The sequence below is a fragment of the Neocloeon triangulifer genome, unplaced genomic scaffold (assembly GCF_031216515.1).
Source record: "Neocloeon triangulifer isolate White Clay Creek 2 clone unplaced genomic scaffold, ASM3121651v1 ptg000026l, whole genome shotgun sequence".
Taxonomy (NCBI): Eukaryota; Metazoa; Arthropoda; class Insecta; order Ephemeroptera; family Baetidae; genus Neocloeon; species Neocloeon triangulifer.
The window spans coordinates 3,212-579,927 of NW_026775564.1; the positions used below are offsets into that span (position 1 = coordinate 3,212).

A 576,716-nucleotide genomic window follows, 5' to 3' on the forward strand; every position below is an offset into this window, starting at 1 on the left:
CAAAAGCTATGTGGGGTAAAAATTTGTCCCACTCTCTATGATCATCTTGAATAAAACATCTCATGACAGTTTCGAAAACTCGATTTACTCGTTCGGTTGGATTTGCTTGTGCGTGAAAACGAGGTGTGAATTGAAGTTTAAAATCATACTTTCTGGCTAAATCTTTAAATTGATTGCTACAATAATTTTTAGCATTATCCTGAATCATTAATTGTGGTGCTCCGTACGAAAAAATTACTTTCTCAATTGAATTACAAATTGCATTTGCTTTTGCGTCTTTCAGGGGAATCAAAATTGAAAATTTTGTAAACAAATCTACTAAACAAAGAACATATTTGTGACCATTTTTGCTACGCGGAAATTCGCCCACAATATCTGAGCACACAACTTGCCAAGGTGAATTTACGGGATGTGAATTCATTAATCCAGCAGGAGCTGCTTGAACTGGTTTTTGTGCTAGACACGTTTTACAATGGGAAAAAAATTTACTGATATCTGCGCGCATTCTGGGCCAATAAAATTGTTCTGAAATTCGATTGAAAGTTTTGTAAAATCCAAAATGTCCTGATTGAGGGGCATTGTGCATTGCTTCAAAAACTTTAAATCTCGAGCACTTAGGGACAACTAATTTAAATTCGGCTTCATCTAAGGGATTCCAACTTTTACTCAATTTATACAATTTATTATCAACTACTTTGAAAAGTGGAAATTGTGCTGGATTTTCCTTCACGCGCGTTATCATGCTCAAATACCATGTGTCACGAATTGGGGTATTCAAAGTTATTGCTGAAACTTTAATACTACAATTGAAAGAACGAGATAAAATATCGGGAACAACATTTAATCTGCCAGGGCGGTGAATTATTTCAAAATCAAATTCCTGTAATTTATACTTCCAATTCGCAAGTCTGCCTTTGGGATTTTTATGGTCTTGCAAATATTTTAGAGGCTTATTATCAGTAACAACAAAAAATTTGTTATAACTTAAATATCCTGCTAATCGCTCAATGGACCAAACTATCGCAAGGGCTTCCTTTTGGATTGTTATATAATTTCTCTCGGAATCATTTAATAAACGACTGACGTAAAAAATTGGGTGTTCACCGTCATCGAAAACTTGAGTCAAAACTCCTGAAATTCAAACATCAGATGCATCAGTGTGCAAATAAAATGGACGGTTGAAATCTGGCAGTTTCACGACTGTGTCTGAAACAGCGGCCTGTTTCAGCTTGACGAACGCATCGTCTTGCTCTTCATTCCACGCAAAGGGAATTTTCTTTTTGAGAAGTCGCAAGAGGGGTTCAGCTAAAACACTGAAATTTGGGATCAATCTGCGGTAATACGAAAGTGCGCCGTAAAATCTTTTGATTTCCGTACAATTTTTGGGACGAGGAAGATTCAAAATTGAAGCGGTTTTGTCTGGATCGGTGTGCAAACCAAATTCATCAAGCACGTAGCCTAAAATTTTAATTGATTTTCTAAGAAATCTACATTTCTCCCAATTTGGAGTTAAATTGGCTTCTTTGAGTAAACGAAATAATTCAATTAATACCTTAATGTGTAATTTGAAAGTAGGGGTTGCAACAAAACAATCATCAATATAAATCCTTATGTACTTTCTAATCCAAGATTTCGCAACAACAAAATCTATTACTCGCATGAAACCTGGACCTGAATTTTTAGCTCCAAAAGGGATTACTTTGAAACAAAACTGACCTCTTTCAGGTATGAAAAATGCTGTTTTTAATTTACTCTCAGAATCTAATGGAATTTGCCAATACGATTTTTTCAAATCAATTGAACTCAAAAATTTTACATCACCTAATCCATCCAAAATGCTTGTCAAAATTGGGACTGCATACGCGTCACTCACTGTTACTTTATTTACTTCACGCATGTCCACAACAAATCGCGGCTCTTTACCTTTACTTTCGCCATTAACGAGAAATACTGGACTCGACCAAGGACTTATGCACGGTTCAATTACATCTAACTCTAACATTTTGTCGAGCTCTGCGTGCATTATTTTTAATTGAGCAGGTTGAATATAAAACTGTTTGGTTTTCACTGGTTTTGCATCGCCAGTATCAATTTTATGCTCCATTACATTTGTGCGACCTAAGCCTTTGGGAAAATTGCTCTTAACCTCGGCGATCGTTTTCGCGAGAATTTCTTTCTCCTCCGCGCTAAGTTTGTCACCATCCACCGTTAGAGAATAAATTTTCGGAATCTCATGCGCCACATCAGAGGAAAAGAACCATTCACCCCGTGAAACATCGGGAACAAATCCGGTTTTTAACCAAAAATTTAATCCAAGAATCAAACTCTGCTCTACCGCGGGCACTACTAAACAATTTACTACAAAAGTTTGTCCTTCAATACAAATTGGCAAATCAATTTCTCCAATTACTGGTTTTTTGGAATTATCTGCTAATTCAACATTGGCAATATTCGATTTTTGCAATTTTAATCTCAATTTGTCAATTAAACGCTTGCCTGGACCACCTAAAATACAAGCAGATGCACCTGAATCCAAAAGTGCAACAGAAGAAATATCAAATATTTTGACTTCTAGAAAAATCCGATCGTCATCTGAGATTGCTTTTTGATTTTCTGAAGACTCTGATTTTTCTCTTGCGCTTTTTGATTTTGTATTTTCGTGCTTATATTTGAGCAAAATGCCACCAAGTTTGCGTCTAATTACATCGGTCCTAATCTTATTCACGTGTCGTTTCCAATCGCTACCTGAACGTGAACATTTTTGTCTCGCCGTGTTAATCAAATGAACGCGAGCAAAGCAATGAGACTTTCGTCCTCTGCGACGGCAACTCTCATTTTTACAATCTACATTTGATACGCCTTGCGTGCCGCAGCCGATGCAAAACGTATTGCACACTCGCACAGTGCATTGCCGATAATGATGTCCGACACGACGGCAATTCCAACAAGTACGCGCTAAAATAGCTGGGTCAATTTTCGCACTTCCGCAATTCTCGCATTGATCAGGGGAATGATGAGAATTTTTGGCGTCTGGAAAATCGCTAGCGACAGTGTGTGCATCCAAGTGCGGATCACAAATAAGCGTCGGCGAAGGGCCGTGCGGCTCATTTGGCTCACGCGCTGGTGCGCTCCTCTCGCTACCATTTTCAATCAAATCCAAAATTTCTGACTGATTATCATTTTTATAAACTAGACCTGGCTCAACGGGATCGTCTGGAGGGACGGGATCGCGATAGCTATGAATCAAATCAAATATGCTCTCTAATTTTAGCGACTCGTTAATCAGCGACTCGATTGAATCGATACTTGACCACGGTAAATTTGACAGCCAAATTGGGTGCAAACGAGCTCTGAGAAACAGAAATTTGTCTCGCTCACTGGGCTGCACATCGAGCAAACTGAACATAAATTGCATGTTGGCAATATAAATATTCACTCGCTCTTTGGGACCCTGAGAACGTGATCGCAACTGCTCCCACAATTTGCTCTCATAATTTGCCGGGCGGAAATTTAGTTTCAGATCTGGGACTAACTCGGACCATTTTGACCATTTATGTCGGTTTGCCAAGAACCATGTTCTAATTGGGCCATCAAAAAGGTTAACTGCTGAGTTCCAAAAATCAATTTCACTCAGGTTACTTGAATCAAAATTTAACCCTACTTCTCGCAAGAAAAGAGAAAGTGAAAGTTTTTGTTCATCGCCGTCATACTTCAAATTCCACTCCGAAACGGGAATTGTCTTAGCCATGACGCGTGAATTGACACAAATCGGGGGTAATCTACTTGGTATCGCGGTACCAGACGCAACATCAAATTGCATGGGCACCAAAACCATGTCATGAGAATTAATGTTCAAATCCATCTTTAAATCTCTGACTCTAAAATCGTGTTTACTCGGAAACAAACAACATAAGTGTGTCTTACTCTACAAAAGAATTTTTACACACGATCAAAATGTAAACTATTTACGAGAGGCCAACCTTGTTTTTCTGACAGATGTCAAGAATTTCTGACAAAAATTACTCTACAAAATTGCTCACGCGGAATGCTAAAAATTACGCTCGCGAATTCCGACTCAAAAATGCACTACTAGAATTTGGTAAATTACCCTGGAATTCTAAACTTTCGGAGACAAAGCACAGAATAGAATATTCTAGATCTCGCTGGATCACAAATTTTACTTTAATTTGTCAAATTAAATTGGGATTAAGTGAGTTGGGCGCCATATAACAACGACTTGTTAGACTCTATGTCAGGGTTAGATCAAATCCTATTAATCGCAGGTTCGGCTTAATTTCCTCAACTTAATTAACTCAGACAACTTCAAAAACTAATTTCAGATTTTTCCAAGATGGAAAACAAATCAAAATCGGCAGTTTGAAAAGAATTAAAGAAAGATTTTATTTGATGAAAATTCAATTCAAAATTATTTAATTAGAGAATAATGGAAAATCGGTAAATTAATTCAAATCATGAATATTATAAATTTGTATTGTTTGTGTAGGTAGGAATTAGGATGGGTAGGAAAATAATTGATTTTACATATTATTTGAAAATAATGGTTGAATGCACTCGGAGAAAATCACTCGAATATTACAAGTTCGATTTCTTGCACTCGGTTCGGGGTTTTGTACTTGCTTTAATGATGTGAAGAGACGAGCAGAAATCTTGCAGAGAGCTGAACTGCGCTGGCTTGCAGTCAGGCTGGGGTTGCACAGGGTGCAGCAGAATGACCTCGGGAGTCAGGGTGACGGACTCCGATGAGCAGCGAGAAGTCACGCAATGGACGACGTGCACTTCGCTCCCAATTACGCCGGGACGCGATATTCCGAACCCCACATCAATTGGGCGCATTGTGTGGAATTGGCGCTCAAATTCAAAATTCCCAGAGTTTGATCATTAAAAAATCAGTCAAGAAAGCGATAGAATTGAAAAAAAATATTTAATTGACACTGAATGAAAATAATATGTCTTTGAAAATTAATTTGAACATTTTAGAACAACAAATCTTTATATAAAGCGTTCTAGTTGGAAAGTTTACAGATATTTTATTGTTGACTCCACAATACACGTGCACTTGATCATACTGCAATTGCACCAAATATTATCAATCCTTTTGTTTACTTTTGGCCTTTTGTTCTGACGAATGAAAAGAAAAAAATTCTTATTAAATAATGGCAGTAGCAAGTCCCACTAAAAATATTTTTCCCACGTCCTTCAATACAATCTGTGTGGAGAGCTCAACAGAAAAGATTGTTTTGAGGGCTATGTTGCAAAATGAATCTGATGCCAATCAATGGAAAGAAGATTTTTGTGCTATTAGTAGATCTCAGTGGACAGTCCTTTACGAAAGGGATAATCTCGAGAGGTGAGATAACATAATTTTGCCTGGATAAATATGTAAATTATAAGTATATTTATAAATTTTATAGGTTTGTTGTTCACAAAAAATGGTATTGTCACTTCAGCAAGTTAAACAAGACTGAAAATTCTACAAGGAGCACTGACTGCAAGGCTAAGCTTGATATCAAAATTAAGCTGGTATTTATATATTTATTAATACTTTTGAATTGTTGAATTAATTGTTATATAGTTTTTTTCGTTATTATATCATTGTTGATTGTTTTTTATAAATTAATTAATTAATTTGTAACAATAAATATTTTCCAATTTATTTAAAATAAAATAAATAAATAAATTTTATATTTTGCAGAATACTAGAAATACAAGAAACAAAGACAAATACATTAGGCCTGATAAAAATGGAATTAGTAGACCTGCAGTGATCACCATCACAGGGGTGCACAATCACCACCTTAGAAGTGCTGATACGCTTCGACTGAACCGAGTTCCCAAAAGTCTCGAAGATACTTTTATGTCATATTTTGATGATGGTAATACCCCAGCGCAAGCAAGGCGCTTGCACGAAGATCTCCTCGTGTCCGCTGACGCAATGGTTGATTTGGCTGATAATGCACACAATCCAACACGGCGGTGTGTGCATCATATGCATGAGAAGTGGAGTAAAAAAAACTTTGGAGGTCAAAGTGATTCACCTTTAATGAAAATCATTGAAAAGAACGAAAATAACTACTATTTAGAAAGAGGTACATATGATAAATTAAAATAGCAACAAAAAATTTAATCACATATTTTGTATTTTAATTAAAAAAAAAAAAATTACTTAGACACCCAAGTTTATGTGACGGTGAAGGATGAAAATTGGGCTGTTTTGGTCGTGACTCCAATCATGAAAAGGGTGCAACACTTAGAATCTGCAAAAGAGAGTCTATTCGTAGATTCAACATCAAGTGTTGATGTGACCCACTGCACTTTAACCTCAATGACTGTTCCCTCAAAAGCAGGGGCTCTTCCATTGTGCCTGCTGCTTCACAATGGCCAATCAGAGGATTGCTATAAATTAGCCTTTTCCCTGGTAAAAGATCATTGCCCAAAGGCATTTGGAGGAAATACGGTAAAAAATTTAAAATTTTTTAAACTTTAAATAAGAATACAGTTTGAGAATATTGTGTAATATCAAAGAAATAATATTTAAATTAACCCAATAAAAATTTTATAAGGAGCCCCTCACTACAATGACTGATGACAGTTCTGCTGAGAGAGGACCTCTTGCTGCTGTGTGGCCATCATCTCGCCAGCTATTGTGCACTTTCCATGTATTATCAAAGGAATGGAAATGGCTCCTATCTAATTCTACCAAGGATGTGAGGAAAAAACTGATGGGCCTATTTTACAAAGTATAATTTAATTTACTTTTCTATAATTTTAAAATTTAATTTAATAGCAACTTAAATTCAGGTCGTTTATGCTGCAAATCAAGAGGAATTTGACAAAGGAGTGGATGAGATCCAAAGTTTGAAGTCAGAAAAAAAATTCGTTGCTCGGTTTGAACTACCTACCTAAAAAGAAAAAATGAATGGGCTATTTACAAAAGGAGTGATCTTCTATTAAGAAACAACCACACCAACAACTATGCAGAGTCCAGCATCAAAATTGTTAAAGAGGCTGTACTTGATAGAATGAAGGTTGTTGATTTAGCAGTTTTAATAACAAGAATGAGATAGAAATATAATTTTATTGCAGGCATTCAATCCTGTGGCCTTGGTAGAATTTGTAATTGGGCCCATGGAGTCTTACTACAAGCGGCGGCTCCTTGACCATGCACATAATCGACACTCAGCCCACTCCATTGTCTTCCACAAGTTACTAAGCAGGATGGAAAAGATCAAACCTGAATCAATCAAACAAATTGAGGAGTTTGTTTTTTCTGTCCCAAGTGCTAACAGAAATGGTAAATATTAATATTATTAATAAATTATGAATTTAATTTAAAACAAGTGTTGGGGACCTAAAAAATTCCAATTGAAAAAAAATCAATGTCAAAATTTGTCTACATAAGAAACCATTTATGAATTTGGTAACTATTACATAATTAAATTTTTAATAATTTAAACATATTCAGGCACCTTTTATGAAGTCCATTCAAAGATTGGTGTGTGCTCCTGTCCAGTTGGTGAGGGTGGTGCATTCTGCAAACACCAATCTCTGCTTGTTAAATACTTCAACATCTCCATGCCCTCGGCTCCTCCACTTCTTAGTGGCGATCGACTCGAACTTGCTCGCTTGGCCCTCGGCAGCAAATGCCCTGACTTGAAATTCTTTTTAGGCCGAACAGAAGTTGATCCAACTGAAAAGGAGCCAAATTTAGATGGTTGGTTAATGTAAAAACAATAAAATATTTTAAAATATATAATTTCTTTAACAATAGTTGCTCATTTTGTGTCGGATGCACAAGTGGAATTTGACGAAGAGCTTCACGCATGCGAAATTCATAGTGAAGAACAAGACCTTGATCCTTTTGATGAGGCTGAGAAAGAAGATTTGGTGAATGAGTGCAAAGATGCATTTGCCAGCTTGATCGAGTTGGCCAAAACTGATGCATCAAACGAATTGCTAAGAAAGTTAAGTAAGGCTTTGAACAAACCGAAGAGTGCACCTGCTGCCACAGCTTCCATTGTTGCCATCTATCGGCAGATTGGTTCTGTCTGCTCACGAAGTGGACGAATTCCCATTCAGTCAAGTGGGCGAGCAAGAAGACGAAAGGGTGTTTCGAAAGGTGCTGCTCAAGTTCCACAAGGCCGTCCACCAAAAATCAAGCAACACAATACACCAGAGGTGCAGAAATCCACAACAAACCAAGGCAAAAGAAAGGTGACTCCATCTTTAGTCAGTCAGCCTAAGAGACAAAGAAATTTAAGTCAAGCTGTTCGAGAAAATGTAGCAAACGCCAAATCACACTAGTTTAATAAATAGCTTTTGAATAAATTAAAACTGTTTTTCAAAAAACCTTTTCATTTTTGTTTATTTATGTAGTAAAATAGTGAAAAGTATCAGCAGTAATTTTAGTTATTTAAAAAAATTATCATTTAACAACAAATTAATTAAAAAAATTAAAGATATTTAAAAAAAAAAATAATTAATAATATGAATAATTATACATACCTCAAAAAATATCATTATAGGTTTTGTGAGAAAATTCAATTATAGTGTTAAGTTGATCTAAATCGAAACAATATTTTGCACAGCGTTTCGTCCGTGTATTTGTTTACCCAGCACCCAGCTGTTGTGCGTGCTCCAGCTGTATTGTGTGGTCAACGATAAAATATCTGTAAACTTTCCAACTAGAACGCTTTATATGAAGATTTGTTGTTCTAAAATGTTCAAATTAATTTTCAAAGACATATTATTTTCATTCAGTGTCAATTAAATATTTTTTTTCAATTCTATCGCTTTCTTGACTGATTTTTTAATGATCAAACTCTGGGAATTTTGAATTTGAGCGCGAATTCCACACAATGCGCCCAATTGATGTGGGGTTCGGAATATCGCATCCCGTCCCTCCAGACGATCCCGTTGAGCCAGGTCTAGTTTATAAAAATGATAATCAGTCAGAAATTTTGGATTTGATTGAAAATGGTAGCGAGAGGAGCGCACCAGCGCGTGAGCCAAATGAGCCGCACGGCCCTTCGCCGACGCTTATTTGTGATCCGCACTTGGATGCACACACTGTCGCTAGCGATTTTCCAGACGCCAAAAATTCTCATCATTCCCCTGATCAATGTGAGAATTGCGGAAGTGCGAAAATTGACCCAGCTATTTTAGCGCGTACTTGTTGGAATTGCCGTCGTGTCGGACATCATTATCGTCAATGCACTGTGCGAGTGTGCAATACGTTTTGCATCGGCTGCGGCACGCAAGGCGTTTCAAATGTAGATTGCAAAAATGAGAGTTGCCGTCGCAGAGGACGAAAGTCTCATTGCTTTGCTCGAGTTCATTTGATTAACACGGCGAGACAAAAATGTTCACGTTCAGGTAGCGATTGGAAACGACACGTGAATAAGATTAGGACCGATGTAATTAGACGCAAACTTGGTGGCATTTTGCTCAAATATAAGCACGAAAATACAAAATCAAAAAGCGCAAGAGAAAAATCAGAGTCTTCAGAAAATCAAAAAGCAATCTCAGATGACGATCGGATTTTTCTTGAAGTAAAAATATTTGATATTTTGTGAATTATATGGGGTTATATTTAATTTGATTTTCTTTAATTTTTTATTTTTGTAGTTTTAAATTACTTAATGTATTTTTATCAATGTATTTCACGCATATGAAGAGAGAGAGAGTTTAGCAGTAGCATAGCATTTTATGCGCCGAGAGAAAAAAAGCTGCGCGCGGGCTCTCCGTTCGAGCCGCGCCGTGTCCTTTGTTATATGTTGTTTTTTGTTGTCGCGCGGGCGACGCGGGCGACGCGGGACAAATTTCTTTATGTTAAAAAATATAAGGATATTTTTAAGGCGCTCATTGGTCTATTTAGTTAGATAAGGAGGAGTTTATTTTCTCGTCAAACCGATCTGAGCCAAAAAGTAAAACGACAGGTGAGACTTCACCTTCCGCAGGTCGAGAGTGCAGGACCATTTGACTCAAATTAGCTGAATCAAAAGTTGTGGCTGATCTTTTGACGAGAAAATACTCCAACCCGAAAGGCACTCATCCACGCCGCGCTCTGAGCCAGGAGCTAAGGTTAGAGTTATTTTACGCTAATTTGTGCCCATTTACTGTTGTACCGACGGCTTGTTTTTATTTGATTTTAATTTGGAAAGGAAAAAGTTCATTCTCTTAGAGTTTAAGTTTCAGTTAAAGTTAATTGAAAAGAAAGACTGTCGCTCCAAAGCAGTCCGCAAGCCTTTACGATTTTAAGTTACGTTTTAAGGACAAAAATCTCTCTCTCGGTTGTATTACGATTTTAAGGAACCTTGGTTTAGTTCTGTTTCATTAAATACAGAATTGATTATTTTTAATTTACGAAAATTATAAAACTCAGTGGAACAAAATTATAATATTTAAATTTTGGTGTATCGTTTAATTTTTGATTACATAAAATAAAAATAATTACACTTTTCTTCGTTCTCAAAAACTTAAAATATTTTGTTTAAATGAAAACAAATCTAACCTAGACATAATTTTAAATAATAATAGTAGACTATTCAAATAGAAGAAAATAGATTTTAATTAATAAATCAATCCAATAAGAGAATTAAGATTAATATAAAATAAAAGGTAAATATAAATAAATTCGCTCATTATGGCCAGGCCTGAAAGTGTGTTTCTATGAAGTACTTATTGGAGTAGGTGCGCATTCTGTACTAGGGTACCTTTATTGATACAAAGCGCCGAAATATTTATTTATAAATATTCTATCATATAATAGAGGCACCTGCCAGGGTGCGTACTCTCGGGAGTCGTAAAGATATACAGGCGCATTTTACTCCCCTCACTCTTTCGGACGGACCACCGAATGAATGAAAAAGGTTGTCCATTCACTTTCCCTTTTACCTGCTCAGCTGAGTTATATAGAAAATAGAAGTCCGTGAAAATAAATAATCGCTCCTATAAGTCTTTATAGATTCGCGCGCAAAGCGGTTTGGTTTTCGGGGTTTGCTTAAATTGAGAATTCCTATCCTGACATATTTTTAAATTCAAATTTACGCTCTAACAAACCCAGAATAAAATAACAACCCCAATTCAAAATAATTAAAATAATTTTAATTAATATAAAGAATAAACCCCCCCGCTTTCACATGGTGTCATTCGTTTTTCTCACGCGCCAAGATAATTAATATTAATAATTGCATCTCATAATATTAAAAAATTTCAGAAAATTTTATCTTTTTTCTTTTTATTGGATTATTTTTCCACTCTTTTTGTTTTTAGTAAATTTTTCTTTTTCTTTAATTTTTTTCCATAATAGGAAATTATTCATATAATAAAGTATTTTCATCATTAAAAATTAAAGGTTTTTCCATTTTTATCAATTTATTTACATAATTAAAAAGAAAATTATAAGCAAACAAAAAGTTCCACACAAATTAAGAAAAGAATAAACCAAGTTTTAGGGATCTAAGATTTTCGGCATAATTTTAGTTTAAATTAAAGCCTCACAGAACTGTATTTTTCCAAAATGGCGAAAGCTAAATCAGTTGGAGCGGAATTAATCCATTTAATTCCTAGTTTTTCTGGAGAGAAAAATGCCACGCCGCTAATAACAGAATACGTTTCTATAATTGAGAGAACTGGAGATACGCTAGGTTGGGACGATGATTTAAAAATTCATGTGGCTATGACAAAACTAACAGGACGCGCACGAACTGTTGCGACTAGAGCTGGTTTAATAGAAAAGAAAAAATGGAGTGAATTCGCAAAGAATATAATTGCACTTTTTTTACCTTATGAAAGCCCCGCCGAAAAAATGGCATAATTCTCCTTAGCACAGCAAAAAGAAGATGAACCAATTATTGATTTCGCTACTCGTATCCGATCAATTTATATGAATGCTAATCCGCCAGTGGCAGATGCTGATGGATCTCTCACTCTATATATGAAAATTTTAGATTCAGCTTTGTTGTCTCAATTTATTCAAGGTTTAAGGGATGATGATATACGTCGCAGAGTAATTGAAAGACACTGTGACTCATTTGAAGATGTTTATAACGCAGCAATCGAAATTTCTAGCGACGACAGACACAATAAAATGTGTTCTAAAAATAGCGTTGTAATTAACGCTTTGCATTATATTAAGGAAGCACACAAATCAATTGATAATAAATTTCCTACTAAAGGGCCGAAATTGGATTTTTCTAAATTATCGCTGGAAAATAATTTGCCGGATTTTGATAAAAAATTAGAAACTCAGCAGATACCTAACGGAAATTTTTCTCAGGGCCAACCAAAGATGGAATCTTTTTATAATGCGCAACAAAATAGATTTTCTGGGGCAAACGCACAAAACAATTCTTTTTTGCCTTCGCAGCAACAAACTTTTTATCCGAACATGCACGCACAAAATTCCTTCGTGCCTATTCATGAGCAGCAAAATTCTGCCGTTTTTTATCGGCAAGCTCAGAACCCTCCCGCCTTTCAACAACAAAATTTCCAACAACCCGCTTTCCCTTCGGGACCATATAATGCGCAGGGTCAAATGCTTGCACATAATGCACCCAATTTTTTCCCTCAACAGCCAAATATGTACGGCCAAACAAATTTTTCACACAATTATCGCGGGCAAGGTTTCCCTCGGAGAGGAAAAAATAACAGAGGTCGCGGACGCGTTAACAATACACGGCAACAATTCACGCCTCATTCCTTATACCCACCAAACAATACTGGGCCTTTTCCAGGTCAAATACCTTCTACACAATCAAATTCAGGCAACGCGCAACAACAAAAGGCTCCACAAAACGCGTGCTTTTATTGTGGAGGTCAGGATCATATTATGCGTCATTGTAAAATCTTTCAGCAAGACGCTTTGAATAAAGCACAGATGTCAAAAAATTAATGGCTTCTGTCAATTGGCCCGATTCGACAGAAGCAGAACAAATTCAATTTTTTGAAGAGCAGCAGGGCGAAATTTTTGATGACAATTTTTTTATTCCCGATGATACTCCTTGTTTAAATAAAGAGCAACAAGATTTAATTATTGATAAATTCATTAAAGCTTCGGCTAGAGATTTAATTGACATGTTTGCAAAATTAAACAGACCTTTTAAAATAAATATTTCTCATTTAAATTCACTTTTTGATAATGGCAAAATTATTTCAGATTTGTATATTTTAAAGGTGCATATGCCATTAGCAAAAAATAAATTTATAAAAATGTTATTAGATTGTGGAGCAAGTGCTTCATTAATTGTTAAGAAATCATTATGTATGTCTAAAATTGTACCAAAACAGTTTGATTTAAAATTAATTGGTGTTACGGGTAATCAATTAAAATCAGAAGGAGTAGCAAATTTAGAGTTCAGTTGTGAAGGAGTTGAATTTCAAAAAGATTTTATTTTAGTAACAGATGAATTAGCCACAGGTGTAGACGCAATTTTAGGAGTTGATTTTTTCAAATTAACGGGGGCCATTCCAGTTTTTACTGAAAATTATTTATTAGTTAACAATAAAAAAGTCCCAATTTATCCGTTGAAATCCAGCTCAATTATAAACGGGGTGCATGTAAATATTGTAAATTCAAGGGCCCAAGATTTTGTACATTCTTCTGCCCCACCGTATTTCTGTGCGCGGTCTTCTTTACATGAAGATAAAGATAATACAGTTCTATTGCAAGGGGAAAATGTCCAAGCTGTCCCACAGAAATTTAGTAATAAGGAAATAATAAGGGAATCGTTGGACTTTTCTAACAAGGTAGTCTCGGACGCTCAGTCAAGGTCGACCACCGAAGAGGTCCAGCAGGAGGCTGTTCTGCGTGACCAACAGTCTAGCTGCTTAAATACTGATAAAAAGGACGGGATTTGTCAGAGTACGGGCCTAATTGCTGCACTATTTATACCGGATGAAATTAAGACCTCTTCGCTAGCGAATGAAAATGATACTGATATCACGCTAGAAAACAGTGAATTTGAGAAAAAAATCTGACGTCACGTATAGTTATGTAGATGATGATTTAAAGATTAAAAATACTGATTCTAAAGACGTTTTCTTTAGTAAATTTAAATTTGATCATCTGGATGCTGATACACGAAAAGAATTAATGACTTTATTATGGATAAAACGCGACGCCTTTATTGATGAAACAAAAAGAATATCTTACGTGCCTCATTTTCGGGCAGATATCGATGTCGGAGACGTTCATCCCGTTTGTTCTAATTTTTATCCAGTTAGTATTAAATTGCGCGAGGTGTTAAAACAAAAGATTGATTTATTATTAAAACAAAATGTTATTTCTCAAGGCTCAAGTGAATGGAGCTCTCCAATTATTTTAGTTCCAAAAAAGAAAATTAGTAATCAACCTCAAGATTATCGTTGCGTTTTTGATTATAGAAAATTAAACCAATTTGTTAAAAATGATTTTTGGCCAATTTATCCAACTCAAAAAATGTTAAATGCACTTTCAAACAATAATTTTTATTCCAAACTTGATTTAAGTGACGCGTATCATTCAATTAAACTTTCAGAAAGAAGCCGCCGAATCTGTGCAATCGCAACTGAAATAGGACATTTTTTAATTAACAGATTGCCAATGGGAGTAAAAATTTCAGCTTTCATTTTTCAACGAGTAATTGACAGTATTTTTAATGACAAAAAATTTCTTGAACTTTTAATATATCTTGATGATTTACTTTGTTTCAACCCCACAAAAAAGCAACACTTTAAAAATTTAGCAGAGTGTTTAGACAGAATAATAGCAAATAATTTAAAAATTTCCCCAGAAAAATGTGAATTTTTTTGCACTAATATTGAATATTTAGGTTTTTTAATTACCCCATCAGGAATTAAACCTAATCCGGAAAAAATTAAGTTAGTTAAAAATCTCCCTTATCCAAAAAACATAAGCCAAATCAGACAGTGCTTAGCCTTATTTAATTATTACCGCTCTTCAATTCAAAATTTTTCGCTATTCGCTAAAATCCTAACAGATTTGACAAAGAAAAATACTAAATTTGTTTTCACTCCTGAACATGAAAAGCATTTTGATATTTTAAGAGAAAGTTTAATTTCAGCCCCGACATTAGCTTTTCCGAACCATAAAAAACCATATTTATTATTTTGCGATGCAAGTAATTATCAAGTAGCAGGAATATTAAGTCAAGTAGGTGAAGATAATATGGAACACCCTATAGCCTTTTTCTCAAAAATGTTAAACAAGCACCAAATTAATTACAGTAGCACGGAAAAAGAAACTCTCGCTGTTATTCTCGCGACCCGACATTTTCGTCAATACCTGCATTTAACTAAATTTTATTGTATTACGGACGCAATTGCATTAAAATATGTCCTTATTGTTAGTATTAAAAATCCAGTGTCACGTTTGGCTCGATGGTCGTGTGAATTAAGAAATTTATTTATGGAAGTAATTTATAGAAATACATCAGCCCATTCAAACGTTGACAGCATTTCCCGACTTGTCTCTATTAATCAACTTTCGGTTAATGAACCAACTATTATCTGGAGTAAAGACTTAATTTTTCACGAACAACGCAGAGATCCAACAATTAAAAAAATTATTCATGATTTAGAAAAAGAAACAGAAGATTTATATTTTTCAGAATTCTTTTTAGACAATGCAAAAATATTATACCGTTCGCCTCAAAATTTACGCGGCCATGCAACAATAGTAGCACCTTCATCAATGATAAATGAAATTTTACATAAATTACATGATTCCCCTTTTGCAGGTCATTTATCCGCTGAAAAAACCCTTTTCAAAGTAAAATCTCAATTTTATTGGAATTCTATGGCAAAAGAAGTAGAAAATTATTGCAAAAGTTGTGTAATTTGTAATAAAGTTAAATTAAATAAAAGATTGCAACACACGCCTTTAGTTGGTTATAAGAGAAATTATGGCGTTTTTGATACTCTCCATTTTGACGTCTTCGGAAAAATTAACCCCCCTAGTGAAGATTTTTCTTACATTCTTATTGTAATTGATTATTTTACAAAATATTTAGAATTAATTCCAATGAAAGATCAACAAGCATTTACAATAGCAGATGCTTTAGTGAAAAATGTATTTATGCGGCACGGAGTTTGTTCAAACTTAATTAGCGACCAAGGCGCAAATCTTATCGGAGAAGTTATTACGGAACTATGTAAAATGTTAGGAGTAAATAGAGGGATTTGCGCCGCATATCATCAAAGCGCGAATGGTTTGGTTGAAAGAGCAGGTCAATCCATTAAACAAATTCTAGCCACTCTTTGTTTGGATAAACCAAAAGAGTGGGTCTCTTTCCTCCCCTTTGTTGCGTTCAGTTATTGTACGGCACAACACAGCAGTACCGGCGAAACTCCTTTTTTCGCTCTTTTTCACCGAGACCCAATTTTTCCATTTGATATCTTAACAGATCCAGCCAACTCAAGAGTTTTTTATAATTATGACACAAATTACAGAAATTTAATGGTTAAACAAGCACAATATTCCTTTAATTTAATAAAAAATCATTTAATTAAAAGCCAAAAATCACAGGAAAACCAATATAATAAACGAACAGCGCCTCGTCAACTACAAATAGGAGATATAGTTTATTTACGTAATTTAGTTCAAAAGCAAGGAACTTCAAAATCCCTTACCGAAAAATATAAAGGACCTTATAGAATTATAGAAAATAATTATCCAAATTTTACAATTAAAGAAATTTATGGAAAGGATAAACAAACAGTACATATTGATAGATTGAAAAAAGCTCCAGAAAGAATCAGTATTTTTGAATCTGAAGAGAATGAACTAAAAAATAGGTACTTACTAAATGGGCAAGAGCTAGTATCAAAACAAAAAGAACAGAGAGAGAGTAATCAGTCGAAAGAGGACTCGACTGATTGTGAAACAGAATATCCACTCAATTTACATCAAATTTTAAGAGATAATAATTTATATCAAAGAGTTTACCCTCATAATATGCAAAATCATAATGATGTAATAAATTATGATCAAGACAATTCTTTGATTGAAGATTTTATTCAAAATAATGATCAAGAAAATGGATTAAATCAAGTTTATGGCGATGATTTAATTGATTTCAATGATCAAATTATGAATAAAGTGGATAATCAAATTATTGATCAAAAAATGAATCAAAATCAAAATGATGGGAAAAATGAAAATATTCAAAAACAAAACAAAAAATTACAAACTGTTTCACCTGATTTTAAACCGCTTAAAATTCAACAAATTATTTCAAGCGACAGCGATGAAGACGATGTATTACCAAACGATCAACAACCTCAATTAGTTAATGATAATCAAATAGATGAAATTGTCAGAAATTTAGATCAAGTATTTAAACCAGAAAGGGGAGAAAATCAAAATTCAAATGCCCCGAGCAGTATTAATAAAAATCCAGAACATATAGTTGTGGATTGGCATAAAAGTCCGATTTTACATCAAAACGCACCCGCCGAAGTAGCACAAAAGGATATTCCCCCTCTTGCAAATGCAGCCCCGCGAGGCAGCGTACCAAATCAGCCGCCGACCCATACAGCACAAAGCAAAGCAGGTATAAGTAAATCTACAAAAAAATCATCAAAGGCAGGTACATCAGCCTCTACCTCAGGTGGTAATCAACAAGGTCAACAACCAAATGATGAAAGATATCCCATTAGAAGTCGTGGGCATCATATTAAAAAATTTAATTTATTCAAGGGCAGAATATAATTAATTTCAAAAAAAAATTTTTAATAATAATAATTCATCTCAGTTTTATAATATCTTTTCACTTTATAAATAAATTTAAATTAATTTGTAATAATTTTTCTTAAACATTTCTCCCTTTCATGGAACAAATTAGCGTTTTTGGATATTATTAAATTTAATTGCAAACTAATTAAAAAAGTTTAAATTTCAGCAGAAAAATGATTTTCATTTTTCTTCTTTTCATCTTTGGAGGCACATTAGCTGTTCAGCAGAATGAGCTACAGAAAGGTATTTATTTCTCTGAAAAAGGAGAAATTATGCTCTCCTCGGACATCTGGTACGTACATATAGATGTTAACATGAACCACTATGCGGACACAATTTCAACATTTAATAGTTCAATCTCAAAATTTTTCTCCAGCATTAAAAAACCGGCACCACAATACTTACAAAATTGGCTTTTAAATGAAGAACAACATCTTTTACGTGGAATAACTTCTCTCTCAAATTTGCTTGATGAAATTGCAATTTCTATTAATAACTTTTCCACCGGTCGAACAAAACGTTATCTTTTTGACGGAGTCGGTGAAGCTTTACGATTTCTTTTTGGCACTGCAACTACTAAAAATTTAAATAATTTGCATTTAAAAGTACAAGATTTGAAAAATAACGAAAAGGAACTAGTGCATTTGTTTAAAGATCAATTATCTGTTTATAATTTCACCATGTCTCAAATGAAAAAAGAAGATATTCAAATCAAGGAAATGCTGAGAGAAATTAATCATTTAGGAACAATGATTTCTTACTTAGAGGGCAAAATTGAAAGAACAGAAATAATGGTTTACGATCTTACAAAAGAATTTCTAAATTTCGCATACCTAAAGCAATTTCATAATTTTTATGATAACTTAAAAGAAAACATTTTAAAACTCAAGCAAGCTTTTCTTTTTGCGTCAATTAATATTCTAGACCCTTACTTTTTACCACAGGAACAGCTCATTCAAATAATTCACGAAGTTCAAAATAAAATGACAAGTAGCAACAAAATTTTGTCATTTGCCCATCATGACAACTTGAATAAATTATATAATTTGGCAAAAATTAATGCATTCGAAATTAATGGCAAATTAATTTTATTTGTTCAGTTTCCCATTTTTGACAAGAATAAGATTTTTACTGTTTATCAGCCAAATTCTTTGCCGACAAGATTAAATAATTCTGACATTTTTTATCAAATCAAACCCTTTTCAGAATTAATTGCAATTTCTAAAGACTTTAATCATTATTTTACCATGTCACACATTGAGTATAATGAGTGCGATCAACACACAATAAAAATTTGTTTGCCTATCCAAACAGTTCGGAAAGGAACTGAGCCGAATTGCCTCTTTCAGCTTCTCACTGGCAAAATAGAAAATATTCAATCTGTCTGCCCCATTATTGCAATGAAACATTTCAAGCCAGTTTTTTATCGCCCAACAGCAGATTCAATTTATATTTTTTCAGTCGAAAAAACAATATTTTTGAATAAACTGTGTGACGACATGTCAGAAAAAACTTTAATTCCAGATTCAATTAGCGGTGTTGGTATTTTGCACGTTCCTCAGTCTTGCACGGTGCACAGCAACAACTTTGTTCTTTACGGTAGCGCTTCCATAGATGTAGGTAATTTTACTTTCCAATCTAAAATTGAATTCCCAAAAATAATAGATTTTCCAGTTGTCAATCAAATTAATTCTAAATTGACAAATTTTTCCACAAGCAACATGAAAAAATTGAATGATTTATTTCCTAATGATTCAGGATTAAATTCTTACTACTCTTTCCGTATAGAAAATTTATTGCATGAAATAAATAAAATTCAAAATTCAGAAAATGACTCTTGGTATGCTGATTATATATCTCCCACTCAAAGAATAATTTGGATTGTTTTTCTTTTAATAACAACTGTCATTTCAATCATTCTGATCAAATCAAAGAAATTCAGACAACTCCTTTTTAATTCACGAGGACAAACTTTACAAAGATGTGTACTTTCTACGGAAGCACCCGTTCTATTTAATAATTCTCACTCGACAGTCGAGATGGTGGCGGAGTTAAACCCTTCTAACGAAGCTTACGTTCCTCTTTGTCAAAACGTACACACTTTGTCCTCTTTTGATCCATCACGAAAATCTTCGGCTAAGCGCAAGCGAAGTAATGAGCTTCGGCTTCTTTAAAAAAAATAATAATAATACCTTGTCAATTTTTTCAGTTTTTTTTTTTAGACGAGATAATTAATATCCATAAAATAATTCAATATTTAATTAATTTTTAAGCGCGTCGATGAAATTATTATTTTTACTAACATATTAACACAAACCATTTGTTTTTCCTCTATAATTTTTATGGGAGTAAATTTTATTTTATTTTTTTTAATCAGTTTTTTTCTCTCGCAAATTAAATATTTCCTTTTTTTTTTTTAATAAAGACAAGGTTCATTTATAGTAAATTTAAATATAAAGAGAGTCCAATTATTTTTCCAATTTTTTTTTTCTCTCTTATGGCACTATTTAATTGCGTATAAATTAAAATTTTCACTTTAATGAGTACAAAATTTTCCAATTTTATTTTTTATTTTTTGAGAAATAAAAGTTAAAAAACAAAAAAATTAATCCATCTGCTTTTTACTAATATTTCTATATTTCAGGTATGAACTTCAATTTTTTTTTCCTTGGGCACAATATTTTAATTTTTCGTTATTAGCAAATCAAGAATATTTTTATTCATAGACCAATGAGCACTAAACTTAATTTATTTTAAATTTGTTTGTAACTTTTTGCTTTTGTTAAAACCACAAAAATGTAAAAGAACAAAAAACACTTATTATCATTTCAACATTAAGTTTTTATTCTTTAAGGAGCCATGAGTACAGTGTGTTTTCCCACCCTCAGCTTCACTTAGTGCAACCCTTTTGTGTACCCACCCCAGCAGCCTTGCCGCAAGAACAAGAACAACCTTGTGTATTGACACCCAAACCCCCCATATACATTGGTATCATCGGAGCGGTATATATATACGGAGCCCACATTGGCCCATACGCGCCCCATGGAGGTGTCGGGAATCCGAAACCAGCAGGATGACCCTGGGCGCCCTGAAGTCCGCCAACGTCCTGTGGTGAGCAGTCAGCCTCTTCGCTGTCTTCGGACGTTTGCGAAGCGCAGTCCACTTTTTCCACCGAGCCGGACTGAGCGGCGTCTCGTTGTTCCACCTCAGGGACATCGGGAAATTTGAGTGTCAGCGTTTCTGCAACAAAACCAATAGGAAATGTTAACTTCAAGTTTCCGTGAAAGTGGAAAATGGAAGCTCACCTTCGCCAATCGTGAACTGGCACCGGAAGGACTCCCGCTTCTTCGTCAGCAAACTGCTCAGTTTGGAGACGAGGGCCAAGCAAGCAGACTGTAAGTCATCTCCGTTTTTCTGCGCCAAGTTGTTCAAGATCTGCTCCTGCAGCATCGGGGCAGGAATGGTGGGCACAACTAAAATAAGAAAAAAAAAATTTACATGTATTTTCAATTTTATTATATTTACAAAAAAAAAAATATTTAAGTTTTTTATAAAAATGGTTTATATGTTAATTTTTGGAAGGAAAAAAAAAATTTTTGTTATTTTTATTATAATTAGGAAAAAAAATTAATTATTAATTGATATTCCAATTTGCATTATGTATGTAACTTACTCTCATGAAGATAACGCCAGCATCCAACCATCAGCTTAGCTGTCTCCATCGGTGACCGAGGGAAGAAGCCGGTGTCGTAACCTCCGAAGGACAAGTCAGCGGTGCTCCTGGGAAGATATGACTTAAACACGTCCATCATGGGCATGATTAAGTTGACGACGCCGCCTCGCTGGTGCGTTTTCCATTGGAGCGCCGCCGGCCGAACGAACGCACCACCGTCCCGCATCCACTTGGACAGCGCGGCGCGCCGACGACAAAATTCCATCTCGTGAAAAATACATTTTCCGCTTGTGACGTCGCTCGGCAACACCCGCCGATAGGCGACAGGTCGGCTCGCGGTGTACAACTGGACGAGTGCTGCAGTCACTCCGGTATCGCAATAAATTTGAGGGCGGCCGCGAGTGATCCAGAGGTCAGCAAAGATGTCGCTAAGCTCCCCGAAGAACGACTCCAGGGTGGCTTCGAAGTGATTCGACCCACCGTTCAGCTGCAACATGACCTTTCCTTCGTGCCGGCGAAACACCAACTTGGTCTTCAGGTCCGTTACGTGCTTTTGGTTTTCACCATGCAAATACCCGGCGCATTTCAAGTGGAACACGACAACGTCGGTGGTGTACCGAGAGGCTTCGATCCCCATAAAAACAATGACCCGGTCATCGGCGAGAGGTGCGATCTTGCTAGGAGACATTTCGAGTTGTGAAGTGCAAGAAATTCAACGAACGAATGACCTGAGCAGCCAAAATGGTCCTCCACGAAAACTACCCTTCGCTCTGCATCCCCCCTTTTGCGAGTGCTCAGGCTCATAAAACACTAAAATATCGAGTTTCTCCTATTTCCCCTATTTTCCTCCAAATAGTTATATTTTGTTCAAGGTTCTTATTATTAAATTTAGTTTTTCATCTATTTTAAGTGCAGTGAAGTGCTAAAATTATTAACTTTTTCATGAGTCGGAAAAAGAAAAAAATTTACATCACACGCTTTTTGTCGCCATTGTTTTAATACATAAAAATGTTGTATTTTTATGACTTTTTTCTGTTGGCAGAAAAAGAGTGAATTTTTATTGGTTATATTTAATTATATTTTCAATAATTTTTATTTTTCGAAAATTTCGTTGTTCACAAATGACCAACTCTATTTTAAGAAGAGGGATGTGAATTATATGGGGTTATATTTAATTTGATTTTCTTTAATTTTTTATTTTTGTAGTTTTAAATTACTTAATGTATTTTTATCAATGTATTTCACGCATATGAAGAGAGAGAGAGTTTAGCAGTAGCATAGCATTTTATGCGCCGAGAGAAAAAAAGCTGCGCGCGGGCTCTCCGTTCGAGCCGCGCCGTGTCCTTTGTTATATGTTGTTTTTTGTTGTCGCGCGGGCGACGCGGGACAAATTTCTTTATGTTAAAAAATATAAGGATATTTTTAAGGCGCTCATTGGTCTATTTAGTTAGATAAGGAGGAGTTTATTTTCTCGTCAAACCGATCTGAGCCAAAAAGTAAAACGACAGGTGAGACTTCACCTTCCGCAGGTCGAGAGTGCAGGACCATTTGACTCAAATTAGCTGAATCAAAAGTTGTGGCTGATCTTTTGACGAGAAAATACTCCAACCCGAAAGGCACTCATCCACGCCGCGCTCTGAGCCAGGAGCTAAGGTTAGAGTTATTTTACGCTAATTTGTGCCCATTTACTGTTGTACCGACGGCTTGTTTTTATTTGATTTTAATTTGGAAAGGAAAAAGTTCATTCTCTTAGAGTTTAAGTTTCAGTTAAAGTTAATTGAAAAGAAAGACTGTCGCTCCAAAGCAGTCCGCAAGCCTTTACGATTTTAAGTTACGTTGTAAGGACAAAAATCTCTCTCTCGGTTGTATTACGATTTTAAGGAACCTTGGTTTAGTTCTGTTTCATTAAATACAGAATTGATTATTTTTAATTTACGAAAATTATAAAACTCAGTGGAACAAAATTATAATATTTAAATTTTGGTGTATCGTTTAATTTTTGATTACATAAAATAAAAATAATTACACTTTTCTTCGTTCTCAAAAACTTAAAATATTTTGTTTAAATGAAAACAAATCTAACCTAGACATAATTTTAAATAATAATAGTAGACTATTCAAATAGAAGAAAATAGATTTTAATTAATAAATCAATCCAATAAGAGAATTAAGATTAATATAAAATAAAAGGTAAATATAAATAAATTCGCTCATTATGGCCAGGCCTGAAAGTGTGTTTCTATGAAGTACTTATTGGAGTAGGTGCGCATTCTGTACTAGGGTACCTTTATTGATACAAAGCGCCGAAATATTTATTTATAAATATTCTATCATATAATAGAGGCACCTGCCAGGGTGCGTACTCTCGGGAGTCGTAAAGATATACAGGCGCATTTTACTCCCCTCACTCTTTCGGACGGACCACCGAATGAATGAAAAAGGTTGTCCATTCACTTTCCCTTTTACCTGCTCAGCTGAGTTATATAGAAAATAGAAGTCCGTGAAAATAAATAATCGCTCCTATAAGTCTTTATAGATTCGCGCGCAAAGCGGTTTGGTTTTCGGGGTTTGCTTAAATTGAGAATTCCTATCCTGACATATTTTTAAATTCAAATTTACGCTCTAACAAACCCAGAATAAAATAACAACCCCAATTCAAAATAATTAAAATAATTTTAATTAATATAAAGAATAAACCCCCCCGCTTTCACAATTTCTTCTGTTGCACTTTTGGATTCAGGTGCATCTGCTTGTATTTTAGGTGGTCCAGGCAAGCGTTTAATTGACAAATTGAGATTAAAATTGCAAAAATCGAATATTGCCAATGTTGAATTAGCAGATAATTCCAAAAAACCAGTAATTGGAGAAATTGATTTGCCAATTTGTATTGAAGGACAAACTTTTGTAGTAAATTGTTTAGTAGTGCCCGCGGTAGAGCAGAGTTTAATTCTTGGATTAAATTTTTGGTTAAAAACCGGATTTGTTCCCGATGTTTCACGGGGTGAATGGTTCTTTTCCTCTGATGTGGCGCATGAGATTCCGAAAATTTATTCTCTAACGGCGGATGGTGACAAACTTAGCGCGGAGGAGAAAGAAATTCTCGCGAAAACGATCGCCGAAGTTAAGAGCAATTTTCCCAAAGGCTTAGGTCGCACAAATGTAATGGAGCATAAAATTGATACTGGCGATGCAAAACCAGTGAAAACTAAACAGTTTTATATTCAACCTGCTCAATTAAAAATAATGCACGTAGAGCTTGACAAAATGTTAGAGTTAGATGTAATTGAACCGTGCATAAGTCCTTGGTCGAGTCCAGTATTTCTCGTTAATGGCAAAAGTAAAGGTAAAGAGCCGCGATTTGTTGTGGACATGCGTGAAGTAAATAAAGTAACAGTGAGCGACGCGTATGCAGTCCCAATTTTGACAAGCATTTTGGATGGATTAGGTGATGTAAAATTTTTGAGTTCAATTGATTTGAAAAAATCATATTGGCAAATTCCATTAGATTCTGAGAGTAGATTAAAAACAGCATTTTTCATACCTGAAAGAGGTCAGTTTTGTTTCAAAGTAATCCCTTTTGGAGCTAAAAATTCAGGTCCAGGTTTCATGCGAGCAATTGATTTTGTTGTTGCGAAATCTTGGATTAGAAAGTACATAAGGATTTATATTGATGATTGTTTTGTTGCCACCCCTACTTTCAAATTACACATTAAGGTGTTAATTGAATTATTTCGTTTACTCAAAGAAGCCAATTTAACTCCAAATTGGGAGAAGTGTAGATTTCTCAGAAAATCAATTAAAATTTTAGGCTACGTGCTTGATGAATTTGGTTTGCACACCGATCCAGACAAAACCGCTTCAATTTTGAACCTTCCTCGTCCCAAAAATTGTACGGAAATCAAAAGATTTTACGGCGCACTTTCGTATTACCGCAGATTGATCCCAAATTTCAGTGTTTTAGCTGAACCCCTCTTGCGACTTCTCAAAAAGAAAATTCCCTTTGCGTGGAATGAAGAGCAAGACGACGCGTTCGTCAAGCTGAAACAGGCCTCTGTTTCAGACACAGTCGTGAAACTGCCAGATTTCAACCGTCCATTTTATTTGCACACTGATGCATCTGATGTTGGAATTTCAGGAGTTTTGACTCAAGTTTTCGATGACGGTGAACACCCAATTTTTTACGTCAGTCGTTTATTAAATGATTCCGAGAGAAATTATATAACAATCCAAAAGGAAGCCCTTGCGATAGTTTGGTCCATTGAGCGATTAGCAGGATATTTAAGTTATAACAAATTTTTTGTTGTTACTGATAATAAGCCTCTAAAATATTTGCAAGACCATAAAAATCCCAAAGGCAGACTTGCGAATTGGAAGTATAAATTACAGGAATTTGATTTTGAAATAATTCACCGCCCTGGCAGATTAAATGTTGTTCCCGATATTTTATCTCGTTCTTTCAATTGTAGTATTAAAGTTTCAGCAATAACTTTGAATACCCCAATTCGTGACACATGGTATTTGAGCATGATAACGCGCGTGAAGGAAAATCCAGCACAATTTCCACTTTTCAAAGTAGTTGATAATAAATTGTATAAATTGAGTAAAAGTTGGAATCCCTTAGATGAAGCCGAATTTAAATTAGTTGTCCCTAAGTGCTCGAGATTAAAAGTTTTTGAAGCAATGCACAATGCCCCTCAATCAGGACATTTTGGATTTTACAAAACTTTCAATAGAATTTCAGAACAATTTTATTGGCCCAGAATGCGCGCAGATATTAGCAAATTTGTTTCCCATTGTAAAACGTGTCTAGCACAAAAACCAGTTCAAGCAGCTCCTGCTGGATTAATGAATTCACATCCCGTAAATTCACCTTGGCAAGTTGTGTGCTCAGATATTGTGGGCGAATTTCCGCGTAGCAAAAATGGTCACAAATATGTTCTTTGTTTAGTAGATTTGTTTACAAAATTTTCCATTTTGATTCCCCTGAAAGACGCAAAAGCAAATGCAATTTGCAATTCAATTGAGAAAGTAATTTTTTCGTACGGAGCACCACAAGTAATGATTCAGGATAATGCTAAAAATTATTGTAGCAATCAATTTAAAGATTTAGCCAGAAAGTATGATTTTAAACTTCAATTCACACCTCGTTATCACGCACAAGCAAATCCAACCGAACGAGTAAATCGAGTTTTCGAAACTGTCATGAGATGTTTCATTCAAGATGATCATAGAGAGTGGGACAAATTTTTACCCCACATAGCTTTTGCCATGAATAGTAGCCGACATGAAACTACCACTTTTTCACCTTATTTTTTGTTTATGGGCAGACAGCCAAGTTTTTCAGGTTCAAACGCAATTTCGTCAGAGTCAAATTTTGAGGACCCAAATCAAGTTAAAAATTATGCAAATCGTTTTCCGAAATTGAAAAAGATCTATGATTTAGTGAAGCAAAAAATTGCAGACGCTAATCAGAGAAATAAGCATTATTATGACTTGCGTAGACGACCTGGTGATTTTAAATTAGGCGATAAAGTTGTAACAATAATTGGGAATTTTGATTTGGAATTATTGTTTAAAACTGAATATTCCTTTCTCAATTAATCCTTTCCCTTGAACACACAAAAACACAAACACTTTTATTTTAAATTAATTTATTCGTCGTCAACATTTTATTCTGCGTGTGAGAAGTGTCGAGTGCGCGGTGCCGAGAAGAAGAGAGAAAGAAGTGCATGTGCACTCGCCGCCAATCAGTGCCCCCACCACCTGCACTGATAAAGAGCACACAGGTTACTCCCGGGTAAGGGTCTTTGACCTCGTGCAGTTTTGGTTTAGTCGCCCACGATCAGTGGTTGTGAAAACACCACCCGGCCTCTGCTGTGCCAGCAGCAGGTTGGCCGCTTCCTCTTGTCAATTGGAGGATACGAACGTTCTGCGAGAAGAGTCAACGTAAGTTGCTTTTCAGAATTTTTTCCCTTAATTGGGCGGCATCCCGAATGGGCCTTCTGGACCATTCCATCCCTTATTTCATTTTGAAAATTGGGCGCGTCGACTAAACCAAATTCTTGTACAACCCAGGTGCCCTGTGGGGCCGTTGATTATCGCAACTGTCCGGCCCGGCAGAGCTGCCGTCCGCCAGCGTCGTTTGCGGATGGAGCGCTGTCGACAATTGCAGCGCTTCGTGCTCACAAGTGACCACCACCACCCCGGTCACCAACCACCCTCAGCCGGCGGTCGTCCGACCGAACACCTGGTCGACCTTCGAAGCACCGACACCATCAGGGGTCGCTCCCCTCGCCGAGACCATCTCGACACCCATCTCACGATGAGTACCTCTCGTTTGTGTATTTAAGTGAACTCGATCCGAACGCTCGTCGAGTGAGATTTTGATTATTTTTTTATATTTTTCCAAATTGATATTTTTTGTTACACATTACACTCTCTACACAAATTAGCCCCACCTACTAACCACACACAGTTAAATTTCAATTAATTTGCAAATACAAATTTCTTATTATTTTTTGCATTGACTCGCTTTGCAATTAAAATCCGTTTAAAATTAAAAATTAATTATTTTCTTTTGCAATTTTTAGTTCTTTAATTTGAAATATACCTTTTTTGTGCATCTTTTCTGAACTTGAGAATTAGTTTCTGAGCAGTTAATTTAAACTTCTGGATAAGCAGAACCCACTTATTGGATCTGAATCAAAAAGTAACCCTGAGTGTTACATGGCGCCCAACTTAATTTAAACCCCAGCAGTTTAAAGCAATTAAAGTAAATTTAGTTTGAGTAAAGTTTCTAGATCTTTCTTTTCACAAGCGTTACGTAAGCGAAAAATCTCTGGAATTATCCTCGAATGATAGTTGTGCGATTCGTTAAATTTTAGGAATTTGGAAGCATAATTTTTGAGCCGAGATATTTGCGGAATTTTTGTTGTGTATTGTACGGATGAAAGTAAGCGAAGGTTGTCGGCCGTCGTGCGCGTTTTGATAGTTTTGCGTGAAAAACTTTTGCGGCGTAATCTTTGATGGAGTGCGAGCAAATTAATTTTTTTAAGATACCGATTTTGAGATTTTTGAGAAAATAAATTTGATTCGATAATTGGATTTGAGCAATGTCGTCTCCGAATTTTTGTCTTGTCCCGATGAAGCTCGACTCAGCTTCGGGTAAATTTGAACCACTGGCAGAATTTTGCCCAGGCCACGGCGCCGAGCAAACCCGAATTCTGGCCAAAATCATTCCGACCGCGGAATGGAATTTAAAGTTTTCTGGTGAAGATGATTCTCATTTGACCGTAGATTTGTTTTTGCGGGAGGTGAATCTGAAATTTGGCGAAAGCAAATTGAGTGATGAACAGTTTTGGAAAACCGCATTTAATTTGTTTTCTGGCCCCGTTCGGAATTGGTTTTTGGCCAATTTTGAGAGGTGGTCATGTTGGACCGATTTTGTGCCTGATTTTGTGCGTAATTTTCGCCCTCCAAATTACATTGAAAGATTGTGGGAGCAAATTCGTCTCCGCACGCAGGGTGAACATGAGCGAGTTAATATGTATGTTGCAGAAATGCGGATACTTTTTTCCTTGCTTGACGTTGAACCGCCCGAGCGAGATAAATTTGTTTTCATTCAAAACCGACTGCATCCTTTTTGGCTAGAAAAATTGCCTTGGTCTTTCATTAATTCTTTGGACGAATTAATTTCAGAAAGTTTGCGAATTGAGAGTGTCCAGGACCAGATAGAGCGCTACAAAGAGCCCTCTGCCCCAACTAATCCTGTTTTGCCCGAATTTATTTACAGGGGACGAGAAGATGAATTAATTTTGTCCGAGAATGCGAGTGAATTAGGAAGTGTTTCGCGTGAGCCTAGTTTGCTGTACGGCGAATCGCCGAGGCAAGTTTGTGTTCCGCAAAATGCAGCCGTGACTCATGAGCAGAGTAAGACAAATATTGATGGTCTTCAAAAATGTTCGCCATGCAGTGCAGAATGTGGAAGTGCGGAGCATGAAAGAGAGAGCATTGGCGCGGAGACTTTGCCTATTACATGTTGGAATTGTCGGCGTGCAGGTCACCGCTGGCGCACCTGTAAGTCGCGCAATTGTAATTTGTTTTGCAAAGGCTGCGGCGCACAAGGCGTTTCACATGCGTTCTGCGACCGAGAGGCATGCAGAAGGAAACGGCGAGACGAATCTTGTCGTCTTGAAAGAGTCAAGTGCTTTGCGAGGAGAAAATGTGCGAGAATGAATGATGAGTGGCAAAGACACATTAATAAAATCAAGGTGCAGAAAGTTCGCGAGAAAATTAGTGCTTTGTTTTTGAAATATAAAACAGAGTTTACTGAGTTTGATTCTCAAAGCGAAATTGAAGGCGAATTAAAGGAAAGAGTTAACGATGATGATCGAGTATTTTTGAAAGTGACCATTTTTGACGTTAAACTTGTGGCTTTATTAGATTCAGGCGCGTCAACATGTATTTTGGGCGGCCCTGGTAAAAAATTAATTGACAAGTTGAGACTCAAAATTCATAGTACCCAAATTAAAAACGTTCAATTAGCTGATAGATCGTGTCAGCCAGTTTTAGGTCAGATTGATTTGCCCATTTGTTTGGAAGGACAGTCATTTGTAATCAATGCATTGGTTGTTCCTGCAGTTGAATCTGATTTAATTCTTGGGCTTGATTTTTGGTTAAAGACCGGTTTTGTTCCCGATTTGTCGCGCGGAGTGTGGTATTTTTCTGGTGGCGCGGAAAAAGAATTTTCTTTGCCCAGTTTGAGTTCTGTAGCAGTTGATGGCGATAAGTTGGACGATGCCCAACGCGAAATTTTGAATAATTTTATTTCTGAAATGAAGTCAAAATTTCCGGCTAGTCTTGGACGCACAAATGTTATGGAGCATAAAATTGACACGGGAAATTCACCACCAGTAAAAACAAAGCAATTTTACATTCCACCCGCCGAGTTAGAATTAATGAAAAAAGAAGTTGATAAAATGTTAGAGTTGGACGTGATTGAGCCCGCCATAAGCCCTTGGAATAATCCAGTTTTTCTTGTGCGAAATGAGCAGCGCGGTAAAGAGCCTAGATTTGTAGTAGATATGCGAGAAATTAATAAAGTCACAGAGTCTGACGCGTATGCAGTGCCCATATTAATGAATATTTTGGATGGTTTAGGAGATGTAAAATTTTTGAGCACAATTGATCTCAAAAAATCGTATTGGCAAATTCCATTGGATTCCGAAAGTAAACCAAAAACAGCATTTTTCATTCCTGAAAAAGGACAGTTTCAATTTAAAGTCATCCCATTCGGAGCGAAAAATTCTGGTCCGGGTTTCATGCGTGTAATTGATATTGTTGTCGCGAACTCGTGGATTAGAAAATATATTCGAATTTACATTGATGACGTTTTTGTTGCAACTCCCACGTTAAAATTGCATTTTGCGGTGCTGAAAGAATTATTTCGTTTACTATTGGAAGCCAATTTAACGCCAAACTGGGATAAATGCCGTTTTTTGAGAAAGTCAATTAAAATTTTGGGCTATGTTTTGGATGAGTTTGGCCTGCATACAGACCCTGATAAAGTAGCTTCAATTTTGAATTTGGCTAGGCCCACCAACAAGAAGGAGGTGAAGCGATTTTATGGCGCTTTGTCTTATTATAGGCGATTGATAAAGGATTTCAGCACAACCGCGGAGCCGTTGCTGCGTATGCTGAAAAAGAATGTGTCTTTTGCGTGGAATGAGGAACAAGAGTGTGCGTTTGTCGCGTTGAAGCAAGCAGCAGTCTCTGAGAATGTGGTGCGTTTGCCCGACTTCTCAAAGCCTTTTTACTTGCACACTGATGCTTCTGATGTTGGAATTTCAGGTGTTTTGACGCAGATATTTGATGATGGAGAGCATCCTATTTTTTACGTGAGCAGATTACTTTCTGAGACGGAGCAAAAATATATTACAATTCAGAAGGAAGCATTGGCGATAATTTGGTCTATTGAGCGATTGTCAGGATACCTTTCATACTCTAAATTCTTTGTTGTGACAGACAATAAGCCTCTTAAATATTTGCAAGATCAAAAGAATCCGAAAGGTCGACTTGCAAATTGGCGTATTAAATTGCAGCAATATGATTTTGAAGTTTTTCATCGACCTGGTAAATTAAATGTTGTTCCTGATATTTTGTCAAGAAGTTTTGATTCCAATTCAGTTAAAGTTTTTTCAATTAAATTTAGCAATCCAATTACAGATAAGTGGTATCTTGATTTGTTGAGTAAAGTAAAATCAAATCCTGAAAAATATCCATTGTTTAAAGTAATTGAAAATAAATTGTACAAAATGTGCAAAAATTGGAACCCTTTTGATGACGAAAAATTTAAATTAGTAATTCCCAAATGCTCAAGACAACAAGTTTTTGAACAGTGCCATTGCCTTCCTGAAGCAGGACATTTTGGTTTTTTGAAAACGTTTAATCGAATTTCTGAACAATTTTATTGGCCAAAAATGCGCGCAGATATTTCCAAGTTTTTGAGTAAATGTCGCACATGTCTCGCACAAAAACCGATTCAAGCAGCCCCCGCTGGATTGATGCATTCACACCCCGTTGAACGCCCTTGGCAGGTTTTGTGTAGTGATATTGTTGGAGAATTCCCGCGTAGTGTTAAAGGCAATAAATATGTGCTTAGCGTAGTTGATTTGTTCACCAAATTTGTTCTTTTGTTTCCGCTGAAAGATTCAAGTGCTAAGTCAGTTTGTAATGCGTTAGAGTCCACAATTTTGAGTTACGGAGCTCCACAATTAATGATTCAAGATAACGCGAAAATTTATACGAGCGGTCAGTTTAAAGATTTAGCTAGAAAATATGACGTGAAATTGCAATATTCGCCGCGTTACCATGCGCAAGCAAACCCGACGGAGAGAGTGAATCGTGTTTTTGAGACCGTAATGCGTTGTTTTGTCAATGAGAATCAAAAGGAGTGGGATAAATTTTTGCCCCAAATTGCTTTTGCGATGAATAGTAGTTTGCATGAGACGACAAGATTTACACCATTTTTCCTTTTCTTTGGTAGGCAGCCCACGCTTACTGGTTCAAATGCGGTTCGCGACAGTGTTGATTTTGACACTCCTAATCAAATTGATAATTATGCGGCTCGATTTCCGAAGTTAAAGCGAATACACGAATTAGTTAAACAAAAAATTGTTGATGCTAATGAGCGGAATAGGCATTATTATAATTTGAGGAGACGTCCGGGTGATTTTTTGTTAGGTGATAAAGTGATGAAAAGGAATTTCGCAATTTCAAACAAAGGTTCAGGAATTTCAGCTAAGTTATTACCCTATTTTGTTGGACCCTATATTTTGAGAGAAAAGATTGCAGAAAATGTTTTCCGATTAGTAGACGAAAAGGACGAAAGAAAAGATATCGGTGTTTTTCATGTTCAGGACCTTAAAAAAGTCCCAGCACAGAAATAATTTTCTGCGAAAATTATTTTTGGTGGCAGGGGAGATGTAACAATAATTGGGAATTTTGATTTGGAATTATTGTTTAAAACTGAATATTCCTTTCTCAATTAATCCTTTCCCTTGAACACACAAAAACACAAACACTTTTATTTTAAATTAATTTATTCGTCGTCAACATTTTATTCTGCGTGTGAGAAGTGTCGAGTGCGCGGTGCCGAGAAGAAGAGAGAAAGAAGTGCATGTGCACTCGCCGCCAATCAGTGCCCCCACCACCTGCACTGATAAAGAGCACACAGGTTACTCCCGGGTAAGGGTCTTTGACCTCGTGCAGTTTTGGTTTAGTCGCCCACGATCAGTGGTTGTGAAAACACCACCCGGCCTCTGCTGTGCCAGCAGCAGGTTGGCCGCTTCCTCTTGTCAATTGGAGGATACGAACGTTCTGCGAGAAGAGTCAACGTAAGTTGCTTTTCAGAATTTTTTCCCTTAATTGGGCGGCATCCCGAATGGGCCTTCTGGACCATTCCATCCCTTATTTCATTTTGAAAATTGGGCGCGTCGACTAAACCAAATTCTTGTACAACCCAGGTGCCCTGTGGGGCCGTTGATTATCGCAACTGTCCGGCCCGGCAGAGCTGCCGTCCGCCAGCGTCGTTTGCGGATGGAGCGCTGTCGACAATTGCAGCGCTTCGTGCTCACAAGTGACCACCACCACCCCGGTCACCAACCACCCTCAGCCGGCGGTCGTCCGACCGAACACCTGGTCGACCTTCGAAGCACCGACACCATCAGGGGTCGCTCCCCTCGCCGAGACCATCTCGACACCCATCTCACGATGAGTACCTCTCGTTTGTGTATTTAAGTGAACTCGATCCGAACGCTCGTCGAGTGAGATTTTGATTATTTTTTTATATTTTTCCAAATTGATATTTTTTGTTACACATTACACTCTCTACACAAATTAGCCCCACCTACTAACCACACACAGTTAAATTTCAATTAATTTGCAAATACAAATTTCTTATTATTTTTTGCATTGACTCGCTTTGCAATTAAAATCCGTTTAAAATTAAAATTAAAAATTAATTATTTTCTTTTGCAATTTTTAGTTCTTTAATTTGAAATATACCTTTTTTGTGCATCTTTTCTGAACTTGAGAATTAGTTTCTGAGCAGTTAATTTAAACTTCTGGATAAGCAGAACCCACTTATTGGATCTGAATCAAAAAGTAACCCTGAGTGTTACAAAGTGATGAAAAAGAATTTTGCAATTTCAAATAAAGGCTCAGGCATATCAGCTAAGTTATTACCCTATTTTGTAGGTCCATTCATTTTGAAAGAGCAAATCGCAGAAAATATTTTTCGATTGGCAGATGAAATTGATGAAAAGAAGGATATAGGAATTTTTCACGTCAAAGACCTTAAAAGGTGTCCAGCACAAAAATAATTTTCCTTCGTAAAATTATTTTAGTGGCGCGGGGAGATATAAGGAATATTGGGATATTTAATTAAAATTATGAAATACACAAATATATCCATCCCTAAAACACCCTGCCTTCCTTTTATTTTGCGTGTGACTTTATCATCATTTCACTCGAGTGCCGTGTGTAAGAGAAAGAGAAGAAAGAAAAGCGGAGTGTGTGTGCCGGTGAGCGCCTGCAATTATGCAACCAGCTTCACTTCCAGAGCAGCACGACACACACACCTCCCACCTCTCAATCAGCAATACACCCAGCTGATAACAGCAGCATAGGTGCCAAGGGCAAAGGCCATTGGCCTCGTGCGGTTTTCGTGTCAGTCGCCTTGCAGACGTCAAGTCTCAAAAGTCGGCGCCGCTCGAGGAGCGAGCGACCGATATCCTCTCGTCAATTGGAGGTTCCAAATGAATTGTTGGAGTTTCTAACGTAAGTTGAAATTATCCGCAAAATCCCTTTTACAAATTTAGAGCGACATAACCCGTTCGGCCTTCTGACCGTTCCATCCCCGATTTTTGTAAGGCAAATTAAACTGACCGAATTTCGCGCACACCCTAGGCGCCCTGCGGGGCCGTTCGATCACCATCAACTGGTCCGGCAACGCAGAGCCGTCCCGGCGTAATTGGGAGCGAAGTGCACGTCGTCCATTGCGTGACTTCTCGCTGCTCATCGGAGTCCGTCACCCTGACTCCCGAGGTCATTCTGCTGCACCCTGTGCAACCACCAGCCTGACTGCAAGCCAGCGCAGTTCAGCTCTCTGCAAGATTCCTGCTCGTCTCTTCACATCATTAAAGCAAGTACAAAACCCCGAACCGAGTGCAAGAAATCGAACTTGTAATATTCGAGTGATTTTCTCCGAGTGCATTCAACCATTATTTTCAAATAATTTGTAAAATCAATTATTTTCCTACCCATCCTAATTCCTACCTACACAAACAATACAAGATTATACTATTCATGATTTGAATTAATTTACCAATTTTCCATTATTCTCTAATTAAATAATTTTGAATTGAATTTTCATCAAATAAAATCTTTCTTTAATTCTTTTCAAACTGCCGATTTTGATTTGTTTTTCATCTTGGAAAGGTCTGAAATTAGTTTTTGAAATTGTCTGAGTTAATTAAGTTGAGGAAATTAAGCCGAACCTGCGATTAATAGGATTTGATCTAACCCTGACATAGAGTCTAACAAGTCGTTGTTATAAGGAAAATGATATTTCCATTAGTACATGGGAAGAAGAGCTCAGCAATATTTTCAATGTTAAAAAATGCTAACCTAGAGAATCACTAAATTTGAAAAGATCATTAGAAAATTATCCACGATCAATCCATATGAAAAAGATTTTGGAAGCTGAGGTATCCCTTGCAATCCAAAAACTTAAAACTAAGAAAGCAACGGGATTTGATCTTTTGAGCAATGAGAATCTTAAAGTTCTGTGGCTTCACATTGCACCTGAGATTACGGCATTTTTTAATCTCTGCCTAGAAACTGGCTCCTTTCCTGAGCCGTGGAAATTTGCGAATTTAAAACTATTATATAAGGGAAGGGGAGATTTGTCCGATGTAAATTCATATAGAGGAATTAGTTTAAGTTCCACCCTGTATAACAGAATATACTCATATCTAATAGAGCTCATTCCCTCTAATCAATATGGTTTTGTTAAACACAAGGGTACGATAAACTGTTAAATGAAATAAATGATAGTGTTTATGTTAAAAAGAAACCATTGTATGCCATATTTTTAGATGTAAAGAAGGCCTTTGACTCGATAGATCGAACCTTCATATTTGAGAAATTGATTGCATCCAACAAATTTACTTTCGAAGAACTGAATCTGTTAGCAACAATGTTGGACCTCAATTATTTGCAAATAAATGACGGAGTGTCGTTGTCAGAAACCATAACACAATCAAATGGAGTCCGTCAAGGTGGATGTTTATCACCGTTCCTATTTATATTTGCAATCAGTGATTTTAATGATGCAATACTAGAATTCTTAAATGTCAAAGCAATCCTATATGCTGATGATGTTGTGTTACTAAGTGAAAACTTAGAAGAATTGAAAAAAGCAATGGTAAAAATTAAAAAAAAAAATAAAAATTGAAAAATTTCTTGCAGAAAGAAAACTTCAACTTAATTTAGGAAAATGTAAAATTATAAAATTTAGAAATAAGGGTCGAGGCAGATATAAAAAAGATGATTCTCTGATGATAAATGGTCAGTCAATTGAATTTGTCGCAGAATTCTCCTACCTGGGAGTCATTTTTCAATCATCAGGCAATACCTTTACGAAACATATTGAAAAGAGAGTCAAATCTGCAATCTTTGCAATCTCGAAACTAAACTCACTAGCAAAATCGTCTATTTCAGCAGGAATTAAGCTATTCAACTTGGCTATAGCACCAATAGCTAGTTATTGAATTGAGGCTATTTGGCCATTTTTAAGCCAAAATGACCTTATTAAACTTGAGACTGTTAAATCAAGATTTTTAAAAAAGCTTATGTGTTTTTCCAAATATACAAAATCAAGATATGCATATGAATTAGCATGTACAAATTTACTCATTATTGATCTCTGTAATACATTCTCGTTAACTAACACGACTGAATACGAGAATTTCCTAAATGTAAAAAATGTTACAAATGCAGAAATCGACCCACAATTTTACAACACTCCTGCAATGACTGAAAATAAATGGAAAGAGACTAACTTTAAAGATCGGCACCTTTTTACGAGGTATGCTTGCCATGGTTTTCATCATTTGTTATGTGAAAATAAAGATTACCACCGTGCAGCAAACAAAAACTGTAAATGTATAAAATGTGGTGAACAAATTGGAATGTATCACCTATTCGAATGTAAAAAGAGTGACTTAACACTAACTAAAGCAGCTTCTATGAAAGTTTAGTGCAATTACTACCTCTTCAGTTTTTACTATTATTATATGCATAAACAATTAATATTCATGTATGTGTCTGTATACCGTTGGTATTTAATAAAAAGAATAAATTAAATAATGATTAATAAAATAAAAAGTTTAAATTTTTTAGTACACTCCGTAAATCTCGACTTACAACACACACCCTCGAGTTCGCACCACAATCTCAAAGTTCATATATTACATAATGCGTGTCCTTAATAAAATAAAAAAATGGTATCGCTACATAAAAATAAAACACAAATATCATTATTCTCATTACACGCGGCTAAAATTATAAGCGGCTGTTGCGTGAAAAAAATTTGGCTCTCGAGAGAACCATATTTATTTTCATTGAAGAGAGTCCAACGCACGAAATTTTGTAAGTCCACACATTAGTTTCAACTCGCGACCGCACGACTGCTGCGCCAGCGAGAGAAGGAAAAATAAATTGGTCTCCCGCGGCGCAGTCAATCGACTCAATTGATTCTGCCCGCTGCTGCTCGCCACTCTCTCGCCAGCACGCACCAAGCGCGCCTCGCTCGCTGTAATAATAAAATACACACTCTCTTCTGCTGCGCCCGACTGTGTGGCACAGTGGTTAGTGCGCTTGGCTGATAATCTGGAGGCCTTGGGTTCTATCCTGGCCAGGGTCAGGGCTTGAAAAAGTTCTGATTCTGACCGGCTAGTTCACAAGACTACAGAAAATCATAGGAGGTGCATTAATCAATGCGACAGGCAGATTCGGGAGGAATTGCAGGCACTTCGTCTGCAATTTCGGCTATGCAGTCTGGTGTTTTCTGCGGTTTCCATCAGACATTCTAGGCGAATGCCGGCATAGTTCCCATTCATAGGCCGCAGCCGCTCACCTTCCTCATCCTTCAAATTCCCAACATACAAACCCATCCTACACTCCCTTCTCCCCGGCCCAGTGGGTCGCAAGGTCACCGTGTTATCGGCCCTGAAAGGGGAGAATCCGAGTTATCGGCCCTTGCGATTTAGCAGCCTGTCTGCTACCGCTGGTGCCTTTCCCAAGAGGGATAATTAAAAAAAAAAGTCCACACCAGCGATAAAATAAAATTTCAACGAACAGAAATATTCTAAGTTCACGAGATCGACTCTTTCTCGCGCTCGCACCGCTGCCGCCCTGTGTACAATACAGTGGCGCGCGGCCCTGCCTAATAAATAAAATAATAGCCCACCATATGAAAATATTCTAAGTCCAAAAGATGTATCCAAATGGGTATCTTCTCGCCTCAATCTGACCAGCACTTTGAGCATTACTCACCTTCCGCTCCCGGGCTCGATAGTAAATAGATCAATGGAAAAACCTGCCGTGTGCCTATTCGTGACGACAACCTTTTCCCCACTGAACGTTTTCATACAAAACACCTCACTGAGTTCGAAATTCTCCCTATTGCAGCCGAAAAGGCTTAATCACCTCGAGGGACGCGCGGAAATTGTCTGGGCACAAATTAAAGTCGGAAAATTGCAACTCTTGATCGGCTCGGCATATCGGCGCCCAAATGCCGACGTTGCTTACAACTCGGCCCTGCTCGAATCGCTCGAACTCGCGGTGGCGGAGCAGCATAAATTTGACGGATCCGCGCGCAAAAATTGGCTGTGGAAATTGGGAAAAGGCCCAAATGGGAGCTCTGAATTCTGGCGGTATATAAATGGAAAAACAAAGGTGCCAAATAACACCGCCAGTTTTGAAGTGCAAGGTATAAATGTGACGGAACCACGCGAGGTGGCAGCTGGCTTCAGCGACGTGTTCAAGAATAATTTCTCGCGAGTCACAAATATTTTCCCATTCATTAGGCGCACTCCGGCCAGCGTAAATTCTCCGGCTACTACGCTATGTGAGGTGGTATGCATACCTTCGCTCGTGCACAATCAGCTGCAAGCAATAAAGGCGAACGCTGCGGCCGGCCCCGACGGCCTGCCTGCAGAGCTGCTGAAAAACTGCGCCGCATCACTCGCGCCTAGTCTCGCTTTTCTTTTCAATAAATCTCTCGAACAGGGCGAATTACCCGCGGATTGGAAAACGGCCGCCGTAACACCCATCTTCAAGGACGGAGACAGGCAGGACATGCAAAACTACCGCCCTATTAGTGTTACATCGCTAGTCGGAAAAGCACTCGAGAGAATTGTTCGGGACCAAATTTGCGAATTTTTTGAAAAAGAAAACCTAATTCCGGCCACTCAGCATGGCTTTCGCTCCAAACGCAGCTGCGTAACACTTCTCACGGGAACCATTGACAACTGGACGGCGGCGCTCGATGAGAAAAGCGGCTCGCACTTGCACGCTGTTTTCCTGGACTGGAGCAAAGCGTTCGACCGAGTCCCGCACGCGCGCCTGCTCTCGAAACTGGACCACTACGGGATTAAAGGGCGCCTCCTGTCGTGGCTCAAAAGTTTCCTAGTCGGTCGCTCCCAATTTGTTACGTTCAACGGAGGCAAATCCGAACCCTGTGAAGTTTCCTCTGGTGTTATCCAGGGTAGCGTTTTGGGGCCCCTTTTGTTCAACATTTTTGTGGCCGACCTCCCCGAGTGCGTGGCAAACAGCCAAATCGTCCAGTACGCCGACGACGCAACAATTTACAAAAGAATCACCTGCCAAGAAGACGCCGACCAATTGCAAGATGATTTGTGTAATGTGGACATTTGGTGTGCAAACAACGGGATGAGTTTAAATGCGAAAAAGTGTAAAGTGATCGACATTTCTCACGCGCGCGTCCCCCTGTATTTTATGTACACCCTTGGCGAAACCGTCCTCGAGTACATCAACCAGCAAAAATTGCTCGGCGTCAATATTTCCAGCGACCTTCGGTGGCAGGTCCACACAGATATCGTTCGGGCAAAGGCGGCGCAAACCCTCGGCTTCGTGGCCCGCAACCTGCGCGGCTGCACCCCCCGAGTTAAAAGAATCGCGTACCTCTCTCTCGTAAAGCCAGGAATGACCTACGGACTCCCTGCATGGCACCCGACGACGCAGGTTAACTTTAAAAAGCTCGATAGAGTGCAGAAACGGGCGCTGCACTTTATTCACGGCCGCACCCTTCCGCCGGCAAACGAGCAGAGAGTTATGCCCCTCGACATGCACCTCAGGTACACCGACCTTCTCTTTTTTAAAAAGTGCCTGAGCGGCGAGACTGATTTTGACGCGCGCGCCCGAATCATCGAGGGCCGAGTGCTGCGAGGCGACAATAGTCGGCATCCCCGCCTCCAGCCACCCCCGGTCCGAAGTGTGTTCGGCCAGCGTGCTTTTTCCTTCAGGGTCGTCAAGCCCTGGAATGACCTGCCACCGACCCTCAAAAACTGCCCAACCAGCAATTTTCCCTCCCTTTGCAAGCAGCATTTGTGGCAGCAATTTTAAAGTGTCGTGATTGTTCTTTTTTTTTCGATAGTGTGGGTTCACGCGGTGGCCGATCTCTTTTTGATGTCGGGCGTTTTAGCAGACCTCTGCTAGTTGTGATACCCTTTCTGCTCATTTTTCCAATTTAATTTTTTTTCATGTATGACTTGAGTAGAATAAACAACAATATATATATAAACAACAATATATTGCACAAGAAGTGAAAATCTATGGAACGGACGTTCTAAGCCACCAAAAGATCCCTCTAATTGACACGCTCATCAATGGACCAGTAACATCGGTGTTCGTTTACTTCAATGGCGAACAACGACTGCCCAACTACCTTCTTCAGGGCAACGGACAAAGGGTCAATCTCCCCGTTGCACTTCACATCGACTACACAACCAAGTTGTTCATCTCCTGCGGCATAAAAGGCTGGGAAATTAACAGCCCTGACACCTTAAAGGCCATCAGGCAGACACTCCAGTACTTAACCCCGCACCACGTAGCTCTGATCACCACACTGCTATCCGAGATGAAAGCTCCAAGCAAGCGTGAAATTTTAGTGGATCACGAGTTTCTGTTTCACATCATTCGGAAAGTGCTACCATGCTTCTACAAAGAACAGTGCGACCGCAACCCTGAATCGCACATCTATGATGCAATTCCGCAAGTGAACCCAACGGCAACCATGAATTGCGACTTTTGGCACAATGCTACGAAACGGAAGACAATCCGAGACTTTTGCGAAAGCGTAAATGACGACCGCCGTTACATTACTGCCACGATCTTTGATTTTGTCAGTAAGTTCCCAATTGAACTACCGATGATTTATGTTTTCCACCCTCTTTTGCTTTTCGTCATGCGCCACTACGTGAATTCTCCAGCATACCAAATGCTGATGCTTTTCACTGACGAAGAATAATTCTTAAAGCATTAAACTCCCCTAAATAAAACCTCTCTACTCAAGAATTTGTAATTCTTTTCTAAAAATTTTCATTAAACTTTAAATAAAATTTCATAATTAAAATTCTGAAATTATATTACTAAATTTTAAGAAAATTTTGGTGAAGAAAGTATATATATGTAGACGGCACATTTTAGTAACAAAATATACATTTCTTCTTTTGCTTCACAGTTTTGAACATTTTGAGAAAATATAAATATTCTAAATTTATTTCATTAATTAAACTATTCACACTTAAACATCTGCCTTATCCTTTTCACAAAACATCTGCCCTTTTGTATTTTGCCCATGACGCCAGTTTTGAGATTTGCACTTTTGCAAACACACCTGACGCTTTTCTTTGTCAGACCAAAACACCCTTCCAAAATAATAAATTATAAATTAAAACTCTTTGTTGAATTCTGTCAATTGCAGACACCGCCCCTTTAGTTTTGACATTTAAAAATAATAAATTGCAAAATATTCTAGACCAAACAATACTAGAATTAAATTCCAAAGACACGAGCTAAATGTTGCATGCCTCGCGCACACGTGCGAAACAGCTGGGAGAGACCCAAAGGCCCCTTGGTAATCACCCCCCCAAATATTTGGCACCTGGTCTGCGCCACCTTCGATAGGGGTGCTGCGTTTTGACGCAGCTAGACAAAGTGTGGCGTCTCTTTGCACACCTGCATGCTGCGCGGCCCAAGCAAATATCAGCCCCTGCAATGGCTGAGGCTGGCGCTTCGTCTTAAGAATAAGACCTGCTCGAGTGTCTTTTTAAATTCCTTCCCCCTTTAAATGTGTAGCGCCGCCACCGAGGGCGCGCGCCACCCAAGTCAAGTTCCCTCCAAACGCTCCCTCGAGCCACTCCTCCTTCTTTCATGCCGGACAAGCAAGAACGATACGCAAATTTCTTGTCCGTCGCATATCGACCAGCATCCGAGCCCCGATCATGGGGTAAGTGAAATTTCCCATATTTCCCCAAAGCAAACATTTCCAAGTACACATCGAGACATTTCGTCAACCCCAAAGTGCTCCCCTTTTTCCCAAAATCAAGCCGTCAAATTTGCCCCATAAAAAGTGCTTCGAATCGCCATGTGCAAATATTTTATTTTCTAATATGCAAATTTTCTGAATTGATTCACAATGATTATGTTAATTTTAATTTTCTCCGAATTCTCAATGATCTGAAATTATGATGTTTTGTAAAATTCTGATTATTTCTATTTGCAAATCAAATAATACCAAGCCAATGTTGGCCACATTAATTAACATTCGAACAACAAATTAATTTTTCTATCCAACCAAATTTCATTCCAACCAAACTCAAATAGTCAAACCAAATAAATAAAATGTATTTTTATTTCAATGTGTGATATTAATTTTTGTAAATATTTTTCAGTTCGGATTAAACCACAAAAAACACCTGACTTGTTTTTCTCCTCTTGAACAATACCCTTTTCTGTGGCCTGGAAGCCACAAATGTTTTGTGACCTACATACACACACACACTCTCACAACACACACATACACGACTTTCTCCAACAACACTCACTGACATAAGTTCAATTATAAAATAAATTATATTAATCAATTAAATTATTACTAATAAGCAACAGAAGAAATAATTACATCTTAGAATTTAAGAATGGAACTGACTAAATTACATCAAGAATAAAATAAAGGAGAATTGAAAAATCTAGAATGTAACTTAGCAAGTTTAATAAGTCCACTGCCAGAAAATTATGGAATTAAATGTGAAACATTTCTACTCGATGTTGAATAATAAATAAAATGTTAAACACGAATGTTCCTGAAAGAAAAGTTCCTAATTATAATGTAACGCATGTTAAATTTAAGTCAAATGTGCCGATTAGAAATTAAGTTTAGTTCGCGAAAGACTGCTTACAAAAATCTAACGGGAAAACAAAGAAACCCATTTATTATCACAATGTCAAGGGGTGCAAATTCACCCCGCAAACATTCGCACCTGGCGCACACCTGCCTTGCACCTGGTTCCCCCCCCGAATCCTTGCAAATTCATATAAATAGAGCTGCGCGAAACAGCAAAAGTACACTCAGTTTTGCGACGCCGCCTTGCTGCCTCTCCTGCTCAACCCGCTCTCCTGGCCCATCCTCACTCTGTCCATCCGCACCCTGCCATAGGCTCTGCACCCTTGCTACTCGTACCAGATGCTTGGTCTTCTAATTTTGTAAGTGAGCAGTCTGAAATTTATCCGTGCTAGGAAACTGTTTGTCAATCTTTTATTCTTCTCGAATTATATCGGTGTATTTTTCCATTTGGTTTGCTACAAATAAAATTCCCTTTTAAAAGGAGTTCTCTCTCTTTAATTTAAAGTAAATACCAGTTGAGATTATTTTCTTAAGAATTAAATTTGGTTTATTTTACTTAAAATAAACTGGCATCTTAAGAATCACTGTTGTATTGGATTAAGTCTCTTATTAAATCTTGACCTCTGGAAAATTAAATAACTAAAACGATTCCAGACTTCCAATTGAGTTGCTCGCTTCGAATTAGTTATTTGCAACTCACGTCTCCATTTAGCACAGAGAACTTGGTTGAGAAAGAGTGATTTGATTCGAAGTGGAGGGTTGAGTTGGTGGAGGTGGGCTTGCGGTAAACTGAAACTGCAATTTTTTCTCCATCTTTTTTTAAAAGTAGGTCAAGAAATGGGATTTGGTCATCTTTTTCAAACTCACAAGTTAATTGAATTGAGGGGTGGATTGAGTTGCAAGAATCTAAAAATTTTTCGATTGGGAAAACTCTTTTTCTGTAAATTATGAAATAATCATCTACGTATCGGACGAATAGACGGGGGGATTGTTTGAAAATTTCTAGGCATTTTTTATCAAAGTTTTGCATGAAAATTTCAGACAGCACTGGGGACAGTGATGATCCCATAGCTAATCCTGATTTTTGTTTCTAGAATTTATCTTTAAATTGGAAGAAAGTTGAATTGATGCTAAATTCAATTAGTTCCAAAAGTGAGCTAATTGAGAGGGAGGTTCTGTCAATTAAAGTTGGGTCATTTTCAAGCTTTGGTCTTAAAATAATTAAAAGATCATTTGTTGGGATTGAGGTGAAAAGGCTTTTAACATCGAAGCTACAAAATTGATCAAATTTGGAAAGTTTGAAATTTTTAATTGTTTTGGGAGGATTTGCTCTGCATTCTTAAGGAGGCACGCCCCCCTTTGAGAGTGACGGAGAGGAGGCACGCCCCCCTTTGAGAGTGACGGAGAGGAGGCACGCCCCCCTTTGAGAGTGACGGAGAGGAGGCACGCCCCCCTTTGTAAATTTTGTTTTTTCAAATAGTTTTGATTAATAAATTCAGTTTTCTGAGAGAGTTATCTATCACTTCTGAGTGGAGTCGGTTTAGAAAGGGTCCCTGTTGCACTGCGAGTGAAGGCAAGGGAAATTTTTGCTGAATGGCTAGTATATCGTTGGTTGAAAATCGGACGGCAAATGGAATGCAGCTGCCCTGGGGTTCAGTAACCCTGGGGCTTTTTATCTGAACCACCTGCATGCCCTGGTCGCCCTCAAGGACCGAGTTGTTGCTAGAGGGCTGAAGGAAATTGCCATCACCGCACTGGGCAGTAACTGCAACAAAATCAGCTGGGAGTTCACAGAGACGAAGCTGCTGGAAATATTTGCCGACGTCGAGGTCAAGTTCATTGTTTATTGTTTACCTTCTTCTAGTTTTTCAGGTGTTGGCAGAGTTGCAGCTGAGGGCACAATGTCAAAAGCAGCCCCCCAGAGGAGAAGGTTTGAGAGCAGGACTGAGTGCCTTCCAGTTGCAACGGGTTTGGCCAGAGGGGGTTGCCCACAGCAGCCCCCAACTACGTACCACCCCCCTGGCAAGCCAACACCGAAAAGGTACGAACACAATGCAAAAGTCAGAACTCAAAACTCATTCTCAACCTTGGTACAAAATGATGTTCATCACGAGCACGAGACGGAACGAGTTTACGCTGAGGAGTACCTGAAGAGTCTGAAGGATGACCAGGCTAATGAAAAGGGTAAACAAAAGCTTTCCCCCAGCGACCGCTTGATGAGAGATCTGGAGAGGCGTGGAGAGAAACTTGGCCAGTTAGACGAGGAACGTCAAGGTGACATCAATGGGCTTGGCAGTGCCCTAAAAGCTGCCTATGTTACTGTCGCCCCAGCGGGTGGCTCTGCAAGGGCGACTGAGAGGGTCTGTGCGGCGGCAGGGACACCAGCCTCGATTCTAACCCTTGCACCCATCCCAGCGGTAGCAAAAAAAGGTGATATTTTTGCAATTAATTCACCTGACATGTTGGATGCTGCTGATGAGGCCCTAATTTCTCAGAGCAAAAAAGGAGGAAGTGTGAAGGCTTTTATTAAGAAACTAACTGACCAGACCCAGGAGGCTATTGACGACAATTCCGAGAGAGCTGAGGATATGACTAGGACGAGCCAGGACGAGATTCGTCGGGAAAGTTTTGCCGGTGGGGGTAGCCAACACCAGCTGCCCCCACCTGATTTTGATCACCAACCCCCCCGGCAAACTCCCAAGGAAGGGGTAAAAATTGGTGTTCAAATAATACCCGATGGCTCACCATTGGTCCTGTCCGAGATTCCAGACGTTCTGTCGTTCCGCGATGTAATGATCGACGAGGTTCGAGAAATGCGCCGCAGCCTGGACAACCTGACGGCCAAGATGCAAGAACAGCCAAGAAGTCAAGGTCTGCCAAGGTCATCGCCAGCCACTGTGACGAAGAGAAAATCGGCAAAAAACAAGTTAACCAGCGAAAAGGACAGGTGGCGCTAGAAAACAAGAAGAAAAAGCAAGTAAAACTTTCACCTCAGAGGCAGTTTAGTGTTTTGTTACTGAATGTTAGGGGTATGAGAACAGCCCAGAAATTTACTCTTATTGAAAGCTATGTTCAAACTTTGAAAGTCAAGCCGCAATTTATAGCGATAACTGAGCATTGGTTGAATGCAAGCGAGATTGGAATATTGAAAATAGAAGGATATAATCAGATAGCTAATTTTGCGCGCGCAACTCAAGGACGAGGAGGAGTTGTGTTGTTTGTAACGCATAAGCTGCAGTATCAATGAAGGAAATAATTGTAAATAATATAAAAATGAAATTCGAGGCAGCTGGAGTAGAATTGAAATTGTCGGGAGAAGTATTGAAAATTATTCTTGTATACAGACCTAGTAATCCCCAGTCTAATTCTGAAATTTGCAAGTTTTTTGAGCGATTGGAAGACGTTTTGGAAAATAATGTCACACTCCAAGGTAATTTTATAGTAATGGGTGACTTTAATATCGACTTAATGAAAGCTAGCGTAAACGCGACAAAGCTGAGAGAACTTACTAGAGGTTACTGTCTGAAGCAGGAAAATAGTCAAGTTACGAGAGTGGATGGAGAATCGGCAACATTGTTAGATGTAATATTCTCATCACTAGCTTGCGAGGGTCAAAGTAAAGTCTTGAGTTGCCCGTTTTCAGACCATAATGCAGTTTTTTGTGAGTGGGATTTAAATTTAACAATGAGAAGAGACACATTTAAATTTAGCAGAAAATACTCGGAGGAAAATTGGAACAATTTCTATGAAGCGCTTGCGAATGAAACATGGGAAGATGTGATATTTGTTGAAGGTGACGTTAATATTAAATGTGATATCTTTATGCAGAGGCTAACCTCGTACTTTGAAAATTGTTTCCCGATGAGAAAAGTGGTCAACCGTATTAATCAAGCCGGTAAAGTAAAATTATCTCCGGAGACTATGGAGCTTAAAACGAGGTTAAGAGAGATGGGCGAAAGGTTGAAAAAAGAAACAGATTTGCAGTTGAAAGAAAAACTGAGAGTAGAATTAAAGAAATTTAAGAGACGTGTTGTAACTTGTATCTTGTATTAATAAGGAAGTCAGAAATAACAATAATGAGCGAATTTCTAAAGCAAGCAATAAGTCTGGAATGATGTGGAGAATTGTAAAGGAAATAAAAGATGGTAAAAATTTTTCACGTGATGAAATTAAGTGCTTGAAAGACGGCGAGGAAATTGTACACGATCCTCGTAGAATCACTGAAATTTTGAACCAGAATTTTATAGAAATACTACCAGAGATTAATAGTGAGCTTGGCCGATCGGTTGAACAACAAACTGAGGAGAGTTTCCAATTATGTATACAACGTGAAGATCAGATCTTTGAAATTCTTTTGGGGTTGCCGAGTAAAAAATCTTTTGGCTGGGATGGAATCTCAACAGAGGTCTTGAAAAAGATTTCTGCTTTTATCGTTGTCCCACTGACGTACCTGGTAAATTGTTCATTTTGTGAAGGTGTGTTTCCAGATTTGATGAAAATATCAGAGATAAGGCCACTACATAAGAAAGGTAGTGAATTAGATGCGACCAATTATAGACCAATTGCTCTTACATCGTGTATCTCGAAAATATTTGAGAAAGCTTTCTTGATGCAACTAGAAAAATATTATGAGGAAAATAACTTTTTGCCTGTCCAGCAGCACGGATTCAGAAAAAAGCGTTCAACAGTTACTGCCCTATTTGATATGGTTATAAATGTGTATGACTCTTTGGACAAGAGAGAAAAGATTAATGTAATTTTGTACGATTTTACAAATGCATTTGGATCACTAGTACCTGAGAGATTGTTAAGCAAACTACAAATGTTTGGTGTTAATGGCAAAGCCTTGGACTGGATCAAGTCATTTTTGCTGGAAAGAAAACAGCTCGTTAAGCTTAAAATCCTTAATGAAAATTTTGAAGAAGAGATAATTAAATCAAAGCTGCAGGAAAGCAATAGAGGCGTTCCGCAAGGTACCTCACTGGGCCCCTTTTCATATAGTGCGTACTCGATTGACCTTCCATTGATTATTATAATTGCTATATTAGTAATTTTTGCTGATGACTCAACTATGATTGTGAAAGGTAAAACTGCCTCTGAGGTGAATGAAAGGACAATAGAAGCAAACTCTGATATGGTGAAATATGCGAGTGATAATTACTTAAAACTTAACCCAAACAAGTCTATGGTAATGACAATGCACACGGCACAAACGAAGAAAATAGTTCAGCCCGAAGTCTTCATAGACAATAAGGAATTATCTGTGGTGAAAAGTAGTCGCCTTCTTGGAGTAACGATAACAGATACAATGAGTTGGAGCAAGCAGTGCAGTGAAGTGGTTGCCAAGTTACGCAGTGTTACGTATCTATTTATCATGTTGCGAGACAAAGTATTGGAATCAACTCTAGTCCAAGCCTATCATGCGTACGCGGCTAGCCGAATACTTTACTCCATTGTAATCTGGGGTGGCTCTACACACATGAAAGATGTTTTTCTAGCGCAGAAGCGAGTAATAAGAGCAATGGCTGGTGTTCAATACTGGAGAAGTAACTCGGCGCTAGACTCATGTAGACCACTATTTGTGAAATTTGGAGTTCTTACAGTCTATTCATTATATATTTTGGAGTGCGTTAAGTTTGTGCGTAAATTTCCTGAAAAGTTTAAACTGAATCGGGATGTTCCAGGTGTAGTAGTGCGAACTACGCTTGCTACCAGCTACGTCGACACTGATTTGTTTGTAAGGCCAAGCTCACTAAATTGCGTAAATGAGAGTCCGGAGATAATGATTGCCAGAGTATATAATAAACTACCTAATGTACTGAAAGAAATATCTGACTATGGCAACTTTGTTAAAAGTGTCAAATTTGTAATGCTGAAGTATCAATACTATGATATGAATAAATATTGGACATGTAAATTTGAATGCCTAAATTTGGAAGAGTGAGACTCAGCTGCAGGGTTTTCGTGGGTGGTTTTCCCCTGCAGTATTTGAGGAGGGATAGTCAAATGCTTGCCCACCCCCGCCAAATTATTAATGGCGTGCGAGCTCCCTCAATCGCTCCCTCAATTACTTACTTATTGAATGTTATCGTTAAAATTTTTTGGAGGTTTTATTTTGCTATTTTATTGACTTGTTTTAAAGACAAATTGGTGATGTATTACATATGTCTAATGCAATAAATTTTGATCTAATCTAATCTAATCTAATGCTAATTGTTGACTTATCAGTTAAGGGTTGCAGGACGTTGGCAAGATAGCGAGCGAGCGGCTGGAAAGCGGACCCCACGGTGCTCACGATGGGCCTCAGCGGTGCACCCTCCTTGTGTACCTTCGGAAGGCCGTAGATGTGCGGCGTCTTGTAGGCGTTCTGCGATGCGCCGGGATGGCTCGGGTCAGGTGTGATGGCCGCTTTCTCTTTTTGGTGGAGAGAGGTGCCTTGGAGGATGGCCTGCAGCTTCTTTTCGTGGAAAAAATAAGCTACAATAATGTATTGATTTTTATCAATCTGGGGACATCCTCTAGTGAGTCACACTGACCTGTATTATTTTTAATTTAGGAATCAATGTTTTTGTGGAATTTTATGGAGTTTTTTTTTTTTTTTGTTACTTTGATTTTTATTCCTGGAAATACCTTGGTTTGCCAAGATAAATAATTTGTGTCCAGCAGTTAAGTTATTTATTTGTAAAACAAATTCTGCCGTTTAGAGCCCCTGCTAGTTATGCACCAGCTTGCGCACAGATACTGAGAAAAAAGCCTGATATGTCCGAGCGGTCTCTCTTAGACCCGGACACAGTTCTCTAAACTCTGGACACTGTCCCAGAGTGCTCAGGTCAACTCAAAACCCTCTCAGGGTGCTCTCAGGGTTCACCACACAAAATCACACTCTCTCAAGTGGGAGGCAAGATCAGAACTAAACTTTTATTAGCGTAAGGGTTGCCAACATCATAGACTTTACTGCCAACCTAACAAAGCCTAACCACCTATACGCGCTCAGATTTTTCGTTGCATTCCTCTGAAAAAATTATGGGCATTATTGATTTAAATTATTTGATTTCCAGTAAAAGAAATAAGCAATAAAATTTTTCAACTATTCAATGCAAATATTCGTAATTATTATCAGAGAACAGTGCTCATTTCCTAAAAAATTCTAATCTATCATAACTTCTGTTGTTATACATATTTCGATCTTTTCCATCTGGTTTGATATTAATTATCGAGATAAATATCAAATCTTTCAACATTTGTTTTAAATTATTTAAATTATGTAAGAAAAATAAAGTTTTTACTTTCATTGACTGTTTTTTTTTTATTGTTCCTTTTTTGTTGTTATAGAAACACAAACTTTAGCTCGTAACATAAAAATACGAAAAATACACAGAATTTTGGTTGGTAGCGCCGACCAAAACAACAGCAAGGTACTTTTTGACAGATTTTAGGTGGAAAAACCAGACCCAGTGACTTCTTAATGGGCATACTTCACAACGAAGAGTCACCGGCTTCAAAATTCACGTAAGCAACAAGTTTCCGTGCCCTGGGACCGGCTCAGGGTGCACGCCAAATTCAACAATGATGCGGGGCTATAGGGACCAGGTAAATTATTATTATTAATTATTATTGCAGCTTTATTGCATTATGGAATGTAATCACATGTAACTCCGAGGACCATGGAGGGGCCTTCCCATAGCCATTTTACCAGACAACCGGACCCGTACGGTTTCCATGCCAACTGCAACTACCAAATCGAGTACCTCAAACAGCGTGTTTTTGTAATGGAAATGGAAAATTTTGCCCAAAATGAGAAAAGTTTTCAATCTAAAGGTTTTCCAATGTTGCCAACAAAATCAAGACCACCTGAACCTGAAATCCCATCCCTCGTGTCTCTCGGAGGTGACACGCCCCCGAAACAGCACCACCATCGGTCATGCTCTGAAACTCCAGTGGCGCGAGTATCAGGCACACAAATGTAGCTCCCTTCTGAAACCCCCAATCAGACTCGAGATGAAAATCAAAATGAAAAAGGCGCTACGAAATCGCAACACGCGGCAGTTGACGCAGACAATGACTGGAAAATCGTAACGCCAAAACGGCGCTCCAACCATTTGCCCCACCATGACCAATCAAAGAAACCTAACCAAAAGAACACCCACACTCATCAACAACAGCGCCAACAACACTCAAAAAGGTCGAACCCGGCTCCGAAATCCACGCCTAAATACACGAAATATCAAATGGAAGTAAAGAAAATCGCAAACAAAGGCCTCCAGCGCCACCCAGAGAGCCGCTGCACTATTCTCGAGGAAACAGGTGACCTACTGAGAGTCAAAGGCGTGAAAGGGCAAGCTACTGGTGCAGATTTCAACCTGGGCGCCGGCCTCGCTCTCCACACCAAGAATGTAGGGCGTTTCGACCCTGCCCAGCTGCTCCTTCGACATCCGAATGCTGCCCCTGGCTACATTGCACCCGAGAAGATGCCAGACGGTTCCCTCATGCTCTTCTGTGTGTCTAAGCCACGATCCAATCAGAAACTCTATCACGACCCGGACGGACACATCCAAGGTGCCCGGGATATGGTACGAGGACTGGCCAAATACACAGAGGAACACAAGGTCACTGAACTCTCCCTGCCAAGAATCTGCTCCGGGCTGGACGGCATCGACGCTAGCTTCATCCACCAACTTCTACTAGATGAATTCCGCAACCAGCCAATCACAATTCACCTACTCTCCTTTAAACCACACGGCCGCACCACGAGGACCACCACAACTCCCACAACCAATACCCCTATTCAGGCCACCAACAATAAGGACGAAGATACGCCTGAGGACATTCAACCGGTTTTTCCCGGCGGCTCAGATCTCAATCTGGCGAGGTAAAGAACACCGAAATTAACCTTATGCTTTGGAATATAGAAGGATTAGAGTCAAAATTAAAATTAATTCCTGAAACTGAATTTTTCAAAACTTATGACCTGTTACTTTTTGTAGAAACATTTGCTGAAAGAGAGTTTAACATTGAAGGACTTAGATCAATAAATTTGCTGGCAAATAAAATAAACAGCAACGGGAGGGCAAGGAAAGGAATTTCAATCTATTTCAAAAATGAATTTAAATATGGAAAAAGAACAGAAACTATTGAAGTTAAGGATTTTGCATTGATCCAAATTTTTGAAAAATTAGTGATTGTTTTGTGTTACTTCCATCCAAGTTATGACCTGGATGAATTCTCAGATAACTTAGAAATGACTCTACTGAAAATTAGAAATTGTAATAATAAACCAGTTCTGCTTCTCGGGGATTTCAACTGTCGTGTTGAAAAATTAACCACAAATTATGATTGCAAAATTAAGTACTTAACCGAAAAAATGGAGAAAAATGGATTCTCATTGTTCAATGATCTAAATTTGCCAACACACGGTCACCCGGGTTGGAGAGGCAGTGTAATTGATCTGATCTTTGCTAACCACTTTGTCTCTAAAAAAGAATTTCAAGTGAAAGGAGAAATAGAAAAGAAACACCACCCGGTGACATGTGCCGCCTCAATTTCCAACTCTACTTCACAGCAACCAAAAATCTCTGAAAATAAAGCAAAACCAGTCTATAAAATTGATTTAGAGAGACTTGAATTCCTAGTTATTAATAATGACTATGTCAATTTAAATACTTTGATCGATAATGACAATGTTGAAGCCTTTTATCTACACATTCTGGACATAGTTCAAAAATCAAAACAGGTCCCTCGCAAAAATAATAGAATAAGTAAACCATGGTTTGATTGCGAATGCTTTTTGAAAAGAAGGGACCTTGTTCATATCTATCACTCACTCCTAATGTCAAATTTCAGAAATGAATTCCTACTGAAAAGATTGCTGGATGTAAAGAAAGATTACAAAATTCTGCTAAATAGTAAAAAACTCTCATTTAATAAGAAACAAGTAGAAAAAAAAATATTTGAGGCAGAACAAGAAGCTTACCGCTTCCTAAAACAGCCAGTCGAAATAATTGATAAAATACAAAACCCCATTGACCTCGAAGACTGGATTAAACACATGACAAAAATACTCAACTGTGAAAACTTTCAAGGAGATGATAGTTTAAACCTAAAATCGCTCTTAAACCATTATGATGAAGAAATTTCCTGCGAACCAATTTTCGACGCGGAAATTCTCTGGGCAGTGAAAAATCTGAAAAACAAAAAGGCTCCTGGCCCAGACCTTATTACAAATGAAAATATTAAATCCCTTGTTCAATTCATGCTTCCACTTTTCAACAAATTTTTCAATAAATGTCTGACCTTAGGAAAAATTCCGAAGCAATGGAAATATTCCACAATGAAACTTTTGTACAAAAATAAAGGAAGTGTTAATGACTGTAACTCATATAGAGGAATCTGCCTCAGCAACACATTATGTAAACTACTTGACAAAATTCTGAGCAGGAGAATAATGGAAAAATTTAAAAACATAATACCCGAGGAGCAATACGGTTTCATGCCTGGCAAGTCAACTCTCGAGGCGGCACAGAAATTGCAATCAAAAATTATCAAAACCGTTAATGAAAAAGGCACAAAGATGTATGCTATTTTTATTGATTTCAGCATTTGACTTGTCAAATAGAAAAATACTGCTGCAAAAAATTATAAATCAAAAAAGAAATTGTCCAAAACGGAATTGAATTTACTGGCCGAATTTTTAGACTTAGACTTTATTAGTATTAATGATGGAATATCTCAATCTGAGCCTTTTGTTGAGTCAAATGGATTCAAACAAGGAATGAATTCGAGTCCCCTCCTCTTTAACATTTATATCTATGATATTGTGAAAATATTTGAAACAATCGAAGGAGTAGACTTTTATTTCTATGCAGATGACATGGTGTTTATTAGTAACGATGTTAAGAAAATTGAAGCAGTCATGAACAAATTTGTAGAATATGCTAAAGAAAACTATTTGAAACCTAACTATTCAAAAACAAAAATGATGAAATTCACAACAGGAGGAAAGGGGAAATATGCAAAGGACGATAAAATAGTGATTGACGGCCATGAAATAGAATATGTAAAAAACTTCCCATACTTAGGAATTTACTTCCAAAGATCAGGTAGAGATTTCACTGAACATATTGCACGGAGAAAGGAAAATGCGCTAACTGCGATGAATATGTATGGAGATTTGAGAAAATTGTCTATTGATTGTGCGAAAAAATTGTTTAATTTGAAATTTGCCCCGATGGCCTCTTACGGTATTGAAATTATTTGGCAACATCTCAGTGAAAAAGATTTTGAAGAACTAGAAAAAGTGAAATCTCGATATTTAAAGATAGTAATGGGAGTTTCAAAATACAACAAAAACACCTATGTGTACAAATTAGTCGATGAGAAATTGTTTGTTACCGATTTGAAAGAAAAATACGATCTCCCGGAGACGGGTAATTATGTCAAGTTCTTTGAGAGCTATAATTCTGAACATGAAAATAGGTTTAATATGAAATTCAATGACACGCCGGCAATGAGAAATGATGTATGGAAACAACCCTTGTTTGATAAAAGACATGTGTTTTGTCGCTTTGCCATGCACGGCTTTCATAATCAAATCTGTAGCAATAGTTCCGAGCGCCAACAGTGTTTCGAGGAAAGTGATTCATGCGTGTGTTTGCTATGCGGTGAGAAATGCACCCAATATCATCTGGCTGAGTGCAACCACCGAGTGCTTGGCATTAATGACTATTCTAAAAATAAGTGAAAAACTTTGGAATTCCTGTCGCGCAAACTGATAAAATAAATTGTGAATCTTAATTTAAACCTTCTAAGATGTAAGTTGAAAGTTGTACTCAATTGAGTTTTCAATGAAGACCATATATATACACAGAATTGTCGTGAAATCCCCCTTTTCCAAAGAACTGGCTCTATTTTTTCGCATGTGAGTCATACAAGTACAGCTGGCCCGTCTGACTGAGCATTAGACGTGTGTTCTAGGAGGTAACCTGATTTTCTCTCGCAGAGGGTTACAATAATGATTACAAATCTGTAAGCACTGGCTGCTTTGTTAGTCGCATTAGCATACGTAATGTGGGTGGGGGAATTTGGCGCGCGTGCTTTTCCAATGTGTGTCTCCTCTCCGTACGACCGAATCTTGCGATTCTGCATCACGTCTGCAGTGCGAGGAAAAGAGAGAGAAAAAAGTCAATCAGCTCTCTGCGCGCGCGAGTTGCAGAGAGTGACCGACTGTTGAAAAGGAGTATAATAATGCAAGCGGCCATAGATAAGGATTTATATTTATTTGCCCCAAGTCGGCCGTAACTACTTTGATTGAATTGCTCTCGCTGTTTTCGCCGGACCCTCGCAAGAGGAGAAATTCTTTTGTTCCGTCCAGACTCGCGCCTCAAACTGCAGACTGACCAGCGAAGTTATGGTCCCTTATCAGAAATTGGAGCTTTAATCGGAAGGAATTCAGAATTCATGTTGCTCAATTCCCATGAACTTTGAAAGTACCAAAAAGACCCTGGAAGTTTATGTAGCTGTGATTGAATTTATATTTTAACGGCTTTTTAAAGTTCATTAAATATCTTATCACATTCAAACTGAATAAAAGTTTTGTCAGTTTTTATTAAAAGGGTTTTTGGGTTTGTTTTGTCATAGGAAAATAATTCTCTTTTTATAAAATTCATTTTCAACAAATTAACCCTCAATTGTGTCATAAATCAGTTTATTTTTTATTACATAAAATGATTTTAAAACCCATTTCTGAAAAATTTGTTTCTTTTTATTCATAATTATGCAAGTTTTTATATTCTCCGAACCTGGTAAATTTTGGCACAACTTCAACTCCTTTATTCATCGGCATATATTATTTATGTGGGTGGATCGATTTGCATTCCAGGAAACGTGTCGTTATAAAAATCAAAGCGTCTCTTTTGGTGGACGGCGTCCGACGGCGAGAAAGAATGAATTTATATTTCTTTCGGTGTGTGTGTTGTTGTGTGCGTGACTGCGGCTATTTGGTGTTATGGTGGCAACTGTACACTTGGCTCATTGGCACGAAGACGCATTCCTGTCAGTGTCCCAAGACCAGAGCTGCATAATTGTGGCGATTTATGGCCACGTGATGGGTATCTCTCATTGTTTCACCGGATGTGGCGATGACACCAGCGCCACGAATTCTACCATTTTTATGTGTCCTTCTTTGAGACGGAAAAATATAATAATTCACCAAGATTCAGTCTGAGAACTGATAAGAGGATCAGTTGAAGTTACTTGTTTCCACAACGTTGATGGTACTCACAAAAATGAGAATTTATATAATATGATCAAGATTTCAATTAAAAATATTAAAATTACAATGAAAGGCATCATAATTTTGAAACTGTTTTAGAAATTCGTGAAATTGGAGGAAAACGGAAAATCCCAGCACATGTGCGTAACAAATGATTATATTAATAAGTAAAATAATGCATGCAGCATTGTTTTGAAACTTTAATGGACCATTTTCATAAAGCGAAATTTGATTAGGTCATGGATTCAATTTTAAAAAACTAGTTTGCGTATTTGCGTACGGTTGGAAAAGTGTGCATTAACCTTTATCAATCACATTAAGAATTAATTCATGGATGCTGTCGATGCTGATTTAAAATAAAAATTGATTAAAATGATTAATTTGAAGTTTGGTTGATGATAATAACTAATAATGCTCTATCAAAAAAAGTTCGTTAAAAGCAAAGTGGGGAGACCCTTCTTGATTATGTTGAGGTTTTTTAGCACCGCAGCTCATGCTTTAGCTTTATACCTTATTAAGAATAAATTTTAATTTTTGATCCTGAATCAATAATGAATGGAAAAAAGAAAACTTATTATATAAATAAATAAAAAGTAGTAATTAAAAAATTTATAATTTTAAATAGTTATAAATAAAGATATATATGTTTAATTTAGTTAAACTAGAATTATATTTTGTCTAGTGTAAAATTTTCTCAGTAAATCTTTAAAATTATGCCCACGTTTAAAAACTTTCCCTGTAAACATGATTTATGTTTTGATTTTAAGAGCAGGAGTTATCTTTCTCCTTGATTCCAATGTTTCTCCCATATCTATACAATAGTAAATCTCTTAACTTAATAAAGTTGATGTAGTACCAAGTGATTTAATGAAACTTTCTGACTTTTTGATGAAAAATAAAAGTTTATGTCACTGGGCGTACCAAATTGAAAATGTGTGAAATCGAGGCGTGATGTGCCGATGCATCGCGTGCCTGGGAAATTCGTGTTTTGAAAAATGCCAGGTTTTTGTGCTCCAATTGGGAGGCGGCGGGGGCGGTGGTTCGCAGTCGGCAACCGCCCATTTGGATGCGCGGCGAACGCTGACACCGGTCGATGCCCAGCTCAGACTCCGCCTCGACTCGCGCTCTCGCCGGCTGCCGCCGGAGAGCAACACGCACACCAGCTCGACGCGACACTTTCAAGTGCGACTTTTCATTGTGTGGTCGGTCGTGGTTTTGGCGGCGGTGAGTGTGCAGTGATTTTGCCCCAACAGCAATAGTAGTGCGTCACTTTTAACATTTTGGCCTTTTGGTTATATCAGAAAATCCGTAATAGTTGAAAAATTTCTTACGCCAAAACAAAAATCTGCATTTTTCGCTGGAAACCCAGATCTGGGCGCAAACGTCGTGGTGCTCAAGAGTTCAAATCACTCGAATTCATAACGATTTTTACGAGCCTGTTGCTCACTTTGAGGTTAAATTGTTTTCTAAATTATAATTAAAATTTTGTTAATTTGTTAGTGTGAGTGTGTGTTTTTTTGTAAATGCTGACATTTTAATTCGTTTTCCGAGCATTGGTTTTTTCTCGCTCAGTTTCTGAATCCACGTTAAAATTCTTTTGAAATATAATTAAAATTGTTTATTCGTTTAAATTGAAAACCAAAATTTCAATAATTTCTGTAGGAGGATTTTATTAATTGTAATGATTAAATTAATACGGTTTCAAATGCTCATTCTTATATTTAGAATTAAAAAAATATCTCAATTTAATAAATATTAAAGTTCTTATTAACTTACAAATTATTCAATAAATGCCAAAATTTTTCCAGGAATTTTCACTGCCTGGATTTCCATACTTTTACGCTGTTTCAAACTCGTATGTGAATAAATTTTTTCAGCGAAATAATGCAGATTTAAATTTTGCACAAAAATTTAATTGAGTGTGGCCGTGGCCGACGGTAGACAAAATGCTGCCGTACCAAGCAATGGCGATGGACTACGCGGCCTCGTTTCAGCGCCAACCGCACTTGCACCCCCAGCACCCTGGCGGGGTGGTGCCGCCGGGGGTGGCCGTCGGGGGCAGTTTGTCGCCGAGCGCGATCGCTGCCGCCTCCGCGGTGGCGGGCTACTCACACTCCTGGTTCGTACCGCCTCAGCAGGGGCCCTCCGCCTCCAACAGAGAGCTACACAATGGGCACGTGCACCTCCTTTTTTATTTTTTCATTATAATTACTCCACTCTTCTCTCATTCTTTGAATTCTCACCTGCGGCTCACATTCTTTTCTAATGTAGATATATATTGTATTCAAATTCTGATTTTTTTTTCTGAATGACATTTTGAGTGATATTTTTATTCAATAATTACATTTGTTTGTTTTTGTGGACATATTATTTAAATTTTTTGCATGGAATTTTCAGTAGGAAAAAATGGTCCGGGCCGGGATCAGTCGCATTTGATTTTATTTGTTGTAATTTACGAAATACACCGGCGGCACACACTGACATTTCACTTAGCAGGGGCGGCGCGGGGTCAGTTGGTCTTCGGCGAACGAATGAGAAGTAATTTGTAGCTGAGTTAAAATTTTTCACAAACACTTCACTGAAAGCTGCGGCGATTTTCTCAGGCTTGGACACTTTTTTCCCATTCAGTTCAAAACAACTAGCGCTGGGCGAAATCTTGCTTTTGGATTTAACGTAGGCCCAGAAGAATTTATTTCCGCCGGCGCCGCGACCCAAATTCCACATGTAATCGTCCCGCGCGAGTCTAATTGCTTTTTGTACCTGCTTCCGAGCCGCCAAATACTCGTTTCTAGCTGGTTGAGTTTTATTCCTTTGCTATTTTTCAAAACCCCTCTAGCCATTTGAGCGGGCACTTGATTTTCTAATTACTCGGGCTTTTTTCTTCGGCACAATCTCAGCAAGCATTATCCAATAAATTTGGAGCCAGTTATTCCACGCAATATTAGTTGAAGTGCCATTAGGAGCAAAAGTTTCCAATTTTTCACTGAAGCGCGAATTCAGCAAGTTCCAGTCCACATTTTTGAAGTCGGAAAAACTCTCGTAGCCGAGTTGGTTCTTTCTGTCGAACGGAAAAATCAATTAGGACAGCATCGTGGTCGGAGGTGCCTGGTACCACCGTGGCACTTTCAATCAAGGTGGGTGCATCAACAAGGGCCAGGTCCAGGATATTAGAGGTGGTGGCCGTGGTACGCGTTGCTTTTTTAATCAATTGGCGATAAGCGAGCTCAGAAAAAGTGCTGAGAAATTCTGTGGCCGGTGCCTCTCCAGCGCAAGGTGGATTTTGCAGCCAATTAATATCCAGATTGAAATCCCCAGTAAACACACAAGCATCAAAGAGGTGTTTTGATTCATCAACTTTATCTAAAGACGCAATTAATTTGTCATTATAGGCAGCTGGGGCGTTTGGTTTCCGATATGCAGAGCCAATTAAAATTTTTATTTCTGCAGCTTTAATTTCCACCCAGACAATTTCTGCCCCAGCTTCCAAGTTTTTTATTCGGCGGGGCTGCAAATAGGGTCGGACTGCAATAAGAGTGCCGCCGGAAGCTCGTCGACAGTCGGTTCGGTCATTGCGAAAAACAACAAAGTCGGCAGGAATAATTTCGTTATCACCAATGTCCGCTGTTAGCCAAGTCTCCGTGACGCAAATGATATCAGCCTCCGAGTGCTCAATAGCCGCGAGTGTATCAGCGCGCCGTTTTCTATTTGAGAGTGACCGAGCGTTGAAAGCAAAAATACGGGGCTGAGTGCGGTTTCCTTTTCGCGGAGGGGTGGCAGGGGCGGCGGGTTCATCAATAAGATCAATCAGCGAGTCCGAAAAATTTGGCAAGGAACACGACCAGCACGTATAGCCTCCCGCGCGAAATTTCTTTATTTCTTTTGGTGGAAGTCGTAGGCATGTTGAGTGATAGATGGCAGAGCAATTGTCACACTCGATTTTTATTTGATTTCGCCGACCGGGCCTGTCACATAGCCGACACGTCTGGGCTGCACGTTGAGCAGGTCCGGGGTTCAAGGCCACCTGACCGCTGAGCGCGATGCACATCAAAGTATGCCAGAATGCGTGGCGAACCGATTTTTTCTGTATGACAAGCCGGACAATGGCTCGACTGAAATAAACATTGCCACCTACTTTACAGTTGCTTAGGGCGCACCAGCAGGTCAGAGAGCAGTCCTCGACGACCTGTGAGGTGGTGAAATGGATGTCCTGGGGTCCGATGCTCGTCCTGTGGGCCTCGAAGCGAGACAGCGGCAAGTGCAGAAGGGCGGCGCAAACGAGGGCTAGTAAGACTCCGCTTCCTCCAGTCATTTTCAATAATTTCAAATTTACTTCACACCAGAGAGCTATAGGGACGAACTACCCTGGTGGTTGCGTGTTAGGGCAGTTCATAGGCCCCTTGGCCCGTCTGGTTAGTCTGAAACCTCAGAGTTGAACGAAAGGAAGGTCTAAATCTGCAGAGCAAAACACCAGCGTGTGTTGTTTACTTACCAGTTCCAAGGCCACCCTTACCAGTTCTGAAATTCATTACAAAATAAAATTCGGAATGAACGGAAATTTATGTAGTTTTTTAGATTTTTTTTTTTTTGTTAATTTTCAGTAATATGAAATTTAACTTAAAAATACAGTAGAGAGATTAGATTGTCAAATTTTTATGAAATATGAATAATCATAGTTGACCTCGGAAAAAGGACAACGGACAACTGACCTCAAAATGGGGTTGTAAAATTTTTTTTTTAATTTTTTTTTCTTTACAATATTCTCCCTTTTTACAAGCGCTTCGCACTTGCGTTAAACGCAAGCATTTTCGGAATGTTGTTGTGGGACTGTATAAAGTTAATTTCTTTGTAATCTTAATTTAAATTAAATTGGAGATGACGTTTAAAACGAGAAAAAAGATAAAAATCAGCGTAAAGAATCAATTTGGAACACCCTGTAGGCTATAAGTTGAAGGGTGGAAGGTCAGGGGACGCGCGGGAAACCCCCGCGAGTCGAATCGGCCTGAAAGTTGCGAAATCGGCCAGAGTTTAAGCCGACGAACCCTCTGTAGTAGTTAACGAAGCAAAAAGCGCGGGAAACTATGGGGGTAGTCGTCTCCAAAGTAACCAAGCCCCTCAAAGTTGGCTTTGGAATACCCTACACAGGCTCCTCAACCCGCGGGAACCTGCAAACCGCGCGGAAAACCCCCGGGAGAAAGTTATATTGAATGAAATCAAAATCCCACATATTCAGCATTGAAACACCCTGTAGTGGCCAGTCAACCCGCGGGACCTTGGGGAACCCGTGTGGACCCCTTGGTTGTAAAACGCTTGAAAGCTTGCCCGCGGCGGCCGTTCCGACCCTTGCCGAGCGCAAACACATGTAAAATCCCTTAAGCCGAGATTTGGTATGAAAATTGTCAAAAAAAACTCGCATTTTTGCATTTTACCACCGCCGTCGGCCGAATTCGGCCGCGGGTGACGAATTTCTGCCTGGGGGCCTCCGGAAGGCCACCTTGGTCCCGCGGCGATCATTACGTCTCGTCCGAAGCAAAAGCGCATGTTAAATTCCATAAGAAAATAATTTAGCCGAAAAATCGGCAATTCGGCCGCGGTGGTCATGGGCGACCCCTGGAAAAATCGGCCCAAAAATTAGCTTCAATTTGGTGTTTAAGAATCGAAAATCCGTCCACTAGAACGGCCGCGGCGGCCTCCGGCGTTTGCTTTTTCCCCCCTTAAGAATAACACAGGCCGCGAGTTAGCAAAACGATGGACGAAACTCGGAGGCGCCGCATTTTAATTTAAAACCTCTGAACCACGCGACTCATGCATTTTGCATTCGCCGCTGGCGGGGCCGAATTTCCCCTTGGGGGGATCAGCGGGGGTCGTCGGGGGCCCGCGGCGGCCGTTCCGACCGCGTTTTTACGAAATCCAATCTGTTTGGGCACCGCGATTTTTACCAACCATTCATTGGCAAAATAGTTCAGTACTTAACTTCTTTTTCTTTACAAAATGAACATCAAATTAATATTTGAAAATCATGACGTGTGATTTTAAATAATTTCCACGGTCAATTGTGTAATATTTATTGATTTACAAAAACGTTTTTACAGAAGTCAAAATTGCGTGCGTTGGCTACAGTGGTCTCAACATAATATGCCAAAATCTTGCTCCATGCATAGTTTCTTGGAATATATTTTTGAAAAATTACATACAAAGTGTGGCACCCACTGTAGTGTGAAGGTGCACACAGCGTTTTTGATGCAAGACATTGCGTGTTCAAATCCCACAACAGTAAATTTTTGCAGATTTTTTTACAGATATTCTATTTGTAATCTACACTTTTTGATATTTTTTCCCACTGAAAATGATCATTTAAAGCCGACATAAACAATATATTAACTAAAATTTTTTTTTTAGTTTTTTTACTTTCAAAATTAAAATCTTTCGTGGTGTCCGCATTCAACACACAGTTATGAATGCAGCAATCTTCCTCTTGAAAATGACTTAAATGTAAGATGTTAGATGTTGTGTATTTCATTGTATCTGAATGGAGAATAAATTAATAAATAAAATAAAGACCATATTAATGCTTTATTATCATGGCATGTAATGTACGATAATATTTTTATTTGCAATTTTATTTTTTATTGGTTTTGATTTTAATTATTTTTTCTATACAAACAAAACGTAGGTTTTTATTCGGGATTTTCTTGTACATTTTTGTACGATGCAGTAAAAAGGATTAATAAATAAAAAATAATTTTCTAAAAATTTCCACGCTTTAAAATCGTAAATTAAAACCTTCGTTTTGTTTATATGGAAAAAATAATATAACTCCAAAACAAAGCATGCATGATAAAATAAAATTGCAAATAAAAAATTATCGTACATTACACCCCAAGATAATAAAGCATTAATATGGTTTTGTGGTAGAATTTCACAATCGAGGGTTGATTCATGGTGATTTGAATTTAAAATCGGCTTTTCCTCGCGCCGAGAAAGCTCATGAATTATGGCTGCAGCCCGCAGCCGAAACATGTAGAGCAGGATATTGTTTTTTCTTAAACAATAAACAACTCACAAAAACCCATCGAGGAAAAGCCGATTTTAAATTCAAATCACCATTAATATGGTCTTTATTTTCAAGAGGAAGTTTGCTGCATTCATAACTGTGTGTTGAATGCGGACACCACGAAAGATTTTAATTTTGAAAGTAAAAAAACTAAAAAAAAAAATTAGTTAATATATTGTTTATGTCGGCTTTAAATGATCATTTTCAGTGGGAAAAATATCAAAAAGTGTAAATTACAAATAGAATATCTGTAAAAAAATCTGCAAAAATTTACTGTTGTGGGATTTGAACACGCAATGTCTTGCATCAAAAACGCTGTGTGCACCTTCACACTACAGTAGGGGCCACAATTTGAAAGAAATTTTTCAGAAATATATTCCAAGAAACTATGCATGGAGCAAGATTTTGGCATATTATGTTGAGACCACTGTAGCCAACGCACGCAATTTTGACTTGTGTAAAAACGTTTTTGTAAATCAATAAATATTACACAATTGACCGTGGAAATTATTTAAAATCACACGTCATGATTTTCAAATATTAATTTGATGTTCATTTTGTAAAGAAAAAGAAGTTAAGTACTGAACTATTTTGCCAATGAATGGTTGGTAAAAATCGCGGTGCCCAAACAGATTGGATTTCGTAAATACGCGTTCCGACCCTTTCCGAGCGCAAACACATGTAAAATGCCATAAGCCGAGAATTCGCACAAAAATTCTCAAAAAACTCGCATTTATCCATTTTACCACCGCCGTCGGCCAAATTCGGCCGCGGGTGACGAATTTCAGCCTAGGGGCCCCCGGGGGGCCACCTTGGGCCCGCGGTGATCACTACGTCTCGTCTGCAGCAAAAGCGCGTGTTAAAACCCATAAGAAAAGATTTTTGCCGAATAGTCGGCAATTCGGCCGCGGCGAAGCCGGGCGACCCCTGGAAAATTCGGCCCAAAAATTAGCTTCATTTTGCTTTTTAAAAATCGAAAATCTGTCCAGTAGAACGGCCGCGGCGGCCTCGCGCGTTTGCTTTTTTCCCCCATAAGAATAACACAGGCCTCGAGTTAGCGAAGCGACGGACGAAACTCGGAGGCGCCGCGTGTTAATAAAATTCGCCGGAACCCCGCGATTCGTGCTTATTTCATCAGCGGCCGGCCGAATTAAGCCGCGGGTGACGAATTTCGGCCGTGGGACCGCAGGTGGGCCGCCCTGGGCCCGCCTCGAGCGACCCGATTCGCGTCGAGCGAAAACCCATGTTAAATCGCATAAGAAAATTTTTTTGCCGAAAAATCGGCAATTCGGCCGCGGTGGGGTCGGGCGACCCCTGGAAAAATCGGCCCAAAAATTAGCTTCATTTTGGTGTTCGAAAAACGAAAATCCGACCACTAGAACGGCCGCGGCGGCCGCCGGCGTCTGCTTGCCCATTCTCCCATAAGAAAAGCATTGCAAGGTCGTTTTGCATAAATTTCAAAAGCCTAAGGCTTTTTTTCTATGGGAATGCGACCAATGGTCCTATGGTGATTCGGACGCGTCTCGCGAAGGCGCACAGCTGGCTGATTTACTTGGTCAGGATTTTTGACTTTCACCCTTGTGTTTTCTCGAAAAAACCGGTTTTAGTTTGGTATAATAATAACAAGCGCTTCGCACTTGCGTTAAACGCAAGCATTTTCGGAATGTAGTTGTGGGACTCTAATTTGTTTTTCATTTTTTAATTTAAATAAATTGAAGAGAAGGAAAAGAAATAACGTATAAAAGCGCTCTAAATACTTTGATTAAATGACTAGAACCCCCCCAAATTACAATCCCATACATTATATGACTCTGAACGTGTGAAAAATAGATCAATTTTAGAATGTTATCTGACACCTTGTATTTCAGTCTAGTGAACACATGAGAGACTCCTCTCATTTTATTGACAACCTTATCACAGTGATCATTCCAGTTAAGTGTATCATTAATTTGTACTCCCAAGAGTTTACCAGTTTTACATATTTCTATACTCTTATATTCAATTTTAACATCAGGTTGAACAAGATTTTTTGTTTGGCTGGTATGTATTTGTAGTATTTTAGATTTTTCTGAATTTATCCTCAAAAAATTATCATTAGCAAAACCGACAAAACTGTCATTTACAGCCACCGTTTTAGTATTTACCTCAGGGAAAGACTCTCCCTTGACTATAGCCGTGGAGTCGTCGGCAAACAAAATCAGGAGGGCCAAGAACACAGCGAGAGGAATATCATTTAAATACATAGAAAACCCAATTGGGCCGAGAACTGTGCCTTGCGGCACACCCCTGTTACTCTCTAATATATCCGAGTTAATAAACTCCTCGTACCTATCACAACCAAGGTTCTTGAGCTGTACAAATTGTTTCCTATTTGATAAGAAGCAGGCCAACCACGAGAGCAAGTTCTCGTTTAGACCGTATTGTTTTAACTTATGTATAAGGAGAGGTGGATGAAGGGTGCCAAATGCGTTAGAGAAATCGTACAAGATAACATTCACTTTATCTTTTGCTTCAACTGATTCGTACAGAGATGTTACATAACTATATAAGGCCGTTACAGTATTTTTTCCCTTTCTAAATCCATGTTGCTCAGGTATTTGGATATTATTAGTGTTCAAGTGGTTTTCCAATCTATATAAAAAGGCTTTCTCATATACTTTTGATATTGATGATGTTATCGCAATTGGTCTATAATTTGAAGGGTTTTCTTTTTCGCCCTTTTTAAACAGTGGTATAATTTTAGCAAGTTTCATATTATCGGGGAAACTACCTTTTAGGAATGACTCGTTTATTAAATAAGTAAGAGGCGCAGTAATATACATTGAAATTTTTTTCAGTACAGTGGTTGAAATTCCATCCCACCCAGATGAATTTTTAGATGGGAGATGATTTATTATACTATATATTTCAAACTCCTCAAAAAACTGTAATTCTTGTACCATATTACAAAGGTTATCAGTCACTTTGGAACAATCAGCTAAATTTATATTATTTAGGTCAGGCTCTGGTTCAACAAATGCATTGTTCAGGCAATTGGCGATATTAAGTTTAATTGATTCTTTAGCACCGTTTATATTTAATTCGTCAATATACTCTGAATTTTTACTTTTCCCTAATTTATTGTTTATAAGTTTCCACGCTGCACTGGATTTATTTTTAGATGTTGCAATTTTCCTATCATTTACTTGCTTCGTTTCTATTTGAATTTTATTAACAACTTCCTTCTTCATGTGTTTCAGTTTTAGCTTCAGTTCAGCTTTGACCATGTGATCTAAATTTGATTTTATTTCTTGACTTAAATTAATAATTTTATTTTGTAATTTCCGCGTATCATCTGTCCATTTAATTTTACCGATTTGATTTGCCCTGATAATAACTCGTTTTAAGGGGAAAGAGTTTTCAAAATATTTTACGAGAATGCCCATAAAAATTTCACTTTTTTCATTTATTGAACTGGCCTGGAAAACTTGCTCCCAACTTTCTTGTTCAAGGAGGGAGAAAAGATTCAGATAATTATCTTCAGTGTAACTTCTTATATATTTGAAAGTGTCTTTAATTTTCTCTACTGGCAGTTTAACTGATACTGACACAGCACTGTGGTCTGAGAACAAAACTGGAATTATGTTAAATGTGCTCTCCAAGTTAAAATTTGCATAAACATGATCTAGTAAGGTTCCCCCATTTTTATTTACTCTAGTTATTTTATTTTCATTTAGCAAGGTTAGGTTATGTAATTTTACGATTTCCTTAAGTTTTATACAATTGTCGTCATTAACCATCAGATCGATATTAAAGTCTCCTGCTAATATTGTATGACCACAAAACCTGTTTTGCATAAGAACTGAATCAATATGTTCAAGAAATTCTGGAATTTTACTATTTGACTTTGGATTACTCGGCCGATAGACACCAATAATATTAAGATTTTCGGACTGCATTATCAATTTGCTTGCACAGAATTCAAAAAACATCTCTTTAGAAAAAATTTTTATATTTTTTGCTGTAGCTTTCAGAAGTTTATTTTTTAAGATAAGTACTCCACCTCTTTCAAACTTTTTTATGTTTCGGCCAAAGTAAGCTACTAGATCGTAACCCTCCAAATGAAAGGTTTTAATTTCACATGAGTCAAGCCAATGTTCAGTTATTACTATTAAATCTGGGCGTACTTGCAAGCTTCGAATAAAATTTTCAAAATCGGTAAATTTATCTGGTGTTTTCAAACCGCGGACATTTAAATTTAATATATTTAAGTTTTTTAAGCGACTTTGTGTATGGACTTGCGGTTTGTGTTTTTTGAATTTCGCCTATAATTTATCGACGAAGTCCCCCGGTCGCTCCTTGGAACGCGCATGAAGTTTAGTAATCAGATTTTAACCGTGGCTCCCTCCGTTGATCGTGCCAAATCAATCCGAGCCCACCGAGGAACGTGCAATAACTTGCAGAATTACCTTGGAAGTATAATTTATAAGAGACCTGCAGATGCAAAATGAGTAAAATGATTAATATTTAATTATAAAGTAATCTAAGTCCCGCGGTTCCCTCGTCGGAACGTGCAAAAGGTTATTAATCATAATTGCGTCCTATGGTAAGTTCTCAGGTTGAAACGGAGGAACGTGCAAAATCGACCCTACCCCATCGCGGAACGTGCAAAAAAGAAAAACAATATATAATTATCAATCTCGTGGTACCCTGCGTGGAACGAGCAAAATCCATCCGAGCGTCACGGAACGTGCAATAACCTGCAGAATTACCATGCAAGATAATATATTAAAGCCCTGAAGTTGCAAAATGAGTAAAATGATAAACATAATTAAAAAGTATTATATGTCCCGCGGTTCCCTCGTCGGAACGTGCAAAAGGTTATTAATCATAATTACGTCATATAGTAAGTTCTCACGTTGAAACGGAGGAACGTGCAAAATCGATCCTAGCCCATTGGGAACGTGCAAAAAAGAAAAACAATATATTATTATGAATCGCGGAATTTGCGTGGTTCCCTTCGGGGAACGAGCTAAATCCGTCCGAGCCCGCCTTGGAACGTGCAATAACTTGCAGAATTACCATGCAAGTTCAATTTTTAAAATTTTGAAAGTCAGCCGCCATTTTGATTTTCAGAGGTGGTCCTGGCAGCGATATTCCGAACCCCACATCAATTGGGCGCATTGTGTGGAATTGGCGCTCAAATTCAAAATTCCCAGAGTTTGATCATTAAAAAATCAGTCAAGAAAGCGATAGAATTAAAAAAAAATATTTAATTGACACTGAATGAAAATAATATGTCTTTGAATATTAATTTGAACATTTTAGAACAACAAATCTTCATATAAAGCGTTCTAGTTGGAAAGTTTACAGATATTTTATTGTTGACTCCACAATACACGTGCACTTGATCATACTGCAATTGCACCAAATATTATCAATCCTTTTGTTTACTTTTGGCCTTTTGTTCTGACGAATGAAAAGAAAAAAATTCTTATTAACAGAAATGGTAAATATTAATAAATTATGAATTTAATTTAAAACAAGTGTTGGGGACCTAAAAAATTCCAATTGAAAAAAAAATCAATGTCAAAATTTGTCTACATAAGAAACCATTTATGAATTTGGTAACAATTACATAATTAAATTTTTAATAATTTAAACATATTCAGGCACCTTTTATGAAGTCCATTCAAAGATTGGTGTGTGCTCCTGTCCAGTTGGTGAGGGTGGTGCATTCTGCAAACACCAATCTCTGCTTGTTAAATACTTCAACATCTCCCTCGGCTCCTCCACTTCTTAGTGGCGATCGACTCGAACTTGCTCGCTTGGCCCTCGGCAGCAAATGCCCTGACTTGAAATTCTTTTTAGGCCGAACAGAAGTTGATCCAACTGAAAAGGAGCCAAATTTAGATGGTTGGTTAATGTAAAAACAATAAAATATTTTAAAATATATAATTTCTTTAACAATAGTTGCTCATTTTGTGTCGGATGCACAAGTGGAATTTGACGAAGAGCTTCACGCATGCGAAATTCATAGTGAAGAACAAGACCTTGATCCTTTTGATGAGGCTGAGAAAGAAGATTTGGTGAATGAGTGCAAAGATGCATTTGCCAGCTTGATCGAGTTGGCCAAAACTGATGCATCAAACGAATTGCTAAGAAAGTTAAGTAAGGCTTTGAACAAACCGAAGAGTGCACCTGCTGCCACAGCTTCCATTGTTGCCATCTATCGGCAGATTGGTTCTGTCTGCTCACGAAGTGGACGAATTCCCATTCAGTCAAGTGGGCGAGCAAGAAGACGAGAGGGTGTTTCGAAAGGTGCTGCTCAAGTTCCACAAGGCCGTCCACCAAAAATCAAGCAACACAATACACCAGAGGTGCAGAAATCCACAACAAACCAAGGCAAAAGAAAGGTGACTCCATCTTTAGTCAGTCAGCCTAAGAGACAAAGAAATTTAAGTCAAGCTGTTCGAGAAAATGTAGCAAACGCCAAATCACACTAGTTTAATAAATAGCTTTTGAATAAATTAAAACTGTTTTTCAAAAAACCTTTTCATTTTTGTTTATGTAGTAAAATAGTGAAAAGTATCAGGAGTAATTTTAGTTATTTAAAAAAATTATCATTTAACAACAAATTAATTAAAAAAATTAAAGATATTTAAAAAAAAAAATAATTAATAATATGAATAATTATACATACCTCAAAAAATATCATTATAGGTTTTGTGAGAAAATTCAATTATAGTGTTAAGTTGATCTAAATCGAAACAATATTTTGCACAGCGTTTCGTCCGTGTATTTGTTTACCCAGCACCCAGCTGTTGTGCGTGCTCCAGCTGTATTGTGTGGTCAACGATAAAATATCTGTAAACTTTCCAACTAGAACGCTTTATATGAAGATTTGTTGTTCTAAAATGTTCAAATTAATTTTCAAAGACACATTATTTTCATTCAGTGTCAATTAAATATTTTTTTTCAATTCTATCGCTTTCTTGACTGATTTTTTAATGATCAAACTCTGGGAATTTTGAATTTGAGCGCGAATTCCACACAATGCGCCCAATTGATGTGGGGTTCGGAATATCGCGTCCTGGCACCCCTGGACGGGTCCTACTCAACGGAGGAGGGTCGGCCACGGCCGATGGGCAGATAAAAATTTTCGGCCGCCATGTTTTTCAGGGGTGGTCCGGCCACCCCTTCGAGGACCTCTGACCCCGAGGGCGCGGTGCCGTGGCCGACGGAACGATAAATTTCAAAAAATTATGAAAGTCAGCCGCCATTTTGTTTTTCAGGGGTGGTCCGACCACCCCTAGATGGGACCTCATCAACGGAGGAGGGTCGGCCATGGAGGATGGGCAAATAAAAATTTTCGGCCGCCATTTTGTTTTTCAGGGGTGGTCCGGCCACCCCTGCGAGGACCTCTGACCCCGAGGGCGCGGTGCCGTGGCCGACGGAACGATAAAAATTGAAAAAATTATGAAAGTCAGCCGCCATTTTGTTTTTCAGGGGTGGTCCGACCACCCCTGGACGGGACCTCATCAACGGAGGAGGGTCGGCCACGGAGGATGGGCAAATAAAAAATTTCGGCCGCCATTTTGTTTTTCCGACCTTCGGCGGGGCGTATCTCCAAAATAAAACCTCTTCCTCTCTCTTGGAGAACGTAAAATTAGTGAAAAATTGGGCTAAAATGATAAATCTGCTTTTATTTTGTTTTTAATTTTTAATGTATTATAAGGAATATTGGGATATTTAATTAAAATTATGAAATACACAAATATATCCATCCCTAATACACCCTGCCTTCCTTTTATTTTGCGTGTGACTTTATCATCATTTCACTCTGGTGCCGTGTGTAACTGCGAGAGCAGCAAGCAGAGAAAGAGAAGAAAGAAAAGCGGAGTGTGTGTGCCGGTGAGCGCCTGCATTTATGCAACCAGCTTCACTTCCAGAGCAGCACGACACACACACCTCCCACCTCTCAATCAGCAATACACCCAGCTGATAACAGCAGCATAGGTGCCAAGGGCAAAGGCCATTGGCCTCGTGCGGTTTTCGTGTCAGTCGCCTTGCAGACGTCAAGTCTCAAAAGTCGGCGCCGCTCGAGGAGCGAGCGACCGAAATCCTCTCGTCAATTGGAGGTTCCAAATGAATTGTTGGAGTTTCTAACGTAAGTTGAAATTATCCACAAAATCCCTTTTACAAATTTAGAGCGACATAACCCGTTCGGCCTTCTGACCGTTCCATCCCCGATTTTTGTAAGGCAAATTAAACTGACCGAATTTCGCGCACACCCTAGGCGCCCTGCGGGGCCGTTCGATCACCATCAACTGGTCCGGCAACGCAGAGCCGTCCCGGCGTAATTGGGAGCGAAGTGCACGTCGTCCATTGCGTGACTTCTCGCTGCTCATCGGAGTCCGTCACCCTGACTCCCGAGGTCATTCTGCTGCACCCTGTGCAACCCCAGCCTGACTGCAAGCCAGCGCAGTTCAGCTCTCTGCAAGATTCCTGCTCGTCTCTTCACATCATTAAAGCAAGTACAAAACCCCGTACCGAGTGCAAGAAATCGAACTTGTAATATTCGAGTGATTTTCTCCGAGTGCATTCATCCATTATTTTCAAATAATTTGTAAAATCAATTATTTTCCTACCCATCCTAATTCCTACCTACACAAACAATACAAATTTATAATATTCGTGATTTGAATTAATTTACCGATTTTCCATTATTCTCTCTAATTAAATAATTTTGAACTGAATTTTCATCAAATAAAATCTTTCTCTAATTCATTTCAAACTGCCGATTTTGATTTGTTTTCATCTTGGAAAGATCTGAAATTAGTTTTCGAAGTTGTCTGAGTTAATTAAGTTGAGGAAATTAAGCCGAACCTGCGATCAATAGGATCTGATCTATCCCTGAAATAGAGTCTAACAAGTCGTTGTTATATGGCGCCCAACTCACTTAATCCCAATTTAATTTGACAAATTAAAGTAAAATTTGTGATCCAGCGAGATCTAGAATATTCTATTCTGTGCTTTGTCTCCGAAAGTTTAGAATTCCAGGGAAATTTACCAAATTCTAGTAGTGCATTTTTGAGTCGGAATTCGCGAGCGTAATTTTTAGCATTCCGCGTGAGCAATTTTGCAGAGTAATTTTTGTCAGAAATTCTTGACATCTGTCAGAAAAACAAGGTTGGCCTCTCGTAAATAGTTTACATTTTGATCGTGTGTAAAAATTCTTTTGTAGAGTAAGACACATTTGTTGTTTGTTTCCGAGTAAACACGATTTTAGAGTCAGAGATTTAAAGATGGATTTGAACATTAATTCTCATGACATGTTTTTGGTGCCCATGCAATTTGATGTTGCGTCTGGTACCGCGATACCAAGTAGATTACCCCCGATTTGTGTCAATTCACGCGTCATGGCTAAGACAATTCCCGTTTCGGAGTGGAATTTGAAGTATGACGGCGATGAACAAAAACTTTCACTTTCTCTTTTCTTGCGAGAAGTAGAGTTAAATTTTGATTCAAGTAACCTGAGTGAAATTGATTTTTGGAACTCAGCAGTTAACCTTTTTGATGGCTCAATTAGAACATGGTTCTTGGCAAACAGACATAAATGGTCGAAATGGTCCGAGTTAGTCCCAGATCTGAAACTAAATTTCCGCCCGGCAAATTATGAGAGCAAATTGTGGGAGCAGTTGCGATCACGTTCTCAGGGTCCCAAAGAGCGAGTGAATATTTATATTGCCAACATGCAATTTATGTTCAGTTTGCTCGATGTGCAGCCCAGTGAGCGAGACAAATTTCTGTTTATCAGAGCTCGTTTGCACCCAATTTGGCTGTCAAATTTACCGTGGTCAAGTATCGATTCAATCGAGTCGCTGATTAACGAGTCGCTAAAATTAGAGAGCATATTTGATTTGATTCATAGCTATCGCGATCCCGTCCCTCCAGACGATCCCGTTGAGCCAGGACTAGTTTATAAAGATGATAATCAGTCAGAAATTTTGGATTTGATTGAAAATGGTAGCGAGAGGAGCGCACCAGCGCGTGAGCCAAATGAGCCGCACGGCACCCCGCCGACGCTTATTTGTGATCCGCACTTGGATGCACACACTGTCGCTAGCGATTTTCCAGACGCCAAAAATTCTCATCATTCCCCTGATCAATGCGAGAATTGCGGAAGTGCGAAAATTGACCCAGCTATTTTAGCGCGTACTTGTTGGAATTGCCGTCGTGTCGGACATCATTATCGTCAATGCACTGTGCGAGTGTGCAATACGTTTTGCATCGGCTGCGGCACGCAAGGCGTTTCAAATGTAGATTGCAAAAATGAGAGTTTCCGTCGCAGAGGACGAAAGTCTCATTGCTTTGCTCGAGTTCATTTGATTAACACGGCGAGACAAAAATGTTCACGTTCAGGTAGCGATTGGAAACGACACGTGAATAAGATTAGGACCGATGTAATTAGACGCAAACTTGGTGGCATTTTGCTCAAATATAAGCACGAAAATACAAAATCAAAAAGCGCAAGAGAAAAATCAGAGTCTTCAGAAAATCAAAAAGCAATCTCAGATGACGATCGGATTTTTCTTGAAGTAAAAATATTTGATATTTCTTCTGTTGCACTTTTGGATTCAGGTGCATCTGCTTGTATTTTAGGTAGTCCAGGCAAGCGTTTAATTGACAAATTGAGATTAAAATTGCAAAAATCGAATATTGCCAATGTTGAATTAGCAGATAATTCCAAAAAACCAGTAATTGGAGAAATTGATTTGCCAATTTGTATTGAAGGACAAACTTTTGTAGTAAATTGTTTAGTAGTGCCCGCGGTAGAGCAGAGTTTAATTCTTGGATTAAATTTTTGGTTAAAAACCGGATTTGTTCCCGATGTTTCACGGGGTGAATGGTTCTTTTCCTCTGATGTGGCGCATGAGATTCCGAAAATTTATTCTCTAACGGCGGATGGTGACAAACTTAGCGCGGAGGAGAAAGAAATTCTCGCGAAAACGATCGCCGAAGTTAAGAGCAATTTTCCCAAAGGCTTAGGTCGCACAAATGTAATGGAGCATAAAATTGATACTGGCGATGCAAAACCAGTGAAAACCAAACAGTTTTATATTCAACCTGCTCAATTAAAAATAATGCACGCAGAGCTTGACAAAATGTTAGAGTTAGATGTAATTGAACCGTGCATAAGTCCTTGGTCGAGTCCAGTATTTCTCGTTAATGGCGAAAGTAAAGGTAAAGAGCCGCGATTTGTTGTGGACATGCGTGAAGTAAATAAAGTAACAGTGAGCGACGCGTATGCAGTCCCAATTTTGACAAGCATTTTGGATGGATTAGGTGATGTAAAATTTTTGAGTTCAATTGATTTGAAAAAATCATATTGGCAAATTCCATTAGATTCTGAGAGTAGATTAAAAACAGCATTTTTCATACCTGAAAGAGGTCAGTTTTGTTTCAAAGTAATCCCTTTTGGAGCTAAAAATTCAGGTCCAGGTTTCATGCGAGCAATTGATTTTGTTGTTGCGAAATCTTGGATTAGAAAGTACATAAGGATTTATATTGATGATTGTTTTGTTGCAACCCCTACTTTCAAATTACACATTAAGGTGTTAATTGAATTATTTCGTTTACTCAAAGAAGCCAATTTAACTCCAAATTGGGAGAAGTGTAGATTTCTCAGAAAATCAATTAAAATTTTAGGCTACGTGCTTGATGAATTTGGTTTGCACACCGATCCAGACAAAACCGCTTCAATTTTGAACCTTCCTCGTCCCAAAAATTGTACGGAAATCAAAAGATTTTACGGCGCACTTTCGTATTACCGCAGATTGATCCCAAATTTCAGTGTTTTAGCTGAACCCCTCTTGCGACTTCTCAAAAAGAAAATTCCCTTTGCGTGGAATGAAGAGCAAGACGACGCGTTCGTCAAGCTGAAACAGGCCTCTGTTTCAGACACAGTCGTGAAACTGCCAGATTTCAACCGTCCATTTTATTTGCACACTGATGCATCTGATGTTGGAATTTCAGGAGTTTTGACTCAAGTTTTCGATGACGGTGAACACCCAATTTTTTACGTCAGTCGTTTATTAAATGATTCCGAGAGAAATTATATAACAATCCAAAAGGAAGCCCTTGCGATAGTTTGGTCCATTGAGCGATTAGCAGGATATTTAAGTTATAACAAATTTTTTGTTGTTACTGATAATAAGCCTCTAAAATATTTGCAAGACCATAAAAATCCCAAAGGCAGACTTGCGAATTGGAAGTATAAATTACAGGAATTTGATTTTGAAATAATTCACCGCCCTGGCAGATTAAATGTTGTTCCCGATATTTTATCTCGTTCTTTCAATTGTAGTATTAAAGTTTCAGCAATAACTTTGAATACCCCAATTCGTGACACATGGTATTTGAGCATGATAACGCGCGTGAAGGAAAATCCAGCACAATTTCCACTTTTCAAAGTAGTTGATAATAAATTGTATAAATTGAGTAAAAGTTGGAATCCCTTAGATGAAGCCGAATTTAAATTAGTTGTCCCTAAGTGCTCGAGATTAAAAGTTTTTGAAGCAATGCACAATGCCCCTCAATCAGGACATTTTGGATTTTACAAAACTTTCAATAGAATTTCAGAACAATTTTATTGGCCCAGAATGCGCGCAGATATTAGCAAATTTGTTTCCCATTGTAAAACGTGTCTAGCACAAAAACCAGTTCAAGCAGCTCCTGCTGGATTAATGAATTCACATCCCGTAAATTCACCTTGGCAAGTTGTGTGCTCAGATATTGTGGGCGAATTTCCGCGTAGCAAAAATGGTCACAAATATGTTCTTTGTTTAGTAGATTTGTTTACAAAATTTTCCATTTTGATTCCCCTGAAAGACGCAAAAGCAAATGCAATTTGCAATTCAATTGAGAAAGTAATTTTTTCGTACGGAGCACCACAAGTAATGATTCAGGATAATGCTAAAAATTATTGTAGCAATCAATTTAAAGATTTAGCCAGAAAGTATGATTTTAAACTTCAATTCACACCTCGTTATCACGCACAAGCAAATCCAACCGAACGAGTAAATCGAGTTTTCGAAACTGTCATGAGATGTTTCATTCAAGATGATCATAGAGAGTGGGACAAATTTTTACCCCACATAGCTTTTGCCATGAATAGTAGCCGACATGAAACTACCACTTTTTCACCTTATTTTTTGTTTATGGGCAGACAGCCAAGTTTTTCAGGTTCAAACGCAATTTCGTCAGAGTCAAATTTTGAGGACCCAAATCAAGTTAAAAATTATGCAAATCGTTTTCCGAAATTGAAAAAGATCTATGATTTAGTGAAGCAAAAAATTGCAGACGCTAATCAGAGAAATAAGCATTATTATGACTTGCGTAGACGACCTGGTGATTTTAAATTAGGCGATAAAGTGATGAAAAAGAATTTTGCAATTTCAAATAAAGGCTCAGGCATATCAGCTAAGTTATTACCCTTTTTTGTAGGTCCATTCATTTTGAAAGAGCAAATCGCAGAAAATATTTTTCGATTGGCAGATGAAATTGATGAAAAGAAGGATATAGGAATTTTTCACGTCAAAGACCTTAAAAGGTGTCCAGCACAAAAATAATTTTCCTTCGTAAAATTATTTTAGTGGCGCGGGGAGATATAAGGAATATTGGGATATTTAATTAAAATTATGAAATACACAAATATATCCATCCCTAATACACCCTGCCTTCCTTTTATTTTGCGTGTGACTTTATCATCATTTCACTCTGGTGCCGTGTGTAACTGCGAGAGCAGCAAGCAGAGAAAGAGAAGAAAGAAAAGCGGAGTGTGTGTGCCGGTGAGCGCCTGCATTTATGCAACCAGCTTCACTTCCAGAGCAGCACGACACACACACCTCCCACCTCTCAATCAGCAATACACCCAGCTGATAACAGCAGCATAGGTGCCAAGGGCAAAGGCCATTGGCCTCGTGCGGTTTTCGTGTCAGTCGCCTTGCAGACGTCAAGTCTCAAAAGTCGGCGCCGCTCGAGGAGCGAGCGACCGAAATCCTCTCGTCAATTGGAGGTTCCAAATGAATTGTTGGAGTTTCTAACGTAAGTTGAAATTATCCACAAAATCCCTTTTACAAATTTAGAGCGACATAACCCGTTCGGCCTTCTGACCGTTCCATCCCCGATTTTTGTAAGGCAAATTAAACTGACCGAATTTCGCGCACACCCTAGGCGCCCTGCGGGGCCGTTCGATCACCATCAACTGGTCCGGCAACGCAGAGCAAAGATAAAGGCCAGTTCGAGAGAATTAATTATAAAATAAAATATGTTTAAATTTACATAAAAATTTAGGGCCATGTAAACGAAATAATTTAAGGATTATGCGTCAGATCATCAAGAGAAAAGAGAAAAGGTTTTCTAAAAAAATGTAGTTGATTTATTCAGGTGATTTCTTGTAATTTTGTTTCCTATTTTGAACTATTTTCTAATATTCCTCAAATTATTTATTGTTTCAATTGTTTATGTTATTTTTATTACTGCACCAATGCGCTCCTTTTCCTTTGTCTTCAGTTGCGATCTCAACAGCTCATCCATTTCTAACCAAAATTCTGATTTTCTGTTTGCAGTATTTTGGAGCTGCGGAAAGAAAAGTCACGCGATGCAGCCCGATCTCGGCGCGGCAAGGAAAACTACGAGTTTTACGAGCTGGCCAAAATGCTGCCACTTCCGGCAGCGATCACTTCACAACTCGACAAGGCGTCCATAATCAGACTCACAATCTCATACTTAAAGCTAAGAGACTTTTCCGAGCACGGGTATCCACCGTGGCCGGCGCCAGGAGGGAAACCTCAAAAAGGTCAGTTCAGATTCAAATTTCAAATTTACATTTTCATCGAATTCCAATTTAAACTTGAATTGCAAGCGGTTTAATTAAGTACATAATTTTGAAGAATGCAATCATCTTTTGAAAGAAATTTTAATCGGAATTAATTTGTAATCTAAATTAAATAAGGATTTCCAAATCTGGAAAACCATAATTCCTTTTGTAAAATCATTTGTTTCTATATTCTAAAAGCTACAAACGCAATCCAAATTTAAAATCATGCTATTTTATCTTATGACGGGATTCTGCATTAAATCATAATATAATATGAGAATATCCTTTTTTTAGTAAATTTTACGTCTTTGGTATAACTTCATGTCTTACATTTTTTCTAACCCACCAGGAAATATGATATCCTCTTGGTAAACCACGCTTCAATTTGAAAAAGCCTCTGGGCGAGAAACGGTCTCTTCTTCTTTTTTTTCTGCGGTGCCAAAAGCTATTTATAACATTTGAGATGGGCGGGTGGAAGCGAACTTATTTGCAAAAGGAAATATTAGTGTGGACGTGCGGCCCCAAAGTGATCTGCCACGTCCACCCCTTAAATATTTACCCCCGGTCGCCTGGAGCTATGTACGTAAAAAGAGAGAGGCGATGATGAACTGACAGGCGGACTTTCTTTCTGTTTATTATTGACACTGCAGCGCCGAGTCCGCCGGCCAATGGTCAAATTCAGCGCTTATTGGATTACCATTGACCATCGAGCAGTCTGGCAGCCCTAATCAGACACGGCAGTCTCGCAAAAATAATATTCCAAAAGTTTTGGTAGTATTCTATTGACCCATAAGAGATTTTTTCTTGACAGATGAATCTTATTTTATTTAGTTTAAAAATAAAAAAAATTATATTATATATATAATGTTTTTTTTAACTCTTCATTTATTATTGTTTTTTACATTAATTTAAATTAAATTTCATATAACAACTGTTTTTACTTTAATTTAATTTTTTTTTGCTAATTTGGCAAAGAAATATCTCCCAGAAAAAGATTTACACTACTTTTGCACTACTTTTCCACTACATTTTTTTTTTGTAGTAGAAGTTCACGATCGAGGGTTGATTCATGGTGGATTGAATTTAAATTCGGCTTTTCCTCGATGGGTTTTTGTGAGTTTTAATTGTTTAAGAAAAACAATATCCTGCTCTACATGTTTCGGCTGCGGGCTGCAGCCATAATTCATGAGCTGTGAAAAACATTTTGACAAAAATTAGTACAAAATTAAATATTTTTTCAAAAATTATTTTTCTTTCAAATTGACAACTTTTTCTTGAAAAATTATTTAAATTTACATTTCTTCACAAACAATAATTTTTAACAAAAATTTGACATATACTTCAAAATATTTTTCAAAAACCAAATAAGTTTTTATAATAATTTTGGTCAGAATATTTAAGCGTACGCTCAAAACACACGCTTAAATATTCTGACCAAAATTATTATAAAAACTTATTTGGTTTTTGAAAAATATTTTGAAGTATATGTCAAATTTTTGTTAAAAATTATTGTTTGTGAAGAAATGTAAATTTAAATAATTTTACAAGAAAAATTTGTCAATTTGAAAGAAAAATAATTTTTGAAAAAATATTTAATTTTGTACTAATTTTTGTCAAAATGTTTTTCACAGCTCATGAATTATGGCTGCAGCCCGCAGCCAAAACATGTAGAGCAGGATATTGTTTTTCTTAAACAATAAAAACTCACAAAAACCCATCGAGGAAAAGCCGAATTTAAATTCAATCCACCATTTTCCACTACACTCTCCCATGTTAAAAGCATTGGGAGCTCTCGGGGTAGAGCTGTTGAAAGCAGCTTCCTGAGTGGCTGGCTACTTCCCCTAAGTCAGATTCAGATTCAGAATTATTTTTATTTCATTAAGTCATCAACGAATTGACAACTTTTAAAATACGTCATTCACATATTTATACAATTTACAAATCAAATTTACAAATGAAAAATTCGTTCATGTCATAATACTGATACTTATATACAATTTCTCTTATTTTGCTAATAAACACGTTACTTTCCACAGTCATTTTTACACTAACAGGTAGAGAGTTGAATATTCTTGCTATCATAACTACAGGATTTTGGTTTAATATATCCAAGTGATTTTCAATCTCGACATATAGGTCATTTACACAGTGCTTGCTTTTTGCACTTTTTGTTTTCGGACTCATACAATTTGGAGTTTCTGATTTTTTTCTAAATTTTTCAGGATGATTTATAAGGAATTTCATACATTCTAATATATAGAGAGAATAAACAGTCAATATACCATATTTAGCAATCAGTGGCCTACATGTATCAAGCGCCAATACTCTCCAATACTTCAGCCCAGTCATTGCTCTGACAACACGCTTCTGAGCGACGAACACTTTTTGCATGTGTGGTGATGCTCCCCAAATCACAATAGAATACAGTATTTGACTTTGGGCATATGCATAATATACAGTTTTAAGTGAACTTTCTGACACTGTATCGCGCAATATAGTAAAAAGATATGTCACACTTCTCAATTTATTTGCCACTTTTTCACATTGTAGGTGCCAGTTCATTGTATCATTTATTGTCACTCCTAGTAGTTTACAATTATTTACTGCTTCAATACCCATACCATAAATTTCAATCTCTGGAGCTAGGGACAACGTTTCTAGTTTGGTGTGTATGCATCTGCATAACCTTAGTCTTACTAGCATTGATTTTTAACAGGTTTTCGTCAGCAAACTCGACAATTTCTTTATTAGTTTTGATAGTGTTTGTATTTGTTTGTTGTACGGTTTTCCCTTTCATTAAAACTGTGGAATCGTCAGCAAAAAGGATCAAAATAGCAATTAAAATTCGAAGTGACAGGTCATTCGTGTACGAAACAAAACTAGTTGGACCCAGAATTGTACCTTGCGGCACTCCCATATCTGATACTAGTCTCTCCGAATTGATTATTATTTCAGTTCCGTCGCAGTCTGTATCTCGTATTTGTACATATTGTTCTCTTTGTATTAGGAAACAGTGTAACCATGAAATTGCATCGTCTGTAACACCATAGATTTTTAGTTTGCGCAATAGTAATTGGGGGTACAAAGTGCCGAAGGCGTTACAATAGTCATACAGGATTACGTTAATTTTTTCGCGTGCGTCAATTGAAGCATATACCTGTTTTGCAAAGTCAAATAAAGCTGTTACTGTACTTTTCCCCTTTTGAAAACCGTGTTGTTCTGGGTTAATTATATTATTTTTGTCGAAATAATATTGTAATCTATTTAGAAATACCTTCTCGTAGACTTTTGAGAAGGCGGATGTAATTGCAATAGGTCTGTAATTTGTTGCCTCTTCCTTTTCTCCCTTTTTAAAAATTGGGATAATTTTCGTTATTTTCATATTTTTTGGGAATTTACCAGACACAAAAGAACAATTTATCAAATGACATAGTGGTTGGAGTATGAACAGGGAAATACGTTTACGGGTTTGTACTGAAATTTCATCCCATCCTGACGACTTTTTAGGAGCTAATTTACAAATAATGGAATATATTTCGGCTTCACTTGTCTGACTAAGTTCGAAAGGTACATCACAATTTATTGGATCAAAATTGGGTGGTGCGCAAGCGCCAGAGTCGATTAGTCAGCTAGCACATCGCTCCCGACAAAAACAAAAATTTTGGCCTTCCGAAGTCCAAAGTGGACCTCAAAAATAAGTCCATCGGCTGTAACAAGGAGGCAACCCGTCGTCTCGCGAAAAAGGTACCCGTTTTTGTGTTCGTATGAGCCACGGCGGCGATTTTGGTGCGGCCAACTCAAACGCCAGTGGCTGCTCACGCGAAAAGTGAGCACCAAAAAAATAAAAAAAGTTAGTGTCCAAAAAGACGCAGGGGTCGCCAAGCCCTAAGCCTAAAAATAAAAGGCAGTGTCCAAAAGGGCACGGGAACCACCAAGCCCTTAAGCCTAAAAAATTAGGCTAATTAAAGTAATTCCATCTCTCATTGGAATTTTTGCTGCCTTAGCCATAATTTGGCAGCAAAATTGTCGCCGACCAGAGGTTGAGCCGCCACATAAATATGATGTGAATTTCTTATCAGTGGAAGTGACCTTGGGCTGCCGAGTTCCATGCTGGCTGGCTATTAATGCAAATAAAGACAAGAGGCTGCACATTCTCATTCAGATTATAACAGCAGCGCGCTCACCAAGCCGCACAGACAGGTCAAAGATTATAATGGCATTCCTGCTAATGACGGGTATAGTGTGCAATCCCGGGCCAAGGCGAAATAGGCCAGCCTGCTCCCTCTGTCTGCGCTATGGGCGTAAAAATGCAATCCGTATTAATTGCAACTTGTGTGACAGATGGAGCCATGCCACGTGCCTGAATATTGAAAGCAAGCACCGAAATAAAATCCGGGAAAAAGGACTGGCAGTGCGCAATGCCCGCCAATTTGTCAGACTCGTTTTTTGAGTGGCCACCACAAATTGATATGGACAAATCACTTGACGGCGGCCAAGCAAATATTGCACGAAATAAAAATGCACCAATAATCCTTTGCTTCAATGCCAGGTCATTAAAAAATAGAAAAAGAGGTGCTGAAATTGCAAATTTGTTCCATGACACCCAGGCCGATATAGTGGCTGTGAATGAAACATGGCTGAGTCCTGAAATAATGGACTATGAATTTGTGCCTTCATCTTATGTGGTTTTCCGCAAAGACAGAGAAATCGGCAAAAATGATAAACGTGCTGCCGGCGGAGCTCTGCTCGCCATTCGTCCTCACTTACAGCCAAAACGTGCTGATCAATTTGATTGTGCCGACGCCGAAATTGTCTGGGCAACAATAAATGCCACCGGCCACCGTTTGCTCATTGGCTCGGCCTACAGGCGGCCACAGGCCACTAATTCTCAAAATGCAAATCTGCTGCGCTCTATAGAGTTGGCCAGTTTGCAGCAGCACCTCTTTGATGGTGTTTTCTTAATGGGAGATTTCAATTTAGAAATTAATTGGAATGAGCGTGAGCCAAAGCCGCTGAAAGTGCCAGCAGCAGATTTCATATCTGGTTTCAATGCGGGAGGATTTGACCAATTAATAAAAGACCCGACACGCACAACAGAAAGCACCGCTAAGTTGCTCAATTTGATGCTAACAGACACCCCCGCCCTTGTCTCCTCTACAGAGGTAATTGCTTGTGTGTCTGATCATGATGCTTTACTTGCAACTTTGGCGCTGAATGTCACGAGGCCAACTCCTCCTCAGAGAATAATATTTGATTTCAATCAAGCCGATTGGGAAGGATTAAAAGCTGCACTTTTGCAACGCCTCCCAGTTGAAAATAATAGCAATGATATCAATGCTTTCTGGCAAAAATGGAGCAGCGAATTTTTCGCTTGCCTGGAGCAATATGTGCCTACAAGAAAAACGCGTGCAAACAAACAAAAATTGTTGCCATGGCAGACAAAAGAGCTAACAAAATTAGTCTCAAAGAGGAACAGATTGTTCACAAAGTGGGTAAAAAACAGAACCCAGGAAAACAGAGACGCGTACTTAGCTGCACGCTGAAATGCCCAACGTGAATTGCGCCTTGCAAAGGACACTTGGTTCTGGAAGTTGGGAAGAGGTGCAAATGGCTCAAAGCACTTCTGGCGCTATATCAATAGCCGCAGCAAAGTACCAGTGACAAACTCAACATTTTGTGTGGAAGGAAAAATAATAACTGACCCAAAGGAAATTGTTGCAAATTTTAATTCCACATTTCAGAAAAATTTCTCAGACCAGGGGAATATTTTTCCATTCATGCGGCGACAAAATGCAAATGCTGGGAAAATCTCTGAAATTCAAATTTCAACCGCTGAAGTGCACAATTTTCTACAAGGCATAAAATCAAATGCCGCTGCTGGTCCAGACAAAGTTCCAGCACTTGTCTTGAAGAAATGCGCTGCTGCCCTGAGCCCAAGCCTAGAGAGCTTATTCACTTGCTCCTTACGAAACAGTGAGTTGCCCACTGAGTGGAAGCGTGCTGCTGTAACGCCAATTTTCAAAGATGGGGACAAGAAAGATTTTGGAAATTACCGCCCCATAGGCGTTACGTCCTTGGTTGGAAAAATCCTTGAGCGGCAGGTTAGCAATAAAACGAGCGAGTTTATGGTGCGCGAGAAAATAATTCCCGACTCGCAGCACGGCTTCATGGCCGGCCGCTCGTGTGTTACTCTGCTTACAAAAACCATCGAAGAGTGGACTACGGTGCTAGATCTCAAAAGTGGCACCCACATTCATGTAATTTTTTTGGACTGGGCAAAAGCATTTGACAAAGTGCCACATGAGCGACTTTTGTCGAAATTAAAATTTTACGGAATTGATGGCCCTTTGTTGCGCTGGTATGAGAGCTTCCTCACTGGCCGCACGCAACACGTTGTGTTTGGAGGCGCCAAATCGGCCCCCTGCGTGGTGACCTCAGGAGTCATCCAGGGCTCTGTCCTCGGCCCAATGCTATTTAACATCTTTGTGGCAGATTTGCCCTCTGCCATAAAAACAAACTTGTGCTAGTACGCAGATGACTGCACGCTGCACAATGTTATTAAGAGCGAGGCAGACGCCGACGCCCTCCAGGACGACCTGGACAGTGTGGACGCTTGGTGCGCAAATAATGGTATGGCACTGAACTCCAGAAAATGCAAAGCCATGAACATCACCCACGCAAAAAGGCCAAATCACTACCAGTACACAATAAGTGGCGCAAATCTTGAATTCGTCGAAACCGAGCGCTTGCTTGGCGTGCACTTAACAAAAAACCTAAAGTGGAACTTTCACACTGATAAAGTGCGCGCCATAGCTGCAAGAAATTTGGGCTTCATCTCGCGCAACTTGCACGGGTGCACACCTAGAGTGAAAAGGATTGCCTATTTGACTCTTGTCAAGCCGACTCTCTTTTATGGCACACCGGCATGGCACCCGAGCACCCAGTGCACTAGGGCAAAATTAGAGCGAGTCCAAAAGAACGCCCTGCACTTTATCCACGGCAAGCACCTTCCACCTGTCAAAGAACAAAATATTATGCCGGTGGATATGCAATTGACTTATAATGACCTCAGCTTCTTTAAGAAGTGCGAGTCCGGTGTGACAGATTTTAACGCGAGAGCGCGCATTACCACTGGCCGAACGCTGAGGGGTGATAACAGCAGCCACCCCAGGTTGCAGCAGCCTCCAGCCAGAACACAATTCGGCCGCGACGCTTTTTCTTACCGTGTTGTCAAACACTGGAATGACACGCCACCCGCCGTGAAGGAATGTACGCCGGCACAGTTTCCCCTACTGTGCAAGGCGTACTTGTGGCAAAAACTTGATTTTAATTTAGATGACAATGACAGTCTAAGCGAGGAGTAGTTTCTCTCCCGCCGACGGCTCAAGCTACTTTAACGTATGGTGCCGTCTCCCTATATTACTCCCTGATGGCTTCAGCGGCCGGTGACTCTCACTCGCAAGAGCAGCAGAGTTCACTGTGCTTTAGCAGCCTGTCTGCTTGCAAAAAGCCATTTCTCCATCCATTTCCCCCAACTAATAACAACAAATATTCTGACTTGTTTTTTAAGAACAAACTTTTTTTGTAAATTTTGTTTCATGTATGTTTTGTAATTGATGGAGAATAAATAAATAAATAAATAAATAAATATTTTTTTTTTTATTTTTTTTTTTTTTGGGTCAGGCCAAGACAAAGTCTTGTCGGCCTGTGCCCTTTATTGGTGGTACAGAAGGCACCACCCAATTAATTTTTTTTATTTTTATTTTTGGGTTCAACTTTATTTAAAAAATCATCATTTTTTGCTGGCATATCCTTAATTTTGGTCCACGCGATGATGACAAACAAAGCTGAAAACTAAAAGAGAGAAAAAAGATTAAGAAAGGATGTGGATTTGGTTGGGGTAGGGGAAGGTCAGATTTTGATATCTTTTGGTGTTAAGGATTTACTGCATAATTTTTTGTTTCAATAATTAATATTATAGTCTTCCGGATTCAGTTTGTTCAGTTTGTTAGGAGGTGGTACCAAAAAAGTTTTATTTAGAGCATTTGCAATATTTAATTTTATACTTTTATCTTTGCCATTAATTTTTAATGACTTTATATTATCTTGAGATTTGACCATACCTATTGAATCTTTTAATATTTTCCATGCAGTACTGGATTTATTAGTAGAATTTGTAATTTTATGGTCATTCTTTTTCTTTATTTCCTCTTTAATACTAGATGAAATTTCGGTTCTCAGCGATGCCCTCTCCCGTTTTTCAATATGTTTTTCAATATCACAGAGGGAAGATTATCATTATCTATATTTAACAGTCTGATTTTCTTTTGTTTAGTGCTCACTGATAAGTTTATTTTGTTGATTTGATTTGCTCTGATCACAATCTTTTTTTGGGGGAAAGCTACATTAAAATACTTGACAATTTTATCCATGAAAATATTACTTTTTTCGTCCAGCTCAGTCACATCATATACCGTTTGCCAGCTCTCTTTTGTCAACAGGTCGAGAAAAATTTTCCAATTGTCTTCAGAGAGTTTTCTTTGATACTTGAAAGTGTCCTTAGGTCTAATGACAGGAACGTCCAAAGTAGAAATTACTGCCTTATGATCAGAACTATTGTAATCTAGGATATCAAACAGGGAATCATTTGGAATACTAGTAAAAATATGATCAATAAGTGTTCCCCCATTTAAATTACCATTTGGTCGTGTACCCGATTTACGTTTACTAGTGACATATTATAAGTTACAAAAATATCCGACAACTTTCTTGCATTTGTATCATCTTTAAGTAAGTCTAAGTTTAAATCTCCGTCTAGGATTTTACCCCCCTGTGTTTCTCTAAAAAATTCTCAAGGTTTTCAAAAAATCCAGGAATGTCCTTATTAGCTATAGGGTTATTTGGTCGATAGAGGGAAATTAGTGTTAGTGAAGTATTATTGATTTCAAGTTTTGCACCACAAATTTCAAATTTCATTACCTCAGATTTAACTTTCATTTCTTTTACATATGGTTTAAGAAAATCTTTAATTAGAATGAGCGAGCCTCCCTGTGATTTTTTCCTTCTACCATAAGAGGCGGCTAAGCTGTATCCATTAACAAAAAAATTTTTTGCTTCACATGTATCTAGCCAATGTTCATTTAGGAAAACTATATCAGGTTTAATTTTAATATGAGTCCCCACCACCAACCACCAGGTTATGCTCAGGTATGCTGAAGGTAGACAACTGGGGTAGCTTTAATGCTTTTCATGTTGCCTACCCTCCTACCCTCTAGCATCTTGAATTTTTGCGATTTATGCAATGAAATTAAGAAAGGCATGGCTCATGAATATAAATAAATCATAAAAGGAATTAAACATGACTTCCAGACATATTCATATAACTTTCAAGCAATTTAAAAAAAAATAGATTTTTTGGCAAATTTAACTTCACCAAAGTTAATTTAAAAATAATTTCAAAATAATTAATGTGTGAAAGGTTTACTGCGCATGTTGATAATTTCTTCATTTCTTCATTTATTTTTTTTATTTATATTTTTTGCTGATAAAATATCCTCGTCCGAGTTAATTTCTGGAAAAAAACTTACATTCCCATAACTTCTCAAATAGGGTGGTCATTAACGCATATTATTTTTTTATATTTCATCATGTTTTTGTCTTAATCAAGACCACTATTATATTCTTTTTGTTTCAATATTAGTTGTAAGAAAATCAATTTCAATTGGGACCCAAAACTCATGCACTTTTCTTCCTCGAACAATAATAATAATATGAGAGCGCATTTCGGTGGCTCTTGAAGGTTGATTGAGCTGGGAGCTGGGACCTTTCAACTGCTCTCCTGTCCTGCCTCTCCCGCTGAGAGTGTGGGAAAAGTGTGTGGCCACACACGGGCTTGATCCATCACAGCTCGGTCTTCTATCGTCATGTCGACGGCAGGACCCTGAACTGCAAGCTAGCGGAGCGGGCTGTGGCGGATGGCCATGTGGTAGACTGAATTGTTGTGTATATGAATTTGGTGTTGTTGCTGGTGCTGTGGAACTGCCACAGGGGTTCCCCCACGGTTCCCCCTTTGAGACTGTAGGTCGTAATGCTTCTTTCTTCTGCGTTGAGGTGGCGCCACCTGTCAGGCGAGTTATGCAGAACTCATTATGCTGGCAAGGGGCGTGTCGCTCGAAGCAGGTTGGTTGGATTAGTCGTGATGATTGATGATTATGTTCGGTTCTTTTTGTCTGGGCATCATTGTGGGAAAAGTGTGTGGCCACACACGGGCTTGATCCATCACAGCTCGGTCTTCTATCGTCATGTCGACGGCAGGACCCTGAACTGCAAGCTAGCGGAGCGGGCTGTGGCGGATGGCCATGTGGTAGACTGAATTGTTGTGTATATGAATTTGGTGTTGTTGCTGGTGCTGTGGAACTGCCACAAGAGCACTGCGCGCGGCAGCAACAAAGCAAGTTTTCCACATCCCTTTTCTTGTTTTCACACAAAAAATATTCCTTGTGCACTCAAGTGTAATAATAGGATTTACAAAAGGGAAGAGAAACGGCCACGAGACAAAAATGCTTGACCGCGAAACGCAGATATTTAGTGACGGCCGCCGCGCCAAGCCCCTGTCGTTTCATGTTCAAATATAACAACGCGACAGAACTTTTTACCATTTTTATTTTATTTATATTTTTACAAATAAATTTGTTTTTATTTATATTTATTTATTCTCCATTTAGATATATTGAAATTAAACATCCTAAGACAATTCAATACATCAAAATCGAATTGCTTAATTTACGCAATTGGAGAAAAAATTTATTCATGGCTAAATTATTAATTATTATCTGAATAAAATTCGAAAATGGGCCCCAAAAAAATATTTTTTAAATATAATTTAAATTAATTGGAATTATCAAATAAATGTAAATGAATTGTAAATTTTTATGGAAATTCAAATCATATTTGCCGCGATCAGATTGTAGACTGAATGCATTGACTTGTTTACAAAAACCAGAGGATGGCTGGCAGCTGACTACTTTAATGACAAGCATGGTTTGTGCTTGGAAGATGAGAAAGAAGCATCGAGAAAGAAGCATGCCAGGTATAGGCGACCCACGATAACAATAGAGACAAACAAAAACAGGCGACATACGGGGACTAGAAAAAGTTGAAAATCTCAGAACAGGTATAGTCTGTACGCGGAAAGATTCCAGTTTTTGGCTGTTTCGGGGGAGGAGCCTAATTTTAGGAGGCTTCGCACGGTAGTGCATTATGCACGCATAGGTATGCACAGCGCTGTGCATTGCCACCGCCAAGGTATGCTTTTGCTTCTCCTTTTACTACCTTTGAAATCCCCCTTGTCCAGGCGGGCCGACCCATAATGCACACACTTGCATGCACCAGCGTGTGTGCATTTTAATTTTAAATGGGCCAAAATCAAATAATTTGGATCAGGTTGCGAAAAATCCAACCAAAATAAATTTATCAATAAAATATAACCATATTTGAAACCAAGACTAATTGTGAGCATTTAGGGAGTTTGCATAATTGCTCCTTGAATAAGTTACTTCGGTAATTTTTTTATTATTATTTTTTTTAATTAACAAGTCAAGCCAAGTCTTGTCGGCCTGTGCCCTTTTTCAATTTTTTCTTTTTATTATTTTATTTTGTTTTTGGGTTGTCTTTATTGAAATTTAGTATTATAATTTCAGCGCACTACATTTTTATATATTTTCTTTTAATATTATGCAATAAATCTTCTATATATAAATAAACAGAAAGTAAAAATGGATGAATAAAGCGATTGAATTTTTTGTTGCTATTATTATTAGTAATTAATATTAATTATTGAATCGGAACTTTTTTCAAAAACGTTGTGCAGCAGATGAAACCGTGTTAGAGAAAAAAAAATTTTAACCATGAAAATTGTGCAAAGTGATTAATTAATGGTTTAGGAATTCCCCCTGACCTCCTCTTTTAACTAAGAATTCTTCTCTGATAAATCAAATCTTAATTAGAGAACAAGATTCATTCCACCAGGAATTTCAATCTACAATTTCTGAAAACTAATAAAGTCTTAATTTTTGAAAATGACTGCAAACAGCAGGGAGTTTTTCAGGGAGCGCGCGGAAAAAGGAAATGACATTCTGCAAGATTCTGATTTTATTAATTAATGCCGCGGGCCAATTTTCTAGGACTTAATGAGGGGTGAATCAATATGTTTGGTTATGGAAGGGGTCAGTATTGTGCACAAAGTGCAAGTGAGTGGACGCGTCTGTGTTGCGAGTGTAAATTCAAAATATTTGAAATGCTATTTTAGATTCTGGAGTAAGGAATCAGCCTGCTTTCACGTTAAATTCAGCGCAAGGAGTAAGATTTTCATAATTTATTTCGATTTATTTAATCATGATTAAAATAGTGAAACCTTCCACCGGTAATTTTAGCAATATTTGGCGGCGCAGAATTTTTCTATGTAAATGGGCAATTAGTTTTCATTCAACAATTTACCGAAGTAAAATTATAAAACGAGCGATGAAGCAAACTTTTTAAATCTTGTTTCAAATAAGGTTATATTTTATCGATAAATTTATTTTGATCGGATTTTTCCAACCTGATCCAAATTATTTGATTTTATGGCTCATTCAAAATTAAAATGCACACACGCTGGTGCATGCAAGTGTGTGCATTATGGGTCGGCCCGCCTGGACAAGGGGGATTTCAAAGGTAGTAAAAGGAGAAGCAAAAGCATACCTTGGCGGTGGCAATGCACAGCGCTGTGCATACCTATGCGTGCATAATGCACTACCGTGCGAAGCCTCCTAAAATTGGGCTCCTCCCCCGCGACAGCCAAAAACTGGAATCTTTCCGCGTACAGACTATATATACGAATAGCAAGAGAATGCACTCCTAACTTATTCTCCTAAATTATTTATTAATTTTATAAAATATAGTTATATAAGTGCAAAATTTTTTACACGGCCATCAGTAGGTTTCTTGCAATCAGCATAAAAAGTTCTAAATTATGATATAAGTTAATACTTAATCTAAGATAAAGGTCAAGAGGTCAGCAGGTGACCTGAGGCATCTGAAGCTTTAAAAACACTTTCTTGCACTGGAGCTAATCATTTCGAATCCAATGTTTTTTGAATTGTGTGATTTGGATTAACAGGAGCAAAGTTCTTGCGCTTGACAGTTTAGCGTGAACATCACGTTTCTGCAACGTTAAAATTAAATTAAAATTATTCTATTAAAGCTATCTACTAGAGCGCTTCAGAACTTTTGAGTCAAGACTTAGAGCTACTTACTCTAATTTTTGTGTATTTTTTAATCCAAATTTAAGTGCCACAGATCAAGTTGAATTGGAAAAAATGCTGTATATAAATTTTGATGAAAGTTTCATAATCCATTTTTTCTCATAAACAAAACAGTACATTGGCGGAATTTCCTGTAAAGTTTGGAATTTTTCGCTTAATTAGCAAGCGAAATAATTAGAAAAAACACCGCGACCCGCCTCAAAAATTTTGAACCAAAAAGCCGCGGTTGTCTCGCACAGAGAGCACTGCCGCTTTTTAAGTTTCTGTAAAAACGAAAATTCACAAATTGTAACTTCGGTCCTATTGGTCCGATTAATTTGATTTTAGAAAAATCATGAGTATTTTCTGAATACGAAAAAATGTTGTATTAACACTTATTTAGATATGACAAATAGCAAAAAAGTTATAAGCAAATTTCTATTTTTTTTAATAATTGAAATAAATTTAAAAAAAACGTAACTTGGTTTTGAATGACGGGAAAAATTTCTGAATTTTACAAATGAAACAAAACCTGAAAAGAAACTTAAAAAAAATTAATTGGACTAAGTGATCAAAAGTTAAATAATTTTAAAAATTAAATTAACACTTACAAAAAATTACTGGTTTTAATAAATTATATTGGTGCCTTCTGTGTTGATTACAGTTGATTAGAAGTTAATTCTTTTGGTAAAAGGTAGTTTGTAATACCATATGTATATTTTACTTGCTCTGGTCATTTATTCGGTATTTTTAAAATATTAAAACCAAAAATTATTTTGAAGAAAATTATTCTATGCTAGTTGCTTTTCACTAAAGCATTTTTAATCAAATAAATCGTAACATTTATTAATAAGAGGAAGAAAATAAATCACCATGCAACAGTCCCGCTTGCTCGCTCGCGCCTCGCTGCAGGTGAAAGGAAAGAGAGCCATTGCAGCTCTACTCGGCAAAATGAACAAAAGAGAAATAAAAATTGTCATAGAAAAAGATTCCTATTCTCAAACCAAGTATCTTCGGCCGCGCAAGAAAAAATCAAGACGTACAATAGTGCGGTGACAAATAAGAACAATGCATTTTCACAAATATATGCGCCTTTCATCATAATATAATAATTCGTCTTCTCTCGACCACTGCTCACAATCAGGAACACACTTTTTCTGTTCCAACCAAATTTGATAGAATTCATTTTTAACTTAATAACTATAAATTTTTTTTGCTTAAAATTGTTGCTTTGACCTAGATAGGCCACAAACCTACAAATATTAAGTAAAATATTTGATTTTTTTACTTTTTAAAAAACAATAACGACTCAAATCCCATCGAGTATATAAAAGCCTAATTTACATTCCAACACCATGGAGTCTACAATAAGTTTTAACAACCCCAAATAATAATTACTTAAAAGTAATTATTATTTGGTGATGTTGCGGGTTGTTGAAAACCTTTTTTTCAGAAATTCCAGTTGTTTGAGGCGCGCAAGAGCTTTGGTATTACTAAATTTCTGTGAAACAAGTTTTCCTTTGGATGCTCAGCGACTTGTAAATTTCTCTGTAACTCCAAGGGGCAATATATTCTTTCTTTTGTTAAAATCGAATATGGATACATATCATCCAGAAAAAAGCAAGACAACACCTCAAAAACTATTTTCTCAATGGACCTCACAGTAAATTTATTTTAACAAAGAACCTGTCCATCCTTTTTCTTGTTAGTTTTATAATCCTCTTTCGCACAGCCCTGTCCTCCCCAATGTTCCGAATTTTCACCAGGTACGCACACATAAAAGTGTCACTCACTGTAGGCATGTAGAAAGAGAAGCATTTAGTAACGCTCAACAACAAAATAATACCTCTGGCGCCTCTTTCGTCTCACCGCAATGTACACTTCTTTTGCTTATAATTTTTTCTTAGAATTTAATCGATGAAAAAAAACACATTATAAATAGTTCTTTTTTTCATGTATGACTTGAGTAGAATAAACAACAACAAACTTTGTTTAAAAGTAAAAATTAGGATGTATACATCTCGCACCTCGCACGTAAGCAAATTTGAAAATGTATAGTATATTCAATTCATTTTATTTCTCCACAACAAGTCAAAAAGCATCTGAGTCAAAAATTTACATTACGGAGAAATAGGCTTACAGTACTAGTGAACAACTCACTGAAACTCATACATCATTGAACTGAGACAAACAAGAAATTTGCCTCCGCCCTCAATACTCGCCGTACTGCAGCCGTAAGCAAAATAAAAAAAAATTAATCTGACATCACAAAACATTTACACAATTTGGGGAAATCGGGGGCCGGACAAGATTTCAATTCGGAAGGGAGGGAATTCCACTGTTGGGCGAGTCGGAAGGAGAACGATTGCAGGCCGAGGTCGGTGCGCGCTTTTGGGGGTATGAGTCGGTGCTCGCCGTCTGTGTTTCGCATCACTCGCCCCACTGTGATTCGCGCCATCGCGTTCATGTTTGTCTCACCATCACGACACTTCCGAAAAAAAGTCAAGTCGTTGTATTTGAGCTGCTGTTGCACTGAGAGCAGCTCTTTTTTGGCAACCTCAGAGATGTGCCGCCCATGCACAAATCTGAGGGCACGATTTTGCACCCGTTCGAACTTTTTCATATTCACCTGGGTCGAGGGATGCCAAGCTGGGGTGCCATGGAACATCAAGGGTTTTACCATCGTCAGGTGCGCGAGTCGCTTAACGCGCGGAGTGCAGCCTTGCAGGTTGCGGGCCGCGAAAGAGAGAACTTTAGCCGCCTTGCCACGCGCGATTTCGGTGTGCCTATTCCACTTGAGGTCGCTGCTCACGTGCACGCCGAGGATGCGCTCGATGTTGCTGTACTCGAGGATGGCGCCGCCAATGGTGTACGCGGTGTGCAAGGGTGTTCTCGTACGCGTCAGGTCAAGGACGTGGCATTTTGCGGCGTTCAGCTCCATTCCATTTGCCGCGCACCACGCGAAAATCGCGTCCAGGTCGTCCTGCAGCTGCTCGACGTCGCTGATGTTTTTCACATGTCGCCAAAGGGTCACATCGTCCGCGTACTGAGCCAGCTCTGATTTTATTGCTGGAGGCAGATCCGCGACGAATATGTTGAAAAGCAGCGGCCCCAACACACTGCCCTGAATCACGCCAGAGAGCACATCTCTTGGCTCAGATTTCGCGCCACCGTAGACAACAAATTGCGTTCGCCGTTCGCCCTTTCAGAAAGCTCGCCAGCCATTTAATCAGTTTGCCATTTACGCCATAATAAGACAGTTTTGACAGGAGGCGGTCGTGCGGGACGCGGTCAAACGCTTTTTTCCAATCCAGGGAAATCACGTGAACGTGCGCCCCGCAGTTTTGGTCCAGAGTTGTCGCCCAACTGTCGATTGTTCTGCACAGAAGTGTGGTGCATGACCTTTTCTGTCTGAACCCGTGCTGGCAATCGGGAATTAATTTATTCTCCGCAAAGTACTGCTCGACTCTGTCCCGAACGAGTTTTTCCAGGGCTTTTCCAACTAGGGAAGTCATACTAATTGGCCTATAATTCTCTAGCAGCGCTTTATTTCCACTCTTTGGTATGGGTGCGACGGCGGCTTTTTTCCAGCCTGCTGGTAGCTCTCCTTGCTGCAACGAGCTGTTGAAAAGGCGCGCGAGGCTCGGCGCGAGAGCGGCCGCACACTTGGAGAGCACGACACCCTGCACACCGTCAGGGCCAGGGGTGGCGTTGCCCTTCACCTGCTTGAGTTTTATGCACACACTAACACTGTTCACCGACATGTCACAAAGAGAGGGGGGCTGGGGGGCAAGGGGTCGCCGGCGCATGAAGAGAAAGTGATTTGTGGCAGAGTTAAAATTTCGCGCAAACACTTCACTGAAGGCGGCGGCCACTTGCTCAGGCTCGGAGATATTTTTCCCGTTGCTTCAAAAACGCCGGCTGATGGTGAAATCTTGGTTTTTGATTTGACAAAGTCCCAGAAAAATTTACTGCCACCGGGGCCGCGGCCCAAGTCCCACATCCACTTGTCACGCGAGTTGCCGAGGGCCTTTTGCACCTGCTTTCTAGCCACCAGAAATTCTTCTCGTGCAACTCGCGTTTTGTTCTTTTGCCAGCGAGCGAAAATTTTATCCCTTTTACCGATTTGCGAGTGAAGTTCTTTAGTCATCCAGGGCGCGCAGGTTTGCTTGCGAGGACGAAGACGCTTTTTTGGCACAATTTCTGCAAGTATTTGCCAGTATTTTTGCAGCCAAATTTCCCAGCATCGCTCAATTGGGGCACCCACAAATGAAATATTTTCAAATGTGTCGCAAAAACGCTGACTTAAGGCAGGCCAATCAACATTCTTGAAATCAAAAATTTCACGCACTCTGGAGGGGACTTTTTGCTGCACCAAAAATTCAAGCTGAAGAGCATCGTGATCTGAAGTGCCGGGCACAACAATGGCACTTGAAATTAGCGCTGGAGTGTCGCAAAGCGCCAAATCAAGGATTTTGGAAGTCGTGGCTGTCGTGCGGGTTGCCGTTTTTATCAGCTGAGTGAGAGCGAGCTCGGAAAAGGCGCCGAGAAAATCAGTTGCCGGTGCATTGCCGGCGCGAGGTGGATCTTCTTGCCAGTCAACTTCTAGGTTAAAGTCCCCTGTCAGGATGCACGCGTCAAAAAGATGCTTTACCTCGGCAACCTTGTCAAGGGAGGCAATTAGGCGGTCATTATACGCGGCAGAACCATCTGGTTTTCTGTAGGCAGAGCCGAGCAGAATTTTCAATTCGCCCATCTTGACTTAAATCCAGACTATTTCAGCACCGACCTCGAGGTGTTTATGGCGGCACGGATTCAGGTGGTGGCGGGCGGCAATCAGGGTACCTCCAGAGGCTCGTTTGCAGTTGGTGCGGTCTTTACGGAAGACAATAAAATCAGATGGTATTATCTCATTGTCCCCATGGTCAGCCGAGAGCCACGTCTCTGTCACGCAAATAATATCCGCTTCAGAATTCTCAATAGCTGCCAAAGTGTCTGCGCGCCGCTTTCTATTATTCAGCGATCTCGCATTAAACGCAAAGAGCCGCGACTGGGAGCGAAATCTGTTTCTCGTCGCGCTATTTTGCGGGCAAACTTCCTCAGGTTCATCAGGGCGGAGGTCAAGCAGCGAGTCAGAAAAATTGGGCAATGAGCAGCTCCAGCAAATATAGCCTCCCGCCTTGAATTTCGTTCTTTCTTTTGGCGTAAATCGTAAGCAGGCCGAGTGATAGATGGAGTGGCAATTGTCGCATGTGATTTTTATTTGATTGCTTCGGCCGTGCCTATCGCAAAGAATGCAAACTGCAGCTGCACTAGGTGGGCCGGGGTTCAAGGCCACATTACCGCTCAAAGCTATGCACATCAAAACATGCCAGAACGCATTTCTGACAGGTTTTCTGCGTGACGTCAGCGGCGTGCAAAGTTTTACAAACAAAATTGTCCGATTTATGTCTCGGCCACCTACTTGACAGTTGCCGATGGCCGTCCAGCAGGACACGCTGCTCTGCTCGATGACGTTGAGTGTAGTGAAGCGGGCGGTGAAAGGGCTAGTTGGTGGCCGCAAGTCATCTGGATGTGCACTCGGCAGGCGCAGCAAGGCAGCAGCGACGATGGCAAGTAGAACTCCGCTTCCACTGGTCATTTTTAGCTCATTATGGACCAATCAGGAAGTCCAGGGATGAACCACCCCGGAGGCGATATTCCGAACCCCACATCAATTGGGCGCATTGTGTGGAATTGGCGCTCAAATTCAAAATTCCCAGAGTTTGATCATTAAAAAATCAGTCAAGAAAGCGATAGAATTGAAAAAAAATATTTAATTGACACTGAATGAAAATAATATGTCTTTGAAAATTAATTTGAACATTTTAGAACAACAAATCTTCATATAAAGCGTTCTAGTTGGAAAGTTTACAGATATTTTATTGTTGACTCCACAATACACGTGCACTTGATCATACTGCAATTGCACCAAATATTATCAATCCTTTTGTTTACTTTTGGCCTTTTGTTCTGACGAATGAAAAGAAAAAAATTCTTATTAAATAATGGCAGTAGCAAGTCCCACTAAAAATATTTTTCCCACGTCCTTCAATACAATCTGTGTGGAGAGCTCAACAGAAAAGATTGTTTTGAGGGCTATGTTGCAAAATGAATCTGATGCCAATCAATGGAAAGAAGATTTTTGTGCTATTAGTAGATCTCAGTGGACAGTCCTTTACGAAAGGGATAATCTCGAGAGGTGAGATAACATAATTTTGCCTGGATAAATATGTAAATTATAAGTATATTTATAAATTTTATAGGTTTGTTGTTCACAAAAAATGGTATTGTCACTTCAGCAAGTTAAACAAGACTGAAAATTCTACAAGGAGCACTGACTGCAAGGCTAAGCTTGATATCAAAATTAAGCTGGTATTTATATATTTATTAATACTTTTGAATTGTTGAATCAATTGTTATATAGTTTTTTTCGTTATTATATCATTGTTGATTGTTTTTTATAAATTAATTAATTAATTTGTAACAATAAATATTTTCCAATTTATTTAAAATAAAATAAATAAATAAATTTTATATTTTGCAGAATACTAGAAATACAAGAAACAAAGACAAATACATTAGGCCTGATAAAAATGGAATTAGTAGACCTGCAGTGATCACCATCACAGGGGTGCACAATCACCACCTTAGAAGTGCTGATACGCTTCGACTGAACCGAGTTCCCAAAAGTCTCGAAGATACTTTTATGTCATATTTTGATGATGGTAATACCCCAGCGCAAGCAAGGCGCTTGCACGAAGATCTCCTCGTGTCCGCTGACGCAATGGTTGATTTGGCTGATAATGCACACAATCCAACACGGCGGTGTGTGCATCATATGCATGAGAAGTGGAGTAAAAAAAACTTTGGAGGTCAAAGTGATTCACCTTTAATGAAAATCATTGAAAAGAACGAAAATAACTACTATTTAGAAAGAGGTACATATGATAAATTAAAATAGCAACAAAAAATTTAATCACATATTTTGTATTTTAATTAAAAAAAAAAAATTACTTAGACACCCAAGTTTATGTGACGGTGAAGGATGAAAATTGGGCTGTTTTGGTCGTGACTCCAATCATGAAAAGGGTGCAACACTTAGAATCTGCAAAAGAGAGTCTATTCGTAGATTCAACATCAAGTGTTGATGTGACCCACTGCACTTTAACCTCAATGACTGTTCCCTCAAAAGCAGGGGCTCTTCCATTGTGCCTGCTGCTTCACAATGGCCAATCAGAGGATTGCTATAAATTAGCCTTTTCCCTGGTAAAAGATCATTGCCCAAAGGCATTTGGAGGAAATACGGTAAAAAATTTAAAATTTTTTAAACTTTAAATAAGAATACAGTTTGAGAATATTGTGTAATATCAAAGAAATAATATTTAAATTAACCCAATAAAAATTTTATAAGGAGCCCCTCACTACAATGACTGATGACAGTTCTGCTGAGAGAGGAGCTCTTGCTGCTGTGTGGCCATCATCTCGCCAGCTATTGTGCACTTTCCATGTATTATCAAAGGAATGGAAATGGCTCCTATCTAATTCTACCAAGGATGTGAGGAAAAAACTGATGGGCCTATTTTACAAAGTATAATTTAATTTACTTTTCTATAATTTTAAAATTTAATTTAATAGCAACTTAAATTCAGGTCGTTTATGCTGCAAATCAAGAGGAATTTGACAAAGGAGTGGATGAGATCCAAAGTTTGAAGTCAGAAAAAAAATTCGTTGCTCGGTTTGAAAAGTACCTAAAAAGAAAAAATGAATGGGCTATTTACAAAAGGAGTGATCTTCTATTAAGAAACAACCACACCAACAACTATGCAGAGTCCAGCATCAAAATTGTTAAAGAGGCTGTACTTGATAGAATGAAGGTTGTTGATTTAGCAGTTTTAATAACAAGAATGAGATAGAAATATAATTTTATTGCAGGCATTCAATCCTGTGGCCTTGGTAGAATTTGTAATTGGGCCCATGGAGTCTTACTACAAGCGGCGGCTCCTTGACCATGCACATAATCGACACTCAGCCCACTCCATTGTCTTCCACAAGTTACTAAGCAGGATGGAAAAGATCAAACCTGAATCAATCAAACAAATTGAGGAGTTTGTTTTTTCTGTCCCAAGTGCTAACAGAAATGGTAAATATTAATAAATTATGAATTTAATTTAAAACAAGTGTTGGGGACCTAAAAAATTCCAATTGAAAAAAAATCAATGTCAAAATTTGTCTACATAAGAAACTATTTATGAATTTGGTAACAATTACATAATTAAATTTGTAATAATTTAAACATATTCAGGCACCTTTTATGAAGTCCATTCAAAGATTGGTGTGTGCTCCTGTCCAGTTGGTGAGGGTGGTGCATTCGGCAAACACCAATCTCTGCTTGTTAAATACTTCAACATCTCCATGCCCTCGGCTCCTCCACTTCTTAGTGGCGATCGACTCGAACTTGCTCGCTTGGCCCTCGGCAGCAAATGCCCTGACTTGAAATTCTTTTTAGGCCGAACAGAAGTTGATCCAACTGAAAAGGAGCCAAATTTAGATGGTTGGTTAATGTAAAAACAATAAAATATTTTAAAATATATTTTTTCTTTAACAATAGTTGCTCATTTTGTGTCGGATGCACAAGTGGAATTTGACGAAGAGCTTCACGCATGCGAAATTCATAGTGAAGAACAAGACCTTGATCCTTTTGATGAGGCTGAGAAAGAAGATTTGGTGAATGAGTGCAAAGATGCATTTGCCAGCTTGATCGAGTTGGCCAAAACTGATGCATCAAACGAATTGCTAAGAAAGTTAAGTAAGGCTTTGAACAAACCGAAGAGTGCACCTGCTGCCACAGCTTCCATTGTTGCCATCTATCGGCAGATTGGTTCTGTCTGCTCACGAAGTGGACGAATTCCCATTCAGTCAAGTGGGCGAGCAAGAAGACGAGAGGGTGTTTCGAAAGGTGCTGCTCAAGTTCCACAAGGCCGTCCACCAAAAATCAAGCAACACAATACACCAGAGGTGCAGAAATCCACAACAAACCAAGGCAAAAGAAAGGTGACTCCATCTTTAGTCAGTCAGCCTAAGAGACAAAGAAATTTAAGTCAAGCTGTTCGAGAAAATGTAGCAAACGCCAAATCACACTAGTTTAATAAATAGCTTTTGAATAAATTAAAACTGTTTTTCAAAAAACCTTTTCATTTTTGTTTATGTAGTAAAATAGTGAAAAGTATCAGCAGTAATTTTAGTTATTTAAAAAAATTATCATTTAACAACAAATTAATTAAAAAAATTAAAGATATTTAAAAAAAAAAATAATTAATAATATGAATAATTATACATACCTCAAAAAATATCATTATAGGTTTTGTGAGAAAATTCAATTATAGTGTTAAGTTGATCTAAATCGAAACAATATTTTGCACAGCGTTTCGTCCGTGTATTTGTTTACCCAGCACCCAGCTGTTGTGCGTGCTCCAGCTGTATTGTGTGGTCAACGATAAAATATCTGTAAACTTTCCAACTAGAACGCTTTATATGAAGATTTGTTGTTCTAAAATGTTCAAATTAATTTTCAAAGACACATTATTTTCATTCAGTGTCAATTAAATATTTTTTTTCAATTCTATCGCTTTCTTGACTGATTTTTTAATGATCAAACTCTGGGAATTTTGAATTTGAGCGCGAATTCCACACAATGCGCCCAATTGATGTGGGGTTCGGAATATCGCCCCCGGGATCGAGAAATTTTTAAGCAAAAAAGTTTCGGTAAAAACAAGAATATCATAATTTTTAAAATAATCATTACTTAAGATATCATAGGCGTTTTTTAGTCCCTCTGCGTTCCAGAGTAGTAAAGAAAGTTCTGAAATTTTCTCATTTGTAATATCGATTTGACCGGGGTTAACTACTCAGGCGCGGTTTTTCTTCTTACCCGCAGTCTTTTTCTTCGATTGTCCTTTAGTCGCTTTAGGGGTGTCTTTTGTCACTTTCGGTGGCGGGGAGGATTTCCCATCGACCTCCTGCTCGATGTCGAGCAGACGGGGTTCACTTTCGTCCTCCTCATCCTCCTCCGTGGAGGGGTTTGAAGAGCCGGAGACTGGGCTCAATGTTGGTGACCGGGAAGCGATATTCCGAACCCCACATCAATTGGGCGCATTGTGTGGAATTCGCGCTCAAATTCAAAATTCCCAGAGTTTGATCATTAAAAAATCAGTCAAGAAAGCGATAGAATTGAAAAAAAATATTTAATTGACACTGAATGAAAATAATGTGTCTTTGAAAATTAATTTGAACATTTTAGAACAACAAATCTTCATATAAAGCGTTCTAGTTGGAAAGTTTACAGATATTTTATCGTTGACCACACAATACAGCTGGAGCACGCACAACAGCTGGGTGCTGGGTAAACAAATACACGGACGAAACGCTGTGCAAAATATTGTTTCGATTTAGATCAACTTAACACTATAATTGAATTTTCTCACAAAACCTATAATGATATTTTTTGAGGTATGTATAATTATTCATATTATTAATTATTTTTTTTTTTAAATATCTTTAATTTTTTTAATTAATTTGTTGTTAAATGATAATTTTTTTAAATAACTAAAATTACTGCTGATACTTTTCACTATTTTACTACATAAACAAAAATGAAAAGGTTTTTTGAAAAACAGTTTTAATTTATTCAAAAGCTATTTATTAAACTAGTGTGATTTGGCGTTTGCTACATTTTCTCGAACAGCTTGACTTAAATTTCTTTGTCTCTTAGGCTGACTGACTAAAGATGGAGTCACCTTTCTTTTGCCTTGGTTTGTTGTGGATTTCTGCACCTCTGGTGTATTGTGTTGCTTGATTTTTGGTGGACGGCCTTGTGGAACTTGAGCAGCACCTTTCGAAACACCCTCTCGTCTTCTTGCTCGCCCACTTGACTGAATGGGAATTCGTCCACTTCGTGAGCAGACAGAACCAATCTGCCGATAGATGGCAACAATGGAAGCTGTGGCAGCAGGTGCACTCTTCGGTTTGTTCAAAGCCTTACTTAACTTTCTTAGCAATTCGTTTGATGCATCAGTTTTGGCCAACTCGATCAAGCTGGCAAATGCATCTTTGCACTCATTCACCAAATCTTCTTTCTCAGCCTCATCAAAAGGATCAAGGTCTTGTTCTTCACTATGAATTTCGCATGCGTGAAGCTCTTCGTCAAATTCCACTTGTGCATCCGACACAAAATGAGCAACTATTGTTAAAGAAAAAATATATTTTAAAATATTTTATTGTTTTTACATTAACCAACCATCTAAATTTGGCTCCTTTTCAGTTGGATCAACTTCTGTTCGGCCTAAAAAGAATTTCAAGTCAGGGCATTTGCTGCCGAGGGCCAAGCGAGCAAGTTCGAGTCGATCGCCACTAAGAAGTGGAGGAGCCGAGGGCATGGAGATGTTGAAGTATTTAACAAGCAGAGATTGGTGTTTGCCGAATGCACCACCCTCACCAACTGGACAGGAGCACACACCAATCTTTGAATGGACTTCATAAAAGGTGCCTGAATATGTTTAAATTATTACAAATTTAATTATGTAATTGTTACCAAATTCATAAATAGTTTCTTATGTAGACAAATTTTGACATTGATTTTTTTTCAATTGGAATTTTTTAGGTCCCCAACACTTGTTTTAAATTAAATTCATAATTTATTAATATTTACCATTTCTGTTAGCACTTGGGACAGAAAAAACAAACTCCTCAATTTGTTTGATTGATTCAGGTTTGATCTTTTCCATCCTGCTTAGTAACTTGTGGAAGACAATGGAGTGGGCTGAGTGTCGATTATGTGCATGGTCAAGGAGCCGCCGCTTGTAGTAAGACTCCATGGGCCCAATTACAAATTCTACCAAGGCCACAGGATTGAATGCCTGCAATAAAATTATATTTCTATCTCATTCTTGTTATTAAAACTGCTAAATCAACAACCTTCATTCTATCAAGTACAGCCTCTTTAACAATTTTGATGCTGGACTCTGCATAGTTGTTGGTGTGGTTGTTTCTTAATAGAAGATCACTCCTTTTGTAAATAGCCCATTCATTTTTTCTTTTTAGGTACTTTTCAAACCGAGCAACGAATTTTTTTTCTGACTTCAAACTTTGGATCTCATCCACTCCTTTGTCAAATTCCTCTTGATTTGCAGCATAAACGACCTGAATTTAAGTTGCTATTAAATTAAATTTTAAAATTATAGAAAAGTAAATTAAATTATACTTTGTAAAATAGGCCCATCAGTTTTTTCCTCACATCCTTGGTAGAATTAGATAGGAGCCATTTCCATTCCTTTGATAATACATGGAAAGTGCACAATAGCTGGCGAGATGATGGCCACACAGCAGCAAGAGCTCCTCTCTCAGCAGAACTGTCATCAGTCATTGTAGTGAGGGGCTCCTTATAAAATTTTTATTGGGTTAATTTAAATATTATTTCTTTGATATTACACAATATTCTCAAACTGTATTCTTATTTAAAGTTTAAAAAATTTTAAATTTTTTACCGTATTTCCTCCAAATGCCTTTGGGCAATGATCTTTTACCAGGGAAAAGGCTAATTTATAGCAATCCTCTGATTGGCCATTGTGAAGCAGCAGGCACAATGGAAGAGCCCCTGCTTTTGAGGGAACAGTCATTGAGGTTAAAGTGCAGTGGGTCACATCAACACTTGATGTTGAATCTACGAATAGACTCTCTTTTGCAGATTCTAAGTGTTGCACCCTTTTCATGATTGGAGTCACGACCAAAACAGCCCAATTTTCATCCTTCACCGTCACATAAACTTGGGTGTCTAAGTAATTTTTTTTTTTTAATTAAAATACAAAATATGTGATTAAATTTTTTGTTGCTATTTTAATTTATCATATGTACCTCTTTCTAAATAGTAGTTATTTTCGTTCTTTTCAATGATTTTCATTAAAGGTGAATCACTTTGACCTCCAAAGTTTTTTTTACTCCACTTCTCATGCATATGATGCACACACCGCCGTGTTGGATTGTGTGCATTATCAGCCAAATCAACCATTGCGTCAGCGGACACGAGGAGATCTTCGTGCAAGCGCCTTGCTTGCGCTGGGGTATTACCATCATCAAAATATGACATAAAAGTATCTTCGAGACTTTTGGGAACTCGGTTCAGTCGAAGCGTATCAGCACTTCTAAGGTGGTGATTGTGCACCCCTGTGATGGTGATCACTGCAGGTCTACTAATTCCATTTTTATCAGGCCTAATGTATTTGTCTTTGTTTCTTGTATTTCTAGTATTCTGCAAAATATAAAATTTATTTATTTATTTTATTTTAAATAAATTGGAAAATATTGTTACAAATTAATTAATTAATTTATAAAAAACAATCAACAATGATATAATAACGAAAAAAACTATATAACAATTGATTCAACAATTCAAAAGTATTAATAAATATATAAATACCAGCTTAATTTTGATATCAAGCTTAGCCTTGCAGTCAGTGCTCCTTGTAGAATTTTCAGTCTTGTTTAACTTGCTGAAGTGACAATACCATTTTTTGTGAACAACAAACCTATAAAATTTATAAATATACTTATAATTTACATATTTATCCAGGCAAAATTATGTTATCTCACCTCTCGAGATTATCCCTTTCGTAAAGGACTGTCCACTGAGATCTACTAATAGCACAAAAATCTTCTTTCCATTGATTGGCATCAGATTCATTTTGCAACATAGCCCTCAAAACAATCTTTTCTGTTGAGCTCTCCACACAGATTGTATTGAAGGACGTGGGAAAAATATTTTTAGTGGGACTTGCTACTGCCATTATTTAATAAGAATTTTTTTCTTTTCATTCGTCAGAACAAAAGGCCAAAAGTAAACAAAAGGATTGATAATATTTGGTGCAATTGCAGTATGATCAAGTGCACGTGTATTGTGGAGTCAACAATAAAATATCTGTAAACTTTCCAACTAGAACGCTTTATATGAAGATTTGTTGTTCTAAAATGTTCAAATTAATTTTCAAAGACATATTATTTTCATTCAGTGTCAATTAAATATTTTTTTTCAATTCTATCGCTTTCTTGACTGATTTTTTAATGATCAAACTCTGGGAATTTTGAATTTGAGCGCCAATTCCACACAATGCGCCCAATTGATGTGGGGTTCGGAATATCGCGACCGGGAAGAACGAACCTTGTTCGGTGGGACTGAGGACACAGGAAGGACGTTGGGCGAGGCCGCAGGGGTGGTAGCTGGGAGTTTTTCAGTTGTGGTTCTGGTACTCGGGGCGGTAGGAGGGGCTGGGGTGGTGTCCGGTTGGGGCTCGAACAGTTTGCCGGCGCCCTTCCACCTTTGGGACTCGTGTTTGTTGTAAAAGTGGATGGTCACCGGCACGTCCTTGAAGGCGAGGTAGAGCTGCTCCATGATCCAGAGGCGGTTTAGGCGGTCCAAACCTGAGCACATGTAGCTCATTGCGATTTCCTTTAAACCTGACTTTTTTACCTCCTCGGCCAGCATACGGAAGGCCTTTTCCACGTCCTTGATGAACTGCTCCGGGTTTTTGTAGTGCTTGTCAGGTGAATTTACTTTGGTGATCAGGTGCCAAACGTCACCCATGGTGGTGGTGGGCTGCTTGATGACGTCGCCCACCTTGCCGGAGTAGGGTTTGTAGCCTCGGAAGCGGCCTGCCTTGGCGACCACCTCGGCAGCGACGCCCTTGCTCAGCCACCAGTCGCTCGCAACGGCGTGGATTTTGACCTCTTGGGCTGCCCCACACAGGTCCTCGACGTGCTCGACGAAGGTGACGAGCGCGCCAGGTATTGCGAGTGATCCGTTGTTTCGGAGGAGTTCTTCGAGCTGGGCACCGCGCAGCATGTATTTATTATTGAACGGTGTGTCCGGTGAGGGCTGGGGAGTTGACCAGAGCTGGTTTTGGTGTCCCGACTGTTGACCTTGCCACCAAGTGTACCAGTCAGTGTAGAGGCGATTGATCTTTTGTTGGAAATCTGTCCGCAGCTCTGCAATCGTTCGGTGCCATTCGGCTCGGTCGCGGTCGCGTTGGTCCGCCATGCTGTCGACCCTAGCGCGCAGCATTTGGACTTCGTAGGTCAGGTCCAGTTGTTGCTGCCCATGCAGGGGTGGTCTGGGGGGCTGCCACGCAGTTTGCATGAGCGGTTTGGGGGTCGGAGGTTGTGTTAGGAGGGGTGGTGGGCCTCGTGCAGGGCTGTTTGCGTTGCCCCACTGTTTGCTATGGAGGTAAGGTGGTGTGTTGGATAGGGGTGGATTTCCGGCTTGCGACCCACAGATTTGTTGTTTTGGGGGTGCGTACCCTTGTTGTCCGTGTGGCGACATCATCTGCTTGACGGAAAGGGTTCGGAAAGGGGTGATTTCAGGGTGTTTTTGAGGACCCTGACTCAGGGTGTTGTTGTTGTTTGCAGTGTTGCCAACCAAAAATTATCTGAGGTTTTTTTTTTTTAAATCTTCCTCATATTCGCAACATACAATGATTTGGTTGATTTCAGCATCATTAAAAAGAAAAATTATAATTTTTGGAAACAAAGGAAATTTGCCAAATAGAAAAGGTTCTTATTTTAATTCAATTCCAACTGCTGATTTTGAATTCAGGCTTGTCAATATTTGGGAAGAAATTTATATTAAAGAATCATTTGGAGGGGGCTAAAATGTCTTAAAGAACTTTTCTTCGCCACTATATAAATCACAGAGTTGTATAATACAGAGAGAGCATCCATACTAAATCCCCTATACCCTATACCCGAGTGTCTCTGCCTCTGGCAAGCCTCTGGTAACTGACGGTAACTGAGGGGGGTGCGCGCGCAGAGCAACCGAGCTGGCCTGCTGGCTTATTAGTGACGGTTAGTGAACACATTATTACACTGTTGATTTTGAGCTGGTGCCCTTTCCGAGACCCTGACGGTTGGTGGACGTTGAGTTGACCCTTGAGTGGTTACTTTTCTGTTTCTTGAGTGTGTGAAGACACCCCAGAAGTGAAGGTGGCCCTCTTCATCGCCTATTTTGTGAGAAAATCTGCTCGAAAAAATGATGCCGGACGACTACTATGCGATTCCGCCGCCTGTCATGATGCGCCCGCTTGGTGATCAGGGTGCTCTCACTCGCATCTGCTGGACGCTGGCTGAAGTCCTGAGAGAGCTTCAGGCCCTTTCACATCGAGAGGAGTCCCCTGAACAAAAAATCATCGAGAAAATGGAACGTGAATATCGGAATTTTTTGGTCCGAGAAAAGAAGGCGTGGCAGAAATACAAAACACCGCTCCGACCACTAACTTCAAAGGTCATCATGCTGCCTGGTGCTAATCTCTTCACCGACTCGCCATCGTCAATGTCAATCGGCCACTGCGTCGCGGAGGATTTTGAAATGTCCGCCGGGCTTGCTGTCGACTTTCGAGAGCTCTTTGGAAACGTCGAGTACTTGCTGTCCTTGGGCCTAAAGGTCGGCCAGGTTGCAGTTTTGCCCATCCAGCAGAATGACGGCGGCTTCAGGTTCGCACTTTATATCATCACGAAGCAGAGGTCAAGAGGAACGCGTCCAACACCTGAAAATTTCGAGGCTGCCATCATCTCCCTGCGTGAGGTATGCAAGATCCTCGGAATAAAGCAGCTAGGTCTCCCGAAGATCGGCGCTGGGCTTGACAAGCTTCCTTGGGAGTTTTGCCTTGACGTCCTTGAGCGAGTTTTCGAAAACTCCGAGACCGAGGTCTGCATCTTCGAGGGTACCAGTGACTTTGTGAGAAAAATCTTCCACAGGACGCCAGGCTCACCGGCACTGGACAGCCAGGATGACTTTCCACCGCTCCCGGAGTCCCAGCAGACCTCCTCATCAAACAGCAGGCTAAGCCAAAGCGCTATAAATTCTCCATCCCAGGGTGAAAAACAAAATAACTCATCTCTTGTCTCTCCTGTTTCAGCTGCGCCACCGAGTCACCTAAAAAAACAAAAAACTTCGCCTACTCGCCGATGGGAGATAGACATGACCAAACAGCAGGCGTTCCAGGAGCAGGTGGCGAGGCCCGCAGCTGACCCCGGGCGTGGCCGTGCCCCGTCAAAAGCAGCCAAAACTACAGCAGGATCAGGTGGACAAGCTGGGCGCACACCGGAGACCTGTAAAAAAGCTGGGGTGCCCTCCCGTGCGTCCAGCCCCACCTCATCACCTGCAAACAAAGGTGAATTAAATTTGAATCAGTCAACCTACCCTGAGGAGGAAAATAATTTTAGTCTGGAGGCCACCAACTACTCTGGAGGAGGCGACGGCAAGAAGGAGTCCATGAGTCTGGCAAAGTTCTTTGCTGACCTGGAAGGAGCAAGGGAGGCTGAGAATCTTCGGGAAAATTTTGCCGGTGGGGGTAGCCTGCACCAGCTGCCCCCACTTGATTCCGATCACCGACCCCCCCGGCAAACTCCCAATGAGAAGGTAATAGTCGGTATCTTGGAAGTACCCAAAGTCTCACCCCTCTCTCCGCTCGAGCCCTCAGAACAGTCAAACCCCGCCCCACCCTTGGCTCCTGATGCGCCCAGTTCAGTTGACCTGGCCAGTGAGCTGTCCGGCATGAGGCGCAGCATCGACGCGCTGGCCGAGAAAGTCTCGGTCGGGCTACGTGGGACAGTCCCGGTCAACATCAGGCGACCGCAGCCGAGAAAGGAGGCCAGCCCCGTGCGCAACTTGAGTAAGCAGCCCGCCCCATCGGCTCCATCTCCGAAGATTGCCGCACCATCACCCTCAAACTCCACATCAATAAATAACAGAAGAAACTCAAAAAACACAAACAACAAGTCCCTTCCAAAAAACACTTATGTAATTTAAAAATACTACATTTGAATGTTCGAGGCCTCAAGACACCCAATAAGTATACTGAATTCACTAGCTTCATTCACAGTCTAAAAGAGCGTCCAGATCTAATTGTTATTACGGAACACTGGTTGGATGCACTTGAAGTTAAAAACTTTTATCTGGAGGGATTCGAACTATTATCCTACTTTGGAAGAAGCATAAAAAAACATGAAAGGGGTGGGGTTCTAATTCTGAAAAATAAATTAATCAAAGGCCCAACAAAAGCTGTTAAAATATTTTCAAGGGAAATGTTCTATGAGTTCTGTGCAAGTAAATTAACTCTCCGGTCTGAAAATATTAATGTAATCGGTATTTATCGACCGAGCAATCCGAGTTCAAACACAGTAGTTCCTGAATTTTTAGAACACTTAGACACAGTACTTATGCAATCTAGATTTAGTGGCCACTTAATTTTAGCCGGAGATCTCAATATCGATCTTCTTGGTAATGACAATAATAGCACTAAATTAAAAGAGATTACTAAATTTCACAATTTAAACCTGTTGAATGTAAATAAAATAACTAGGGAAAATGTAAATGGGGGTACACTTTTAGACCATGTTAACGCTAATTTCAATCTCGAAAGCTCGTTCGAAATTATTCCCATGTTATTTTCTGATCATTGCGCCGTATACGTGTCTGTTTCTCTGCCAGTCGAAAAATTGACAGATAGTTTTAAATATGTCAGAAATTATTCGGAAGAAAATTTTCTCAGATTTAATTCTTTGCTTGAACAAGAATATTGGGGTCAAGTATATCAGGCTAGCTCAATTGATACTAAAAGTGAAAAATTCATGGCCATACTAATTAAACACTTTGAAAAATCCTTCCCAATGAAACGTGTAACAATAAGAGCAAACCAAACTGGAAAAATTAAACTATCCGAGGAAACAAAAAAACTACAGAAAAATATGATCGAACTCAGTTTAGAAATAAAATCGAACTTGGATCAAAATAAAGTTTTGGATATGAAGACCAAATTAAAATCTATTAAGAAAAAAGTCTTGGACAATATTCAAAAAGAAACTAAAGTAGTAAATGACAATAAAATATCAAAAGCAAAAAATAAATCTAGTGCAGCCTGGAAACTTATTAACTCACAATCTTGTAAAAATAAAAATTTAGATTCTATTGAGGCGTTGAATATTGATGGTGTTAATGAGTCAATTAAACTTAATATAGCTAATTGCCTGAATAATAAGTTTGTCGAATCAGAGCCAGATGTAAGTAATATAAATGTAGATGACTGCTCGAAACTGATAGAGGATAATAATATTACGGCTCAAAGCCTACAGTTGATGAAAGATTTTGAGATTTATAGTATAATTAATCAGCTTCCGACTAAACACTCATATGGGTGGGACGGAATCTCAACTAATGTCTTGAAAAAAATCTCAATCTATATTACCGCCCCACTTACTCATCTTATAAACGAGTCATTTTTGCAAGGGAGATTTCCTGATAATATGAAACTAGCTAAAATAATTCCACTGTTTAAAAAAGGTGAAAAGGATGATCCTTCTAATTATAGACCAATAGCTATTACTTCAGCAATATCTAAAGTGTATGAAAAAGCTTTTCTACATAGACTTGATACTCACCTTACTGTAAATAATATCCTAATCCCTGATCAACATGGTTTTAGAAAAGGAAAAAGTACAGTGACAGCCCTTTATAGTTATGTAACATCTCTGTATGAATCTGTTGAAGCCAGGGAGAAGGTTAATGTTATACTGTATGATTTTTCAAATGCATTTGGAACACTTTACCCGCCTCTTCTTGTCCACAAACTAAAACTATACGGCTTACATATAAATCTGCTCTTGTGGCTTGAATGTTTTTTGACGAAAAGGAAACAGTATGTACAACTGAAAAATCTTGGTTGTGATCGATATGAAGAATTTATTAATTCAGATGTAATCGAGAGTAATATGGGTGTGCCTCAGGGCACAGTCCTTGGCCCAATTGGCTTCACTACGTACTTAAATGATATTGCCCTTGTTGTTCTCCTGGCTCTCCTTATTCTATTTGCTGACGATTCCACAGCAATCGTTAAAGGTGATTCTTCTTCTGAAGTGAATTCAAAAACTGTCGCCGTGAACGAAAGCTTTGTCGGTTTTGCAAAAGATAATTTCCTTAGAATTAACTCCAAAAAATCTAAAATTTTGCAAATACATACAAGCCAAACTAGAAATTTAGTCCAACCTGAAGTCACTATTGATGATCAGAAAATAGAAATCTCAAAGACTGGTAGATTATTAGGAGTACAAATAAACGACACTTTAAATTGGACTGATCAATGTGATAAAGTTGTTAAAAAACTACGAAGTGTTACACATGTATTTACTAGATTAAAATATACAGTTTCCGATGATATTCTTAAATTGATATATTATGCCCATGTACAAAGTCATATAATGTACGGAATTGTGATCTGGGGTGGCTCATGTCATTTAATAAATGTTTTTCGAGCACAAAAAAGAGCCTTGAGAGCTATGGCAGGCGTTCCGTATTGGAGATCAAATAAAGCTCTGGATTCCTGTAAACCTTTATTCATAAAATATAATATTATGACAGTGCCTTCTCTATATATACTTGAATGTATTAAATTTCTAGTGCGGAATCGTCACCTCTTTCGGAAATATTGTGATAGTGTGGATACAAGGAGGTTGACTCGATATAATCAAAGAAACTTTTGTGTAAATGACCTAGTTGTGAGGGAAGTTACTCTTAAAAAATCTGTAGAAAGTCCTGACTATATGATCCCAAGAATCTTTAATGCTCTGCCTAGAAACTTGAAAACCCTCGAAAATGACGAGGTACTTGTTAAAGAAGTGAAAGCTTTTGTACTGCAACATCAATTTTATGACTTAAACGAATTCTACCGTTTAAATAATGCTATGTATGTTGACTTATTTTAAAAAGTGTTAATTGCTATCGCAACTTAATGCTTAACAAAATAAATAAAATTTTGAATTTGAATTTGAATTTGAATTTGAAAATTCGATTTGGAAACTCCAATGATTCTTTCTTTGCTTTTTCTTCCTTTCCAAATATTCGGGCTTGGCCCCCCGACACTGCTTTGGCTCTTCCTTTTCTGCTGCGTCGCGCTTACAAAATTTTTTCATTTGTTTTAGCTATTATATATTTTAATTAATATTTTTTTATTTATAATAATATGTTTTTATAATTATTAAGTTTTTTGTTTATTAAAATAAATTTTATTTATAATTTAAAAAGAGGATCGTTATACACGCATGTTATAAAATTCACAAAAACATTAATGGTAGGGGTTTTATCAACATTTTCGATTATTGATTCAAGTCAATATCAATCAAACAAGAATGGAAAATAACCTTAAATAACAAACAATTACATTTTAGCAGTAACATCTCTAAAAAGAAATAAACAGAAATAAAATAAAATAACCCCAAACTCGGCTGTTATCAAAATCTAGCTGTTTTTTCACGCTCATATCGTCAAAACTGAAAGCAACATATAGTAGCTCACCCCTGGCTTTATATTCGTCTGCACGAATTTTTAATATGCTCAGAGCAACGTCATTTATTCCAACATCAGGAGTTGAGCAGCCGCAGCGAGTGGACGTGCCGGCACACCGCTCACGCGGCAGAAAAAAGTAGCGAACGTTTCGCTGCTTTCCTGCAATTTTGGTGCACAATTTGGACATTATCTCGTGACTGCCTGAATAGTGTGACTTCTGCGGCCCGATATTTTTGGAAGCAATCAAGATTTTCTAAAGGTCAATGAAGATGGACGCCAAGAATTGTATCAGGTCTGCCTCGCAGGGACTGGCTGTTTCTCAAGAGAGCGAGCTCGCCCAGCTTCTTGCAATACAGGGTGAAGTCAGAGATTTATTGAACGAAATTCTCAAATTTTTGAAACTGAGTGACACGTCCGACGCTTCGGTGCAAAAATTATCTGCTGCAATCGAACACAGCGTCAGCAAATTTGCGCGACCCAGTTCAGCGGCAGGTGCAAGCGGATGCGTGCCAGTCAAAACAAACAGCGTCAACAAAAATGCAGCGACTCAAAAGACGAAGCGAAACATCGTGAAAATGAATGACAACAAGGAGAACGGCAAACAACTGCGCGCGGTAGCGAAAAACGGTGAGCAGCCGAAATCTGCTGACCATGCATATCTCGGACACACAGCTCCTGCGGCTGAGAGAAAAGATTGGACCGATGAAGACAGGGCAATGCTTAGGGACTTCAGAAGAATAATTCGGCAGAGGAGATCTCCTGAGTACCAAGGCAAGGTTAAGTTTGAGTATAAATGTATGGACATCGCTGAAGCGGAAGAGGATGTTGTCGCCCACCTAGTCGGAGCTAACCTGAAAAATACCAAGGGTGCGGCGAAGGCCTTGATTGACAAGTTTGGCGCCATCAACGCGCCGGGCTCAAATATTCGCATCGGCAGTATCGTCATGCAAAGCATAGAGGGGGATCGAGCGATTTGGCACGTTGCATCCAAAGAGAGAACAGGTGACAAGAAGCACAAAAACCCGGGAAGGTTTTACAGAAATGAGGTGGCTGCTCTTACTGCTTTGCGTGACAAAATGAGGGAACAAAAACTTCAGAAAATTGCCATAACTAAATTGGGAGCTGGATTGGATGGCATTCCATGGAAATTCACAAAACAAAAGCTGAGAGACATCTTCGCAGATGATGACGTTACTCTGGTAGTGCACTACCTTCCTCGGAGCGAAGAGTTGCAGCGCGCCCCTTCATCTCCGACAAACAGGACCTGGAGAACTGCTGGGTCGTGGACGCACAAGTCGAAGAGCTTTGTCGTAGGTAAAGCAACAAAGAAGCAAAGGACACTGCCCGTTTCGGATATGCTTGAGAGCGGCTCTTCGTCTAATGCAACACTGGGCGGTGACGAGGGAACGCTGCTCGATCGCCTAAACGTCACTTTGAGTAGTATGAGATCGGAAATACAGCAGACTCGACAGAGCATCGAGGAGCCGGCTACTGAGCGTTGTTCGTCACCAGGAATCTCGACATTCGTCCCTGAGGATAATAAGCAAATAAACTCACAAAAATGTTCTTTTGTTTCAGCTGCGCTGCCGTGCCACTTAATCAGCAGCGATCAACATGTGGCAAGGCCCGCAGCTTTCCCCTGGCAAGGCAGTGCCCCATCAGAATCTGCCAAAGTCACAGCAGGAACAGGTGGACAAGCTAGGTGCACACCGGAGACCTGTAAAAAAGCTGGGGTGCCCTCCCGTGCGCCTAGCCCCACCTCATCGCCAGCTAATAAAGGTGATAAAAATTTAAATCAGATTACCAATCCTGATGAGGTACACACTTGCAGTCTGGAGCCCAATAAGCTACCTGGTGGGGCTGTGTCACAGACGAGAGGGACTGGATGGAGGGACGCTCATGACCGTAAACTGACTGCATTCTTTGCTAACCTCGAGCGTGAAAGCGCATTGCTTCGGGAAGGCTCTGTCGGTGGGGGTAGCCAACCCCCGCTGCCCCTACCTGTTTTATCTCAAAATCCCCCCCGACAACCTTCCACTGTTATGGTGAGTGGAACTGAGAGAAGTCTTGCAAAGGAGGTCCTAATTTCTTCTTCGCCCGAGCACCCAGTCTTAATTGCGGCCCCAGAGGCACCAGAAACAGTCGACCTGACAAGTTTCATGAATGACCAGATGGCCGGAGTGAGACGCAGCATCGATGCGTTGACTGAACAATTACGTGAGTCACATCCTGAGGGCAGGAAACGTTCACTGCAGAAAGTAGCTGCTACTCGCACCAGTACGCTGCGCGCTTCAACCAAACCGTCTCCGAAGATTGCAGCACCATCGCCTTCCAAGTCCGTAACGATTAATTACAGAAAGAGCTCAAAAAACGCAATCAGCAAGTCTCTCCACAAGGTCGCGTAAAAAAGAATGGTCAAAGTAAAGTTGAAAATTTGAAAATCGCTCTTTTAAATATCCAAGGCGTTAAATCTGCAGAAAAATTAGCGAATTTCGAAAATTACATAACTAATTTGCGCGAAAAGCCCTCAATCATTGTAATAAATGAGCATTGGCTCTGTTCTAAGGAAGTCAAACATTTTAGCATAACTAATTATAAAACTGTTACTTTCTTTGGCCGTAAGATAAGAGAAAGAGGTGGAGTGCTAATTTTAGTCAAAAAAGGCCTCAAATTTAATTGCAAGAAAATATTTCCAACTTCTATTGAATTTAGATTCGAAACTTGTGGAGTTGAATTGAAGGTTGCAAATCGAATTATTACGCTTTTGACGGTGTACCGACCGAGTAATCCTGAAAACAGAGATATTGAGTTCTTCATTGAAAATTTGGAAAATCTTATTGAGAAGTTTATAAGTCCAGAGAAAGAAATGTTACTAGTTGGTGATTTGAATGTTGATCTTAACTCAGACAATGCTGATAAAATGAAATTACTGAAACTAATGGATGGCTATGAAATGTCACTGGTAAATGGAATCGAAGCTACCCGGGTTACAAGCACATCAGCAACTTTGATTGATCATGTATTTAGTTCCTTAAAGTGCTCGCATACTTCTTTTGTCAGTGATGTATTTTTTAGCGACCATAGAATGGTGTCTGTTAATTTTCAAATTCCAATTGAACTCGATAGAGATTATTACAAAATTATCAGGAGATTCTCTGACAGTAACTGGACTGAATTTTTCCACCTCTTAAGTACAGAAAGTTGGACCGAAGTTTATGAAAGTGATGATATTGATGATATGTGCTGTAAATTCATGGATAAGCTTACTATGTACTTTGAAATGAGTTTCCCAAAGGAGAAAATATTAATTAGAGTAAACAGGAAAAATAATGCTGATTCTGAGTTTCTTCGTAAGCAAAAGGAAGAATTAAGGCTCTTGGGTGCCCAAATATCTACACTGAAAAGGAATGATCCTAACTGTGACAGATTAAGAAGTCTTAAATTCAAATATAAAAGTAAACAAAAGTACGTTGGCTTTCTCATAAATGATGCAGTCCGAACTCACAATGACCAGAAAATGTTAAAATCCTCTAATAAGACTGGTATGGCCTGGAAAATTATAAACGAAACTTGCAACTTGAACCAAGATAAACACGAAAATGATATTAAGCAAATTGAAATTGATGGTGAAATGGAAAAGGATTTACAGAAAATTTGCAACTTTTTAAATAAAAAATTTGTTGAACCTCAGGTAAATCTAAGTAGTGATGAAATTGAACTCTGTACTGAGAGTATTGTTTCAAATGGAATAAAATTTACTGCTCAGCCTGACGTTACCCCATTTGAAATAGAAAAAATTTTGAAGTTATTCCCGTCAAAGAAATCATCTAGCTGGGATGGATTATCTATGGATACGTTGAAAAAGATTTCTGGTTATATAGTGTTCCCTGTGGCATTTATGGTGAATGAGTCGTTTCGCACTGGTAAATTCCCGGAAGTGCTAAAATTAACTGTAATCAAGCCATTGTACAAAAAGAAGGGTGAGAAATCCGATGCTAGCAGTTATCGCCCAATAGCCTTAACATCTTCTGTAGCAAAAGTATTTGAGAAATGTTTCCTAAATAGAATTGAAAGCTATTTCGCTGAAAACAATCTCCTTGCGGACGAGCAGCACGGTTTTCGAAAAGGCAGGAGCACAGTGACTGCACTTTTTAAGTTAGTGTCCGAAATCTACGATTCGTTGGAAAATAGAGAAAAAATCAATGTGATTCTGTATGACTTTTCTAATGCCTTTGGGTGTGTCGTTCCCGAAATACTGCTTGCAAAACTGAAAAAATTTGGAATTGATGATGTATCCCTCCTTTGGTTAAAGTCCTTTCTTACTGATAGAAAACAACTTGTTCAACTTTTTGGTGTGGGTGAAAATGGCGAGCAAAAATTATTTGAGTCAACAATGGAAAATGTTTCGATTGGCGTACCACAAGGAACAGTATTGGGCCCTTTTGGCTATTCCTCCTACGGTAATGATATGCCCTTAAAAATCATTGTCGCCGCTCTTATCTTGTTCGCAGATGATTCATCTTTTATTGTAAAGGCTAGAAACTACAAAGCCTTGAACGAAAAAACTGCTGTGGCTAATGACAAAATGATTGATTTTGCCAGTAATAACCGCTTAAGATTGAACGAAAAGAAAACTCAGGTGCTGCAAATGCATACTGCTCAAACTAGTAAATTGAAACCGCCTGTAATAAGAATTAACGACGCTGAAATTGAAGTGGTAAATCAAGCAAAAATACTTGGTGTAATGCTCTCTGATACAATGAACTGGAGCACCCAATGCGATCAGGTTGTAGCGAAACTGAGAAGTACCACGTACCTTTTTGTTAAATTAAGGCAGCGCATTCAAACTAAATTGCTAAGAGATGTATATTTCGCCCATGTTCAAAGTCACTTACTATACTCAATTGTAATTTGGGGTGGGTCGCCTATGTTGGAAAAGGTTTTCATTGCTCAAAAGAGAGTTATCCGTGCGATGGCAGGTAAAAGATACTGGAAGGCATTGACACCTGTCGAGTCTTGCCGACCACTTTTTGAAGAATTTCAGATCCTGCCAGCTTTCTCTGTGTACGCCTTTGAATGTGTTAAATTTTACAAAAAGTATCCTGAATTGTTCCTCAAAAATTCTGAAAGCAAGGTGCACCAGAATCGCAGTACTCGAAATAAACCTATAGCGGAGCAAGACTTATTTGTCAAACCAAACAGACTGTTGCTGACTGCGCAGTCCTCTCACATCATGATCCCTAGAATTTTCAATCATCTTCCCGATAGAATCAAAAGCATTGATAGTTATCAAGTGTTTAAGAAGGAATTGGAATTAATATTCTACGACAAAATGTTCTATGACGTGCATGAATATTTTTTGTGTAAAATTGTGTGAACTGTATTTTAAATGTATTTTAAATTTAGTAAGCTGTATTATAGTTATATTGAGATATAGCTGTATTACAGTGACCTATTCCAAAGATTATTTCTGTACATATGTTGATCTATACGGAATAAATATTATCTGAATCTGAATCTGCACGCAACCAAGTTTTAATTGTTTGCACGCATGGTAGAGCAAAAGGAAAATTACTGCGTACAAATTCGTATGCACAAGTTGAGTAGAAGTGCAGGGTGAGAGCAAATTCTCTTTCTTTTTCAGTGAAATGCTCTTTTCTGTTCGCTCCTTCATTGACCTGCTTGCCAATTCGCTGCAAAAATGCAAAGCCAGTTTCAGGAAGGAGATTTTTTAGCCTCTCTTCAATTTCTGGGCTAAAAATGGTTTCCTCTTATAATTTTGCTAACAATGTCTGCATAGAAACCACTTTGTGATTACTTCGGTTAAGTTTTTTTTGCAAAGTTTTGAGTATTCTGTTTACTCTGGCATTTTCCTTAAGCAACTGATCATTAACAATTTTGTATTTGTTGAATTCCTCGTCATGCTTAATTATTTTCTCTTTATTCTGAATGACAGCCAAGTTTTTCATGTAGTTTCTCCAGCGCAGAGTGTATGTTTTTTTGAGCTTTTCAAATTCCAATTTTATTTCACATGGAGCGCGTGTTTCTGGTTTTTCAGCAAAAGAAATCCATTCATTTAACTTACATTCTAAAGAGGCACAATCGTCATTAAAGTGTTGACGGATAGGTGTTTCTTCCGCAAATACTAAGGAAGGAAATGTTTTTGCGACTGCTTCTTGCTCGCTTTTTATCAAATCATAAATGTCTTGCCTTGTGACGATCTCGTAGATAGCTGAATAATTAACGGCGCCCAGAGAAGCATATCAAGCGAAGGTTCACAGCCGCTGACGTCCAGTTGCATATTATTCGGAACAGAGGGCATCTGGGGTGACTTCTCTCCTGTCGGAGAGCTCTCGATTAACTTCCGACGACTCTTTTTAGAACCAGGTGCCTGCATTTTTGGGCAAAATATAATTTATTTAGCAACAAAGATTTTTTTTAAATTTTTACTATTTTCTTACAATGTCACAGTAGGTTTAAAGAATTGATTTTTAATTAATTAGAAAGATTGTGAATTCATATTTAAAAGCGCATTAATTATATATTGCAATATTTCCTAAAAACATTTTATTTTAACATTATTTCTTTTTTATAAATAATTTTAATTTGTCATGCAAATAAAAATAATAATTTTACGTATTATATTTTTTAATTTTTACTCTTTCATTTTTTATTTTAAAAGTTAATGTCTTTTATTGCATCAAACATACATTGGATAACCTTAATAATTATTAATTAATATTTGAATTTAAATATTAATTTAGAAATTTATATATTCTTATTTTAATTTTTTTGGTACTGTAATATAATATTTTTTTTTCAATTTTTGTTAATTTATTTTTTAAATGTGCCAAATTGACACCTGCCGACACTGATCGAGAATCGAAAGTCGAGTCCCATCTCGACCGGTGTCATGTTCAACCAGTACCAGAGTCAGAGATTTATTTTATAACACATGGATAATTATATATGGTCTTTATTGAAAACTCAATTGAGTACAACTTTCAACTTACATCTTAGAAGGTTAAAATTAAGATTCACAATTTATTTTATCAGTTTGCGCGACAGGGTTTCCAAAGTTTTTCACTTATTTTTAGAATAGTCATTAATGCTAAGCACTCGGTGGTTGCACTCAGCCAGATGATATTGGGTGCATTTCTCACCGCATAGCAAACACACGCATGAATCACTTTCCTCGAAACACTGTTGGCGCTCGGAACTATTGCTACAGATTTGATTATGAAAGCCGTGCATGGCAAAGCGACAAAACACATGTCTTTTATCAAACAAGGGTTGTTTCCATACATCATTTCTCATTGCCGGCGTGTCATTGAATTTCACATTAAACCTATTTTCATGTTCAGAATTATAGCTCTCAAGGAACTTGACATAATTACCCGTCTCCGGGAGATCGTATTTTTCTTTCAAATCGGTAACAAACAATTTCTCATCGACTAATTTGTACACATAGGTGTTTTTGTTGTATTTTGAAACTCCCATTACTATCTTAAAATATCGAGATTTCACTTTTTCTAGTTCTTCAAAATCTTTTTCACTGAGATGTTGCCAAATAATTTCAATACCGTAAGAGGCCATCGGGTATGGATAATTTAAATATTTTAACTTGATGTTGAACAATTTTAAATATTTAACATTTAACTTGCAACTTCTGGAAGTGCGCTTGAGATTCTCTTTCTCGCATCAGCGTATGATGAATTAAATTTGTTTGCCACAAAAATGCTGGGGAAGGCACCCTCTACTAGCATTTTTCGAGAGCCAGAATCTTGTATCATGTGCATCTCAAAGTGTAAATCACAAACTTGAAGAGAGTTCACAATTTTTACTGCAGGGTAAAAATTTTTAACATATGATGTCCAGAGTTCCCTCTCTTCAGATTTCTTTACATTTTGCAGCCTGGAAAAGTATGAAGATAGTAAATGATAGTGATAGTGAAAGGTAAAACTGCCTCTGAGGTGAATGAAAAGACAATACAAGCAAACTCTGACATGGTGAAATATGCGAGTGATAATCACCTGAAATTGAATCCGAATAAGACTATGGTAATGACAATGCACACCGCTCAAACGAGGAATATAATCCAGCCTGAAATATCGATTGAGGATGAGGAATTGTCTGTGGTGAACAGTAGTCGCCTTCTAGGAGTAACGTTAACAGATACAATGAATTGGAATAAACAGTGCAGCGAAGTGGTTACTAAGTTGCGTAGTATTACGTATTTATTTATCATGTTACGAGAAAAAGTTCTAGAATCGACTTTGGTCCAAGCCTATCATGCATATGCGGCTAGCCGAATTCTACTCGATTGTAATCTGGGGTGGCTCTACACATATGAAAGATGTTTTTCTTGCGCAGAAAAGAGTAATAAGAGCGATGGCTGGCGTTCAATATTGGAGAAGTAATTCGGCACTTGACTCATGTAGACCACTATTTGTGAAATTTGGAGTTCTTACAGTCTATTCATTATATATTTTGGAGTGTGTTAAGTTTGTGCGCAAATTTCCTGAAAAGTTTAAAATGAATCGTGATGTTCCAGGTGTTGTAGTGCGAACTACGCGTGCTACTGCATATGTTGAAACAGATTTATTTGTAAGGCCAAGCTCACTAAATTGTGTGAATGAAAGTCCTGAGATAATGGTAGCACGAGTATATAACAAATTACCCAATGTATTGAAAGAAATAGCTGACTATGGCAACTTTGTTAAAAGTGTCAAATATGTAATGCTGAAGTGTCAATTCTATGATATGAATGAATATTGGAGATGTAAATTTGAATGCTTAAACTTGGAAGATTGAGACTCAGCTGCAGGGTTTTCGGGGGTGGTTTTCCCCTGCAGTATTTGAGGAGGGTTAGTCAAAGGCTTGCCCACCCCCGCCGAATAACTAATGGCGTGCGAGCTCCCTCAATCATTCAATTACTTGATGTTGTATTTAGTTGATTGATAAAACCTAATTATTATTATTATATTGAGTCATCAGCAAAAATTACTAATATAGCAATTATAATAATCAATGGAAGGTCAATCGAGTACGCTCACTCTGTTTATTCAACTCTGTGATATAAATGCTTAGGGAGCACAATATCAGCATCAGCACCCTCTGTTTGGTAAAGGCCAAACTTTTTTGGGACCCTAAAGTGAGCGAGCCGGGGGAGCGGCCTCCGACAGATCCGTCAGGGTGGAAGAGAGAGGGAAGAGGAGAAGCAAGAAAGATCCCCCATAAGCAGCAATGTTAAATTTGTAGTGGAAAAGTAGTGCAAAAGTAGTGTAAATCTTTTTCTGGGAGATATTTGAAAACATGATTGTTGAGTCAATAATTTTTAACAACTAATGGAATTCAAAATAATTAAAAAAATATATATATATTACATGATATGCATTTTACAAACGTTAATTTCTATCAAGCAAAAATGGAAACAGCATTTCGTCCAGGGATTACTGGTTTATTATGAGAAATAGAACACGTTGAAGTGGAATAAGAAGATTCTATAATATATAAATCTGCTGATGAAAGGCGGCTAACGAGCGTCAATAGAAGAGGTGGTGGTGGAAAAAGCAAGGGATAAATATATTTTTTGAGAATCTAAGTTCGAGTTGTACGTGCCGGTCCAGACGTGTGCTATTTCGAGACAAAATCCGCTCATTTGCTTGTCGCGCTTGTTATAATAATTTGCCTGTATCTATTCGATTGGAGTTGAGATTCCCTCAGTTTGTGGGCTTGTTAAAAAAGTTTGTTAGTTTTCACAAGTTCTATACTGAGGAGGAATATGTAAATTACAAAAATAACTTGTAAATATGTTAAATTTCTTTTTTCCCTGCTGTGTGTTTCATTTGACAAAATTGTAAATGGGTGGGTCGCACGGGAGACATTACATGTGATTACATTCCATAATGCAATAAAGAACAATAATAATAATAATAAAGAAACCACTCGAAACGGGAAATAATTAATTAGTACTGCGACTAATCGCTTTGACGTGGAATTACGTTCCGAGACAACGAGATATTTGAGACAAAGCCGGTGTAAAAAAGTTAGAAAAATTCCTGTTGTGATGATAAGCAATTTTAATTGAGGGCGAAGATGAGACATTTTCGATGTGTTTAAAAGGAAGAAAGCGTCGGACGAGGGGGTGGTTCGCTGGTGAAGGCCGCGAGCTCTCTCTTTTTCGTTCCTCTGCAAGTTGCCGAGAAGCAGCCAGCAGTTATTTGTGCGCCGAGCAAAGCAACATCTTCTCGCAGCTCGCTGCGGGTGGAATTTGATTTGCTAGGCAAAGAGCTGCTGATGAGGCTTAAATAGCCGAAACAGCTGTCCAGCACAAAACAATACGGACAGATTGGGGTGGTTTTAAAGAATTTTAATTTTGGGAAATTTTCGCCCTCAATTTAAATTGTTTATTATCACAACAGGAATTTTTCTAACTTTTTTACACCGGCTTTGTCTCAAATATCTCGTTGTCTCGGAACGTAATTCCACGTCAAGGCGATTAGTCGCAGTACTAATTAATGGATAAATATATCTTCCGCTTTCTTTCAAGAACGGGAAAGAAAGGGAACGTGGGTGCAAAAACATAGAAAAACGCGGGGGGTTCGGGTTAATGAAAAAGAATTAGCTCTCCTGCCGAGTAATCCCCTTTTCATCAAACCCCTCGATAGCTGGAATTGGAAGTCGGAAATAGCTGCAGGAATAGCCGATGAAGGGAGAAGCAGTCTGTGAAAGTGGACAGAAGATGATACTCACCTGGATACAACTTTTGGACTTAGAATATTTCGTTATGGTAGGGCTATTATTTAATATTAGGCAGGGCCACGCGCGACTGTATTGTACACAGGGGCGGCAGCGGTGCGAGCGCGAGAGAGTCGCGCATACAACTTTTATACTTGTAATATTTTGGCTGGCTGTGTGTATTTTATTTTAACGCGGGCCGGCAGCGGTGCGAGCGCGAGAGAGAGTGGATCTCGTGAACTATTTCTGTTCGTTGAAATTTTATTTTATCGCTGGTTGATTGTGTGGACTTAGCGCGCGCAGCAGAAGAGAGTGTGTATTTTATTATTACAGCGAGCGAGGCGCGCTTGGTGCCTGCTTGCGACAGAGTGGCGAGCAGCAGCGGGCAGAATCGATTGACTGCGCTAAGGAGAGTAAAATAGGATAGGAGAGGCTTATGGCCCAGCTCAATGTTAAAAGATAGGACTGGGCCCAAGGTCACCCAGAGAGTCCCGCCCCTTCGCCCCTCCTAACTATTTTACTCTCCTTAGACTGCGCCGCGGGTGACTAATTTATTTTTCCTTCTCTCGCTGGCGCGGGAGTCGTGCGGTCGCGAGTTGAACATATAATAGGTGGACTTTGTGCGTCGGCCGCAGCAGAAGAGAGTATGTATTTTATTATTACAGCGAGCGAGACGCGCTTGGTGCGTGCTGGCGAGAGAGTGGCGAGCGATTGAGCAGCAGCAGGCAGAATCGATTGACTGCGCCGCGGGAGAATAATTTATTTTTCCTTCTCTCGCTGGCGCGGCAGTCGTGCGGTCGCGAGTCAAACATAAGGTGGACTTTTGTGCGTCGGACTCTCTTCAATGATAACTCCCAGACAAATTTAAGGCATTATTCTAATATTATCGACACATTATAAACATATTATTTCTTATGGACGAAACTAACATTATTCTCATATTATTACTGTCACGATAATAGGAGAAAATGTGAGTGTAATGTTAGTCCCAATAGTACTATAAGCTCAAAATAATATGTCTTTAAGGTTAGCAGGTATATGACGATAGCGTTACGGACTAATATTAAATTCGTCTTATTCTGCCATTATTCCAGCATTTTTGGCCATTAAACCAGTCACATTATTCTAGTATTATTTTTTTGCTGTGACGTCACTTTACTCTGTGACGTCACTTTACTCTGTGACGTCACTTTGCTTTCTGACGTCACTCATTGGGGTAAAAAGTTTTCATTCATAATAAGCATGTGTTCAAATTATAAATATAAATTTTATTTATCATCCAATAAACGATCGTAGTAAAACATCATCATCACAAGAAAATATAAATTAACGTCAAATATGCATAAAAAAAAAATGATAAAAATAATAACAAGCAATAACTCTGTAATATTAAAAATCTATAAAAACTCGACTTGCAAGCAATTTTGAGGGGAAAACCCAAGATTACAGTATAAATAATATATCAAAATTTGATTTTCCGATATCATTATTATATTTAGAATGATTAATTATTGTAATTAAAAAATTACAGAATAACATTTCTTGTTTAACAAAGTTTGATCTGTTCTTATATCACTTGCGTCGCGCGCTTTTGATGGACGTGCCATAAGACTAACATGAGAGTGTCAGTCAAAAGCACGCTCGGCCAGATATATGTCACAATTTAAGAATTTTCATACTTAGTTTTATAATTTCGTTTAAAATGATTTAAGTTTTTTAAGAAGTATTCAAGCTCAATTATTTTTAAGCGTACAAGGCTCTAAATTTATTTCCAAAATATAATTAAGATTTATTTAGATAAAGTATGGCGCAGTTTGCGTTACATACATAAAAACACGCCCCCTTCTGAACTGTTTAAATGTCTCAAATCGTTACTCCCGCTTTTAACCCCTACATACCGCCCCCGGTGGGGTGGTCCGACCGCTGGAACATGGAAACCCCTCAAGACACCACCCAGGCCCTGTGCAAGTCGAGAAGGCCTCCAAGTCCGTCCACAAGTCCTCCAACAGACCGTTCATGGGGCGCCAGCAATCAAAATGCCGGCGTTCTCGGAAAGATCGCCGCCATCGTCTCAAGGGCCATGAGTGACCTCAACTGGGTCCACCACACTCTTGAGCAGATGGGCATCGAGCTGCCGTCGACCCCGCCGATCAGTGAGCCACAACCAGCATACTGTGAAATGGAGAAAATCGCCCATATGGAGAGAGTGTACCAGAAAAAATTTTGAAGTTATTCCCGTCAAAGAAATCATCTAGCTGGGATGGATTATCTATGGATACGTTGAAAAAGATTTCTGGTTATATAGTGTTCCCTGTGGCATTTATGGTGAATGAGTCGTTTCGCACTGGTAAATTCCCGGAAGTGCTAAAATTAACTGTAATCAAGCCATTGTACAAAAAGAAGGGTGAGAAATCCGATGCTAGTAGTTATCGCCCAATAGCCTTAACATCTTCTGTAGCAAAAGTATTTGAGAAATGTTTCCTAAATAGAATTGAAAGCTATTTCGCTGAAAACAATCTCCTTGCGGACGAGCAGCACGGTTTTCGAAAAGGCAGGAGCACAGTGACTGCACTTTTTAAGTTAGTGTCCGAAATCTACGATTCGTTGGAAAATAGAGAAAAAATCAATGTGATTCTGTATGACTTTTCTAATGCCTTTGGGTGTGTCGTTCCCGAAATACTGCTTGCAAAACTGAAAAAATTTGGAATTGATGATGTATCCCTCCTTTGGTTAAAGTCCTTTCTTACTGATAGAAAACAACTTGTTCAACTTTTTGGTGTGGGTGAAAATGGCGAGCAAAAATTATTTGAGTCAACAATGGAAAATGTTTCGATTGGCGTACCACAAGGAACAGTATTGGGCCCTTTTGGCTATTCCTCCTACGGTAATGATATGCCCTTAAAAATCATTGTCGCCGCTCTTATCTTGTTCGCAGATGATTCATCTTTTATTGTAAAGGCTAGAAACTACAAAGCCTTGAACGAAAAAACTGCTGTGGCTAATGACAAAATGATTGATTTTGCCAGTAATAACCGCTTAAGATTGAACGAAAAGAAAACTCAGGTGCTGCAAATGCATACTGCTCAAACTAGTAAATTGGAACCGCCTGTAATCAGAATTAACGACGCTGAAATTGAAGTGGTAAATCAAGCAAAAATACTTGGTGTAATGCTCTCTGATACAATGAACTGGAGCACCCAATGCGATCAGGTTATAGCGAAACTGAGAAGTACCACGTACCTTTTTGTTAAATTAAGGCAGCGCATTCAAACTAAATTGCTAAGAGATGTATATTTCGCCCATGTTCAAAGTCACTTACTATACTCAATTGTAATTTGGGGTGGGTCGCCTATGTTGGAATAGGTTTTCATTGCTCAAAAGAGAGTTATCCGTGCGATGGCAGGTAAAAGATACTGGAAGGCATTGACACCTGTCGAGTCTTGCCGACCACTTTTTGAAGAATTTCAGATCCTGCCAGCTTTCTCTGTGTACGCCTTTGAATGTGTTAAATTTTACAAAAAGTATCCTGAATTGTTCCTCAAAAATTCTGAAAGCAAGGTGCACCAGAATCGCAGTACTCGAAATAAACCTATAGCGGAGCAAGACTTATTTGTCAAACCAAACAGACTGTTGCTGACTGCGCAGTCCCCTCACATCATGATCCCTAGAATTTTCAATCATCTTCCCGATAGAATCAAAAGCATTGATAGTTATCAAGTGTTTAAGAAGGAATTGGAATTAATATTCTACGACAAAATGTTCTATGACGTGCATGAATATTTTTTGTGTAAAATTGTGTGAACTGTATTTTAAATGTATTTTAAATTTAGTAAGCTGTATTATAGTTATATTGAGATATAGCTGTATTACAGTGACCTATTCCAAAGATTATTTCTGTACATATGTTGATCTATACGGAATAAATATTATCTGAATCTGAATCTGAATCTGAGAACTTTCTCGAGTTCGAACGTGAACAACTCAAGGTTCACCCTATTCTCCGTCATCAGATAAATGTCTTCGAGGTTGACGGCGACCTCTTTGCCGACGCCCCACCGGAGGCCGCGATGGCCCACTGCGTCGGCGCCGACCTCCTCATGACCAAGGGCGTCGCCGTCGAATTCCGTGAACGCTTCGGCTGCCTGCAATACTTAAGAGAGCAAAACAAACAAGTCGGAGAGGTTGCCACGCTGGCGCTTCAGGATAAATACATCTTTTATTTAGTAACCAAACAATTTACCAAAGGAAAAAGACCCACTCTTCAAGACTTCCGCGCCGCTGTTCTGCAGCTTGCCGAACTGTGTGCCACGCTGGGGGTGGCTACCCTGGCCATGCCACGCATTGGCGCCGGCCTCGACAGACTGCCGTGGCACCAAGTCAAGGATATTATCATCGAGGCCTTTAGTGGTTCCAAAACAAGGGTCTTCATTTACATGCAGCCGGATGAGCGTCTCTTGTACTCGACGGTGGCCGCCTCTCCTGCAAGGCCACTGCCGGGTCCACCCGTGGCAACCCCCGAAGTCTGCAGCCCCTCCGTTCAGCCCAGTCCCTCAAAATCTACCACGGCCTCCCTTCCGGACGTGTCTTTCGAAAACTCCATCGTCGACAGCAAGCACTCGAACGCCTCAAGCAACAAACCCAAAAAGTCTGCGACCGAGCGGTTGCTGTCCGACCTCGCCAAACAAACCGACACCACCACGACGTCAACGCAGACAAAGGACAACAGCAACCCCTTCCCCCCCCCCCCCCCCCGGGCGAGGCGGTGCCCTTAAAGCCGCCGCCGCTACAGTCATCCCAGCGAAGGGTTGGCCAGCAGCTGGGCGCAGTACGGAAGCCTGTGTGGAGACTGGGGCACCCTTTCCTTCTGCGCCCGGACCCACCCCACCACTTACCTCAGGTGAGAATAGCCAACAAAATTCTCCTCCAGCGGCCATCAGTGAGGCCAATGGAGAGCAATTTCCTGCTCCTGATGTTAGTGGAAGTTTCAGCTGCCCAACCGACGTTCTCCTTGACGTCACCAATGCCCATGGTCCTGCTGAGGTCGTCCTTGCCACAACCACTGTGCATGCTGCTGATGTTCAAGTTCCTCCTCCTAAACCGCTGACCCGGTTGAATGCTAAGAAGATATCCGCTCCGGGCGCTTCGAAGAAACAGCCGGTAACAAAAAACTCACCCCGTGTGCTTCCTCTCAGAGGTTCACCGGGTCCGCAAATAAAACACCTTCGCACAAAGTGAATCAACGTCGAGTGAGCAATCAATGTAACAAACACAATAGTTTACAACTTTTCCTATTTAACGCACAGGGAATTAATACAACAACAAAATTATCTCTCTTTGAAAATTATATTCTGACATTAGAAAAACAGCCTGCTATTATTGGAATTTGTGAAACTTGGCTGGATGCAGTTGATATAAAAGAGAGAGGGGGAAGCATGGCCGCTGATAGACGTTCGCTGCAGCGGCTGCTGCTATTTCTGTGTTTTTCAGCGGTTCTCCGGCTGCCACCATCCGGACACCATGACCAGAGTCATCGTGAATGGTTCCAGACGGGACACCGGCAATCGGACGGCGCGGACGGCGCCTCTTCTGTCCGGGGGCCGGCTTTTCCTGTCTGGCAATTGCTCGCCCATTACGGTTGCTTTCAAGGACGAACCAGCCGAGCGGCGAGGAGGAAAATCGCGCGCCGGGGCTGCGGCCTTGACGTGCACGAACCTGCAAGATTCCTGCTGCTGCCTCACGGCTTGTTGACAACTCGCTCGCCAACCAGCTGTATCGTCGCCAAACTGTCTGTGGAGGTAGGAAACGGACTAACAATCCTGACTATTTTTCTCGGCACCGGCCTCTATTTGTCTCTTCTACTGCTTACTATGGGCGATATTGAAAGCAATCCTGGCCCTTTGAATGAGGACGATAAAGCTTTCTTTCTGTCAGCTCTCGACGGCCAGCTCAATGAGAAATTGAAATTCACTAATGAAAATATTGGGGCGCTGAAAACAACGATGGATGATTTGGTGGCCAAGGTGGAGGCGGGGGCCGAAAAAGTGAAACATTTGGAATCGGAAAACGCTAAATTGTCTGTCCGAGTCACCCAACTGGAAAATCGCCTGGCCTCGCACGAAGCCGACCTGCGGCGGAAAAACCTGGTGGTTTTCGGCGTGCCTACTGCTACCAACTTGCAGAGCGCCGTCGGCGATCTCCTTTTCAACAAGCTGAAGCTGCCTCACCGTCCGCAGGACGAGCTGCTTGAGGCCACTTTCAGGATCGGCAAAGAGGACGCTGCGAAGCGCCCGGTTATTCTAAAATTTAAAACCGACCAAGCCAAATTTTCAGTAATGAAAAATGTTTCAAATCTGAAAGGAACTGGAATTGTCGTGTCCGATGACCTAACACCAGAGGAACGAAAGGTCAGGCGGAAGCTGGTCGAGGCCCATAAGACTGCTAGAAAGCTCGGAGTCCAGTCAAAATTGCGCCGCGCCGGGGTCTTGAGCTCAATGGGCATGAGATCTCGGCTGCCGAGGTGGCCAAGGACGGCTGGCTCCGCAAGTACGTGCCACAGTTCGACCAGCAGCAGCAGATGGATGGTGAGAGTGAGGGGTCCAGCTCAGATACCAGAGACGGTCGACCCAAGCAGAAGAGGAATAAGAAGAGGAACCGAGCTGCAGCCTTACTCTCACCCAACGAGCAGCCCTCCGAGTCCCAAGCCGGCGGGTCCCAACAGGGTTTTGCCTCAGCCCCTCCCAACAGCAAGTCCAACAGCAAGGACAACAAGGCAAAGCAACCCCCGAGGGGCCAGTCGACGAGGAGCTTGGACAGGCTGCGATCGGCCAACAGCAAGCGAGGGTCGGACTCAGATGTGAACAGCCAAAACTGAAACTAGTAAGTGAAGTTATACACTTTTTTTGTGATAAGAAGAAAAAAGCAGAAAATTATTTAAAAGTTGTTAGTATAAATGCTCAGTCACTCGCGGACTTGGATCATGTGCGTTTGCTCCGAACAAATTTATCTTTGCAAATTGTTGATGTTGTTTGTATATCCGAAACGTGGCTCAAAGAGAAACATAATATTGATAAAAGGTATGAAATCGAAGGATATAAATTAATCAGGCACGATAGGAAAGAAACTCGCGGCGGCGGTGTTGCTTTTTACTTAAAACGTAATTTAAAGTTCAAAGTGGTCTGCGCCTCTTCGGAGAGTAAAAATAATTCGGCAGAGTATTTAATGGTGGAAGTTCAAATTTTGAATGAAAAGATTTTGCTTGTGGCTGTCTATAGAAGGCCATCACCACAAGTTAATTTTGAAGATCTTTTTAATGAAATGCAAAATATTTATTTTCAATACGATAATTGTGTTCTGCTCGGAGATTTCAACTGTAACTTCAAAGTAAATTCAAATCTCCTTAATAACTTAGAGGCACATATTAAACAGCTCGGCATCAAAAGGCTTCCCATTGAAAACACGCACATTTCTTATAACGCAGTCACAACAATTGATGCAATAATGGTTTCTCCAGAAGTTAGTTATGCAGGCTTTGGCAAATTGTTTAATATGCTCTCACACCATCAAATGCTTTATGTTATTATTGAAGGTGAGCTTCCAGAGAGTATGAGTGACTTTAAATACATCCGTGAGTTTGGTAAAATTGATCGCAACTTGTTAAGTACTGAAGCGTTTAAAATAAGTTGGCACGAGGAAGTTGAAAATATTTCACTTGAAGCGAGAGTTGGATCTTTTAATAAAAAAATTTTATCGCTGTTTGATCAAGTAGCACCAAAGAAAAAAATTAAAATAATGAAAAAATTTAAGCCCTCATTCCCATCTGGTGTCAAAGCGTTGATTAAAGACCGGGATAAGGCGAGAAGAAAGGCAGATTCAGATGGCAATATAATTGCATTTAATTTGTTTAAATCACTGAGAAACAAAGTTAAACAAAAAATTTTAAATTTCCAAAAATCAGTGATTTTTGACAGTTTAAATCAAATCTCAGGAACAAAGCATATGTGGAGTAAGGTGCGAGGCTTAGGTTTGGTGAAAGATAAATCCAGAGTTGCCGAGCTTTCTCTAAGTTCTGACGACCTTGTAAATGATTTGACCGTGAAAAGACCCTCTAATATTTTGAACAAAATTGATAAAAATTTCTCAATCCCTCGTAAAATTTCAGGCGATAAATTTTATTTTAACCATGTAACCCCATTGGAAGTGAAATTAGCGCTGAAAAGTATAAAGTCACCCTCTGAAGGTACCGACAATATTTGTAACAAAATGCTGCTCATGATTATTGATGTAATTCTGCCATCTCTCACGTTTATTATCAACTCTGCGCTGCAAACGTCATATTTCCCAGCTATCTGGAAAAAAGCTATTTTGATGCCTCTGCCAAAAGTTCGCAGCCCCGCAAGTAGTTCTGATTTCCGGCCAATTAGCTTGTTATGTGTTGTTTCAAAAGTGTTGGAAAAAATTGTCTTTGATCAAATGATGGAATTTTTATTAAAAAATGAGGTCCTTGATAGGCTTCAATCCGGATTTCGGAAATTGCGCAGCACGACAACGGCTCTGTTAAAAATTGCTGAGGATTTGAGAGTTTCTATGTTTAAAAATGAAGTAACGTTAATGGTTTTTCTTGATTTCTCAAAAGCATTTGATCTGGTTGACCATGGTCTTTTGCTGAGTAAACTAAATCAATTGAATTTTTCTGCACCTGCTTTGCGCTTCTTTGAAAGTTATTTATCAGGCCGTCAGCATGCAATTAAGAACAGTGATGGAAATTTTTCTAAGTGGATGAATATTGAATGTGGCGTGCCCCAGGGTTCAGTTCTTGGGCCGCTCCTTTTTTCTCTGTACACGCACGATTTATCGGCAGTCTTAAAGGATAGGTGCAAGTATCACGTTTATGCGGACGACACTCAGCTTTATCTTAGCTGCCTGTCGAATAATGTAAACGAGTGTGTTAAAATCATGAACGAAGTATTAAGAGATGTCGTGTATTGGTCGGAAGCGAATGGACTGAAACTCAACCCGAGTAAATCGCAAGCTATGTTTGTTTGTTCTGAACGAAATAATTCTAAAATCTCTGCGATGTTAAGTGAAAAATTATATTTAAATGATGTTGAGTTAAATTTTGTGCAAGATGCGAAAAATCTTGGTGTTATGTTTGATAAGAATTTGTCTTGGAACGCGCAAGTGTCTAGAATATCGCAAAAAGTTTACGGTACTTTAAAAAGTATTGAAAAATTCAGAAATGTTACTCCCGAGAAAGTCCGTATAAGACTTGTCAAAAGCTTGATTCTGCCACACTTTGATTATTGTGACATTGTTTACTGTAATTTGACAGCCACGCAAATTAACAAATTGCAAGTACTGCAAAATCATTTGATCAGGTATATTTTTGATGTAAAGATCGGACAAAATTTATCACCCTTGTATAAAAAATGTGAAATTCTGAAAATCGCGGATAGGCATAAATTGAAAATTCTAGTTCAGACACACAAAATCTTGTATAAAAATAGTCCAGAGTACTTGAACGATTACGTTACGACAATGTATGATGTAAATTTGCTCGGGCGCACGAGAGCGCACCGAATGAAATTGCTCGCACCGTTTGTTAGTGTGGAGGTACCGGAAAACTGTTTTCAAGTTCAATGCTATAGGCTTTGGAATGAGTTACCATCAAATCTATGTTTGAATGAAAATGTTAATTTTTTTAAATCGGTACTGAAAAAGCAATATTTTGAGCAATACTAATGTTTTCTCTCTCTCTTAAAATTTTCGTTTTTTGTCATTTATTTGGATGAGTTCATGTATGGGGCATAGTTGCCCTAAATTCGAACCCAATAAACATTTCTTGAACCTAAAATGTCTAAAAATTCCCAATTTCTCTCTTCTCTCATATTTTGGAAGAAAAAAACAGAACCGAGGCGGTGTCGCACTTTTGATTAATGATAGTTGTAAATTCAAAACCAGAGTTTTTAATCTGAAATCAGTTGAATCAGTTGAGCTATTGAGATTTGCTCAGCATCAATTCAAATAGAAAATAATAATATCCAATTAATTTTGATCTATAGACCATCGAATAATATAAATAACAGTTTGACACAATTAAATGAATTTTTTGATAAATTGGAGTCAATATTAGAGCAGAATGTGCAACCAGGAAAAGAAATAATATTATTTGGTGATTTTAATATAGACCTTTTAAAAAATAACTCACAATCACATAAACTTATTGAAATTTTGTCTTCGTACAATTTTAATTTTCTCAATAGTGCCAAACCAACTAGGATTTTCAATGGCTCCATTAGTTTGATTGACCATATTTTCTCTAACTTTGATTGCCAATATACTTCAGACGTTCACAGAGTAGATTTTTCTGACCATGATGGGGTCTCCTGTAATTTTCAAATTTGTTATCAAGCCATTAAAGACCATTGGATTTTTAACCGTAACTTATCAGATGAAAATTGGCAATTATTTTACAGTAGTCTGGAAAATGCTAACTGGAATGATGTATACGAACAAAAAACAATTCATGAAAAAAGTGACACATTCATGACTAAGCTGATAAATATGTATAATTCTGCTTTTCCATTAACTAAAAAAATTATACGAGGCAACAAATCAAGGAAAGTCAACCTGTCTGACCACACTAAACTCCAAAAAATTAAAGTCCGAGAACTAGGTGAACAAATTCGAGTTTTTAATAAATTTATTAACGCTCGTAGCCCAAACCTAAGTTCTTTACAAGCAGAAAAATTAGCCAAGCTTAAATCAGAATATAAATCATCTAAAAATTATTTAGCATTCTGCATCAGGAGTGATGCTCAGAAAGAAAATGCGCGCAAAATACATTCCGCACCTGATAAAGGAAAGGCTGCATGGAACTTGGTAAAAAAACTTACCGGAAAATCTAATCAAAATGACCAAATTTCTGCTCTAGTTGTAAATAACGAAAAAATTACTGATTTACAGTGCATAGCAAGTCTCTTGAATAATAACTTTGTAGAAAACCCCCCCTTTCTTGATGAGAACTCATGTGATGTCGCTTCAAATAGAATTGTCAACAATCCGACAAATAGTTTTTCAATTTCGCTCACCACAGAATGTGAAATCTTGCATGTCATAAACAAACTTAAATCAAAAAGTAGTACAAGCTGGGATGGGATTTCTGTAAAAACACTAAAAAATATTGAAATTGCTCCCCTAATTACAGCTCCACTTTGTCATATAATTAATGAATCGTTCATCAAAGGAATTTTTCCTGATAATTTAAAAATTTCCAAAATAACTCCACTTTTTAAAAAGGGGGAAAAAACAGATCCAAATAATTACAGGCCCATAGCTATAACTTCTTCCATATCTAAGGTTTTTGAAAAAAAATTTCTAAATCGCCTAGAATATTATTTTGAACAAAATAACTTTCTCTCAGAAGCACAACATGGTTTCCGCAAAAAGAAATCCACTCTAACAGCACTCTTTGATATGGTAACTGAGTTATATGATTGTATTGAGAAGCGAGATAAGGTCAATTTAATACTGTACGACTTTTCAAATGCGTTTGGCTGTCTTGTGCCAGACATTTTGTTAAAAAAACTAGAATTGTATGGTTTAGACCCTGCTGCTATATCATGGGTAAGCAGCTTCCTTTTAGATAGAAAACAATATGTGCAATTTAAAACTTTTGATGATAATAATGTTGAAAAACTGATACAATCTGAATTGGCATCCAGCTCAATGGGAGTTCCTCAAGGCACCACTTTCGGCCCTTTTGGCTGGACCACGTATAGTAATGATTTCCCATTATATATTGTTATTGCTTGCCTAATACTTTTTGCTGATGACTCCTCAGTTATTATTAGAGCCAAATCATATTCTGAAGTCAACTTGAAAACAATTAAAGTAAACAACCAAGTAGTTGATTTTGCTTCAATAAATTTCTTAAAACTGAATGCAAAAAAAACTAATATTCTTCAAATTCACACACCCCAAACAAAATCTATTGTACAGCCTGATGTGATTTTATCTAACGAATTAGTAACAGTTTGCAAACAAGGTAAAATACTTGGTGTTACCTTGTCTGATACATTAAGCTGGCTTCCGCAATGTGAAGCAGTGGTGAATAAACTTCGAAGCACTGCATTTATGTTAACTATGTTAAGAGGTCATCTCCCCAGAGAAAGACTTCGAGAGGTCTATTTTGCTTATGTTCAAAGCCATATTTTGTATTCAATTGTCATATGGGGTGGTTCAACTCACATGGACCAGGTGTCATTGGCGCAAAAAAGAGTTGTCCGTTCTATGGCCGGTGTCCAATACTGGAGAGGCCCCGTTAAACTAGATTCTTGTAAACCGCTATTTGAAAAATTTGAAATTTTACCAGCCTACTGCCTTTATTTACTAGAATGCATGAAATTTGTTAAAAAGTATCCAGATAAATTTAAATTAAAAAAGGACATGCCAGATGCCAAAATGTATAATACAAGAAGTGCCACGACACATGAGTGTGATTTATACGTTGGAAGCAGCACCCTAAATATGAGTTGTCAAAACCCTCTTACAATGGTTGCTAAAGTTTTCAATCACTTTCCTGTTTCCATAAAAAATAGCATTCAAAGCGTACAATTTGAAAAACTTGTAAGAAAAGAGTTATCTAATAATTTGTTTTATGACAAGTTCGAATTTTTCGGACATAAATTTAATTAGTAAAATAAGGACTGACGTGTTCTAAGAGCGACATTACCTTGTTCGGTGGTATTATTGTGCTAGTTGATGACTGTATATTTTGTGCTCAAAAGAATGAATAAAAATATCTAATCTAATCTAATCTAATCACCTGATGTTCAAGTGTCAGTCAGATGAGTCAGCCAGTCATCCGGGTCGCTTTATGCGGTTCTCCAACTTTTCCAGCAGTGCTCAGTTTCCAACATTTCTAAAAAATAAGATAGCAAATGTTAGACGCTTAATTTAAATTCAGTTTATTAAAAAAGTTTCAACGAAAATAAAAAATAAAAATTTAATTTCAAGGTTTCTTGCTGGTTATTTTAGTTTGGGGAATGTAGCCAAAATACATATTTCATCAATTTACTTACTTTAAGCAAATGCAGACAAACTTCATTTTTCTTCTTTCGTCAATTAATCCATCGTGAGTGGTGCCAGTGGTGCGTCTGGAATTGAAAATATTTTTAAGTTTTTTATCATAAAAATATAACAAATTTGCAATGATAAACATAAATTCATTTTAATAAAACGATTGTTGCTGAAGAAATTTACTATCAAAAATCTAGTTTAATGGAAAGCAATGAATCGAGTTCTGCGCTTAACAACAAAACTCTTTGAAAAACACTACTTTTGTGCAGGTAGTTCGAATGGACTCTAGTTCGAATTTTAGGGGAAGGGGGTGCAGGTGGCGCTCTTGGTAGCCCACGGTAAGGCAGATAGAGGGCTCTGATGATTCAGGGGATGATTGACAGATTGGCGGTTGGTGGCTGGCGCGGGCCATATACCAGCGCATTGGAAAAGCCCAAAAAAATAGGACACAAATAATATTTATTTATTATTATGCAGTGAATATAATTACTGCTCAATAAATTAAATTTGGGTTTCAGCAAAATGAGCAGACCCACATTTAATTTAAGCAAGCTTTAAATAAATAAAAATGAAAATAAATATGTCAGGTGGCAAAATGCACCCAGTCGCGCGAAGCCATTGAAAGCACAAAATTTAGCATGGAAAATCAGCTTAATGGCCACAATACTTTCTATGGAAAGTGGAAACGTTTTAAGAAATTTGAGAAATTTCATCTCACCTTTTTGTTGCTTGTAAGCAAATTTGGTTATTGCTTTCATCCTCCACATTGTCCTGCCGGCTCCTTCGCTGCTCCTGCTTCTCTCGTTCTCTTCTCTCACAATGCGAAGCAAACCGCGAACACACTCTCGCCTCGCCACTGCAGTTGCAGGCGGATGCAACAGAAGGAATTAGGCTTGGCAACCCTGGGCGAAGGGGTTCATTGTTCGGGATGGTCATAGAAGAAAACACAATTTTTGCTTTTCTCTGGTCAGCTGATATATAAAATTCCTCTCTCTTTACAAAATAACAATGCATCTTGCAGAGGCAGAGTTTCCTGCAGTAAGACTGTCTAATTAAAAATATCGCGCTGTTTTTTTCTAAGCATTTGTTCAGTTACAATTTTGCTTTTTTGATCATATTATAAATAATTCAATAATTATATTTTGTGTTAATTGGTTTTAAAATTTTATTGAAAAATTAAATTATACCTATTTCTCGTGTGCTGACATTCAATTTTGTCTGGTTTAATTTGCCTGTATTAAAATTTTTTATTCTAGAAATTTTCCAACATTTAATTTAACGAGTTCTTGAAGAACAATTTAAAATAAAAATTCAATAAACTTGAATTTTTGCTGGTAATGAGTTTTTTTTATATTTTTGATTAAATTTTTTATTGCAATGATTTTTATTAAATTTTAAATAATTATTTAACAGTGTACTAATAAATGACACGTTTTATGAACAATATTTTACTTTTACAAAAATTGAACAAAATCTTGGCTCCAGATGAAGTTACAGAAAAATGTTTCATACAAAAGTTGATGCTAAAAAGAAAATTGAAAGCATTTTTCAAAATTGAAACTGTTATTTTAATTAGGAGCAAAAGTATTAAAATTTGAAATTTTGTCTGCGTATAATGAAAAATCTCTGCTTTACTCTGTCAAGAGCACGGCCGGATTTTCGCGCCGCCAGAATAGGCGTGCCAAAACGTGTTAATTACTCATAACTCATATTCTAATTAACCATTGAGTTTCAAATTTTACGATTTTGTTTATTTCTGCCTTATTTATGTTCACAATTTAATTGACGCTATTTTGAATCACTGTCTGGTAAATATTAAGGAAAATAGCATAATATGCCTTAATTTACATATTTCTACTCTCCCTAAATTAAATATAAAAAATCCCCAAATTCTTCATTTATTTGCGCACAATATTACGTTACAAATAATCATGTAGCTCGTTTTAATTTTTTGATATCAAAATCTAAATGAGAAAAAATGAGGTAAAAATGGTTAACTATAGAGCGTGTTATTAAGAAAACCACTTGTTGGAATTTTTTCAACCAAACATTTTTCTCTCTAGAAAAGAGGCCTTTAGGGAGTTAACTAATCTTTTATTAAAAATCTATAAAAATATCAAATTTTCGCAATTTTATCCCTGTTCGGATTTTTTTATTTCCTTGAAAAAATCACATTAGGTGAGGATTTTTATTTAGAATTTTTTGCCATATTTTCGTATTTTTAGATCAAAAGAAAATAATTTTAAACTGAAATGAATTTTAACTGCACATCTGATATCACACACAGGAGAGAAAAATCTTTCCTTCCTTTGAAATCAGTTGGCGATGCAGGCGAGCGAGCCTCAGGAGATGTTTTTTGTTTCCTTTGAGTTATTTTCGCTGGCTTCACCTTCCCCTTGTACAAAAAGGTCTAATGCATTGCAGAGCGAAACTGACCTGGCTGACAATGGGTGCGCTGCGTTGCCACATGAAGGCACAACCTGACTCGCAACAACAGACAGCACCCTCTATCTAAATGGGGTTGATCAGGAACTCACTCATATTATTTCTTTTAACAAAATTATCAACAACACCCGATTCCTTACATGCAGGCAATACGAGAATCACCCTTGTATTGCAGGTTGCATATATATAGCCGACAAATTTGTCGCGAATAAATTAACAAATCATTAAAGCAATAAAATTCATGATTAAATTTAATCACGCATATATATATTATTATGCATTTCAAATAAAAATGCTTGGAATCCTCAAATATACTTAATCTGGTTTTAAAGTTAGTGATATTAGTAAAAAATACAGTTCATGAATTATTTTATTATAATTATTTGAGACGGCTAGAATTCTAGGTTCTAGGGGCAATTCTTTTATCGCGATCTCTTTTTTTTAATTTCCTTTCCCGATTTTATTTAATTTTGAATATTTATTGTAGAAATCGGACTTAATCTGATTCATTGAAAGTATTTTTTGTAATAAATGACTAATGAATTTAAAATAACTTTTGCCATTTCATATGTGGATCGAGATGTAAGGATAAATCCTTTTTTATGCAAAAATAAATTTAAAAAAAAAAAAAAATTTCCTTCAAATATAAGAAGCGCACGCTAGTCAACTTACAAAATCACAAAATACGTCATCAAATTGGCTGGCATATATATTGGTTTTAAGTTTCAAGATAAGTACAGATAAATATGAGTTTAATACTTTCTCGTGAATTTTCCTTGCAATATGTCTTTAAGTTTAAAATAATATTAGTTTAATATCCCAAAAAATAATACGTTTTTAATGCATTTTATAAATGGGAGAATAATACTAGAATAATGTATCAACTTCAGGGGCAATAGGTATGCAACCTGCATCACATAAAATAATGTCAGAACAAGGTTGCTTTAATAGCTCTTGACTAGGTACTGAGGGAAAAATAATGGGTCACAATAGTAGAATAAGTTTACTTTAAGGGGAGTTTTACACAATAATACTATTTTTTTGAGAATTAAAAACCCAAAGAAACCACTCAGAACGGGAAATAATTTAAATTAGTACTTTTGACTAAACACCTTTTACGTGGAATTACGTTCCGAGACGCGAGATACTGAGACAAAAATCGCTGCGGGTGGAATTTGATTTGCTAGGCAAAGTGCTGCTGATGAGGCTTCAATAGCCGAAACAGCTGTCCAGCACAAAACAATACGGACAGATTGGGGTGGTTTTAAAGAGTTTTAATTTTGGGAAATTTTCGCCCTCAATTAAAATTGTTTATTATCACAACAGGAATTTTCTAACTTTTTTACACTGGTTTTTGTCTCAGTATCTCGCGTCTCGGAACGTAATTCCACGTAAAAGGTGTTTAGTCAAAAGTACTAATTTAAACAATAATACTAGTTTAATAGGTCGATAGGCCCGGCCTTGAACTGGTAAGTCAACAACACACGCTGGTGTTTTGCTCCCCAGATTTTGACCTTTCTTTCGCACACATCTGAGGTTACAGACTAACCAGGAGGGCCGAGGGGCCTATGAATTGCCCCACCACACAACCACCGGGGTAGTTCGTCCCTTGCTCTCCGGTGAGAACTGAAAAATCCAAAAATACCGAAATGACTGGTGGAAGTGGAGTTCTGCTTGCCTTTGTCTGCGTTGCCCTACTGCACCTGCCGTGGTCCCGCTCAGGTGCCCCGAGGACGACCGGCCCTGGCGATGTCGGGTTCACCACCCTGCAGGTCTCCGAGGACTGCGCGCTGTCCTGCTGGTGCACCCTGAGCAACGCCCAAGTAGGTCGTGATGTTTATTTCAATAAAGCAATAGTCCGGCTGATGATGCGGAAAAAAACAGCATTGCACGCATTCTGGCATACTTTGATGTGCATTGCGCTCAGCGGCCAGGTGGCCTTGAACCCCGGACCCGTTCAAATGTGCCGCCTCTGTGACAGGCCTGGCAGCGAATTCCCAAAATCCAGTCTCGTTGGGCACCAGGGCACCGCCCATCAGCTTTGCCGCCGCGCTTTCAAAATTTTCGCCTCGATCTCGCTCACCTCAATCACCATGTGAGTCAAGCTCACTACTTTTGCAGCAGTAATACTTGATTTTCCTTCATAATAATCACAATTTCTGGCTTTCATAAGAAATGATATGTTATATAAATATGTATTAGTGAAACAATTTTATCCTAGTTCTTTAAAAGGATTTTGATGTGATTCAAGTAGTCACGCGTCACGCTGAACTTGAGTGTGGTGGGTGTGTACTTTGTTTGGAGTTGGTAAATGGAGTAAATATATAATTGTTATGTTGTGACTTTTTAGAATTTATTTTCAAGTGATTTAACTATAGGTAGTGCAAATTTCACGTGTTTTAATTACGTTGTTAGTTGTGATAATGTGTAATTTCAGTTATTTCGAGAACGGAGACCTCACAAGTGAAGTTTGTAGATTTATTTTGTGAAAAGAAGACGTTTTGATTGAGAATTTAAAATCACCAACACAGTAAAAAAGTAAGCACTGTTCTTAATTATACATTATTTATTGTGCATCCTTTAAAACTAAATTCAAGGAATAATTATATTTAAACATATTTAATACAAAAGGAGCACATTAAAATAAAAGAAAAATACTCGTCAAATTTTATTTTTTTTATTTATACTTCATATTTATCTTATTGATAATCAGGAAATGAGCACATAGGAATAACATCAAGTGATGCATATGACTATTTAATGCGATTTTGCATTAGCACAGTTGTCCTTGACAGCCTGACTGAGATCTCTTTTTCTTTTTTTAGGACCATTGTTATCCGACTGAGACTTCGGAGGTCGACCACTTGCGATTTGAGCTGCTCCCTTGGATACTCCTACTCGACGCCTTGCTCGACCAGATGGATTAACACCAGTGCGACCCTTCTTGGACAGCACAGAGTTGACAGCTCTGTAAAAAGCCACCAAAGCAGCTTGAGCAGCTGGAGTAGTTTTTGGCTTTCGGAGTGCCTTTCCCATCTTTTCAACAAGTTCAGGTGAAATATTAACCAAAGCTAAGTCGAGGAAGTCGCTGAAATCGTTCTCCAGCTGCTTCCTCTTTTCGGCCCTGTCGGCTTCATCAAAGACATTTTCATCTGTCTCTGTAGCAACTTCCATCTCATTATTGTAAAAAAACTCATCTTCATTGTCACCAGATGCTTCGTCATGGCTATTGCATTGATTTCCTAAAATAATTTCATAATTTTAACAAAAAAAATTATACATTCATGCTGCACAAGTTTTAAATCACATTTTAATTATAGTTAATTATGAGATGTAAAATTTTAATTTTATTTTATTAACCTTTTTGTGGAGAGCTAGTAGGTGACGCAACCTCAGTTCGCCCTAAGTAGAAGCTAGTCGGCAGGGTTTTGTCGCCAAGGGCCACTTTGGCTAGAAGTTTTCGGTCAGAACTGAGGAGTGGTGGAGCTGAGGGAATTGCTGCCTTTTTATACTTCACAAGCAAAGCCATATGCTTACAAAAAGCTCCCCTCTCCCCAGATTTGCAGGAGCAAAATCCACTGTCTGTTCTGACTTCATAAAACGTCTCTGGAAATTTCACATTCATTCAATTAAATCAAATCAAATATGTATGCTATGAAATCAAATAAATTTTAGTGTCATGAATTATGTATATGGAAATTAGGGCCTTATAGAATTAAACTGAAGATTATTTTCTAATTAATTATAATTTAAAATCAATATTTTTATTACCAGCTGAGATTGAACTTGGCACGCTGTAAAGGTTTTCGTCAATTTTGATGATCTTGTTGGGGTCAATGGACGAAGCTCGCTTAAGCATCTTGTCGAAAACCAGTGAATGTGCCGAATGTCGGTTGTGTGCATGGTCAAGCAATCGTCTCTTGTAATAGTCATCCATCGGTCCGATAACAAACTCGATCAGAGCCACAGGGTTATAAGCCTATTTTTTATTTACAATTTTATGTAACAATTTATCTGAAAATATTTCTTTCTTTCTTACTTTCATTCTTTGCATGACAGCCTCTTTAGCAATTTTAATACTAGTCTCAGCAAAGTTGTTGGTATCATTGCCTCTATTCATAGCACCAACTCGTGCATAGATAGCCCACTCTTCCACTCGTTTTGCAAACTTTTGAAAGCGTTTCACATACTTAGGATGCGCCTCATTTTGAGCTAAAATGCTCTCCGAAGCACTTTCAAATTCCTCCAATGTGTTAGCATAGACAGCCTATAATATGAATTTCACAAAATTAGATTAATCATTTATATTTTTACTTTCTGCACGTAAATATTAACCTTGTAATATAGATTCATTAATTTCTGCCTATCATTTTTATTGCAGTTGGAAAGGAGCCACTTCCACTCCGCCGAGAGTACGTGAAACACACATAGCAACCTACGTGCTGTTGGCCACACCGACTCAACCGCCTTTCGTTCCGCAGAACTGTCATCTGTCATTACGACACTAGGCGCCTAAAAATGAAGTACATTTTCATTTAGAAATGTATGTTTTTTTTTAATTTTATTATTGGATTATGAAGTAGTCTCTGAGTAAGATTTTTTTAAAACTCTGTTTTAATTTAATAAATATTGGAATTTATTGTTGGTAGGGAATATAAAATGTTTGTGATTAATTGGAGGTTAATGCTAAGGATAATGCTATTCAGTTTTACCTCAGAGCCACCAAATCCTTTTGGACATTCTCTCTTGTACAAGTTAAAGGCCATCTCATAGCAAGTCTGAGTCTGGTGGCTTTGCAGCAAAATGCAGAGTGGCATTGCACCAGCTTTTGTGGCAGAGCACATTGATGTAAAGGTGCAGTGAGTCACATCAACATGTGAGGTTGAATCAAGGAAGAGTGTTTCACCAGAGTGCGGCAGTTCTTGCACCCTTTTCATCAAGGGTGTCACAATGAGGATGCACCACTCGCCATCCTCCATTGAAGTCTTAACAAGAACATCTAAAGTTTTTAAGATTTTAATGTATTGCATTTTAGGAAAAATTCAATTTTCAAACTACCTCTTGAAATGTAATCTCCAGAAGCAATTTTTTCTTGAGTCTTTTCAATTGGTGTTAAAGATTTTACACCAAATTGCTTATTTGACCATTTGTCAAACAAATAGGAGACAGTTCTTTTGGTAGGGTTAATATTAGCATCAGCAAGATTCACAAAATCGTCATTGCTGATAAGTAAGTCTTCGTGACGTTTCCTTGCTTGAGCAGCTGTACTCCCATCGTCAAAATATTTGTCGAACAGAGCGGCAGTCGATGGATCTACTCGATTTAATCGAAGTGTGTCCGCACTTAAGATGTGATGATTGTGCACGCCTTCAAATTTGATCACAGCTTGACGGACAATACCATGCTTGTCAGGTCTGAGATATTTATCCTTTTTTTTGGTGTCTCTTGTAATCTATGTTGTAAAAAGATTGGTCCATTATTGTTTGTTTGTTTGTACTGATACTTTAAATTCTTGAAATTCTTTAATTAATAATAGTTTTCATTAAAAATTATACTTATGGGGTTTAAAACCATAATAATCAATGAAAAATCATTAATTACACCCACCAGCTTGATTTTAATATCCAGTGTCACTTTGCAATTTGTTGTTCGCTTCGAATCAACTTTTTTGTTCAATTTGCTAAGGTGGCAGTGAAACCTTTTATGAGTATGGTACCTATAGAGGGATTGTATTTTTATTTAATTAATTGAGTACTTATTTTAATGAGATATAAAAAAACCTTTCCATTTCTTCGTAACAGTATTCGACGATCCAACAGCTTCTAGAAATTTTTGAAAATTCTTTGACCCACTCGTCAATCTCATCCACTGATGATAAATTGGCCCTCAAAACGGTGGAATTTTCAGAATATTCCACACAGACAGTGTGGAATTCTGTCGGAAAAACATTTTTAACAGGACTTTTCACGGCTGCCATTGTCATTGTTTTTATTTATTATGCACCTAGGCCAAAGTTAATGTGCAACAAATAGTGCATATTCACAACCAATAGAAGTCGATTTATTTTCTGTTTGCCTTTTAACATTTATAATAATTATATATTTACATTAATTGATTGTTAAAAATTATGACAGTGAGAAATTGTGATTATTATGAAGGAAAATCAAGTATTACTGCTGCAAAAGTAGTGAGCTTGACTCACATGGTGATTGAGGTGAGCGAGATCGAGGCGAAAATTTTGAAAGCGCGGCGGCAAAGCTGATGGGCGGTGCCCTGGTGCCCAACGAGACTGGATTTTGGGAATTCGCGGCCTGGCAGGCGGAATCAAATAAAAATTACCTGTGACCATTGCTCCGCCATCTATCACTCAACCTGCCTACGATTTGCACCAAAAGAAACAAAGAGATTTCGCGCGGGAGGCTATACGTGCTGGTCGTGCGCGTTGCCTAACTTCTCAGATTCATTCATTAGCGCCGAAGACACTCCACCGAGCCCTACTGCCGGCCAGAAACCCACGACTCGCAATAGAAATCGCACTCTCTACCGGCTTTACTCTTTTAATGCTCGCTCTCTCTCGAACCGAAAAAGACGTGCGGACATCCTCGCGGCAATTGATAACATTGACGCAGATCTCGTTTGCATAAATGAGACCTGGTTGTCTCCCGACGTAGGAGATAACGAAATCATGCCGCCCGATTATGCCGTATTTAGAAATGATAGGAGAGGTGGTCGCCGCGCCGCGGGTGGAACTCTGATTGCAGCGCGCCCCGATTTGCACCCCCGCCGCCTCCAACACCTCGAAGCAGGAGCGGAAGTTGTGTGGCTGGAAATTCGCATGGATAAATTAAAAATCTTGGTCGGTTCTGCGTACAGAAAGCCAAATGCAACCGCAGCATATAATGATGAACTAATAAAATCACTTGAGCGGGTCGCGGAAATCAAACACGGATTTGATGGCGTCATTCTCACGGGCGATCTCAACCTTGACGTGAACTGGAAGCTGGACCCGCCAGTTGCTGGAACCGCACCTGCAGCCGAATTCTTAGATCTTTTTGACGACCTATCTATGACACAATTTGTTAAAGATGCAACCCGCACAACGGACTCAACTTCTAAAATTCTTGATCTGGCCCTCTGTGACGCAGCTGGGTTAATTTCAAAGGTCGAAGTCACACCTGGGGTCAGTGACCATGACGCAGTTGTTTTGGAGCTTGCTGTTCGTCGAGAAGTGCTGCGACGAGTCCGGAGAGAATATTTTGACTTCAAAAAAGTAGTTTGGAATGATTTGGGAGCTGAACTTACTCGGAAAATGGAAAATCTTGAACTGACTTTTAGCTCAGTATGTCAAGCTTGGGAGCAGTGGCAGCAAACTTTCTTTGTCACACTCGCTGAAAATGTGCCTAAAAAAATTGTCCGCCCGAGAAAACGGAAATGTGCACCGTGGCTTACGAAAGAGGTCAGCTCACTCATGGGCAAACGTGATAAACCATTTTCCGCCTGGCAGAAAACAAAATCGGCCTTCTCGCGCCTGGAGTTTGAAAAAGCGAGAAAATCTGTGCAGAAGGCAGTTCGCCTGGCCCGGGACAAGTGGATGTGGGAGCTGGGCCGCGGACCAGGAGGGAACAAATTTTTCTGGAGCTTCGTGAAAGAGAAGAGCAAAGTTTCGCCCGCTGCTGCAGTGTTTGAAATTGATGGTGAAAAAGTGACAAAGCCCGAGTTAGTCGCCTCTGCTTTCAGCCGCGTATTTGTCAAGAACTTCAACACTGTGCAAAACTATTTCCCTTTCATGCGCCGATCACCAGCAAACGCAACAACCCCTGTGCTATGTGATATTTCTGTTAGCGCTGCGAGTGTGTGCTCCCTTCTGCGGCAAATAAAATCAAATGCAGCGACCGGCCCCGACAACGTGCCCGCGATTGTGCTAAATAAATGTGCCGCCTCACTCGCCCCCAGCCTCGCTCGAATCTTCAATCTTTCCCTTCGGCAGGGTGAACTTCCTCAAGGGTGGAAAACTGCCGCAGTCACCCCAATTTTCAAGAGTGGGAAAAAAAGCTGCCTAGATAATTATCGCCCCATAAGTGTCACTTCATTGGTCGGAAAAACATTAGAAAGGTGCGTGCGAGACAGGGTTGAAAATTTTATAAATGAGAGCAAAATTATTCCCGACTGCCAACATGGGTTCAGACAAAAAAGGTCGTGCACCACACTTTTGTGCAAGACCTTTGACAGTTGGGCCAGCAGGCTGGACGAAAGAAGCGGGACGCACGTCCACGCCATCTTCTTGGACTGGGCCAAAGCCTTCGACCGCGTCCCACATGACCGCCTGCTGTCCAAACTCGCCCACTATGGCGTCGGCGGCAACCTCCTAAATTGGCTGAAAAGTTTTTTGACCGACCGCAGCCAGTTCGTCGTCTACGGAGGAGCAAAATCAGAGCCTGAAAGTGTCCTGTCCGGAGTCATCCAGGGCAGCGTCCTGGGGCCGCTGCTGTTTAACATCTACGTCGCCGACCTGCCCGCCAACATTGACTCTGAATTAGTACAGTACTCGGACGACGCCACCCTCTGGCGCGAAATTCAGAACCTCTCGGACGTCGCCATGCTGCAGGCCGACCTGGACAGTGTCCGGGCGTGGTGCGACAACAACGGCATGTCCCTGAACCCGACCAAGTGCCACGTGATGGACGTGACGCGCGCCCGCACACGTCGGCATGACGGCTACACAATCGGCGCCTCCACCCTCGAGTACGTCACCGACGAGCGCCTCCTCGGCGTCCAAGTGTCAAAAGACCTGCGGTGGAGCGAACACACGGACATCGCGCGCGGCAAAGCAGCAAAAGTGCTCTCGTTCGCGGCGCGAAATCTGCACGGCTGCACGCCGCGCGTGAAAAATTGGCCTACCAGACGATGGTGAAACCGCTCCTGTTCTACGGCACCCCCGCGTGGCGCCCTTCCTACGATACAAACATCAACAAATTCGAGCGAGTGCAAAAAAGAGCCCTCAGGTTTGTGTACGGGCGGCATATCCCTGATACGGCCGAACATGGGCTGCTGTCGGTGCAGCAGCAGCAGCTGAAGTTCAATGACTTGATGTTTTTCAAGAAATGTACCAGTGGCGAGACTGATATGGACGCAAAGGCGAGAATCACCACCGGCCGAGTGATGAGAAATAGTGACGGAGAGCACCGGTGCGCACAGAGCTCGGGCGACAAAGTTTTTCTTTTCGAATTGCAAATCAGTGGAATTCCATGCCAACTGCGTTAAAAAATTGTACGGTTTCTCAGTTTAAAATTGCATGTAAAGAATATCTGACTGTTGTTTAAAATTTCCCCTTTTCGGCTCCAGCTCGGCAAGTAGATTTAATTTGGAAACACTTTTGCTTTCAAATTGAGTTTATGAGTTTTAGTAAGTTGTTTACTAGGGCTGGCTGCCAATTCTCTCTTCAATGTAATTTTTCCCCCAAATAATATTCGACTTGTTGTGAGAGAATAAACGAATTGAATTGAATAATATCAGAATAATATAAGTTTCGTTTCTGGGAGAATAATATGGTTCTCTCGAGAGCCAAATTTTTTTCAACTCAGCCGTTTATAATTTTAGCCGCATGTAATGAGAATAATGATATTTGTGTTTTATTTTTATGAAGCGATACCATTTTTTTATTTTATTAAGGACACGCATTTTTTAATATATGAAATTTGAGATTTTGGTGCGTTCTCGATGGTGTGTGTTGTAAGTCGAGGTTTACGGAGTGTACTAAAAAATTTAAACTTTTTATTTTATTAAATATTATTTAATAATATAATTTAAAAAATATTATATTCATTGCGCCGGCGCATTGGTACTATTCTGCGATTCGTTAACCCTGGATGGGGGAGGTAATGGGGGTGTACGTAGTGGGGTGTAGGGTATAAGAGAGGGTCAAGCAAAGGGTCGGCATCATTCTGGGCTGCTCGAGAAGATCGTCCGTCCTTATAAAAAAATCAAAATGGAACCCTTGACCCCTCCGATCTCCCCTGCTCGTCCTGCTCAGAATAATGTAAGTTGTTGACGATGAAACTTAGAAATTCAAAAAATATTAAATGTACGTCTTATTCTTTTCATATAGGTGGATGAGGTGAAGGTGGAGCCTGTTGAAGAAATGGATGAAGAGCCATCCAAGCCGAGCAAGTTGAATGAAGCAATGGAAGAAGATTTTCAGCAGAGTTCGAGAGCTTTGGACTTTTCAATGATTAGCTCCATCAGCGGCTATTATAGTCAGGAACATAGTCTTGCTGTGAGTTATTGAGAAATTATTATTAAAAAGTTCAATATTTTCATAAACTGTTTTCTTTTTTCAGTCGGCTGACACAGTCTACAATGGTAGCAGCAGCAGCAGTGGCAGTAGCAGTGATGAGAGCAGCTCGATGGATATGAAGGTGTGTTTGAAATGAACCAAAATTTCTGAATGAATTTTAAAATTTGTTACATCTTGTCTGCCTAGAATGATGATTTACCTGACGATCCTCACAATCTGCGCATTCTGCACACCTTTGTTGAACTTGATCTGCTGCCAAGGGAAGTTACTGGGATTCATTTGATTTCCATTTGGGATTTCTGATTTTGTACTGTACAATAAGAAAAATCACAATGTTGAGCTCAAGTTTTATCTACGTGTCGGAGAGCGCCAAATCATTGTTACCGAGTTTCAAGACTTTTACAGAATGTTATTCAGCAGTGATCTTGCCACTCTAGAGAAAGATTACGGAGAATTTATTTTGTTTGAGAACATTGTTGGTAAAGTTAAGCGAGATGCTCACAATTGTGAATGGCTAATTCTGTACCAAGTTTGGGATAATTATCATCACCGACTTGGAGTTGACAACGAACCTTTTAGAATTGTAATGAGCGAAAGGCAGCATACCAGACTCCAGAAAACTATGATTTCAGAAATGCACGTGTCGCATTTATTCATGAAAAAACCCACTGCTTCTGCAAACATTTGTCTGTCCACTGCCATACAATGGCAGTGGACAGACAAATGTTTGCAGAAGCAGTGGGTTTTTTCATGAATAAATGCGACACGTGCATTTCTGAAATCATAGTTTTCTGGAGTCTGGTATGCTGCCTTTCGCTCATTACAATTCTAAAAGGTTCGTTGTCAACTCCAAGTCGGTGATGATAATTATCCCAAACTTGGTACAGAATTAGCCATTCACAATTGTGAGCATCTCGCTTAACTTTACCAACAATGTTCTCAAACAAAATAAATTCTCCGTAATCTTTCTCTAGAGTGGCAAGATCACTGCTGAATAACATTCTGTAAAAGTCTTGAAACTCGGTAACAATGATTTGGCGCTCTCCGACACGTAGATAAAACTTGAGCTCAACATTGTGATTTTTCTTATTGTACAGTACAAAATCAGAAATCCCAAATGGAAATCAAATGAATCCCAGTAACTTCCCTTGGCAGCAGATCAAGTTCAACAAAGGTGTGCAGAATGCGCAGATTGTGAGGATCGTCAGGTAAATCATCATTCTAGGCAGACAAGATGTAACAAATTTTAAAATTCATTCAGAAATTTTGGTTCATTTCAAACACACCTTCATATCCATCGAGCTGCTCTCATCACTGCTACTGCCACTGCTGCTGCTGCTACCATTGTAGACTGTGTCAGCCGACTGAAAAAAGAAAACAGTTTATGAAAATATTGAACTTTTTAATAATAATTTCTCAATAACTCACAGCAAGACTATGTTCCTGACTATAATAGCCGCTGATGGAGCTAATCATTGAAAAGTCCAAAGCTCTCGAACTCTGCTGAAAATCTTCTTCCATTGCTTCATTCAACTTGCTCGGCTTGGATGGCTCTTCATCCATTTCTTCAACAGGCTCCACCTTCACCTCATCCACCTATATGAAAAGAATAAGACGTACATTTAATATTTTTTGAATTTCTAAGTTTCATCGTCAACAACTTACATTATTCTGAGCAGGACGAGCAGGGGAGATCGGAGGGGTCAAGGGTTCCATTTTGATTTTTTTATAAGGACGGACGATCTTCTCGAGCAGCCCAGAATGATGCCGACCCTTTGCTTGACCCTCTCTTATACCCTACACCCCACTACGTACACCCCCATTACCTCCCCCATCCAGGGTTAACGAATCGCAGAATAGTACCAATGCGCCGGCGCAATGAATATAATATTTTTTAAATTATATTATTAAATAATATTTAATAAAATAAAAAGTTTAAATTTTTTAGTACACTCCGTAAACCTCGACTTACAACACACACCATCGAGAACGCACCAAAATCTCAAATTTCATATATTAAAAAATGCGTGTCCTTAATAAAATAAAAAAATGGTATCGCTTCATAAAAATAAAACACAAATATCATTATTCTCATTACATGCGGCTAAAATTATAAACGGCTGAGTTGAAAAAAATTTGGCTCTCGAGAGAACCATATTATTCTCCCAGAAACGAAACTTATATTATTCTGATATTATTCAATTCAATTCGTTTATTCTCTCACAACAAGTCGAATATTATTTGGGGGAAAAATTACATTGAAGAGAGAATTGGCAGCCAGCCCTAGTAAACAACTTACTAAAACTCATAAACTCAATTTGAAAGCAAAAGTGTTTCCAAATTAAATCTACTTGCCGAGCTGGAGCCGAAAAGGGGAAATTTTAAACAACAGTCAGATATTCTTTACATGCAATTTTAAACTGAGAAACCGTACAATTTTTTAACGCAGTTGGCATGGAATTCCACTGATTTGCAATTCGAAAAGAAAAACTTTGTCGCCCGAGCTCTGTGCGCACCGGTGCTCTCCGTCACTATTTCTCATCACTCGGCCGGTGGTGATTCTCGCCTTTGCGTCCATATCAGTCTCGCCACTGGTACATTTCTTGAAAAACATCAAGTCATTGAACTTCAGCTGCTGCTGCTGCACCGACAGCAGCCCATGTTCGGCCGTATCAGGGATATGCCGCCCGTACACAAACCTGAGGGCTCTTTTTTGCACTCGCTCGAATTTGTTGATGTTTGTATCGTAGGAAGGGCGCCACGCGGGGGTGCCGTAGAACAGGAGCGGTTTCACCATCGTCTGGTAGGCCAATTTTTCACGCGCGGCGTGCAGCCGTGCAGATTTCGCGCCGCGAACGAGAGCACTTTTGCTGCTTTGCCGCGCGCGATGTCCGTGTGTTCGCTCCACCGCAGGTCTTTTGACACTTGGACGCCGAGGAGGCGCTCGTCGGTGACGTACTCGAGGGTGGAGGCGCCGATTGTGTAGCCGTCATGCCGACGTGTGCGGGCGCGCGTCACGTCCATCACGTGGCACTTGGTCGGGTTCAGGGACATGCCGTTGTTGTCGCACCACGCCCGGACACTGTCCAGGTCGGCCTGCAGCATGGCGACGTCCGAGAGGTTCTGAATTTCGCGCCAGAGGGTGGCGTCGTCCGAGTACTGTACTAATTCAGAGTCAATGTTGGCGGGCAGGTCGGCGACGTAGATGTTAAACAGCAGCGGCCCCAGGACGCTGCCCTGGATGACTCCGGACAGGACACTTTCAGGCTCTGATTTTGCTCCTCCGTAGACGACGAACTGGCTGCGGTCGGTCAAAAAACTTTTCAGCCAATTTAGGAGGTTGCCGCCGACGCCATAGTGGGCGAGTTTGGACAGCAGGCGGTCATGTGGGACGCGGTCGAAGGCTTTGGCCCAGTCCAAGAAGATGGCGTGGACGTGCGTCCCGCTTCTTTCGTCCAGCCTGCTGGCCCAACTGTCAAAGGTCTTGCACAAAAGTGTGGTGCACGACCTTTTTTGTCTGAACCCATGTTGGCAGTCGGGAATAATTTTGCTCTCATTTATAAAATTTTCAACCCTGTCTCGCACGCACCTTTCTAATGTTTTTCCGACCAATGAAGTGACACTTATGGGGCGATAATTATCTAGGCAGCTTTTTTTCCCACTCTTGAAAATTGGGGTGACTGCGGCAGTTTTCCACCCTTGAGGAAGTTCACCCTGCCGAAGGGAAAGATTGAAGATTCGAGCGAGGCTGGGGGCGAGTGAGGCGGCACATTTATTTAGCACAATCGCGGGCACGTTGTCGGGGCCGGTCGCTGCATTTGATTTTATTTGCCGCAGAAGGGAGCACACACTCGCAGCGCTAACAGAAATATCACATAGCACAGGGGTTGTTGCGTTTGCTGGTGATCGGCGCATGAAAGGGAAATAGTTTTGCACAGTGTTGAAGTTCTTGACAAATACGCGGCTGAAAGCAGAGGCGACTAACTCGGGCTTTGTCACTTTTTCACCATCAATTTCAAACACTGCAGCAGCGGGCGAAACTTTGCTCTTCTCTTTCACGAAGCTCCAGAAAAATTTGTTCCCTCCTGGTCCGCGGCCCAGCTCCCACATCCACTTGTCCCGGGCCAGGCGAACTGCCTTCTGCACAGATTTTCTCGCTTTTTCAAACTCCAGGCGCGAGAAGGCCGATTTTGTTTTCTGCCAGGCGGAAAATGGTTTATCACGTTTGCCCATGAGTGAGCTGACCTCTTTCGTAAGCCACGGTGCACATTTCCGTTTTCTCGGGCGGACAATTTTTTTAGGCACATTTTCAGCGAGTGTGACAAAGAAAGTTTGCTGCCACTGCTCCCAAGCTTGACATACTGAGCTAAAAGTCAGTTCAAGATTTTCCATTTTCCGAGTAAGTTCAGCTCCCAAATCATTCCAAACTACTTTTTTGAAGTCAAAATATTCTCTCCGGACTCGTCGCAGCACTTCTCGACGAACAGCAAGCTCCAAAACAACTGCGTCATGGTCACTGACCCCAGGTGTGACTTCGACCTTTGAAATTGCTTGCCTACAACGGCTTAAAGATGAAATGTAAGAGTTGTCGTCAAAACAACCCGTACGATCACATTTGTCGTACCTTTGAATTTTCCAGAACTGTTCACAATGCTCTTGGTAATGAGCTCGAGAGACTTGTTGTAGAGGACAAGGACCACTTTCAATGTGAAATCTACGGAAAACTCTTGAAACTGGTCAAATCTGAGTACTCTATGAGAGACATTATCTTTCCGAAATGGTGGTTAATGATTATGGACTAGCATTTGGTGGAAATATGATTGGAGTTAGAATTCCTGGGTGGGTTTCTGAGTTCAAAGCTCCCTCGACTGAGTACATCAGAGCCAAGTACAGAATTGTTGATTACGATATGATTGATGCTGCAGATGATGATGATGATATGGATTTGTAAAACTTTGGCCGCTGCCCAGGTGAAAAATCTTATATTTTACAAGGACTTTTAAGTCCTTTTCCCTTAGTCCTTAAAAGTCGTCAAAAATGACTAACAGGATAATGACTTTGTAGCAGCCGCCGCCTGGTGGCGCGCAGTGCTCCAAATTACCACCTGAACAAGCCCACATGGGCAGTGCTCACCTCCCAGCCATTGCGACAACAACAACCGACGGTCCCCGCTGCGGATCCCTCTTCATCCCCGAACCCACCATGGGGTAATTGTCTTTTGATTCCAAAATAACATTCTCCAAACAGTGCCCCTGTGTTTGAACCATTTAGCCAACAATAACTCCCAAGTTCTCAGTGCAAATTCTCTCGCCCAATTCGCGCACATTTTCTCACCACGATTACCCACGTGTAATTTCCCCAATCAATTCACAAACAATCACTTGTGCATTTCTGACAACAAATTCTCGACCAATGTTAATCCTAACAAAACAACAAATTATTATTATTTTAAAATAACAATGTGATATTTACTATGTGTATTTTAATTTCAGTTCCGGGCATAATACAAAAACCTTAAATCAACTCAACTGGTTTTATTCCACCGTCGTTCTGAAGGGCGACACGCCTAAACCCCTTCAACTTCTTAGTCATTATTCTTGGTAAAAGTACTATTAAATAAGGACTAATATTAGGCATTTCCTGTACATTATTTAAGGACTTTTATGTCATTATCTTTTATGATAATTTATAGTTAAAAATTTTGATTATAAAAGAAAAACAATTTTCTTTCTGGAAATAATGAAGTTTGTTTATTTCCAAATGGTAACATTTACGTTACAATGGGTTGCTGCTTGTCTTCCTTTTTGGAGTGTTTCTGATGTTGCTCAGGATCTTCACAACCATTTTGCGAAGATTTTTCTCTTCGATGAACTCATCCTTCCAGTCATCAGCATACTTCAGAACAACAACCAAGTCCATCATCTTGCTCCAGGACTTTTTCTTCCGTCCTCTTGGTGACTTGGCAGTGGCAGATTGATCCTCTTTTTTCCAGTAAATCTTTTTCTTGGATTCCTGAACATCAGTTGCAACTGATCGAACAATTTCTGTGAAACATTTCAGTTATTTATTTACATTTTGCATTGAAGAATAGCTTACTAAATATTGCATTTAAAGCTGGCTTGTGAAGGCATGGCCTTCTTCCTTTTCCGCCCCTTGCTGAACCATCAAGTGTAGAGATAATGACAGAGAAGAGAAACCCACTGGTTGAGAGAGAACCGCCGGATGGCGCCACCGTCAATGCGTTGAAAGAAATTTTCGCCCACAGAGTTACAACTCTGTGTTTTCGCCCTATCTCGCCCAATGTAAAATCGTGATTTTTAAAACGCTATAACTTTTCGGTAGTTTGCTCGATTTAAAAAAAAAACCGGTTCTAGCCGATTCTCCAATTCTCATTGACTATAAGATGCAATATGGTCCAATACCGTCGGTGGAACAGCGTGATCGGTAAACCGAATCTACGGCACGTCTCTAATCGACACTTCTCCCCTCTCAGAACCAAATGGAATCACAATGGCTGCCAATGCTGCCAGCTGGGAATAAAATGTAAACACAAATAATACAAACAAAACCTCGAAAATTAAGTTGAATGTGACGTTATATTTTTAATTAAATAACTATTTCGGACATGCCGGATCATCTAAGATGAGGTTTGGGACCAATTTATGTAATTTATTTTCAATGTCTCATTCGAAACTCGCTGTGTCTCCGATCCCGGCGAGTCCTTGTTGCTGCTTTAATTTTGCATTAATTGCCCTTTTGATGCTCTCCCCGGTATTATACGTCGCTTATTTTGAACTTAATTATTTTTCTCATTTAAATAATAACCAGAAATTGAATCAAACGCGGAACCGGCGAATGCCGGCTGAAAATTTTGTGAGGTTCGTGCTCTCGACTTTCTCGAGGGCCGAGTGGCTGTTTTTCTTTATTAATTTTTTTTCTACATTATTCTTATTTTTCAGATTTTCCGGTTAGAAGTGGAAGTAAAAGGCCTTAATAAATGTCTGGCACTCATTGGTGGCCACTGATCTGGTCTTAGGCGTAAAATTAATGATCGGCATGACTTTCGGAAAACAGCCAATTGAAGGCCAAAATCACAGAAAATTGAAGATTTTTCCTCTCTAAGTCAACAAATCAACACAGGTTTTCAAAGATTGTAATATATTTTTAATGAAAAAGTTTCAAATGCAGCATATTCTTTTGCAGATAAAAAAAAATCAAAGAACTTCAGAGACTGTAAAAATATTGATTGTTTAATTCTTACTGAGACATGGTTAAGATTTGATGAGCTGGGAAATTTAAACTTTTTAAACTACCATTTGGCTGCAGGATGTGGGCGGAAAGAGCGGTTACGTGGCGAGGTGGCTATAATGTTGGCTAATAATTTACGGTTTGAAAAAGTCGAAATTCCTTCTTTTGAGTTCAGGCTGGAGACTGCTGCAATAATTTTGGAGTTAGGGGAGCAAAAGATGTTAATCCTAGCTCTTTATCGTCCATCTAATCCAGAAAATAATGTGCAAATAAATTTTTTCATCGAAAAAATGGGATATTTTGGACAAAATTTTTGCAGCAGTGAAGAAGCGCCGCGTGCAAAGGATTATTTTGGCTGGAGATTTTAATGTTGATATGCTGCGGGCAAGTGCATCGGCCGCTCGCCTGAATAAGTTAATGGCTCAATTTGAGTTGTACCTGGTTAATGATGACTGTGCAACAAGAGTTGCAGCAGCGAGTTCAACTTTGATTGATTTAGTATATTATGGCCCTGGAGAGATGAATGATGCATTTGCCGTGGTTGTTCAAAATTTCTTCTCCGACCATGAAAGTATAATTTGTAAAGTTGAAGTAGCAGTGCCAGTAATTCTGGATAAATTCAAAATAATTGAAGTTCGAGATTTCAGTGATGAAAAGATTAACTTATTTATTGCTTGCCTTGCTTTGCAAGAGTGGCTGGCTGTGGCTTACGCAGTGACAGTTGATGAAAAATATAATTGTTTTTTGTCTACCTTTCATTCATTGTTTGAAAAAATTTTCCCCAAGCTGAGGAAATTAATTAGAGCAAATCAATTGACAAAGGCTAAGTTGTCTGAGGAGGTGAAAAGGCAGCGCGGTTTGGTTTTCCGCTTGGGGAAAGAAGTAAAGAAAATTCCGCCTTCGGATTTGAGAGATGAAAAAAATGCGGAGTTCAGAGCTCAAAAGAAGGAATATTTGCGGCGGCTAAATTCAGAGATCCGTGCGTCTAATAATCGTGTTATTGAAAATGCGGAAAATAGAACTAAAGCGGCGTGGTCCTTGCTGAAAAAAAATGCAGGGAAAGTTGTCGAGACGGAGCGAATTGAGCGGGTAGTTGTCGGTGATCAGGACGTGCGCGACCCTTTGTGTATTGCGAACGCGCTGAATAATGTTTTTGTTGTCCCGCCGCCAGTTGAGCTGGGAAATGCGCTGCAGAACCCAATTTCGCTGCCCACCTGTAATTCCAGTTTGTTTCTCTCTCCGGCTGGGGTGCAGGAAATAATAAGTGTGCTTCGTAGTTTGCCGTCAAAGCGCTCAGCTGGCTGCGATGAAATTCCGATTTTCCTTGTAAAGAGAGTTGCACCCTATATTGCTGCACCCTTGGCGGATATCGTAAATGTTTCATTCCGCGACGGTGTTTTCCCAAAGTTGATGAAAAAAGCAATTGTGACCCCCTTGATCAAAAAAGGTGACCGACTTGATGTGAAAAATTATCGGCCCATTTCCGTTTTGACAACTTTTTCCAAAGTTCTTGAGAAGTGCTTTTTGCTTCGTCTCTTTTCATTTTACGAGGCGAATAATTTGCTGCCAGGCTCGCAGCACGGGTTTATTAAGGGCAGGTGCACTGCGACTGCTCTTTTTGAGTTTATTGTGAAATTGCACGAACAGCTCGAGAAAAAGCAAAAAGCACTTGGAATTTTTTACGACCTTTTAAACGCGTTCGGAACAATATGCGTGCCGCTGCTGCTTCGGAAATTTGAATTTCAAGGCGTCCGAGGGGGTTGCGTTGGAGTGGCTGCGTTCGGCGTTGACCGGCCGGACGCAGGCGGTCAAATTGCGTGTCATGGACGGCAAGCTGGAGAAGTTTGTGTACTCTGAGGAGAGTTTGCTTGAGAGAGGGACTCCTCAGGGTGGAATTATTTCTCCTTTTGGCTTCAAAGTTTCCATTGGTGACATGCCGCTCCACGTAGCCGTCGGATTGCTTTTGAATTATGCGGACGATTCGTCGTCTCTCGTTTTTGCCCGGACGTCGTATGCATTAATGCAGGAGGCGCAGTTGGCGGCTAATTTAATGTCGGGTTTTTGCCGTGACAATTTTTTGACGCTAAATCAGACCAAGACGGTGGTGCTTAATTTTCAACTCAGGCGCCCCGTCCTAGACCGCGATAATTTTACTTTGACTTTGAATGGTGACAATTTGACCGAGTCGGACGTGACAAAATTTATGGGCTTGTGTCTCGCGCATAATTTGAAGTGGACTGAGCATTCAGATAATGTAGTTGGAAAATTAAATAGTGCAGTTTTTTTAATTAACAACTTGATGCGCTCTGTTGATGTGAAATATTTGAAAATGATTTACTTCGCTTACTACTGTCAGTCTATTATGAGTTACGGCATTGTAATTTGGGGAGGGTCGAATCAGGCGATGGACGAGGTTTTTCTGGCGCAGAAAAAAGTGGTGCGAGCTCTTGCGGGTGAGTGCTATTGGCGCAGTACGGAGCCGCTTTGTTCTGCGCGGCCGCTTTTCGCTAGATTCAACTTTCTGCCTGTGTTTTCAATTTACCTCTTCGAATCGTGTAAATTTGTTCGTAAATATCAGCACTATTTTCAAAAAACAAGTGAAGTTCATAATTATCAGACAAGGGCAAAGAGTGATTTATATGTTCCTGCTCAGACACTGTTAATTTCGAAGCAGAACCCTTTGACTTGTCTGGCATCCTTGTATAACAAATTGCCTGTTTCGATTCGCTTAGAGCCTCGATACAAGATTTTTGAAAGTAGTTTGAGGCGATTTGTTCATTCACATAAATTTTATGGCAAAGAAGAGTTTTTTCAACTAATTGGTACATTGTAATATTTCTGTTGTTTTTTATTATTATTATTATGTTGTTTTTTACTCTTTATTTTCTACTTGTTTTATACTATGTTGCAAATGGGGCGCGTCGCAATGAGTAATTACATCGTGGTGACGCCTCATACGTCAATAAAGATCAATAATAATAATAATACTGTGCCAACAAGAATTTTTTCAGACCTGAAATCTGAAGCAGCGGTGGGAAGCGGGAAATGCAAGTGTTTGATAGATCCTAGCTGGCTCTAGAGCTAACTTTTGACAATAATGATGGGGCAAGCTTCAGAAAAATTCTTGTTGGCACAATCTGGTCGAAGACACGGAAGTGTGACAGTCTCTGAAGTTCTTTGATTTTTTTTATCTGCAAAAGTATATGCTGCATTTGAAACTTTTTCATTAAAAATATATTACAATCTTTGAAAACCTGTGTTGATTTGTTGACTTAGAGAGGAAAAATCTTCAATTTTCTGTGATTTTGGCCTTCAATTGGCTGTTTTCCGAAAGTCATGCCGATCATTAATTTTGCGCCAAAGACCAGATCAGTGGCCGGCCACCAATGAGTGCCAGACATTTATTAAGGCCTTTTCCTTCAAACTTCTAACCGGAAAATCTGAAAAATAAGAATAATGTAGAAAAAAAATTAATAAAGAAAAACAGCCACTCGGCCCTCGAGAAAGTCGAGAGCACGAACCTCACAAAATTTTCAGCCGGCATTCGCCGGTTCCGCGTTTGATTCAATTTCTGGTTATTATTTAAATGAGAAAAATAATTAAGTTCAAAATAAGCGACGTATAATACCGGGGAGAGCATCAAAAGGGCAATTAATGCAAAATTAAAGCAGCAACAAGGACTCGCCGGGATCGGAGACACGGCGAGTTTCGAATGAGACATTGAAAATAAATTACATAAATTGGTCCCAAACCTCATCTTAGATGATCCGGCATGTCCGAAATAGTTATTTAATTAAAAATATAACGTCACATTCAACTTAATTTTCGAGGTTTTGTTTGTATTATTTGTGTTTACATTTTATTCCCAGCTGGCAGCATTGGCGGCCATTGTGATTCCATTTGGTTCTGAGAGGGGAGAAGTGGGAGAAGTGTCGATAAGAGACGTGCTGGTGAAGCTGGTGAAAATTGTATAGAATCTTGTGTAGAAGAATCCTCGATTGGTGTTCCACAGGGAACAGTGTTGTGGAACGAGTAGTTCGGCTCGACGGTAGTCTAGGGGTTTAAGGGGTTTAATCTGAGGTTGCTTTTTATTATTTGAATCGGCCGATGACTCGGACGACGCGACGGCGGCCGCGGGTGCGGCCGTCTAGCTGGGCTTGATGAAATTAAATAATTGAATATAAGCAAAAGAGCAAGACGAACTTGTGCGTCTTAGCTCGGCCCGAGAAGCGGGTTCGCACGCGCTCGACGAATGTCGTCAAGTCGCCTGCGAGAACCTGAGTGGAATGAATATAAAAGAAATACACTATTCACTTTGCCTCCTACATGGAGAAAGAGAGAGAGAGAGAGTCCCTGCAGTTTATTGTGGGCTTTGTAAACTACAGAAAACTTGTCGCACGTCTAGGCGGCGAATGAATATTAAACAATATCTAATTTGGTTTAATTGTTTAAATAAATTTGATCGGACAAAGAGATGGCACGCGGGCTAATACATATTATTGATTAATCTGCTTATTTGATTTAATTATCGTTACAGATCTCCGCGCGAAAAAAAATTTTTGTTTAATTTTTGAACTTGACAAAGTGAAAAAATGATTGAACAAAATTAAATCTATGCATAATGAAATCAAAAATCACACGAAAAAATTGAAAAAGTTTTGAGAATTCATTGTCACTGCACTTTTTAGTCACTTCTTGTTTTTGCTGCTTTATTGTTGTAATTCTGCTTGTTGCTGTCGGCGGTGGCGGAAGAAAATTTTTTAATTGCCAAACCTGTGGCAGAATATTTTGCTAGCGAACTCGCGGTAACAAAATTGTTTGGAGTGATGACTCTCAGTTGATTTAGCCACTCTACGGGGGCTCATTTCGGCGCCGTGGCCGAAGGCCTTCCCGGAGAACGGGCTGTGTTTGGGTGTTTCGGGCGCCTGCTGCTGGTGTGTCGGGCGGGTTTGCATACACCCAGGGTGGTTGTGCGTGAAAGAGTTTCAGTTGAGAAGCGTGGCGGCGGCCTGCTGCCTTTCCATTTAAGGTCTCCAAAAGGAAAGTATTTTTTCCGATTGCCTCTTTTATTCTGAACGGGCCTTCGTACTTTGGGCTTAGGCCTGCTGCAATGCCTTTCTGCTTGTTGCTCAAAACGTTGCTCTCTCGGAGTACTGACAAACCTTCTTTGAAAGGGTGATCCTGGCGATTTTTATTATATTTCTCTGCATATTTTTCTCGGCGATTTGCAACATTTTCCAGGGCGATTTCTTGCGCGGCGCGCATCCTCTCAATCATTTGCTCGACGTATTGTGCGTAAGGAATGTCATCGTGCTGTTCTGTTCTGAGGGTAGTGCGGGGTGCCTTATTTCGCGCATTAGGAAAAGAAAATTCGGCGTGAAATTTGTTGCTGATGAGATGCTTGAATTTATGCTGAATGAAATTGCGTCAAGATGCAGATCCCAATTTTTGTGTTTGTCGCAGTAGCACTTGATTTTCTTTTTCAGCTCTTTATTACTCCGTTCGCAGCGATTTTCACTTGGGTTATAAGGTGAAATTAGGGTGTGTTCAATTCCAAGTCGTTTGCATGTGTCTCGCCAAATTTTAGATGCGAATTGACTACCGTTATCGCTGACGATACGTTTCATAAATCCAAATGTTGTTACCCAAAATACTAATTTATCAACTAGTACTTTGCTTTTGAGTGAGCGGAGCGGAAAAATTTTTGTGTAGCCGGAAAAGTTGTCAACAAATACTACAGCGCAGGTATGACCTGATGAGCTGCGTGGTAATGGGCCAATTGCGTCAACGCTAATTACTTCGTTGATGTGCGTGTCTAATTTGCGGTTGTGCAGTCCGTACTTGACGAAATTTTTGTCTTTTACTTTTTGACAAGTAGCGCATCCTTTCACGTAGTCATCCACGTCTTTTCGCATATTTTTCCATACGAAATGAGATGAAATTTTTATCAGTGTGATGTGTTTTCCTGGATGTGCACTCAAAACATCGTCATGGCAAATTCTTAGAACACTTTGGCGAAGGTGTTTAGGCAGAACAATTAAATTTTTTCCTTTTGCTGTGTATTTAATAACTCCTTTATTGCTGATGGTGTACTTGTGTTTGTGGCCGGAGAGAATTGCCTGTTTCATTTCTTTCAGCTCGTCGTCTTTTTGCTGCTCAATTTCCCATTCTTCATCGGTAACTGGAAATTTAGTGTGTGTTTCCAAAGTGATGAGGAGTACTTTGAGGCGTTGTCCCATTTTAATTTCTTGCGGGGAAGGTACGACTAACTTGCTAGAATAGCGGCGTTTTGGCTCTTTTTTCTTTCTCCGTCTTTTCTCTTGGTTTTCTTTGCGCGGGCGGCCCCTCTTTTTTGTTGGCGGCGGCGCGTCAATTTCTTTCTCTTTTTGCTTTTTTGCCCTCGGCGGCTGCTTTTGGTCGGTGCATTTGATGCAACTGTGCTCGGGTGGCTCATTATTTTCCTGCTCAAAAGTGACAATTCCTTCGTTTTGCACATCTTCTAAAGGAATTATTTTATTTCTGTCAGTTTGAGGCATTTTGTAGTCACTCGCAGATAAAACTGCGTTGCGAGAAAGTGCATCAGGTGCCGTCATTTGAGTTCCGGGCTTATATTGCAAGTGGCAATTAAATCCAGAGAGAAATAAACTCCATCGTTTGAGTCGGCCTGCAGGATTTGGATGTTTCATCAAATACTGAATTGCTTGGTGGTCGCAGAAAACGGTGAATTTTGAATATTGGATGTAATTTTGGAATTTTGAAATTGCCCACACTACTCCAAGAAATTCAAGCTCTGAGATGCAGTAGTTTTTCTCGGCGGCGTTTGTTTGTCTTGAAATGTAGTGTACAGGTCGATGGCCTTTTCCATCCAAATTTTGGGTCAAAATTGCACCAATTCCATCTTTGCACGAGTCAACAAAAATTTGAAATTCTTGGTCCATTTTTGGCAAATTCAACATGCAATTTTCTGAAGTCAGGGCTGAAATAATTTTCTTCAGTGCGTTTTGCTGTTTTTCTCCCCATTCGAATTTTGCATTTTTGCGAAGGAGTGCAGTAAGCGGTGCGACAACTAACTGGTAGTCTTTGATGAATTTGCGGAAAAATCCACTAAGTCCAAGTAGCTGTTGAACGTTGAGCTTGTTCTTTGGTTGCGGAAAATTCAGAATGCATTGCACTTTTTCTGGGAGAGGTTTCATTTCTCCGTTGCCAATTTTGTGTCCAAGAAGTTCAATTTCTTTTGCTGCGACTTCTAATTTTGTTGGATTTATTGTTAATCCGGCGTCATGCAATCTTTTTAATACGATTTCAAGGTGTTTAACGTGCTCCTCTAACGTGTTGGAATAAACGCAAATGTCATCGTAAAATGCTGTGACGAAATCAAAATTAAGTCCGCGTAGAACTTTATCAATTAGCTTCTGAAAAGCGAATCCTGAACCAGCGTAACCAAATGGTGCGCGTGTGAAAGCAAAGAGTCCACGATGCGTGTTGAAAGCAAAGTATTTTCTGTGCTCGGGTCGAATTAGCATTTGCCAATATGCGCCACTCAAATCAATTCTGGTGTAAAATTTTGCATTGACTTGGCTGAAAATTGTTTCCAAGTTGAGAGCATTTGGGTAGGGCCTAATTACTGTGCGATTATTGAGAAAACGCATATCGCAGACTAAGCGATATTTTTGTTTTTCGCCTTTTGGCGTTTTCTTTGGCACTAAATGAATTGGGCTGACAAAGTGTGCGTCATCAACTGGCTCAATAACTCCGTGCAGTAAAATTTTATTCAGCTCCTCGTCAATCATTTCTCGTGTTTGAGCATTGGTTGGCCGTAGTGCTGCTTTATATGGCAAACCGTCTTTTATTTCAAAGTCCAGATGAAAATCTTTTGCAAGTCCTGGCGCTTCGCTGAATAATCCCAAGTTATTGTATTTCAAGAGCAATTTTTTCAGAACACCATTTTTGTCATTTTTTATTGTTTTTGGCAGTTCGTCCCGTAATTGGTGTTTTTCTTGCACTGATGCGTGAAGAGAATGCAAGTATCTTGATTTTTTATAGACGAAGCGAAAAACATTTTGTGGGTCCTTGGTGTGAAAATAGCCTGTAGGGAGAATTCCAATTTTTGCGCTCGCAATGAAATTTCGGCCAAGTAAAATTTCGTTTGTTTGCTCGGCGAGCACAAAGCAAGGCATGTTAACAGTTCCTGCTCTCCACTTTATTGGTAATTCAATTGCTGCGACGACTTCTGCGCTTCCACCCACTGTTGCTAATTTTTTATTCGAGTACCAAACTTTTGCGCCTTTCTGTTTCATTTTCTCAAATAATTTATAGCCAATGAGTGTAACGTCGCTTCCTGAGTCCAAAATACCAATATAGTGTCGATTGAGAATTTTCAGTGGAATTGTTGGTCGTCTAAAATCAAATTGTTTTGGTCCTTTCTCACGGAAAAATTTTGTCATTTTTATTTTGTTTTTCTGAACGAGTAATTCGCAGGCTTTGATTTTATTCTCTAAATTTAGTTTTTTATTCCTGCTTCTGCCCGAGGCATCAGTAGCAGGTTTCTCATTCAGTTTTCCGACTTTTTCCTATTGTGAGGTGTGGAGTCGCGCTGGCGTGACTTTTTCTCATTGCGCCTATTTTTAGAGCTTTTCTCGCTGCTGCTGTCTCTTTTCTCGCGTGAAATTTCAGTCGTTTTCTTAGCAAAAGCGGTCTTTTTGTCGCCGGACGAGCGGCGATTTTTATCTCGGTCGAACGAGCGATCTCGAGATCTGCTGCTGCTGTGATCAAACGAGTGATCACGTGATTTGCTGCCGAACGAGCGGCGCGAATCATCACTGCCAAACGAGTGGCTGCGATATTTTTCTCGCGACTTGGAGCGATTACCAGATGAATGGTAATTTTTTCCGCGGCCGGACGAGCGGCGGCGTGATTGCGAGCGAGAGAAAGATTTGTTTCGGCGGCGCGCGCGAGAGCGGCGGAGTTGCGGGTTGAGGGCTTCCAGGGGCACTTCTTTTACATGCGATACACGCGGGTCGCTGCTTTTATTCGGGCTGGTGTATGCCAATGAAAACTCAATTGATTTTTCGGCCGGCGGCGGCGGCTTGTAAGTCTGCATTTTGTAGATGAGAGTCTGGACCATTGAAGCTTCATCTAATAATTCTTGCAAAGACTTAAAAGTTTTTCCGCGCATGTACGTGCAGTAGATTGGGTGCATTTGGGAAACGATTTTTTCCACAATTTTTTGTTCATCCGCGTCAGGGTCAATGATTTCAAAGTAGCCTTTTATTTTATGCGCGTATGTGGTGAGCGGCTCATTCTCGTGCTGGGTGCGTTCTTCGAGCTCGCTCGTGAGGCTTTTCTTGTAATCAACGGCGGCGAATTCTCGCATGAATTTTTCACGAAATTCTCGTTCGCTGCTGCACTTTGAGCCTGTGCAGTTATACCAGAGCAATGCTTCTTTCTTAAGAACGACTGGCATTTTGTTCTTAATTAGATCGAGCTCATGCACAGCGTGTGCTTTTGCTTGGCAGCTGATGAATGTGAGATATTCGTATGGAGAATTTTTGTCGCTCTTGCCGTAAAAATTTGGAATGTAGATTCTTGGCAAGGTCAAAAGGTGAATTTGAATTTCTATTTGATGTGGCATTAATTAACGCATTTGTTAATTGCTGGAATGGGTCTGATGGTGCTGAACCGAAATTCAAATTTGAGGCTGCTGCATCAGCTTGGGGTAGCAGTTGCGGCTGTGGCGGATGCCTCAATCCGTCCGGGATGAAATTTAATTCGGCGGTCACCCGGTCTAACTGAACCGAATCTTGTGCCTGTTGCAATTGCGCCGTGAAAGGTGACACGTGAACTGCACTGGCGTTGGAAAAGGTGCGAATAATCTGCTGCGGCTGCGGAGCCGTAGGAGAAATTTTCGTCGCGTCCATTTCACCTAATTCGCGCATGAGAGAATTCAAAGCGAACCGATCGCTCAGACTTTGTTTCTCGCCGCGGAATTGGTGTTGGTGCGGAGTGCTTGTTTTTGTTTCCTCGACCTTTTTCCGGGCATTTTCGCCTATTTTCTCGGGGTCGGCGGACTCTGGTGGTACGACTAGGGAGTTTTCGTCACCCGCAGGTGGTGTAACTTTCCCGTCACCTTCACCGGCGTCCGTCCCGTCCGAGAAAAATGTCGTCTCAGACAGTGGTTTGCCGTCCGCGCCGTCATTGCCCGGGGGCAGTTTGGCTTGCGGGGCGTCATCACCGTGGTCAGACATTGCTCTCCTCTTCTTTTTGGGTTGCTTTTTCAAAAATTGAATTTCGCCTGGCGGCAGAAAAGATACGCGGTTTGAAACGGTCCCTTTGGTTACTCAGCATATGGATATGATATGCCGCTTAAAAATGTAATCGCTGCACTAATACTGTTCGCTGATGATTCCTCTGTCGTAGTTAAAGCTAAGAATTTTCAAGACCTAAAAAGTCGATCTGCTGAAGCAAATAATGAAATGGTAGATTTTGCTGAAAAAAATTGTTTAAGACTCAATGGTAATAAAACGCAGGTCCTACATGTCCATACGGCTCAAACCAAAAAGTTAGATCCGCCGAAATACATGTAAATAACGTGGAAGTTGAAGTTGTGAAAAATGCGAAAATACTAGGAGTAGTGCTATCTGATACAATGAACTGGCGTCCACAGTGTGAACAAATCGTCTCTAACAATAAGTTGAGAAGCACTATTTATTTGTTTGTTAAACTGAGACAAAGAGGATGTGGATGACACTATCCACATCCACATCCACACGAAAAAAAATTTAAAATTAAAAAGTTTAGAATTTTTTGTTTAATTTTAATTATATAAGTTAATTATCTTTAATTTTAAAAAACAATAAAAAAATATGCTATGTAACGTTTTTCCACACGTGCATCCTCATCCACACGGTGTGGATGAGGATGTGAATAGCGTCATCCACATCCACACGGTGTGGATGAGGATGCACGTGTGGAAAAACGTTCTATGACATAATTTTTTTAATTTTTTTTTTTAAATTTAAGATAATTAACTTAATAATTAAAATTTAATAACATTCTAAACTTTTTAATTTTAAAATTTTTTTCGTGTGGATGTGGATGAGGATAGCGTCATCCACATCCACACGGTGTGGATGATCTGAGGATGTGGATAGGAGTTGTGGATAGGATGTGGATAGGAGTTGTGCGCATGCGCCAGATAGATAAATAACCTCTATTGTTGTTCCGACTTTTGAGCTTCCTGGTGAGGCCTGGACAGTGAGTGGACGTCCCTAGTGTGTTCGGTCGGGTTGTTGAGTGTCCCAAGTGCGTTTTGTGGCTAAAAAGTCTGATCTTCATCCCGCACTCGCCGAGATTTTCGACTTGCCGAAATGCCGGCTTACCGCTCTCATGTAATGCCGCCACTCGCGACGAGACGTCCTTCCGGCCTCCAGGGTGACTTCGAGCGCATTAGCTGGACTCTGGCCGAAGTCCTGCGTGAGCTGCGGGCCCTTTTGTATCGAGAGGTGTCCCCGGAGAACATAGTCATCGAAAGAATGGAGCGTGAATATCAAAATTTTTTGGTCCGAGAAAAGGAGGCGTGGCATCAATACAAAACGCCACTTCGACCACCGACCTCAAAGGTCATCATGCTGCCGGGTGCTAACCTCTTCATGGACTCGCCCGCAACCATGTCGATTGGCCACTGCGTCGCGGAGGACTTTGAAATGTCTGCCGGGCTTGCCGTCGACTTTCGAGAACTTTTTGGAAACGTGAACTACTTGCTGTCCTTGGGCCTAAAGGTCGGCCAGGTTGCAGTTTTGCCTATTCAGCAGAACGACATCGCCTTCAGGTTTGCACTTTACATCATCACGAAGCAGAAATCCAGAGGTACTCGTCCAACTCCTGAAAACTTTGAGGCTGCCATCGTCTCCCTACGTGAGGTCTGCAAAGTCCTCGGAATAAAGCAGCTTGGCCTTCCGAAAGTTGGCGCTGGGCTTGACAAGCTCACTTGGGACTTTTGTCTGGATGTACTCGAGCGGGTCTTTGAAAACTCCGAGACCGAGGTCTGCATCTTCGAGGGCACCAGTGACTTCGCGAGGAAAAAATTCCAAAGGACGCCCGGCTCCCCGGCCCTGGATAGCCAAGAGGAATTTCCGCCGCTGCCCGAGTCACAGCAGACCTCCTCGCCAAATAGCCCTCCTCGGCAAATCCTAAGCCCTATTAATTCTTACTCCCAGGGTGGAAAACGAAATAACTCATTAAGCCTCTCTCTTGTTTCAGCTGCGCCGCCGAGCCAATCTCAAAGCAAAAAGAAGTCACCTGCTCGCCGGTGGGAGACGGATGTGGAGAAATTTGACGCTCGACAGGTGATGGTGGCGAGGCCCGCAGCTGACCCCGGGCCTGGTGGTGCCCCGTTAAAAGCTGCCAAAACTACAGCAGGATCAGGTGGACCAGCCAGGCGCACACCGGAGACCTGTATTAAAGCTGGGGTGCCCTCCCGTGCGTCTGGCCCCACCTCATCATCAGCTAATAAAGGTGACAAACACAATTTAAAATATCAGACAACCTACCCTGAGAAGGCCCAACTTTCTGATCCGAAGGCCAAAAAGTCCACCGGCACAGTACCGAAGGTGAGAGGGTTACAGACGAAGCCAGCAAGGAGCCGACCGAGCCAGGGAAAAACGCAGGAGCGCACCAAGAGGCCTGACAGCGCCCTTAAGTCTGTCAATGCTACAGCCGCCTCACCAAAGGGTGGAGCAGCAGGACGAGGCGCGGACGCCTGCGAGTTGGCTGGGGCAATTAATCCGTCCTCGTCCAGCTCCACCCCGGCGCTACCAACAACAGGTGAGGCTGTTATTCTGAAACCTCCTAAGGCCTTGGCCAAAGGAGAACTTGCTGCTGGCCCTGAGGAGAAATTCGTTTCCAGTCTCCTGGAACCTGTACCTGTGGCTGTGGCGAAGGACGTTCCCAGGGCTCAAAATCTGACTGAATTCTTTGCTGACCTGACTCGAGGGGCTAATCTTGAGAATCTTCAGGAAGGCTCTGCCGGTGGGGGTAGCCTGCCCCCGCTGCCCCCACCTGGTTTACTCCAAAAACCCCCCCGGCAACCTTCCACTCTTGTGGTAAGTGGTGCCGACGTTTCACTGGTACCTGAAGTCTCAAAAAACCCTTTGCCCGAGTCTGTTAAGCTGCCACCCTCCGAGGCTCCTGACGAGGCTTTGCCGCACATCACGGCCGACCTGGCAGGAGAAAGGCGGAGTTTCGTCGTGCTGGCCGAGCAGTTCCCGGTCGGGCGAGCCGAGGAGCTCTTGGTTGGGCTACGTGGGACCGTTTCCGAGACCAACAGGTGGCCACTGCCGAGAAAGGAGGCTTCTAGCCACCTGAGTACGCAGCCCACCCCATCTCCCAAGATTGCAGCACCATCGCCATCCAAATCCTCGTCGATAAATTTTAGGCGAAATTCAAAAACACAAACCGCAAGTCCATACACAAAGTCGCTTAAAAAACTTAAATATATTAAATTTAAATGTCCGCGGGTTGAAAACACCAGATAAATTTACCGAGTTTGAAAATTTTATTCGAAGCCTGCAAGTACGCCCAGATTTAATAGTAATAACTGAACATTGGCTTGACTCATGTGAAATTAAAACCTTCCATTTGGAGGGTTACGATCTAATAGCTTACTTTGGCCGAAACATAAAAAAGTTTGAAAGAGGTGGAGTACTTATCTTAAAAAATAAACTTCTGAAAGCTACAGCAAAAAATATAAAAATTTTTTCTAAAGAGATGTTTTTTTAATTCTGTGCAAGCAAATTAATAATGCAGTCCGAAAATATTAATATTATTGGTGTCTATCGGCCGAGTAATTCAAAGTCAAATAGTAAATTCCAGAATTTCTTGAACACATTGATTCAGTTCTTATGGAAAACAGGTTTTGTGGTCATACAATATTAGCAGGAGACTTTAATATCGATCTGATGGTTAATGACGAAAATTGTATAAAACTTAAAGAAATCGTAAAATTACATAACCTAACCTTGTTAAATGAAAATAAAATAACTAGAGTAAATAAAAATGGGGGAACCTTACTAGATCGTGTTTATGCAAATTTTAACTTGGAGTGCACATTCAACATAATTCCAGTTTTGTTCTCAGACCACAGTGCTGTGTCAGTATCAGTTAAACTGCCAGTAGAGAAAATTAAAGACACTTTCAAATATATAAGAAGTTACACTGAAGAGAATTATCTGAATCTTTTCTCCCTCCTCGAGCAGGAAAGTTGGGAGCAAGTTTTCCAGGCTAGCTCTGTGAATGAAAAAAGTGAAATCTTTATGGGCATTCTTGTTAAATATTTTGAAAAATCTTTCCCATTAAGACGTGTTGTTATCAGGGCTAACCAAATCGGTAAAATTAAATTGACAGATGAGACAAGGCAGTTACAAACCAAAATGATTAAAATGATTAAAAGGATCCCTCTTCATCCCCGAACCCACCATGGGGTAATTGTCTTTTGATTCCAAAATAACATTCTCCAAACAGTGCCCCTGTGTTTGAACCATTTAGCCAACAATAACTCCCAAGTTCTCAGTGCAAATTCTCTCGCCCAATTCGCGCACATTTTCTCACCACGATTACCCACGTGTAATTTCCCCAATCAATTCACAAACAATCACTTGTGCATTTCTGACAACAAATTCTCGACCAATGTTAATCCTAACAAAACAACAAATTATTATTATTTTAAAATAACAATGTGATATTTACTATGTGTATTTTAATTTCAGTTCCGGGCATAATACAAAAACCTTAAATCAACTCAACTGGTTTTATTCCACCGTCGTTCTGAAGGGCGACACGCCTAAACCCCTTCAACTTCTTAGTCATTATTCTTGGTAAAAGTACTATTAAATAAGGACTAATATTAGGCATTTCCTGTACATTATTTAAGGACTTTTATGTCATTATCTTTTATGATAATTTATAGTTAAAAATTTTGATTATAAAAGAAAAACAATTTTCTTTCTGGAAATAATGAAGTTTGTTTATTTCCAAATGGTAACATTTACGTTACAATGGGTTGCTGCTTGTCTTCCTTTTTGGAGTGTTTCTGATGTTGCTCAGGATCTTCACAACCATTTTGCGAAGATTTTTCTCTTCGATGAACTCATCCTTCCAGTCATCAGCATACTTCAGAACAACAACCAAGTCCATCATCTTGCTCCAGGACTTTTTCTTCCGTCCTCTTGGTGACTTGGCAGTGGCAGATTGATCCTCTTTTTTCCAGTAAATCTTTTTCTTGGATTCCTGAACATCAGTTGCAACTGATCGAACAATTTCTGTGAAACATTTCAGTTATTTATTTACATTTTGCATTGAAGAATAGCTTACTAAATATTGCATTTAAAGCTGGCTTGTGAAGGCATGGCCTTCTTCCTTTTCCGCCCCTTGCTGAACCATCAAGTGTAGAGATAATGACAGAGAAGAGAAACCCGCTGGTTGAGAGAGAACCGCCGGATGGCGCCACCGTCAATGCGTTGAAAGAAATTTTCGCCCACAGAGTTACAACTCTGTGTTTTCGCCCTATCTCGCCCAATGTAAAATCGTGATTTTTAAAACGCTATAACTTTTCGGTAGTTTGCTCGATTTAAAAAAAAAACCGGTTCTAGCCGATTCTCCAATTCTCATTGACTATAAGATGCAATATGGTCCAATACCGTCGGTGGAACAGCGTGATCGGTAAACCGAATCTACGGCACGTCTCTAATCGACACTTCTCCCCTCTCAGAACCAAATGGAATCACAATGGCTGCCAATGCTGCCAGCTGGGAATAAAATGTAAACACAAATAATACAAACAAAACCTCGAAAATTAAGTTGAATGTGACGTTATATTTTTAATTAAATAACTATTTCGGACATGCCGGATCATCTAAGATGAGGTTTGGGACCAATTTATGTAATTTATTTTCAATGTCTCATTCGAAACTCGCTGTGTCTCCGATCCCGGCGAGTCCTTGTTGCTGCTTTAATTTTGCATTAATTGCCCTTTTGATGCTCTCCCCGGTATTATACGTCGCTTATTTTGAACTTAATTATTTTTCTCATTTAAATAATAACCAGAAATTGAATCAAACGCGGAACCGGCGAATGCCGGCTGAAAATTTTGTGAGGTTCGTGCTCTCGACTTTCTCGAGGGCCGAGTGGCTGTTTTTCTTTATTAATTTTTTTTCTACATTATTCTTATTTTTCAGATTTTCCGGTTAGAAGTGGAAGTAAAAGGCCTTAATAAATGTCTGGCACTCATTGGTGGCCACTGATCTGGTCTTAGGCGTAAAATTAATGATCGGCATGACTTTCGGAAAACAGCCAATTGAAGGCCAAAATCACAGAAAATTGAAGATTTTTCCTCTCTAAGTCAACAAATCAACACAGGTTTTCAAAGATTGTAATATATTTTTAATGAAAAAGTTTCAAATGCAGCATATTCTTTTGCAGATAAAAAAAAATCAAAGAACTTCAGAGACTGTAAAAATATTGATTGTTTAATTCTTACTGAGACATGGTTAAGATTTGATGAGCTGGGAAATTTAAACTTTTTAAACTACCATTTGGCTGCAGGATGTGGGCGGAAAGAGCGGTTACGTGGCGAGGTGGCTATAATGTTGGCTAATAATTTACGGTTTGAAAAAGTCGAAATTCCTTCTTTTGAGTTCAGGCTGGAGACTGCTGCAATAATTTTGGAGTTAGGGGAGCAAAAGATGTTAATCCTAGCTCTTTATCGTCCATCTAATCCAGAAAATAATGTGCAAATAAATTTTTTCATCGAAAAAATGGGATATTTTGGACAAAATTTTTGCAGCAGTGAAGAAGCGCCGCGTGCAAAGGATTATTTTGGCTGGAGATTTTAATGTTGATATGCTGCGGGCAAGTGCATCGGCCGCTCGCCTGAATAAGTTACTCACAGAAAAAATTTAGATACGCATCGTGTTTACTTTTGCGATACTTCAGCTATACTTTTGCTATTCACTTGCTTTACTTTTTAAAAACTGTATACCTGTTTAACACGGGCCTTATGAGGGAGGGTTTTTATACCTGCTCGTCAAACTATTGTGTTTTGTAAAGAAAGGAGGGGGAGGGATGCGAACGCATGTATTTTAGAGCGCGGCCGGCAAGGGTCGCGCAGCAGGCGAGCTGTCAAAAGTAAACCTAGAGTATTGCAAATGTATGCGTGCGGGACCGAAAAATAAGCGTTTTAGGCCGCGAGACGTGATGAATACTAAAAGAATACTAGAAGTATCGCAATTGTAAACACGATGCGTACCTAACCGATTTCTGTGAGTAATGGCTCAATTTGAGTTGTACCTGGTTAATGATGACTGTGCAACAAGAGTTGCAGCAGCGAGTTCAACTTTGATTGATTTAGTATATTATGGCCCTGGAGAGATGAATGATGCATTTGCCGTGGTTGTTCAAAATTTCTTCTCCGACCATGAAAGTATAATTTGTAAAGTTGAAGTAGCAGTGCCAGTAATTCTGGATAAATTCAAAATAATTGAAGTTCGAGATTTCAGTGATGAAAAGATTAACTTATTTATTGCTTGCCTTGCTTTGCAAGAGTGGCTGGCTGTGGCTTACGCAGTGACAGTTGATGAAAAATATAATTGTTTTTTGTCTACCTTTCATTCATTGTTTGAAAAAATTTTCCCCAAGCTGAGGAAATTAATTAGAGCAAATCAATTGACAAAGGCTAAGTTGTCTGAGGAGGTGAAAAGGCAGCGCGGTTTGGTTTTCCGCTTGGGGAAAGAAGTAAAGAAAATTCCGCCTTCGGATTTGAGAGATGAAAAAAATGCGGAGTTCAGAGCTCAAAAGAAGGAATATTTGCGGCGGCTAAATTCAGAGATCCGTGCGTCTAATAATCGTGTTATTGAAAATGCGGAAAATAGAACTAAAGCGGCGTGGTCCTTGCTGAAAAAAAATGCAGGGAAAGTTGTCGAGACGGAGCGAATTGAGCGGGTAGTTGTCGGTGATCAGGACGTGCGCGACCCTTTGTGTATTGCGAACGCGCTGAATAATGTTTTTGTTGTCCCGCCGCCAGTTGAGCTGGGAAATGCGCTGCAGAACCCAATTTCGCTGCCCACCTGTAATTCCAGTTTGTTTCTCTCTCCGGCTGGGGTGCAGGAAATAATAAGTGTGCTTCGTAGTTTGCCGTCAAAGCGCTCAGCTGGCTGCGATGAAATTCCGATTTTCCTTGTAAAGAGAGTTGCACCCTATATTGCTGCACCCTTGGCGGATATCGTAAATGTTTCATTCCGCGACGGTGTTTTCCCAAAGTTGATGAAAAAAGCAATTGTGACCCCCTTGATCAAAAAAGGTGACCGACTTGATGTGAAAAATTATCGGCCCATTTCCGTTTTGACAACTTTTTCCAAAGTTCTTGAGAAGTGCTTTTTGCTTCGTCTCTTTTCATTTTACGAGGCGAATAATTTGCTGCCAGGCTCGCAGCACGGGTTTATTAAGGGCAGGTGCACTGCGACTGCTCTTTTTGAGTTTATTGTGAAATTGCACGAACAGCTCGAGAAAAAGCAAAAAGCACTTGGAATTTTTTACGACCTTTTAAACGCGTTCGGAACAATATGCGTGCCGCTGCTGCTTCGGAAATTTGAATTTCAAGGCGTCCGAGGGGGTTGCGTTGGAGTGGCTGCGTTCGGCGTTGACCGGCCGGACGCAGGCGGTCAAATTGCGTGTCATGGACGGCAAGCTGGAGAAGTTTGTGTACTCTGAGGAGAGTTTGCTTGAGAGAGGGACTCCTCAGGGTGGAATTATTTCTCCTTTTGGCTTCAAAGTTTCCATTGGTGACATGCCGCTCCACGTAGCCGTCGGATTGCTTTTGAATTATGCGGACGATTCGTCGTCTCTCGTTTTTGCCCGGACGTCGTATGCATTAATGCAGGAGGCGCAGTTGGCGGCTAATTTAATGTCGGGTTTTTGCCGTGACAATTTTTTGACGCTAAATCAGACCAAGACGGTGGTGCTTAATTTTCAACTCAGGCGCCCCGTCCTAGACCGCGATAATTTTACTTTGACTTTGAATGGTGACAATTTGACCGAGTCGGACGTGACAAAATTTATGGGCTTGTGTCTCGCGCATAATTTGAAGTGGACTGAGCATTCAGATAATGTAGTTGGAAAATTAAATAGTGCAGTTTTTTTAATTAACAACTTGATGCGCTCTGTTGATGTGAAATATTTGAAAATGATTTACTTCGCTTACTACTGTCAGTCTATTATGAGTTACGGCATTGTAATTTGGGGAGGGTCGAATCAGGCGATGGACGAGGTTTTTCTGGCGCAGAAAAAAGTGGTGCGAGCTCTTGCGGGTGAGTGCTATTGGCGCAGTACGGAGCCGCTTTGTTCTGCGCGGCCGCTTTTCGCTAGATTCAACTTTCTGCCTGTGTTTTCAATTTACCTCTTCGAATCGTGTAAATTTGTTCGTAAATATCAGCACTATTTTCAAAAAACAAGTGAAGTTCATAATTATCAGACAAGGGCAAAGAGTGATTTATATGTTCCTGCTCAGACACTGTTAATTTCGAAGCAGAACCCTTTGACTTGTCTGGCATCCTTGTATAACAAATTGCCTGTTTCGATTCGCTTAGAGCCTCGATACAAGATTTTTGAAAGTAGTTTGAGGCGATTTGTTCATTCACATAAATTTTATGGCAAAGAAGAGTTTTTTCAACTAATTGGTACATTGTAATATTTCTGTTGTTTTTTATTATTATTATTATGTTGTTTTTTACTCTTTATTTTCTACTTGTTTTATACTATGTTGCAAATGGGGCGCGTCGCAATGAGTAATTACATCGTGGTGACGCCTCATACGTCAATAAAGATCAATAATAATAATAATACTGTGCCAACAAGAATTTTTTCAGACCTGAAATCTGAAGCAGCGGTGGGAAGCGGGAAATGCAAGTGTTTGATAGATCCTAGCTGGCTCTAGAGCTAACTTTTGACAATAATGATGGGGCAAGCTTCAGAAAAATTCTTGTTGGCACAATCTGGTCGAAGACACGGAAGTGTGACAGTCTCTGAAGTTCTTTGATTTTTTTTATCTGCAAAAGTATATGCTGCATTTGAAACTTTTTCATTAAAAATATATTACAATCTTTGAAAACCTGTGTTGATTTGTTGACTTAGAGAGGAAAAATCTTCAATTTTCTGTGATTTTGGCCTTCAATTGGCTGTTTTCCGAAAGTCATGCCGATCATTAATTTTGCGCCAAAGACCAGATCAGTGGCCGGCCACCAATGAGTGCCAGACATTTATTAAGGCCTTTTCCTTCAAACTTCTAACCGGAAAATCTGAAAAATAAGAATAATGTAGAAAAAAAATTAATAAAGAAAAACAGCCACTCGGCCCTCGAGAAAGTCGAGAGCACGAACCTCACAAAATTTTCAGCCGGCATTCGCCGGTTCCGCGTTTGATTCAATTTCTGGTTATTATTTAAATGAGAAAAATAATTAAGTTCAAAATAAGCGACGTATAATACCGGGGAGAGCATCAAAAGGGCAATTAATGCAAAATTAAAGCAGCAACAAGGACTCGCCGGGATCGGAGACACGGCGAGTTTCGAATGAGACATTGAAAATAAATTACATAAATTGGTCCCAAACCTCATCTTAGATGATCCGGCATGTCCGAAATAGTTATTTAATTAAAAATATAACGTCACATTCAACTTAATTTTCGAGGTTTTGTTTGTATTATTTGTGTTTACATTTTATTCCCAGCTGGCAGCATTGGCGGCCATTGTGATTCCATTTGGTTCTGAGAGGGGAGAAGTGGGAGAAGTGTCGATAAGAGACGTGCTGGTGAAGCTGGTGAAAATTGTATAGAATCTTGTGTAGAAGAATCCTCGATTGGTGTTCCACAGGGAACAGTGTTGTGGAACGAGTAGTTCGGCTCGACGGTAGTCTAGGGGTTTAAGGGGTTTAATCTGAGGTTGCTTTTTATTATTTGAATCGGCCGATGACTCGGACGACGCGACGGCGGCCGCGGGTGCGGCCGTCTAGCTGGGCTTGATGAAATTAAATAATTGAATATAAGCAAAAGAGCAAGACGAACTTGTGCGTCTTAGCTCGGCCCGAGAAGCGGGTTCGCACGCGCTCGACGAATGTCGTCAAGTCGCCTGCGAGAACCTGAGTGGAATGAATATAAAAGAAATACACTATTCACTTTGCCTCCTACATGGAGAAAGAGAGAGAGAGAGAGTCCCTGCAGTTTATTGTGGGCTTTGTAAACTACAGAAAACTTGTCGCACGTCTAGGCGGCGAATGAATATTAAACAATATCTAATTTGGTTTAATTGTTTAAATAAATTTGATCGGACAAAGAGATGGCACGCGGGCTAATACATATTATTGATTAATCTGCTTATTTGATTTAATTATCGTTACAGATCTCCGCGCGAAAAAAAATTTTTGTTTAATTTTTGAACTTGACAAAGTGAAAAAATGATTGAACAAAATTAAATCTATGCATAATGAAATCAAAAATCACACGAAAAAATTGAAAAAGTTTTGAGAATTCATTGTCACTGCACTTTTTAGTCACTTCTTGTTTTTGCTGCTTTATTGTTGTAATTCTGCTTGTTGCTGTCGGCGGTGGCGGAAGAAAATTTTTTAATTGCCAAACCTGTGGCAGAATATTTTGCTAGCGAACTCGCGGTAACAAAATTGTTTGGAGTGATGACTCTCAGTTGATTTAGCCACTCTACGGGGGCTCATTTCGGCGCCGTGGCCGAAGGCCTTCCCGGAGAACGGGCTGTGTTTGGGTGTTTCGGGCGCCTGCTGCTGGTGTGTCGGGCGGGTTTGCATACACCCAGGGTGGTTGTGCGTGAAAGAGTTTCAGTTGAGAAGCGTGGCGGCGGCCTGCTGCCTTTCCATTTAAGGTCTCCAAAAGGAAAGTATTTTTTCCGATTGCCTCTTTTATTCTGAACGGGCCTTCGTACTTTGGGCTTAGGCCTGCTGCAATGCCTTTCTGCTTGTTGCTCAAAACGTTGCTCTCTCGGAGTACTGACAAACCTTCTTTGAAAGGGTGATCCTGGCGATTTTTATTATATTTCTCTGCATATTTTTCTCGGCGATTTGCAACATTTTCCAGGGCGATTTCTTGCGCGGCGCGCATCCTCTCAATCATTTGCTCGACGTATTGTGCGTAAGGAATGTCATCGTGCTGTTCTGTTCTGAGGGTAGTGCGGGGTGCCTTATTTCGCGCATTAGGAAAAGAAAATTCGGCGTGAAATTTGTTGCTGATGAGATGCTTGAATTTATGCTGAATGAAATTGCGTCAAGATGCAGATCCCAATTTTTGTGTTTGTCGCAGTAGCACTTGATTTTCTTTTTCAGCTCTTTATTACTCCGTTCGCAGCGATTTTCACTTGGGTTATAAGGTGAAATTAGGGTGTGTTCAATTCCAAGTCGTTTGCATGTGTCTCGCCAAATTTTAGATGCGAATTGACTACCGTTATCGCTGACGATACGTTTCATAAATCCAAATGTTGTTACCCAAAATACTAATTTATCAACTAGTACTTTGCTTTTGAGTGAGCGGAGCGGAAAAATTTTTGTGTAGCCGGAAAAGTTGTCAACAAATACTACAGCGCAGGTATGACCTGATGAGCTGCGTGGTAATGGGCCAATTGCGTCAACGCTAATTACTTCGTTGATGTGCGTGTCTAATTTGCGGTTGTGCAGTCCGTACTTGACGAAATTTTTGTCTTTTACTTTTTGACAAGTAGCGCATCCTTTCACGTAGTCATCCACGTCTTTTCGCATATTTTTCCATACGAAATGAGATGAAATTTTTATCAGTGTGATGTGTTTTCCTGGATGTGCACTCAAAACATCGTCATGGCAAATTCTTAGAACACTTTGGCGAAGGTGTTTAGGCAGAACAATTAAATTTTTTCCTTTTGCTGTGTATTTAATAACTCCTTTATTGCTGATGGTGTACTTGTGTTTGTGGCCGGAGAGAATTGCCTGTTTCATTTCTTTCAGCTCGTCGTCTTTTTGCTGCTCAATTTCCCATTCTTCATCGGTAACTGGAAATTTAGTGTGTGTTTCCAAAGTGATGAGGAGTACTTTGAGGCGTTGTCCCATTTTAATTTCTTGCGGGGAAGGTACGACTAACTTGCTAGAATAGCGGCGTTTTGGCTCTTTTTTCTTTCTCCGTCTTTTCTCTTGGTTTTCTTTGCGCGGGCGGCCCCTCTTTTTTGTTGGCGGCGGCGCGTCAATTTCTTTCTCTTTTTGCTTTTTTGCCCTCGGCGGCTGCTTTTGGTCGGTGCATTTGATGCAACTGTGCTCGGGTGGCTCATTATTTTCCTGCTCAAAAGTGACAATTCCTTCGTTTTGCACATCTTCTAAAGGAATTATTTTATTTCTGTCAGTTTGAGGCATTTTGTAGTCACTCGCAGATAAAACTGCGTTGCGAGAAAGTGCATCAGGTGCCGTCATTTGAGTTCCGGGCTTATATTGCAAGTGGCAATTAAATCCAGAGAGAAATAAACTCCATCGTTTGAGTCGGCCTGCAGGATTTGGATGTTTCATCAAATACTGAATTGCTTGGTGGTCGCAGAAAACGGTGAATTTTGAATATTGGATGTAATTTTGGAATTTTGAAATTGCCCACACTACTCCAAGAAATTCAAGCTCTGAGATGCAGTAGTTTTTCTCGGCGGCGTTTGTTTGTCTTGAAATGTAGTGTACAGGTCGATGGCCTTTTCCATCCAAATTTTGGGTCAAAATTGCACCAATTCCATCTTTGCACGAGTCAACAAAAATTTGAAATTCTTGGTCCATTTTTGGCAAATTCAACATGCAATTTTCTGAAGTCAGGGCTGAAATAATTTTCTTCAGTGCGTTTTGCTGTTTTTCTCCCCATTCGAATTTTGCATTTTTGCGAAGGAGTGCAGTAAGCGGTGCGACAACTAACTGGTAGTCTTTGATGAATTTGCGGAAAAATCCACTAAGTCCAAGTAGCTGTTGAACGTTGAGCTTGTTCTTTGGTTGCGGAAAATTCAGAATGCATTGCACTTTTTCTGGGAGAGGTTTCATTTCTCCGTTGCCAATTTTGTGTCCAAGAAGTTCAATTTCTTTTGCTGCGACTTCTAATTTTGTTGGATTTATTGTTAATCCGGCGTCATGCAATCTTTTTAATACGATTTCAAGGTGTTTAACGTGCTCCTCTAACGTGTTGGAATAAACGCAAATGTCATCGTAAAATGCTGTGACGAAATCAAAATTAAGTCCGCGTAGAACTTTATCAATTAGCTTCTGAAAAGCGAATCCTGAACCAGCGTAACCAAATGGTGCGCGTGTGAAAGCAAAGAGTCCACGATGCGTGTTGAAAGCAAAGTATTTTCTGTGCTCGGGTCGAATTAGCATTTGCCAATATGCGCCACTCAAATCAATTCTGGTGTAAAATTTTGCATTGACTTGGCTGAAAATTGTTTCCAAGTTGAGAGCATTTGGGTAGGGCCTAATTACTGTGCGATTATTGAGAAAACGCATATCGCAGACTAAGCGATATTTTTGTTTTTCGCCTTTTGGCGTTTTCTTTGGCACTAAATGAATTGGGCTGACAAAGTGTGCGTCATCAACTGGCTCAATAACTCCGTGCAGTAAAATTTTATTCAGCTCCTCGTCAATCATTTCTCGTGTTTGAGCATTGGTTGGCCGTAGTGCTGCTTTATATGGCAAACCGTCTTTTATTTCAAAGTCCAGATGAAAATCTTTTGCAAGTCCTGGCGCTTCGCTGAATAATCCCAAGTTATTGTATTTCAAGAGCAATTTTTTCAGAACACCATTTTTGTCATTTTTTATTGTTTTTGGCAGTTCGTCCCGTAATTGGTGTTTTTCTTGCACTGATGCGTGAAGAGAATGCACGTATCTTGATTTTTTATAGACGAAGCGAAAAACATTTTGTGGGTCCTTGGTGTGAAAATAGCCTGTAGGGAGAATTCCAATTTTTGCGCTCGCAATGAAATTTCGGCCAAGTAAAATTTCGTTTGTTTGCTCGGCGAGCACAAAGCAAGGCATGTTAACAGTTCCTGCTCTCCACTTTATTGGTAATTCAATTGCTGCGACGACTTCTGCGCTTCCACCCACTGTTGCTAATTTTTTATTCGAGTACCAAACTTTTGCGCCTTTCTGTTTCATTTTCTCAAATAATTTATAGCCAATGAGTGTAACGTCGCTTCCTGAGTCCAAAATACCAATATAGTGTCGATTGAGAATTTTCAGTGGAATTGTTGGTCGTCTAAAATCAAATTGTTTTGGTCCTTTCTCACGGAAAAATTTTGTCATTTTTATTTTGTTTTTCTGAACGAGTAATTCGCAGGCTTTGATTTTATTCTCTAAATTTAGTTTTTTATTCCTGCTTCTGCCCGAGGCATCAGTAGCAGGTTTCTCATTCAGTTTTCCGACTTTTTCCTATTGTGAGGTGTGGAGTCGCGCTGGCGTGACTTTTTCTCATTGCGCCTATTTTTAGAGCTTTTCTCGCTGCTGCTGTCTCTTTTCTCGCGTGAAATTTCAGTCGTTTTCTTAGCAAAAGCGGTCTTTTTGTCGCCGGACGAGCGGCGATTTTTATCTCGGTCGAACGAGCGATCTCGAGATCTGCTGCTGCTGTGATCAAACGAGTGATCACGTGATTTGCTGCCGAACGAGCGGCGCGAATCATCACTGCCAAACGAGTGGCTGCGATATTTTTCTCGCGACTTGGAGCGATTACCAGATGAATGGTAATTTTTTCCGCGGCCGGACGAGCGGCGGCGTGATTGCGAGCGAGAGAAAGATTTGTTTCGGCGGCGCGCGCGAGAGCGGCGGAGTTGCGGGTTGAGGGCTTCCAGGGGCACTTCTTTTACATGCGATACACGCGGGTCGCTGCTTTTATTCGGGCTGGTGTATGCCAATGAAAACTCAATTGATTTTTCGGCCGGCGGCGGCGGCTTGTAAGTCTGCATTTTGTAGATGAGAGTCTGGACCATTGAAGCTTCATCTAATAATTCTTGCAAAGACTTAAAAGTTTTTCCGCGCATGTACGTGCAGTAGATTGGGTGCATTTGGGAAACGATTTTTTCCACAATTTTTTGTTCATCCGCGTCAGGGTCAATGATTTCAAAGTAGCCTTTTATTTTATGCGCGTATGTGGTGAGCGGCTCATTCTCGTGCTGGGTGCGTTCTTCGAGCTCGCTCGTGAGGCTTTTCTTGTAATCAACGGCGGCGAATTCTCGCATGAATTTTTCACGAAATTCTCGTTCGCTGCTGCACTTTGAGCCTGTGCAGTTATACCAGAGCAATGCTTCTTTCTTAAGAACGACTGGCATTTTGTTCTTAATTAGATCGAGCTCATGCACAGCGTGTGCTTTTGCTTGGCAGCTGATGAATGTGAGATATTCGTATGGAGAATTTTTGTCGCTCTTGCCGTAAAAATTTGGAATGTAGATTCTTGGCAAGGTCAAAAGGTGAATTTGAATTTCTATTTGATGTGGCATTAATTAACGCATTTGTTAATTGCTGGAATGGGTCTGATGGTGCTGAACCGAAATTCAAATTTGAGGCTGCTGCATCAGCTTGGGGTAGCAGTTGCGGCTGTGGCGGATGCCTCAATCCGTCCGGGATGAAATTTAATTCGGCGGTCACCCGGTCTAACTGAACCGAATCTTGTGCCTGTTGCAATTGCGCCGTGAAAGGTGACACGTGAACTGCACTGGCGTTGGAAAAGGTGCGAATAATCTGCTGCGGCTGCGGAGCCGTAGGAGAAATTTTCGTCGCGTCCATTTCACCTAATTCGCGCATGAGAGAATTCAAAGCGAACCGATCGCTCAGACTTTGTTTCTCGCCGCGGAATTGGTGTTGGTGCGGAGTGCTTGTTTTTGTTTCCTCGACCTTTTTCCGGGCATTTTCGCCTATTTTCTCGGGGTCGGCGGACTCTGGTGGTACGACTAGGGAGTTTTCGTCACCCGCAGGTGGTGTAACTTTCCCGTCACCTTCACCGGCGTCCGTCCCGTCCGAGAAAAATGTCGTCTCAGACAGTGGTTTGCCGTCCGCGCCGTCATTGCCCGGGGGCAGTTTGGCTTGCGGGGCGTCATCACCGTGGTCAGACATTGCTCTCCTCTTCTTTTTGGGTTGCTTTTTCAAAAATTGAATTTCGCCTGGCGGCAGAAAAGATACGCGGTTTGAAACGGTCCCTTTGGTTACTCAGCATATGGATATGATATGCCGCTTAAAAATGTAATCGCTGCACTAATACTGTTCGCTGATGATTCCTCTGTCGTAGTTAAAGCTAAGAATTTTCAAGACCTAAAAAGTCGATCTGCTGAAGCAAATAATGAAATGGTAGATTTTGCTGAAAAAAATTGTTTAAGACTCAATGGTAATAAAACGCAGGTCCTACATGTCCATACGGCTCAAACCAAAAAGTTAGATCCGCCGAAATACATGTAAATAACGTGGAAGTTGAAGTTGTGAAAAATGCGAAAATACTAGGAGTAGTGCTATCTGATACAATGAACTGGCGTCCACAGTGTGAACAAATCGTCTCTAACAATAAGTTGAGAAGCACTATTTATTTGTTTGTTAAACTGAGACAAAGAGGATGTGGATGACACTATCCACATCCACATCCACACGAAAAAAAATTTAAAATTAAAAAGTTTAGAATTTTTTGTTTAATTTTAATTATATAAGTTAATTATCTTTAATTTTAAAAAACAATAAAAAAATATGCTATGTAACGTTTTTCCACACGTGCATCCTCATCCACACGGTGTGGATGAGGATGTGAATAGCGTCATCCACATCCACACGGTGTGGATGAGGATGCACGTGTGGAAAAACGTTCTATGACATAATTTTTTTAATTTTTTTTTTTAAATTTAAGATAATTAACTTAATAATTAAAATTTAATAACATTCTAAACTTTTTAATTTTAAAATTTTTTTCGTGTGGATGTGGATGAGGATAGCGTCATCCACATCCACACGGTGTGGATGATCTGAGGATGTGGATAGGAGTTGTGGATAGGATGTGGATAGGAGTTGTGCGCATGCGCCAGATAGATAAATAACCTCTATTGTTGTTCCGACTTTTGAGCTTCCTGGTGAGGCCTGGACAGTGAGTGGACGTCCCTAGTGTGTTCGGTCGGGTTGTTGAGTGTCCCAAGTGCGTTTTGTGGCTAAAAAGTCTGATCTTCATCCCGCACTCGCCGAGATTTTCGACTTGCCGAAATGCCGGCTTACCGCTCTCATGTAATGCCGCCACTCGCGACGAGACGTCCTTCCGGCCTCCAGGGTGACTTCGAGCGCATTAGCTGGACTCTGGCCGAAGTCCTGCGTGAGCTGCGGGCCCTTTTGTATCGAGAGGTGTCCCCGGAGAACATAGTCATCGAAAGAATGGAGCGTGAATATCAAAATTTTTTGGTCCGAGAAAAGGAGGCGTGGCATCAATACAAAACGCCACTTCGACCACCGACCTCAAAGGTCATCATGCTGCCGGGTGCTAACCTCTTCATGGACTCGCCCGCAACCATGTCGATTGGCCACTGCGTCGCGGAGGACTTTGAAATGTCTGCCGGGCTTGCCGTCGACTTTCGAGAACTTTTTGGAAACGTGAACTACTTGCTGTCCTTGGGCCTAAAGGTCGGCCAGGTTGCAGTTTTGCCTATTCAGCAGAACGACATCGCCTTCAGGTTTGCACTTTACATCATCACGAAGCAGAAATCCAGAGGTACTCGTCCAACTCCTGAAAACTTTGAGGCTGCCATCGTCTCCCTACGTGAGGTCTGCAAAGTCCTCGGAATAAAGCAGCTTGGCCTTCCGAAAGTTGGCGCTGGGCTTGACAAGCTCACTTGGGACTTTTGTCTGGATGTACTCGAGCGGGTCTTTGAAAACTCCGAGACCGAGGTCTGCATCTTCGAGGGCACCAGTGACTTCGCGAGGAAAAAATTCCAAAGGACGCCCGGCTCCCCGGCCCTGGATAGCCAAGAGGAATTTCCGCCGCTGCCCGAGTCACAGCAGACCTCCTCGCCAAATAGCCCTCCTCGGCAAATCCTAAGCCCTATTAATTCTTACTCCCAGGGTGGAAAACGAAATAACTCATTAAGCCTCTCTCTTGTTTCAGCTGCGCCGCCGAGCCAATCTCAAAGCAAAAAGAAGTCACCTGCTCGCCGGTGGGAGACGGATGTGGAGAAATTTGACGCTCGACAGGTGATGGTGGCGAGGCCCGCAGCTGACCCCGGGCCTGGTGGTGCCCCGTTAAAAGCTGCCAAAACTACAGCAGGATCAGGTGGACCAGCCAGGCGCACACCGGAGACCTGTATTAAAGCTGGGGTGCCCTCCCGTGCGTCTGGCCCCACCTCATCATCAGCTAATAAAGGTGACAAACACAATTTAAAATATCAGACAACCTACCCTGAGAAGGCCCAACTTTCTGATCCGAAGGCCAAAAAGTCCACCGGCACAGTACCGAAGGTGAGAGGGTTACAGACGAAGCCAGCAAGGAGCCGACCGAGCCAGGGAAAAACGCAGGAGCGCACCAAGAGGCCTGACAGCGCCCTTAAGTCTGTCAATGCTACAGCCGCCTCACCAAAGGGTGGAGCAGCAGGACGAGGCGCGGACGCCTGCGAGTTGGCTGGGGCAATTAATCCGTCCTCGTCCAGCTCCACCCCGGCGCTACCAACAACAGGTGAGGCTGTTATTCTGAAACCTCCTAAGGCCTTGGCCAAAGGAGAACTTGCTGCTGGCCCTGAGGAGAAATTCGTTTCCAGTCTCCTGGAACCTGTACCTGTGGCTGTGGCGAAGGACGTTCCCAGGGCTCAAAATCTGACTGAATTCTTTGCTGACCTGACTCGAGGGGCTAATCTTGAGAATCTTCAGGAAGGCTCTGCCGGTGGGGGTAGCCTGCCCCCGCTGCCCCCACCTGGTTTACTCCAAAAACCCCCCCGGCAACCTTCCACTCTTGTGGTAAGTGGTGCCGACGTTTCACTGGTACCTGAAGTCTCAAAAAACCCTTTGCCCGAGTCTGTTAAGCTGCCACCCTCCGAGGCTCCTGACGAGGCTTTGCCGCACATCACGGCCGACCTGGCAGGAGAAAGGCGGAGTTTCGTCGTGCTGGCCGAGCAGTTCCCGGTCGGGCGAGCCGAGGAGCTCTTGGTTGGGCTACGTGGGACCGTTTCCGAGACCAACAGGTGGCCACTGCCGAGAAAGGAGGCTTCTAGCCACCTGAGTACGCAGCCCACCCCATCTCCCAAGATTGCAGCACCATCGCCATCCAAATCCTCGTCGATAAATTTTAGGCGAAATTCAAAAACACAAACCGCAAGTCCATACACAAAGTCGCTTAAAAAACTTAAATATATTAAATTTAAATGTCCGCGGGTTGAAAACACCAGATAAATTTACCGAGTTTGAAAATTTTATTCGAAGCCTGCAAGTACGCCCAGATTTAATAGTAATAACTGAACATTGGCTTGACTCATGTGAAATTAAAACCTTCCATTTGGAGGGTTACGATCTAATAGCTTACTTTGGCCGAAACATAAAAAAGTTTGAAAGAGGTGGAGTACTTATCTTAAAAAATAAACTTCTGAAAGCTACAGCAAAAAATATAAAAATTTTTTCTAAAGAGATGTTTTTTTAATTCTGTGCAAGCAAATTAATAATGCAGTCCGAAAATATTAATATTATTGGTGTCTATCGGCCGAGTAATTCAAAGTCAAATAGTAAATTCCAGAATTTCTTGAACACATTGATTCAGTTCTTATGGAAAACAGGTTTTGTGGTCATACAATATTAGCAGGAGACTTTAATATCGATCTGATGGTTAATGACGAAAATTGTATAAAACTTAAAGAAATCGTAAAATTACATAACCTAACCTTGTTAAATGAAAATAAAATAACTAGAGTAAATAAAAATGGGGGAACCTTACTAGATCGTGTTTATGCAAATTTTAACTTGGAGTGCACATTCAACATAATTCCAGTTTTGTTCTCAGACCACAGTGCTGTGTCAGTATCAGTTAAACTGCCAGTAGAGAAAATTAAAGACACTTTCAAATATATAAGAAGTTACACTGAAGAGAATTATCTGAATCTTTTCTCCCTCCTCGAGCAGGAAAGTTGGGAGCAAGTTTTCCAGGCTAGCTCTGTGAATGAAAAAAGTGAAATCTTTATGGGCATTCTTGTTAAATATTTTGAAAAATCTTTCCCATTAAGACGTGTTGTTATCAGGGCTAACCAAATCGGTAAAATTAAATTGACAGATGAGACAAGGCAGTTACAAACCAAAATGATTAATTTAAGTCAAGAAATATAATCAATGGTGATTTGAATTTAAAATCGGCTTTTCCTCGATGGGTTTTTGTACCACAAAATAAAATCAAATTTAGATCACAAGGTCAAGGCTGAACTGAAGCTAAAACTGAAACACATGAAGAAGGAAGTTGTTAATAAAATACAAATAGAAACAAAGCAAGTAAATGATAGGAAAATTGCAACATCTAAAAACAAATCCAGTGCAGCGTGGAAACTTATAAACACAAAATTAGGGAAAAGTAAAAATCCAGAGTATATTGACGAATATTGACGAACGTATATTGACACCCCTGCCTTGGTCACTTCCACAGAAGTCATTGCAGGAGTGTCCGATCATGACGCTGTTCTGGCCACCCTTGCTCTGAATGTTATTAGGCCAATTGCTCCACCGAGGACAGTCTTTGACTACAATCGGGCGGGATTGGGAAGGGCTGAAGGCAGAATTATTAAATCGCCTTCCAGTAACAATTAACAAAGATGTGAATGACTTTTGGGAAAAGTGGAGCAGTGAGTTTTTCTCCTGCGTGGAAAAATTTATCCCGACAAGGAAAGTGCGAGGAAATAGCCAAAAGCTATTTCCATGGCAAACAAAAGAACTGACAAAGTTTGTATCTAAAAGGAATAAATTGTTCAAAAAGTGGTTAGAAAATAGGACAAATGAGAATAGGGAGGCATATCTGGCTACGCGGAGAAGCGCCCAGCAAGAACTGCGGCGAGCTAAAGATAATTGGTTTTGGAACCTCGGAAGAGGCATAAACGGCTCAAAACATTTAGATTCAGATTCAGATAATATTTATTCCGTATAGATCAACATATGTACAGAAATAATCTTTGGAATAGGTCACTGTTTCTGGCGCTTTATAAAAAGCCGCAGCAAAGTCCCTATCTCCAATTCTACTTTTTTCTCGGATGGAAAAATTATCACAGATCCAAAAGAAATTGTGTCGAACTTCAATTCCACATTTCAAAAGAATTTCTCAGATGAGAGCGGAATTTTCCCATTTCTTAGGAGACAAGGTTTGACCTCTCCAAAATTGACCGAGATTACAATTTCGACCGCTGATGTGCATAATCTGCTGCAGGGAATTAAATCAAACGCAGCTTCGGGTCCAGACAAAATTCCAGCGGTCATTTTGAAAAATTGTGCTGCAGCTTTGACACCGAGTTTGGCAAGTTTGTTCTCTTGCTCACTCGAAAATAGTGAGCTGCCTACCGAGTGGAAGCGAGTAGCTGTCACACCAATATTTAAAAATGGGGATGAAAAAGTATTTGGAAATTATCGCCCCATTAGTGTGACATCTCTCGTTGGCAAAATACTCGAGCGGCACGTTAGGAATAAGACAAGTGAATTTCTTGCAAGGGAGAAAATTATACCTGACTCGCAGCACGGCTTTACGGCAGGCCGGTCGTGTGTCACTCTGCTCACTAAGACGGTAGATGAGTGGGTGGCACACTTGGACAAAAAGAGTGGCGCGCACATTCACGCAATTTTCCTTGACTGGGCAAAAGCGTTTGATAAAGTGCCCCACGAGCGACTCCTGTCAAAATTACTGTATTATGGAATAGACGGAAAACTCCTGAGTTGGTTTAAAAGTTTTCTCACTGGACGCACACAGTACGTGGTGTTTGGCGGCGCCAAATCGGCCCCCAGCGTTGTGACCTCAGGGGTTATTCAGGGCAGTGTTCTGGGCCCAATGCTTTTCAATATCTTTGTGGCGGATCTTCCAGCCGCAATAAAAACAAATTTGTGTCAGTAAGCAGACGACTGCACGCTGCACAAATTAATTGAGAAAACCGCAGACTCGGCCGCTCTTCAGGACGACCTGGACAGTGTGGACGCCTGGTGCGCAAACAATGGCATGTCCTTAAACGCCAAAAAATGCAAAGTAATGGATATCACCCACGCTAGGACAGTAAAACATTTAACTTACACTGTTAGTGGCGCTAAATTAGACTACGTTGATACTGAGCGACTGCTCGGCGTGCACATCTCAAAAGATCTTAGATGGAACCACCACACTGGTGTTGTGCGCGCAAAGGCAGCGAGAAATTTAAGTTTCGTCTCGAGCAATCTGCACGGATGCACTCCGCGCGTGAAAAGGGTGGCCTACCTGACGTTGGTGAAGCCTATTCTATTTTATGGCACGCCAGCCTGGCACCCCGGAACAGACTGCACAGTAGAAAAACTCGAGCGAGTGCAAAAGCGAGCCCTGCATTTTATTCACGGAAAGCATCTCCCCCCAGTTAGAGAACAAAAAATCATGCCCGTGGATATGCAGCTCAGATATACTGATTTGAATTTTTTTAAAAGATGTGACTCGGGAGTTACCGACATGGACGCGAAAGTGCGCATTAATACGGGCATGCAGCTTCGCGGCGATAGTCAAAGCCATCCGCGGCTGCAGCAGCCGGACGCAAATACAAAGTTTGGACGCGAAGCTTACTCGTACCGCGTCGTCAAACCCTGGAATGACTTGCCACCCGCAGTGAAGGGTAGTACCGCGGCACAGTTTCCATCTCTGTGCAAGGCGTACTTGTGGCAAAATTTTAGTGTGTAGTAATATTTCCCAACCCCTTTTTTTTATGGCTCTAGCGGCCGGTACGCTCTCTTTCGAAGGAGAGGGTCCTGTGCTTTAGCAAGTTGTTTGCTAGCGAAAAGCCATTTCTCCATTCACCCTTATTAACAGCATGTCTCTTTTAAAATGTATTTTCAGCTTTTTCTGTACTTTTTCTGTATAGTTTTTTTTGCTGTATTCATTACATGACTGTATCGAGTGGAGAATAAATAAATAAATAAATAAATATAAACGGTGCTAAAGAATCAATTAAACTTAATATCGCCAATTGCCTGAACAATGTATTTGTTGAACCAGAGCCTGACCTAAATAATATAAATTTAGCTGATTGTTCCAAAGTGACTGATAACCTTGGTAATATGGTACAAGAATTACAGCTTTTTGAGGAGTTTGAAATATATAGTATAATAAATCATCTCCCATCTAAAAATTCATCTGGGTGGGATGGAATTTCAACCACTGTACTGAAAAAAATTTCAATGTATATTACTGCGCCTCTTACTTATTTAATAAACGAGTCATTCCTAAAAGGTAGTTTCCCCGAAAATATGAAACTTGCTAAAATTATCCCACTGTTTAAAAAGGGCGAAAAAGAAAACCCTTCAAATTATAGACCAATTGCGATAACGTCATCAATATCGAAAGTATATGAGAAAGCCTTTTTACATAGATTGGAAAACCACTTGAACACTAATAATATCCAAATACCTGAGCAACATGGATTTAGAAAGGGAAAAAATACTGTAACGGCCTTATATAGTTATGTAACATCTTTGTACGAATCAGTTGAAGCAAAAGAAAAAGTGAATGTTATCTTGTATGATTTCTCTAACGCATTTGGCACCCTTCATCCACCTCTCCTTATACATAAGTTAAAACAATACGGTCTAAACGAGAACTTGCTCTCGTGGTTGGCCTGCTTCTTATCAAATAGGAAACAATTTGTACAGCTCAAGAACCTTGGTTGTGATAGGTACGAGGAGTTTATTAACTCGGATATATTAGAGAGTAACAGGGGTGTGCCGCAAGGCACAGTTCTCGGCCCAATTGGGTTTTCTATGTATTTAAATGATATTCCTCTCGCTGTGTTCTTGGCCCTCCTGATTTTGTTTGCCGACGATTCCACGGCTATAGTCAAGGGAGAGTCTTTCCCTGAGGTAAATACTAAAACGGTGGCTGTAAATGACAGTTTTGTCGGTTTTGCTAATGATAATTTTTTGAGGATAAATTCAGAAAAATCTAAAATACTACAAATACATACCAGCCAAACAAAAACTCTTGTTCAACCTGATGTTAAAATTGAATATAAGAGTATAGAAATATGTAAAACTGGTAAACTCTTGGGAGTACAAATTAATGATACACTTAACTGGAATGATCACTGTGATAAGGTTGTCAATAAAATGAGAGGAGTCTCTCATGTGTTCACTAGACTAAAATACAAGGTGTCAGATAACATTCTTAAATTGATCTATTTTTCACACGTTCAGAGTCATATAATGTATGGGATTGTAATTTGGGGGGGTTCTAGTCATTTAATCAAAGTATTTAGAGCACAGAAAAGAGCGTTGAGAGCCATGGCGGGCATTCCCTACTGGCGATCTAATGAAGCGTTGGATACTTGTAAACCATAATTTGTCAAATATAATATAATGACCGTGCCATCGTTGTATATACTTGAATGTATAAAATTCTTAGTGCAAAACCGAAACCTATTTCAGAAATATAGTGATACTGTAGATACGAGGAGAGTGACTAGACATATTCAGACTAATCTTTGCTGTAATGATTTGGTTGTGAAAGAAGTAAAGCTTAAGAAATCTGTAGAAAACCCAGAAATCATGATCCCCAGAATATTTAATGCATTTTACCGATATCTTTAAAAGTCCTCGAAAATGACGAGGTTCTTGTAAAAATGGTGAAAGCTTTTGTGTTAGAGCACAAATTCTATGACTTGAACGAATTTTATCGTTTAAATAATGCCATGTACACTGACTTATTTTAAAAAGCTGTTTAAAAAGCACGCCGCCGAGGAGTTCAAGTCCGCCTTCGCCGACATGGCTTTCTCGCAGCTCGTCGAAGGGCCAACACGGACGACCGACTCGAGCGAGAAAACCATCGACTTGCTCCTGTGCGACGTGCCCGGCCTCGTCTCCTCGGTCGAGGTGGTGGCCGGCGTGAGTGACCATGACGCCATCTCGGCCGCCCTGTCGCTGACCGCTGTCCGCCCTTCGCCTGCCCCCCGAGAGGTCTTCCATTTCCAGCGCGCCAACTGGCCAGCGTTGAACGCCGCTCTCACCGAGCGCCTCGATGAGGTGCTGCAACACGACGACGTCAACGAGGCGCTCGACTGCTGGAAGAGGATCGTTTTCGAGTGCACTGAAACTCATGTCCCAAAAAAGCGCGTCGGCGGCGGCAGTAAAAAGCACCTCCAGCCGTGGCTCGACAAGGACCTGAAAAAGATGATCGATGTCAGGGACACCCTTTTTGCTACCTGGCGAGACTCAAAGTCCAAGGACTCCAGAGACGCCTACCTGGCCGCAAGAAGGGCGACGCAGGCGGCCCTCCGGACGGCCAAGGACAACTGGATGTGGCGCCTGGGCCGCGGCGCCGACGGCTCCAAGTTCCTCTGGCAGTACATCAAGTCGAAGGCCACCGTCCCGAACGACGCTGCCAGTTTTGACGTCGGCCGAGTTACCATTTCCGACCCCAAAGAAGTGGCGGCGCGCTTCAACGAGGTTTTCAAAAGCAACTTTTCAAGCGCTGACAACATTTTCCCTTTTCTCCGGAGAACGGCGCCCAACGCCACTGCCGAGCAGCCGACGCTCACCGAGCTGACCTGCACGCCGGCCGAGGTGCACACGCTGCTGCGCGCCACCAAAGCCAACACCACTGCAGGACCGGACGGTGTCCCGGCCGTCCTGCTCAAGAACGCCGCCACCGCCATCTGCGTCTCGCTCGCCCACGTCTTCAACAAGTCGCTCTCCCAAGGCCTTGCGACCGAGTGGAAAGTGGCGGCGGTCACCCCAATCCACAAGGACGGCAGCAAGAGAGACTTCAACAACTACCGTCCGATCAGCATCACCTCCCTGGTCGGCAAGACGCTGGAGCGTCTTGTTCGAGACCGGTTGGGAGAGTTCCTTGAGTTCACCAACGTCATCCCCCCCACCCAGCATGGCTCCCGCTTCGCCGCTCGTGCACCACCCTGCTCACCGGCGCCGTTGACTCCTGGACGGCGGCGCTGGACAAGAAGAGCGGCGCGCACATCCACTGCGTGTTCCTCGACTGGTCCAAGGCCTTTGACAAAGTGCCGCATCAGCGCCTCCTCTCCAAGTTGGAGCACTACGGAGTCCGAGGGCAGCAGCTCGAGTGGTGCGAGTCGTTCTTGGTCGGCCGCACCCAGTTTGTCCGGTTCAATGGCGAGAGATCCGAGCCGTCCGAGGTGCCCTCCGGGGTCATCCAGGGCAGTGTGCTCGGCCCCTTGCTCTTCAACGTCTTTGTCGCCGACCTGCCCAAGTCTGCAAAAACAAAATTGCACCAATACGCGGACGACGCCACCCTGTCCCGACTCATCGAATCAGACGACGACGTGGACGGTCTGCAGGCAGACCTGGACGCCATGCAGATCTGGTGCGACAACAAGTCGTCGGGCCCTGGAATGACCTTCCGGACGCTCTGAAAACCTGCCCAGTGGAACAGTTTTCCACTCTCTGCAAGGCCTACCTGTGGCAGAATTTGTGATAAGTGATAAGAACAATAACTCAGTCAACCGAGGCTCACTGCGGCGGATGGGGTCTTTTTGATCTCGGAAGTTTTAGCAAAATTTTTGCTAGTGGTGATGCCTTTTTGTCCAACAATCTCTTTTTTTCTAAATAATTGTTTTTCAAAAATTGAATGTAAACAATGTATTTGTAACAATGTGGACAAATAAACAACAATAATAATATTTAACTTGTATGTTATGTGGTATATAATGCTTAACAAAATAAAGAAATCTTAAATCTTGAGCGTCATCCACATCCACACCGTGTGGATGAGGATGCACGAGTGTAAAAACGTTTAATAGCATAATTTTTTTATTGTTTTTTAAAATTAAAGATCATTAAGTTAAAAATTATAATTTAAAAAAATTCTAAACTTTTCGAGTTTAAAATTTCTTTCGTGTGGATGTGGATGTGGATGGCGTCATCCACATCCACACGGTGTGGATGAGGATGTGGATAGCGTCATCCACATCCACACGGTGATATTTCCGGATTTCTTGCCTCACGCTGACCCTCTTGCGTCAGCCTCACCGTCCACACGTGGTTCTCGCCGACTCAGTTTTCGGCCCTCGTCGCCACTTTTGTTATGTCCGAGCGGTCTCTCTTAGACCCGGACACACTTCTCTAGACTCTGGACACTGTCCCAGAGTGCTCAGTTCAACTCAAAACCCTCTCAGGGTGCTCTCAGGGTTCACCACACAAAATCACACTCTCTCAAGTGGGAGGCAAGATCAGAACTCAACTTTTATTGTAAGGGTTGCCAACATCATAAACTTTACTGCCAACCTAACGCGCTTGAAATATACGTCAATTACACACGGCAAGAATCTAATCTAATTGATGATTCAGAGTATTTTTTGTGTGTGTAGATTTATTGAGTTATTGGAGCTAGACAGAGTTATAAAAATTTAATTTTTATTCGTCTTTTATTTTTTAAGAATTATAAGGATGCAAACGCTCTTTTCTACTACTTTAAAAAATTTTTGTGAAAATTATCTTACTTTTCATACTTAAAAAATAATGAAATAATAACTAAAAGCCCCTTTCATCACTCTTCCATTCTATAAGTTGTATGCAAAAAAATTAATCCAGCTCCGATTCCCTCCACAATACGAAATTACAGCTGAAATTGACATTGCATTTTTTGACCAGTTTTCCTTTTCTTTTATTTCGTCTATTTCCATCTGATATCGCATTTTGCGTCGTGATTCAGCTATTATGGATCAGATTGGGTTTGCCAGGCAGGATTAGGGTGACCCCTGCGCGTGATAAAAAGGTGGCGGATTGAAAAAGAGCGGCTTTCTGGGTGTCATCTTTAAGCTGTTGTTGCGATTTGCCGCTGCCACAATTTATGGTCCCCAACAGATGGGACGTGCTGCACACAAACAAGGGCCATTTAATAACTCAAAAAGACGTGGACATTTTTTTTTATATTGTACGTTTTTTTTCTGTTGCAGTCTCCAGGCCGCGGGCAGCATCTGGGTTGGCCCTGGACATTTTCGAGCAGCACCAGGGAACACATATTTTGCAGGTACCAAATTTTAGGAAATAATTTGAAATGGAAATAAATCTTATATCGGTGTTTTGTTGATGTTTCAGTCATTGGACGGCTTTGCGTTCACGCTAGGAGCTGACGGGAGATTTCTCTACGTTTCAGAGACTGTTTCAATTTACTTAGGATTATCACAGGTTAGTTGCGGTGACCCCTTAAAAACATCATTTTTTCCACTTAATTATTATTTTAAGTTTTTTTAAATCCAAAATTCATTCTGATGGGTCATTTTGATGCAATACTGTAAAAATTTATATCCCCTTTTTTGGAACTTTTCAAGAATCAAGCAGTCGTGAGATTTTTTTAATCTCTGGTCTTGGAACTATTTTGAAATTTTATTACATTACAGACTTTATGTCTTTACCTCCATCAGTGAAATCTTAAATTTTACATTTATTTTCCATCTTTAGAATTTACTGCAGAATTATTAGAAACAAGACCAAAAAAAATTTAATTTTTAGACTCTTTTTGCCTGAAAATCGACTCACCCCAGAACTTTTTCAGCTAGAATTTGTACCAAAAAAGCCACCTTTTGTGTGCTTGATAATTAAAGAAAACGCGGATTTTTGTCAAATAAATTTTGAAACTTGATTCTATAATAGGGAAGCACATAAAATTTTTAAAATTTCTTATTCTAAATTGTGTCTTTCTTTAAAAAAATTTATTTTATACAGATTTTTTCATCTTTCGTGGAAATTGAATAAAGTTGTATAATTAATACAGTTGGGGGGAATATATTCAACACAAAATTTTTGTCAGTGTCTCGCAATTAGATTGGGGCTGCTGTGTGTTTGAAGGGAAAGTGGGGAAGGCTGGTGCCGAGTCAGTGCTATTAGTTGGTCCTTTGTAGGCTGTCAAAACAGTGGCTGTGTGCGCAGTGGCTGCTGCTGCTGGCTCCGGTCGTCGGGCGTGAGCGTGGACGGAAAAGCGGCGGAGGTGCGGGACGAGCACACAAACGTGACCCGAATGGTGATTTGCACAGCGCGGCACACGGTCAGAATGCGCGATTATTTTGCAGGGGGCTCTAGCTGCGGCTGGGTAGTCATAGAAACGACACACCAACAGCCTCGTCGGCTTCCATCGCGCCACCGGGACAAAAAGCACGACTGAAAAAAAAGCTCACGCAGCCCACGTCTCAATTGAACTGGATTTGACAACTGGGACGCGTGCTTAATTTTTTAACCCTTTGAGACGATGAAATCATGAAAAATAAACAATTTGATTTGAATAACGTTTGATTCCAGAATTCCAGATAGTAAAAAAATTATAAACAAAAATGCAAGATTTTTATATATTTTAATTTTACTTTTATCTTGCATTTTCAGTTCTCCTGAGAGTATAATTTACTGAAAATTGCTGTTTATTAATTTTGAATAATTATTTTTATAATAAAAAAAAGCTTAAAATCAGCCTGTTTTTCAATTAGTAGCACAGTACAAATTTTATAAATCTGTATTATAAATTATTTTATTCAATATTGACACGCGCTGTCTGCTTGCAATTTTTGATATTTTTGCCACTTTTAAAGTCGCACAATTTTATGAAGAAATCCCCCTTTTGTAAATAAACTTAATATTTTTTGTATCATGTATTGATTTATATAATAGAATTCTTTGGTCTTCCGGAAGTTTTAATTATTAAAAATTTCATCGAAGAAATTGAGTCATCAATACGATTTTTCATCCTTTTAATTGCTGCCTAATTAGTGTATTAGTCTCGTTTCATTATTCAAATCAAACGTGTCGGCTTCCTTTGTGATCAAAGTGAGACGTCCTGCACTTTCTAAATAAATCCTGCTGACTTTTCTTTTCTTTATTTATTTTTTTCCTCGTCCAATCTAAATCCAATACTGTAATGAAGACAAATAAATACGCAATTGTGGCGGCTTTGCGCTGCGCTCAATCCATTCCAATTTGGAAATCTCGGCAGTGCACGAAAACCAGTTTTCAAAGCCATACGCGCGGATTTGCATAATTCAATCACGCGTGCCAATTAGCAGCAGCGCGAGAGGGTCTGATTTAAAATGATTCCCATTCTCTTCCGTCGACTCTCGCGTTTCCCCACTTACCCCCAAAAGCTGCTTGCTCGTTTTGTTAAGGAGTATGAGTTTCAAGTTACTCACAATTATATGCAGAATTGTTTCCTCATTCCATTAACTGATTGACGGGCGCTGGCGCACTTATTGTTTTGTTATTCACTTTTGTATGCAAATAAGACTGTATTGAAATGGGGGATTTTAGAGTCTCTCTCTACTTATGAACATTTTTCACCAGATTAATGGAAAAAGAAATTTTTTATAATACTAATAATAGTAGTACATTAATTTTAAAAATTAATAACTATGTACATTTAAATACTTTTTTATAATATGATTTTATTTTATATGTAGCATTAAATGTTTGCTTATATTTTTTTAGTTTAAAATTTTTGTTAAACACATTTAATACTTTCAATAAACAAAACAAATTTTCTGCTGTTCACAGTCACTAATCGAAATAAATAAAATTTGAAATATAATTATATTGTTGTTTATTCTACTCAAGTCATACATGAAAAAAAATTAAATTGGAAAAATGAGCAGAAAGGGTATCACAACTAGCAGAGGTCTGCTAAAACGCCCGACATCATTAATTATTTTGAGTTCATTAAGTCGAAATAATTTGGAGCAGCAAATGCAATTCAATTCATTCTATGTTCAATGTTTGAATATCGCATGTGTTTAAAAGTTTGACCAGTTGATGGTGATCGAACGGTCCCGCAGGGCGCCTAGGGTGTGCGCGAAATTCGGTCAGTTTAATTTGCCTTACAAAAATCGGGGATGGAACCGTCAGAAGGCCGAACGGGTTATGTCGCTCTAAATTTGTAAAAGGGATTTTGTGGATAATTTCAACTTACGTTAGAAACTCCAACAATTCATTTGGAACCTCCAATTGACGAGAGGATTTCGGTCGCTCGCTCCTCGAGCGGCGCCGACTTTTGAGACTTGACGTCTGCAAGGCGACTGACACGAAAACCGCACGAGGCCAATGGCCTTTGCCCTTGGCACCTATGCTGCTGTTATCAGCTGGGTGTATTGCTGATTGAGAGGTGGGAGGTGTGTGTGTCGTGCTGCTCTGGAAGTGAAGCTGGTTGCATAAATGCAGGCGCTCACACACTCCGCTTTTCTTTCTTCTCTTTCTCTGCTTGCTGCTCTCGCAGTTACACACGGCACTCGAGTGAAATGATGATAAAGTCACACGCAAAATAAAAGGAAGGCAGGGTGTATTAGGGTTGGATATATTTGTGTATTTCATAATATTAATTAAATATCCCAATATTCCTTATAAATTTATAGGAAGAAATATCACACCATAACCATCCTCTCTTTTCAAATAATTGTTTTCAACAATTGAATGTAAACAAGGTGATGTAACAATTTGGACAAATAATAAAAATCTTATAAAAATTTCGAAAAATTTAGTATTCTATCATGGAAAATATCAGATTTCCCCTGGAACTTAATTAAAGTTCCAATTTTTACAGGCAAATTTTTTAAATCTTAGATGATTTTTTTAAAATGAAATAAAAGGGAAACGCACAGTTTTCCTTTCCATTTTATTGAGAGAGCCAAATTTCTTTCCTTTCCACTTTTGTTGTTCATATTAAATTCAAATATTATGATTTTCAATTAACTTCAATTCTGTTTTCCTTTGTACTTCAGGTGGAGATGACCGGAAGTTCTGTTTTCGACTACGTTCACCACCAAGATCATTCAGAACTGGCGGAACAGCTGGGCCTGGCTTCGCAACAGGGCAGCGCTTCGTCAGGAATGGCCTCCCCCGGCGGCAGTGCCGGAAGCGGGGGCGATGACGGCAGCACAGGTACCCTGAACCCTGATGGTGAGATTTAAAGTAGCCGCACCGTCAGATCCGCCCGCAGTCCCATTCATTGACCGGATTGATTTTTTTTACAAAAACGCCGCGATTTTCTGTCCCAAAGAAGGAGATTTTTTTATTTTGCCGGTCGATTTCATTCAAGCCGAAGTCAATTCATTAAAGTAGTGGGCATGACTGTGCAGATTGGCCCTCTCTGTGGAAAAAAAGTTATCCCTCTCTCCGTTGACGAAAGTGTCTTGAATGACTCGAATTTTTTATTCCGAATGCATCAGACAGTGAAATTGATTCAAGTATTCAATATGTTTTATTTTGTTAAGCATTGCTACAAGTAACAAACACTTTTTAAAATAAGTCAGAGTACAGTACATTATTCAAACGATAAAACTCGTTCAGGTCATAAAATTGATGTTCTTGTACAAAAGATTTAACCTTCTTTACAAGGACCTCGTCACTTTCGAGGATTTTCAATGTTACAGTTAAGGCATTAAATATTCTTGGTATCATAAACTCGGGATTTTCAACAGATTTTTTAAGCTTAATTTCCTTCACTATCAGATCATTGTCACAAATATTTGCTTGATTATATCGAGTTACCCTCCTCATATCTTCGTTATCACTATATTTCTGAAATAGCCTGCGGCTTTGCACTAGAAATTTAATACACTCGAGAATGTACAGAGAAGGCACAGTCATAATATTATATTTAGAGAATAATGGTTTACATGTGTCCAGCGCTTCATTTGATCGCCAATATCGGACGCCAGCCATAGCTCTCAGGGCTCTTTTTGTGCTCGAAATACTTTTATAAGATGACAAGAACCTCCCCAGATCACAATACTATACATTAAATGACTCTGTACATGAGCAAAGTATATCAGTTTAAGAATATCGTCTGACACTTTATATTTTAACCTAGTAAATATATGGGAGACACCTCTAAGTTTGTTAACAACCCTATCGCAGTGATCACTCCAATTTAAGGTATCATTTATTTCTACTCCTAAGAGTCTGCCGGTCTTTGAGATTTCTATAACTTGGTCTTGAATATTGATAACAGGTTGGACTATATTTTTCGTTTGACTTGTGTGAATCTGCAATATTTTGGTTTTTTTTTGGAATTGATTCTAAGAAAATTGTCGTTAGCAAAGCTGGTAAAACTATCGTTTACTGCCACTGTTTTTGTGTTTACTTCAGAAAATGAGCCTCCCTTAACAATCGCCGTAGAATCATCTGCAAAGAGGATTAGAAGGGCCCAAAAAAATAGCGAGAGGAATATCATTGAAGTACATAGAAAAACCAATTGGCCCGAGAACTGTACCTTGGGGCACACCCATGTTACTTTCTAACACATCTGAGTTTATATACTCTTCATATCTATCACAACCAAGATTTTTGAGCTGTACAAATTGTTTCCTATTGGTCAAAAAGCAATTGAGCCACGAGAGCAAGTTATTATGTAGGCCGTATTGTTTTAGCTTATGCACAAGCAGAGGTGGATACAGAGTTCCAAACGCGTTTGAGAAGTCGTACAGAATTACATTTACTTTCTCTCTTGCTTCAACCGATTCATATAATGAGGTCACATAGCTATAGAGCGCAGTTACAGTATTTTTTCCTCTCCTGAAACCATGTTGCTCGGGAATTAAGATATTGTTGACATTCAGGTGACTTTCAAGTCTGTGCAAGAAGGATTTTTCGTAAACTTTAGATATTGCCGATGTAATTGCAATTGGTCTATAATTAGCTGGGTCTTCCTTATCGCCTTTTTTAAATAACGGAGTAATTTTAGCTAGTTTCATATTGTCAGGAAATCTCCCTTCCAGGAAGGACTGGTTTATCAGATAGGTGAGTGGAACTGTAATAAGCATAGATATCTTTTTCAAGACAGTAGTTGAGATTCCGTCCCAACCAAACGATTTTTTAGATGGAAGATTGTTGATAATACTATACACTTCAAATTCATCCATTAACTCAAGACCTTGCGCCATACAGTAAGATTCATCCGGTAATTTTGAGCAATTATTTAAATTAATACTGTTAGTGTCGGGTTCAGGCTCAACAAATTTACTGTTCAAACAATTAGCAATATTTAATTTGATTGATTCACTAGCACCATCAACAGTTAACTTTTCAATGAATTCTGCATTTTTGTTTTTTCCACATTGAGTATTAATTAATTTCCATGCTGCGCTAGATTTGTTTGTTGCCTTTAATATTTTATTGCCATTTACTAATTTTGTTTCCTTTTGGATGTTATCTATAACTTCCTTCTTAATACGTTTTAATTTTTGCTTCATATCAGTTTTAAGATTTTGATCCATGTTAGCTTTTATTTCTTTGCTAAGTTCAATCATCTGCTTTTGTAAATTTTTTGTTTCTTGTGATAAAATTAATTTTCCCAGTTTGATTAGCCCTTAGTGTAATACGTTTTTTTGGAAAAGAGATCTCAAAGTATCTTACGAGTATGTTCATAAAGGCCTCGCTTTTACTATCAATTGAGCAAGCCTTAAAGACTTGATCCCAGCTTTCAAGTTCAAGCAAGGAATTAAATTTTTGATAATTTTCATCAGTATAACATCTTACATATTTAAACGTATCTTTAAGTTTTTCGACTGGCAGTGCAATCGACGCATACACTGCGCAGTGATCATAAAACGTCATTGGAATTATTTTAAAAGTGCTTTCCAAATTAAAATTAGTATATACGTGGTCAAGAAGTGTACCCCCATTTACATTTGCCCTAGTTACTTTTTTTTCATTCAACAGGTGCAGGTTGTGAAAATTAGTAATCTCTTTTAATTTAGTGCTGTTTTGATCATCACAGAGAAGATCAATATTGAAGTCCCCAGCTAGAATTACGTGACCACTGAATCTGGATTGCATGAGTACATTGTCTAAATGTTCTAAAAATTCAGGAACTATTGCATTTGCTCTTGGATTACTTGGGCGATAAACACCAATAACATAAATATTTTCAGACCCTACAGATATTTTACTTGCGCAGAATTCAAAAAACATTTCCCTAGAAAACATTTTAACTATTTTAGTTGAGCCTTTCATAAGTTTATTTTTTAGGATTAGAACCCCACCTCTTTCATATTTCTTTTTACTTCTTCCAAAATAGGCTAACAACTCAAATCCCTCCAGATAAAAAGTTTTTACCTCATGTGAATCTAACCAATGTTCTGTAATAATAATTATATCTGGACGTTCTTTTAAGCCATGTATAAAACTAGTAAATTCAGTGTATTTGTCGGGTGTCTTAAGGCCTCGAACATTTAAGTTTAGTAATTTTAAGTTATTAAAGCGACTTTGTAACGGGACTTTACAATTGAGTTTTTTGAGTGTCTTCTGTAATTAATCGACGCGGATTTAGAGGGTGATGGTGCGGCGATCTTCGGGGTTGTATCCGATGGGGCGGGCTGCCTACTCAGGTGGCGCACGGCCGAAGGACCGGCCTCCTTTCTTGGCAGCGATCGCCTGATGTATACCGGAACTGTCCCACGTAGCCCGACCGAGACTTGCTCGGCCAGCGCGTCGATGCTGCGCCTCATGCCGGACAACTCTTTGGCCAGGTCCGCTGTGCTGCAGGGCGCATCAGGAGCCACGGTGGGGGCGGAGTAGGTCTGTGGTGAGGCTGAGGGCTCGAACGAAGCGAGGGGTGAGACTTTGGGTAAGTCCGAAACACCGACTGTTACCTTAGCATTGGGAGTTTGCCGGGGGGGGGGGGGGGTCGGTGATCGGAATCAAGTGGGGGCAGCTGGTGCAGGCTGCCCCCACCAGCAAAATTTTCCCGAAGATTCTCGGCCTCGCTTCCTCCTTTCAGGTCAGCAAAGAATTTCGTCAGGCTGGTATACTCCTTTTTGCCCTCGCCTCCAGAAGAGTTGGCCTACAGACTAAAAATAATTTCCTCCTCAGGGTAGGTTGACTGAATCAAAGTTATTTCACCTTTATTAGCAGGTGATGAGGTGGGGCTGGACGCACGGGAGGGCACCCCAGCTTTTTTACAGGTCTCCGGTGTGCGCCCAGCTTGTCCACCTGTACCTGCTGTAACCTTGGCAGCTTCTGATGGGGCACCGCCAGGCCCGGGGGGAGCCGCGCCAGTCTCTATAGTTTGCTCCTTCATCTGTCCCGTAGTCACCGCTTTCGGCTCCGTCGTCCTCGGGGGTTTTGGCAGAGAGGAAAATTCGGGTTTAGTGAGGTCAGTAAGAATTTTATTTTTTACTAACCTCGTGCCACTCCTGGCCCTTGCATCTTTTCCTCTCCCTCTTCCTCCTCGTTGATGGGCATCGGTCATCCGGGACGAGTGTCCAGTGCGCATTTGCTGCTGTCTCTCAATGTCGGCGGTCAGCCTCTGCATTCCATTGACCTTTGGGCTTCGCTGGTGTGCTGGCTGCTTGTTCTTCGGGGAATTTCTTCCAAATAAATCAGCGGATACGTCCGGACAGGTTTTTTCAGCTGCTGCTTGTACGGGAGTCGAGGCCGCGACGTCCCTGTACGAGCGGCGCTTCATCTCATTGACTGGACGCTCAGACGGGTGGACAAAGATGAGAACGTCAGTATCGACTCCGGCGAAGGCCTCTTCGATGACCGAACGGACCCACGGCCATGGTTGTCGGTCCAGTCCGGCCCCGATGCGCGGCATGGCAAGCGTAGGCACTCCAAGCGAGGAACAGAGCTGAGCCAGCTCTAGGACGGCGGAGACAAAGTCATCAGGGCGAGGTAAGCAGTACGCTGAGCGCGGCTTGGTCACTAGGTAGAAAACGAATTTCAACTGCTCTTCCGAGATGGGCAGAGAGGCGACCTGACCAGGCCGGCGGCCGAGAGATTTCAGGTAACTCACGTTTCCGTACTTCTCCTTTATTGGCACTGCGATGCCGGCTCCCATCAGAAAATCGGCACCAACGCAGTGAGCCAGTGAGGCGTCGGCTGGAGCGTCCTCGAAAAGGTCGCCGTCGATTTCGTACACTCTCGCAGGACGCGTGGGCGGCGGTAGAGATTTAGGGCTTTCAGGTACGTTTTGAAGGCTTGCCTTTATTACCGCAAGTTCGACGAGGACAGATTGTAGTGTTTGGTGACAGCATGGCGTTTCTAATGGCGTTCTGTGCCCGGCCCTCCCAAACGCTGGTCGTCGTGGAATTTGAGCTTGCATCTTGGAAAGTCGGCAATCACATCGGCTGCCCACAGACACACACCCGCACTGAACCTTCACGAGCTCTCAGACACCAAAAACGGGCGGACTCACTTTCAAAATCGCAGCGAAAACTCAAAATTCCGGGACCAAAAGCAGTGTTTACAAGTTCATAGGGGGGCGTGGTCTTCAAGTCTTATTTTTGTCAAAGTCATTGGCGTGCAACTGGCGCGGCGCACTGCTTTTTTTTAACAGCCTGTCTTTCTTCACATGGAATAAATTTAATGCGATTGAAATTCTCCTGTCAAACCGCCACCGTATTGTGCGTTGTTTGTGACCGAGAAATGATTGAACAAAAGAATGCGCTTTCAAGAGAATGAAAAAAAAACTCTCCGCACTTAAGTAGCTAACGATGCCGTTAATAGTTAAATCTTATCATAAAAGGCATCATAAAATAAATAAAAAACTAGATTCATATTTTAAATTTTTTTCTCAATAACTTTAATTTTTATCTTGGTATTAATTTAATTTTTTTTAATTTCAAGTAACAACCTTAATGAGCATCAACAGCAATAATGGGTACAAGGGTCTGGAAAGGGCGTTCTGCATCAGAATGAAATCCACTCTTACAAAAAGAGGCTGTCACTTCAAGTCATCAGGATATAGGGTAAGTTTGTTAATTTGATTTCCTTATATCAATTAAATCAAATGCTTAAATTTGTCCAAATGTTGAATTTATGATAATTTAAGTAAAAAGTAAACAAAAAAATAAAAATAAATTAAATACCGAAATAGTTGTACGGGCCAGGTTGGCCAACACAAAGGGAGAATAATAATTAAATTAAACTCCAGAAGATTCTTTTAATTCGTATATTGTGGTAAGCAGATTTTGTACATTCAGGATGTGTTGATATTTGAACTGTAAAAACATAATAAAATCAGTACAATGAATTACAAAAGGTTATTTAGTAATGTTTATTTCAATGGCGGCGCCGGCATTGCGCGGCCAACGAATAGTTTTCATGTTCGTTGTTTGGGGTTTCAGATTCAGATTCAGATTCAGATAATATTTATTCCGTATAGATCAACATATGTACAGAAATAATCTTTGGAATAGGTCACTGTAATACAGCTATATCTCAATATAACTATAATACAGCTTACTAAATTTAAAATACATTTAAAATACAGTTCACACAATTTTACACAAAAAATATTCATGCACGTCATAGAACATTTTGTCGTAGAATATTAATTCCAATTCCTTCTTAAACACTTGATAACTATCAATGCTTTTGATTCTATCGGGAAGATGATTGAAAATTCTAGGGATCATGATGTGAGGGGACTGCGCAGTCAGCAACAGTCTGTTTGGTTTGACAAATAAGTCTTGCTCCACTATAGGTTTATTTCGAGTACTGCGATTCTGGTGCACCTTGCTTTCAGAATTTTTGAGGAACAATTCAGGATACTTTTTGTAAAATTTAACACATTCAAAGGCGTACACAGAGAAAGCTGGCAGGATCTGAAATTCTTCAAAAAGTGGTCGGCAAGACTCGACAGGTGTCAATGCCTTCCAGTATCTTTTACCTGCCATCGCACGGATAACTCTCTTTTGAGCAATGAAAACCTTTTCCAACATAGGCAACCCACCCCAAATTACAATTGAGTATAGTAAGTGACTTTGAACATGGGCGAAATATACATCTCTTAGCAATTTAGTTTGAATGCGCTGCCTTAATTTAACAAAAAGGTACGTGGTACTTCTCAGTTTCGCTACAACCTGATCGCATTGGGTGCTCCAGTTCATTGTATCAGAGAGCATTACACCAAGTATTTTTGCTTGATTTACCACTTCAATTTCAGCGTCGTTAATTCTGATTACAGGCGGTTCCAATTTACTAGTTTGAGCAGTATGCATTTGCAGCACCTGAGTTTTCTTTTCGTTCAATCTTAAGCGGTTATTACTGGCAAAATCAATCAATTTGTCATTAGCCACAGCAGTTTTTTCGTTCAAGGCTTTGTAGTTTCTAGCCTTTACAATAAAAGATGAATCATCTGCGAACAAGATAAGAGCGGCGACAATGATTTTTAAGGGCATATCATTACCGTAGGAGGAATAGCCAAAAGGGCCCAATACTGTTCCTTGTGGAACGCCAATCGAAACATTTTCCATTGTTGACTCAAATAATTTCTGCTCGCCATTTTCACCCACACCAAAAAGTTGAACAAGTTGTTTTCTATCAGTAAGAAAGGACTTTAACCAAAGGAGGGATACATCATCAATTCCAAATTTTTTCAGTTTTGCAAGCAGTATTTCGGGAACGACACACCCAAAGGCATTAGAAAAGTCATACAGAATCACATTGATTTTTTCTCTATTTTCCAACGAATCGTAGATTTCGGACACTAACTTAAAAAGTGCAGTCACTGTGCTCCTGCCTTTTCGAAAACCGTGCTGCTCGTCCGCAAGGAGATTGTTTTCAGCGAAATAGCTTTCAATTCTATTTAGGAAACATTTCTCAAATACTTTTGCTACAGAAGATGTTAAGGCTATTGGGCGATAACTACTAGCATCGGATTTCTCACCCTTCTTTTTGTACAATGGCTTGATTACAGTTAATTTTAGCACTTCCGGGAATTTACCAGTGCGAAACGACTCATTCACCATAAATGCCACAGGGAACACTATATAACCAGAAATCTTTTTCAACGTATCCATAGATAATCCATCCCAGCTAGATGATTTCTTTGACGGGAATAACTTCAAAATTTTTTCTATTTCAAATGGGTTAACGTCAGGCTGAGCAGTAAATTTTATTCCATTTGAAACAATACTCTCAGTACAGAGTTCTATTTCATCACTACTAAGATTTACCTGAGGTTCAACAAATTTTTTATTCAAAAAGTTGCAAATTTTCTGTAAATCCTTTTCCATTTCACCATCAATTTCAATTTGCTTAATATCATTTTCGTGTTTATCTTGGTTCAAGTTGCCAGTTTCGTTAATAATTTTCCCCTCCCCCTCTTTCTCTTATCTTACGGCCAAAGAAAGTAACAGTTTTATAATTAGTTATGCTAAAATGTTTGACTTCCTTAGAACAGAGCCAATGCTCATTTATTACAATGATTGAGGGCTTTTCGCGCAAATTAGTTATGTAATTTTCGAAATTCGCTAATTTTTCTGCAGATTTAACGCCTTGGATATTTAAAAGAGCGATTTTCAAATTTTCAACTTTACTTTGACCATTCTTTTTTACGCGACCTTGTGGAGAGACTTGCTGATTGCGTTTTTTGAGCTCTTTCTGTAATTAATCGTTACGGACTTGGAAGGCGATGGTGCTGCAATCTTCGGAGACGGTTTGGTTGAAGCGCGCAGCGTACTGGTGCGAGTAGCAGCTACTTTCTGCAGTGAACGTTTCCTGCCCTCAGGATGTGACTCACGTAATTGTTCAGTCAACGCATCGATGCTGCGTCTCACTCCGGCCATCTGGTCATGCATGAAACTTGTCAGGTCGACTGTTTCTGGTGCCTCTGGGGCCGCAATTAAGACTGGGTGCTCGGGCGAAGAAGAAATTAGGACCTCCTTTGCAAGACTTCTCTCAGTTCCACTCACCATAACAGTGGAAGGTTGTCGGGGGGGATTTTGAGATAAAACAGGTAGGGGCAGCGGGGGTAGGCTACCCACACCGACAGAGCCTTCCCGAAGCAATGCGCTTTCACGCTCGAGGTTAGCAAAGAATGCAGTCAGTTTACGGTCATGAGCGTCCCTCCATCCAGTCCCTCTCGTCTGTGACACAGCCCCACCAGGTAGCTTATTGGGCTCCAGACTGCAAGTGCGTACCTCATCAGGATTGGTAGTCTGATTTAAATTTTTATCACCTTTATTAGCTGGCGATGAGGTGGGGCTAGGCGCACGGGAGGGCACCCCAGCTTTTTTACAGGTCTCCGGTGTGCACCTAGCTTGTCCACCTGTTCCTGCTGTGACTTTGGCAGATTCTGATGGGGCACTGCCTTGCCCGGGGAAAGCTGCGGGCCTTGCCACATGTTGATCGCTGCTGATTAAGTGGCACGGCAGCGCAGCTGAAACAAAAGAAAATTTTTGTGAGTTTATTTGTTTATTATCCTTAGGGACGAATGTCGAGATTCCTGGTGACGAACAACGCTCAGTAGCCGGCTCCTCGATGCTCTGTCGAGTCTGCTGTATTTCCGATCTCATACTACTCAAAGTGACGTTTAGGCGATCGAGCAGCGTTTCCTCGTCACCGCCCAGTGTTGCATTAGACGAAGAGCCGCTCTCAAGCATATCCGAAACGGGCAGTGTCCTTTGCTTCTTTGTTGCTTTACCTACGACAAAGCTCTTCGACTTGTGCGTCCACGACCCAGCAGTTCTCCAGGTCCTGTTTGTCGGAGATGAAGGGGCGCGCTGCAACTCTTCCCTCCGAGGAAGGTAGTGCACTACCAGAGTAACGTCATCATCTGCGAAGATCTCTCTCAGCTTTTGTTTTGTGAATTTCCATGGAATGCCATCCAATCCAGCTCCCAATTTAGTTATGGCAATTTTCTGAAGTTTTTGTTCCCTCATTTTGTCACGCAAAGCAGTAAGAGCAGCCACCTCATTTCTGTAAAACCTTCCCGGGTTTTTGTGCTTCTTGTCACCTGTTCTCTCTTTGGATGCAACGTGCCAAATCGCTCGATCCCCCTCTATGCTTTGCATGACGATACTGCCGATGCGAATATTTGAGCCCGGCGCGTTGATGGCGCCAAACTTGTCAATCAAGGCCTTCGCCGCACCTTGGTATTTTTCAGGTTAGCTCCGACTAGGTGGGCGACAACATCCTCTTCCGCTTCAGCGATGTCCATACATTTATACTCAAACTTAACCTTGCCTTGGTACTCAGGAGATCTCCTCTGCCGAATTATTCTTCTGAAGTCCCTAAGCATGGCCCTGTCTTCATCGGTCCAATCTTTTCTCTCAGCCGCAGGAGCTGTGTGTCCGAGATATGCATGGTCAGCAGATTTCGGCTGCTCACCGTTTTTCGCTACCGCGCGCAGTTGTTTGCCGTTCTCCTTGTTGTCATTCATTTTCACGATGTTTCGCTTCGTCTTTTGAGTCGCTGCATTTTTGTTGACGCTGTTTGTTTTGACTGGCACGCATCCGCTTGCACCTGCCGCTGAACTGGGTCGCGCAAATTTGCTGACGCTGTGGTCGATTGCAGCAGATAATTTTTGCACCGAAGCGTCGGACGTGGTGTCACTCAGTTTCAAAAATTTGAGAATTTCGTTCAATAAATCTCTGACTTCACCCTGTGTTGCAAGAAGCTGGGCGAGCTCGCTCTCTTGAGAAACAGCCAGTCCCTGCGAGGCAGACCTGATACAATTCTTGGCGTCCATCTTCACTGACCTTTAGAAAATCTTGATTGCTTCCAAAAATATCGGGCCACAGAAAAGTCACACTATTCAGGCAGTCACGAGATAATGTCCAAATTGAGCACCAAAATTGGAGGAAAGCAGCGAAACGTTCGCTACTTTTTTCTGCCGCGCGAGCGGTGTGCCGGCACGTCCACTCGCTGCGGCTGCTCAACTCCAACTCCTTAAGTTAAAATTCACTGGCGGGGCCGGTGATTATGCACTTATTCATTGGACGGGTAATTTTGCCGTCGAGGGAAATTGCACAGAAATGTTCTTACCCCATACCCAACAAAAAATTACAGCTAGAAATAGAAATGAAAATGAGTTAGCTGCATTTTAGTGCTGATATGGAACACTTTACAGCTAACCTGCTAACTTGACACTCCGTCCGGCTCTAGTGGCGCGAGGAGCAGGAGGTTGCAGAGGTGCTCTCTTTCGAGCAACCCGAGGAACTGGTTGTGCTGGAGCTTGAACGATTCCAGCAGAAGGAACTGGTGGTGCTGGGACTTGATTGACTCCAGCAGGTGGCACTGGAACTTGGCTGGGTCCAGCAGTAGGAACTTGTTGTGCTGGAGGTTGGTTGGGTCCAGCAGGAGGAAGTTGTAGCTGCGGTTGAACAGCTGAGTTGATCATACCCAGGAAGCGGGAGAGTTCTTCGTACGTCTGAGGAGCGGGGTAGTCCAGAATGGCTGAGACCTTTTCAGGGAGAGGACGAATGCCTTCGGCGCTGATTCTGTGGCCAAAGAAGTCAACCTCAGAGGCGCCAAAAACACACTTCTCCAGGTTAAGCTTGAGACCGTCTTCTAAGCGTTTGAGAACGATGGTCATGTGCTGCTTGTGCTCTGCCTCGTCCTTGGAAGCGATGAGCAAGTCGTCAATGAAGCAGAAGACAAAGGGAAGACCATCCATTATTTCATCCATCAGACGTTGAAACGTCTGTGTTGCATTCTTCAAACCAAAAGGCATGTATGGGAAAACAAACAAACCAAAAGGAGTGGATACTGCAGTTTTGTGCACATATTCAGGAGCAACTGGAACTTGAAGAAATGCCCTAGCGAGATCTAGTTTGGAAAAGATTTTGCAACCATGTAGCGCTGCCGTGCAGTCTTGTAGGTGACGCAGTGGGTAGCTGTCAGGAACTGTTCTGGCGTTGAGTCTGCGGTAGTAGCCACAAGGTCGCCAGGTGCCATCTTTTTTCTTTACCATGTGATGAGCGGAGGCCCAGGGACTTTTTCCTCGTTGGGCTTCGCCAGCCTGTTGCATGAGGCTATACACGTCTTTGGCATACTTGAGTCGCTCAGCCGATAAACGTCTGAAGCGGTCACGGAATGGAGGTCCATCCGTGGTAGGAATGTGATGCACCGTGTTGTGCTTGATTGGTTCCCTTCTTGGAGGACTCGAAAAGACCTGGAAAGTCTTTGAGCAGTAGGAAATACTCATTTTGATCTTCCAAGACTTTTACACTGGAAATTTCATCTGAACGGCAGTAGCCTTTTGCAGTCATTGTCGTCAGTTTGTCGCGAAGCGTGGCAGCTCTGAGGTCAACCATGAGGTCGTGATGAGAAAGAAAGTCTGCGCCAATGATAGGTTGGTCAATTTCTGCCACTATGAAAGTCCACCGAAAATCTCGACTTAAGCCTATAGGGAGACATTCAGAGTTGCGAAGCCATATGTTGTGATGGAGGAGCTTTTGACCGCAGTGAGTGAGTAGTCAGTTGCTGTTCTGCGGCCAGGCACCAGATTGCGTGGAAGGATGCTGAGGTCCGACCCGGTGTCGATGAGAAATGATTATTGAGTGGCTGGATCGCGAATGAAGAGACGGCGAGACGTGGATGGGCAGGAAGTTGCCGCTACTGACTCTTGCCCGCGGCATTTTTTGACTGCCACGGTTTGAGGACATACTCTCCCTTGAATTCAGCTGCTTTCACGCATCCCGTAACGCAGCAGCGTGTGACAGCGTAGTTTGTGTGGTACCAGCAAACGCCATCCGTTCCAATTGTGCGCTTTTCTTGCCAGCTGGTGCTGCCGCTGCGTTGGTTGTTGTTGCCGCGGCTGGTGCTTCTGCCTCGTTGATTGCTTCCGGTGCCAGAGTCCAGCTTGCTAATGATCTTGTCCAACTTGGAGTTCACGTTGTAGATTTGCTCTTGCAGACTTTTGTTGATCTTGGCCTGCTCAGCGCTGATGCCGGTCTCCGCAACCTGTGGAACAAATGGGGCAACCTTGGAAGCAGTAGCCGTGAAAACCGAAGGTGAGGCATTTGGATTAGCTTTACCGTTGGCGTAGAGTGCGTCCGCAGCAATTTTGGCAGCGTTCAAGCCTTGCGTCTTGTGGATCGCCACAACGGTAGTTGCCCATGGCAATGATTTTATCCAGGCCTGCTCTACGTCGCCGATAACAATGTCATTTTCTTTGTATTTGCCATCTAATTCAGCGAGGGCAAATAGTTGGTCATAAAAATCGGACGGTTTCATGTCATTTCTGCTTTGTTTTTGCAAGGCTAGGCGAACAGCCTGGTAATCATCTGGGTGGCCAGATCTAAAATATTCATCTCTGAGAGTGTTGTAGGGATTTTCATTCGGCTCATTCAAAATGAGCTTGGCTACTGAGGGTGTGAGCTCTCCTTGGTTGAGAATCTCACACAGAACATAATATTTGTCCGACTCTGAGGTGACGTTATCTTTAACTAACTTCCTCTCAAGAAGCTTAAAGGCTATTTGAGGATTTTTGAAAAGGTCCATAGAGTCAGACATTTTGGCGGTTGGCTTTGCGGTGGGCGTAATTTGAACGATCTCACCGGTTAGCAGGTGTGTTTCTTCTTGCTCTGTGGTCGGCGGTGTGTCTGCGTCGGACGTGGATGCAGTCGGTGTGTGTGCGGTGGATGATGTTGTGGTTGATTCCATCAATCGCAGCAAGTCACGTGATGAGCTGAGTCAGCAGGTAAGGCGAAACACGAAGTAAAATCTGTTCCTCAGATATTTACTCTTTTCTCCCGTAACTCCGAGTTTTTCGGAGAACAGGTTTGCCAAGGGACTCAGATGAGCTGCCCCCTTAAAGTACCCTGGGCGGTTCGTCCCCTTGCCTACCTGTAAACGCACAATCTTGACGGGAAGAATGAGCCTCGAAAACACCGTAACGGAGCTGCAAGCAGACGTCGAGCGCTTGGGAATTCGCCTGGATGCGCTAAAAAACCACCTACCGCCACCAGATTTCTACCCAGAAGTCATTGCACTGCTGAAGGCCATCAGGGACCAACAGGCCTCTGGACCGAGCCACACACAGCCACCAAAAAATGCATCTTTTGGTAAAAAACAGCAGCCGCGTATGCAAAACAAGGTGGGCGACATTGCCACTTCTAAAAACAGTTATGCAAAAGTCATAGGCAATTCAAATGCACAAGCACCAAAGCAGAAATTAAAAGACAACGCAGCAGAGACCGCGGCAGCCGGGAGTAGGCCACCGCAAGCGGAGCGCAGTGGTGCTGATTCTGCACAAACAGGCAGCAGCGAGCGAGTGCATAATCGCAGTAAGAGAGGCACGAAAGACAAAGCAGCCGTGGACGAGTATGAAAAAATAATTGAAACGCCCGCCAATAATAAATACGACGGAAAGGTCAAATTTGAATTTATCACAAATAACATTGCAGACACAAATGAGGACGTCATCCTCGTCATGACGGGAGCTAACTTGATGCGCGTGGAGCCAGCACAACGTGCTCTCGCAAAGAAATATGGAGCACCCGAGGCAAGCAATGAGAGCCCGCCACAAATTGGCAGCATTCTTGTGCAGTCGATAGAGGGCGGCAGCAGAGAGATTTGGCACGCCGTATGCAGAAAAAGGAGCAAAGATATACCGCACTTTGGAATTCATTCTTACCTGCAGAACCTGCAGATTTCCCTGGTATCAATCAGGGACAAGATGGTAGAAAGGAAAATCAAAAGAATTGCTCTGATTCGACCCGAGGTGTACAGACTGCATTGGAAATACACAGTGACTAAAATTAAAGAAATATTTCATGACACTGATGTTACTCTTGTCTTCCACTCCCTAAAACCAATAAATGTTTCAGACAACGCGACTGGCGCGAAATCTAAAACCAGCCCAGCAATAGCGCCTCCAAGCTCTGCTCAAAGCACGGCGCAAGATAAAAATGACAGAGACATACAGGGGAGAGTTGATGATAAATCACAGAGTAGCCAAATGACACCAGAAAAGCCTGGGCCGAAGTCCGCAGCCACGTGCAGCAAAGGCAAGGCACCTCCACTACCACCACGACGCAAATCAGAAGAAGTGACACGACCACCACAACCACTACCACGAAAGACAGACGCGGAAGTCGCGGAAGCACCTAAAGAAACTGACACGGTGCATAATAAGCCGCAGTCAGAAACTGGTCCTGCAATGGCTTCGACAGCAGCGCCTCCAACAAATTCCCAAAGCGCGGCGCAAGACACAAGTCGCGGCCAAACTCAGGAATATGTGTGCCAATACCAAAGCTTTGAGAGCGACAATGAGCAAGATGTAACGCCGAAGACTCGTCACTCTCCGCTCAAAGCAATAGTCAAGTCGCTCTTTAAGAAACCCGACGTTAAGAAAAAAAATCCAGAGAGCACAAGGGTGACAAGAAGCTACTCGGCATCATCATCATCGTCGTGCCCAAGCTCTCCAACGTCACAGAAACTGCGTAAAGCAAGTGCGGTGGCTATCAAATCAAAAAACGAGATGACCAGAAAGATGACCAAGAAGAAGTGACAATTACAAATTCCGCCAAAACCCACAAAAATTTGAGAATAATGCTATTAAACGTACAGGGTTTGCTCAAAGCCGAAAAATTTGCATCTTTCGAAGAACATGTCCACAGCCTCAACAAAAAACCACACATCATCGCTCTCAACGAGCACTGGTGGTGTCGGGGCGATTACTTCAGTATAAAAGGCTACAAAACAATTTCATTTTTTGGCAGGAAAGAGAAAAAAGATAAAAAATCATACGGAGGAGGTGCTGTTCTTCTCGTCTCAACAAATGCTAATTTTAGCTACAAGAAGATTCCAACTTCTTCTATCGAAAATGAATTTGAGACGGCAGGGTGTGAAATTAAAATTAAAAAAACAACGTTGACGGTGCTTACTGTCTACCGACCACCCAATCACGGCACTATGGAGTCTTTCTTCGACAACCTGGAGAGTCTTGTTGAGCAAAATCTGGCACCAGATAAGGAGATGATTGTTCTGGGGGATCTAAATATTAACCTGCTCCAGGACTCCGCCGAAAGCCGGAAACTAAATAGCATAATGAAAGGTTACGAGATGCACCTCATTAATAAAAATGCCCCAACACGAGAGACTGCTCACAGCAGCACACTCATTGACCACGCATTCACCTCCCTTCAGTGTGATGCTAGATTTGAAGTCAAAGAAGTCAATTTCTCCGACCACAACGCAGTGCACATCGAGTTTGAGGTTCGAGTAGAAGAAATGAAGGACTGGTTCGTCTTCTCAAGAAGCTATAATGATGAAAATTGGCTAAATTTCAAGGAAAAATTAAGTCACGAGAGCTGGCAGGACATCTTCGCCGCTACTTCAGCTGACACAAAGAGCCATTTGTTCATGGAAAAACTGAAAAAATATTTTTATGCGAGCTTCCCTTTGAGAAAAAATATCCGCAAAGCAAACCAAGCCGGGAAAATACATCTCTCTGACTTTACAATAAACAACAAAATCAGGCTGCGAGAAATGAGTGAACAGCTACAAGAACTACGAAAGAAAGCAAGAGCAAATACAATCACCAATCAATCAGAAGCAGACAAGATCAAGGACCTGGAGCAGCAGGTGGCGAGCCTCAAAAGCTACGTCGGCTTCCTAATTAACGATGAGATCAGGAAAAACAATGAAGCAAAGCTCAGGAGTTCAAATAATAAAGTCTCAGCGGCTTGGAAAATCATCAAGGAGAACGTTGGCAATGAAATTACATCCACCACTATTTCAGAAATCTGCATAGACGGGCAAGAAGAAAAAGATTTGCAGAAAATTGCTGACTTCCTGAACACTAAATTTATCGAGCCACTTCCCGAAATGAGTGAACAAGAATTACAACTCGCCATTGAAGACGTCCCACTAGTGGAGACGATATTTTCACTTGATCAATTGACAACACCAGACGAGATTCGGAGAGTCATTGGCGCCTTTCCTGCAAAAAAATCAGCTGGCTGGGACGGAATATCCATGAGCGTCATCAAACAAATTTCCGCTTACATTGCAACGCCACTTTCGGATTTAATAAACTGTTCCTTCGTGGAGGGGAAATTTCCTGAAAATTTAAAACTGGCGACCATTGTACCTATCTACAAGAAGAAGGGCGAGGAAAACGACGCAGCAAACTACAGACCAATCGCTCTCACGTCAACGGTTGCAAAAATATTTGAGAAATGCTACCTAAATAGAATTGACGCCTACTTTTCAGACAATCAACTAATTCAAGGCTTCCAGCACGGCTTCAGAAAAGGCAAAAGCACGGTAACAGCACTCTATGACCTAGTCACGGACTTGCACTCGTCTATCGAGAAACGAGAGAAAGTGAACATGATCCTATACGATTTCTCGAATGCGTTTGGCTGCGTTGTGCCCGAAATCCTGATCGGGAAACTGAGATGCTATGGACTCGATGAAAAATCACTCTCTTGGATGAAATCATTCCTCACGGGTCGGAAACAAGTGGTTCAACTTAGGCACCTTGACGAAAACCAGACCATAACGAACGTAACATCTGCAACGTTGGACTCCTCCATTGGAGTACCGCAAGGAACGTCGCTAGGACCATTTAGTTACACGGCCTATGAAAACGACTTTTCGTTGGAAAGCGTAGCTGCCACCCTCTATGTCTTTGCCGACGATTTGACGAGCCTCGCAAGGGGTAATACATACACCGAAGCTAACGAGAAAACCTCGCAAGTTAACAAAAGTGTGGAGACCTTCGCCGAGAACAACCGTCTGAGACTAAATGCCTCAAAGACGAAGGTCATGCAAATTCACACCGCTCAAACAAAGAAGTTGGAAAAACCTTCTGTTCAACTTAACAACACGGCAGTCGAAGTGGCGAGTGAGAGCAAGGTTCTGGGTGTAATATTCACTGACACAATGAGCTGGCGCGCACAGTGCGAATATGCGAGTGGGAAACTGAGAAGTGCAACATACTTGTTTGTGAAAATGGGCAAGAGAGTGCCTAAGAGTAGTCTCAGACAGGTATACTTTGCATACGTGCAAAGCCATATCTTGTACTCGATTATTATCTACGGTGCCTCCCCATACTTTAATCTTGTCGCTATCGCGCAAAAACGGGTGCTGCGGGCTATGGCTGGGAAACGGTACTGGAAAGGACCCGATCCACTTGAGTCATGCAGACAACTATTCAAAGACTTTGACATCCTCCCAGCGTTTTCTTTGTACATATTGGAGTGCGCGAAGTTTGTAAAGAAATACCCTGATAAATTTGCCAGAAACAATGAGGCAGAGGAAGTTCACGTCTACAATACGAGAAACAAGCCAGTGAACGAAGAAGACCTTCACATACCCCCAGTGACACTAAGCTTGACAGCGCAAAATCCGGCGGTCATGATCGCTCGAATTTACAACCACTTGCCTGCTGAGTTAAAAGAAATTGAAGATCAAAAGACATTCACCCTGAAACTGAAACAAGTGCTAAGTGAACACAACTTCTATGACATACACGAATACTTACTGTGCAGTTTTGACAAGTGAAATTTCACGCGCTATAATCCTATAGTTTTTTCCCTTTGCCTAAGCAACGGGTTTTTTTTCTCTAAATTTTAATTTTAGACCTGACATGTTCTAAAGACTACTGTTAATATTCTTGTCTAACAGAACAACAATAAAATTGAATTGAATTGAATTGAGCTCGGCAGCTGTGGCTCGTGTCGTCATCAAGTAGGCGGGGTCACCATTTTGTACGGTTGGCCAACACAAAGGGCGAATAATAATTAAATTAAACTCCAGAAGATTCTTTTACTTCGTATATTGTGGTAAGCAGATGTTGTACATTCAGGATGTGTTGATATTTGAACTGTAAAAACATAATAAAATCAGTACAAAAGGTTATTTAGTAATGTTTATTTCAATGGCGGCGCCTGCGCGGCCGACGCATAGTTTTTATGTTCGTTGTTTGGGGTTAAAATTCACTGGCGGGGCCGGTGATTATGCACTTATTCACTGGGCGGGTAATTTTGCCGTCGAGGGAAATTGCACAGAAATGTTCTTACCCCATACCCAACAAAAAATTACAGCTAGAAATAGAAATGAAAATGAGTAAGCTGCATTTTAGTGCTGATTTGGAACACTTTACAGCTAACCTAGCTGCAATTTTCGTTTCAAACTAGCTTCCATGGCAGCTGCTGTTGCTGCAATGTAGCTGTGGTCGCACCACTCTAGCTTCTGGTTAGCTGCGGTTGCTGCAAACTAGCTGCGGGTTAGCTACGGTCGCTCCATTGTAGCTGCCGGTTAGCTGCGATTGATGCGACCTAGCTGCCGGCTAGCTGCGGTTGCTGCGACCTAGCTGCCGGCTAGCTGCCGTTGCTACGACCTAGCTGCCGGCTAGCTGCCGTTGCTGCGACCTAGCTGCCGGCTAGCTGCCGTTGCTGCGACCTAGCTGCCGGCTAGCTGCCGTTGCTGCGACCTAGCTGCCGTTGCTGCGACCTAGCTGCGGTTGCTGCGATCTAGCTGCCGGCTAGCTGCCGTTGCTGCGACCTAGCTGCCGGCTAGCTGCCGTTGCTGCGACCTAGCTGCCGGCTAGCTGCCGTTGCTGCGACCTAGCTGCCGGCTAGCTGCCGTTGCTGCGACCTAGCTGCCGGCTAGCTGCCGTTGCTGCGACCTAGCTGTGGTTGCTGCGATCTAGCTGCCAGATAGCTGCGGTTGCTTCGATCTAGCTGCCGGCTAGCTGCGGTTGCTGGGAACTAGCTGCCGGCTAGCTGCGGTGGCTGGGATCTAGCTGCCGGCTTGCTGCGGTTGCTGCGATCTAGCTGCCGGCTTGCAGCGGTTGCTGCGATCTAGCTGCCGGGTTGCTTCGGTTGCTGCGATCTAGCTGCTGGGTAGCTGCGGTTGCTGCGATGTAGCTGCCGGATAGCTGCGGTTGCTGTAATCTAGCTGTCATTCAGCTGCACTAGCTTCAATGTAGCTGCCGGTCAAAGAAAGTAGTTTTTGGATTTTATTTTTTAATTTTACTATACTAGGCCTTTTTGGCTCTGAAGCTTATGCCATGATCACACAGCTAGAAAAATCTCCAGCAGCTAGATCGCGGCTAGGAGGACTCGAGCAATATTTATTAATTGCCAGGCATTTGAAGCATGTAATTCCTGAATTTTTATTATTTATTATTTTATTGCTTACCTCTTTCCGTTGCATGTTAAATATAAGATATGATGTGCATGCACTCGTGTGTAGCGTAACTAGGTGGCAAATAGTAGCGTCACAATATATAAATAATTTTAATTCTAGTTAATTACTTACAAATTATTGTTCTTCAAACATCTAGCTGGGATGGATTATCTATGGATACGTTAAAAAAGATTTCTGGTTATATAGTGTTCCCCTGTGGCATTTATGGTGAATGAGTCGTTTCGCACTGGTAAATTCCCGGAAGTGCTAAAATTAACTGTAATCAAGCCATTGTACAAAAAGAAGGGTGAGAAATCCGATGCTAGTAGTTATCGCCCAATAGCCTTAACATCTTCTGTAGCAAAAGTATTTGAGAAATGTTTCCTAAATAGAATTGAAAGCTATTTCGCTGAAAACAATCTCCTTGCGGACGAGCAGCACGGTTTTCGAAAAGGCAGGAGCACAGTGACTGCACTTTTTAAGTTAGTGTCCGAAATCTACGATTCGTTGGAAAATAGAGAAAAAATCAATGTGATTCTGTATGACTTTTCTAATGCCTTTGGGTGTGTCGTTCCCGAAATACTGCTTGCAAAACTGAAAAAATTTGGAATTGATGATGTATCCCTCCTTTGGTTAAAGTCCTTTCTTACTGATAGAAAACAACTTGTTCAACTTTTTGGTGTGGGTGAAAATGGCGAGCAAAAATTATTTGAGTCAACAATGGAAAATGTTTCGATTGGCGTACCACAAGGAACAGTATTGGGCCCTTTTGGCTATTCCTCCTACGGTAATGATATGCCCTTAAAAATCATTGTCGCCGCTCTTATCTTGTTCGCAGATGATTCATCTTTTATTGTAAAGGCTAGAAACTACAAAGCCTTGAACGAAAAAACTGCTGTGGCTAATGACAAAATGATTGATTTTCAGTAATAACCGCTTAAGATTGAACGAAAAGAAAACTCAGGTGCTGCAAATGCATACTGCTCAAACTAGTAAATTGGAACCGCCTGTAATCAGAATTAACGACGCTGAAATTGAAGTGGTAAATCAAGCAAAAATACTTGGTGTAATGCTCTCTGATACAATGAACTGGAGCACCCAATGCGATCAGGTTGTAGCGAAACTGAGAAGTACCACGTACCTTTTTGTTAAATTAAGGCAGCGCATTCAGACTAAATTGCTAAGAGATGTATATTTCGCCCATGTTCAAAGTCACTTACTATACTCAATTGTAATTTGGGGTGGGTTGCCTATGTTGGAAAAGGTTTTCATTGCTCAAAAGAGAGTTATCCGTGCGATGGCAGGTAAAAGATACTGGAAGGCATTGACACCTGTCGAGTCTTGCCGACCACTTTTTGAAGAATTTCAGATCCTGCCAGCTTTCTCTGTGTACGCCTTTGAATGTGTTAAATTTTACAAAAAGTATCCAGAATTGTTCCTCAAAAATTCTGAAAGCAAGGTGCACCAGAATCGCAGTACTCGAAATAAACCTATAGCGGAGCAAGACTTATTTGTCAAACCAAACAGACTGTTGCTGACTGCGCAGTCCCCTCACATCATGATCCCTAGAATTTTCAATCATCTTCCCGATAGAATCAAAAGCATTGATAGTTATCAAGTGTTTAAGAAGGAATTGGAATTAATATTCTACGACAAAATGTTCTATGACGTGCATGAATATTTTTTGTGTAAAATTGTGTGAACTGTATTTTAAATGTATTTTAAATTTAGTAAGCTGTATTATAGTTATATTGAGATATAGCTGTATTACAGTGACCTATTCCAAAGATTATTTCTGTACATATGTTGATCTATACGGAATAAATATTATCTGAATCTGAATCTGAATCTGAAACTGTTAAAAAAGTCGTTACTTTTTATTATTTGTTCGTTATCTAATTTAGACATTTAAGGGAATTCAATAATGTGACCTATTTTTTTGGTAATTATCGAAATCATTTTAGCAAAATATTATTGAGGGAGGCAGGGGGCAGCTGAATTTTCTTAAAACGCAGCTACTGGTTGCTGCAATTTAGCTTCAGAGAAAATGCGCATGCATTTAGCTAGCTTCCGACTAGCTGCCGAGTTGGTGCCTTTGCTTCTATTTAGCTGCCAAGTAGCTGCGCTTGCTTCGTTCTAGCTTCCGAGTTCTAGCTGCCGAGTAGCTGCGCTTGCTTCGTTCTAGCTGCCGAGTTGCTGCGCTTGCTTCGTTCTAGCTTCCGAGTAGCTGCGCTTGCTTCGTTCTAGCTTCAGAGTAGCTGCGCTTGCTTCGATCTAGCTGCCGAGTAGCTGCGCTTGCTTCGATCTAGCTGCCGAGTAGCTGCGCTTGCTTCGTTCTAGCTGCCGAGTAGCTGCGCTTGCTTTGTTCTAGCTTCCGAGTAGCTGCGCTCGCTTCGTTCTAGCTGCCAAGTAGCTGCGCTTGCTTCGATCTGCTGTGCTTTTGCTACCATGAAGTTTCTAAATATAGTATCACTTTTATATCAAGATTTATCAAAGAAGGTAATGTTAAATTTAAGAAATTTAAAGGACTTTAATTCTTAATAAGTTTCTATATTGCCTATTTTCAAGTTTATTTCTTTTTATTATCAGAGCTAAATATTTTTATTTCAAATCAAGTTAATATTAAAATTACTTAACTCTTTGTGTGGTTCCTCTTATCCCCCATATGACAAGTTTTTTTTATAGAAAAAAATTATGATATGAGGAAAAAATAAGAATAACTAATTGTTTCATCAAGTTGCCCCGTTCTAAATTCTTAACCAAATTTGAATATGAAAGAACAGTAGCACGAAAGTGAATATATTTATAAAATACATATAAAAGGGTGTTAACGAAATACAAAACATATAAATTAAGCATAAATAATAAAACATCGAAAAATATCTAGTATTGATATAGTACTGATCATTATATGCTTTCTTTTTTTCGTTCCTTTTATAGAATCAATGCTAAAAAAACTTAATAAAATAGACTGGCAGCTAGAATGGAGCAACCGCAGCTGGCAGGCAGCTAGAAAAGAGCAACCGCAGCTAACCGGCAGCTCTCTCGGAATTGTCGTCAATAGCCTCCTGGGTCTGGTCAGTCAGTTTCTTAATAAAAGAGTTGGAGTTGAGCAGCCGCAGCGAGTGGACGTGCCGGCACACCGCTCGCGCGGCAGAAAAAAGTAGCGAACGTTTCGCTGCTTTCCTGCAATTTTGGTGCACAATTTGGACATTATCTCGTGACTGCCTGAATAGTGTGACTTTTCTGTGGCCCGATATTTTTGGAAGCAATCAAGATTTTCTAAAGGTCAGTGAAGATGGACGCCAAGAATTGTATCAGGTCTGCCTCGCAGGGACTGGCTGTTTCTCAAGAGAGCGAGCTCGCCCAGCTTCTTGCAGCACAGGGTGAAGTCAGAGATTTATTGAACGAAATTCTCAAATTTTTGAAACTGAGCCTTAATTCTTCCTTTTGCTTACGAAGAAACTCAGAATCGGCATTATTTTTCCTGTTTACTCTAATTAATATTTTCTCCTTTGGGAAACTCATTTCAAAGTACATAGTAAGCTTATCCATGAATTTAAAGCACATATCATCAATATCATCACTTTCATAAACTTCGGTCCAACTTTCTGTACTTAAGAGGTGGAAAAACATTTTAGCATAAACTGTTACTTTCTTTGGCCGTAAGATAAGAGAAAGAGGGGGAGTGCTAATTTTAGTCAAAAAAGGCCTCAAATTTAATTGCAAGAAACTATTTCCAACTTCTATTGAATTAAGGTTCGAAACTTGTGGAGTTGAATTGAAGGTTGCAAATCGAATTATTACGCTTTTGACGGTACACCGACCGAGTAATCCTGAAAACAGAGATATTGAGTTCTTCATTGAAAATTTGGAAAATCTTATTGAGAAGTTTATAAGTCCAGAGAAAGAAATGTTACTAGTTGGTGATTTGAATGTTGACAATGCTGATAAAATGAAATTACTGAACTTAATGGATGGCTATGAAATGTCACTGGTAAATGGAATCGAAGCTACCCGGGTTACAAGCACATCAGCAACTTTGATTGATCATGTATTTAGTTCCTTAAAGTGCTCGCATACTTCTTTTGTCAGTGATGTATTTTTTAGCGACCATAGAATGGTGTCTGTTAATTTTCAAATTCCAATTGAACTCGATAGAGATTATTACAAAATTATCAGGAGATTCTCTGATAGTAACTGGACTGAATTTTCCCACCTCTTAAGTACAGAAGGTTGGACCGAAGTTTATGAAAGTGATGATATTGATGATATGTGCTGTAAATTCATGGATAAGCTTACTATGTACTTTGAAATGAGTTTCCCAAAGGAGAAAATATTAATTAGAGTAAATAGGAAAAATAATGCCGATTCTGAGTTTCTTCGTAAGCAAAAGGAAGAATTAAGGCTCTTGGGTGCCCAAATATCTACACTGAAAAGGAATGATCCTAACTGTGACAGATTAAGAAGTCTTAAATTCAAATATAAAAGTAAACAAAAGTACGTTGGCTTTCTCATAAATGATGCAGTCCGAACTCACAATGACCAGAAAATGTTAAAAGCCTCTAATAAGACTGGTATGGCCTGGAAAATTATTATTTCCCATTATTTCTGTACATATGTTGATCTATACGGAATAAATATTATCTGAATCTGGTCGCAGCAACCGCAGCTACCCGGCAGCTAGGTCGCAGCAACCGCAGCTGTTTGGCAGCTAGGTCGCAGCAACGGCAGCTAGATCAAAGCAACCGCAGCTAGGTCACAGCAACCACAGCAAACTGGCAGCTAGGTCGCAGCAACCGCAGCTACCCAGCAGCTAGATTGCAGCAACCACAGCTCACCAGCAGCTAGGTCGCAGCAACCGCAGCTAGGTCGCAGCAACCACAGCTAGGTCGCAGCAACCACAGCTAGATGGCAGCAACCGCAGCTAGGTCACAGCAACCACAGCTACCCGGCAGCTAGGTCGCAGCAACCACAGCTAACCAGCAGCTAGGTCGCAGCAACTGCAGCTACATTAGCTGTCTTCTAGCTTCGCCAAATTGACGGGCAGCTAGAACGAAGCTTTAGCAGCAAGACCTTTGCTGCACAGCTAGGGCAGCTACTTAAGCTTGGGCAGCTAGAAAAGCTAAAAAAAAGCTAGCCTAGCAGCTCTGAAAATATTTTGCAGCAATGGCAGCTTAACTGCAGTCTGCAGCTAAGTAGCCGCTAAGTGAAGCTAGACGCAGCTACGACAGCTAGTTTGCAGCCAAATTTTGCAGCAATAGCTAGCTGTCGTGTAGCTGTAATTTTTTGTTGGGATAAGTGGGGTTCAGGCGAGGGTTTTTGCTCGCGAGTGATGTGTTGCACGCTAACTCAGTGTGTTGGTGCGAGAATACACGTGGTTGGGTGGGGCGCTCAGGTTGCGCTTGCAAGGAGTTTGCTGCCTGCTGCGCTCTGACTGGCGGCGCGGCAGGTTGAGCTGCAAGGAAGCTCTTTGGCTGCTGCGCTCTGATTGGCGGCGCGGCAGGTCGCAGTGCAAGGTGTTCAAAGAGGTTTGTTTAATTGTAGTGGCAGCGGTAATACCGCTTGCCGCTACATAGTTATAAGATTGGAGCTCAAAAAACGGCTTCGTCTTGGCCTCTGATAAATTTTTTTTCTTTCTGTCAATTTTTTGTAACAATTTTTACAAATAATAAATCATTTATTTATAAATCAATATATAATTGCCACAATTGTATATTTTATCCGGCTTTCGTGATTTTCTCGTGCAGGTGGTTTTGGTTTTGTGCCGACTTCGGGGGCAGTACAACATGACCCACCTCCGACGGAACGCCGTGCCGCCTCCGCCGCAGACCATCCTGGGCATGGCAGCTTTGGCCATCGCATTGCCGCCTCCGAGCGTGCACGAAATCAGACTTGAAGCCGACATGTTCGTCACCAGAATCAATTTCGACTTCAGAATCGCACATTGTGAGCCAAAGTAAGTAATTTTAGCTAGTGATGGGGCTTGAAATAAAAATTGTGTGAATAACTTTTGTGCTTGAAGGGTTTCTGAGATTTTAGACTACACGAGTGAAGAACTGACTGGTCGCAATTTGTACACACTTTGTCACGGTGAAGATGCTCATAAACTTGGGAAATGCCATGTTGATCGTGAGTAGTCACTATTTAACTATTTGGAATTTAAATCTGAGATATTTTTTTATATTTTATTAGGAGTTGTGGCAAAACAAAATTATTTTGAATAAATACAACAATAGGGTCATAATTTAGAGTTGAAATATGTCACGTCTGCGACTCCCCGAGTCAGCAGTTTTCACTTCGTCACTTTCGGCAAGGTCGCCCTTCGACTGCCGACACCTAAGGGTCCCACTTTGGCCCTTTTATTCTGGGACTTGAAAAAGTAACACCCGCTCGATTTGAGCGCTGATACCAAATTGAAAATTTTTATTACGTCCAAACCCAAAGTGCCAACCGCACAAAATTAATTACCAACATGACACCTCAGCCTCAAGTAATTAACTCACCACTCAAAAAAAAAAATATGATTTTACTGAATTGAATATTTCTCAATTCTTTTTTGAGAATTAAAAACCCAAAGAAACCACTCAGAACGGAGCTCTCTCTTTTTCGTTCTCTGCAGGTTGCTAAGAAGCAGCCAGCAGTCATATTTGTGCGCCGAGCAAAGCAACATCTTCTCGCAGCTCGCTGCGGGTGGAATTTGATTTGCTAGGCAAAGTGCTGCTGATGAGGCTTCAATAGCCGAAACAGCTGTCCAGCACAAAACAATACGGACAGATTGGGGTGGTTTTAAAGAGTTTTAATTTTGGGAAATTTTCGCCCTCAATTAAAATTGTTTATTATCACAACAGGAATTTTCTACTGGTTTTTGTCTCAGTATCTCGCGTCTCGGAACGTAATTCCACGTAAAAGGTGTTTAGTCAAAAGTACTAATTTAAATTTCTCAATTCAATTACAAATTGTTCCTATCCTTAAACAAATTATTCTTTAGACAAATCTAAACTGAAAATTCACTTCTTCTTGGTCATGACAAAGTCCTTCAGATAAGCTGGCAATTTTTGTTCTCGTCTTGGACGACTTGGTGTCACTGACACTGGTGGATCTGGAGACTGTGCTTTCAAGACTGGCAAGGGCCTCAGAGGCGACCTCAAAGAGCTCAGAGGCGGCTTCGGAGGCGACTCCGGAGGCAAGGGCTGCGGTGGTTCTGGTTCAAGCACCACAGGAGGTTCCTCTGCTGGTGGCTGGTCCTCTGGGATCTCATCAGGTGGATCTGGTCCTGGGTCTAGAACAAGTGAGCCAGGAGGGTTGTTGTTGACAATCCTTTTCACCTGATCAGTATGTCTTTCAGCCAAACCCATGGCTGTGTCAACCAAAACTCGTCTTGGCCCTAACTCTTGACGAACAATACCCGGCTCCAATTTCTGTTTTGGGTTTCTGTAGCTCCTAATTACAACTGGTGGTATGAGAGGTTTTGCCTGCAAAGCCTCGATCATCTTTCTATCTCTGTTTGACTCTCGTTGCAGGGCAGCAGCATCAGGACGGAGTTTGTCCAGGAGAGTGAGAGGTTTTCGGCCCAGATTGAACTCAGCAGGGGACACTCCATACTTCTCGCTGGGCGTGGAGTTGTGACCGAGCAGGAAACTATCCAGTCTATCTTCCCATTCTGGCTCAGGGACTTTCTTCAGGAAGTTCTGATTGTCTGGACCGCTTTCTCTGCTTGACCATTTGTCTGAGGACTATATGGTGGAGAGAAAACTAACTCAACTCCATTGCGCTCACAAAAATCCTCAAATTTCTTGGCTCTGAATCCAGGTCCATTGTCACATGCAATGACGTCACACACTCCTTGAACTCTAAATAGCTTTTTGACAAATTTAATAACAGTTGGGGCATCCATGTTTTTCACCCTTTCAGCATCAATCCAATTGGACAGGGCGTCAGCAGCAATAATGAAGGCAGCCCCTCTGTTCTCCTCAAAGAAGTCCAAATGAACTCGGCCCCAGGGTCGACGTGGAATGCTCCAGGGGATGATCGGTGCCTTGTTTGGTGACTGATTGATCAACGAGCATGGCAGGCAGGATTTCACAGCATTCTCAATTTGCTCGTCAATGTGTGGCCACCAGAAATACGACCGAGCCAAGCTTTTCATCTTGTTGATTCCAAAATGGTTCAAATGCAGTAGTTGTAGGATTCTGGCTCTCAGTGAAGCAGGGACCACTGCCCGACCTAGGACGGTAATATCACCATTAGTGACCTTCAAATTCTGCCACCTTTTTGTGTATTCTTGAAATTCGGCAGACAAACAATTCGGAGGGCTACCTTGGAGTAATTTGTTCTTCACTGTTGACAGGGTGACATCAGACTGTGTTTCTCTCGTCAGCTCAGTCAACTTTGGCAACTGATTACAGGAGGTTTGTTCCAAGACTTGCAAAAATGCAATCTTCCCTTTCTCTTCTTCCTCCTCCTCCTACTCGTTCTCCAAGTTGGGCAGTGGCATTCTAGATAAACAGTCAGCATTGGCATTTTTCTTTCCAGGGCAGTGTCGAATTTCAAAATCATAATCCCTCAGGATCAGGCAATACCTTTTCAGTTTTGATGGCAAGTCTTCTCTAATTGATGGCTTTCCTTTTCCAAAAAATCCTACAAGGGGCTTATGATCAGTCAACAGCTCAAACTTGTATCCCCACAAGTACTGTTTCAGTTTCTTTACACTCCAAACAATAGCCAGGGCTTCCAACTCAATTTGTGAATAATTATTTTCACTGCTTATCAATGACCTTGAAATAAATATTACAGGCACCTCTTGACCCTTTTCATCCAGGTGACTCAGCACAGCCCCTAAGCCTCAACGACTGGCGTCACATGCTAGCCTAATAGGCCTTCTTGGGTCAAAGTAGGTTAAGGCAAGCTTCTTGTTCACGCTTCGAATGGCGCTCTCACATTCCGCAGTCCACTCGAACTTGACTCCTTTTCTCAGCAATCTGTAAACAGGAGCCAAAATTGCAGCTTTTCCACTCACAAACCGCTCATAATAGTTATAATACCCCAGCCACGAACGCAGTTCCTCGACGTTGGTGGGTGAAGGCATCTCTTTCAAAGCCTGCAACTTTTCTTCAGTTGACAGCTGACGCGATCAATCAGCGACCGGGGTCGTAAAACGCCTGAATTTGAGGTAATTTGGGACCGTGGAACCGTGATGAAAAGAGAGGAAAAGGTAAATAAAACAGCCATACATATTTTGAACGACATTTCCACGAATAAATTGCGTAAATATACAGCAGCCGCCGAAATCTGCTGGAACCAGACCATGCAGCACAGTGTTTGAAGCGAAATTCTCCTCGAGAGCGTGGAAACGTGAGTTATTAATACGAACCGTAAACATTATTTAATCATAATGTTCATCCTTCTGTACGACGTGTAAATTTACGAAACCACATGAACCACGAGTTTGTGATCTCCCAGCGCTCAACAGCGTGGGTTGGCAGCGAATTTTTTTTGGGGGAAAATAAAACGTGGCAAATCAAGAAAATACAATTTTAATTTATGGAATAAACATTAATTTTATTCAAAATTTTCAGACACTCGAGAGACCAGTGAGAGCTTGCTGATTGTAATACACGAGCATTCGTTGATCAAAAGGATGGGCAGAGGATGGACCAATAAGGCTGGACGCAAGGCCGCTGAGGTGTTGCAGCCTGTCATCAAAGGACAACTGAATTAATTGTGGAACTGGGAGTTTCTTTTAAGTAGGCAGGGGTTGTTTTGAATGATCTGAAATTCAGAATGGGGTAATGGGGTTGCTATGAAGCAGCTGGGGGCGTTTTTGAGGGCTGGGGGTTGCTTAAAAATATCAGCATTTTTTTCATGAAACTGGGGGTTGCTTTTAAGCAGCCAGGGGTTGTTTTTGATTAAGCTAAAATTTGGAAAGGAATACTGGGGTTAGCTATGAAGCAGCTGGGGATGTTTTTTAAGGGCAAAAGGGTTTACTAAAAATATCTGCATCTCTTTATGGAACTAGGAACTAGGGGTTGCTTTTTAGGAGCCAGGGGATGCTTTAAAGTAGCCAGGGGTTGTAGGAGCGGAAATTTTGAATGGAACACAGGGGTTAGCTATGAAGTAGCCGGGGACGTTTTTTAAGGGGTCAGGGTTGCTTCAATCTAGAATATTTTTTATAGAAATAAGGGGTAGCTCTGAAGGAGGTGGGTGTTGCTTTTAAGCCGCTGAGGAATTTTTTTAAGGGCTGATGGTGCTTTTAATAAGGTGGGATATATGTAAAGGATCCAGGGGTGGCTTTTGAGCAGCCAGGGGTGGCTTGTGAGCAGCGTGGGGTGGCTTTTGGGCTGCTATGGTGGCTTTTTGAGCTGATAGGGGTTGCTTTGAAGCATGAGCCAGGTGTTCCTCAAAAGCTACTGGGGGTCGTTTTGAAGGATGGGTTATTTAGAATGGAATACTGGGGTTTAGCTGTGAAACAGCTGAGGACGTTTTGAAGGGGTTGCTTGGAAAATCTAGGATTTTTATATGAACTAGGGTCGCTTTTTAAGAGCCAGGGGTTGCAATTAAGCATCAGGGGTGGTTTTGAAGGAGCTGAAATTTAGAATGGCACACTGGGGCTAGCTAAGAAGCATATGAGGACAATTTCCTAAGGGTTGAGGGTTGCTTAAATAATTAGATTAGAGTATTTATCAAACACACTAGGTGTACAACATGTGATTACATAAATGACATAAATATATTAATATAAGTAGCTAATTTATTCCTATATTATTAAAACGACTGTTCTTATAACTATACAAGCACATTAATATCGTTGATGGGCCGCTTCGCGCAGACTCATCTTTTTATTGGGACATTCAGTTATATGGTATTGCTCACATTTCCCCCCACAATGTTCACATTTGCATTCATCCATAGCTTCATAATGAAACTTTTTATTTTCACAAAACAAATAATGATATCCGTGGCAAGCAAATCTTGTAAAAACATATCGATCTTTAAACATTGCACGTTGCCAGTTGAGATTATTCATTGTTTCAGTCTCATAAAAAGTATCTCTTATACCTAATAGTTTGTTCATTGTTTTATTTTCTTGGAACTTTTTATAAGTAGTCGTTTCAGATAATGAAAACTTACTTCTTAAGTCAGACACAAAAAGATCAGTATCCACTAATTCATATGTACATCTGGATTTATTGTATTTAGAGAGGCCCAGAACCCGTTTAAGGTACCTTGTCTTAACTCTCTCAAGTTTTTCAAAATCTGCCACTGACAAGAGTGGCCTTATAATATCAATGCCATATGATGCTATAGGAGAAACTTTTAAGTCAAACAATTTCAGTGCAGTTTCTGTCGATAAATTATTCAGTTCTTTAATATTATATGTAGCGAATAAGGCAGCCCTAACTCTTTTTTCAATATGTTTGGTAAATACTATCCCTGATGATTGAAATATGACACCCAGATATGTAAATTCAGCTACTCGCTCAATTTCAACTCCATCTAAAAACAACTGATCTGTTTTCGCATATCTACCTCTTCCACCATTTCTAAATTTCATTAATTTACATTTGTTTAAATTGAGTTTTAAACTGCGTAGTAGAAGGAAATCTCTTATTCGAACAAGTGCTATTCTTAACTCCTACAAATTCTCAGAGGTAAGCACAATATCATCAGCTTTAACACTTTTCAAATCTGTTAAAACGGTATTAATGTCTGATAGCGAGAAATTAAAAAGGAAAGGTGAAGTACAGCCTCCTTGCCGAACACCATTTGATTGAGTTATTAATCTAGAGGTGGTAACGCCGTCAATAATTCTAAGATAATTTACGTCTAGACTAAAAGCTAAAAACTTGAGCTCAATGAAGGATAGTTTCTTACTGTTAATGAATTTTTGAAAGATAAATTTCCTGTCTACAGAATCGAATGCTTTTCTAACATCTAGAAAAACAGCATAAAGCGAGGTCTTTTTCTCCCTATCTACAGTGCTTTGAATTTCTGTCAGCAATTGCTCCACCGCCTTTAAGGTTGATTTCCCCTTTACAAAGCCGTACTGATTTTCCTGTATTTCATCAATTAGTGAGGCGTACACTCTTGCATGGAGGACTCGATCCAACAAAGTTATAAAACGCAGAACTAATGCAAATACCCCTGTATGAATTTGTATCTTCCGAATCCCCCTTCCCTTTATATAAAAGTATTAAGGTTGAATATCTCCAGTCCTCTGGGTAGCAGCCTTTTTGCACACATAAATTCAAAAATTGAGTCACCTCAGGAAGCAAGTGTGTTAAAATCAGTTTCAAATTCTCGCTTCTAATACAATCCGGACCCGGCGCTTTCTTATTTTTCATCCTTTTCATAGCTAAGGTAACTTCCTCTTGCATAATTGGTATAAAAGGAACATCTGATTGATATGTATCAAGCAACGTTTGAAGATTTAAAGAACTATTTTCATTCAAGCGTCCCTCATTAAAAATTTGATTAAAGTTATCCTCCCACTCTTCCATCATTATGTTATTTGAGTTATAGAATTATTTAGTCATGCTTAATATTTTATAACATTTATTATCTTCTGCTTCTCTCAAGATATTCACCTCCATTTTACGTACATATTCATTCTTTTTCCATTCACACAATCTCTTATAATCCCTTTTCAAGTCTGTATAAAAAGGCAAAAATAGTTTTATCTGTTCTTTCATACCCAAACTTTCAGCGAAAGACAACCACTCCCTCCATTCAAACAACTTGTTTTTGAAATTGTAACATTCTGAGTCAAACCAAGGTTGACTCACCCGTTCCGTTTGTTTCCGCGGTATATTCGCCTCTTGCAACATATTAAGAATATTCCCATAAAATCCCTCTATATTCCCTGCTTCTAACTCCTGCAGGAGGAAAGACTGATATTTGTTATCAATCAATTCTTTCAGCACTGAATCATCTACTCAAGTAAAATTTGTTTCCTGTCTTTAGCCTTTCTGAAACATTTAACTTGTCTTTCCGAAGCCATTCTGAGAGATTTTAAACCTTTCTGAAACCTTTCTAAAGACCGTCAAGAAAACGACCAATTTTCTCTTACTTTGATGAAACCTTTCCCAACCTTTTCTCAAGCTTTTAATATTATATTTTACTTGTTGACAATTTCCCCGTGAATTACGAACCCATTCAGAAGCCATTCCGCAACCATTCAGCTTGTTTGCGTATCTTTGATTTTTTTCTATTTATCTCGCGACCCTGTCCCAAGCCTTTCTGTAGCTTTTCATAGTGAAGCGTGCGTTTGAGCATAATGCAATGACGTCATCAACTGCATGGGCCCGCGCCACTGTCCTAACAAAGCCTCGCACGGGCTGCAATAATAATAGGGAAGATTCTTTTTTTGTTAGAATTATTCCACCTCTCTCTGCTTGCTGCTTGGGCCGCGGTCAAGAATGTTTTTACGGAGCCCGATGTCGAAAATGCAACGTCGCTCCTCAGCTCTGCTTACGAAAATTTTAAAGTGCACGGCGGGAGGAGAGCAGTTTGAAGTATAATATAAAATATTTATTATTAAAAATAACTTCACTTTTCAAGATTCAAGATTCATTTCTTAAAAGCTATTGAAAGGTTTCGGAAAGGCTATTTAATGGCACACGATTTTTACTTGAGTAATTTTATAAGACTCCGTAAGTTGAGACCATCCTGTAGTTGCTGTTTCCTAGTGAAGTCAAAGTCTATTGGTATATAGGATGTTATGTTTCCTGATTGTCGGTTCAATATTAAAGTTGCGGGAATGTATCGAAGGTCCCTTAAATATTAAATCTATTACACTAAATCCTCTCTTAAAGTTATAAGTGCTTTGATAAGGAAAATCATTAACTATAGCGTTAGACTATTTTCTTCCGTAAAATCTAAGAGTGCTTCAGCTTTTCTATTTTCAATGTCTAACCTGCAATTGAAATCTCCAGCAAGGATAAAATTGTCCCAATTTGAAATATATTTTGTGATAGAGAGTAATTCATCTGTCAGAGTATGCACTCTCATTTTTGGATCCAAATAACAGGCAGCAATCGATATCTCTTCGAAGTTTAAGGCCCAGTTTCTATGAGCGTTTTGCCACCACGCGGCGCCACCGTCTTGAGCGGAGCGATAGTGTCTCTGTGCGCTGCTGGTTTGCCACATCGTCAATCACATGTTTTGTTAATCAAAATTCAAAACATTAATTATTCTCTAAGATGGTTTTTACTGACTTATTAAATAACACTAATATTATTCTGCTTTTAATTAGACATTCGATTTGATAAACAACGTTTCCCGTCTTATATTCTCGAATTTGCAGTTTATTAAAATCGGAAATATTGTATGACAAGGTTTGCCGATAGATCGAGTGCCTTGATTTACTTTTCTGAGGTCTGGAAATGCACTCTTTGAACGTAAAATTTAATGCAGAATCGCCTGGTCACATTAATTTTGCGATTAGGTCGGCCGCCGACTCGTACGCGGCCGAGATGTCACTTGCCGCTGCCGCGTTTCATTTGGTGGGTCTTCGTCGGGGCCACCTTCGGACGAGAGCCGCTCGTTTCGATAGACTTTTGCGCGAATGCAGTATTTTTTTAGAACGCGTTAAATTAAATTATTAAAAGTTTCAGCATTGATAGATAATTAAGCCATGTATATTTTGATATGCTGGTTTTAAATAAATTTTGACTAGGAGCGGAGTTATTAACGTTTCCGCGAAACTTTTGTTTTTTTAATTTTAAAATTAGAAAAAAAATTTTAAACATAAAAACCCTAAAAGAAAAATGTTGCCAATTAAATTTCCTACAATTTTTTTCACAGGCTTGATAATGTCAAAATTTTTTTTACTTATGAACAGAAGACTTAAAGTCAAAATATAATTTTTTAACATAGAAGAAAATTTTTTAGAATTTTTTGAGATGGCCAATCGATTGGAAATTTAATTTTGAATTAAGAATAAATGTTTCATTAAAAAATAATGCGCCGTTTCAAAATAAGAAAATAAAATGTGATGGCACCTCCAAGCGCTTTTGAAGACGAAGGCGGCATTAGTGCGCTCATGAAAAAGGAAGCCGATTGCTCGAACCGGAAGGCGGCTGCGCACTTCCGGTTTGTGACGTCATGTGATCGCTAGGACCAAAAAATTTGTGTTTGATGTATAAAAAGTGGTGTTATCGGTAACTTTTACCATAGAACCAGGCCTTAAAGTTAAGAAATTCTCCAAATATTGTACATTTACTAATTTCCCTAATTTTGAGTTAAAATATACAAAGATATTTTATTGAATTTTTTATACTCTTAAGTATCAACTTATTTGTGAAACTTCAATGGTATTTTCCCCCTTTTTCATTGTTGCGGTTGTTGGACTTTAGGACACGCTTTTTGACGTTTGATTGGCGAACATAAAGTTCAACTTTTATGTTGGCAAAGATTTAAATTTTGCTTTTTTAATTTTGCCATAATTTTTACATTACGCAGTTTGAAAAATATGTTTTATAAATGTTTTTTTTTTCAATTAAAAAAATGCACTTGTAATGTTTATAAACTACTATTTGAGGTATTTTTTAACACTAAAATTATCTAAAACACTAAATTATCTTATAAAGTATGTAATATAATTTCAAAATTATAATCAATGTGAAAATTTAAAAAAAAAATCTCTAGATATTCTCATTTTCAAGCTTTCGGTAGAATAATTTTATTTAACAGTCCTGTCGAGAGTCTTGGACTTTAGCCTGAGAAAAATACAGGAATCAAGTAGGAGCGAAGCGAGCAAAAAAGAGAAAAAGGACAGTGGACGAAAATCAAATCGGTCGCTTGGGGCAAAAGCATTGGGAGAGGAAACCTTTTGTCTGGCTCTAGCTGTCGATGGGACCCCTGTTGTGCGAGAGTTGGGTGCGCGAGCGATCGAAGCGCGAGCGTGCCTCTATTTGGGACTAAACGACCCGAAATTTTATCAAATAAACATGTACAAATTTGTGAACTTGAATCATAAGTTATAATTATCATAGGAAGATTTAAAAAACTTCACATGAAAGCCACATGTGTATAGTATTATGTGAACAAATTTCAAACAAGTCCAATAATTGCAAGTGGGTTAAAAGTGGTTTCACGCATGGAACAAAAATAACAGCTTTTTGTTGTAAAAAATTGAAATGGTAAAAGTGCTAATTTCTTGTGTTCCATTAAATATTAATCAATCAAACTTGTTGATATGATGTAATATATATGAAAGATTATATCTACGCGTTCCTAGTGACGTATCTCTTCACAAATGACCTAAACAAGGACTCAAAGTTTTAACATTAAAACTTAATTATCTAATGTAATCAAGCCATTGTACAAAAAGAAGGGTGAGAAATCCGATGCTAGTAGTTATCGCCCAATAGCCTTAACATCTTCTGTAGCAAAAGTATTTGAGAAATGTTTCCTAAATAGAATTGAAAGCTATTTCGCTGAAAACAATCTCCTTGCGGACGAGCAGCACGGTTTTCGAAAAGGCAGGAGCACAGTGACTGCACTTTTTAAGTTAGTGTCCGAAATCTACGATTCGTTGGAAAATAGAGAAAAAATCAATGTGATTCTGTATGACTTTTCTAATGCCTTTGGGTGTGTCGTTCCCGAAATACTGCTTGCAAAACTGAAAAAATTTGGAATTGATGATGTATCCCTCCTTTGGTTAAAGTCCTTTCTTACTGATAGAAAACAACTTGTTCAACTTTTTGGTGTGGGTGAAAATGGCGAGCAAAAATTATTTGAGTCAACAATGGAAAATGTTTCGATTGGCGTACCACAAGGAACAGTATTGGGCCCTTTTGGCTATTCCTCCTACGGTAATGATATGCCCTTAAAAATCATTGTCGCCGCTCTTATCTTGTTCGCAGATGATTCATCTTTTATTGTAAAGGCTGGAAACTACAAAGCCTTGAACGAAAAAACTGCTGTGGCTAATGACAAAATGATAGATTTTGCCAGTAATAACCGCTTAAGATTGAACGAAAAGAAAACTCAGGTGCTGCAAATGCATACTGCTCAAACTAGTAAATTGGAACCGCCTGTAATCAGAATTAACGACGCTGAAATTGAAGTGGTAAATCAAGCAAAAATACTTGGTGTAATGCTCTCTGATACAATGAACTGGAGCACCCAATGCGATCAGGTTGTAGCGAAACTGAGAAGTACCACGTACCTTTTTGTTAAATTAAGGCAGCGCATTCAAACTAAATTGCTAAGAGATGTATATTTGGCCCATGTTCAAAGTCACTTACTATACTCAATTGTAATTTGGGGTGGGTCGCCTATGTTGGAAAAGGTTTTCATTGCTCAAAAGAGAGTTATCCGTGCGATGGCAGGTAAAAGATACTGGAAGGCATTGACACCTGTCGAGTCTTGCCGACCACTTTTTGAAGAATTTCAGATCCTGCCAGCTTTCTCTGTGTACGCCTTTGAATGTGTTAAATTTTACAAAAAGTATCCTGAATTGTTCCTCAAAAATTCTGAAAGCAAGGTGCACCAGAATCGCAGTACTCGAAATAAACCTATAGCGGAGCAAGACTTATTTGTCAAACCAAACAGACTGTTGCTGACTGCGCAGTCCCCTCACATCATGATCCCTAGAATTTTCAATCATCTTCCCGATAGAATCAAAAGCATTGATAGTTATCAAGTGTTTAAGAAGGAATTGGAATTAATATTCTACGACAAAATGTTCTATGACGTGCATGAATATTTTTTGTGTAAAATTGTGTGAACTGTATTTTAAATGTATTTTAAATTTAGTAAGCTGTATTATAGTTATATTGAGATATAGCTGTATTACAGTGACCTATTCCAAAGATTATTTCTGTACATATGTTGATCTATACGGAATAAATATTATCTGAATCTGAATTAATTATGCATCTCAAGTGCCTGAAAATTTATTTCCAATATCTTTAAAGCATATTGAATATATTTAAGAATAAAGATTTTTTATTTTCCTTCGTAAAATAAGCTTGAAGAATAACCTTAAGCCTGGGAGTTGTTTTTAAGCAGATGGGATTTATTTATCGTATTTGAGGGTCGCTTTTGAGCAGCCCAGGGGTTGCTATAAAGCCGCACTCCTGGGTTGTTTTTAAAAGTATAGGTATAATTCTAGGAAAAGAATGATAGCTTTCAAGGAACTAAGATTTGGCATTATAATTAAAAGGATATGCTACTTTGCTTCTTTTCAAATAACTGAGCTATGCTTTTAACAATCTTTTGTTTTGTGAGGAGCTGGGGGTTATTCTTTAGCATCCAAGAGATGCGTTACTCCTAAGACGCTAGGGTAGCTTTTAATAAGCTGAGTTTCTGTTTTGAAGCAGCTGGGGGTGTTTTTAATAACTGTACGTTGCTTTCAAGGATTTGGTAGTTTAATTAAGATGCTTGGTCTGGCTTTGAAGGAGCTGGATTAATTTTTAAAGCCCTTAGGGTTGCTTTTAAGCAGCTGGAGGTTGCTGTAAGAAATAAACAGCTGATTGAAATCTAGCCCATCCATCATAAAATGCAAATTCCAGCTCATTAAACGAAAAATTCTTGTAAAGACCCAGCTCTATAAAAGCAACCAGTGGCTGCTTAAATGAAACTTCAGCTCCTTACCATCCACCACTGCTGCATAAAAGCATCCCTAGGCTGCTCTTAAATGCATTCCTCTGATTCAAAAAGATATCCCATGATGCTGAAGTTAGCGTCATCCACATCCTCATCCACATGAGAATAGAATAGTTCCGTCACACTGGAGCCACATTTTTCCCCATAAGGTTAACATGTCCACATCCACACCATGTATGTGGATGACGCTATCCACATCCTCATCCACACCGTGTGGATGTGGATGATGCTATCCACATCCACATCCTCATCCACACCGTGTGGATGACGCTATCCACATCCTCATCCACATCCACACGAAAAAATTCAGAAAGTTAAAAATTTATTTTTTTTTTTTAATTTTTAATTTTTATGTTAATTATCTTTGACTTAAAAAAAAAATTTAAAAAAAATTATGCTAAAATCGTGTTTTTCCACACGTGCATCCTCATCCACACCGTGTGGATGACGCTATCCACATCCTCATCCACACCGTGTGGATGTGGATGACGCTATCCACATCCTCATCCACATCCACATCCACACGAAAAAAATTTGAAAATTTAAAATTTATTTTTTTTTTTTTAAATTTTAAATTATAATGTTAATTATGTGTGACTTAAAAAAAAAAATTTAAAAAAATTATGCTAAAATCGTGTTTTTCCACACGTGCATCCTCATCCACACCGTGTGGATGACGCTATCCACATCCACATCCTCATCCACATCCTCATCCACATCCACACGAAAAAAATTTGAAAGTTAAAAATTAATTTTTTTTTTAAATTTTAAATTATAATGTTAATTATCTTTAACTAAAAAAAATATGAAAAAAAATTATGCTTAACTTGTGTTTTTCTACACGTGTATCCTCAAACACACCGTGTGGATGACGCTATTCACATCCACATCCTCATCCACATCAACATCCACACGAAAACATTTAAAATTAAAAATATTTTTTTTAATTTTAAATTTTTAATTATTATGGTAATTATCTTTTACTTTAAAAAAATAAATAAAATTATGCTAAGAAACGTGTTTTTCCAGACATGCATCCTCATCCACACCGTGTGGGTGACGCTATCCACACCCACATCCTCATCCACAACCACATCCTCATCCACATCCCACAAGAAAAAATTTTAAAATTAGTATTTTTTTAAATTATTAATTAATAAGTTAGCTTTAACTTCAAAATTAAAAAAATAAAATAAAAAATTATGCTAAGAAACATGTTTTTCTACACGTGCATCCTCATCCACACCGTGTGGATGACGCTATAATATCCACATCCACACGGTGTGGATGAGGATGCACGTCTTGAAAAAAACGTTCCTTAGCATATTTTTTTTTAATTTTTTTTTTAAAGTTAAAGATAATTAACATAAAAATTTAAAATTTAAAAAAAAAATAAAAAATTTTTAACTTTCAAATTTTTTTCGTGTGGATGTGGATGTGGATGAGGATGTGGATGAGGATGTGGATGAGGATGTGGATGAGGATGTGGATGAGGATGTGGATGAGGATGTGGATGAGGATGTGGATGAGGATGTGGATGAGGATGTGGATGAGGATGTGGATGAGGATGTGGATGAGGATGTGGATGAGGATGTGGATGAGGATGTGGATGAGGATGTGGATGAGGATGTGGATGAGGATGTGGATGTGGATGAGGATGTGGATGTGGATAGCGTCATCCACACGGTGTGGATGAGATGCACGTGTGGAAAAACACGATTTTAGCATAATTTTTTTTTTAGTTAAAGAATTAACATTATAATTTAAAATTTAAAAAAAAAATTAATAAATTTTTAATTTTCAAATTTTTTCGTGTGGATGTGGATGTGGATGACCATCCACATCCACACGGTGTGGATGAGGATGTGGATAGCGTCATCCACATACATGGTGTGGAAGTGGACATGTTAACCTTATGGGGAAAAATGTGGCTCCAGTGTGACGGAACTATTCTATCCACATGTGGATGAGGATGTGGATGACGCTAACTTCAGCACGGTGATATCCCGGATTTCCGAAGGGAACTTTGCGCACTTTTTAAAAAACCATCTGCATCAAAAGCAAGCCCAAGCTCCTCAATAATTATTACGGCTCCCACTTATATAATAGAAGCATTTCTCGAAACTTTCGAATCACAAACGAAGCTGCTTAATTAAAACACAAAGCTTGGCTTTTTTTTAAAGCCTTTTAACTCCTTAAAATCCAATACCGCTGCTTATATTCAACATTTTGATTTATTATTCTTTTTGAACTATGTTGCAAATGGGGCGCGTCGCAATGAGTAATTACATCGTGGCGACGTCTCATAAATCAATAAAGAATTATAATAGAACTTTTTTAAATATCTTGTTTTGACTTTTTCAAGATTTTCAAAATCAGTCTTTGTTAGGAAAGGCCATATTTCTTCAATGCCGTAGGACGCAATTGGGGAAATTTTTAGATCAAATAGCTTGTGTGCTGTTTCAATGGATAATTGTTTTAGTTCTCGTCAAATTCAAATTCAAAATTTTATTTATTTTGTTAAGTTGCGATAGCAATTACACTTTTTAAAATAAGTCAACATACATAGCATTATTTAAACGGTAGAATTCGTTTAAGTCATAATATTGATGTTGCAGTACAAAAGCTTTCACTTCTTTAACAAGTACCTCGTCATTTTCGAGGGTTTTCAAGTTTCTAGGCAGAGCATTAAAGATTCTTGGGATCATATAGTCAGGACTTTCTACAGATTTTTTAAGAGTAACTTCCCTCACAACTAGGTCATTTACACAAAAGTTTCTTTGATTATATCGAGTCAACCTCCTTGTATCCACACTATCACAATATTTCCGAAAGAGGTGACGATTCCGCTCTAGAAATTTAATACATTCAAGTATATATAGAGAAGGCACTGAGGTATATTATAAGTGGCCAGCAATGCAGCTCTTGTTCTTTTTTCAATGTGCTTTCCAAAAGAGATTCCTGATGGTTGAAAAGTAACTCCTAAATATGTAAACTCAGCAACTCTTTCTATTTCAATTCCATCTAAATCTATAGTCCTTTAATTCGCTCTTAGAACAGCCCGACCGAAGCTTCATTTGTTTCTTACGCCCCGCCCCTTTCCTATCCTTTTCTGCAGATGGCGACCTGGGCGCCAACAAACAAATGAATATGAATGGGATGTTCTTAGAGCGAAAGGACTATAGGCGGTCACTTAATGCATATTTTCCTAGACCCTTATTTCTAAATTTCATGAATTTGCACTTTTCCAAGTTAAGTTTCAAACTGCGTTTTAATAAAAATTCTTTCATTCTGGCTAAAGCAATTTTCAAATCACTTAATTTTTCTGAGGTTAACACAATATCATCTGCATAATTTATGGCTATCACGTTTGGCAGATCTCGTAGAATATTATTTATATCAGCTAAAGAGTAATTGAACAGAAATGGGGACGTGCATCCCCCTGTCTTACCCCATTTGATTGTGTTATAAGTTTTGACACTGTTACACTCCATCTACTATTCTCAAGAAATTTAAGTCCAAGTTGTGAGCTAAATAATTTAACTCCATGAACGTTAGCTTCTTGCTTTCTATTAACTTCTTAAAAATAAACGCCCTATCTATTGAGTCAAAAGCTTTACTTACATCCAAAAATAAGGCATATAAGGGTGATTTCTTCTTATAAAATCTCTCTTGAATGTTATTAACTAAGGACTTAATTGCCTGTAAAGTAGATTTTCCTTTCACAAAACCATATTGATTGCCTGGGATCTCGTGAATCAAAGATGAGTAGATACGTGCATGCAGTACACGTTCTAACAGATTGTAAAAATCCGAACTAATACATACTCCTCTATATGAATTTGTATTGTCCGCGTCCCCTTTTCCCTTATACAAGAGTTTTAGATTTGACTGCCTCCATTTCTCTGGACATGTTCCTAGCTCCAAGCATTTGGTGAAAAATTGCGTTATTTCGGGGAGTAAGGATTCAACGAGTAAGTTACTATTTTCATTCTTCACTTTGTCAGGTCCAGGGGATTTCCTGTTTTTCATTTTCTTTAATGCTAACAAAACTTCTTCTTCCATAATAGGTGAAAAATTTATATCATTTCTGTAATCTACTATCATCTCTTTCAGATTTAACGATTCATTTTCACTCAATTTTTTCTCGTTGAAAATTCTTTCAAAATTGCACTCCCATTCATCCATCATTATATTGTTAGTATTGTAAAAACTTTTGCTCAACTTGAGAATTTTATGCTTATAACTTATTCTGCTTCGCCTCTTTTAAAATGTCTAACTCCTTCATTTGCACAAAAGCGTTCTTCTTCATTTCACACATATTTTTGTAATTTCTTATTAGTGCGGTGTTTCGAGGAAAAATCCGCATATTTGCTTGTCGCGCTTGTATAATAATTTGCCTGTATCTATTCGATTGGAGTTGAGATTCCCTCAGTTTGTGGGCTTGTTAAAAAAGTTTGTTAGTTTTCACAAGTTCTATACTGAGGAGGAATATGTAAATTACAAAAATAACTTGTAAATATGTTAAATTTTTTTTCCCTGCTGTGTATTTCATTTGACAAAATTTTAAATGGGTGGGTCGCACGGGAGACATTACATGTGATTACATTCCATAATACAATAAAGAAACAATAATAATAATAATAATAGAATCTTGATTATACTAGTTACATTTAAACTTTCAGCCACTTCCAAGCACTCTCTCCATTCGTTCAATTTCTGTTTTAATTCATAGCATTCAGAATCAAACCACGGTTGACTAATACGTTCAGTTTGCCTACGAGGAATGTCGGCCTCTTTCATAATATTTATCATATTTTTATAAAACTCTTCAAAGTCCCCTTTTTCCAGATTTGTTTTTAGAATATTTTTATATTTAGTCTCAATAAGCTCTTTAAGTATGTTTTCATCTAATTTAAAAATTTTCTTATTCAAAGACATGTCCCCATTTCTGTTCTTTTGTTTTGTGAAATTACATTCTATTGAAATAAAATTATGTTTTCTTATGGTTGGGCAAGAAACTGCACTGAAATTGTTTGATTTAAAAGTTTCTCCTATAGCATCATATGGCATTGATATTATATGGCCACTCTTGTCAGTGGCAGATTTTGAAAAATTTGAGAGAGTTAAGACAAGGTACCTTAAACGGGTTCTGGGCCTCTCTAAATACAATAAATCCAGATGTACATATGAATTAGTGGATACTGATCTTTTTGTGTCTGACTTAAGAAGTAAGTTTTCATTATCTGAAACGACTGCTTATAAAAAGTTCCAAGAAAATAAAACAATGAACAAACTATAAGGTATAAGAGATACTTTTTATGAGACTGAAACAATGAATAATCTCAACTGGCAACGTGCAATGTTTAAAGATCGACATGTTTTTACAAGATTTGCTTGCCACGGATATCATTATTTGTTTTGTGAAAATAAAAAGTTTCATTATGAAGCTATGGATGAATGCAAATGTGAACATTGTGGGGGGAAATGTGAGCAATACCATATAACTGAATGTCCCAATAAAAAGATGAGTCTGCGCGAAGCGGCCCATCAACGATATTAATGTGCTTGTATAGTTATAAGAACAGTCGTTTTAATAATATAGGAATAAATTAGCTACTTATATTTTATATTAATATATTTATGTCATTTATGTAATCGCATATGTTGTACACCTAGTGTGTTTAATAAATACTCTAATCTTATGGTTGGGCAAATTTTAAAATTTTCGGTTTAAATTTTTGGCCCTTTGAAGATTAAATCAACCACACTATGACCATTACTACAGTCGTAGGTACTTTTATATGGATATTCATTTACTATTGTCAGACTGTTTTCCTCAGCAAAATCAAGCAGCGAGTCAATTTTTCTATTTTTAGTATCCAATCGGCAATTAAAGTCTCCAGCCAAAATGAAATTTTCAAAATTTTCAACATATTTTAGGATTGAAAGAAGTTCATAAGTCACTGTTGTAGAACGTATCTTCGCATTTAAATAGCATGTCACAATTGTAATGTCATCAAAATTTAGAATTATGAAGTTTTCCAAATATTTCACATTTAGTAAATTTCCTAACCTAGAATTAAAATACACGGAAATTCCCCTCATCGGTCGCCCTGCCTCCTTTTGTGAAGCTAAAACTTGCCTTGAATAAAAACCAGGAATGTGAAGTGGTTTCTTTAAAAATGTTTCCGTGAAAATATCATAATTTTGCAGTTCTGTTGCAATCGGAGATTCATATGCTTTCGTAAGCCCTTCACAATTCCAAAGCCCTAATTTTAAGTTACTCTCGTCGCTGTTTCGACAAGGGAAATCTATAAAGAAAGTTTCTCAGGAGCACCACAGTTGCGCTTGCTCTTCTCCCTGGTTGCAACAGTAGTCTGCGAAGTAAGGGCATCATTTAGCTGCTCTCCGTCATCCGGCTTCCCTCCAGTCTCTACTTCTTCCTCTCCGGCCTCCTTTGGGTTGAACAAATTCCCACAGTTTCCCCAGCGTTTTGAGACATACTTGTTGTACAGATGAACAGTGACAGGGACATCTCGAAGTTAGTTCTTCGTACAGAGTGTCCAAGACCCAGAGGCGATGCAGCCTGTCCATGCCACTGCACATGTAGGTCATTGCAATTTCATCAATCTCTTCCTCTCGAATGACTTGGGCCAGCTTAGCAAATGCAGTCTTCACTCCCATTAGGAAAGGCTCAGGTGCTTTGTGCAACTTGTGGGGAGACCTCATTTTAGTTACCACGTGAAACACCGTACCGTACTTTCCAGTCTTCTCTCTGATGATTCAGATTCAGATTCAGATAATATTTATTCCGTATAGATCAACATATGTACAGAAATAATCTTTGGAATAGGTCACTGTAATACAGCTATATCTCAATATAACTATAATACAGCTTACTAAATTTAAAATACATTTAAAATACAGTTCACACAATTTTACACAAAAAATATTCATGCACGTCATAGAACATTTTGTCGTAGAATATTAATTCCAATTCCTTCTTAAACACTTGATAACTATCAATGCTTTTGATTCTATCGGGAAGATGATTGAAAATTCTAGGGATCATGATGTGAGGGGACTGCGCAGTCAGCAACAGTCTGTTTGGTTTGACAAATAAGTCTTGCTCCGCTATAGGTTTATTTCGAGTACTGCGATTCTGGTGCACCTTGCTTTCAGAATTTTTGAGGAACAATTCAGGATACTTTTTGTAAAATTTAACACATTCAAAGGCGTACACAGAGAAAGCTGGCAGGATCTGAAATTCTTCAAAAAGTGGTCGGCAAGACTCGACAGGTGTCAATGCCTTCCAGTATCTTTTACCTGCCATCGCACGGATAACTCTCTTTTGAGCAATGAAAACCTTTTCCAACATAGGCGACCCACCCCAAATTACAATTGAGTATAGTAAGTGACTTTGAACATGGGCCAAATATACATCTCTTAGCAATTTAGTTTGAATGCGCTGCCTTAATTTAACAAAAAGGTACGTGGTACTTCTCAGTTTCGCTACAACCTGATCGCATTGGGTGCTCCAGTTCATTGTATCAGAGAGCATTACACCAAGTATTTTTGCTTGATTTACCACTTCAATTTCAGCGTCGTTAATTCTTATTACAATTTACTAGTTTGAGCAGTATGCATTTGCAGCACCTGAGTTTTCTTTTCGTTCAATCTTAAGCGGTTATTACTGGCAAAATCAATCATTTTGTCATTAGCCACAGCAGTTTTTTCGTTCAAGGCTTTGTAGTTTCTAGCCTTTACAATAAAAGATGAATCATCTGCGAACAAGATAAGAGCGGCGACAATGATTTTTAAGGGCATATCATTACCGTAGGAGGAATAGCCAAAAGGGCCCAATACTGTTCCTTGTGGTACGCCAATCGAAACATTTTCCATTGTTGACTCAAATAATTTTTGCTCGCCATTTTCACCCACACCAAAAAGTTGAACAAGTTGTTTTCTATCAGTAAGAAAGGACTTTAACCAAAGGAGGGATACATCATCAATTCCAAATTTTTTCAGTTTTGCAAGCATTCCGCCTATTTCAGTCTTTCCCGGCTCAGCTTTCGGTTTGCCCACCGCCTCCGTAACCTCTTGTGCAGCCCCATTGCTGGTCCAGAGATCAGAGGCTATGGCGTGTGCCTTTATCTCTTGCTTGGCATCCAGTAGACTGACCCCTTGATGTTCAACAAACTTGACCTTGGCTCCCTCCACTGCGAGCGACTCATCATTCTTCAGGGCCTCATCGAGTTGGGCAGAGCGATCGATGTATTGGTTCACGCAGGGTGTGTCATCAGCCTTTGTCAGAGGAGCAATTGGTGGATAATAACCTCTCTGATACCTGCCATGAAATTGCCTCCGCCTGTTATCTGTACCGCTCGACTCATTATCTGCATTCTTCTCGTAGAAAAGGACCTTCCGCTCAAGCTCCCTCAGCTTAGCCTTGTGCTTCTCATCTCTCTCCTTCCAGGACAAACTTTCCTTTTCGAATTCCTCCTGCATCAAAGATACTGTTTTACTGAACATTTCGCCAAGTTGGTCATTCTGAATTTTGAGCTGATTTGAGAATTGCAGCGTGACATGCTGGAAAACACGCTGAATGATTTCCTCCAACGTTACTACAGCTCCCGGAGGAGCCGGACCTCCTGCGTAAGTCTGTCCAAAACCTCCTGAGTTGAGAACTGGTCCATTGTCTCCATTTTGCATAGGGTTTGGCGCCATCTCCTGTCCGGGGGTGGGTGGAGTTCCTTCGGGCCATGCTGGATGATGGAATTTTGCTCTATTTTCTGTATGTCCGTAAGGCCACAATTTATGGGTGGCTGGGCAGCGTACCCTTGTGGTGACCTCCACGGCACATGTGCAGATGCCATGGCCTTCAACTCAGGGAAAAAAGACGAAATTAGACACACGACCTTCCTAAACCAGTGTTTTCCTTACCGAAGCAGTGCTGCCAACCTCCGAAAACCATTTGAAGAAAACCATATGCCCAAAAATTACACGTTATTTTAATCAAAGCAAGCCACAGTAATTAAGAAAACATACTCTCGTTCCTCTGCTGCTTCATAGGTAGCTCCAGTATATACATCCCATTCTAAATTTCAGCACTTTCAAAACAACCTCAACTGCTTAAAAAAGCAACCCGTCTGCTAAAAAGCAACCCCTGTCTGCTCAAAACCCACCCCTAGCTGCTCAAACGTAACCCCTAGCTGCTCAAAAGCCACCCCTGTATCCTATACATATATCCCACCTTATTAAAAGCACCAGCAGCCCTTTAAAACATTCCTCAGCTGCTTAAAAACATCCCCCAGCTCCTTCAGAGACACCCCCTATGTCTATACAAATTATTCTAGATTTTTAAAGCAACCCTCAGCCCTTAAAAAACGTCCCCAGCTGCTTTATAGCTAACCCCAGTGTTCCATTCAAAATTGTAACTCCTTCAAAACAACCCCTGGCTACTTTAAAGCAACCCCTAGTTCCATAGAGAGATGCAGATATTTTTAGTAAACCCTTCTGCCCATAAAATACATCCCCAGCTGCTTCATAGCTAACCCTAGTATTCCATTCTAAGTTTTAGCTCCATCAAAAACAACCCCTGGCTGCTTAAAAGAAACCCCCACTTTCATGAAAAAATTGGTGATATTTTAAGCAACTCCCAGCCCTCAAAAACGCCCCCAGCTGCTTCATAGCAACCCCATTACCCCATTCTTAATTTCGGCTCCTTCTAAACAACCCCTGGCTCCTTAAAAGAAACCCCCAGTTCCTCAAAGAGGTGCAGATATTTTTAAGCAACCCTTTAGCCCTTATAAAAACATCCCCAGCTGCTTCATATTTAACCCTAGTATTCCATTCTAAGTTTTAGCTCCATCAAAAAGCAACCCCTGGCTGCTTAAAAGCCACCCCCCACTTTCCCCATTCTGAATTTCAGCTCCTTCAAAACAACCCCTGCCTACTTAAAAGAAACTCCCAGTTCCACAATTAATTCAGTTGTCCTTTGATGACAGGCTGCAACACCTCAGCGGCCTTGCGTCCAGCCTCATTGGTCCATCCTCTGCCCATCCTTTTGATCAACGAATGCTCGTGTAATACAATCAACAAGCTCTCACTGGTCTCTCGAGTGTCTGAAAATTTTGAATAAAATTAATGTTTGTTCCATAAATTAAAATTGTATTTTCTTGATTTGCCACGTTTTATTTTCCCCCAAAAAAAATTCGCTGCCAACCCACGCTGTTGAGCGCTGAGAGATCACAAACTCGTGGTTCATGTGGTTTCGTAAATTTACACGTCGTACAGAAGGATGAACATTATGATTAAATAATGTTTACGGTTCGTATTAATAACTCACGTTTCCACGCTCTCGAGGAGAATTTCGCTTCAAACACTGTGCTGCACGGTCTGGTTCCAGCAGATTTCGGCGGCTGCTGTATATTTACGCAATTAATTCGTGGAAATGTCGTTCAAAATATGTATGGCTGTTTTATTTACCTTTTCCTCTCTTTTCATCACGGTTCCACGGTCCCAAATTACCTTAAATTCAGGCGTTTTACGACCCCGGTCGCTGATCGATCGCGTCATTTGTCTCGCGGCTCTTTTGGTGGGAAATTTGAAGCAACGCTGCCAAATGCCCGTCCGTATCAGTGGCTGAAGAGTATCCGTGGAAATATCAAATACGTCCGTTTTCCGTGCACGGATCGTCCGTGCGAATATCAAATACGTCCGTATTGACTATTTACACGGATAATCCGTGTATATAAATTACCCTTTCAGCAAACACTAACAAGTCATCAAAATACACAAATACACCTGGCAGGTGTGCCACCATGTTATACACTTTTTCTTGAAATACTGGCGGGCAAATAGAAAGGCCCGGAGGTAGGCGAAGGAATCGTAACCTACCCTTGTGAGTTGTAATCATCAGCACCATGGACGACTCCTCGTCCACGTCGAACTGCAAGTATGCGTCAGCCAGGTCGATTTTTGTGAAATAACTTCCTGTCTTGACGGACCCTAGCAGCTTGTCAATAGTAAATCGGAAATTCAGCCGACGAACAGGCAAGATTCACTGTAGCACTGTAGTCGCCACACAGCCTGACTCCCTCTCCCTTCTCAACGTACACCACTGGCGTGGCCCACTCACTAAATAACACTTTCTCAATCACCTTTTTCTTCTCAAGTTCTTCCAACACTTTATCTGCTTTTTCTCGTAATCCAAATGGCACTTGACTTGCCAGCAGCAGTACTGGTTTCACTCCTGGTTTAAGTGCAATATGAATTTTCCCTCCTTTCCACTTGCCCAGAGTCGGCTCAAACACTTGCTTCAAGTCTTCAAACTCCGCCGGCACCGACATCATCTTGTAGATACTTGGCAACTCTGGCTGCACTAGGTGCACATCTGGTCCAAGTCCTTTCAGCACAGGAAGGCCCACAGTGATGCCCAATTGCTCAAACCAATTCCTGCCCAAGAGCGACGGCCCATTTCTCTCCATGACCAGCAGGTCAAGTTTCACCTCTGGCCTCCCCTTAGGTTGCAGCACCACTGGAACTTTTCCAAGAGCCAAGATTTCTCCTTCTTGGTCCCACGCTTACATCTTCACTTTGGATGGCTGCACCACTGATTTGTCCTTGAAGTACTCGTTGAATGTCGACCGACCAATCAGACTGAAAGTGGCCCCTTGTGTCGACCTCCATCTGGAGACTTTTCCCATTCACAGGGACACACATCAACACTTTGTTAGTTGACGAGATCACTGGAGAAGATGCTTCCACCTGTAGAAGGTAATTAGTGACAGCCTCATACTGCCCTCTTTCTTGATCATCTTCCTCGTCTTCCTCTCCTTGACCTTCAACTAAATTTGTCTTGCTCATCTTGTTGTTACACACTTTAGAAAGATGGCCCACTTTTTGACAGGTCAAACATTTTTAGTTTTTGAACCTGCAGTCCTTTTTCATGTGGCCCACCTGGCCACAAGCAAAACACTTGACACTCTTCGGAGACTGGAAAACTTGCTGCTGCTGACTTTGATTTGCAGACACTCTTCCTCCCCCGAATTTTGGCTTGAAACTTCTCTGTTGCGACACTTGATTTATGTCAGCATTTCCTCTAGATGCAATTGACTGGGCAGTTCTCTCTGCCGACTCATGAGCCATTATTTTGGCTTTCACAAATTTCAAAGTTAGCGTTTCATCGTCTTCCGCTAATAGTTTCTCTCTCAGCTTTTCATTTTTCAAACCAGAAATTAATCTGGCCACTAAGACTTCATTCTTATCACGGTACCCACTCTTTGTAGCCAAATTTGTCAATTCCGCGATGTAAACAGCCGCAGATTCCTCAGTTTTCTGAATTCTTGTGTTGAACTCATGCTTGTACACAATCTTCTTGGGCGCCTCACCCTGGTAGTACTCACGCAGCCGCTTCGTCAGGACTCCGTAGGTCACCGAAAGGACACCTTCAGGGCAGACTTTTTCGGCCACTGCGAACGATTCAGGGTCCTGGTTGTCAAGAAACATGTTCCTCCTCTTGGTATCGTCGCTGTCATCTGTCAGTTCTTTCACCGCAAAGTGGATGTCCCACCTGCGCAAATATGCATCATAAAAGTCAACGGTCCATTCACTTGAAACGGTTCAATTGCTTTCTTCATCATTAATAGTTACTTATCACCCCTCAGAACATCAACTTTCTTAACACAAAGGCCGGATGACTCTGATAAATCCGGATAAAAAGCACTCGTCTCTGGTCTCCGCGTTGTTGCGTCAGCCGCGCACACGAGGTTCACTTCACTCGTTTTTCCACAGTTCTCGTCGCCACTTTTTCACGTCTGCGACTCCCCGAGTCAGCAGTTTTCACTTTGTCACTTTCGGCAAGGTCGCCCTTCGACTGCCGAAACCTCAGGGTCCCATTTTGGCCCTTTTATTCTGGGACTTGAAAAAGTACACACGCTCGATTTGAGAGCTGATACCAAATTGAAAGTTTTTATTAAGTCCAAACCCAAAGTGCCAACCGCACAAAATTAATTACCAACATGACAAAATATTTTTCTCGACGTTGGATTTCCCTGCTATTATTTTTTTCTGCGTTATGAACTCCACACTCCTAAAAATTTTCCCAACTGCGCGCGCTGCTTTTTTATTTTTTACGTCAAATTATGGCAGCGAGGCTGGAAGTGTTTTGAAATGTTAGCCACGTCTCTGCGCTCTTGGCTGGCTGGTGCACGAGGTTGTGCGCTGCATTTCCAAGCAGCTCTTCCGCCAACTCCCCCGCACCCGGGTCTCTCTTTTTCTCGATCCGCTCTCCCTCTACCGCGTTCTGCTCTATGGTTTTCCTCCTTATGCACAAAAAGCACGCAACTAGAATTAATTCGAAGAAAAAGCAAGCCTTTTGAACTCTTATTTATACCTTTACATTGTCCCTGGCCGACAAAAGAGCCTCGTATAAGATTTTTGAAACCAGTTTGAGGCGTTTTGTTCATGTGCATAAATTTTATGATAGGAAAGAGTTCTTTCAGTTTATGAATGCATTGTGATATTGTATTTTTCTCTCTTCAAATATCATGTACTATGTTGCAAATGGGGCGCGTCGCATTGAGTAATTCCATCGTGGCGACGTCTCATAAGTCAATAAAGAATAATAATAATAATAGTCTCTTGGGGTGAATTGCCCAAATATATAGTTTACGCATTTCATTATTCTGTGGTAAAAGTTGAGAATGACATTACTTTTTAACTGTATCCTCAAGAAGTACCTTTTGATTGATTGATTTATTTATTAAATACCAACGGTATACAACATACATACTAGACATAAAATAAAGTAAAAATCGGTCAAATGAAGGAACAAAAATTATTTCATCGGTATTGTCTCTCACTTTTTCATTATCGCTGCGGCTGATAACGAAATATTGCTCATGTTACATTCAAATAAGTGATAAAAAAGAATTTTTTCATCGCAAAATTTACATTTACATTTGTCATCTGCTGCCGTGTGATAGGCTGCATTTGTGCAAAATGGCTTCAATTCCATAACTTGCAACCGGTGAGATAGCTAAATCTAATAGTTTTTTGGCCGACTGCAGAGAGGATTTTGGCAAAGCGTTTAGTTTGGCCATTGCAAAGAGTGCCGCTTTCACCCTTTTGCTTACATGATTTGAAAAGCAAGTTCCCGATGATTGAAAAGTTACACCTAAATAGCAGAACTCTGTTACAAATTCAATGTTTTGTCCATTTACATTTAAAATGTCGTCTTTCCTTAGACGGCCTCTACCCTTATTTCTAATTTTGAGAATCTTACACTTATCATAATTCAATTTTAAGTTTTTGGTTGCTAGATATTGCTCAATTTCCAAAAGTGCTGCTTTAATATCTTCAAGGCTATCGCCTATTAGCACAATATCATCTGCGTAAAGTATTGCACGGACATTTTTACAATTTTTTATGGCCTCGTTTTAATCACTGACTGTGAAAATGAGTAGAAAAGGAGAAAAGACACCACCTTGTCAGACTCCATTTGACTGTGTTATAGTTTCCGATACAGTGACACCATCATTTACTTGTAGATAGTTTAGATCTAGCATTTCCGCCACAAGATTAAGTTCACCATGAGCTAATTTTTTAGTAGAAATTAGTTTTTGAAATACAACTTTTCGGTCAATTGTGTCAAAGGCTTTTTTCACATCTAAGAAAACACAGTACAATGGCTTCCCTTTTTCATAAACAAATTCATTTATCTCACTAATCAACTCGTTTACAGCTTGTATAGTTGATTTACCTTTGACAAAACCATATTGATTTGGTGGTATATTGTCTATCAGACTTGAAGTAATCCCATTATTAATTATACGATCTAGCAAATTATAGAGAGTGGAGCTTAAACTAATGCCTCTGTAAGAATTTACATTAGAAGTATCACCTTTTCCTTTGAATAGAAGCTTTAGATTAGAGTATTTCCATGCTTCTGGGAATTTTCCGGTGCGAAGACATAAATTTAAAAAGGAAGTCATTTCGGGAGCGAGGCTTGAGAAGAGAGCCTTTAGATTTTCATTTGTTAACATGTCAAAACCTGTTGCCTTTTTTGTTTTTAAACTTTTAACTGCAAATTCTATTTCTTCTTTCATAATATTTTTTAACTCTACATTTTTAGGATATTGGTTTAACAAAGCCTTTAAGTCTAAAGATTGGCCAGGCTTAAGTTTACTTTCATTCAGAAGATTATCCAAAGTTTGCTCCCATGTTTTCATTGGTATGTTATTTTCTTTCCAGGTTGAATTATTGTTAAGTTGCAGAAGTTTGTAACATCTTTTTTCTGCTTCCTCTAATATTTTATTGTCTAATTTGTCAACGTATTCCCTTTTCTTAATTTTACAAAGTTTTACATATTCCTTTTTTCCAGTTGAGTATATTTCCATCACTTCGTTTTTATCGTCTTCAAAACCTTTTACCGCTGGAAAAGAGTTAATAAAGGTTCTTAAAAAGTTGAGATCTTGTTTGAAACAGTAGCATTGGTAATCAAACCAGGGCGCGCAGGAGTGATTTTTGACTCTTCAACAAGTGCAAGTACATTTTTGTAGAAATTTTCTATGTTTTCCATTTCAATATCATTTCTTAGAATATCAGTATATTTACATTCAATCAAGTACTTAAGTTTAAGATCATCTACCCTGGGGTGACCTAGCCCTGGTTCATATGGATTAGCATTTGAATTAGGCATCTCAAAATTTATGGAGACCAAGCAATGTTTAGTTAAATGGGGGGTCATTGTTTAAGTAAATAAGTACCTTTTAGTAAATTAATTTAGTGCTTTTTTTGATCAACTCGATTAATTTGAACCGGTTCCTAAACTAGAATTTTTAAACCTTATGTAACAATTTAATTATTCAAATTGTTTGCCTCTTTTAAACCCATTACCAAAATCACTTTTAATTAACTAAGAAGTTCAAACTGCTTGCCACACGCTTAATTGTCAAGAAATAGCAAACTAATAACATAAAGCTGCAAACATAGGCAACATCTTGACAAGCGTGTTGCGCAGGTTGCATTTCTTCAAAAAATTAGGCGGTTTGGAAACGTAAATTCAAAACCTTGCATTTTGCAACTCATTGATTTACTATTGTTGGGAAATAATTCGGTCCCGGATGCTAAGATTGCTTATTTAATTCATAATCATTTTGGTTGGGGTAAATAGAATTAATAGACACAATTTTTACTTACTTTCAAAGGTTTGATGTAATTATTTGGCCTTTTTCATTGCACATATTACAAAACGCAACTGTGCCACTTGGCTTCACATAAAAGACTCAACTATCAATGTTGCTGCTCTGTCACCTGATGGCCTGTCTGTCTCTCAGCTGCGGCCACGAATGGTTTAGCAAGCACCATCAGTGGCCGCTCGAGGAAGTGCCGAGTTTACCCCGACACCTCCCCGGCTGAGAGGAGACAAGATCATCGGTGACATGAGGACAACAATTAAATTTTAATGTATGTATGTGTTTATTGAACTCCAATGGCGTGCGACAGGTTACATAAAATAAATACAGCATAATATAATAAACATTAAGAAGGCAAAAACGTCATTTTTTCCATTTAACTTTTGAAGCTTCAATAAGAGACATATCATTTTTTGCGCATTTGAGGAAGTGATAAGTGTCCATCTGCTGGTTACACTTTTTGCACACGCAATTTTCTTGAGCACTCGCGTGGTAATTTTTAGTCCAGCACAACACATAGTGAAAACCGTGACATGCATATCGGGTGAAAACGTGTCGATTTTCAAAGCAAGCTGTTTTCCAGTTTTGTTCGATCATTGCTGGAGTGTCAAAGAATTTTAAGTTTATTTCGGCTATTTTAAAGGATTGATTAGTGAAAAATTTGTCATAACTTTCGGTTTCGGGGAGAAAATATTTCTCTCGCAGATCCTCGATGAAAGAACTTGTGTCGGCTAATGCATATGTGTATCGAGATTTTATATGTTTGGAGAGGGAGAGAGCTTTTTTAAGGAAGCGTGATTTAACTGTTTCGAGGTGCTGAAGATCATTTAATGATAAGTACGGCCAAAGTGCTTCTATTCCGTAGCTTGCAACGGGGGCGATAGCGAGATCAAAGATTTTCAGGGCGGTTTCCATGGAGGCCTTTGGGAGCGAGTCGAGTTTGGATAGTGCGAAGATTGCGGCTTTAACCTTTTTTGAAATGTGTTTTGAGAAAGAAACACCGGAAGATTGGAATTTAACACCTAGGTAAATAAAATCAGAAACAAATTCGATTTTCTCATTTTCTATTAATAATTCGTCTGAAAGCTTAAGCCGGCCCTTTCCCTTGTTGCGGAATTTTAATATTTTGCTTTTGTCGGCATTTAGCTTTAAGCATCTTTCGGCTAAATATAAAACAAGCTTGTTTAGGAAGTTTTGAATATCTTTTAGATTTGTAGAGAGTAGCAAAATATCATCAGCGTAGATTAGAAGTTTTATTGATGGAAAGTCTTTTAAAATTTCGTTGATGTTAAAAATTGAGAAAATAAAGAGGAGAGGCGATAGGCTACACCCTTGTTTTACCCCGTTAGATTGAACTATTATTTCTGATAGTGCCACCCCATCCCATACTTGGAGAAAATTGATGTCTAGGAATTCTGCCATTAAGTTGAGCTCCTCAAAATTAAGTTTCTTGGTGTCAATTAATTTTTTAAAAATAAATTTTCTGTCAATAGAGTCAAAAGCTTTTTTGATATCGAGAAAAAGGGCGTAAAGTGGCGTTTTAGAATTATAAACTGAGTCCTGTATTTCGTCGACTAAATGTTTAATTGCTTGGATCGTGGATCTTCCTTTGACAAACCCGAATTGATTTTTTGGGATTTCATCTGCCAAGTACGAATAAAGTCGGTTTTTGAGCACTCTATCTAAAAGGTTAAAAGTTGAGCAGCTTAAACTAATACCCCTGTAATTATTCATTTCAGAAGTATCCCCTTTGCCTTTGAATAATAGTTTTAAATTTGCTGTTTTCCATGAAGTTACCAATTTTCCTTTTTCAAGGCATAAATTAAAGAAAGCTGTAATTTCTGGGAGGAGCGGTTCGCAAATGTTCCTCAGAGTCCCGTTAAACAGTGAGTCCGGACCTGGTGCTTTGTTTATTTTTAATTCTTTTAAGGCTAGTTTAATTTCATCTTCGAGGAAATATTTAAAGTTTTCAGGTTGTGGGTAGTCCCTTAACATTGACTTAAGATCTAATGAATCTGTTTTATCTAAGCCCTTTACATTGAGAATGTGTTCGAAATTTTGTTGCCAGTCGAGTAAAGATATGTCATTTGCTACGTAGTTTAATTTTTTGTCCACACTTAGAAATTTATAGCATCGCGACTCTGCCTCTCGAATTAACTTTTCATCCCTTTTTTCTTGTGCGGCTTTCTTTTTTGACGCGCAAAGTTTCCTGTAATATTTCTTAGCATCGTGAAATATACCTAAAATTTCTGCATAAAACTGCGATTGATTTGGAAGAGATTCTAATTCGTCGCTAAAATGTTTTAGAAATAGCAAGTCTTGTTTAAAGAGGTAGCATTCTGTGTCAAACCAGGGTTGACTTATACGGCGGTGATTCTGTTGTGCATTCGTTGACTAAGTGTAAAATATTTTCATAAAACTTTTCTATGTTCTGATTTAAAATACAAATTTTAAGTTCTTCCCGAAAGTTGTTTTCAATCATTTCGTTTATCTTTTCGTAGTCAATTTTCTTTTTAGTGTTATTTATTGTTTTAAGGCTGTTTAAATTAGATATTTTAAAATGAAATTTTAAAACGCGGTGTTTTCGGCTGATATTGAAAGGCTCGTCGACAGTGAATTTAACAGTCTGAATTTCTTTCCCCGCAAGAATTAAGTCTATGACACTTTTCTTTTTACCGTCGTCTGTTTTGTAAGTGGGCTGAAAGGGAGTGGTGTTTATTATTCGAAGGTCATTAAAAATCACAAAATCCTGAATTATTTCACGTTTTTCATATTTCCGGTCGAGTCGGCAGTTGTAATCCCCAGCAAAGATAACTTTTCCATGATTTTCAATGAACTGTAATGTCTCAGTTAATTCCGTCCAGATTTTATCTCCTTGCATTTGAGGCTGCAAGTAGGAAGCTACGATTGAAATATTGTGGAAGTTCAAAATAATAGTGTTTTTTAATAATTTAAAAGTTTTTAAATGTCCGAGTTTAGCGTTGTAATAAACTGACACTCCACGCATTGGTCTCCCAAGCTTTTGTTCTTTAAAGCCAAGAATGTGTTTATCTGAATACCCCGGGATCGAGAAATTTTTTAGCAAAAAAGTTTCGGTAAAAACAAGAATATCATAATTTTTAAAATAATCATTAATTAAGATATCATAGGCGTTTTTTAGTCCCTCTGCGTTCCAGAGTAGTAAAGAAAGTTCTGAAATTTTCTCATTTGTAATATCGATTTGACCGGGGTTAACTACTCAGGCGCGGTTTTTCTTCTTACCCGCAGTCTTTTTCTTCGATTGTCCTTTATTCGCTTTAGGGGTGTCTTTTGTCACTTTCGGTGGCGGGGAGGATTTCCCATCGACCTCCTGCTCGATGTCGAGCAGACGGGGTTCACTTTCGTCCTCCTCATCCTCCTCCGTGGAGGGGTTTGAAGAGCCGGAGACTGGGCTCAATGTTGGTGACCGGGAAGAACGAACCTTGTTCGGTGGGACTGAGGACACAGGAAGGACGTTGGGCGAGGCCGCAGGGGTGGTAGCTGGGAGTTTCTCAGTTGTGGTTCTGGTACTCGGGGCGGTAGGAGGGGCTGGGGTGGTGTCCGGTTGGGGCTCGAACAGTTTGCCGGCGCCCTTCCACCTTTGGGACTCGTGTTTGTTGTAAAAGTGGATGGTCACCGGCAAGTCCTTGAAGGCGAGGTAGAGCTGCTCCATGATCCAGAGGCGGTTTAGGCGGTCCAAACCTGAGCACATGTAGCTCATTGCGATTTCCTTTAGACCTGACTTTTTTACCTCCTCGGCCAGCATACGGAAGGCCTTTTCCACGTCCTTGATGAACTGCTCCGGGTTTTTGTAGTGCTTGTCAGGTGAATTTACTTTGGTGATCAGGTGCCAAACGTCACCCATGGTGGTGGTGGGCTGCTTGATGACGTCGCCCACCTTGCCGGAGTAGGGTTTGTAGCCTCGGAAGCGGCCTGCCTTGGCGACCACTTTAAATTTTAAAGATACACATTTTCAATAGAACACAAATTTAAAATTGGCAGATACATTTTCAATTGAGCACAACTTAAAATTAAAGATACATTTTTCAATTGAGCACTGGAGGGTATTTGTGTCGAATTAATTTGAGAAGTTAATTTTTTGTTGTACAATTTAATTGGTTTGTGAAATTAAAATTTTAATTGTAGAATTCTTGGGGTGCGTTGCGCAAGAAATAGGAGTTGTTTCTCAGCAGTTTTCTCTACTTCCGCTGCTACCCAGGGCAGGCATTGCTTAAATGGGGTGGACGAGGCCCCATAGCAAACTGGCTTTTCCCCCCCGGGACGCGTATTTACAAAATCCAATCTGTTTGGGCACCGCGATTTTTACCAACCATTCATTGGCAAAATAGCTCAGTACTTAACTTCTTTTTCTTTACAAAATGAACATCAAATTAATATTTGAAAATCATGACGTGTGATTTTAAATAATTACCACGGTCAATTGTGTAATATTTATTGATTTACAAAAACGTTTTTACACAAGTCAAAATTGCGTGCGTTGGCTACAGTGGTCTCAACATAATATGCCAACATCTTGCTCCATGCATAGTTTCTTGGAATATATTTACAAAAAATCATTTTAGTTGTGTGGTACCCACCGTAGTGTGAAGGGTCCTGACAGCGTTTTTGATGCAAGACATTGCGTGTTGAAATCCCACTACAGTAAATTTTTTTGCAGATGTTTTTACTGATATTCTATTTGTAATTTACACTTTTTGATATTTTTTTCCCACGCAAAATGATCATTTAAAGCCGACATAAACAATATATTTACTTAATTTTTTTTTTTAGTTTTTTTACTTTCAAAATTAAAATATTTCGTGGTGTCACACAACACACAGTTATGAATGCAGCAAACTTCCTCTTGAAAATGACTTAAATGTAAGATGTTAGATGTTGTGTATTTCATTGTATCTGAATTGAGAATAAATAAATAAATAAATAAAATAAAGACCATATTAATGCTTTTTTATCATGGCATGTAATGTACGATAATATTTTTATTTGCAATTTTATTTTATCATACTTGCTTGGTTTTGGATTTTAATTATTTTTTCTATACAAACAAAACGTAGGTTTTTATTTGGGATTTTCTTGTATATTTTTGTACGATGCAGTAAAAAGAAGGATTAATAAATAATAAATAATTTTCGACAAATTTCCACGCTTTAAAATCGTAAATAAAAACCTACGTTTTGTTTATATAGAAAAAATAATATAACTCCAAAACAAAGCATGCATCATAAAATAAAATTGCAAATAAAAAATTATCGTACATTACACCCCAAGATAATAAAGCATTAATATGGTCTTTATTTTCAAGAGGAAGTTTGCTGCATTCATAACTGTGTGTTGAATGCCGACACCACGAAATATTTTAATTTTGAAACTAAAAAAACTAAAAAAAAAAATTAAGTTCATATATTGTTTATGTCGGCTTTAAATGATCATTTTTCGTGGGAAAAAAATATCAAAAAGTGTAAATTACAAATAGAATATCTGTAAAAACATCTGCAAAAATTTACTGTAGTGGGATTTGAACACGCAATGTTTTGCATCAAAAATGCTGTCAGCACCCTTCACACTACGGTGGGTGCCACACATTTAAAATGATTTTTTGTAAATATATTCCAAGAAACTATGCATGGAGCAAGATGTTGGCATATTATGTTGAGACCACTGTAGCCAACGCACGCAATTTTGACTTGTGTAAAAACGTTTTTGTAAATCAATAAATATTACACAATTGACCGTGGTAATTATTTAAAATCACACGTCATGATTTTCAAATATTAATTTGATGTTCATTTTGTAAAGAAAAAGAAGTTAAGTACTGAGCTATTTTGCCAATGAATGGTTGGTAAAAATCGCGGTGCCCAAACAGATTGGATTTCGTAAAAACGCCCCCGGGACAACAGAAGCAGATATACCTACGAGTTGGAGACGCATTTTTTTTTGTAGTGGAGGGATGAAATGTGGTTTTGAGAACCAAAATTGAGAAGGACTGAACTCCAATTTTTGCGCAAAGCAATGATTTGAGCGAGTTGAAAATAAATTTGTTTCATGCATTTGTTTGTGTTGTGTTACATTTTAATTTTTTGATTTGCCGAAAGTACAGTTTGTTCGTGAATTTTGATTGATGGTTTTGTGTTTTATTTGTGTATTGTGTGATTGGTTTAATTTATTATTATTATTGTTCTTTATTGTATTATGGAATGTAATCACATGTAATGTCTCCCGTGCAACCCACCCATTTACAATTTTGTCAAATGAAATACACAGCAGGGAAAAAAGAAATTTAACATATTTACAAGTTATTTTTGTAATTTACATATTCCTCCTCAGTATAGAACTTGTAAAAACTAACAAACTTTTTTAACAAGCCCACAAATTGAGGGAATCTCAACTCCAATCGAATAGATACAAGCAAATGATTATACAAGCGCGACAAGCAAATGAGCGGATTTTGCCTCGAAATAGCACACGTCTGGACCGGCACGTACAACTCGAACTTTTCGCGCGTCTCATAGGCATGCACATCTCGCGTTTTAACAAAATACTGAGGGTATTTACGCACAAATTTACAAGCCTCAATCAAGTAAATGGAAAACAGTGGCAAAACATCAAATTTTTTAAAAAGAGGCCTCGCCGAACAAACAGGCGTCGGACCAGCCCAATACCGCTCGCCGGCCATCGCACGAACAAGGCGCTTTTGTGCCATAAAAACAAGATCTCTTGCCTGCTCTGATCCACCCCAAATTACAATGCCATACTGCATAATGGAGTACGCATAAGCATAATAAATCATGAGCAAGTGCTTTTCGCTAACCAACTTCAACAAATTATTTACAAGGAAAACAGCACTATGCAACTTGCCCACAACATAATCTGCATGCTCCGTCCACTTTAAATTTTCCGTGACATACAACCCAAGAAATTTTGTCATTTGGGCAACACAAACAGATTTTCCATTAACATAAACAAGGGGTGAATCAGAAAACAAGGCTGCATTGGGGTGCCGGAAACGCAAAATTACGGATTTACTCGCATTTAATTGGAGGCAATTTTCGAGACAAAATTTTCCCATGCAAGATGCAGCCAACCTCGCCGCACCGATTAAAGCATGAATAGTTCCACCTTCTACCAACTCGCTCGTATCATCCGCGAAATTTACAAGCTTGCGATTTGTCAAAAAGCAATACATATCATAAACCGACCCAATGAAAGTAAAAGGGGAAATAATTCCTCCCTGCGGAGTGCCGCGCACAACATCCAACTCCTCGGAAAAAACGTCTCGCTCATGATTATCCCATCCAACGCTCGCAACCGAACTCGCTGAGACCTGCCGGTAAGAGCAGATCGCAACCAGTCCAGTGCAACGCCGCGCACACCGCAACGCTCAAATTTCCGCAATACAAGGGGAACGCACACAGTTCCGAACGCATTTGAAAGATCATAAAAAAGACCAACCGACTTTTGCCGACGTTCGAGAGCATCATGCAATTCAGCAAAAAACTCAAACAATGCCGACGCCGTACACTTCCCGCGAACGAAACCATGTTGACTAGCAGGAATTAAATCATTTTCCGCAAAAAAATTAGCAATACGCAGGAGGAAACAATTTTCAAGAGCTTTTGAAAAAGTAGGCAAATTTGCAATGAGGCGATAATTCGACGTTTCGAGCCGGTCGCCTTTTTTATAAATTGGAGTCACAACCGCTCGCTTCATTTGCAAAGGAAAACAGCCAGTGGAAAAAGAGCAATTTATAATATCAGCCAGCGGCGCAGCAACACTCGCTGCCACTCGCTTAGCCAAAAACATTGGAATCTCATCAAAACCTGCTGATTTCTTTGCCGCGAGTCCACGCAATATTAAAATCACCTCTTGCACCCCAACGGGGGTTAAAAATAAATTTTTCTCAGCCGCCGGCGTACGAAACTCGTAATCGCACAAATCAGCCTCAGGCACTATAAATGTTGAATTCATCGCACTGGCTATTTTCCCCACATCAGAAGTTATTTCCCCACCTACTCGCATCTCTTTAATTTTATCACGCGACTTATCATTGCCTAAAGTACGGTTCAAAATAGACCAAGCCGCAACAGTTTTATTCAGCGCATTGGCAATAAATGCATTTGTGGGGTTGGGTTGTTAAGAATTGAAACCACTTGTTTTTCTTTTACGAAATTGTAATGGTGACTCCGAACTGAAATTAAAATACAAACAATAAATATCTTTTTTTTTTTTTTTTTTGCAAATATTGGAGGAAAAACTAGAAAATGACCACACATTAAAGGAGAGAACAACAATGTCACCAAAAAAAATCACAGAACTTGTCAATTTCGCAATCAATTCGACCTACTTCCGCTTCAAGGAGGACTATTACGTGCAAAAAACAGGTCTGGCAATGGGCTCAACTATTTCACCAGTTTTGTCAAGCATCTTCACTGAAGATTTTCTCACAAAAGCACTGGAAACCTATGTAGAAAAACCGAAGACACTTAAAAAATATGTAGATGACCTAATTTGCATTTACGATGAGGAAGAATTTAATGCAGATAATTTCCTGGCGCATTTAAACAGCAAAAATCAAAACTTCCAATTCACTCTTGAAAAAGAGAATGATAAAAAACTCCCTTATTTGGACATTATGCTTAGGAGAAAAAATGACAAAATCACAACAACTGTCTACCGAAAACCAACTGACGTAGGCGCGCTATTAAACTTCAGATCAAATCACTCGGCAGCAACAAAAATGACGGTAGCGCGAGCAGGACTACAAAGAGCATACGACTACTGTGACGAAGAGGCCGAATTGAAGAAAGAAATCACACATGTTTATAAAATCCTAAAACAAAACGGCTATCCAGGAAAATTTGTCCGAAAAGTACATAGGCGCATCTTGCAGGAGAGAGAAAGAAAGCACGCAGCAGCACAGCATCCCGCCAGCCCGGCCGCGGAGGAGAGCAAAAACAACGCAGATAACAGCGGGAACTTCATTCAAACAATAGTGATGCCATACGTGAAAGGAAAAGCAGAGGCAATTAAAAGGATGATTAATAAACACACCCAAAAAGTGAGAATCGCGTTCACAAGCAAAAACACTTTGAAAAAACTTTTAATGCGTGTAAAACCGAAAATGCCACAGTCGGAAAAAGAAGTAGTGTACAAAATTAATTGTAAAACGTGTGATAGAGCATATATTGGTCAGACAAAAAGAACTTTGAAAACACGAGTGCGCGAACATATGCGAGCGTTAACAAAACCGCAAGACGAAGATGCACCGAATCACAACAAACTGGCGATGCACGCGCAAAAAACAAATCATGACATCGACTTTGAGGGCGCCAGCATTATTCACCGCGAGAAAAATTACAAAAAGAGGGTGGTGGCAGAATCAATGGCCATGGTGGCGATCGGCAATACAATCAGCCAGCCGAGTTTGACGGTTGAAAAAATCTGGTATAAGCCCATCAAGGCGGCCAAAAATTATTTCAAAGAAAAAAGCAAGTGTTCGTAATTTTACCCCAGTTGATGCGCAAAATAGTGCACAGTTCATGCCATTTTCTCAGCCTGTACGTTCAAATGTCCGAGTGATCTACACGAAAGACTGGAAATTGCAATTTACTGGAGAGCCTTCCAGCAAATTGTCACTTGCAGTATTATTGCGTGACGTTGGACTGAAAAAACCAGGGTTTCTGAGCATGAGCTGCTCGCGAGCAAGATTGAGCAAAATTTTGCTCGCGAGCACCATTGAGCACTCCTTTAGTGAGCATGCTCGCGAGCAAATGCTTGCGAGCACCCCAAAAGGGAGCATGCTCGCGAGCAGATATAGGGGAGCACTCCTGAGGTGAGCAGGAGCAGGAGCAGAAATTAGGGAGCACTTTTTAGAAGTGAGCAGGAGCAGGAGCAAAATTAACTAAAAATGCTCGAGATGCTCCTTCTGCTCACATTTGCTTTAAAAATTTTACTACAATAACAGAATTTCATACTAAATCTATACTGTATACTGTGAGATCAACAAAAACCAGTGGAGGACGCTTTAGAATCGCAATGCATTAATCCTATGCTCTGACGCTCCGCCTACACCCCTTTCAGCCCTGAGTTCGACCTGCTGCACCTTATGTGCTCCTGGCAAACCTTCAGTCCTCTAGAGTCTTTTCCGCTGTACATAATTTATAAAGAGCTCAATCTCCTGCTTCATATTTATGTGCTCCTGGCAACAATTCGTCTTTTTAAATAATAATGAAATTATTTTATGGAAACAATTTTATTATTTTAATTATATTAAATTTTTTATATGGTCTTAATTTGGTATCAAATTGATGTATTTGAATTTTGCTAAATTATTTCGGCGTAATAAATATTCTTTAAGAATAAATTAAAAACCTACATGCCGAATTTTCATATCAAACATGAGCATGACACTGCTTGGGAGCATATCGCAGGAGCAAAAATTGCTCGGAGCAGCATTGAGCACTCCTTCAGTGAGCATGCTCACGAGCATCTGCTCGCGAGCACCCTGAGAGGGAGCATGCTCGCGAGCAGATGTAGGTGAGCACTACTGAGGTGAGCAGGAGCAGGAGCAGAAATTAGGGAGCACTTTAGAAGTGAGCAGGAGCAGGAGCAAATTAATTTGAGCACCTGAAAAATTTTGTGCTCAGAAACCCTGGAAAAAACAGGAGAGCAATTTGACACAAACAGAGTTTTGGGCCTCAGCGCACAACTTGTTTGATGGCCAGGCAAAAACATGGTTTTTGAATAATAGACACAAGTGGAACTACTGGGCGGAATTTGTGCCACATTTCATTTGCAATTTTAGACCTCCCAATTACGAGGAAAGGTTGTGGGAGCAGCTCAGGCAAAGACGGCAGGGTCGAGATGAAAGATTGAACATTTATTGTTCGGAAATGGAAAATTCCTTTGCACTGCTCGGGAATCCTCCTTCTGAGCAGGAAAGATTGTCTTTCATTAAAGCCCGGCTTGCGCCCTTCTGGCTGTTAAATTTGACTCTGGACAGAATTTTTTCCATTGATTCACTCGTCGCCGAAGGTCTCAGACTCGAGGCAGTAAAATGTTTAGTTGACGAGTATACAGATCCCACAGCTCCATCTAATCCAGTCGAAAAAGACTTGGTGTACAAATCAATTAATGATGGAAAAAAGGGTGCTGGCGGCCCTTCAAAAACGTGTGTAGCAGGAATTTGTTGTGGCGCGGCGAGTACTGGGTCGTTTTGTTGTGCGGCGCGTGCTGCTGGTGTGCAGAGCGCGTCGGGCAATTCGCAGGCGACGAATACTGTGCCGCCGCAACAAAATTCAAACCGTGGAAAAGGTAATTAGAGAAATTATTCCCGTGGCGGGCGACAATCGCACGGTGCTCACACGATTAATCAGAATACAAGCGCACCTTCACAGACAAATAACGCATCGGCGGCGAAAATGTGCTGGAATTTTTTCCAACAAGGGCACAGTTTCAGGCAATGTTCGCAGCCTAAGAGGGGTTTGTTCTGTTGGGGTTGCGGCAAAGATGGGGTGGCGCGCGCCAATTGCAGCAAAGAATCATGCCGGCGAGCAAAAAACTCGCGCGGGGCCGCTGCGTCTGGAGCGTCGCGTGGCACGCCCAAAACAAATCAAACCGTTCCGCAAAGTGCTGGAAGCGGCACGTCAACAAATTAAGACTTGATATCGTGCGGAAAAGACTTGGCGGCATTTTACTAAAATGTAAACAGGAGCAGAATGAGGAGCGAAACGATGATTGCGAACAAATTAGCGATGACGATCGTTTGTTTTTGAAAGTTAAAATTTTGGATGTTCCAATCATTGCTTTGCTGGACTCAGACGCATCTGTTTGTGTTTTAGGCGGAGAAGGAAATGATCTGATTAGAGACTTAAATTTAAAAATTCAGCCTTGCAAAGTGAAAAACGTAGAGCTCGCAGATCATTCTTCCCAACCCGTTCTTGGAGAGTTAGATTTGCCAATTACTATAGGAAAAGAACATTTTGTTGTAAAAACTCTCGTAGTGCCAGCCATTAAAACAAGTCTAATTCTCGGTCTAAATTTTTGGCATGATACAAAATTCGTACCTGATGTGTCAAAGGGCGAATATTATTTTGGCACGAAGACCTCTAATTCATTTTCGAAAAATCCCGTGGTGAGCGAGATTAAAGTGTTAGTGACGGACACGCAGCGAGCGTCGTTCGACTAGTTCATAAAAGGGGTGAAAAATGATTTTCCTGATGAACTTGGTAGGTGCAATTTTTTAAGCCACCACATAGCGTTGCCTGTCAAAACCAAACAGTATTACATTCCCCCAAAACAGTTAGAAATTATGCAAAAAGAGGAAGATAAAATGTTAGCGTTTGGCGTTATTGAACCGTGCATTAGCCCTTGGTCTTCTCCAGTATTTTTAGTGCGTGATCCTAATGGAAAGAAAGATCCGCGTTTTGTAATTGATATGAGAGAAGTAAATAAAGTGACCGAAAGTGACGCCTACGCAGTTCCGTTGATGGCAAATATTATTGACAGTTTAGGCGATGTTAAATTTATATCCACAATAGATTTGAAAAAGTTATTGGCAAGTTGGTTTAGACGACGAAAGTAAGCCAAGGACTGCATTTTTTGCACCAGGAAGGGGTCAATTGCAATTTAAAGTTATTCCTTTCGGTGCGAAAATTGGCTGTGGAAATTGGGAAAAGGCCCAAATGGGAGCTCTGAATTCTGGCGGTATATAAATGGAAAAACAAAGGTGCCAAATAACACCGCCAGTTTTGAAGTGCGAGGTATAAATGTGACGGAACCACGCGAGGTGGCAGCTGGCTTCAGCGACGTGTTCAAGAATAATTTCTCGCGAGTCACAAATATTTTCCCATTCATTAGGCGCACTCCGGCCAGCGTAAATTCTCCGGCTACTACGCTATGTGAGGTGGTATGCATACCTTCGCTCGTGCACAATCAGCTGCAAGCAATAAAGGCGAACGCTGCGGCCGGCCCCGACGGCCTGCCTGCAGAGCTGCTGAAAAACTGCGCCGCATCACTCGCGCCTAGTCTCGCTTTTCTTTTCAATAAATCTCTCGAACAGGGCGAATTACCCGCGGATTGGAAAACGGCCGCCGTAACACCCATCTTCAAGGACGGAGACAGGCAGGACATGCAAAACTACCGCCCTATTAGTGTTACATCGCTAGTCGGAAAAGCACTCGAGAGAATTGTTCGGGACCAAATTTGCGAATTTTTTGAAAAAGAAAACCTAATTCCGGCCACTCAGCATGGCTTTCGCTCCAAACGCAGCTGCGTAACACTTCTCACGGGAACCATTGACAACTGGACGGCGGCGCTCGATGAGAAAAGCGGCTCGCACTTGCACGCTGTTTTCCTGGACTGGAGCAAAGCGTTCGACCGAGTCCCGCACGCGCGCCTGCTCTCGAAACTGGACCACTACGGGATTAAAGGGCGCCTCCTGTCGTGGCTCAAAAGTTTCCTAGTCGGTCGCTCCCAATTTGTTACGTTCAACGGAGGCAAATCCGAACCCTGTGAAGTTTCCTCTGGTGTTATCCAGGGTAGCGTTTTGGGGCCCCTTTTGTTCAACATTTTTGTGGCCGACCTCCCCGAGTGCGTGGCAAACAGCCAAATCGTCCAGTACGCCGACGACGCAACAATTTACAAAAGAATCACCTGCCAAGAAGACGCCGACCAATTGCAAGATGATTTGTGTAATGTGGACATTTGGTGTGCAAACAACGGGGTGAGTTTAAATGCGAAAAAGTGTAAAGTGATCGACATTTCTCACGCGCGCGTCCCCCTGTATTTTATGTACACCCTTGGCGAAACCGTCCTCGAGTACGTCAACCAGCAAAAATTGCTCGGCGTCAATATTTCCAGCGACCTTCGGTGGCAGGTCCACACAGATATCGTTCGGGCAAAGGCGGCGCAAACCCTCGGCTTCGTGGCCCGCAACCTGCGCGGCTGCACCCCCCGAGTTAAAAGAATCGCGTACCTCTCTCTCGTAAAGCCAGGAATGACCTACGGACTCCCTGCATGGCACCCGACGACGCAGGTTAACTTTAAAAAGCTCGATAGGGTGCAGAAACGGGCGCTGCACTTTATTCACGGCCGCACCCTTCCGCCGGCAAACGAGCAGAGAGTTATGCCCCTCGACATGCACCTCAGGTACACCGACCTTCTCTTTTTTAAAAAGAGCCTGAGCGGCGAGACTGATTTTGACGCGCGCGCCCGAATCATCGAGGGCCGAGTGCTGCGAGGCGACAATTGTCAGCATCCCCGCCTCCAGCCACCCCCGGTCCGAAGTGTGTTCGGCCAGCGCGCTTTTTCCTTCAGGGTCGTCAAGCCCTGGAATGACCTGCCACTGACCCTCAAAAACTGCCCAACCAGCAATTTTCCCTCCCTTTGCAAGCAGCATTTGCGGCAGCAATTTTAAAGTGTCGTGATTGTTCTTTTTTTTCGATAGTGTGGGTTCACGCAGTGGCCGATCTCTTTTTGATGTCGGGCGTTTTAGCAGACCTCTGCTAGTTGTGATACCCTTTCTGCTCATTTTTCCAATTCAATTTTTTTTCATGTATGACTTGAGTAGAATAAACAACAATAATAATAAAAAATTCAGGTCCAGATTTTATTCGAGTCATCGACCGAATTACTTTTAACTCTTGGATAAGAAAATATATGTTCATGTCTCTATATTGATGATTGTTTCATTGGCACGCCTACACTTGAATTGCATATTAGAGTTCTCGCCGAATTTTTTCGACTTTTAAAAGAAGCCAATTTAACCCCAAATTGGGAAAAATGTAAATTTTTGCGACAGTCGATTAAAATTCTTGGCTATGTTTTGGATGAGAACGGACTGCGCACAGACCCAGAAAAAGTGTCTGCCATTCTGAATCTGGCACGACCTCAGAATGAAAAGGACGTCAAAAGTTACGTCGGAGTTCTTTCATATTACCGCAGACTTTTTCCAAATTTGAGCACAATTTTGGAGCCCATAATAAAATTAACCAGAAAGAAAAACAAATTCATTTGGAGTGAAGAGCAAGAAGACGCGTGGATTAAATCTAAAAATATTCTTGCTTCTGATCTCGTTGTGCGGCTCCCAGATTTCTCAAAAACATTTATTTTGTTAACAGACGCATCTGATTATGGGATTTCAGGAGTTTTGTCCCAAATATTTGAAGATGGCGAGCGACCAATATTTTACGTCAGCCGCTTATTAACTGAGCCAGAAAAGAATTATCCAACTATGCAGAAAGAAGCTCTAGCAGTTATTTGGTCCATTGAAAAGTTGGAAGGGTATTTGTCGTATAGTAAATTTGTGCTCGTAACAGATAACAAACCCTTAAAATTTATTCAAGATCTGAAAAAACCTAAAGGTCGACTGGCCAATTGGAAGTTTAAACTGCAGCAATACGATTTTGACATCGTGCATAAACCAGGTCGATTAAATGTAGTTCCGGACGTTTTGTCTAGATCATTTGCCGAAAATGTTAAAGTGGCGCAAATTAATATAAAAGCACCAATTCGAGACACATGGTATATTAATTTGATGGCAAAAGTAAAGCAGAGTCCAGATAAATTTCCTTTACTTAAAGTGGTTCAAAATAAATTGTACAAAATTGTAAAATCTTGGAATCCACTGGAGGACTCATGTTATAAACTGGTAGTGCCAAAAGATTCACGCCAAATGATTATGCATAAAATGCACAGCACACCCGAAGCCGGACACTTTGGATTTTTTAAGACATTTAATCGCATCTCAGAGCAATATTATTGGCCGAAAATGCGGGCTGACATATCAAAGTTTGTAGGAAATTGCCGGCAATGTTTAGAGCAAAAGCCTAGTCAAGCTGCTACGGCAGGATTGATGAATTCGCGAGTCGTAGATCATCCTTGGCAAGTCGTTTGTACGGACATTGTTGGTGAGTTTCCCAGGAGTACTCAAGGTTTTAAATATGTTTTAGCTCTTGTTGATTTTTTTTCTAAGTTTGTAATGCTGTTTCCATTAAAAGACGCTGACGCAAAATCAGTTTGCAAATCAATTGAGTCAGCAATTCAGCAATACGGTGCTCCTGAACTTTTGGTTCAAGATAATGCAAAAATCTACCACAGTAATTTATTCAAAAATATGGCAAGAAAATACAATGTAGGGTTGCAATACACACCTCGTTATCATGCCCAAGCTAATCCAACAGAAAGAGTTAATAGAGTTTTTGAAACAGTAATGCGATGTTTTATTACGGACAATCAAAAAGAGTGGAGTTGTAATTTGCCTCAAATCGCTTTTGCAATGTACTCCGCAGTCCACGAGACAACACGCTATTCTCCATTTTTTCTTTTCTTGGGCAGACAACCCACATTTGATGGCTCTGATTCAATTAAAGAAAATGATTTTTCAACGCCAGATCAAGTGGAAAAATACGTTGCGCGTTTTCCAAAATTGAAAAAAATTTACGAGCTCGTAAAATTAAAAATGCTTGAGTCAGCCAAATCGAATAAATCTTACTATGATTTGCGCAGGAGACCTAATGAGTTGAAAATAGGAGATATGGCAATGAAGCGCAATTTCGCTTTGTCAAACAAAGGCGCTGGAATCTCCGCCAAATTATTACCATTTTTTGTTGGTCCGTTTCTGCTTCAAAGAGAAGTCGCAGATAATATTTTTTTGTTAGTTGATCCCTCAGATCATTCAAAGATTATTGGAGAATTTCATGTCAAAGATTTGAAAAAAGTTAAGCCGCCATAATAATTTTTCCTCCGTAAAAATTATTCTTTTGGGGCGGGGAGTATAACGAATTTTAATTAATTTCCAAAATTAATATTAAATTCTCATGTGATATTATTTCCAATAATCCCTTCCTTTTCCTTTTACACAAATAATAAATAACGCGTGTGCGGCGAGCAAGTTAAAGAAGAGAGAGAGCGAGCGAGCAGCAGGCAGCGAGTGATAAGAACAATGAAGGTCATTGACTCCCTCCTTCGCTGCAGCCGGTCAAAGTGCAACGCTTGCCACCATACAGGTAAACCGGGGAAGAGCACGGCGCTCTTATGCGAATCAAATCAGTCGCCCAGCCAAATTCAACGGGGCCGCCTCGCGCCGTGGTACCGGCGAGGCGAGAGCTCAAACTTTCACCCTTTTGGGGTGGATTTAATTTGCATCTGGTCTTTGGACCGACAGAGTAAGTTACTCTAAAATTCTTGGTTTAATCAAGCGATTAATAATCAAGAGCAACCTTCTGATTGCTCAAATCAAATTTCTTCGGGCAGGGTTTTATTCTTGAATTAAAGACTGGTTTTGATTGCGCACCCTAGGTTTGCCCTGGTGGGCGGTCACCCCTGGACGGACTTGCTTCCTGAGTCCATGGCCGCCACCAGAGCCGTGTCCCTGGCGTCGTAAGGGACAGGCGGACAGGTCCCACGTCACCTTCGACCTGACCGCGTGGCTTCACCATCAAGCCACCCAGACCGGCAGCCATCGTGCCAATTCGATCGACTCGAGCAACAACTCGCCGCGACCATCAGATTCAGATTTAGATTCAGATAATATTTATTCCGTATAGATCAACATATGTACAGAAATAATCTTTGGAATAGGTCACTGTAATACAGCTATATCTCAATATAACTATAGTACAGCTTACTAAATTTAAAATACATTTAAAATACAGTTCACACAATTTTACACAAAAAATATTCATGCACGTCATAGAACATTTTGTCGTAGAATATTAATTCCAATTCCTTCTTAAACACTTGATAACTATCAATGTTTTTGATTCTCTCGGGAAGATGATTGAAAATTCTAGGGATCATAATTTGAGGGGACTGAGCAGTCAGCAACAGTCTGTTTGGTTTGACAAATAAGTCTTGCTCCGCTATAGGTTTATTTCGAGTACTGCGATTCTGGTGCACCTTGCTTTCAGAATTTTTGAGGAACAATTCAGGATACTTTTTGTAAAATTTAACACATTCAAAGGCGTACACAGAGAAAGCTGGCAGGATCTGAAATTCTTCAAAAAGTGGTCGGCAAGACTCGACAGGTGTCAATGCCTTCCAGTATCTTTTACCTGCCATCGCACGGATAACTCTCTTTTGAGCAATGAAAACCTTTTCCAACATAGGCGACCCACCCCAAATTACAATTGAGTATAGTAAGTGACTTTGAACATGGGCGAAATATACATCTCTTAGCAATTTAGTTTGAATGCGCTGCCTTAATTTAACAAAAAGGTACGTGGTACTTCTCAGTTTCGCTACAACCTGATCGCATTGGGTGCTCCAGTTCATTGTATCAGAGAGCATTACACCAAGTATTTTTGCTTGATTTACCACTTCAATTTCAGCGTCGTTAATTCTGATTACAGGCGGTTCCAATTTACTAGTTTGAGCAGTATGCATTTGCAGCACCTGAGTTTTCTTTTCGTTCAATCTTAAGCGGTTATTACTGGCAAAATCAATCAATTTGTCATTAGCCACAGCAGTTTTTTCGTTCAAGGCTTTGTAGTTTCTAGCCTTTACAATAAAAGATGAATCATCTGCGAACAAGATAAGAGCGGCGACAATGATTTTTAAGGGCATATCATTACCGTAGGAGGAATAGCCAAAAGGGCCCAATACTGTTCCTTGTGGAACGCCAATCGAAACATTTTCCATTGTTGACTCAAATAATTTTTGCTCGCCATTTTCACCCACACCAAAAAGTTGAACAAGTTGTTTTCTATCAGTAAGAAAGGACTTTAACCAAAGGAGGGATAAATCATCAATTCCAAATTTTTTCAGTTTTGCAAGCAGTATTTCGGGAACGACACACCCAAAGGCATTAGAAAAGTCATACAGAATCACATTGATTTTTTCTCTATTTTCCAACGAATCGTAGATTTCGGACACTAACTTAAAAAGTGCAGTCACTGTGCTCCTGCCTTTTCGAAAACCGTGCTGCTCGTCCGCAAGGAGATTGTTTTCAGCGAAATAGCTTTCAATTCTATTTAGGAAACATTTCTCAAATACTTTTGCTACAGAAGATGTTAAGGCTATTGGGCGATAACTACTAGCATCGGATTTCTCACCCTTCTTTTTGTACAATGGCTTGATTACAGTTAATTTTAGCACTTCCGGGAATTTACCAGTGCGAAACGACTCATTCACCATAAATGCCACAGGGAACACTATATAACCAGAAATCTTTTTCAACGTATCCATAGATAATCCATCCCAGCTAGATGATTTCTTTGACGGGAATAACTTCAAAATTTTTTCTATTTCAAATGGGGTAACGTCAGGCTGAGCAGTAAATTTTATTCCATTTGAAACAATACTCTCAGTACAGAGTTCAATTTCATCACTACTAAGATTTACCTGAGGTTCAACAAATTTGTTATTTAAAAAGTTGCAAAATTTCTGTAAATCCTTTTCCATTTCACCATCAATTTCAATTAGCTTAATATCATTTTCGTGTTTATCTTGGTTCAAGTTGCAAGTTTCGTTAATAATTTTCCAGGCCATACCAGTCTTATTAGAGGCTTTTAACATTTTCTGGTCATTGTGAGTTCGGACTGCATCATTTATGAGAAAGCCAACGTACTTTTGTTTACTTTTATATTTGAATTTAAGACTTCTTAATCTGTCACAGTTAGGATCATTCCTTTTCAGTGTAGATATTTGGGCACCCAAGAGCCTTAATTCTTCCTTTTGCTTACGAAGAATCTCAGAATCGGCATTATTTTTCCTATTTACTCTAATTAATATTTTCTCCTTTGGGAAACTCATTTCAAAGTACATTGTAAGCTTATCCATGAATTTACAGCACATATCATCAATATCATCACTTTCATAAACTTCGGTCCAACTTTCTGTACTTAAGAGGTGGAAAAATTCAGTCCAGTTACTATCAGAGAATCTCCTGATAATTTTGTAATAATCTCTATCGAGTTCAATTGGAATTTGAAAATTAACAGACACCATTCTATGGTCGCTAAAAAATACATCACTGACAAAAGAAGTATGCGAGCACTTTAAGGAACTAAATACATGATCAATCAAAGTTGCTGATGTGCTTGTAACCCGGGTAGCTTCGATTCCATTTACCAGTGACATTTCATAGCCATCCATTAAGTTCAGTAATTTCATTTTATCAGCATTGTCTGAGTTAAGATCAACATTCAAATCACCAACTAGTAACATTTCTTTCTCTGGACTTATAAACTTCTCAATAAGATTTTCCAAATTTTCAATGAAGAACTCAATATCTCTGTTTTCAGGATTACTCGGTCGGTACACCGTCAAAAGCGTAATAATTCGATTTGCAACCTTCAATTCAACTCCACAAGTTTCGAATCTAAATTCAATAGAAGTTGGAAATAGTTTCTTGCAATTAAATTTGAGGCCTTTTTTGACTAAAATTAGCACTCCCCCTCTTTCTCTTATTTTACGGCCAAAGAGAGTAACAGTTTTATAATTAGTTATGCTAAAATGTTTGACTTCCTTAGAACAGAGCCAATGCTCATTTATTACAATGATTGAGGGCTTTTCGCGCAAATTAGTTATGTAATTTTCGAAATTCGCTAATTTTTCTGCAGATTTAACGCCTTGGATATTTTTTTTTTTTTTTTTTTTTTTTTTTTTTTTTTTTTTTTTTTTTTTTTTTTAGGGTCAGGCCAAGACAAAGTCTTGTCGGCCTGTGCCCTTTATTGGTGGTACAGAAGGCACCACCCAATTAATTTTTATTTTATTTTTATTTTTGGGTTCAACTTTATTTAAAAAATCATCATTTTTTGCTGGCATATCCTTAATTTTGGTCCACGCGATGATGACAAACAAAGCTGCGATTTTCAAATTTTCAACTTTACTTTGACCATTCTTTTTTACGCGACCTTGTGGAGAGACTTGCTGATTGCGTTTTTTGAGCTCTTTCTGTAATTAATCGTTACGGACTTGGAAGGCGATGGTGCTGCAATCTTCGGAGACGGTTTGGTTGAAGCGCGCAGCGTACTGGTGCGAGTAGCAGCTACTTTCTGCAGTGAACGTTTCCTGCCCTCAGGATGTGACTCACGTAATTGTTCAATCAACGCATCGATGCTGCGTCTCACTCCGGCCATCTGGTCATTCATGAAACTTGTCAGGTCGACTGTTTCTGGTGCCTCTGGGGCCGCAATTAAGACTGGGTGCTCGGGCGAAGAAGAAATTAGGACCTTCTTTGCAAGACTTCTCTCAGTTCCACTCACCATAACAGTGGAAGGTTGTCGGGGGGGATTTTGAGATAAAACAGGTAGGGGCAGCGGGGGTAGGCTACCCACACCGACAGAGCCTTCCCGAAGCAATGCGCTTTCACGCTCGAGGTTAGCAAAGAATGCAGTCAGTTTACGGTCATGAGCGTCCCTCCATCCAGTCCCTCTCGTCTGTGACACAGCCCCACCAGGTAGCTTATTGGGCTCCAGACTGCAAGTGCGTACCTCATCAGGATTGGTAGTCTGATTTAAATTTTTATCACCTTTATTAGCTGGCGATGAGGTGGGGCTAGGCGCACGGGAGGGCACCCCAGCTTTTTTACAGGTCTCCGGTGTGCACCTAGCTTGTCCACCTGTTCCTGCTGTGACTTTGGCAGATTCTGATGGGGCACTGCCTTGCCCGGGGAAAGCTGCGGGCCTTGCCACATGTTGATCGCTGCTGATTAAGTGGCACGGCAGCGCAGCTGAAACAAAAGAACATTTTTGTGAGTTTATTTGCTTATTATCCTCAGGGACGAATGTCGAGATTCCTGGTGACGAACAACGCTCAGTAGCCGGCTCCTCGATGCTCTGTCGAGTCTGCTGTATTTCCGATCTCATACTACTCAAAGTGACGTTTAGGCGATCGAGCAGCGTTTCCTCGTCACCGCCCAGTGTTGCATTAGACGAAGAGCCGCTCTCAAGCATATCCGAAACGGGCAGTGTCCTTTGCTTCTTTGTTGCTTTACCTACGACAAAGCTCTTCGACTTGTGCGTCCACGACCCAGCAGTTCTCCAGGTCCTGTTTGTCGGAGATGAAGGGGCGCGCTGCAACTCTTCCCTCCGAGGAAGGTAGTGCACTACCAGAGTAACGTCATCATCTGCGAAGATCTCTCTCAGCTTTTGTTTTGTGAATTTCCATGGAATGCCATCCAATCCAGCTCCCAATTTAGTTATGGCAATTTTCTGAAGTTTTTGTTCCCTCATTTTGTCACGCAAAGCAGTAAGAGCAGCCACCTCATTTCTGTAAAACCTTCCCGGGTTTTTGTGCTTCTTGTCACCTGTTCTCTCTTTGGATGCAACGTGCCAAATCGCTCGATCCCCCTCTATGCTTTGCATGACGATACTGCCGATGCGAATATTTGAGCCCGGCGCGTTGATGGCGCCAAACTTGTCAATCAAGGCCTTCGCCGCACCCTTGGTATTTTTCAGGTTAGCTCCGACTAGGTGGGCGACAACATCCTCTTCCGCTTCAGCGATGTCCATACATTTATACTCAAACTTAACCTTGCCTTGGTACTCAGGAGATCTCCTCTGCCGAATTATTCTTCTGAAGTCCCTAAGCATGGCCCTGTCTTCATCGGTCCAATCTTTTCTCTCAGCCGCAGGAGCTGTGTGTCCGAGATATGCATGGTCAGCAGACTTCGGCTGCTCACCGTTTTTCGCCACCGCGCGCAGTTGTTTGCCGTTCTCCTTGTTGTCATTCATTTTCACGATGTTTCGCTTCGTCTTTTGAGTCGCTGCATTTTTGTTGACGCTGTTTGTTTTGACTGGCACGCATCCGCTTGCACCTGCCGCTGAACTGGGTCGCGCAAATTTGCTGACGCTGTGTTCGATTGCAGCAGATAATTTTTGCGCCGAAGCGTCGGACGTGTCACTCAGTTTCAAAAATTTGAGAATTTCGTTCAATAAATCTCTGACTTCACCCTGTGTTGCAAGAAGCTGGGCGAGCTCGCTCTCTTGAGAAACAGCCAGTCCCTGCGAGGCAGACCTGATACAATTCTTGGCGTCCATCTTCACTGACCTTTAGAAAATCTTGATTGCTTCCAAAAATATCGGGCCACAGAAGTCACACTATTCAGGCAGTACGAGATAATGTCCAAATTGTGCACCAAAATTGCAGGAAAGCAGCGAAACGTTCGCTACTTTTTTCTGCCGCGCGAGCGGTGTGCCCATCACCTCCGATCACTGCACCATCAAGACAACGAACTCGATAAGTACAATTTGCGAGTGCAACTTCAGTGATATAATACGAAACGCGTAAAAGGCCTATTTCAAAATATTTGTATATTAATCATGTGAAACACATTTTCCTTACCTAATCCATATTACCTCATTTGAATATCACTTTTTTTCTATTTCAAAAATAATCAATTCTTTCATTAAATTCTAATCAAAAAATAATAAGTTTCAATTTGAGTTTTTCCTAAAATTAAATTATCTGCATTTTATTTTGTGTGCTTTCAACCCTCTCACAAGTTTAAAAAAAGGTCTACCTGCACCTTGAGATAAGAAGCCGAGGTTAAAATAAATAACGGATTAAAGTTAACTTTTTTAATCGTTATACGCCAGCCTTCAAGACAGCAACTTCAAGTTGCAGTGACCTCACTGTCTGCAGAATCCAGTCCTGAGAACACCTGTCAAATGATTGGGTCATTTGCGGGGTGCGGTGACCTGTATCTGCAAATGAGTGTCTGCGTTGTCTTTCAAGTCGCAGTAGGTTCGCCATCTGGTCCAAGTCGACGTCCTTTTACAAACAACTTAACGCACAGTTTTCAACGCCTTCACTCCCAGGGCGTGGTAACCTCCTTAGGAATAGGCACACCAAACAAAATCGAGAGTTTTGGCTGCATTGCTGGGGTTGTCGAGGTAGGCATCAGCCCACAAGGATGCGTCGCCGCGGAGTGTGATTTGAAACTGCAGGGCTTTGGCATTATCCCAGTTGTAAATGGCTTTGTGTTTTTTAAACATGACAATGTGGGCTCGAGCGTCTTCAGCGGCATTTGGCGCGCCGGTGAAGGTGGTGGGCAGAGAGGTCGGATTACTGGTCGCCATATTGGACGCTTGGTCGGCGTCGTCTGCTATGTCTGCAAAAGGCAATTCGCGAAACGCGTTGATTATTTTGGAACGCGCGCGAGTGATAGCTCCTGAAGGCGGGGTATTTTAGGCAACTGCTCGATTGGCTCGATTTTCTGCGGTGGGACGACCGAGCATCAAATCTATTATGGCCTGGCAACGATCGAGTCGTTCGAAGACTGAGAGGATGCCGCACGGGTCATTCATGAACTGAACTAAAAATTAGAGGGAAATGCACGCGGGGCCCATTTGCGGGGATCGGGCGAGAAAAATTTTAGGGTCGCGGGGGTGTATGTTGGGCGCCATTTGTCGGGAAATAATTCGGTCCCGGATGCTAAGATTGCTTATTTAATTCATAATCATTTTGGTTGGGGTATATATAGAATTAATAGACACAATTTTTACTTACTTTCAAAGGTTTGATGTAATTATTTGGCCTTTTTCTTTGCACATATTACAAAACGCAACTGTGCCACTTGGCTTCACATAAAAGACTCAACTATCAATGTTGCTGCTCTGTCACCTGATGCCCTGTCTGTCTCTCAGCTGCGGCCACGAATGGTGCAGCAAGCACCATCAGTGGCCGCTCGAGGAAGTGCCGAGTTTACCCCGACACTATAAAGATTAAAATAAATGAAGATAAAAAATTTAAATTTGAGCTTCCTATTATTTTCTGGTGTCGGGAAATGATCGGTCATCGTTGGTATGGGGTGGCTAGGATTGATTGAAACGATAATTACTTACTTTAAAATGTTGGTTGTTATTAATTAGCCTTTTTCAAGTCACATATTACAAAACGCAACTATACCACTCGGCTTCACATAAACGACTCATGTATCGTTGTTCCTCGCGTGTCATCAAGCACCCTATCTCTCTCCCAGCCTCGGCCACGAATGGTGCAGCAAGCACCATCGGTGGCCGCTCGAGGAAGTGCCGAATTTACCCCGACACTTGGTTCTTTATTTACTTATTACATTACTGGAGTGAGAAGTCTCGAGAAAAATGTGCAATAAAATGTTGCAGTAATCAACAAAGGTCAGGCAATGAGCCAGTACTTCAGGCTAATGAACAAGTCTGGTGGCTACACTTGGCTCCAAACGTGCGCCACGGTCGTTTGCAACAGCAAGAATAACGACGAGCAAAACATTATTTGCGTAAATTACGTTATCAGGTAAGAAATAAAAAAATTCGAAAAATCTGAACGGATATAAAATTAAGAATGTGTGCAGTGGACGCGAACTGAGCCACGTTGTGATGGACTGCTGCCAGTTGGAGGAGAGCAGGGGCGCGAGTGTGAAAAGGGAGATGGGCAACAACCAGGACCCTGAAAATGGATCTCCAGACGCGGACCCGTCCGATGGCAGATCTCGAGAAGCAAGCCATAGAAGCGGCCACCCTGAGGGCTCCATTCGGCAGTCAACAGAGGACCGAGGAATCAATGGGCCCGATCAAGGGTCCAGGGGAGACGGTGGGGCAACTGATAGGGGCAATCTGGTAGGTTCAAAAGCAAAAGTTAATAGATCTTTACTAAAAATATCTATTTACAGAGCTCTAGATCTCACAGAGGTGGTGGAAAACCACGTGGTAGACCAAAGAGGACTGCAATAAACGGGAGGCACAATGGAGTCGAAGCAAGTTCTTCCGAAGAAGAGGTAAGGATAAAATAAAAATTAATGCTAAAATTATTAATTTAAAAATTTTAATTCAGAGTGAGGATGATTGCGGATCTGATTTTGAGGAGGATGTTGAAGAGGTTATTCCTGATGGTCCCACACCTAGCAAAAGGGGTAGACCGTCCAAGAGAGGAAGAGGCAGGAGTCGACAATCACAGCCGAGTCAGCAGCAGCCACCTGTTTGGTCCAAGCTCGATACTGGTACATAAGTTTTTATTATGTAAAAACAGAAATTTTTACAAAGAAAAAATGTGATAATTTAATTTCAAATTGAAAAAAATTAATGTCTGTCAAATGAATCAAAATTTTATTAAAAACTTTTTCATCAGTTACAGATGGAAGTCAAGGTACAAGTGTGGCCGGTTTCGACGGAGCAGCACCAGTCAAGCAGCTCGAGCACGCGATGACAAAACTACTTCCCGAGGGCCAGCCAACTTTGGTCAACACGGATTTCAGTACTGACGCCCTCCTGAAGCAACGGCCACCCAGCCTGCATTACCCTTGTATGATAATTTTCCCCCAATGAATTAAAAAGTTTATTTCATTTGTATTTAATTTTCGTGTAGCTGCCGCAGGTAGCAGCAATTCCGGAGGGTCAGTTTTGCCTGCGACAGCCCTACTGCGCCAGTTGTATGCCAGTAGAGAATCAGTCATCAGGTCAAACATGCAACCACAGAGGGGTCAACAAACCCCAGGAGGATTCTACACAGACTCCACCCTAGCCACACCACCCTCGGAATACGACGCATCCTCTTTCAACGGCTCGTCCTACGCGACGGGAGGTAAAAATTATTGATTTAAAAAATTGATTCTCTTCTAATTTGGGAAATTTTAGGTTTTGGTGCAGGTGCAGATTTTCACCAATCCGCCATCACACCGCCCTCGTCTGTGTCACAAAGGGACGGTGCCGGAGGGTCGTTGACCGCCGAGGCTAGGGCAACTGTGATCAGGACGCAGCAATATTTGAGCCAAGCTCAGGTAAAAATTAGAAAAATACAATTTTTTTGCTTGGAAATATAATTCAACTATTTTCAGAATTTGCCGTTGAAACCCCAGGCAAATATGGCTCACACAGTCACTCCAAGTTTGGAACATTATATGGAAGCACGACACCAGGTAATTTATTAAAATTTGTACTATTGAAAATTATGAAAAATAAGCAAAGTGCTTCATTATTATAATTTAGTTGTCCACATTGTCTTGTCAAATTGTTTAAATTCAATTTATTCAAAAAGAGGAATTATTTGACAAAACAGCACCACCAATTCCTTTCTTTTTAAATAAATAGTTTTCAACAATTGAATGTTATTTCTAAAAATCATTGATTAATTCTTCAATTAATTAAAAAAAATCTAAGTTTACAAAATGGATACAAAAATAACCATGATTTCAGACGCAACTGTACCACCACCAACTTGCAGCAGCCAGTTTTCACATTTACCATCCCGCCGCGGCCGCGGCGGCAGCAGCAGCCAACCTGGCGCACAACAACGGCAACACACTCATGGGCCCCCTTTTGCCCAACAAGTCAGCCAGTCCGCCCCTGTCCTACGGAGGCAAATCATCCCCTTGGTACTCGGCGCCTTCGTAATGAGCTACAATTGTTTTCGTGTCTCTCTATGTTGCCCATACGATACCAAAAATGTTGTGTAGGCTATGCATTCTTAAAAAAAGAAAATAAATGTGTTAACCCGAAAAGTTCTAATGCATTTGGAGAAAAATTTGCGGCCATGGCAAAATAACTTTTATTAAAATGATTTTCACAAAATTATTTTATGAAGATCAATTATGAAATGAATAATAATCTTTAAACAAGCGAGAGATTTAAAATAATGCTTTAGGAAGAATTTGCACCCGCTATTGAGATGGCTGCAAATTATTTTTGCGAAAATGTTGAACTTTCGAATTTGTAAAAGGGTAAAAGTAAGATAAGAATGTGATCACCTGGCAAAATATTGATGTGTGACTCAGCTTTTAAATCATGCAAAAGACAAAAGACTCTGTATTATTTTTCTTATTTGTCAGTCAAACTCTTAAAAACTGCTTAAAATTTTAAAAATGTGATTTACGAAACATAGTTATGATGGTTTTGTTTTAATTTTCCTACAGTGTACATGATTTTTACCAAACAATTTTTTAGCCAATTTTTTTTTGTATGTCCCAAAACCCTGACCATCACATGTTAATATATCAAAATGAAATGCTGTTGAAGCCAAATTTGTAAAATATGAATGGACAACCTTAAGATATCTATTTATAAATGTGTAATAAATGTAAAAGACAGTTTGTCGAATAAGAATTATGATAATTGTGCCAGTATTACTCGCATTTTGCTATGCATCCCTCGGACATAAACTCAGATATTGTTGCTCGTCATTTTGTTGTATGTGCGACATCTGAACTTAATACTCAATGCTTTTATTTCAAGTTGTGTTGAAAACTTTGGAAACTGATTGTTATTGTTGGTTCGTCAATGAGAGAGAAAAGAGCAATTATTAATTTTGGCTCTCCGTGTCAAAAACTTAATTCTTAATTAACTAAAAGTGAATTAATTTTACACACCGAATAAAAGGATCTTGCATTTTTTCTTGCTTTTCCTTTATATGTTAAGGGAATTTAAAAACTGAAAATTTGAGTTAATCCAGATTTATTTAGACAGTAATAAAAATACGAAGTTACTTCACCGGTTTCATCTGCCACAGCCCATCATTAAGGTAGTGATAATTTTCTGCGCCAATCCCTTTGTTGACGCTAGCTCTGAAAAGAACAAAGTAATAAAATTAATACAAAATCTTTAAGTAGCCGAATTTTAAATCATACATTTCTTGTGTGGAGAGAGACGTTATTCCGACTGCAAGTGCGTGTTGCTTTCCTTCAGCCATAATTGCCTAGATTTGATACTTAAGGAAAATTGGAATCTTAAATAATTGCATCGCACACTTATTAATTTTGATAATTAAAGCTTCAAATTGCAATAAATTTGAAAGGATACGACCACAGTTCCTTTATCAGCAGAGGTCATTTTCGCTCCCGGAGAAGTCAAACCAGGACACATGATGTTGGCACCACTCAGGACAAATCTGATGGCGCCTTTGTCAACTTGTTGCCACGGCAAACAAAATGGATCTAAGAAATATACAATGTAAAATTCATATAAACATGATTATGTTTTAAATTATAGCCCTTACATTTGTGCAAAAGCTTTGATGTTGGCACCCAGGGTCCTTCTCTGTGACGGATGTGGTGACATCCAGAACGACCGCGAATTATATGTCGACATCAGGAATAAATGAATTGTATATATATGTATTTCTGCGAGTAATTCAAATAAGGCCAATTTAGCTTTTGATGAGGAAACTTTAAATTCAATCCGAATCCTACACGTGCGCGTTTTTCCAAATTCCCGCCGAGCATCGTCCTGACGCCGTACCTGAGATGACCAAGCGGCGCGCTGTGGCCAAAACAGGCCCTCGCGTTTCTTCCCACGCCGCGCGCATCCCTTTGGCCCAATCAAACCCAAAGTTGAGCCTGGAAGCGGGACCTGAGAGCCCCGAAGCCTCAGACGAGCGACGCCCGAACCGCAGATCAGACCTTTTGTCACTTTTTCCGAGTAATGGTCAATAGCGACCACGTTGTGTTAATTTCTAAACTCATTGGTAAGTATCCGTTTTATCGTTTCCTCAAGTTTCCGAACAATCAAGCTAGCTTTTATAAATCTCATTTTGGCCAATACTGTATTTTATCCATTCCTATTTTAATTAAAACTTAATCTTTATTTTAAACTTTAACCACATTGATTTAATATTAACTTTTAATTCCTAGTCAAAACTAAAGTGATATTTAAGTTAATTGCTTTTAGTCCAAGCCATTTAAGGAGTGCTTGGCTGATTAATTTAAGGGATTTCTGAGATATATAAGGATAAGTCTGAAGTCACATGGGGTTAGATTTAAGGGATGAAGTACATTAAGGGCAGAAATGGATATTAACTTAAAAAGGGAATCAATTTAAGTATAATAAATTCAGTCTGCATTCTACGGCGGCGCTCGCCTCCAGCTCTGGTCTCGGGAAATTAGATTTAAGTGTTCAAGAAGTGTTATTAATTAAAGTCCCTGTCGTGTAACGACACAGAATTAATATCAACATCCATCCGAGCCCAAACTTAACGCTATTCCCAGAGCTGGAGACTGGCCAAGGAGAACTCAGTTTTGTGTTGCTTCGGGGTTTGTGTTTAAGCTTAAGTGGGTTGAGAAAGAAAGCTGGCCTTGCTCTTGCCTTAACTCTTAAGTTGCTGACTAGTTAAGTTGCCTTAAATCTCCACTAATTGGCTAATCCTTAATTTGACGTTTAATTCTTATTCCTACATTTAGCTTTACTTTAGTTCTGTGGTGGCACAAACCCGCGAATAATTATAATAAATAACTGTTGTATATTAAATGTCTTTGCGACTAAGGTTAGACATGGCCATAGCTTTCTATTGAGGAAACTTAACTTCATTCCGAGCAAGCCTCGCGCGCGCTTTTCCAAATTTCCCGCCGACCTTTCCCTGATGGCGTGGACCCTTCAGCCAACCTGAGAAGACCGATCGGCGCGCGCCACCTCAGGGCCCAATCAGACCCACGGTCGAGCCTCGAAGCCGGCTCTCCGTGCCCGAAGCCTCAGACGAGCGACGCCCGAAACGCAGACAACACCCTGTCCTATCTTCAGCCCATTCGGTTAATGGCGACCACGTTTTACTAAATTCCTAATTGACCGGTAATTATCGCTTTTCCTCCGTTTCCTCAACTTCATAAGTTCAGACTAGCTTTTCCGATCCTATTTTGGCCATCTTTTGTATTTTGTTCTCTCTATATATATTTAATAATAACTTTAACTTTTATCTTTAACTTTAATCAATTGCTTTTAATTAAGAACTCAAACCTAGTCACAACTAAAGTCATAATAAATTAAAGTAACTTTAGTCCAAGCCATTTAAGGAGTGCTTGGGCTATTTATTTAAAGGATTAAAGAGATATTAAGAGATAAGTTTGAAGTCACATGGGGGATGAAATGCACATGGGGGCCAGAGGGACATCGAGAGAAGCCAATTAAAGTTCAACTCCAGTCTGCAAATTAAGGCGCCGCTCGGCTCCAGCTCCGCTCTTCATTAGTTTTAAGTGTTCAATGATTAATACTAATTAGCCCCTGTCGTGGTGACACGACAGATTTGGTGTCAGGGTGCGGGGTGATTTTTTTTCCAATTAATCACCTCCGGTACGGCCTCACATTCCTCGTCCACCAGCGGCGCAAACCAGAAAGGAACCTCAACGAACACAGGAAGGCCAGTGACCAACAAGCGTCCATAGAAAAGGCGTCCACCCAGCGGCGTTGGCTTCTGCAGGGCCAGCGCTTAGCGGATTCAGTGTCCAGCATCGAGACAAAACGAGACGATCATAGGCGAACGCTCACCTCTTCGAGATTGCGCCGCGACGTCATTCTCGGCGCTGCACGGTTTTAGAAGATGAGCTGTTACTGATAAGTACCCGACTTTTTACTTGGAAACTTTAATTCAAGCAAAAGTAAAGGCAGACTGTCATTGGGAAAGGGTAGCAGTCAAATTAATATTAAGGGAAAGCTCTACGGTGTGAGCATTTAATTACAAAAGCTTGGATAAAAGGTGCCAATTTATTTTATTGTTGTGGCTTTTTAACTATTTTGAGGGAATTGCACATTTCAAATTTTGTATAAATTTTGTACACACACACACTTTAGGAATTTTTTTTTCTCTATTAAACTGTATAAAAATGTACTCACGAGGCATCATGAACACAGCCAACCTGATGGAGTTTGACCCATTCAGCATGGTTGCTGTAACCGAAGAAACACAAGGCACGTCATCCACCACGGAAACCCAGACAATGCTCGACACTGGCGCCTACCCAGGAATGCAGCCCTGGTACCCTACACAGCTGGCGAGCCTCAAAATTCTGCAATTTGGTGCGGATGGCGGCGTGTCCTTGAAGAACTTCATAGACAGCGTCCTACGGATGAAAATTCAAAATCCTGCAATACCCGAAGCTGAACTGGTGCGCCATGCCATGTCCAACACATATGGCGACGCATTCCAATTTGTCTCCACCCTGGATCCCAAGGACCTTACTCTCGAGGCTTTCCGCAAGCTCTTGGCCAACGAGTTCGAAGCCACGATCAAGTATCAGGACTTGAAGGACGCTTTCCAGCAGCTGAAACAAAAAGAAGGGGAATCAGTCGAAACCTTCTACAGACAAATACTGCGAGCAGGCGACCGAATGATGGCCAAGAGGCCTCGGCACCCAATCGAAACCAACGAGTACCTTGCAGGCTTACGGGATGCGAAGCTCAAGAACCAGTTCAAGAAAGGGTTGAGACCTGAACTAAGGCAAGCCATCAAGTACACCAAGGCAGACACATTGACTGAAATGAGAGACGTGGCTGCCGAGGAAGAAAATGACTTGGCTAAAATCGAGGGAAACAGGAACAGCGCCCTCATAGCAGCCATCAAGGAACTCACTCTCTCTCAAAGAGCTCCTCCAACACAACAACCGCCCTTCCCCACTCCTCAGCAGTCGCCACTGCAACCAGTTTTGCAGCCGCAGGTGGCTCCGGCGCCCCTCCAGGTGCCTCAGCAACAGCAGCAGTACTTCCAGTCTCTTCCACAGCAGCCGTCAGGTTGGCACTGCGGAGGAGGCGCTCCACAGCCTCCTTGCTGCCCACCAGCGCCTCATTGCCAGCAGGGTGGACAACCCGGCGTCCACTTTGCAGGTCAGCAGAACAGAGGTGGCTACCAGCAGCAGCAACAACAACAGAGCCAATTTCAAAATGGAAACCTGCAAAGCAAAACAAAATGTTACATCTGCAAAGAAACTGGGCATTGGACCAGAACTTGCCCAAAGAAACAATGCACTTTCTGCGAGCAGTACGGACACTCCATCTCTCGCTGTCCTCTGATTGCCTGCCAAAAATGCGGCGTAAGGGGGCACGTGTCCAAGGACTGCACAACGGGCGCCACAGGTGCCCAAAACCAGCCAAAAAACGGCCAGTGCTGAGCGGTGCTGACGCCGCTCTCAAACTCTTCCTTAACGTCCACGCCGTCCAGCCTCGCCCCGGTCGAATCCTCTGGGTCACAAAAGAAAACTTCAAAGTGCCATTCATGGTTGACAGTGGCAGCGCCATCACACTCTTGAGGTACGACCTGGCCAAAAGGCTGGACCTGAAAATAGATCCGTGTCAAATAAAATTTGGTTGTGCAAATGGCATGGGTCTAAACGTCAAAGGAAGCACAGAATTCAATTTTGAAATTTCAGGCAAAACAATTACACACTCCTGTGTAGTGGTCGATGTCGAGCAAGTTGGTTACCAAGGGTTGCTAGGCCTCGATTTCCTACACCAACACCAAGCAATCAATGACCACAAAAACCACACCCTCCACTTCCCGTGGGCCGCCGTCCCTCTGGACATCAACTCCGGACAGTTCGAAGTACGAATAAATTCCATCACCACCCCACCACTTGAACCAATTCAGCCTGAAATCCACAGCATTATTTTACAACAAGACACAAAAATTTCCGAAACCAGCTGCACCACAGTCACCGGCGTCACCAGCCTCCCTGCTGGAACAGAAGTTTATTTGCAGACAAATCAACCTGGAGAAAACTGCCCAGCACTGCCAATGGTGACAAAAATAGGCGAAAATGGTGAAGTAAATTTTTTGCTCACAAACCCAGACAGTAATGACTATCTCCTAAAAGCAGGAAAACTCGAAAGCGTCTCGCTGTTCAGACTCGACAAAACATGGGACCTGTTGGACTCCAAAACAGCACCCACTCCAATGACAAACTTTGTCAACGAAGATCAGTTCGAGCCCACTTTTCTGCCCAACCCTGTCAGCCAGCCACTCACAGATGAGGAGCGCCTCAGCCAATTCAATTTTTCTGGCGTTGCAGAGGAACACCTCAAACCACTGCAGGACCTCATCCTGAAATATGCTGACGTTTTCGCATTCGGTGACCAACCACTCAGTTGCACACACTTAGCAAAACACAAAATCGACACCGGCAGCGCCGAGCCAGTCAAAGTCCGTCCATATCGCGTCCCCGTGTCCATGCGGCCCATCATGCAAGCAGCCATCGACGACATGCTCCGCCAAAATATCATCGAACCAGCAAGCAGTCCATGGAGCGCGCCGATGATCATGGTGGCTCGGAAAGGACGGTTCTTAACTTACGATTGCTCACTCCCGCGGGGTGTCTCCGTCCCTAGTTTACTCGTAAAACGGCATTTTTTGCGGACTCATTCGCGAATCGACAGCGTCAGCTGCTGATCGTGTTGTTTTGGCGGCAACGCGCCGGTTATCGGTGAGCTACAGCCGCAAAAGCGGCCGGTTTTTAACTGAAACCGGTTCCCGGTGCAAATAACATATCGGGGAATATTTGTCACACCGAGTCCCGGTGTTTTTAACATATTTTCGCCATTTTCGCACCGATTATCGGTGTTTTTAACCCACTTCTAATTTCAAAAGAACTCTTTATGCACAGTAAAACTTTTTATCGCTTTTTACGCCCCTTCATTTATACTTCAACAATTTTAGTCACTGATGATATTTGGGGTTAAAAAGTATAGAAATTGGTGTGTGATTTATGTAATTAACAATATTCATTCAATATAAAATTTTAGTAAAGATTTAGTTATATATATTTCAAACAATATTTAGATTGATCAACACTTTTTTTTTCTTAAATTTGTTTAACTTCATAATTACATAATTTTATAGGGCGATGGTACATTAAATTGAATAAAATATTTATGTAAGGAATAGTTTTATCAAACACAGCACATCATATTATTTCATATATTTTTAACCAGTCGTGGAACTTGTAGAAGACTTATTAAGACTCAGGGAGCCTTTCCTCTGGGTGCTGTAGAAAGAGTTAAAATCCATTCTGAAATTTTCAACGCATCTAGTCAGAAAAACAGTGGGATGCTATTTTAAATCCAAGATAGTACTGTACCTCAAGAGGAGTCTAGCATGCGTTGTATCTCTCTCAAGAGAACCTACAAGGTCAAGGAATTTGAAAAGCAAGCTGTTGAATTTCTCGTTATGATGTTCGACTTCTCCAGAGAAACTAGTCCAATTGTCCTCAAAATCAACTCTATGAAGCTCAGAACTCTGAAAATAAACAGCGTTGTTACTCACAGAGATTTGGTTTTTGTGACACACAAAAAGTAAAGAACTTTCTAAGGAAGAAAGAAGCCACAGGAAGAATAATTGTGATTCCAGAAATACCTCGCTTGCGTCAAAAGATTCTGTGAGTTCTAACTCAGCCTCCACAAAGTAATTCCGAACGTGCTGATAGCAGCGTGTGTGAATAAAGTTGCAATTTTAGAATAAATGAATGCGTCAGTGAAGACAAAGAGCAAAATTAAACAATAAAAATTCATTTTACCAAGATGAATTTGCAGAAGTCCATGATGCAGTCCAGCAGTTCTCGCAGGGGTTGCAGCAGTTCCAAAACGGTCAGCATGCACTCTCGCTGGCACTGGTCAATGAAATCCGTGTGATACGTCAGCACGTCATCCACACTGTTGACTCTCTTCATTTTCTCCATGAAAATGTGCCAGTTGGGTTCGATTACTTCGCCAGTCATGTAATACTGCAGGCCGAGGACAAAGTTGAGCATCCTTTGACGAAGAGAGAATGCAGGTCTGTAGAGAGGAGATTCCATGGGGGAGAATCGACGGGCCACTTTGTTCGAGTTCCAGACCCTGCAATTTTCAATTTTATGTTAACTTTTATTTTCAAATTAATGTATTGATTTTTACTGGCAAAGAGATCTCTCCACATATTTGATGAAGAAAAGGTGCCTGAAAATCATTTGGTATCGAGAGTGGTCATGGCTGTTGATTACTAAAGACACGGGCCACTTCACATCAGCTGAAAAGGCAAAGCTTTCATATCCACTCAACTCCTTGTCCTCCAAATCGTAGCTGTCAATATCCTCCAGTGGAAAAGTGTCTAAAATTGAAATATAATTTAATAAATGAATAAAGTAATCAATACTTAACAACCATTAGATATGCAAATAATTCTTCGAATTTGATCAGGCAAGGAGCTAGTGATCAACGTTGTGTGCAAATCCTCCAAATACGCAGTTTCAACATTGGATGTGCGAAGAACAAGGCCGAACAAGAAATCCAATCGAGTCGGTTCCAGTTCCATGACAGGTTTGCGCAGAGTTTCGTCGCACAGGTCCATGCATTGCGAAATGAAATCTACTTGCTCCAGAAGGAAGAACTTTTTCATCCACCTTGAAATAAAAATTTTAAATAATCAGACAAAATAAAAAAATAAAATACTTACTTCAGTCTGCCGATCAAATCGTAATCCCGGAGAAGGATTTCCAAGTGCATTTTGCTCGCGTACTGATACGCTTCTTCGATCACTTCCTCACACTTGCTGCCATGAATGGTGTACACTGTGCGTGATTTTAGGGGGGAGTGGATTCGTTTTCCTGATAAAAGAAGAGGATCAAAATAGATACTTTGACAAAAGTGAGAGAAAAATGTACCACACTGCTGCATAACGTTCAAGTATTTTCCGGTTCTCAGAATTTTCTCGGCGTATTCCGAAATGAACAATGGCACTCGGTCTTTACGAATTGTGTATCTCTTCTCCCAGTAGCCATCACAGTCTTCTGTGCTCAAAGCACCATCAGTCTCTACCTGATTGTCCTCAACCATGAACTGCCAAAATTTCACATTTTTAGTTTTTTATTTTAAACTAATTTATTTCTTTTTTGCCTAAATAATGATTAAAATTTACCTCGTCAAATGGATCGTTGATAACCCCTTTTAGCAGCCACTCGTCCAGACTCTCCAAGTAAGGTTTGCTAGCTTTTTGTATGAGATTGAAACAAATTTCTTGGGCGTTTTTATCACCAGCAGTGCAGAGGGTAAGCTGGTGAAGCAGAGTCAATACTCGGCCTCCTCGAGCATCATTCTAAATAACTATCATCATGAAAAGAAAAAATAGAATAATGCCACCACTTACATTGTTCACAGTTTGGGCTGTGTGAGCCAATACTCTGAAGAGCTGCGACATGGATTCAGAGTTGAAAACCAGCTTTTGCAGACCAAGATTGCCAGAGCGGCGCTGATTTTCATTTTGAGCCACGAACCCCTTAAAGTATTAATCAATTATTAGTTTTGAAATTTGTTTGTGAATATGTAAAAACATAATACTAGCAGAAATGAAAGAATACCAAATATTCAATGATATGTTCGTCCATTGCAGCAGCCAAGGCGTTGTTGACTCTGCCAAAACGAAACTCAGTTTTTTGCTCAATGAATCGAACCACTGACGAGTATAAACTTGCTAACTCCAGTACTTTCAGGGCAAGCTCTTTCAGAGATTTATCTGGATATAAATAAATTTGTGAGATTTTTAATAAAATTGCCTGACCAAATTGGCCATACCCATTCCAACAGCAAATCTGAATTCACGTTTTGCATAGAGATTTTCTAGCGGCATCGCGACGATGTGTTGGCCATCAATTCCAGAGAGGCAATTTATCAAGTCAGACAGAATGGCTTGTTCCTGAGAGGCTACTGGTACTTTTGCTAGAAAGTCAAGTTTAAAATTGCTCAGTTCCATTATTGAAAACCTTGTAAAATCCACCTAGAGTTATTGGTGTGCCTCCCTTTTCCGAGCCGCAAGCAAAATCATTTGTCATGTATGGGCGAGTTTGAAACCAGTCGGGAAATGATGGCAGCTCGACCGTGATCCCATTCGATCTCTTCAGGGTTCCGTGACTTTCAATGGAGTGTTTGTTGTCATGGGAAGGTCGCTCAAACTCCTCAGTAATGGCTTTGAGTTTATTTTTAACCTTAAAAAAGTTAAAGTTATTATATTAAGCTTGATAACAAATTGTCAAAAAAAAAAAAATAATACTTGGGAGAGTCCTTCAGAGGACACATTGATGACTTGTTTGCCGTTACCGTTCAAAGCTGCTTCTTCTTGTTGACAGAGTTTCAGCATTTTCTTGACTCGTTTGTCATCAGCTACACAAGAAAGAAGCTCTACATAGGGCCCCAAAATGTCACAGCTGCGAAACATACAAATATAATTTACGATTAAACTATAGAAACAATTAAATATAGAACCTACTTCTTTTCTTTGATCTCTAGGTACTTCTGTGAGAAAGCTTTCTGGTCTGAGCACTGCTCTCTCAGCTTGTTCAAGTGGTCCTGCTTGGCTGAACTTGACGCGAGTATTCGGTTACTGAGTTCAATGGCTTTGTTCAGCGCGTCTTCGCTTACTTGATCTGAGATTCTGGGAAATAAAATAAAATTACAAACATTCGTGACTGTAAGAAGAAATTGGATAACATTGCATCCTTCGTGTCTTTTTGTGTGCGTGTTTATAACAAAAATACAAACCCGAGAGATAACGCCAGTTCAGCAGAGAGCTGCAGATTCTTGAATTCAGCCATTCTCCAATCACTAAATCACACTTAATTAAGTCAGTCTGTGTAAGTGACTAAATTTTTCTTTTCTCTTTTTGGTCGACAATTGCTAAAAGTAAAATAAAGTTCACAGGGTGTGCCTAAAAATGCTTGAGACAGTTGAGACTCAAGATAGATTATGGCTGTGTTTGTAATCTCGCAACTGCGACAATTGTTCGAACGGAAAAACATGTGTTCATAAACTAGCAATTCTTGCCGTCACGGCGCTGCGGAAGGGACCAAACTTCCAGCAACCACCTAGCATCAAGACCTTGGTCGTATTCGTAAATCTCGCAACAGCCAAACACTTCCACCAAGAGATGTTTTTGTGACGTCACAAAAACAGGCTGCTACCAACAAGAACAAGGCATAACAAGCAGCTTTCCGGCGGTAGCGGCTGCAGCGCTAGGCTCCGCCCAGCACTTCTCCCACTTCTACCGCTGCTGTCGGCGGCGCGCAAATCTCGCCAGCAGCAAGCAAAAGAAAACTCTGAAGCAGCTCTGAAGTACAGAAAAAGTATTGATATTTGCCGAAGTTTGATCAATTGCCAATTTAAGAATAAATTAATTTATAAATTTAATTTCCTTTTTTAACTATTTCATATCATTAAAATTTTTGATTTAATATTAATTAAGTCTTTCAGTGTTGAATTAAATGAATGAATTTAAAAAGATTCTTTTATTTTAGTAATAAAGCAACAAAAAATTTTCTTTTCTTTTCTTGCAGTTTATAAACTCTCTTAAAAAAATTATAACAACAGTTGGACATAATTTTAAAGTTGTGCAAAATTTATACAATATATTGCGATATATTGATTTCTTTTAATAATTAATAAATATCAGTAAATAATTTCATTATATAATTATAATATAATTAATGTATAATTATGTAATATAAAAATAATATAATATTTAATCACCATACTATATATTACATATATTTTATTGTTCAACTTTTAGTCTGCTCACTTCTTCATAACTGGAAGATTTTCTTGTTGGGGTTGTCCAGACCGATGTACGACACGGATCACTCGTTGCTGGTCGTCTACAGTTTGAATCAGGAGAGGACTAGATCCAACTGATGTGGTGCGAGGACGAATGGTGACTAGTGGCTGCAGGCTTGGTGTGGCCGAGGGTCGAATTGTAGGACGGCTCAGAGGTGATGAGCTGCTCGGTGGGGTAGAGAAGGATTGTGTTCGAGGGCGGCTGCCTGGGTAAACAAATACGATCCGACTAGTCGAGGGGCTGTTTGGGCCAGTGTTGTTTGGGCTTGGGGTGCTGCTGCCACTGACTGTACTTGATCGAGGACGGGTCTGGGGGCTGAAAGACAGTTAATAAATATTTTTATTTTTCACATTATTTTTACCAAAGAGGTCAAAGAGGTACAGTCCAAGGCAAATAATTTTCATCTGCAGGGTGTATCTCCGCCCTCGTCTACTTCTGGAAGAGTTAGTGATTAGACAAAAGACTTGTTCAAATTGGACTGGGTTTAAAATAGTTTTTAGATACTCAATAGCATCAACTCTTTGCTGCTTCCTGGTTGGTTTCCTTTTTTCGGCAGCTTTCTTCAACCTGTTGTTGATACGCTGTAGATTGTGAACCTTGCTCCTTAACCTTTTGACGTCCTCGGGTAATTTTTTGTATTCTGGGACCTTTTTGCCCTCAAATCTTCCTCCCATGTCCTCGAATAGTCCATTCTGAATTTTTAGCACCTTATTCGGTTTTGGAGCTGGTTTCGGCAAGGGCTTCGGGAAAAATTGCTCTGAAAAAATAATATAGTTCAATTTTTTGTATTTCAAAAAATTATTAAAATTAAAATCACACCTCCTTCCTCCTCATTTTCTCTGAATGCAGCCTCAATCTCGTTGAAGCTTTCTTGGGCGTCTCTGTACTGCCAGTCGTCCTCCTCTTCGTCACTTTCGACTTGGGCCGAGGGTTTCAATCCAATCATGCGAGCTGCATACTCATTAGCAGGTGGTTTGATTGGACTAATAATTGAACCGTCGACATCAACAACACTTGGTCCTGAGGTTTTGGGGATGGCCCTTGATCTATGCAGTCTTGGAGCAGGATTCTCAACGATATCTGATTTTTTAACATAATAATCGAGGGCGTCAAAATGTTGGCTGCAGATGAAGTAAGATTGTTTCGCTGACAATTCTTCTGGTGTTTTGTCCTTGATGAATGGATTCTGACAGAATGCCATCCATTTTAAGCAGCTGGAAATGAGATAAAAAAATTATTAACAAAAATTATTTCACCAAAAATAATTTTTTAAAACAAACAACTTACAGCAGCTTGTTTTTTTGGAAAATAATGTCTCTGAATTCCAGGTTTGTAATAATTTTTATTATGGCGATTGAAATCACATCCCATAACTGCGCAATCAGACACCAATTTAATTCTGCAATAAATAGTTAAGGTTAAAATTTCTACACGATTTATTATAATGTAATAAATTTTACCTTCTTGGCGCATCAAGTGCATCGCTTTCCTTTAATTTTCAAAGCCGAAAAACATGCGGTGTGCGGTGTGCTCTATTTCTTTGTTTTGATAATTCATATGTGAGCCGCGAGGAAAGAGAGCTATAAGTCACGTGACCGTGGCCACCAATCAAGATCTTGGCCCTCTATCTGGCCCAGCTAGAGCTTTATCGGTCTCGCCGCCAGGTGTTCCCCCTTGTTCTTGTTGGCTGCTACATTTCGAACAGAAAGATGGTTTTTGGCTGTAGTACGCCATTTCAACCACCAGTTGGCGCCAACGACATAGGCCTTGCCAGAAAACAAGGAAAGCAGCGCAGCAGTCTCACAATCAGTATACCTGATAGAATGCCGCAGACTGAACTTTAAATTTCAAAAGCTCACTTACCCCTTTATTATAAAATGTTGCCCATCCAGAAGAAGTTTCGTTACGTATGTTTCTTTTCTAATAAAAATGAATTTCAGTGGGACGAGTGTGTAGAATTTGAGTGAATAATTTAAATTGATATTATGAAGAGTGCGCAAGAGTAAAACGTGATCCTTTTACAAAGTAAAATGCAGCAGATTTGTTTTTAAAATTCAATTTCACGCTTTTACCCCTTTATAGATATAAATCAATGAATCAAACAGAACTTTGATTATTACCTATTTTTCTTTCAGAAAATATAATTTGTAGAATAACGAAGCCACCTATGGAAGGCTGATAGACATTATTAAACTGTCATTGAAGTAAAATGAGATTGCGCTTTTAAGTCAAATAATGCGTTCCATGAATTATCCAGTCAAACCCATCTTGCAATAAAAGAGCTGCCCGTCCAAAAATAGCTTATTCTTGCATAATTTCGCCGTCGCAGCAAAAGTGGGCGTGTGGACTCGCAGACATTGCGACCCGCCCCCAACTTTAGACGCCGATTGCCGAACGACGGCCGAATTTTTCGACATTTGGATATTGCCAAAAATTCAGAAATTAATTTATTAATCTGATTACATGATAAAAGCTGACTTAATTTTCATAAAAAACGACCCCTTTTGGCAAGGGTGTGAGGCATGGTGAGGGCCTTTACGGGTTGAGGGAGATGGAGTTGAAATGTATTGCTTTATTTACTGGTAGATGTCGCAGTGAAGATTAGTTTGGCGCGATGAGAAATGTTAAAGTATATATAATGAAAATAAATATAAGGTATTGATGGGTTGTATGACAGATTTTATGTCACTCTACAAATAGGCAGTAAAAATCTTTGAGAGGAGCATTATTTTTATTTTAAGGAATACGCTTGGATTCATTTTTAAGTTTGTTGTATATATATTAAATATAATGTTTAAGTTAAAGAGGTGTCTTTTAACTCGCGAGAAGTTCGCGAACACAGATCTATAAACCCAGATGCGGCATGTGGAGCCCATGAATTCATTGGCACTTTTCCTTCTAAAAAAATCGCATTTTTTTATAAAATGATAAATATGCAAGAATAAGCTATTTTTGGACGGGCAGCTCTTTTATTGCAAGATGGGTTTGACTGGATAATTCATGGAACGCATTATTTGACTTAAAAGCGCAATCTCATTTTACTTCAATGACAGTTTAATAATGTCTATCAGCCTTCCATAGGTGGCTTCGTTATTCTACAAATTATATTTTCTGAAAGAAAAATAGGTAATAATCAAAGTTCTGTTTGATTCATTGATTTATATCTATAAAGGGGTAAAAGCGTGAAATTGAATTTTAAAAACAAATCTGCTGCATTTTACTTTGTAAAAGGATCACGTTTTACTCTTGCGCACTCTTCATAATATCAATTTAAATTATTCACTCAAATTCTACACACTCGTCCCACTGAAATTCATTTTTATTAGAAAAGAAACATACGTAACGAAACTTCTTCTGGATGGGCAACATTTTATAATAAAGGGGTAAGTGAGCTTTTGAAATTTAAAGTTCAGTCTGCGGCATTCTATCAGGTATACTGATTGTGAGACTGCTGCGCTGCTTTCCTTGTTTTCTGGCAAGGCCTATGTCGTTGGCGCCAACTGGTGGTTGAAATGGCGTACTACAGCCAAAAACCATCTTTCTGTTCGAAATGTAGCAGCCTGTTTTTGTGACGTCACAAAAACATCTCTTGGTGGAAGTGTTTGGCTGTTGCGAGATTTACGAATACGACCAAGGTCTTGATGCTAGGTGGTTGCTGGAAGTTTGGTCCCTTCCGCAGCGCCGTGACGGCAAGAATTGCTAGTTTATGAACACATGTTTTTCCGTTCGAACAATTGTCGCAGTTGCGAGATTACAAACACAGCCATAATCTATCTTGAGTCTCAACTGTCTCAAGCATTTTTAGGCACACCCTGTGAACTTTATTTTACTTTTAGCAATTGTCGACCAAAAAGAGAAAAGAAAAATTTAGTCACTTACACAGACTGACTTAATTAAGTGTGATTTAGTGATTGGAGAATGGCTGAATTCAAGAATCTGCAGCTCTCTGCTGAACTGGCGTTATCTCTCGGGTTTGTATTTTTGTTATAAACACGCACACAAAAAGACACGAAGGATGCAATGTTATCCAATTTCTTCTTACAGTCACGAATGTTTGTAATTTTATTTTATTTCCCAGAATCTCAGATCAAGTAAGCGAAGACGCGCTGAACAAAGCCATTGAACTCAGTAACCGAATACTCGCGTCAAGTTCAGCCAAGCAGGACCACTTGAACAAGCTGAGAGAGCAGTGCTCAGACCAGAAAGCTTTCTCACAGAAGTACCTAGAGATCAAAGAAAAGAAGTAGGTTCTATATTTAATTGTTTCTATAGTTTAATCGTAAATTATATTTGTATGTTTCGCAGCTGTGACATTTTGGGGCCCTATGTAGAGCTTCTTTCTTGTGTAGCTGATGACAAACGAGTCAAGAAAATGCTGAAACTCTGTCAACAAGAAGAAGCAGCTTTGAACGGTAACGGCAAACAAGTCATCAATGTGTCCTCCGAAGGACTCTCCCAAGTATTATTTTTTTTTTTTTTGACAATTTGTTATCAAGCTTAATATAATAACTTTAACTTTTTTAAGGTTAAAAATAAACTCAAAGCCATTACTGAGGAGTTTGAGCGACCTTCCCATGACAACAAACACTCCATTGAAAGTCACGGAACCCTGAAGAGATCGAATGGGATCACGGTCGAGCTGCCATCATTTCCCGACTGGTTTCAAACTCGCCCATACATGACAAATGATTTTGCTTGCGGCTCGGAAAAGGGAGGCACACCAATAACTCTAGGTGGATTTTACAAGGTTTTCAATAATGGAACTGAGCAATTTTAAACTTGACTTTCTAGCAAAAGTACCAGTAGCCTCTCAGGAACAAGCCATTCTGTCTGACTTGATAAATTGCCTCTCTGGAATTGATGGCCAACACATCGTCGCGATGCCGCTAGAAAATCTCTATGCAAAACGTGAATTCAGATTTGCTGTTGGAATGGGTATGGCCAATTTGGTCAGGCAATTTTATTAAAAATCTCACAAATTTATTTATATCCAGATAAATCTCTGAAAGAGCTTGCCCTGAAAGTACTGGAGTTAGCAAGTTTATACTCGTCAGTGGTTCGATTCATTGAGCAAAAAACTGAGTTTCGTTTTGGCAGAGTCAACAACGCCTTGGCTGCTGCAATGGACGAACATATCATTGAATATTTGGTATTCTTTCATTTCTGCTAGTATTATGTTTTTACATATTCACAAACAAATTTCAAAACTAATAATTGATTAATACTTTAAGGGGTTCGTGGCTCAAAATGAAAATCAGCGCCGCTCTGGCAATCTTGGTCTGCAAAAGCTGGTTTTCAACTCTGAATCCATGTCGCAGCTCTTCAGAGTATTGGCTCACACAGCCCAAACTGTGAACAATGTAAGTGGTGGCATTATTCTATTTTTTCTTTTCATGATGATAGTTATTTAGAATGATGCTCGAGGAGGCCGAGTATTGACTCTGCTTCACCAGCTTACCCTCTGCACTGCTGGTGATAAAAACGCCCAAGAAATTTGTTTCAATCTCATACAAAAAGCTAGCAAACCTTACTTGGAGAGTCTGGACGAGTGGCTGCTAAAAGGGGTTATCAACGATCCATTTGACGAGGTAAATTTTAATCATTATTTAGGCAAAAAAGAAATAAATTAGTTTAAAATAAAAAACTAAAAATGTGAAATTTTGGCAGTTCATGGTTGAGGACAATCAGGTAGAGACTGATGGTGCTTTGAGCACAGAAGACTGTGATGGCTACTGGGAGAAGAGATACACAATTCGTAAAGACCGAGTGCCATTGTTCATTTCGGAATACGCCGAGAAAATTCTGAGAACCGGAAAATACTTGAACGTTATGCAGCAGTGTGGTACATTTTTCTCTCACTTTTGTCAAAGTATCTATTTTGATCCTCTTCTTTTATCAGGAAAACGAATCCACTCCCCCCTAAAATCACGCACAGTGTACACCATTCATGGCAGCAAGTGTGAGGAAGTGATCGAAGAAGCGTATCAGTACGCGAGCAAAATGCACTTGGAAATCCTTCTCCGGGATTACGATTTGATCGGCAGACTGATGTAAGTATTTTATTTTTTTATTTTGTCTGATTATTTAAAATTTTTATTTCAAGGTGGATGAAAAAGTTCTTCCTTCTGGAGCAAGTAGATTTCATTTCGCAATGCATGGACCTGTGCGACGAAACTCTGCGCAAACCTGTCATGGAACTGGAACCGACTCGATTGGATTTCTTGTTCGGCCTTGTTCTTCGCACATCCAATGTTGAAACTGCGTATTTGGAGGATTTGCACACAACGTTGATCACTAGCTCCTTGCCTGATCAAATTCGAAGAATTATTTGCATATCTAATGGTTGTTAAGTATTGATTACTTTATTCATTTATTAAATTATATTTCAATTTTAGACACTTTTCCACTGGAGGATATTGACAGCTACGATTTGGAGGACAAGGAGTTGAGTGGATATGAAAGCTTTGCCTTTTCAGCTGATGTGAAGTGGCCCGTGTCTTTAGTAATCAACAGCCATGACCACTCTCGATACCAAATGATTTTCAGGCACCTTTTCTTCATCAAATATGTGGAGAGATCTCTTTGCCAGTAAAAATCAATACATTAATTTGAAAATAAAAGTTAACATAAAATTGAAAATTGCAGGGTCTGGAACTCGAACAAAGTGGCCCGTCGATTCTCCCCCATGGAATCTCCTCTCTACAGACCTGCATTCTCTCTTCGTCAAAGGATGCTCAACTTTGTCCTCGGCCTGCAGTATTACATGACTGGCGAAGTAATCGAACCCAACTGGCACATTTTCATGGAGAAAATGAAGAGAGTCAACAGTGTGGATGACGTGCTGACGTATCACACGGATTTCATTGACCAGTGCCAGCGAGAGTGCATGCTGACCGTTTTGGAACTGCTGCAACCCCTGCGAGAACTGCTGGACTGCATCATGGACTTCTGCAAATTCATCTTGGTAAAATGAATTTTTATTGTTTAATTTTGCTCTTTGTCTTCACTGACGCATTCATTTATTCTAAAATTGCAACTTTATTCACACACGCTGCTATCAGCACGTTCGGAATTACTTTGTGGAGGCTGAGTTAGAACTCACAGAATCTTTTGACGCAAGCGAGGTATTTCTGGAATCACAATTATTCTTCCTGTGGCTTCTTTCTTCCTTAGAAAGTTCTTTACTTTTTGTGTGTCACAAAAACCAAATCTCTGTGAGTAACAACGCTGTTTATTTTCAGAGTTCTGAGCTTCATAGAGTTGATTTTGAGGACAATTGGACTAGTTTCTCTGGAGAAGTCGAACATCATAACGAGAAATTCAACAGCTTGCTTTTCAAATTCCTTGACCTTGTAGGTTCTCTTGAGAGAGATACAACGCATGCTAGACTCCTCTTGAGGTACAGTACTATCTTGGATTTAAAATAGCATCCCACTGTTTTTCTGACTAGATGCGTTGAAAATTTCAGAATGGATTTTAACTCTTTCTACAGCACCCAGAGGAAAGGCTCCCTGAGTCTTAATAAGTCTTCTACAAGTTCCACGACTGGTTAAAAATATATGAAATAATATGATGTGCTGAAAATAAATGTTTGATAAAACTATTCCTTACATAAATATTTTATTCAATTTAATGTACCATCGCCCTATAAAATTATGTAATTATGAAGTTAAACAAATTTAAGAAAAAAAAAGTGTTGATCAATCTAAATATTGTTTGAAATATATATAACTAAATCTTTACTAAAATTTTATATTGAATGAATATTGTTAATTACATAAATCACACACCAATTTCTATACTTTTTAACCCCAAATATCATCAGTGACTAAAATTGTTGAAGTATAAATGAAGGGGCGTAAAAAGCGATAAAAAGTTTTACTGTGCATAAAGAGTTCTTTTGAAATTAAGAAAAAAGTGGTTTGTGATTTTTAAATTAAATTGACATTCAATAAAAATAATTTTAAAAACGGAAAATGTAGAGGGTGCAAGCATTGATTTATTAATTTACTCCTAAATAAAATCAATTTTCAATTTGTTTTATTCTCTACATTACAAATAAAAAAAGGCAAGTCATAAAATCAATGGGTGAAAATATATTCCAACAAAATATATATTCAGCCTGCGCTTCGTATTTAAAATTATTTTATGTAATGTGCATAGAGGAGCTAGTAGGTTTCTTTTCAACTATGCTTTTAATAACACTAATGACGCATTTTTCAGTATTTTTGAAAACTACTGGAGAGCATATTTATACTTATGCATCCTTTAATTGGATTGAAAATGATCAATCAACAAATTTAGTAGTACAGGGAGTCCCATATCTCAACGACACAAAGTACGGCCGCCTCCCGGAGGCGATATTCCGAACCCCACATCAATTGGGCGCATTGTGTGGAATTCGCGCTCAAATTCAAAATTCCCAGAGTTTGATCATTAAAAAATCAGTCAAGAAAGCGATAGAATTGAAAAAAAATATTTAATTGACACTGAATGAAAATAATGTGTCTTTGAAAATTAATTTGAACATTTTAGGACAACAAATCTTTATATAAAGCGTTCTAGTTGGAAAGTTTACAGATATTTTATCGTTGACCACACAATACAGCTGGAGCACGCACAACAGCTGGGTGCTGGGTAAACAAATACACGGACGAAACGCTGTGCAAAATATTGTTTCGATTTAGATCAACTTAACACTATAATTGAATTTTCTCACAAAACCTATAATGATATTTTTTGAGGTATGTATAATTATTCATATTATTAATTATTATTTTTTTTTAAATATCTTTAATTTTTTTAATTAATTTGTTGTTAAATGATAATTTTTTTAAATAACTAAAATTACTGCTGATACTTTTCACTATTTTACTACATAAACAAAAATGAAAAGGTTTTTTGAAAAACAGTTTTAATTTATTCAAAAGCTATTTATTAAACTAGTGTGATTTGGCGTTTGCTACATTTTCTCGAACAGCTTGACTTAAATTTCTTTGTCTCTTAGGCTGACTGACTAAAGATGGAGTCACCTTTCTTTTGCCTTGGTTTGTTGTGGATTTCTGCACCTCTGGTGTATTGTGTTGCTTGATTTTTGGTGGACGGCCTTGTGGAACTTGAGCAGCACCTTTCGAAACACCCTCTCGTCTTCTTGCTCGCCCACTTGACTGAATGGGAATTCGTCCACTTCGTGAGCAGACAGAACCAATCTGCCGATAGATGGCAACAATGGAAGCTGTGGCAGCAGGTGCACTCTTCGGTTTGTTCAAAGCCTTACTTAACTTTCTTAGCAATTCGTTTGATGCATCAGTTTTGGCCAACTCGATCAAGCTGGCAAATGCATCTTTGCACTCATTCACCAAATCTTCTTTCTCAGCCTCATCAAAAGGATCAAGGTCTTGTTCTTCACTATGAATTTCGCATGCGTGAAGCTCTTCGTCAAATTCCACTTGTGCATCCGACACAAAATGAGCAACTATTGTTAAAGAAATTATATATTTTAAAATATTTTATTGTTTTTACATTAACCAACCATCTAAATTTGGCTCCTTTTCAGTTGGATCAACTTCTGTTCGGCCTAAAAAGAATTTCAAGTCAGGGCATTTGCTGCCGAGGGCCAAGCGAGCAAGTTCGAGTCGATCGCCACTAAGAAGTGGAGGAGCCGAGGGCATGGAGATGTTGAAGTATTTAACAAGCAGAGATTGGTGTTTGCAGAATGCACCACCCTCACCAACTGGACAGGAGCACACACCAATCTTTGAATGGACTTCATAAAAGGTGCCTGAATATGTTTAAATTATTAAAAATTTAATTATGTAATTGTTACCAAATTCATAAATGGTTTCTTATGTAGACAAATTTTGACATTGATTTTTTTTCAATTGGAATTTTTTAGGTCCCCAACACTTGTTTTAAATTAAATTCATAATTTATTAATATTTACCATTTCTGTTAGCACTTGGGACAGAAAAAACAAACTCCTCAATTTGTTTGATTGATTCAGGTTTGATCTTTTCCATCCTGCTTAGTAACTTGTGGAAGACAATGGAGTGGGCTGAGTGTCGATTATGTGCATGGTCAAGGAGCCGCCGCTTGTAGTAAGACTCCATGGGCCCAATTACAAATTCTACCAAGGCCACAGGATTGAATGCCTGCAATAAAATTATATTTCTATCTCATTCTTGTTATTAAAACTGCTAAATCAACAACCTTCATTCTATCAAGTACAGCCTCTTTAACAATTTTGATGCTGGACTCTGCATAGTTGTTGGTGTGGTTGTTTCTTAATAGAAGATCACTCCTTTTGTAAATAGCCCATTCATTTTTTCTTTTTAGGTACTTTTCAAACCGAGCAACGAATTTTTTTTCTGACTTCAAACTTTGGATCTCATCCACTCCTTTGTCAAATTCCTCTTGATTTGCAGCATAAACGACCTGAATTTAAGTTGCTATTAAATTAAATTTTAAAATTATAGAAAAGTAAATTAAATTATACTTTGTAAAATAGGCCCATCAGTTTTTTCCTCACATCCTTGGTAGAATTAGATAGGAGCCATTTCCATTCCTTTGATAATACATGGAAAGTGCACAATAGCTGGCGAGATGATGGCCACACAGCAGCAAGAGCTCCTCTCTCAGCAGAACTGTCATCAGTCATTGTAGTGAGGGGCTCCTTATAAAATTTTTATTGGGTTAATTTAAATATTATTTCTTTGATATTACACAATATTCTCAAACTGTATTCTTATTTAAAGTTTAAAAAATTTTTAAATTTTTTACCGTATTTCCTCCAAATGCCTTTGGGCAATGATCTTTTACCAGGGAAAAGGCTAATTTATAGCAATCCTCTGATTGGCCATTGTGAAGCAGCAGGCACAATGGAAGAGCCCCTGCTTTTGAGGGAACAGTCATTGAGGTTAAAGTGCAGTGGGTCACATCAACACTTGATGTTGAATCTACGAATAGACTCTCTTTTGCAGATTCTAAGTGTTGCACCCTTTTCATGATTGGAGTCACGACCAAAACAGCCCAATTTTCATCCTTCACCGTCACATAAACTTGGGTGTCTAAGTAATTTTTTTTTTTTAATTAAAATACAAAATATGTGATTAAATTTTTTGTTGCTATTTTAATTTATCATATGTACCTCTTTCTAAATAGTAGTTATTTTCGTTCTTTTCAATGATTTTCATTAAAGGTGAATCACTTTGACCTCCAAAGTTTTTTTTACTCCACTTCTCATGCATATGATGCACACACCGCCGTGTTGGATTGTGTGCATTATCAGCCAAATCAACCATTGCGTCAGCGGACACGAGGAGATCTTCGTGCAAGCGCCTTGCTTGCGCTGGGGTATTACCATCATCAAAATATGACATAAAAGTATCTTCGAGACTTTTGGGAACTCGGTTCAGTCGAAGCGTATCAGCACTTCTAAGGTGGTGATTGTGCACCCCTGTGATGGTGATCACTGCAGGTCTACTAATTCCATTTTTATCAGGCCTAATGTATTTGTCTTTGTTTCTTGTATTTCTAGTATTCTGCAAAATATAAAATTTATTTATTTATTTTATTTTAAATAAATTGGAAAATATTTATTGTTACAAATTAATTAATTAATTTATAAAAAACAATCAACAATGATATAATAACGAAAAAAACTATATAACAATTGATTCAACAATTCAAAAGTATTAATAAATATATAAATACCAGCTTAATTTTGATATCAAGCTTAGCCTTGCAGTCAGTGCTCCTTGTAGAATTTTCAGTCTTGTTTAACTTGCTGAAGTGACAATACCATTTTTTGTGAACAACAAACCTATAAAATTTATAAATATACTTATAATTTACATATTTATCCAGGCAAAATTATGTTATCTAACCTCTCGAGATTATCCCTTTCGTAAAGGACTGTCCACTGAGATCTACTAATAGCACAAAAATCTTCTTTCCATTGATTGGCATCAGATTCATTTTGCAACATAGCCCTCAAAACAATCTTTTCTGTTGAGCTCTCCACACAGATTGTATTGAAGGACGTGGGAAAAATATTTTTAGTGGGACTTGCTACTGCCATTATTTAATAAGAATTTTTTTCTTTTCATTCGTCAGAACAAAAGGCCAAAAGTAAACAAAAGGATTGATAATATTTGGTGCAATTGCAGTATGATCAAGTGCACGTGTATTGTGGAGTCAACAATAAAATATCTGTAAACTTTCCAACTAGAACGCTTTATATGAAGATTTGTTGTTCTAAAATGTTCAAATTAATTTTCAAAGACATATTATTTTCATTCAGTGTCAATTAAATATTTTTTTTCAATTCTATCGCTTTCTTGACTGATTTTTTAATGATCAAACTCTGGGAATTTTGAATTTGAGCGCCAATTCCACACAATGCGCCCAATTGATGTGGGGTTCGGAATATCGCTGCCGGCTCGTCCACTCGCTGCGGCTGCTCAACTCCAACTTCTACAACAATTCGGGACCGAGTTATAAACGACTCTTCCCATATTCAAAAATTTTCGTTAAAAAATTTCGAATAAACTGAATGAAAATAGCCCTTTATGGAACAATTTGGTACATCTTGATCGGATATGCTATCGGTTTTTACCTCAGACAATTAGAGGCCTAGTTAAAGATGAATTAACCTATATTCAAAAATTTTCGAAAACAAAATTCGGATTCAACGGATAAAACGGAATGAAAATGGCACTTTAGAGAAAAGTTTGGTCCATCTTGATCGGATTTGCTATCGGTTTTGACCTCAGACAAATAGGGGTCGAGTTATAAACGCCTCGACCCATATTCAAAAATTTTCGGAAAATCATTTCGAATAAACTTAATGAAAAGTGCACTTTAGGGAATAATTTGGTCCTTCTTCATCAGATATGCTATCGGTTTTGACCTCAGACAATTAGGGGCCTAGTTAAAGATGAATTAACCTATATTCAAAAATTTTCGAAAACAAAATTCGAATAAACTGAATGAAAATGGCACTTTAGAGAACAATTTGGTCCATCTTGATTGGATATGCTATCGCTTTAGACCTCAGACAATTAGGGGCCGAGTTATAAACGACTCGACCCATATTCAAAAATTTTCGGAAAAACATTTCGAATAAATTTAATGAAAATGACACTTAAGGGAACAATTTGGTCCTTCTTGATCGGATATGCTATTGCTTTTTTCCTTAGAAAATTCGGGACCGAGTTATAAACAACTCGTCCCATGTTAAAAAAATTTCGTAAAAAAATTTCGAATTAACTGAATAAAAATGGCACTTTAGAGAACAATTTGGTCCATCCTGATCGAATATGCTATTGGTTTTGACCTCAGACAATTAGGGGCCGAGCTATAAACGACTCGACCCATATTCAAAAATTTTTGAAAATAAATTTCGAATAAACTGAAAGAAAATGGCACTTATGGGAACAAATTGGTCCATCTTGATCGGATATGCTATCGGTTTTGACCTCAGACAATTAGGGGACGAGCTATAAACGACTCGACCCATATTCAAAAATTTTTGAAAATAAATTTCGAATAAACTGAATGAAAATGGCACTTATGGGAACAATTTGGTCCTTCATGATCGGATATGCTATCGGTTTTGACCTCAGACATTTCGGGACCGAGTTATAAACGACTAGTCCCATATTCAAAAATTTTCGTAAAAAAATTTCGAATAAACTGAATGAAAATGGCACTTTAGGGAATAATTTGGTCCTTCTTAATCGAATATGCTATCGGTTTTGACTTCAGACGATTAGGGGCCGAGTTATAAACGACTCGACCCATATTCAAAAATTTTTGAAAAAAAAATTCGAAAAAACTGAATAAAAATGGCACTTTAGAGAAAAGTTTGGTCCATCTTGATAGGATATGCTATCGGTTTTGACCTCAGACAATTAGGGGACGAGCTATAAACGACTCGACCCATATTCAAAAATTTTCGTAAAAAAATTTCGAATAAACTGAATGAAAATGGCACTTTAGTGAACAATTTGGTCCATCTTGATCGGATATGCTATCGCTTTTGACCTCAGACAATTAGGGGCCGAGTTATAATCGACTCGACCCATATTCAAAAATTTTCGGAAAAACATTTCGAATAAATTTAATGAAAATGACACTTAAGGGAACAATTTGGTCCTTCTTGATCGGATATGCTATCGCTTTTTTCCTCAGACAATTCGGGACCGAGTTATAAACAACTCGTCCCATATTAAAAATTTTCGTAAAAAAATCTCGAATTAACTGTATAAAAATGGCACTTTAGAGAACAATTTGGTCCATCCTGATCGAATATGCTATTGGTTTTGACCTCAGACAATTAGGGGCCGAGCTATAAACGACTCAACCCATATTCAAAAATTTTTGAAAATAAATTTCGAATAACCTGAAAGAAAATGGCACTTATGGGAACAAATTGGTCCATCTTGAACGGACATGCTATCGGTATTGACCTCAGACAATTAGGGGCCGAGTTAAAAATAAATCAACCCATATTCAAAAATTTTCAAAAAACATTTTCGAATAAACTGACTGAAAATGGCACTTTAGGGAACAATTTGGTCCTTCATGATCGGATATTATGCTATCGGTTTTGAACTCAGACATTTCGGGACCAAGTTATAAACAACTCGTACCATATACAAAAATTTTCGTAAAATAAATTTCGAATAAACTGAATGAAAATAGCACTTCAGGGAATAATTTGGTCCATCTTGATCGGATATGCTATCGGTTTTGACCTCAGACAATTAGGGGACGAGCTATAAACGACTCGACCCATATTCAAAAATTTTCGTAAAAAAATTTCGAATAAACTGAATGAAAATGGCACTTTAGGGAATAATTTGGTCCTTCTTAATCGAATATGCTATCGGTTTTGATCTCAGACATTTCGGGACCAAGTTGTAAACGACTCGTCCCATATTCAAAAATTTTCGTAAAAAAATTTCGAATAAACTGAATGAAAATGGCACTTTAGGGAACAATTTGGTCCTTCTTAATCGAATATGCTATCGGTTTTGACTTCAGACGATTAGGGGCCGAGTTATAAACGACTCGACCCATATTCAAAAATTTTTGAAAAAAAAATTCGAAAAAACTGAATAAAAATGGCACTTTAGAGAACAATTTGGTCCATCCTGATCGAATATGCTATTGGTTTTGACCTCAGACAATTAGGGGCCGAGTTATAGACGACTCGACCCATATTCAAAAATTTTTGAAAATAAATTTCGAATAAACTGACTGAAAATGGCACTTTAGGGAACAATTTGGTCCTTCATGATCGGATATGCTATCGGTTTTGATCTCAGACATTTCGGGACCAAGTTGTAAACGACTCGTCCCATATTCAAAAATTTTCGTAAAAAAATTTCGAATAAACTGAATGAAAATGGCACTTTAGGGAACAATTTGGTCCTTCTTAATCGAATATGCTATCGGTTTTGACTTCAGACGATTAGGGGCCGAGTTATAAACGACTCGACCCATATTCAAAAATTTTTGAAAAAAAAATTCGAAAAAACTGAATAAAAATGGCACTTTAGAGAACAATTTGGTCCATCCTGATCGAATATGCTATTGGTTTTGACCTCAGACAATTAGGGGCCGAGTTATAGACGACTCGACCCATATTCAAAAATTTTTGATAATAAATTTCGTATAAACTGAAAGAAAATGGCACTTATGGGAACAAATTGGTCCATCTTGAACGGAGATGCTATCGGTATTGACCTCAGACAATTAGGGGCCGAGTTAAAAATAAATCAACCCATATTCAAAAATTTTCAAAAAAACATTTCGAATAAACTGACTGAAAATGGCACTTTAGGGAACAATTTGGTCCTTCATGATCGGATATGCTATCGGTTTTGATCTCAGACATTTCGGGACCAAGTTGTAAACGACTCGACCCATATTCAAAAATTTTCGGAAAATCATTTCGAATAAACTTAATGAAAAGTGCACTTTAGGGAATAATTTGGTCCTTCTTCATCAGATATGCTATCGGTTTTGACCTCAGACAATTAGGGGCCTAGTTAAAGATGAATTAACCTATATTCAAAAATTTTCGAAAACAAAATTCGAATAAACTGAATGAAAATGGCACTTTAGAGAACAATTTGGTCCATCTTGATTGGATATGCTATCGCTTTAGACCTCAGACAATTAGGGGCCGAGTTATAAACGACTCGACCCATATTCAAAAATTTTCGGAAAAACATTTCGAATAAATTTAATGAAAATGACACTTAAGGGAACAATTTGGTCCTTCTTGATCGGATATGCTATTGCTTTTTTCCTTAGAAAATTCGGGACCGAGTTATAAACAACTCGTCCCATGTTAAAAAAATTTCGTAAAAAAATTTCGAATTAACTGAATAAAAATGGCACTTTAGAGAACAATTTGGTCCATCCTGATCGAATATGCTATTGGTTTTGACCTCAGACAATTAGGGGCCGAGCTATAAACGACTCGACCCATATTCAAAAATTTTTGAAAATAAATTTCGAATAAACTGAAAGAAAATGGCACTTATGGGAACAAATTGGTCCATCTTGATCGGATATGCTATCGGTTTTGACCTCAGACAATTAGGGGACGAGCTATAAACGACTCGACCCATATTCAAAAATTTTTGAAAATAAATTTCGAATAAACTGAATGAAAATGGCACTTATGGGAACAATTTGGTCCTTCATGATCGGATATGCTATCGGTTTTGACCTCAGACATTTCGGGACCGAGTTATAAACGACTAGTCCCATATTCAAAAATTTTCGTAAAAAAATTTCGAATAAACTGAATGAAAATGGCACTTTAGGGAATAATTTGGTCCTTCTTAATCGAATATGCTATCGGTTTTGACTTCAGACGATTAGGGGCCGAGTTATAAACGACTCGACCCATATTCAAAAATTTTTGAAAAAAAAATTCGAAAAAACTGAATAAAAATGGCACTTTAGAGAAAAGTTTGGTCCATCTTGATAGGATATGCTATCGGTTTTGACCTCAGACAATTAGGGGACGAGCTATAAACGACTCGACCCATATTCAAAAATTTTCGTAAAAAAATTTCGAATAAACTGAATGAAAATGGCACTTTAGTGAACAATTTGGTCCATCTTGATCGGATATGCTATCGCTTTTGACCTCAGACAATTAGGGGCCGAGTTATAATCGACTCGACCCATATTCAAAAATTTTCGGAAAAACATTTCGAATAAATTTAATGAAAATGACACTTAAGGGAACAATTTGGTCCTTCTTGATCGGATATGCTATCGCTTTTTTCCTCAGACAATTCGGGACCGAGTTATAAACAACTCGTCCCATATTAAAAATTTTCGTAAAAAAATCTCGAATTAACTGTATAAAAATGGCACTTTAGAGAACAATTTGGTCCATCCTGATCGAATATGCTATTGGTTTTGACCTCAGACAATTAGGGGCCGAGCTATAAACGACTCGACCCATATTCAAAAATTTTTGAAAATAAATTTCGAATAACCTGAAAGAAAATGGCACTTATGGGAACAAATTGGTCCATCTTGAACGGACATGCTATCGGTATTGACCTCAGACAATTAGGGGCCGAGTTAAAAATAAATCAACCCATATTCAAAAATTTTCAAAAAACATTTTCGAATAAACTGACTGAAAATGGCACTTTAGGGAACAATTTGGTCCTTCATGATCGGATATTATGCTATCGGTTTTGAACTCAGACATTTCGGGACCAAGTTATAAACAACTCGTACCATATACAAAAATTTTCGTAAAATAAATTTCGAATAAACTGAATGAAAATAGCACTTCAGGGAATAATTTGGTCCATCTTGATCGGATATGCTATCGGTTTTGACCTCAGACAATTAGGGGACGAGCTATAAACGACTCGACCCATATTCAAAAATTTTCGTAAAAAAATTTCGAATAAACTGAATGAAAATGGCACTTTAGGGAATAATTTGGTCCTTCTTAATCGAATATGCTATCGGTTTTGATCTCAGACATTTCGGGACCAAGTTGTAAACGACTCGTCCCATATTCAAAAATTTTCGTAAAAAAATTTCGAATAAACTGAATGAAAATGGCACTTTAGGGAACAATTTGGTCCTTCTTAATCGAATATGCTATCGGTTTTGACTTCAGACGATTAGGGGCCGAGTTATAAACGACTCGACCCATATTCAAAAATTTTTGAAAAAAAAATTCGAAAAAACTGAATAAAAATGGCACTTTAGAGAACAATTTGGTCCATCCTGATCGAATATGCTATTGGTTTTGACCTCAGACAATTAGGGGCCGAGTTATAGACGACTCGACCCATATTCAAAAATTTTTGAAAATAAATTTCGAATAAACTGACTGAAAATGGCACTTTAGGGAACAATTTGGTCCTTCATGATCGGATATGCTATCGGTTTTGATCTCAGACATTTCGGGACCAAGTTGTAAACGACTCGTCCCATATTCAAAAATTTTCGTAAAAAAATTTCGAATAAACTGAATGAAAATGGCACTTTAGGGAACAATTTGGTCCTTCTTAATCGAATATGCTATCGGTTTTGACTTCAGACGATTAGGGGCCGAGTTATAAACGACTCGACCCATATTCAAAAATTTTTGAAAAAAAAATTCGAAAAAACTGAATAAAAATGGCACTTTAGAGAACAATTTGGTCCATCCTGATCGAATATGCTATTGGTTTTGACCTCAGACAATTAGGGGCCGAGTTATAGACGACTCGACCCATATTCAAAAATTTTTGATAATAAATTTCGTATAAACTGAAAGAAAATGGCACTTATGGGAACAAATTGGTCCATCTTGAACGGAGATGCTATCGGTATTGACCTCAGACAATTAGGGGCCGAGTTAAAAATAAATCAACCCATATTCAAAAATTTTCAAAAAAACATTTCGAATAAACTGACTGAAAATGGCACTTTAGGGAACAATTTGGTCCTTCATGATCGGATATGCTATCGGTTTTGATCTCAGACATTTCGGGACCAAGTTGTAAACGACTCGACCCATATTCAAAAATTTTCGGAAAATCATTTCGAATAAACTTAATGAAAAGTGCACTTTAGGGAATAATTTGGTCCTTCTTCATCAGATATGCTATCGGTTTTGACCTCAGACAATTAGGGGCCTAGTTAAAGATGAATTAACCTATATTCAAAAATTTTCGAAAACAAAATTCGAATAAACTGAATGAAAATGGCACTTTAGAGAACAATTTGGTCCATCTTGATTGGATATGCTATCGCTTTAGACCTCAGACAATTAGGGGCCGAGTTATAAACGACTCGACCCATATTCAAAAATTTTCGGAAAAACATTTCGAATAAATTTAATGAAAATGACACTTAAGGGAACAATTTGGTCCTTCTTGATCGGATATGCTATTGCTTTTTTCCTTAGAAAATTCGGGACCGAGTTATAAACAACTCGTCCCATGTTAAAAAAATTTCGTAAAAAAATTTCGAATTAACTGAATAAAAATGGCACTTTAGAGAACAATTTGGTCCATCCTGATCGAATATGCTATTGGTTTTGACCTCAGACAATTAGGGGCCGAGCTATAAACGACTCGACCCATATTCAAAAATTTTTGAAAATAAATTTCGAATAAACTGAAAGAAAATGGCACTTATGGGAACAAATTGGTCCATCTTGATCGGATATGCTATCGGTTTTGACCTCAGACAATTAGGGGACGAGCTATAAACGACTCGACCCATATTCAAAAATTTTTGAAAATAAATTTCGAATAAACTGAATGAAAATGGCACTTATGGGAACAATTTGGTCCTTCATGATCGGATATGCTATCGGTTTTGACCTCAGACATTTCGGGACCGAGTTATAAACGACTAGTCCCATATTCAAAAATTTTCGTAAAAAAATTTCGAATAAACTGAATGAAAATGGCACTTTAGGGAATAATTTGGTCCTTCTTAATCGAATATGCTATCGGTTTTGACTTCAGACGATTAGGGGCCGAGTTATAAACGACTCGACCCATATTCAAAAATTTTTGAAAAAAAAATTCGAAAAAACTGAATAAAAATGGCACTTTAGAGAAAAGTTTGGTCCATCTTGATAGGATATGCTATCGGTTTTGACCTCAGACAATTAGGGGACGAGCTATAAACGACTCGACCCATATTCAAAAATTTTCGTAAAAAAATTTCGAATAAACTGAATGAAAATGGCACTTTAGTGAACAATTTGGTCCATCTTGATCGGATATGCTATCGCTTTTGACCTCAGACAATTAGGGGCCGAGTTATAATCGACTCGACCCATATTCAAAAATTTTCGGAAAAACATTTCGAATAAATTTAATGAAAATGACACTTAAGGGAACAATTTGGTCCTTCTTGATCGGATATGCTATCGCTTTTTTCCTCAGACAATTCGGGACCGAGTTATAAACAACTCGTCCCATATTAAAAATTTTCGTAAAAAAATCTCGAATTAACTGTATAAAAATGGCACTTTAGAGAACAATTTGGTCCATCCTGATCGAATATGCTATTGGTTTTGACCTCAGACAATTAGGGGCCGAGCTATAAACGACTCGACCCATATTCAAAAATTTTTGAAAATAAATTTCGAATAACCTGAAAGAAAATGGCACTTATGGGAACAAATTGGTCCATCTTGAACGGACATGCTATCGGTATTGACCTCAGACAATTAGGGGCCGAGTTAAAAATAAATCAACCCATATTCAAAAATTTTCAAAAAACATTTTCGAATAAACTGACTGAAAATGGCACTTTAGGGAACAATTTGGTCCTTCATGATCGGATATTATGCTATCGGTTTTGAACTCAGACATTTCGGGACCAAGTTATAAACAACTCGTACCATATACAAAAATTTTCGTAAAATAAATTTCGAATAAACTGAATGAAAATAGCACTTCAGGGAATAATTTGGTCCATCTTGATCGGATATGCTATCGGTTTTGACCTCAGACAATTAGGGGACGAGCTATAAACGACTCGACCCATATTCAAAAATTTTCGTAAAAAAATTTCGAATAAACTGAATGAAAATGGCACTTTAGGGAATAATTTGGTCCTTCTTAATCGAATATGCTATCGGTTTTGATCTCAGACATTTCGGGACCAAGTTGTAAACGACTCGTCCCATATTCAAAAATTTTCGTAAAAAAATTTCGAATAAACTGAATGAAAATGGCACTTTAGGGAACAATTTGGTCCTTCTTAATCGAATATGCTATCGGTTTTGACTTCAGACGATTAGGGGCCGAGTTATAAACGACTCGACCCATATTCAAAAATTTTTGAAAAAAAAATTCGAAAAAACTGAATAAAAATGGCACTTTAGAGAACAATTTGGTCCATCCTGATCGAATATGCTATTGGTTTTGACCTCAGACAATTAGGGGCCGAGTTATAGACGACTCGACCCATATTCAAAAATTTTTGATAATAAATTTCGTATAAACTGAAAGAAAATGGCACTTATGGGAACAAATTGGTCCATCTTGAACGGAGATGCTATCGGTATTGACCTCAGACAATTAGGGGCCGAGTTAAAAATAAATCAACCCATATTCAAAAATTTTCAAAAAAACATTTCGAATAAACTGACTGAAAATGGCACTTTAGGGAACAATTTGGTCCTTCATGATCGGATATGCTATCGGTTTTGATCTCAGACATTTCGAGACCAAGTTGTAAACGACTCGTCCCATATTCAAAAATTTTCGTAAAAAAATTTCGAATAAACTGTATGAAAATAGCACTTTAGGGAATAATTTGGTACATCTTGATCGGATATGCTATCGGTTTTGACCTCAGACATTAAGGGGCCTAGTTAAAGATGAATTAACCTATATTCAAAAATTTTCGAAAACAAAATTCGAATAAACGGAATGAAAATGGCACTTTAGAGAAAAGTTTGGTCCATCTTGATCGGATATGCTATCGGTTTTGACCTCAGACAATTAGGGGCCGAGTTATAAACGACTCGACCCATATTCAAAAATTTTCGGAAAATCATTTCGAATAAACTTAATGAAAATGGCACTTTAGAGAAAAGTTTAGTCCATCTTGATCGGATATGCTATCGGTTTTGACCTCAGACAATTATGGGCCGAGTTATAAACGACTTGAACCGTATTCAAAAGTTTTAGAAAAACATTTCGAATAAACTGAATGAAAATGGCACTTTAGGGAATAATTTGGTCCTTCTTAATCGAATATGCTATCGGTTTTGACTTCAGACGATTAGGGGCCGAGTTATAAACGACTCGACCCATATTCAAAAATTTTTGATAAAAAAATTCGAAAAAACTGAATAAAAATGGCACTTTAGAGAAAAGTTTGGTCCATCTTGATCGGATATGCTATCGGTTTTGACCTCAGACAATTAGGGGACGAGCTATAAACGACTCGACCCATATTCAAAAATTTTTGAAAATAAATTTCGAATAAACTGACTGAAAATGGCACTTTAGGGAACAATTTGGTCCTTCATGATCGGATATGCTTTCGGTTTTGATCTCAGACATTTCGGGACCAAGTTGTAAACGACTCGTCCCATATTCAAAAATTTTCGTAAAAAAATTTCGAATAAACTGAATGAAAATGGCACTTATGGGAACAAATTGGACCATCTTAAACGGACATGCTATCGGTATTGACCTCAGACAATTAGGGGCCGAGTTAAAAATAAATCAACCCATATTCAAAAATTTTCAAAAAACATTTTCGAATAAACTGACTGAAAATGGCACTTTAGGGAACAATATGGTCCTTCATGATCGGATATTATGCTATCGGTTTTGAACTCAGACATTTCGGGACCAAGTAATAAACGACCCGTCCCATATACAAAAATTTTCGTAAAATAAATTTCGAATAAACTGAATGAAAATAGCACTTCAGGGAATAATTTGGTCCATCTTGATCGGATATGCTATCGGTTTTGACCTCAGACAATTAGGGGACGAGCTATAAACGACTCGACCCATATTCAAAAATTTTTGAAAATAAATTTCGAATAAACTGACTGAAAATGGCACTTTAGGGAACAATTTGGTCCTTCATGATCGGATATGCTATCGGTTTTGATCTCAGACATTTCGTGACCAAGTTGTAAACGACTCGTCCCATATTCAAAAATTTTCGTAAAAAAATTTCGAATAAACTGAATGAAAATGGCACTTTAGTGAACAATTTGGTCCATCTTGATCGGATATGCTATCGCTTTTGACCTCAGACAATTAGGGGCCGAGTTATAATCGACTCGACCCATATTCAAAAATTTTCGGAAAAACATTTCGAATAAATTTAATGAAAATGACACTTAAGGGAACAATTTGGTCCTTCTTGATCGGATATGCTATCGCTTTTTTCCTCAGACAATTCGGGACCGAGTTATAAACAACTCGTCTCATATTAAAAATTTTCGTAAAAAAATTTCGAATTAACTGAATAAAAATGGCACTTTAGAGAACAATTTGGTCCATCCTGATCGAATATGCTATTGGTTTTGACCTCAGACAATTAGGGGCCGAGCTATAAACGACTCGACCCATATTCAAAAATTTTTGAAAATAAATTTCGAATAAACTGAAAGAAAATGGCACTTATGGGAACAAATTGGTCCATCTTGAACGGACATGCTATCGGTATTGACCTCAGACAATTAGGGGCCGAGTTAAAAATAAATCAACCCATATTAAAAAATTTTCAAAAAACATTTTCGAATAAACTGACTGAAAATGGCACTTTAGGGAACAATTTGGTCCTTCATGATCGGATATTATGCTATCGGTTTTGAACTCAGACATTTCGGGACCAAGTTATAAACGACTCGTCCCATTTACAAAAATTTTCGTAAAATAAATTTCGAATAAACTGAATGAAAATAGCACTTCAGGGAATAATTTGGTCCATCTTGATCGGATATGCTATCGGTTTTGACCTCAGACAATTAGGGGACGAGCTATAAACGACTCGACCCATATTCAAAAATTTTCGTAAAAAAATTTCGAATAAACTGAATGAAAATGGCACTTTAGGGAATAATTTGGTCCTTCTTAATCGAATATGCTATCGGTTTTGACTTCAGACGATTAGGGGCCGAGTTATAAACGACTCGACCCATATTCAAAAATTTTTTAAAAAAAAATTCGAAAAAACTGAATAAAAATGGCACTTTAGAGAAAAGTTTGGTCCATCTTGATCGGATATGCTATCGGTTTTGACCTCAGACAATTAGGGGACTAGCTATAAACGACTCGACCCATAGTCAAAAATTTTTGAAAATAAATTTCGAATAAACTGACTGAAAATGGCACTTTAGGGAACAATTTGGTCTTTCATGATCGGATATGCTATCGGTTTTGATCTCAGACATTTCGGGACCAAGTTGTAAACGACTCGTCCCATATTCAAAAATTTTCGTAAAAAAATTTCGAATAAACTGAATGAAAATGGCACTTTAGGGAACAATTTGGTCCTTCTTAATCGAATATGCTATCGGTTTTGACATCAGACGATTAAGGGCCGAGTTATAAACGACTCGACCCATATTCAAAAATTTTTGAAAAAAAAATTCGAAAAAACTGAATAAAAATGGCACTTTAGAGAACAATTTGGTCCATCCTGATCGAATATGCTATTGGTTTTGACCTCAGACAATTAGGGGCCGAGTTATAGACGACTCGACCCACATTCAAAAATTTTTGATAATAAATTTCGTATAAACTGAAAGAAAATGGCACTTATGGGAACAAATTGGTCCATCTTGAACGGATATGCTATCGGTATTGACCTCAGACAATTAGGGGCCGAGTTAAAAATAAATCAACCCATATTCAAAAATTTTCAAAAAAACATTTCGAATAAACTGACTGAAAATGGCACTTTAGGGAACAATTTGGTCCTTCATGATCGGATATGCTATCGGTTTTGATCTCAGACATTTCGGGACCAAGTTGTAAACGACTCGTCCCATATTCAAAAATTTTCGTAAAAAAATTTCGAATAAACTGAATGAAAATAGCACTTTAGGGAATAATTTGGTACATCTTGATCGGATATGCTATCGGTTTTGACCTCAGACATTAAGTGGCCTAGTTAAAGATGAATTAACCTATATTCAAATATTTTCGAAAACAAAATTCGAATAAACGGAATGAAAATGGCACTTCAGAGAAAAGTTTGGTCCATCTTGATCGGATATGCTATCGGTTTTGACCTCAGACAATTAGGGGCTGAGTTATAAACGACTCGACCCATATTCAAAAATTTTCGGAAAATCATTTCGAATAAACTTAATGAAAATGGCACTTTAGAGAAAAGTTTGGTCCATCTTGATCGGATATGCTATCGGTTTTGACCTCAGACAATTATGGGCCGAGTTATAAACGACTTGAACCATATTCAAAAGTTTTAGAAAAACATTTCGAATAAACTTCGAGTTATAAACGACTCGACCCATATTCAAAAATTTTCGGAAAATCATTTCGAATAAACTTAATGAAAATGGCACTTTAGAGAAAAGTTTAGTCCATCTTGATCGGATATGCTATCGGTTTTGACCTCAGACAATTATGGGCCGAGTTATAAACGACTTGAACCGTATTCAAAAGTTTTAGAAAAACATTTCGAATAAACTTAATGAAAATAGCCCTTTAGGGAACAATTTGGTACATCTTGATCGGATATGCTATTGGTTTTGACCTCAGACAATTAGGGGCCGAGCTATAAACGACTCGACCCATATTCAAAAATTTTTGAAAATAAATTTCGAATAAACTGAAGGAAAATGGCACTTATGGGAACAAATTGGACCATCTTAAACGGACATGCTATCGGTATTGACCTCAGACAATTAGGGGCCGAGTTAATAATAAATCAACCCATATTCAAAAATTTTCAAAAAACATTTTCGAATAAACTGACTGAAAATGGCACTTTAGGGAACAATATGGTCCTTCATGATCGGATATTATGCTATCGGTTTTGAACTCAGACATTTCGGGACCAAGTAATAAACGACCCGTCCCATATACAAAAATTTTCGTAAAATAAATTTCGAATAAACTGAATGAAAATAGCACTTCAGGGAATAATTTGGTCCATCTTGATCGGATATGCTATCGGTTTTGACCTCAGACAATTAGGGGACGAGCTATAAACGACTCGACCCATATTCAAAAATTTTTGAAAATAAATTTCGAATAAACTGAATGAAAATGGCACTTATGGGAACAATTTGGTCCTTCATGATCGGATATGCTATCGGTTTTGACCTCAGACATTTCGGGACCGAGTTATAAACGACTAGTCCCATATTCAAAAATTTTCGTAAAAAAATTTTGAATAAACTGAATGAAAATGGCACTTAAGGGAATAATTTGGTCCTTCTTAATCGAATATGCTATCGGTTTTGACTTCAGACGATTAGGGGCCGAGTTATAAACGACTCGACCCATATTCAAAAATTTTTGAAAAAAAAATTCGAAAAAACTGAATAAAAATGGCACTTAAGAGAAAAGTTTGGTCCATCTTGATCGGATATGCTATCGGTTTTGACCTCAGACAATTAGGGGCCGAGCTATAAACGACTCGACCCATATTCAAAAATTTTTGAAAATAAATTTCGAATAAACTGAAAGAAAATGGCACTTATGGGAACAAATTGGTCCATCTTGAACGGACATGCTATCGGTATTGACCTCAGACAATTAGGGGCCGAGTTAAAAATAAATCAACCCATATTCAAAAATTTTCAAAAAAACATTTCGAATAAACTGACTGAAAATGGCACTTTAGGGAACAATTTGGTCCTTCATGATCGGATATGCTATCGGTTTTGATCTCAGACATTTCGGGACCAAGTTGTAAACGACTCGTCCCATATTCAAAAATTTTCGTAAAAAAATTTCGAATAAACTGAATGAAAATAGCACTTTAGGGAATAATTTGGTACATCTTGATCGGATATGCTATCGGTTTTGACCTCAGACATTAAGTGGCCTAGTTAAAGATGAATTAACCTATATTCAAATATTTTCGAAAACAAAATTCGAATAAACGGAATGAAAATGGCACTTCAGAGAAAAGTTTGGTCCATCTTGATCGGATATGCTATCGGTTTTGACCTCAGACAATTAGGGGCTGAGTTATAAACGACTCGACCCATATTCAAAAATTTTCGGAAAATCATTTCGAATAAACTTAATGAAAATGGCACTTTAGAGAAAAGTTTGGTCCATCTTGATCGGATATGCTATCGGTTTTGACCTCAGACAATTATGGGCCGAGTTATAAACGACTTGAACCATATTCAAAAGTTTTAGAAAAACATTTCGAATAAACTTCGAGTTATAAACGACTCGACCCATATTCAAAAATTTTCGGAAAATCATTTCGAATAAACTTAATGAAAATGGCACTTTAGAGAAAAGTTTAGTCCATCTTGATCGGATATGCTATCGGTTTTGACCTCAGACAATTATGGGCCGAGTTATAAACGACTTGAACCGTATTCAAAAGTTTTAGAAAAACATTTCGAATAAACTTAATGAAAATAGCCCTTTAGGGAACAATTTGGTACATCTTGATCGGATATGCTATTGGTTTTGACCTCAGACAATTAGGGGCCGAGCTATAAACGACTCGACCCATATTCAAAAATTTTTGAAAATAAATTTCGAATAAACTGAAGGAAAATGGCACTTATGGGAACAAATTGGACCATCTTAAACGGACATGCTATCGGTATTGACCTCAGACAATTAGGGGCCGAGTTAATAATAAATCAACCCATATTCAAAAATTTTCAAAAAACATTTTCGAATAAACTGACTGAAAATGGCACTTTAGGGAACAATATGGTCCTTCATGATCGGATATTATGCTATCGGTTTTGAACTCAGACATTTCGGGACCAAGTAATAAACGACCCGTCCCATATACAAAAATTTTCGTAAAATAAATTTCGAATAAACTGAATGAAAATAGCACTTCAGGGAATAATTTGGTCCATCTTGATCGGATATGCTATCGGTTTTGACCTCAGACAATTAGGGGACGAGCTATAAACGACTCGACCCATATTCAAAAATTTTTGAAAATAAATTTCGAATAAACTGAATGAAAATGGCACTTATGGGAACAATTTGGTCCTTCATGATCGGATATGCTATCGGTTTTGACCTCAGACATTTCGGGACCGAGTTATAAACGACTAGTCCCATATTCAAAAATTTTCGTAAAAAAATTTTGAATAAACTGAATGAAAATGGCACTTAAGGGAATAATTTGGTCCTTCTTAATCGAATATGCTATCGGTTTTGACTTCAGACGATTAGGGGCCGAGTTATAAACGACTCGACCCATATTCAAAAATTTTTGAAAAAAAAATTCGAAAAAACTGAATAAAAATGGCACTTAAGAGAAAAGTTTGGTCCATCTTGATCGGATATGCTATCGGTTTTGACCTCAGACAATTAGGGGCCGAGCTATAAACGACTCGACCCATATTCAAAAATTTTCGGAAAATCATTTCGAATAAACTTAATGAAAAGTGCACTTTAGGGAATAATTTGGTCCTTCTTCATCAGATATGCTATCGGTTTTGACCTCAGACAATTAGGGGCCTAGTTAAAGATGAATTAACCTATATTCAAAAATTTTCGAAAACAAAATTCGAATAAACTGAATGAAAATGGCACTTTAGAGAACAATTTGGTCCATCTTGATTGGATATGCTATCGCTTTAGACCTCAGACAATTAGGGGCCGAGTTATAAACGACTCGACCCATATTCAAAAATTTTCGGAAAAACATTTCGAATAAATTTAATGAAAATGACACTTAAGGGAACAATTTGGTCCTTCTTGATCGGATATGCTATTGCTTTTTTCCTTAGAAAATTCGGGACCGAGTTATAAACAACTCGTCCCATGTTAAAAAAATTTCGTAAAAAAATTTCGAATTAACTGAATAAAAATGGCACTTTAGAGAACAATTTGGTCCATCCTGATCGAATATGCTATTGGTTTTGACCTCAGACAATTAGGGGCCGAGCTATAAACGACTCGACCCATATTCAAAAATTTTTGAAAATAAATTTCGAATAAACTGAAAGAAAATGGCACTTATGGGAACAAATTGGTCCATCTTGATCGGATATGCTATCGGTTTTGACCTCAGACAATTAGGGGACGAGCTATAAACGACTCGACCCATATTCAAAAATTTTTGAAAATAAATTTCGAATAAACTGAATGAAAATGGCACTTATGGGAACAATTTGGTCCTTCATGATCGGATATGCTATCGGTTTTGACCTCAGACATTTCGGGACCGAGTTATAAACGACTAGTCCCATATTCAAAAATTTTCGTAAAAAAATTTCGAATAAACTGAATGAAAATGGCACTTTAGGGAATAATTTGGTCCTTCTTAATCGAATATGCTATCGGTTTTGACTTCAGACGATTAGGGGCCGAGTTATAAACGACTCGACCCATATTCAAAAATTTTTGAAAAAAAAATTCGAAAAAACTGAATAAAAATGGCACTTTAGAGAAAAGTTTGGTCCATCTTGATAGGATATGCTATCGGTTTTGACCTCAGACAATTAGGGGACGAGCTATAAACGACTCGACCCATATTCAAAAATTTTCGTAAAAAAATTTCGAATAAACTGAATGAAAATGGCACTTTAGTGAACAATTTAGTCCATCTTGATCGGATATGCTATCGCTTTTGACCTCAGACAATTAGGGGCCGAGTTATAATCGACTCGACCCATATTCAAAAATTTTCGGAAAAACATTTCGAATAAATTTAATGAAAATGACACTTAAGGCAACAATTTGGTCCTTCTTGATCGGATATGCTATCGCTTTTTTCCTCAGACAATTCGGGACCGAGTTATAAACAACTCGTCCCATATTAAAAATTTTCGTAAAAAAATCTCGAATTAACTGTATAAAAATGGCACTTTAGAGAACAATTTGGTCCATCCTGATCGAATATGCTATTGGTTTTGACCTCAGACAATTAGGGGCCGAGCTATAAACGACTCGACCCATATTCAAAAATTTTTGAAAATAAATTTCGAATAACCTGAAAGAAAATGGCACTTATGGGAACAAATTGGTCCATCTTGAACGGACATGCTATCGGTATTGACCTCAGACAATTAGGGGCCGAGTTAAAAATAAATCAACCCATATTCAAAAATTTTCAAAAAACATTTTCGAATAAACTGACTGAAAATGGCACTTTAGGGAACAATTTGGTCCTTCATGATCGGATATTATGCTATCGGTTTTGAACTCAGACATTTCGGGACCAAGTTATAAACAACTCGTCCCATATACAAAAATTTTCGTAAAATAAATTTCGAATAAACTGAATGAAAATAGCACTTCAGGGAATAATTTGGTCCATCTTGATCGGATATGCTATCGGTTTTGACCTCAGACAATTAGGGGACGAGCTATAAACGACTCGACCCATATTCAAAAATTTTCGTAAAAAAATTTCGAATAAACTGAATGAAAATGGCACTTTAGGGAATAATTTGGTCCTTCTTAATCGAATATGCTATCGGTTTTGATCTCAGACATTTCGGGACCAAGTTGTAAACGACTCGTCCCATATTCAAAAATTTTCGTAAAAATTTCGAATAAACTGAATGAAAATGGCACTTTAGTGAACAATTTGGTCCATCTTGATCGGATATGCTATCGCTTTTGACCTCAGACAATTAGGGGCCGAGTTATAATCGACTCGACCCATATTCAAAAATTTTCGGAAAAACATTTCGAATAAATTTAATGAAAATGACACTTAAGGGAACAATTTGGTCCTTCTTGATCGGATATGCTATCGCTTTTTTCCTCAGACAATTCGGGACCGAGTTATAAACAACTCGTCTCATATTAAAAATTTTCGTAAAAAAATTTCGAATTAACTGAATAAAAATGGCACTTTAGAGAACAATTTGGTCCATCCTGATCGAATATGCTATTGGTTTTGACCTCAGACAATTAGGGGCCGAGCTATAAACGACTCGACCCATATTCAAAAATTTTTGAAAATAAATTTCGAATAAACTGAAAGAAAATGGCACTTATGGGAACAAATTGGTCCATCTTGAACGGACATGCTATCGGTATTGACCTCAGACAATTAGGGGCCGAGTTAAAAATAAATCAACCCATATTAAAAAATTTTCAAAAAACATTTTCGAATAAACTGACTGAAAATGGCACTTTAGGGAACAATTTGGTCCTTCATGATCGGATATTATGCTATCGGTTTTGAACTCAGACATTTCGGGACCAAGTTATAAACGACTCGTCCCATTTACAAAAATTTTCGTAAAATAAATTTCGAATAAACTGAATGAAAATAGCACTTCAGGGAATAATTTGGTCCATCTTGATCGGATATGCTATCGGTTTTGACCTCAGACAATTAGGGGACGAGCTATAAACGACTCGACCCATATTCAAAAATTTTCGTAAAAAAATTTCGAATAAACTGAATGAAAATAGCACTTTAGGGAATAATTTGGTCCTTCTTAATTGAATATGCTATCGGTTTTGACTTCAGACGATTAGGGGCCGAGTTATAAACGACTCGACCCATATTCAAAAATTTTTGAAAAAAAAATTCGAAAAAACTGAATAAAAATGGCACTTTAGAGAAAAGTTTGGTCCATCTTGATCGGATATGCTATCGGTTTTGACCTCAGACAATTAGGGAACGAGCTATAAACGACTCGACCCATATTCAAAAATTTTTGAAAATAAATTTCGAATAAACTGACTGAAAATGGCACTTTAGGGAACAATTTGGTCCTTCATGATCGGATATGCTTTCGGTTTTGATCTCAGACATTTCGGGACCAAGTTGTAAACGACTCGTCCCATATTCAAAAATTTTCGTAAAAAAATTTCGAATAAACTGAATGAAAATGGCACTTTAGTGAACAATTTGGTCCATCTTGATCGGATATGCTATCGCTTTTGACCTCAGACAATTAGGGGCCGAGTTATAATCGACTCGACCCATTTTCAAAAATTTTCGGAAAAACATTTCGAATAAATTTAATGAAAATGACACTTAAGGGAACAATTTGGTCCTTCTTGATCGGATATGCTATCGCTTTTTTCCTCAGACAATTCGGGACCGAGTTATAAACAACTCGTCCCATATTAAAAATTTTCGTAAAAAAATTTCGAATTAACTGAATAAAAATGGCACTTTAGAGAACAATTTGGTCCATCCTGATCGAATATGCTATTGGTTTTGATCTCAGACAATTAGGGGCCGAGCTATAAACGACTCGACCCATATTCAAAAATTTTTGAAAATAAATTTCGAATAAACTGAAAGAAAATGGCACTTATGGGAACAAATTGGTCCATCTTGAACGGACATGCTATCGGTATTGACCTCAGACAATTAGGGGCCGAGTTAAAAATAAATCAACCCATATTCAAAAATTTTCAAAAAAACATTTCGAATAAACTGACTGAAAATGGCACTTTAGGGAACAATTTGGTCCTTCATGATCGGATATGCTATCGGTTTTGATCTCAGACATTTCGGGACCAAGTTGTAAACGACTCGTCCCATATTCAAAAATTTTCGTAAAAAAATTTCGAATAAACTGAATGAAAATAGCACTTTAGGGAATAATTTGGTACATCTTGATCGGATATGCTATCGGTTTTGACCTCAGACATTAAGTGGCCTAGTTAAAGATGAATTAACCTATATTCAAATATTTTCGAAAACAAAATTCGAATAAACGGAATGAAAATGGCACTTCAGAGAAAAGTTTGGTCCATCTTGATCGGATATGCTATCGGTTTTGACCTCAGACAATTAGGGGCTGAGTTATAAACGACTCGACCCATATTCAAAAATTTTCGGAAAATCATTTCGAATAAACTTAATGAAAATGGCACTTTAGAGAAAAGTTTGGTCCATCTTGATCGGATATGCTATCGGTTTTGACCTCAGACAATTATGGGCCGAGTTATAAACGACTTGAACCATATTCAAAAGTTTTAGAAAAACATTTCGAATAAACTTCGAGTTATAAACGACTCGACCCATATTCAAAAATTTTCGGAAAATCATTTCGAATAAACTTAATGAAAATGGCACTTTAGAGAAAAGTTTAGTCCATCTTGATCGGATATGCTATCGGTTTTGACCTCAGACAATTATGGGCCGAGTTATAAACGACTTGAACCGTATTCAAAAGTTTTAGAAAAACATTTCGAATAAACTTAATGAAAATAGCCCTTTAGGGAACAATTTGGTACATCTTGATCGGATATGCTATTGGTTTTGACCTCAGACAATTAGGGGCCGAGCTATAAACGACTCGACCCATATTCAAAAATTTTTGAAAATAAATTTCGAATAAACTGAAGGAAAATGGCACTTATGGGAACAAATTGGACCATCTTAAACGGACATGCTATCGGTATTGACCTCAGACAATTAGGGGCCGAGTTAATAATAAATCAACCCATATTCAAAAATTTTCAAAAAACATTTTCGAATAAACTGACTGAAAATGGCACTTTAGGGAACAATATGGTCCTTCATGATCGGATATTATGCTATCGGTTTTGAACTCAGACATTTCGGGACCAAGTAATAAACGACCCGTCCCATATACAAAAATTTTCGTAAAATAAATTTCGAATAAACTGAATGAAAATAGCACTTCAGGGAATAATTTGGTCCATCTTGATCGGATATGCTATCGGTTTTGACCTCAGACAATTAGGGGACGAGCTATAAACGACTCGACCCATATTCAAAAATTTTTGAAAATAAATTTCGAATAAACTGAATGAAAATGGCACTTATGGGAACAATTTGGTCCTTCATGATCGGATATGCTATCGGTTTTGACCTCAGACATTTCGGGACCGAGTTATAAACGACTAGTCCCATATTCAAAAATTTTCGTAAAAAAATTTTGAATAAACTGAATGAAAATGGCACTTAAGGGAATAATTTGGTCCTTCTTAATCGAATATGCTATCGGTTTTGACTTCAGACGATTAGGGGCCGAGTTATAAACGACTCGACCCATATTCAAAAATTTTTGAAAAAAAAATTCGAAAAAACTGAATAAAAATGGCACTTAAGAGAAAAGTTTGGTCCATCTTGATCGGATATGCTATCGGTTTTGACCTCAGACAATTAGGGGCCGAGCTATAAACGACTCGACCCATATTCAAAAATTTTTGAAAATAAATTTCGAATAAACTGAAGGAAAATGGCACTTATGGGAACAAATTGGACCATCTTAAACGGACATGCTATCGGTATTGACCTCAGACAAATAGGGGCCGAGTTAAAAATAAATCAACCCATATTCAAAAATTTTCAAAAAACATTTTCGAATAAACTGACTGAAAATGGCACTTTAGGGAACAATTTGGTCCTTCATGATCGGATATTATGCTATCGGTTTTGAACTCAGACATCTCGGGACCAAGTTATAAACGACTCGTCCCATATACAAAAATTTTCGTTAAATAAATTTCGAATAAACTGAATGAAAATAGCACTTCAGGGAATAATTTGGTCCTTCTTGATCGGATATGCTATCGGTTTTGACCTCAGACAATAAGGGGACGAGCTATAAACGACTCGACCCATATTCAAAAATTTTCGTAAAAAAATTTCGAATAAACTGAATGAAAATGGCACTTTAGGGAATAATTTGGTCCTTCTTAATCGAATATGCTATCGGTTTTGACTTCAGACGATTAGGGGCCGAGTTATAAACGACTCGACCCATATTCAAAAATTTTTTAAAAAAAAATTCGAAAAAACTGAATAAAAATGGCACTTTAGAGAAAAGTTTGGTCCATCTTGATCGGATATGCTATCGGTTTTGACCTCAGACAATTAGGGGACTAGCTATAAACGACTCGACCCATAGTCAGAAATTTTTGAAAATAAATTTCGAATAAACTGAATGAAAATGGCACTTTAGGGAACAATTTGGTCCTTCTTAATCGAATATGCTATCGGTTTTGACATCAGACGATTAGGGGCCGAGTTATAAACGACTCGACCCATATTCAAAAATTTTTGAAAAAAAAAATTCGAAAAAACTGAATAAAAATGGCACTTTAGAGAACAATTTGGTCCATCCTGATCGAATATGCTATTGGTTTTGACCTCAGACAATTAGGGGCCGAGTTATAGACGACTCGACCCACATTCAAAAATTTTTGATAATAAATTTCGTATAAACTGAAAGAAAATGGCACTTATGGGAACAAATTGGTCCATCTTGAACGGATATGCTATCGGTATTGACCTCAGACAATTAGGGGCCGAGTTAAAAATAAATCAACCCATATTCAAAAATTTTCAAAAAAACATTTCGAATAAACTGACTGAAAATGGCACTTTAGGGAACAATTTGGTCCTTCATGATCGGATATGCTATCGGTTTTGATCTCAGACATTTCGGGACCAAGTTGTAAACGACTCGTCCCATATTCAAAAATTTTCGTAAAAAAATTTCGAATAAACTGAATGAAAATAGCACTTTAGGGAATAATTTGGTACATCTTGATCGGATATGCTATCGGTTTTGACCTCAGACATTAAGTGGCCTAGTTAAAGATGAATTAACCTATATTCAAATATTTTCGAAAACAAAATTCGAATAAACGGAATGAAAATGGCACTTCAGAGAAAAGTTTGGTCCATCTTGATCGGATATGCTATCGGTTTTGACCTCAGACAATTAGGGGCTGGGTTATTAACGACTCGACCCATATTCAAAAATTTTCGGAAAATCATTTCGAATAAACTTAATGAAAATGGCACTTTAGAGAAAAGTTTGGTCCATCTTGATCGGATATGCTATCGGTTTTGACCTCAGACAATTATGGGCCGAGTTATAAACGACTTGAACCATATTCAAAAGTTTTAGAAAAACATTTCGAATAAACTTCGAGTTATAAACGACTCGACCCATATTCAAAAATTTTCGGAAAATCATTTCGAATAAACTTAATGAAAATGGCACTTTAGAGAAAAGTTTAGTCCATCTTGATCGGATATGCTATCGGTTTTGACCTCAGACAATTATGGGCCGAGTTATAAACGACTTGAACCGTATTCAAAAGTTTTAGAAAAACATTTCGAATAAACTTAATGAAAATAGCCCTTTAGGGAACAATTTGGTACATCTTGATCGGATATGCTATTGGTTTTGACCTCAGACAATTAGGGGCCGAGCTATAAACGACTCGACCCATATTCAAAAATTTTTGAAAATAAATTTCGAATAAACTGAAGGAAAATGGCACTTATGGGAACAAATTGGACCATCTTAAACGGACATGCTATCGGTATTGACCTCAGACAATTAGGGGCCGAGTTAAAAATAAATCATCCCATATTCAAAAATTTTCAAAAAACATTTTCGAATAAACTGACTGAAAATGGCACTTTAGGGAACAATATGGTCCTTCATGATCGGATATTATGCTATCGGTTTTGAACTCAGACATTTCGGGACCAAGTAATAAACGACCCGTCCCATATACAAAAATTTTCGTAAAATAAATTTCGAATAAACTGAATGAAAATAGCACTTCAGGGAATAATTTGGTCCATCTTGATCGGATATGCTCTCGGTTTTGACCTCAGACAATTAGGGGACGAGCTATAAACGACTCGACCCATATTCAAAAATTTTTGAAAATAAATTTCGAATAAACTGAATGAAAATGGCACTTATGGGAACAATTTGGTCATTCATGATCGGATATGCTATCGGTTTTGACCTCAGACATTTCGGGACCGAGTTATAAACGACTAGTCCCATATTCAAAAATTTTCGTAAAAAAATTTTGAATAAACTGAATGAAAATGGCACTTAAGGGAATAATTTGGTCCTTCTTAATCGAATATGCTATCGGTTTTGACTTCAGACGATTAGGGGCCGAGTTATAAACGACTCGACCCATATTCAAAAATTTTTGAAAAAAAAATTCGAAAAAACTGAATAAAAATGGCACTTAAGAGAAAAGTTTGGTCCATCTTGATCGGATATGCTATCGGTTTTGACCTCAGACAATTAGGGGCCGAGCTATAAACGACTCGACCCATATTCAAAAATTTTTGAAAATAAATTTCGAATAAACTGAAGGAAAATGGCACTTATGGGAACAAATTGGACCATCTTAAACGGACATGCTATCGGTATTGACCTCAGACAATTAGGGGCCGAGTTAAAAATAAATCAACCCATATTCAAAAATTTTCAAAAAACATTTTCGAATAAACTGACTGAAAATGGCACTTTAGGGAACAATATGTTCCTTCATGATCGGATATTATGCTATCGGTTTTGAACTCAGACATTTCGGGACCAAGTAATAAACGACCCGTCCCATATACAAAAATTTTCGTAAAATAAATTTCGAATAAACTGAATGAAAATAGCACTTCAGGGAATAATTTGGTCCATCTTGATCGGATATGCTATCGGTTTTGACCTCAGACAATTAGGGGACGAGCTATAAACGACTCGACCCATATTCAAAAATTTTTGAAAATAAATTTCGAATAAACTGACTGAAAATGGCACTTTAGGGAACAATTTGGTCCTTCATGATCGGATATGCTATCGGTTTTGATCTCAGACATTTCGTGACCAAGTTGTAAACGACTCGTCCCATATTCAAAAATTTTCGTAAAAAAATTTCGAATAAACTGAATGAAAATGGCACTTTAGTGAACAATTTGGTCCATCTTGATCGGATATGCTATCGCTTTTGACCTCAGACAATTAGGGGCCGAGTTATAATCGACTCGACCCATATTCAAAAATTTTCGGAAAAACATTTCGAATAAATTTAATGAAAATGACACTTAAGGGAACAATTTGGTCCTTCTTGATCGGATATGCTATCGCTTTTTTCCTCAGACAATTCGGGACCGAGTTATAAACAACTCGTCCCATATTAAAAATTTTCGTAAAAAAATTTCGAATTAACTGAATAAAAATGGCACTTTAGAGAACAATTTGGTCCATCCTGATCGAATATGCTATTGGTTTTGATCTCAGACAATTAGGGGCCGAGCTATAAACGACTCGACCCATATTCAAAAATTTTTGAAAATAAATTTCGAATAAACTGAAAGAAAATGGCACTTATGGGAACAAATTGGTCCATCTTGAACGGACATGCTATCGGTATTGACCTCAGACAATTAGGGGCCGAGTTAAAAATAAATCAACCCATATTCAAAAATTTTCAAAAAACATTTTCGAATAAACTGACTGAAAATGGCACTTTAGGGAACAATTTGGTCCTTCATGATCGGATATTATGCTATCGGTTTTGAACTCAGACATCTCGGGACCAAGTTATAAACGACTCGTCCCATATACAAAAATTTTCGTAAAATAAATTTCGAATAAACTGAATGAAAATAGCACTTCAGGGAATAATTTTGGTCCTTCTTGATCGGATATGCTATCGGTTTTGACCTCAGACAAATAGGGGACGAGCTATAAACGACTCGACCCATATTCAAAAATTTTCGTAAAAAAATTTCGAATAAACTGAATGAAAATGGCACTTTAGGGAATGATTTGGTCCTTCTTAATCGAATATGCTATCGGTTTTGACTTCAGACGATTAGGGGCCGAGTTATAAACGACTCGACCCATATTCAAAAATTTTTTAAAAAAAAATTCGAAAAAACTGAATAAAAATGGCACTTTAGAGAAAAGTTTGGTCCATCTTGATCGGATATGCTATCGGTTTTGACCTCAGACAATTAGGGGACTAGCTATAAACGACTCGACCCATAGTCAGAAATTTTTGAAAATAAATTTCGAATAAACTGAATGAAAATGGCACTTTAGGGAACAATTTGGTCCTTCTTAATCGAATATGCTATCGGTTTTGACATCAGACGATTAGGGGCCGAGTTATAAACGACTCGACCCATATTCAAAAATTTTTGAAAAAAAAAATTCGAAAAAACTGAATAAAAATGGCACTTTAGAGAACAATTTGGTCCATCCTGATCGAATATGCTATTGGTTTTGACCTCAGACAATTAGGGGCCGAGTTATAGACGACTCGACCCACATTCAAAAATTTTTGATAATAAATTTCGTATAAACTGAAAGAAAATGGCACTTATGGGAACAAATTGGTCCATCTTGAACGGATATGCTATCGGTATTGACCTCAGACAATTAGGGGCCGAGTTAAAAATAAATCAACCCATATTCAAAAATTTTCAAAAAAACATTTCGAATAAACTGACTGAAAATGGCACTTTAGGGAACAATTTGGTCCTTCATGATCGGATATGCTATCGGTTTTGATCTCAGACATTTCGGGACCAAGTTGTAAACGACTCGTCCCATATTCAAAAATTTTCGTAAAAAAATTTCGAATAAACTGAATGAAAATAGCACTTTAGGGAATAATTTGGTACATCTTGATCGGATATGCTATCGGTTTTGACCTCAGACATTAAGTGGCCTAGTTAAAGATGAATTAACCTATATTCAAATATTTTCGAAAACAAAATTCGAATAAACGGAATGAAAATGGCACTTCAGAGAAAAGTTTGGTCCATCTTGATCGGATATGCTATCGGTTTTGACCTCAGACAATTAGGGGCTGGGTTATTAACGACTCGACCCATATTCAAAAATTTTCGGAAAATCATTTCGAATAAACTTAATGAAAATGGCACTTTAGAGAAAAGTTTGGTCCATCTTGATCGGATATGCTATCGGTTTTGACCTCAGACAATTATGGGCCGAGTTATAAACGACTTGAACCATATTCAAAAGTTTTAGAAAAACATTTCGAATAAACTTCGAGTTATAAACGACTCGACCCATATTCAAAAATTTTCGGAAAATCATTTCGAATAAACTTAATGAAAATGGCACTTTAGAGAAAAGTTTAGTCCATCTTGATCGGATATGCTATCGGTTTTGACCTCAGACAATTATGGGCCGAGTTATAAACGACTTGAACCGTATTCAAAAGTTTTAGAAAAACATTTCGAATAAACTTAATGAAAATAGCCCTTTAGGGAACAATTTGGTACATCTTGATCGGATATGCTATTGGTTTTGACCTCAGACAATTAGGGGCCGAGCTATAAACGACTCGACCCATATTCAAAAATTTTTGAAAATAAATTTCGAATAAACTGAAGGAAAATGGCACTTATGGGAACAAATTGGACCATCTTAAACGGACATGCTATCGGTATTGACCTCAGACAATTAGGGGCCGAGTTAAAAATAAATCATCCCATATTCAAAAATTTTCAAAAAACATTTTCGAATAAACTGACTGAAAATGGCACTTTAGGGAACAATATGGTCCTTCATGATCGGATATTATGCTATCGGTTTTGAACTCAGACATTTCGGGACCAAGTAATAAACGACCCGTCCCATATACAAAAATTTTCGTAAAATAAATTTCGAATAAACTGAATGAAAATAGCACTTCAGGGAATAATTTGGTCCATCTTGATCGGATATGCTATCGGTTTTGACCTCAGACAATTAGGGGACGAGCTATAAACGACTCGACCCATATTCAAAAATTTTTGAAAATAAATTTCGAATAAACTGAATGAAAATGGCACTTATGGGAACAATTTGGTCATTCATGATCGGATATGCTATCGGTTTTGACCTCAGACATTTCGGGACCGAGTTATAAACGACTAGTCCCATATTCAAAAATTTTCGTAAAAAAATTTTGAATAAACTGAATGAAAATGGCACTTAAGGGAATAATTTGGTCCTTCTTAATCGAATATGCTATCGGTTTTGACTTCAGACGATTAGGGGCCGAGTTATAAACGACTCGACCCATATTCAAAAATTTTTGAAAAAAAAATTCGAAAAAACTGAATAAAAATGGCACTTAAGAGAAAAGTTTGGTCCATCTTGATCGGATATGCTATCGGTTTTGACCTCAGACAATTAGGGGCCGAGCTATAAACGACTCGACCCATATTCAAAAATTTTTGAAAATAAATTTCGAATAAACTGAAGGAAAATGGCACTTATGGGAACAAATTGGACCATCTTAAACGGACATGCTATCGGTATTGACCTCAGACAATTAGGGGCCGAGTTAAAAATAAATCAACCCATATTCAAAAATTTTCAAAAAACATTTTCGAATAAACTGACTGAAAATGGCACTTTAGGGAACAATATGTTCCTTCATGATCGGATATTATGCTATCGGTTTTGAACTCAGACATTTCGGGACCAAGTAATAAACGACCCGTCCCATATACAAAAATTTTCGTAAAATAAATTTCGAATAAACTGAATGAAAATAGCACTTCAGGGAATAATTTGGTCCATCTTGATCGGATATGCTATCGGTTTTGACCTCAGACAATTAGGGGACGAGCTATAAACGACTCGACCCATATTCAAAAATTTTTGAAAATAAATTTCGAATAAACTGACTGAAAATGGCACTTTAGGGAACAATTTGGTCCTTCATGATCGGATATGCTATCGGTTTTGATCTCAGACATTTCGTGACCAAGTTGTAAACGACTCGTCCCATATTCAAAAATTTTCGTAAAAAAATTTCGAATAAACTGAATGAAAATGGCACTTTAGTGAACAATTTGGTCCATCTTGATCGGATATGCTATCGCTTTTGACCTCAGACAATTAGGGGCCGAGTTATAATCGACTCGACCCATATTCAAAAATTTTCGGAAAAACATTTCGAATAAATTTAATGAAAATGACACTTAAGGGAACAATTTGGTCCTTCTTGATCGGATATGCTATCGCTTTTTTCCTCAGACAATTCGGGACCGAGTTATAAACAGCTCGTCCCATATTAAAAATTTTCGTAAAAAAATTTCGAATTAACTGAATAAAAATGGCACTTTAGAGAACAATTTGGTCCATCCTGATCGAATATGCTATTGGTTTTGATCTCAGACAATTAGGGGCCGAGCTATAAACGACTCGACCCATATTCAAAAATTTTTGAAAATAAATTTCGAATAAACTGAAAGAAAATGGCACTTATGGGAACAAATTGGTCCATCTTGAACGGACATGCTATCGGTATTGACCTCAGACAATTAGGGGCCGAGTTAAAAATAAATCAACCCATATTTAAAAATTTTCAAAAAACATTTTCGAATAAACTGACTGAAAATGGCACTTTAGGGAACAATTTGGTCCTTCATGATCGGATATTATGCTATCGGTTTTGAACTCAGACATCTCGGGACCAAGTTATAAACGACTCGTCCCATATACAAAAATTTTCGTAAAATAAATTTCGAATAAACTGAATGAAAATAGCACTTCAGGGAATAATTTGGTCCTTCTTGATCGGATATGCTATCGGTTTTGACCTCAGACAATTAGGGGACGAGCTATAAACGACTCGACCCATATTCAAAAATTTTCGTAAAAAAATTTCGAATAAACTGAATGAAAATGGCACTTTAGGGAATGATTTGGTCCTTCTTAATCGAATATGCTATCGGTTTTGACTTCAGACGATTAGGGGCCGAGTTATAAACGACTCGACCCATATTCAAAAATTTTTTAAAAAAAAATTCGAAAAAACTGAATAAAAATGGCACTTTAGAGAAAAGTTTGGTCCATCTTGATCGGATATGCTATCGGTTTTGACCTCAGACAATTAGGGGACTAGCTATAAACGACTCGACCCATAGTCAAAAGTTTTTGAAAATAAATTTCGAATAAACTGACTGAAAATGGCACTTTAGGGAACAATTTGGTCTTTCATGATCGGATATGCTATCGGTTTTGATCTCAGACATTTCGGGACCAAGTTGTAAACGACTCGTCCCATATTCAAAAATTTTCGTAAAAAAATTTCGAATAAACTGAATGAAAATGGCACTTTAGGGAACAATTTGGTCCTTCTTAATCGAATATGCTATCGGTTTTGACATCAGACGATTAAGGGCCGAGTTATAAACGACTCGACCCATATTCAAAAATTTTTGAAAAAAAAATTCGAAAAAACGGAATGAAAATGGCACTTCAGAGAAAAGTTTGGTCCATCTTGATCGGATATGCTATCGGTTTTGACCTCAGACAATTAGGGGCTGAGTTATAAACGACTCGACCCATATTCAAAAATTTTCGGAAAATCATTTCGAATAAACTTAATGAAAATGGCACTTTAGAGAAAAGTTTGGTCCATCTTGATCGGATATGCTATCGGTTTTGACCTCAGACAATTATGGGCCGAGTTATAAACGACTTGAACCATATTCAAAAGTTTTAGAAAAACATTTCGAATAAACTTCGAGTTATAAACGACTCGACCCATATTCAAAAATTTTCGGAAAATCATTTCGAATAAACTTAATGAAAATGGCACTTTAGAGAAAAGTTTAGTCCATCTTGATCGGATATGCTATCGGTTTTGACCTCAGACAATTATGGGCCGAGTTATAAACGACTTGAACCGTATTCAAAAGTTTTAGAAAAACATTTCGAATAAACTTAATGAAAATAGCCCTTTAGGGAACAATTTGGTACATCTTGATCGGATATGCTATTGGTTTTGACCTCAGACAATTAGGGGCCGAGCTATAAACGACTCGACCCATATTCAAAAATTTTTGAAAATAAATTTCGAATAAACTGAAGGAAAATGGCACTTATGGGAACAAATTGGACCATCTTAAACGGACATGCTATCGGTATTGACCTCAGACAATTAGGGGCCGAGTTAATAATAAATCAACCCATATTCAAAAATTTTCAAAAAACATTTTCGAATAAACTGACTGAAAATGGCACTTTAGGGAACAATATGGTCCTTCATGATCGGATATTATGCTATCGGTTTTGAACTCAGACATTTCGGGACCAAGTAATAAACGACCCGTCCCATATACAAAAATTTTCGTAAAATAAATTTCGAATAAACTGAATGAAAATAGCACTTCAGGGAATAATTTGGTCCATCTTGATCGGATATGCTATCGGTTTTGACCTCAGACAATTAGGGGACGAGCTATAAACGACTCGACCCATATTCAAAAATTTTTGAAAATAAATTTCGAATAAACTGAATGAAAATGGCACTTATGGGAACAATTTGGTCCTTCATGATCGGATATGCTATCGGTTTTGACCTCAGACATTTCGGGACCGAGTTATAAACGACTAGTCCCATATTCAAAAATTTTCGTAAAAAAATTTTGAATAAACTGAATGAAAATGGCACTTAAGGGAATAATTTGGTCCTTCTTAATCGAATATGCTATCGGTTTTGACTTCAGACGATTAGGGGCCGAGTTATAAACGACTCGACCCATATTCAAAAATTTTTGAAAAAAAATTCGAAAAAACTGAATAAAAATGGCACTTAAGAGAAAAGTTTGGTCCATCTTGATCGGATATGCTATCGGTTTTGACCTCAGACAATTAGGGGCCGAGCTATAAACGACTCGACCCATATTCAAAAATTTTTGAAAATAAATTTCGAATAAACTGAAGGAAAATGGCACTTATGGGAACAAATTGGACCATCTTAAACGGACATGCTATCGGTATTGACCTCAGACAAATAGGGGCCGAGTTAAAAATAAATCAACCCATATTCAAAAATTTTCAAAAAACATTTTCGAATAAACTGACTGAAAATGGCACTTTAGGGAACAATTTGGTCCTTCATGATCGGATATGCTATCGGTTTTGATCTCAGACATTTCGGGACCAAGTTATAAACGACTCGTCCCATATTCAAAAATTTTCGTAAAAAAATTTCGAATAAACTGAATGAAAATAGCACTTCAGGGAATAATTTGGTCCTTCTTGATCGGATATGCTATCGGTTTTGACCTCAGACATTAAGTGGCCTAGTTAAAGATGAATTAACCTATATTCAAATATTTTCGAAAACAAAATTCGAATAAACGGAATGAAAATGGCACTTCAGAGAAAAGTTTGGTCCATCTTGATCGGATATGCTATCGGTTTTGACCTCAGACAATTAGGGGCTGAGTTATAAACGACTCGACCCATATTCAAAAATTTTCGGAAAATCATTTCGAATAAACTTAATGAAAATGGCACTTTAGAGAAAAGTTTGGTCCATCTTGATCGGATATGCTATCGGTTTTGACCTCAGACAATTATGGGCCGAGTTATAAACGACTTGAACCATATTTAAAAGTTTTAGAAAAACATTTCGAATAAACTTCGAGTTATAAACGACTCGACCCATATTCAAAAATTTTCGGAAAATCATTTCGAATAAACTTAATGAAAATGGCACTTTAGAGAAAAGTTTAGTCCATCTTGATCGGATATGCTATCGGTTTTGACCTCAGACAATTATGGGCCGAGTTATAAACGACTTGAACCGTATTCAAAAGTTTTAGAAAAACATTTCGAATAAACTTAATGAAAATAGCCCTTTAGGGAACAATTTGGTACATCTTGATCGGATATGCTATTGGTTTTGACCTCAGACAATTAGGGGCCGAGCTATAAACGACTCGACCCATATTCAAAAATTTTTGAAAATAAATTTCGAATAAAATGAAAGAAAATGGCACTTATGGGAACAAATTGGTCCATCTTGAACGGACATGCTATCGGTATTGACCTCAGACAATTAGGGGCCGAGTTAAAAATAAATCAACCCATATTCAAAAATTTTCAAAAAACATTTTCGAATAAACTGAGTGAAAATTGCACTTTAGGGAACAATTTGGTCCTTCATGATCGGATATTATGCTATCGGTTTTGTACTCAGACATTTCGGGACCAAGTTATAAACGACTCGTCCCATATACAAAAATTTTCGTAAAATAAATTTCGAATAAACTGAATGAAAATAGCACTTCAGGGAATAATTTGGTCCATCTTGATCGGATATGCTATCGGTTTTGACCTTAGACAATTAGGGGACGAGCTATAAACGACTCGACCCATATTCAAAAATTTTTGAAAATAAATTTCGAATAAACTGAATGAAAATGGCACTTATGGGAACAATTTAGTCCTTCATGATCGGATATGCTATCGGTTTTGACCTCAGACATTTCGGGACCGAGTTATAAACGACTCGTCCCATATTCAAAAATTTTCGTAATAAAATTTCGAATAAACTGAATGAAAATGGCACTTTAGGGAATAATTTGGTACATCTTGATCGGATATGCTATCGGTTTTGACCACAGTCAATTAGGGGCCGAGTTAAAGATAAATCAACCCATATTCAAAAATTTTCGAAAATACATTTCGAATAAAATGAATGAAAATAGCACTTTAGGGAATAATTTGGAACATCTTGATCGGATATGCTATCGGTTTTGACCACAGACAATTAGGGGCCTAGTTAAAGATGAATTAACCTATATTCAAAAATTTTCAAAAAATCATTTCGAATAAACTTAATGAAAATGGCACTTTAGGGAACAATTTCGTCCTTCTTGATAGATAAGCTATCGGTTTTGACCTCAGACAGTTCGGGACCGAGTTATTAACGACTCGTCCTATATTCAAAAATTTTCGAAAAAAAATTTCGAATAAACTGAATGAAAATAGCACTTTAGGGAATAATTTGGTACATCTTGATCGGATATGCTATCGGTTTTGACCTCAGACAATTAGGGGCCGAGTTATAAACGACTCGACCCATATTCAAAAATTTTCGGAAAATCATTTCGAATAAACTTAGTGAAAATGGCACTTAAGGGAACAATTTGGTCCTTCTTGATCAGACATGCTATCGATTTTGACCTCAGACATTTCGGGACCGAGTTATAAACGACTCGTCCCATATTCAAAAATGTTCGTAAAAAAATTTCGAATAAACTGAATGACAATAGACCTAGGGAACAATTTGGTACAACTTGATCGGATATGCTATCGGTTTTTACCTCAGACAATTAGGGGCCTAGTTAAAGATGAATAAACCTATATTCAAAAAATTTCGAAAACAAAATTCGAATAAACGGAATGAAAATGGAACTTTAGGGAATAATTTGGTCCATCTAGATCAGATATGCTATCGGTTTTGACTTCAGACAATTTATGGGCCGAGTTATAAACGACTCGACGCATATTCAAAAATTTAAAAAAAAAAGAAATTCGAAAAAACTGAATAAAAATGGCACTTTAGAGATCAATTTGGTCCATCTTGATCGAATATGCTATTGGTTTTGACCTCAGACAATTAGGGGCCGAGCTATAAACGACTCGACCCATATTCAAAAATTTTTGAAAATAAATTTCGAATAAACTGAAAGAAAATGGCACTTATGGGAACAAATTGGTCCATCTTGAACGGACATGCTATCGGTATTGACCTCAGACAATTAGGGGCCGAGTTAAAAATAAATCAACCCATATTCAAAAATTTTCAAAAAACATTTTCGAATAAACTGACTTAAAATGGCACTTTAGGGAACAATTTGGTCCTTCATGATCGGATATTATGCTATCGGTTTTGAACTCAGACATTTCGGGACCAAGTTGTAAACGACTCGTCCCATATTCAAAAATTTTCGTAAAAAAATTTCGAATAAACTGAATGAAAATAGCACTTTAGGGAATAATTTGGTACATCTTGATCGGATATGCTATCGGTTTTGACCTCAGACATTAAGGGGCCTAGTTAAAGATGAATTAACCTATATTCAAAAATTTTCGAAAACAAAATTAGAATAAACGGAATGAAAATGGCACTTTAGAGAAAAGTTTGGTCCATCTTGATCGGATATGCTATCGGTTTTGACCTCAGACAATTAGGGGCCGAGTTATGAACGACTCGACCCATATTCAAAAATTTTCGGAAAATCATTTCAAATAAACTTAATGAAAATGGCACTTTAGAGAAAAGTTTGGTCCATCTTGATCGGATATGCTATCGGTTTTGACCTCAGACAATTATGGGCCGAGTTATAAACGACTTGAACCATATTCAAAAGTTTTAGAAAAACATTTCGAATAAACTTCGAGTTATAAACGATTCGACCCATATTCAAAAATTTTCGGAAAATCATTTCGAATAAACTTAATGAAAATGGCACTTTAGAGAAAAGTTTAGTCCATCTTGATCGGATATGCTATCGGTTTTGACCTCAGACAATTATGGGCCGAGTTATAAACGACTTGAACCGTATTCAAAAGTTTTAGAAAAACATTTCGAATAAACTTAATGAAAATAGCCCTTTAGGGAACAATTTGGTACATCTTGATCGGATATGCTATCGGTTTTGACATCAGACAATTCGGGACCGAGTTATAAACGACTCGTCCCATATTCAAAAATTTTCGTTAAAAAATTTCGAATAAACTGAATGAAAATAGCCCTTTATGGAACAATTTGGTACATCTTGATCGGATATGCTATCGGTTTTTACCTCAGACAATTAGAGGCCTAGTTAAAGATGAATTAACCTATATTCAAAAATTTTCGAAAACAAATTTCGAATAAACGGAATGAAAATGGCACTTTAGAGAAAAGTTTAATCCATCTTGATCGGATTTGCTATCGATTTTGACCTCAGACAAATAGGGGCCGAGTTATAAACGCCTCGACCCATATTCAAAAATTTTCGGAAAATCATTTCGAATAAACGTAATGAAAAGTGCACTTTAGGGATTAATTTGGTCCTTCTTCATCAGATATGCTATCGGTTTTGACCTCAGACATTTCGGGACCGAGTTATAAACGACTCGTCCCATATTCAAAAATTTTCGTTAAAAAATTTCGAATTAACTGAATGAAAATAGCTCTTTTGTAAACAATTTGGTACATCTTGATCGGATATGCTATCGGTTTTTACCTCAGACATTTCGGGACCGAGTTATAAACGACTCGACCCATATTCAAAAATTTTTGAAAAAAAAATTCGAAAAAACTGAATAAAAATGGCTATTTAGAGAAAAATTTGTCCACCTTGATGGGATATGCTATCGGTTTTTACCTCAGACAATTAGGGGCCTAGTTAAAGATGAATTAACCGATATTCAAAAATTTTCGAAAACAAAATTCGAATAAACTGAATGAAAATGGCACTTAAGTGAACAATTTGGTCCATCTTGATCGGATATTCTATCGCTTTTGACCTCAGACAATAAGGGGCCGAGTTATAATCGACTCGACCCATATTCAAAAATTTTCGGAAAAACATTTCGAATAAATTTAATGAAAATGACACTTAAGGGAACAATTTGGTCCTTCTTGATCGGATATGCTATCGCTTTTTTCCTCAGACAATTCGGGACCAATTATAAACAACTCGTCCCATATTAAAAATTTTCGTTAAAAAATTTCGAATTAACTGAATAAAAAATGGCACTTCAGAGAACAATTTGGTCCATCCTGATCGAATATGCTATTGGTTTTGACCTCAGACAATTAGGGGCCGAGCTATAAACGACTCGACCCATATTCAAAAATTTTTGAAAATAAATTTCGAATAAACTGAAAGAAAATGGCACTTATGGGAACAAATTGGTACATCTTGAACGGACATGCTATCGGTATTGACCTCAGACAATTAGGGGCCGAGTTAAAAATAAATCAACCCATATTCAAAAATTTTCAAAAAACATTTTCGAATAAACTGACTGAAAATGGCACTTTAGGGAACAATTTGGTCCTTCATGATCGGATATTATGCTATCGGTTTTGAACTCAGACATTTCGGGACCAAGTTGTAAACGACTCGTCCCATATTCAAAAATTTTCGTAAAAAAATTTCGAATAAACTGAATGAAAATAGCACTTTAGGGAATAATTTGGTCCATCTTGATCGGATATGCTATCGGTTTTGACCTCAGACAATTAGGGGACGAGCTATAAACGACTCGACCCATATTCAAAAATTTTTGAAAATAAATTTCGAATAAACTGAAAGAAAATGGCACTTATGGGAACAAATTGGTCCATCTTGAACGGATATGCTATCGGTATTGACCTCAGACAATTAGGGGCCGAGTTAAAAATAAATCAAACGATATTCAAAAATTTTCAAAAAAACATTTCGAATAAACTGACTGAAAATGGCACTTTAGGGAACAATTTGGTCCTTCATGATCGGATATGCTATCGGTTTTGATCTCAGACATTTCGGGACCAAGTTGTAAACGACTCGTCCCATATTCAAAAATTTTCGTAAAAAAATTTCGAATAAACTGAATGAAAATAGCACTTTAGGGAATAATTTGGTACATCTTGATCGGATATACTATCGGTTTTGACCTCAGACATTAAGTGGCCTAGTTAAAGATGAATTAACCTATATTCAAAAATTTTCGAAAACAAAATTCGAATAAACGGAATGAAAATGGCACTTCAGAGAAAAGTTTGGTCCATCTTGATCGGATATGCTATCGGTTTTGACCTCAGACAATTAGGGGCTGAGTTATAAACGACTCGACCCATATTCAAAAATTTTCGGAAAATCATTTCGAATAAACTTAATGAAAATGGCACTTTAGAGAAAAGTTTGGTCCATCTTGATCGGATATGCTATCGGTTTTGACCTCAGACAATTATGGGCCGAGTTATAAACGACTTGAACCATATTCAAAAGTTTTAGAAAAACATTTCGAATAAACTTCGAGTTATAAACGACTCGACCCATATTCAAAAATTTTCGGAAAATCATTTCGAATAAACTTAATGAAAATGGCACTTTAGAGAAAAGTTTAGTCCATCTTGATCGGATATGCTATCGGTTTTGACCTCAGACAATTATGGGCCGAGTTATAAACGACTTGAACCGTATTCAAAAGTTTTAGAAAAACATTTCGAAAAAACTTAATGAAAATAGCCCTTTAGGGAACAATTTGGTACATCTTGATCGGATATGCTATTGGTTTTGACCTCAGACAATTAGGGGCCGAGCTATAAACGACTCGACCCATATTCAAAAATTTTCGAAAATAAATTTCGAATAAACTGAAAGAAAATGGCACTTATGGGAACAAATTGGTCCATCTTGAACGGACATGCTATCGGTATTGACCTCAGACAATTAGGGGCCGAGTTAAAAATAAATCAACCCATATTCAAAAATTTTCAAAAAACATTTTCGAATAAACTGACTGAAAATTGCACTTTAGGGAACAATTTGGTCCTTCATGATCGGATATTATGCTATCGGTTTTGTACTCAGACATTTCGGGACCAAGTTATAAACGACTCGTCCCATATACAAAAATTTTCGTAAAATAAATTTCGAATAAACTGAATGAAAATAGCACTTCAGGGAATAATTTGGTCCATCTTGATCGGATATGCTATCGGTTTTGACCTCAGACAATTAGGGGACGAGCTATAAACGACTCGACCCATATTCAAAAATTTTTGAAAATAAATTTCGAATAAACTGAATGAAAATGGCACTTATGGGAACAATTTAGTCCTTCATGATCGGATATGCTATCGGTTTTGACCTCAGACATTTCGGGACCAAGTTATAAACGACTCGTCCCATATTCAAAAATTTTCGTAATAAAATTTCGAATAAACTGAATGAAAATGGCACTTTAGGGAATAATTTGGTACATCTTGATCGGATATGCTATCGGTTTTGACCACAGACAATTAGGGGCCGAGTTAAAGATAAATCAACCCATATTCAAAAATTTTCGAAAATACATTTCGAATAAAATGAATGAAAATAGCACTTTAGGGAATAATTTGGAACATCTTGATCGGATATGCTATCGGTTTCGACCACAGACAATTAGGGGCCTAGTTAAAGATGAATTAACCTATATTCAAAAATTTTCAAAAAATCATTTCGAATAAACTTAATGAAAATGGCACTTTAGGGAACAATTTCGTCCTTCTTGATAGATAAGCTATCGGTTTTGACCTCAGACAGTTCGGGACCGAGTTATTAACGACTCGTCCTATATTCAAAAATTTTCGAAAAAAAATTTCGAATAAACTGAATGAAAATAGCACTTAAGGGAACAATTTGGTACATCTTGATCGGATATGCTATCGGTTTTGACCACAGACAATTAGGGGCCGAGTTAAAGATAAATCAACCCATATTCAAAATTTTTCGAAAATACATTTCGAATAAAATGAATGAAAATAGCACTTTAGGGAATAATTTGGTACATCTTGATCGGATATGCTATCGGTTTTGACCTCAGACAATTAGGGGCCGAGTTATAAACGACTCGACCCATATTCAAAAATTTTCGGAAAATCATTTCGAATAAACTTAGTGAAAATGGCACTTAAGGGAACAATTTGGTCCTTCTTGATCAGATATGCTATCGATTTTGACCTCAGACATTTCGGGACCGAGTTATAAACGACTCGTCCCATATTCAAAAATGTTCGTAAAAAAATTTCGAATAAACTGAATGACAATAGACGTAGGGAACAATTTGGTACAACTTGATCGGATATGCTCTCGGTTTTTACCTCAGACAATTAGGGGCCTAGTTAAAGATGAATAAACCTATATTCAAAAAATTTCGAAAACAAAATTCGAATAAACGGAATGAAAATGGAACTTTAGGGAATAATTTGGTCCATCTAGATCAGATATGCTATCGGTTTTGACTTCAGACAATTTATGGGCCGAGTTATAAACGACTCGACGCATATTCAAAAATTTAAAAAAAAAAGAAATTCGAAAAAACTGAATAAAAATGGCACTTTAGAGATCAATTTGGTCCATCTTGATCGAATATGCTATTGGTTTTGACCTCAGACAATTAGGGGCCGAGTTAAAGATAAATCAACCCATATTCAAAATTTTTCGAAAATACATTTCGAATAAACTGAAAGAAAATGGCACTTATGGGAACAAATTGGTCCATCTTGAACGGACATGCTACCGGTATTGACCTCAGACAATTAGGGGCCGAGTTAAAAATAAATCAACCCATATTCAAAAATTTTCAAAAAACATTTTCGAATAAACTGACTGAAAATGGCACTTTAGGGAACAATTTGGTCCTTCATGATCGGATATTATGCTATCGGTTTTGAACTCAGACATTTCGGGACCAAGTTGTAAACGACTCGTCCCATATTCAAAAATTTTCGTAAAAAAATTTCGAATAAACTGAATGAAAATAGCACTTTAGGGAATAATTTGGTACATCTTGATCGGATATGCTATCGGTTTTGACCTCAGACATTAAGGGGCCTAGTTAAAGATGAATTAACCTATATTCAAAAATTTTCGAAAACAAAATTCGAATAAACGGAATGAAAATGGCACTTTAGAGAAAAGTTTGGTCCATCTTGATCGGATATGCTATCGGTTTTGACCTCAGACAATTAGGGGCCGAGTTATAAACGACTCGACCCATATTCAAAAATTTTCGGAAAATCATTTCAAATAAACTTAATGAAAATGGCACTTTAGAGAAAAGTTTGGTCCATCTTGATCGGATATGCTATCGGTTTTGACCTCAGACAATTATGGGCCGAGTTATAAACGACTTGAACCATATTCAAAAGTTTTAGAAAAACATTTCGAATAAACTTCGAGTTATAAACGACTCGACCCATATTCAAAAATTTTCGGAAAATCATTTCGAATAAACTTAATGAAAATGGCACTTTAGAGAAAAGTTTAGTCCATCTTGATCGGATATGCTATCGGTTTTGACCTCAGACAATTATGGGCCGAGTTATAAACGACTTGAACCGTATTCAAAAGTTTTAGAAAAACATTTCGAATAAACTTAATGAAAATAGCCCTTTAGGGAACAATTTGGTACATCTTGATCGGATATGCTATCGGTTTTGACATCAGACAATTCGGGACCGAGTTATAAACGACTCGTCCCATATTCAAAAATTTTCGTTAAAAAATTTCGAATAAACTGAATGAAAATAGCCCTTTATGGAACAATTTGGTACATCTTGATCGGATATGCTATCGGTTTTTACCTCAGACAATTAGAGGCCTAGTTAAAGATGAATTAACCTATATTCAAAAATTTTCGAAAACAAAATTCGAATAAACGGAATGAAAATGGCACTTTAGAGAAAAGTTTGGTCCATCTTGATCGGATATGCTATCGGTTTTGACCTCAGACAATTAGGGGCCGAGTTATAAACGACTCGACCCATATTCAAAAATTTTCGGAAAATCATTTCAAATAAACTTAATGAAAATGGCACTTTAGAGAAAAGTTTGGTCCATCTTGATCGGATATGCTATCGGTTTTGACCTCAGACAATTATGGGCCGAGTTATAAACGACTTGAACCATATTCAAAAGTTTTAGAAAAACATTTCGAATAAACTTCGAGTTATAAACGACTCGACCCATATTCAAAAATTTTCGGAAAATCATTTCGAATAAACTTAATGAAAATGGCACTTTAGAGAAAAGTTTAGTCCATCTTGATCGGATATGCTATCGGTTTTGACCTCAGACAATTATGGGCCGAGTTATAAACGACTTGAACCGTATTCAAAAGTTTTAGAAAAACATTTCGAATAAACTTAATGAAAATAGCCCTTTAGGGAACAATTTGGTACATCTTGATCGGATATGCTATCGGTTTTGACATCAGACAATTCGGGACCGAGTTATAAACGACTCGTCCCATATTCAAAAATTTTCGTTAAAAAATTTCGAATAAACTGAATGAAAATAGCCCTTTATGGAACAATTTGGTACATCTTGATCGGATATGCTATCGGTTTTTACCTCAGACAATTAGAGGCCTAGTTAAAGATGAATTAACCTATATTCAAAAATTTTCGAAAACAAAATTCGAATAAACGGAATGAAAATGGCACTTTAGAGAAAAGTTTGGTCCATCTTGATCGGATATGCTATCGGTTTTGACCTCAGACAATTAGGGGCCGAGTTATAAACGACTCGACCCATATTCAAAAATTTTCGGAAAATCATTTCAAATAAACTTAATGAAAATGGCACTTTAGAGAAAAGTTTGGTCCATCTTGATCGGATATGCTATCGGTTTTGACCTCAGACATTTCGGGACCGAGTTATAAACGACTCGTCCCATATTCAAAAATTTTCGAAAATACATTTCGAATAAAATGAATGAAAATAGCACTTTAGGGAATAATTTGGAACATCTTGATCGGATATGCTATCGGTTTTGACCACATACAATTAGGGGCCGAGTTAAAGATGAATTAACCTATTTTCAAAAATTTTCAAAAAATCATTTCGAATAAACTTAATGAAAATGGCACTTTAGGGAACAATTTCGTCCTTCTTGATAGATATGCTATCGGTTTTGACCTCAGACAGTTCGGGACCGAGTTATTAACGACTCGTCCTATATTCAAAAATTTTCGAAAAAAAATTTCGAATAAACTGAATGAAAATAGCACTTAAGCGAACAATTTGGTACAACTTGATCGGATATGCTATCGGTTTTTACCTCAGACAATTAGGGGCCTAGTTAAAGATGAATAAACCTATATTCAAAAAATTTCGAAAACAAAATTCGAATAAACGGAATGAAAATGGAACTTTAGGGAATAATTTGGTCCATCTAGATCAGATATGCTATCGGTTTTGACTTCAGACAATTAGGGGCCGAGTTAAAGATAAATCAACCCATATTCAAAATTTTTCGAAAATACATTTCGAATAAAATGAATGAAAATAGCACTTTAGGGAATAATTTGGTACATCTTGATCGGATATGCTATCGGTTTTGACCTCAGACAATTAGGGGCCGAGTTATAAACGACTCGACCCATATTCAAAAATTTTCGGAAAATCATTTCGAATAAACTTAGTGAAAATGGCACTTAAGGGAACAATTTGGTCCTTCTTGATCAGATATGCTATCGATTTTGACCTCAGACATTTCGGGACCGAGTTATAAACGACTCGTCCCATATTCAAAAATGTTCGTAAAAAAATTTCGAATAAACTGAATGACAATAGACGTAGGGAACAATTTGGTACAACTTGATCGGATATGCTATCGGTTTTTACCTCAGACAATTAGGGGCCTAGTTAAAGATGAATAAACCTATATTCAAAAAATTTCGAAAACAAAATTCGAATAAACGGAATGAAAATGGAACTTTAGGGAATAATTTGGTCCATCTAGATCAGATATGCTATCGGTTTTGACTTCAGACAATTTATGGGCCGAGTTATAAACGACTCGACGCATATTCAAAAATTTAAAAAAAAAAGAAATTCGAAAAAACTGAATAAAAATGGCACTTTAGAGATCAATTTGGTCCATCTTGATCGAATATGCTATTGGTTTTGACCTCAGACAATTAGGGGCCGAGTTAAAGATAAATCAACCCATATTCAAAATTTTTCGAAAATACATTTCGAATAAACTGAAAGAAAATGGCACTTATGGGAACAAATTGGTCCATCTTGAACGGACATGCTACCGGTATTGACCTCAGACAATTAGGGGCCGAGTTAAAAATAAATCAACCCATATTCAAAAATTTTCAAAAAACATTTTCGAATAAACTGACTGAAAATGGCACTTTAGGGAACAATTTGGTCCTTCATGATCGGATATTATGCTATCGGTTTTGAACTCAGACATTTCGGGACCAAGTTGTAAACGACTCGTCCCATATTCAAAAATTTTCGTAAAAAAATTTCGAATAAACTGAATGAAAATAGCACTTTAGGGAATAATTTGGTACATCTTGATCGGATATGCTATCGGTTTTGACCTCAGACATTAAGGGGCCTAGTTAAAGATGAATTAACCTATATTCAAAAATTTTCGAAAACAAAATTCGAATAAACGGAATGAAAATGGCACTTTAGAGAAAAGTTTGGTCCATCTTGATCGGATATGCTATCGGTTTTGACCTCAGACAATTAGGGGCCGAGTTATAAACGACTCGACCCATATTCAAAAATTTTCGGAAAATCATTTCAAATAAACTTAATGAAAATGGCACTTTAGAGAAAAGTTTGGTCCATCTTGATCGGATATGCTATCGGTTTTGACCTCAGACAATTATGGGCCGAGTTATAAACGACTTGAACCATATTCAAAAGTTTTAGAAAAACATTTCGAATAAACTTCGAGTTATAAACGACTCGACCCATATTCAAAAATTTTCGGAAAATCATTTCGAATAAACTTAATGAAAATGGCACTTTAGAGAAAAGTTTAGTCCATCTTGATCGGATATGCTATCGGTTTTGACCTCAGACAATTATGGGCCGAGTTATAAACGACTTGAACCGTATTCAAAAGTTTTAGAAAAACATTTCGAATAAACTTAATGAAAATAGCCCTTTAGGGAACAATTTGGTACATCTTGATCGGATATGCTATCGGTTTTGACATCAGACAATTCGGGACCGAGTTATAAACGACTCGTCCCATATTCAAAAATTTTCGTTAAAAAATTTCGAATAAACTGAATGAAAATAGCCCTTTATGGAACAATTTGGTACATCTTGATCGGATATGCTATCGGTTTTTACCTCAGACAATTAGAGGCCTAGTTAAAGATGAATTAACCTATATTCAAAAATTTTCGAAAACAAAATTCGAATAAACGGAATGAAAATGGCACTTTAGAGAAAAGTTTGGTCCATCTTGATCGGATATGCTATCGGTTTTGACCTCAGACAATTAGGGGCCGAGTTATAAACGACTCGACCCATATTCAAAAATTTTCGGAAAATCATTTCAAATAAACTTAATGAAAATGGCACTTTAGAGAAAAGTTTGGTCCATCTTGATCGGATATGCTATCGGTTTTGACCTCAGACATTTCGGGACCGAGTTATAAACGACTCGTCCCATATTCAAAAATTTTCGAAAATACATTTCGAATAAAATGAATGAAAATAGCACTTTAGGGAATAATTTGGAACATCTTGATCGGATATGCTATCGGTTTTGACCACAGACAATTAGGGGCCGAGTTAAAGATAAATCAACCCATATTCAAAATTTTTCGAAAATACATTTCGAATAAAATGAATGAAAATAGCACTTTAGGGAATAATTTGGTACATCTTGATCGGATATGCTATCGGTTTTGACCTCAGACAATTAGGGGCCGAGTTATAAACGACTCGACCCATATTCAAAAATTTTCGGAAAATCATTTCGAATAAACTTAGTGAAAATGGCACTTAAGGGAACAATTTGGTCCTTCTTGATCAGATATGCTATCGATTTTGACCTCAGACATTTCGGGACCGAGTTATAAACGACTCGTCCCATATTCAAAAATGTTCGTAAAAAAATTTCGAATAAACTGAATGACAATAGACGTAGGGAACAATTTGGTACAACTTGATCGGATATGCTATCGGTTTTTACCTCAGACAATTAGGGGCCTAGTTAAAGATGAATAAACCTATATTCAAAAAATTTCGAAAACAAAATTCGAATAAACGGAATGAAAATGGAACTTTAGGGAATAATTTGGTCCATCTAGATCAGATATGCTATCGGTTTTGACTTCAGACAATTTATGGGCCGAGTTATAAACGACTCGACGCATATTCAAAAATTTAAAAAAAAAAGAAATTCGAAAAAACTGAATAAAAATGGCACTTTAGAGATCAATTTGGTCCATCTTGATCGAATATGCTATTGGTTTTGACCTCAGACAATTAGGGGCCGAGTTAAAGATAAATCAACCCATATTCAAAATTTTTCGAAAATACATTTCGAATAAACTGAAAGAAAATGGCACTTATGGGAACAAATTGGTCCATCTTGAACGGACATGCTACCGGTATTGACCTCAGACAATTAGGGGCCGAGTTAAAAATAAATCAACCCATATTCAAAAATTTTCAAAAAACATTTTCGAATAAACTGACTGAAAATGGCACTTTAGGGAACAATTTGGTCCTTCATGATCGGATATTATGCTATCGGTTTTGAACTCAGACATTTCGGGACCAAGTTGTAAACGACTCGTCCCATATTCAAAAATTTTCGTAAAAAAATTTCGAATAAACTGAATGAAAATAGCACTTTAGGGAATAATTTGGTACATCTTGATCGGATATGCTATCGGTTTTGACCTCAGACATTAAGGGGCCTAGTTAAAGATGAATTAACCTATATTCAAAAATTTTCGAAAACAAAATTCGAATAAACGGAATGAAAATGGCACTTTAGAGAAAAGTTTGGTCCATCTTGATCGGATATGCTATCGGTTTTGACCTCAGACAATTAGGGGCCGAGTTATAAACGACTCGACCCATATTCAAAAATTTTCGGAAAATCATTTCAAATAAACTTAATGAAAATGGCACTTTAGAGAAAAGTTTGGTCCATCTTGATCGGATATGCTATCGGTTTTGACCTCAGACAATTATGGGCCGAGTTATAAACGACTTGAACCATATTCAAAAGTTTTAGAAAAACATTTCGAATAAACTTCGAGTTATAAACGACTCGACCCATATTCAAAAATTTTCGGAAAATCATTTCGAATAAACTTAATGAAAATGGCACTTTAGAGAAAAGTTTAGTCCATCTTGATCGGATATGTTATCGGTTTTGACCTCAGACAATTATGGGCCGAGTTATAAACGACTTGAACCGTATTCAAAAGTTTTAGAAAAACATTTCGAATAAACTTAATGAAAATAGCCCTTTAGGGAACAATTTGGTACATCTTGATCGGATATGCTATCGGTTTTGACATCAGACAATTCGGGACCGAGTTATAAACGACTCGTCCCATATTCAAAAATTTTCGTTAAAAAATTTCGAATAAACTGAATGAAAATAGCCCTTTATGGAACAATTTGGTACATCTTGATCGGATATGCTATCGGTTTTTACCTCAGACAATTAGAGGCCTAGTTAAAGATGAATTAACCTATATTCAAAAATTTTCGAAAACAAAATTCGAATAAACGGAATGAAAATGGCACTTTAGAGAAAAGTTTGGTCCATCTTGATCGGATATGCTATCGGTTTTGACCTCAGACAATTAGGGGCCGAGTTATAAACGACTCGACCCATATTCAAAAATTTTCGGAAAATCATTTCAAATAAACTTAATGAAAATGGCACTTTAGAGAAAAGTTTGGTCCATCTTGATCGGATATGCTATCGGTTTTGACCTCAGACATTTCGGGACCGAGTTATAAACGACTCGTCCCATATTCAAAAATTTTCGAAAATACATTTCGAATAAAATGAATGAAAATAGCACTTTAGGGAATAATTTGGAACATCTTGATCGGATATGCTATCGGTTTTGACCACAGACAATTAGGGGCCGAGTTAAAGATGAATTAACCTATATTCAAAAATTTTCAAAAAATCATTTCGAATAAACTTAATGAAAATGGCACTTTAGGGAACAATTTCGTCCTTCTTGATAGATATGCTATCGGTTTTGACCTCGGACAGTTCGGGACCGAGTTATTAACGACTCGTCCTATATTCAAAAATTTTCGAAAAAAAATTTCGAATAAACTGAATGAAAATAGCACTTAAGCGAACAATTTGGTACAACTTGATCGGATATGCTATCGGTTTTTACCTCAGACAATTAGGGGCCTAGTTAAAGATGAATAAACCTATATTCAAAAAATTTCGAAAACAAAATTCGAATAAACGGAATGAAAATGGAACTTTAGGGAATAATTTGGTCCATCTAGATCAGATATGCTATCGGTTTTGACTTCAGACAATTTATGGGCCGAGTTATAAACGACTCGACGCATATTCAAAAATTTAAAAAAAAAAGAAATTCGAAAAAACTGAATAAAAATGGCACTTTAGAGATCAATTTGGTCCATCTTGATCGAATATGCTATTGGTTTTGACCTCAGACAATTAGGGGCCGAGCTATAAACGACTCGACCCATATTCAAAAATTTTTGAAAATAAATTTCGAATAAACTGAAAGAAAATGGCACTTATGGGAAAAAATTGGTCCATCTTGAACGGACATGCTATCGGTATTGACCTCAACAAATTAGGGGCCGAGTTAAAAATAAATCAACCCATATTCAAAAATTTTCAAAAAACATTTTCGAATAAACTGACTGAAAATGGCACTTTAGGGAACAATTTGGTCCTTCATGATCGGATATTATGCTATCGGTTTTGAACTCAGACATTTCGGGACCAAGTTGTAAACGACTCGTCCTATATTCAAAAATTTTCGAAAAAAAATTTCGAATAAACTGAATGAAAATAGCACTTTAGGGAATAATTTGGTACATCTTGATCGGATATGCTATCGGTTTTGACCTCAGACATTAAGGGGCCTAGTTAAAGATAAATCAACCCATATTCAAAAATTTTTGAAAATACATTTCGAATAAAATGAATGAAAATAGCACTTTAGGGAATAATTTGGTACATCTTGATCGGATATGCTATCGGTTTTGACCACAGACAATTAGGGGCCGAGTTATAAACGACTCGACCCATATTCAAAAATTTTCGGAAAATCATTTCGAATAAACTTAGTGAAAATGGCACTTTAGGGAACAATTTGGTCCTTCTTGATCAGATATGCTATCGATTTTGACCTCAGACATTTCGGGACCGAGTTATAAACGACTCGTCCCATATTCAAAAATGTTCGTAAAAAAATTTCGAATAAACTGAATGAAAATAGACCTAGGGAACAATTTGGTACAACTTGATCGGATATGCTATCGGTTTTTACCTCAGACAATTAGGGGCCTAGTTAAAGATGAATAAACCTATATTCAAAAAATTTCGAAAACAAAATTCGAATAACAGAATGAAAATGGAACTTTAGGGAATAATTTGGTCCATCTAGATCGGATATGCTATCGGTTTTGACTTCAGACAATTTATGGGCCGAGTTATAAACGACTCGACGCATATTCAAAAATTAAAAAAAAAAGAAATTCGAAAAAACTGAATAAAAATGGCACTTAAGTGATCAATTTGGTCCATCTTGATCGAATATGCTATTGGTTTTGACCTCAGACAATTAGGGGCCGAGCTATAAACGACTCGACCTATATTCAAAAAATTTTGAAAATAAATTTCGAATAAACTGAATGAAAATGGCACTTATGGGAACAAATTGGTCCATCTTGATCGGATATGCTATCGGTATTGACCTCAGACAATAAGGGGCCGAGTTAATAATAAATTAACCCATTTTCAAAAATTTTCACAAAAAACATTTCGAATAAACTGACTGAAAATGGCACTTTAGGAAATAATTTGGTCCTTCATGATCGGATATGCTATCGGTTTTGACCTCAGACATTTCGGGACCAAGTTGTAAACGACTCGTCCCATATTCAAAAATTTTCGTAAAAAAATTTCGAATAAACTGAATGAAAATAGCACTTTAGGGAATAATTTGGTACATCTTGATCGGATATGCTATCGGTTTTGACCTCAGACATTAAGGGGCCTAGTTAAAGATGAATTCAAAAATTTTCGAAAACAAAATTCGAATAAACGGAATGAAAATGGCACTTTAGAGAAAAGTTTGGTCCATCTTGATCGGATAAGCTATCGGTTTTGACCTCAGACAATTAGGGGCCGAGTTATAAACGACTCGACCCATATTCAAAAATTTTCGGAAAATCATTTCAAATAAACTTAATGAAAATGGCACTTTAGAGAAAAGTTTGGTCCATCTTGATCGGATATGCTATCGGTTTTGACCTCAGACAATTATGGGCCGAGTTATAAACGACTTGAACCATATTCAAAAGTTTTAGAAAAACATTTCGAATAAACTTCGAGTTATAAACGACTCGACCCATATTCAAAAATTTTCGGAAAATCATTTCGAATAAACTTAATGAAAATGGCACTTTAGAGAAAAGTTTAGTCCATCTTGATCGGATATGCTATCGGTTTTGACCTCAGACAATTATGGGCCGAGTTATAAACGACTTGAACCGTATTCAAAAGTTTTAGAAAAACATTTCGAATAAACTTAATGAAAATAGCCCTTTAGGGAACAATTTGGTACATCATGATCGGATATGCTATCGGTTTTGACATCAGACAATTCGGGACCGAGTTATAAACGACTCGTCCCATATTCAAAAATTTTCGTTAAAAAATTTCGAATAAACTGAATGAAAATAGCCCTTTATGGAACAATTTGATACATCTTGATCGGATATGCTATCGGTTTTTACCTCAGACAATTAGAGGCCTAGTTAAAGATGAATTAACCTATATTCAAAAATTTTCGAAAACAAAATTCGAATAAACGGAATGAAAATGGCACTTTAGAGAAAAGTTTGGTCCATCTTGATCGGATTTGCTATCGATTTTGACCTCAGACAAATAGGGGCCGAGTTATAAACGCCTTGACCCATATTCAAAAATTTTCGGAAAATCATTTCGAATAAACGTAATGAAAAGTGCACTTTAGGGATTAATTTGGTCCTTCTTCATCAGATATGCTATCGGTTTTGACCTCAGACATTTCGGGACCGAGTTATAAACGACTTGTCCCATATTCAAAAATTTTCGTTAAAAAATTTCGAATTAACTGAATGAAAATAGCTCTTTTGTGAACAATTTGGTACATCTTGATCGGATATGCTATCGGTTTTTACCTCAGACATTTCGGGACCGAGTTATAAACGACTCGATCCATATTCAAAAATTTTTGAAAAAAAAATTCGAAAAAACTGAATAAAAATAGCTATTTAGAGAAAAATTTGTCCACCTTGATGGGATATGCTATCGGTTTTTACCTCAGACAATTAGGGGCCTAGTTAAAGATGAATTAACCGATATTCAAAAATTTTCGAAAACAAAATTCGAATAAACTGAATGAAAATGGCACTTAAGTGAACAATTTGGTCCATCTTGATCGGATATGCTATCGCTTTTGACCTCAGACAATTAGGGGCCGAGTTATAATCGACTCCACCCATATTCAAAAATTTTCGTTAAAAAATTTCGAATTAACTGAATAAAAAATGGCACTTTAGAGAACAATTTGGTCCATCCTGATCGAATATGCTATTGGTTTTGACCTCAGACAATTAGGGGCCGAGCTATAAACGACTCGACCCATATTCAAAAATTTTTGAAAATAAATTTCGAATAAACTGAAAGAAAATGGCACTTATGGGAACAAATTGGTCCATCTTGAACGGACATGCTATCGGTATTGACCTCAGACAATTAGGGGCCGAGTTAAAAATAAATCAACCCATATTCAAAAATTTTCAAAAAACATTTTCGAATAAACTGACTGAAAATGGCACTTTAGGGAACAATTTGGTCCTTCATGATCGGATATTATGCTATCGGTTTTGAACTCAGACATCTCGGGACCAAGTTATAAACGACTCGTCCCATATACAAAAATTTTCGTAAAATAAATTTCGAATAAACTGAATGAAAATAGCACTTCAGGGAATAATTTGGTCCATCTTGATCGGATATGCTATCAGTTTTGACCTCAGACAATTAGGGGACGAGCTATAAACGACTCGACCCATATTCAAAAATTTTTGAAAATAAATTTCGAACTTATGGGAACAATTTAGTCCTTCATGATCGGATATGCCATCGGTTTTGACCTCAGACATTTCGGGACCGAGTTATAAACGACTCGTCCCATATTCAAAAATTTTCGTAATAAAATTTCGAATAAACTGAATGAAAATGGCACTTTAGGGAATAATTTGGTACATCTTGATCGGATATGCTATCGGTTTTGACCACAGACAATTAGGAGCCGAGTTAAAGATAAATCAACCCATATTCAAAAATTTTCGAAAATACATTTCGAATAAAATGAATGAAAATAGCACTTTAGGGAATAATTTGGAACATCTTGATCGGATATGCTATCGGTTTTGACCACAGACAATTAGGGGCCTAGTTTAAGATGAATTAACCTATATTCAAAAATTTTCAAAAAATCATTTCGAATAAACTTAATGAAAATGGCACTTTAGGGAACAATTTCGTCCTTCTTGATAGATATGCTATCGGTTTTGACCTCAGACAGTTCGGGACCGAGTTATTAACGACTCGTCCTATATTCAAAAATTTTCGAAAAAAAATTTCGAATAAACTGCATGAAAATAGCACTTTAGGGAACAATTTGGTACATCTTGATCGGATATGCTATCGGTTTTGACCACAGACAATTAGGGGCCGAGTTAAAGATAAATCAACCCATATTCAAAAATTTTTGAAAATACATTTCGAATAAAATGAATGAAAATGGCACTTTAGGAAATAATTTGGTCCTTCATGATCGGATATGCTATCGGTTTTGACCTCAGACATTTCGGGACCAAGTTGTAAACGACTCGTCCCATATTCAAAAATTTTCGTAAAAAAATTTCGAATAAACTGAATGAAAATAGCACTTAAGGGAACAATTTGGTACATCTTGATCGGATATGCTATCGGTTTTTACCTCAGACAATTAGGGGCCTAGTTAAAGATGAATTAACCTATATTCAAAAATTTTCGATAACAAAATTCGAATAAACGGAATGAAAATGGCACTTTAGAGAAAAGTTTGGTCCATCTTGATCGGATATGCTATCGGTTTTGATCTCAGACAATTAGGGGACGAGCTATAAATGACTCGACCCATATTCAAAAATTTTTGAAAATAAATTTCGAATAAACTGAATGAAAATGGCACTTATGGGAACAATTTGGTCCTTCATGATCGGATATGCTATCGGTTTTGACCTCAGACAATTAGGGGCCTAGTTAAAGATGAATTGAGTTGAGTTGAGCAGCCGCAGCGAGTGGACGTGCCGGCACACCGTTTGCGCGGCAGAAAAAAGTAGCGAACGTTTCGCTGCTTTCCTGCAATTTTGGTGCACAATTTGGACATTATCTCGTGACTGCCTGAATAGAGAGTTGGAGTTGAGCAGCCGCAGCGAGTGGACGTGCCGGCACACCGCTCGCGCGGCAGAAAAAAGTAGCGAACGTTTCGCTGCTTTCCTGCAATTTTGGTGCACAATTTGGACATTATCTCGTGACTGCCTGAATAGTGTGACTTCTGTGGCCCGATATTTTTGGAAGCAATCAAGATTTTCTAAAGGTCAGTGAAGATGGACGCCAAGAATTGTATCAGGTCTGCCTCGCAGGGACTGGCTGTTTCTCAAGAGAGCGAGCTCGCCCAGCTTCTTGCAACACAGGGTGAAGTCAGAGATTTATTGAACGAAATTCTCAAATTTTTGAAACTGAGTGACACGTCCGACGCTTCGGTGCAAAAATTATCTGCTGCAATCGAACACAGCGTCAGCAAATTTGCGCGACCCAGTTCAGCGGCAGGTGCAAGCGGATGCGTGCCAGTCAAAACAAACAGCGTCAACAAAAATGCAGCGACTCAAAAGACGAAGCGAAACATCGTGAAAATGAATGACAACAAGGAGAACGGCAAACAACTGCGCGCGGTAGCGAAAAACGGCGAGCAGCCGAAATCTGCTGACCATGCATATCTCGGACACACAGCTCCTGCGGCTGAGAGAAAAGATTGGACCGATGAAGACAGGGCCATGCTTAGGGACTTCAGAAGAATAATTCGGCAGAGGAGATCTCCTGAGTACCAAGGCAAGGTTAAGTTTGAGTATAAATGTATGGACATCGCTGAAGCGGAAGAGGATGTTGTCGCCCACCTAGTCGGAGCTAACCTGAAAAATACCAAGGGTGCGGCGAAGGCCTTGATTGACAAGTTTGGCGCCATCAACGCGCCGGGCTCAAATATTCGCATCGGCAGTATCGTCATGCAAAGCATAGAGGGGGATCGAGCGATTTGGCACGTTGCATCCAAAGAGAGAACAGGTGACAAGAAGCACAAAAACCCGGGAAGGTTTTACAGAAATGAGGTGGCTGCTCTTACTGCTTTGCGTGACAAAATGAGGGAACAAAAACTTCAGAAAATTGCCATAACTAAATTGGGAGCTGGATTGGATGGCATTCCATGGAAATTCACAAAACAAAAGCTGAGAGAGATCTTTGCAGATGATGACGTTACTCTGGTAGTGCACTACCTTCCTCGGAGGGAAGAGTTGCAGCGCGCCCCTTCATCTCCGACAAACAGGACCTGGAGAACTGCTGGGTCGTGGACGCACAAGTCGAAGAGCTTTGTCGTAGGTAAAGCAACAAAGAAGCAAAGGACACTGCCCGTTTCGGATATGCTTGAGAGCGGCTCTTCGTCTAATGCAACACTGGGCGGTGACGAGGAAACGCTGCTCGATCGCCTAAACGTCACTTTGAGTAGTATGAGATCGGAAATACAGCAGACCCGACAGAGCATCGAGGAGCCGGCTACTGAGCGTTGTTCGTCACCAGGAATCTCGACATTCGTCCCTGAGGATAATAAGCAAATAAACTCACAAAAATGTTCTTTTGTTTCAGCTGCGCTGCCGTGCCACTTAATCAGCAGCGATCAACATGTGGCAAGGCCCGCAGCTTTCCCCGGGCAAGGCAGTGCCCCATCAGAATCTGCCAAAGTCACAGCAGGAACAGGTGGACAAGCTAGGTGCACACCGGAGACCTGTAAAAAAGCTGGGGTGCCCTCCCGTGCGCCTAGCCCCACCTCATCGCCAGCTAATAAAGGTGATAAAAATTTAAATCAGACTACCAATCCTGATGAGGTACGCACTTGCAGTCTGGAGCCCAATAAGCTACCTGGTGGGGCTGTGTCACAGACGAGAGGGACTGGATGGAGGGACGCTCATGACCGTAAACTGACTGCATTCTTTGCTAACCTCGAGCGTGAAAGCGCATTGCTTCGGGAAGGCTCTGTCGGTGGGGGTAGCCTACCCCCGCTGCCCCTACCTGTTTTATCTCAAAATCCCCCCCGACAACCTTCCACTGTTATGGTGAGTGGAACTGAGAGAAGTCTTGCAAAGGAGGTCCTAATTTCTTCTTCGCCCGAGCACCCAGTCTTAATTGCGGCCCCAGAGGCACCAGAAACAGTCGACCTGACAAGTTTCATGAATGACCAGATGGCCGGAGTGAGACGCAGCATCGATGCGTTGACTGAACAATTACGTGAGTCACATCCTGAGGGCAGGAAACGTTCACTGCAGAAAGTAGCTGCTACTCGCACCAGTACGCTGCGCGCTTCAACCAAACCGTCTCCGAAGATTGCAGCACCATCGCCTTCCAAGTCCGTAACGATTAATTACAGAAAGAGCTCAAAAAACGCAATCAGCAAGTCTCTCCACAAGGTCGCGTAAAAAAGAATGGTCAAAGTAAAGTTGAAAATTTGAAAATCGCTCTTATCCAAAAATGGCTCAATATCCAAGGCGTTAAATCTGCAGAAAAATTAGCGAATTTCGAAAATTACATAACTAATTTGCGCGAAAAGCCCTCAATCATTGTAATAAATGAGCATTGGCTCTGTTCTAAGGAAGTCAAACATTTTAGCATAACTAATTATAAAACTGTTACTTTCTTTGGCCGTAAGATAAGAGAAAGAGGGGGAGTGCTAATTTTAGTCAAAAAAGGCCTCAAATTTAATTGCAAGAAACTATTTCCAACTTCTATTGAATTTAGATTCGAAACTTGTGGAGTTGAATTGAAGGTTGCAAATCGAATTATTACGCTTTTGACGGTGTACCGACCGAGTAATCCTGAAAACAGAGATATTGAGTTCTTCATTGAAAATTTGGAAAATCTTATTGAGAAGTCCAGAGAAAGAAATGTTACTAGTTGGTGATTTGAATGTTGATCTTAACTCAGACAATGCTGATAAAATGAAATTACTGAACTTAATGGATGGCTATGAAATGTCACTGGTAAATGGAATCGAAGCTACCCGGGTTACAAGCACGTCAGCAACTTTGATTGATCATGTATTTAGTTCCTTAAAGTGCTCGCATACTTCTTTTGTCAGTGATGTATTTTTTAGCGACCATAGAATGGTGTCTGTTAATTTTCAAATTCCAATTGAACTCGATAGAGATTATTACAAAATTATCAGGAGATTCTCTGATAGTAACTGGACTGAATTTTTCCACCTCTTAAGTACAGAAAGTTGGACCGAAGTTTATGAAAGTGATGATATTGATGATATGTGCTGTAAATTCATGGATAAGCTTACTATGTACTTTGAAATGAGTTTCCCAAAGGAGAAAATATTAATTAGAGTAAATAGGAAAAATAATGCCGATTCTGAGTTTCTTCGTAAGCAAAAGGAAGAATTAAGGCTCTTGGGTGCCCAAATATCTACACTGAAAAGGAATGATCCTAACTGTGACAGATTAAGAAGTCTTAAATTCAAATATAAAAGTAAACAAAAGTACGTTGGCTTTCTCATAAATGATGCAGTCCGAACTCACAATGACCAGAAAATGTTAAAAGCCTCTAATAAGACTGGTATGGCCTGGAAAATTATTAACGAAACTGGCAACTTGAACCAAGATAAACACGAAAATGATATTAAGCAAATTGAAATTGATGGTGAAATGGAAAAGGATTTACAGAAAATTTGCAACTTTTTAACTAAAAAATTTGTTGAACCTCAGGTAAATCTTAGTAGTGATGAAATAGAACTCTGTACTGAGAGTATTGTTTCAAATGGAATAAAATGTACTGCTCAGCCTGACGTTACCCCATTTGAAATAGAAAAAATTTTGAAGTTATTCCCGTCAAAGAAATCATCTAGCTGGGATGGATTATCTATGGATACGTTGAAAAAGATTTCTGGCTATATAGTGTTCCCTGTGGCATTTATGGTGAATGAGTCGTTTCGCACTGGTAAATTCCCGGACGTGCTAAAATTAACTGTAATCAAGCCATTGTACAAAAAGAAGGGTGAGAAATCCGATGCTAGTAGTTATCGCCCAATAGCCTTAACATCTTCTGTAGCAAAAGTATTTGAGAAATGTTTCCTAAATAGAATTGAAAGCTATTTCGCTGAAAACAATCTCCTTGCGGACGAGCAGCACGGTTTTCGAAAAGGCAGGAGCACAGTGACTGCACTTTTTAAGTTAGTGTCCGAAATCTACGATTCGTTGGAAAATAGAGAAAAAATCAATGTGATTCTGTATGACTTTTCTAATGCCTTTGGGTGTGTCGTTCCCGAAATACTGCTTGCAAAACTGAAAAAATTTGGAATTGATGATGTATCCCTCCTTTGGTTAAAGTCCTTTCTTACTGATAGAAAACAACTTGTTCAACTTTTTGGTGTGGGTGAAAATGGCGAGCAAAAATTATTTGAGTCAACAATGGAAAATGTTTCGATTGGCGTTCCACAAGGAACAGTATTGGGCCCTTTTGGCTATTCCTCCTACGGTAATGATATGCCCTTAAAAATCATTGTCGCCGCTCTTATCTTGTTCGCAGATGATTCATCTTTTATTGTAAAGGCTAGAAACTACAAAGCCTTGAACGAAAAAACTGCTGTGGCTAATGACAAAATGATTGATTTTGCCAGTATTAACCGCTTAAGATTGAACGAAAAGAAAACTCAGGTGCTGCAAATGCATACTGCTCAAACTAGTAAATTGGAACCGCCTGTAATCAGAATTAACGACGCTGAAATTGAAGTGGTAAATCAAGCAAAAATACTTGGTGTAATGCTCTCTGATACAATGAACTGGAGCACTCAATGCGATCAGGTTGTAGCGAAACTGAGAAGTACCACGTACCTTTTTGTTAAATTAAGGCAGCGCATTCAAACTAAATTGCTAAGAGATGTATATTTCGCCCATGTTCAAAGTCACTTACTATACTCAATTGTAATTTGGGGTGGGTCGCCTATGTTGGAAAAGGTTTTCATTGCTCAAAAGAGAGTTATCCGTGCGATGGCAGGTAAAAGATACTGGAAGGCATTGACACCTGTCGAGTCTTGCCGACCACTTTTTGAAGAATTTCAGATCCTGCCAGCTTTCTCTGTGTACGCTTTTGAATGTGTTAAATTTTACAAAAAGTATCCTGAATTGTTCCTCAAAAATTCTGAAAGCAAGGTGCACCAGAATCGCAGTACTCGAAATAAACCTATAGCGGAGCAAGACTTATTTGTCAAACCAAACAGACTGTTGCTGACTGCGCAGTCCCCTCACATCATGATCCCTAGAATTTTCAATCATCTTCCCGAGAGAATCAAAAACATTGATAGTTATCAAGTGTTTAAGAAGGAATTGGAATTAATATTCTACGACAAAATGTTCTATGACGTGCATGAATATTTTTTGTGTAAAATTGTGTGAACTGTATTTAAATGTATTTTAAATTTAGTAAGCTGTATTATAGTTATATTGAGATATAGCTGTATTACAGTGACCTATTCCAAAGATTATTTCTGTACATATGTTGATCTATACGGAATAAATATTATCTGAATCTGAATCTGAATCTGAGGTCAAAACCGATAGCATATCCGATTAAGATGGACTGAATTGTTCCCTAAAGTGCCATTTTCGTTCAGTTTATTTGAAATTTTTTTTCGAAAATTTTTGAATATGATTCAAGTCGTTTATAACGCGACCCCTAATTCAAAACGGATAGCATATCCGATCAAGATGGACCAAATTGTTCACTTAAGTGCCATTTTCGTTCAGTTTATTTGAATTCGAGAATTTTTGAATTTAAGTTGATTCATCTATAACTGAATTAACACGCCCCCCTTTGATGAATTAACACGCCCCCCTTTGAAGAATTAACACGCCCCCCTTTGATGAATTAACACGCCCCCCTTTGAAAGATATGGACGTGTAAAATTTGTTTGGTACTTATTTTTGATAAGAAATTAAGTTTTTTGAGTGAGAAAGCTGCTATCGCTGATCGGAGTGTGTATATAAGGAGTCCTTCTTGCCCTGTGAGTGAAGGTGGCCAAAATCTTCCGTTGATTAGGTCAATATTGGACGATGAAAAGTTCAATGGCGGCGACACCACGAAAACAACATCAACAAAGACGCTTTGTCGGAAAAACAGGTCACCGCACCCCGCAAGAGCCTCGTTTCATCGGCATATACTCTGATGATTGGGTCCTACAAACACTCAGGTCACTACAACTGGAGGTAGCCGCCTTGAAGGCTGTCATTTCGATGTCTCCGGTAAAAAACAGTGAGTTGACCTTGGATACAACGCCCGGTCGAGTGGAAGACGCAAGGAAGCAATTTGTCCTGAAACAAAACGAGCAGACGGAGTGGACAGTCCACGAGAAGGACGCCCTGACGTATTACAAAAAGGTTCAGTTCGGAGAGCGGAAGTGGTGGTCAACGGCAGCAAAATGTGAGTTTGAATTTCGAAATGAAAACATTACCAATGCTGCTGAGGATGTCATCTGTCACCTGGTTGGTGGCGACCTGGTTAACTCACGAGGAGCAGCGCTTGCCCTGGCTAATAAATTTGGACACCCAGGACGAGTAGGCGTAACTCTTGAAGTTGGAGATATTCGAATTCAACAGGTGGAAAATATAGAAATTTGGCATCTGGTCTCCAAACCATGGGCAAAACAAACTAAATTTAGTAACCCTGGTGCATTCTACCTGAACCACCTGCGTGCCCTGATCGCCCTGAAGGACCGTGTCAAGGAGAGAGGCCTGAAGGAAATTGCCATCACCCCTCTGGGCAATAATTGTAATAGGATTACGTGGGAGTTTACCGAGACCAAGTTGATGGAAATTTTCGCTGACCTTGAGGTGAAGTTTGTTGTGTATTGCTTACGTCCTAAATTTGCAGGTGTTGGCGGAGTTGTAGCTGAGGGCGCACAGTTAAAAACAGCCCATAGGAGACGGGAGAGTAGAACTGGGTGCCTTACAGTTGCAACGGGTTTTGCCAGTGGGGGTTGCCCACAGCAGCCCCCAACTTCTCATCACCCCCCTGGCAGGCCAGCACCAAAAAGGTATGAGCAGTATACAAGTCTTGGAACTAGCAACTCATTCTCGCCCTTGGCACAAAATAAAATTGCGACTGATGTTGAGCGAGAGAAGGAACGTGATTATGCTGAGAAGTATGTCGCAACCATGAGATGTGAGGAGACCAAAGAGGGAAACAGCAGAAGGCTATCACCAAATGACCGACTGACCAGAGACCTAGAGAAGAAGGAGGAGAGAATTGCGGCAGAAGGACGGACGAAGGACGAGGAAGTTAACTTGTCAAAGAGTTTGTCTGGTGGGGGTGGCAAGTCCCAACCACCCTCGCCCAATGCGGAGCACTCTCAGGAGCCCCCTCAGACAAACCTCTTGCCAGAGGTAAATTCTAAAGTCCTCTGTGAGGCAAACTCCTCAAACTTTATTTTGCACGCCCCCGCCGAGTTTGTTACGCCAACCCTTGTTGAGACGCAAAGCGAGATGACTTTGAGCCAGAAGGAAGATCCAGATGGAGAAACCAGGAAGGATGAGCACCATAAGGACGAGGAACATCAAGGTGGCATCAATGGGCTTGGCAGTGCCATAAAAGCTGCCCATGATACTGTCGCCCCAGCGGGTGGCTCTGCAAGGGCGACTGAGAGGGTCTGTGCGGCGGCAGGGACACTAGCCTCGATTCTAACCCTTGCACCCATCCCAGCGGTAGCGAAAAAAGGTGATATTGTTGCAATTAATTCACCTGACATGTTGGATGCTGCTGATGAGGCCCTAATTTCTCAGAGCAAAAAAGGAGGAAGTGTGAAGGCCTTTATCAAGAAACTGACTGACCAGACCCAGGAGGCTAATGACGACAACTCCAAGAGAGCTGAGGATATGACTAGGACGAGCCAGGACGAGATTCGTCGGGAAAGTTTTGCCGGTGGGGGTAGCCAACACCAGCTGCCCCCACCTGATTTTGATCACCGACCCCCCCGGCAAACTCCCACGGAAGGGGTAAAAATTGGTGTTCAAATAATACCCGATGGCTCACCATTGGTCCTGTCCGAGATTCCAGACGTTCTGTCGTTCCGCGATGCAATGATCGACGAGGTTCGAGAAATGCGCCGCAGCCTGGACAACCTGACGGCCAAGATGCAAGAACAGCCAAGAAGTCAAGGTCTGCCAAGGTCATCGCCAGCCACTGTGACGAAGAGAAAATCGGCAAAAAACAAGTTAACCAGCGAAAAGGACAGGTGGCGCTAGAAAACAAGAAGAAAAAGCAAGTAAAACTTTCACCTCAGAGGCAGTTTAGTGTTTTGTTACTGAATGTTAGGGGTATGAGAACAGCCCAGAAATTTACTCTTATTGAAAGCTATGTTCAAACGTTGAAAGTCAAGCCGCAATTTATAGCGATAACTGAGCATTGGTTGAATGCAAGCGAGATTGGAATATTGAAAATAGAAGGATATAATCAGATAGCTAATTTTGCGCGCGCAACTCAAGGACGAGGAGGAGTTGTGTTGTTTGTAACGCATAAGCTGCAGTATGAATCAAAGAAGGAAATAATTGTAAATAATATAGAAATGAAGTTCGAGGCAGCTGGAGTAGAATTGAAATTGTCGGGAGAAATATTGAAAATTATTCTTGTATACAGACCTAGTAATCCCCAGTCTAATTCGGAAATTTGCAAGTTTTTTGAGCGATTGGAAGACGTTTTGGAAAATAATGTCACACTTCAAGGAAATTTTATATTAATGGGTGACTTTAATATCGACTTAATGAAAGCTTGCGTAAACGCGACAAAGCTGAGAGAACTTACTAGAGGTTACTGTCTGAGCAGGAAAATAGTCAAGTTACGAGAGTGGATGGCGAATCGGCAACGTTGTTAGATGTAATATTCTCATCACTAGCTTGCGAGGGTCAAAGTAAAGTCTTGAGTTGCCCGTTTTCAGACCATAATGCCGTTTTTTGTGAATGGGATTTAAATTTAACAATGAGAAGAGACACATTTAAATTTAGTAGAAAATACTCGGAGGAAAATTGGAACAATTTCTATGAAGCGCTTGCGAATGAAACATGGGAAGATGTGAGATTTGTGGAAGGTGACGTTAATATTAAATGTTATATCTTTATGCAGAGGCTAACCTCGTACTTTGAAAATTGTTTCCCGATGAGAAAAGTGGTCAACCGTATTAATCAAGCCGGTAAAGTAAAATTATCTCCAGAGACTATGGAGCTTAAAACAAGGTTAAGAGAGATGGGCGAAAGGTTGAAAAAAGAAACAGATTTGCAGTTGAAAGAAAAACTGAGAGTAGAATTAAAGAAATTTAAGAGACGTGTTGTAACTTGTATTAATAAGGAAGTCAGAAATAACAATAATGAGCGAATTTCTAAAGCAAGTAATAAGTCTGGAATGATGTGGAGAATTGTAAAGGAAATAAAAGATGGTAAAAATTTTTCACGTGATGAAATTAAGTGCTTGAAAGACGGCGAGGAAATTGTACACGATCCTCGTAGAATCACTAAAATTTTGAACCAGAATTTTATAGAAATACTACCAGAGATTAATAGTGAGCTTGGCCGATCGGTTGAACAACAAACTGAGGAGAGTTTCCAATTATGTATGCTACGTGAAGATCAGATCTATGAAATTCTTTTGGGGTTGCCGAGTAAAAAATCTTTTGGCTGGGATGGAATCTCAACAGATGTCTTGAAAAAGATTTCTGCTTTTATCGTTGTCCCACTGACGTACCTGGTAAATTGTTCATTTTGTGAAGGTGTTTTTCCAGATTTAATGAAAATATCAGAGATAAGGCCACTACATAAGAAAGGTAGTGAATTAGATGCGACCAATTATAGACCAATTGCTCTTACATCGTGTATCTCGAAAATATTTGAGAAAGCTTTCTTGATGCAACTAGAAAAATATTATGAGGAAAATAACTTTTTGCCTGTCCAGCAGCACGGATTCAGAAAAAAGCGTTCAACAGTTACTGCCCTATTTGATATGGTTATAAATGTGTATGATTCCTTGGATAAGAGAGAAAAGATCAATGTAATTTTGTACGATTTTACAAATGCATTTGGATCACTAGTACCTGAGAGATTGTTAAGCAAACTACAAATGTTTGGTGTTAATGGCAAAGCCTTAGACTGGATTAAGTCATTTTTGCTGGAAAGAAAACAGCTCGTTAAGCTTAAAATCCTTAATGAAAATTTTGAAGAAGAGATAATTAAATCAAAGCTGCAGGAAAGCAATAGAGGCGTTCCGCAAGGTACCTCACTGGGCCCCTTTTCATATAGTGCGTACTCGATTGACCTTCCATTGATTATTATAATTGCTATATTAGTAATTTTTGCTGATGACTCAACTATGATTGTGAAAGGTAAAACTGCCTCTGAGGTGAATGAAAGGACAATAGAAGCAAACTCTGATATGGTGAAATATGCGAGTGATAATTACTTAAAACTGAACCCAAACAAGTCTATGGTAATGACAATGCACACGGCACAAACGAAGAAAATAGTTCAGCCCGAAGTCTTCATAGACAATAAGGAATTATCTGTGGTGAAAAGTAGTCGCCTTCTTGGAGTAACGATAACAGATACAATGAGTTGGAACAAGCAGTGCAGTGAAGTGGTTGCCAAGTTACGCAGTGTTACGTATCTATTTATCATGTTGCGAGACAAAGTATTGGAATCAACTCTAGTCCAAGCCTATCATGCGTACGCGGCTAGCCGAATACTTTACTCCATTGTAATCTGGGGTGACTCTACACACATGAAAGATGTTTTTCTAGCGCAGAAGCGAGTAATAAGAGCAATGGCTGGTGTTCAATACTGGAGAAGTAACTCGGCGCTAGACTCATGTAGACCACTATTTGTGAAATTTGGAGTTCTTACAGTCTATTCATTATATATTTTGGAGTGCGTTAAGTTTGTGCGTAAATTTCCTGAAAAGTTTAAACTGAATCGGGATGTTCCAGGTGTAGTAGTGCGAACTACGCGTGCTACCAGCTACGTCGACACTGATTTGTTTGTAAGGCCAAGCTCACTAAATTGCGTAAATGAGAGTCCGGAGATAATGATTGCCAGAGTATATAATAAACTACCTAATGTACTGAAAGAAATATCTGACTATGGCAACTTTGTTAAAAGTGTCAAATTTGTAATGCTGAAGTGTCAATACTATGATATGAATGAATATTGGACATGTAAATTTGAATGCCTAAATTTGGAAGAGTGAGACTCAGCTGCAGGGTTTTCGGGGGTGGTTTTCCCCTGCAGTATTTGAGGAGGGTTAGTCAAAGGCTTGCCCACCCCCGCCGAATAACTAATGGCGTGCGAGCTCCCTCAATCGCTCCCTCAATTACTCACTTATTGAATGTTATAGTTAAAATTTTTTTTGGAGGTTTTATTTTGCTATTTTATTGACTTGTTGTAAAGACAAATTGGTGATGTATTACATATGTCTAATGCAATAAATTTTGATCTAATCTAATCTAATCTAACTCGGCCCCTAATTGTCTGAGGTCAAAACGGATAGCATGTCCGATCAAGATGGAACAAATTGTTCTCTAAAAACCATTTTCGTTCAGTTAATTCGAAATTTTTTTTCGAAAATTTTTGAATATGGGTCATGTCGATTATAACTAATTATAACTAATTGTCTGAGGTCAAAACGGATAGCATATCCGAACAAGATGGAACAAATTGTTCCCCATTTTCATTCAGTTAATTTGAAATTTTTTTTCAAAAATTTTTGAATATGTATCATGCCGTTTATAACTCGGCCCCTAACTGTCTGAGGTTAAAACTGAAAGCATATCCGATCAAAATGGACTAAAATGTTCCGTAAAGTGACATTTTATTCAGTTTATTCCATATTTTTTTTCGAAAATTTTTGAATATGGGTCAAGTCGTTTATAACTCGGCCCCTAATTGTCTGAGGTCAAACCGGATAGCATATCCGATGAGGATGGACCAAATTGTTCCCTAAAGTGCCATTTTCGTTCAGTTTATTTGAAATTTTTTTTCAAAAATTTTTGAATTTAAGTTGATTCATCTATAACTCGGCTCCTAATTGTCTGAGGTTTAAACCGAAAGCATATCCGATCAAAATGGACCAAATTGTTCTCTAAAGTGCCATTTTCATTCAGTTTATTTGAAATTTTTTTTTAGAATATTTTTGAATAAGGGTCAAGTCGTTTATAACTCGGCCCCTAATTGTCTGAGGTCAAAACAGATAGCATATCCGATGAGGATGGACCAAATTGTTCCCTTAAGTGCCATTTTCGTTCAGTTTATTTGAAATATTTTTTCGAGAATTTTTGAATTTAAGTTGATTCATCTATAACTCGGCCCCTAATTGTATGAGGTCAAAATCGATAGCGTATCCGATCAAGATAGACTAAATTGTTCTCTAAAGTGCAATTTTCATTTAGTTTATTTGAAATTTTTTTTAGAAAATTTTTGAATAAGGGTCAAGTCGTTTATAACTCGGCCCCTAATTTTCTGAGGTCAAAATGGATAGCATATCCGATCAAGATGGACCAAATTGTTCCCTAAAGTGCCATTTTCATTCAGTTTATTTGAACTTTTTTTTCAAAAATTTTTGAATATGTATCATGCCGTTTATATTTCGGCCCCTATTAGTCTGAGGTCAAAACCGATAGCATATCCGATCAAGATGTACCAAATGATTCCCTAAAGTGCCATTTTCGTTCAGTTAATTCGAAATTTTTTTCGAAAATTTTTGAATATACCCAGCCAGAATATAACTCGGCCCCTATTTGTCTGAGGTCAAAACCGATAGTATATCCGATTAAGATGGACCAAAATGTTCCCTAAAGTGCCATTTTCATTCTGTTAATTCCAAATTTTTTTTCGAAAATTTTTGAATATTGGTTGATTTTTCTATAACTGGCCCCTATTTGTCTGAGGGCTAAACCGATAGCATATCCTTTTAAGAGGGACCAAATTGTTCCCTTAAGTGCAATTTTCATTAAGTTTATTCGAAATTTTTTTACGAAAATCTTTGAATATGGGACGAGTCGATTATAACTTGGTCCCGGATTGTCTGAAGTCAAAACCGATAGCATATCCGATCAAGAAGGACCAAATTGTTCCCATAAGTGCCATTTTCATTCTGTTTATTCCAAATTTTTTTTCGAAAATTTTTAAATATGGGTCAAATCGTTTATAACTCGGTCCCGAATTGTCTGAGGTCAAAACCGATAGCATATCCGATTAAGAAGGACCAAATTGTTCCCATAAGTGCCATTTTCATTAAGTTTATTCGAAATGTTTTTCCAAAAATTTTTGATTATGGGTCGAGTCGTTTATAACTTGGTCCCGAATTGTCTGAGGTCAAAACGGATAGCATATCCGTTCAAGATGGACCAAATTGTCCACTAAAGTGCCATTTTCGTTCAGTTTATTCGAATTTTTTTTTCGAAAATTTTTGAATATGGGTCATGCCGTTTATAACTCGGCCCCTATTTGTCTGAGGTCAAAACCGATAGCATATCCGATTCAGATGGACCAAAATGTTCCCTAAAGTGCCATTTTCATTCTGTTAATTTCAAATTTTTTTTCGAAAATTTTAAAATATGGGTCAAGTCGATTATTTCTCGGCCCCTAATTGTCTGAGGTAAAAACCGCTAGCATATCCTTTCAAGAGGGACCAAATTGTTCCCTTAAGTGCAATTTTCATTAAGTTTATTCGAAATTTTTTTACGAAAATTTTTGATTATGGGACGAGTCGATTATAACTTGGTCCCGGATTGTCTGAAGTCAAAACCGATAGCATATCCGATTAAGAAGGACCAAATTGTCCCCATAAGTGCCATTTTCATTAAGTTTATTCGAAATGTTTTTCCGAAAATTTTTGAATATGGGTTGAATTATATTTTACTCGGCCCCTAATTGTCTGTGGTCAAAACTGAGAGCATATCCAATCAAGATGTACCAAATTATTCCCTAAAGTGCCATTTTTATTCGAAATTATTTTACGAAAATTTTTGAATATGGGACGAGTCGTTTATAACTTGGTCCCGAATGTTCTGAGGTCAAAACGGATAGCATATCCGTTCAAGATGGACCAAATTGTCCCCTAAAGTGCCATTTTCGTTCAGTTTATTCGAAATTTTTTTTCGAAAATTTTTGAATATGGGTCATGCCGTTTATAACTCGGCCCCTATTTGTCTGAGGTCAAAACCGATAGCATATCTGATTAAGATGGACCAAAATGTTCCCTAAAGTGCCATTTTCATTCTGTTAATTTCAAATTTTTTTTCGAAAATTTTAAAATATGGGTCACGTCGATTATTTCTCGGCCCCTAATTGTCTGAGGTAAAAACCGCTAGCATATCCGATCAAAATGGATCAAATTGTTCACTTAAGGGCCATATTCGTTCAGTTAATCGAAATTTTTTTTCGAAAATTTTTGAATATGTGTCAAGTTGTTTAATACTCGTCCCCTAATTGTCTGAGGTCAAAACGGATAGCATACCCGATCAAGATGGATCAAATTGTTCCCTAAAGTGCCATTTTTATTAAGTTTACTCAATTTTTTTTCGAAAATTTTTGAATTTTGGTTTATTTGTCTATTTGTCTGAGGGCAAAACCGATAGCATATCCTATCAAGAGGGACCAAATTGTTCCCTAAAGTGCCATTTTCATTAAGTTTTCGAAATGTTTTTCTGAAAATTTTTGAATATGGGTCGAGTCGTTTATTACTCGGTCCCAAAATGTCTGAGGACAAAACCGATAGCATATCCGATCAAGAAGGACCAAATTGTTCCCTAAAGTGCCATTTTCGCTCAGTTGATTTGAAATTTTTTTTCGAAAATTTTTGAATATGGGTCAAGTCGTTTATAACTCGGCCCCTAATTGTCTGAGGTCAAAACAGATAGCATATCCGATGAGGATGGACCAAATTGTTCACTTAAGTGCCATTTTCGTTCAGTTTATTTGAAATATTTTTTCGAGAATTTTTGAATTTAAGTTGATTCATCTATAACTCGGCCCCTACTTGTATGAGGTCAAAACCGATAGCGTATCCGATCAAGATGGAACAAATTGTTCCCTTAAAAGCCATTTTTGTCCAGTTAATTCGCAATTTTTTTTCAAAAATTTTAGAATATGTATCATGCCGTTTATATTTCGGCCCCTATTAGTCTGAGGTCAAAACCGATAGCATATCCGATCAAGATGGACTAAATTGTTCCCTAAAGTGCCATTTTCGTTCAGTTTATTTGAAATTTTTTTTCAAAAATTTTTGAATATGTATCATGCCGTTTATAACTCGGCCCCTAATTGTCTGTGGTCAAAACCGAGAGCATATCCAATCAAGATGTACCAAATTTTTCCCTAAAGTGCCATTTTCGTTCAGTTTATTTGAATTTTTTTTTCAAAAATTTTTTAATATACCCATGCCGAATATAACTCGGCCCCTATTTGTCTGAGGTCAAAACCGATAGCATATCCGATTAAGATGGACCAAAATGTTCCCTAAAGTGCCATTTTCATTCTGTTAATTCCAAATTTTTTTTCGAAAATTTTTGAATATTGGTTGATTTTTCAATAACTGGCCCCTATTTGTCTGAGGGCAAAACCGATAGCATATCCGATTAAGATGGACCAAAATGTTCCCTAAAGTGCCATTTTCATTCTGTTAATTCCAAATTTTTTTACGAAAATTTTTGAATATGGGACGAGTCGATTATAACTTGGTCCCGGATTGTCTGAAGTCAAAACCAATAGCATATCCGATCAAGAAGGACCAAATTGTTCCCTAAAGTGCCATTTTCATTCTGTTTATTCCAAATTTTTTTTCGAAAATTTTTAAATATGGGTCAAATCGTTTATAACTCGGTTTTTCAGATTCAGATTCAGAATTATTTTTATTTCATTAAGTCATCAACGAATTGACAACTTTTAAAATACGTCATTCACATATTTATACAATTTACAAATCAAATTTACAACTGAAAAATTCGTTCATGTCATAATACTGATACTTATATACAATTTCTTATATTTTGCTAATAAACTCGTTACTTTCCACAGTCATTTTTACACTAACAGGTAGAGAGTTAAATATTCTTGCTATCATAACTACTGGATTTTGGTTTAATATATCCAAGTGATTTTCAATCTCGACATATAGGTCTTTTACAGTGCTTGCTTTTTGCACTTTTTGTTTTCGGACTCATACAATTTGGAATTTCTGATTTTTTTCTAAATTTTTCTGGATGATTTATAAGGAATTTCATACATTCTAATATATAGAGAGAGTAAACAGTCAATATACCATATTTAGCAAAAAGTGGCCTACATGTATCAAGCGCACAATTTGCTCTCCAATACTTCAGCCCAGTCATTGCTCTGACAACACGCTTCTGAGCGACGAACACTTTTTGCATGTGTGGTGATGCTCCCCAAATCACAATAGAATACAGTATTTGACTTTGGGCATACGCATAATATACAGTTTTAAGTGAACTTTCTGACACTGTATCGCGCAATATAGTAAAAAGATACGTCACACTTCTCAATTTATTTGCCACTTTTTCACATTGTAGGTGCCAGTTCATTGTATCATTTATTGTCACTCCTAGTAGTTTACAATTATTTACTGCTTCAATACCCGTACCATAAATTTCAATCTCTGGAGGGACAACGTTTCTAGTTTGGTGTGTATGCATCTGCATAACCTTAGTCTTACTAGCATTGATTTTTAACAGGTTTTCGTCAGCAAACTCGACAATTTCTTTATTAGTTTTGACAGTGTTTGTATTTGTTTGTTGTACGGTTTTCCCTTTAACTAAAACTGTGGAATCGTCAGCAAAAAGGATCAAAATAGCAATTAAAATTCGAAGTGACAGGTCATTCGTGTACGAAACAAAACTAGTTGGACCCAGAATTGTACCTTGCGGCACTCCCATATCTGATACTAGTCTCTCCGAATTGATTATTATTTCAGTTCCATCGCAGTCTGTATCTCGTATTTGTACATATTGTTCTCTTTGTATTAGGAAACAGTGTAACCATGAAATTGCATCGTCTGTAACACCATAGATTTTTAGTTTGCGCAATAGTAATTGGGGGTACAAAGTGCCGAAGGCGTTAGAAAAGTCATACAGGATTACGTTAATTTTTTCGCGTGCGTCAATTGAAGCATATACCTGTTTTGCAAAGTCAAATAGAGCTGTTACTGTACTTTTCCCCTTTTGAAAACCGTGTTGTTCTGGGTTAATTATATTATTTTTGTCGAAATAATATTGTAATCTATTTAGAAATACCTTCTCGTAGACTTTTGAGAAGGCGGATGTAATTGCAATAGGTCTGTAATTTGTTGCCTCTTCCTTTTCTCCCTTTTTAAAAATTGGGATAATTTTCGTTATTTTCATATTTTTTGGGAATTTACCAGACACAAAAGAACAATTTATCAAATGACATAGTGGTTGGAGTATGAACAGGGAAATACGTTTAAGGGTTTGTACTGAAATTTCATCCCATCCTGACGACTTTTTAGGAGCTAATTTACAAATAATGGAATATATTTCGGCTTCACTTGTCTGACTAAGTTCGAAAGGTACATCACAATTTATTGGATCAAAATTATAGTCTTCCAGATTCAGTTTGTTCAGTTTGTTAGGAGGTGGTACCAAAAAAGTTTTATTTAGAGCATTTGCAATATTTAATTTTATGCTTTCATCTTTGCCATTAATTTTTAATGACTTTATATTATCTTGAGATTTGACCATACCTATTGAATCTTTTAATATTTTCCATGCAGTACTGGATTTATTAGTAGAATTTGTAATTTTATGGTCATTCTTTTTCTTTATTTCCTCTTTAATACTAGATGAGATTTCTGTTCTCAGCGATGCCCTCTCCCGTCTTAACCTATGTTTTTCAATATCACAGAGGGAAGATTTAAGCTCATTATCTATATTTAACAGTCTGATTTTCTTTTGTTTAGTGCTCACTGATAAGTTTATTTTGTTGATTTGATTTGCTCTGATCACAATCTTTTTTTGGGGGAAAGCTACATTAAAATACTTGACAATTTTATCCATGAAAATATTACTTTTTTCGTCCAGCTCAGTCACATCATATACCGTTTGCCAGCTCTCTTTTGTCAACAGGTCGAGAAAAATTTTCCAATTGTCTTCACAAAGTTTTCTTTGATACTTGAAAGTGTCCTTAGGTCTAATGACAGGAACGTCCAAAGTAGAAATTACTGCCTTATGATCAGAACTATTGTAATCTAGGATATCAAACAGGGAATCATTTGGAATACTAGTAAAAATATGATCAATAAGTGTTCCCCCATTTAAATTACCATTTGGTCGTGTAACCCGATTTACGTTTACTAGTGACATATTATAAGTTACAAAAATATCCGACAACAATCTTGCATTTGTATCATCTTTAAGTAAGTCTAAGTTTAAATCTCCGGCTAGGATAATATCATTTACCCCCCTGTGTTTCTCTAAAAAATTCTCAAGGTTTTCAAAAAATCCAGGAATGTCCTTATTAGCTATAGGGTTATTTGGTCGATAGAGGGAAATTAGTGTTAGTGAAGTATTATTGATTTCAAGTTTTGCACCACAAATTTCAAATTTCATTTCCTCAGATTTAATTTTCATTTCTTTTACATATGGTTTAAGAAAATCTTTAATTAGAATGAGCGAGCCTCCCTGTGATTTTTTCCTTCTACCATAAGAGGCGGCTAAGCTGTATCCATTAACAAAAAAATTTTTTACTTCATATGTATCTAGCCAATGTTCATTTAGGAAAACTATATCAGGTTTATTTTTAATATGAGTGAGGAAGTCGATAAATAATGTACGTTTAGTACTTGTCCGGATTCCTCTAACATTCAGATGCAAAATATTTAATTTATCATTAAAGATTAATTTGCCTTTCTTCTTCATGTAATTTACTTTATTTTCCCCTGGGACTCGGAAATCTGGTTTTTTGATTTCTTTCTTCTTCTATCGTTAATTGAGGATGTCGCGGAAGGCGACGGGAGAGCAATTTGTGGGGATAAGGGTAGTGATGCTGCGTTCTTGAGAGATGGGGTGGGCTGCGTACTCAGGTGGCCAGAAGCCTCCTTTCTCGGCAGTGTCCACCTGTTGGTCTCGGAAACGGTCCCACGTAGCCCAACCAAGAGCTCCTCGGCCCGCCCGACCGGGAACTGCTCGGCCAGCGCGACGACACTCCGCCCTTCTCCTGCCAGGTCGGTCGTGAACGGCAAAACCTCGTCAGGAGTCTCGGAGGGTAGCAGCTTGACAGACTCAGACGAAGGGTTGAATGAGACTTCAGGTACCATTTTTACCTCGGCACTACTTACCACAGAAGTGGAAGGTTGCCGGGGGGGTTTTTGGAGTGAACCAGGCGGGGGCAGCGGGGGCAGCGGGGGCAGGCTACCCCCACCGACAGAGCCTTCCTGAAGATTCTCACTCCCTCGTTCCAAGTTGGCAAAGAAATCAGCCAGGCTTTGGCCCCTGGGGACGTCCTTCACCTCAGGTTTCGTCAGGACTTCCAGGGAGGTCAGGCGGCTGGAAACGATTTTCTCCTCAGGGCCAGCAGCAAGTTCTCCTTTGGCCAAGGCCTTAGGAGGTTTCAAAGTAACAGCCTCACCTGTTGTTGGTGGCGCCGGGGTGGAGCTGGACGAGGACAGATTTTTTGCCCCAGCCAACTCGCAGGCGTCCGCGCCTCGTCCGGCTGCTCCACCCTTTGGTGAGGCGGCTGTAGCATTGACAGACTTAAGGGCGCTGTCAGGCCTCTTGGTGCGCTCCTGCGTTTTTCCCTGGCTCAGTCGGCTCCTTGCTGGGTTCGTCTGTGCCCCTCTCACCTTCGGTATTGTGCCGGTGGACCTCTTGGCCTTCGGATCGGAAAGTTGGGCCTTCTCAGGGTAGGTTGTCTGATATTTTAACTTGTGTTTGTCACCTTTTTTAGCTGATGATGAGGTGGGGCCAGACGCACGGGAGGGCACCCCAGCTTTAATACAGGTCTCCGGTGTGCGCCCAGCTGGTCCACCTGATCCTGCTGTAGTTTTGGCAGCTTTTAATGGGGCACCACCAGGCCCGGGGTCAGCTGCGGGCCTCGCCACCATCACCTGTCGAGCATCAAATTTCTCCACGTCCGTCTCCCATCGGCGAGCAGGCGACTTCTTTTTGCTTTGTGAGTGGCTCGGCGGCGCAGCTGAAAAAGAGAAGCAATTTAAATTTTCATTCAATTTATTCTCAGTCAAATTTTGTCCTGCAACTCCTGCCGAAGGCCTGCTCACAGTTGGGGAGATTTCAGGAAGAAGGGGGAATTCCTCGACGCTGTCAAGTGCCGGAGAGCAAGTTGTTCTTCGGAACTGTCTTTTCTTAAAGTCGGTTGTCCCTTCAAAGATGTAAATTTCCGTGGTCGACACTTCAAAAACCCGTTCAAGGACGTCCAGGCAGAAGTCCCAGGGCAATTTGTCAAGCCCAGCTCCAATTTTCGGCAGTCCCAGTTTCTTGATTCCGAGTGCCTTGCAGACTTCCCGAAGAGAGACGATGGCAGCCTCGAAGTTTTCACGAGTTGGGCGGGTCCCTCTCGACTTCTCTTTGGTGATAATGTAGAGAGCGTACCTGAACGTGCCGTCGTTCTGCTGTACTGGAAGGACGGCAACCTGTCCGACTTTAAGGTTTAAAGACAGAAGGTAATCCACATTCCCGAATAACTCGCGGAAATCAACTGCCAGTCCGGCCGACATTTCAAAATCCTCGGCAACGCAGTGGCCGATGGACATCGAGGGTGGTGATTCGACGAAAAGGTTCGCCCCAGGTAACATTATTACCTTTGTTGTCGGTGGCCGTAGTGGTGTTTTGTACTGGAGCCACGCCTCCTTTTCTCTGGCAAGGAAAAGTTGATACTCTCGGTCCATTTTTGCTATCAGACTGACTTCCGGGGACTCTTCTCGAAATGAAAAGGCCTGAAGTTCTCGCAGGACTTCGGTCAGCGTCCAACAGATGCGCGCAAGGTCGCCGGAAGGACGACTCACCGCGAGTGGCGGCTTATCATAAGAGCGGTAAGCCGGCATTTCGGCAAGTCCAATTTCTCGGCGAGTACGGGGGTAAAAATCACGCCTTTAGGCCACAAACGGGCTTGGGACGCTCAGCAACCCGACCGAACACACAAGAGAAGTCCACTCACTGCCCAGGCCTCGCCAGGTCGCTCAAAAGTCGGAACAACAGACGAGGTTACTTGTCCATCTGGCGCATGCGCACCAACCTTGTCTGAGGTCAAAACCGATAGCATATCCGATTAAGATGGACCAAAATGTTCCCTAAAGTGCCATTTTCATTCTGTTAATTTCAAATTTTTTTTCGAAAATTTTAAAATATGGGTCAAGTCGATTATTTCTCGGCCCCTAATTGTCTGAGGTAAAAACCGCTAGCATATCCTTTCAAGAGGGACCAAATTGTTCCCTTAAGTGCAATTTTCATTAAGTTTATTCGAAATTTTTTTACGAAAATTTTTGAATATGTATCATGCCGTTTATAACTCGGCCCCTAATTGTCTGTGGTCAAAACCGAGAGCATATCCTTTCAAGAGGGACCAAATTGTTCCCTTAAGTGCAATTTTCATTAAGTTTATTCGAAATGTTTTTCCGAAAATTTTTGATTATGGGTCGAGTCGTTTATAACTTGGTCCCGAATTGTCTGAGGTCAAAACGGATAGCATATCCGTTCAAGATGGACCAAATTGTCCACTAAAGTGCCATTTTCGTTCAGTTTATTCGAAATTTTTTTTCGAAAATTTTTGAATATGGGTCATGCCGTTTATAACTCGGCCCCTATTTGTCTGAGGTCAAAACCGATAGCCTATCCGATTAAGATGGACCAAAATGTTCCCTAAAGTGCCATTTTCATTCTGTTAATTTCAAATTTTTTTTCGAAAATTTTAAAATATGGGTCAAGTCGATTATTTCTCGGCCCCTAATTGTCTGAGGTAAAAACCGCTAGCATATCCTTTCAAGAGGGACCAAATTGTTCCCTTAAGTGCAATTTTCATTAAGTTTATTCGAAATTTTTTTACGAAAATTTTTGAATATGGGACGAGTCGATTATTACTCGGTCCCAAAATGTCTGAGGACAAAACCGATAGCATATCCGATCAAGAAGGACCGAATTGTTCCCTAAAGTGCCATTTTCGCTCAGTTGATTTGAAATTTTTTTTCGAAAATTTTTGAATATGGGTCAAGTCGTTTATAACTCGGCCCCTAATTGTCTGAGGTCAAAACAGATAGCATATCCGATGAGGATGGACCAAATTGTTCACTTAAGTGCCATTTTCGTTCAGTTTATTTGAAATATTTTTTCGAGAATTTTTGAATTTAAGTTGATTCATCTATAACTCGGCCCCTACTTGTATGAGGTCAAAACCGATAGCGTATCCGATCAAGATGGAACAAATTGTTCCCTTAAAAGCCATTTTTGTTCAGTTAATTCGCAATTTTTTTCAAAAATTTTTGAATATGCATCATGCCGTTTATATTTCGGCCCCTATTAGTCTGAGGTCAAAACCGATAGCATATCCGATCAAGATGGACTAAATTGTTCCCTAAAGTGCCATTTTCGTTCAGTTTATTTGAAATTTTTTTTCAAAAATTTTTGAATATGTATCATGCCGTTTATAACTCGGCCCCTAATTGTCTGTGGTCAAAACCGAGAGCATATCCAATCAAGATGTACCAAATTTTTCCCTAAAGTGCCATTTTCGTTCAGTTAATTCGAAATTTTTTTCGAAAATTTTTGAATATACCCATGCCGAATATAACTCGGCCCCTATTTGTCTGAGGTCAAAACCGATAGCATATCCGATTAAGATGGACCAAAATGTTCCCTAAAGTGCCATTTTCATTCTGTTAATTCCAAATTTTTTTTCGAAAATTTTTGAATATTGGTTGATTTTTCAATAACAGGCCCCTATTTGTCTGAGGGCAAAACCGATAGCATATCCGATTAAGATGGACCAAAATGTTCCCTAAAGTGCCATTTTCATTCTGTAAATTCCAAATTTTTTTACGAAAATTTTTGAATTTGGGACGAGTCGATTATAACTTGGTCCCGGATTGTCTGAAGTCAAAACCAATAGCATATCCGATCAAAAAGGACCAAATTGTTCCCTAAAGTGCCATTTTCATTCTGTTAATTCCAAATTTTTTTTCGAAAATTTTTAAAATATGGGTCAAATCGTTTATAACTCGGCCCCTATTTGTCTGAGGTCAAAACCGATAGCATATCCGATTAAGATGGACCAAAATGTTCCCTAAAGTGCCATTTTCATTCTGTTAATTTCAAATTTTTTTTCGAAAATTTTAAAATATGGGTCAAGTCGATTATTTCTCGGCCCCTAATTGTCTGAGGTAAAAACCGCTAGCATATCCTATCAAGAGGGACCAAATTGTTCCCTAAAGTGCCATTATCATTAAGTTTATTCGAAATTTTTTTCTGAAAATTTTTGAATATGGGTCGAGTCGTTTATTACTCGGTCCCAAAATGTCTGAGGACAAAACCGATAGCATATCCGATCAAGAAGGACCAAATTGTTCCCTAAAGTGCCATTTTCGCTCAGTTGATTTGAAATTTTTTTTCGAAAATTTTTGAATATGGGTCAAGTCGTTTATAACTCGGCCCCTAATTGTCTGAGGTCAAAACAGATAGCATATCCGATGAGGATGGACCAAATTGTTCACTTAAGTGCCATTTTCGTTCAGTTTATTTGAAATATTTTTTCGAGAATTTTTGAATTTAAGTTGATTCATCTATAACTCGGCCCCTACTTGTATGAGGTCAAAACCGATAGCGTATCCGATCAAGATGGAACAAATTGTTCCCTTAAAAGCCATTTTTGTTCAGTTAATTCGCAATTTTTTTTCAAAAATTTTTGAATATGTATCATGCCGTTTATATTTCGGCCCCTATTAGTCTGAGGTCAAAACCGATAGCATATCCGATCAAGATGGACTAAATTGTTCCCTAAAGTGCCATTTTCGTTCAGTTTATTTGAAATTTTTTTTCAAAACTTTTTGAATATGTATCATGCCGTTTATAACTCGGCCCCTAATTGTCTGTGGTCAAAACCGAGAGCATATCCAATCAAGATGTACCAAATTTTTCCCTAAAGTGCCATTTTCGTTCAGTTAATTCGAAATTTTTTTCGAAAATTTTTGAATATACCCATGCCGAATATAACTCGGCCCCTATTTGTCTGAGGTCAAAACCGATAGCATATCCGATTAAGATGGACCAAAATGTTCCCTAAAGTGCCATTTTCATTCTGTTAATTCGAAATGTTTTTCTGAAAATTTTTGAATATTGGTTGATTTTTCAATAACAGGCCCCTATTTGTCTGAGGGCAAAACCGATAGCATATCCGATTAAGATGGACCAAAATGTTCCCTAAAGTGCCATTTTCATTCTGTTAATTCCAAATTTTTTTACGAAAATTTTTGAATTTGGGACGAGTCGATTATATCTTGGTCCCGGATTGTCTGTGGTAAAAACCGCTAGCATATCCTTTCAAGAGGGACCAAATTGTTCCCTTAAGTGCAATTTTCATTAAGTTTATTCGAAATTTTTTTACGAAAATTTTTGAATATGGGACGAGTCGATTATATCTTGGTCCCGGATTGTCTGAAGTCAAAACCGATAGCATATCCGATTAAGAAGGACCAAATTGTCCCCATAAGTGCCATTTTCATTAAGTTTATTCGAAATGTGTTTCCGAAAATTTTTTAATATGGGTTGATTTATATTTTACTCGGCCTCTAATTGTCTGTGGTCAAAACCGAGAGCATATCCAATCAAGATGTACCAAATTATTCCCTAAAGTGCCATTTTTATTCGAAATTTTTTTACGAAAATTTTTGAATATGGGACGAGTCGTTTATAACTTGGTCCCGAATTGTCTGAGGTCAAAACGGATAGCATATCCGTTCAAGATGGACCAAATTGTCCCCTAAAGTGCAATTTTCGATCAGTTTATTCGAAATTTTTTTTCGAAAATTTTTGAATATGGGTCATGCCGTTTATAACTCGGCCCCTATTTGTCTGAGGTCAAAACCGATAGCATATCCGATCAAGATGGACTAAATTGTTCCCTAAAGTGCCATTTTCGTTCAGTTTATTTGAAATTTTTTTTCAAAAATTTTTGAATATGTATCATGCCGTTTATAACTCGGCCCCTAATTGTCTGTGGTCAAAACCGAGAGCATATCCAATCAAGATGTACCAAATTTTTCCCTAAAGTGCCATTTTCGTTCAGTTAATTCGAAATTTTTTTCGAAAATTTTTGAATATACCCATGCCGAATATAACTCGGCCCCTATTTGTCTGAGGTCAAAACCGATAGCATATCCGATTAAGATGGACCAAAATGTTCCCTAAAGTGCCATTTTCATTCTGTTAATTCCAAATTTTTTTTCGAAAATTTTTGAATATTGGTTGATTTTTCAATAACAGGCCCCTATTTGTCTGAGGGCAAAACCGATAGCATATCCGATTAAGATGGACCAAAATGTTCCCTAAAGTGCCATTTTCATTCTGTAAATTCCAAATTTTTTTACGAAAATTTTTGAATTTGGGACGAGTCGATTATAACTTGGTCCCGGATTGTCTGAAGTCAAAACCAATAGCATATCCGATCAAAAAGGACCAAATTGTTCCCTAAAGTGCCATTTTCATTCTGTTAATTCCAAATTTTTTTTCGAAAATTTTTAAAATATGGGTCAAATCGTTTATAACTCGGCCCCTATTTGTCTGAGGTCAAAACCGATAGCATATCCGATTAAGATGGACCAAAATGTTCCCTAAAGTGCCATTTTCATTCTGTTAATTTCAAATTTTTTTTCGAAAATTTTAAAATATGGGTCAAGTCGATTATTTCTCGGCCCCTAATTGTCTGAGGTAAAAACCGCTAGCATATCCTATCAAGAGGGACCAAATTGTTCCCTAAAGTGCCATTATCATTAAGTTTATTCGAAATTTTTTTCTGAAAATTTTTGAATATGGGTCGAGTCGTTTATTACTCGGTCCCAAAATGTCTGAGGACAAAACCGATAGCATATCCGATCAAGAAGGACCAAATTGTTCCCTAAAGTGCCATTTTCGCTCAGTTGATTTGAAATTTTTTTTCGAAAATTTTTGAATATGGGTCAAGTCGTTTATAACTCGGCCCCTAATTGTCTGAGGTCAAAACAGATAGCATATCCGATGAGGATGGACCAAATTGTTCACTTAAGTGCCATTTTCGTTCAGTTTATTTGAAATATTTTTTCGAGAATTTTTGAATTTAAGTTGATTCATCTATAACTCGGCCCCTACTTGTATGAGGTCAAAACCGATAGCGTATCCGATCAAGATGGAACAAATTGTTCCCTTAAAAGCCATTTTTGTTCAGTTAATTCGCAATTTTTTTTCAAAAATTTTTGAATATGTATCATGCCGTTTATATTTCGGCCCCTATTAGTCTGAGGTCAAAACCGATAGCATATCCGATCAAGATGGACTAAATTGTTCCCTAAAGTGCCATTTTCGTTCAGTTTATTTGAAATTTTTTTTCAAAACTTTTTGAATATGTATCATGCCGTTTATAACTCGGCCCCTAATTGTCTGTGGTCAAAACCGAGAGCATATCCAATCAAGATGTACCAAATTTTTCCCTAAAGTGCCATTTTCGTTCAGTTAATTCGAAATTTTTTTCGAAAATTTTTGAATATACCCATGCCGAATATAACTCGGCCCCTATTTGTCTGAGGTCAAAACCGATAGCATATCCGATTAAGATGGACCAAAATGTTCCCTAAAGTGCCATTTTCATTCTGTTAATTCGAAATGTTTTTCTGAAAATTTTTGAATATTGGTTGATTTTTCAATAACAGGCCCCTATTTGTCTGAGGGCAAAACCGATAGCATATCCGATTAAGATGGACCAAAATGTTCCCTAAAGTGCCATTTTCATTCTGTTAATTCCAAATTTTTTTACGAAAATTTTTGAATTTGGGACGAGTCGATTATATCTTGGTCCCGGATTGTCTGTGGTAAAAACCGCTAGCATATCCTTTCAAGAGGGACCAAATTGTTCCCTTAAGTGCAATTTTCATTAAGTTTATTCGAAATTTTTTTACGAAAATTTTTGAATATGGGACGAGTCGATTATATCTTGGTCCCGGATTGTCTGAAGTCAAAACCGATAGCATATCCGATTAAGAAGGACCAAATTGTCCCCATAAGTGCCATTTTCATTAAGTTTATTCGAAATGTGTTTCCGAAAATTTTTTAATATGGGTTGATTTATATTTTACTCGGCCTCTAATTGTCTGTGGTCAAAACCGAGAGCATATCCAATCAAGATGTACCAAATTATTCCCTAAAGTGCCATTTTTATTCGAAATTTTTTTACGAAAATTTTTGAATATGGGACGAGTCGTTTATAACTTGGTCCCGAATTGTCTGAGGTCAAAACGGATAGCATATCCGTTCAAGATGGACCAAATTGTCCCCTAAAGTGCAATTTTCGATCAGTTTATTCGAAATTTTTTTTCGAAAATTTTTGAATATGGGTCATGCCGTTTATAACTCGGCCCCTATTTGTCTGAGGTCAAAACCGATAGCATATCCGATTAAGATGGACCAAAATGTTCCCTAAAGTGCCATTTTCATTCTGTTAATTTCAAATTTTTTTTCGAAAATTTTAAAATATGGGTCAAGACGATTATTTCTCGGCCCCTAATTGTCTGAGGTCAAAACGGATAGCATACCCGATCAAGATGGATCAAATTGTTCCCTAAAGTGCCATTTTTATTAAGTTTACTCAATTTTTTTTCGAAAATTTTTGAATATTGGTTTATTTGTCTATTTGTCTGAGGGCAAAACCGATAGCATATCCTATCAAGAGGGACCAAATTGTTCCCTAAAGTGCCATTTTCATTAAGTTTATTCGAAATGTTTTTCTGAAAATTTTTGAATAGGGGTCGAGTCGTTTATTACTCGGTCCCAAAATGTCTGAGGACAAAACCGATAGCATATCCGATCAAGAAGGACCAAATTGTTCCCTAAAGTGCCATTTTCGCTCAGTTGATTTGAAATTTTTTTTCGAAAATTTTTGAATATGGGTCAAGTCGTTTATAACTCGGCCCCTAATTGTCTGAGGTCAAAACAGATAGCATATCCGATGAGGATGGACCAAATTGTTCACTTAAGTGCCATTTTCGTTCAGTTTATTTGAAATATTTTTTCGAGAATTTTTGAATTTAAGTTGATTCATCTATAACTCGGCCCCTACTTGTATGAGGTCAAAACCGATAGCGTATCCGATCAAGATGGAACAAATTGTTCCCTTAAAAGCCATTTTTGTTCAGTTAATTCGCAATTTTTTTTCAAAAATTTTTGAATATGTATCATGCCGTTTATATTTCGGCCCCTATTAGTCTGAGGTCAAAACCGATAGCATATCCGATCAAGATGGACTAAATTGTTCCCTAAAGTGCCATTTTCGTTCAGTTTATTTGAAATTTTTTTTCAAAAATTTTTGAATATGTATCATGCCGTTTATAACTCGGCCCCTAATTGTCTGTGGTCAAAACCGAGAGCATATCCAATCAAGATGTACCAAATTTTTCCCTAAAGTGCCATTTTCGTTCAGTTAATTCGAAATTTTTTTCGAAAATTTTTGAATATACCCATGCCGAATATAACTCGGCCCCTATTATTCTGAGGTCAAAACCGATAGCATATCCGATTAAGATGGACCAAAATGTTCCCTAAAGTGCCATTTTCATTCTGTTAATTCCAAATTTTTTTTCGAAAATTTTTGAATATTGGTTGATTTTTCAATAACAGGCCCCTATTTGTCTGAGGTCAAAACCGATAGCATATCCGATTAAGATGGACCAAAATGTTCCCTAAAGTGCCATTTTCATTCTGTTAATTCCAAATTTTTTTACGAAAATTTTTGAATTTGGGACGAGTCGATTATCTCTCGGCCCCTAATTGTCTGAGGTAAAAACCGCTAGCATATCCGATCAAAATGGACCAAATTGTTCACTAAAGGGCCATATTCGTTCAGTTAATCGAAATTTTTTTTCGAAAATTTTTGAATATGGGTCAAGTTGTTTATTACTCGTCCCCTAATTGTCTGAGGTCAAAACGGATAGAATACCCGATCAAGATGGATCAAATTGTTCCCTAAAGTGCCATTTTTATTAAGTTTTTTCAATTTTTTTTCGAAAATTTTTGAATATTGGTTTATTTGTCTATTTGTCTGAGGGCAAAACCGATAGCATATCCTATCAAGAGGGACCAAATTGATCCCTAAAGTGCCATTTTCATTAAGTTTATTCGAAATGTTTTTCTGAAAATTTTTGAATATGGGTCGAGTCGTTTATTACTCGGTCCCAAAATGTCTGAGGACAAAACCGATAGCATATCCGATCAAGAAGGACCAAATTGTTCCCTAAAGTGCCATTTTCGCTCAGTTGATTTGAAATTTTTTTTCGAAAATTTTTGAATATGGGTCAAGTCGTTTATAACTCGGCCCCTAATTGTCTGAGGTCAAAACAGATAGCATATTCGATGAGGATGGACCAAATTGTTCCCTTAAGTGCCATTTTCGTTCAGTTTATTTGAAATATTTTTTGATTATGGGTCGAGTCGTTTATAACTTGGTCCCGAATTGTCTGAGGTCAAAACGGATAGCATATCCGTTCAAGATGGACCAAATTGTCCCCTAAAGTGCCATTTTCGTTAAGTTTATTCGAAATTTTTTTTCGAAAATTTTTGAATATGGGTCATGCCGTTTATAACTCGGCCCCTATTTGTCTGAGGTCAAAACCGATAGCATATCCGATTAAGATGGACCAAAATGTTCCCTAAAGTGCCATTTTCATTCTGTTAATTCCAAATTTTTTTTCGAAAATTTTAAAATATGGGTCAAGTCGATTATTTCTCGGCCCCTAATTGTCTGAGGTAAAAACCGCTAGCATATCCTTTCAAGAGGGACCAAATTGTTCCCTTAAGTGCAATTTTCATTAAGTTTATTCGAAATTTTCTTACGAAAATTTTTGAATATGTATCATGCCGTTTATAACTCGGCCCCTAATTGTCTGTGGTCAAAACCGATAGCATATCCGATTAAGATGGACCAAAATGTTCCCTAAAGTGCCATTTTCATTCTGTTAATTCCAAATTTTTTTTCGAAAATTTTTGAATATTGGTTGATTTTTCAATAACTGGCCCCTATTTGTCTGAGGGCAAAACCGATAGCATATCCGATTAAGAGGGACCAAATTGTTCCCTTAAGTGCCATTTTCATTAAGTTTATTCGAAATGTTTTTCCGAAAATTTTTGAATATGGGTTGATTTATATTTTACTCGGCCTCTAATTGTCTGTGGTCAAAACCGAGAGCATATCCAATCAAGATGAACCAATTTATTCCCTAAAGTGCTATTTTTATTCGAAATTTTTTTACGAAAATTTTTGATTATGGGACGAGTCGTTTATAACTTGGTCCCGAATTGTCTGAGGTCAAAACGGATAGCATATCCGTTCAAGACGGACCAAATTGTCCCCTAAAGTGCCATAGCATGCTATCGGTTTAGACCTCAGACAAATAGGGGCCGAGTTATATTCGGCATGGGTATATTCAAAAATTTTCGAAAAAAATTTCGAATTAACTGAACGAAAATGGCACTTAAGGGAACAATTTGGTCCCTCTTGAAAGGATATGCTAGCGGTTTTTACCTCAGACAATTAGGGGCCGAGAAATAATCGACTTGACCCATATTTTAAAATTTTCGAAAAAAAATTTGAAATTAACAGAATGAAAATGGCACTTTAGGGAACATTTTGGTCCATCTTAATCGGATATGCTATCGGTTTAGACCTCAGACAAATAGGGGCCGAGTTATAAACGGCATAACCCATATTCAAAAATTTTCGAAAAAAAATTTCGAATAAACTGAACGAAAATGGCACTTTAGGGGACAATTTGGTCCATCTTGAACGGATATGCTATCCGTTTTGACCTCAGACAATTCGGGACCAAGTTATAAACGACTCGACCCATAATCAAAAATTTTCGGAAAAACATTTCGAATAAACTTAATGAAAATGGCACTTATGGGAACAATTTGGTCCTTCTTAATCGGATATGCTATCGGTTTTGACCTCAGACAATTCGGGACCGAGTTATAAACGATTTGACCCATATTTAAAAATTTTCGAAAAAAAATTTGGAATAAACAGAATGAAAATGGCACTTTAGGGAACAATTTGGTCCTTCTTGATCGGATATGCTATTGGTTTTGACTTCAGACAATCCGGGACCAAGTTATAATCGACTCGTCCCATATTAAAAAATTTTCGTAAAAAAATTTCGAATAAACTTAATGAAAATTGCACTTAAGGGAACAATTTGGTCCCTCTTGAAAGGATATGCTATCGGTTTTGCCCTCAGACAAATAGGGGCCAGTTATTGAAAAATCAACCAATATTCAAAAATTTTCGAAAAAAAATTTGGAATTAACAGAATGAAAATGGCACTTTAGGGAACATTTTGGTCCATCTTAATCGGATATGCTATCGGTTTTGACCTCTGACAAATAGGGGCCGAGTTATATTCGGCATGTGTATATTCAAAAATTTTCGAAAAAAATTTCGAATTAACTGAACGAAAATGGCACTTTAGGGAATAATTTGGTACATCTTGATTGGATATGCTCTCGGTTTTGACCACAGACAATTAGGGGCCGAGTTATAAACAGCATGATACATATTCAAAAATTTTCGTAAAAAAATTTCGAATAAACTTAATGAAAATTGCACTTAAGGGAACAATTTGTTCCATCTTGATCGGACACGCTATCGGTTTTGACCTCACACAATTAGGAGCCGAGTTATAGATGAATCAACTTAAATTCAAAAATTTTCGAAAAAAAATTTCAAATAAACTGAACGAATATGGCTTTTTAGGCAACAATTTGGTCCATCATGATCGGATATGCTATCCGTTTTGACTTCAGACAATTAGGGGTCGAGTTATAAGCGACTTGAATCATATTCAAAAATTTTCGAAAAAAAATTTCAAATAAACTGAACGAAAATGGCACTTTAGGGAACAATTTAGTCCATCTTGATCGGATATGCTATCGGTTTTGACTTCAGACAATCCGGGACCAAGTTATAATCGACTCGTCCCATATTCAAAAATTTTCGTAAAAAAATTTCGAATAAACTTAATGAAAATTGAACTTAAGGGAACAATTTGGTCCCTCTTGAAAGGATATGCTAACGGTTTTGACCTCAGACAAATAGGGGCCGAGTTATATTCGGCATGGGTATATTCAAAAATTTTCGAAAAAAATTTCGAATTAACTGAACGAAAATGGCACTTTAGGGAATAATTTGGTACATCTTGATTGGATATGCTATCGGTTTTGACCTCAGACAATTAGGGGCCGAGTTATAAACGGCAAAATACATATTCAAAAATTTTTGAAAAAAAATTTCAAATAATTAGAATGAAAATGGCACTTATGGGAACAATTTAGTCCATCTTGATCGGATATGCTATCCGTTTTGACCTCAGACAATTCGGGACCAAGTTATAAACGACTCGACCCATAATCAAAAATTTTCGGAAAAACATTTCGAATAAACTTAATGAAAATGGCACTTATGGGAACAATTTGGTCCTTCTTAATCGGATATGCTATCGGTTTTGACCTCAGACAATTCGGGACCGAGTTATAAACGATTTGACCCATATTTAAAAATTTTCGAAAAAAAATTTGTAATAAACTTAATGAAAATTGCACTTAAGGGAACAATTTGGTCCCTCTTGAAAGGATATGCTATCGGTTTTGCCCTCAGACAAATAGGGGCCAGTTATTGAAAAATCAACCAATATTCAAAAATTTTCGAAAAAAAATTTGGAATTAACAGAATGAAAATGGCACTTTAGGGAACATTTTGGTCCATCTTAATCGGATATGCTATCGGTTTTGACCTCAGACAAATAGGGGCCGAGTTATATTCGGCATGGGTATATTCAAAAATTTTCGAAAAAAATTTCGAATTAACTGAACGAAAATGGCACTTTAGGGAATAATTTGGTACATCTTGATTGGATATGCTCTCGGTTTTGACCACAGACAATTAGGGGCCGAGTTATAAACGGCATGATACATATTCAAAAATTTTCTTAAAAAAATTTCGAATAAACTTAATGAAAATTGCACTTAAGGGAACAATTTGGTCCCTCTTGAAAGGATATGCTAGCGGTTTTTACCTCAGACTAATAGGGGCCAGTTATTGAAAAATCAACCAATATTCAAAAATTTTCGAAAAAAAATTTGGAATTAACAGAATGAAAATGGCACTTTAGGGAACATTTTGGTCCATCTTAATCGGATATGCTATCGGTTTTGACCTCAGACAAATAGGGGCCGAGTTATATTCGGCATGGGTATATTCAAAAATTTTCGAAAAAAATTTCGAATTAACTGAACGAAAATGGCACTTTAGGGAATAATTTGGTACATCTTGATTGGATATGCTCTCGGTTTTGACCACAGACAATTAGTTGCCGAGTTATAAACGGCATGATACATATTCAAAAATTTTCATAAAAAAATTTCGAATAAACTTAATGAAAATTGCACTTAAGGGAACAATTTGGTCCCTCTTGAAAGGATATGCTAGCGGTTTTTACCTCAGACTAATAGGGGCCAGTTATTGAAAAATCAACCAATATTCAAAAATTTTCGAAAAAAAATTTGGAATTAACAGAATGAAAATGCCACTTTAGGGAACATTTTGGTCCATCTTAATCGGATATGCTATCGGTTTTGACCTCAGACAAATAGGGGCCGAGTTATATTCGGCATGGGTATATTCAAAAATTTTCGAAAAAAATTTCGAATTAACTGAACGAAAATGGCACTTTAGGGAATAATTTGGTACATCTTGATTGGATATGCTCTCGGTTTTGACCACAGACAATTAGGGGCCGAGTTATAAACGGCATGATACATATTCAAAAATTTTTGGTCCATCTTGATCGGATATGCAATCGGTTTTGACCTCAGACAATTCGGGACCGAGTTATAAACGATTTGACCCATATTTAAAAATTTTCGAAAAAAAATTTGGAATAAACAGAATGAAAATGGCACTTTAGGGAACAATTTGGTCCTTCTTGATCGGATATGCTATTGGTTTTGACTTCAGACAATCCGGGACCAAGTTATAATCGACTCGTCCCATATTCAAAAATTTTCGTAAAAAAATTTCGAATAAACTTAATGAAAATTGCACTTAAGGGAACAATTTGGTCCCTCTTGAAAGGATATGCTATCGGTTTTGCCCTCAGACAAATAGGGGCCAGTTATTGAAAAATCAACCAATATTCAAAAATTTTCGAAAAAAAATTTGGAATTAACAGAATGAAAATGGCACTTTAGGGAACATTTTGGTCCATCTTAATCGGATATGCTATCGGTTTTGACCTCTGACAAATAGGGGCCGAGTTATATTCGGCATGGGTATATTCAAAAATTTTCGAAAAATATTTGGAATAAACAGAATGAAAATGGCACTTTAGGGAACAATTTGGTACATCTTGATTGGATATGCTATCGGTTTTGACCTCTGACAAATAGGGGCCGAGTTATATTCGGCATGTGTATATTCAAAAATTTTCGAAAAAAATTTCGAATTAACTGGACGAAAATGGCACTTTAGGGAATAATTTGGTACATCTTGATTGGATATGCTCTCGGTTTTGACCACAGACAATTAGGGGCCGAGTTATAAACAGCATGATACATATCCAAAAATTTTCGTAAAAAAATTTCGAATAAACTTAATGAAAATTGCACTTAAGGGAACAATTTGTTCCATCTTGATCGGACACGCTATCGGTTTTGACCTCACACAATTAGGGGCCGAGTTATAGATGAATCAACTTAAATTCAAAAATTTTCGAAAAAAAATTTCAAATAAACTGAACGAATATGGCTTTTTAGGCAACAATTTGGTCCATCTTGATCGGATATGCTATCCGTTTTGATTTCAGACAATTAGGGGTCGAGTTATAGCCGACTTGAATCATATTCAAAAATTTTCGAAAAAAAATTTCAAATAAACTGAACGAAAATGGCACTTTAGGGAACAATTTAGTCGATCTTGATCTGATATGCTATCGGTTTTGACTTCAGACAATCCGGGACCAAGTTATAATCGACTCGTCCCATATTCAAAAATTTTCGTAAAAAAATTTCGAATAAACTTAATGAAAATTGAACTTAAGGGAACAATTTGGTCCCTTTTGAAAGGATATGCTAACGGTTTTGACCTCAGACAAATAGGGGCTGAGTTATATTCGGCATGGGTATATTCAAAAATTTTCGAAAAAAATTTCGAATTAACTGAACGAAAATGGCACTTTAGGGAATAATTTGGTACATCTTGATTGGATATGCTATCGGTTTTGACCTCAGACAATTAGGGGCCGAGTTATAAACGGCAAAATACATATTCAAAAATTTTTGAAAAAAAATTTCAAATAATTAGAATGAAAATGGCACTTATGGGAACAATTTAGTCCATCTTGATCGGATATGCTATCCGTTTTGACCTCAGACAATTCGGGACCAAGTTATAAACGACTCGACCCATAATCAAAAATTTTCGGAAAAACATTTCGAATAAACTTTTGTGGTAGAATTTCACAATCGAGGGTTGATTCATGGTGATTTGAATTTAAAATCGGCTTTTCCTCGATGGGTTTTTGTGAGTTGTTTATTGTTTAAGAAAAAACAATATCCTGCTCTACATGTTTCGGCTGCGGGCTGCAGCCATAATTCATGAGCTGCGAAAACATTTTGACAAAAATTAGTACAAAATTAAATCTTTTCAAAAATTATTTTTCTTTCAAATTGACAATTTTCATGAAAAATTATTTAAATTAACATTTCTTCACAAAATAATTTTTAACATAAAATTTGACATTTAATTAAAAATATTTTTTAAAACATGAATTTTTTATAGTAATTTTGGTCAGAATATTTAAACGTGTGTTTTGAGCGTACCTTTCTCGGCGGTGGTCGAGAGAAGACTAAATTATTTTTCGGTTGGTTTTTCGGGTAAAAGATATGTTTTGGGATTGCATTGTATTCACTCGTCGCCACTGCTGTCTGCATATTTCTTTATTTTGTGCGCGGCCTAAGCTGATACCTGTGGGTGCGGATGGGTTTATTGCTCTTTTGTGCACTTGCAATAGGCGCGGCGGCACTCTTTTTCTTTCTCCTGTTTTCTCCTGGCGAGCGGAGGGCTGTTGCCGCGGCTGATTTTCTTCTCCCTCTTGGCGGCGCCGGCCACGAACACTTGCTTTTTTCTTTGAAATAATTTTTGGCCGCCTTGATGGGCTTATACCAGATTTTTTCAACCGTCAAACTCGGCTGGCTGATTGTATTGCCGATCGCCACCATGGCCATTGATTCTGCCGCCACTCTCTTTTTGTAATTTTTCTCGCGGTGAATAATGCTGGCGCCCTCAAAGTCGATATCATGATTTGTTTTTTGCGCATGCATCGCCAATTTGTTGTGATTCGGTGCATTTTCGTCTTGTGGTTTTGTTAACGCTCGCATGTGTTCTCGCACTCGTGTTTTCAAAGTTCGTTTTGTCTGCCCGATATATGCTCTATCACACGTTTTACAATTAATTTTATACACTACTTCTTTTTCCGATGGGGGAATTTTCGGTTTTACACACATTAAAAATTTTCTTAGGGTGTTTTTGCTTGTGAAGGCGATTCTCACTTTTGGGGTGTATTTATTAACCATCCTTCTTATTGCTTCTGCTTTTCCTTTCACGTATGGCATCACTATTGTTTGTATGAAGTTACTGCTGTTATCTGCGTTGTTGTTCTCCTCTGTGGCCGAGCTGGGAGGCTGCTGTGCTGCTGCGCGCTTTCTTTCTCTTTCCTGCACGATGCGCCTTTGTACATTTCGGACAAATTTTCCTGGGTAGCCGTTTTGTTTTAGGATTTTATAAACGTGTGTAATTTCTTTCTTCAACTCGGCCTCTTCGTCACAGTAGTCATAAGCTCTCTGTAGTCCTGCTCGCACCACTGTGATTTTTGTTGCTGTCGAGTGGTTTGATTTGAAGTTAAGTAGCGCGCCAACGTCTGTTGGTTTTCTATAGACCGCTGTTGAGATTTTTTCATTTTTTCTTTTAAGCATAATGTCCAAATAAGGGAGTTTTTTCTCTTTTTCTTTTTCAAGCGTGAATTGGAAGTTGCTATTTTTGCTGTTTAGGTGCGCCAGGAAATTTTCTGCGTTAAATTCATTTTTCTCGTAGATACAAATTAGGTCATCTACATATTTTTTCAGTGTTTTTGGTTTTTCTTGGAAGGTTTGCAGTGCATTTGAGAGGAAATCTTCAGTGAAAATGCTTGCCAAAACTGGTGAGATAGTTGAGCCCATTGCCAGACCTGATTTTTGCATGTAATAATCTTCCTTGAAGCGAAAATAGGTCGAATTTATTGCGAAATTGACAAGTTCTGTAATTGTTTTTGGTGACATTGTTGTTCTCTCTTTTAATGTTTGGTCACTTTCTAGTTTTTCCTCTAGTATTTTTAAAAGTTCGTCTCTAGGGACACTAGTGAACATACTGTTTATGTCAAAACTGCACATTCTTGTTTGTCCAGAAATTTCCAGCTCCCTTATTATTTTAATTGCTTCATTTGGATTTTTTATGTTGAAATTGCTTGCTTCTACGAGCGGGTTTAAAACTATTTTGAGGTAATTTTCCATGTTTCTGATTGCCGAGTCAATAGTGGAGACAATTGGCCTTAGCGGCTTTCCTTCTTTGTGCGCCTTCACAGTGCCGTAAATATAAGGGTCTCTTGGTTCAATTGTGGGGCCGACGGCTTTGGCCTCCTCTACCGAAATTTTGTGTTCTTTTTTCAGGTTTTTAATAAACTCAAGCAACTCTTTATTGACTTTGTCTGCTTGTTTTTTGTCAATTTTTTCATAGTCCGGCGCGTTTAGCATTTCTTCCATTTTTCGCTCGTATTCATTTTTATACATGAGAACTGTCCCGCCTCCTTTGTCTGCATTCAGAAAAACTATGTCTTTTTTGTTTTTTTTCTTTTAAGTGCTTCTTTCTCCTCTTTTGACAGATTTTGATGCAATTTTTTGTTATTATTCAGTAGGTTGCTAATTTCTGTGTTAATTGGGCCACTTTCTTCTGGGGTTAAAATTATTTAAAGTGACTCTATAGCTTTGATAATTTCAAACCCATCGAGGAAAAGCCGATTTTAAATTCAAATCACCATCGAATAAACTTAATGAAAATGGCACTTATGGGAACAATTTGGTCCTTCTTAATCGGATATGCTATCGGTTTTGACCTCAGACAATTCGGGACCGAGTTATAAACGATTTGACCCATATTTAAAAATTTTCGAAAAAAAATTTGTAATAAACTTAATGAAAATTGCACTTAAGGGAACAATTTGGTACCTCTTGAAAGGATATGCTATCGGTTTTGCCCTCAGACAAATAGGGGCCAGTTATTGAAAAATCAACCAATATTCAAAAATTTTCGAAAAAAAATTTGGAATTAACAGAATGAAAATGGCACTTTAGGGAACATTTTGGTCCATCTTAATCGGATATGCTATCGGTTTTGACCTCAGACAAATAGGGGCCGAGTTATATTCGGCATGGGTATATTCAAAAATTTTCGAAAAAAATTTCGAATTAACTGAACGAAAATGGCACTTTAGGGAATAATTTGGTACATCTTGATTGGATATACTCTCGGTATTGACCACAGACAATTAGGGGCCGAGTTATAAACAGCATGATACATATTCAAAAATTTTCGTAAAAAAATTTCGAATAAACTTAATGAAAATTGCACTTAAGGGAACAATTTGTTCCATCTTGATCGGACACGCTATCGGTTTTGACCTCACACAATTAGGGGCCGAGTTATAGATGAATCAACTTAAATTCAAAAATTTTCGAAAAAAAATTTCAAATAAACTGAACGAATATGGCTTTGTAGGCAACAATTTGGTCCATCATGATCGGATATGCTATCCGTTTTGACTTCAGACAATTAGGGGTCGAGTTATAAGCGACTTGAATCATATTCAAAAATTTTCGAAAAAAAATTTCAAATAAACTGAACGAAAATGGCACTTTAGGGAACAATTTAGTCCATCTTGATCGGATATGCTATCGGTTTTGACTTCAGACAATCCGGGACCAAGTTATAATCGACTCGTCCCATATTCAAAAATTTTCGTAAAAAAATTTCGAATAAACTTAATGAAAATTGAACTTAAGGGAACAATTTGGTCCCTCTTGAAAGGATATGCTAACGGTTTTGACCTCAGACAAATAGGGGCCGAGTTATATTCGGCATGGGTATATTCAAAAATTTTCGAAAAAAATTTCGAATTAACTGAACGAAAATGGCACTTTAGGGAATAATTTGGTACATCTTGATTGGATATGCTATCGGTTTTGACCTCAGACAATTAGGGGCCGAGTTATAAACGGCAAAATACATATTCAAAAATTTTTAAAAAAAAATTTCAAATAATTAGAATGAAAATGGCACTTATGGGAACAATTTAGTCCATCTTGATCGGATATGCTATCCGTTTTGACCTCAGACAATTCGGGACCAAGTTATAAACGACTCGACCCATAATCAAAAATTTTCGGAAAAACATTTCGAATAAACTTAATGAAAATGGCACTTATGGGAACAATTTGGTCCTTCTTAATCGGATATGCTATCGGTTTTGACCTCAGACAATTCGGGACCGAGTTATAAACGATTTGACCCATATTTAAAAATTTTCGAAAAAAAATTTGGAATAAACAGAATGAAAATGGCACTTTAGGGAACAATTTGGTCCTTCTTGATCGGATATGCTATTGGTTTTGACCTCAGACAAATAGGGGCTGAGTTATATTCGGCATGGGTATATTCAAAAATTTTCGAAAAAAATTTCGAATTAACTGAACGAAAATGGCACTTTAGGGAATAATTTGGTACATCTTGATTGGATATGCTATCGGTTTTGACCTCAGACAATTAGGGGCCGAGTTATAAACGGCAAAATACATATTCAAAAATTTTTGAAAAAAAATTTCAAATAATTAGAATGAAAATGGCACTTATGGGAACAATTTAGTCCATCTTGATCGGATATGCTATCCGTTTTGACCTCAGACAATTCGGGACCAAGTTATAAACGACTCGACCCATAATCAAAAATTTTCGGAAAAACATTTGGAATTAACAGAATGAAAATGGCACTTTAGGGAACATTTTGGTCCATCTTAATCGGATATGCTATCGGTTTTGACCTCAGACAAATAGGGGCCGAGTTATATTCGGCATGGGTATATTCAAAAATTTTCGAAAAAAATTTCGAATTAACTGAACGAAAATGGCACTTTAGGGAATAATTTGGTACATCTTGATTGGATATGCTCTCGGTTTTGACCACAGACAATTAGGGGCCCAGTTATAAACGGCATGATACATATTCAAAAATTTTTGGTCCATCTTGATCGGATATGCTATCGGTTTTGACCTCAGACAATTCGGGACCGAGTTATAAACGATTTGACCCATATTTAAAAATTTTCGAAAAAAAATTTGTAATAAACTTAATGAAAATTGCACTTAAGGGAACAATTTGGTCCCTCTTGAAAGGATATGCTATCGGTTTTGCCCTCAGACAAATAGGGGCCAGTTATTGAAAAATCAACCAATATTCAAAAATTTTCGAAAAAAAATTTGGAATTAACAGAATGAAAATGGCACTTTAGGGAACATTTTGGTCCATCTTAATCGGATATGCTATCGGTTTTGACCTCAGACAAATAGGGGCCGAGTTATATTCGGCATGGGTATATTCAAAAATTTTCGAAAAAAATTTCGAATTAACTGAACGAAAATGGCACTTTAGGGAATAATTTGGTACATCTTGATTGGATATGCTCTCGGTTTTGACCACAGACAATTAGGGGCCGAGTTATAAACGGCATGATACATATTCAAAAATTTTCATAAAAAAATTTCGAATAAACTTAATGAAAATTGCACTTAAGGGAACAATTTGGTCCCTCTTGAAAGGATATGCTAGCGGTTTTTACCTCAGACTAATAGGGGCCAGTTATTGAAAAATCAACCAATATTCAAAAATTTTCGAAAAAAAATTTGGAATTAACAGAATGAAAATGGCACTTTAGGGAACATTTTGGTCCATCTTAATCGGATATGCTATCGGTTTTGACCTCAGACAAATAGGGGCCGAGTTATATTCGGCATGGGTATATTCAAAAATTTTCGAAAAAAATTTCGAATTAACTGAACGAAAATGGCACTTTAGGGAATAATTTGGTACATCTTGATTGGATATGCTCTCGGTTTTGACCACAGACAATTAGGGGCCGAGTTATAAACGGCATGATATATATTCAAAAATTTTCATAAAAAAATTTCGAATAAACTTAATGAAAATTGCACTTAAGGGAACAATTTGGTCCCTCTTGAAAGGATATGCTAGCGGTTTTTACCTCAGACTAATAGGGGCCAGTTATTGAAAAATCAACCAATATTCAAAAATTTTCGAAAAAAAATTTGGAATTAACAGAATGAAAATGCCACTTTAGGGAACATTTTGGTCCATCTTAATCGGATATGCTATCGGTTTTGACCTCAGACAAATAGGGGCCGAGTTATATTCGGCATGGGTATATTCAAAAATTTTCGAAAAAAATTTCGAATTAACTGAACGAAAATGGCACTTTAGGGAATAATTTGGTACATCTTGATTGGATATGCTCTCGGTTTTGACCACAGACAATTAGGGGCCGAGTTATAAACGGCATGATACATATTCAAAAATTTTTGGTCCATCTTGATCGGATATGCAATCGGTTTTGACCTCAGACAATTCGGGACCGAGTTATAAACGATTTGACCCATATTTAAAAATTTTCGAAAAAAAATTTGGAATAAACAGAATGAAAATGGCACTTTAGGGAACAATTTGGTCCTTCTTGATCGGATATGCTATTGGTTTTGACTTCAGACAATCCGGGACCAAGTTATAATCGACTCGTCCCATATTCAAAAATTTTCGTAAAAAAATTTCGAATAAACTTAATGAAAATTGCACTTAAGGGAACAATTTGGTCCCTCTTGAAAGGATATGCTATCGGTTTTGCCCTCAGACAAATAGGGGCCAGTTATTGAAAAATCAACCAATATTCAAAAATTTTCGAAAAAAAATTTGGAATTAACAGAATGAAAATGGCACTTTAGGGAACATTTTGGTCCATCTTAATCGGATATGCTATCGGTTTTGACCTCTGACAAATAGGGGCCGAGTTATATTCGGCATGGGTATATTCAAAAATTTTCGAAAAATATTTGGAATAAACAGAATGAAAATGGCACTTTAGGGAACAATTTGGTACATCTTGATTGGATATGCTATCGGTTTTGACCTCTGACAAATAGGGGCCGAGTTATATTCGGCATGTGTATATTCAAAAATTTTCGAAAAAAATTTCGAATTAACTGGACGAAAATGGCACTTTAGGGAATAATTTGGTACATCTTGATTGGATATGCTCTCGGTTTTGACCACAGACAATTAGGGGCCGAGTTATAAACAGCATGATACATATCCAAAAATTTTCCTTAAAAAAATTTCGAATAAACTTAATGAAAATTGCACTTAAGGGAACAATTTGTTCCATCTTGATCGGACACGCTATCGGTTTTGACCTCACACAATTAGGGGCCGAGTTATAGATGAATCAACTTAAATTCAAAAATTTTCGAAAAAAAATTTCAAATAAACTGAACGAATATGGCTTTTTAGGCAACAATTTGGTCCATCTTGATCGGATATGCTATCCGTTTTGATTTCAGACAATTAGGGGTCGAGTTATAGCCGACTTGAATCATATTCAAAAATTTTCGAAAAAAAATTTCAAATAAACTTAATGAAAATTGAACTTAAGGGAACAATTTGGTCCCTTTTGAAAGGATATGCTAACGGTTTTGACCTCAGACAAATAGGGGCTGAGTTATATTCGGCATGGGTATATTCAAAAATTTTCGAAAAAAATTTCGAATTAACTGAACGAAAATGGCACTTTAGGGAATAATTTGGTACATCTTGATTGGATATGCTATCGGTTTTGACCTCAGACAATTAGGGGCCGAGTTATAAACGGCAAAATACATATTCAAAAATTTTTGAAAAAAAATTTCAAATAATTAGAATGAAAATGGCACTTATGGGAACAATTTAGTCCATCTTGATCGGATATGCTATCCGTTTTGACCTCAGACAATTCGGGACCAAGTTATAAACGACTCGACCCATAATCAAAAATTTTCGGAAAAACATTTCGAATAAACTTTTGTGGTAGAATTTCACAATCGAGGGTTGATTCATGGTGATTTGAATTTAAAATCGGCTTTTCCTCGATGGGTTTTTGTGAGTTGTTTATTGTTTAAGAAAAAACAATATCCTGCTCTACATGTTTCGGCTGCGGGCTGCAGCCATAATTCATGAGCTGCGAAAACATTTTGACAAAAATTAGTACAAAATTAAATCTTTTCAAAAATTATTTTTCTTTCAAATTGACAATTTTCATGAAAAATTATTTAAATTAACATTTCTTCACAAAATAATTTTTAACATAAAATTTGACATTTAATTAAAAATATTTTTTAAAACATGAATTTTTTATAGTAATTTTGGTCAGAATATTTAAACGTGTGTTTTGAGCGTACCTTTCTCGGCGGTGGTCGAGAGAAGACTAAATTATTTTTCGGTTGGTTTTTCGGGTAAAAGATATGTTTTGGGATTGCATTGTATTCACTCGTCGCCACTGCTGTCTGCATATTTCTTTATTTTGTGCGCGGCCTAAGCTGATACCTGTGGGTGCGGATGGGTTTATTGCTCTTTTGTGCACTTGCAATAGGCGCGGCGGCACTCTTTTTCTTTCTCCTGTTTTCTCCTGGCGAGCGGAGGGCTGTTGCCGCGGCTGATTTTCTTCTCCCTCTTGGCGGCGCCGGCCACGAACACTTGCTTTTTTCTTTGAAATAATTTTTGGCCGCCTTGATGGGCTTATACCAGATTTTTTCAACCGTCAAACTCGGCTGGCTGATTGTATTGCCGATCGCCACCATGGCCATTGATTCTGCCGCCACTCTCTTTTTGTAATTTTTCTCGCGGTGAATAATGCTGGCGCCCTCAAAGTCGATATCATGATTTGTTTTTTGCGCATGCATCGCCAATTTGTTGTGATTCGGTGCATTTTCGTCTTGTGGTTTTGTTAACGCTCGCATGTGTTCTCGCACTCGTGTTTTCAAAGTTCGTTTTGTCTGCCCGATATATGCTCTATCACACGTTTTACAATTAATTTTATACACTACTTCTTTTTCCGATGGGGGAATTTTCGGTTTTACACACATTAAAAATTTTCTTAGGGTGTTTTTGCTTGTGAAGGCGATTCTCACTTTTGGGGTGTATTTATTAACCATCCTTCTTATTGCTTCTGCTTTTCCTTTCACGTATGGCATCACTATTGTTTGTATGAAGTTACTGCTGTTATCTGCGTTGTTGTTCTCCTCTGTGGCCGAGCTGGGAGGCTGCTGTGCTGCTGCGCGCTTTCTTTCTCTTTCCTGCACGATGCGCCTTTGTACATTTCGGACAAATTTTCCTGGGTAGCCGTTTTGTTTTAGGATTTTATAAACGTGTGTAATTTCTTTCTTCAACTCGGCCTCTTCGTCACAGTAGTCATAAGCTCTCTGTAGTCCTGCTCGCACCACTGTGATTTTTGTTGCTGTCGAGTGGTTTGATTTGAAGTTAAGTAGCGCGCCAACGTCTGTTGGTTTTCTATAGACCGCTGTTGAGATTTTTTCATTTTTTCTTTTAAGCATAATGTCCAAATAAGGGAGTTTTTTCTCTTTTTCTTTTTCAAGCGTGAATTGGAAGTTGCTATTTTTGCTGTTTAGGTGCGCCAGGAAATTTTCTGCGTTAAATTCATTTTTCTCGTAGATACAAATTAGGTCATCTACATATTTTTTCAGTGTTTTTGGTTTTTCTTGGAAGGTTTGCAGTGCATTTGAGAGGAAATCTTCAGTGAAAATGCTTGCCAAAACTGGTGAGATAGTTGAGCCCATTGCCAGACCTGATTTTTGCATGTAATAATCTTCCTTGAAGCGAAAATAGGTCGAATTTATTGCGAAATTGACAAGTTCTGTAATTGTTTTTGGTGACATTGTTGTTCTCTCTTTTAATGTTTGGTCACTTTCTAGTTTTTCCTCTAGTATTTTTAAAAGTTCGTCTCTAGGGACACTAGTGAACATACTGTTTATGTCAAAACTGCACATTCTTGTTTGTCCAGAAATTTCCAGCTCCCTTATTATTTTAATTGCTTCATTTGGATTTTTTATGTTGAAATTGCTTGCTTCTACGAGCGGGTTTAAAACTATTTTGAGGTAATTTTCCATGTTTCTGATTGCCGAGTCAATAGTGGAGACAATTGGCCTTAGCGGCTTTCCTTCTTTGTGCGCCTTCACAGTGCCGTAAATATAAGGGTCTCTTGGTTCAATTGTGGGGCCGACGGCTTTGGCCTCCTCTACCGAAATTTTGTGTTCTTTTTTCAGGTTTTTAATAAACTCAAGCAACTCTTTATTGACTTTGTCTGCTTGTTTTTTGTCAATTTTTTCATAGTCCGGCGCGTTTAGCATTTCTTCCATTTTTCGCTCGTATTCATTTTTATACATGAGAACTGTCCCGCCTCCTTTGACTGCATTCAGAAAAACTATGTCTTTTTTGTTTTTTAATCTTTTAAGTGCTTCTTTCTCCTCTTTTGACAGATTTTGATGCAATTTTTTGTTATTATTCAGTAGGTTGCTAATTTCTGTGTTAATTGGGCCACTTTCTTCTGGGGTTAAAATTATTTTAAGTGACTCTATAGCTTTGATAATTTCAAACCCATCGAGGAAAAGCCGATTTTAAATTCAAATCACCATCGAATAAACTTAATGAAAATGGCACTTATGGGAACAATTTGGTCCTTCTTAATCGGATATGCTATCGGTTTTGACCTCAGACAATTCGGGACCGAGTTATAAACGATTTGACCCATATTTAAAAATTTTCGAAAAAAAATTTGTAATAAACTTAATGAAAATTGCACTTAAGGGAACAATTTGGTCCCTCTTGAAAGGATATGCTATCGGTTTTGCCCTCAGACAAATAGGGGCCAGTTATTGAAAAATCAACCAATATTCAAAAATTTTCGAAAAAAAATTTGGAATTAACAGAATGAAAATGGCACTTTAGGGAACATTTTGGTCCATCTTAATCGGATATGCTATCGGTTTTGACCTCAGACAAATAGGGGCCGAGTTATATTCGGCATGGGTATATTCAAAAATTTTCGAAAAAAATTTCGAATTAACTGAACGAAAATGGCACTTTAGGGAATAATTTGGTACATCTTGATTGGATATGCTCTCGGTATTGACCACAGACAATTAGGGGCCGAGTTATAAACAGCATGATACATATTCAAAAATTTTCGTAAAAAAATTTCGAATAAACTTAATGAAAATTGCACTTAAGGGAACAATTTGTTCCATCTTGATCGGACACGCTATCGGTTTTGACCTCACACAATTAGGGGCCGAGTTATAGATGAATCAACTTAAATTCAAAAATTTTCGAAAAAAAATTTCAAATAAACTGAACGAATATGGCTTTGTAGGCAACAATTTGGTCCATCATGATCGGATATGCTATCCGTTTTGACTTCAGACAATTAGGGGTCGAGTTATAAGCGACTTGAATCATATTCAAAAATTTTCGAAAAAAAATTTCAAATAAACTGAACGAAAATGGCACTTTAGGGAACAATTTAGTCCATCTTGATCGGATATGCTATCGGTTTTGACTTCAGACAATCCGGGACCAAGTTATAATCGACTCGTCCCATATTCAAAAATTTTCGTAAAAAAATTTCGAATAAACTTAATGAAAATTAAACTTAAGGGAACAATTTGGTCCCTCTTGAAAGGATATGCTAACGGTTTTGACCTCAGACAAATAGGGGCCGAGTTATATTCGGCATGGGTATATTCAAAAATTTTCGAAAAAAATTTCGAATTAACTGAACGAAAATGGCACTTTAGGGAATAATTTGGTACATCTTGATTGGATATGCTATCGGTTTTGACCTCAGACAATTAGGGGCCGAGTTATAAACGGCAAAATACATATTCAAAAATTTTTAAAAAAAAATTTCAAATAATTAGAATGAAAATGGCACTTATGGGAACAATTTAGTCCATCTTGATCGGATATGCTATCCGTTTTGACCTCAGACAATTCGGGACCAAGTTATAAACGACTCGACCCATAATCAAAAATTTTCGGAAAAACATTTCGAATAAACTTAATGAAAATGGCACTTATGGGAACAATTTGGTCCTTCTTAATCGGATATGCTATCGGTTTTGACCTCAGACAATTCGGGACCGAGTTATAAACGATTTGACCCATATTTAAAAATTTTCGAAAAAAAATTTGGAATAAACAGAATGAAAATGGCACTTTAGGGAACAATTTGGTCCTTCTTGATCGGATATGCTATTGGTTTTGACTTCAGACAATCCGGGACCAAGTTATAATCGACTCGTCCCATATTCAAAAATTTTCGTAAAAAAATTTCGAATAAACTTAATGAAAATTGCACTTAAGGGAACAATTTGGTCCCTCTTGAAAGGATATGCTATCGGTTTTGCCCTCAGACTAATAGGGGCCAGTTATTGAAAAATCAACCAATATTCAAAAATTTTCGAAAAAAAATTTGGAATTAACAGAATGAAAATGGCACTTTAGGGAACATTTTGGTCCATCTTAATCGGATATGCTATCGGTTTTGACCTCAGACAAATAGGGGCCGAGTTATATTCGGCATGGGTATATTCAAAAATTTTCGAAAAAAATTTCGAATTAACTGAACGAAAATGGCACTTTAGGGAATAATTTGGTACATCTTGATTGGATATGCTCTCGGTTTTGACCACAGACAATTAGGGGCCGAGTTATAAACGGCATGATACATATTCAAAAATTTTTGGTCCATCTTGATCGGATATGCAATCGGTTTTGACCTCAGACAATTCGGGACCGAGTTATAAACGTTTTGACCCATATTTAAAAATTTTCGAAAAAAAATTTGGAATAAACAGAATGAAAATGGCACTTTAGGGAACAATTTGGTCCTTCTTGATCGGATATGCTATTGGTTTTGACTTCAGACAATCCGGGACCAAGTTATAATCGACTCGTCCCATATTCAAAAATTTTCGTAAAAAAATTTCGAATAAACTTAATGAAAATTGCACTTAAGGGAACAATTTGGTCCCTCTTGAAAGGATATGCTATCGGTTTTGCCCTCAGACAAATAGGGGCCAGTTATTGAAAAATCAACCAATATTCAAAAATTTTCGAAAAAAAATTTGGAATTAACAGAATGAAAATGGCACTTTAGGGAACATTTTGGTCCATCTTAATCGGATATGCTATCGGTTTTGACCTCTGACAAATAGGGGCCGAGTTATATTCGGCATGGGTATATTCGAAAATTTTCGAAAAATATTTGGAATAAACAGAATGAAAATGGCACTTTAGGGAACAATTTGGTACATCTTGATTGGATATGCTATCGGTTTTGACCTCTGACAAATAGGGGCCGAGTTATATTCGGCATGTGTATATTCAAAAATTTTCGAAAAAAATTTCGAATTAACTGGACGAAAATGGCACTTTAGGGAATAATTTGGTACATCTTGATTGGATATGGTCTCGGTTTTGACCACAGACAATTAGGGGCCGAGTTATAAACAGCATGATACATATTCAAAAATTTTCGTAAAAAAATTTCGAATAAACTTAATGAAAATTGCACTTAAGGGAACAATTTGTTCCATCTTGATCGGACACGCTATCGGTTTTGACCTCACACAATTAGGGGCCGAGTTATAGATGAATCAACTTAAATTCAAAAATTTTCGAAAAAAAATTTGGAATTAACAGAATGAAAATGGCACTTTAGGGAACATTTTGGTCCATCTTAATCGGATATGCTATCGGTTTTGACCTCAGACAAATAGGGGCCGAGTTATATTCGGCATGGGTATATTCAAAAATTTTCGAAAAAAATTTCGAATTAACTGAACGAAAATGGCACTTTAGGGAATAATTTGGTACATCTTGATTGGATATGCTCTCGGTTTTGACCACAGACAATTAGGGGCCGAGTTATAAACGGCATGATACATATTCAAAAATTTTTGGTCCATCTTGATCGGATATGCAATCGGTTTTGACCTCAGACAATTCGGGACCGAGTTATAAACGATTTGACCCATATTTAAAAATTTTCGAAAAAAAATTTGGAATAAACAGAATGAAAATGGCACTTTAGGGAACAATTTGGTCCTTCTTGATCGGATATGCTATTGGTTTTGACTTCAGACAATCCGGGACCAAGTTATAATCGACTCGTCCCATATTCAAAAATTTTCGTAAAAAAATTTCGAATAAACTTAATGAAAATTGCACTTAAGGGAACAATTTGGTCCCTCTTGAAAGGATATGCTATCGGTTTTGCCCTCAGACAAATAGGGGCCAGTTATTGAAAAATCAACCAATATTCAAAAATTTTCGAAAAAAAATTTGGAATTAACAGAATGAAAATGGCACTTTAGGGAACATTTTGGTCCATCTTAATCGGATATGCTATCGGTTTTGACCTCTGACAAATAGGGGCCGAGTTATATTCGGCATGGGTATATTCGAAAATTTTCGAAAAATATTTGGAATAAACAGAATGAAAATGGCAATTTAGGGAACAATTTGGTACATCTTGATTGGATATGCTATCGGTTTTGACCTCTGACAAATAGGGGCCGAGTTATATTCGGCATGTGTATATTCAAAAATTTTCGAAAAAAATTTCGAATTAACTGGACGAAAATGGCACTTTAGGGAATAATTTGGTACATCTTGATTGGATATGCTCTCGGTTTTGACCACAGACAATTAGGGGCCGAGTTATAAACAGCATGATACATATTCAAAAATTTTCGTAAAAAAATTTCGAATAAACTTAATGAAAATTGCACTTAAGGGAACAATTTGTTCCATCTTGATCGGACACGCTATCGGTTTTGACCTCACACAATTAGGGGCCGAGTTATAGATGAATCAACTTAAATTCAAAAATTTTCGAAAAAAAATTTCAAATAAACTGAACGAATATGGCTTTTTAGGCAACAATTTGGTCCATCTTGATCGGATATGCTATCCGTTTTGATTTCAGACAATTAGGGGTCGAGTTATAGCCGACTTGAATCATATTCAAAAATTTTCGAAAAAAAATTTCAAATAAACTGAACGAAAATGGCACTTTAGGGAACAATTTAGTCGATCTTGATCGGATATGCTATCGGTTTTGACTTCAGACAATCCGGGACCAAGTTATAATCGACTCGTCCCATATTCAAAAATTTTCGTAAAAAAATTTCGAATAAACTTAATGCAAATTGAACTTAAGGGAACAATTTGGTCCCTCTTGAAAGGATATGCTAACGGTTTTGACCTCAGACAAATAGGGGCTGAGTTATATTCGGCATGGGTATATTCAAAAATTTTCGAAAAAAATTTCGAATTAACTGAACGAAAATGGCACTTTAGGGAATAATTTGGTACATCTTGATTGGATATGCTATCGGTTTTGACCTCAGACAATTAGGGGCCGAGTTATAAACGGCAAAATACATATTCAAAAATTTTTGAAAAAAAATTTCAAATAATTAGAATGAAAATGGCACTTATGGGAACAATTTAGTCCATCTTGATCGGATATGCTATCCGTTTTGACCTCAGACAATTCGGGACCAAGTTATAAACGACTCGACCCATAATCAAAAATTTTCGGAAAAACATTTGGAATTAACAGAATGAAAATGGCACTTTAGGGAACATTTTGGTCCATCTTAATCGGATATGCTATCGGTTTTGACCTCAGACAAATAGGGGCCGAGTTATATTCGGCATGGGTATATTCAAAAATTTTCGAAAAAAATTTCGAATTAACTGAACGAAAATGGCACTTTAGGGAATAATTTGGTACATCTTGATTGGATATGCTCTCGGTTTTGACCACAGACAATTAGGGGCCCAGTTATAAACGGCATGATACATATTCAAAAATTTTTGGTCCATCTTGATCGGATATGCTATCGGTTTTGACCTCAGACAATTCGGGACCGAGTTATAAACGATTTGACCCATATTTAAAAATTTTCGAAAAAAAATTTGTAATAAACTTAATGAAAATTGCACTTAAGGGAACAATTTGGTCCCTCTTGAAAGGATATGCTATCGGTTTTGCCCTCAGACAAATAGGGGCCAGTTATTGAAAAATCAACCAATATTCAAAAATTTTCGAAAAAAAATTTGGAATTAACAGAATGAAAATGGCACTTTAGGGAACATTTTGGTCCATCTTAATCGGATATGCTATCGGTTTTGACCTCAGACAAATAGGGGCCGAGTTATATTCGGCATGGGTATATTCAAAAATTTTCGAAAAAAATTTCGAATTAACTGAACGAAAATGGCACTTTAGGGAATAATTTGGTACATCTTGATTGGATATGCTCTCGGTTTTGACCACAGACAATTAGGGGCCGAGTTATAAACGGCATGATACATATTCAAAAATTTTCATAAAAAAATTTCGAATAAACTTAATGAAAATTGCACTTAAGGGAACAATTTGGTCCCTCTTGAAAGGATATGCTAGCGGTTTTTACCTCAGACTAATAGGGGCCAGTTATTGAAAAATCAACCAATATTCAAAAATTTTCGAAAAAAAATTTGGAATTAACAGAATGAAAATGGCACTTTAGGGAACATTTTGGTCCATCTTAATCGGATATGCTATCGGTTTTGACCTCAGACAAATAGGGGCCGAGTTATATTCGGCATGGGTATATTCAAAAATTTTCGAAAAAAATTTCGAATTAACTGAACGAAAATGGCACTTTAGGGAATAATTTGGTACATCTTGATTGGATATGCTCTCGGTTTTGACCACAGACAATTAGGGGCCGAGTTATAAACGGCATGATATATATTCAAAAATTTTCATAAAAAAATTTCGAATAAACTTAATGAAAATTGCACTTAAGGGAACAATTTGGTCCCTCTTGAAAGGATATGCTAGCGGTTTTTACCTCAGACTAATAGGGGCCAGTTATTGAAAAATCAACCAATATTCAAAAATTTTCGAAAAAAAATTTGGAATTAACAGAATGAAAATGCCACTTTAGGGAACATTTTGGTCCATCTTAATCGGATATGCTATCGGTTTTGACCTCAGACAAATAGGGGCCGAGTTATATTCGGCATGGGTATATTCAAAAATTTTCGAAAAAAATTTCGAATTAACTGAACGAAAATGGCACTTTAGGGAATAATTTGGTACATCTTGATTGGATATGCTCTCGGTTTTGACCACAGACAATTAGGGGCCGAGTTATAAACGGCATGATACATATTCAAAAATTTTTGGTCCATCTTGATCGGATATGCAATCGGTTTTGACCTCAGACAATTCGGGACCGAGTTATAAACGATTTGACCCATATTTAAAAATTTTCGAAAAAAAATTTGGAATAAACAGAATGAAAATGGCACTTTAGGGAACAATTTGGTCCTTCTTGATCGGATATGCTATTGGTTTTGACTTCAGACAATCCGGGACCAAGTTATAATCGACTCGTCCCATATTCAAAAATTTTCGTAAAAAAATTTCGAATAAACTTAATGAAAATTGCACTTAAGGGAACAATTTGGTCCCTCTTGAAAGGATATGCTATCGGTTTTGCCCTCAGACAAATAGGGGCCAGTTATTGAAAAATCAACCAATATTCAAAAATTTTCGAAAAAAAATTTGGAATTAACAGAATGAAAATGGCACTTTAGGGAACATTTTGGTCCATCTTAATCGGATATGCTATCGGTTTTGACCTCTGACAAATAGGGGCCGAGTTATATTCGGCATGGGTATATTCAAAAATTTTCGAAAAATATTTGGAATAAACAGAATGAAAATGGCACTTTAGGGAACAATTTGGTACATCTTGATTGGATATGCTATCGGTTTTGACCTCTGACAAATAGGGGCCGAGTTATATTCGGCATGTGTATATTCAAAAATTTTCGAAAAAAATTTCGAATTAACTGGACGAAAATGGCACTTTAGGGAATAATTTGGTACATCTTGATTGGATATGCTCTCGGTTTTGACCACAGACAATTAGGGGCCGAGTTATAAACAGCATGATACATATCCAAAAATTTTCCTTAAAAAAATTTCGAATAAACTTAATGAAAATTGCACTTAAGGGAACAATTTGTTCCATCTTGATCGGACACGCTATCGGTTTTGACCTCACACAATTAGGGGCCGAGTTATAGATGAATCAACTTAAATTCAAAAATTTTCGAAAAAAAATTTCAAATAAACTGAACGAATATGGCTTTTTAGGCAACAATTTGGTCCATCTTGATCGGATATGCTATCCGTTTTGATTTCAGACAATTAGGGGTCGAGTTATAGCCGACTTGAATCATATTCAAAAATTTTCGAAAAAAAATTTCAAATAAACTTAATGAAAATTGAACTTAAGGGAACAATTTGGTCCCTTTTGAAAGGATATGCTAACGGTTTTGACCTCAGACAAATAGGGGCTGAGTTATATTCGGCATGGGTATATTCAAAAATTTTCGAAAAAAATTTCGAATTAACTGAACGAAAATGGCACTTTAGGGAATAATTTGGTACATCTTGATTGGATATGCTATCGGTTTTGACCTCAGACAATTAGGGGCCGAGTTATAAACGGCAAAATACATATTCAAAAATTTTTGAAAAAAAATTTCAAATAATTAGAATGAAAATGGCACTTATGGGAACAATTTAGTCCATCTTGATCGGATATGCTATCCGTTTTGACCTCAGACAATTCGGGACCAAGTTATAAACGACTCGACCCATAATCAAAAATTTTCGGAAAAACATTTCGAATAAACTTTTGTGGTAGAATTTCACAATCGAGGGTTGATTCATGGTGATTTGAATTTAAAATCGGCTTTTCCTCGATGGGTTTTTGTGAGTTGTTTATTGTTTAAGAAAAAACAATATCCTGCTCTACATGTTTCGGCTGCGAGCTGCAGCCATAATTCATGAGCTGCGAAAACATTTTGACAAAAATTAGTACAAAATTAAATCTTTTCAAAAATTATTTTTCTTTCAAATTGACAATTTTCATGAAAAATTATTTAAATTAACATTTCTTCACAAAATAATTTTTAACATAAAATTTGACATTTAATTAAAAATATTTTTTAAAACATGAATTTTTTATAGTAATTTTGGTCAGAATATTTAAACGTGTGTTTTGAGCGTACCTTTCTCGGCGGTGGTCGAGAGAAGACTAAATTATTTTTCGGTTGGTTTTTCGGGTAAAAGATATGTTTTGGGATTGCATTGTATTCACTCGTCGCCACTGCTGTCTGCATATTTCTTTATTTTGTGCGCGGCCTAAGCTGATACCTGTGGGTGCGGATGGGTTTATTGCTCTTTTGTGCACTTGCAATAGGCGCGGCGGCACTCTTTTTCTTTCTCCTGTTTTCTCCTGGCGAGCGGAGGGCTGTTGCCGCGGCTGATTTTCTTCTCCCTCTTGGCGGCGCCGGCCACGAACACTTGCTTTTTTCTTTGAAATAATTTTTGGCCGCCTTGATGGGCTTATACCAGATTTTTTCAACCGTCAAACTCGGCTGGCTGATTGTATTGCCGATCGCCACCATGGCCATTGATTCTGCCGCCACTCTCTTTTTGTAATTTTTCTCGCGGTGAATAATGCTGGCGCCCTCAAAGTCGATATCATGATTTGTTTTTTGCGCATGCATCGCCAATTTGTTGTGATTCGGTGCATTTTCGTCTTGTGGTTTTGTTAACGCTCGCATGTGTTCTCGCACTCGTGTTTTCAAAGTTCGTTTTGTCTGCCCGATATATGCTCTATCACACGTTTTACAATTAATTTTATACACTACTTCTTTTTCCGATGGGGGAATTTTCGGTTTTACACACATTAAAAATTTTCTTAGGGTGTTTTTGCTTGTGAAGGCGATTCTCACTTTTGGGGTGTATTTATTAACCATCCTTCTTATTGCTTCTGCTTTTCCTTTCACGTATGGCATCACTATTGTTTGTATGAAGTTACTGCTGTTATCTGCGTTGTTGTTCTCCTCTGTGGCCGAGCTGGGAGGCTGCTGTGCTGCTGCGCGCTTTCTTTCTCTTTCCTGCACGATGCGCCTTTGTACATTTCGGACAAATTTTCCTGGGTAGCCGTTTTGTTTTAGGATTTTATAAACGTGTGTAATTTCTTTCTTCAACTCGGCCTCTTCGTCACAGTAGTCATAAGCTCTCTGTAGTCCTGCTCGCACCACTGTGATTTTTGTTGCTGTCGAGTGGTTTGATTTGAAGTTAAGTAGCGCGCCAACGTCTGTTGGTTTTCTATAGACCGCTGTTGAGATTTTTTCATTTTTTCTTTTAAGCATAATGTCCAAATAAGGGAGTTTTTTCTCTTTTTCTTTTTCAAGCGTGAATTGGAAGTTGCTATTTTTGCTGTTTAGGTGCGCCAGGAAATTTTCTGCGTTAAATTCATTTTTCTCGTAGATACAAATTAGGTCATCTACATATTTTTTCAGTGTTTTTGGTTTTTCTTGGAAGGTTTGCAGTGCATTTGAGAGGAAATCTTCAGTGAAAATGCTTGCCAAAACTGGTGAGATAGTTGAGCCCATTGCCAGACCTGATTTTTGCATGTAATAATCTTCCTTGAAGCGAAAATAGGTCGAATTTATTGCGAAATTGACAAGTTCTGTAATTGTTTTTGGTGACATTGTTGTTCTCTCTTTTAATGTTTGGTCACTTTCTAGTTTTTCCTCTAGTATTTTTAAAAGTTCGTCTCTAGGGACACTAGTGAACATACTGTTTATGTCAAAACTGCACATTCTTGTTTGTCCAGAAATTTCCAGCTCCCTTATTATTTTAATTGCTTCATTTGGATTTTTTATGTTGAAATTGCTTGCTTCTACGAGCGGGTTTAAAACTATTTTGAGGTAATTTTCCATGTTTCTGATTGCCGAGTCAATAGTGGAGACAATTGGCCTTAGCGGCTTTCCTTCTTTGTGCGCCTTCACAGTGCCGTAAATATAAGGGTCTCTTGGTTCAATTGTGGGGCCGACGGCTTTGGCCTCCTCTACCGAAATTTTGTGTTCTTTTTTCAGGTTTTTAATAAACTCAAGCAACTCTTTATTGACTTTGTCTGCTTGTTTTTTGTCAATTTTTTCATAGTCCGGCGCGTTTAGCATTTCTTCCATTTTTCGCTCGTATTCATTTTTATACATGAGAACTGTCCCGCCTCCTTTGACTGCATTCAGAAAAACTATGTCTTTTTTGTTTTTTAATCTTTTAAGTGCTTCTTTCTCCTCTTTTGACAGATTTTGATGCAATTTTTTGTTATTATTCAGTAGGTTGCTAATTTCTGTGTTAATTGGGCCACTTTCTTCTGGGGTTAAAATTATTTTAAGTGACTCTATAGCTTTGATAATTTCAAACCCATCGAGGAAAAGCCGATTTTAAATTCAAATTACCATCGAATAAACTTAATGAAAATGGCACTTATGGGAACAATTTGGTCCTTCTTAATCGGATATGCTATCGGTTTTGACCTCAGACAATTCGGGACCGAGTTATAAACGATTTGACCCATATTTAAAAATTTTCGAAAAAAAATTTGTAATAAACTTAATGAAAATTGCTCTTAAGGGAACAATTTGGTCCCTCTTGAAAGGATATGCTATCGGTTTTGCCCTCAGACAAATAGGGGCCAGTTATTGAAAAATCAACCAATATTCAAAAATTTTCGAAAAAAAATTTGGAATTAACAGAATGAAAATGGCACTTTAGGGAACATTTTGGTCCATCTTAATCGGATATGCTATCGGTTTTGACCTCAGACAAATAGGGGCCGAGTTATATTCGGCATGGGTATATTCAAAAATTTTCGAAAAAAATTTCGAATTAACTGAACGAAAATGGCACTTTAGGGAATAATTTGGTACATCTTGATTGGATATGCTCTCGGTTTTGACCACAGACAATTAGGGGCCGAGTTATAAAAAGCATGATACATATTCAAAAATTTTCGTAAAAAAATTTCGAATAAACTTAATGAAAATTGCACTTAAGGGAACAATTTGTTCCATCTTGATCGGACACGCTATCGGTTTTGACCTCACACAATTAGGGGCCGAGTTATAGATGAATCAACTTAAATTCAAAAATTTTCGAAAAAAAATTTCAAATAAACTGAACGAATATGGCTTTGTAGGCAACAATTTGATCCATCATGATCGGATATGCTATCCGTTTTGACTTCAGACAATTAGGGGTCGAGTTATAAGCGACTTGAATCATATTCAAAAATTTTCGAAAAAAAATTTCAAATAAACTGAACGAAAATGGCACTTTAGGGAACAATTTAGTCCATCTTGATCGGATATGCTATCGGTTTTGACTTCAGACAATCCGGGACCAAGTTATAATCGACTCGTCCCATATTCAAAAATTTTCGTAAAAAAATTTCGAATAAACTTAATGAAAATTGAACTTAAGGGAACAATTTGGTCCCTCTTGAAAGGATATGCTAACGGTTTTGACCTCAGACAAATAGGGGCCGAGTTATATTCGGCATGGGTATATTCAAAAATTTTCGAAAAAAATTTCGAATTAACTGAACGAAAATGGCACTTTAGGGAATAATTTGGTACATCTTGATTGGATATGCTATCGGTTTTGACCTCAGACAATTAGGGGCCGAGTTATAAACGGCAAAATACGTATTCAAAAATTTTTAAAAAAAAATTTCAAATAATTAGAATGAAAATGGCACTTATGGGAACAATTTAGTCCATCTTGATCGGATATGCTATCCGTTTTGACCTCAGACAATTCGGGACCAAGTTATAAACGACTCGACCCATAATCAAAAATTTTCGGAAAAACATTTCGAATAAACTTAATGAAAATGGCACTTATGGGAACAATTTGGTCCTTCTTAATCGGATATGCTATCGGTTTTGACCTCAGACAATTCGGGACCGAGTTATAAACGATTTGACCCATATTTAAAAATTTTCGAAAAAAAATTTGGAATAAACAGAATGAAAATGGCACTTTAGGGAACAATTTGGTCCTTCTTGATCGGATATGCTATTGGTTTTGACTTCAGACAATCCGGGACCAAGTTATAATCGACTCGTCCCATATTCAAAAATTTTCGTAAAAAAATTTCGAATAAACTTAATGAAAATTGCACTTAAGGGAACAATTTGGTCCCTCTTGAAAGGATATGCTATCGGTTTTGCCCTCAGACTAATAGGGGCCAGTTATTGAAAAATCAACCAATATTCAAAAATTTTCGAAAAAAAATTTGGAATTAACAGAATGAAAATGGCACTTTAGGGAACATTTTGGTCCATCTTAATCGGATATGCTATCGGTTTTGACCTCAGACAAATAGGGGCCGAGTTATATTCGGCATGGGTATATTCAAAAATTTTCGAAAAAAATTTCGAATTAACTGAACGAAAATGGCACTTTAGGGAATAATTTGGTACATCTTGATTGGATATGCTCTCGGTTTTGACCACAGACAATTAGGGGCCGAGTTATAAACGGCATGATACATATTCAAAAATTTTTGGTCCATCTTGATCGGATATGCAATCGGTTTTGACCTCAGACAATTCGGGACCGAGTTATAAACGATTTGACCCATATTTAAAAATTTTCGAAAAAAAATTTGGAATAAACAGAATGAAAATGGCACTTTAGGGAACAATTTGGTCCTTCTTGATCGGATATGCTATTGGTTTTGACTTCAGACAATCCGGGACCAAGTTATAATCGACTCGTCCCATATTCAAAAATTTTCGTAAAAAAATTTCGAATAAACTTAATGAAAATTGCACTTAAGGGAACAATTTGGTCCCTCTTGAAAGGATATGCTATCGGTTTTGCCCTCAGACAAATAGGGGCCAGTTATTGAAAAATCAACCAATATTCAAAAATTTTCGAAAAAAAATTTGGAATTAACAGAATGAAAATGGCACTTTAGGGAACATTTTGGTCCATCTTAATCGGATATGCTATCGGTTTTGACCTCTGACAAATAGGGGCCGAGTTATATTCGGCATGGGTATATTCGAAAATTTTCGAAAAATATTTGGAATAAACAGAATGAAAATGGCACTTTAGGGAACAATTTGGTACATCTTGATTGGATATGCTATCGGTTTTGACCTCTGACAAATAGGGGCCGAGTTATATTCGGCATGTGTATATTCAAAAATTTTCGAAAAAAATTTCGAATTAACTGGACGAAAATGGCACTTTAGGGAATAATTTGGTACATCTTGATTGGATATGCTCTCGGTTTTGACCACAGACAATTAGGGGCCGAGTTATAAACAGCATGATACATATTCAAAAATTTTCGTAAAAAAATTTCGAATAAACTTAATGAAAATTGCACTTAAGGGAACAATTTGTTCCATCTTGATCGGACACGCTATCGGTTTTGACCTCACACAATTAGGGGCCGAGTTATAGATGAATCAACTTAAATTCAAAAATTTTCGAAAAAAAATTTCAAATAAACTGAACGAATATGGCTTTTTAGGCAACAATTTGGTCCATCTTGATCGGATATGCTATCCGTTTTGATTTCAGACAATTAGGGGTCGAGTTATAGCCGACTTGAATCATATTCAAAAATTTTCGAAAAAAAATTTCAAATAAACTGAACGAAAATGGCACTTTAGGGAACAATTTAGTCGATCTTGATCGGATATGCTATCGGTTTTGACTTCAGACAATCCGGGACCAAGTTATAATCGACTCGTCCCATATTCAAAAATTTTCGTAAAAAAATTTCGAATAAACTTAATGCAAATTGAACTTAAGGGAACAATTTGGTCCCTCTTGAAAGGATATGCTAACGGTTTTGACCTCAGACAAATAGGGGCTGAGTTATATTCGGCATGGGTATATTCAAAAATTTTCGAAAAAAATTTCGAATTAACTGAACGAAAATGGCACTTTAGGGAATAATTTGGTACATCTTGATTGGATATGCTATCGGTTTTGACCTCAGACAATTAGGGGCCGAGTTATAAACGGCAAAATACATATTCAAAAATTTTTGAAAAAAAATTTCAAATAATTAGAATGAAAATGGCACTTATGGGAACAATTTAGTCCATCTTGATCGGATATGCTATCCGTTTTGACCTCAGACAATTCGGGACCAAGTTATAAACGACTCGACCCATAATCAAAAATTTTCGGAAAAATATTTGGAATTAACAGAATGAAAATGGCACTTTAGGGAACATTTTGGTCCATCTTAATCGGATATGCTATCGGTTTTGACCTCAGACAAATAGGGGCCGAGTTATATTCGGCATGGGTATATTCAAAAATTTTCGAAAAAAATTTCGAATTAACTGAACGAAAATGGCACTTTAGGGAATAATTTGGTACATCTTGATTGGATATGCTCTCGGTTTTGACCACAGACAATTAGGGGCCCAGTTATAAACGGAATGATACATATTCAAAAATTTTTGGTCCATCTTGATCGGATATGCTATCGGTTTTGACCTCAGACAATTCGGGACCGAGTTATAAACGATTTGACCCATATTTAAAAATTTTCGAAAAAAAATTTGGAATAAACAGAATGAAAATGGCACTTTAGGGAACAATTTGGTACATCTTGATTGGATATGCTCTCGGTTTTGACCACAGACAATTAGGGGCCGAGTTATAAACGGCATGATACATATTCAAAAATTTTTGGTCCATCTTGATCGGATATGCAATCCGTTTTGACCTCAGACAATTAGGGGCCGAGTTATAAACGACTTGACCCAAAATCAAAAATTTTCGAAAAAAAATTTCGAATAAACTGAACGAAAAGGGCACTTTAGGGAATAATATGGTCCATCTTGATCGGATATGCAATCCGTTTTGACCTCAGACAATTAGGGGCCGAGTTATAAACGACTCGACCCATAATCAAAAAATTTCGGAAAAACATTTCGAATAAACTTAATGAAATTGGCACTTATGGGAACAATTTGGTCCTTCTTAATCGGATATGCTATCGGTTTTGACCTCAGACAATTCGGGACCGAGTTATAAACGATTTGACCCATATTTAAAAATTTTCGAAAAAAAATTTGGAATAAACAGAATGAAAATGGCACTTTAGGGAACAATTTGGTCCTTCTTGATCGGATATGCTATTGGCTTTGACTTCAGACAATCCGGGACCAAGTTATAATCGACTCGTCCCATATTCAAAAATTTTCGTAAAAAAAATTTGAAATTAACAGAATGAAAATGGCACTTTAGGGAACATTTTGGTCCATCTTAATCGGATATGCTATCGGTTTTGACCTCAGACAAATAGGGGCCGAGTTATAAACGGCATGACCCATATTCAAAAATTTTCAAAAAAAAATTTCGAATAAACTTAATGAAAATTGCACTTAAGGGAACAATTTGGTCCCTCTTGAAAGGATATGCTATCGGTTTTGCCCTCAGACAAATAGGGGCCAGTTATTGAAAAATCGACCAATATTCAAAAATTTTCGAAAAAAAATTTGGAATTAACAGAATGAAAATGGCACTGTAGGGAACATTTTGGTCCATCTTAATCGGATATGCTATCGGTTTTGACCTCAGACAAATAGGGGCCGAGTTATATTCGGCAGGGGTATATTCAAAAATTTACGAAAAAAATTTCGAATTTACTGAACGAAAATGGCACTTTAGGGAATAATTTGGTACATCTTGATTGGATATGCTCTCGGTTTTGACCACAGACAATTAGGGGCCGAGTTATTAACGGCATGATACATATTCAAAAATTTTCGTAAAAAAATTTCGAGTAAACTTAATGAAAATTGCACTTAAGGGAACAATTTGGTCCCTCTTGAAAGGATATGCTAGCGGTTTTTACCTCAGACAATTAGGGGCCGAGAAATAATCGACTTGACCCGTATTTGAAAATTTTCGAAAAAAAATTTGAAATTAACAGAATGAAAATGGCACTTTAGGGAACATTTTGGTCCATCTTAATCGGATATGCTATCGGTTTTGACCTCAGACAATTCGGGACCGAGTTATAAACGATTTGACCCATATTTAAAAATTTTCGAAAAAAAATTTGGAATAAACAGAATGAAAATGGCACTTTAGGGAACAATTTGGTCCTTCTTGATCGGATATGCTATTGGTTTTGACTTCAGACAATCAAGGACCAAGTTATAATCGACTCGTCCCATATTCAAAAATTTTCGTATAAAAATTTGGAATTAACAGAATGAAAATGGCACTTTAGGGAACATTTTGGTCCATCTTAATCGGATATGCTATCGGTTTTGCCCTCAGACAAATAGGGGCCAGTTATTGAAAAATCAACCAATATTCAAAAATTTTCGAAAAAAAATTTGGAATTAACAGAATGAAAATGGCACTTTAGGGAACATTTTGGTGCATCTTAATCGGATATGCTATCGGTTTTGACCTCAGACAATTCGGGACCAAGTTATAAACGACTCGTCCCATATTCAAAAATTTTCGTAAAAAAATTTCGAATAAAAATGGCACTTTAGGGAATAATTTGGTACATCTTGATTGGATATGCTCTCGGTTTTGACCACAGACAATTAGGGGCCGAGTTATAAACAGCATGATACATATTCAAAAATTTTCGTAAAAAAATTTCGAATAAACTTAATGAAAATTGCACTTAAGGGAACAATTTGTTCCATCTTGATCGGACACGCTATCGGTTTTGACCTCACACAATTAGGGGCCGAGTTATAGATGAATCAACTTAAATTCAAAAATTTTCGAAAAAAAATTTCAAATAAACTGAACGAATATGGCTTTTTAGGCAACAATTTGGTCCATCTTGATCGGATATGCTATCCGTTTTGATTTCAGACAATTAGGGGTCGAGTTATAGCCGACTTGAATCATATTCAAAAATTTTCGAAAAAAAATTTCAAATAAACTGAACGAAAATGGCACTTTAGGGAACAATTTAGTCGATCTTGATCGGATATGCTATCGGTTTTGACTTCAGACAATCCGGGACCAAGTTATAATCGACTCGTCCCATATTCAAAAATTTTCGTAAAAAAATTTCGAATAAACTTAATGCAAATTGAACTTAAGGGAACAATTTGGTCCCTCTTGAAAGGATATGCTAACGGTTTTGACCTCAGACAAATAGGGGCTGAGTTATATTCGGCATGGGTATATTCAAAAATTTTCGAAAAAAATTTCGAATTAACTGAACGAAAATGGCACTTTAGGGAATAATTTGGTACATCTTGATTGGATATGCTATCGGTTTTGACCTCAGACAATTAGGGGCCGAGTTATAAACGGCAAAATACATATTCAAAAATTTTTGAAAAAAAATTTCAAATAATTAGAATGAAAATGGCACTTATGGGAACAATTTAGTCCATCTTGATCGGATATGCTATCCGTTTTGACCTCAGACAATTCGGGACCAAGTTATAAACGACTCGACCCATAATCAAAAATTTTCGGAAAAACATTTGGAATTAACAGAATGAAAATGGCACTTTAGGGAACATTTTGGTCCATCTTAATCGGATATGCTATCGGTTTTGACCTCAGACAAATAGGGGCCGAGTTATATTCGGCATGGGTATATTCAAAAATTTTCGAAAAAAATTTCGAATTAACTGAACGAAAATGGCACTTTAGGGAATAATTTGGTACATCTTGATTGGATATGCTCTCGGTTTTGACCACAGACAATTAGGGGCCCAGTTATAAACGGCATGATACATATTCAAAAATTTTTGGTCCATCTTGATCGGATATGCTATCGGTTTTGACCTCAGACAATTCGGGACCGAGTTATAAACGATTTGACCCATATTTAAAAATTTTCGAAAAAAAATTTGGAATAAACAGAATGAAAATGGCACTTTAGGGAACAATTTGGTACATCTTGATTGGATATGCTCTCGGTTTTGACCACAGACAATTAGGGGCCGAGTTATAAACGGCATGATACATATTCAAAAATTTTTGGTCCATCTTGATCGGATATGCAATCCGTTTTGACCTCAGACAATTAGGGGCCGAGTTATAAACGACTTGACCCAAAATCAAAAATTTTCGAAAAAAAATTTCGAATAAACTGAACGAAAAGGGCACTTTAGGGAATAATATGGTCCATCTTGATCGGATATGCAATCCGTTTTGACCTCAGACAATTAGGGGCCGAGTTATAAACGACTCGACCCATAATCAAAAAATTTCGGAAAAACATTTCGAATAAACTTAATGAAATTGGCACTTATGGGAACAATTTGGTCCTTCTTAATCGGATATGCTATCGGTTTTGACCTCAGACAATTCGGGACCGAGTTATAAACGATTTGACCCATATTTAAAAATTTTCGAAAAAAAATTTGGAATAAACAGAATGAAAATGGCACTTTAGGGAACAATTTGGTCCTTCTTGATCGGATATGCTATTGGCTTTGACTTCAGACAATCCGGGAGCGATATTCCGAACCCCACATCAATTGGGCGCATTGTGTGGAATTCGCGCTCAAATTCAAAATTCCCAGAGTTTGATCATTAAAAAATCAGTCAAGAAAGCGATAGAATTGAAAAAAAATATTTAATTGACACTGAATGAAAATAATGTGTCTTTGAAAATTAATTTGAACATTTTAGGACAACAAATCTTTATATAAAGCGTTCTAGTTGGAAAGTTTACAGATATTTTATCGTTGACCACACAATACAGCTGGAGCACGCACAACAGCTGGGTGCTGGGTAAACAAATACACGGACGAAACGCTGTGCAAAATATTGTTTCGATTTAGATCAACTTAACACTATAATTGAATTTTCTCACAAAACCTATAATGATATTTTTTGAGGTATGTATAATTATTCATATTATTAATTATTATTTTTTTTTAAATATCTTTAATTTTTTTAATTAATTTGTTGTTAAATGATAATTTTTTTAAATAACTAAAATTACTGCTGATACTTTTCACTATTTTACTACATAAACAAAAATGAAAAGGTTTTTTGAAAAACAGTTTTAATTTATTCAAAAGCTATTTATTAAACTAGTGTGATTTGGCGTTTGCTACATTTTCTCGAACAGCTTGACTTAAATTTCTTTGTCTCTTAGGCTGACTGACTAAAGATGGAGTCACCTTTCTTTTGCCTTGGTTTGTTGTGGATTTCTGCACCTCTGGTGTATTGTGTTGCTTGATTTTTGGTGGACGGCCTTGTGGAACTTGAGCAGCACCTTTCGAAACACCCTCTCGTCTTCTTGCTCGCCCACTTGACTGAATGGGAATTCGTCCACTTCGTGAGCAGACAGAACCAATCTGCCGATAGATGGCAACAATGGAAGCTGTGGCAGCAGGTGCACTCTTCGGTTTGTTCAAAGCCTTACTTAACTTTCTTAGCAATTCGTTTGATGCATCAGTTTTGGCCAACTCGATCAAGCTGGCAAATGCATCTTTGCACTCATTCACCAAATCTTCTTTCTCAGCCTCATCAAAAGGATCAAGGTCTTGTTCTTCACTATGAATTTCGCATGCGTGAAGCTCTTCGTCAAATTCCACTTGTGCATCCGACACAAAATGAGCAACTATTGTTAAAGAAATTATATATTTTAAAATATTTTATTGTTTTTACATTAACCAACCATCTAAATTTGGCTCCTTTTCAGTTGGATCAACTTCTGTTCGGCCTAAAAAGAATTTCAAGTCAGGGCATTTGCTGCCGAGGGCCAAGCGAGCAAGTTCGAGTCGATCGCCACTAAGAAGTGGAGGAGCCGAGGGCATGGAGATGTTGAAGTATTTAACAAGCAGAGATTGGTGTTTGCAGAATGCACCACCCTCACCAACTGGACAGGAGCACACACCAATCTTTGAATGGACTTCATAAAAGGTGCCTGAATATGTTTAAATTATTAAAAATTTAATTATGTAATTGTTACCAAATTCATAAATGGTTTCTTATGTAGACAAATTTTGACATTGATTTTTTTTCAATTGGAATTTTTTAGGTCCCCAACACTTGTTTTAAATTAAATTCATAATTTATTAATATTTACCATTTCTGTTAGCACTTGGGACAGAAAAAACAAACTCCTCAATTTGTTTGATTGATTCAGGTTTGATCTTTTCCATCCTGCTTAGTAACTTGTGGAAGACAATGGAGTGGGCTGAGTGTCGATTATGTGCATGGTCAAGGAGCCGCCGCTTGTAGTAAGACTCCATGGGCCCAATTACAAATTCTACCAAGGCCACAGGATTGAATGCCTGCAATAAAATTATATTTCTATCTCATTCTTGTTATTAAAACTGCTAAATCAACAACCTTCATTCTATCAAGTACAGCCTCTTTAACAATTTTGATGCTGGACTCTGCATAGTTGTTGGTGTGGTTGTTTCTTAATAGAAGATCACTCCTTTTGTAAATAGCCCATTCATTTTTTCTTTTTAGGTACTTTTCAAACCGAGCAACGAATTTTTTTTCTGACTTCAAACTTTGGATCTCATCCACTCCTTTGTCAAATTCCTCTTGATTTGCAGCATAAACGACCTGAATTTAAGTTGCTATTAAATTAAATTTTAAAATTATAGAAAAGTAAATTAAATTATACTTTGTAAAATAGGCCCATCAGTTTTTTCCTCACATCCTTGGTAGAATTAGATAGGAGCCATTTCCATTCCTTTGATAATACATGGAAAGTGCACAATAGCTGGCGAGATGATGGCCACACAGCAGCAAGAGCTCCTCTCTCAGCAGAACTGTCATCAGTCATTGTAGTGAGGGGCTCCTTATAAAATTTTTATTGGGTTAATTTAAATATTATTTCTTTGATATTACACAATATTCTCAAACTGTATTCTTATTTAAAGTTTAAAAAATTTTTAAATTTTTTACCGTATTTCCTCCAAATGCCTTTGGGCAATGATCTTTTACCAGGGAAAAGGCTAATTTATAGCAATCCTCTGATTGGCCATTGTGAAGCAGCAGGCACAATGGAAGAGCCCCTGCTTTTGAGGGAACAGTCATTGAGGTTAAAGTGCAGTGGGTCACATCAACACTTGATGTTGAATCTACGAATAGACTCTCTTTTGCAGATTCTAAGTGTTGCACCCTTTTCATGATTGGAGTCACGACCAAAACAGCCCAATTTTCATCCTTCACCGTCACATAAACTTGGGTGTCTAAGTAATTTTTTTTTTTTAATTAAAATACAAAATATGTGAGTCTGATTCTTTCTGTTTTCACATACCCCGCCCAAAGTTGAAGATATCGATATGAGATTTTCACCACTTCACCATCTTAGTTTGAAAGCGACTTTCCTAAATTTTTGACTAAAAATTTTCAAAATTGCGGGTTTTACGGGACATTTTGGAAAAACAAAAAAACGTGATTATCTCAGCTTCTAGTGGTCGTAGAACAATTTTCCGGGTACGGCTGAACTCGTCTTAGCAAGTTCTACAACTTTGCTGTTGAATGTAAAATTTTAGGTCAAAGGTCAAGGTCATTTTTGGTGACCTGAAATTTTCAAACTCAAATTTGAAAATGTGCTGCATGATGAAAATCATTTTTGAGATTGCCATTCGATTCATCATGAAATTTTACGTATTATATGTCAAAATTGCGATGTTGATATTTTTAGTTTAATTTAAATAAAAATAAGAATATTAAAAAACGTGGTTTTTCGCACCTCGGCAGGCAGTGTCAACAATATAATCGTCTGTAACTTTTGTTCTGATGATTTTAGGTACAAAGTGGTTATTACCAAAGTTAATCTCCACGTCAAGACCAATCGATTGGTGTATATGTCAATGACCTTCAGTGACCTTGGGGTCAAAGGTCACCCAGGTCGGTGACCTGGGGTCACACGACCTAAATGTGTGATACGTACTTAAAAAGGTCTTGTCAAGAGGATAATTTTGGTCACTAAGTTTTTTACTTTACGTCTACCACAAATCGAATAATTATAATTTTTCCTAATTAAACGCAGAAGCTTGCGTAAAATTTATTGGAAATTAGAGATTACTCGCTTTGTGGTAGACGTAAAGTAAAAAACTTAGTGACCAAAATTATCCTCTTGACAAGACCTTTTTAAGTACGTATCACACATTTACGTCGTGTGACCCCAGGTCACCGACCTGGGTGACCTTTGACCCCAAGGTCACTGAAGGTCATTGACATATACACCAATCGATTGGTCTTGACGTGGAGATTAACTTTGGTAATAACCACTTTGTACCTAAAATCATCAGAACAAAAGTTACAGACGATTATATTGTTGACACTGCCTGCCGAGGTGCGAAAAACCACGTTTTTTAATATTCTTATTTTTATTTAAATTAAACTAAAAATATCAACATCGCAATTTTGACATATAATACGTAAAATTTCATGATGAATCGAATGGCAATCTCAAAAATGATTTTCATCATGCAGCACATTTTCAAATTTGAGTTTGAAAATTTCAGGTCACCAAAAATGACCTTGACCTTTGACCTAAAATTTTACATTCAACAGCAAAGTTGTAGAACTTGCTAAGACGAGTTCAGCCGTACCCGGAAAATTGTTCTACGACCACTAGAAGCTGAGATAATCACGTTTTTTTGTTTTTCCAAAATGCCCCGTAAAACCCGCAATTTTGAAAATTTTTAGTCAAAAATTTAGGAGAGTCGCTTCCAAACTAAGATGGTGAAGTGGTGAAAATCTCATATCGATATCTTCAACTTTGGGCGGGGTATGTGAAAACAGAAAGAATCAGACGTGATTAAATTTTTTGTTGCTATTTTAATTTATCATATGTACCTCTTTCTAAATAGTAGTTATTTTCGTTCTTTTCAATGATTTTCATTAAAGGTGAATCACTTTGACCTCCAAAGTTTTTTTTACTCCACTTCTCATGCATATGATGCACACACCGCCGTGTTGGATTGTGTGCATTATCAGCCAAATCAACCATTGCGTCAGCGGACACGAGGAGATCTTCGTGCAAGCGCCTTGCTTGCGCTGGGGTATTACCATCATCAAAATATGACATAAAAGTATCTTCGAGACTTTTGGGAACTCGGTTCAGTCGAAGCGTATCAGCACTTCTAAGGTGGTGATTGTGCACCCCTGTGATGGTGATCACTGCAGGTCTACTAATTCCATTTTTATCAGGCCTAATGTATTTGTCTTTGTTTCTTGTATTTCTAGTATTCTGCAAAATATAAAATTTATTTATTTATTTTATTTTAAATAAATTGGAAAATATTTATTGTTACAAATTAATTAATTAATTTATAAAAAACAATCAACAATGATATAATAACGAAAAAAACTATATAACAATTGATTCAACAATTCAAAAGTATTAATAAATATATAAATACCAGCTTAATTTTGATATCAAGCTTAGCCTTGCAGTCAGTGCTCCTTGTAGAATTTTCAGTCTTGTTTAACTTGCTGAAGTGACAATACCATTTTTTGTGAACAACAAACCTATAAAATTTATAAATATACTTATAATTTACATATTTATCCAGGCAAAATTATGTTATCTAACCTCTCGAGATTATCCCTTTCGTAAAGGACTGTCCACTGAGATCTACTAATAGCACAAAAATCTTCTTTCCATTGATTGGCATCAGATTCATTTTGCAACATAGCCCTCAAAACAATCTTTTCTGTTGAGCTCTCCACACAGATTGTATTGAAGGACGTGGGAAAAATATTTTTAGTGGGACTTGCTACTGCCATTATTTAATAAGAATTTTTTTCTTTTCATTCGTCAGAACAAAAGGCCAAAAGTAAACAAAAGGATTGATAATATTTGGTGCAATTGCAGTATGATCAAGTGCACGTGTATTGTGGAGTCAACAATAAAATATCTGTAAACTTTCCAACTAGAACGCTTTATATGAAGATTTGTTGTTCTAAAATGTTCAAATTAATTTTCAAAGACATATTATTTTCATTCAGTGTCAATTAAATATTTTTTTTCAATTCTATCGCTTTCTTGACTGATTTTTTAATGATCAAACTCTGGGAATTTTGAATTTGAGCGCCAATTCCACACAATGCGCCCAATTGATGTGGGGTTCGGAATATCGCAATCCGGGACCAAGTTATAATCGACTCGTCCCATATTCAAAAATTTTCGTAAAAAAAATTTGAAATTAACAGAATGAAAATGGCACTTTAGGGAACATTTTGGTCCATCTTAATCGGATATGCTATCGGTTTTGACCTCAGACAAATAGGGGCCGAGTTATAAACGGCATGACCCATATTCAAAAATTTTCAAAAAAAAATTTCGAATAAACTTAATGAAAATTGCACTTAAGGGAACAATTTGGTCCCTCTTGAAAGGATATGCTATCGGTTTTGCCCTCAGACAAATAGGGGCCAGTTATTGAAAAATCGACCAATATTCAAAAATTTTCGAAAAAAAATTTGGAATTAACAGAATGAAAATGGCACTGTAGGGAACATTTTGGTCCATCTTAATCGGATATGCTATCGGTTTTGACCTCAGACAAATAGGGGCCGAGTTATATTCGGCAGGGGTATATTCAAAAATTTACGAAAAAAATTTCGAATTTACTGAACGAAAATGGCACTTTAGGGAATAATTTGGTACATCTTGATTGGATATGCTCTCGGTTTTGACCACAGACAATTAGGGGCCGAGTTATTAACGGCATGATACATATTCAAAAATTTTCGTAAAAAAATTTCGAGTAAACTTAATGAAAATTGCACTTAAGGGAACAATTTGGTCCCTCTTGAAAGGATATGCTAGCGGTTTTTACCTCAGACAATTAGGGGCCGAGAAATAATCGACTTGACCCGTATTTGAAAATTTTCGAAAAAAAATTTGAAATTAACAGAATGAAAATGGCACTTTAGGGAACATTTTGGTCCATCTTAATCGGATATGCTATCGGTTTTGACCTCAGACAATTCGGGACCGAGTTATAAACGATTTGACCCATATTTAAAAATTTTCGAAAAAAAATTTGGAATAAACAGAATGAAAATGGCACTTTAGGGAACAATTTGGTCCTTCTTGATCGGATATGCTATTGGTTTTGACTTCAGACAATCAAGGACCAAGTTATAATCGACTCGTCCCATATTCAAAAATTTTCGTATAAAAATTTGGAATTAACAGAATGAAAATGGCACTTTAGGGAACATTTTGGTCCATCTTAATCGGATATGCTATCGGTTTTGCCCTCAGACAAATAGGGGCCAGTTATTGAAAAATCAACCAATATTCAAAAATTTTCGAAAAAAAATTTGGAATTAACAGAATGAAAATGGCACTTTAGGGAACATTTTGGTGCATCTTAATCGGATATGCTATCGGTTTTGACCTCAGACAATTCGGGACCAAGTTATAAACGACTCGTCCCATATTCAAAAATTTTCGTAAAAAAATTTCGAATAAAAATGGCACTTTAGGGAATAATTTGGTACATCTTGATTGGATATGCTCTCGGTTTTGACCACAGACAATTAGGGGCCGAGTTATAAACGGCATGATACATATTCAAAAATTTTCATAAAAAAATTTCGAATAAACTTAATGAAAATTGCACTTAAGGGAACAATTTGGTCCCTCTTGAAAGGATATGCTAGCGGTTTTTACCTCAGACTAATAGGGGCCAGTTATTGAAAAATCAACCAATATTCAAAAATTTTCGAAAAAAAATTTGGAATTAACAGAATGAAAATGCCACTTTAGGGAACATTTTGGTCCATCTTAATCGGATATGCTATCGGTTTTGACCTCAGACAAATAGGGGCCGAGTTATATTCGGCATGGGTATATTCAAAAATTTTCGAAAAAAATTTCGAATTAACTGAACGAAAATAGCACTTTAGGGAATAATTTGGTACATCTTGATTGGATATGCTCTCGGTTTTGACCACAGACAATTGGGGGCCGAGTTATAAACGGCATGATACATATTCAAAAATTTTTGGTCCATCTTGATCGGATATGCAATCGGTTTTGACCTCAGACAATTCGGGACCGAGTTATAAACGATTTGACCCATATTTAAAAATTTTCGAAAAAAAATTTGGAATAAACAGAATGAAAATGGCACTTTAGGGAACAATTTGGTCCTTCTTGATCGGATATGCTATTGGTTTTGACTTCAGACAATCCGGGACCAAGTTATAATCGACTCGTCCCATATTCAAAAATTTTCGTAAAAAAATTTCGAATAAACTTAATGAAAATTGCACTTAAGGGAACAATTTGGTCCCTCTTGAAAGGATATGCTATCGGTTTTGCCCTCAGACAAATAGGGGCCAGTTATTGAAAAATCAACCAATATTCAAAAATTTTCGAAAAAAAATTTGGAATTAACAGAATGAAAATGGCACTTTAGGGAACATTTTGGTCCATCTTAATCGGATATGCTATCGGTTTTGACCTCTGACAAATAGGGGCCGAGTTATATTCGGCATGGGTATATTCGAAAATTTTCGAAAAATATTTGGAATAAACAGAATGAAAATGGCACTTTAGGGAACAATTTGGTACATCTTGATTGGATATGCTATCGGTTTTGACCTCTGACAAATAGGGGCCGAGTTATATTCGGCATGTGTATATTCAAAAATTTTCGAAAAAAATTTCGAATTAACTGGACGAAAATGGCACTTTAGGGAATAATTTGGTACATCTTGATTGGATATGCTCTCGGTTTTGACCACAGACAATTAGGGGCCGAGTTATAAACAGCATGATACATATTCAAAAATTTTCGTAAAAAAATTTCGAATAAACTTAATGAAAATTGCACTTAAGGGAACAATTTGTTCCATCTTGATCGGACACGCTATCGGTTTTGACCTCACACAATTAGGGGCCGAGTTATAGATGAATCAACTTAAATTCAAAAATTTTCGAAAAAAAATTTCAAATAAACTGAACGAATATGGCTTTTTAGGCAACAATTTGGTCCATCTTGATCGGATATGCTATCCGTTTTGATTTCAGACAATTAGGGGTCGAGTTATAGCCGACTCGAATCATATTCAAAAATTTTCGAAAAAAATTTCAAATAAACTGAACGAAAATGGCACTTTAGGGAACAATTTAGTCGATCTTGATCGGATATGCTATCGGTTTTGACTTCAGACAATCCGGGACCAAGTTATAATCGACTCGTCCCATATTCAAAAATTTTCGTAAAAAAATTTCGAATAAACTTAATGAAAATTGAACTTAAGGGAACAATTTGGTCCCTCTTGAAAGGATATGCTAACGGTTTTGACCTCAGACAAATAGGGGCCGAGTTATATTCGGCATGGGTATATTCAAAAATTTTCGAAAAAAATTTCGAATTAACTGAACGAAAATGGCACTTTAGGGAATAATTTGGTACATCTTGATTGGATATTCTATCGGTTTTGACCTCAGACAATTAGGGGCCGAGTTATAAACGGCAAAATACATATTCAAAAATTTTTGAAAAAAAATTTCAAATAATTAGAATGAAAATTGCACTTATGGGAACAATTTAGTCCATCTTGATCGGATATGCTATCCGTTTTGACCTCAGACAATTCGGGACCAAGTAATAAACGACTCGACCCATAATCAAAAATTTTCGGAAAAACATTTCGAATAAACTTAATGAAAATGGCACTTATGGGAACAATTTGGTCCTTCTTAATCGGATATGCTATCGGTTTTGACCTCAGACAATTCGGGACCGAGTTATAAACGATTTGACCCATATTTAAAAATTTTCGAAAAAAAATTTGTAATAAACTTAATGAAAATTGCACTTAAGGGAACAATTTGGTCCCTCTTGAAAGGATATGCTATCGGTTTTGCCCTCAGACAAATAGGGGCCAGTTATTGAAAAATCAACCAATATTCAAAAATTTTCGAAAAAAAATTTGGAATTAACAGAATGAAAATGGCACTTTAGGGAACATTTTGGTCCATCTTAATCGGATATGCTATCGGTTTTGACCTCAGACAAATAGGGGCCGAGTAATATTCGGCATGGGTATATTCAAAAATTTTCGAAAAAAATTTCGAATTAACTGAACGAAAATGGCACTTTAGGGAATAATTTGGTACATCCTGACTGGATATGCTCTCGGTTTTGACCACAGACAATTAGGGGCCGAGTTATAAACAGCATGATACATATTCAAAAATTTTCGTAAAAAAATTTCGAATAAACTTAATGAAAATTGCACTTAAGGGAACAATTTGTTCCATCTTGATCGGACACGCTATCGGTTTTGACCTCACACAATTAGGGGCCGAGTTATAGATGAATCAACTTAAATTCAAAAATTTTCGAAAAAAAATTTCAAATAAACTGAACGAATATGGCTTTTTAGGCAACAATTTGGTCCATCATGATCGGATATGCTATCCGTTTTGACTTCAGACAATTAGGGGTCGAGTTATAAGCGACTTGAATCATATTCAAAAATTTTTGAAAAATGAGAATGAGATTTATTAAACACCATAGGTGTACAACAATACATATATAACGTACAGAACATGAAACATATATACAAATATTTTGCTACTATTTTACATCTGAAGCCTCTCGGAGACTCATTTTCTTTTTCGAACAAGATTTTATGTGATACTGAGAGCAAGGTTCATTACAAAATTTGCAAATACAATCAGACAGTGCATTAAAATGAAAGTTATTGTTACTACAAAATAAATGATGAAACCCGTGACAAGCAAATCTCGTAAAAACATGTCTATCTTTGAATTGAGCGCCTTTCCATGCAAAATTATGCAACGTTTCTACTTCATAGAATTCGTTGGATATATTAAGTTTATTTAATTGCTGCTCATCATAGAATTTTTCAAAATTAAGTGTACTAGGTAGAGAAAATTTCTCTTTTAAGTCTGATACAAACAAGTCAACATCAATCAGTTCATACACATATCGAGATCTATTATATTTGGAGAGACCTAATGTCCTCTTAAAGTACCGAGTCTTTACTCTCTCCAGGTTTTCAAAGTCTTGTTTAGTTAGGAATGGCCATATAATCTCAATACCGTAAGATGCAATTGGAGATATTTTCAAATCAAAAAGTTTAATGGCAGTGTCAACTGATAGATTTCTCAAATCTTTTATATTGTAAGTGGCTAGGAGTGCCAGCCTAACTCTTCGTTCTATGTGCTTCTGAAAAGACACCCCCGAGGCTTGAAAAACAATTCCTAAATATGTAAATTCATTTACAAATTCAATAGTTTGACCATGTACTTCAAGAATATCATCCTGACGCGGCCTACCTTTCCCTTTATTACGGAACTTTAAAATTTTACATTTATCAAAATTTAATCTTAAATTCCTTTTTAGCAAGTAATTAATAAGTTCCTCCAAGACTCTCTTAATATCTTGCAAACTTTCTGAATATAAAACTACATCATCTGCATAAAATAATGCTTTAACATTTGGAAAACTTCGGAGTACAATATTTATATCGGAAATAGAAAAATTAAACAGTAAAGGCGAGGTGCACCCACCCTGTCGTACTCCGTTTGATTGCACAATTAAATTTGAAACAGCGACTCCATCTATAATTTGTAATAAATTTAAATCTAAAGAATGAGCTAGAAAATTCAGCTCGGTAAAAGACAATTTCTTGGACTCTATCAGCCTCTGGAAAATAAATTTTCTATCCACAGAGTCAAAAGCTTTTCGCACATCCAGAAACAGAGCATAAAGGGGTTTTTTGTCATCATGATATACTGTTCTCTGAATATCCTCTAGTAAAATCTTAACTGCTTGAATTGTTGATTTCCCTTTGACAAAACCAAATTGATTTTCTGGAATGAACTCTCTTAAGGATGAATACAGACGATTATGTAAAATTCGATCCAACAAGTTATAAAATACGGAGCTGAGGCATATGCCTCTATAAGAATTTTTATCTTCACAATCACCTTTTCCTTTATAAAGCAATTTGACATTAGAGATTTTCCAACTTTGTGGATAATAACCTGTTTCTATACACTTATTGTAAAAAGAAGTGATTTCGGGCAACAGAAATTCTATTAATAGTTTCAAATTTTCATTTCGGACGCAATCAGGTCCGGCAGCTTTCCCATTTTTCATTCTCTTTAACGCTATTTTAATTTCTTCTTCCATGATTGGCATAAATTCAATATCGTGCGAGTAATGTTCCAGCATGCTGTGTAAATTTATGGAGTCATTCTGAGATAAATTTTGTTGGTTAAAAATACTTTCAAAATTTTCTTCCCACTCCTCTAAACCAATATTATTGTTATTGTAAAATGATTTGCTAAGTTGCAACACTTTATAACACCGATTATTCTCGGCTTCATCCAAAATTCTCTTTTCTTTTCTTGCATTATATTCGTGTTTTTTATGTTTACAAAGTTTTTTATAATCTCTTTTCATTTTAAAGAACTCTTCCTCAAGATATAATTTAAAGTTATCTGCAAGAAGTAAGTTAAAGCTATCCCAAAATTTTAAATTCTCCCGAGCATCCTCCAATTTGTCTCTAAACCGGTAACATTCAGAGTCAAACCAAGGCTGACTCGTTCTTTCAAAAGATGGCCACGGAGACTTTGATTCTTCCAGTGCCAAACACATATTCTTATAAAAATCGTCCAATTCAGCCAAACTTACATTTTGATTCAAAATATGTCTATACTTATTTTCAATTGAGTCTTTCAACACTGTGGAATCAATTCTATATTTAAAATTATTCGTGAGCGCATTTTTATATGCAAAATTACTAATTCCAGGGACAAGGAGTTTAGAAACCACCTTTTTATGACTGATTTTAGAATTTAGTATTTTAAATTCAACATTATTCACCTTTGAGCCTGTAAAAATTAAATCAATTACACTTTTTCCCGTCTTAGCCTCAAATGTACAATCAAAAGAGTTTAATGAAGAATTCCTCTTATTTGCTAAAATTAAATTTTGTTCATCCATAAAGTCAAGCAAGGCCTCTCTTTTAGCCCGGTCCCTACTGTTTTTTGCATCCAATCGACAGTTAAAGTCAGCAGCAAAAATTAAATTTTCAAAGTTGGAGATGTGTTCTAAAGTTAAAAGAAGTTCATCCGTCACTTTACTTGCATTTAAATCTGGTTCGAGATAGGACCCCACCACTGATAAATTTTGGAAATTTAAAATTAGAGATTTTTCCAATTGTTTGTAACTTAAAAGTTTACCACACTTAGCATTGTAATAAATTGAAACCCCCCTCATTGGTCTCCCAATATCCCTTTCTATTGCAAAAATATGTTTTTCGTAAAACCCTGGAATATGAAAATTGGCCCTTAAAAATGTTTCTGTGAATATCATTAAATCAAAATTCTTAAATAAATTTACATCCTCCTCCTCACTATATGTGCCGCGCAGCCCTTCCACATTCCAAAGCAAAACCGATATAATATCATTATTGTCATGATTCTGGAGACACCGAGGGTTTATTGATTTCCCGACTTGTCCTTTTTGGGTCGGCCACGTGGTCTCGGCTCCACACTAACAGTCTCCACAATATCATTCTCCTCTTCGGGGGGCTGCTGCTCGAACAGCTTCCCAGCATCCTTCCATCTCTTGGACTCGAATTTGTTGTAAAAGTGGACCTTGCAGGAGAGATGTTTCATTTTCTGGTACAGAAGGTCCATGCAGAAGATCCTGTGCAGCTGGTCCGAGCCACTGCACATGTAGGACACTGCTACCTCGGCCAGCCCTTCCGTCTCCACCTGCTGGGCCACCGCCTCGAACGCAGCGTCCCTGCCCTCGAGATACTGCTCGGAGTTCCTGTAGATTTTGTCACTCGACCTGTTCTTTAGCATGACATTCCAGAACGTGCCCCTGCCCCCGGCCTCTTGCTTGGCAATGTGCCCAATCTTCCTGTCGCTCGGCTCCACTTTCGGACGGCCCGCACAGTTACGGACGTCCAGCGCGACGCCCACACCCATGTTGGCGTCTACGGCGATGGCGTGAATCTTTGTGAGTTGCTCCGCGTCACAGAGGTCACCTACATGCTCTATGAACTCAAGCCCGGAGTTTGGTTCGGCCAGTGAGGAACCCAGCCGGAACGCCTCGTCTAGTTCGGAGCATTTTTTCAGATATGCATTTGTCCGAGGCGTATCCGGGGAGGGCTTCAGAGGCGGCGGCGGAGGCCTTTGGTGCCTCTGCAGATGGTGCCCCGGATGAAAACCGCTTGCAGGAGGGCGGCTCTCGAGATCAGCAATCTTCTTTTCCAGCATTTCCACCTTTTTCTGGGCCTCTGCCTCCCGACGTTTCGCCTCTCGACGCTCATCTTCACGGTCCGTTCTCATTTGCTCCCACGCTACCTTATAGAATTGAAGGCAGTAGGTCAGTTGCTCGATTACCTGATCACGAGGATGCCCCAAAACCGCGCCAGGGTACGGACCATACCCTGGAGGGGGCACGTCGTAATGTTGTTGTGGTCCTGGTTGCTGCTGCACCAACCCACCGTTACAATTTGTCATTGCGCCACTGTTACTGGTCGTAGCGCCCTGATTTGTGGCGGAAAATGAGCCTGATTGAAAAGTCAGGGGGACTTGCCACACTTGTTGACCTCCCATGACCTCAGACTCGCAGAATTCAGCTGAAATCGGCAACAATTTGAGCCCCTGATGCTACCTCAACAAGTGTTGCCAAATTTCAAATAAACTGAACGAAAATGGCACTTTAGGGAACAATTTAGTCCATCTTGATCGGATATGCTATCGGTTTTGACTTCAGACAATCCGGGACCAAGTTATAATCGACTCGTCCCATATTCAAAAATTTTCGTAAAAAAATTTCGAATAAACTTAATGAAAATTGAACTTAAGGGAACAATTTGGTCCCTCTTGAAAGGATATGCTAACGGTTTTGACCTCAGACAAATTGGGGCTGAGTTATATTCGGCATGGGTATATTCAAAAATTTTCGAAAAAAATTTCGAATTAACTGAACGAAAATGGCACTTTAGGGAATAATTTGGTACATCTTGATTGGATATGCTATCGGTTTTGACCTCAGACAATTAGGGGCCGAGTTATAAACGGCAAAATACATATTCAAAAATTTTTGAAAAAAAATTTCAAATAATTAGAATGAAAATGGCACTTATGGGAACAATTTAGTCCATCTTGATCGGATATGCTATCCGTTTTGACCTCAGACAATTCGGGACCAAGTTATAAACGACTCGACCCATAATCAAAAATTTTCGGAAAAACATTTCGAATAAACTTAATGAAAATGGCACTTATGGGAACAATTTGGTCCTTCTTAATCGGATATGCTATCGGTTTTGACCTCAGACAATTCGGGACCGAGTTATAAACGATTTGACCCATATTTAAAAATTTTCGAAAAAAAATTTGTAATAAACTTAATGAAAATTGCACTTAAGGGAACAATTTGGTCCCTCTTGAAAGGATATGCTATCGGTTTTGCCCTCAGACAAATAGGGGCCAGTTATTGAAAAATCAACCAATATTCAAAAATTTTCGAAAAAAAATTTGGAATTAACAGAATGAAAATGGCACTTAAGGGAACATTTTGGTCCATCTTAATCGGATATGCTATCGGTTTTGACCTCAGACAAATAGGGGCCGAGTTATATTCGGCATGGGTATATTCAAAAATTTTCGAAAAAAATTTCGAATTAACTGAACGAAAATGGCACTTTAGGGAATAATTTGGTACATCTTGATTGGATATGCTCTCGGTTTTGACCACAGACAATTAGGGGCCCAGTTATAAACGGCATGATACATATTCAAAAATTTTTGGTCCATCTTGATCGGATATGCTATCGGTTTTGACCTCAGACAATTCGGGACCGAGTTATAAACGATTTGACCCATATTTAAAAATTTTCGAAAAAAAATTTGGAATAAACAGAATGAAAATGGCACTTTAGGGAACAATTTGGTACATCTTGATTGGATATGCTCTCGGTTTTGACCACAGACAATTAGGGGCCGAGTTATAAACGGCATGATACATATTCAAAAATTTTTTGTCCATCTTGATCGGATATGCAATCCGTTTTGACCTCAGACAATTAGGGGCCGAGTTATAAACGACTTGACCCAAAATCAAAAATTTTCGAAAAAAAATTTCGAATAAAATGAACGAAAAGGGCACTTTAGGGAATAATATGGTCCATCTTGATCGGATATTCAATCCGTTTTGACCTCAGACAATTAGGGGCCGAGTTATAAACGACTCGACCCATAATCAAAAAATTTCGGAAAAACATTTCGAATAAACTTAATGAAATTGGCACTTATGGGAACAATTTGGTCCTTCTTAATCGGATATGCTATCGGTTTTGACCTCAGACAATTCGGGACCGAGTTATAAACGATTTGACCCATATTTAAAAATTTTCGAAAAAAAATTTGGAATAAACAGAATGAAAATGGCACTTTAGGGAACAATTTGGTCCTTCTTGATCGGATATGCTATTGGCTTTGACTTCAGACAATCCGGGACCAAGTTATAATCGACTCGTCCCATATTCAAAAATTTTCGTAAAAAAAATTTGAAATTAACAGAATGAAAATGGCACTTTAGGGAACATTTTGGTCCATCTTAATCGGATATGCTATCGGTTTTGACCTCAGACAAATAGGGGCCGAGTTATAAACGGCATGACCCATATTCAAAAATTTTCAAAAAAAAATTTCGAATAAACTTAATGAAAATTGCACTTAAGGGAACAATTTGGTCCCTCTTGAAAGGATATGCTATCGGTTTTGCCCTCAGACAAATAGGGGCCAGTTATTGAAAAATCGACCAATATTCAAAAATTTTCGAAAAAAAATTTGGAATTAACAGAATGAAAATGGCACTGTAGGGAACATTTTGGTCCATCTTAATCGGATATGCTATCGGTTTTGACCTCAGACAAATAGGGGCCGAGTTATATTCGGCATTATTGTTGTTTATTTGTCCACATTGTTACAAATACATTGTTTACATTCAATTTTTGAAAAACAATTATTTAGAAAAAGAGATTGTTGGACAAAAAGGCATCACCACTAGCAAAAATTTTGCTAAAACTTCCGAGATCAAAAAGACCCCATCCGCCGCAGTGAGCCTCGGTTGACTGAGTTATTGTTCTTATCACTTATCACAAATTCTGCCACAGGTAGGCCTTGCAGAGAGTGGGAAACTGTTCCACTGGGCAGGTTTTCAGAGCGTCCGGAAGGTCATTCCAGGGCCCGACAACCCTGAAGGAGAAGGCGCTCTCGGCAAACTTGCTCCGGACATCGGCAGGCTGCAGTTTTTTGGGGCCCAGCGGGTCATCTGATCGGAGGGGCCGGCGCTCGGTGATGCGCTCCATGGCGTCGAAGTCGGTGGCGCCGCTGGTGCACCTCTTGAAGAAAACGAGGTCGGTGTACCGGAGGTGCATGTCGAAAGGCATCACCACCTGCTCGTGCACCGGCGGCAGCTGCCGGCCGTGGATGAAATGGAGCGCCCTTCTTTGCAGCCCTTCGAGTTTGCTGATGTTGACGGCGGAGGTCGGGTGCCAGGCGGGCAGTCCGAAGGTCATGATGGGTTTGACCAGCGACTGGTAGGCCATCCTTTTGACCCTGGGGGTGCACCCTTGCAAATTTCTGGCTGCGAAACTGAGGGTTTGCGCCGCCTTTGTCTTCACGGTGTCGGTGTGGACGTTCCAGCTCAGATCACGGGACAGGTGGACGCCGAGGAGGCGCTGGCAGTCGACGTACTCGAGGACGGCGCTGTTGATGGTGTACTTGAAAAAGAGGCGGTTTTGGGAGTGGGTGATGTCCATCATCTTGCACTTTTTGGCGTTGAGGGCCATGCCGTTGTTGTCGCACCAGATCTGCATGGCGTCCAGGTCTGCCTGCAGACCGTCCACGTCGTCGTCTGATTCGATGACTCGGGACAGGGTGGCGTCGTCCGCGTATTGGTGCAATTTTGTTTTTGCAGACTTGGGCAGGTCGGCGACAAAGACGTTGAAGAGCAAGGGGCCGAGCACACTGCCCTGGATGACCCCGGAGGGCACCTCGGACGGCTCGGAGCTCTCGCCATTGAACCGGACAAACTGGGTGCGGCCAACCAAGAACGACTCGCACCACTCGAGCAGCTGCCCTCGGACTCCGTAGTGCTCCAACTTGGAGAGGAGGCGCTGATGTGGCACTTTGTCGAAGGCCTTGGACCAGTCGAGGAAAACGCAGTGGATGTGCGCGCCGCTCTTCTTGTCCAGCGCCGCCGTCCAGGAGTCAACGGCGCCGGTGAGCAGAGTGGTGCACGAGCGGCGCCGGCGGAAGCCATGCTGGGTGGGGGGGATGACGTTGGTGAACTCAAGGAACTCTCCCAACCGGTCTCGAACAAAACGCTCCAGCGTCTTGCCGACCAGGGAGGTGATGCTGATCGGACGGTAGTTGTTGAAGTCTCTCTTGCTGCCGTCCTTGTGGATTGGGGTGACCGCCGCCACTTTCCACTCTGTCGCAAGGCCTTGGGTGAGCGACTTGTTGAAGACGTGGGCGAGCGAGACGCAGATGGCGGTGGCGGCGTTCTTGAGCAGGACGGCCGGGACACCGTCCGGTCCTGCAGTGGTGTTGGCTTTTGTGGCGCGCAGCAGCGTGTGCACCTCGGCCGGCGTGCAGGTCAGCTCGGTGAGCGTCGGCTGCTCGGCAGTGGCGTTGGGCGCCGTTCTCCGGAGAAAAGGGAAAATGTTGTCAGCGCTTGAAAAGTTGCTTTTGAAAACCTCGTTGAAGCGCGCCGCCACGTCTTTGGGGTCGGAAATGGTAACTCGGCCGACGTCAAAACTGGCAGCGTCGTTCGGGACGGTGGCCTTCGACTTGATGTACTGCCAGAGGAACTTGGAGCCGTTGGCGCCGCGGCCCAGGCGCCACATCCAGTTGTCCTTGGCCGTCCGGAGGGCCGCCTGCGTCGCTCTTCTTGCGGCCAGGTAGGCGTCTCTGGAGTCCTTGGACTTTGAGTCTCGCCAGGTAGCAAATAGGGTGTCCCTGACATCGATCATCTTTTTCAGGTCCTTGTCGAGCCACGGCTGGAGGTGCTTTTTACTGCCGCCGCCGACGCGCTTTTTTGGGACATGAGTTTCAGTGCACTTGAAAACGATCCTCTTCCAGCAGTCGAGCGCCTCGTTGACGTCGTCGTGTTGCAGCACCTCATCGAGGCGCTCGGTGAGAGCGGCGTTCAGCGCCGGCCAGTTGGCGCGCTGGAAATCGAAGACCTCTCGGGGGGCAGGCGAAGGGCGGACAGCGGTCAGCGACAGGGCGGCCGAGATGGCGTCATGGTCACTCACGCCGGCCACCACCTCGACCGAGGAGACGAGGCCGGGCACGTCGCACAGGAGCAAGTCGATGGTTTTCTCGCTCGAGTCGGTCGTCCGTGTTGGCCCTTCGACGAGCTGCGAGAAGGCCATGTCGGCGAAGGCGGACTTGAACTCCTCGGCGGCGTTGTCGAGAGCCTCCGGAGGGTCCGCCGCCCAGCAGATGTTGAGGTTGAAATCGCCCATTAGGAAGCAGCCGTCGAAGTTGGGCTGCTCTGCTGCCACCAAGTCGAGCGAGTGCAGCAGAGCGGCGTTGTGCGCGGCCTCGGCGCTTGGCCGCCTGTACGCTGAGCCGACGAGCAGCCGCAGTTTGCCCACTCGGATTTCAGCCCAGACGATCTCGGCGCGGCTCTCAAGGTGCGGCAGGCGCTTTGGCTGGAGATGCGGCCGGATGGCCAGCAGGACGCCGCCGCCGCGGCCCTCGAGTCTGTCCTTCCGCAAGACGACGTACTCTCGGGGGACAAACTCGTGGTTTTTCACCTCGGGCGTCAGCCACGTCTCGTTGACGGCGCACAGGTCGGCCGAGTGGGTCTCGAAAAAGGCCGCGATGGTCGCCGCCGTCCTGCGATTCTTCAAGGAGCGGGCGTTGAAGCAAAGAAGGGAAATTGAGTTGGTGTTGTTGCGGCGCCGAGTAACTCGCGTGGCTGGCTCCGGGCGCGGTGGATCTTCCGGAAGGCTCCAGAAAGAGTCGTTGAGCGTGGGCAAACAGCAAGACCAGCAGCGGTAATTCCCGTTCCTGCGGAAGCCGTTGAGGTCCTTGTCGGTCCACTGCTGGCCCTTGGCAAGACATGTTCTGTGGAAAACTTGGCCGCAGCCTCCGCAGACAATTTTGACAGCATTTTTTCGGCCCGGCTTGTCACAGAAAACGCACGTGGCGGCGGGTGGCAATATGGCGGCCATTGTTGAAGCGTCAGGTCGCCCCAGGTCGGTGGCCGTTTCCAGGACAGGGCGATGCGTAGGGGTCAGGAGAGATGCACCCTTTGAAGTTCTGCAGTTTCTGCACTTATTTTGCACCCCTTGGTTGGGCTAGGGGCACAAGAACTGGGCAAAAAAGGGCAAAAACTGGGAGCGATGTCTTTGGCGCGTCTTGTTTTGACGGTGGTGGCGCCACTCTCATCATGGGTATATTCAAAAATTTACGAAAAAAATTTCGAATTTAGTGAACGAAAATGGCACTTTAGGGAATAATTTGGTACATCTTGATTGGATATGCTCTCGGTTTTGACCACAGACAATAAGGGGCCGAGTTATTAACGGCATGATACATATTCAAAAATTTTCGTAAAAAAATTTCGAGTAAACTTAATGAAAATTGCACTTAAAGGAAACAATTTGGTCCCTCTTGAAAGGATATGCTAGCGGTTTTTACCTCAGACAATTAGGGGCCGAGAAATAATCGACTTGACCCATATTTTAAAATTTTCGAAAAAAAATTTGAAATTAACAGAATGAAAATGGCACTTTAGGGAACATTTTGGTCCATCTTAATCGGATATGCTATCGGTTTTGACCTCAGACAATTCGGGACCGAGTTATAAACGATTTGACCCATATTTAAAAATTTTCGAAAAAAAATTTGGAATAAACAGAATGAAAATGGCACTTTAGGGAACAATTTGGTCCTTCTTGATCGGATATGCTATTGGTTTTGACTTCAGACAATCAAGGACCAAGTTATAATCGACTCGTCCCATATTCAAAAATTTTCGTATAAAAATTTGGAATTAACAGAATGAAAATGGCACTTTAGGGAACATTTTGGTCCATCTTAATCGGATATGCTATCGGTTTTGCCCTCAGACAAATAGGGGCCAGTTATTGAAAAATCAACCAATATTCAAAAATTTTCGAAAAAAAATTTGGAATTAACAGAATGAAAATGGCACTTTAGGGAACATTTTGGTGCATCTTAATCGGATATGCTATCGGTTTTGACCTCAGACAATTCGGGACCAAGTTATAAACGACTCGTCCCATATTCAAAAATTTTCGTAAAAAAATTTCGAATAAAAATGGCACTTTAGGGAATAATTTGGTACATCTTGATTGGATATGCTCTCGGTTTTGACCACAGACAATAAGAGGCCGAGTAAAATATAAATCAACCCATATTAAAAAATTTTCGGAAAAACATTTCGAATAAACTTAATGAAAATGGCACTTATGGGGACAATTTGGTCCTTCTTAATCGGATATGCTATCGGTTTTGACCTCAGACAATTAGGGGCCGAGTTATAAACGACTTGACCCATATTCAAAAATTTTCGAAAAAAAATTTCAAATCAACTGAGCGAAAATGGCACTTTAGGGAACAATTTGGTCCTTCTTGATCGGATATGCTATCGGTTTTGTCCTCAGACATTTTGGGACCGAGTAATAAACGACTCGACCAATATTCAAAAATTTTCAGAAAAACATTTCGAATAAACTTAATGAAAATGGCACTTTAGGGAACATTTTGGTGCATCTTAATCGGATATGCTATCGGTTTTGACCTCAGACAAATAGGGGCCGAGTTATATTTGGCATGGGTATATTCAAAAAATTTCGAAAAAAATTTCGAATAAACTGAACGAAAATGGCACTTTAGGTGACAATTTGGTCCATCTTGAACGGATATGCTATCCGTTTTGACCTCAGACAATTCGGGACCAAGTTATAAACGACTCGTCCCATATTCAAAAATTTTCGTAAAAAAATTTCGAATAAAAATGGCACTTTAGGGAATAATTTGGTACATCTTGATTGGATATGCTCTCGGTTTTGACCACAGACAATTAGAGGCCGAGTAAAATATAAATCAACCCATATTAAAAAATTTTTGGAAAAACATTTCGAATTAACTTAATGAAAATGGCTTTTATGGGGACTATTTAGTCCTCCTTAATCGGATATGCTATCGGTTTTGACCTCAGACAATTAGGGGCCGAGTTATAAACGACTTGACCCATATTCAAAAATTTTCGAAAAAAAATTTCAAATCAACTGAGCGAAAATGGCACTTTAGGGAACAATTTGGTCCTTCTTGATCTGATATGCTATCGGTTTTGTCCTCAGACATTTTGGGACCGAGTAATAAACGACTCGACCCATATTCAAAAATTTTCAGAAAAACATTTCGAATAAACTTAATGAAAATTGCACTTAAGGGAACAATTTGGTCCCTCTTGAAAGAATATGCTAGCGATTTTTACCTCAGACAATTAGGGGCCGAGAAATAATCGACTTGACCCATATTTTAAAATTTTCGAAAAAAAATTTGAAATTAACAGAATGAAAATGGCACTTTAGGGAACATTTTGGTCCATCTTAATCGGATATGCTATCGGTTTTGACCTCAGACAAATAGGGGCCGAGTTATATTCGGCATGGGTATATTCAAAAATTTTCGAAAAAAATTTTGAATTTACTGAACAAAAATGGCACTTTAGGGAATAATTTGGTACATCTTGATTGGATATGCTCTCGGTTTTGACCACAGACAATTAGGGGCCGAGTTATAAACGGCATGATACATATTCAAAAATTTTCGTAAAAAAATTTCGAATAAACAGAATGAAAATGGCACTTTAGGGAACAATTTGGTCTCTCTTGAAAGGATATGCTATTGGTTTTGACTTCAGACAATCAAGGACCAAGTTATAATCGACTCGTCCCATATTCAAAAATTTTCAGAAAAACATTTCGAATAAACTTAATGAAAATGGCACTTTAGGGATCAATTTGGTCCCTCTTGATAGGATATGCTATCGGTTTTGCCCTCAGACAAATAAACAAATAAACCAATATTCAAAAATTTTCGAAAAAAAATTGAGTAAACTTAATAAAAATGGCACTTTAGGAAACAATTTGGTACATCTTGATCGGATATGCTATCGGTTTTTACCTCAGACAAATAGGGGCCTAGTTAAAGATGTATTAACCTATATTCAAAAATTTTCGAAAACAAAATTTGAATAAACGGAATGAAAATGACACTTAAGAGAAAAGTTTGGTCCATCTTGATCGGATATGCTATCGGTTTTGACAATTAGGGGACGAGCTATAAACGACTCGACCCATATTCAAATATTTTTGAAAATAAATTTCGAATAAACAGAATGAAAATGGCACTTATGGGAACAATTTGGTCCTTCTTGATCGGATATGCTATCGGTTTTGACTTCAGACAATCCGGGACCAAGTTATAATCGACTCGTCCCATATTCAAAAATTTTCGTAAAAAAATTTCGAATAAACTTAATGAAAATTGAACTTCAGGGAACAATTTGGTCCCTCTTTTATTCAAATGTTTGTCTGAGGTCAAAACCGATAGCATATCCGATTAAGATGGACCAAAATGTTCCCTAAAGTGCCATTTTCATTCTGTTAATTTCAAATTTTTTTTCGAAAATTTTAAAATATGGGTCAAGTCGATTATTTCTCGGCCCCTAATTGTCTGAGGTAAAAACCGCTAGCATATTCTTTCAAGAGGGACCAAATTGTTCCCTTAAGTGCAATTTTCATTAAGTTTATTCGAAATGTTTTTCTGAAAATTTTTGAATATGGGTCGAGTCGTTTATTACTCGGTCCCAAAATGTCTGAGGACAAAACCGATAGCATATCAGATCAAGAAGGACCAAATTGTTCCCTAAAGTGCCATTTTCGCTCAGTTGATTTGAAATTTTTTTTCGAAAATTTTTGAATATGGGTCAAGTCGTTTATAACTCGGCCCCTAATTGTCTGAGGTCAAAACCGATAGCATATCCGATTAAGAAGGACCAAATTGTCCCCATAAGTGCCATTTTCATTAAGTTTATTCGAAATGTTTTTCCGAAAATTTTTTAATATGGGTTGATTTATATTTTACTCGGCCTCTAATTGTCTGTGGTCAAAACCGAGAGCATATCCAATCAAGATGTACCAAATTATTCCCTAAAGTGCCATTTTTATTCGAAATTTTTTACGAAAATTTTTGAATATGGGACGAGTCGTTTATAACTTGGTCCCGAATTGTCTGAGGTCAAAACGGATAGCATATCCGTTCAAGATGGACCAAATTGTCACCTAAAGTGCCATTTTCGTTCAGTTTATTCGAAATTTTTTTTCGAAAATTTTTGAATATACCCATGCCGAATATAACTCGGCCCCTATTTGTCTGAGGTCAAAACCGATAGCATATCCGATTAAGATGCACCAAAATGTTCCCTAAAGTGCCATTTTCATTAAGTTTATTCGAAATGTTTTTCTGAAAATTTTTGAATATTGGTCGAGTCGTTTATAACTCGGCCCCTAATTGTCTGAGGTCAAAACCGATAGCATATCCGATTAAGAAGGACCAAATTGTCCCCATAAGTGCCATTTTCATTCTGTTAATTCCAAATTTTTTGTCGAAAATTTTTGAATATTGGTTGATTTTTCAATAACTGGCCCCTATTTGTCTGAGGGCATATCCGATTAAGATGGACCAAAATGTTCCCTAAAGTGCCATTTTCATTCTGTTAATTCCAAATTTTTATACGAAAATTTTAAAATATGGGTCAAGTCGATTATTTCTCGGCCCCTAATTGTCTGAGGTAAAAACCGCTAGCATATCCTTTCAAGAGAGACCAAATTGTTCCCTTAAGTGCAATTTTCATTAAGTTTATTCGAAATTTTTTTACGAAAATTTTTGAATATGTATCATGCCGTTTATAACTCGGCCCTTAATTGTCTGTGGTCAAAACCGAGAGCATATCCAATCAAGATGTACCAAATTATTCCCTAAAGTGCCATTTTTGTTCAGTAAATTCAAAATTTTTTTCGAAAATTTTTGAATATACCCATGCCGAATATAACTCGGCCCCTATTTGTCTGAGGTCAAAACCGATAGCATATCCGATTAAGATGGACCAAAATGTTCCCTAAAGTGCCATTTTCATTCTGTTAATTTCAAATTTTTTTTCGAAAATTTTAAAATATGGGTCAAGTCGATTATTTCTCGGCCCCTAATTGTCTGAGGTAAAAACCGCTAGCATATTCTTTCAAGAGGGACAAATTGTTCCCTTAAGTGCAATTTTCATTAAGTTTATTCGAAATGTTTTTCTGAAAATTTTTGAATATGGGTCGAGTCGTTTATTACTCGGTCCCAAAATGTCTGAGGACAAAACCGATAGCATATCAGATCAAGAAGGACCAAATTGTTCCCTAAAGTGCCATTTTCGCTCAGTTGATTTGAAATTTTTTTTCGAAAATTTTTGAATATGGGTCAAGTCGTTTATAACTCGGCCCCTAATTGTCTGAGGTCAAAACCGATAGCATATCCGATTAAGAAGGACCAAATTGTCCCCATAAGTGCCATTTTCATTAAGTTTATTCGAAATGTTTTTCCGAAAATTTTTTAATATGGGTTGATTTATATTTTACTCGGCCTCTAATTGTCTGTGGTCAAAACCGAGAGCATATCCAATCAAGATGTACCAAATTATTCCCTAAAGTGCCATTTTTATTCGAAATTTTTTTACGAAAATTTTTGAATATGGGACGAGTCGTTTATAACTTGGTCCCGAATTGTCTGAGGTCAAAACGGATAGCATATCCGTTCAAGATGGACCAAATTGTCACCTAAAGTGCCATTTTCGTTCAGTTTATTCGAAATTTTTTTCGAAAATTTTTGAATATACCCATGCCGAATATAACTCGGCCCCTATTTGTCTGAGGTCAAAACCGATAGCATAACCGATTAAGATGCACCAAAATGTTCCCTAAAGTGCCATTTTCATTAAGTTTATTCGAAATGTTTTTCTGAAAATTTTTGAATATTGGTCGAGTCGTTTATTACTCGGTCCCAAAATGTCTGAGGACAAAACCGATAGCATATCCGATCAAGAAGGACCAAATTGTTCCCTAAAGTGCCATTTTCGCTCAGTTGATTTGAAATTTTTTTTCGAAAATTTTTGAATATGGGTTGATTTATATTTTACTCGGCCTCTAATTGTCTGTGGTCAAAACCGAGAGCATATCCAATCAAGATGTACCAAATTATTCCCTAATGTGCCATTTTTATTCGAAATTTTTTTACGAAAATTTTTGAATATGGGACGAGTCGTTTATAACTTGGTCCCGAATTGTCTGAGGTCAAAACGGATAGCATATCCGTTCAAGATGGACCAAATTGTCACCTAAAGTGCCATTTTCGTTCAGTTTATTCGAAATTTTTTTTCGAAAATTTTTGAATATACCCATGCCGAATATAACTCGGCCCCTATTTGTCTGAGGTCAAAACCGATAGCATATCCGATTAAGATGCACCAAAATGTTCCCTAAAGTGCCATTTTCATTCTGTTAATTCCAAATTTTTTTTCGAAAATTTTTGAATATTGGTTGATTTTTCAATAACTGGCCCCTATTTGTCTGAGGGCAAAACCGATAGCATATCCGATTAAGATGGACCAAAATGTTCCCTAAAGTGCCATTTTCATTCTGTTAATTCCAAATTTTTATACGAAAATTTTTGAATATGGGACGAGTCGATTATAACTTGGTCCTTGATTGTCTGAAGTCAAAACCAATAGCATATCCGATCAAGAAGGACCAAATTGTTCCCTAAAGTGCCATTTTCATTCTGTTTATTCCAAATTTTTTTTCGAAAATTTTTAAATATGGGTCAAATCGTTTATAACTCGGTCCCGAATTGTCTGAGGTCAAAACCGATAGCATATCCGATTAAGATGGACCAAAATGTTCCCTAAAGTGCCATTTTCATTCTGTTAATTTCAAATTTTTTTTCGAAAATTTTAAATAAGGGTCAAGTCGATTATTTCTCGGCCCCTAATTGTCTGAGGTAAAAACCGCTAGCATATCCTTTCAAGAGGGACCAAATTGTTCCCTTAAGTGCAATTTTCATTAAGTTTACTCGAAATTTTTTTACGAAAATTTTTGAATATGTATCATGCCGTTTATAACTCGGCCCCTAATTGTCTGTGGTCAAAACCGAGAGCATATCCAATCAAGATGTACCAAATTGTTCCCTAAAGTGCCATTTTCATTCTGTTTATTCCAAATTTTTTTTCGAAAATTTTTAAATATGGGTCAAATCGTTTATAACTCGGTCCCGAATTGTCTGAGGTCAAAACCGATAGCATATCCGATCAAGATGGACCAAAAATTTTTGAATATGTATCATGCCGTTTATAACTGGGCCCCTAATTGTCTGTGGTCAAAACCGAGAGCATATCCAATCAAGATGTACCAAATTATTCCCTAAAGTGCCATTTTCGTTCAGTTAATTCGAAATTTTTTTCGAAAATTTTTGAATATACCCATGCCGAATATAACTCGGCCCCTATTTGTCTGAGGTCAAAACCGTTAGCATATCCTTTCAAGAGGGACCAAATTGTTCCCTTAAGTTCAATTTTCGTTCAGTTTATTCGAAATTTTTTTACGAAAATTTTTGAATATGGGACGAGTCGATTATAACTTGGTCCCGGATTGTCTGAAGTCAAAACCGATAGCATATCCAATCAAGATGGACTAAATTGTTCCCTAAAGTGCCATTTTCGTTCAGTTTATTTGAAATTTTTTTTCGAAAATTTTTGAATATGATTCAAGTCGCTTATAACTCGACCCCTAATTGTCTGAAGTCAAAACGGATAGCATATCCGATCATGATGGACCAAATTGTTGCCTAAAAAGCCATATTCGTTCAGTTTATTTGAAATTTTTTTTCGAAAATTTTTGAATTTAAGTTGATTCATCTATAACTCGGCCCCTAATTGTGTGAGGTCAAAACCGATAGCGTGTCCGATCAAGATGGAACAAATTGTTCCCTTAAGTGCAATTTTCATTAAGTTTATTCGAAATTTTTTTACGAAAATTTTTGAATATGTATCATGCTGTTTATAACTCGGCCCCTAATTGTCTGTGGTCAAAACCGAGAGCATATCCAATCAAGATGTACCAAATTATTCCCTAAAGTGCCATTTTCGTTCAGTTAATTCGAAATTTTTTTCGAAAATTTTTGAATATACCCATGCCGAATATAACTCGGCCCCTATTTGTCTGAGGTCAAAACCGATAGCATATCCGATTAAGATGGACCAAAATGTTCCCTAAAGTGCCATTTTCATTCTGTTAATTCCAAATTTTTTTTCGAAAATTTTTGAATATTGGTTGATTTTTCAATAACTGGCCCCTATTTGTCTGAGGGCAAAACCGATAGCATATCCTTTCAAGAGGGACCAAATTGTTCCCTTAAGTGCAATTTTCATTAAGTTTATTACAAATTTTTTTTCGAAAATTTTTAAATATGGGTCAAATCGTTTATAACTCGGTCCCGAATTGTCTGAGGTCAAAACCGATAGCATATCCGATTAAGAAGGACCAAATTGTTCCCATAAGTGCCATTTTCATTAAGTTTATTCGAAATGTTTTTCCGAAAATTTTTGATTATGGGTCGAGTCGTTTATAACTTGGTCCCGAATTGTCTGAGGTCAAAACGGATAGCATATCCGATCAAGATGGACTAAATTGTTCCCATAAGTGCCATTTTCATTCTAATTATTTGAAATTTTTTTCAAAAATTTTTGAATATGTATTTTGCCGTTTATAACTCGGCCCCTAATTGTCTGAGGTCAAAACCGATAGCATATCCAATCAAGATGTACCAAATTATTCCCTAAAGTGCCATTTTCGTTCAGTTAATTCGAAATTTTTTTCGAAAATTTTTGAATATACCCATGCCGAATATAACTCGGCCCCTATTTGTCTGAGGTCAAAACCGTTAGCATATCCTTTCAAGAGGGAACAAAATGTTTCCCTTAAGTTCAATTTTCATTAAGTTTATTCGAAATTTTTTTACGAAAATTTTTGAATATGGGACGAGTCGATTATAACTTGGTCCCGGATTGTCTGAAGTCAAAACCGATAGCATATCCGATCAAGATGGACTAAATTGTTCCCTAAAGTGCCATTTTCGTTCAGTTTATTTGAAATTTTTTTTCGAAAATTTTTGAATATGATTCAAGTCGCTTCTAACTCGACCCCTAATTGTCTGAAGTCAAAACGGATAGCATATCCGATCATGATGGACCAAATTGTTGCCTAAAAAGCCATATTCGTTCAGTTTATTTGAAATTTTTTTTCGAAAATTTTTGAATTTAAGTTGATTCATCTATAACTCGGCCCCTAATTGTGTGAGGTCAAAACCGATAGCGTGTCCGATCAAGATGGAACAAATTGTTCCCTTAAGTGCAATTTTCATTAAGTTTATTCGAAATTTTTTTACGAAAATTTTTGAATATGTATCATGCTGTTTATAACTCGGCCCCTAATTGTCTGTGGTCAAAACCGAGAGCATATCCAATCAAGATGTACCAAATTATTCCCTAAAGTGCCATTTTCGTTCAGTTAATTCGAAATTTTATTCGAAAATTTTTGAATATTGGTTGATTTTTCAATAACTGGCCCCTATTTGTCTGAGGGCAAAACCGATAGCATATCCTTTCAAGAGGGACCAAATTGTTCCCTTAAGTGCAATTTTCATTAAGTTTATTACAAATTTTTTTTCGAAAATTTTTAAATATGGGTCAAATCGTTTATAACTCGGTCCCGAATTGTCTGAGGTCAAAACCGATAGCATATCCGATTAAGAAGGACCAAATTGTTCCAATAAGTGCCATTTTCATTAAGTTTATTCGAAATGTTTTTCCGAAAATTTTTGATTATGGGTCGAGTCGTTTATAACTTGGTCCCGAATTGTCTGAGGTCAAAACGGATAGCATATCCGATCAAGATGGACTAAATTGTTCCCATAAGTGCCATTTTCATTCTAATTATTTGAAATTTTTTTCAAAAATTTTTGAATATGTATTTTGCCGTTTATAACTCGGCCCCTAATTGTCTGAGGTCAAAACCGATAGCATATCCAATCAAGATGTACCAAATTATTCCCTAAAGTGCCATTTTCGTTCAGTTAATTCGAAATTTTTTTCGAAAATTTTTGAATATACCCATGCCGAATATAACTCAGCCCCTATTTGTCTGGGGTCAAAACCGTTAGCATATCCTTTCAAGAGGGACCAAATTGTTCCCTTAAGTTCAATTTTCATTAAGTTTATTCGAAATTTTTTTACGAAAATTTTTGAATATGGGACGAGTCGATTATAACTTGGTCCCGGATTGTCTGAAGTCAAAACCGATAGCATATCCGATCAAGATCGACTAAATTGTTCCCTAAAGTGCCATTTTCGTTCAGTTTATTTGAAATTTTTTTTCGAAAATTTTTGAATAAGATTCAAGTCGGCTATAACTCGACCCCTAATTGTCTGAAATCAAAACGGATAGCATATCCGATCAAGATGGACCAACTTGTTGCCTAAAAAGCCATATTCGTTCAGTTTATTTGAAATTTTTTTTCGAAAATTTTTGAATTTAAGTTGATTCATCTATAACTCGGCCCCTAATTATGTGAGGTCAAAACCGATAGCGTGTCCGATCAAGATGGAACAAATTGTTCCCTTAAGTGCAATTTTCATTAAGTTTATTCGAAATTTTTTTACGAAAATTTTTGAATATGTATCATGCTGTTTATAACTCGGCCCCTAATTGTCTGTGGTCAAAACCGAGAGCATATCCAATCAAGATGTACCAAATTATTCCCTAAAGTGCCATTTTCGTTCAGTTAATTCGAAATTTTTTTCGAAAATTTTTGAATATACCCATGCCGAATATAACTCGGCCCCTATTTGTCTGAGGTCAAAACCGATAGCATATCCGATTAAGATGGACCAAAATGTTCCCTAAAGTGCCATTTTCATTCTGTTAATTCCAAATTTTTTTTCGAAAATTTTTGAATATTGGTTGATTTTTCAATAACTGGCCCCTATTTGTCTGAGGGCAAAACCGATAGCATATCCTTTCAAGAGGGACCAAATTGTTCCCTTAAGTGCAATTTTCATTAAGTTTATTACAAATTTTTTTTCGAAAATTTTTAAATATGGGTCAAATCGTTTATAACTCGGTCCCGAATTGTCTGAGGTCAAAACCGATAGCATATCCGATTAAGAAGGACCAAATTGTTCCCATAAGTGCCATTTTCATTAAGTTTATTCGAAATGTTTTTCCGAAAATTTTTGATTATGGGTCGAGTCGTTTATAACTTGGTCCCGAATTGTCTGAGGTCAAAACGGATAGCATATCCGATCAAGATGGACTAAATTGTTCCCATAAGTGCCATTTTCATTCTAATTATTTGAAATTTTTTTCAAAAATTTTTGAATATGTATTTTGCCGTTTATAACTCGGCCCCTAATTGTCTGAGGTCAAAACCGATAGCATATCCAATCAAGATGTACCAAATTATTCCCTAAAGTGCCATTTTCGTCCAGTTAATTCGAAATTTTTTTCGAAAATTTTTGAATATACACATGCCGAATATAGCTCGGCCCCTATTTGTCAGAGGTCAAAACCGATAGCATATCCAATCAAGATGTACCAAATTGTTCCCTAAAGTGCCATTTTCATTCTGTTTATTCCAAATATTTTTCGAAAATTTTTGAATATACCCATGCCGAATATAACTCGGCCCCTATTTGTCAGAGGTCAAAACCGATAGCATATCCGATTAAGATGGACCAAAATGTTCCCTAAAGTGCCATTTTCATTCTGTTAATTCCAAATTTTTTTTCGAAAATTTTTGAATATTGGTTGATTTTTCAATAACTGGCCCCTATTTGTCTGAGGGCAAAACCGATAGCATATCCTTTCAAGAGGGACCAAATTGTTCCCTTAAGTGCAATTTTCATTAAGTTTATTCGAAATTTTTTTACGAAAATTTTTGAATATGGGACGAGTCGATTATAACTTGGTCCCGGATTGTCTGAAGTCAAAACCAATAGCATATCCGATCAAGAAGGACCAAATTGTTCCCTAAAGTGCCATTTTCATTCTGTTTATTCCAAATTTTTTTTCGAAAATTTTTAAATATGGGTCAAATCGTTTATAACTCGGTCTCGAATTGTCTGAGGTCAAAACCGATTGCATATCCGATCAAGATGGACCAAAAATTTTTGAATATGTATCATGCCGTTTATAACTCGGCCCCTAATTGTCTGTGGTCAAAACCGAGAGCATATCCAATCAAGATGTACCAAATTATTCCCTATAGTGCCATTTTCGTTCAGTTAATTCGAAATTTTTTTCGAAAATTTTTGAATATACCCATGCCGAATATAACTCGGCCCCTATTTGTCTGAGGTCAAAACCGATAGCATATCCGATTAAGATGGACCAAAATGTTCCCTAAAGTGCCATTTTCATTCTGTTAATTCCAAATTTTTTTTCGAAAATTTTTGAATATTGGTTGTTTTTTCAATAACTGGCCCCTATTTGTCTGAGGGCAAAACCGATAGCATATCCGATTAAGATGGACCAAAATGTTCTCTAAAGTGCCATTTTCATTCTGTTAATTCCAAATTTTTATACGAAAATTTTTGAATATGGGACGAGTCGATTATAACTTGGTCCTTGATTGTCTGAAGTCAAAACCAATAGCATATCCGATCAAGAAGGACCAAATTGTTCCCTAAAGTGCCATTTTCATTCTGTTTATTCCAAATTTTTTTTCGAAAATTTTTAAATATGGGTCAAATCGTTTATAACTCGGTCCCGAATTGTCTGAGGTCAAAACCGATAGCATATCCGATTAAGATGGACCAAAATGTTCCCTAAAGTGCCATTTTCATTCTGTTAATTTCAAATTTTTTTTCGAAAATTTTAAAATATGGGTCAAGTCGATTATTTCTCGGCCCCTAATTGTCTGAGGTAAAAACCGCTAGCATATCCTTTCAAGAGGGACCAAATTGTTCCCTTAAGTGCAATTTTCATTAAGTTTACTCGAAATTTTTTTACGAAAATTTTTGAATATGTATCATGCCGTTTATAACTCGGCCCCTAATTGTCTGTGGTCAAAACCGAGAGCATATCCAATCAAGATGTACCAAATTATTCCCTAAAGTGCCATTTTCGTTCAGTAAATTCGAAATTTTTTTCGTAAATTTTTGAATATACCCATGCCGAATATAACTCGGCCCCTATTTGTCTGAGGTCAAAACCGATAGCATATCCGATTAAGATGGACCAAAATGTTCCCTACAGTGCCATTTTCATTCTGTTAATTCCAAATTTTTTTTCGAAAATTTTTGAATATTGGTCGATTTTTCAATAACTGGCCCCTATTTGTCTGAGGGCAAAACCGATAGCATATCCTTTCAAGAGGGACCAAATTGTTCCCTTAAGTGCAATTTTCATTAAGTTTATTCGAAATTTTTTTTTGAAAATTTTTGAATATGGGTCATGCCGTTTATAACTCGGCCCCTATTTGTCTGAGGTCAAAACCGATAGCATATCCGATTAAGATGGACCAAAATGTTCCCTAAAGTGCCATTTTCATTCTGTTAATTTCAAATTTTTTTTACGAAAATTTTTGAATATGGGACGAGTCGATTATAACTTGGTCCCGGATTGTCTGAAGTCAAAGCCAATAGCATATCCGATCAAGATGGACCAAATTGTTCCCTAAGGTGCCATTTTTATTCTGTTTATTCCAAATTTTTTTTCGAAAATTTTTGAATATTGGTTGTTTTTTCAATAACTGGCCCCTATTTGTCTGAGGGCAAAACCGATAGCATATCCGATTAAGATGGACCAAAATGTTCTCTAAAGTGCCATTTTCATTCTGTTAATTCCAAATTTTTATACGAAAATTTTTGAATATGGGACGAGTCGATTATAACTTGGTCCTTGATTGTCTGAAGTCAAAACCAATAGCATATCCGATCAAGAAGGACCAAATTGTTCCCTAAAGTGCCATTTTCATTCTGTTTATTCCAAATTTTTTTTCGAAAATTTTTAAATATGGGTCAAATCGTTTATAACTCGGTCCCGAATTGTCTGAGGTCAAAACCGATAGCATATCCGATTAAGATGGACCAAAATGTTCCCTAAAGTGCCATTTTCATTCTGTTAATTTCAAATTTTTTTTCGAAAATTTTAAAATATGGGTCAAGTCGATTATTTCTCGGCCCCTAATTGTCTGAGGTAAAAACCGCTAGCATATCCTTTCAAGAGGGACCAAATTGTTCCCTTAAGTGCAATTTTCATTAAGTTTACTCGAAATTTTTTTACGAAAATTTTTGAATATGTATCATGCCGTTTATAACTCGGCCCCTAATTGTCTGTGGTCAAAACCGAGAGCATATCCAATCAAGATGTACCAAATTATTCCCTAAAGTGCCATTTTCGTTCAGTAAATTCGAAATTTTTTTCGTAAATTTTTGAATATACCCTTGCCGAATATAACTCGGCCCCTATTTGTCTGAGGTCAAAACCGATAGCATATCCGATTAAGATGGACCAAAATGTTCCCTACAGTGCCATTTTCATTCTGTTAATTCCAAATTTTTTTTCGAAAATTTTTGAATATTGGTCGATTTTTCAATAACTGGCCCCTATTTGTCTGAGGGCAAAACCGATAGCATAACCTTTCAAGAGGGACCAAATTGTTCCCTTAAGTGCAATTTTCATTAAGTTTATTCGAAATTTTTTTTTGAAAATTTTTGAATATGGGTCATGCCGTTTATAACTCGGCCCCTATTTGTCTGAGGTCAAAACCGATAGCATATCCGATTAAGATGGACCAAAATGTTCCCTAAAGTGCCATTTTCATTCTGTTAATTTCAAATTTTTTTTACGAAAATTTTTGAATATGGGACGAGTCGATTATAACTTGGTCCCGGATTGTCTGAAGTCAAAGCCAATAGCATATCCGATCAAGATGGACCAAATTGTTCCCTAAGGTGCCATTTTTATTCTGTTTATTCCAAATTTTTTTTCGAAAATTTTTAAATATGGGTCAAATCGTTTATAACTCGGTCCCGAATTGTCTGAGGTCAAAACCGATAGCATATCCGATTAAGAAGGACCAAAGTGTTCCCATAAGTGCCAATTTCATTAAGTTTATTCGAAATGTTTTTCCGAAATTTTTTGATTATGGGTCGAGTCGTTTATAACTCGGCCCCTAATTGTCTGAGGTCAAAACGGATTGCATATCCGATCAAGATGGACCATATTATTCCCTAAAGTGCCCTTTTCGTTCAGTTTATTCGAAATTTTTTTTCGAAAATTTTTGATTTTGGGTCAAGTCGTTTATAACTCGGCCCCTAATTGTCTGAGGTCAAAACGGATTGCATATCCGATCAAGATGGACCAAAAATTTTTGAATATGTATCATGCCGTTTATAACTCGGCCCCTAATTGTCTGTGGTCAAAACCGAGATCATATCCAATCAAGATGTACCAAATTGTTCCCTAAAGTGCCATTTTCATTCTGTTTATTCCAAATTTTCTTCCGAAAATTTTTAAATATGGGTCAAATCGTTTATAACTCGGTCCCGAATTGTCTGAGGTCAAAACCGATAGCATATCCGATCAAGATGGACCAAAAATTTTTGAATATTTATCATGCCGTTTATAACTGGGCCCCTAATTGTCTGTGGTCAAAACCGAGAGCATATCCAATCAAGATGTACCAAATTATTCCCTAAAGTGCCATTTTCGTTCAGTTAATTCGAAATTTTTTTCGAAAATTTTTGAATATACCCATGCCGAATATAACTCGGCCCCTATTTGTCTGAGGTCAAAACCGTTAGCATATCCTTTCAAGAGGGACCAAATTGTTCCCTAAAGTGCCATTTTCGTTCAGTTTATTTGAAATTTTTTTTCGAAAATTTTTGAATATGATTCAAGTCGCTTATAACTCGACCCCTAATTGTCTGAAGTCAAAACGGGTAGCATATCCGATCATGATGGACCAAATTGTTGCCTAAAAAGCCATATTCGTTCAGTTTATTTGAAATTTTTTTTCGAAAATTTTTGAATTTAAGTTGATTCACCTATAACTCGGCCCCTAATTGTGTGAGGTCAAAACCGATAGCGTGTCCGATCAAGATGGAACAAATTGTTCCCTTAAGTGCAATTTTCATTAAGTTTATTCAAAATTTTTTTACGAAAATTTTTGAATATGTATCATGCTGTTTATAACTCGGCCCCTAATTGTCTGTGGTCAAAACCGAGAGCATATCCAATCAAGATGTACCAAATTATTCCCTAAAGTGCCATTTTCGTTGAGTTAATTCGAAATTTTTTTCGAAAATTTTTGAATATACCCATGCCGAATATAACTCGGCCCCTATTTGTCTGAGGTCAAAACCGATAGCATATCCGATTAAGATGGACCAAAATGTTCCCTAAAGTGCCATTTTCATTCTGTTAATTCCAAATTTTTTTTCGAAAATTTTTGAATATTGGTTGATTTTTCATTAACTGGCCCCTATTTGTCTGAGGGCAAAACCGATAGCATATCCTTTCAAGAGGGACCAAATTGTTCCCTTAAGTGCAATTTTCATTAAGTTTATTACAAATTTTTTTTCGAAAATTTTTAAATATGGGTCAAATCGTTTATAACTCGGTCCCGAATTGTCTGAGGTCAAAACCGATAGCATATCCGATCAAGAAGGACCAAATTGTTCCCTAAAGTGCCATTTTCATTCTGTTTATTCCAAATTTTTTTTCGAAAATTTTTGAATATACCCATGCCGAATATAACTCGGCCCCTATTTGTCTGAGGTCAAAACCGATAGCATATCCGATTAAGATGCACCAAAATGTTCCCTAAAGTGCCATTTTCATTCTGTTAATTCCAAATTTTTTTTCGAAAATTTTTGAATATTGGTTGATTTTTCAATAACTGGCCCCTATTTGTCTGAGGGCAAAACCGATAGCATATCCTTTCAAGAGGGACCAAATTGTTCCCTTAAGTGCAATTTTCATTAAGTTTATTACAAATTTTTTTTCGAAAATTTTTAAATATGGGTCAAATCGTTTATAACTCGGTCCCGAATTGTCTGAGGTCAAAACCGATAGCATATCCGATCAAGAAGGACCAAATTGTTCCCTAAAGTGCCATTTTCATTCTGTTTATTCCAAATTTTTTTTCGAAAATTTTTGAATATACCCATGCCGAATATAACTCGGCCCCTATTTGTCTGAGGTCAAAACCGATAGCATATCCGATTAAGATGCACCAAAATGTTCCCTAAAGTGCCATTTTCATTCTGTTAATTCCAAATTTTTTTTCGAAAATTTTTGAATATTGGTTGATTTTTCAATAACTGGCCCCTATTTGTCTGAGGGCAAAACCGATAGCATATCCGATTAAGATGGACCAAAATGTTCCCTAAAGTGCCATTTTCATTCTGTTTATTCCAAATTTTTTTTCGAAAATTTTTAAATATGGGTCAAATCGTTTATAACTCGGTCCCGAATTGTCTGAGGTCAAAACCGATAGCATATCCGATTAAGATGGACCAAAATGTTCCCTAAAGTGCCATTTTCATTCTGTTAATTTCAAATTTTTTTTCGAAAATTTTAAAATATGGGTCAAGTCGATTATTTCTCGGCCCCTAATTGTCTGAGGTAAAAACCGCTAGCATATCCTTTCAAGAGGGACCAAATTGTTCCCTTAAGTGCAATTTTCATTAAGTTTACTCGAAATTTTTTTACGAAAATTTTTGAATATGTATCATGCCGTTTATAACTCGGCCCCTAATTGTCTGTGGTCAAAACCGAGAGCATATCCAATCAAGATGTACCAAATTATTCCCTAAAGTGCCATTTTCGTTCAGTTAATTCGAAATTTTTTTCGAAAATTTTTGAATATACCCATGCCGAATATAACTCGGCCCCTATTTGTCTGAGGTCAAAACCGTTAGCATATCCTTTCAAGAGGGACCAAATTGTTCCCTTAAGTTCAATTTTCATTAAGTTTATTCGAAATTTTTTTACGAAAATTTTTGAATATGGGACGAGTCGATTATAACTTGGTCCCGGATTGTCTGAAGTCAAAACCGATAGCATATCCGATCAAGATGGACTAAATTGTTCCCTAAAGTGCCATTTTCGTTCAGTTTATTTGAAATTTTTTTTCGAAAATTTTTGAATATGATTCAAGTCGCTTATAACTCGACCCTTAATTGTCTGAAGTCAAAACGGGTAGCATATCCGATCATGATGGACCAAATTGTTTCCTAAAAAGCCATATTCGTTCAGTTTATTTGAAATTTTTTTTCGAAAATTTTTGAATTTAAGTTGATTCATCTATAACTCGGCCCCTAATTGTGTGAGGTCAAAACCGATAGCGTGTCCGATCAAGATGGAACAAATTGTTCCCTTAAGTGCAATTTTCATTAAGTTTATTCAAAATTTTTTTACGAAAATTTTTGAATATGTATCATGCTGTTTATAACTCGGCCCCTAATTGTCTGTGGTCAAAACCGAGAGCATATCCAATCAAGATGTACCAAATTATTCCCTAAAGTGCCATTTTCGTTGAGTTAATTCGAAATTTTTTTCGAAAATTTTTGAATATACCCATGCCGAATATAACTCGGCCCCTATTTGTCTGAGGTCAAAACCGATAGCATATCCGATTAAGATGGACCAAAATGTTCCCTAAAGTGCCATTTTCATTCTGTTAATTCCAAATTTTTTTTCGAAAATTTTTGAATATTGGTTGATTTTTCAATAACTGGCCCCTATTTGTCTGAGGGCAAAACCGATAGCATATCCTTTCAAGAGGGACCAAATTGTTCCCTTAAGTGCAATTTTCATTAAGTTTATTACAAATTTTTTTTCGAAAATTTTTAAATATGGGTCAAATCGTTTATAACTCGGTCCCGAATTGTCTGAGGTCAAAACCGATAGCATATCCGATTAAGAAGGACCAAATTGTTCCCATAAGTGCCATTTTCATTAAGTTTATTCGAAATGTTTTTCCGAAAATTTTTGATTATGGGTCGAGTCGTTTATAACTTGGTCCCGAATTGTCTGAGGTCAAAACGGATAGCATATCCGATCAAGATGGACTAAATTGTTCCCATAAGTGCCATTTTCATTCTAATTATTTGAAATTTTTTTCAAAAATTTTTGAATATGTATTTTGCCGTTTATAACTCGGCCCCTAATTGTCTGAGGTCAAAACCGATAGCATATCCAATCAAGATGTACCAAATTATTCCCTAAAGTGCCATTTTCGTTCAGTTAATTCGAAATTTTTTTCGAAAATTTTTGAATATACCCATGCCGAATATAACTCAGCCCCTATTTGTCTGAGGTCAAAACCGTTAGCATATCCTTTCAAGAGGGACCAAATTGTTCCCTTAAGTTCAATTTTCATTAAGTTTATTCGAAATTTTTTTACGAAAATTTTTGAATATGGGACGAGTCGATTATAACTTGGTCCCGGATTGTCTGAAGTCAAAACCGATAGCATATCCGATCAAGATCGACTAAATTATTCCCTAAAGTGCCATTTTCGTTCAGTAAATTCGAAATTTTTTTCGTAAATTTTTGAATATACCCATGCCGAATATAACTCGGCCCCTATTTGTCTGAGGTCAAAACCGATAGCATATCCGATTATGATGGACCAAAATGTTCCCTAAAGTGCCATTTTCATTCTGTTAATTCCAAATTTTTTTTCGAAAATTTTTGAATATTGGTTGATTTTTCAATAACTGGCCCCTATTTGTCTGAGGGCAAAACCGATAGCATATCCTTTCAAGAGGGACCAAATTGTTCACTTAAGTGCAATTTTCATTAAGTTTATTACAAATTTTTTTTCGAAAATTTTTAAATATGGGTCAAATCGTTTATAACTCGGTCCCGAATTGTCTGAGGTCAAAACCGATAGCATATCCGATTAAGAAGGACCAAATTGTTCCCATAAGTGCCATTTTCATTAAGTTTATTCGAAATGTTTTTCCGAAAATTTTTGATTATGGGTCGAGTCGTTTATAACTTGGTCCCGAATTGTCTGAGGTCAAAACGGATAGCATATCCGATCAAGATGGACTAAATTGTTCCCATAAGTGCCATTTTCATTCTAATTATTTGAAATTTTTTTTCAAAAATTTTTGAATATGTATTTTGCCGTTTATAACTCGGCCCCTAATTGTCTGAGGTCAAAACCGATAGCATATCCAATCAAGATGTACCAAATTATTCCCTAAAGTGCCATTTTCGTTCAGTTAATTCGAAATTTTTTTCGAAAATTTTTGAATATACCCATGCCGAATATAACTCGGCCCCTATTTGTCTGAGGTCAAAACCGTTAGCATATCCTTTCAAGAGGGACCAAATTGTTCCCTTAAGTTCAATTTTCATTAAGTTTATTCGAAATTTTTTTACGAAAATTTTTGAATATGGGACGAGTCGATTATAACTTGGTCCCGGAATGTCTGAAGTCAAAACCGATAGCATATCCGATCAAGATGGACTAAATTGTTCCCTAAAGTGCCATTTTCGTTCAGTTAATTTGAAATTTTTTTTCGAAAATTTTTGAATTTGATTCAAGTCGCTTATAACTCGACCCCTAAATTTCTGAAGTCAAAACGGATAGCATATCCGATCATGATGGACCAAATTGTTGCCTAAAAAGCCATATTCGTTCAGTTTATTTGAAATTTTTTTTCGAAAATTTTTGAATTTAAGTTGATTCATCTATAACTCGGCCCCTAATTGTGTGAGGTCAAAACCGATAGCGTGTCCGATCAAGATGGAACAAATTGTTCCCTTAAGTGCAATTTTCATTAAGTTTATTCGAAATTTTTTTACGAAAATTTTTGAATATGTATCATGCTGTTTATAACTCGGCCCCTAATTGTCTGTGGTCAAAACCGAGAGCATATCCAATCAAGATGTACCAAATTATTCCCTAAAGTGCCATTTTCGTTCAGTTAATTCGAAATTTTTTTCGAAAATTTTTGAATATACCCATGCCGAATATAACTCGGCCCCTATTTGTCTGAGGTCAAAACCGATAGCATATCCGATTAAGATGGACCAAAATGTTCCCTAAAGTGCCATTTTCATTCTGTTAATTCCAAATTTTTTTTCGAAAATTTTTGAATATTGGTTGATTTTTCAATAACTGGCCCCTATTAGTCTGAGGGCAAAACCGATAGCATATCCTTTCAAGAGGGACCAAATTGTTCCCTTAAGTGCAATTTTCATTAAGTTTATTCGAAATTTTTTTACGAAAATTTTTGAATATGGGACGAGTCGAATATAACTTGGTCCCGGATTGTCTGAAGTCAAAACCAATAGCATATCCGATCAAGAAGGACCAAATTGTTCCCTAAAGTGCTATTTTCATTCTGTTTATTCCAAATATTTTTCGAAAATTTTTGAATATGGGTCAAATCGTTTATAACTCGGTCCCGAATTGTCTGAGGTCAAAACCGATTGCATATCCGATCAAGATGGACCAAAAATTTTTGAATATGTATCATGCCGTTTATAACTCGGCCCCTAATTGTCTGTGGTCAAAACCGAGAGCATATCCAATCAAGATGTACCAAATTATTCCCTAAAGTGCCATTTTCGTTCAGTTAATTCGAAATTTTTTTCGAAAATTTTTGAATATACCCATGCCGAATATAACTCGGCCCCTATTTGTCTGAGGTCAAAACCGATAGCATATCCGATTAAGATGGACCAAAATGTTCCCTAAAGTGCCATTTTCATTCTGTTAATTCCAAATTTTTTTTCGAAAATTTTTGAATATTGGTTGATTTTTCAATAACTGGCCCCTATTAGTCTGAGGGCAAAACCGATAGCATATCCTTTCAAGAGGGACCAAATTGTTCCCTTAAGTGCAATTTTCATTAAGTTTATTCGAAATTTTTTTACGAAAATTTTTGAATATGGGACGAGTCGAATATAACTTGGTCCCGGATTGTCTGAAGTCAAAACCAATAGCATATCCGATCAAGAAGGACCAAATTGTTCCCTAAAGTGCCATTTTCATTCTGTTTATTCCAAATATTTTTCGAAAATTTTTGAATATACCCATGCCGAATATAACTCGGCCCCTATTTGTCAGAGGTCAAAACCGATAGCATATCCGATTAAGATGGACCAAAATGTTCCCTAAAGTGCCATTTTCATTCTGTTAATTCCAAATTTTTTTTCGAAAATTTTTGAATATTGGTTGATTTTTCAATAACTGGCCCCTATTTGTCTGAGGGCAAAACCGATAGCATATCCTTTCAAAAGGGACCAAATTGTTCCCTTAAGTGCAATTTTCATTAAGATTATTACAAATTTTTTTTCGAAAATTTTTAAATATGGGTCAAATCGTTTATAACTCGGTCCCGAATTGTCTGAGGTCAAAACCGATAGCATATCCGATTAAGAAGGACCAAATTGTTCCCATAAGTGCCATTTTCATTAAGTTTATTCGAAATGTTTTTCCGAAAATTTTTGATTATGGGTCGAGTCGGCTATAACTCGACCCCAAATTGTCTGAAATCAAAACGGATAGCATATCCGATCAAGATGGACCAAATTGTTGCCTAAAAAGCCATATTCGTTCAGTTTATTTGAAATTTTTTTTCGAAAATTTTTGAATTTAAGTTGATTCATCTTTAACTCGGCCCCTAATTGTGTGAGGTCAAAACCGATAGCGTGTCCGATCAAGATGGAACAAATTGTTCCCTTAAGTGCAATTTTCATTAAGTTTATTCCAAATTTTTTTACGAAAATTTTTGAATATGTATCATGCTGTTTATAACTCGGCCCCTAATTGTCTGTGGTCAAAACCGAGAGCATATCCAATCAAGATGTACCAAATTATTCCCTAAAGCGCCATTTTCGTCCAGTTAATTCGAAATTTTTTTCGAAAATTTTTGAATATACACATGCCGAATATAACTCGGCCCCTATTTGTCAGAGGTCAAAACCGATAGCATATCCAATCAAGATGTACCAAATTGTTCCCTAAAGTGCCATTTTCATTCTGTTTATTCCAAATATTTTTCGAAAATTTTTGAATATACCCATGCCGAATATAACTCGGCCCCTATTTGTCAGAGGTCAAAACCGATAGCATATCCGATTAAGATGGACCAAAATGTTCCCTAAAGTGCCATTTTTATTCTGTTAATTCCAAATTTTTTTTCGAAAATTTTTGAATATTGGTTGATTTTTCAATAACTGGCCCCTATTTGTCTGAGGGCAAAACCGATAGCATATCCTTTCAAGAGTGACCAAATTGTTCCCTTAAGTGCAATTTTCATTAAGTTTATTCGAAATTTTTTTACGAAAATTTTTGAATATGGGACGAGTCGATTATAACTTGGTCCCGGATTGTCTGAAGTCAAAACCAATAGCATATCCGTTCAAGAAGGACCAAATTGTTCCCTAAAGTGCCATTTTCATTCTGTTTATTCCAAATTTTTTTTCGAAAATTTTTAAATATGGGACAAATCGTTTATAACTCGGTCCCGAATTGTCTGAGGTCAAAACCAATTGCATATCCGATCAAGATGGACCAAAAATTTTTGAATATGTATCATGCCGTTTATAACTCGGCCCCTAATTGTCTGTGGTCAAAACCGAGAGCATATCCAATCAAGATGTACCAAATTGTTCCCTAAAGTGCCATTTTCGTTCAGTTAATTCGAAATTTTTTTCGAAAATTTTTGAATATACCCATGCCGAATATAACTCGGCCCCTATTTGTCTGAGGTCAAAACCGATAGCATATCCGATTAAGATGGACCAAAATGTTCCCTAAAGTGCCATTTTCATTCTGTTAATTCCAAATTTTTTTTCGAAAATTTTTGAATATTGGTTGATTTTTCAATAACTGGCCCCTATTAGTCTGAGGGCAAAACCGATAGCATATCCTTTCAAGAGGGACCAAATTGTTCCCTTAAGTGCAATTTTCATTAAGTTTATTCGAAATTTTTTTACGAAAATTTTTGAATATGGGACGAGTCGATTATAACTTGGTCCCGGATTGTCTGAAGTCAAAACCAATAGCATATCCGATCAAGAAGGACCAAATTGTTCCCTAAAGTGCCATTTTCATTCTGTTTATTCCAAATTTTTTTTCGAAAATTTTTAAATATGGGTCAAATCGTTTATAACTCGGTCCCGAATTCTCTGAGGTCAAAACCGATAGCATATCCGATTAAGAAGGACCAAATTGTTCCCATAAGTGCCATTTTCATTAAGTTTATTCGAAATGTTTATCCGAAAATTTTTGATTATGGGTCGAGTCGTTTATAACTTGGTCCCGAATTGCATGAGGTCAAAACGGATAGCATATCCGTTCAAGATGGACCAAATTGTCCTCTAAAGTGCCATTTTCGTTCAGTTTATTCGAAATTTTTTTTACGAAAATTTTTGAATATGGGTCATGCCGTTTATAACTCGGCCCCTATTTGTCTGAGGTCTAAACCGATAGCATATCCGATTAAGATGGACCAAAATGTTCCCTAAAGTTCCATTTTCATTCTGTTAATTTCAAATTTTTTTTCGAAAATTTTAAAATATGGGTCAAGTCGATTATTTCTCGGCCCCTAATTGTCTGAGGTAAAAACCGCTAGCATATCCTTTCAAGAGGGACCAAATTGTTCCCTTAAGTGCAATTTTCAATAAGTTTATTCGAAATTTTTTTATGAAAATTTTTGAATATGTATCATGCCGTTTATAACTCGGCCCCTAATTGTCTGTGGTCAAAACCGAGAGCATATCCAATCAAGATGTACCAAATTATTCCCTAAAGTGCCATTTTCGTTCAGTTAATTCGAAATTTTTTTCGAAAATTTTTGAATATACCCATGCCGAATATAACTAGGCCCCTATTTGTCTGAGGTCAAAACCGATAGCATATCCGATTAAGATGGACCAAAATGTTCCCTAAAGTGCCATTTTCATTCTGTTAATTCCAAATTTTTTTTCGAAAATTTTTGAATATTGGTTGATTTTTCAATAACTGGCCCCTATTTGTCTGAGGGCAAAACCGATAGCATATCCTTTCAAGAGGGACCAAATTGTTCCCTTAAGTGCAATTTTCATTAAGTTTATTACAAATTTTTTTTCGAAAATTTTTAAATATGGGTCAAATCGTTTATAACTCGGTCCCGAATTGTCTGAGGTCAAAACCGATAGCATATCCGATTAAGAAGGACCAAATTGTTCCCATAAGTGCCATTTTCATTAAGTTTATTCGAAATGTTTTTCCGAAAATTTTTGATTATGGGTCGAGTCGTTTATAACTTGGTCCCGAATTGTCTGAGGTCAAAACGGATAGCATATCCGATCAAGATGGACTAAATTGTTCCCATAAGTGCCATTTTCATTCTAATAATTTGAAATTTTTTTCAAAAATTTTTGAATATGTATTTTGCCGTTTATAACTCGGCCCTTAATTGTCTGAGGTCAAAACCGATAGCATATCCAATCAAGATGTACCAAATTATTCCCTAAAGTGCCATTTTCGTTCAGTTAATTCGAAATTTTTTTCGAAAATTTTTGAATATACCCATGCCGAATATAACTCAGCCCCTATTTGTCTGAGGTCAAAACCGTAAGCATATCCTTTCAAGAGGGACCAAATTGTTCCCTTAAGTTCAATTTTCATTAAGTTTATTCGAAATTTTTTTACGAAAATTTTTGAATGTGGGACGAGTCGATTATAACTCGGCCCCTTATTGTGTGAGGTCAAAACCGATAGCGTGTCCGATCAAGATGGAACAAATTGTTCCCTTAAGTGCAATTTTCATTAAGTTTATTCGAAATTTTTTTACGAAAATTTTTGAATATGTATCATGCCGTTTATAACTCGGCCCCTAATTGTCTGTGGTCAAAACCGAGAGCATATCCAATCAAGATGTACCAAATTATTCCCTAAAGTGCCATTTTCGTTCAGTAAATTCGAAATTTTTTTCGTAAATTTTTGAATATACCCATGCCGAATATAACTCGGCCCCTATTTGTCTGAGGTCAAAACCGATAGCATATCCGATTAAGATGGACCAAAATGTTCCCTACAGTGCCATTTTCATTCTGTTAATTCCAAATTTTTTTTCGAAAATTTTTGAATATTGGTCGATTTTTCAATAACTGGCCCCAATTTGTCTGAGGGCAAAACCGATAGCATATCCTTTCAAGAGGGACCAAATTGTTCCCTTAAGTGCAATTTTCATTAAGTTTATTCGAAATTTTTTTTTGAAAATTTTTGAATATGGGTCATGCCGTTTATAACTCGGCCCCTATTTGTCTGAGGTCAAAACCGATAGCATATCCGATTAAGATGGACCAAAATGTTCCCTAAAGTGCCATTTTCATTCTGTTAATTTCAAATTTTTTTTACGAAAATTTTTGAATATGGGACGAGTCGATTATAACTTGGTCCCGGATTGTCTGAAGTCAAAGCCAATAGCATATCCGATCAAGATGGACCAAATTGTTCCCTAAGGTGCCATTTTTATTCTGTTTATTCCAAATTTTTTTTCGAAAATTTTTAAATATGGGTCAAATCGTTTATAACTCGGTCCCGAATTGTCTGAGGTCAAAACCGATAGCATATCCGATTAAGAAGGACCAAATTGTTCCCATAAGTGCCAATTTCATTAAGTTTATTCGAAATGTTTTTCCGAAATTTTTTGATTATGGGTCGAGTCGTTTATAACTCGGCCCCTAATTGTCTGAGGTCAAAACGGATTGCACATCCGATCAAGATGGACCATATTATTCCCTAAAGTGCCCTTTTCGTTCAGTTTATTCGAAATTTTTTTTCGAAAATTTTTGATTTTGGGTCAAGTCGTTTATAACTCGGCCCCTAATTGTCTGAGGTCAAAACGGATTGCATATCCGATCAAGATGGACCAAAAATTTTTGAATATGTATCATGCCGTTTATAACTCGGCCCCTAATTGTCTGTGGTCAAAACCGAGATCATATCCAATCAAGATGTACCAAATTGTTCCCTAAAGTGCCATTTTCATTCTGTTTATTCCAAATTTTCTTTCGAAAATTTTTAAATATGGGTCAAATCATTTATAACTCGGTCCCGAATTGTCTGAGGTCAAAACCGATAGCATATCCGATCAAGATGGACCAAAAATTTTTGAATATTTATCATGCCGTTTATAACTGGGCCCTTAATTGTCTGTGGTCAAAACCGAGAGCATATCCAATCAAGATGTACCAAATTATTCCCTAAAGTGCCATTTTCGTTCAGTTAATTCGAAATTTTTTTCGAAAATTTTTGAATATACCCATGCCGAATATAACTCGGCCCCTATTTGTCTGAGGTCAAAACCGTTAGCATATCCTTTCAAGAGGGACCAAATTGTTCCCTTAAGTTCAATTTTCATTAAGTTTATTCGAAATTTTTTTACGAAAATTTTTGAATATGGGACGAGTCGATTATAACTTGGTCCCGGATTGTCTGAAGTCAAAACCGATAGCATATCCGATCAAGATGGACTAAATTGTTCCCTAAAGTGCCATTTTCGTTCAGTTTATTTGAAATTTTTTTTCGAAAATTTTTGAATATGATTCAAGTCGCTTATAACTCGACCCCTAATTGTCTGAAGTCAAAACGGGTAGCATATCCGATCATGATGGACCAAATTGTTGCCTAAAAAGCCATATTCGTTCAGTTTATTTGAAATTTTTTTTCGAAAATTTTTGAATTTAAGTTGATTCACCTATAACTCGGCCCCTAATTGTGTGAGGTCAAAACCGATAGCGTGTCCGATCAAGATGGAACAAATTGTTCCCTTAAGTGCAATTTTCATTAAGTTTATTCAAAATTTTTTTACGAAAATTTTTGAATATGTATCATGCTGTTTATAACTCGGCCCCTAATTGTCTGTGGTCAAAACCGAGAGCATATCCAATCAAGATGTACCAAATTATTCCCTAAAGTGCCATTTTCGTTGAGTTAATTCGAAATTTTTTTCGAAAATTTTTGAATATACCCATGCCGAATATAACTCGGCCCCTATTTGTCTGAGGTCAAAACCGATAGCATATCCGATTAAGATGGACCAAAATGTTCCCTAAAGTGCCATTTTCATTCTGTTAATTCCAAATTTTTTTTCGAAAATTTTTGAATATTGGTTGATTTTTCATTAACTGGCCCCTATTTGTCTGAGGGCAAAACCGATAGCATATCCTTTCAAGAGGGACCAAATTGTTCCCTTAAGTGCAATTTTCATTAAGTTTATTACAAATTTTTTTTCGAAAATTTTTAAATATGGGTCAAATCGTTTATAACTCGGTCCCGAATTGTCTGAGGTCAAAACCGATAGCATATCCGATCAAGAAGGACCAAATTGTTCCCTAAAGTGCCATTTTCATTCTGTTTATTCCAAATTTTTTTTCGAAAATTTTTGAATATACCCATGCCGAATATAACTCGGCCCCTATTTGTCTGAGGTCAAAACCGATAGCATATCCGATTAAGATGCACCAAAATGTTCCCTAAAGTGCCATTTTCATTCTGTTAATTCCAAATTTTTTTTCGAAAATTTTTGAATATTGGTTGATTTTTCAATAACTGGCCCCTATTTGTCTGAGGGCAAAACCGATAGCATATCCTTTCAAGAGGGACCAAATTGTTCCCTTAAGTGCAATTTTCATTAAGTTTATTACAAATTTTTTTTCGAAAATTTTTAAATATGGGTCAAATCGTTTATAACTCGGTCCCGAATTGTCTGAGGTCAAAACCGATAGCATATCCGATCAAGAAGGACCAAATTGTTCCCTAAAGTGCCATTTTCATTCTGTTTATTCCAAATTTTTTTTCGAAAATTTTTGAATATACCCATGCCGAATATAACTCGGCCCCTATTTGTCTGAGGTCAAAACCGATAGCATATCCGATTAAGATGCACCAAAATGTTCCCTAAAGTGCCATTTTCATTCTGTTAATTCCAAATTTTTTTTCGAAAATTTTTGAATATTGGTTGATTTTTCAATAACTGGCCCCTATTTGTCTGAGGGCAAAACCGATAGCATATCCGATTAAGATGGACCAAAATGTTCCCTAAAGTGCCATTTTCATTCTGTTTATTCCAAATTTTTTTTCGAAAATTTTTAAATATGGGTCAAATCGTTTATAACTCGGTCCCGAATTGTCTGAGGTCAAAACCGATAGCATATCCGATTAAGATGGACCAAAATGTTCCCTAAAGTGCCATTTTCATTCTGTTAATTTCAAATTTTTTTTCGAAAATTTTAAAATATGGGTCAAGTCGATTATTTCTCGGCCCCTAATTGTCTGAGGTAAAAACCGCTAGCATATCCTTTCAAGAGGGACCAAATTGTTCCCTTAAGTGCAATTTTCATTAAGTTTACTCGAAATTTTTTTACGAAAATTTTTGAATATGTATCATGCCGTTTATAACTCGGCCCCTAATTGTCTGTGGTCAAAACCGAGAGCATATCCAATCAAGATGTACCAAATTATTCCCTAAAGTGCCATTTTCGTTCAGTTAATTCGAAATTTTTTTCGAAAATTTTTGAATATACCCATGCCGAATATAACTCGGCCCCTATTTGTCTGAGGTCAAAACCGTTAGCATATCCTTTCAAGAGGGACCAAATTGTTCCCTTAAGTTCAATTTTCATTAAGTTTATTCGAAATTTTTTTACGAAAATTTTTGAATATGGGACGAGTCGATTATAACTTGGTCCCGGATTGTCTGAAGTCAAAACCGATAGCATATCCGATCAAGATGGACTAAATTGTTCCCTAAAGTGCCATTTTCGTTCAGTTTATTTGAAATTTTTTTTCGAAAATTTTTGAATATGATTCAAGTCGCTTATAACTCGACCCTTAATTGTCTGAAGTCAAAACGGGTAGCATATCCGATCATGATGGACCAAATTGTTTCCTAAAAAGCCATATTCGTTCAGTTTATTTGAAATTTTTTTTCGAAAATTTTTGAATTTAAGTTGATTCATCTATAACTCGGCCCCTAATTGTGTGAGGTCAAAACCGATAGCGTGTCCGATCAAGATGGAACAAATTGTTCCCTTAAGTGCAATTTTCATTAAGTTTATTCAAAATTTTTTTACGAAAATTTTTGAATATGTATCATGCTGTTTATAACTCGGCCCCTAATTGTCTGTGGTCAAAACCGAGAGCATATCCAATCAAGATGTACCAAATTATTCCCTAAAGTGCCATTTTCGTTGAGTTAATTCGAAATTTTTTTCGAAAATTTTTGAATATACCCATGCCGAATATAACTCGGCCCCTATTTGTCTGAGGTCAAAACCGATAGCATATCCGATTAAGATGGACCAAAATGTTCCCTAAAGTGCCATTTTCATTCTGTTAATTCCAAATTTTTTTTCGAAAATTTTTGAATATTGGTTGATTTTTCAATAACTGGCCCCTATTTGTCTGAGGGCAAAACCGATAGCATATCCTTTCAAGAGGGACCAAATTGTTCCCTTAAGTGCAATTTTCATTAAGTTTATTACAAATTTTTTTTCGAAAATTTTTAAATATGGGTCAAATCGTTTATAACTCGGTCCCGAATTGTCTGAGGTCAAAACCGATAGCATATCCGATTAAGAAGGACCAAATTGTTCCCATAAGTGCCATTTTCATTAAGTTTATTCGAAATGTTTTTCCGAAAATTTTTGATTATGGGTCGAGTCGTTTATAACTTGGTCCCGAATTGTCTGAGGTCAAAACGGATAGCATATCCGATCAAGATGGACTAAATTGTTCCCATAAGTGCCATTTTCATTCTAATTATTTGAAATTTTTTTCAAAAATTTTTGAATATGTATTTTGCCGTTTATAACTCGGCCCCTAATTGTCTGAGGTCAAAACCGATAGCATATCCAATCAAGATGTACCAAATTATTCCCTAAAGTGCCATTTTCGTTCAGTTAATTCGAAATTTTTTTCGAAAATTTTTGAATATACCCATGCCGAATATAACTCAGCCCCTATTTGTCTGAGGTCAAAACCGTTAGCATATCCTTTCAAGAGGGACCAAATTGTTCCCTTAAGTTCAATTTTCATTAAGTTTATTCGAAATTTTTTTACGAAAATTTTTGAATATGGGACGAGTCGATTATAACTTGGTCCCGGATTGTCTGAAGTCAAAACCGATAGCATATCCGATCAAGATCGACTAAATTATTCCCTAAAGTGCCATTTTCGTTCAGTAAATTCGAAATTTTTTTCGTAAATTTTTGAATATACCCATGCCGAATATAACTCGGCCCCTATTTGTCTGAGGTCAAAACCGATAGCATATCCGATTATGATGGACCAAAATGTTCCCTAAAGTGCCATTTTCATTCTGTTAATTCCAAATTTTTTTTCGAAAATTTTTGAATATTGGTTGATTTTTCAATAACTGGCCCCTATTTGTCTGAGGGCAAAACCGATAGCATATCCTTTCAAGAGGGACCAAATTGTTCACTTAAGTGCAATTTTCATTAAGTTTATTACAAATTTTTTTTCGAAAATTTTTAAATATGGGTCAAATCGTTTATAACTCGGTCCCGAATTGTCTGAGGTCAAAACCGATAGCATATCCGATTAAGAAGGACCAAATTGTTCCCATAAGTGCCATTTTCATTAAGTTTATTCGAAATGTTTTTCCGAAAATTTTTGATTATGGGTCGAGTCGTTTATAACTTGGTCCCGAATTGTCTGAGGTCAAAACGGATAGCATATCCGATCAAGATGGACTAAATTGTTCCCATAAGTGCCATTTTCATTCTAATTATTTGAAATTTTTTTTCAAAAATTTTTGAATATGTATTTTGCCGTTTATAACTCGGCCCCTAATTGTCTGAGGTCAAAACCGATAGCATATCCAATCAAGATGTACCAAATTATTCCCTAAAGTGCCATTTTCGTTCAGTTAATTCGAAATTTTTTTCGAAAATTTTTGAATATACCCATGCCGAATATAACTCGGCCCCTATTTGTCTGAGGTCAAAACCGTTAGCATATCCTTTCAAGAGGGACCAAATTGTTCCCTTAAGTTCAATTTTCATTAAGTTTATTCGAAATTTTTTTACGAAAATTTTTGAATATGGGACGAGTCGATTATAACTTGGTCCCGGAATGTCTGAAGTCAAAACCGATAGCATATCCGATCAAGATGGACTAAATTGTTCCCTAAAGTGCCATTTTCGTTCAGTTAATTTGAAATTTTTTTTCGAAAATTTTTGAATTTGATTCAAGTCGCTTATAACTCGACCCCTAAATTTCTGAAGTCAAAACGGATAGCATATCCGATCATGATGGACCAAATTGTTGCCTAAAAAGCCATATTCGTTCAGTTTATTTGAAATTTTTTTTCGAAAATTTTTGAATTTAAGTTGATTCATCTATAACTCGGCCCCTAATTGTGTGAGGTCAAAACCGATAGCGTGTCCGATCAAGATGGAACAAATTGTTCCCTTAAGTGCAATTTTCATTAAGTTTATTCGAAATTTTTTTACGAAAATTTTTGAATATGTATCATGCTGTTTATAACTCGGCCCCTAATTGTCTGTGGTCAAAACCGAGAGCATATCCAATCAAGATGTACCAAATTATTCCCTAAAGTGCCATTTTCGTTCAGTTAATTCGAAATTTTTTTCGAAAATTTTTGAATATACCCATGCCGAATATAACTCGGCCCCTATTTGTCTGAGGTCAAAACCGATAGCATATCCGATTAAGATGGACCAAAATGTTCCCTAAAGTGCCATTTTCATTCTGTTAATTCCAAATTTTTTTTCGAAAATTTTTGAATATTGGTTGATTTTTCAATAACTGGCCCCTATTAGTCTGAGGGCAAAACCGATAGCATATCCTTTCAAGAGGGACCAAATTGTTCCCTTAAGTGCAATTTTCATTAAGTTTATTCGAAATTTTTTTACGAAAATTTTTGAATATGGGACGAGTCGAATATAACTTGGTCCCGGATTGTCTGAAGTCAAAACCAATAGCATATCCGATCAAGAAGGACCAAATTGTTCCCTAAAGTGCCATTTTCATTCTGTTTATTCCAAATATTTTTCGAAAATTTTTGAATATACCCATGCCGAATATAACTCGGCCCCTATTTGTCTGAGGGCAAAACCGATAGCATATCCGATCAAGAAGGACCAAATTGTTCCCTAAAGTGCCATTTTCATTCTGTTTATTCCAAATTTTTTTTCGAAAATTTTTAAATATGGGTCAAATCGTTTATAACTCGGTCCCGAATTGTCTGAGGTCAAAACCGATTGCATATCCGATCAAGATGGACCAAAAATTTTTGAATATGTATCATGCCGTTTATAACTCGGCCCCTAATTGTCTGTGGTCAAAACCGAGAGCATATCCAATCAAGATGTACCAAATTATTCCCTAAAGTGCCATTTTCGTTCAGTTAATTCGAAATTTTTTTCGAAAATTTTTGAATATACCCATGCCGAATATAACTCGGCCCCTATTTGTCTGAGGTCAAAACCGATAGCATATCCGATTAAGATGGACCAAAATGTTCCCTAAAGTGCCATTTTCATTCTGTTAATTCCAAATTTTTTTTCGAAAATTTTTGAATATTGGTTGATTTTTCAATAACTGGCCCCTATTAGTCTGAGGGCAAAACCGATAGCATATCCTTTCAAGAGGGACCAAATTGTTCCCTTAAGTGCAATTTTCATTAAGTTTATTCGAAATTTTTTTACGAAAATTTTTGAATATGGGACGAGTCGAATATAACTTGGTCCCGGATTGTCTGAAGTCAAAACCAATAGCATATCCGATCAAGAAGGACCAAATTGTTCCCTAAAGTGCCATTTTCATTCTGTTTATTCCAAATATTTTTCGAAAATTTTTGAATATACCCATGCCGAATATAACTCGGCCCCTATTTGTCAGAGGTCAAAACCGATAGCATATCCGATTAAGATGGACCAAAATGTTCCCTAAAGTGCCATTTTCATTCTGTTAATTCCAAATTTTTTTTCGAAAATTTTTGAATATTGGTTGATTTTTCAATAACTGGCCCCTATTTGTCTGAGGGCAAAACCGATAGCATATCCTTTCAAAAGGGACCAAATTGTTCCCTTAAGTGCAATTTTCATTAAGTTTATTACAAATTTTTTTTCGAAAATTTTTAAATATGGGTCAAATCGTTTATAACTCGGTCCCGAATTGTCTGAGGTCAAAACCGATAGCATATCCGATTAAGAAGGACCAAATTGTTCCCATAAGTGCCATTTTCATTAAGTTTATTCGAAATGTTTTTCCGAAAATTTTTGATTATGGGTCGAGTCGGCTATAACTCGACCCCAAATTGTCTGAAATCAAAACGGATAGCATATCCGATCAAGATGGACCAAATTGTTGCCTAAAAAGCCATATTCGTTCAGTTTATTTGAAATTTTTTTTCGAAAATTTTTGAATTTAAGTTGATTCATCTTTAACTCGGCCCCTAATTGTGTGAGGTCAAAACCGATAGCGTGTCCGATCAAGATGGAACAAATTGTTCCCTTAAGTGCAATTTTCATTAAGTTTATTCCAAATTTTTTTACGAAAATTTTTGAATATGTATCATGCTGTTTATAACTCGGCCCCTAATTGTCTGTGGTCAAAACCGAGAGCATATCCAATCAAGATGTACCAAATTATTCCCTAAAGCGCCATTTTCGTCCAGTTAATTCGAAATTTTTTTCGAAAATTTTTGAATATACACATGCCGAATATAACTCGGCCCCTATTTGTCAGAGGTCAAAACCGATAGCATATCCAATCAAGATGTACCAAATTGTTCCCTAAAGTGCCATTTTCATTCTGTTTATTCCAAATATTTTTCGAAAATTTTTGAATATACCCATGCCGAATATAACTCGGCCCCTATTTGTCAGAGGTCAAAACCGATAGCATATCCGATTAAGATGGACCAAAATGTTCCCTAAAGTGCCATTTTTATTCTGTTAATTCCAAATTTTTTTTCGAAAATTTTTGAATATTGGTTGATTTTTCAATAACTGGCCCCTATTTGTCTGAGGGCAAAACCGATAGCATATCCTTTCAAGAGTGACCAAATTGTTCCCTTAAGTGCAATTTTCATTAAGTTTATTCGAAATTTTTTTACGAAAATTTTTGAATATGGGACGAGTCGATTATAACTTGGTCCCGGATTGTCTGAAGTCAAAACCAATAGCATATCCGTTCAAGAAGGACCAAATTGTTCCCTAAAGTGCCATTTTCATTCTGTTTATTCCAAATTTTTTTTCGAAAATTTTTAAATATGGGACAAATCGTTTATAACTCGGTCCCGAATTGTCTGAGGTCAAAACCAATTGCATATCCGATCAAGATGGACCAAAAATTTTTGAATATGTATCATGCCGTTTATAACTCGGCCCCTAATTGTCTGTGGTCAAAACCGAGAGCATATCCAATCAAGATGTACCAAATTGTTCCCTAAAGTGCCATTTTCGTTCAGTTAATTCGAAATTTTTTTCGAAAATTTTTGAATATACCCATGCCGAATATAACTCGGCCCCTATTTGTCTGAGGTCAAAACCGATAGCATATCCGATTAAGATGGACCAAAATGTTCCCTAAAGTGCCATTTTCATTCTGTTAATTCCAAATTTTTTTTCGAAAATTTTTGAATATTGGTTGATTTTTCAATAACTGGCCCCTATTAGTCTGAGGGCAAAACCGATAGCATATCCTTTCAAGAGGGACCAAATTGTTCCCTTAAGTGCAATTTTCATTAAGTTTATTCGAAATTTTTTTACGAAAATTTTTGAATATGGGACGAGTCGATTATAACTTGGTCCCGGATTGTCTGAAGTCAAAACCAATAGCATATCCGATCAAGAAGGACCAAATTGTTCCCTAAAGTGCCATTTTCATTCTGTTTATTCCAAATTTTTTTTCGAAAATTTTTAAATATGGGTCAAATCGTTTATAACTCGGTCCCGAATTCTCTGAGGTCAAAACCGATAGCATATCCGATTAAGAAGGACCAAATTGTTCCCATAAGTGCCATTTTCATTAAGTTTATTCGAAATGTTTATCCGAAAATTTTTGATTATGGGTCGAGTCGTTTATAACTTGGTCCCGAATTGCATGAGGTCAAAACGGATAGCATATCCGTTCAAGATGGACCAAATTGTCCTCTAAAGTGCCATTTTCGTTCAGTTTATTCGAAATTTTTTTTACGAAAATTTTTGAATATGGGTCATGCCGTTTATAACTCGGCCCCTATTTGTCTGAGGTCTAAACCGATAGCATATCCGATTAAGATGGACCAAAATGTTCCCTAAAGTTCCATTTTCATTCTGTTAATTTCAAATTTTTTTTCGAAAATTTTAAAATATGGGTCAAGTCGATTATTTCTCGGCCCCTAATTGTCTGAGGTAAAAACCGCTAGCATATCCTTTCAAGAGGGACCAAATTGTTCCCTTAAGTGCAATTTTCAATAAGTTTATTCGAAATTTTTTTATGAAAATTTTTGAATATGTATCATGCCGTTTATAACTCGGCCCCTAATTGTCTGTGGTCAAAACCGAGAGCATATCCAATCAAGATGTACCAAATTATTCCCTAAAGTGCCATTTTCGTTCAGTTAATTCGAAATTTTTTTCGAAAATTTTTGAATATACCCATGCCGAATATAACTAGGCCCCTATTTGTCTGAGGTCAAAACCGATAGCATATCCGATTAAGATGGACCAAAATGTTCCCTAAAGTGCCATTTTCATTCTGTTAATTCCAAATTTTTTTTCGAAAATTTTTGAATATTGGTTGATTTTTCAATAACTGGCCCCTATTTGTCTGAGGGCAAAACCGATAGCATATCCTTTCAAGAGGGACCAAATTGTTCCCTTAAGTGCAATTTTCATTAAGTTTATTACAAATTTTTTTTCGAAAATTTTTAAATATGGGTCAAATCGTTTATAACTCGGTCCCGAATTGTCTGAGGTCAAAACCGATAGCATATCCGATTAAGAAGGACCAAATTGTTCCCATAAGTGCCATTTTCATTAAGTTTATTCGAAATGTTTTTCCGAAAATTTTTGATTATGGGTCGAGTCGTTTATAACTTGGTCCCGAATTGTCTGAGGTCAAAACGGATAGCATATCCGATCAAGATGGACTAAATTGTTCCCATAAGTGCCATTTTCATTCTAATAATTTGAAATTTTTTTCAAAAATTTTTGAATATGTATTTTGCCGTTTATAACTCGGCCCTTAATTGTCTGAGGTCAAAACCGATAGCATATCCAATCAAGATGTACCAAATTATTCCCTAAAGTGCCATTTTCGTTCAGTTAATTCGAAATTTTTTTCGAAAATTTTTGAATATACCCATGCCGAATATAACTCAGCCCCTATTTGTCTGAGGTCAAAACCGTAAGCATATCCTTTCAAGAGGGACCAAATTGTTCCCTTAAGTTCAATTTTCATTAAGTTTATTCGAAATTTTTTTACGAAAATTTTTGAATGTGGGACGAGTCGATTATAACTCGGCCCCTTATTGTGTGAGGTCAAAACCGATAGCGTGTCCGATCAAGATGGAACAAATTGTTCCCTTAAGTGCAATTTTCATTAAGTTTATTCGAAATTTTTTTACGAAAATTTTTGAATATGTATCATGCCGTTTATAACTCGGCCCCTAATTGTCTGTGGTCAAAACCGAGAGCATATCCAATCAAGATGTACCAAATTATTCCCTAAAGTGCCATTTTCGTTCAGTAAATTCGAAATTTTTTTCGTAAATTTTTGAATATACCCATGCCGAATATAACTCGGCCCCTATTTGTCTGAGGTCAAAACCGATAGCATATCCGATTAAGATGGACCAAAATGTTCCCTACAGTGCCATTTTCATTCTGTTAATTCCAAATTTTTTTTCGAAAATTTTTGAATATTGGTCGATTTTTCAATAACTGGCCCCAATTTGTCTGAGGGCAAAACCGATAGCATATCCTTTCAAGAGGGACCAAATTGTTCCCTTAAGTGCAATTTTCATTAAGTTTATTCGAAATTTTTTTTTGAAAATTTTTGAATATGGGTCATGCCGTTTATAACTCGGCCCCTATTTGTCTGAGGTCAAAACCGATAGCATATCCGATTAAGATGGACCAAAATGTTCCCTAAAGTGCCATTTTCATTCTGTTAATTTCAAATTTTTTTTACGAAAATTTTTGAATATGGGACGAGTCGATTATAACTTGGTCCCGGATTGTCTGAAGTCAAAGCCAATAGCATATCCGATCAAGATGGACCAAATTGTTCCCTAAGGTGCCATTTTTATTCTGTTTATTCCAAATTTTTTTTCGAAAATTTTTAAATATGGGTCAAATCGTTTATAACTCGGTCCCGAATTGTCTGAGGTCAAAACCGATAGCATATCCGATTAAGAAGGACCAAATTGTTCCCATAAGTGCCAATTTCATTAAGTTTATTCGAAATGTTTTTCCGAAATTTTTTGATTATGGGTCGAGTCGTTTATAACTCGGCCCCTAATTGTCTGAGGTCAAAACGGATTGCACATCCGATCAAGATGGACCATATTATTCCCTAAAGTGCCCTTTTCGTTCAGTTTATTCGAAATTTTTTTTCGAAAATTTTTGATTTTGGGTCAAGTCGTTTATAACTCGGCCCCTAATTGTCTGAGGTCAAAACGGATTGCATATCCGATCAAGATGGACCAAAAATTTTTGAATATGTATCATGCCGTTTATAACTCGGCCCCTAATTGTCTGTGGTCAAAACCGAGATCATATCCAATCAAGATGTACCAAATTGTTCCCTAAAGTGCCATTTTCATTCTGTTTATTCCAAATTTTCTTTCGAAAATTTTTAAATATGGGTCAAATCATTTATAACTCGGTCCCGAATTGTCTGAGGTCAAAACCGATAGCATATCCGATCAAGATGGACCAAAAATTTTTGAATATTTATCATGCCGTTTATAACTGGGCCCTTAATTGTCTGTGGTCAAAACCGAGAGCATATCCAATCAAGATGTACCAAATTATTCCCTAAAGTGCCATTTTCGTTCAGTTAATTCGAAATTTTTTTCGAAAATTTTTGAATATACCCATGCCGAATATAACTCGGCCCCTATTTGTCTGAGGTCAAAACCGTTAGCATATCCTTTCAAGAGGGACCAAATTGTTCCCTTAAGTTCAATTTTCATTAAGTTTATTCGAAATTTTTTTACGAAAATTTTTGAATATGGGACGAGTCGATTATAACTTGGTCCCGGATTGTCTGAAGTCAAAACCGATAGCATATCCGATCAAGATGGACTAAATTGTTCCCTAAAGTGCCATTTTCGTTCAGTTTATTTGAAATTTTTTTTCGAAAATTTTTGAATATGATTCAAGTCGCTTATAACTCGACCCCTAATTGTCTGAAGTCAAAACGGGTAGCATATCCGATCATGATGGACCAAATTGTTGCCTAAAAAGCCATATTCGTTCAGTTTATTTGAAATTTTTTTTCGAAAATTTTTGAATTTAAGTTGATTCATCTATAACTCGGCCCCTAATTGTGTGAGGTCAAAACCGATAGCGTGTCCGATCAAGATGGAACAAATTGTTCCCTTAAGTGCAATTTTCATTAAGTTTATTCAAAATTTTTTTACGAAAATTTTTGAATATGTATCATGCTGTTTATAACTCGGCCCCTAATTGTCTGTGGTCAAAACCGAGAGCATATCCAATCAAGATGTACCAAATTATTCCCTAAAGTGCCATTTTCGTTGAGTTAATTCGAAATTTTTTTCGAAAATTTTTGAATATACCCATGCCGAATATAACTCGGCCCCTATTTGTCTGAGGTCAAAACCGATAGCATATCCGATTAAGATGGACCAAAATGTTCCCTAAAGTGCCATTTTCATTCTGTTAATTCCAAATTTTTTTTCGAAAATTTTTGAATATTGGTTGATTTTTCAATAACTGGCCCCTATTTGTCTGAGGGCAAAACCGATAGCATATCCTTTCAAGAGGGACCAAATTGTTCCCTTAAGTGCAATTTTCATTAAGTTTATTACAAATTTTTTTTCGAAAATTTTTAAATATGGGTCAAATCGTTTATAACTCGGTCCCGAATTGTCTGAGGTCAAAACCGATAGCATATCCGATTAAGAAGGACCAAATTGTTCCCATAAGTGCCATTTTCATTAAGTTTATTCGAAATGTTTTTCCGAAAATTTTTGATTATGGGTCGAGTCGTTTATAACTTGGTCCCGAATTGTCTGAGGTCAAAACGGATAGCATATCCGATCAAGATGGACTAAATTGTTCCCATAAGTGCCATTTTCATTCTAATTATTTGAAATTTTTTTCAAAAATTTTTGAATATGTATTTTGCCGTTTATAACTCGGCCCCTAATTGTCTGAGGTCAAAACCGATAGCATATCCAATCAAGATGTACCAAATTATTCCCTAAAGTGCCATTTTCGTTCAGTTAATTCGAAATTTTTTTCGAAAATTTTTGAATATACCCATGCCGAATATAACTCAGCCCCTATTTGTCTGAGGTCAAAACCGTTAGCATATCCTTTCAAGAGGGACCAAATTGTTCCATTAAGTTCAATTTTCATTAAGTTTATTCGAAATTTTTTTACGAAAATTTTTGAATATGGGACGAGTCGATTATAACTTGGTCTCGGATTGTCTGTAGTCAAAACCGATAGCATATCCGATCAAGATCGACTAAATTATTCCCTAAAGTGCCATTTTCGTTCAGTAAATTCGAAATTTTTTTCGTAAATTTTTGAATATACCCATGCCGAATATAACTCGGCCCCTATTTGTCTGAGGTCAAAACCGATAGCATATCCGATTAAGATGGACCAAAATGTTCCCTAAAGTGCCATTTTCATTCTGTTAATTCCAAATTTTTTTTCGAAAATTTTTGAATATTGGTTGATTTTTCAATAACTGGCCCCTATTTGTCTGAGGGCAAAACCGAAAGCATATCCTTTCAAGAGGGACCAAATTGTTCCCTTAAGTGCAATTTTCATTAAGTTTATTACAAATTTTTTTTCGAAAATTTTTAAATATGGGTCAAATCGTTTATAACTCGGTCCCGAATTGTCTGAGGTCAAAACCGATAGCATATCCGATTAAGAAGGACCAAATTGTTCCCATAAGTGCCATTTTCATTAAGTTTATTCGAAATGTTTTTCCGAAAATTTTTGATTATGGGTCGAGTCGTTTATAACTTGGTCCCGAATTGTCTGAGGTCAAAACGGATAGCATATCCGATCAAGATGGACTTTAGTTGTTCCCATAAGTGCCATTTTCATTCTAATTATTTGAAATTTTTTTTCAAAAATTTTTGAATATGTATTTTGCCGTTTATAACTCGGCCCCTAATTGTCTGAGGTCAAAACCGATAGCATATCCAATCAAGATGTACCAAATTATTCCCTAAAGTGCCATTTTCGTTCAGTTAATTCGAAATTTTTTTCGAAAATTTTTGAATATACCCATGCCGAATATAACTCGGCCCCTATTTGTCTGAGGTCAAAACCGTTAGCATATCCTTTCAAGAGGGACCAAATTGTTCCCTTAAGTTCAATTTTCATTAAGTTTATTCGAAATTTTTTTACGAAAATTTTTGAATATGGGACGAGTCGATTATAACTTGGTCCCGGATTGTCTGAAGTCAAAACCGATAGCATATCCGATCAAGATGGACTAAATTGTTCCCTAAAGTGCCATTTTCGTTCAGTTTATTTGAAATTTTTTTTCGAAAATTTTTGAATTTGATTCAAGTCGCTTATAACTCGACCCCTAAATTTCTGAAGTCAAAACGGATAGCATATCCGATCATGATGGACCAAATTGTTGCCTAAAAAGCCATATTCGTTCAGTTTATTTGAAATTTTTTTTCGAAAATTTTTGAATTTAAGTTGATTCATCTATAACTCGGCCCCTAATTGTGTGAGGTCAAAACCGATAGCGTGTCCGATCAAGATGGAACAAATTGTTCCCTTAAGTGCAATTTTCATTAAGTTTATTCGAAATTTTTTTACGAAAATTTTTGAATATGTATCATGCTGTTTATAACTCGGCCCCTAATTGTCTGTGGTCAAAACCGAGAGCATATCCAATCAAGATGTACCAAATTATTCCCTAAAGTGCCATTTTCGTTCAGTTAATTCGAAATTTTTTTCGAAAATTTTTGAATATACCCATGCCGAATATAACTCGGCCCCTATTTGTCTGAGGTCAAAACCGATAGCATATCCGATTAAGATGGACCAAAATGTTCCCTAAAGTGCCATTTTCATTCTGTTAATTCCAAATTTTTTTTCGAAAATTTTTGAATATTGGTTGATTTTTCAATAACTGGCCCCTATTTGTCTGAGGGCAAAACCGATAGCATATCCGATCAAGAAGGACCAAATTGTTCCCTAAAGTGCCATTTTCATTCTGTTTATTCCAAATTTTTTTTCGAAAATTTTTAAATATGGGTCAAATCGTTTATAACTCGGTCCCGAATTGTCAAAACCGATTGCATATCCGATCAAGATGGACCAAAAATTTTTGAATATGTATCATGCCGTTTATAACTCGGCCCCTAATTGTCTGTGGTCAAAACCGAGAGCATATCCAATCAAGATGTACCAAATTATTCCCTAAAGTGCCATTTTCGTTCAGTTAATTCGAAATTTTTTTCGAAAATTTTTGAATATACCCATGCCGAATATAACTCGGCCCCTATTTGTCTGAGGTCAAAACCGATAGCATATCCGATTAAGATGGACCAAAATGTTCCCTAAAGTGCCATTTTCATTCTGTTAATTCCAAATTTTTTTTCGAAAATTTTTGAATATTGGTTGATTTTTCAATAACTGGCCCCTATTTGTCTGAGGTCAAAACCGTTAGCATATCCTTTCAAGAGGGACCAAATTGTTCCCTTAAGTTCAATTTTCATTAAGTTTATTCGAAATTTTTTTACGAAAATTTTTGAATATGGGACGAGTCGATTATAACTTGGTCCCGGATTGTCTGAAGTCAAAACCGATAGCATATCCGATCAAGATCGACTAAATTATTCCCTAAAGTGCTATTTTCGTTCAGTAAATTCGAAATTTTTTTCGTAAATTTTTGAATATACCCATGCCGAATATAACTCGGCCCCTATTTGTCTGAGGTCAAAACCGATAGCATATCCGATTAAGATGGACCAAAATGTTCCCTAAAGTGCCATTTTCATTCTGTTAATTCCAAATTTTTTTTCGAAAATTTTTGAATATTGGTTGATTTTTCAATAACTGGCCCCTATTTGTCTGAGGGCAAAACCGATAGCATATCCTTTCAAGAGGGACCAAATTGTTCCCTTAAGTGCAATTTTCATTAAGTTTATTACAAATTTTTTTTCGAAAATTTTTAAATATGGGTCAAATCGTTTATAACTCGGTCCCGAATTGTCTGAGGTCAAAACCGATAGCATATCCGATTAAGAAGGACCAAATTGTTCCCATAAGTGCCATTTTCATTAAGTTTATTCGAAATGTTTTTCCGAAAATTTTTGATTATGGGTCGAGTCGTTTATAACTTGGTCCCGAATTGTCTGAGGTCAAAACGGATAGCATATCCGATCAAGATGGACTAAATTGTTCCCATAAGTGCCATTTTCATTCTAATTATTTGAAATTTTTTTCAAAAATTTTTGAATATGTATTTTGCCGTTTATAACTCGGCCCTTAATTGTCTGAGGTCAAAACCGATAGCATATCCAATCAAGATGTACCAAATTATTCCCTAAAGTGCCATTTTCGTTCAGTTAATTCGAAATTTTTTTCGAAAATTTTTGAATATACCCATGCCGAATATAACTCAGCCCCTATTTGTCTGAGGTCAAAACCGTTAGCATATCCTTTCAAGAGGGACCAAATTGTTCCCTTAAGTTCAATTTTCATTAAGTTTATTCGAAATTTTTTTACGAAAATTTTTGAATATGGGACGAGTCGATTATAACTTGGTCCCGGATTGTCTGAAGTCAAAACCGATAGCATATCCGATCAAGATGGACTAAATTGTTCACTAAAGTGCCATTTTCGTTCAGTTTATTTGAAATTTTTTTTCGAAAATTTTTGAATATGATTCAAGTCGGCTATAACTCGACCCCTAATTGTCTGAAATCAAAACGGATAGCATATCCGATCAAGAAGGACCAAATTGTTCCCTAAAGGGCCATTTCGTTCAGTTAATTCGAAATTTTTTTTCGAAACTTTTTGAATATGATTCAAGTCGCTTATAACTCGACCCCTAATTGTCTGAATTAAAAACGGATAGCATATCCGATCAAGATGGACCAAATTGTTGCCTAAAAAGCCATATTCGTTCAGTTTATTTGAAATTTTTTTTCGAAAATTTTTGAATTTAAGTTGATTCATCTATACCTCCTCAAGTAAAATTTGTTTCCTGTCCGTAGCCTTTCTGAAACATTTAACTTGTCTTTCCGAAGCCATTCAGAGAGATTTTAAACCTTTCCGAAACCTTTAAGATACCTTTCTAAAGACAGTCAAGAAAACGACCAATTTTCTCTTACTTTGATGAAACCTTTCCTAACCTTTTCTCAAGCCTATAATATTATATTTTACATGTTGACAATTTCCCCGTGAATTACGAACCCATTCAGAAGCCATTCCGCAACCATTCAGCTTGTTCGCGTATCTTTGATTTTTTTTCTATTTATCTCGCGACCCTGTCCCAAGCCTTTCTGTAGCTTTTCATAGTGCAGCGTGCGTTTGAGCATAATGCAATGACGTCATCAACTGCATGGGCCCGCGCCACTGTCCTAACAAAGCCTCGCACGGGTTGCAATAATAATAGGGAAGATTCTTTTTTTTTTTTTTAGAATTATTCCACCTCTCTCTGCTTGCTGCTTGGGCCGCGGTCAAGAATGTTTTTACGAGTCCTGTCGAAAATGCAACGTCGCTCCTCAGCTCTGCTTACGAAAATCTTAAAGTGCACGGCGGGAGGAGAGCAGTTTGAAGTAAAATATAAAATATTTATTATTAAAATTAACTTCATGTGATCATTGAAGCGATGCAAGTTTGAATTAAGCTAACATACAATGCCATTTTGCGCGTGTATGCAAATAGTAATTAGATTGCGTTGAAACATTTTGCTTATAGTAAGTCGTTTTAAAAAAATAATTATTAATTTAATTGTTATTCTATATTTATCAGTTCTAGTAACAATTATAAATTTGTATAATCTTGGAAAAAATCTAACCATTGATTTTTCGGGATGGATTTATAAAATTCCTTTAATTCGTACCTGATAAAGAAATAATTAATTAATTCATTTTTCAATTTTGAGAAAAAATTAAATTGAGGCATTTGCCTTAAAGATGGCTTCAAGCGTCATATAACCTTTCTTTTTTGAATTAAGAAAATATATTCGATTTTTTAAAAATCACCTAAATCGGACTGATAGAACCAGAGATACACATTTTTCATTCACCGAAAAATAAAATCTCTTTTAGCGCCGACACACACTTGCAGCAAGTGGACCTCCGCTTTCAAGCGTTCCATACTTTGGCGGCGAAACTTTAGTTTTTGCTAATTATCTCGAGAACGGTTTAATATTATTTGATCGAATTATCACTAAAGGTGCGGCTTTGATCCCTCCATATAAATATTATAAAAATAAATTTTTAGAATTTTAGCAATATGCATAATTTCTCAATTTTGCACTTTAATTACAAAAATGTATTCAAGAAAAAGGTCACAACTACGTAATTATTATTCTGTATCTTAATTGAACATTTCTTATTTAAGTTATATGCATAGCAAGTACCCTGCTCTAACGGGTTTATTTAAAAATAATTAGGAATGGCAAAAAACGTGTCTATCACACAAAACTAATGGTTGCTAATACTTTGCACGTAATTAACAGAAAAATATGGTTCTACCTCTCATCAGTCCAAAATTATAAGATGCAATGCAAGCAAAAGTTTTTATTCCAATAGGTGCTAAGGGTTGGCCCCTGCACTAGTGACCTTAAACCCTTAAATTAATTAATTTTTATTTTAACTACCACCAAAAGATGCAGATTTTTATTCTCATTTTAATTATGATATTTTAAAATTTATCAGAGTTCCCAGATTTGCATAATTAATTAAAGAAAATTTTGGTTGTAAGAAAAGGGAGGCTAGACAGCACCGTGATAAATTTGTGTTTTGGGCTGCAGCAAGCATCTCTTATTTCTTAATATTTTGGACGACCCGATCCGCTGTGCCTATTGTTAAGTGTTTTGCTGCATACTTTCTTATGCAGTTCAGGTGGTTCAGATAATGCACGGCACACACAATAGTCCCCAGGTTGCCACATTTCATCCCCTTTGCGAGAATGCGAGTTTCTCTTCAGTCGCGCTCGGCGGTTGGCCGGTATGGTTTGTTAAAAAGAGATGCTGCCGAAAAAATCTTCAAAATTCGTTATTCGCCCGCTTTGTGCAAAGCTGAAGAAAACGCCGATAGCCTGTTAAATATTACGGTGAGTTTTCAATTCTAATTTGAAGTTAAAATCGAGAAAATCAGAAGAAAATAATTTAAAAAAATGCTTAAAAAAAATCACTGCGGCTAATAAAACGCGATTAATTTGTTTTCAGATGAGCAGCAGCCTCCTAGTACGGCGCCCAGGCACCAACCCTTAAAGGCTCTAGCTTCAAAAGTGCAGGGAACAAATATCTAGCAGGTCGCGTGATTAAAAAACGATTTTTATTTGACTCAAATTAATGTTTGCGTCTCTTTTATGATTTCAGTTGCTGCAAGTGCAAAGGATGCGCCCGCTCGGCATAGAAACAGACGCGCGACAATTTGGTTCTCTCTTGGGAGAAATGATTTTACGGCAAGATGACGAGTGAGTTCCATTTGAAATTATTGTGATTTTTTTCTATTTTTTGTCAATAAATAGTCACCAAAAACGAATTTCTAAATGTTTCATTCCCCGTGACGTCATGAAATAAATGACGTCACTGTTCACCTGAAAGGCTTTGGAAAGCGATCTGAAAGGTGTCGCTACAAAAGAATAAAGCGTCGCTATATGAAAGCTTACGGAAGGGCTTGGTACAGCGATCGGAAAGGTTTCGTAAAGGCTTCCCTCAAAACCTTTCCGAAGCCATTAATTTTTCAAAATAATGGCATCTGAAAGGTTTGCGAATGGCTTCAGCTTCCATTTCAGCTACATGAAGTGATAAAGGTTTCTTAAAAGCTATTGAAAGGTTTCGGAAAGGCTATTTAATGGCACACGATTTTTACTTGAGTCAGCCCCTAATTGTGTGAGGTCAAAACCGATAGCGTGTCCGATCAAGATGGAACAAATTGTTCCCTTAAGTGCAATTTTCATTAAGTTTATTCGAAATTTTTTTACGAAAATTTTTGAATATGTATCATGCCGTTTATAACTCGGCCCCTAATTGTCTGTGGTCAAAACCGAGAGCATATCCAATCAAGATGTACCAAATTATTCCCTAAAGTGCCATTTTCGTTCAGTAAATTCGAAATTTTTTTCGTAAATTTTTGAATATACCCATGCCGAATATAACTCGGCCCCTATTTGTCTGAGGTCAAAACCGATAGCATATCCGATTAAGATGGACCAAAATGTTCCCTACAGTGCCATTTTCATTCTGTTAATTCCAAATTTTTTTTCGAAAATTTTTGAATATTGGTCGATTTTTCAATAACTGGCCCCAATTTGTCTGAGGGCAAAACCGATAGCATATCCTTTCAAGAGGGACCAAATTGTTCCCTTAAGTGCAATTTTCATTAAGTTTATTCGAAATTTTTTTTTGAAAATTTTTGAATATGGGTCATGCCGTTTATAACTCGGCCCCTATTTGTCTGAGGTCAAAACCGATAGCATATCCGATTAAGATGGACCAAAATGTTCCCTAAAGTGCCATTTTCATTCTGTTAATTTCAAATTTTTTTTACGAAAATTTTTGAATATGGGACGAGTCGATTATAACTTGGTCCCGGATTGTCTGAAGTCAAAGCCAATAGCATATCCGATCAAGATGGACCAAATTGTTCCCTAAGGTGCCATTTTTATTCTGTTTATTCCAAATTTTTTTTCGAAAATTTTTAAATATGGGTCAAATCGTTTATAACTCGGTCCCGAATTGTCTGAGGTCAAAACCGATAGCATATCCGATTAAGAAGGACCAAATTGTTCCCATAAGTGCCAATTTCATTAAGTTTATTCGAAATGTTTTTCCGAAATTTTTTGATTATGGGTCGAGTCGTTTATAACTCGGCCCCTAATTGTCTGAGGTCAAAACGGATTGCACATCCGATCAAGATGGACCATATTATTCCCTAAAGTGCCCTTTTCGTTCAGTTTATTCGAAATTTTTTTTCGAAAATTTTTGATTTTGGGTCAAGTCGTTTATAACTCGGCCCCTAATTGTCTGAGGTCAAAACGGATTGCATATCCGATCAAGATGGACCAAAAATTTTTGAATATGTATCATGCCGTTTATAACTCGGCCCCTAATTGTCTGTGGTCAAAACCGAGATCATATCCAATCAAGATGTACCAAATTGTTCCCTAAAGTGCCATTTTCATTCTGTTTATTCCAAATTTTCTTTCGAAAATTTTTAAATATGGGTCAAATCATTTATAACTCGGTCCCGAATTGTCTGAGGTCAAAACCGATAGCATATCCGATCAAGATGGACCAAAAATTTTTGAATATTTATCATGCCGTTTATAACTGGGCCCTTAATTGTCTGTGGTCAAAACCGAGAGCATATCCAATCAAGATGTACCAAATTATTCCCTAAAGTGCCATTTTCGTTCAGTTAATTCGAAATTTTTTTCGAAAATTTTTGAATATACCCATGCCGAATATAACTCGGCCCCTATTTGTCTGAGGTCAAAACCGTTAGCATATCCTTTCAAGAGGGACCAAATTGTTCCCTTAAGTTCAATTTTCATTAAGTTTATTCGAAATTTTTTTACGAAAATTTTTGAATATGGGACGAGTCGATTATAACTTGGTCCCGGATTGTCTGAAGTCAAAACCGATAGCATATCCGATCAAGATGGACTAAATTGTTCCCTAAAGTGCCATTTTCGTTCAGTTTATTTGAAATTTTTTTTCGAAAATTTTTGAATATGATTCAAGTCGCTTATAACTCGACCCCTAATTGTCTGAAGTCAAAACGGGTAGCATATCCGATCATGATGGACCAAATTGTTGCCTAAAAAGCCATATTCGTTCAGTTTATTTGAAATTTTTTTTCGAAAATTTTTGAATTTAAGTTGATTCATCTATAACTCGGCCCCTAATTGTGTGAGGTCAAAACCGATAGCGTGTCCGATCAAGATGGAACAAATTGTTCCCTTAAGTGCAATTTTCATTAAGTTTATTCAAAATTTTTTTACGAAAATTTTTGAATATGTATCATGCTGTTTATAACTCGGCCCCTAATTGTCTGTGGTCAAAACCGAGAGCATATCCAATCAAGATGTACCAAATTATTCCCTAAAGTGCCATTTTCGTTGAGTTAATTCGAAATTTTTTTCGAAAATTTTTGAATATACCCATGCCGAATATAACTCGGCCCCTATTTGTCTGAGGTCAAAACCGATAGCATATCCGATTAAGATGGACCAAAATGTTCCCTAAAGTGCCATTTTCATTCTGTTAATTCCAAATTTTTTTTCGAAAATTTTTGAATATTGGTTGATTTTTCAATAACTGGCCCCTATTTGTCTGAGGGCAAAACCGATAGCATATCCTTTCAAGAGGGACCAAATTGTTCCCTTAAGTGCAATTTTCATTAAGTTTATTACAAATTTTTTTTCGAAAATTTTTAAATATGGGTCAAATCGTTTATAACTCGGTCCCGAATTGTCTGAGGTCAAAACCGATAGCATATCCGATTAAGAAGGACCAAATTGTTCCCATAAGTGCCATTTTCATTAAGTTTATTCGAAATGTTTTTCCGAAAATTTTTGATTATGGGTCGAGTCGTTTATAACTTGGTCCCGAATTGTCTGAGGTCAAAACGGATAGCATATCCGATCAAGATGGACTAAATTGTTCCCATAAGTGCCATTTTCATTCTAATTATTTGAAATTTTTTTCAAAAATTTTTGAATATGTATTTTGCCGTTTATAACTCGGCCCCTAATTGTCTGAGGTCAAAACCGATAGCATATCCAATCAAGATGTACCAAATTATTCCCTAAAGTGCCATTTTCGTTCAGTTAATTCGAAATTTTTTTCGAAAATTTTTGAATATACCCATGCCGAATATAACTCAGCCCCTATTTGTCTGAGGTCAAAACCGTTAGCATATCCTTTCAAGAGGGACCAAATTGTTCCATTAAGTTCAATTTTCATTAAGTTTATTCGAAATTTTTTTACGAAAATTTTTGAATATGGGACGAGTCGATTATAACTTGGTCTCGGATTGTCTGTAGTCAAAACCGATAGCATATCCGATCAAGATCGACTAAATTATTCCCTAAAGTGCCATTTTCGTTCAGTAAATTCGAAATTTTTTTCGTAAATTTTTGAATATACCCATGCCGAATATAACTCGGCCCCTATTTGTCTGAGGTCAAAACGGATTGCATATCCGATCAAGATGGACCATATTATTCCCTAAAGTGCCCTTTTCGTTCAGTTTATTCGAAATTTTTTTTCGAAAATTTTTGATTTTGGGTCAAGTCGTTTATAACTCGGCCCCTAATTGTCTGAGGTCAAAACGGATTGCATATCCGATCAAGATGGACCAAAAATTTTTGAATATGTATCATGCCGTTTATAACTCGGCCCCTAATTGTCTGTGGTCAAAACCGAGATCATATCCAATCAAGATGTACCAAATTGTTCCCTAAAGTGCCATTTTCATTCTGTTTATTCCAAATTTTCTTTCGAAAATTTTTAAATATGGGTCAAATCATTTTATAACTCGGTCCCGAATTGTCTGAGGTCAAAACCGATAGCATATCCGATCAAGATGGACCAAAAATTTTTGAATATTTATCATGCCGTTTATAACTGGGCCCTTAATTGTCTGTGGTCAAAACCGAGAGCATATCCAATCAAGATGTACCAAATTATTCCCTAAAGTGCCATTTTCGTTCAGTTAATTCGAAATTTTTTTCGAAAATTTTTGAATATACCCATGCCGAATATAACTCGGCCCCTATTTGTCTGAGGTCAAAACCGTTAGCATATCCTTTCAAGAGGGACCAAATTGTTCCCTTAAGTTCAATTTTCATTAAGTTTATTCGAAATTTTTTTACGAAAATTTTTGAATATGGGACGAGTCGATTATAACTTGGTCCCGGATTGTCTGAAGTCAAAACCGATAGCATATCCGATCAAGATGGACTAAATTGTTCCCTAAAGTGCCATTTTCGTTCAGTTTATTTGAAATTTTTTTTCGAAAATTTTTGAATATGATTCAAGTCGCTTATAACTCGACCCCTAATTGTCTGAAGTCAAAACGGGTAGCATATCCGATCATGATGGACCAAATTGTTGCCTAAAAAGCCATATTCGTTCAGTTTATTTGAAATTTTTTTTCGAAAATTTTTGAATTTAAGTTGATTCATCTATAACTCGGCCCCTAATTGTGTGAGGTCAAAACCGATAGCGTGTCCGATCAAGATGGAACAAATTGTTCCCTTAAGTGCAATTTTCATTAAGTTTATTCAAAATTTTTTTACGAAAATTTTTGAATATGTATCATGCTGTTTATAACTCGGCCCCTAATTGTCTGTGGTCAAAACCGAGAGCATATCCAATCAAGATGTACCAAATTATTCCCTAAAGTGCCATTTTCGTTGAGTTAATTCGAAATTTTTTTCGAAAATTTTTGAATATACCCATGCCGAATATAACTCGGCCCCTATTTGTCTGAGGTCAAAACCGATAGCATATCCGATTAAGATGGACCAAAATGTTCCCTAAAGTGCCATTTTCATTCTGTTAATTCCAAATTTTTTTTCGAAAATTTTTGAATATTGGTTGATTTTTCAATAACTGGCCCCTATTTGTCTGAGGGCAAAACCGATAGCATATCCTTTCAAGAGGGACCAAATTGTTCCCTTAAGTGCAATTTTCATTAAGTTTATTACAAATTTTTTTTCGAAAATTTTTAAATATGGGTCAAATCGTTTATAACTCGGTCCCGAATTGTCTGAGGTCAAAACCGATAGCATATCCGATTAAGAAGGACCAAATTGTTCCCATAAGTGCCATTTTCATTAAGTTTATTCGAAATGTTTTTCCGAAAATTTTTGATTATGGGTCGAGTCGTTTATAACTTGGTCCCGAATTGTCTGAGGTCAAAACGGATAGCATATCCGATCAAGATGGACTAAATTGTTCCCATAAGTGCCATTTTCATTCTAATTATTTGAAATTTTTTTCAAAAATTTTTGAATATGTATTTTGCCGTTTATAACTCGGCCCCTAATTGTCTGAGGTCAAAACCGATAGCATATCCAATCAAGATGTACCAAATTATTCCCTAAAGTGCCATTTTCGTTCAGTTAATTCGAAATTTTTTTCGAAAATTTTTGAATATACCCATGCCGAATATAACTCAGCCCCTATTTGTCTGAGGTCAAAACCGTTAGCATATCCTTTCAAGAGGGACCAAATTGTTCCATTAAGTTCAATTTTCATTAAGTTTATTCGAAATTTTTTTACGAAAATTTTTGAATATGGGACGAGTCGATTATAACTTGGTCTCGGATTGTCTGTAGTCAAAACCGATAGCATATCCGATCAAGATCGACTAAATTATTCCCTAAAGTGCCATTTTCGTTCAGTAAATTCGAAATTTTTTTCGTAAATTTTTGAATATACCCATGCCGAATATAACTCGGCCCCTATTTGTCTGAGGTCAAAACCGATAGCATATCCGATTAAGATGGACCAAAATGTTCCCTAAAGTGCCATTTTCATTCTGTTAATTCCAAATTTTTTTTCGAAAATTTTTGAATATTGGTTGATTTTTCAATAACTGGCCCCTATTTGTCTGAGGGCAAAACCGAAAGCATATCCTTTCAAGAGGGACCAAATTGTTCCCTTAAGTGCAATTTTCATTAAGTTTATTACAAATTTTTTTTCGAAAATTTTTAAATATGGGTCAAATCGTTTATAACTCGGTCCCGAATTGTCTGAGGTCAAAACCGATAGCATATCCGATTAAGAAGGACCAAATTGTTCCCATAAGTGCCATTTTCATTAAGTTTATTCGAAATGTTTTTCCGAAAATTTTTGATTATGGGTCGAGTCGTTTATAACTTGGTCCCGAATTGTCTGAGGTCAAAACGGATAGCATATCCGATCAAGATGGACTTTAGTTGTTCCCATAAGTGCCATTTTCATTCTAATTATTTGAAATTTTTTTTCAAAAATTTTTGAATATGTATTTTGCCGTTTATAACTCGGCCCCTAATTGTCTGAGGTCAAAACCGATAGCATATCCAATCAAGATGTACCAAATTATTCCCTAAAGTGCCATTTTCGTTCAGTTAATTCGAAATTTTTTTCGAAAATTTTTGAATATACCCATGCCGAATATAACTCGGCCCCTATTTGTCTGAGGTCAAAACCGTTAGCATATCCTTTCAAGAGGGACCAAATTGTTCCCTTAAGTTCAATTTTCATTAAGTTTATTCGAAATTTTTTTACGAAAATTTTTGAATATGGGACGAGTCGATTATAACTTGGTCCCGGATTGTCTGAAGTCAAAACCGATAGCATATCCGATCAAGATGGACTAAATTGTTCCCTAAAGTGCCATTTTCGTTCAGTTTATTTGAAATTTTTTTTCGAAAATTTTTGAATTTGATTCAAGTCGCTTATAACTCGACCCCTAAATTTCTGAAGTCAAAACGGATAGCATATCCGATTATGATGGACCAAATTGTTGCCTAAAAAGCCATATTCGTTCAGTTTATTTGAAATTTTTTTTCGAAAATTTTTGAATTTAAGTTGATTCATCTATAACTCGGCCCCTAATTGTGTGAGGTCAAAACCGATAGCGTGTCCGATCAAGATGGAACAAATTGTTCCCTTAAGTGCAATTTTCATTAAGTTTATTCGAAATTTTTTTACGAAAATTTTTGAATATGTATCATGCTGTTTATAACTCGGCCCCTAATTGTCTGTGGTCAAAACCGAGAGCATATCCAATCAAGATGTACCAAATTATTCCCTAAAGTGCCATTTTCGTTCAGTTAATTCGAAATTTTTTTCGAAAATTTTTGAATATACCCATGCCGAATATAACTCGGCCCCTATTTGTCTGAGGTCAAAACCGATAGCATATCCGATTAAGATGGACCAAAATGTTCCCTAAAGTGCCATTTTCATTCTGTTAATTCCAAATTTTTTTTCGAAAATTTTTGAATATTGGTTGATTTTTCAATAACTGGCCCCTATTTGTCTGAGGGCAAAACCGATAGCATATCCGATCAAGAAGGACCAAATTGTTCCCTAAAGTGCCATTTTCATTCTGTTTATTCCAAATTTTTTTTCGAAAATTTTTAAATATGGGTCAAATCGTTTATAACTCGGTCCCGAATTGTCAAAACCGATTGCATATCCGATCAAGATGGACCAAAAATTTTTGAATATGTATCATGCCGTTTATAACTCGGCCCCTAATTGTCTGTGGTCAAAACCGAGAGCATATCCAATCAAGATGTACCAAATTATTCCCTAAAGTGCCATTTTCGTTCAGTTAATTCGAAATTTTTTTCGAAAATTTTTGAATATACCCATGCCGAATATAACTCGGCCCCTATTTGTCTGAGGTCAAAACCGATAGCATATCCGATTAAGATGGACCAAAATGTTCCCTAAAGTGCCATTTTCATTCTGTTAATTCCAAATTTTTTTTCGAAAATTTTTGAATATTGGTTGATTTTTCAATAACTGGCCCCTATTTGTCTGAGGGCAAAACCGAAAGCATATCCTTTCAAGAGGGACCAAATTGTTCCCTTAAGTGCAATTTTCATTAAGTTTATTACAAATTTTTTTTCGAAAATTTTTAAATATGGGTCAAATCGTTTATAACTCGGTCCCGAATTGTCTGAGGTCAAAACCGATAGCATATCCGATTAAGAAGGACCAAATTGTTCCCATAAGTGCCATTTTCATTAAGTTTATTCGAAATGTTTTTCCGAAAATTTTTGATTATGGGTCGAGTCGTTTATAACTTGGTCCCGAATTGTCTGAGGTCAAAACGGATAGCATATCCGATCAAGATGGACTTTAGTTGTTCCCATAAGTGCCATTTTCATTCTAATTATTTGAAATTTTTTTTCAAAAATTTTTGAATATGTATTTTGCCGTTTATAACTCGGCCCCTAATTGTCTGAGGTCAAAACCGATAGCATATCCAATCAAGATGTACCAAATTATTCCCTAAAGTGCCATTTTCGTTCAGTTAATTCGAAATTTTTTTCGAAAATTTTTGAATATACCCATGCCGAATATAACTCGGCCCCTATTTGTCTGAGGTCAAAACCGTTAGCATATCCTTTCAAGAGGGACCAAATTGTTCCCTTAAGTTCAATTTTCATTAAGTTTATTCGAAATTTTTTTACGAAAATTTTTGAATATGGGACGAGTCGATTATAACTTGGTCCCGGATTGTCTGAAGTCAAAACCGATAGCATATCCGATCAAGATGGACTAAATTGTTCCCTAAAGTGCCATTTTCGTTCAGTTTATTTGAAATTTTTTTTCGAAAATTTTTGAATTTGATTCAAGTCGCTTATAACTCGACCCCTAAATTTCTGAAGTCAAAACGGATAGCATATCCGATCATGATGGACCAAATTGTTGCCTAAAAAGCCATATTCGTTCAGTTTATTTGAAATTTTTTTTCGAAAATTTTTGAATTTAAGTTGATTCATCTATAACTCGGCCCCTAATTGTGTGAGGTCAAAACCGATAGCGTGTCCGATCAAGATGGAACAAATTGTTCCCTTAAGTGCAATTTTCATTAAGTTTATTCGAAATTTTTTTACGAAAATTTTTGAATATGGGACGAGTCGATTATAACTTGGTCCCGGATTGTCTGAAGTCAAAACCGAGAGCATATCCGATCAAGATCGACTAAATTATTCCCTAAAGTGCTATTTTCGTTCAGTAAATTCGAAATTTTTTTCGTAAATTTTTGAATATACCCATGCCGAATATAACTCGGCCCCTATTTGTCTGAGGTCAAAACCGATAGCATATCCGATTAAGATGGACCAAAATGTTCCCTAAAGTGCCATTTTCATTCTGTTAATTCCAAATTTTTTTTCGAAAATTTTTGAATATTGGTTGATTTTTCAATAACTGGCCCCTATTTGTCTGAGGGCAAAACCGATAGCATATCCTTTCAAGAGGGACCAAATTGTTCCCTTAAGTGCAATTTTCATTAAGTTTATTACAAATTTTTTTTCGAAAATTTTTAAATATGGGTCAAATCGTTTATAACTCGGTCCCGAATTGTCTGAGGTCAAAACCGATAGCATATCCGATTAAGAAGGACCAAATTGTTCCCATAAGTGCCATTTTCATTAAGTTTATTCGAAATGTTTTTCCGAAAATTTTTGATTATGGGTCGAGTCGTTTATAACTTGGTCCCGAATTGTCTGAGGTCAAAACGGATAGCATATCCGATCAAGATGGACTAAATTGTTCCCATAAGTGCCATTTTCATTCTAATTATTTGAAATTTTTTTCAAAAATTTTTGAATATGTATTTTGCCGTTTATAACTCGGCCCTTAATTGTCTGAGGTCAAAACCGATAGCATATCCAATCAAGATGTACCAAATTATTCCCTAAAGTGCCATTTTCGTTCAGTTAATTCGAAATTTTTTTCGAAAATTTTTGAATATACCCATGCCGAATATAACTCAGCCCCTATTTGTCTGAGGTCAAAACCGTTAGCATATCCTTTCAAGAGGGACCAAATTGTTCCCTTAAGTTCAATTTTCATTAAGTTTATTCGAAATTTTTTTACGAAAATTTTTGAATATGGGACGAGTCGATTATAACTTGGTCCCGGATTGTCTGAAGTCAAAACCGATAGCATATCCGATCAAGATGGACTAAATTGTTCACTAAAGTGCCATTTTCGTTCAGTTTATTTGAAATTTTTTTTCGAAAATTTTTGAATATGATTCAAGTCGGCTATAACTCGACCCCTAATTGTCTGAAATCAAAACGGATAGCATATCCGATCAAGAAGGACCAAATTGTTCCCTAAAGGGCCATTTCGTTCAGTTAATTCGAAATTTTTTTTCGAAACTTTTTGAATATGATTCAAGTCGCTTATAACTCGACCCCTAATTGTCTGAATTAAAAACGGATAGCATATCCGATCAAGATGGACCAAATTGTTGCCTAAAAAGCCATATTCGTTCAGTTTATTTGAAATTTTTTTTCGAAAATTTTTGAATTTAAGTTGATTCATCTATACCTCCTCAAGTAAAATTTGTTTCCTGTCCGTAGCCTTTCTGAAACATTTAACTTGTCTTTCCGAAGCCATTCAGAGAGATTTTAAACCTTTCCGAAACCTTTAAGATACCTTTCTAAAGACAGTCAAGAAAACGACCAATTTTCTCTTACTTTGATGAAACCTTTCCTAACCTTTTCTCAAGCCTATAATATTATATTTTACATGTTGACAATTTCCCCGTGAATTACGAACCCATTCAGAAGCCATTCCGCAACCATTCAGCTTGTTCGCGTATCTTTGATTTTTTTTCTATTTATCTCGCGACCCTGTCCCAAGCCTTTCTGTAGCTTTTCATAGTGCAGCGTGCGTTTGAGCATAATGCAATGACGTCATCAACTGCATGGGCCCGCGCCACTGTCCTAACAAAGCCTCGCACGGGTTGCAATAATAATAGGGAAGATTCTTTTTTTTTTTTTTAGAATTATTCCACCTCTCTCTGCTTGCTGCTTGGGCCGCGGTCAAGAATGTTTTTACGAGTCCTGTCGAAAATGCAACGTCGCTCCTCAGCTCTGCTTACGAAAATCTTAAAGTGCACGGCGGGAGGAGAGCAGTTTGAAGTAAAATATAAAATATTTATTATTAAAATTAACTTCATGTGATCATTGAAGCGATGCAAGTTTGAATTAAGCTAACATACAATGCCATTTTGCGCGTGTATGCAAATAGTAATTAGATTGCGTTGAAACATTTTGCTTATAGTAAGTCGTTTTAAAAAAATAATTATTAATTTAATTGTTATTCTATATTTATCAGTTCTAGTAACAATTATAAATTTGTATAATCTTGGAAAAAATCTAACCATTGATTTTTCGGGATGGATTTATAAAATTCCTTTAATTCGTACCTGATAAAGAAATAATTAATTAATTCATTTTTCAATTTTGAGAAAAAATTAAATTGAGGCATTTGCCTTAAAGATGGCTTCAAGCGTCATATAACCTTTCTTTTTTGAATTAAGAAAATATATTCGATTTTTTAAAAATCACCTAAATCGGACTGATAGAACCAGAGATACACATTTTTCATTCACCGAAAAATAAAATCTCTTTTAGCGCCGACACACACTTGCAGCAAGTGGACCTCCGCTTTCAAGCGTTCCATACTTTGGCGGCGAAACTTTAGTTTTTGCTAATTATCTCGAGAACGGTTTAATATTATTTGATCGAATTATCACTAAAGGTGCGGCTTTGATCCCTCCATATAAATATTATAAAAATAAATTTTTAGAATTTTAGCAATATGCATAATTTCTCAATTTTGCACTTTAATTACAAAAATGTATTCAAGAAAAAGGTCACAACTACGTAATTATTATTCTGTATCTTAATTGAACATTTCTTATTTAAGTTATATGCATAGCAAGTACCCTGCTCTAACGGGTTTATTTAAAAATAATTAGGAATGGCAAAAAACGTGTCTATCACACAAAACTAATGGTTGCTAATACTTTGCACGTAATTAACAGAAAAATATGGTTCTACCTCTCATCAGTCCAAAATTATAAGATGCAATGCAAGCAAAAGTTTTTATTCCAATAGGTGCTAAGGGTTGGCCCCTGCACTAGTGACCTTAAACCCTTAAATTAATTAATTTTTATTTTAACTACCACCAAAAGATGCAGATTTTTATTCTCATTTTAATTATGATATTTTAAAATTTATCAGAGTTCCCAGATTTGCATAATTAATTAAAGAAAATTTTGGTTGTAAGAAAAGGGAGGCTAGACAGCACCGTGATAAATTTGTGTTTTGGGCTGCAGCAAGCATCTCTTATTTCTTAATATTTTGGACGACCCGATCCGCTGTGCCTATTGTTAAGTGTTTTGCTGCATACTTTCTTATGCAGTTCAGGTGGTTCAGATAATGCACGGCACACACAATAGTCCCCAGGTTGCCACATTTCATCCCCTTTGCGAGAATGCGAGTTTCTCTTCAGTCGCGCTCGGCGGTTGGCCGGTATGGTTTGTTAAAAAGAGATGCTGCCGAAAAAATCTTCAAAATTCGTTATTCGCCCGCTTTGTGCAAAGCTGAAGAAAACGCCGATAGCCTGTTAAATATTACGGTGAGTTTTCAATTCTAATTTGAAGTTAAAATCGAGAAAATCAGAAGAAAATAATTTAAAAAAATGCTTAAAAAAAATCACTGCGGCTAATAAAACGCGATTAATTTGTTTTCAGATGAGCAGCAGCCTCCTAGTACGGCGCCCAGGCACCAACCCTTAAAGGCTCTAGCTTCAAAAGTGCAGGGAACAAATATCTAGCAGGTCGCGTGATTAAAAAACGATTTTTATTTGACTCAAATTAATGTTTGCGTCTCTTTTATGATTTCAGTTGCTGCAAGTGCAAAGGATGCGCCCGCTCGGCATAGAAACAGACGCGCGACAATTTGGTTCTCTCTTGGGAGAAATGATTTTACGGCAAGATGACGAGTGAGTTCCATTTGAAATTATTGTGATTTTTTTCTATTTTTTGTCAATAAATAGTCACCAAAAACGAATTTCTAAATGTTTCATTCCCCGTGACGTCATGAAATAAATGACGTCACTGTTCACCTGAAAGGCTTTGGAAAGCGATCTGAAAGGTGTCGCTACAAAAGAATAAAGCGTCGCTATATGAAAGCTTACGGAAGGGCTTGGTACAGCGATCGGAAAGGTTTCGTAAAGGCTTCCCTCAAAACCTTTCCGAAGCCATTAATTTTTCAAAATAATGGCATCTGAAAGGTTTGCGAATGGCTTCAGCTTCCATTTCAGCTACATGAAGTGATAAAGGTTTCTTAAAAGCTATTGAAAGGTTTCGGAAAGGCTATTTAATGGCACACGATTTTTACTTGAGTCAGCCCCTAATTGTGTGAGGTCAAAACCGATAGCGTGTCCGATCAAGATGGAACAAATTGTTCCCTAAAAACCATTTTCGTTCAGTTTATTCGAAATTTTTTTTCGAAAATTGTTGAATATGGGTCAAGTCGATTATAACTCGGCCCCTAATTGTGTGAGGTCAAAACCGATAGCGTGTCCGATCAAGATGGAACAAATTGTTCCCTTAAGTGCAATTTTCATTAAGTTTATTCGAAATTTTTTTACGAAAATTTTTGAATATGTATCATGCTGTTTATAACTCGGCCCCTAATTGTCTTTGGTCAAAACCGAGAGCATATCCAATCAAGATGTACCAAAATCTTCCCTAAAGTGCCATTTTCGTCCAGTTAATTCGAAATTTTTTTCGAAAATTTTTGAATATACCCATGCCGAATATAACTCGGCCCCTATTTGTCAGAGGTCAAAACCGATAGCATATCCGATTAAGATGGACCAAAATGTTCCCTAAAGTGCCATTTTCATTCTGTTAATTCCAAATTTTTTTTCGAAAATTTTTGAATATTGGTTGATTTTTCAATAACTGGCCCCTATTTGTCTGAGGGCAAAACCGATAGCATATCCTTTCAAAAGGGACCAAATTGTTCCCTTAAGTGCAATTTTCATTAAGTTTATTACAAATTTTTTTTCGAAAATTTTTAAATATGGGTCAAATCGTTTATAACTCGGTCCCGAATTGTCTGAGGTCAAAACCGATAGCATATCCGATTAAGAAGGACCAAATTGTTCCCATAAGTGCCATTTTCATTAAGTTTATTCGAAATGTTTTTCCGAAAATTTTTGATTATGGGTCGAGTCGGCTATAACTCGACCCCTTATTGTCTGAAATCAAAACGGATAGCATATCCGATCAAGATGGACCAAATTGTTGCCTAAAAAGCCATATTCGTTCAGTTTATTTGAAATTTTTTTTCGAAAATTTTTGAATTTAAGTTGATTCATCTATAACTCGGCCCCTAATTGTGTGAGGTCAAAACCGATAGCGTGTCCGATCAAGATGGAACAAATTGTTCCCTTAAGTGCAATTTTCATTAAGTTTATTCGAAATTTTTTTACGAAAATTTTTGAATATGTATCATGCTGTTTATAACTCGGCCCCTAATTGTCTGTGGTCAAAACCGAGAGCATATCCAATCAAGATGTACCAAATTATTCCCTAAAGTGCCATTTTCGTCCAGTTAATTCGAAATTTTTTTCGAAAATTTTTGAATATACACATGCCGAATATAACTCGGCCCCTATTTGTCAGAGGTCAAAACCGATAGCATATCCAATCAAGATGTACCAAATTGTTCCCTAAAGTGCCATTTTCATTCTGTTTATTCCAAATATTTTTCGAAAATTTTTGAATATACCCATGCCGAATATAACTCGGCCCCTATTTGTCAGAGGTCAAAACCGATAGCATATCCGATTAAGATGGACCAAAATGTTCCCTAAAGTGCCATTTTTATTCTGTTAATTCCAAATTTTTTTTCGAAAATTTTTGAATATTGGTTGATTTTTCAATAACTGGCCCCTATTTGTCTGAGGGCAAAACCGATAGCATATCCTTTCAAGAGGGACCAAATTGTTCCCTTAAGTGCAATTTTCATTAAGTTTATTCGAAATTTTTTTACGAAAATTTTTGAATATGGGACGAGTCGATTATAACTTGGTCCCGGATTGTCTGAAGTCAAAACCAATAGCATATCCGTTCAAGAAGGACCAAATTGTTCCCTAAAGTGCCATTTTCATTCTGTTTATTCCAAATTTTTTTTCGAAAATTTTTAAATATGGGACAAATCGTTTATAACTCGGTCCCGAATTGTCTGAGGTCAAAACCAATTGCATATCCGATCAAGATGGACCAAAAATTTTTGAATATGTATCATGCCGTTTATAACTCGGCCCCTAATTGTCTGTGGTCAAAACCGAGAGCATATCCAATCAAGATGTACCAAATTGTTCCCTAAAGTGCCATTTTCGTTCAGTTAATTCGAAATTTTTTTCGAAAATTTTTGAATATACCCATGCCGAATATAACTCGGCCCCTATTTGTCTGAGGTCAAAACCGATAGCATATCCGATTAAGATGGACCAAAATGTTCCCTAAAGTGCCATTTTCATTCTGTTAATTCCAAATTTTTTTTCGAAAATTTTTGAATATTGGTTGATTTTTCAATAACTGGCCCCTATTAGTCTGAGGGCAAAACCGATAGCATATCCTTTCAAGAGGGACCAAATTGTTCCCTTAAGTGCAATTTTCATTAAGTTTATTCGAAATTTTTTTACGAAAATTTTTGAATATGGGACGAGTCGATTATAACTTGGTCCCGGATTGTCTGAAGTCAAAACCGATAGCATATCCGATCAAGATGGACTAAATTGTTCCCTAAAGTGCCATTTTCGTTCAGTTTATTTGAAATTTTTTTTCGAAAATTTTTGAATTTGATTCAAGTCGCTTATAACTCGACCCCTAAATTTCTGAAGTCAAAACGGATAGCATATCCGATCATGATGGACCAAATTGTTGCCTAAAAAGCCATATTCGTTCAGTTTATTTGAAATTTTTTTTCGAAAATTTTTGAATTTAAGTTGATTCATCTATAACTCGGCCCCTAATTGTGTGAGGTCAAAACCGATAGCGTGTCCGATCAAGATGGAACAAATTGTTCCCTTAAGTGCAATTTTCATTAAGTTTATTCGAAATTTTTTTACGAAAATTTTTGAATATGTATCATGCTGTTTATAACTCGGCCCCTAATTGTCTGTGGTCAAAACCGAGAGCATATCCAATCAAGATGTACCAAATTATTCCCTAAAGTGCCATTTTCGTTCAGTTAATTCGAAATTTTTTTCGAAAATTTTTGAATATACCCATGCCGAATATAACTCGGCCCCTATTTGTCTGAGGTCAAAACCGATAGCATATCCGATTAAGATGGACCAAAATGTTCCCTAAAGTGCCATTTTCATTCTGTTAATTCCAAATTTTTTTTCGAAAATTTTTGAATATTGGTTGATTTTTCAATAACTGGCCCCTATTTGTCTGAGGGCAAAACCGATAGCATATCCGATCAAAAAGGACCAAATTGTTCCCTAAAGTGCCATTTTCATTCTGTTTATTCCAAATTTTTTTTCGAAAATTTTTAAATATGGGTCAAATCGTTTATAACTCGGTCCCGAATTGTCTGAGGTCAAAACCAATTGCATATCCGATCAAGATGGACCAAAAATTTTTGAATATGTATCATGCCGTTTATAACTCGGCCCCTAATTGTCTGTGGTCAAAACCGAGAGCATATCCAATCAAGATGTACCAAATTATTCCCTAAAGTGCCATTTTCGTTCAGTTAATTCGAAATTTTTTTCGAAAATTTTTGAATATACCCATGCCGAATATAACTCGGCCCCTATTTGTCTGAGGTCAAAACCGATAGCATATCCGATTAAGATGGACCAAAATGTTCCCTAAAGTGCCATTTTCATTCTGTTAATTCCAAATTTTTTTTCGAAAATTTTTGAATATTGGTTGATTTTTCAATAACTGGCCCCTATTAGTCTGAGGGCAAAACCGATAGCATATCCTTTCAAGAGGGACCAAATTGTTCCCTTAAGTGCAATTTTCATTAAGTTTATTCGAAATTTTTTTACGAAAATTTTTGAATATGGGACGAGTCGAATATAACTTGGTCCCGGATTGTCTGAAGTCAAAACCAATAGCATATCCGATCAAGAAGGACCAAATTGTTCCCTAAAGTGCCATTTTCATTCTGTTTATTCCAAATTTTTTTTCGAAAATTTTTGAATATACCCATGCCGAATATAACTCGGCCCCTATTTGTCTGAGGTCAAAACCGATAGCATATCCGATTAAGATGCACCAAAATGTTCCCTAAAGTGCCATTTTCATTCTGTTAATTCCAAATTTTTTTTCGAAAATTTTTGAATATTGGTTGATTTTTCAATAACTGGCCCCTATTTGTCTGAGGGCAAAACCGATAGCATATCCGATTAAGATGGACCAAAATGTTCCCTAAAGTGCCATTTTCATTCTGTTAATTCCAAATTTTTATACGAAAATTTTTGAATATGGGACGAGTCGATTATAACTTGGTCCTTGATTGTCTGAAGTCAAAACCAATAGCATATCCAATCAAGATGTACCAAATTGTTCCCTAAAGTGCCATTTTCGTTCAGTTAATTCGAAATTTTTTTCGAAAATTTTTGAATATACCCATGCCGAATATAACTCGGCCCCTATTTGTCTGAGGTCAAAACCGTTAGCATATCCTTTCAAGAGGGACCAAATTGTTCCCTTAAGTTCAATTTTCATTAAGTTTATTCGAAATTTTTTTACGAAAATTTTTGAATATGGGACGAGTCGATTATAACTTGGTCCCGGATTGTCTGAAGTCAAAACCGATAGCATATCCGTTCAAGAAGGACCAAATTGTTCCCTAAAGTGCCATTTTCGTTCTGTTTATTCCAAATTTTTTTTCGAAAATTTTTAAATATGGGACAAATCGTTTATAACTCGGTCCCGAATTGTCTGAGGTCAAAACCAATTGCATATCCGATCAAGATGGACCAAAAATTTTTGAATATGTATCATGCCGTTTATAACTCGGCCCCTAATTGTCTGTGGTCAAAACCGAGAGCATATCCAATCAAGATGTACCAAATTGTTCCCTAAAGTGCCATTTTCGTTCAGTTAATTCGAAATTTTTTTCGAAAATTTTTGAATATACCCATGCCGAATATAACTCGGCCCCTATTTGTCTGAGGTCAAAACCGATAGCATATCCGATTAAGATGGACCAAAATGTTCCCTAAAGTGCCATTTTCATTCTGTTAATTCCAAATTTTTTTTCGAAAATTTTTGAATATTGGTTGATTTTTCAATAACTGGCCCCTATTAGTCTGAGGGCAAAACCGATAGCATATCCTTTCAAGAGGGACCAAATTGTTCCCTTAAGTGCAATTTTCATTAAGTTTATTCGAAATTTTTTTACGAAAATTTTTGAATATGGGACGAGTCGATTATAACTTGGTCCCGGATTGTCAGAAGTCAAAACCAATAGCATATCCGATCAAGAAGGACCAAATTGTTCCCTAAAGTGCCATTTTCATTCTGTTTATTCCAAATTTTTTTTCGAAAATTTTTAAATATGGGTCAAATCGTTTATAACTCGGTCCCGAATTCTCTGAGGTCAAAACCGATAGCATATCCGATTAAGAAGGACCAAATTGTTCCCATAAGTGCCATTTTCATTAAGTTTATTCGAAATGTTTTTCCGAAAATTTTTGATTATGGGTCGAGTCGTTTATAACTTGGTCCCGAATTGCATGAGGTCAAAACGGATAGCATATCCGTTCAAGATGGACCAAATTGTCCTCTAAAGTGCCATTTTCGTTCAGTTTATTCGAAATTTTTTTTACGAAAATTTTTGAATATGGGTCATGCCGTTTATAACTCGGCCCCTATTTGTCTGAGGTCTAAACCGATAGCATATCCGATTAAGATGGACCAAAATGTTCCCTAAAGTGCCATTTTCATTCTGTTAATTTCAAATTTTTTTTCGAAAATTTTAAAATATGGGTCAAGTCGATTATTTCTCGGCCCCTAATTGTCTGAGGTAAAAACCGCTAGCATATCCTTTCAAGAGGGACCAAATTGTTCCCTTAAGTGCAATTTTCAATAAGTTTATTCGAAATTTTTTTATGAAAATTTTTGAATATGTATCATGCCGTTTATAACTCGGCCCCTAATTGTCTGTGGTCAAAACCGAGAGCATATCCAATCAAGATGTACCAAATTATTCCCTAAAGTGCCATTTTCGTTCAGTTAATTCGAAATTTTTTTCGTAAATTTTTGAATATACCCATGCCGAATATAACTCGGCCCCTATTTGTCTGAGGTCAAAACCGATAGCATATCCGATTAAGATGGACCAAAATGTTCCCTAAAGTGCCATTTTCATTCTGTTAATTCCAAATTTTTTTTCGAAAATTTTTGAATATTGGTTGATTTTTCAATAACTGGCCCCTATTTGTCTGAGGGCAAAACCGATAGCATATCCTTTCAAGAGGGACCAAATTGTTCCCTTAAGTGCAATTTTCATTAAGTTTATTACAAATTTTTTTTCGAAAATTTTTAAATATGGGTCAAATCGTTTATAACTCGGTCCCGAATTGTCTGAGGTCAAAACCGATAGCATATCCGATTAAGAAGGACCAAATTGTTCCCATAAGTGCCATTTTCATTAAGTTTATTCGAAATGTTTTTCCGAAAATTTTTGATTATGGGTCGAGTCGTTTATAACTTGGTCCCGAATTGTCTGAGGTCAAAACGGATAGCATATCCGATCAAGATGGACTAAATTGTTCCCATAAGTGCCATTTTCATTCTAATTATTTGAAATTTTTTTCAAAAATTTTTGAATATGTATTTTGCCGTTTATAACTCGGCCCTTAATTGTCTGAGGTCAAAACCGATAGCATATCCAATCAAGATGTACCAAATTATTCCCTAAAGTGCCATTTTCGTTCAGTTAATTCGAAATTTTTTTCGAAAATTTTTGAATATACCCATGCCGAATATAACTCAGCCCCTATTTGTCTGAGGTCAAAACCGTTAGCATATCCTTTCAAGAGGGACCAAATTGTTCCCTTAAATTCAATTTTCATTAAGTTTATTCGAAATTTTTTTACGAAAATTTTTGAATATGGGACGAGTCGATTATAACTTGGTCCCGGATTGTCTGAAGTCAAAACCGATAGCATATCCGATCAAGATGGACTAAATTGTTCACTAAAGTGCCATTTTCGTTCAGTTTATTTGAAATTTTTTTTCGAAAATTTTTGAATATGATTCAAGTCGGCTATAACTCGACCCCTAATTGTCTGAAATCAAAACGGATAGCATATCCGATCAAGAAGGACCAAATTGTTCCCTAAAGGGCCATTTCGTTCAGTTAATTCGAAATTTTTTTTCGAAACTTTTTGAATATGATTCAAGTCGCTTATAACTCGACCCCTAATTGTCTGAATTAAAAACGGATAGCATATCCGATCAAGATGGACCAAATTGTTGCCTAAAAAGCCATATTCGTTCAGTTTATTTGAAATTTTTTTTCGAAAATTTTTGAATTTAAGTTGATTCATCTATACCTCCTCAAGTAAAATTTGTTTCCTGTCCGTAGCCTTTCTGAAACATTTAACTTGTCTTTCCGAAGCCATTCAGAGAGATTTTAAACCTTTCCGAAACCTTTAAGATACCTTTCTAAAGACAGTCAAGAAAACGACCAATTTTCTCTTACTTTGATGAAACCTTTCCTAACCTTTTCTCAAGCCTTTAATATTATATTTTACATGTTGACAATTTCCCCGTGAATTACGAACCCATTCAGAAGCCATTCCGCAACCATTCAGCTTGTTCGCGTATCTTTGATTTTTTTTCTATTTATCTCGCGACCCTGTCCCAAGCCTTTCTGTAGCTTTTCATAGTGCAGCGTGCGTTTGAGCATAATGCAATGACGTCATCAACTGCATGGGCCCGCGCCACTGTCCTAACAAAGCCTCGCACGGGTTGCAATAATAATAGGGAAGATTCTTTTTTTTTTTTTTAGAATTATTCCACCTCTCTCTGCTTGCTGCTTGGGCCGCGGTCAAGAATGTTTTTACGAGTCCTGTCGAAAATGCAACGTCGCTCCTCAGCTCTGCTTACGAAAATCTTAAAGTGCACGGCGGGAGGAGAGCAGTTTGAAGTAAAATATAAAATATTTATTATTAAAATTAACTTCATGTGATCATTGAAGCGATGCAAGTTTGAATTAAGCTAACATACAATGCCATTTTGCGCGTGTATGCAAATAGTAATTAGATTGCGTTGAAACATTTTGCTTATAGTAAGTCGTTTTAAAAAAATAATTATTAATTTAATTGTTATTCTATATTTATCAGTTCTAGTAACAATTATAAATTTGTATAATCTTGGAAAAAATCTAACCATTGATTTTTCGGGATGGATTTATAAAATTCCTTTAATTCGTACCTGATAAAGAAATAATTAATTAATTCATTTTTCAATTTTGAGAAAAAATTAAATTGAGGCATTTGCCTTAAAGATGGCTTCAAGCGTCATATAACCTTTCTTTTTTGAATTAAGAAAATATATTCGATTTTTTAAAAATCACCTAAATCGGACTGATAGAACCAGAGATACACATTTTTCATTCACCGAAAAATAAAATCTCTTTTAGCGCCGACACACACTTGCAGCAAGTGGACCTCCGCTTTCAAGCGTTCCATACTTTGGCGGCGAAACTTTAGTTTTTGCTAATTATCTCGAGAACGGTTTAATATTATTTGATCGAATTATCACTAAAGGTGCGGCTTTGATCCCTCCATATAAATATTATAAAAATAAATTTTTAGAATTTTAGCAATATGCATAATTTCTCAATTTTGCACTTTAATTACAAAAATGTATTCAAGAAAAAGGTCACAACTACGTAATTATTATTCTGTATCTTAATTGAACATTTCTTATTTAAGTTATATGCATAGCAAGTACCCTGCTCTAACGGGTTTATTTAAAAATAATTAGGAATGGCAAAAAACGTGTCTATCACACAAAACTAATGGTTGCTAATACTTTGCACGTAATTAACAGAAAAATATGGTTCTACCTCTCATCAGTCCAAAATTATAAGATGCAATGCAAGCAAAAGTTTTTATTCCAATAGGTGCTAAGGGTTGGCCCCTGCACTAGTGACCTTAAACCCTTAAATTAATTAATTTTTATTTTAACTACCACCAAAAGATGCAGATTTTTATTCTCATTTTAATTATGATATTTTAAAATTTATCAGAGTTCCCAGATTTGCATAATTAATTAAAGAAAATTTTGGTTGTAAGAAAAGGGAGGCTAGACAGCACCGTGATAAATTTGTGTTTTGGGCTGCAGCAAGCATCTCTTATTTCTTAATATTTTGGACGACCCGATCCGCTGTGCCTATTGTTAAGTGTTTTGCTGCATACTTTCTTATGCAGTTCAGGTGGTTCAGATAATGCACGGCACACACAATAGTCCCCAGGTTGCCACATTTCATCCCCTTTGCGAGAATGCGAGTTTCTCTTCAGTCGCGCTCGGCGGTTGGCCGGTATGGTTTGTTAAAAAGAGATGCTGCCGAAAAAATCTTCAAAATTCGTTATTCGCCCGCTTTGTGCAAAGCTGAAGAAAACGCCGATAGCCTGTTAAATATTACGGTGAGTTTTCAATTCTAATTTGAAGTTAAAATCGAGAAAATCAGAAGAAAATAATTTAAAAAAATGCTTAAAAAAAATCACTGCGGCTAATAAAACGCGATTAATTTGTTTTCAGATGAGCAGCAGCCTCCTAGTACGGCGCCCAGGCACCAACCCTTAAAGGCTCTAGCTTCAAAAGTGCAGGGAACAAATATCTAGCAGGTCGCGTGATTAAAAAACGATTTTTATTTGACTCAAATTAATGTTTGCGTCTCTTTTATGATTTCAGTTGCTGCAAGTGCAAAGGATGCGCCCGCTCGGCATAGAAACAGACGCGCGACAATTTGGTTCTCTCTTGGGAGAAATGATTTTACGGCAAGATGACGAGTGAGTTCCATTTGAAATTATTGTGATTTTTTTCTATTTTTTGTCAATAAATAGTCACCAAAAACGAATTTCTAAATGTTTCATTCCCCGTGACGTCATGAAATAAATGACGTCACTGTTCACCTGAAAGGCTTTGGAAAGCGATCTGAAAGGTGTCGCTACAAAAGAATAAAGCGTCGCTATATGAAAGCTTACGGAAGGGCTTGGTACAGCGATCGGAAAGGTTTCGTAAAGGCTTCCCTCAAAACCTTTCCGAAGCCATTAATTTTTCAAAATAATGGCATCTGAAAGGTTTGCGAATGGCTTCAGCTTCCATTTCAGCTACATGAAGTGATAAAGGTTTCTTAAAAGCTATTGAAAGGTTTCGGAAAGGCTATTTAATGGCACACGATTTTTACTTGAGTCAGCCCCTAATTGTGTGAGGTCAAAACCGATAGCGTGTCCGATCAAGATGGAACAAATTGTTCCCTAAAAACCATTTTCGTTCAGTTTATTCGAAATTTTTTTTCGAAAATTGTTGAATATGGGTCAAGTCGATTATAACTCGGCCCCTAATTGTGTGAGGTCAAAACCGATAGCGTGTCCGATCAAGATGGAACAAATTGTTCCCTTAAGTGCAATTTTCATTAAGTTTATTCGAAATTTTTTTACGAAAATTTTTGAATATGTATCATGCTGTTTATAACTCGGCCCCTAATTGTCTTTGGTCAAAACCGAGAGCATATCCAATCAAGATGTACCAAAATCTTCCCTAAAGTGCCATTTTCGTCCAGTTAATTCGAAATTTTTTTCGAAAATTTTTGAATATACACATGCCGAATATAACTCGGCCCCTATTTGTCAGAGGTCAAAACCGATAGCATATCCAATCAAGATGTACCAAATTGTTCCCTAAAGTGCCATTTTCATTCTGTTTATTCCAAATATTTTTCGAAAATTTTTGAATATACCCATGCCGAATATAACTCGGCCCCTATTTGTCAGAGGTCAAAACCGATAGCATATCCGATTAAGATGGACCAAAATGTTCCCTAAAGTGCCATTTTCATTCTGTTAATTCCAAATTTTTTTTCGAAAATTTTTGAATATTGGTTGATTTTTCAATAACTGGCCCCTATTTGTCTGAGGGCAAAACCGATAGCATATCCTTTCAAAAGGGACCAAATTGTTCCCTTAAGTGCAATTTTCATTAAGTTTATTACAAATTTTTTTTCGAAAATTTTTAAATATGGGTCAAATCGTTTATAACTCGGTCCCGAATTGTCTGAGGTCAAAACCGATAGCATATCCGATTAAGAAGGACCAAATTGTTCCCATAAGTGCCATTTTCATTAAGTTTATTCGAAATGTTTTTCCGAAAATTTTTGATTATGGGTCGAGTCGGCTATAACTCGACCCCTTATTGTCTGAAATCAAAACGGATAGCATATCCGATCAAGATGGACCAAATTGTTGCCTAAAAAGCCATATTCGTTCAGTTTATTTGAAATTTTTTTTCGAAAATTTTTGAATTTAAGTTGATTCATCTATAACTCGGCCCCTAATTGTGTGAGGTCAAAACCGATAGCGTGTCCGATCAAGATGGAACAAATTGTTCCCTTAAGTGCAATTTTCATTAAGTTTATTCGAAATTTTTTTACGAAAATTTTTGAATATGTATCATGCTGTTTATAACTCGGCCCCTAATTGTCTGTGGTCAAAACCGAGAGCATATCCAATCAAGATGTACCAAATTATTCCCTAAAGTGCCATTTTCGTCCAGTTAATTCGAAATTTTTTTCGAAAATTTTTGAATATACACATGCCGAATATAACTCGGCCCCTATTTGTCAGAGGTCAAAACCGATAGCATATCCAATCAAGATGTACCAAATTGTTCCCTAAAGTGCCATTTTCATTCTGTTTATTCCAAATATTTTTCGAAAATTTTTGAATATACCCATGCCGAATATAACTCGGCCCCTATTTGTCAGAGGTCAAAACCGATAGCATATCCGATTAAGATGGACCAAAATGTTCCCTAAAGTGCCATTTTTATTCTGTTAATTCCAAATTTTTTTTCGAAAATTTTTGAATATTGGTTGATTTTTCAATAACTGGCCCCTATTTGTCTGAGGGCAAAACCGATAGCATATCCTTTCAAGAGGGACCAAATTGTTCCCTTAAGTGCAATTTTCATTAAGTTTATTCGAAATTTTTTTACGAAAATTTTTGAATATGGGACGAGTCGATTATAACTTGGTCCCGGATTGTCTGAAGTCAAAACCAATAGCATATCCGTTCAAGAAGGACCAAATTGTTCCCTAAAGTGCCATTTTCATTCTGTTTATTCCAAATTTTTTTTCGAAAATTTTTAAATATGGGACAAATCGTTTATAACTCGGTCCCGAATTGTCTGAGGTCAAAACCAATTGCATATCCGATCAAGATGGACCAAAAATTTTTGAATATGTATCATGCCGTTTATAACTCGGCCCCTAATTGTCTGTGGTCAAAACCGAGAGCATATCCAATCAAGATGTACCAAATTGTTCCCTAAAGTGCCATTTTCGTTCAGTTAATTCGAAATTTTTTTCGAAAATTTTTGAATATACCCATGCCGAATATAACTCGGCCCCTATTTGTCTGAGGTCAAAACCGATAGCATATCCGATTAAGATGGACCAAAATGTTCCCTAAAGTGCCATTTTCATTCTGTTAATTCCAAATTTTTTTTCGAAAATTTTTGAATATTGGTTGATTTTTCAATAACTGGCCCCTATTAGTCTGAGGGCAAAACCGATAGCATATCCTTTCAAGAGGGACCAAATTGTTCCCTTAAGTGCAATTTTCATTAAGTTTATTCGAAATTTTTTTACGAAAATTTTTGAATATGGGACGAGTCGATTATAACTTGGTCCCGGATTGTCTGAAGTCAAAACCGATAGCATATCCGATCAAGATGGACTAAATTGTTCCCTAAAGTGCCATTTTCGTTCAGTTTATTTGAAATTTTTTTTCGAAAATTTTTGAATTTGATTCAAGTCGCTTATAACTCGACCCCTAAATTTCTGAAGTCAAAACGGATAGCATATCCGATCATGATGGACCAAATTGTTGCCTAAAAAGCCATATTCGTTCAGTTTATTTGAAATTTTTTTTCGAAAATTTTTGAATTTAAGTTGATTCATCTATAACTCGGCCCCTAATTGTGTGAGGTCAAAACCGATAGCGTGTCCGATCAAGATGGAACAAATTGTTCCCTTAAGTGCAATTTTCATTAAGTTTATTCGAAATTTTTTTACGAAAATTTTTGAATATGTATCATGCTGTTTATAACTCGGCCCCTAATTGTCTGTGGTCAAAACCGAGAGCATATCCAATCAAGATGTACCAAATTATTCCCTAAAGTGCCATTTTCGTTCAGTTAATTCGAAATTTTTTTCGAAAATTTTTGAATATACCCATGCCGAATATAACTCGGCCCCTATTTGTCTGAGGTCAAAACCGATAGCATATCCGATTAAGATGGACCAAAATGTTCCCTAAAGTGCCATTTTCATTCTGTTAATTCCAAATTTTTTTTCGAAAATTTTTGAATATTGGTTGATTTTTCAATAACTGGCCCCTATTTGTCTGAGGGCAAAACCGATAGCATATCCGATCAAAAAGGACCAAATTGTTCCCTAAAGTGCCATTTTCATTCTGTTTATTCCAATTTTTTTTTCGAAAATTTTTAAATATGGGTCAAATCGTTTATAACTCGGTCCCGAATTGTCTGAGGTCAAAACCGATTGCATATCCGATCAAGATGGACCAAAAATTTTTGAATATGTATCATGCCGTTTATAACTCGGCCCCTAATTGTCTGTGGTCAAAACCGAGAGCATATCCAATCAAGATGTACCAAATTATTCCCTAAAGTGCCATTTTCGTTCAGTTAATTCGAAATTTTTTTCGAAAATTTTTGAATATACCCATGCCGAATATAACTCGGCCCCTATTTGTCTGAGGTCAAAACCGATAGCATATCCGATTAAGATGGACCAAAATGTTCCCTAAAGTGCCATTTTCATTCTGTTAATTCCAAATTTTTTTTCGAAAATTTTTGAATATTGGTTGATTTTTCAATAACTGGCCCCTATTAGTCTGAGGGCAAAACCGATAGCATATCCTTTCAAGAGGGACCAAATTGTTCCCTTAAGTGCAATTTTCATTAAGTTTATTCGAAATTTTTTTACGAAAATTTTTGAATATGGGACGAGTCGAATATAACTTGGTCCCGGATTGTCTGAAGTCAAAACCAATAGCATATCCGATCAAGAAGGACCAAATTGTTCCCTAAAGTGCCATTTTCATTCTGTTTATTCCAAATTTTTTTTCGAAAATTTTTGAATATACCCATGCCGAATATAACTCGGCCCCTATTTGTCTGAGGTCAAAACCGATAGCATATCCGATTAAGATGCACCAAAATGTTCCCTAAAGTGCCATTTTCATTCTGTTAATTCCAAATTTTTTTTCGAAAATTTTTGAATATTGGTTGATTTTTCAATAACTGGCCCCTATTTGTCTGAGGGCAAAACCGATAGCATATCCGATTAAGATGGACCAAAATGTTCCCTAAAGTGCCATTTTCATTCTGTTAATTCCAAATTTTTATACGAAAATTTTTGAATATGGGACGAGTCGATTATAACTTGGTCCTTGATTGTCTGAAGTCAAAACCAATAGCATATCCAATCAAGATGTACCAAATTGTTCCCTAAAGTGCCATTTTCGTTCAGTTAATTCGAAATTTTTTTCGAAAATTTTTGAATATACCCATGCCGAATATAACTCGGCCCCTATTTGTCTGAGGTCAAAACCGTTAGCATATCCTTTCAAGAGGGACCAAATTGTTCCCTTAAGTTCAATTTTCATTAAGTTTATTCGAAATTTTTTTACGAAAATTTTTGAATATGGGACGAGTCGATTATAACTTGGTCCCGGATTGTCTGAAGTCAAAACCGATAGCATATCCGTTCAAGAAGGACCAAATTGTTCCCTAAAGTGCCATTTTCGTTCTGTTTATTCCAAATTTTTTTTCGAAAATTTTTAAATATGGGACAAATCGTTTATAACTCGGTCCCGAATTGTCTGAGGTCAAAACCAATTGCATATCCGATCAAGATGGACCAAAAATTTTTGAATATGTATCATGCCGTTTATAACTCGGCCCCTAATTGTCTGTGGTCAAAACCGAGAGCATATCCAATCAAGATGTACCAAATTGTTCCCTAAAGTGCCATTTTCGTTCAGTTAATTCGAAATTTTTTTCGAAAATTTTTGAATATACCCATGCCGAATATAACTCGGCCCCTATTTGTCTGAGGTCAAAACCGATAGCATATCCGATTAAGATGGACCAAAATGTTCCCTAAAGTGCCATTTTCATTCTGTTAATTCCAAATTTTTTTTCGAAAATTTTTGAATATTGGTTGATTTTTCAATAACTGGCCCCTATTAGTCTGAGGGCAAAACCGATAGCATATCCTTTCAAGAGGGACCAAATTGTTCCCTTAAGTGCAATTTTCATTAAGTTTATTCGAAATTTTTTTACGAAAATTTTTGAATATGGGACGAGTCGATTATAACTTGGTCCCGGATTGTCTGAAGTCAAAACCAATAGCATATCCGATCAAGAAGGACCAAATTGTTCCCTAAAGTGCCATTTTCATTCTGTTTATTCCAAATTTTTTTTCGAAAATTTTTAAATATGGGTCAAATCGTTTATAACTCGGTCCCGAATTCTCTGAGGTCAAAACCGATAGCATATCCGATTAAGAAGGACCAAATTGTTCCCATAAGTGCCATTTTCATTAAGTTTATTCGAAATGTTTTTCCGAAAATTTTTGATTATGGGTCGAGTCGTTTATAACTTGGTCCCGAATTGCATGAGGTCAAAACGGATAGCATATCCTTTCAAGAGGGACCAAATTGTTCCCTTAAGTTCAATTTTCATTAAGTTTATTCGAAATTTTTTTACGAAAATTTTTGAATATGGGACGAGTCGATTATAAATTGTTCCCATAAGTGCCATTTTCATTCTAATTATTTGAAATTTTTTTCAAAAATTTTTGAATATGTATTTTGCCGTTTATAACTCGGCCCTTAATTGTCTGAGGTCAAAACCGATAGCATATCCAATCAAGATGTACCAAATTATTCCCTAAAGTGCCATTTTCGTTCAGTTAATTCGAAATTTTTTTCGAAAATTTTTGATTATGGGTCGAGTCGTTTATAACTTGGTCCCGAATTGTCTGAGGTCAAAACGGATAGCATATCCAATCAAGATGGACTAAATTGTTCCCATAAGTGCCATTTTCATTCTAATTATTTGAAATTTTTTTCAAAAATTTTTGAATATGTATTTTGCCGTTTATAACTCGGCCCTTAATTGTCTGAGGTCAAAACCGATAGCATATCCAATCAAGATGTACCAAATTATTCCCTAAAGTGCCATTTTCGTTCAGTTAATTCGAAATTTTTTTCGAAAATTTTTGAATATACCCATGCCGAATATAACTCAGCCCCTATTTGTCTGAGGTCAAAACCGTAAGCATATCCTTTCAAGAGGGACCAAATTGTTCCCTTAAGTTCAATTTTCATTAAGTTTATTCGAAATTTTTTTACGAAAATTTTTGAATGTGGGACGAGTCGATTATAACTCGGCCCCTAATTGTGTGAGGTCAAAACCGATAGCGTGTCCGATCAAGATGGAACAAATTGTTCCCTTAAGTGCAATTTTCATTAAGTTTATTCGAAATTTTTTTACGAAAATTTTTGAATATGTATCATGCTGTTTATAACTCGGCCCCTAATTGTCTGTGGTCAAAACCGAGAGCATATCCAATCAAGATGTACCAAATTATTCCCTAAAGTGCCATTTTCGTCCAGTTAATTCGAAATTTTTTTCGAAAATTTTTGAATATACACATGCCGAATATAACTCGGCCCCTATTTGTCAGAGGTCAAAACCGATAGCATATCCAATCAAGATGTACCAAATTGTTCCCTAAAGTGCCATTTTCATTCTGTTTATTCCAAATATTTTTCGAAAATTTTTGAATATACCCATGCCGAATATAACTCGGCCCCTATTTGTCAGAGGTCAAAACCGATAGCATATCCGATTAAGATGGACCAAAATGTTCCCTAAAGTGCCATTTTTATTCTGTTAATTCCAAATTTTTTTTCGAAAATTTTTGAATATTGGTTGATTTTTCAATAACTGGCCCCTATTTGTCTGAGGGCAAAACCGATAGCATATCCTTTCAAGAGGGACCAAATTGTTCCCTTAAGTGCAATTTTCATTAAGTTTATTCGAAATTTTTTTACGAAAATTTTTGAATATGGGACGAGTCGATTATAACTTGGTCCCGGATTGTCTGAAGTCAAAACCAATAGCATATCCGTTCAAGAAGGACCAAATTGTTCCCTAAAGTGCCATTTTCATTCTGTTTATTCCAAATTTTTTTTCGAAAATTTTTAAATATGGGACAAATCGTTTATAACTCGGTCCCGAATTGTCTGAGGTCAAAACCAATTGCATATCCGATCAAGATGGACCAAAAATTTTTGAATATGTATCATGCCGTTTATAACTCGGCCCCTAATTGTCTGTGGTCAAAACCGAGAGCATATCCAATCAAGATGTACCAAATTGTTCCCTAAAGTGCCATTTTCGTTCAGTTAATTCGAAATTTTTTTCGAAAATTTTTGAATATACCCATGCCGAATATAACTCGGCCCCTATTTGTCTGAGGTCAAAACCGATAGCATATCCGATTAAGATGGACCAAAATGTTCCCTAAAGTGCCATTTTCATTCTGTTAATTCCAAATTTTTTTTCGAAAATTTTTGAATATTGGTTGATTTTTCAATAACTGGCCCCTATTAGTCTGAGGGCAAAACCGATAGCATATCCTTTCAAGAGGGACCAAATTGTTCCCTTAAGTGCAATTTTCATTAAGTTTATTCGAAATTTTTTTACGAAAATTTTTGAATATGGGACGAGTCGATTATAACTTGGTCCCGGATTGTCTGAAGTCAAAACCAATAGCATATCCGATCAAGAAGGACCAAATTGTTCCCTAAAGTGCCATTTTCATTCTGTTTATTCCAAATTTTTTTTTGAAAATTTTTAAATATGGGTCAAATCGTTTATAACTCGGTCCCGAATTCTCTGAGGTCAAAACCGATAGCATATCCGATTAAGAAGGACCAAATTGTTCCCATAAGTGCCATTTTCATTAAGTTTATTCGAAATGTTTTTCCGAAAATTTTTGATTATGGGTCGAGTCGTTTATAACTTGGTCCCGAATTGCATGAGGTCAAAACGGATAGCATATCCGTTCAAGATGGACCAAATTGTCCTCTAAAGTGCCATTTTCGTTCAGTTTATTCGAAATTTTTTTTACGAAAATTTTTGAATATGGGTCATGCCGTTTATAACTCGGCCCCTATTTGTCTGAGGTCTAAACCGATAGCATATCCGATTAAGATGGACCAAAATGTTCCCTAAAGTGCCATTTTCATTCTGTTTATTCCAAATTTTTTTTCGAAAATTTTTAAATATGGGTCAAATCGTTTATAACTCGGTCCCGAATTGTCAAAACCGATTGCATATCCGATCAAGATGGACCAAAAATTTTTGAATATGTATCATGCCGTTTATAACTCGGCCCCTAATTGTCTGTGGTCAAAACCGAGAGCATATCCAATCAAGATGTACCAAATTATTCCCTAAAGTGCCATTTTCGTTCAGTTAATTCGAAATTTTTTTCGAAAATTTTTGAATATACCCATGCCGAATATAACTCGGCCCCTATTTGTCTGAGGTCAAAACCGATAGCATATCCGATTAAGATGGACCAAAATGTTCCCTAAAGTGCCATTTTCATTCTGTTAATTCCAAATTTTTTTTCGAAAATTTTTGAATATTGGTTGATTTTTCAATAACTGGCCCCTATTTGTCTGAGGTCAAAACCGTTAGCATATCCTTTCAAGAGGGACCAAATTGTTCCCTTAAGTTCAATTTTCATTAAGTTTATTCGAAATTTTTTTACGAAAATTTTTGAATATGGGACGAGTCGATTATAACTTGGTCCCGGATTGTCTGAAGTCAAAACCGATAGCATATCCGATCAAGATCGACTAAATTATTCCCTAAAGTGCTATTTTCGTTCAGTAAATTCGAAATTTTTTTCGTAAATTTTTGAATATACCCATGCCGAATATAACTCGGCCCCTATTTGTCTGAGGTCAAAACCGATAGCATATCCGATTAAGATGGACCAAAATGTTCCCTAAAGTGCCATTTTCATTCTGTTAATTCCAAATTTTTTTTCGAAAATTTTTGAATATTGGTTGATTTTTCAATAACTGGCCCCTATTTGTCTGAGGGCAAAACCGATAGCATATCCTTTCAAGAGGGACCAAATTGTTCCCTTAAGTGCAATTTTCATTAAGTTTATTACAAATTTTTTTTCGAAAATTTTTAAATATGGGTCAAATCGTTTATAACTCGGTCCCGAATTGTCTGAGGTCAAAACCGATAGCATATCCGATTAAGAAGGACCAAATTGTTCCCATAAGTGCCATTTTCATTAAGTTTATTCGAAATGTTTTTCCGAAAATTTTTGATTATGGGTCGAGTCGTTTATAACTTGGTCCCGAATTGTCTGAGGTCAAAACGGATAGCATATCCGATCAAGATGGACTAAATTGTTCCCATAAGTGCCATTTTCATTCTAATTATTTGAAATTTTTTTCAAAAATTTTTGAATATGTATTTTGCCGTTTATAACTCGGCCCTTAATTGTCTGAGGTCAAAACCGATAGCATATCCAATCAAGATGTACCAAATTATTCCCTAAAGTGCCATTTTCGTTCAGTTAATTCGAAATTTTTTTCGAAAATTTTTGAATATACCCATGCCGAATATAACTCAGCCCCTATTTGTCTGAGGTCAAAACCGTTAGCATATCCTTTCAAGAGGGACCAAATTGTTCCCTTAAGTTCAATTTTCATTAAGTTTATTCGAAATTTTTTTACGAAAATTTTTGAATATGGGACGAGTCGATTATAACTTGGTCCCGGATTGTCTGAAGTCAAAACCGATAGCATATCCGATCAAGATGGACTAAATTGTTCACTAAAGTGCCATTTTCGTTCAGTTTATTTGAAATTTTTTTTCGAAAATTTTTGAATATGATTCAAGTCGGCTATAACTCGACCCCTAATTGTCTGAAATCAAAACGGATAGCATATCCGATCAAGAAGGACCAAATTGTTCCCTAAAGGGCCATTTCGTTCAGTTAATTCGAAATTTTTTTTCGAAACTTTTTGAATATGATTCAAGTCGCTTATAACTCGACCCCTAATTGTCTGAATTAAAAACGGATAGCATATCCGATCAAGATGGACCAAATTGTTGCCTAAAAAGCCATATTCGTTCAGTTTATTTGAAATTTTTTTTCGAAAATTTTTGAATTTAAGTTGATTCATCTATACCTCCTCAAGTAAAATTTGTTTCCTGTCCGTAGCCTTTCTGAAACATTTAACTTGTCTTTCCGAAGCCATTCAGAGAGATTTTAAACCTTTCCGAAACCTTTAAGATACCTTTCTAAAGACAGTCAAGAAAACGACCAATTTTCTCTTACTTTGATGAAACCTTTCCTAACCTTTTCTCAAGCCTATAATATTATATTTTACATGTTGACAATTTCCCCGTGAATTACGAACCCATTCAGAAGCCATTCCGCAACCATTCAGCTTGTTCGCGTATCTTTGATTTTTTTTCTATTTATCTCGCGACCCTGTCCCAAGCCTTTCTGTAGCTTTTCATAGTGCAGCGTGCGTTTGAGCATAATGCAATGACGTCATCAACTGCATGGGCCCGCGCCACTGTCCTAACAAAGCCTCGCACGGGTTGCAATAATAATAGGGAAGATTCTTTTTTTTTTTTTTAGAATTATTCCACCTCTCTCTGCTTGCTGCTTGGGCCGCGGTCAAGAATGTTTTTACGAGTCCTGTCGAAAATGCAACGTCGCTCCTCAGCTCTGCTTACGAAAATCTTAAAGTGCACGGCGGGAGGAGAGCAGTTTGAAGTAAAATATAAAATATTTATTATTAAAATTAACTTCATGTGATCATTGAAGCGATGCAAGTTTGAATTAAGCTAACATACAATGCCATTTTGCGCGTGTATGCAAATAGTAATTAGATTGCGTTGAAACATTTTGCTTATAGTAAGTCGTTTTAAAAAAATAATTATTAATTTAATTGTTATTCTATATTTATCAGTTCTAGTAACAATTATAAATTTGTATAATCTTGGAAAAAATCTAACCATTGATTTTTCGGGATGGATTTATAAAATTCCTTTAATTCGTACCTGATAAAGAAATAATTAATTAATTCATTTTTCAATTTTGAGAAAAAATTAAATTGAGGCATTTGCCTTAAAGATGGCTTCAAGCGTCATATAACCTTTCTTTTTTGAATTAAGAAAATATATTCGATTTTTTAAAAATCACCTAAATCGGACTGATAGAACCAGAGATACACATTTTTCATTCACCGAAAAATAAAATCTCTTTTAGCGCCGACACACACTTGCAGCAAGTGGACCTCCGCTTTCAAGCGTTCCATACTTTGGCGGCGAAACTTTAGTTTTTGCTAATTATCTCGAGAACGGTTTAATATTATTTGATCGAATTATCACTAAAGGTGCGGCTTTGATCCCTCCATATAAATATTATAAAAATAAATTTTTAGAATTTTAGCAATATGCATAATTTCTCAATTTTGCACTTTAATTACAAAAATGTATTCAAGAAAAAGGTCACAACTACGTAATTATTATTCTGTATCTTAATTGAACATTTCTTATTTAAGTTATATGCATAGCAAGTACCCTGCTCTAACGGGTTTATTTAAAAATAATTAGGAATGGCAAAAAACGTGTCTATCACACAAAACTAATGGTTGCTAATACTTTGCACGTAATTAACAGAAAAATATGGTTCTACCTCTCATCAGTCCAAAATTATAAGATGCAATGCAAGCAAAAGTTTTTATTCCAATAGGTGCTAAGGGTTGGCCCCTGCACTAGTGACCTTAAACCCTTAAATTAATTAATTTTTATTTTAACTACCACCAAAAGATGCAGATTTTTATTCTCATTTTAATTATGATATTTTAAAATTTATCAGAGTTCCCAGATTTGCATAATTAATTAAAGAAAATTTTGGTTGTAAGAAAAGGGAGGCTAGACAGCACCGTGATAAATTTGTGTTTTGGGCTGCAGCAAGCATCTCTTATTTCTTAATATTTTGGACGACCCGATCCGCTGTGCCTATTGTTAAGTGTTTTGCTGCATACTTTCTTATGCAGTTCAGGTGGTTCAGATAATGCACGGCACACACAATAGTCCCCAGGTTGCCACATTTCATCCCCTTTGCGAGAATGCGAGTTTCTCTTCAGTCGCGCTCGGCGGTTGGCCGGTATGGTTTGTTAAAAAGAGATGCTGCCGAAAAAATCTTCAAAATTCGTTATTCGCCCGCTTTGTGCAAAGCTGAAGAAAACGCCGATAGCCTGTTAAATATTACGGTGAGTTTTCAATTCTAATTTGAAGTTAAAATCGAGAAAATCAGAAGAAAATAATTTAAAAAAATGCTTAAAAAAAATCACTGCGGCTAATAAAACGCGATTAATTTGTTTTCAGATGAGCAGCAGCCTCCTAGTACGGCGCCCAGGCACCAACCCTTAAAGGCTCTAGCTTCAAAAGTGCAGGGAACAAATATCTAGCAGGTCGCGTGATTAAAAAACGATTTTTATTTGACTCAAATTAATGTTTGCGTCTCTTTTATGATTTCAGTTGCTGCAAGTGCAAAGGATGCGCCCGCTCGGCATAGAAACAGACGCGCGACAATTTGGTTCTCTCTTGGGAGAAATGATTTTACGGCAAGATGACGAGTGAGTTCCATTTGAAATTATTGTGATTTTTTTCTATTTTTTGTCAATAAATAGTCACCAAAAACGAATTTCTAAATGTTTCATTCCCCGTGACGTCATGAAATAAATGACGTCACTGTTCACCTGAAAGGCTTTGGAAAGCGATCTGAAAGGTGTCGCTACAAAAGAATAAAGCGTCGCTATATGAAAGCTTACGGAAGGGCTTGGTACAGCGATCGGAAAGGTTTCGTAAAGGCTTCCCTCAAAACCTTTCCGAAGCCATTAATTTTTCAAAATAATGGCATCTGAAAGGTTTGCGAATGGCTTCAGCTTCCATTTCAGCTACATGAAGTGATAAAGGTTTCTTAAAAGCTATTGAAAGGTTTCGGAAAGGCTATTTAATGGCACACGATTTTTACTTGAGTCAGCCCCTAATTGTGTGAGGTCAAAACCGATAGCGTGTCCGATCAAGATGGAACAAATTGTTCCCTAAAAACCATTTTCGTTCAGTTTATTCGAAATTTTTTTTCGAAAATTGTTGAATATGGGTCAAGTCGATTATAACTCGGCCCCTAATTGTGTGAGGTCAAAACCGATAGCGTGTCCGATCAAGATGGAACAAATTGTTCCCTTAAGTGCAATTTTCATTAAGTTTATTCGAAATTTTTTTACGAAAATTTTTGAATATGTATCATGCTGTTTATAACTCGGCCCCTAATTGTCTTTGGTCAAAACCGAGAGCATATCCAATCAAGATGTACCAAAATCTTCCCTAAAGTGCCATTTTCGTCCAGTTAATTCGAAATTTTTTTCGAAAATTTTTGAATATACCCATGCCGAATATAACTCGGCCCCTATTTGTCAGAGGTCAAAACCGATAGCATATCCGATTAAGATGGACCAAAATGTTCCCTAAAGTGCCATTTTCATTCTGTTAATTCCAAATTTTTTTTCGAAAATTTTTGAATATTGGTTGATTTTTCAATAACTGGCCCCTATTTGTCTGAGGGCAAAACCGATAGCATATCCTTTCAAAAGGGACCAAATTGTTCCCTTAAGTGCAATTTTCATTAAGTTTATTACAAATTTTTTTTCGAAAATTTTTAAATATGGGTCAAATCGTTTATAACTCGGTCCCGAATTGTCTGAGGTCAAAACCGATAGCATATCCGATTAAGAAGGACCAAATTGTTCCCATAAGTGCCATTTTCATTAAGTTTATTCGAAATGTTTTTCCGAAAATTTTTGATTATGGGTCGAGTCGGCTATAACTCGACCCCTTATTGTCTGAAATCAAAACGGATAGCATATCCGATCAAGATGGACCAAATTGTTGCCTAAAAAGCCATATTCGTTCAGTTTATTTGAAATTTTTTTTCGAAAATTTTTGAATTTAAGTTGATTCATCTATAACTCGGCCCCTAATTGTGTGAGGTCAAAACCGATAGCGTGTCCGATCAAGATGGAACAAATTGTTCCCTTAAGTGCAATTTTCATTAAGTTTATTCGAAATTTTTTTACGAAAATTTTTGAATATGTATCATGCTGTTTATAACTCGGCCCCTAATTGTCTGTGGTCAAAACCGAGAGCATATCCAATCAAGATGTACCAAATTATTCCCTAAAGTGCCATTTTCGTCCAGTTAATTCGAAATTTTTTTCGAAAATTTTTGAATATACACATGCCGAATATAACTCGGCCCCTATTTGTCAGAGGTCAAAACCGATAGCATATCCAATCAAGATGTACCAAATTGTTCCCTAAAGTGCCATTTTCATTCTGTTTATTCCAAATATTTTTCGAAAATTTTTGAATATACCCATGCCGAATATAACTCGGCCCCTATTTGTCAGAGGTCAAAACCGATAGCATATCCGATTAAGATGGACCAAAATGTTCCCTAAAGTGCCATTTTTATTCTGTTAATTCCAAATTTTTTTTCGAAAATTTTTGAATATTGGTTGATTTTTCAATAACTGGCCCCTATTTGTCTGAGGGCAAAACCGATAGCATATCCTTTCAAGAGGGACCAAATTGTTCCCTTAAGTGCAATTTTCATTAAGTTTATTCGAAATTTTTTTACGAAAATTTTTGAATATGGGACGAGTCGATTATAACTTGGTCCCGGATTGTCTGAAGTCAAAACCAATAGCATATCCGTTCAAGAAGGACCAAATTGTTCCCTAAAGTGCCATTTTCATTCTGTTTATTCCAAATTTTTTTTCGAAAATTTTTAAATATGGGACAAATCGTTTATAACTCGGTCCCGAATTGTCTGAGGTCAAAACCAATTGCATATCCGATCAAGATGGACCAAAAATTTTTGAATATGTATCATGCCGTTTATAACTCGGCCCCTAATTGTCTGTGGTCAAAACCGAGAGCATATCCAATCAAGATGTACCAAATTGTTCCCTAAAGTGCCATTTTCGTTCAGTTAATTCGAAATTTTTTTCGAAAATTTTTGAATATACCCATGCCGAATATAACTCGGCCCCTATTTGTCTGAGGTCAAAACCGATAGCATATCCGATTAAGATGGACCAAAATGTTCCCTAAAGTGCCATTTTCATTCTGTTAATTCCAAATTTTTTTTCGAAAATTTTTGAATATTGGTTGATTTTTCAATAACTGGCCCCTATTAGTCTGAGGGCAAAACCGATAGCATATCCTTTCAAGAGGGACCAAATTGTTCCCTTAAGTGCAATTTTCATTAAGTTTATTCGAAATTTTTTTACGAAAATTTTTGAATATGGGACGAGTCGATTATAACTTGGTCCCGGATTGTCTGAAGTCAAAACCGATAGCATATCCGATCAAGATGGACTAAATTGTTCCCTAAAGTGCCATTTTCGTTCAGTTTATTTGAAATTTTTTTTCGAAAATTTTTGAATTTGATTCAAGTCGCTTATAACTCGACCCCTAAATTTCTGAAGTCAAAACGGATAGCATATCCGATCATGATGGACCAAATTGTTGCCTAAAAAGCCATATTCGTTCAGTTTATTTGAAATTTTTTTTCGAAAATTTTTGAATTTAAGTTGATTCATCTATAACTCGGCCCCTAATTGTGTGAGGTCAAAACCGATAGCGTGTCCGATCAAGATGGAACAAATTGTTCCCTTAAGTGCAATTTTCATTAAGTTTATTCGAAATTTTTTTACGAAAATTTTTGAATATGTATCATGCTGTTTATAACTCGGCCCCTAATTGTCTGTGGTCAAAACCGAGAGCATATCCAATCAAGATGTACCAAATTATTCCCTAAAGTGCCATTTTCGTTCAGTTAATTCGAAATTTTTTTCGAAAATTTTTGAATATACCCATGCCGAATATAACTCGGCCCCTATTTGTCTGAGGTCAAAACCGATAGCATATCCGATTAAGATGGACCAAAATGTTCCCTAAAGTGCCATTTTCATTCTGTTAATTCCAAATTTTTTTTCGAAAATTTTTGAATATTGGTTGATTTTTCAATAACTGGCCCCTATTTGTCTGAGGGCAAAACCGATAGCATATCCGATCAAAAAGGACCAAATTGTTCCCTAAAGTGCCATTTTCATTCTGTTTATTCCAAATTTTTTTTCGAAAATTTTTAAATATGGGTCAAATCGTTTATAACTCGGTCCCGAATTGTCTGAGGTCAAAACCGATTGCATATCCGATCAAGATGGACCAAAAATTTTTGAATATGTATCATGCCGTTTATAACTCGGCCCCTAATTGTCTGTGGTCAAAACCGAGAGCATATCCAATCAAGATGTACCAAATTATTCCCTAAAGTGCCATTTTCGTTCAGTTAATTCGAAATTTTTTTCGAAAATTTTTGAATATACCCATGCCGAATATAACTCGGCCCCTATTTGTCTGAGGTCAAAACCGATAGCATATCCGATTAAGATGGACCAAAATGTTCCCTAAAGTGCCATTTTCATTCTGTTAATTCCAAATTTTTTTTCGAAAATTTTTGAATATTGGTTGATTTTTCAATAACTGGCCCCTATTAGTCTGAGGGCAAAACCGATAGCATATCCTTTCAAGAGGGACCAAATTGTTCCCTTAAGTGCAATTTTCATTAAGTTTATTCGAAATTTTTTTACGAAAATTTTTGAATATGGGACGAGTCGAATATAACTTGGTCCCGGATTGTCTGAAGTCAAAACCAATAGCATATCCGATCAAGAAGGACCAAATTGTTCCCTAAAGTGCCATTTTCATTCTGTTTATTCCAAATTTTTTTTCGAAAATTTTTGAATATACCCATGCCGAATATAACTCGGCCCCTATTTGTCTGAGGTCAAAACCGATAGCATATCCGATTAAGATGCACCAAAATGTTCCCTAAAGTGCCATTTTCATTCTGTTAATTCCAAATTTTTTTTCGAAAATTTTTGAATATTGGTTGATTTTTCAATAACTGGCCCCTATTTGTCTGAGGGCAAAACCGATAGCATATCCGATTAAGATGGACCAAAATGTTCCCTAAAGTGCCATTTTCATTCTGTTAATTCCAAATTTTTATACGAAAATTTTTGAATATGGGACGAGTCGATTATAACTTGGTCCTTGATTGTCTGAAGTCAAAACCAATAGCATATCCAATCAAGATGTACCAAATTGTTCCCTAAAGTGCCATTTTCGTTCAGTTAATTCGAAATTTTTTTCGAAAATTTTTGAATATACCCATGCCGAATATAACTCGGCCCCTATTTGTCTGAGGTCAAAACCGTTAGCATATCCTTTCAAGAGGGACCAAATTGTTCCCTTAAGTTCAATTTTCATTAAGTTTATTCGAAATTTTTTTACGAAAATTTTTGAATATGGGACGAGTCGATTATAACTTGGTCCCGGATTGTCTGAAGTCAAAACCGATAGCATATCCGTTCAAGAAGGACCAAATTGTTCCCTAAAGTGCCATTTTCGTTCTGTTTATTCCAAATTTTTTTTCGAAAATTTTTAAATATGGGACAAATCGTTTATAACTCGGTCCCGAATTGTCTGAGGTCAAAACCAATTGCATATCCGATCAAGATGGACCAAAAATTTTTGAATATGTATCATGCCGTTTATAACTCGGCCCCTAATTGTCTGTGGTCAAAACCGAGAGCATATCCAATCAAGATGTACCAAATTGTTCCCTAAAGTGCCATTTTCGTTCAGTTAATTCGAAATTTTTTTCGAAAATTTTTGAATATACCCATGCCGAATATAACTCGGCCCCTATTTGTCTGAGGTCAAAACCGATAGCATATCCGATTAAGATGGACCAAAATGTTCCCTAAAGTGCCATTTTCATTCTGTTAATTCCAAATTTTTTTTCGAAAATTTTTGAATATTGGTTGATTTTTCAATAACTGGCCCCTATTAGTCTGAGGGCAAAACCGATAGCATATCCTTTCAAGAGGGACCAAATTGTTCCCTTAAGTGCAATTTTCATTAAGTTTATTCGAAATTTTTTTACGAAAATTTTTGAATATGGGACGAGTCGATTATAACTTGGTCCCGGATTGTCAGAAGTCAAAACCAATAGCATATCCGATCAAGAAGGACCAAATTGTTCCCTAAAGTGCCATTTTCATTCTGTTTATTCCAAATTTTTTTTCGAAAATTTTTAAATATGGGTCAAATCGTTTATAACTCGGTCCCGAATTCTCTGAGGTCAAAACCGATAGCATATCCGATTAAGAAGGACCAAATTGTTCCCATAAGTGCCATTTTCATTAAGTTTATTCGAAATGTTTTTCCGAAAATTTTTGATTATGGGTCGAGTCGTTTATAACTTGGTCCCGAATTGCATGAGGTCAAAACGGATAGCATATCCGTTCAAGATGGACCAAATTGTCCTCTAAAGTGCCATTTTCGTTCAGTTTATTCGAAATTTTTTTTACGAAAATTTTTGAATATGGGTCATGCCGTTTATAACTCGGCCCCTATTTGTCTGAGGTCTAAACCGATAGCATATCCGATTAAGATGGACCAAAATGTTCCCTAAAGTGCCATTTTCATTCTGTTAATTTCAAATTTTTTTTCGAAAATTTTAAAATATGGGTCAAGTCGATTATTTCTCGGCCCCTAATTGTCTGAGGTAAAAACCGCTAGCATATCCTTTCAAGAGGGACCAAATTGTTCCCTTAAGTGCAATTTTCAATAAGTTTATTCGAAATTTTTTTATGAAAATTTTTGAATATGTATCATGCCGTTTATAACTCGGCCCCTAATTGTCTGTGGTCAAAACCGAGAGCATATCCAATCAAGATGTACCAAATTATTCCCTAAAGTGCCATTTTCGTTCAGTTAATTCGAAATTTTTTTCGTAAATTTTTGAATATACCCATGCCGAATATAACTCGGCCCCTATTTGTCTGAGGTCAAAACCGATAGCATATCCGATTAAGATGGACCAAAATGTTCCCTAAAGTGCCATTTTCATTCTGTTAATTCCAAATTTTTTTTCGAAAATTTTTGAATATTGGTTGATTTTTCAATAACTGGCCCCTATTTGTCTGAGGGCAAAACCGATAGCATATCCTTTCAAGAGGGACCAAATTGTTCCCTTAAGTGCAATTTTCATTAAGTTTATTACAAATTTTTTTTCGAAAATTTTTAAATATGGGTCAAATCGTTTATAACTCGGTCCCGAATTGTCTGAGGTCAAAACCGATAGCATATCCGATTAAGAAGGACCAAATTGTTCCCATAAGTGCCATTTTCATTAAGTTTATTCGAAATGTTTTTCCGAAAATTTTTGATTATGGGTCGAGTCGTTTATAACTTGGTCCCGAATTGTCTGAGGTCAAAACGGATAGCATATCCGATCAAGATGGACTAAATTGTTCCCATAAGTGCCATTTTCATTCTAATTATTTGAAATTTTTTTCAAAAATTTTTGAATATGTATTTTGCCGTTTATAACTCGGCCCTTAATTGTCTGAGGTCAAAACCGATAGCATATCCAATCAAGATGTACCAAATTATTCCCTAAAGTGCCATTTTCGTTCAGTTAATTCGAAATTTTTTTCGAAAATTTTTGAATATACCCATGCCGAATATAACTCAGCCCCTATTTGTCTGAGGTCAAAACCGTTAGCATATCCTTTCAAGAGGGACCAAATTGTTCCCTTAAATTCAATTTTCATTAAGTTTATTCGAAATTTTTTTACGAAAATTTTTGAATATGGGACGAGTCGATTATAACTTGGTCCCGGATTGTCTGAAGTCAAAACCGATAGCATATCCGATCAAGATGGACTAAATTGTTCACTAAAGTGCCATTTTCGTTCAGTTTATTTGAAATTTTTTTTCGAAAATTTTTGAATATGATTCAAGTCGGCTATAACTCGACCCCTAATTGTCTGAAATCAAAACGGATAGCATATCCGATCAAGAAGGACCAAATTGTTCCCTAAAGGGCCATTTCGTTCAGTTAATTCGAAATTTTTTTTCGAAACTTTTTGAATATGATTCAAGTCGCTTATAACTCGACCCCTAATTGTCTGAATTAAAAACGGATAGCATATCCGATCAAGATGGACCAAATTGTTGCCTAAAAAGCCATATTCGTTCAGTTTATTTGAAATTTTTTTTCGAAAATTTTTGAATTTAAGTTGATTCATCTATACCTCCTCAAGTAAAATTTGTTTCCTGTCCGTAGCCTTTCTGAAACATTTAACTTGTCTTTCCGAAGCCATTCAGAGAGATTTTAAACCTTTCCGAAACCTTTAAGATACCTTTCTAAAGACAGTCAAGAAAACGACCAATTTTCTCTTACTTTGATGAAACCTTTCCTAACCTTTTCTCAAGCCTTTAATATTATATTTTACATGTTGACAATTTCCCCGTGAATTACGAACCCATTCAGAAGCCATTCCGCAACCATTCAGCTTGTTCGCGTATCTTTGATTTTTTTTCTATTTATCTCGCGACCCTGTCCCAAGCCTTTCTGTAGCTTTTCATAGTGCAGCGTGCGTTTGAGCATAATGCAATGACGTCATCAACTGCATGGGCCCGCGCCACTGTCCTAACAAAGCCTCGCACGGGTTGCAATAATAATAGGGAAGATTCTTTTTTTTTTTTTTAGAATTATTCCACCTCTCTCTGCTTGCTGCTTGGGCCGCGGTCAAGAATGTTTTTACGAGTCCTGTCGAAAATGCAACGTCGCTCCTCAGCTCTGCTTACGAAAATCTTAAAGTGCACGGCGGGAGGAGAGCAGTTTGAAGTAAAATATAAAATATTTATTATTAAAATTAACTTCATGTGATCATTGAAGCGATGCAAGTTTGAATTAAGCTAACATACAATGCCATTTTGCGCGTGTATGCAAATAGTAATTAGATTGCGTTGAAACATTTTGCTTATAGTAAGTCGTTTTAAAAAAATAATTATTAATTTAATTGTTATTCTATATTTATCAGTTCTAGTAACAATTATAAATTTGTATAATCTTGGAAAAAATCTAACCATTGATTTTTCGGGATGGATTTATAAAATTCCTTTAATTCGTACCTGATAAAGAAATAATTAATTAATTCATTTTTCAATTTTGAGAAAAAATTAAATTGAGGCATTTGCCTTAAAGATGGCTTCAAGCGTCATATAACCTTTCTTTTTTGAATTAAGAAAATATATTCGATTTTTTAAAAATCACCTAAATCGGACTGATAGAACCAGAGATACACATTTTTCATTCACCGAAAAATAAAATCTCTTTTAGCGCCGACACACACTTGCAGCAAGTGGACCTCCGCTTTCAAGCGTTCCATACTTTGGCGGCGAAACTTTAGTTTTTGCTAATTATCTCGAGAACGGTTTAATATTATTTGATCGAATTATCACTAAAGGTGCGGCTTTGATCCCTCCATATAAATATTATAAAAATAAATTTTTAGAATTTTAGCAATATGCATAATTTCTCAATTTTGCACTTTAATTACAAAAATGTATTCAAGAAAAAGGTCACAACTACGTAATTATTATTCTGTATCTTAATTGAACATTTCTTATTTAAGTTATATGCATAGCAAGTACCCTGCTCTAACGGGTTTATTTAAAAATAATTAGGAATGGCAAAAAACGTGTCTATCACACAAAACTAATGGTTGCTAATACTTTGCACGTAATTAACAGAAAAATATGGTTCTACCTCTCATCAGTCCAAAATTATAAGATGCAATGCAAGCAAAAGTTTTTATTCCAATAGGTGCTAAGGGTTGGCCCCTGCACTAGTGACCTTAAACCCTTAAATTAATTAATTTTTATTTTAACTACCACCAAAAGATGCAGATTTTTATTCTCATTTTAATTATGATATTTTAAAATTTATCAGAGTTCCCAGATTTGCATAATTAATTAAAGAAAATTTTGGTTGTAAGAAAAGGGAGGCTAGACAGCACCGTGATAAATTTGTGTTTTGGGCTGCAGCAAGCATCTCTTATTTCTTAATATTTTGGACGACCCGATCCGCTGTGCCTATTGTTAAGTGTTTTGCTGCATACTTTCTTATGCAGTTCAGGTGGTTCAGATAATGCACGGCACACACAATAGTCCCCAGGTTGCCACATTTCATCCCCTTTGCGAGAATGCGAGTTTCTCTTCAGTCGCGCTCGGCGGTTGGCCGGTATGGTTTGTTAAAAAGAGATGCTGCCGAAAAAATCTTCAAAATTCGTTATTCGCCCGCTTTGTGCAAAGCTGAAGAAAACGCCGATAGCCTGTTAAATATTACGGTGAGTTTTCAATTCTAATTTGAAGTTAAAATCGAGAAAATCAGAAGAAAATAATTTAAAAAAATGCTTAAAAAAAATCACTGCGGCTAATAAAACGCGATTAATTTGTTTTCAGATGAGCAGCAGCCTCCTAGTACGGCGCCCAGGCACCAACCCTTAAAGGCTCTAGCTTCAAAAGTGCAGGGAACAAATATCTAGCAGGTCGCGTGATTAAAAAACGATTTTTATTTGACTCAAATTAATGTTTGCGTCTCTTTTATGATTTCAGTTGCTGCAAGTGCAAAGGATGCGCCCGCTCGGCATAGAAACAGACGCGCGACAATTTGGTTCTCTCTTGGGAGAAATGATTTTACGGCAAGATGACGAGTGAGTTCCATTTGAAATTATTGTGATTTTTTTCTATTTTTTGTCAATAAATAGTCACCAAAAACGAATTTCTAAATGTTTCATTCCCCGTGACGTCATGAAATAAATGACGTCACTGTTCACCTGAAAGGCTTTGGAAAGCGATCTGAAAGGTGTCGCTACAAAAGAATAAAGCGTCGCTATATGAAAGCTTACGGAAGGGCTTGGTACAGCGATCGGAAAGGTTTCGTAAAGGCTTCCCTCAAAACCTTTCCGAAGCCATTAATTTTTCAAAATAATGGCATCTGAAAGGTTTGCGAATGGCTTCAGCTTCCATTTCAGCTACATGAAGTGATAAAGGTTTCTTAAAAGCTATTGAAAGGTTTCGGAAAGGCTATTTAATGGCACACGATTTTTACTTGAGTCAGCCCCTAATTGTGTGAGGTCAAAACCGATAGCGTGTCCGATCAAGATGGAACAAATTGTTCCCTAAAAACCATTTTCGTTCAGTTTATTCGAAATTTTTTTTCGAAAATTGTTGAATATGGGTCAAGTCGATTATAACTCGGCCCCTAATTGTGTGAGGTCAAAACCGATAGCGTGTCCGATCAAGATGGAACAAATTGTTCCCTTAAGTGCAATTTTCATTAAGTTTATTCGAAATTTTTTTACGAAAATTTTTGAATATGTATCATGCTGTTTATAACTCGGCCCCTAATTGTCTTTGGTCAAAACCGAGAGCATATCCAATCAAGATGTACCAAAATCTTCCCTAAAGTGCCATTTTCGTCCAGTTAATTCGAAATTTTTTTCGAAAATTTTTGAATATACACATGCCGAATATAACTCGGCCCCTATTTGTCAGAGGTCAAAACCGATAGCATATCCAATCAAGATGTACCAAATTGTTCCCTAAAGTGCCATTTTCATTCTGTTTATTCCAAATATTTTTCGAAAATTTTTGAATATACCCATGCCGAATATAACTCGGCCCCTATTTGTCAGAGGTCAAAACCGATAGCATATCCGATTAAGATGGACCAAAATGTTCCCTAAAGTGCCATTTTCATTCTGTTAATTCCAAATTTTTTTTCGAAAATTTTTGAATATTGGTTGATTTTTCAATAACTGGCCCCTATTTGTCTGAGGGCAAAACCGATAGCATATCCTTTCAAAAGGGACCAAATTGTTCCCTTAAGTGCAATTTTCATTAAGTTTATTACAAATTTTTTTTCGAAAATTTTTAAATATGGGTCAAATCGTTTATAACTCGGTCCCGAATTGTCTGAGGTCAAAACCGATAGCATATCCGATTAAGAAGGACCAAATTGTTCCCATAAGTGCCATTTTCATTAAGTTTATTCGAAATGTTTTTCCGAAAATTTTTGATTATGGGTCGAGTCGGCTATAACTCGACCCCTTATTGTCTGAAATCAAAACGGATAGCATATCCGATCAAGATGGACCAAATTGTTGCCTAAAAAGCCATATTCGTTCAGTTTATTTGAAATTTTTTTTCGAAAATTTTTGAATTTAAGTTGATTCATCTATAACTCGGCCCCTAATTGTGTGAGGTCAAAACCGATAGCGTGTCCGATCAAGATGGAACAAATTGTTCCCTTAAGTGCAATTTTCATTAAGTTTATTCGAAATTTTTTTACGAAAATTTTTGAATATGTATCATGCTGTTTATAACTCGGCCCCTAATTGTCTGTGGTCAAAACCGAGAGCATATCCAATCAAGATGTACCAAATTATTCCCTAAAGTGCCATTTTCGTCCAGTTAATTCGAAATTTTTTTCGAAAATTTTTGAATATACACATGCCGAATATAACTCGGCCCCTATTTGTCAGAGGTCAAAACCGATAGCATATCCAATCAAGATGTACCAAATTGTTCCCTAAAGTGCCATTTTCATTCTGTTTATTCCAAATATTTTTCGAAAATTTTTGAATATACCCATGCCGAATATAACTCGGCCCCTATTTGTCAGAGGTCAAAACCGATAGCATATCCGATTAAGATGGACCAAAATGTTCCCTAAAGTGCCATTTTTATTCTGTTAATTCCAAATTTTTTTTCGAAAATTTTTGAATATTGGTTGATTTTTCAATAACTGGCCCCTATTTGTCTGAGGGCAAAACCGATAGCATATCCTTTCAAGAGGGACCAAATTGTTCCCTTAAGTGCAATTTTCATTAAGTTTATTCGAAATTTTTTTACGAAAATTTTTGAATATGGGACGAGTCGATTATAACTTGGTCCCGGATTGTCTGAAGTCAAAACCAATAGCATATCCGTTCAAGAAGGACCAAATTGTTCCCTAAAGTGCCATTTTCATTCTGTTTATTCCAAATTTTTTTTCGAAAATTTTTAAATATGGGACAAATCGTTTATAACTCGGTCCCGAATTGTCTGAGGTCAAAACCAATTGCATATCCGATCAAGATGGACCAAAAATTTTTGAATATGTATCATGCCGTTTATAACTCGGCCCCTAATTGTCTGTGGTCAAAACCGAGAGCATATCCAATCAAGATGTACCAAATTGTTCCCTAAAGTGCCATTTTCGTTCAGTTAATTCGAAATTTTTTTCGAAAATTTTTGAATATACCCATGCCGAATATAACTCGGCCCCTATTTGTCTGAGGTCAAAACCGATAGCATATCCGATTAAGATGGACCAAAATGTTCCCTAAAGTGCCATTTTCATTCTGTTAATTCCAAATTTTTTTTCGAAAATTTTTGAATATTGGTTGATTTTTCAATAACTGGCCCCTATTAGTCTGAGGGCAAAACCGATAGCATATCCTTTCAAGAGGGACCAAATTGTTCCCTTAAGTGCAATTTTCATTAAGTTTATTCGAAATTTTTTTACGAAAATTTTTGAATATGGGACGAGTCGATTATAACTTGGTCCCGGATTGTCTGAAGTCAAAACCGATAGCATATCCGATCAAGATGGACTAAATTGTTCCCTAAAGTGCCATTTTCGTTCAGTTTATTTGAAATTTTTTTTCGAAAATTTTTGAATTTGATTCAAGTCGCTTATAACTCGACCCCTAAATTTCTGAAGTCAAAACGGATAGCATATCCGATCATGATGGACCAAATTGTTGCCTAAAAAGCCATATTCGTTCAGTTTATTTGAAATTTTTTTTCGAAAATTTTTGAATTTAAGTTGATTCATCTATAACTCGGCCCCTAATTGTGTGAGGTCAAAACCGATAGCGTGTCCGATCAAGATGGAACAAATTGTTCCCTTAAGTGCAATTTTCATTAAGTTTATTCGAAATTTTTTTACGAAAATTTTTGAATATGTATCATGCTGTTTATAACTCGGCCCCTAATTGTCTGTGGTCAAAACCGAGAGCATATCCAATCAAGATGTACCAAATTATTCCCTAAAGTGCCATTTTCGTTCAGTTAATTCGAAATTTTTTTCGAAAATTTTTGAATATACCCATGCCGAATATAACTCGGCCCCTATTTGTCTGAGGTCAAAACCGATAGCATATCCGATTAAGATGGACCAAAATGTTCCCTAAAGTGCCATTTTCATTCTGTTAATTCCAAATTTTTTTTCGAAAATTTTTGAATATTGGTTGATTTTTCAATAACTGGCCCCTATTTGTCTGAGGGCAAAACCGATAGCATATCCGATCAAAAAGGACCAAATTGTTCCCTAAAGTGCCATTTTCATTCTGTTTATTCCAATTTTTTTTTCGAAAATTTTTAAATATGGGTCAAATCGTTTATAACTCGGTCCCGAATTGTCTGAGGTCAAAACCGATTGCATATCCGATCAAGATGGACCAAAAATTTTTGAATATGTATCATGCCGTTTATAACTCGGCCCCTAATTGTCTGTGGTCAAAACCGAGAGCATATCCAATCAAGATGTACCAAATTATTCCCTAAAGTGCCATTTTCGTTCAGTTAATTCGAAATTTTTTTCGAAAATTTTTGAATATACCCATGCCGAATATAACTCGGCCCCTATTTGTCTGAGGTCAAAACCGATAGCATATCCGATTAAGATGGACCAAAATGTTCCCTAAAGTGCCATTTTCATTCTGTTAATTCCAAATTTTTTTTCGAAAATTTTTGAATATTGGTTGATTTTTCAATAACTGGCCCCTATTAGTCTGAGGGCAAAACCGATAGCATATCCTTTCAAGAGGGACCAAATTGTTCCCTTAAGTGCAATTTTCATTAAGTTTATTCGAAATTTTTTTACGAAAATTTTTGAATATGGGACGAGTCGAATATAACTTGGTCCCGGATTGTCTGAAGTCAAAACCAATAGCATATCCGATCAAGAAGGACCAAATTGTTCCCTAAAGTGCCATTTTCATTCTGTTTATTCCAAATTTTTTTTCGAAAATTTTTGAATATACCCATGCCGAATATAACTCGGCCCCTATTTGTCTGAGGTCAAAACCGATAGCATATCCGATTAAGATGCACCAAAATGTTCCCTAAAGTGCCATTTTCATTCTGTTAATTCCAAATTTTTTTTCGAAAATTTTTGAATATTGGTTGATTTTTCAATAACTGGCCCCTATTTGTCTGAGGGCAAAACCGATAGCATATCCGATTAAGATGGACCAAAATGTTCCCTAAAGTGCCATTTTCATTCTGTTAATTCCAAATTTTTATACGAAAATTTTTGAATATGGGACGAGTCGATTATAACTTGGTCCTTGATTGTCTGAAGTCAAAACCAATAGCATATCCAATCAAGATGTACCAAATTGTTCCCTAAAGTGCCATTTTCGTTCAGTTAATTCGAAATTTTTTTCGAAAATTTTTGAATATACCCATGCCGAATATAACTCGGCCCCTATTTGTCTGAGGTCAAAACCGTTAGCATATCCTTTCAAGAGGGACCAAATTGTTCCCTTAAGTTCAATTTTCATTAAGTTTATTCGAAATTTTTTTACGAAAATTTTTGAATATGGGACGAGTCGATTATAACTTGGTCCCGGATTGTCTGAAGTCAAAACCGATAGCATATCCGTTCAAGAAGGACCAAATTGTTCCCTAAAGTGCCATTTTCGTTCTGTTTATTCCAAATTTTTTTTCGAAAATTTTTAAATATGGGACAAATCGTTTATAACTCGGTCCCGAATTGTCTGAGGTCAAAACCAATTGCATATCCGATCAAGATGGACCAAAAATTTTTGAATATGTATCATGCCGTTTATAACTCGGCCCCTAATTGTCTGTGGTCAAAACCGAGAGCATATCCAATCAAGATGTACCAAATTGTTCCCTAAAGTGCCATTTTCGTTCAGTTAATTCGAAATTTTTTTCGAAAATTTTTGAATATACCCATGCCGAATATAACTCGGCCCCTATTTGTCTGAGGTCAAAACCGATAGCATATCCGATTAAGATGGACCAAAATGTTCCCTAAAGTGCCATTTTCATTCTGTTAATTCCAAATTTTTTTTCGAAAATTTTTGAATATTGGTTGATTTTTCAATAACTGGCCCCTATTAGTCTGAGGGCAAAACCGATAGCATATCCTTTCAAGAGGGACCAAATTGTTCCCTTAAGTGCAATTTTCATTAAGTTTATTCGAAATTTTTTTACGAAAATTTTTGAATATGGGACGAGTCGATTATAACTTGGTCCCGGATTGTCTGAAGTCAAAACCAATAGCATATCCGATCAAGAAGGACCAAATTGTTCCCTAAAGTGCCATTTTCATTCTGTTTATTCCAAATTTTTTTTCGAAAATTTTTAAATATGGGTCAAATCGTTTATAACTCGGTCCCGAATTCTCTGAGGTCAAAACCGATAGCATATCCGATTAAGAAGGACCAAATTGTTCCCATAAGTGCCATTTTCATTAAGTTTATTCGAAATGTTTTTCCGAAAATTTTTGATTATGGGTCGAGTCGTTTATAACTTGGTCCCGAATTGCATGAGGTCAAAACGGATAGCATATCCTTTCAAGAGGGACCAAATTGTTCCCTTAAGTTCAATTTTCATTAAGTTTATTCGAAATTTTTTTACGAAAATTTTTGAATATGGGACGAGTCGATTATAAATTGTTCCCATAAGTGCCATTTTCATTCTAATTATTTGAAATTTTTTTCAAAAATTTTTGAATATGTATTTTGCCGTTTATAACTCGGCCCTTAATTGTCTGAGGTCAAAACCGATAGCATATCCAATCAAGATGTACCAAATTATTCCCTAAAGTGCCATTTTCGTTCAGTTAATTCGAAATTTTTTTCGAAAATTTTTGATTATGGGTCGAGTCGTTTATAACTTGGTCCCGAATTGTCTGAGGTCAAAACGGATAGCATATCCAATCAAGATGGACTAAATTGTTCCCATAAGTGCCATTTTCATTCTAATTATTTGAAATTTTTTTCAAAAATTTTTGAATATGTATTTTGCCGTTTATAACTCGGCCCTTAATTGTCTGAGGTCAAAACCGATAGCATATCCAATCAAGATGTACCAAATTATTCCCTAAAGTGCCATTTTCGTTCAGTTAATTCGAAATTTTTTTCGAAAATTTTTGAATATACCCATGCCGAATATAACTCAGCCCCTATTTGTCTGAGGTCAAAACCGTAAGCATATCCTTTCAAGAGGGACCAAATTGTTCCCTTAAGTTCAATTTTCATTAAGTTTATTCGAAATTTTTTTACGAAAATTTTTGAATGTGGGACGAGTCGATTATAACTCGGCCCCTAATTGTGTGAGGTCAAAACCGATAGCGTGTCCGATCAAGATGGAACAAATTGTTCCCTTAAGTGCAATTTTCATTAAGTTTATTCGAAATTTTTTTACGAAAATTTTTGAATATGTATCATGCTGTTTATAACTCGGCCCCTAATTGTCTGTGGTCAAAACCGAGAGCATATCCAATCAAGATGTACCAAATTATTCCCTAAAGTGCCATTTTCGTCCAGTTAATTCGAAATTTTTTTCGAAAATTTTTGAATATACACATGCCGAATATAACTCGGCCCCTATTTGTCAGAGGTCAAAACCGATAGCATATCCAATCAAGATGTACCAAATTGTTCCCTAAAGTGCCATTTTCATTCTGTTTATTCCAAATATTTTTCGAAAATTTTTGAATATACCCATGCCGAATATAACTCGGCCCCTATTTGTCAGAGGTCAAAACCGATAGCATATCCGATTAAGATGGACCAAAATGTTCCCTAAAGTGCCATTTTTATTCTGTTAATTCCAAATTTTTTTTCGAAAATTTTTGAATATTGGTTGATTTTTCAATAACTGGCCCCTATTTGTCTGAGGGCAAAACCGATAGCATATCCTTTCAAGAGGGACCAAATTGTTCCCTTAAGTGCAATTTTCATTAAGTTTATTCGAAATTTTTTTACGAAAATTTTTGAATATGGGACGAGTCGATTATAACTTGGTCCCGGATTGTCTGAAGTCAAAACCAATAGCATATCCGTTCAAGAAGGACCAAATTGTTCCCTAAAGTGCCATTTTCATTCTGTTTATTCCAAATTTTTTTTCGAAAATTTTTAAATATGGGACAAATCGTTTATAACTCGGTCCCGAATTGTCTGAGGTCAAAACCAATTGCATATCCGATCAAGATGGACCAAAAATTTTTGAATATGTATCATGCCGTTTATAACTCGGCCCCTAATTGTCTGTGGTCAAAACCGAGAGCATATCCAATCAAGATGTACCAAATTGTTCCCTAAAGTGCCATTTTCGTTCAGTTAATTCGAAATTTTTTTCGAAAATTTTTGAATATACCCATGCCGAATATAACTCGGCCCCTATTTGTCTGAGGTCAAAACCGATAGCATATCCGATTAAGATGGACCAAAATGTTCCCTAAAGTGCCATTTTCATTCTGTTAATTCCAAATTTTTTTTCGAAAATTTTTGAATATTGGTTGATTTTTCAATAACTGGCCCCTATTAGTCTGAGGGCAAAACCGATAGCATATCCTTTCAAGAGGGACCAAATTGTTCCCTTAAGTGCAATTTTCATTAAGTTTATTCGAAATTTTTTTACGAAAATTTTTGAATATGGGACGAGTCGATTATAACTTGGTCCCGGATTGTCTGAAGTCAAAACCAATAGCATATCCGATCAAGAAGGACCAAATTGTTCCCTAAAGTGCCATTTTCATTCTGTTTATTCCAAATTTTTTTTTGAAAATTTTTAAATATGGGTCAAATCGTTTATAACTCGGTCCCGAATTCTCTGAGGTCAAAACCGATAGCATATCCGATTAAGAAGGACCAAATTGTTCCCATAAGTGCCATTTTCATTAAGTTTATTCGAAATGTTTTTCCGAAAATTTTTGATTATGGGTCGAGTCGTTTATAACTTGGTCCCGAATTGCATGAGGTCAAAACGGATAGCATATCCGTTCAAGATGGACCAAATTGTCCTCTAAAGTGCCATTTTCGTTCAGTTTATTCGAAATTTTTTTTACGAAAATTTTTGAATATGGGTCATGCCGTTTATAACTCGGCCCCTATTTGTCTGAGGTCTAAACCGATAGCATATCCGATTAAGATGGACCAAAATGTTCCCTAAAGTGCCATTTTCATTCTGTTAATTTCAAATTTTTTTTCGAAAATTTTAAAATATGGGTCAAGTCGATTATTTCTCGGCCCCTAATTGTCTGAGGTAAAAACCGCTAGCATATCCTTTCAAGAGGGACCAAATTGTTCCCTTAAGTGCAATTTTCAATAAGTTTATTCGAAATTTTTTTATGAAAATTTTTGAATATGTATCATGCCGTTTATAACTCGGCCCCTAATTGTCTGTGGTCAAAACCGAGAGCATATCCAATCAAGATGTACCAAATTATTCCCTAAAGTGCCATTTTCGTTCAGTTAATTCGAAATTTTTTTCGAAAATTTTTGAATATACCCATGCCGAATATAACTCGGCCCCTATTTGTCTGAGGTCAAAACCGATAGCATATCCGATTAAGATGGACCAAAATGTTCCCTAAAGTGCCATTTTCATTCTGTTAATTCCAAATTTTTTTTCGAAAATTTTTGAATATTGGTTGATTTTTCAATAACTGGCCCCTATTTGTCTGAGGGCAAAACCGATAGCATATCCTTTCAAGAGGGACCAAATTGTTCCCTTAAGTGCAATTTTCATTAAGTTTATTCGAAATTTTTTTTCGAAAATTTTTAAATATGGGTCAAATCGTTTATAACTCGGTCCCGAATTGTCTGAGGTCAAAACCGATAGCATATCCGATTAAGAAGGACCAAATTGTTCCCATAAGTGCCATTTTCATTAAGTTTATTCGAAATGTTTTTCCGAAAATTTTTGATTATGGGTCGAGTCGTTTATAACTTGGTCCCGAATTGTCTGAGGTCAAAACGGATAGCATATCCGATCAAGATGGACTAAATTGTTCCCATAAGTGCCATTTTCATTCTAATTATTTGAAATTTTTTTCAAAAATTTTTGAATATGTATTTTGCCGTTTATAACTCGGCCCTTAATTGTCTGAGGTCAAAACCGATAGCATATCCAATCAAGATGTACCAAATTATTCCCTAAAGTGCCATTTTCGTTCAGTTAATTCGAAATTTTTTTCGAAAATTTTTGAATATACCCATGCCGAATATAACTCAGCCCCTATTTGTCTGAGGTCAAAACCGTTAGCATATCCTTTCAAGAGGGACCAAATTGTTCCCTTAAGTTCAATTTTCATTAAGTTTATTCGAAATTTTTTTACGAAAATTTTTGAATATGGGACGAGTCGATTATAACTTGGTCCCGGATTGTCTGAAGTCAAAACCGATAGCATATCCGATCAAGATGGACTAAATTGTTCACTAAAGTGCCATTTTCGTTCAGTTTATTTGAAATTTTTTTTCGAAAATTTTTGAATATGATTCAAGTCGGCTATAACTCGACCCCTAATTGTCTGAAATCAAAACGGATAGCATATCCGATCAAGAAGGACCAAATTGTTCCCTAAAGGGCCATTTCGTTCAGTTAATTCGAAATTTTTTTTCGAAACTTTTTTAATATGATTCAAGTCGCTTATAACTCGACCCCTAATTGTCTGAATTAAAAACGGATAGCATATCCGATCAAGATGGACCAAATTGTTGCCTAAAAAGCCATATTCGTTCAGTTTATTTGAAATTTTTTTTCGAAAATTTTTGAATTTAAGTTGATTCATCTATACCTCCTCAAGTAAAATTTGTTTCCTGTCCGTAGCCTTTCTGAAACATTTAACTTGTCTTTCCGAAGCCATTCAGAGAGATTTTAAACCTTTCCGAAACCTTTAAGATACCTTTCTAAAGACAGTCAAGAAAACGACCAATTTTCTCTTACTTTGATGAAACCTTTCCTAACCTTTTCTCAAGCCTTTAATATTATATTTTACATGTTGACAATTTCCCCGTGAATTACGAACCCATTCAGAAGCCATTCCGCAACCATTCAGCTTGTTCGCGTATCTTTGATTTTTTTTCTATTTATCTCGCGACCCTGTCCCAAGCCTTTCTGTAGCTTTTCATAGTGCAGCGTGCGTTTGAGCATAATGCAATGACGTCATCAACTGCATGGGCCCGCGCCACTGTCCTAACAAAGCCTCGCACGGGTTGCAATAATAATAGGGAAGATTCTTTTTTTTTTTTTTAGAATTATTCCACCTCTCTCTGCTTGCTGCTTGGGCCGCGGTCAAGAATGTTTTTACGAGTCCTGTCGAAAATGCAACGTCGCTCCTCAGCTCTGCTTACGAAAATCTTAAAGTGCACGGCGGGAGGAGAGCAGTTTGAAGTAAAATATAAAATATTTATTATTAAAATTAACTTCATGTGATCATTGAAGCGATGCAAGTTTGAATTAAGCTAACATACAATGCCATTTTGCGCGTGTATGCAAATAGTAATTAGATTGCGTTGAAACATTTTGCTTATAGTTAGTCGTTTTAAAAAAATAATTATTAATTTAATTGTTATTCTATATTTATCAGTTCTAGTAACAATTATAAATTTGTATAATCTTGGAAAAAATCTAACCATTGATTTTTCGGGATGGATTTATAAAATTCCTTTAATTCGTACCTGATAAAGAAATAATTAATTAATTCATTTTTCAATTTTGAGAAAAAATTAAATTGAGGCATTTGCCTTAAAGATGGCTTCAAGCGTCATATAACCTTTCTTTTTTGAATTAAGAAAATATATTCGATTTTTTAAAAATCACCTAAATCGGACTGATAGAACCAGAGATACACATTTTTCATTCACAGAAAAATAAAATCTCTTTTAGCGCCGACACACACTTGCAGCAAGTGGACCTCCGCTTTCAAGCGTTCCATACTTTGGCGGCGAAACTTTAGTTTTTGCTAATTATCTCGAGAACGGTTTAATATTATTTGATCGAATTATCACTAAAGGTGCGGCTTTGATCCCTCCATATAAATATTATAAAAATAAATTTTTAGAATTTTAGCAATATGCATAATTTCTCAATTTTGCACTTTAATTACAAAAATGTATTCAAGAAAAAGGTCACAACTACGTAATTATTATTCTGTATCTTAATTGAACATTTCTTATTTAAGTTATATGCATAGCAAGTACCCTGCTCTAACGGGTTTATTTAAAAATAATTAGGAATGGCAAAAAACGTGTCTATCACACAAAACTAATGGTTGCTAATACTTTGCACGTAATTAACAGAAAAATATGGTTCTACCTCTCATCAGTCCAAAATTATAAGATGCAATGCAAGCAAAAGTTTTTATTCCAATAGGTGCTAAGGGTTGGCCCCTGCACTAGTGACCTTAAACCCTTAAATTAATTAATTTTTATTTTAACTACCACCAAAAGATGCAGATTTTTATTCTCATTTTAATTATGATATTTTAAAATTTATCAGAGTTCCCAGATTTGCATAATTAATTAAAGAAAATTTTGGTTGTAAGAAAAGGGAGGCTAGACAGCACCGTGATAAATTTGTGTTTTGGGCTGCAGCAAGCATCTCTTATTTCTTAATATTTTGGACGACCCGATCCGCTGTGCCTATTGTTAAGTGTTTTGCTGCATACTTTCTTATGCAGTTCAGGTGGTTCAGATAATGCACGGCACACACAATAGTCCCCAGGTTGCCACATTTCATCCCCTTTGCGAGAATGCGAGTTTCTCTTCAGTCGCGCTCGGCGGTTGGCCGGTATGGTTTGTTAAAAAGAGATGCTGCCGAAAAAATCTTCAAAATTCGTTATTCGCCCGCTTTGTGCAAAGCTGAAGGAAACGCCGATAGCCTGTTAAATATTACGGTGAGTTTTCAATTCTAATTTGAAGTTAAAATCGAGAAAATCAGAAGAAAATAATTTAAAAAAATGCTTAAAAAAAATCACTGCGGCTAATAAAACGCGATTAATTTGTTTTCAGATGAGCAGCAGCCTCCTAGTACGGCGCCCAGGCACCAACCCTTAAAGGCTCTAGCTTCAAAAGTGCAGGGAACAAATATCTAGCAGGTCGCGTGATTAAAAAACGATTTTTATTTGACTCAAATTAATGTTTGCGTCTCTTTTATGATTTCAGTTGCTGCAAGTGCAAAGGATGCGCCCGCTCGGCATAGAAACAGACGCGCGACAATTTGGTTCTCTCTTGGGAGAAATGATTTTACGGCAAGATGACGAGTGAGTTCCATTTGAAATTATTGTGATTTTTTTCTATTTTTTGTCAATAAATAGTCACCAAAAACGAATTTCTAAATGTTTCATTCCCCGTGACGTCATGAAATAAATGACGTCACTGTTCACCTGAAAGGCTTTGGAAAGCGATCTGAAAGGTGTCGCTACAAAAGAATAAAGCGTCGCTATATGAAAGCTTACGGAAGGGCTTGGTACAGCGATCGGAAAGGTTTCGTAAAGGCTTCCCTCAAAACCTTTCCGAAGCCATTAATTTTTCAAAATAATGGCATCTGAAAGGTTTGCGAATGGCTTCAGCTTCCATTTCAGCTACATGAAGTGATAAAGGTTTCTTAAAAGCTATTGAAAGGTTTCGGAAAGGCTATTTAATGGCACACGATTTTTACTTGAGTCAGCCCCTAATTGTGTGAGGTCAAAACCGATAGCGTGTCCGATCAAGATGGAACAAATTGTTCCCTAAAAACCATTTTCGTTCAGTTTATTCGAAATTTTTTTTCGAAAATTGTTGAATATGGGTCAAGTCGATTATAACTAATTATAACTATTTGTCTGAGGTCAAAACCGATTGCAAATCCGATTAAGATGGACCAAAATGTTCCCTAAAGTGCCATTTTCATTCTGTTAATTTCAAATTATTTTTCGAAAATTTTAAAACATGGGTCAAGTCGATTATTTCTCGGCCCCTAATTGTCTGAGGTAAAAACCGCTAGCATATCCGATTAAGATGGACCAAAATGTTCCCTAAAGTGCCATTTTCATTCTGTTAATTTCAAATTTTTTTTCGAAAATTTTAAAATATGGGTCAAGTCGATTATTTCTCGGCCCCTAATTGTCTGAGGTAAAAACCGCTAGCATATCCTTTCAAGAGGGACCAAATTGTTCCCTTAAGTGCAATTTTCAATAAGTTTATTCGAAATTTTTTTATGAAAATTTTTGAATATGTATCATGCCGTTTATAACTCGGCCCCTAATTGTCTGTGGTCAAAACCGAGAGCATATCCAATCAAGATGTACCAAATTATTCCCTAAAGTGCCATTTTCGTTCAGTTAATTCGAAATTTTTTTCGAAAATTTTTGAATATACCCATGCCGAATATAACTCGGCCCCTATTTGTCTGAGGTCAAAACCGATAGCATATCCGATTAAGATGGACCAAAATGTTCCCTAAAGTGCCATTTTCATTCTGTTAATTCCAAATTTTTTTTCGAAAATTTTTGAATATTGGTTGATTTTTCAATAACTGGCCCCTATTTGTCTGAGGGCAAAACCGATAGCATATCCTTTCAAGAGGGACCAAATTGTTCCCTTAAGTGCAATTTTCATTAAGTTTATTACAAATTTTTTTTCGAAAATTTTTAAATATGGGTCAAATCGTTTATAACTCGGTCCCGAATTGTCTGAGGTCAAAACCGATAGCATATCCGATTAAGAAGGACCAAATTGTTCCCATAAGTGCCATTTTCATTAAGTTTATTCGAAATGTTTTTCCGAAAATTTTTGATTATGGGTCGAGTCGTTTATAACTTGGTCCCGAATTGTCTGAGGTCAAAACGGATAGCATATCCAATCAAGATGGACTAAATTGTTCCCATAAGTGCCATTTTCATTCTAATTATTTGAAATTTTTTTCAAAAATTTTTGAATATGTATTTTGCCGTTTATAACTCGGCCCTTAATTGTCTGAGGTCAAAACCGATAGCATATCCAATCAAGATGTACCAAATTATTCCCTAAAGTGCCATTTTCGTTCAGTTAATTCGAAATTTTTTTCGAAAATTTTTGATTATGGGTCGAGTCGTTTATAACTTGGTCCCGAATTGTCTGAGGTCAAAACGGATAGCATATCCAATCAAGATGGACTAAATTGTTCCCATAAGTGCCATTTTCATTCTAATTATTTGAAATTTTTTTCAAAAATTTTTGAATATGTATTTTGCCGTTTATAACTCGGCCCTTAATTGTCTGAGGTCAAAACCGATAGCATATCCAATCAAGATGTACCAAATTATTCCCTAAAGTGCCATTTTCGTTCAGTTAATTCGAAATTTTTTTCGAAAATTTTTGAATATACCCATGCCGAATATAACTCGGCCCCTATTTGTCTGAGGGCAAAACCGATAGCATATCCTTTCAAGAGGGACCAAATTGTTCCCTTAAGTGCAATTTTCATTAAGTTTATTCGAAATTTTTTTACGAAAATTTTTGAATATGGGACGAGTCGATTATAACTTGGTCCCGGATTGTCTGAAGTCAAAACCAATAGCATATCCGTTCAAGAAGGACCAAATTGTTCCCTAAAGTGCCATTTTCATTCTGTTTATTCCAAATTTTTTTTCGAAAATTTTTAAATATGGGACAAATCGTTTATAACTCGGTCCCGAATTGTCTGAGGTCAAAACCAATTGCATATCCGATCAAGATGGACCAAAAATTTTTGAATATGTATCATGCCGTTTATAACTCGGCCCCTAATTGTCTGTGGTCAAAACCGAGAGCATATCCAATCAAGATGTACCAAATTGTTCCCTAAAGTGCCATTTTCGTTCAGTTAATTCGAAATTTTTTTCGAAAATTTTTGAATATACCCATGCCGAATATAACTCGGCCCCTATTTGTCTGAGGTCAAAACCGATAGCATATCCGATTAAGATGGACCAAAATGTTCCCTAAAGTGCCATTTTCATTCTGTTAATTCCAAATTTTTTTTCGAAAATTTTTGAATATTGGTTGATTTTTCAATAACTGGCCCCTATTAGTCTGAGGGCAAAACCGATAGCATATCCTTTCAAGAGGGACCAAATTGTTCCCGTAAGTGCAATTTTCATTAAGTTTATTCGAAATTTTTTTACGAAAATTTTTGAATATGGGACGAGTCGAGTATAACTCGGTCCCGGATTGTCTGAAGTCAAAACCAATAGCATATCCGATCAAGAAGGACCAAATTGTTCCCTAAAGTGCCATTTTCATTCTGTTTATTCCAAATTTTTTTTCGAAAATTTTTAAATATGGGTCAAATCGTTTATAACTCGGTCCCGAATTCTCTGAGGTCAAAACCGATAGCATATTTCATTCTGTTTATTCCAAATATTTTTCGAAAATTTTTGAATATACCCATGCCGAATATAACTCGGCCCCTATTTGTCAGAGGTCAAAACCGATAGCATATCCGATTAAGATGGACCAAAATGTTCCCTAAAGTGCCATTTTTATTCTGTTAATTCCAAATTTTTTTTCGAAAATTTTTGAATATTGGTTGATTTTTCAATAACTGGCCCCTATTTGTCTGAGGGCAAAACCGATAGCATATCCTTTCAAGAGGGACCAAATTGTTCCCTTAAGTGCAATTTTCATTAAGTTTATTCGAAATTTTTTTACGAAAATTTTTGAATATGGGACGAGTCGATTATAACTTGGTCCCGGATTGTCTGAAGTCAAAACCAATAGCATATCCGTTCAAGAAGGACCAAATTGTTCCCTAAAGTGCCATTTTCATTCTGTTTATTCCAAATTTTTTTTCGAAAATTTTTAAATATGGGACAAATCGTTTATAACTCGGTCCCGAATTGTCTGAGGTCAAAACCAATTGCATATCCGATCAAGATGGACCAAAAATTTTTGAATATGTATCATGCCGTTTATAACTCGGCCCCTAATTGTCTGTGGTCAAAACCGAGAGCATATCCAATCAAGATGTACCAAATTGTTCCCTAAAGTGCCATTTTCGTTCAGTTAATTCGAAATTTTTTTCGAAAATTTTTGAATATACCCATGCCGAATATAACTCGGCCCCTATTTGTCTGAGGTCAAAACCGATAGCATATCCGATTAAGATGGACCAAAATGTTCCCTAAAGTGCCATTTTCATTCTGTTAATTCCAAATTTTTTTTCGAAAATTTTTGAATATTGGTTGATTTTTCAATAACTGGCCCCTATTAGTCTGAGGGCAAAACCGATAGCATATCCTTTCAAGAGGGACCAAATTGTTCCCTTAAGTGCAATTTTCATTAAGTTTATTCGAAATTTTTTTACGAAAATTTTTGAATATGGGACGAGTCGATTATAACTTGGTCCCGGATTGTCTGAAGTCAAAACCAATAGCATATCCGATCAAGAAGGACCAAATTGTTCCCTAAAGTGCCATTTTCATTCTGTTTATTCCAAATTTTTTTTCGAAAATTTTTAAATATGGGTCAAATCGTTTATAACTCGGTCCCGAATTCTCTGAGGTCAAAACCGATAGCATATCCGATTAAGAAGGACCAAATTGTTCCCATAAGTGCCATTTTCATTAAGTTTATTCGAAATGTTTTTCCGAAAATTTTTGATTATGGGTCGAGTCGTTTATAACTTGGTCCCGAATTGCATGAGGTCAAAACGGATAGCATATCCGTTCAAGATGGACCAAATTGTCCTCTAAAGTGCCATTTTCGTTCAGTTTATTCGAAATTTTTTTTACGAAAATTTTTGAATATGGGTCATGCCGTTTATAACTCGGCCCCTATATGTCTGAGGTCTAAACCGATAGCATATCCGATTAAGATGGACCAAAATGTTCCCTAAAGTGCCATTTTCATTCTGTTAATTTCAAATTTTTTTTCGAAAATTTTAAAATATGGGTCAAGTCGATTATTTCTCGGCCCCTAATTGTCTGAGGTAAAAACCGCTAGCATATCCTTTCAAGAGGGACCAAATTGTTCCCTTAAGTGCAATTTTCAATAAGTTTATTCGAAATTTTTTTATGAAAATTTTTGAATATGTATCATGCCGTTTATAACTCGGCCCCTAATTGTCTGTGGTCAAAACCGAGAGCATATCCAATCAAGATGTACCAAATTATTCCCTAAAGTGCCATTTTCGTTCAGTTAATTCGAAATTTTTTTCGAAAATTTTTGAATATACCCATGCCGAATATAACTCGGCCCCTATTTGTCTGAGGTCAAAACCGATAGCATATCCGATTAAGATGGACCAAAATGTTCCCTAAAGTGCCATTTTCATTCTGTTAATTCCAAATTTTTTTTCGAAAATTTTTGAATATTGGTTGATTTTTCAATAACTGGCCCCTATTTGTCTGAGGGCAAAACCGATAGCATATCCTTTCAAGAGGGACCAAATTGTTCCCTTAAGTGCAATTTTCATTAAGTTTATTACAAATTTTTTTTCGAAAATTTTTAAATATGGGTCAAATCGTTTATAACTCGGTCCCGAATTGTCTGAGGTCAAAACCGATAGCATATCCGATTAAGAAGGACCAAATTGTTCCCATAAGTGCCATTTTCATTAAGTTTATTCGAAATGTTTTTCCGAAAATTTTTGATTATGGGTCGAGTCGTTTATAACTTGGTCCCGAATTGTCTGAGGTCAAAACGGATAGCATATCCGATCAAGATGGACTAAATTGTTCCCATAAGTGCCATTTTCATTCTAATTATTTGAAATTTTTTTCAAAAATTTTTGAATATGTATTTTGCCGTTTATAACTCGGCCCTTAATTGTCTGAGGTCAAAACCGATAGCATATCCAATCAAGATGTACCAAATTATTCCCTAAAGTGCCATTTTCGTTCAGTTAATTCGAAATTTTTTTCGAAAATTTTTGATTATGGGTCGAGTCGTTTATAACTTGGTCCCGAATTGTCTGAGGTCAAAACGGATAGCATATCCAATCAAGATGGACTAAATTGTTCCCATAAGTGCCATTTTCATTCTAATTATTTGAAATTTTTTTCAAAAATTTTTGAATATGTATTTTGCCGTTTATAACTCGGCCCTTAATTGTCTGAGGTCAAAACCGATAGCATATCCAATCAAGATGTACCAAATTATTCCCTAAAGTGCCATTTTCGTTCAGTTAATTCGAAATTTTTTTCGAAAATTTTTGAATATACCCATGCCGAATATAACTCGGCCCCTATTTGTCTGAGGGCAAAACCGATAGCATATCCTTTCAAGAGGGACCAAATTGTTCCCTTAAGTGCAATTTTCATTAAGTTTATTCGAAATTTTTTTACGAAAATTTTTGAATATGGGACGAGTCGATTATAACTTGGTCCCGGATTGTCTGAAGTCAAAACCAATAGCATATCCGTTCAAGAAGGACCAAATTGTTCCCTAAAGTGCCATTTTCATTCTGTTTATTCCAAATTTTTTTTCGAAAATTTTTAAATATGGGACAAATCGTTTATAACTCGGTCCCGAATTGTCTGAGGTCAAAACCAATTGCATATCCGATCAAGATGGACCAAAAATTTTTGAATATGTATCATGCCGTTTATAACTCGGCCCCTAATTGTCTGTGGTCAAAACCGAGAGCATATCCAATCAAGATGTACCAAGTTGTTCCCTAAAGTGCCATTTTCGTTCAGTTAATTCGAAATTTTTTTCGAAAATTTTTGAATATACCCATGCCGAATATAACTCGGCCCCTATTTGTCTGAGGTCAAAACCGATAGCATATCCGATTAAGATGGACCAAAATGTTCCCTAAAGTGCCATTTTCATTCTGTTAATTCCAAATTTTTTTTCGAAAATTTTTGAATATTGGTTGATTTTTCAATAACTGGCCCCTATTAGTCTGAGGGCAAAACCGATAGCATATCCTTTCAAGAGGGACCAAATTGTTCCCTTAAGTGCAATTTTCATTAAGTTTATTCGAAATTTTTTTACGAAAATTTTTGAATATGGGACGAGTCGAGTATAACTCGGTCCCGGATTGTCTGAAGTCAAAACCAATAGCATATCCGATCAAGAAGGACCAAATTGTTCCCTAAAGTGCCATTTTCATTCTGTTTATTCCAAATTTTTTTTCGAAAATTTTTAAATATGGGTCAAATCGTTTATAACTCGGTCCCGAATTCTCTGAGGTCAAAACCGATAGCATATTTCATTCTGTTTATTCCAAATATTTTTCGAAAATTTTTGAATATACCCATGCCGAATATAACTCGGCCCCTATTTGTCAGAGGTCAAAACCGATAGCATATCCGATTAAGATGGACCAAAATGTTCCCTAAAGTGCCATTTTTATTCTGTTAATTCCAAATTTTTTTTCGAAAATTTTTGAATATTGGTTGATTTTTCAATAACTGGCCCCTATTTGTCTGAGGGCAAAACCGATAGCATATCCTTTCAAGAGGGACCAAATTGTTCCCTTAAGTGCAATTTTCATTAAGTTTATTCGAAATTTTTTTACGAAAATTTTTGAATATGGGACGAGTCGATTATAACTTGGTCCCGGATTGTCTGAAGTCAAAACCAATAGCATATCCGTTCAAGAAGGACCAAATTGTTCCCTAAAGTGCCATTTTCATTCTGTTTATTCCAAATTTTTTTTCGAAAATTTTTAAATATGGGACAAATCGTTTATAACTCGGTCCCGAATTGTCTGAGGTCAAAACCAATTGCATATCCGATCAAGATGGACCAAAAATTTTTGAATATGTATCATGCCGTTTATAACTCGGCCCCTAATTGTCTGTGGTCAAAACCGAGAGCATATCCAATCAAGATGTACCAAATTGTTCCCTAAAGTGCCATTTTCGTTCAGTTAATTCGAAATTTTTTTCGAAAATTTTTGAATATACCCATGCCGAATATAACTCGGCCCCTATTTGTCTGAGGTCAAAACCGATAGCATATCCGATTAAGATGGACCAAAATGTTCCCTAAAGTGCCATTTTCATTCTGTTAATTCCAAATTTTTTTTCGAAAATTTTTGAATATTGGTTGATTTTTCAATAACTGGCCCCTATTAGTCTGAGGGCAAAACCGATAGCATATCCTTTCAAGAGGGACCAAATTGTTCCCTTAAGTGCAATTTTCATTAAGTTTATTCGAAATTTTTTTACGAAAATTTTTGAATATGGGACGAGTCGATTATAACTTGGTCCCGGATTGTCTGAAGTCAAAACCAATAGCATATCCGATCAAGAAGGACCAAATTGTTCCCTAAAGTGCCATTTTCATTCTGTTTATTCCAAATTTTTTTTCGAAAATTTTTAAATATGGGTCAAATCGTTTATAACTCGGTCCCGAATTCTCTGAGGTCAAAACCGATAGCATATCCGATTAAGAAGGACCAAATTGTTCCCATAAGTGCCATTTTCATTAAGTTTATTCGAAATGTTTTTCCGAAAATTTTTGATTATGGGTCGAGTCGTTTATAACTTGGTCCCGAATTGCATGAGGTCAAAACGGATAGCATATCCGTTCAAGATGGACCAAATTGTCCTCTAAAGTGCCATTTTCGTTCAGTTTATTCGAAATTTTTTTTACGAAAATTTTTGAATATGGGTCATGCCGTTTATAACTCGGCCCCTATTTGTCTGAGGTCTAAACCGATAGCATATCCGATTAAGATGGACCAAAATGTTCCCTAAAGTGCCATTTTCATTCTGTTAATTTCAAATTTTTTTTCGAAAATTTTAAAATATGGGTCAAGTCGATTATTTCTCGGCCCCTAATTGTCTGAGGTAAAAACCGCTAGCATATCCTTTCAAGAGGGACCAAATTGTTCCCTTAAGTGCAATTTTCAATAAGTTTATTCGAAATTTTTTTATGAAAATTTTTGAATATGTATCATGCCGTTTATAACTCGGCCCCTAATTGTCTGTGGTCAAAACCGAGAGCATATCCAATCAAGATGTACCAAATTATTCCCTAAAGTGCCATTTTCGTTCAGTTAATTCGAAATTTTTTTCGAAAATTTTTGAATATACCCATGCCGAATATAACTCGGCCCCTATTTGTCTGAGGTCAAAACCGATAGCATATCCGATTAAGATGGACCAAAATGTTCCCTAAAGTGCCATTTTCATTCTGTTAATTCCAAATTTTTTTTCGAAAATTTTTGAATATTGGTTGATTTTTCAATAACTGGCCCCTATTTGTCTGAGGGCAAAACCGATAGCATATCCTTTCAAGAGGGACCAAATTGTTCCCTTAAGTGCAATTTTCATTAAGTTTATTACAAATTTTTTCGAAAATTTTTAAATATGGGTCAAATCGTTTATAACTCGGTCCCGAATTGTCTGAGGTCAAAACCGATAGCATATCCGATTAAGAAGGACCAAATTGTTCCCATAAGTGCCATTTTCATTAAGTTTATTCGAAATGTTTTTCCGAAAATTTTTGATTATGGGTCGAGTCGTTTATAACTTGGTCCCGAATTGTCTGAGGTCAAAACGGATAGCATATCCGATCAAGATGGACTAAATTGTTCCCATAAGTGCCATTTTCATTCTAATTATTTGAAATTTTTTTCAAAAATTTTTGAATATGTATTTTGCCGTTTATAACTCGGCCCTTAATTGTCTGAGGTCAAAACCGATAGCATATCCAATCAAGATGTACCAAATTATTCCCTAAAGTGCCATTTTCGTTCAGTTAATTCGAAATTTTTTTCGAAAATTTTTGAATATATGCCGAATATAACTCAGCCCCTATTTGTCTGAGGTCAAAACCGTTAGCATATCCTTTCAAGAGGGACCAAATTGTTCCCTTAAGTTCAATTTTCATTAAGTTTATTCGAAATTTTTTTACGAAAATTTTTGAATATGGGACGAGTCGATTATAACTTGGTCCCGGATTGTCTGAAGTCAAAACCGATAGCATATCCGATCAAGATGGACTAAATTGTTCACTAAAGTGCCATTTTCGTTCAGTTTATTTGAAATTTTTTTTCGAAAATTTTTGAATATGATTCAAGTCGGCTATAACTCGACCCCTAATTGTCTGAAATCAAAACGGATAGCATATCCGATCAAGAAGGACCAAATTGTTCCCTAAAGGGCCATTTCGTTCAGTTAATTCGAAATTTTTTTTCGAAACTTTTTGAATATGATTCAAGTCGCTTATAACTCGACCCCTAATTGTCTGAATTAAAAACGGATAGCATATCCGATCAAGATGGACCAAATTGTTGCCTAAAAAGCCATATTCGTTCAGTTTATTTGAAATTTTTTTTCGAAAATTTTTGAATTTAAGTTGATTCATCTATACCTCCTCAAGTAAAATTTGTTTCCTGTCCGTAGCCTTTCTGAAACATTTAACTTGTCTTTCCGAAGCCATTCAGAGAGATTTTAAACCTTTCCGAAACCTTTAAGATACCTTTCTAAAGACAGTCAAGAAAACGACCAATTTTCTCTTACTTTGATGAAACCTTTCCTAACCTTTTCTCAAGCCTTTAATATTATTTTTTACATGTTGACAATTTCCCCGTGAATTACGAACCCATTCAGAAGCCATTCCGCAACCATTCAGCTTGTTCGCGTATCTTTGATTTTTTTTCTATTTATCTCGCGACCCTGTCCCAAGCCTTTCTGTAGCTTTTCATAGTGCAGCGTGCGTTTGAGCATAATGCAATGACGTCATCAACTGCATGGGCCCGCGCCACTGTCCTAACAAAGCCTCGCACGGGTTGCAATAATAATAGGGAAGATTCTTTTTTTTTTTTTTAGAATTATTCCACCTCTCTCTGCTTGCTGCTTGGGCCGCGGTCAAGAATGTTTTTACGAGTCCTGTCGAAAATGCAACGTCGCTCCTCAGCTCTGCTTACGAAAATCTTAAAGTGCACGGCGGGAGGAGAGCAGTTTGAAGTAAAATATAAAATATTTATTATTAAAATTAACTTCATGTGATCATTGAAGCGATGCAAGTTTGAATTAAGCTAACATACAATGCCATTTTGCGCGTGTATGCAAATAGTAATTAGATTGCGTTGAAACATTTTGCTTATAGTAAGTCGTTTTAAAAAAATAATTATTAATTTAATTGTTATTCTATATTTATCAGTTCTAGTAACAATTATAAATTTGTATAATCTTGGAAAAAATCTAACCATTGATTTTTCGGGATGGATTTATAAAATTCCTTTAATTCGTACCTGATAAAGAAATAATTAATTAATTCATTTTTCAATTTTGAGAAAAAATTAAATTGAGGCATTTGCCTTAAAGATGGCTTCAAGCGTCATATAACCTTTCTTTTTTGAATTAAGAAAATATATTCGATTTTTTAAAAATCACCTAAATCGGACTGATAGAACCAGAGATACACATTTTTCATTCACCGAAAAATAAAATCTCTTTTAGCGCCGACACACACTTGCAGCAAGTGGACCTCCGCTTTCAAGCGTTCCATACTTTGGCGGCGAAACTTTAGTTTTTGCTAATTATCTCGAGAACGGTTTAATATTATTTGATCGAATTATCACTAAAGGTGCGGCTTTGATCCCTCCATATAAATATTATAAAAATAAATTTTTAGAATTTTAGCAATATGCATAATTTCTCAATTTTGCACTTTAATTACAAAAATGTATTCAAGAAAAAGGTCACAACTACGTAATTATTATTCTGTATCTTAATTGAACATTTCTTATTTAAGTTATATGCATAGCAAGTACCCTGCTCTAACGGGTTTATTTAAAAATAATTAGGAATGGCAAAAAACGTGTCTATCACACAAAACTAATGGTTGCTAATACTTTGCACGTAATTAACAGAAAAATATGGTTCTACCTCTCATCAGTCCAAAATTATAAGATGCAATGCAAGCAAAAGTTTTTATTCCAATAGGTGCTAAGGGTTGGCCCCTGCACTAGTGACCTTAAACCCTTAAATTAATTAATTTTTATTTTAACTACCACCAAAAGATGCAGATTTTTATTCTCATTTTAATTATGATATTTTAAAATTTATCAGAGTTCCCAGATTTGCATAATTAATTAAAGAAAATTTTGGTTGTAAGAAAAGGGAGGCTAGACAGCACCGTGATAAATTTGTGTTTTGGGCTGCAGCAAGCATCTCTTATTTCTTAATATTTTGGACGACCCGATCCGCTGTGCCTATTGTTAAGTGTTTTGCTGCATACTTTCTTATGCAGTTCAGGTGGTTCAGATAATGCACGGCACACACAATAGTCCCCAGGTTGCCACATTTCATCCCCTTTGCGAGAATGCGAGTTTCTCTTCAGTCGCGCTCGGCGGTTGGCCGGTATGGTTTGTTAAAAAGAGATGCTGCCGAAAAAATCTTCAAAATTCGTTATTCGCCCGCTTTGTGCAAAGCTGAAGGAAACGCCGATAGCCTGTTAAATATTACGGTGAGTTTTCAATTCTAATTTGAAGTTAAAATCGAGAAAATCAGAAGAAAATAATTTAAAAAAATGCTTAAAAAAAATCACTGCGGCTAATAAAACGCGATTAATTTGTTTTCAGATGAGCAGCAGCCTCCTAGTACGGCGCCCAGGCACCAACCCTTAAAGGCTCTAGCTTCAAAAGTGCAGGGAACAAATATCTAGCAGGTCGCGTGATTAAAAAACGATTTTTATTTGACTCAAATTAATGTTTGCGTCTCTTTTATGATTTCAGTTGCTGCAAGTGCAAAGGATGCGCCCGCTCGGCATAGAAACAGACGCGCGACAATTTGGTTCTCTCTTGGGAGAAATGATTTTACGGCAAGATGACGAGTGAGTTCCATTTGAAATTATTGTGATTTTTTTCTATTTTTTGTCAATAAATAGTCACCAAAAACGAATTTCTAAATGTTTCATTCCCCGTGACGTCATGAAATAAATGACGTCACTGTTCACCTGAAAGGCTTTGGAAAGCGATCTGAAAGGTGTCGCTACAAAAGAATAAAGCGTCGCTATATGAAAGCTTACGGAAGGGCTTGGTACAGCGATCGGAAAGGTTTCGTAAAGGCTTCCCTCAAAACCTTTCCGAAGCCATTAATTTTTCAAAATAATGGCATCTGAAAGGTTTGCGAATGGCTTCAGCTTCCATTTCAGCTACATGAAGTGATAAAGGTTTCTTAAAAGCTATTGAAAGGTTTCGGAAAGGCTATTTAATGGCACACGATTTTTACTTGAGTCAGCCCCTAATTGTGTGAGGTCAAAACCGATAGCGTGTCCGATCAAGATGGAACAAATTGTTCCCTAAAAACCATTTTCGTTCAGTTTATTCGAAATTTTTTTTCGAAAATTGTTGAATATGGGTCAAGTCGATTATAACTAATTATAACTATTTGTCTGAGGTCAAAACCGATTGCAAATCCGATTAAGATGGACCAAAATGTTCCCTAAAGTGCCATTTTCATTCTGTTAATTTCAAATTATTTTTCGAAAATTTTAAAACATGGGTCAAGTCGATTATTTCTCGGCCCCTAATTGTCTGAGGTAAAAACCGCTAGCATATCCGATTAAGATGGACCAAAATGTTCCCTAAAGTGCCATTTTCATTCTGTTAATTTCAAATTTTTTTTCGAAAATTTTAAAATATGGGTCAAGTCGATTATTTCTCGGCCCCTAATTGTCTGAGGTAAAAACCGCTAGCATATCCTTTCAAGAGGGACCAAATTGTTCCCTTAAGTGCAATTTTCAATAAGTTTATTCGAAATTTTTTTATGAAAATTTTTGAATATGTATCATGCCGTTTATAACTCGGCCCCTAATTGTCTGTGGTCAAAACCGAGAGCATATCCAATCAAGATGTACCAAATTATTCCCTAAAGTGCCATTTTCGTTCAGTTAATTCGAAATTTTTTTCGAAAATTTTTGAATATACCCATGCCGAATATAACTCGGCCCCTATTTGTCTGAGGTCAAAACCGATAGCATATCCGATTAAGATGGACCAAAATGTTCCCTAAAGTGCCATTTTCATTCTGTTAATTCCAAATTTTTTTTCGAAAATTTTTGAATATTGGTTGATTTTTCAATAACTGGCCCCTATTTGTCTGAGGGCAAAACCGATAGCATATCCTTTCAAGAGGGACCAAATTGTTCCCTTAAGTGCAATTTTCATTAAGTTTATTACAAATTTTTTTTCGAAAATTTTTAAATATGGGTCAAATCGTTTATAACTCGGTCCCGAATTGTCTGAGGTCAAAACCGATAGCATATCCGATTAAGAAGGACCAAATTGTTCCCATAAGTGCCATTTTCATTAAGTTTATTCGAAATGTTTTTCCGAAAATTTTTGATTATGGGTCGAGTCGTTTATAACTTGGTCCCGAATTGTCTGAGGTCAAAACGGATAGCATATCCGATCAAGATGGACTAAATTGTTCCCATAAGTGCCATTTTCATTCTAATTATTTGAAATTTTTTTCAAAAATTTTTGAATATGTATTTTGCCGTTTATAACTCGGCCCTTAATTGTCTGAGGTCAAAACCGATAGCATATCCAATCAAGATGTACCAAATTATTCCCTAAAGTGCCATTTTCGTTCAGTTAATTCGAAATTTTTTTCGAAAATTTTTGAATATATGCCGAATATAACTCAGCCCCTATTTGTCTGAGGTCAAAACCGTTAGCATATCCTTTCAAGAGGGACCAAATTGTTCCCTTAAGTTCAATTTTCATTAAGTTTATTCGAAATTTTTTTACGAAAATTTTTGAATATGGGACGAGTCGATTATAACTTGGTCCCGGATTGTCTGAAGTCAAAACCGATAGCATATCCGATCAAGATGGACTAAATTGTTCACTAAAGTGCCATTTTCGTTCAGTTTATTTGAAATTTTTTTTCGAAAATTTTTGAATATGATTCAAGTCGGCTATAACTCGACCCCTAATTGTCTGAAATCAAAACGGATAGCATATCCGATCAAGAAGGACCAAATTGTTCCCTAAAGGGCCATTTCGTTCAGTTAATTCGAAATTTTTTTTCGAAACTTTTTTAATATGATTCAAGTCGCTTATAACTCGACCCCTAATTGTCTGAATTAAAAACGGATAGCATATCCGATCAAGATGGACCAAATTGTTGCCTAAAAAGCCATATTCGTTCAGTTTATTTGAAATTTTTTTTCGAAAATTTTTGAATTTAAGTTGATTCATCTATACCTCCTCAAGTAAAATTTGTTTCCTGTCCGTAGCCTTTCTGAAACATTTAACTTGTCTTTCCGAAGCCATTCAGAGAGATTTTAAACCTTTCCGAAACCTTTAAGATACCTTTCTAAAGACAGTCAAGAAAACGACCAATTTTCTCTTACTTTGATGAAACCTTTCCTAACCTTTTCTCAAGCCTTTAATATTATATTTTACATGTTGACAATTTCCCCGTGAATTACGAACCCATTCAGAAGCCATTCCGCAACCATTCAGCTTGTTCGCGTATCTTTGATTTTTTTTCTATTTATCTCGCGACCCTGTCCCAAGCCTTTCTGTAGCTTTTCATAGTGCAGCGTGCGTTTGAGCATAATGCAATGACGTCATCAACTGCATGGGCCCGCGCCACTGTCCTAACAAAGCCTCGCACGGGTTGCAATAATAATAGGGAAGATTCTTTTTTTTTTTTTTAGAATTATTCCACCTCTCTCTGCTTGCTGCTTGGGCCGCGGTCAAGAATGTTTTTACGAGTCCTGTCGAAAATGCAACGTCGCTCCTCAGCTCTGCTTACGAAAATCTTAAAGTGCACGGCGGGAGGAGAGCAGTTTGAAGTAAAATATAAAATATTTATTATTAAAATTAACTTCATGTGATCATTGAAGCGATGCAAGTTTGAATTAAGCTAACATACAATGCCATTTTGCGCGTGTATGCAAATAGTAATTAGATTGCGTTGAAACATTTTGCTTATAGTAAGTCGTTTTAAAAAAATAATTATTAATTTAATTGTTATTCTATATTTATCAGTTCTAGTAACAATTATAAATTTGTATAATCTTGGAAAAAATCTAACCATTGATTTTTCGGGATGGATTTATAAAATTCCTTTAATTCGTACCTGATAAAGAAATAATTAATTAATTCATTTTTCAATTTTGAGAAAAAATTAAATTGAGGCATTTGCCTTAAAGATGGCTTCAAGCGTCATATAACCTTTCTTTTTTGAATTAAGAAAATATATTCGATTTTTTAAAAATCACCTAAATCGGACTGATAGAACCAGAGATACACATTTTTCATTCACCGAAAAATAAAATCTCTTTTAGCGCCGACACACACTTGCAGCAAGTGGACCTCCGCTTTCAAGCGTTCCATACTTTGGCGGCGAAACTTTAGTTTTTGCTAATTATCTCGAGAACGGTTTAATATTATTTGATCGAATTATCACTAAAGGTGCGGCTTTGATCCCTCCATATAAATATTATAAAAATAAATTTTTAGAATTTTAGCAATATGCATAATTTCTCAATTTTGCACTTTAATTACAAAAATGTATTCAAGAAAAAGGTCACAACTACGTAATTATTATTCTGTATCTTAATTGAACATTTCTTATTTAAGTTATATGCATAGCAAGTACCCTGCTCTAACGGGTTTATTTAAAAATAATTAGGAATGGCAAAAAACGTGTCTATCACACAAAACTAATGGTTGCTAATACTTTGCACGTAATTAACAGAAAAATATGGTTCTACCTCTCATCAGTCCAAAATTATAAGATGCAATGCAAGCAAAAGTTTTTATTCCAATAGGTGCTAAGGGTTGGCCCCTGCACTAGTGACCTTAAACCCTTAAATTAATTAATTTTTATTTTAACTACCACCAAAAGATGCAGATTTTTATTCTCATTTTAATTATGATATTTTAAAATTTATCAGAGTTCCCAGATTTGCATAATTAATTAAAGAAAATTTTGGTTGTAAGAAAAGGGAGGCTAGACAGCACCGTGATAAATTTGTGTTTTGGGCTGCAGCAAGCATCTCTTATTTCTTAATATTTTGGACGACCCGATCCGCTGTGCCTATTGTTAAGTGTTTTGCTGCATACTTTCTTATGCAGTTCAGGTGGTTCAGATAATGCACGGCACACACAATAGTCCCCAGGTTGCCACATTTCATCCCCTTTGCGAGAATGCGAGTTTCTCTTCAGTCGCGCTCGGCGGTTGGCCGGTATGGTTTGTTAAAAAGAGATGCTGCCGAAAAAATCTTCAAAATTCGTTATTCGCCCGCTTTGTGCAAAGCTGAAGGAAACGCCGATAGCCTGTTAAATATTACGGTGAGTTTTCAATTCTAATTTGAAGTTAAAATCGAGAAAATCAGAAGAAAATAATTTAAAAAAATGCTTAAAAAAAATCACTGCGGCTAATAAAACGCGATTAATTTGTTTTCAGATGAGCAGCAGCCTCCTAGTACGGCGCCCAGGCACCAACCCTTAAAGGCTCTAGCTTCAAAAGTGCAGGGAACAAATATCTAGCAGGTCGCGTGATTAAAAAACGATTTTTATTTGACTCAAATTAATGTTTGCGTCTCTTTTATGATTTCAGTTGCTGCAAGTGCAAAGGATGCGCCCGCTCGGCATAGAAACAGACGCGCGACAATTTGGTTCTCTCTTGGGAGAAATGATTTTACGGCAAGATGACGAGTGAGTTCCATTTGAAATTATTGTGATTTTTTTCTATTTTTTGTCAATAAATAGTCACCAAAAACGAATTTCTAAATGTTTCATTCCCCGTGACGTCATGAAATAAATGACGTCACTGTTCACCTGAAAGGCTTTGGAAAGCGATCTGAAAGGTGTCGCTACAAAAGAATAAAGCGTCGCTATATGAAAGCTTACGGAAGGGCTTGGTACAGCGATCGGAAAGGTTTCGTAAAGGCTTCCCTCAAAACCTTTCCGAAGCCATTAATTTTTCAAAATAATGGCATCTGAAAGGTTTGCGAATGGCTTCAGCTTCCATTTCAGCTACATGAAGTGATAAAGGTTTCTTAAAAGCTATTGAAAGGTTTCGGAAAGGCTATTTAATGGCACACGATTTTTACTTGAGTCAGCCCCTAATTGTGTGAGGTCAAAACCGATAGCGTGTCCGATCAAGATGGAACAAATTGTTCCCTAAAAACCATTTTCGTTCAGTTTATTCGAAATTTTTTTTCGAAAATTGTTGAATATGGGTCAAGTCGATTATAACTAATTATAACTATTTGTCTGAGGTCAAAACCGATTGCAAATCCGATTAAGATGGACCAAAATGTTCCCTAAAGTGCCATTTTCATTCTGTTAATTTCAAATTATTTTTCGAAAATTTTAAAACATGGGTCAAGTCGATTATTTCTCGGCCCCTAATTGTCTGAGGTAAAAACCGCTAGCATATCCGATTAAGATGGACCAAAATGTTCCCTAAAGTGCCATTTTCATTCTGTTAATTTCAAATTTTTTTTCGAAAATTTTAAAATATGGGTCAAGTCGATTATTTCTCGGCCCCTAATTGTCTGAGGTAAAAACCGCTAGCATATCCTTTCAAGAGGGACCAAATTGTTCCCTTAAGTGCAATTTTCAATAAGTTTATTCGAAATTTTTTTATGAAAATTTTTGAATATGTATCATGCCGTTTATAACTCGGCCCCTAATTGTCTGTGGTCAAAACCGAGAGCATATCCAATCAAGATGTACCAAATTATTCCCTAAAGTGCCATTTTCGTTCAGTTAATTCGAAATTTTTTTCGAAAATTTTTGAATATACCCATGCCGAATATAACTCGGCCCCTATTTGTCTGAGGTCAAAACCGATAGCATATCCGATTAAGATGGACCAAAATGTTCCCTAAAGTGCCATTTTCATTCTGTTAATTCCAAATTTTTTTTCGAAAATTTTTGAATATTGGTTGATTTTTCAATAACTGGCCCCTATTTGTCTGAGGGCAAAACCGATAGCATATCCTTTCAAGAGGGACCAAATTGTTCCGTTAAGTGCAATTTTCATTAAGTTTATTACAAATTTTTTTTCGAAAATTTTTAAATATGGGTCAAATCGTTTATAACTCGGTCCCGAATTGTCTGAGGTCAAAACCGATAGCATATCCGATTAAGAAGGACCAAATTGTTCCCATAAGTGCCATTTTCATTAAGTTTATTCGAAATGTTTTTCCGAAAATTTTTGATTATGGGTCGAGTCGTTTATAACTTGGTCCCGAATTGTCTGAGGTCAAAACGGATAGCATATCCAATCAAGATGGACTAAATTGTTCCCATAAGTGCCATTTTCATTCTAATTATTTGAAATTTTTTTCAAAAATTTTTGAATATGTATTTTGCCGTTTATAACTCGGCCCTTAATTGTCTGAGGTCAAAACCGATAGCATATCCAATCAAGATGTACCAAATTATTCCCTAAAGTGCCATTTTCGTTCAGTTAATTCGAAATTTTTTTCGAAAATTTTTGATTATGGGTCGAGTCGTTTATAACTTGGTCCCGAATTGTCTGAGGTCAAAACGGATAGCATATCCAATCAAGATGGACTAAATTGTTCCCATAAGTGCCATTTTCATTCTAATTATTTGAAATTTTTTTCAAAAATTTTTGAATATGTATTTTGCCGTTTATAACTCGGCCCTTAATTGTCTGAGGTCAAAACCGATAGCATATCCAATCAAGATGTACCAAATTATTCCCTAAAGTGCCATTTTCGTTCAGTTAATTCGAAATTTTTTTCGAAAATTTTTGAATATACCCATGCCGAATATAACTCAGCCCCTATTTGTCTGAGGTCAAAACCGTAAGCATATCCTTTCAAGAGGGACCAAATTGTTCCTTTAAGTTCAATTTTCATTAAGTTTATTCGAAATTTTTTTACGAAAATTTTTGAATGTGGGACGAGTCGATTATAACTCGGCCCCTAATTGTGTGAGGTCAAAACCGATAGCGTGTCCGATCAAGATAGAACAAATTGTTCCCTTAAGTGCAATTTTCATTAAGTTTATTCGAAATTTTTTTACGAAAATTTTTGAATATGTATCATGCTGTTTATAACTCGGCCCCTAATTGTCTGTGGTCAAAACCGAGAGCATATCCAATCAAGATGTACCAAATTATTCCCTAAAGTGCCATTTTCGTCCAGTTAATTCGAAATTTTTTTCGAAAATTTTTGAATATACACATGCCGAATATAACTCGGCCCCTATTTGTCAGAGGTCAAAACCGATAGCATATCCAATCAAGATGTACCAAATTGTTCCCTAAAGTGCCATTTTCATTCTGTTTATTCCAAATATTTTTCGAAAATTTTTGAATATACCCATGCCGAATATAACTCGGCCCCTATTTGTCAGAGGTCAAAACCGATAGCATATCCGATTAAGATGGACCAAAATGTTCCCTAAAGTGCCATTTTTATTCTGTTAATTCCAAATTTTTTTTCGAAAATTTTTGAATATTGGTTGATTTTTCAATAACTGGCCCCTATTTGTCTGAGGGCAAAACCGATAGCATATCCTTTCAAGAGGGACCAAATTGTTCCCTTAAGTGCAATTTTCATTAAGTTTATTCGAAATTTTTTTACGAAAATTTTTGAATATGGGACGAGTCGATTATAACTTGGTCCCGGATTGTCTGAAGTCAAAACCAATAGCATATCCGTTCAAGAAGGACCAAATTGTTCCCTAAAGTGCCATTTTCATTCTGTTTATTCCAAATTTTTTTTCGAAAATTTTTAAATATGGGACAAATCGTTTATAACTCGGTCCCGAATTGTCTGAGGTCAAAACCAATTGCATATCCGATCAAGATGGACCAAAAATTTTTGAATATGTATCATGCCGTTTATAACTCGGCCCCTAATTGTCTGTGGTCAAAACCGAGAGCATATCCAATCAAGATGTACCAAATTGTTCCCTAAAGTGCCATTTTCGTTCAGTTAATTCGAAATTTTTTTCGAAAATTTTTGAATATACCCATGCCGAATATAACTCGGCCCCTATTTGTCTGAGGTCAAAACCGATAGCATATCCGATTAAGATGGACCAAAATGTTCCCTAAAGTGCCATTTTCATTCTGTTAATTCCAAATTTTTTTTCGAAAATTTTTGAATATTGGTTGATTTTTCAATAACTGGCCCCTATTAGTCTGAGGGCAAAACCGATAGCATATCCTTTCAAGAGGGACCAAATTGTTCCCTTAAGTGCAATTTTCATTAAGTTTATTCGAAATTTTTTTACGAAAATTTTTGAATATGGGACGAGTCGAGTATAACTCGGTCCCGGATTGTCTGAAGTCAAAACCAATAGCATATCCGATCAAGAAGGACCAAATTGTTCCCTAAAGTGCCATTTTCATTCTGTTTATTCCAAATTTTTTTTCGAAAATTTTTAAATATGGGTCAAATCGTTTATAACTCGGTCCCGAATTCTCTGAGGTCAAAACCGATAGCATATCCGATTAAGAAGGACCAAATTGTTCCCATAAGTGCCATTTTCATTAAGTTTATTCGAAATGTTTTTCCGATACTTTTTGATTATGGGTCGAGTCGTTTATAACTTGGTCCCGAATTGCATGAGGTCAAAACGGATAGCATATCCGTTCAAGATGGACCAAATTGTCCTCTAAAGTGCCATTTTCGTTCAGTTTATTCGAAATTTTTTTTACGAAAATTTTTGAATATGGGTCATGCCGTTTATAACTCGGCCCCTATTTGTCTGAGGTCTAAACCGATAGCATATCCGATTAAGATGGACCAAAATGTTCCCTAAAGTGCCATTTTCATTCTGTTAATTTCAAATTTTTTTTCGAAAATTTTCAAATATGGGTCAAGTCGATTATTTCTCGGCCCCTAATTGTCTGACGTAAAAACCGCTAGCATATCCTTTCAAGAGGGACCAAATTGTTCCCTTAAGTGCAATTTTCAATAAGTTTATTCGAAATTTTTTTATGAAAAATTTTGAATATGTATCATGCCGTTTATAACTCGGCCCCTAATTGTCTGTGGTCAAAACCGAGAGCATATCCAATCAAGATGTACCAAATTATTCCCTAAAGTGCCATTTTCGTTCAGTTAATTCGAAATTTTTTTCGAAAATTTTTGAATATACCCATGCCGAATATAACTCGGCCCCTATTTGTCTGAGGTCAAAACCGATAGCATATCCGATTAAGATGGACCAAAATGTTCCCTAAAGTGCCATTTTCATTCTGTTAATTCCAAATTTTTTTTCGAAAATTTTTGAATATTGGTTGATTTTTCAATAACTGGCCCCTATTTGTCTGAGGGCAAAACCGATAGTATATCCTTTCAAGAGGGACCAAATTGTTCCCTTAAGTGCAATTTTCATTAAGTTTATTACAAATTTTTTTTCGAAAATTTTTAAATATGGGTCAAATCGTTTATAACTCGGTCCCGAATTGTCTGAGGTCAAAACCGATAGCATATCCGATTAAGAAGGACCAAATTGTTCCCATAAGTGCCATTTTCATTAAGTTTATTCGAAATGTTTTTCCGAAAATTTTTGATTATGGGTCGAGTCGTTTATAACTTGGTCCCGAATTGTCTGAGGTCAAAACGGATAGCATATCCGATCAAGATGGACTAAATTGTTCCCATAAGTGCCATTTTCATTCTAATTATTTGAAATTTTTTTCAAAAATTTTTGAATATGTATTTTGCCGTTTATAACTCGGCCCTTAATTGTCTGAGGTCAAAACCGATAGCATATCCAATCAAGATGTACCAAATTATTCCCTAAAGTGCCATTTTCGTTCAGTTAATTCGAAATTTTTTTCGAAAATTTTTGAATATACCCATGCCGAATATAACTCAGCCCCTATTTGTCTGAGGTCAAAACCGTTAGCATATCCTTTCAAGAGGGACCAAATTGTTCCCTTAAGTTCAATTTTCATTAAGTTTATTCGAAATTTTTTAAGAAAATTTTTGAATATGGGACGAGTCGATTATAACTTGGTCCCGGATTGTCTGAAGTCAAAACCGATAGCATATCCGATCAAGATGGACTAAATTGTTCACTAAAGTGCCATTTTCGTTCAGTTTATTTGAAATTTTTTTTCGAAAATTTTTGAATATGATTCAAGTCGGCTATAACTCGACCCCTAATTGTCTGAAATCAAAACGGATAGCATATCCGATCAAGAAGGACCAAATTGTTCCCTAAAGGGCCATTTCGTTCAGTTAATTCGAAATTTTTTTTCGAAACTTTTTTAATATGATTCAAGTCGCTTATAACTCGACCCCTAATTGTCTGAATTAAAAACGGATAGCATATCCGATCAAGATGGACCAAATTGTTGCCTAAAAAGCCATATTCGTTCAGTTTATTTGAAATTTTTTTTCGAAAATTTTTGAATTTAAGTTGATTCATCTATACCTCCTCAAGTAAAATTTGTTTCCTGTCCGTAGCCTTTCTGAAACATTTAACTTGTCTTTCCGAAGCCATTCAGAGAGATTTTAAACCTTTCCGAAACCTTTAAGATACCTTTCTAAAGACAGTCAAGAAAACGACCAATTTTCTCTTACTTTGATGAAACCTTTCCTAACCTTTTCTCAAGCCTTTAATATTATATTTTACATGTTGACAATTTCCCCGTGAATTACGAACCCATTCAGAAGCCATTCCGCAACCATTCAGCTTGTTCGCGTATCTTTGATTTTTTTTCTATTTATCTCGCGACCCTGTCCCAAGCCTTTCTGTAGCTTTTCATAGTGCAGCGTGCGTTTGAGCATAATGCAATGACGTCATCAACTGCATGGGCCCGCGCCACTGTCCTAACAAAGCCTCGCACGGGTTGCAATAATAATAGGGAAGATTCTTTTTTTTTTTTTTAGAATAATTCCACCTCTCTCTGCTTGCTGCTTGGGCCGCGGTCAAGAATGTTTTTACGAGTCCTGTCGAAAATGCAACGTCGCTCCTCAGCTCTGCTTACGAAAATCTTAAAGTGCACGGCGGGAGGAGAGCAGTTTGAAGTAAAATATAAAATATTTATTATTAAAATTAACTTCATGTGATCATTGAAGCGATGCAAGTTTGAATTAAGCTAACATACAATGCCATTTTGCGCGTGTATGCAAATAGTAATTAGATTGCGTTGAAACATTTTGCTTATAGTAAGTCGTTTTAAAAAAATAATTATTAATTTAATTGTTATTCTATATTTATCAGTTCTAGTAACAATTATAAATTTGTATAATCTTGGAAAAAATCTAACCATTGATTTTTCGGGATGGATTTATAAAATTCCTTTAATTCGTACCTGATAAAGAAATAATTAATTAATTCATTTTTCAATTTTGAGAAAAAATTAAATTGAGGCATTTGCCTTAAAGATGGCTTCAAGCGTCATATAACCTTTCTTTTTTGAATTAAGAAAATATATTCGATTTTTTAAAAATCACCTTAATCGGACTGATAGAACCAGAGATACACATTTTTCATTCACCGAAAAATAAAATCTCTTTTAGCGCCGACACACACTTGCAGCAAGTGGACCTCCGCTTTCAAGCGTTCCATACTTTGGCGGCGAAACTTTAGTTTTTGCTAATTATCTCGAGAACGGTTTAATATTATTTGATCGAATTATCACAAAAGATGCGGCTTTGATCCCTCCATATAAATATTATAAAAATAAATTTTTAGAATTTTAGCAATATGCATAATTTCTCAATTTTGCACTTTAATTACAAAAATGTATTCAAGAAAAAGGTCACAACTACGTAATTATTATTCTGTATCTTAATTGAACATTTCTTATTTAAGTTATATGCATAGCAAGTACCCTGCTCTAACGGGTTAATTTAAAAATAATTAGGAATGGCAAAAAACGTGTCTATCACACAAAACTAATGGTTGCTAATACTTTGCACGTAATTAACAGAAAAATATGGTTCTACCTCTCATCAGTCCAAAATTATAAGATGCAATGCAAGCAAAAGTTTTTATTCCAATAGGTGCTAAGGGTTGGCCCCTGCACTAGTGACCTTAAACCCTTAAATTAATTAATTATTATTTTAACTACCACCAAAAGATGCAGATTTTTATTCTCATTTTAATTATGTTATTTTAAAATTTATCAGAGTTCCCAGATTTGCCATAATTAATTAAAGAAAATTTTGGTTGTAAGTAAAGGGAGGCTAGACAGCACCGTGATAAATTTGTGTTTTGGGCTGCAGCAAGCATCTCTTATTTCTTAATATTTTGGACGACCCGATCCGCTGTGCCTATTGTTAAGTGTTTTGCTGCATACTTTCTTATGCAGTTCAGGTGGTTCAGATAATGCACGGCACCTACAATAGTCCCCAGGTTGCCCCATTTCATCCCCTTTGCGAGAATGCGAGTTTCTCTTCAGTCCCGCTCGGCGGTTGGCCGGTATGGGTTTGTTAAAAAGAGATGCTGCCGAAAAAATCTTCAAAATTCGTTATTCGCCCGCTTTGTGCAAAGCTGAAGAAAACGCCGATAGCCTGTTAAATATTACGGTGAGTTTTCAATTCTAATTTGAAGTTAAAATCGAGAAAATCAGAAGAAAATAATTTAAAAAAATGCTTAAAAAAAATCACTGCGGCTAATAAACGCGATTAATTTGTTTTCAGATGAGCAGCAGCCTCCTAGTACGGCGCCCAGGCACCAACCCTTAAAGGCTCTAGCTTCAAAAGTGCAGGGAACAAATATCTAGCAGGTCGCGTGATTAAAAAACGATTTTTATTTGACTCAAATTAATGTTTGCGTCTCTTTTATGATTTCAGTTGCTGCAAGTGCAAAGGATGCGCCCGCTCGGCATAGAAAACAGACGCGCGACAATTTTGGTTCTCTCTTGGGAGAAATGATTTTACGGCAAGATGACGAGTGAGTTTCCATTTGAAATTATTGTGATTTTTTTCTATTTTTTGTCAATAAATAGTCACCAAAAACGAATTTCTAAATGTTTCATTCCCCGTGACGTCATGAAATAAATGACGTCACTGTTCACCTGAAAGGCTTTGGAAAGCGATCTGAAAGGTGTCGCTACAAAAGAATAAAGCGTCGCTATATGAAAGGTTTGCGAATGGCTTCAGCTTCCATTTCAGCTACATGAAGTGATAAAGGTTTCTTAAAAGCTATTGAAAGGTTTCGGAAAGGCTATTTAATGGCACACGATTTTTACTTGAGTCAGCCCCTAATTGTGTGAGGTAAAAACCGATAGCGTGTCCGATCAAGATGGAACAAATTGTTCCCTAAAAACCATTTTCGTTCAGTTTATTCGAAATTTTTTTTCGAAAATTGTTGAATATGGGTCAAGTCGATTATAACTAATTATAACTATTTGTCTGAGGTCAAAACCGATTGCAAATCCGATTAAGATGGACCAAAATGTTCCCTAAAGTGCCATTTTCATTCTGTTAATTTCAAATTATTTTTCGAAAATTTTAAAACATGGGTCAAGTCGATTATTTCTCGGCCCCTAATTGTCTGAGGTAAAAACCGCTAGCATATCCGATTAAGATGGACCAAAATGTTCCCTAAAGTGCCATTTTCATTCTGTTAATTTCAAATTTTTTTTCGAAAATTTTAAAATATGGGTCAAGTCGATTATT

The 576,716-nt window shown here is 37.8% G+C and overlaps 16 protein-coding genes and 13 long non-coding RNA genes across 57 annotated transcripts; 17 read left to right on the forward strand and 12 right to left on the reverse strand.

Annotated features, from left to right (window-relative positions):
• Positions 1-5,082: 5,082 nt before the first annotated feature.
• LOC132204947 (uncharacterized) lies at positions 5,083-8,334 on the forward strand. Of its 3 annotated transcripts, XM_059633740.1 has the most exons (9): positions 5,083-5,368; positions 5,433-5,541; positions 5,714-6,107; positions 6,189-6,475; positions 6,582-6,758; positions 6,820-7,046; positions 7,105-7,312; positions 7,484-7,732; positions 7,790-8,334. In XM_059633740.1, exons 6-9 carry the CDS (start codon positions 7,041-7,043, stop codon positions 8,320-8,322), a joined length of 996 nt encoding a protein of 331 aa, XP_059489723.1. In that variant the 5' UTR covers positions 5,083-5,368; positions 5,433-5,541; positions 5,714-6,107; positions 6,189-6,475; positions 6,582-6,758; positions 6,820-7,040; the 3' UTR covers positions 8,323-8,334. The 3 variants fall into 3 exon arrangements, with proteins under 3 accessions (XP_059489723.1, XP_059489722.1, XP_059489724.1); XM_059633741.1 differs by having other exon boundaries at positions 5,324-5,541; XM_059633739.1 differs by lacking the exons at positions 7,105-7,312; positions 7,484-7,732; positions 7,790-8,334 and having other exon boundaries at positions 6,820-7,040.
• Positions 6,649-8,846, reverse strand: LOC132204948 (uncharacterized). 6 transcript variants are annotated; one of them, XR_009442622.1, is made up of 4 exons: positions 8,524-8,845; positions 7,785-8,257; positions 7,488-7,708; positions 6,650-7,252 (listed from the first exon to the last, which is right to left on the reverse strand). It is a non-coding gene; the product is annotated as an uncharacterized LOC132204948 (long non-coding RNA). The 6 variants fall into 6 exon arrangements; XR_009442619.1 differs by having other exon boundaries at positions 6,653-7,252; positions 7,870-8,257; positions 8,524-8,827; XR_009442620.1 differs by having other exon boundaries at positions 6,654-7,252; positions 7,488-7,888; positions 8,006-8,257; positions 8,524-8,827.
• Positions 8,847-58,733: 49,887 nt separating this feature from the next.
• LOC132204966 (protein trachealess-like) lies at positions 58,734-283,293 on the forward strand. Of its 3 annotated transcripts, none has more exons than XM_059633764.1 (17): positions 58,734-58,859; positions 78,350-78,579; positions 196,254-196,327; positions 196,396-196,485; positions 200,049-200,226; positions 205,900-206,021; positions 225,897-226,105; positions 226,172-226,278; positions 280,067-280,214; positions 280,273-280,537; positions 280,591-280,695; positions 280,752-280,917; positions 281,046-281,219; positions 281,283-281,498; positions 281,552-281,694; positions 281,752-281,832; positions 282,110-283,293. In XM_059633764.1, exons 2-17 carry the CDS (start codon positions 78,438-78,440, stop codon positions 282,305-282,307), a joined length of 2,418 nt encoding a protein of 805 aa, XP_059489747.1. In that variant the 5' UTR covers positions 58,734-58,859; positions 78,350-78,437; the 3' UTR covers positions 282,308-283,293. The 3 variants fall into 3 exon arrangements, with proteins under 3 accessions (XP_059489747.1, XP_059489746.1, XP_059489748.1); XM_059633763.1 differs by having other exon boundaries at positions 58,793-58,805; XM_059633765.1 differs by having other exon boundaries at positions 58,793-58,805; positions 281,052-281,219; positions 282,110-283,292.
• On the reverse strand, positions 69,318-70,619 carry LOC132204952 (uncharacterized). 2 transcript variants are annotated; one of them, XR_009442624.1, is made up of 3 exons: positions 70,420-70,619; positions 69,685-70,157; positions 69,318-69,608 (listed from the first exon to the last, which is right to left on the reverse strand). It is a non-coding gene; the product is annotated as an uncharacterized LOC132204952 (long non-coding RNA). The 2 variants fall into 2 exon arrangements; XR_009442623.1 differs by having other exon boundaries at positions 69,906-70,157; positions 70,420-70,599.
• On the forward strand, positions 100,305-101,149 carry LOC132204949 (uncharacterized). The gene is made up of 2 exons (XM_059633742.1): positions 100,305-100,473; positions 100,531-101,149. The coding sequence occupies exons 1-2, from the start codon at positions 100,335-100,337 to the stop codon at positions 101,061-101,063; spliced, it is 672 nt and encodes a 223-aa protein (XP_059489725.1). The 5' UTR covers positions 100,305-100,334; the 3' UTR covers positions 101,064-101,149.
• LOC132204964 (uncharacterized) lies at positions 102,540-103,384 on the reverse strand. The gene is made up of 2 exons (XM_059633758.1): positions 103,216-103,384; positions 102,540-103,158 (listed from the first exon to the last, which is right to left on the reverse strand). Exons 1-2 carry the CDS (start codon positions 103,352-103,354, stop codon positions 102,626-102,628), a joined length of 672 nt encoding a protein of 223 aa, XP_059489741.1. The 5' UTR covers positions 103,355-103,384; the 3' UTR covers positions 102,540-102,625.
• Positions 108,060-112,785, forward strand: LOC132204958 (uncharacterized). Its single transcript, XM_059633756.1, has 2 exons — positions 108,060-108,666; positions 108,717-112,785. The coding sequence occupies exon 2, from the start codon at positions 108,940-108,942 to the stop codon at positions 109,768-109,770; it is 831 nt and encodes a 276-aa protein (XP_059489739.1). The 5' UTR covers positions 108,060-108,666; positions 108,717-108,939; the 3' UTR covers positions 109,771-112,785.
• LOC132204970 (uncharacterized) lies at positions 120,272-138,020 on the reverse strand. Its single transcript, XR_009442638.1, has 5 exons — positions 137,834-138,020; positions 137,118-137,192; positions 136,862-136,957; positions 121,332-121,401; positions 120,272-121,212 (listed from the first exon to the last, which is right to left on the reverse strand). It is a non-coding gene; the product is annotated as an uncharacterized LOC132204970 (long non-coding RNA).
• On the forward strand, positions 141,807-144,220 carry LOC132204969 (uncharacterized). The gene is made up of 4 exons (XR_009442637.1): positions 141,807-141,938; positions 141,998-142,098; positions 142,386-142,613; positions 143,942-144,220. It is a non-coding gene; the product is annotated as an uncharacterized LOC132204969 (long non-coding RNA).
• On the reverse strand, positions 142,180-145,872 carry LOC132204967 (uncharacterized). 5 transcript variants are annotated; one of them, XM_059633768.1, is made up of 10 exons: positions 145,341-145,872; positions 145,168-145,276; positions 144,619-145,012; positions 144,273-144,559; positions 143,896-144,072; positions 143,600-143,827; positions 143,332-143,539; positions 143,098-143,166; positions 142,921-143,046; positions 142,180-142,802 (listed from the first exon to the last, which is right to left on the reverse strand). In XM_059633768.1, exons 1-10 carry the CDS (start codon positions 145,541-145,543, stop codon positions 142,318-142,320), a joined length of 2,286 nt encoding a protein of 761 aa, XP_059489751.1. In that variant the 5' UTR covers positions 145,544-145,872; the 3' UTR covers positions 142,180-142,317. The 5 variants fall into 5 exon arrangements, with proteins under 5 accessions (XP_059489751.1, XP_059489753.1, XP_059489754.1 ...); XM_059633770.1 differs by having other exon boundaries at positions 142,181-142,802; positions 142,921-143,166; positions 145,341-145,494; positions 145,735-145,872; XM_059633771.1 differs by having other exon boundaries at positions 142,181-142,802; positions 142,921-143,166; positions 145,341-145,382; positions 145,763-145,871.
• On the reverse strand, positions 212,617-218,784 carry LOC132204971 (uncharacterized). The gene is made up of 2 exons (XM_059633773.1): positions 218,670-218,784; positions 212,617-213,687 (listed from the first exon to the last, which is right to left on the reverse strand). The coding sequence occupies exon 2, from the start codon at positions 213,664-213,666 to the stop codon at positions 212,617-212,619; it is 1,050 nt and encodes a 349-aa protein (XP_059489756.1). The 5' UTR covers positions 213,667-213,687; positions 218,670-218,784.
• A 53-nt stretch (positions 283,294-283,346) lies between the features above and the next one.
• Positions 283,347-283,983, reverse strand: LOC132204972 (malignant T-cell-amplified sequence 1 homolog; the record flags this gene model as incomplete). The annotated part of the gene is made up of 4 exons (XM_059633775.1): positions 283,347-283,473; positions 283,537-283,604; positions 283,709-283,842; positions 283,905-283,983. Coding segments are annotated over 4 exons (363 nt in total), but the record flags the coding sequence as incomplete, so codon positions are not given.
• Positions 283,984-286,971: 2,988 nt separating this feature from the next.
• Positions 286,972-289,331, reverse strand: LOC132204968 (uncharacterized). Its single transcript, XM_059633772.1, has 3 exons — positions 288,957-289,331; positions 287,620-287,942; positions 286,972-287,559 (listed from the first exon to the last, which is right to left on the reverse strand). Exons 2-3 carry the CDS (start codon positions 287,903-287,905, stop codon positions 287,240-287,242), a joined length of 606 nt encoding a protein of 201 aa, XP_059489755.1. The 5' UTR covers positions 287,906-287,942; positions 288,957-289,331; the 3' UTR covers positions 286,972-287,239.
• Positions 287,988-289,052, forward strand: LOC132204973 (uncharacterized). The gene has a single exon (XM_059633776.1). It carries the CDS (start codon positions 287,988-287,990, stop codon positions 289,050-289,052), a length of 1,065 nt encoding a protein of 354 aa, XP_059489759.1.
• A 105-nt stretch (positions 289,332-289,436) lies between the features above and the next one.
• LOC132204965 (gamma-tubulin complex component 2-like) lies at positions 289,437-293,443 on the reverse strand. Of its 4 annotated transcripts, none has more exons than XM_059633759.1 (16): positions 293,168-293,443; positions 292,896-293,060; positions 292,680-292,833; positions 292,407-292,614; positions 292,205-292,348; positions 291,991-292,145; positions 291,780-291,908; positions 291,552-291,728; positions 291,298-291,472; positions 291,090-291,240; positions 290,798-291,036; positions 290,552-290,744; positions 290,176-290,494; positions 290,016-290,078; positions 289,741-289,898; positions 289,437-289,689 (listed from the first exon to the last, which is right to left on the reverse strand). In XM_059633759.1, exons 1-16 carry the CDS (start codon positions 293,218-293,220, stop codon positions 289,587-289,589), a joined length of 2,586 nt encoding a protein of 861 aa, XP_059489742.1. In that variant the 5' UTR covers positions 293,221-293,443; the 3' UTR covers positions 289,437-289,586. The 4 variants fall into 4 exon arrangements, with proteins under 4 accessions (XP_059489742.1, XP_059489744.1, XP_059489745.1 ...); XM_059633760.1 differs by having other exon boundaries at positions 289,441-289,671; positions 293,168-293,438; XM_059633761.1 differs by lacking the exon at positions 290,016-290,078 and having other exon boundaries at positions 289,439-289,689; positions 293,168-293,440.
• Positions 293,444-293,932: 489 nt separating this feature from the next.
• LOC132204951 (uncharacterized) lies at positions 293,933-296,585 on the reverse strand. Of its 6 annotated transcripts, XM_059633753.1 has the most exons (8): positions 296,357-296,585; positions 296,100-296,156; positions 295,697-295,926; positions 295,524-295,635; positions 295,056-295,450; positions 294,741-294,993; positions 294,598-294,671; positions 293,933-294,551 (listed from the first exon to the last, which is right to left on the reverse strand). In XM_059633753.1, the coding sequence occupies exons 3-8, from the start codon at positions 295,716-295,718 to the stop codon at positions 294,385-294,387; spliced, it is 1,023 nt and encodes a 340-aa protein (XP_059489736.1). In that variant the 5' UTR covers positions 295,719-295,926; positions 296,100-296,156; positions 296,357-296,585; the 3' UTR covers positions 293,933-294,384. The 6 variants fall into 6 exon arrangements, with proteins under 6 accessions (XP_059489736.1, XP_059489731.1, XP_059489735.1 ...); XM_059633748.1 differs by having other exon boundaries at positions 293,934-294,551; positions 294,598-294,993; positions 296,357-296,584; XM_059633752.1 differs by lacking the exon at positions 296,100-296,156 and having other exon boundaries at positions 293,934-294,551; positions 294,598-294,993; positions 295,697-296,051; positions 296,357-296,584.
• Positions 296,586-297,921: 1,336 nt separating this feature from the next.
• Positions 297,922-301,864, forward strand: LOC132204950 (gamma-tubulin complex component 2-like). Of its 4 annotated transcripts, none has more exons than XM_059633743.1 (16): positions 297,922-298,207; positions 298,315-298,479; positions 298,542-298,695; positions 298,762-298,969; positions 299,028-299,171; positions 299,231-299,385; positions 299,468-299,596; positions 299,648-299,824; positions 299,904-300,078; positions 300,136-300,286; positions 300,340-300,578; positions 300,632-300,824; positions 300,882-301,200; positions 301,298-301,360; positions 301,478-301,635; positions 301,687-301,827. In XM_059633743.1, exons 1-16 carry the CDS (start codon positions 298,155-298,157, stop codon positions 301,787-301,789), a joined length of 2,586 nt encoding a protein of 861 aa, XP_059489726.1. In that variant the 5' UTR covers positions 297,922-298,154; the 3' UTR covers positions 301,790-301,827. The 4 variants fall into 4 exon arrangements, with proteins under 4 accessions (XP_059489726.1, XP_059489729.1, XP_059489727.1 ...); XM_059633744.1 differs by having other exon boundaries at positions 297,932-298,207; positions 301,705-301,864; XM_059633746.1 differs by lacking the exon at positions 301,298-301,360 and having other exon boundaries at positions 297,931-298,207; positions 301,687-301,826.
• A 949-nt stretch (positions 301,865-302,813) lies between these two features.
• LOC132204963 (uncharacterized) lies at positions 302,814-304,860 on the forward strand. 4 transcript variants are annotated; one of them, XR_009442635.1, is made up of 4 exons: positions 302,814-302,980; positions 303,244-304,013; positions 304,240-304,333; positions 304,572-304,856. It is a non-coding gene; the product is annotated as an uncharacterized LOC132204963 (long non-coding RNA). The 4 variants fall into 4 exon arrangements; XR_009442636.1 differs by having other exon boundaries at positions 302,819-302,980; positions 303,244-303,495; positions 303,613-304,013; positions 304,240-304,860; XR_009442634.1 differs by having other exon boundaries at positions 302,834-302,980; positions 303,244-303,495; positions 303,793-304,013; positions 304,240-304,849.
• On the reverse strand, positions 303,167-306,663 carry LOC132204946 (uncharacterized). Its single transcript, XM_059633737.1, has 9 exons — positions 306,122-306,663; positions 305,949-306,057; positions 305,383-305,776; positions 305,016-305,302; positions 304,732-304,908; positions 304,446-304,670; positions 304,180-304,387; positions 303,769-304,017; positions 303,167-303,711 (listed from the first exon to the last, which is right to left on the reverse strand). The coding sequence occupies exons 1-9, from the start codon at positions 306,313-306,315 to the stop codon at positions 303,179-303,181; spliced, it is 2,376 nt and encodes a 791-aa protein (XP_059489720.1). The 5' UTR covers positions 306,316-306,663; the 3' UTR covers positions 303,167-303,178.
• Positions 306,664-360,374: 53,711 nt separating this feature from the next.
• LOC132204974 (uncharacterized) lies at positions 360,375-362,019 on the forward strand. The gene is made up of 2 exons (XM_059633777.1): positions 360,375-361,884; positions 361,937-362,019. The coding sequence occupies exons 1-2, from the start codon at positions 360,375-360,377 to the stop codon at positions 362,017-362,019; spliced, it is 1,593 nt and encodes a 530-aa protein (XP_059489760.1).
• A 63,579-nt stretch (positions 362,020-425,598) lies between these two features.
• On the reverse strand, positions 425,599-430,584 carry LOC132204975 (uncharacterized). Its single transcript, XM_059633778.1, has 9 exons — positions 430,092-430,584; positions 429,919-430,027; positions 429,353-429,746; positions 427,448-427,734; positions 427,164-427,340; positions 426,878-427,102; positions 426,612-426,819; positions 426,201-426,449; positions 425,599-426,143 (listed from the first exon to the last, which is right to left on the reverse strand). Exons 1-9 carry the CDS (start codon positions 430,283-430,285, stop codon positions 425,611-425,613), a joined length of 2,376 nt encoding a protein of 791 aa, XP_059489761.1. The 5' UTR covers positions 430,286-430,584; the 3' UTR covers positions 425,599-425,610.
• A 60,570-nt stretch (positions 430,585-491,154) lies between these two features.
• On the forward strand, positions 491,155-491,688 carry LOC132204957 (uncharacterized). Its single transcript, XR_009442629.1, has 3 exons — positions 491,155-491,263; positions 491,379-491,464; positions 491,532-491,688. It is a non-coding gene; the product is annotated as an uncharacterized LOC132204957 (long non-coding RNA).
• Positions 491,689-504,226: 12,538 nt separating this feature from the next.
• LOC132204956 (uncharacterized) lies at positions 504,227-504,760 on the forward strand. Its single transcript, XR_009442628.1, has 3 exons — positions 504,227-504,335; positions 504,451-504,536; positions 504,604-504,760. It is a non-coding gene; the product is annotated as an uncharacterized LOC132204956 (long non-coding RNA).
• A 9,531-nt stretch (positions 504,761-514,291) lies between these two features.
• Positions 514,292-514,825, forward strand: LOC132204955 (uncharacterized). The gene is made up of 3 exons (XR_009442627.1): positions 514,292-514,400; positions 514,516-514,601; positions 514,669-514,825. It is a non-coding gene; the product is annotated as an uncharacterized LOC132204955 (long non-coding RNA).
• Positions 514,826-527,293: 12,468 nt separating this feature from the next.
• On the forward strand, positions 527,294-527,827 carry LOC132204954 (uncharacterized). Its single transcript, XR_009442626.1, has 3 exons — positions 527,294-527,402; positions 527,518-527,603; positions 527,671-527,827. It is a non-coding gene; the product is annotated as an uncharacterized LOC132204954 (long non-coding RNA).
• Positions 527,828-537,358: 9,531 nt separating this feature from the next.
• On the forward strand, positions 537,359-537,892 carry LOC132204953 (uncharacterized). The gene is made up of 3 exons (XR_009442625.1): positions 537,359-537,467; positions 537,583-537,668; positions 537,736-537,892. It is a non-coding gene; the product is annotated as an uncharacterized LOC132204953 (long non-coding RNA).
• Positions 537,893-549,986: 12,094 nt separating this feature from the next.
• LOC132204962 (uncharacterized) lies at positions 549,987-550,530 on the forward strand. Its single transcript, XR_009442632.1, has 3 exons — positions 549,987-550,105; positions 550,221-550,306; positions 550,374-550,530. It is a non-coding gene; the product is annotated as an uncharacterized LOC132204962 (long non-coding RNA).
• Positions 550,531-562,464: 11,934 nt separating this feature from the next.
• Positions 562,465-563,008, forward strand: LOC132204961 (uncharacterized). The gene is made up of 3 exons (XR_009442631.1): positions 562,465-562,583; positions 562,699-562,784; positions 562,852-563,008. It is a non-coding gene; the product is annotated as an uncharacterized LOC132204961 (long non-coding RNA).
• A 4,302-nt stretch (positions 563,009-567,310) lies between these two features.
• Positions 567,311-567,854, forward strand: LOC132204959 (uncharacterized). Its single transcript, XR_009442630.1, has 3 exons — positions 567,311-567,429; positions 567,545-567,630; positions 567,698-567,854. It is a non-coding gene; the product is annotated as an uncharacterized LOC132204959 (long non-coding RNA).
• Positions 567,855-576,716: the final 8,862 nt, after the last annotated feature.

Bases quoted from the DNA above. Each gene is read 5' to 3' on its own strand.
- LOC132204966 (XM_059633764.1), top strand. From the start codon at position 78,438: ATGCTGCCACTTCCGGCAGCGATCACTTCACAACTCGACAAGGCGTCC. The intron at 280,538-280,590 runs GTAGGTTCAAAA...ATCTATTTACAG, and splicing joins CAACTGATAGGGGCAATCTG to AGCTCTAGATCTCACAGAGG. The intron at 280,696-280,751 runs GTAAGGATAAAA...ATTTTAATTCAG, and splicing joins CAAGTTCTTCCGAAGAAGAG to AGTGAGGATGATTGCGGATC.
- LOC132204946 (XM_059633737.1), bottom strand. From the start codon at position 306,315: ATGGCAGTAGCAAGTCCCACTAAAAATATTTTTCCCACGTCCTTCAAT. The intron at 306,058-306,121 runs GTTAGATAACAT...TAAATTTTATAG, and splicing joins GAAAGGGATAATCTCGAGAG to GTTTGTTGTTCACAAAAAAT. The intron at 305,777-305,948 runs GTATTTATATAT...TATATTTTGCAG, and splicing joins TTGATATCAAAATTAAGCTG to AATACTAGAAATACAAGAAA.
- LOC132204950 (XM_059633743.1), top strand. From the start codon at position 298,155: ATGGCTGAATTCAAGAATCTGCAGCTCTCTGCTGAACTGGCGTTATCT. The intron at 298,480-298,541 runs GTAGGTTCTATA...TATGTTTCGCAG, and splicing joins CTAGAGATCAAAGAAAAGAA to CTGTGACATTTTGGGGCCCT. The intron at 299,825-299,903 runs GTAAATTTTAAT...AAATTTTGGCAG, and splicing joins TCAACGATCCATTTGACGAG to TTCATGGTTGAGGACAATCA.
- LOC132204949 (XM_059633742.1), top strand. From the start codon at position 100,335: ATGCCCTCGGCTCCTCCACTTCTTAGTGGCGATCGACTCGAACTTGCT. The intron at 100,474-100,530 runs GTTGGTTAATGT...CTTTAACAATAG, and splicing joins AAAGGAGCCAAATTTAGATG to TTGCTCATTTTGTGTCGGAT.
- LOC132204975 (XM_059633778.1), bottom strand. From the start codon at position 430,285: ATGGCAGTAGCAAGTCCCACTAAAAATATTTTTCCCACGTCCTTCAAT. The intron at 427,103-427,163 runs GTATAATTTAAT...ACTTAAATTCAG, and splicing joins TGATGGGCCTATTTTACAAA to GTCGTTTATGCTGCAAATCA. The intron at 426,450-426,611 runs GTAAATATTAAT...AAACATATTCAG, and splicing joins CCCAAGTGCTAACAGAAATG to GCACCTTTTATGAAGTCCAT.
- LOC132204965 (XM_059633759.1), bottom strand. From the start codon at position 293,220: ATGGCTGAATTCAAGAATCTGCAGCTCTCTGCTGAACTGGCGTTATCT. The intron at 290,745-290,797 runs GTTGTTAAGTAT...TTTCAATTTTAG, and splicing joins AATTATTTGCATATCTAATG to ACACTTTTCCACTGGAGGAT. The intron at 289,899-290,015 runs GTATTTCTGGAA...GTTTATTTTCAG, and splicing joins AATCTTTTGACGCAAGCGAG to AGTTCTGAGCTTCATAGAGT.
- LOC132204971 (XM_059633773.1), bottom strand. From the start codon at position 213,666: ATGGAATCAACCACAACATCATCCACCGCACACACACCGACTGCATCC.
- LOC132204958 (XM_059633756.1), top strand. From the start codon at position 108,940: ATGACCAAACAGCAGGCGTTCCAGGAGCAGGTGGCGAGGCCCGCAGCT.
- LOC132204974 (XM_059633777.1), top strand. From the start codon at position 360,375: ATGGACGCCAAGAATTGTATCAGGTCTGCCTCGCAGGGACTGGCTGTT. The intron at 361,885-361,936 runs GTGATAAAAATT...ACGCACTTGCAG, and splicing joins CTCATCGCCAGCTAATAAAG to TCTGGAGCCCAATAAGCTAC.
- LOC132204947 (XM_059633739.1), top strand. From the start codon at position 5,175: ATGGCAGTAGCAAGTCCCACTAAAAATATTTTTCCCACGTCCTTCAAT. The intron at 5,369-5,432 runs GTGAGATAACAT...TAAATTTTATAG, and splicing joins GAAAGGGATAATCTCGAGAG to GTTTGTTGTTCACAAAAAAT. The intron at 6,759-6,819 runs GTATAATTTAAT...ACTTAAATTCAG, and splicing joins TGATGGGCCTATTTTACAAA to GTCGTTTATGCTGCAAATCA.
- LOC132204951 (XM_059633752.1), bottom strand. From the start codon at position 295,718: ATGCACTTGATGCGCCAAGAAG. The intron at 294,994-295,055 runs GTGTGATTTTAA...TTATTTTTTCAG, and splicing joins AGAAAATGAGGAGGAAGGAG to AGCAATTTTTCCCGAAGCCC. The intron at 294,552-294,597 runs GTAAAAATAATG...ACTGTCTTTCAG, and splicing joins GTACCTCTTTGACCTCTTTG to CCCCCAGACCCGTCCTCGAT.
- LOC132204967 (XM_059633767.1), bottom strand. From the start codon at position 145,543: ATGACAATGGCAGCCGTGAAAAGTCCTGTTAAAAATGTTTTTCCGACA. The intron at 145,277-145,340 runs GTTTTTTTATAT...ATCCCTCTATAG, and splicing joins TGTTACGAAGAAATGGAAAG to GTACCATACTCATAAAAGGT. The intron at 144,073-144,272 runs GTAAAACTGAAT...CTTCATTTTTAG, and splicing joins AAGGATTTGGTGGCTCTGAG to GCGCCTAGTGTCGTAATGAC.
- LOC132204973 (XM_059633776.1), top strand. From the start codon at position 287,988: ATGGGTCTAAACGTCAAAGGAAGCACAGAATTCAATTTTGAAATTTCA.
- LOC132204968 (XM_059633772.1), bottom strand. From the start codon at position 287,905: ATGGCGCTGCCACTGTCAACCATGAATGGCACTTTGAAGTTTTCTTTT. The intron at 287,560-287,619 runs GCAAGTTCTGGT...TTTGCTTTGCAG, and splicing joins AAAGTGCATTGTTTCTTTGG to GTTTCCATTTTGAAATTGGC.
- LOC132204964 (XM_059633758.1), bottom strand. From the start codon at position 103,354: ATGCCCTCGGCTCCTCCACTTCTTAGTGGCGATCGACTCGAACTTGCT. The intron at 103,159-103,215 runs GTTGGTTAATGT...CTTTAACAATAG, and splicing joins AAAGGAGCCAAATTTAGATG to TTGCTCATTTTGTGTCGGAT.